The sequence below is a fragment of the Ovis aries genome, chromosome 2, assembly GCF_016772045.2.
Source record: "Ovis aries strain OAR_USU_Benz2616 breed Rambouillet chromosome 2, ARS-UI_Ramb_v3.0, whole genome shotgun sequence".
Taxonomy (NCBI): Eukaryota; Metazoa; Chordata; class Mammalia; order Artiodactyla; family Bovidae; genus Ovis; species Ovis aries.
Window position 1 is genome coordinate 51,279,554 of NC_056055.1, and position 576,716 is coordinate 51,856,269.

Sequence of the window (576,716 nt, forward strand, 5' to 3'; positions counted from 1 at the left end):
GTGGCGAACTGGCTGAAGGAGCTGAGGGACTAGAGGCGGGGTGGGCGGAAAAGGGAGGAATCCCATCACGGAGCCGCCAGCCTGGACGTTTCCACCTCCTCCGACACTGTCGGGTGGGATCGGAGAAGGGTCACCGCCTCCTCCTTCGAGAAGGGGGGCGGAGCCCGGCTCAGGTGAGGCGACCCTGTCAACGCGAGCTCTGGTGGCGCGCGCGGGCGCGCTCACGTGGAGACGGTTGAGCTCTAGGGGTGCTGGGTGGGCGGTGCGAGCGGGGTCTTGTCCTGGCGTCCAGACGGCGCAGACGCGTACTGGTTTCCCTCCACACCCCACCCCCGCCTACCCTGTCTTTCTGAGGGAGTATTGTTAACCCTCGGAACGGAGGGGCCAGGCTAGTGGGTGGCGTGTTCTGCGCAGGCGTCCCCCGTGTCCCGACGCCAGGCTGTCTGTCCGCAGGGTGGGGCGGGGGTTCTTGCCCACTTGGATCTGCCGGCGGGCGACGTTGGTTACGGGGCTCGGGTGGGAACGGCTTGCGACCAACAGCCTGGCGAGGTGAATAGAAGATCTGCGGGATGGGGTCGGGTGGCTCCCTTGCCCCCATCCTGGGTCTGTTTGAGCGACGAGATTTCATTTCATCAGAGCAAGGCCAAGGCGGTCTGGAATCGGGAACCGGAGGCTGACCCTGCACGGATGGAGTTAGTGTTTTGGAATGCCCCAACTTATCAGAGGACTAAAGTGTTTATAGGCATTTATTGGACGGCCTCTGCTTCCAGGCTTCGTGCTAGGAGCTGTGGGGAATGCAGTGGGAAGAACAGCCTTGCCCCCTCCTCCCCTCGTTTGGAGGACATAAAGATTTATACTACTTAGATATTAACATTAGGCAGTAAATTAAAGGGGGTGTCGAGGGTTAGGTTTTTTCCTTCTAAAGAAAGTCCTTTGTCGTTAAGTCAGTCTTCTAGCATCGTGGAAGGTACTGTGGAAGCTAATTTCTGAATAGGACCCACATTCTAAATAATTTGGAGGAAAAAAAGGCGCAGCAAAGTCTTGAATACTAAATAGTATGCCTGGGTTCTGGTTAATTTTAATGAATGAAAGTAAGAAACCCTTCACCTTCAAGAATTAAAGCAAAAATATTTCCAAAATATGTTCATATACCTTTCAGTTGTAGTAGGTTGACGATATTACGTACATTGGGATCTTTCTTTAGAGGCTGAAGAGAATGCTGTGCCTTAGGCATCACTGATGATTTGTTATCCTTGTACTGGCTGTTGTGATTTAAATTAATTTAAAGAAGGTGTCTCATTGTTTTCTGAAGAAACTACATTCTGTTTTTGTGGTTTCCGTGGTGAGTGTGGTAAGCTAAAAGATTAGCAGAGAGAGAAAGACCAGGTGGAGAGAGGAGAGAGAGGATTTTAGAAAAAAGCCCCTAAATCAAGGGAAGGCCTCCTCCTACTGCTTTAGTCTGGTCTGGAAATCCCAGGAAATTTGGGAAGACTGGCTTTGCCACCACTGTTGGCTTGGTGACCTGCCAGGTAAGACTTAACTGGTTGAGGGCTTGTTCTGGGCTCTTGTGTTTTGCTAAATAAAACGAACCAGGACTTTTAAAGTCCTGAAATCAACATGTTTTCTTGCTTTCTCTTTTCTTTCCTAAAATTTTCCTAAAACATGGTTAGCAAGGGATACTGGCAGGCTGTATCCTGGCTATTTGAAGTATCTAGCAAAATTCTGAAAGTGATCAGATTTGGAAGAAAAGCATTTTAGAGAGGGGTGTTTTGCTAAACTTAGGGGGTCAGTGCTCTCAAAAGAGGCTTTGTCTCAAGACTATCACGAGAAGTTGAAGTCATTAAAAAAATACTTGGGTACAGAATGCATGTAAATGTTTAGTATTTAAAGTACTTAGTGTGAATTATGTTGAATTGGAGTTGTTTAGTACGGGCAAGACTTAAAAATATCTTATGTACAGTGAGAAATGACAAAATTTGCTCTACTGCTGTACAGAATCTTGAATCTGCCTCAAATTCTCTTTGGGGAAAGAAAAGCCCAAGTTATTGATTCCATGTTAGTCTAAAGGTTTTGTTTTTTTTAAATATAAGTCTGTTGTAAACAAATAATTTTCCTGTCTGTCAGTTTTAAGAACATGAGTTCCTTTTTTTTAACCGTATTTAACATTTCTCAAATATGGATGCTGTCCAGTAGAGCCAGATTTTATGAGTGTAGCAGGTGGGATGGAATGTAACTCTACAAGGCACCTTTTGTCTAAATATAAAGTGAACTGAGGCTAAAAGACCAGCTGTTTCTGAGTGAACTATTGCTCTTACAGTTGTTTTCATCGTTTCCATCACTGAATAGTGGCTTTTAATCTCCAGATTCCAATTTTAGGAGGTGCCTTGCATTTGACTAATTATACATCTACTAAAAGCTTTGAGTTACCTTTCTGACAGCTCAAACAGATTAGGAATTGTGTTAGAGTACTGACATTTTAGTGTAATATAGATAGATTATGGTTTTAGTATCTAAGATTATTTTATCTGTAGATAATTTTCCTTGTGATATTCTGACATATCTGAATGATATGTTTAAGGTTCCAGTATTTCCTTGATTCTAAACCGAATTCTGTTCACATTTTAATATTGACGACCCAGGGGGTAGGGGTGGGATGCCCTAAGTGAGCATTATGCCATAGTTTAATTGGCAGCGCTTTCCCCCCCTAATGTTACGTGCAATGGGATTGCACTTTATAAGCACTGGCATCCTAGATTTAATGAAACATGGTATTATTAAAAGACTTGTTTCCAATTAATTCCATGTTAATTGTAATCAATTAATTTTCCAAATCTGCCTTTGCACTTAGAAGAAAGTTTGTTACTGAAAAGAATCCCATTGGAAGTAATATTTTTCCTTATATAGATGGAAATTAGCAAACTGATTTGTTTCTTTGACATAGTTTTAAAGGATGATTGAGTGCTGGGTCTGCTTTTTGGAGACTATGCTTGGTGCTTTGTTACTTTGTGTACTTGATAACAGTTTACCAATGCTTTATTTCCTGATTCTTAAAAGTTTAAAATAATCAGGGTGAAACACTCCCCCTTTCTTCTGTACAAGATGTTGTTAACTGGGTGTAATTGATTTTTCAATACATCTTGATTAGTTATCATTTAAAATCCACTCAGCTGTCATTCTTTAAAAATGCAAGACCTTCAATTTTGTAGTCCTTCCGTTTTCGTCTCTACTGCAGAGAGGATCTGCAAAAGGAGTACAGGGAGAAGAAAACCCACCGTTTGGGGGTTCAGTTTTGAGAAGAATCACAGATAATACAAAAATCTAAGCACATTTAGTAACATACATTGTATTTTATTTTGAATAGAATGTTAAAAGCAGCTCAGCAGGTGAAGTATCAGTTGCTTGCTGAATACTCTTGATTTGATAAATAATTCAGAAGTGAAGGGATATACTGCTTTGAAAGTAAACTTGGTATAAGAAATGAATTAAATCCATTTTTCATTTTCTTCCTGAAAAGGTACCATCAATAATAGTGTCTCCAGTGCTTCAAAATGGCTTTCTTCTTGATAAAAGTTTAGTTTTTTTCTTAAGAAATATGTATCTTGATCTGTCAGGGGTAAAAGGCAATAAAGGCTGTTTTTAAAAATTGCTGAAAAGGTTGTGTGTGGCAAGGGCAACTCAAATGGGTGTCAGGCAACATTTTCTAAATAACAGAAAATATATTTAGACTTCTTAAAAATGTTAAAATATAGTCTCAAGTATACAAGCAGCTAAAAGAAGCCATTTATGAATGGTTTCTATAGATTTTTGCATACCTGTGTGAAGTTTTTACCATCGTCTGAGTGTTAAGTGGCTACAGATGTTCTTTTATCTGGATGATCAGTTGGCTAGCTAGTCATTGTAAGTTTTGGGAAAATGTAGCACCTGAGAAAGGAACAATTCTGGGACAATACAGTGCAGGTGTAAAGTTCTGAACAGGATAAAGCAGCGAAGTTTGTTGTAAATTATTTTGAAGTTGAAGTGCAGTACTATCAGATTCTGTCCTGTAACTGGATTCTGTCCTGTAACTGACTGACGTTGGGCATGCTGGTCTTTCAGACAGCATCCTACTGGTGGGCCACCATCTTGGCTGACCATCTCCCTGACAGGTTTAGGCAGATCAAGATCTTCCCCTTTTAGCAGGTGATCCTGCCATGAGGAATGCATTCTATCACTCAGCCCCTTTTCTCCCCAAAGCTGTGCTCTCTGATTCTTGTTTGGCACCAGCCTCTTGGAGGGCATGGTTGGGAGGAGCAAGAGGCAAGGAGCAGTGGAAGCAGAAGAAAAAGCTTATCTTGCATCCTGCTGACCTTCCAAATTAGGGTCTGTTGGCAATGGCGAAGGCTTGGCAGTGTGGTCTTTGGTGCTGGCAGCGTGTAGTATTGGCAGTAAAGGAGGATTTGAGGAAGAGAACAGCAGCCCATGCTCCCAGCTCTTTCAGAACCCTTACTCTAATTTTCACCCCTTAGCTGTTATTTTACACACCTTTCTTTTCACTCAACTTCCAATTCTTGTCTCTGACCTTGCTTTTCAGCTTCATCCCTCCAATCTCCTAATCCTTATTCCTAACCTTTGCTCACCGTCAGTTCAGTTCAGTTGCTCGGTCACGTCCAACTCTTTGCCACCCCATGGACTGCAGCATGCCAGGCCTTCCTGTCCATCACCAACCTGGATGAGTTTACTCAAACTCCTGTCCATCGAGTCAGTGATGCCATCCAACCATCTCATCCTCTGTTGTCCGCTTCTCCCACCTTCAATCTTTCCCAGCATCAGAGTTTTTTCAAATAAGTCAGTTCTCCGCATCAGGTGGCCAAAGTATTGGAGTTTTAGCTTCAACATCAGTCCTTCCAGTGAGTATTCAGGACTGATTTCCTTTAGGATGGACTGTTTGGATCTCCTTGCAGTCCAAGGGACTCTCAAGAGTCTTTTCCAACACTACAATTCAAAAGCATCAATTCTTCAGTGCTTAGCTTTCTTTACAGTCCAACTCTCACATTCATACATGACTACTGGACAAACCATAGCCTTGACTAGACGGACCTTTTTTGGCAAAGTAATGTCTCTTCTTTTTAATATGCTGTCTAGGTTGGTCATAACTTCCCTTCCAAGGAGTAAGCATCTTATTTCATGGCTGCAGTCACCATCTGCCGGGATCCAGCCCCGGTGGATCCAGGGAATTCGAAGCGGGGACGGCGTTGGCGTGAGAAAAACTTATTTGTGTATTAATATAAGATTAGATTAAGAAACAATAGTATAGTAGGAAAATTAAGTAGAGAAAGAGGGCTGAATAACTTGGGTTATGTGGAAGACCAATAAAGTTCCAGACAAGGAACTTGCACCATCTACGTTAGGCCACCGGCGTCCGTTTGAATATCAGAGAGTGCCCCGCCTTGGGCTCTCTCTCTTACGGATCTTAGAAGCCGGGACAAATAAGTAGACATGATGAGCCTCCCTGCTCCAGATTGGAATTCAGCCGGAAAAAGAAAAGAACGACATGGGGAAGCCCAGCATTGGTGCAAGACTCCAAAAACTATTTTCAAAATCAGTTTATGTACCCCAAGTTGTACGTAAAGAAATAGAGTTATGCAGGGGCAGCAGTCCTGACCCTCATTGAGACGAGGCTTTCTTTTTGCATACCCTCCCGTATACAAAAGGTCTCAGGTGGTTTACATTATCTTCTGGCCAAGAGGCTTGTTAACATTTTTATGGCTCTCTTCCTGGATAATTGTCCAGAAAACTCCTCTTCCCTAGAAGTGTTTTTTCTTTACTCTGCATCACCCTCAAAGTACAAAAAAGTTACATTCCCATAGAACAAAGGTGCAATGGGTTATAACAAAGAAAGTACTTAACTCAAAGATCCAGTGTTGCTAATACCAGGTCTACTACCTGTTTTTCTATATACCAACTATACCTAAAAATAAAAGGTATGAAAATTTGGCAGCAAGTATTGGCTCAACAAATGAAACCTTTAATTGGTCCTATTCCCAGGATGTTTTAGGCTTCCTGTGCCTCCTGCGGTCAGGAGGCCTCAAACAATCACATTCGCAGCTGTAGAGTCCTGCAGGCAGGCTAGAAAGCCATCAGAGAGGTTTTTGTATTGAAACACTCGTATTATGCTCAGGAGATTTATTATCTAAAAGCTCTAATTTTTTCCAGAAAAAGGTGGTGGGAGGACAGTCCCCTGTTAATGACAGAAGAGTAGGTGGAAAGCATAACATAGTAAAGCAGGCAGATTCTGGTCTTGGGGGGTGGATGCTCAGGAATTTGCAGGGGGAATCCCTGAAGCCGAACACGTTGTTGCGTTTTGTCAGGCTTCCTTCCACATGACCTTGTCACGGGTGGGATTCCTCACGCTGGCTCCCGACAACCATCTGCAGTGATTTTGGAGCCCAAAACAATAAAGTCTGACACTGTTTCCCCATCTATTTGCCATGAAGTGATGGGACCAGATGCTGTGATCTTAGTTTTCTGAACATTGAGCTTTAAGCCAACTTTTTCCCTTGCCTCTTCCACTTTCATCAAGAAGCTCTTTAGTTCTTCTTTGCCTTCTGCTCTAAGGGTGGTGTCATCTCTGTATCTGAAGTTATTGATATTTCTCCTGGCAATCTTGATTCCAGCTTGCACTTTTCCAGTCCAGCGTTTCTCATGGTGTACTCTGCATATAAGTTAAATAAGCCGGGTAAAAATATACAGCCTTGACATACTCCTTTCCTGATTCGGAACCAGTCTGTTGTTCCATGTCCAGTTCTAACTGTTGCTTCCTGACCTGCATACAGATTTCTCAAGAGGCAGGTCAGGTGGTCTGTATTCCCATCTCTTGAAGAATTTTCCACAGTTTGTGGTGATCCACACAGTCAAAGGCTTTGGCATAGTCAATGAAGCAGAAATAGATGTTTTTCTGGAACTCTCTTGCTTTTTCGGTGATCCAGCGAATGTTGGCAATTTGATCTCTGTTTCCTCTGCCTTTTCTAAATCCAGCTTGAACATCTGGAAGTTAACGGTTCATGTACTGTTGAAGCCTGGCTTGGAAAATTTTGAGCATTACTTCCTAGTGTGTCACACTAGTATTAATAATTGTGTAATAATATTTACACTAGTAATTAACTAGTAATAATAATTGTGTCTCCTCTGAATATATTCTTATCAGCCACTGGGCCTGTGTCTTCCTGGTGGCTGAAGTTTTGTGGTTGGACCTAGGTTCATACCTCTTCTCCTTCACTTATTGTACTAGCTAGGTGATGTTGGCCCTAGACATGGGGATGACAGTCACTGCTTGACCATCCATCCATAAGAGAGAATACATGTAAGGTACCTACAGGGCCTGGCTCTTAGTAGGCACTCCACCCTTTCGTCCAATTAATTGAAGTATAGTGGTAAGTATAGTGCAGTGTTACTTAAATTGCACAGGTGCTTTGACTGTTTGCTACCATCGTAACAGGTTAAAAGGCATACTTCATGAGTGATCTTGGAAGGTAATATTGCTGAGAAAATGCTAAGTAATTTGTAAATTTGAGTAGCACAATATATGTATAAATTGAAGGCTACCTTTACACAAAAGTTCCATTTATCCTATTTTTTAAAGTGAGATTCCACATACATGCATTTTCCATATATGTGAAACTTAACCTATTTCAGTGCTATTTCAAACTTTTTGAATTCCTTAGAATTCCTCTACACATTTAAAAATTGTTGATGACTCCAAAGAGTTTGTGAGTTATAGCCATGATATTTAGCATATTAGAAATTAATATTGAGGGAAAATTTTAAGTATTCATTAAAAATAATTAACCTGTTACATGTTAACATAAATAACGTATCTTTATGAAAACTGTTTTCCAAAACAAATATCTAGTGAAAAGAGTGGCATTAAAAAAAATAAATTTTATGTTTTAGAACAGTTTTTGATGTAGAGAATGTGAAGATAGTACAGAGTTCCCATAAATATAAACCCCCACCCTGCTTCCCTATTATTAACATCTGACATTAGTATGGTACACTGGTTGTAATTAATGAACCATTATCAATACTTTATTATCAAAGTCCATTCTTCATTCAAGCTTTCTTAGTTGTTCACCTCCTGTCAATTTTCTGTTGCAAGATCTCATTGCTAAATATGATGACATTACATTTAGTCATTTTGTCACCTTAAGCTTCTGGCTGTGACAGTTTCTCATGCTTTCTTTGTTTTCAGTGACTCATAATTTTGAGGAGTACCAGTCAGATACTTTGTGGGATATCCCTCAGTTGGGATTTGTCTGATTTTTCCCACAATTAGACGGAGGTTATGGGTGTCTTCGGAGAAGACCATCCTCATGACAGGAACATATGGTACATACCAAGATTCAGACTATCAACATGATTTATCACCGTTGATGTTGCCTTTGGTCACCTGGCCAAGACAGTGTTGGTCAAGATTTCTCCACTGTTACATCCCTTCGCTCTCCTCCCCTCCCTTTCCATCCCTTACCCTGGGAGGAAGTCACTATGACCAGCTCACACTAAGGAGTGGAGAGTTATGTTCTAGCCGCTTTAAGGGCAGAGTAGCTACATAAATTATTTGGAATTTGTCTGCACAGCAGATCTGTCTCTTCTCTCTCATTTGTTTAATCATTTATATCAATATTGACCTATGGATATTTATATTTTGGGTTATAATCCAGTACTATTTGTCTTTTTGTTCAATTGTTCCAACTTTGGTCTTTGAGAGCTCTTACTCCTGTTGGGTAAGAGCTTTCCCCTACTTCCATTATCATGTTTGTTTGAAGCACTTCCTTACACTTTAGTACTGTGAGATGCTGCAGGCTTATATATTATATAAGGCTTATATATGCAGGCTTATATTTCCTGCCCCAGTCCTAGAACTATCCACTTCTTCAAGGAGCCCTGGTTTCTTTTTTTAGAGAATTATATTTGAAACCAAGTTCTAGGCACCAAGAATGCTTGGAATGGCAGTATTTTACATTTTTGCAAATCTCTTTAATGTCTAATAGAAGACAGGTGGATTCTCATACTTGCTTCTAATGTTCTATTTGTTGTGATATATTCTTTTTTATCTTTATTTTTGGCTGCACTGTGCGGCATTCAGGATCTTAGTTCCCCAGTCAGGGATCAAACCTGTGCCCCCTGCCTTGGGAGTGCAGAGTCTTCACCACTGGACTATCAAGGAAGTCCCTTGTGTTATACTCTTGATTAAAGCCTGAAAGAAAAATCCAGCATCTCACAAATGTGTAGTTGGAAGGAAGAGTATTTTAGTAGCTTTTTCAGATGAAATTGGGTATTCTCTTCTGCTACTGTAACAAACTTGACAGATGTAATTTTCTTAAGTGGTTAGTTGCTGTAGGATGTGAAGCCATATCATATTGTTGCATTAAAATATATTAGTTTATATCTTGCACTTTGAATTTTTTTATTCATATGTTATTTTGTAATATGATTACAGCATTGGATGTTTGGAAAATATTGTTTCACCGAGTTTGCAGATCTTTCAATTGTCGACCCACTTATTATACAGTATTTTAAAAATCACATGACATTAACATTACCAATGGTCTTGTCAGAAGACTTTGAGTTTTGGGATGCTTTGAAGCCTATGGTGGCAAACACAAATTTTCCAAAAGGTTTGTTTTCACCTGAAAGCTCAAATTTTATCATAGGCAGCAAATACTGTAGATTGTTTTCATTGAAATGACAGGCTCATTTCATCTTCAAGAAGATGTCTGGCAGATACTCAAGTCTGAATAACCATAGTTTGTCTGTTGTTTGTTCTTCCAAGTAGAAATGGTATTTGATGAAAACAGTTCAGCTTATTACGCAAGTAGTTTTCCTGAGACAATGTGTTTCAGTATGCAGTACAGTTGCTTCAAGTGCACTTCGCATTTCATCTCGTGTATTCTGAAAAAACCTGTTCAAGAATAAAAATTAGTGATAATGAAGGGAAAGGGAGATCAGATACCCTGTAGAGTCAGCTTCCTTGCGCTAGTGGCTTGTCCAGCACAGAGACTGCGTTCTGGCCAGATGGTTCCTGCTGCCCAGCTCAAGCTTAGATGGCCAGCCTTCCCATCAGTTCTGTGAGCAAACCAGTAACCTCTCAGCAACTCACCTTTATGCTGCAACCCAGAGCCCTAACATACTGTGAACAATACATTTTTTTTTAAAGTGCTTTTTACAAAAGTTATCTGAAAAAAATGGTAGTCTTTAGTTCAAAATTGTATGCCTCTAATGGTTTGCTTTTCTGATGACTCACAGTAATCATTAATATCAGTTATGAGCATTCACTCTCCAGTACCTATCTTTCTAGCCTTACCTAGTTTGCAGCCAGAATGAATGCATTGCTTCCCCCACCTCAAACCTTTCCCTGCCTTTACCTCGTCTAGAATGTACTTTACATCTACAATTTATCCAAATCCAAACCAATAATTCCTAGCTCTGTTGTCAGTACCACCATGAAGCTGAAAATACCCTTTGCCTCTCTGAGCTCCTGAGTACCATCATCTCTTAGGCGGCACTTAATGCTTTTCTCTTTGAGCTATGGTTATCTGTGTATGTCTTGTTGCCACTGAGCCCCTATGACAGTAAAGACTATGCCATAGAAATTCTCTGTTCCACAGTGCTTAATCTTAAACAAAGTAGGAGCTTTAAAATGTTAGATGAATGAATTTGTAAATCAAATTCATAAGCACCTTCCTTGGCTTTTAAGATCTTTAGGTTTAATAGCCCCTCCAGTACATGCTGTTGGGCCCTTTTTCCCCCTTAGTGGGTCAGCTGTCCCTTTTTGCAGCTGTCAGCATGCAGCCGCCTCTGGTCCTCATTCTAGAATTTTTTGTGCCTGTCTTCAGTTAGTTAGAAAACTAGAAAAACTTGAATTTTGTTTGTTTGAAACAAAAGACTGTTGTGAGGGCTTCAGGGACTTTCCTATGAGGAAATCTTTCATATATGTATAGGCTTTGATCTTTGTTTTGGATTTCTGAGATTTCTTTCTGACTTCTGGCTGATTGTAGGCATAGTTGTGATTCTCAGGAAAATGACTTGTTGGGTAATATGGTGTTACATTTCATTTATATACAAAATTCCAGTGGTTAAAATGCCTTACGTCCAATGCAGGGGGCACAGGTTTGATCCCTAGTTGGGAAAGTAAGATCCTACATGCTGCATGAAGGGCCAGTAAAATATCTAAAATTACTTTACAAATACTTCATTGAGTTTATATCAGGCACTTTCAGAGAGAGAGAGGAAATATAGTCCCTGGCCTCAGCAGGCGGTTTTAGTAGAAGCATTTTGACTTTGCACTGGAGTATAAGTAGGGTGCTAATAACTTATTCAGACTGAATTATAAAGTTCTACGTCAGCTAATTCCTAAGGATTTTTCACTGGAAAACAAGGTGGTGAAGTGGGAGCACTGAAGAGTAGGGTGAGATGGTAAGGGCTTCTGGCATTAGCTTGACATCCCCAGTCATGCTCATGTTCAGTCATTGATGGACTTCTTTTTAATAGACTTAGTCTGTCCAATTTCGGCTTCCCAAGTGGTGCTAGTGGTAAAGAATCCACCTGCCAATGCAGGAGACATAAGAGACACGGGTTCGTGTTGGAAAGATCCCTGGGTTGGAAAGATACCCTGGTGGAGGACATGGCAACCCATTCCAATATTCTTGCCTAGAGTATCCCATGGACAGAGGAGCCTGGCAGGCTACAATCCATAGGGTCACAAAGAGTCAGACAAGACTGAAAAGTCTTAGCACACAAGTCCAATTTCTGAACCAGCCCTGACACAGCAGAACCAGAGATGATGAAATTAGTCATATCCAGTGGTTAAGAATCAGCCTGCTAATGCAGGGGACGTGGGTTTGATCCCTGATCCAGGGAGATCCCACATGCTGTGGCACAACTGAGCCCTTGCAACATGACTGCTGAGCCCACATGCTGGGCTGCGTGCCTGAAGCCTGCATACCTAGAGCTCATGCTCTCCAACAAGAGAAGACACCACAATGAGAAATTTGCTTGCTGCAACTAGAGAAAACCCATGCCCAGCAACAAAGACCCAGCACAGCCAAACTGAAAGAAAGAAATTAGGCTGATGGATGTGGTATCTGAAGCTAACCCTGGGCACCTGCATGCCTAGCTAGTCTCACTTAGTTGGTCAGATCAGAATATGGATGAGATTTTAGGATTCCAGGACTTGGAACCCCATCAAAATCCTAGCCTGCTTGACTGGGACCTTGTCTGTTTTGTACTCTTACATATTTATTTTCACTTTTGTCATCTCTACAAGTAGAGGGAAAGTTCTGTTTATATTTCTGCTAGGGTTTTATCTAGATTAGGGATATTGAACATAAGCGTTCTTAGAATGTTAAGATGCTTCTTAGTGGTATAGCCTTGCAGGTCCTCCCTGGCAGATGGGCAGCAGATTGCTTGCTATGTGGTAGATGATGTTTGAGTATGGGTGTACTTTTCTTTACGAACTAAGTATATTGTTGAAAAGCGTGTGGGTAGGTCAGTATATAAATCAAATAGTTTAAAATGTGCTATTAACTGGCTTGTTCTCCTAGAACACAAATGAACTTTTTTTATTAGTCTAAGTAAAGCACTCTATCTATCAGATCTAGTCCCTTAAATCTATTTCTCACTTCCATTTTATAATCATAAGGGATTTGATTTAGGTCATATCTGAATGGTCTAGTGGTTTTCCCTACTTTCTTCAATTTAAGTCTCAATTTGGCAATAAGGAGTTAGGAGATCAGCCCTGGGATTTCTTTGGAAGGAATGATGCTAAAGCTGAAACTCTAGTACTTCGGCCACCTCATGCAAAGAGTTGACTCATTGGAAAAGACTCTGATGCTGGGAGGGATTGGGGGCAGGAGGAGAAGGGGATAACAGAGGATGAGATGGCTGGATGGCATCACTGACTCGATGGACGTGAGTCTGAGTGAAGTCCGGGAGTTGGTGATGGACAGGGAGGCCTGGCGTGCTGCGATTCATGGGGTCGCAAAGAGTCAGACACGACTGAGCAACTGAACTGAAGTTAAGCACTATCAGGAAAGTGAATCTATTGAGAAAACAGTTAGCTCTTGATCATGTTACTGTAATAAGCAGTGGTATAAGTGTACTTTCTTAATTATATTTAGTTTGGAGGTTACTAACAATCTGTTCCTACAGATAAATATTGTAGTGTACACTTGCTTCGGGTCAAACACAGTTCAGTTCAGTCGCTCAGTCATGTCCGACTCTTTGCGACCCCATGGACTGCAGCACGCCAGGTTTCCCTGTCCATCACCAACTCCTGGGGTTTACTCAAACTCATGTCCATTGAGTCGATGATGCCATCCAACCATCTCATCCTCTGTTGTCCCCTTCTCCTCCCTCCTTTAGTCTTAGAAATTGGTAAATTATTTGTGCTATCTTCTGCCATATAGATGCAGTCACATTTTGAAATCTTTTTAAAAGACATGAAGCTTTTTTCCTTGGTTTGAAGGCTTCAAACAGGCAGCTTTTCATAGAACACTTATCTTCTTAGCATGAGCTCTTCTATAGCTTTCAGACTGGATCTCTGAGTTTGCTAGAGATGCTTGTGAGTTTTGAATAAGCATGCTCTTGATTCATGACTCCCTTCCATCACATTTCATACCTCCCAAACTGACTGAAGTTTTAAAACACTCTTTTTAGATCCAAAAATATTTCAATAGAGCCATGTTGTTTATATTTTTTATTAAGATTATGATTTGAGCTTTACTGTGTGACAGAGATCCAACATGAACCTGGTTAAGGTAAAAGGGGAGTTTGTTGGCTCATGAAATAGGAAGTCCTAGGATCATGCCAACTACAGTCATGGCTGGATCCCAGGGTCTTGATATCATCAGTACATTGTCTTTGGAGTTGCTTCCTTCTGTGTTGGCTTCATTCTCAAATAGGCAAAAATCGACACCATCAGTGTTAGACTTACATCTCTCTCACAGCTTGCAATCTGAGTGAAGAGAATATCTCTTTCTTTTCTTCTCTCTTTCTCACTTGTTTGTTTGTTTGTTTTTGAGATAGTCAGGCCTTCCTTTTTCTCTTCTCTAACATTGGCATTGATAAGGATCTCAGTGAGGGATTTCCCTGGAGATCTAGTGGTTAACCCACTCCTGAGCTTTTCATAGAACACTTATCTTCTTAGCATGAGCTCTTTTATAGCTTTCAGACTGGATCTCTGAGTTTGCAAGAGATGGGTTTGAGTATGGGTTTGATCCCTTGTTTGAGAACTAAGATCCATAATGCCATGCGGCATAGCCCCCCCAAAAAAAGGATCCCAGTCAGTGAAAAATATGAAACGCTTAATGAATTTGTGTGTCATCCTTGCACAGGGCACATGCTAATCTTCTCTGTATGGTTCCAATTTTAGTATGTGTGCTGCCAAAGCAAGCACAAGAATATCTTTTTTTTAATGGTACCAGCAGAAGTCCCCAGGGCAGATTCTAATTCTGGTATGGCTTGGGTCCCATATCCATCTCTGAAACAATCACTGTAATCAAGAGAAGTGGTTACCAAAGTAGCCAGGCATCCCTGGATCTTCTGGAACTCAGAGGTTTGGGGGCATTCATCTGTTCCATGTGGACTAACGAGGGTTTAAAAGTGATTTTCCCCAAAGACATTAATAGACACCCTCCCCCCCCCAAATATTAATAAAAAATAAAAGTGTCCCTTGGGGATTGTATTTGAATATTGATTTGTTGGGAGATGCAAAGTTTCACATTGTTTCAGTTATTTATTGCTGTGCAACAAATCAAAGACCATCCCCAAGAAAAAGAAATGCAAAAACTACAATGGCTGTCTGAGGAGGACTTACAAATAGCTGTGAAAAGAAGAGAAGCAAAAGCAAAGGAGAAAAGGAAAGATATATCCATTTGAATGCAGAGTTCCAAAGAATGGCAAGGAGCGATAGAAAGCCTTCCTCAGCTATCAATTCAAAGAAATAGAGGTAAACAATAGAATGGGAAAGACTAGAGATCTCTTCAAGAAAATTAAAGATATCAAGGGAACATTTCATGCAAAGATGGGCTTAGTAAAGGACAGAAATGGTATGGACCTGACAGAAGCAGAAGATACTAAGAAGAGGTGGCAAGAATACACAGAATAACTGTACAAAAAGATCTTCATGACACAAATAATCATGATGGTGTGATCACTCACCTAGAGCCAGACATCCTGGAATGTGAAGTGGGCCTTAGGAAGCATCACTATGAACAAAGCTAGTGGAGGTGATGGAATTCTAGTTGAGCTGTTTTGGATCCTAAAAGATGATGCTGTGAAAGTGCTGCACTCAATATGCCAGCAAGTTTGGAAAACCCAGCAGTGGCCACAAGACTGGAAAAGGTCAGTTTTCATTCCATTGCCAAAGAATGCTCAAACTACTGCATGATTGCACTCATTTCACATGCTAGTAAAGTAATGCTCAAAATCCTCCAAGCCAGGCTTCAACAGTACGTGAACCGTGAAATTCCAGATGTTCAAGCTGGATTTAGACGAGGCAGAGGAAACAGAGATCAAATTGCCAACATTCGCTGGATCACCGGAAAAGCAAGAGAGTTCCAGAAAAACATCTATTTCTGCTCTATTGACTATGCCAAAGCCTTTGACTGTGTGGATCACAATAAACTGTGGAAAATTCTTCAAGAGATGGGAATACCAGACCACCTGACCTGCCTCTTGAGAAACCTGTATGCAGGTCAGGAAGCAACAGTTAGAACTGGACATGGAACAACAGACTGGTTCCAAATAGGAAAAGGAGTACGTCAAAGCTGTATATTGTCACCTTGCTTGTTTAACTTGTATGCAGAGTGCATCATGAGAAATGCTGGGCTGGATGAGGCACAAGCTGTAATCAAGATTGCCAGGAGAAACATCAATAACCTCAGATATGCAGATGACACCACCCTTATGGCAGAAAGTGAAGAAATAAAGAGCCTCTTGATGAAAAAGACTCTTGAGAGTCCCTTGGACTGCAAGGAGATCCAACCAGTCCATTCTAAAGGAGATCAGTCCTGGGTGCTCTTTGGAAGGAATGATGCTAAAGCTGAAACTCCAGTACTTTGGCTACCTCATGAGAAGAGTGACTCATTGGAAAAGATTCTGATGCTGGGAGGGATTGGGGGCAGGAGGAGAAGGGGATGACAGAAGATGAGATGGCCGGATGGCATCACTGACTCTATGGACGTGAGTTTGAGTGAACTCCGGGAGTTGGTGATGGACAGGGAGGCCTGGCGTGCTGCGATTCATGGGATCGCAAAGAGTTGGACACGACTGAGCAACTGAACTGAACTTGATGAAAGAGGAGAGTGAAAAAGTTGGCTTAAAGCTCAACATTCAGAAAACTAAGATCATGGCACCCAGTCCCATCACTTCATGGCAAATAAGTGGGGAAACAGTGGCTGACTTTATTTTGGGGGGCTCCAAAATCACTGCAGATGGTGATTGCAGCCATGAAATTAAAAGACACTTGCTCCTTGGAAGGAAAGTTATGACCAACCTAGACAGCATATTAAAAAGCAGAGACATTACTTTGCCAGCAAAGGTCCGTCTAGTCAAGGCTATGGTTTTTCCAGGCTATCATGTATGGATGTGAGAGTTAGACTATCAAGAAATCTGAGCGCCGAAGAATTGGTGCTTATGAACTGTGGTGTTGGTGAAGACTCATGAGAGTCCCGTGGGACTGCAAGGAGATTCAGCCAGTCAATCCTAAAGGAGATCAGTCCTGGGTGTTCATTGGAAGGATTGATGTTGAAGCTGAAACTCCAATACTTTGGCCACCTGATAACGAAGAATTGACTTATTTGAAAAGACCCTGATACTAGGAAAGATTGAAGGCGGGAGGAGAAGGAGACAACAGAGGATGAGATGGTTGGATGGCATCACTGACTTGATGAACATGAGTTTGAGTAAGCTCCAGGAGTTGGTGATGGACAGGGAGGCCTGGCATGCTGCAGTCCATGGGATCGCAAAGAGTTGAACTCGACTGAGCAACTGAACTGAATTCTTTCGCAACTTTTTCTAATTGTGTGTGTTAGGGTGGAGGTGATTATGGTCTCTTCAGGCTCTTTTTATAGTTTTAAAAATAAATTTTACCAAAGATATATATGTCTCAGTAATTTGCTAAGTACACACACTTAAGTCAAATAACCCAACAAGATTTGTTAAGTACTAGGCCTTAACCCCCCTGCATCCCATTTCCTCTTCCCCAAGACTCCCACTTTCAACTCTTAGCTAATTCTTTTGATATTTACATACATGTATGAAAAGCTATGCTTGGATCTACTCAGTTTTTCAGTTTAAACATAGTCTATTGACTTCCCCTGGTTAGAGATAAGAATTTGTCTTTTTATGAGTCTTGATTTCTCCTTATAATTTCTCCTACTAGTTTTGCCCTCTGCATTTCAGTGCTCACTCCCCATTCCTCCACCCCCCACTATACTTAGAATTTTCATTAAATCAGCAGTTCTCAAAGTATAGTCCAAGGACCAGTAGGGGCCCCTGAGAGTTTTTCAAGGAGTCTGTGAGGTTAAAACTATTTTCATAATGATACAAAAACTTACTTTTTTCACTGTCATTCTTTCATGAGTGTACACTTGTGTGTGATACTGCAAAAGTCTGAATGCAAAAGCAGATATGAGAATCTAGCTGTCTTCTGTTAATGCAAAAATGTAAAACAATTCCTCTCTTTTTTTTTTTTTGGTGGGAGATACTATTTTTCATAAATTAGTATGTAATTATATACTGTTATTTTTAAATTAATTTAGAAATACGTTATTTTTAAGTGGCCTCAGTTTTTAAATTCCCTAGAGCTCTATTTCCTTATTGTGGCCTATGGAATGGCTCAGTAAATGCTAGTTGGACTACGCTGGTGGTCCAGTGTTTGGGTCTCTGTGCTGCCAGTGAGTTTGACCCCTAGTTAGGGATCTAGATCCCGAATGCTGCAACTAAGACCCAGGGCAGCAAAAAATATAAAAAGATAATGCTAGTTAAAGATGTCTGCGCTGTCTGTGCCCGTGTGCTGTGACACCAGCTCTTTGACTTTCTGTTGTTTTTCTTCTCTCTCGTTTTCAGGTTGATCACCTGACACCCCACTGCATGTAGAGCAATGTATTACAAAGTCATCTGCACATGACCCTCATGGATAGGCGCTCAGATTGTCAGAGGAATGATATAGTAGCAGCTGTCCAGAGTCTTTTGACCACCCCAACCTTTACATCTGGATAGGCTGTAAATTGTGAGTCCCATTTTCCGAGGTAGAATTTTACAGTGCAGATAGGAGAACTAGGTTCTCTTGGTCATAGGTACCTGAGTGGGGTCTGGATGCAGGTGTGAGCAATATGGAATGATTTGAGCATTTAGAATTACTCTGGCCAGTCCAGTAGACATTTGATTAGTTAAATAAAATTAAAAGCTCATTTCCTCAGTCACACTAGCCCCATTTCAGGTGCTCTGTAGCTGCCAGAGACAAGTGGACAGCACAGCAGCTATGCCGGTGATTTCCATCACTGTAGAAAGTTTTATTGGATAGTGCTAGTCTAGAAGGTGCAGTGACAGCTACTCTTCTGAGCAGCTAATCCAGAGCAGGGTCCATGCAAAGTTTGAGTGGCCGTGGCAATAATGATTTTCATAATGTGGTTGGATGCTCTGCTTCATTCCAGTACTGCTCTCGCACCCTCCTGGAGATTTTGTGAGCTTCCTGACATCCTTTAATCATAAATCCCCTTGTCCTTGAATCAGTTGAATGAACTTATTGCATTCAGTTAAGGAGCTCTGAGTTATCCTGAAGTGCTTTCTGACACTCTAGATATTGGAAAGAACAGCTGAATAATCTAATTGGCCAGTTTTATGGCTAAAATTAGCTTTTATCATAGTGGATTTGATTTCTATTGCTAATCTAAATGATCATAAATTGACTGATTACATGATATTGAGATAAAAGAATATTATCATTAAAGAGAAATTAGTTTGGAGTTATCTCTAAATGGGTAATTCAACACAGTTATTAATTTATGGAGAATAAGTGTTTCTCCAGGTTTTGATCATCTCTAATGCTACGATTTAGTTTCACAACTTCTAGAGCCCCTTAAGATAGGAGCCCTGGGACTTCCCTGGTGGTCTAGTGGTTAAGACTCTGCCTCCCAATGCAGGGGTTGCAGGTTCGATCCCTGGCTGGGGAGCTAAGATTCCACATGCCTCTTTACCAAAAGATGAAACAGAAGCAATATTGTAACAGATTCAATAAAGACTTCAAAAATGGTTCATATAAAAAAAAAAACCTTAATTTAAAGAAGAGGAGGAGGAAGTAAGGAATCCTGCACTGCCCTGACAGTAAGGCACACAGAACATCATAGTTCTGTCCCTAAGGTGCTTTCAGAAGAGCCTGGAGTACTCAAGTTGATTTCAAGGACTGTTTGTTGGGGCATCTAGTGTAGGGCTGACAGTCTCTAAGTGATATCAAGTTATATGGACTGTTTACCTATTTTCCAACATTATTTAATCTCTGGGTTTTTTCCCAGGGCATCTTTAGCCACCTCAATAGTCTCTTCACATAGGTTTCTGAGCCCTGGGAATTTCCTTAGAATGGTACTTTTGAGACTACAGTTTCCTTCCTACTTATGCCATTTCTATAGAAAGGGGATTGAACATTAAGTGTTTGACATTTTAGTGAATGACCTTTTGTGGAAAAGAGTGGTGGTTTCTTCTTATACTCAAGGTAACTGACATTTCAAAAAATAAGGAGACTGTTTTTCCTCAGTCATATTTCTGCTGCTTGTTGAAAAGAAAGGCATTGGACAGAATATCATTATTCTTTCAAACTGATATGCTGCATCTAAATACCGCTTACTTGGGGAGTTAGTCTTTTATGTTCCCCTCATCTGTTAAGTCAGATTAATAAGGCGCACCTGGCAGGGGTGTTTTGAAGATTAGAGAAAAAATAAGTGAGAAGTACTTAAGATGGCACTTCAACAGTTACTGCAGCATTGGTTCTGGTCTCCACATTAGGAGAGAAAGCAGTAAGCTCAGCGTCTGGTGCTGCCTGCTCTCACCTAACAGAGCCCCAGTCGACATGGTCTCTCAGTTCTCAGAGTGACTCTGGGGCCAGTGCCGCTTCGGAAGACAGCTCCCTGTTTTGTTTCTTTTGAATAAGCTTGAAACAGAATGTTTCTTCCCTGTTGCTGCTATAAAATAATCACCTCCTTGGAACTTGACACCTGTTAGTGTACGTGTTTCCTTTCACAAGGCTGTCGACTTGTGAGCAGCGGTTGCTTTTTGTCTAACTAATCTCCCCAAAGCCTTGAGCTCTTTGATCCCTGATTGAGTAGAGGTCCAGGCACGTGTGCTGCTGCTGACCATTGTTGACCCTTCACTCAACAATGGATTTGGCCAACTCACGGCCACTGCTTTGAGGCATTTTACCATCTGCAACTTTCAAGGTACAGCAAAGGCCTGTGGCTTAATACTCTCATGGCACTGTAGACCCTTGGTTTTGATGGATTTAGAGTTTGTCATTTTTGTTACTTCCCAAGGATCATAAAGTGTGTGTTCTCTGGTTACTTGTCATTTCGCTCAATCAAGACTTGGCCTGCTCTGTGGTGCTGGGCCACTAGAGCAAGTGGGCAAGCGTGGTGTGCAGCTTGGCATCCATGTTGCATTCTGCTTGCAGTAATCCTTGCAAAGTGCCATAACAGTATCTGTGAATTTGGAGATGTGCAAAGATCTCAGGGTGTGTGCCTTTAGAATGTCAAGGATTTACCATGTTTTTTAAAATTTCATTTTATATTGGGAATTCCTGAGTGGCCCAGTACTCAGGACTCCACACTTTTGCTGCCAGGCGCCCAGGTTCAATCCTTGGTTGACCAAAAAAAAGGACGCGTTTTATAAAAGTTAATGTGTGTGTATATATTTATATTTTAAAAGGCACATAGTTCCATAAAGTTTAGAGCTAAAAATAGCAGTCTTCCATCCCTTCCTTTTCCCTCCAAATTCCCCCTCCTCAAAGGCAGCCCCCACTCCAGTACTCTTGCCTGGAAAATCCCATGGACGGAGGAGCCTGGTAGGCTGCAGTCCATGGGGTCGCTAAGAGTCGGCACGACTGAGCAGCTTCACTTTCACTTTTCACTTTCATGCATTGGTGAAGGAAGTGGCAACCCACTCCAGTGTTCTTGCCTGGAGGATCCCAGGGACGGGGGAGCCTGGTGGGCTGCCGTCTGTGGGGTCGCACAGAGTCAGACATGACTGAAGCGACTTAGCAGCAAAGGCAACCACTTTCACTTGCTTTAGTTTGTTTTTCCACTACCGACTTACGTATTTCCAAACAACATTCTTATATTACTGTTTCTTGAGGTAGTATTTCAGATATTATTTCTTGACTAACAGGGAAGGTGGCAGTTTAACTTTCTGTCCTCTGCCCTGCCCCACAATGCACACCAGCCTTCTCTCATGCTTCCAGTATCTCAAATGTGGCTCTGTGTTCACATCATTAGGACTCTGTAAACAAACTACACAGGATATTGCAACTAAACACCCATTAAGTTTTTAAGCTGTCCCATTTAAAATTCTTGTTTTATATGATGTCTTTACATTTTTACAGAGCTGTTAACTTGTTAGCACCCTCAGCCATGTCATGTGGTCTGCCTATTCCCTTTTCCCTTGCGGGGGACTCTGGTCTCTCAGCTTCCTGCTCCAGTCTGTTCCCCTGCCCTGCTGCCTAGCTGTCACCTTGGGCTTCAGCATCATCCTTAAAAATTCTCTTTGCCTGTTTTCTAGGATGGGTCTCAACTTTCTGTATTGTCTTCCTTTTCTTGGTTTATTCTCAGCTTCCTTAAGCACAGCCTTTAATAGCTTCCAGAGAAAAGGTATGTGGGAGGTAAACTTTTGGGTTCCTGTTTGTTTGAATATGCCTTGGCCTACCCTCATAATTGATTGATAGTTTGACAGCAAGAAGAGGTGATAGTTTGACAGCAAGAAGAGGTAAGAAAGCCTTCTTCAGCAATCAGTGCAAAGAAATAGAGGAAAAGAACAGAATGGGAAAGACTAGAGATCTCTTCAAGAAAATTAGAGATACCAAGGGAACATTTCATGCAAAGATGGGCTCGATAAAGGACAGAAATGGTATGGACCTAACAGAAGCAGAAGATATTAAGAAGAGGTGGCAAGAATACACAGAAGAACTGTACAAAAGAGATCTTTACGACCCAGATAATCATGATGGTGTGATCACTAATCTAGAGCCAGATATCCTGGAATGTGAAGTCAAGTGGGCCTTAGAAAGCATCACTACGAACAAAGCTAGTGGAGATGATGGAATTCCAGTTGAGCTATTTCAAATCCTGAAAGATGGTGCTGTGAAAGTGCTATACTCAATATGCCAGCAAATTTGGAAAACTCAGCAGTGGCCACAGGACTGGAAAAGGTCAGTTTTCATTCCAATTCCAAAGAAAGGCAATGCCAAAGAATGCTCCAACTACCGCACAATTGCCCTCATCTCACATGCTAGTAAAGTAAAGCTCAAAATTCTGCAAGCCAGGCTTCAGCAATACGTGAATCGTGAACTCCCTGATGTTCAAGCTGGTTTTAGAAAAGGCAGAGGAACCAGAGATCAAATTGCCAACATCCGCTGGATCATGGAAAAAGCAAGAGAGTTCCAGAAAAACATCTATTTCTGCTTTATTGACTATGCCAAAGCCTTTGACTGTGTGGATCACAATAAACTGTGGAAAATTCTTCAAGAGATGGGAATACCAGACCACCTGATCTGCCTCTTGAGAAATCTGTATGCAGGTCAGGAAGCACCAGTTAGAACTGGACATGGAACAACAGACTGGTTCCAAATAGGAAAAGGAGTACGTCAAGGCTGTATATTGTCACCCTGCTTATTTAACTTGTATGCAGAGTACATCATGAGAAATGCTGGGCTGGAAGAAATACAAGCTGGAAACGAAGATCATGGCATCCGGTCCCATCACTTCATGGGAAATAAATGGGGAAATAGTGGAAACAGCGTCAGACTTTAGTTTTTGGGTGGCTCCAAAATCACTGCGGATGGTGACTGCAGCCATGAAATTAAAAGACACTCCTTGGGAGAAAAGTTATGATCAACCTAAGCAGAGACATTACTTTGCCGACTAAGGTCCGTCTAGTCAAGGCTATGGTTTTTCCTGTGGTCATGTATGGATGTGAGAGTTGGACTGTGAAGAAGGCTGAACGCCGAAGAATTGATGCTTTTGAACTGTGGTGTTGGAGAAGACTCTTGAGAGTCCCTTGGACTGCAAGGAGATCCAGCCAGTCCATTCTGAAGGAGATCAGCCCTGGGATTTCTTTGGAAGGAATGATGCTAAAGCTGAAACTCTAGTACTTTGGCCACCTCATGCGAAGAGTAAACTCATTGGAAAAGACTGATGCTGGGAGGGATTGGGGGCAGGATGAGAAGGGGATGACAGAGGATGAGATAGCTGGATGGCATCACTGACTCGATGGACATGAATCTGAGTGAACTCCGGGAGTTGGTGATGGACAGGGAGGCCTGGCGTGCTGCGATTCATGGGGTCGCAGAGTCGGACACGACTGAGCGACTGAACTGAACTTGACTGGGTATGGTCTAAGTTGGAAATAATTTTCTTGGAAAATTTTAATGGAACTATCACCTTTTACTTTCCAATATTGCTTTTGAAAAGTCTAATGCCAATTTTATTCCTGATTCTTTGTTAATTCCCCCACTCCAGACTTTCCAGATCTTTATCCTAAGTGTGTTAAAATGTCACTGTGATGCACCAAATGTGGGGATTTGTCCATTGTACTCATGTTGCTGAGTACCTGGTGGAACTTTCTAGTTTGAATAAGTAACTTATTCAGTTCTGGAAATTATTCTTTGCTAATTATCATTCTTGTCACTTTCTGTCTTTTCTCTTTTTGTATTCAGACATTGGACTTCATTCTTTTTTCCCTTGTTCATTCACTTTTATTTCTCCTTTGCCTTGTCTGCCACATTTCTCCAGCCATATAATCTTCCAGCCCTTCTAGTGACAACAACAACAAAATTTTTTTGCAACTTTAAATTTCCAATAATTTTGTTTCTAGAATATCTCTTAAAAAAATTAAAAACAGGGGCTTCCCTGGTGGTCCAGTGGCTAGGACTCTGTATTCCCATGCAGAGGGGCCGATTTTGATCCCTGGTCAGGAAACTAGATCCCACATGCCACAATTAAAGATCCCACAACTAAGACCCAGCACAGCTAAATAAATGTTTTTTAAAAAATTAAAAACTTTCTCTTCTTGTTTTGTGGATATGGTATCTTAGTTCTCTGAGGATGTTAATTATAGGTGCTTTTCTTTCTTAGTTGTGTTTCTTCCAGATGTGTTTCTGTTTGTTTAGAACTTTTTATGTTAGAAGTTCCTCCCCTCCAGTTTGTGGTGTTCCTGAGTAACTGGAAGCTGAGTTAATAGGCCTTGAGGACTGGAGGCTTCACCGTGGGGAAGTCTGAATGGGTCCCAAGTGTTCTTCTCTTGGAGGCACTTCCCGGGCATATGAACCCAGCTGCTAGTCTTCTGTTGGTGGGGAGAGGGGTGCGGGAAAGTGTCTGGCCTTCTGATGCCGACTTTAACTTCATGCCCGCTTGTGGATGTAGCAGCTCGTCCCAGCCTCGCGAGCACAGGTTGTCTTGAGTACAGTTTCTCTGGTTCAGCCATGCAAGCCCAGCAGGGGTCTGCAGCTTCTTCCCTGCAGATACCTTTCCACATCCCCTGGCAGAGGCAGGGGCCTCTTCACCCTTTCCACCTTAGCACTTGCAGTACTCTATTGTATTTGAACGTTGATTGGTCTGTTCCCCCTGAGGACAGAGATCTGATCTGTTTTGTTGATCGTTTTATCTCTAGTACCAGGCACACTAGATGCTCTGTCTGCTTGTGTTTGTATTCTGGAGTTTAATCACTAGATTCTGCTTCACCCCCTCCCAGAAGACCAGAGGGTCCTTCTTTGGAGAGGATGAAACAGGGTTTTAAACTTTGTGGCTCCTTCAGCTTCTACAGAGTCTGTGGGCAGAGGACACAGAGCCGCACCTCTTTGGGTATATTGACCCTGTTTTCTAACCACACAATGAGTGTGTGTGCTGAGCACTGGTCGGGGACACAGACTTTGAATCAGCAGACACGTAGTTCCTGGGAAGTATAGCAATTTCTTTGTAGAGAATAAACAAATTTTTGTTTCTAATGAGTCCAGGAGATGAAAATGTCCAGATATTTGATTCCAAACTGAGCTTCGGAAATTTTTCTACTTAGTGATGTGATCTCTTTTTCTCCTTTTTAAACGTTTATGAAAATTTTCCAATGTATGAAAAATAAACTTTGAAACAAATGCCAGATATCATGTCATTTCATCTGTAAACATTCTAGTGTTTTCTCTTTAAAAACTGTTCCTCTGGGGGAAAAAATCAGAATGCCATTATCACACGTAAGGGGTAAAAAAAAAAAATAGTAATTCCGTAGTATTATCAAAGATATATGTGATGTTCTAAGTGGTCTGTTTGGTTTTATTTTTGTCTTTAAAAATATATATATTTAATTATTTATTTGGCTGCACTGGGTCTTAGTTGTGGCATGTGGGATCTAGTTGCCTGACCTGAGAGTGAACCCAGGCCCCCTGTATTGGGAGCACGGACCACCTGGACCACCAAGGAAGCCCCTGATTGGTTTTATAGAAGCCCTGAAGTTCAAAATGTAGTCTGAAATGGTGGTTTTATAGCTTGCTTGTCTCCTGTTTTTCTTTCCCCGTTTTTTTTTTTTTTTTGAAGTTTAATTAATTGAGTTTTTCTGTGGTATAATGTACATACCATAACATTCCCCATTTTAAGTGTACAGATCAAGTATTTTTAGAAAATTTGATGTGTAATCATCATATTAGAACATTTCCATCATGTCCCTGAAAGTCCCTTATTGCAGTCCTGCCCTGAGCCCAGCCCCAGAGAGCCATTAATCTGTTCTCTGTCTCTATAGGTTTACCTTTTCTGTGCCACAAGTGTGGAACCTCCGTGTTTTTGGGTTTTTTTTTAATTGAGTAGACTTCGAGCCAGTCCTTTTGTCTTGGCATCATCTTTGCTCCACTTCCTCTGGCACCGTGGCAGCCAGTTCTGAGCCTCTGGATGGATGGGGACTTATGTATAAGTCAGATTGTTTTAACCACTGCCAGTTTTAATTGTTGTTGTTTAGTCTCTAAGTCGTGTCCGACTCTTTTGTGACTCCATGGACTGTAAATTAGGGTTCAGTTTTCTAGGTGTGCTAAGTCAGCACACATTTGTTTACCTGCTCACCAGTTCCCAAAATGCCATTAACACCTCTTTCCCATTCTTTTTTTCCTTGTGGGTTTTTACCTTTAAAACAACAACAAACCAAGACACATTGGTGTCTTTTTAACGGGGTTTTGGGAGTATGTATGGGGTGGAGAGGGTAAATGCATGTGTGCAGTTCACTACCATCTAGAACTGGACATCGTCCCACTAATGTTGATTTGCACTTTTCATCGTTTGAGGCTGCCAAAAGTCTCAGTTTAGAGTTTCTTGGAGTTTGTTGTTCTCAGGAATGCAGAACTCTGGACTTCTCAGGTATAGTTGTTCCATCACCCACATGTTGGTCTTTTCTAGCAATGGCCCCAAGTGTTAAAAGTGGGTTATTTAAGAGTAAAAGGAAGCCTGTAAACTGCCAGTTGCTGATGTGCGCGTGTCCATCTAGATTTCTGAGGCTGTTAGCTGAGTCAGCATTTGTTCCTTATTGGACAGGTGTTTCGTCTGTGTGTCCCCAGCAGGAACACCACAAGCTGTGAAAGGTCCACGCTTGGCCATTCATGCGTCTCTGGTCAGTGCCCGCTCTGTGCTCTGACTTTGACTTAAGCTGTTCTGCATGTTAATTCTTTCTTTCTTTGTATTGTAGGATCATGGATTTTCCTGGTCACTTTGAACAGATCTTCCAGCAGCTGAACTATCAGAGACTTCACGGACAGCTCTGTGACTGTGTCATTGTAGTGGGGAACAGACATTTCAAAGCCCACCGCTCGGTGCTAGCAGCGTGCAGCACGCATTTCCGAGCCCTGTTCTCAGTGGCAGAGGGAGATCAGACCATGAACATGATCCAGCTAGATAGCGAAGTGGTGACAGCAGAGGCCTTCGCCGCACTGATTGACATGATGTACACCTCCACTCTCATGCTAGGGGAGAGCAATGTCATGGATGTCTTATTGGCAGCCTCTCACCTGCACCTGAACTCTGTTGTTAAGGCATGTAAACATTACCTGACGACACGGACGCTGCCCATGTCTCCCCCCAGCGAGCGTGTTCAGGAGCAGAGCGCCCGCATGCAGCGCTCCTTTATGCTGCAGCAGCTGGGACTGAGCATTGTGAGCTCCGCCCTCAGTTCCAGCCAGAGCGGCGAGGAGCAGCCAGCCCCCATGAGCTCCTCGATGCGTGGTAACCTGGACCAGAGGACGCCCTTCCCCATGCGCCGCCTGCACAAGCGCAAGCAGTCTGCGGAGGAGCGGGCCAGACAGCGCCTCCGACCCACCCTGGACGAGTCTGCCATCTCCGATGTGACACCAGAGAACGGGCCGGGGGTTCATTCCCGGGAGGAGTTCTTTTCTCCAGATTCTCTGAAAATCGTGGACAACCCTAAGGCCGATGGGATGGCCGACAACCCAGACGACAACACCATCATGTTTGACCAGTCCTTCGGCGCTCAAGAAGATGCCCAGGTGCCCAGCCAGTCCGACAACAGCGCCAGCAATATGGCCCAGCTCTCCATGGCCTCCCGTGCCACTCAGGTCGAGACTAGTTTTGAGCAGGAAACCACAGCTGAGAAGAGTGCTTTTCAGTGTGAAAACCCGGAGGTGGGCCTTGGTGAGAAGGAGCACATGAGAGTGGTGGTGAAATCTGAGCCCCTGAGCTCTCCTGAGCCTCAGGACGAAGTGAGTGACGTGACCTCCCAAGCGGAAGGCAGCGAGTCGGTGGAGGTGGAGGGGGTGGTGGTCAGTGCCGAGAAGATAGACCTCAGCCCAGAGAGCAGCGACCGGAGTTTTTCAGATCCCCAGTCTAGCACTGACCGGGTAGGGGACATCCACATGAATGGAAGTCAGAACATAAATCCACCTTTAGTATTTCAAATTTTCTTAACAAGAGCAGAGGAAGTAACTTTAGTACCAATCAGAACAATGACGATAATCTCCCAAACACAACCAGTGACTGCAGGCTGGAGGGGGAGGCCCCGTATTTGTTGAGTCCGGAGGCTGGGCCTGCGAGCGGGCCTTCCTCGGCCCCTGGTGCTCATGTGGAGAACCCATTCAGCGAGCCCGCGGACTCCCACTTTGTCAGGCCCATGCAGGATGTGATGGGCCTACCGTGTGTGCAGACCTCAGGCTACCAAGGAGAACAGTTTGGGATGGATTTTTCCAGGTCCGGTTTGGGATTGCACTCCTCCTTTTCCAGGGTAATGATGGGTTCCCCTCGAGGAGGAGCCAGTAACTTTCCATACTACCGCCGCATAGCTCCCAAAATGCCAGTGGTAACTTCTGTCAGGAGCTCACAGATCCCAGAGAATTCTGCCAGTTCCCAGCTAATGATGAATGCAGCCACGTCCTCATTTGAAAACGGCCACCCTTCGCAGCCCGGCCCCCCGCAGCTGACAAGGGCATCTGCTGATGTCTTGTCGAAGTGCAAGAAGGCCTTATCGGAGCACAATGTCTTGGTTGTAGAGGGAGCTCTTGCACAAGACTTGACACAGAAGCACATCCGTGTTCACACAGGTGAAAAACCCTATGCCTGCCTGAAGTGCGGCAAGAGGTTCAGTCAGTCCAGCCACCTGTACAAACACTCGAAGACCACCTGCCTGCGCTGGCAGAGCAGCAACCTCCCCAGCACTTTGCTCTAGCCTGACCTCGAGATAACGCCGATGCCAGTTGTAGGACCGGAACTAAAATCTCTGGTTGGTTGGTGGTTAATGCCATGGGGTTTAAGACTTCAGGCTGTGAGTGGCTCATGCAGATTTCGAAGACTAACAAGTGGAGAGTTCACAGGTGTCGTGCTTGTGCCGCCGCATCTGAGTGCAGTGCACACATTCAGAGAAGGGATCCAGTCCCTGAAACCACGTTCTTCCTTAGGGTTGAGTAATGCAGTCGGAAAGTAGTCTGTAATTGATGTTAGAAGTGGCACATTGAAAAATTAAACATTGAAGTGCAAAAACATTTTTTAGCAATTTTTGTAAAACCGAAGCATTTAATTAAATTTCCTATATACCTTCTGATGAGAATATTATATACTTGTATACAGTGATGCAAAATGCACTACGTGTAACCAGTGGCAACTTTGTGCCTGTCTAAAAGGAACACCCTTGAGGACACGCCTGCCTGCCAGAAATGCTTTAAAGTCTATCATGAGCTGGCTCTAGGCTTCAGAAAGTACTGTATTTTTTTGTCTGATTTGCAGTCACAGATGCTGCACTTTGATGGTGCTGACACTGGGTCCAGAGCGAGCATTCTCTGGACTAACAGGTGTGTATATACTTTTGAAAACATCATCATTAGATAGATGTTTTAACAATTTTTCCCAGTTTTAAAGACAAAGTTGTAAAAGGAGTATGTACTTATGAATAGAGAGCGACAAGTAAGGTGTTGTTTCTGTATGTGCTGTTTTAGCGGTATTTTAACCAACTTGTATTACACATGTTACAGTTTGGAAGTCAGAAGAGCTAGTGTTCGTCTTTGTTCTGATGATGTGGAGTCCTGTTTAGTGGGATCTTTTACGGCGCATTTACCCTTTGTTCTGTGCAGATTTCGGGGGCCGGTCCAGCCTGACACATCTCACCCAACGACAAGCCCGTTTTCTGCTTCGCTTCTTCACACTTTCATGCCACTTACAGCATCTTTCCTGGGCCTAGATTACTGTTTTCAGGTAAAAAAACAAAAGTGAAGTCAACCCCCCTCCATCGTGGGCTTTATTACTGTTCTTTAAAGTACAGACCCTGAGCTTCTGTTGTTGCCCCAACCCAATACTGAAGGTTAGTAAATATTTTCCCGTCTCTATAAGAGGATTGGGCAGCCCAGAGCATAGAAGCCACCAGGGTAGCATCTGAGACAGTCTGAGGAGACCTCTGGGTGACTGACCTGGCCTTCTCTGGGCCGACCCTGTGGCCTTCCAACCCTTTGGGCAGCATCTGTTAGGCTGAGCCTTGGCTTAAGAGCTTCCAGGGGAACAGCACAGGTTAATGTGTGTCTGTAGAGCTCATGAAGTCAGCTTAATTCATACATGAACATGAGTTCATTTTTTATACAGTTTAATTGAGACACCCCAAACCACTGTGCATAATTGAGCAAAATCCTTCAGTTCTTATGTTTTGAGAAGTAGTCAGCATGTGTCTTCTCTTAATCCAGCATATGCAGTTACACGTCTGTCTGTGGATAAACTCATAATGCTCACTGTCAGATTTAGCATCTCCTATGAACTGATTCCCCAGGGAGGAAAACCAAAAGGGAAGCCTCTGGTCCGTCTCCTAAAAGGGGAGGGGAGAGGTGGGGAGGCGGGTGGAGGCCGTGGGATCACCTGTGAAGTTCGGTGTGTGTGGAAAATTGTTAGTAAGTCATGTTCTGACGATGTGATGAGGCTCTACATCCACCCCTCTGTGGAACCAGTGACTTGTGAGATCAACCCTGGGAGGCAGGTGGGTCAGCGTGGAGGAGGAGAGGCCCTGCCTGGCCTGGGAAGAGGAGTTGGCGGCACAGAACAGTGGTCGCCCTCCTCCCCTTCCACCTCTAGGAAGAGGTGCCAGGAGGTGGCCCCCTACCTGAGCTCAGGCTTCAGTGGACTTGCCTCGGGGACTGACACAGCCGCCTCTCCACTGCCCAGTGGAATCTGGAATCTCTCATCTACCTCTTAGTCAATCAGTTTCTATGTGTGAGAAGCAAGCCTGTGGGCCAGTGTCCTTGTACATGCTGTAGCACTTAAATAATTCAGAGGTTCCCTGGAAGACCAGTCCCAGGGTTCCTACAACTGGTAGTTTCTACCTGAATTTTAACTGGTATTGGGTACCTGGATTTCGATTGGTTAGCCTTAATTATAGCTTGGCATAATCATTTCTGGTGACCAAATCATAAAGTTCTATCAGGGCACCTGGGTCAGTGGTGCTATGCTGGTCAAAATTTGAGACTTTGAAATAAAAGCTTTGTCATATTAATGCCTCTAACTAATTATGCGTTCTTTTTCTTCACCTTAGGTTAAGGTTGAAACAAAAGAGTGAAATAGTATTGCTTTTTCTGCTAACCCTGCTGTTACCATGTTACCAGTACTCTGTTTTAAACCAGGCATCTTAGAAAATACTCTGATGCTGTCAGTAACAAGTATTGGTCATTAGTCCCTTGCGCTTTTTCCCTCTGCGCTGTGGATGGGGCTGAGGCGGTGTCCTCAGTCCACCGGCCCTCCCAGAGGGCCTGCCAAATTGTGTACTTCTGCTGCTCCCTTACCTGCCTCCCAGGGGAGAAACCCCACTCTTCAGTCTGGCTTGGCTGCGGGGGAAAAGCCGGAGCGGAGTCCCTTAGCAGGCGCAGGGCTTTGGCAGTGCTGGCAGCCAGGCCTGAGGAGTGAGGAGGTGCTTAGTAAAGGGCATCCACCTGGGAGCGGGAAGGAGGAGGAAATGGACACGAGGAACAAAGTGTGACGGTGCTGAAACTTAAGTTTAAAATAAAAATGAAAGAAACCTACCTACCCTGATGATTCTTGACCAAAAAGTGAGTATTGTGACTTTACCTAGTTCTCTTTGCCACGTGTATTTAATTTGCCTAATGGTCTAGGTAGCAGGTCCCATTGCTGTGGTCACCACTGGGCTGTGACTGTCCTGTCCTCAGTGAGAGAAACTTGGAGGCCTTTTGGCTGAGGCTAAGGTGGCTTGGCATCTGGTCCCATCACTTCATGTCAAATAGATGGGGAAACAATGAAAACAGTGAACTGAAGTCAGATTTTATTTTGGGGGGGGCGGGGCTCCAAAATCACTGCAGATGGTGACTACAGCCATGAAATTAAAAGACGCTTACTCCTTGGAAGGAAAGTTATGACCAACCTAGATAGCATATTCAAAACCAGAGATATTACTTTGCCAACAAAGGTCCTTCTAGTCAAGGCTGTGGTTTTTCCAGTGATCATGTATGGATGTGAGAGCTGGACTGAAGAAAGCTGAGCGCCAAAGAATTGATGCTTTTGAACTGTGGTGTTGGAGAAGACTCTTGAGAGTCCCTTGGACTGCAAGGAGATCCAACCAGTCCATCCTAAAGGAGATCAGTCCTGGGTGTTCACTGGAAGGACTGATGCTGAGGCTGAAACTCCAATACTTTGGCCACCTCATGCAGAGTTGACTCATTGGAAAAGACTCTGATGCCGGGAGGGATTGGGGGCAGGAGAAGGGGACGACAGAGGATGAGATGTCTGGATGGCATCACTGACTTGATGCACATGAGTTTGGGTGAACTCTGGGAGTTGGTAATGGACAGGGAGGCCTGGTGTGCTGCGATTCATGGGGTCACAAAGTCAGACATGACTGAGCAACTGAACTGAAGGTGGCTTGGACAGGTTCTAGGAATTCAAATGCTCGGGGCTGAGGATGGGGGTTGGAAGCAGAACCTGGAGTCACTAGAGGCCCTGGCTTAGGAAACCCAAGCAGATGCTTTTGTCAGTTTCTCCCAGTTACATGCCCAGACATCTCCGAGAATTATTTAATAGAATTACACACTTGGGGCTGGGATGCTTCCACCACACAAGTGCAGCACATCTGTTAGTACCAGTCTTCCCTCTGCAGAATGGGTACAGATCAGACTTTTTCCTCTGGCTCCCACCCTGTGGGTCCAATCAAGCCAGGGTGCGTCTGACAGAAGCCCAGGGCCACTTGCTTTCTGGTCCACAGAGTCCCCCTGTGGCTACAGCTTGAGTTCACTGGGCATCGGCTCCCCTCGCAGGCCAGCCAGCAGGTTGTCAGCTGCCAAGACAGACATGATGTTTCGGGTCCTGTGGGTGGCACTGCCAATGTGGGGCAGGATCACTGGAAAGGAGAGGAAGGACAGGAAATGAGAAGGGTGGTTCAAGAGCCTTACCTCGGGCTAGAGTTTGCCAGGAAAAAGAATAAGGAGAACCCCCCTCACTTCTTGATTTGCCTTCCCTCCTGTCTCAAAGCACTCCTCTCCTCGGGGCCACCAAACCCAGGCTCAAGGGTGACAAATATGCATCCTGAGCATGAGGGTCAGGGCCAGAAGGGGTCCCCAGAGCCTCTCTAGACCCACCCTTCAGATACCAGACAGTGACAGGTGCCAGTTTACCAGCTTGTCCACACCATGGGCCCCCCCGAAGGCCCCAGGCCTCTGAAATAACTTCTCCCGAAATAACAGATGAGAGGCTGGACAGCACAGTGCCCTCTGACCCCACTGCAGGGCAAGTGGGGTCAACGGTCCCCAGAGAGTGCCTTCTGAAAGCAGTCCCAGGGCACTGCGCTGAGTGCCAGGCCTCAGGAATGGGACAGTTTCCCAGCTCTGGGCAACAGCCTGGCCGTCACAGCCCGGGCTCCCTTCACACAGGCACAGGGTGGGAATGGTAGTGCCTCCAAGGGCTGTGGCAACAGCAGCATTAAAGGGGGGAAGGCAGCTGCAGGCCTTCTCTGTGCTTTTCCATTCCAGAGGGTAAGCAAAGGGCAGGACTGGCCCAGATGGCCTACGGCCCTAACAGTTATGTGTTAGTCTGGAGACGGAAACCAAACCAGCTACCTGAATAGACAGAACGTAATATACAGAATTGTCAACTCAGCACAGAATTGTTAACTAACTGAGGAAGCTAAAGAGGAACTCTTAAGTGGTTCTCACTGCTCCCGGGCTGCGTAACCGCCACGGGCAAGATGTTAGACACATGTTGTCAGGCCCCACCCAAGACGTCCTGGGCGGATGCCCATGGGGGCCCGGCACCATGCATTTGGTCAGTCCCTCCAGGTGACCGATAGCAGAACCACTGCACTAAGGTATCACAGGGGTAGCAATGTCAAACCTCCCCTGGGGCTAGGGGATGGGGGAGAGGAATGAAGTCAAGTGAAGTGAAAGTCATTCAGTCGTGTCCGACTTGACTCTTTGCGACCCCATGGATTATACAGTCCATGGAATTCTCCAGGCCAGAATCCTGGAGTGGGTACCCTTTAACTTCTCTGGGGGATCTTCCCAACCCAGGTCTCCAGCATTGCAGGAGGATTCTTTACTAGCTGAGCCAAAAAGGAAGCCCAACAATACTGGAGTAGATAGCCTATCCCTTCCTCCAGTGGATCTTCCCAACCCAGGAATCAAACTGGGGTCTCCTGCATCGCAGGTGGATTCTTTACCCACTGAGCTAGAGAGCTTGGGGTGGTTAAAACTCAGCAGACTGAGGGAGGGCCTCTGGAGCTTGCCTCCTACCTCTGATAGCTGTGGCTTGTGGCTTGGAGGGGCATGGTGCCTAAGCCAAGTGTCTGGGAGAACTGCCACTTGGCTTCATCACCCGCAGTGGGAAGAGCCACCGCCGGGAGAAGTGTTTCTGACAAAGGGCGGTTCTTACCACAGTTCTTCAGGGTCAGGAGAGGGTGGTCAGTAGGCAGTGGTTCTGGGGTCGTCACGTCCAGACCGGCAGCTGCAATCTGACCGCTGGCCAGGGCCTGGTACAGGTCGTCCTGGTCTACCACTTCTCCCCTGGGAATGACAGGGGGTGTCGTGAAGCACTAGTAATAACTAAGAAGGGATTGGAGTGGCTGGGAGGGAAGGTCTGCTCCCGTGACATGTTCAGTGGACTAGAGGCACCCTGCAGACATTTTTGAGGACCCAAGACAACCTGGGTTTTGGGTCTGTCTTCCCAGAAGTGTGAGTTCAAGCTCACTGACTCACAGAAACAAACCCAGGCTCAGGGCCATGAAGGCTGGCCTCTAACAGGCTATAAAGACTGTCAAGTCCAACCGTTTGTGGTTAGAGGAACAAAGTTACCTAATTTGCTGCCATGGTGCCTTCACTTCCTGAGCAAGGTCAAGGTACTGCTGGGAGCCAGACCAGGCCCTGCTCTGAGCAGCTGGGACGTGCTCTGGGGCCCTTACTGTCCTGAGTTGAGCGGTTGGTTGGTTTATGGAGGGCATAGACTCAGCCTGAGTCTCATCGACAGCCTGTGGGGATCACAACAGCAGGGGCAGCCCCGCTCTAGGCTCGCCCGGTGACCCAGGATACCTGCTGATGTTGACAAACACAGCTGTTTTCTTCATCCACTGGAAGAAGTCCTTGTTGCACAGCCCCCTGGTCGCCGGTGTTAAGGAGCAGGCCACAACGATGAAATCGGACTCGGCAGCCAGCTCGGGGGTGGACACTGGGGGAGCGCAGGGCTCCGTCAGGTGCTGTGTCCCGGGTTAAGGACAGCAAGAGGGTGGGAGACCTGACCCCTCCCGCCCCCCTCCCATAACAGAAACTCCCAAGATGCTTCCTGAAGGCGGCGCCCCACCTGGACAGCTCTGATAACTGCACAGTCGATAGCCACTGACGGGATCCTGGTGTGCTATATCCTTCAGTCAGCCCCCTGCTCTAAAGGTGGGGAAACTGAGACCAGAGAGGAGCAGAAGCTTATTCGGGGTCACACAGCAGGGATCTAGGCCACACTGCTTTCACTCTTTCAAGGCCCAATGTGCCAACAGGGTGGAGTGGCTGAAATCCAGCTTGCCATCTGCTCACCAAGATATGCACCTGCCAGGGGACTGGATTCACCCAGAGGCAAGGCTGAGAGTCAGCGCTCACCAGTTTATGATGGAAACTGAGCGAAAGTTCCCAGCACTTCCTTACATGTATCATCCTTACATGTACAATTCGTTACACGTTATCACCACCCCTACTGCTGTGTGTGTACAAAGACAACAGTGAGAAGGGACCCTACAGGACAGGAGACCCGAGTCTCTCTGATACTGAGGGGACTCGGTGTCGCCTGGCTGGGTCCCTGCGCTGCCCTAATAGGCCTCTGCATGCAGGGCAGGGAAGTCAGATAAAGCCCAGGGGACATCACAGGCCTGTGGAGCTCCTGCATTCTACCCCAAAGTGCTGCCATTACAGCAAATACAGAGAACCACCTGGCCAAGCAGAAGGGGCCCCTGCGGAAATCCAGCTTTTACTTACCAAACTCTGCCTGGAATTCTGCTGCTTCCTGAGGCCTGGGCTGGCGCCCTGTGTATAGAAATCTCTGGACACCAAATGGTTTCAGACGCCGAGCTATGGCCTGGCCTGGTGGCAAGGAGTCAAGAGTCAGCACTTGTTCCCGAGCCCTCGGAGGGCGAGGGCGGGAACAGCGCCCAGCAGCTCCAGGGAGAGGGAGCCCCTGGGGGAAGAGCTGGGGGGCAAAGTCCTTTCCTACGTTAACTAATCCTGCCACAGTGCACCCAGCCCCCACCACCCCACACTGCCCTCAGCTCATGGGTCCATCCTTCAGAGACCACAGCTCCTGTGTGGCTGGGACTGGCCTGGGCTGTCCTCACGTGGTCTGGCCATCTTGAGGGCCATTTCTAACCTTCCCCGAGCACTGGATGGACCTGGCAGCCCAAGAAAGGCCTGACCACATGGTCCCCTGCCTCCTCTGGACGCTCTGCTTGTTAATGCAGCCACAGACCCCAAATGACTCTGATGGCACTGCCAACTCACCCCACCTCTAACACCTTTCCACATACGCTGCTGCCAAGATGGGCTTGGGCAGCTGTGTTTTCTGACTCAGAACGTGCCCCCAAGCTGCTGGATTCCTCCAAGCAACTCTCTAGTGTGGGAGGCAGGGCTGCCAGCTAGCCAGACAAGTTATGCCCACTTCCTACCCTCAGCCTCGCCTTTGCTCCAGGTAGGATGCCGGACTTCTCCAGTGCTGGGGCCACTGGAAGAAAAATAGCTCTGCCCTGCCTCAGAATCACAGGTAAGCTCTGTCCACTGGACCCTCTGGTTTCTGTGTTAAGGCTTCAGGAGTCAAATGCCTTCTAGAAACCAGGCCTCAGGGAGCAGGGCTCCCCAACCCCTCAGCCATCACAGCTTCATCTGCTCTGTACGGAGCTATAATCATAAAGAACCCCGGCTCTTACATCTATCACCTAGTGACTTCTTAAGGAACTCATTTTATGTTTTGGCCTATCTTTTACAATGCTATGTCTTCTCGCTGGAGATATCCCTACTGCACACAGGTATGGCGACCCTTCCCAAAGAAAGTCTGTCAACATCCAGACACAGGGTGCTGGAGATTCTAACCAAGACATGTGAGCCAGGAAGCCAAATGGGTAGACGGAGCCTCACCTATGCGCCCCAGGCCAACGATGCCGACGGTGCTCTGTGAGAGGCCGTGGCCACACATCCACAGGGGTTTCCATGAGGTCCAGCCACCGCTGCAGGGAGGGAGGAGGGGCAGGTGAGCGGCCCTGGCTTTGGGCAAAGATGAGGGCTGCTGCACAGACCCCACACTCCCAGGCATGGGCTGTGGTCCAAGGGACAGGCCCCACCCTACAGTTAAGGATGGAGGGGACCACAAGTTACACCTACAGCCACTCGGTACTGCGGATAAGCAGTGGGAATGACTCTTTTAAAGCAATCGGGGACACAGAATCTGAGGGCTGGAAAGCTGCTCAGAGGTTCTCCTCCCTTTCTGCAGACAGGGACGCTGAGATCAGAAAGGGCGACGTATAAGGTCACACAGCCAGGGCAGAGCAGCAGGTTGCAAATCTGGAATGTGGGATTCCAAAACCAATGTTCTTAGTGCTCCAGGGGAAACACAGGCCCACCCCTGTTGCCCTGGACAGACGGGGGAATGCAGCCTATCTTGAGTCAACCCCGATGAAGGGGCCAACTCCCTGGACAGGAGGGTGGGAGGGACACTCAGCACTGTGTCTACTCAGTCCCACGCAGCCTCGCCCCTGCCATATCCCACCACGAAGCCCCTCTCCTGGTCCACATTCTGATCACCTGCATCCACATGCCTCCTGGGCTTTGCTCGGGTCAGTCCCCCCTACCTTGAGTGCTTTCCCCGATTCGGGATGTACAGCCCCATCTCAATCTGAAACTCCCAGGTCAAATGTTTTAAATTTTCAGATTTTAGAAAGGGGGTAAAGTATATATGCTGTATTCTGCATAACACACTTGACAACATCTGGGGTGGCACCTGTATCAAACACGTCAGTGTATCTGCAGCAACATGAAACAGCCTTCGGTCTTCAGAGCCTTCTGGATCCACATAAGGGTGGACAGGGCCCTCTGAGGATGCCCACCAGCTACTCCTGCAGAGACTTCCCTGGTCCACACTGCACCCCACAATTTCCCTTCACGCCCTGTTTGTTTCAGCTCTGCAGTGCACTTTAGTATCTTGCCTGAGTCTGTCTCCCTCATTAGCTGGGGATCACCCCTGGGCCAGGGGCAGCACTGAGTGCGCAAGTGCAGAGCAGAGCCAACTTCCCCGCTGGGCATTCACTCACTTCTTCACCTCCGCGATGGCCTCCGGCAACCGGCGACAAGTGGTAAGCAGCAGGGAGACGGCGAGCTCGGCCGTGGCGTCTGTCAGGACACCCGGAGTGTAGCCCACGCGGATCCCACTATGAACCAAAGAGCTGGTGGTCAATGGCTTCAAGCACCTTCCCAGTTTCTACTGCTGGGACACTGCTGTGATGCAGCTTTGCTCCTTCTGCGCTGCCTGTTGGGAAGCTCAGAGCTGTAGTGGGCTCCCAGGATTGGCCAGCCCTCAGTCCCCTCTTGACCATCTCCCGTTTTGAGAAGGATATAAGATGGAAGAACAAGCTCCAATGTGTGGAGCTCCAGTAACTGATTACTTAATTTTTCTGAATTTCCTCATCTGAAGAGAGAAATAATAATTCTTGCCTTTTCTACTTGAAGGGGTTGATGTGAGGGTCAAAAAAAAAAAAAGAATGAATGAGAAAGGATATTACCTGGACATTGTTAGCCACTGTTTCTGACTGCTCAGACTTATCTTAACTGACCTGTGCACACATGGGCAGATTTTATCATTGGCTACCTTACATTTTCACCAAATGGTCAAGAGATATGAAGGAAAAACAAATAGATACTCAGCTCCTCTTTTTCCCTCTCTGGTAGTCACCCTTTATTCCAGAGCCCAAGTTGCACTTACCGCTTCTTGATTTCATCCAGAGCCAAGTGGTCAACACCCACAGACATTGTGCTAATGACTTTGAGATTAGCTCCTATTGGGCAGAAAAAGCATTATTTGTATCTTTCCTCAAGGGATTCAAGGCCTTCCCACATATATAGATGGGTCTGGAAAAGGGAGGGCCCTGCTAAAGGTCATAAACCAAGCCTGAACAGAGCTGGAAAAGGGCCCAGGGCCCTGGCTCTCCTCCACACCATGGTCTTTGCCCTCTTAAGGTCTCCCTCCGGGGACTCACAGCCAGCAAAGAGGGGCACAGTGTGTGCCACATGGAGCTGTGGCCTAGGACCACAGTGAATGCCCTCAGAGCTCGCTGAAGTCACTAAAGACCTGCTTGGAAAGCAGCAGCAGCAGGCCAAGACACCCCGGGAGCCCTCCCCAGGCCTGCACAGCACACACACCTGCAGCGTCCAAGAGCTTCTTGTCTATGCGGTCCGAGAGGAGGCAGAGCAGGCCATGGGCCCCAGCCATTCTCTGTTCCAGGTCCTCTCTGGGAATGGGCTCATCAGAATCCCACTGCTCCACCTCACAGCTGAAGACAAAGGGAAGACCACTCAGAAGTGGGCAAGCCCCTCAGGTGCCCACAGGCCCCCAAAGCTCTCCGGCCACATCCACCGACCCTGTCAGAGTGGAAAACATTGTTTTCTGCTTGCTCTGGCCTCAAGCTGCCTGGGGCTGGCTGAGGGGAGTCAAGATTAGGTGGGGGCAGCCTCAGAATTGTTCTGAGGGTGGCTGAAGGGTGAAGGCTGTCACAGAGCAGAGCTCTCCAGTAAGGACTGAAAAGGGCCTAAGCTGAAAGGAGAAAGTCACGGGGACCATTCTCAGCTCAACACAAGAAGAGATTTCTTTACCCCCACAGGAGGCCTCACAGGCTGCGAGCTCCCGGGCCAGGCTGCCTATTGAGAAGGCCAGGAGGGGGCTCCTGGCAGCAGCCGGGCTTGGACCCCTTGTCTGGTTGTGCATCTTCTCCTGTGAGTCCGTGAAACGAGTAACCCTTGTTCTTGACTTTGTACATGTGCTGTGCTCTGCTTAGTCGCTCAATCGTGTCTGACTCTTTGCGACCCCAGGGACTGTAGCCCACCAGGCTCTTCTGTCCATGGGGATTCTCCACACAAGAATACTGGAGTGGGTTGCCATGCCCTCCTCCACGGGATCTTCCCAACCCAGAGATCGAACCCAGGTCTCGCGCATCGCAGGTGGATTGTTTACCATCTGAGCCATGGACAAGACCAAAGCAGTTCAACAGGGAGGAGTTTCAAGGGGCGCTTCCAGAGTGGCTGGTGGGCCCCAGGCATGTTTCCCAGCAGTGCTGCCCAACCTCTGGCCCATGACATTTAATTCAATGCAGCCAAAACGCACGGAAAATCTACATGTGCAAGACACAGAGCTGCTGGCACTTTCCAACACCCCCGGCCCAGGCGCCGGCCTCCTCGCACGCAGCCTCCTTTCCTGAACAGTGGCCCAGCGCTGCAGCAGTGTGAGCGCCGCTACTAGTGTTCTTGTTGTCTTTGCCTTCCCCTCTCCCCCTCAATGCCTAGCACACAGCAAGTCTTCAGCAAAAGTTTGATTGCAGGCAACAAAAGAAACAAATTTCATTTTCCCCTAGCACTTGTTTCTAAGGCTGGGTCCACCTTCTCCTCGCCTGACATGGGAAGTGAAAATCTGCATACCGCAGTGCTCAGACTGCCACAGAGCAGATTTCTAATCCCAGCTGTGCCACCTATAGAGCTTGGTGAAGGTACCTGACCTCTCCCAGTTTCTCTGTAAAGTGGGAATCACAGCACTGATTTCACAGCGTTGAAGAATTAAGAGTTTACTTATAAGAAGCACCTGGTAAGGTGCAGAGTTCAGTTTAAGAAGTGCTACCAGAGGCCCCCTGCTAACCGACGAAGGGACCAGGCCAGTGACTGCCAAGGCCCCTGACCCGTCCAAGAGACCTCAGAGGTCGCTCAGACCTTGTGACATGAGTAGTCTCCCCTCTCCCCACGCCCACGACTGGGGAAGGCTCCAGCCTTCACCCCACCCTCGCTGCAAGTGCCACGGGAACTGCGGTTCCCAGGGGCACAGCAATGGGCCTGGAGAAAGCTTGGCCCCTGAGGACTTTCTCTAAGGTTCCCCAAACTCCAAGACCGTTCCAGCCAGGCACGGGTTCGAAAGTTAGGCGAAGGCCCAAGCGCAGGATCGCAGTTCTCCCTGGCCCCACGGACCGCCGTGTCCGCCCCACCAAAAAGAAGTGGGTGGCGGGAGGCCGCCCCCCGGCCCGCCCGGAGACGCTGAGTCACCCCACGTACAGGCTGCCCGAGGTCTAGGAGCGGTGCCCCCGGCTCCGCAACCCCTTCCCGCGACGCCACCCGCAGAACGCGCGCCCGGAGGGAGGGGACTCGGCGCGCGGAGAGGTCCGGGGGCGCCGGGCTCTTACTCTGCGGCCCGGGCGAGCGCGGCGCTGCCCTCGGGGGGAATCCTGCGTGTGATGAACACCTTCATGAGTCTCACTGGCCTCATTGACCCCGCAGCCGCCGGATATTGGGCCCAGAGCGGGCGGGCCGGGAAGGGGGCGGGGCCTCTGGAGGGGCGGGGCCGGAGCAGGCGGGGCGAGGGTGTGGATTGGCTCCGGAGCGGGGGGAGTGTGCGCCTTGTGCACTTCTGCGTTTGTGTGATCAAGCCTTAAGGAAACAGACTGGCCCTGGAGCTGGTGGCAGGCTCGTGCCCTTGACCACCAGGGCCTACCTCTGAGTACTCACTGCCTCAGAGCCTCCGGTCGGTCTTAGGGGTTGGGATAGGTGAAGAGGCAGCCACGGGAGGTCCTGTGTGAACGTGCAGGGGTGCCTGTGAAGGTGCCTACAGCTGTGAGTACGCTGCCTGTGCTGGGGGAGAAGGGTGTGGTCAAGGGTCATCCCCATTCCCAGGGTCTGCTGTGCCGGCCATCTTCTCTAGGTCTGTTCCATCATGGTCGCAATGATCCAGGCAGTGGTCTTTAGCCACACAGACTGGACTCTGAGCCTGGCCTATCGTGCAGACACAGGAGCCTGGACCAGGGCAGCCTGAATCCCAGAATGACCTCCTTAATGCTTGGTGCAATTTCCCACAGGAAGCCCACAGTTGAAAGCCACCCAGTTTGCTGGACACCTGCTGACTGGCCGAAAGCAGGTCAGGCATGGGGTCAGGGCCAAGATGCTGGAGCCATGCGGGACCGTGGGGTCATGGGCAGAGACTGGGATTGCAGTCAGGTGGACAGGGTCTGACTCCCAGCTCTGTCACTTACCAGCAATGTCGTCTTGGTCGGTTCACATCCTCTTCCTAAGGCTGTTTCTTCAGCTTCAAGATGGGGTGATGAGCACTTCCCTTTGAGGGCTATTGTGATTATTAATTAAGCAGGCAACACTTGCATGGGCCCTGGGCCATGTTTGATAGTCACCAAGCACCGAGGCCATGAGAGAGGTGAGTTCGGGCTCTGGAGCCAGATTGCCTGGGTTTAAATCGCAGCTCTGTGACCCACTAAGGACAAGTCCTAACCTTCTACATGCCTCAGTTTCCTCATCTGTAAAATAGGTGTAATAGTACTTACCTGCCTCATGGCTTGTTGAGAGGATACCTATGTACAGTACTTACAAACAGCAGGTATATTGGGCTGCACACCTCAGGCCTACAAGCCTTGTAGTTGTCTAGCTTCGAAACTGAAGAAAGAGCCTGGAGACAGAGACATCAGTGGTTTATTTGACAGGGATCATATACAAAGGGTCCTGGAGCCACACCTTGCCAAACAGACGCTGGCAGGACATTGCAGCAGTCTTTCCTACCTGAGGGAGAAGGCGACCATTTGCAGGAGGGAATTGGCATCAGGTGGGCCCATCAGTCACCAGGGACTAATTAAGCCCTCTAATTATAAGAGGATTGGATAGTCTGTGAAGCAGGGACCAGATATACAGCAGCAGATATACAGAGAAAAGAGCCTAGCACCGTGAGTGGCCTAACCACACAAGGTAACACATGTCACGAGTGCTTAATAAATAGTAACACATTCAAGGAAACCCATACCCCAGCAATAGCAGCTGGTCAGAGGTGCACATGCTGAGTAAACAAGTGAGGGGCCCAGACTTCTCTCTCAGCTTTGCCGGCTTCATCTCTACCACAGGCTATTCGCATACTTGCTCCCAGGCTTGGGAGCTCCTAGAAGGCAAAAGCCCTACCTGTTGGTCTCTTCTCTGTGGATGTTAATCTGAATCCAGTCTGCCTCTTCAAGGCCCAGATAGGAAGGAGAGACTGGCCCAGAAAGAGGCCTGTGTCACTCTATGGTATCGTATTGTATCTTGATGGCATCTTATTTTAATTTTAATTTAGTTCTCTTTTGAGCCAAGTTAAGCACTTTTCATACATTTAAGAGCCATTTCCTTTTCCATAAACTATCTATGGATGTTCTTTGCCTACTCAGGTGAGCTGGGCATCTTTGCCTTAGTGATTTGTAGGTACTATTTGTACATTACGAAATTAGCCCTTTGTCTATAATGAGTTACAAATATGGTCTTTCCCCCAGGTTTTTTTTGTCTTATGATTTTGTTAATTATTTTTAATGAAGACGTTTTTATTCTTGTGGCTTCTAGGTTTTGTCACACACTGTGTATCACAGTGTATCTACTGCTGCATAATAAATTATCTAAAAACACAGTGGCTTAAAGCAACAACAATCATTCCCTTATTACCTCTGATGGTTTTGGAGGTTGGCTGGGCTCAGTAAGAGAGTCTCATTCAGGATGATTTTTCCTGAGAAGTTGGATGGTGGCTGGGCTGCAGGGAGCTGAAGGTTTCCCCACTCAAGTGCCTGGCTGTTGAGGCTGGCCATCAGCTGGGCCCTCTGTAGGACCCCCGGCCTGTGGCCTGCACATTCTCACAGCCTGGAGCCTGGGCCGTTGCAAGAGACAGAACAGGGAGCTCTCAGGCACTTAAGGCCTGAGCCTGGAAATGGCACTGCCTCACTTCTGCCATATTCTCTTGGCCACACGGTCGCTGAGCCCAGAATCAGGAGGTGACAGAGACCCCACTTCTTGATGGGAAGAGTATGGAAGAGTTGGGGGGCTATGTTTTAAAGTTGCCTTTTCACAAAAAAATCTTTTTCACATGGAGTTATATATATATATATACACACACACACATATACACGTGTGTGTGTATAATGCTTTCTAGGCTTGGTACCTTTGCGGTTTAATTTTTTACTGAAATTTTGATCCATTTATTTTTTCAGATAGCAAATTATTCAACACCTTTTATGAAATAAACCATCTTTTTCTATCATATACTAAATGTGGGTCTTTTAGGGTCTATTTCTAAATTGGATCTCCTGCTTTGTGGAACTTTCTATCTAGTTGTATGTGACTGGTCATCTGTGAGATAGTCAAGGGGTGTTGTTGCTGGAAACCACTAGGTTTGTGGTCATGTTATGCAGCCTCGTACCCAGAGGGGGGTGAGGACACCCCTGAGGGCCTAGAAGCAGAGGGTCAGGCCTGTGTGTGAGGCTCTGTGAGAACAAGGCCGGCTCACAAGATCTGCCTTGGCCGCATACTGGCCAGGTGGCATCTGGCAAAGCGCTTCTGTCTGAGCTTTGGTTTCCAAACCACAGAATGCTGCTGCTGCTAAGTCGCTTCAGTCGTGTCTGACTCTGTGCGACCCCATAGACGGCAGCCCACCAGGCTCCCCCGTCCCTGGGGTTCTCCAGGCAAGAACACTGGAGTGGGTTGCCATTTCCTTCTCCAATGCATGAAAGTGAAAAGTGAAAGTGAAGTCGCTCAGTCGTGTCTGACTCTTCACGACCCCACTGACTGCAGGCCACCAGGCTCCTCTGCCCATGGGATTTTCCAGGCAAGAGTACTGGAGTGAGGTGCCATTGCCTTCTCCAAAACCACAGAATAGGGACAGCCATTCCCTGTCATGGTGGTTGGTGTGTGCTGAACCCAGGGCCCGGGCCTCGGAGGTGCGCAGGAAATGCTGATAAATTGGACCAAAGTTCATCCTCACTCTTTGGCCAGTGGAAGAGAATGGGCCCCAGCCACGCCCATGTCCACTGTCTGCCTCCCTGTCCTCAGGGGCTTCACTCTCCATGCGCCCCCTGCAGCGCCTTCCCCTGCTCCAGCCCTGGACCCCTCCTACCCTTGGTCAGGGGATGCAGAGAGCCCAGGGGTCTTGGATCAGGTCAGCCTGGCTGAGGGGTCTACTTGGCTCTTGGGCCTCTGTTCTGGTCATCTGGTTTCTGCCCAATTTCTGAGGCTGTTCCCTATTCCTGCCTTCTGGAACCTGGAACTTTAAGGGCCTGAGCCAACCCAGTAACCCTCCTGAGCCCTGCCCAGCTGACCTGGGGGCGTGTCTCCCTCCATCCACCACTGTTCCCCCCAGCCATGGTTAGAGTCCAGCCTTGGTCCTCTAGGCCAGAGTCCCATTGTAGCACCCCAGGGCTGACCTTGTAAACTTGCCCTCCCCACACCCACTCAGGCATAGAGTGACACAGCCCAGCATGCTTCCAGAGACACCTGAATATCAAACAGCGCGGGGACAGCTACAGGCTGGGAGGCAGGGAGAGTGGCTGCTTCAGAGGCCACAGCGAAAGTCTGAAAGAGGCACCATATAGAAAAGTGCCCACCAGTACTGGGTGCGGCACAGGTGTCCCTGGGTGCTGATCAGATCTCTGATTCAGAATTAATGCCACTCAGCTATTTATTCAACAAACAACTAGTAATAATATTATTCCAACATGCTAGGAGAGCTAACATTTACTGACTGCCAGCTGTGTGGCCATGGCTGTCCTTTATCTGTATTATCTCATTTAATTTTCACAGCAACCCTCTGTGGTGGGTGCTGTTATTATTCACATTTTGCAGATGAGGAAACAGTTTCAGAAATGTTAAGAAACTTGCCCAAGCATTCACAACTAATAAGTGGATGAGATGATGTTTAAATCTGAGTATATATGACTGTGGGTTGTGCTCTTATTCCTTCTGTTCCCCAACCAGCAGCTGAGAAGAGAGAGAGAGAAATGGTGCTCCTAATTTTGAGGAAGGTTCAAGGTGCTGAAGGAGGCAGAGAAACTAACTTGGGAGAAACCAGAAAGTTTTTCTAGGAGCAGACTTTGAGCGGGGCCCTGAATTATGGGGAGGATTTGGAGAGGCAGCTGGGGACAGAGGGAGGCACTGCGGTCACTGCCCGGCTCTAGCAGGAGCAAAGGTCCTGATGTGGGAGGCATGGGCCCCAAAGGGGAGCTGCGAGCTGCTCTGGGCAGCTGGTCTGAGTAGGGAGGGGCTGAGGCAGGCTGAGCTCTGCCCTCAAGCACGAGCACAGCGGGGACCATGGATGCGGCAGAGTCGGGGAGAGCTGCTTCCTTACCCAGAGTCCAGACCTTGACCGCTGTCCTCTCTGCTGTGCCCCCTCGGTACCCACACCCTTGCAAGACCCCAAAACTCCTACTGGAGACACAGCAGGCAAGTACTTGGTGACGTGAGATAAGTCTCAACTGCTGGCCTGTCCCAAAGCCTCAGAGCACCCCACAGGGTCAGGACCCCTCACTCTGTGGGCGGGTTATGGCCAGAAAGTCTCCTTCCAGCTCCCTGTGCTGACCTATGAAGCCCTTTCCTTTCCTCAGGAGCCCAGGGTTCCCTCCCTTCTCAACAAAAGGCTCATATCAGTCATGCACACTCTACTAAAAAGAACCCAGTTTCCATGGGTACCCACATCCCATTCTGGGCTCCAAACCAGCTTCATCTGAAATAGAAGTTTCATTGAAATGTCTTTATTATATCATAAATCAGTCATGAATCTTTTCCAGTGAGGTTATCACTCCAAATCCAGAAAAGACAAAGGCAATTCAACTGCCCAAACGAGAGGCTGTGTAACAAGACCTTATGTGGAATATGGAAATACAAACTGGGCTCCTGTGAGCTCTGACAAGTTACTGCCCTGATTCTTCAAGGAGATGAACTAGAGCAGAGATCAGCAAAATTTTTCTGCAAAGGGCCCAGTTGTAAATATTTTAGACTCTGTGGGCCATACAGTTCTGTTGCATTACTCAGCTGTGGCCATCATAGCCTGAAAGCCACCACAGACAACACGTCAGCAAATGGGCATGGCTGTGTGCTAATACAACTTTACGTATGAACACTGAAATTTGAAGTACTGTACATATAATTTTCTTGTGTCATAAAATGCCTAGATTTCATTTGTTTAAGCAAGACTCATTCTTGCCTGGGCATCGTACCAAAATAGGTGGCCAGATTTGGCCCATGGCCGCAGGTCACCCCCTGACCTCTGGCTGGAGCAGAGCTTCTCACTGTAATGTGCAGATGAATTACCTGGGGATCTTGTTAAAATGCAGGTTCTGATTCAGTAGATGTAGGGTTGACCTAGGAAGCTGCATTTCCTGTGAGATTCAAGTGATGCTGCTGGTTTGAAGAGAACACTGTGAACAAGGGGATGGGGAATGCTCCAGCTCAGCCACGCGGAGACCCTAAGTGATGCTCTGATTACAGATCCTGCTGTTCCTGAAGAAATGCTCATTCAAAAGTCTGAACACAAGTGGGTCCCAGTGTTTTTTGAACAGCCTTCACCCCTATCCTGGCTTTTCTTGCTTTATTTCCTTATTTTTTTGTTTTTTCTCTCTTACCTCCTGTCACAAGAACATAAGCTCCTTGAGAGCAGGGACTTTGTTCCTCTGTTTGCCACTGTCATCCTACAGTCTTGTACATGGCAGGTGTTCAGAAATATGTGTTGAAGAAGTGAATGAATGACATCGGTGGTGCCTCGTTGGCCTCCCTTCTTGTGCATCTCCGCTCGACTTTGTCATTCCATCACCACCTAGTGGACACTTTTGTGTACTGCGGGGCAGGGGAGAACAATGCTCCACACGTGTGACTGACCCAAGCAGGAGGTACCCGAAGCCACCGCAGGCAGAGATCTGTCCCTTCCGATGCCGCTGTATCTGTGTTCTTGTCTGCTGGTACAGAGCTCCTCGGAGGAGAGCCTTCCTGGAGGAGGCAGCATTTGAACTGAACAACAAAAGCAATAAGATTGAGAATGGTGGGAATGAGGGAGGAAAGGCATTCCTGGTCGAAGGATTAGCATGAGGAGGGGCCTAGAGGCTGGAAAGTTTAGGCGTGTGCCAAGGGGAAGAGAAGTACAAGCAGCTGAGATGGGAAGTGGAAGGTGAGCCAAATAATGACACAGGAGGAAGGGAAGAGGCCCAGGGAAAGGAAATTTCCACTTGGAGTTTGATCCATGCCAGGAATTTCATATGCATGAGAGCATTTAATCTCTGCAGAGTCCAGTGAGGCAGATTTTAGTACGCCCAATTTACATACGAGGAAACTGAGGCCCAGATGGGTGAAGTGACTTGTCCAAGGTCACACAGCTGATAAAGGGCAGAACTGAATTGAGATCATCTGATCCTTTCCTCCCTGAGGGGAGTGCCTGCCCCTGATCTGTGCTTGAAGTGAGTGTGTGGTGATGGGGCATATGCAGGAAGCTAGGAGCTGGGGTTCCAGACATCCAGAGGCCTGAGCAATTAGCTCCTCCACATCATCTCAAGGCCTGACAGCTCCATAACCTGGGAGACTCCCTCTGCTCACGCTCATGGTCCTAGAGCCCTGGTCTGGGGGCAGGATGCCTGGGTTCTAGTCTGGGCTCCCTTTACCTCTCTGGGCCAGAGGGTACAATGGCTCTAATGACTGGTGAAAGGATCTCAGAGATCTCTTACTTGCCCATTATACAGATATGGAAACTGAGGCCAAGAGACGGACAAGAAGTCCCCTAATGATACACACCAAGCTAGGCTCAGTGTGGCTTCCATCTTGGCCTCTGTGTGGGTTCGCATCTGATCGCTGAAAGCTGATACGGCCATATGGGCCTGAGCCCTGGGCAGAGAGGAAGCAAAGGGCCCATTTGGGCCCCTTTGACCAGCCCAGGCCCTTGGATAATGTGTTTGAGTTTCAGCTCCCAGTGAGGTGTGTCTGGGGGATGAGGTGAATGTGTGGAGCCGCAGACTGGGGGAAAGGGAAGGAGGCTTAGCAGGACCTGCCCCACAGGCTTTCCAGGGACTGGACTCACCAGAGCACAGGGAGGGATGGGGGTGACCCAGCTCTCTCAGCAAACCTCGATTGCCCCTAGACTTCCAGCCCTGCTGCAGCTCTGCTCCCAGCAAAGGAATCCTCCTGCCCATTTCTCAGTCCCTCGGCCTGCTCTTCTGGGGAGCAGAGGACCCCAGCCTGGGGTATAGGGAAGTCACTTCCATCCACACTGAGCTCAGCTCTATGTCAGATTTGAAACAATGTAAACTTCAGCACCACACAGGCCTGACAGTGGCCCTGTTAGGATTCCTCAAGAAAACTGAGGCTCAGAGAGGCAGAAGGACTCGCCCAAGGTCATAAGTTGCCCTCAAATCCAAGACAGAGTGACACCACAGCATTTGACCACAACATCCACGACTCCTCTGACCCAAGCCACCAGCCAGCCCCTCCATGTGCTAACTTGACTCTGCCCAACAGACTCCACTTCTCCCACTGACCTGCATCATTCTCCTACCCTGCCCATTGTCCCCACAAACCAGGAGGAACTTCAGGGCAAGGACAGGGTAGGATCCAAGCCTTTTGTAAGACTTCAGGACCCAGCCTGGGGTACACTCAGTAAACATCTTCCCCATGAATGAGGGAACCCCTGCAAGCGTGGACGCCACCCCTATTTTTCAAACAGGGTCAGTAGGGGATGGTGACCTGCTTGGGCCACCAGCAGGCTCCAAGCAGAGCGGTGACCAACCTGGGCCTCTTGCTGCCCAGATTCAGGTTCCCTCCATTGGACAATCTGGATTGAAGGCCCCCAGCAGCTGTACAAAGTCGTGTGCGTGTGCGTGTGCGTGTGCGTCAGTCACTCAGTCGTGTCCGACTCTTTGCAACCCCATGGACCGTAGCCCACCAGGCTCCTCTGTCCATGGGATTCTCCAGGCAAGAATACTGGAGTGGGTTGCCATTCCCTTCTCCAGGGGATCTTCCCAACCCAGGGATAGAACCTGGGTCTCCTGCATTGCAGGTGGATTCTTTATCATCTGAACCACCAAGGAAGCCCGCAAAATCCTACACGTGGACCCAAAAGCGGGCACCATCCCTCAGATGCTGCAAGCCCACTGACTTGCAAACACCTGAATGTGGTTGGGTAGAGGTGAGCAGGGGAATGACCACAGATTTGCAGGGCTCCCTGTGGCAGGAGCAGGTTATTTCTGCTGGGGATTTCTACCAGAGCTGTTTCTGTAATCTTTCTCAGGGCATGGCTGGGGTTTAGTAATGAGCTGTAACAGCCTGAATACTTGGTTCTGTGAGCTGAGAACTGTTCATTCTTACATGAGGTAGGGCTCCTCTTTCCTTGATGGCTGAGTTCAGTTGTGGCAAGGGGTGGGGGAGGGTTGGGAGGCAGGGATCCAGGACCGGAAGAGCAGCAGTGCTCACACAGGACTGGAGCCGGGCACCACCTTTATACAGATGGAGCCGTGGAGGCCCAGGGCAGCTGCAAGGTCGGGGGCAGCAAAACTCCACATGCAGACTGGACTGTGGGCATGGCAGGGCTGAGCATGGGGTTCCCCAGAAGCAAGCTCTTGGCTGAGGATTCCAATGCAAGTGATTTATCCAGGAAGTACTCCCAGAATGAGCCTGGAAAGGACTGGGATCCAGGAGGGGTGGAGGTAGGGAGGAGGGAGATCAGTTCAGTTCAGTTCAGTTCAGTCACTCAGTCGTATCAGACTCTTTGCGACCCCATGGACTGCAGCACACCAGGCTTCCCTGTCCATCATACATGGTGCCATTTCTGGTTTCCTCCTGCAGAAGGTAACTTCAGTCTGATCCCAGGGGGCCCTGGAGTGTAAGTTACATGTCAGGGTTCTCAAAAGCCCAGGCAAGAGAGCTGGGCTTCCATGTTCCCTGCAACCATCAGTTTGCACCATCCAAGGAGACCTGAGTACAGCTTCCTGGAGGAGAAGGTGTGGCCTTGCCCTGTGATGTGGAACAGGATGTGCAGGTTCTGGCCCAGGCAGGTCACTGTCACCTACTGACCCTCAGTATTCCCGTTTGAAAAATGGGGATGGTGCCCACCCTTGCAGGGGTTCTCTCACTGAGAAGATGTTTATTGAGTGTCCCCCCAGCTGGGTCCTGAGGTCTCACAAAAAGCTTGGATCCTACCCTGTCCTTGCCCAGGTGTTCCTCCTGCTGAGGAAAAGGGCTTGAGGGGTACACCAGAGAGGAGCTCAGGCATACTGCCGGAAGGCCAGGGTGGCCATGGTTAGGACAAGCCACGGAAGAGCGTTAACTATATCCCTGGTGGCTCAGATGGTAAAGAATCCACCTGCAAGGCGGGAGACCTGGGTTCAATCCCTGGGTTGGGAAGAATCCCTGGGAATGGCTACCCATTCCAGTATTCTTGCCTAGAGAATCCCATGGACAGGAGCCTGGTGGGCTACAGTCCATGGGGTAGGAAAGAGTCAAACACAACTAAGTGACTAAAACACAAGAAAGAGCGTGGAGCTGGAGGGATGGCTCATCTCCCTGCAGGCTGCAGGTGAAGTACACTCAACTATTTCAGCAGAAGTCCCATAAACCACCTCCGGAAATCCCTCTCTCATTTGCCACTGTTTGTGGCCAAAACCCTGAACTGTGACGAGGAGAGACAAATAGCTTAGGTAGAACTGCCTTATTCAGCCAAAAATGTTCAGAAATGAGTCACTGGCCTTGATCTAGGCCCCAAGAGGCCCTGCCAACAAGAGCTCCAGGCTCCAGGTGAGGTGGGCATCAGGCCTGGGCCCAGAGGGCAGAGCCGTGTTGATGAGGGGCAGCCCATGGAGGGCAATGTGTTATTAGTGGGAACTCCTGTCTCTTTACATGACCCCACTTCCCTTCTCTTCATCCACCTGACCTTTGGGCCCCCAGCCTCCCCTCCAAGCCAGTCTCCTGGAGTTGCCAGAGGTTCCCTCTAAAAAGCAAATCTGGTCCCGTCTCCTCCCTGCCTGCCACCTTCCCTGGCTCCCCACTGCCCTTAGGAGAAAGCCCAAAGCCCGATGTTCTCCCAGGACCTCTTCTCGTGAGGACAATGCGTACCCGCAGGGACTGACAGCAGCAAACTTCAGGCAGAGATCGGGAGTTCCAGCATCTTCCTGGAGCCCACAGGCCAGGGCAGCGCTGGCAGCAGCCTGGCTCTCCGGGAAGAGGGAAGAGCTGCCCGGGACCTGCTCCCCATGTCTCCCTTCCTGACTTTGCCTCTGTAATTAATTTATGGAAAGCATCTAAATTGGGAGTCAAGACAGTCCTGCAAATCTCATTTAATCCCTGCCTCCACCGGAGGGAGCAGCACCTTGGGGGTGGAGCTTTTCTTACAGTGATTACATTTGGTTTTATTTCTGGAAAAAAGCACAAAAACGAAGCATTTAAGGTCTAATTTCCCCAATAACTTTTGGAAGGCAGAGGCTTCCAGGTGGTGTTCGGCGAGGTCACAGGGAGCCTTTCAGTCCTGCAGCCCCAGGAGGGCTTTTGGGGGGGGGCGGTAGACTCTAGCTCATCAAAAGTTCCTCTTGGCTCCACCTTTAAGCACAGCCAGAATCTGCCTTCTTCTCTTCCTCTGCTGCCTCCACCCCACCTAAGACACGGTCACCTCTGCAGTGGTCCCCTGGCCATCTCCCTATTTCCACCTCACCCTGCTCCAGTCTCTGCTCACAGGCAACCAGGGCCAAGCCATGGCTCCTCAGAAGCTCTCCAAGAGCTCCCTGCTACCCTTGCGGGGAACTCAGGAATACTGTCAGTCCCATTAAGGGCCACACGATGCCCTCCATCCTCATTCCCTCCCCTCTCCTACCTCCCTGGAATCCCTTGACGTTGCACACTCTGCCTGCCAGCACTCCTGCAGGCTGTTTCCCCTAAGTGAAATGTTCTTCCTATTGATCTTACTCAAAAATTGGCTCTTTGCAGCTTCCCTGATCACACCCATGCCCCATTCATTCTCTGTTCTCGTCACTCCTTACCACTCACCACCAACCTGAAATATCCTAATTTTTTTCCTTATTGTCTAGCTTCCCTCTCTTCTTCATCAGAATGTCAGCTCTAAGAGCAAGGGATTTGTTTTAATAATAAAAATGTTGTATTTAGAATTAGCCAGCTGGACTTGGTTTAGATGATCCCAATTTTGTTGGCAATGTCCAAAGCCTCACAGCCAGGAGCCAGCTGAACACACGCCTTCTTCTCTCCATCAGGCCTGATCAGGGTGTTGGCCTTGGCCACGTCAGTGTCACAGAGCTTCTTCACAGCCTGCTTAATGTGATGCTTATTGGCCTTGACCTCCACGATGAACAGTGTGCTGTTGTCTGTCTTCTTCACGGCTGACCCTGTGGTGGGGGAAACTGGATGATGGCGGTGTGGTCAAGCTTGGTTCTCCTGGGCGCTCCTCCGAGAATATCTGGGCTGCCTCCTGAGCCACAGTGTTTTGGGCCAGTGGAAGGTGGGTGACTTCTGGGTCTTCTTACTGCGGCTGTGGACACCTTTCAACACCGCTTTCTCAGTCTTCAAGGGCTTTCCTTTGCCTTGGGCTTTGGGAGGGGGCAGGGGCTTCCTCTTCACCTTCAGCACCAATTTTGTGGAAAGGAGCAAGGGATTAGTTTTGTTCACTGACATATCTCCAGTACGGACCGCAGTGCCTGGCACATGATACTCAATGAATATTAACCAAATGAAGGAATGAACTGCATTGTGACAGCAGGTGGCAGAGATCCTGAGACACTGGGGGGCTGGCCTCTGCGGGTGGGTGGAATCAGTCTGAGCTTACCTCCTACAGGCAGTCCTCTGTCCAGGTTCTAAATGGAAGTCCTGGCTGCAGGGGGCAGCTCTGATCACTCAGTAGGACTGGTTTTTCCTTTGGTGCAAACACCACCTCTTCCAGGGAGCCCTCTGAGAACCCTTCCCAACCCTCAGGGAAAGTCTGTCCTACCCCCTCCTGGCTTGACACTTTCTCTCTTGTGGTCTCTTTGGGGTGTTGGTGTCAGGCTGAGGTCCCTGGCGGGCACCTGAGTCATATCCAGAGAACACCTGGAGGGCCTGCTTCAGTTCACGCTTTACAGGGCCTCTCATGAGGCCAAAGTCACACCTTCTCCTCACTCAGGCCTCACAACAACCCTCTGAGGCAGACATTCTCATCCCCATTTTACAGAGGAGGAAACTGCGGTCAGAGGCCACAGACATGACTTACCCAAGTCCCACAGCTGTGTCACAAGGCGGAGTGTAGCTGGGCTCCCTGGCCCTGAGGCCAGCTCCCCGGCGTTCAGCACGGTGCTCAGAAAGTGTTTGGGGAATGACAAGTCCGAGTTCTGGGGCTCCTGAGTGAGTGATGAAGATGCTGTAAACACAGCGTGTACCAACCCACTGCTGGTCTGGTCTGTGTGGACCGTCCTTGCTCAGCTGAGCATTGAGATGGAGACTCTCCTGGTGTTCTGTGCAGGTAAAGAAAAGACAGTGATTCTCTTTTCCGGGGGCCCATAGCAGGCAGGGGCACGTAAAGAGGTTGTACCATGCCCAGTGCCCATCCCTGGTCCTTAGCCTCACTCTGGTGGCAAAGACAAGGCACAGAAGAGTTGAGCAGTGAGCCAAAAATTAGGGACAGAACTGGGAGCACGACCCTTGACATCAGTTCTACCTTGCTCTCTGAGTCTACCTGCTATGTCTGTAATGGCCACATCCCTAGGACCCAGACCTTGGTTTCCTCTTTTGTAAAGGGGGAAAACTGTACCTATTTACTAGTATCAAAGATTAAATGAGGTAACACAGGCAAGAGCCTGGCACAGTGCCTGGCAGGAAGTAAATTCTTAATAATCGGAGCATATAGTTATCAGCTGGTTCCAACAGAGGAGCCTATGTTGCGCTGTCTCCTCCTTCCCTGCCCTATAGGTGGCTCTTACAGGCTTGCAGCTGCAAACTTGGTAGTAGTTAGAAGACCTATTTCTTTAGGGGAAAAAATAACAATTAAAATAACAGTGCCCCATGGTGGAAATGGTGTGACAAAATTAGCACAGCATGGCAGCATTTTGTGAGTATCTTAAATCTGCAAGGTAAGTATTTTATGAATGTTAATAAAGTCTCATTTTGTCTGAATTCTCCCACCTTTTAAAATGTTATGTCAAGAAACAAGCAACTCTGAAGCTGTGTAGTTAAGTGAGCTGCCAACTGGATTTACAATATTGCCACGTAGGGCATTTTTTAAAACAGGTGAACAAATATAAACATCTTCTCTCATCTTTTGTCAGGATTAGTCTCGAATTCGGTGAATTTTGAATTATGCCCCAGCAGGACTAGGCCCCTCCTGGAGTAAGGTGCAGTGGTCCTACACATACCACAAGGGCCAACCATTTGGAAGTAGCACTTTGATAGAACCCATCAAAAATGCAAGCCATTCTCGCATGGGAGCTCAACGTAAGAGCCATTTACATACTTTGACTACTTAGTGACTCTGGAATTTATCCTAGTGAAGTAATTCCAAAAGAGCAAAGCAAAATGCAAGCACATGAAGATGTCAATTGTAGTGTTGCTTACAGTTGAGGAAAATGGTAAACACAATCTACAAGAGGGGAGTGATTCTGTAAATTATGCTGGGGCCCTTGATGGTTCTTTGACCAATAAAAATTATCATTTTGAAGATCATGTGGGACTTCCCTGGTGGTCCAGTGGTTAAGACACTGCGCTTCCACTGCAGGGGGCACAGGTTCGATCCCTGGTTAGGGAACTAAGATCCTCCATGCCTCTCTGTGTGGCCAAAAAGTTGAAAAGAAGAAGATTGTGTAACAACATAGATGATGTTTACATTCAAGTGTTTCATATCGAAGGGGAAAATGCAAAGCTGCACTGGGACTCTGGTCTCTGATACTGTCGGGGCAATTTTCCTTCCTTGCTGTCTGGTCCTCCCAACAGCCCTCTGAGGTAGACAGAACAAGGTCATTAGTTACTCTTTCATAATCCAGGCAAGGAAAGAGAGACCACAGGGACTCAGATTCTGAACTAGGGCAGCTCCTGACACAGAAACCAGTGCTGCCTCAGAGGAGCGTGCCCCTGCCTGGGGGCCCAGCAGCAAGCCCCCAGCTCCCGAGTGAGGACAGCGTCAGACAAACCCCAGTTCTCACAGACCCTCCCATTTCATCCAGGAGGGGTGTCCCCAGGCAACTGTTTCTTCCTCCTCAGGCTGGGATTTCCCCTCTTGGGCAATTTGGAAGAACCCCAGTGCCAGGCCCCATCTTGCTCTGAGCTGGTCTTATAGGCACACTTGACCCATGAGATCATGCGGAAAAACCCTTAGAAACTTTATACATACTGCAGGTGCAATTGTTCCTATTATTTAAAACAAGTTGTAATGCGAAATTTTTCCATCATGCAAACATTGCTGGTAATAACAAATGCTCCCCCTCCGTGGCCACCTTAGGAAATAAAACCTTAAGGGGACAGCTGGAGGGTCCTGGGTGCCCTGATCCTCATACTGCCCTCTATCTCTCTCACACAGGTAACCCAAACCACAAAGGGGTGTCGATCTGTAGTGTCAGGTAGTATTGTTTTGCACGCCTTTAAATTTTCAATATGTGGCTTCATGCTGTCTTGCATTCATTCAGTAAATATTTATTGGGTGCTTACTGTACATGAGGTACGCTTTCAAACCGTGGGAACATCAGTGAACAAAACAGACAAGATCTCTACTCTTGTGTACATTCCCATAGGGTGAGCCAAACAATAAGCAAAACGTACGAATTATAGATAAATTATATATTAGAATGTGAGAGTTGCAAAGGAGAAAAATAAAGTCAGATAGGTGGGGGCAGGGAGGTGGAATGCTGCAATTTTAAGTAGGATCATATCCTTCTATTTCCTGTTTATTTACTCCAAATTATTTTCTTCTTTTTTATGAATGCACCATCTTTATTTGTTTTCTTGGTGATGAACATTTAAGTGGGTTTTTTTTGTCATTATAAACAATATTGCCATAAGCATTCTTATAAATGTCTCTTTGGATACACTCAGAAGAGATTTGGTGAGGGGCATATATCCTAGTATAATTTGCTGAGCCTAGGGCATCTCTGACTTAACTTAGACGGTACCAGTGACTTCCACAAGCAGCATATGAGGGGTCCAGTAACTCTACCTCTTCTCTAACACTTGATGGTATCAGATTTAAAAAAAATACCTGCCAATCTGACAAGCATAAAATACCATCTTTGTTTAAACTGAATTTCCCAGATAACTACAAAGGTTGAGCATACTTTCATAAATTTATTCATTGTCTGCGTTTTCTTCTTTAGTGACTAGGAATTTCATGGACTTTTGTCTGTTGATTTTATACCCAGTAATCTTGCAAACTAATAATTGGTCTGTAGACTTCTTTGGGTTTTCTAAATAATATCATCTGCAAATACTGACAGTTTCTCTGTCTTTTCAAATGTATGTCATTCATTTATTTTCTTTATTTATAAACTTCTACTAAATGTAATTATTTAAGAAAAACAAATTTGTAAGTACAAGGCTGAACAAACAATGTTAGAGTGGGCATTCTTATCTTTTCCTGATTTTAAAGGAAATGTTTCTATTGTTTACACAAGAAATAGTTCCTTTGGATGTTTTTCTAGATATCCTTTAATCAGGTTAAGGAACTTCCCTTTTATTTCCAATCTGCTTAAAAGTTTATCATTGGTCAGTATATACTTGTATCAAATACCTTCTTCTGTGTCTACTTAGATAATATGCTTTTTCTTCTTTAATCTATTAATGTAGTAAATTACCTTTATAGATTTTCTAATATTAAGCCACCTTTGTATTCTTGGAACAAACTCAACTTGGTTATTTTACATTATCTTTTTTATATACAGTTGAATTCTTTTGATAATGTTACTTAGGATTATTACATCTAAATGTATGAGTGAAATGGACCTGTAATTTCCTTTTTTTATGCTATACTTGTTTAATTTTTATATTATGATTACACCAGCCTCAAGAAATGAATTTGGGAATATTCATTATTTTCATATTCCATAGAAGAATTCATGTAAGATTGGGATTGTCTATTTTTGAAATGTTTGTATAATTCACCTATAAGACCATCTGGGCCTTGAATTTTCTTTATGGGAATATTTTTCAATTATTCCTTCAAATTCTCTAATTGTTTAAAGGCTATTCATAATATCTGTTTTTTTTTTCAGTTTTGGTAGGAATTTATTTCTACTAAGACTTTAGATTTGTTGGCATAAAGTTGTTGATAGCATTCTCTTACTACATTTTTTCTCAGTTATCTTTTATTGCAAATACAGCCACATGAAGAGATAAAATCTCCAGATATTTGTCTATCTTTACCTTATTATCTGTTACTCTTTTCATATATAATACCATTTATTTGTATATTTTCTTTTTTTTCTTTGATCAATCTTCCCAGAGATTTTTGTCTTTTCAAAGAATCAACTCTTAGTTTCATTGGTCTTCACCTTCCATTTTCTAAATTCTATTTCATTGATTTCCATTTTGTTTTTTTAAAATCTCTTTCCTTATATTGTTTTGGGGTTTACTGTAATTTTTTCAAACTCCTTACATTTGACACTAAGGTCATTAATTTGCCCTGAGGGTATTTGCCTGCCAGCTGAACTGAGCTACGCAACAGCTGTTTTGAGAGGACTTCGGGAGGAGGGAGTCAGATGTGGAGAGCCAGGTCCCAGGGTGGGGCTGGGGAGGAGTCTAATCAAGACTCTCCACGGGAAAGAAGGATTCCCTCCATACCTAACCTTAGTACAATATTGCTTTCTCTCCAAACTATTAATATAGCAAATTGACTAAAACAGAACAAACCCACACAGAGGAGGATAATAGAGGAGTCATCAGCAACAGCATTTTGGTAGTTAGAAAGTAGATGGATTTAAACAGGCCCAAGAAGGCAGTATCCCAGAGATGAAGAAGCAGCCTGATTTATACCACAGAACCATGCAGAGGTCTCAAACCAGGTTCATCAAGTATCTCAGGATTGGAGTCAATATGGGGTGATGTGGACAGAGAAAAGATTCTACATGTTTGCAGAGAAAAAGAAGGTATATACAGAGGACTACGACTCAGAATGGCTTTGGATTTTTAAAAAACAGCATCAGTGGAAGCCAGAACACAGTGGAGTAACAAGATCAAAATTCTGAAAGAGAGTCTGTGGTTAAATTAGAGATTAGAGAAAATGAGCAAGCTGAGCCAATGATTAAAACAAGTCAGTTATTACTCCAGGGAAAACAAAATGCTGTGCAGAAAAAGAAAATATAACATTTTATGCAGCTCATTTGACAATAGATTTACAGCCAGAAAGGGCTTCTCAGGTGGTGCAGTGGTAAAGAACCTGCCTGCCAATGCAGGAGGTTCAAGAGAGGCGGGTTTGATCACTGGGTCGGGAAGATCCCGTGGAGTAGGAAATGGCAAGCTGCTCCAATATTCTTGCCTGGAAAATTTCATGGACAGGGGAGCTGGATGGGCTATAGTCCCTGGGGTGGCAAAGAGTTGGACACGACTGAGAGATTGAGCACACACACATTATAGTAGGAATAAGGAATAATGAATATTGATCTAATCAGAGTGACAACTCTACTGGGAGGCTGATGACCGGGAGGTGTATGTGGGTGTGTGGGTGGGTGAGTATAGGTATGTGTTTTGTGGCGGTTGTGTTTAGTGGCAGGGGTTGGTGAGAGAGTTAAATCCTCTCTTCATGATGAGAAATCATTAGATAATGCCCAAACCTGAAAATTCAAGAAGTAGCAATATAAGCATGTTCTCTGTGGAAAATATGGTAAATATCAGAAAGATTGAAATCTGTATTTCTACAACTGAGAAAGAGGGGTAGGGTGGTGATAGGGTAAGGGGTTGAGGGAAAGGGGCTTCAGGGAATTGCTGATTTTCATAAGAAACCATGTAGAATTTTTCAACTTTCAAAATTATATGCATGTTTAACTTTGATAAAAATAAAAACTAAATTTTAAAAATTCCAGAAGTGGGATGGCTGGGTCAACAGGTATGCATATTTTTAAGTTCTTACTCACAGAGCTAAGTAGTGCACCCATTTTACCCTCTTCCAGAAGTGAATTAGTCTCTAATTTCTAGTCCTTGCCAGTACCATTATCAATTTTCAGATCTCAGCCAGTTTGATTAAAAAAAAAAAAAAAGATATCCTATTGTGGTTTTAATTTGCATTTCTTTGACTTCCAAATAGTTTTACATAGTCAACATTTTTAACCATTTTTAGTTCTTTTTTGATTCATTTCCTGTTACAGTTTTGTCCATTTTTATCTTGGAGTCTTCATGTTTTTCACCATTGGTTTATAAGGGTTTTTAAAATAGTAAGCCTACTAATTCTTGATCTATCACATGTTACAAATATTTCCACCCCCCATGGGTCCTTCTGCTTATAATTTATTTTTTTTTTTTTTTTTTGCCACAGGTGGCTCAGACAGTAAAGAGTCTACCTGAAATGAAGTAAACTCAGGTTCAACTCCTGGGTAAGGAAGATACCCTGAAGAATGGCATGGCAACCCACTCCAGTATTCTAGCCTGGAGAATTCCATAGCATGGGGTTACAAAGAGTCGGGCACGACTAAGTGACACACTCACTTTCATGTGAGATCTTAGTGCCCCGGCCCCAGGATATTGAACCAGAGCCCCTTGCATTGGAAGCGTGGAGTCTTAACGACTGCACTGCCATGGAAGTCCTTAATTTTCTTTTTTTGATGTGAGGGGTTTTTAATTTTTATGTAGTTCAGTCTGCCTTTTACGCTTTTTGCCTTGGGATCATGCCTGGAAAACCCTTGCTCGTTTATGGTTTTTACAGCAGTATTTCACTGAGTCAAAGTTTTCACATTTTAAATCTCTGAAATTGGGATGTGTTTATAATCACCAGTGCTCAGGTGGCAGTCATTGCCTGCCTGCCCTACATCAAAATGTGCAGAAAGTGACCTAATAGTGGAGCAGACTTAAAATGCTGCATCACCACCTGTCTCCTTTTCTCTAGAGTTCTAGCCTGTAGATGGTGGGTGGAAATGACATAGGGGCTTTCCTGCTTGGCCCATGAAACCTTCCATACCACCCTCTCCTCTCTCTCTCTCAGCTGTTGGAAGATCTAGCAGTGGTTCTCAGTGATGGCAGAACCGGAGGCAGAGGAGTTTAGGTCCATGAAAAGCCTAATGGGAGATGCTTGCTGACCAGGGGTCCTCATTGTTATTTGTGTGAATAAGAAATAAACTGTTATTGTGTTAAGCTCTTGAGATTTGGGATTTTGTTTGTTATAGCTGCTAACACTGCTGACACCCAACTGATATCCTTGTCTTAATTCTGACTCAAATGTGAATCCCTCTAGATTAGAGTTGAGTGTTTTATCATTGAGTATAATGTTGGCTCCTGATTTTAGATAAACGTAATTTATCTGATGCTTTTTAAAAAATATATCAGGTCTTGGTATTGGAGTTACTCTAAGTATATAAAATTAATTGGAAAATTTTAAACATTCTTAAACTCTGGAAAAAGTTAAATAGCATAGGAGTTAATTATTATGTGAAACTTTGACAAGATTCATCCTGAGAACTGCCTGTAGCAAGAGTAGAACTTGAATATGCTTTACCTTTTTTTCTTTTTCAAAATAACTTTTTAAAATTATTTTTAAAAGCAGTTTTAGATTTATAATAAAATTGGGAGGAAGATATAGAGATTTCCCACATACCCCTTGCCCCTACACATCCATTAGCAACAACTCCACTATAGTATGGTACAGTTTTAACCAAGTATGAACCTATATTAACATATTCTTATCACCCAAAGTCTATAGTTAACCTTAGGGTTCATGTAAGTATTATACATTACATGGGTTTGGACAAATATACAATGATACTTATCCATCATTATAATAACGTACATCCTAAAAATACTCAGTGTCCCACCTACTTATCTTTCTGTCACTCCCTCCCACCAACCACTGAAAACCACTGATCTTACTGTCACCATAGTTTTGCCTTTCCTAGAATGTCTTATGGTTGGAATCATATAGTATATAGACTTTTCAGATTGGCTTCTTTCCTCTAGTAATATGCATTTAAGATTCTTGATTCTTTCATGTTCTTGACACCATAAAATTCTTAGTAGTGAACACAGGCAAAACATCCTCTGACATAAACTACACCAATATTTTCTTAGGTCAGTCTCTCTCTTCCGCATTGCAGATCTATTACCTTTCACCAGACAGAACCACTCAAGGGCTTTTACCCAGTTACTTCCACCATCTACCTGTTTTTCAAAGTCCTGCTAAAATGCAGCTCCTCCAAGGAAACTTCCAGCTTCCTAAGTCAGAATCAGTTTTGCCCTAGACTGACTTCTCTGGTGGTTCAGTGGTTAGGAATCTGTCTGCCAATGCAGGGGACACAGGTTTGATCCCTGGTCTGGGAAAATTCCACATGCCTCAGGGCAACTAAACCTATTCACAGCACAGCTACTGAAGCCTGTGTGCCATAGCTATTAAGCCTGCGTGCCCTGGAGCCTATGCTGTGCTACAAAAGAAGCCACACCGAAACTGGAGTAGCCCCTGCTCGCTGTAACTAGAGAAAGCCCACGCACAGCAACAGAGACTCAGAGCAACCAAAAATAAAAAGAATTGGTTTCCCCTCTCTCTGACCCCATCCACTCCTTCTGCAGCAGGTGGTTTGTACCTCTCCACACTGCATTTAAACGCCAGTAGAGGCAGCATAAGGTAGTAGGATGCAGACAGAGCTAGGCTTGAGTCTGAGCCTTACCACTTCCTAGCTGGGACCCTGGGCCCCCTCACCCCCATTTAACCTCTTTGAGCATCAGTACTCTCATCTGTAAAATGGGATAATGATCATACCTGGGAGATCATACCTCCTAGATCCCAGGTGCTAATTATCCTATTTGATATGTGAGTGTGTCCCCTGCCAGCTCCCAAGGGCAGACTCTAGAGTGAGGGTCTTGGGAGTCCTCAGAAACATTGACTTGAAATCCTGAGAGGAAGCCCTGAGAGGCCACCTGCTAGAGTCTGTGCAAATTCCCCTCTTCTGGAGAAGCCCTAGGCTGCCTTCTCACACTCTCATGGGTTGCCTGGCTTGGCCTCCAGCCTGAGGAGTAGAAGAAGGCCAGAACAGGGATAAGCAAAAGTTGCTTCTGCTCAAAAAATTAAAAATAGAATCACTATCTGACCCAGCAATCCTATTTCTTGAATATATACCCCAAAGAGTTAAAAGCAGAGACTTGATATATTTCTGTTCATCAGCAGTATTCACAATAGCCAAAATATGGAAGCAACCCAAACATCCCTCAGTCAGACTTCCCTGGTGGTCCAGTGGTAAAGAATCCGCCTGCCAATGCAGGAGACACGGGTTTGATCCCTGGTCCAGGAAGATTCCACATGCCACAGGACAACTGTGCTCTGCCACAAGAGAAGCCATCACAGTGAGAAGACCACGCACTGCAACTAGAGAGCAGCCCCCGCTTGCCGCAACTAGAGAAAGCCCATGTGCAGCAATGAAGACCCAGCACAGCCAAAAATAAATACATTAATAAATTAATTAACAATATCCCTCAGGGGGTGGATGGATAAACAAAATCTGATATATATTAATACGTACAATAGAATATAATTTAACCTTAAAAGGAAAGGAAATCCTGACACATACTATTAATATAACATGGATGACCCTTGAGGACATTATTTCAAGTGAAATAAGCCAGTCACAAAAAGGCAAATACTGTATGCTTCCATTTACATGAAGAACCTGGAGTAGTCAGATTCATAGAGAAGGAAAGCAGAGTGGAGGTTGCCAGGGTCTGGGGAGAGGGGGCTGCTGCTGCTGCTGCTGCTGCTGCTAAGTCGCTTAAGTCGTGTCTGACTCTGTGCGACCCCATAGACGGCAGCCCTCCAGGCTCCCCCGTCCCTGGGATTCTCCAGGAGAGGGGGCAGTGGGGAGTTATTGTTTATTTGAACAGTTTCAGTTTTGCAAGATGAAAAGAGTTCTGGAGATGGATGGTGGTGGCAGTTGTATGACATGAATGGTGAGTGAGCTTCATGCCACTGAACCGCAGTTAAAAATGGTTAAGATGGTAAATTTTATGCTATGTGTTTTTACTACAATTTTAAAAATGTTTTGGGGCTCTGTAGTGGCCCAGCCTGGGGATGTGCAAGGCCCTACCTGGAGAACAGTGCCCAGTGGGTGGCACGCAGCCTTCACCCCCAATCCTCAGCAGACTTTGCCCACTGCCTTCTCCACATGGCAGAGGCCAGGCAGGAGATGGGAGCCTGTGATGTCCCTCCTGCTTCTGATGAGCTGAGAATTGGAGAGGGTGGAAACCTGGGCTTTTAAAAGTAGATAGAGAATTAAAAATACAATTGAAAATCCCGCTCAGTTATTCCAAGATTAAAAGCATTCTTTAGAAACTGGGCTTTATTAGAGGATATGCTTCCTGCTTCGTGCGGGAGCGAGGGAGCCAGGTCACCCGTGCTCTTCGTAGGGGGCAAGCAGGTGAAATGATTATGAAATATGTCAAATAAATGGTCCTTTTTTTCTCTCCAGGAGATAAGGAAAGGTAATTTGGTCTGTCAGTCGCGCACACAGAAGACGTCATGGTCAACTGCATTAATACTGAATACTTTGTCCAGAGTCACAGAGCTAAAGGAAATTACAGAGTCTTTCTCCTGTGAATTCTGGCATGACTCTCAGCAGACCTTTCCCCACCTGAATTCACAAAAGAGATGAATAATAAAAGGCAGGGTCTACGGTGGGACCCAGAGCTTGCCAGGCTGTCCCAGGCGAGGTGGTCAGAGCCAGCGCTTCCCTCGCACAACTGTGACCTTACATCCTAGCCATTCCTGGGTCTTGTTACAGCCCAAGTCCCAGCTGTTTCCAGTGGTTCCCTGTGCCTCCCTGCCTGGGGCTGTTGTTCCTGTTCCTCTCTCTTCTGTGCTGTCGAAGCCCATCAGTCCTTCTAACTGGATCCCGGCACCTTCTCTTCTTCTGCACCTCACCTCTGTCTGCAGCTGTCATGGGAATTTTGCATTTGCATTTTCTTTCCCTAACACCCCAGACCGGAGACTCAGCCAGGCAGCCTCCCTGCCAGTGTCCAGTCTGGGGACTGGCACTGACCGTGGAAGGGATGAGTTCCTAAGGTCTCTGCAAGTTTTCTCTTTTATAACCTAACAAAATGATGTGAATAGTGGTTTGGTTTTTTCTTCTCTTTCTTGGGATTGGTGGTGATGAAAGGGTGCTGTCAAGGCTGGGGTGGGCATTGGGATGCTCTTTAAATCCACTGTCAAGTTGCTGAGTTGTAAGAGGCAGTCTTTACCTCCACCCCTTCCAGAAGGGGCGTCAGGGAGCCACACACGGGAACCCTTATCCAGCGTCTGGACAAAGTCTTTTCCTTTCGCTGCTTTTGGGGACTTTTTCGGTCTTTGGAACAGTCAGACTTCTTTTCAACGCAGTTATATTCCCTCAGGTAATGAGTAGTCCATTATTTTTAGGCTGTTTTACCTAATTAATTTTATTATCAGTTAATTACATATTAACAGTTTAAGAAAATGAATATTTGTTCAGTTTCTTAAACTAAATCATTATATATGTATGTATTCCTTTTTAAAGATGCACATCCATTATCTCCTGCAGATGGAGAAGACCGGTCTGGGGCCACCTGGGCCTCTGAAACAGACCTTTCTACAAAGGTGCCTTCTTGGCTACAGGGCTGGGAGGGGCTTGGTAGGAGAGGCCCACAGCGTGTGGCAGAGACCAGGCATCACAGGTGACAGGGGAAGGTCACTGTCAGACCGCCGCTGCTTGGTGGTATCTGGGGTGAGGCGAGGTGGGTGCAGCCAAGAGCCAAGTGTGTGAGGGTGTGTGAAGATGAAACCAGCACCTGGAGGAGTGCGGCTAAAGGAAAAACCTCCTCTGGTCACTGCTGGGTGGTTGGGTGAAAGCCTCTCGGGTGACGGCACACCTCGTCCCCTGGGACCCAGACTCACCAAGGTGTGTGACCTGGAGCCAGTCGGTAGGCTTAAGCAGTCTCAGCTCCCTGGTTCTGTAGTAGGTACAGCTGTGTTGTGCTCTTCTGACATGCCGAGAGCCCGTGGATCACCGGAAGTTGGCCCAATCTCTGATTCACGTAGTGAGGGCAGGCGAAGGCCGAGGCTGCCATACCAGGTGATAGCCGTTCCAGCTCCAAGACCCGGAATCAGGGGGGAGATGCAACTTCCTTCCAGTGCCCCCTGTGGATGGAGGTGCCCAGCGACTGTCTGCACCAGGAGTTAGCAAACTGAGGCCTATGGGCCAGATCCTGCCAGGTTCCTATTTTTGTATGACTTGAGAGCTATGAATGACTTTTATATTGTGAAGCAGTTTGGAAAACTCAAAAGAAGAATAATATTGTGTGACATGGAAATTATATGAAATTACAGTGTCTGTAAATAATGTTTTATTGGAATGCAGCCAGGCTTATTGGAGTGCTTTTATGCTGCAACAGGAGGAGTGAAAGTCATGACACAGTTGATGTGCTAAGCCTAAAATATTTACTATCTGGTTCTTTACAGAAACAAGTCTGTTGATTCCCGATCTACCTGTGGCAACTATAAGGGGAATTTTCTTTACAACAAACTAGACAGGACATTCCGGTTGTTTATTGTCATAAGATTTGATGATAATTCACTTTATAAACATCTAAGCACATTCTCAGTTGGGTCACTGAGGAAAAAGAGATAAATCAGATCTAGCTCATACAAGGGAGGTGCCAGTCTGTGGGGAGACAGGCAGATGTGTGTGTATGTAAACTGCAATATAGAGGGATTAGCTCCACAGTGTATTTTTTCACAAAACTCCTGGAAGCATTGAGGAGGGCTGACTGCCTGGGGAAATCAAAGTGGGCTTTGAGAGGGGGTGATGCCTGAGCACCATACTAGTTTCAGCTGAGCAGAATGTGTATTAGGTTGTATAAGTCTAGGATGCCACCTCTGGTTACATAGTGCATACCCGCACAACTGTACAGGGCAGCTCTGTTGAATGGACCTGGAAGGGCTCTTGGTTACAAGTGAGAGGTACCCAACTCACTTGAACCTAGACAATCAAGGAATTCATCGGTTCCTGAAAGGAATTCTGGGCAACCAGGCATGGTTTATGTGGGAGTTCAGGCAATCAGAGCCTTGCCTCTCTCTGCCCATCTCTTGGCTCTGCTTGGCTTTCTTCTTTCCATGAGTTAGGAAAGATGGTGGTGGGCAGCCCAGATACAGAACCTCCCAGAAAAACAAGGCTATCTAGAGGAGGCTCTCTTTTTCCCAAGGATCACACAACAATACCAGAAAAGGATTCTGATTGGTTGTTTGAGTCAGATGCCCATTTGTGAATCAACCACTGTACTGAGGGGCAGGGTGGAGTGGTCCTTAAGATTATCTGCTTCAGAGGGTCAGGGTTGGAGGGTGAAGCTATTATAATTGATAGCCTCATGAAGTTGAGGAGGACTGGTTTCCCCAAGGGAACTTGCAAACAAAACCATATATCCCTGGTGGTCCAGTGGCTAGGACCCTGAGCTCCCAATGCAGGGGGCCCAGGGTTTGAGCCCTGATCAGGGAACTAGATCCCACCCGCTGCAACTAAGACCCAGCACAGCCAAGTAGATAAATAAAAATAAAATATTTAAAAAAGCAGATCCACCACAAAGAGTCAGAAAGACCTCTTCTGGCAGACTAGGCAGAAAAAGTCTATAAATAGAACATTGCCAGTTCTATCCTGAGGGTCTCCACCATACCTAAAGCCATCATGAGTAGTGACCCTTAAGAAGCACCACTGGAAAATAAATGACCTGTGCAAGTTCGATACATGAAGCAGGGCACCCAAAGCTTGTGCTCGGGGACAACCCAGAGGGATAGGGTGGGAAGGGAGGTAGGACGGGGGTTCAGGATAGGGGGAACACACATACACCTGTGGCCAATTCAAGCCAATGTATGGCAAACGCCATCACAATATTGTAAAGTAATTATCCTCTAATTAGAGTAAATTAATTAATTAAAAAAAAAAAGAAGTACCACTGGGCAGCCCTGCCCATTCCAGTCTGTGAGGACTGCTGACCTCTGAACCCAGCTGCGGGAAGAAAAAGCAAGCATCCCCCTCCCCACCTCTTCTCGAGGCTGTCAGAGCTCAGAGCATGGCTGGAGTTCACTTATTTGATCTGTGGAGCTCTTTAAAATAACAAGATCACCCACTGATTGGGAGACAGTATTTACTAAAGACGTATCTGATAAAGGACTGATACCAAAATATACAAAGAACTCTTTTTTGTTGTTTTTGGCTGTACTGCATAGCATATTGGACCTTAGGTGCCCTCACGGGACCAAATTTGTACCCAGTGAAGTGGAAGTGCAGTGGAAGTGCAGTCTTCACCACTGGACCACCAGGGAAGTCCCACAAAGAATTCTTAAAACTCAACAACAAGAAAACAAACTACCCAGTTAAAAAACGGGAGAAAGACCTCAATAGACACCTCATCTATTGAAGATAACAGAAGACTAATAAGCACATTAAATGATGCTCCACATGATATTCCATCAGGAAAATGCATGTTAAAACAACAAGGGTCTTCCCTGGTGGTTAAGAATCCACCTCCCAATGCAGGGGACGTGGGCTCAATCTCTGGTCAGGGAACTAACATCCCACAGGCCACAGGGCAACTCCTGAGCCTGCAGGCCTCAACTAGTGAGAGGCCTGCACACCATGGTGAAAGCTGCCGCAACTAAGACCCAATAAAGCCAAAAACAAATGAATATTTAATTTAAAAAGCAACAACAATTACAATTATACGCCAATTAGAATGACCAAAATCCCAAACACTGACAGCATCAAATGCTGACGACGAGGAGGAGCCACAGAAACCCTCCATCACTGCTGGTGGGAATGCATACCCATCACTTTGGAAGACAGTTTATCCATTTCTTACAAAGCCAAACGTGCTGTTACTATAGGATCCAGCAATCAAGCTCCTTGGTATTGACCCAAAGGAACTGAAACTTATGCCCACGTGAAAACCTGCACAGGGATATTTATAATAGCTTTATTCATAACTGCCAAAACTTCAAAACAACCAAGATGTCCTTGAGTAGGTGAGTGAATGAATAAACAGTGGTACTTCCAGGCCGTGGGATACTATTCAGAACTAAAAAGAAATGAGCTCTAAAGCTATAAATAAGACTAGGAGGAATCTTAAAGGTATGTTACTAAGTGAAAGAAGACAATCTGAAAAAGCTACATACTGTATGATTCCAACTATAAGACATTCTGCAAAAGTCAAAACTATGGAAACAGTAAGAGATAAGTGATTGTGGGGGTGGAGGTAGGCGGGAAGAACGAACAGGCAGAGCACAGAGGATTTTCAAGGCTGTGAAGATATTCTGGATGGTACTAAGGTGATGGATGCATGTCACCTAACACAGAAGATATAACACCAGGAGTGACCTCTGCGGCTGACTACGGACTTTGGGTGACCGGTGTGTCAGTGCAGGTTTGCTGCCACTGCTGCTTAGTCGCTTCAGTCCTATCTGACTCCGTGAGACCTTAAGGACTGCAGCCTGCCAGGCCCCTGTCCATGGGATTCTCTAGGCAAGAGTACTGGAGTGGGTTGCCATGCCCACCTCCAGGGGATCTTCCCGACTCAGGGGTCGAACCCGGGTCTCCTGCATTGCACGTAGATTCTTTACCGCTGCCACCAGTGTAGGTTCACCCTTGGTGAGACGTGTGCCACTCTGCTACATGACGCTGACCATGAGGGAAGCTGTGCCTGTGTGCAGGAGGAGGCATATGAGAAGCCTCTGTAACTTCCTTTCACTTTTGCTGTGTATCTAGAACTACTCTAAAAAAAATTAAGTCTCAAAAAAATGGTAAGAGTTTCTGAGTTAAAAGGAAACACCTTTCTTTTAAAAGCTCCTTCACTCAGCCACCAACCATGGGAATTAAGTTTTGTAGTGCAAGGGCATTTAATAGACAATGAACACTGAGCAAGGTCACAAATACATGTTGAGATTACAAGACAGGACACCGAGCAGAAACCAGCAATCACATGCAGGCTTGTGATGGCTGCCTGGCCTAGAGACATGCATCTAACATCATTCTGGCACATGCCAGCCGGCACCTCTCTCACTGCGTCCTCTGCTTTATACACAGCATCGTTTCTTAAAGGTGGGTCACTGCAGGGCAGGAAGAATGATGCACATGTGCCATGTGCATTTCTTATGTATTTAAAAATATATGTAAGGGAAATTCCCTGATGATTAAAACTCTAGACTTCCACTATAGGGGCATGGGTTCAACCCCTGGTTGGGGAACTAAGATCCCACATGCTGAGTGGCATGGCCAATTTTTTTTTTAATTAAAAAAATAAAAATACATGTGATATGGAGATAAGATGTATAGCAGTAGCCCATGCACACCCACACTTATGGAAAATACTGGATGGAAACACACCCAATATCTCAGGGACATTATTAATAGATGCCTGGGGGTAATTTTACTTTTCCCCTTTTCCAAAGGTTCTGTGATGCTCTTACGTAACATTTATAGAATGCCTTTTTATGAAATACAGTGTAGGTTGGTCTCACTTGGGACTCTTATGCTGGAGGTGGCAACAGACCCAAGAACTTCTTTGGAGGAGTCCTAATCATTCATGCTGTCACCAGAATAAGACCCTCTTGTGGCCAGAGACAAGCTACTGTCACAGGCAAGAAAAAAAAAATCCTTTGTTCAGACTTTGACCCCACAAATGAGCAAACCTCGAAACCCTTTTTTCCCTGCTCCACAGTACTGGGACACCAAGAAATTTTCTCACGTGCCCCTCCTTCTGGACCACCTGCTGGCCTGGCCGAGTCTCCCACCTGTCCTCCTCTATGATGCTTCCCCCCTTACCCGTCCCCCGTCCACCTCAGCGTATGCACATCCCCAAATACTGCAGGTGCAGCTCCAGTCCAGCTCCTCCAGGAGCTGGTCTCCCCACTGCAGACTCTTCATTCGGAGCTTCTAGAACACCTCCCTGGATCACACTCAAGTCTCCTTCCCACCGAGCAGAGTGCACACTCGTATTTCAGTTCTGTGCCCACACTTGGGTTCAGTGAGGACACAGTCACCCTGGGCATCTTGGCTTCACCCAGCCCCACCTCAGGGACTGCAACAAGGGCAGGAACAAAGAAGAAATCACAGAGAGAGAAGTTTAGAAATGATCCAGTGTAACCCTTTTGGTTCGTAAAAGGGGAGAGTCAAGGTGTGCCTGGCCCACATCTGGTGGCAGAGACAGAGTTGGGAGTCGCAGATCTTGAGCTGCACCCAGTGTTCTTCCCATCAGTCACCCAGCCTCCGGCAAGGTTGGGGACTGGGCTGGGCCAGGGTGAGGCAAGCCTGTGTGAGGATTCCCTTCTGGGCTGAGTCTGCACTTCCTGGCTAGCAGAGTCAGGGCTTGTGCACGCCCTGCCCCCTCAATGCCCCCCCTCAACCTCCACACCCCCCCGCCCCTGTGGGCCTGGCCTGCTGTAGAGTTCCTCCGAGAGTGTCCTATGACTGCAGTGCTGCCCTGGATCTGGGCTGGCTCTACCACTTGGCAGTAGAAGAGCCACCATGATACCTCCCCACAGACACTGAAAGGGCCCTGAGCAAAAACTCATAAGAATTCAATGTCTATAATTTTTGAGGCTGTGTCCTCTCCTTTCATTTTTTTACATGAATGGGTGTTTCAGTAGGAATGGGATTCCTACATTTCAGATGTTAATGTGCCTACCCCATTTAATAATGTTTTGGCTTAATTTTTACAGAGTACTGAAGATGTTTGGTAGGGTTGTTGTAATAAAGTACTGCAAACAGGTGACTTAAACAACAACAACAACAAAAAAAGAATTCAATGTCTAGAGCTGCCTAGAGAGGTTTAGTACAACCGGAAGAGTGGTGGTACCACCCGTTTCCCCACTGAAGGGGGATTTGGTTTCTGCGTTGCTGTTGTTTATCGTGTTTTGGTTGCACCATGTGGCAGTCAGGATCTTCCCCATCTACGGATTGAACCCATGCCCACTGCACTGGGGGTGTGCAGTCTTAACCATCAGACCACCAGGGAAGTCCTGATGGTGGTGATGACATAACTCCTCTCTCCACACTCGCAACATGTGCACAATCTCCCACTGGGTGGACTTCATATAGGTCCAGGACAGGGAGATGGAAAATGTCTCAGGACGGGGAAATCAGGAGTCTTTAGGAATGGAGGGTGAAGAGACAGTCTTCATCTCCTTCAGAAACTGAGGTTAGATATTTTAAAGCCTTACGACTATCAAAGAACTTTCAGTTTCATCTAGGAAACAGAGCAGAGTAAAATTACAATTTTAAACCTATGTTACCTCTTTAAATGTATAAAATGCCTTCAGAATTTCCCAGGTTACATCTATACTTCTGTTTAGAGATTTTTGTTTCGTTAGTGGGGTTAATGAACTTAGGAGACTCGGAAAAGCAGGGAGAGGCTGTAGGGATGGTTGAGGCCAGGTACCCAGGTCACTGCTGATGAGAGTGAGACCCTGCGGGAGGGTCCTTACCTCAGGTCCCAGACTCCCCAGCCAGGAGGAGAGAGTGGGGGAGACAGTGATTCTTGGCCTTCATACTTGGCCACTAAGTGTCTCCTAGATGCCAGGCACGTTCTGGGCATCAGGACAGAGTCAGGGACCAAAGGAGCTCCAGACCCATGGACTTACCTGCTGGTAGACAGCAGTGAGTTCAGTGAAGGAAGCCAAGCCAGAAGGGTGATAGAAAGCATGCAAGTGGGGGACTTCATGCCAGGTAGTCAGTGAGGGTCTCCTTCAGAAGTTGACTTCTGAGTTGAAATCTGTGTGGTGAGAATGAGGGGAGCTCTGAGCTGGGAAGAGGGCAGATGAAAGACTCATGCGGCTGGAGGGGAGGGAGGGAAAGGAGCGGGTGAGGGTCAGAGAACCAGCTGGTGGGTGGGGTAGGCTGAGGTACAGGGTGCATTCCACATACCACCACAAGCTCATTCCCAACTCTGAGGCTCCCTCTCCCCACAACAGGGTGGCCTGGATGTTCCCAGCCTGGGGGCGTTTCTCTAGAGAATGTGCTCTTTACAAAGAATGGTTGGAGGGGAGCCCTGAGAGGCATGTGTACCAGCAGACCCAACTTCAGGGGACATGGGGCCCCAGGGAGACCCGCCCAGAGCAGAGAGAGCCCAGCAGGCTCTCAGGCTGCCATCAAGGCTCAGCAGGCAGCTGAGGGACACGGCCTTGAGGGCAAAGCCAGTGAAGGAAGCCATGGGGATGCGGAGCCCAGTGCATGCAAGACGGGTTTTCTCAGTCAGAGCCACTCAACAGGTGCAAGTGCTGTGGTAAACACTACGGTGCTTCCTCAAACACTTAAGCATAGAATTACCGCATAAGCCAGCAATCCCCCTTCTAGGTATATCCTCCAAAGAATGGAAAGTAAGGACTTGCAGAGATGTTTGCACACTCATGTTTGCTGCAGCATTATTCACAAGAGCAACTGGCTATCAACAGATAAATGGATAAATAAAATGCAGTATATACACATAATGGGATATTATTCAGTCACAAAAAGGAATGCAGTGCTGATACAGGTTACAACACGATGAACCTTGAAGACATTATGCTGAGTGAAATAAGCCAGGCACAAAAGAACAAACACTGCAGGTATGATTCCACTTATATACTATATCCAGAGTAGTCAAATGAACTGAGATGGAAAGCAGAATGATGGCTGCCAGGGGTGGGGGAAGGGAGATTGGGAGTTAGTGTTAATGGGTCTAGAGAGTCAGTTCAGGAAAATAAAAAAGTTCTGGAGATGGATGGTGGTGATGGTGACACAACATTATAGATATATTAATACTCAGTGACACCAAACTGTGCACTTAAAATGGGTTAAAATGGTATATTTTATGTTATATATATACCACAATAAACGATAAACAAAGGTGTTCACAGTGACTCGGGCTGACTTGGGAACCAGTGATCTGTCTGTCAGTAGAGGTGTGCAAGAGAGGCTGGACACCTTCTGGATGCTGGGGAAGGAGAACGAAACCAAGGGAGCAGAGTGCAGGTCATCCTGGACTTTGAGTCAGGACAGAGACATGCGGGCCAGCATGTTCTGAGCCCTCACTGTATGCAGGCCTGAGCTTAGGTTCGCAGCCCTCTCTATGCAGGCCTGAGCTTAGGTTCGCATACATTATCTCTTTCTGCCCTGGGGCCCTGAGGCAGGGCCAGGATTACCCTCACTGGACAGATGGGATGCAACACCAGACAGCGTCTGTCGTTGCTACCTGCCAAGACCCTCTTCCATGGAGGCCCAGCTGCCTGGTCACTTCCACTGACTGCCCAAGGTCCGTCGTTGCTGCCTGCCAAGACCCTCTTCCATGGAGGCCCAGCTGCCTGGTCACTTCCACTGACTGCCCAAGGTCACTTCCCTTCCCAGGCAGCCCGTTATCTATGACGCACCTATGTGGGGCCACTGAGGCCTGGCCGGCTTGCTCTGTGTAACTCCGAACACCACTGACATTCCACTTCAGGGGTCTCCCCTCCTTACTGAGCCTGTCTACCAGCTAGAATCTTCTCTTTGCCCATGGCTGCTTCCTCCCTGTCCTTCCTCAGTTGTTGATCCAGGAACCTCCTCCATAAACTTCCTGCTTGATGAACTCCTCAGCGTTAGCTCAGGGAAACCCATCAGCAGTGTTTGTCAAGGTCACTCAGCTGGGTAATGGAGAGGGTGGCTGGGGCCAGGGAAGGGTATCTGATGTTCTTGGACAGAGGGAAGCTTTCCAACCCTCAGGAGAGTGGGTCAGAACTTCTTGGATGACTCTGGCCCTCAGCACCCAGCCAGCCCGAGGCCAAGGGTGCCTCATACTTGTGATATCCATAGTGCCCCTTGTATATCAGCAAAACCACACCACATATGATGCTGGTGCAAAATTCTAATAGACAGCCTGGTCCATTAATGGTCTCTTATATATTTAAATTGGGCGTGATCCATTTGGGAATGGTAACTTTATTCACGGAGATTGCACCATCTAATTTGAATACAGCAAACTGTACCTGAGAGGTATGGTGGCTCCACGGTTTCTTCTCTCCCAATTCCTGTCCAGTCTGGTTTCAGGGCCCTGGCACCGTCACTTTTGATCTTTTTGTCTCCACTTAGTTGAGAAGAGAATGTGGGGCTGAAGTCAGTTGAAACTGACAAGAAGTCAGACCATGGTCTGAGTTCCACTCTGTGACCTGGACAAACCATGTAGCCACTCTGAGCCTCTGTTTCCTCATCTGTCAGTGACCAGGGCAGTAGCAGAACTGTACACCAGTGAATATACGGGAGACTCCAGTATGGAGCCCTATGGCCGTCCCCAACCTGGCCACCCAGTGGCGGGACTGTCTGAGCTCTGAGGAGCGCCAGCCAGGGCTGGAAAAGCAGAGGGACAGCAGTACCTGCTGAGGGGCCTGGCAAAGAGCCTGGTACCCTCTGAGGCACCCTGGAAGTCTTTGGCTCTCCCGTAAGCCTCTCCCACTGTCCCACCTACCCAGACACCATTCTAGGTAGGTGTCTTAAACCCAGCAGTGCAGCAAGGCTGCAGTCCTCTCTGCTCTCAGATCCTTGGCTCATGAGGGGCTATTATCACCCCTACCTCCAGGCCAAGCCTCTGAGCGAGAGATCAGGAACTTGGCCCCTTCTCAAAAGCCCTCCAGCATTACATTTTCATGCTTACCCTCCATTCATCTTCCTCCACCAGGGGGAAATTTAGCTAATCTTAGGGGAGGATGGAGGAGGGAAAAGCTGGTTTTTCTGATCAGTATTCCTTTGATCTACTGCTGATGGCATGAAGTTGATGTCCAAAGGCCTCCTGAGTTTCAGGCTTTTGGGGTGGGTGGTGAATTTCATAGACCTAGAGCTCCAATACTTCAGCCACCTGATGCAAAGAGCCGACTCACTGGAAAAGACTCTGATGCTGGGAAAGACTGACGGCAAGAGGAGAAGGGGGTGACAGAGGACAAGATGGTTAGCAAGTTGGATAGCATCACTAACTCAATGGACATGAGTTTGAGCAAGCTCCAGGAGACAGTGAAGGACAGGGAAGCCTGGAGTGCTGCAGTCCGTGGGGTTGCAAAGAGTTGGACAAAACTGAGCGACTGAACAACAAGAGCTTTGGAGGGTTTTTTCCTCCCCCCCTTGGTTTCTTGTAGCATCTTTCCTGAAGCATCAAATATTGGAAATACTGGACACAAAAATTCACATCAGCTTTTTGTTTGGATCACCTTAATCCTCGTTTCTTTCTATGTAAGTAATAATAGGAGGGTGGGCAGGAAGGCAGTTTTTCTTTTTTCCCCCAATAATGGGATCATATGTATTGTCAGATTTTCATTTTCATTTCATTTTCACTTAGCAATATGTACTCTTTTCACACAAATATTTATAAACATCTTTCCACATAAATAAATATAGAACAAATAATTCATATTACTTAATATATCAACCACATTATCCACCCCCTACCCCATCCCACACAAACACTGATCTTTTTCCTCAAGGGCAGAGTTTATTGTTTAAAAATAGGCTTGCACGTGTTATCGTGGCTTCCTCATATTTCTCCCAAATTGTTCCCCAGGCCTCCTTGAGGTCCCCTAGGGAGGATGTAGGGTGGGGAGTGGAGGTTAGGAGGCCAGTAGGGGCCACAGGGCTCTACCACCACCTGCACAGAGCTGGAGCTCAGCTGATTTGCCTCGGTGAGGGGAAAAGGTTTCTGGACTGTGTATTTGGCTGTTCTTGATAAATCTGATCATGTTCAAGTTCAATAAGGAATGTATGAACTTAAGAGTCTTTCTCAGTGCACAATTATAACTGCATCTACTTTTGGATTCATAATGAAAATATAACATTAGGAAGAAGGAAGACATTGGTGGGAGATGTTCTTGGCGGCTGAATCGGTAGAGAGGGGTTTTACCCAGAATCACAACAGTAGAGAAGAACTGAAAGCGGAAGTGAAGAGTTCTAGTCTGAAGTGGGAGTATGACATCACCATAAAGTAATGAGACTTGCAGGCCCACGTGACTCTGTGAAGACCTCTGTAAGATGGACCAAAGAGTGGTGAGCAAGTAAAGCGACTCAAAATAACTTGTACACACAACATAGGGTATCAGAAGGTGTGGCAAGGGATGGGTCTGGCTGGGTGTGCTGCCTTTACAGCCAAATGAACAGCCTTATGGCTTCTTCAAACCTGATATCAAGGCCGGACTGGGCAGTGGCTGAGGTCAGCAGGGTGACCAGACCATTCAGGAGTACTCCAAGGCACATGTGTCCTCGGGAGGCAGGAAGGCTTGCATGGGGACACATAGCTAGTCTGGAACTCAGGTCTCCTGCCTCTGTTCAGGGCCCTTCTCAGCACCAGTTGCTTTTCCAGTACCTGGCAGTTGCCAAGAGGTGCTTCCTTCTCGGTTCAAGGCAGAAAAAGGCAGCTGCAGTGCAGGGAATCAGCAGGCAGACCAGGCCACTGGCGCCACGTGGCCCATGAGGTGAGAGGTGCCCCAGGAGGGACAGCCCTTCACCTCATGGAAAACATGCTGATGGGTCTCCCTGGCATTGCCTCCTTGTTTCTTGGGTGGGATAAACTGTTTGGTCTTTGGAAAAGATTATTTTTGCACAAAACAGGATTTTATCACTTAATTGAAAATATTTACCCAATGAAAATTGAGCTCCACTTGTCTCGCTGGAAATAAAGAACATTTTGGCCAGTTTCACTGATGCAAAGGCAGATATTTTAAGAAAATGAAAGTAATGAGAACAGACTGCATTCTCAGCAGGAAGCCTTAGGAAATCTCAGGACCTCCCTTGAGTGGCTCCCATGCCTGGGAAGACTAATTCACCCCCTGTCCAAGTCAGGGCTTGTTCCAATGAGTCTGTAGTGGAGGTGAGGGGTTCTGACAGAGCCAGAGTATCACTGAGTGTGGTGGCAGGGATGCAGGTGATCCCATTCAGTGGTTTAGCCCCCAAGGGGTTTTCCTCACAGACAGGCCCCAGACTCCTTCAGAAACGAAGAAATAGAGTCGGGGCGAGGAGAGAGAGTTGCTGACGTAACTCTAATGCAGGAGGTCACTTCTGTCCTTCTTTGCCATGCCCTCCAGCGCAGGGACTGCCCCTCCAGCCGCCCGGAAACCTGAGCCCAATCTCCAAGCCCTCAGAGATGCTCCATCTGTCTCACCCACCCGCCCTGATGACCACCAACTCCATCTGCTTGCCTAGGCCCTCTCTGGCTTTGTTCACGTCCTCCCATCCTCGCTGTATCAGTTATTGCTGCTGCAGCACTGCTGCCTAACACACAGCCATGACCCTCTGTGGCCTACAGTAACAGGTAGCTCTTCCTCCCGGCTCTGTACCTTTACTGACCTCCGCTGCACTGACCCGCAAATCCACAAGCAGGAGGGGTGGGGGTGCTGCATGCATGCCTCTTACCCTCCAGGATCACAGGCTAGCTGGGCACATCCTTCTCCTGGTGATGAGCAGGTAGAAACATGTGAAGTCTCTTAATTAAGGTCAAGTCTCAGAACTGGTATCCAGTCACTCCTGCCCCATTCCATCCATTGACCAGAATAAGTCACAGACCAAGCCCACAGTCCAGGACTAGTAGAGTATACTCCTGCCATGATGAAGCTGTGGCTGGAGCCTGGGAGGAGGGGGAACCTACCAGTCTAGTTCTCACCTTCCTGCTAGAATCCTCACTTCTGGTCTCACCCCCTCTAGTCTATTCTGCACAGAACAGTTGCTCCGTCTACAATGCAAACCTGACTACATCACTTTTCAGCTTAAAATCCTAAAAATCCTTCCTTTTCTTTTTCTGAGAATAATTAAAACTCAGTTGAAAACGTTCTGTCCTTAAGGCTAGCCTAAGGGTCCTATGAAATGCGTCAACAGCACAGCTGTCATGGAGGCCTTTCAGACTGAGCTTCCCTGGCTCTTCTCTCTTCCAGGGGCAGCCCTGGCTGTGCACACGTGTGTGTGGCAGTGTGCAGGTGACCGACCACCTGTGTGTACCAGTGCACCTTGCAGGAACACAACGCAGACTCCCAAGAGCGTGGGAGCAGCAGCTGCGGGATGGAGTACCCTTGTGTGTGGCTGCCCAGGAAGGCCAAGACACAACTCCGGCTTGGAGGCAGGGAGGTTATTACTCTCCTTCCAAACCCAAGCACAAATCCCCCCAGAGGGTGGATTTCCCGTTGAATCCACTCATGCTCAATGAAGCTGTCTAGACAAGTACTATTCAAGATGCGACCTCAGACCAGCACTGGTCTGAATTTTTGGTTAAATGTCCGAGAAGGAGTAAGGAGTTTGCACCAGAATGTACATCACTGTGACACCAGGCTCACTGTTTAGTTCAGTTGACTTTTCTTTGTAGCAAGACTTTCTCCAGGAAGGAAGCAGTGATTGACTCTGACGGAAGCTCCTTTTCTAGCGTGGACTGGTAAACTAATAATGTGTGGCCTGGCCACTTTGACACCTGATAGCTCAGTTGTAACGAATCCACCTGTAATGCAGAAGACCCTCGTTCGATTCCTGGGTCAGGAAGATCTGCTGGAGATTCTTGGGCTTCCTCTGTGGCTCAGCTGGTAAAGAATCTGCCTACAATGTGGGAGACCTGGGTTTGATCCCTGGGTTGGGAAGATCCCCTAGAGAAGGGAAAGGCTACCCACTCCAATATTCTGGTCTGAAGAATTCCATGGACTGTATAGTCCATGAGGTCGCAAAGAGTCAGACACGACTGAGTGACTTTCACTTTCACTTTGATATGGCCCAGCTCTTCTTTGCTTCCAGAGACAAGGATCTGAGGTGCTAAAACATCTTTGAATGGCACCCCAGAGTAAAATTATAAGACACTGGGCAAAGGCTAGTAATTAAAAAATTAATACAGTGCTGTAATAAAAAAGGGACTCTACTTTAATATAACAACAGATGGTTGCCTAAATAAATTATATATGCTCTCTTAATGAAGTCAACTGCACTCATAGTTTGGGGAATTTCTAACAGGATGAAAAAAGCTGAGTAGTTTTTTAAAAGCATGATACAAAATGGTGTGAGCAGTCTACTAGGTAACATGTAGATTCAGTAAATGTGCACACATTCACATAACCTGAAGGAAGTGCATGAAAACACAGAGAGTGGATATGTTAGCGTGGTGTGAGTATACCCTTTTCATCTTTCTTCTTTCAAATTTCTGAAGTATAATTCTGTTACTTTATAATGAAAAAAAATTTACACCTGTTGAATACACAGTTCTAAGACCTCTTCGGTTGGTACCTTCTTTCATTGTGTCTTTGGTTTCTAATATTAATATATTACAAAACCATTAATTCCTTCCTTGGTGGTCCAGTCACACCATTTTGTGTCGTGCTTTTAAAAAAACTTACTGTTAGATTCTCAGCCTTTTTCATCCTGTTAGAAATTCCCCAAATTATTATGAATGCAGTTGACTTCATTAAGGGAGCATATATAATTTATTTAGGCAACCATCTGTTGTTATATTGAAGTAGAGTCCCTTTTTTACTAAAGCACTGTATTAATTTTTTAATTACAACCTTTTGCCCAGTGTCTTCCTTGGTGGTCTAGTGGCTAAGACCCCATGGTCCCAATGCAGGGGGCCTGGTTGGATTCCTGGTCAGGGAGCTAGATCCCACATGCCACAACTAAAGATCCTGATGCCGCCACTAAGATGCAGCACAGCCAAATAAGTAAATAAAAATATGGAAAAACTCGTTTGGTTCAGAAATAAATTCAGAATTTATGATCACTGAGACTGGATTCTTGTTCATTCGTTCACTCATTCAACAAATATTTCCTGAGGACTCCTGAGTGCCCTTCCAGCACTGTGATGCAGTAACATCATGTCCCTGTCTCAAGGGGGGTGCACTCTCCCCTTGCACTCTCCATGATTCGCTTAACAAACACTTGCCCACTTTGCACTGTGCCCTGGCCTGGGCTGGCATGTTGGGGACAGTGGCAAATTCAGCCAGGGGAAAAGAGACATGAGTTTGATCCCTAGTTGGGGAAGATCCCACATGCCTCAGGGCAACTGAGCCCCTGTGCTACAATTACTGAAGCCTGCACACTCTAGAGCCCGTGCTCCACAGCAAGATAAGCCACTGCAATGAGAAGCCCGTGCACCAGAGCTAGAGAATAGCCTCTGGTCACCGCAACTAGAGAAAACCCATGCACAGCAAGACCCAGCACAGCCAAAGATAAATAAATAAAAAATAAATAATAAATAAAATAAATTTTAAAGTGTATTAAAAAGACATATCTCTTATATATGTGCATACATTACCAAATGTTCTATATTCATGTCTACATAAATAGTCATTTTATTTTATTTTTTCAAAAAAATGGATATTAGAATATATTCAGTTCTGCAACTTCAGTGCTTATTTTTCTGAAACAAAGCATTGTTGTTGTCGTTCAGTTGCTGAGTCGTGACTGACTCTTTGTGACCTCATGGCTTGCAGCCTGCCAAGCTCCTTTGTCCATGGGCTTTCCCAGGCAAGAATACTGGAGTGGGTTGACATTTCCTCCTCCAGGGGATCTTCCCGACCCAGGGACTGAACCCACGTCTTCTTCACTGGCAGAAACAAAGCTTACAAATGTGCAAGTGCTGGGAAATCACAGAGGACGAGCTCCTGGTGCCAGAGAAAGGTGGCCCTGATAGTGGCTGTGAGTGTGAGATCTTCACAGCCATCCTGAGAGGTCTTCCCGCCCTGAAGCCTGAGCTCTCTGCTGCCTGCTTGTCCAGCCCGGCTTCACTAAGCCGGCCCTGGATGTGGTAGGATTTTGCTGGTCAGAGAGGTGGAAGGAAGGGATGCCAGGAGGAAGGAATGGCAGAAGTAAAGGCCTAGAGGGAGATGAGGTGGCGCCTCTGTGGTGCAGACCCTCATCAAACAATTGTGAGTATATGCCCAGACCCAAGTAGGTCTTCACTTACGGTGATCTCTTTTTTCTGTCTTCCTTCCAGAACTCCCAACCCAGCAATCCCAAACCTGCCCCTTCAGTCCCTCCAGCACCAGAAACCAGGGAGTGGCCTTGCTGGGAAAAGAGGTTAGTTTGCATTGGAATAGTGATACTGAGGTCTCAACTCATTACAAGAGCAAATGTTGTACTAAAACATTAAGGAAAGAGTTGCATTTACAAAGTCCGTGTTGTTTACATGGTGAGGAGATATTAATTCATGACAAGGTGGAGAGTGGGGTTTGGAGAGGTCCCACTGTCCTCTGTCCACTAAACACCGGCTGGTGGGCAAACCCAGCATGTGCTTACTTCCACTTTGACAGTTGGTCTTACAAAATGGGGACCCTTTAATCATGGGAATTCACCTAATGCTAATCTAGATAATTAAAACAAATACAAAAACAAAAAACCCAAGCAAAATACCCAACAGAAATTCAGAAGGAACTGCTGCTAACTTGTACAGATAGGCCAGGCACATTTCTGCATCATATTTGGTTCACACTCCTGAAATGACTGGCTCGGGCCTCACTAGGTGACAGGGGGAGGGTTTCTTCTGAGGTCCTCCTGGACCAGGCTGCTCTGAAGTGAGCCTGAGTGGGCTTGCTGGCCCCAGGCCAAGGCCAGGACACCAGCAGGTCCCTTACATGGTTGCTTCACATTGCTTAACCCACCTGCATGCCCCTTCCTTGTCAACTCTCTACCCTTTCCTGGGCCTTAGTGTTGTCCTCTATAAATTGAGGTAAGGGGTGAAGGGACAAAAAGGTCATCACAAAATAAAATGAGTAGGAGGGACTGCTTTCGTGATTCAGTGGTTAAGAATCTGCCTGTCAGTGCAGGGGACATGGGTTTATCCCTATTCCAGGAAGATTCTACATGCCATGGGGTGACTAAGCTTATGCGCCTTAACTACTGAGCCCACAAGCCACAACTACTGAACCTGGGCCTAGAGCCCATGCTCTGCAACAAGAGAAGCCACCACAATGAGAAGCCCATGCCCTGCAACTAAAGAGTAAAAAGCCGATGTGTAACAAGAAAGACCCAGTGCAGCCAAAAATAAATAAATATTAAAAAAAAAAAAAACCCAAACAAGGAGAAAACAGATCAGCCAAGAGCCTGACCCAGTCTGGGTTCAAGGCCACAACCAAGACCTTTTCCTGAGATCTTCTCGCCCTATCCTTCTGTCTATATTCTTTGGTTCCCAAAGTTTAAGCTCCCAATCAGTTCCCTGCTCCCCTTCACACTCAAAGACCTACAAAGCCTAGCCCTCCAGCCTGGGCCCACTCATTTGTATCCCAAAGTACAGTGACTTGGGAGCTCAGCCACATCATGTAGACCCTTTCCTCCACCTCCACATCCCCCCACTCTCCCCTGTGCCCCACAGCTGGGACAGCTGCCCAGTCCCCACCTCCACCCCCCAGCAGAGATCACTGACAAAGCAGATCACTTGACCTGCCATGCTAGGATCCTTCCTGGACTCAGCACAACAGGCCACTCCCTCTGGTGACCTGTCACATCCCTCATCCTTTACCAGCCCCACCTTCCCACCTGAACGCACCCCCACTGGCCTCTGAGCCTGTGAACGAGAATATCTGAGACATTCAATCTCCACTATTCATTCTTTGAGCCTGTAAGTCTTAGTACAGGAGCCACCTCTCAGCAGAACCTTCCCTGATTCCACACTTCCAACTTAAGAGAAACTGAGCCTCCTGTCCCTGCCTTTCCCAGATCCACAGACTCTGTATCAGTCACCTGTGTAGGTATCTATTAAATTCCAGCATTTTTCCATTTGCATTACAAAATACTTTTAAAAATTGATGCATAATTTATATGCAGTAAAGTGCAGTTACAACTCAATACATTTCTCATATATACACACTTGTGTATGGGTTTGGGATAGAGAGGTACAAGCTAGAAAGCTAGAAGACTCCCTGTGGGTCCATGTGTGGTGAGGAGGGGGTGCTACCTGTAGGTAACTTAGATGCTGGAGGCCAAAGAAAGTAGACACACAGCCAGCATCCTGGGATGGGGTTAAGAGATCTCAGGATGAGATCCTTGATCTAGATTAAGAACAATTCGTTTTCACATAGGTGAGAGATCATGCTGAATATACAACTTAAAAAATCTCAATAACTTAATAACTTCTTGCTCAGTTGATCTGATTGCTATCATTTATTCCTTTATTCACCCACTATCAAACATTGCCAATAACTACAACTATAAAGAATATTCTATGGCCATCTTAGCCGATAATTTTTTAAGGTCATTCCTGATTAATGTATAGGGTAGAGTCCTAGAAGTGGAGACACTGGGCCAGAGAATAACCCTTGTAAGACTCTTTACACATATGGCCAAAGAGCTGACATGGAATGTGTTAGTCTGTTTGAGCCGCCATAACAAAATGGCACAGACTGGGTGCCTTAAAACAACAGAAATTCATTTTCTCACAGTTCTGGAGGATGGAAGTCCAAGATCAGGGTGCTGGCAGGGTTGGATTCTCCTGAGGCTTCTTTCCTCGGCTTATAGATGGTAGCTCTCTCGCTGCCTCTTCACAGGGTCATCCCTCCATGCATGTGGCTCTGGTATTTTGCCTGCCCTAATTTCCTCTTTTTATAAGGACCATCCTAGTGGCCTCATTTTAACCTTACTACCTTTTTAAAGGCAGTTAGAGTCACATTCTGAAGTACTAGGAGTAGGGCTTCAATATCTGGGGAACACAGTTCACCCCACAACAGAATTCTTCCTGAGAGGCTGGAAATGTCCTTTGGTGACTTGTGGCTTGGCTGAGGTTCCCTCGGTTCCTTCCTAAGCTGAGATGTATTTTTGTGCGATGCCCTCTCCTTGTCTCTCAGCCTCACCCGTTCCCCTTTTTTGTCTCTCACCCCATCACTGTCCACAGCTGTCAATCAGCCTAAAGTAGAGATTCTCAACTTCTGGTGCACATGGGAATCTGAGAGCTTAAAAAACTATTCTGGTGTCTAGGTCCCAACCTAACAGATTCCCATGTCGCTGGTCTGAGGGTACAGCTGAGATACGAGAAGCATCAAAGCTCTTTAGGTGGCTCAGTGTTTTGCCAACCTCCAGTTGCTGGTCTCTCTTCTTTGCTTTTGCAAAGCATGAGACAGGGCACAGGGGCTGTTTAATTACCATCTTCCAGAGTTAATTAAAGCTCCATATTCTTAAAGCCTGTTTTAAACTTCCCTAAACAAGTTCATTTTAAAGCATGGTGGTAATTTGGCTCTTTTGTTAAAATTAAGTCCTTAGAGCAAAAATTAAAAGACAAAAATGGAAAACCACTGGGCATAGAAAATCCACCCTGAATTTAATAGAGTCTCTTAAGTCGTGGACCGTAGTGAGACTCTTGCTGCTCAGTATGGCTGGGGCAGCTCGCTATACATCGTGGTCCTTGAGGCTTATGTTGTGTGTAAGCTTTTAAAAGAAGAGGATAAAAGCTAATTTTCATGAGAGCCCTGCTTCTGTGGTGGGGTGATTAGAAAACTGTTAAGTCTGGGCTCCCTCAAGTTTCACACCCCAACCCTCAATGTTGGAAACAAAGTTTTTAAAAGGATTCTACTCAGGGGTGAATCTCACAGACACAGTGAGCTAAAGAAGCCAAAGATAAACGAGTCCATATTGGATGATTCCATTTAGATGAGGTTCAAGTACAGGTGAAACTGATGACAGTGACAGGAATCAGACATGGGTTGCTGCTGATATGTGTGTTTCTTGGAGGACAGTCAGACACTGAACACTTTTCCAAGGCCTTGGTGATGGACAGATGGGCATATGGCTCAGACAGTTTTGGGGAAGACATCGGAAATACTGGCTCCCTTTCGAATCATGGTTTTCACAAGCGGACTGGGGCCCATCGTTGGCAGGACAGAGTCACAGCCAAAAGGCGCACCCTGGTGCAGTCTGGCTTCTGCTTGCTCGCTCTGCTCCTGCACTCTCAGCTCCACCCTCACAGGTCATCAGCTGGGCTCCTTCCCTCCACCACTTTTGTGTATGTCCTTCCTGCCTAAGATGACCCTCCCTTATTCTGTTCACCTGGAATTTGGTCATCACACAGCAGGGAAGTCATTTGTCCACCTCCAGGGATGTCATTAATCGCACCCTTCACTTGCCACTAATTGTTTTTGCCATTAGACTGGGTACTCCTTTAGGGGCAGTACTGCCTCTGTTGGTAATGCTGGGCATGGTGCCAGGCACTAGTAGAGGCTTTAAACAGTGTTTGTCACTGAACTGTGTTAAAAAGGAGAAGCAGAGAGTATTAGACAAAAGTCTTTTGATAAAGCCATCCATCTAGTCATAACAATATTTGAAACCAGGTAGAGAAACATGATTCAAATAACTCTGGGAAAGTCAATACCTGGGGGTGGAGATCCACAGACAGAGGTATGAGCTGCCCCCAACTCCAGGGTGCACGGCAGAAAGCTTCTGCAAAACAGAGAGACAAGGATTTGACGTTGGGGGGGGGTACTGCTGGAGAAATGGAGGGAAGAGGTGGGGAAAGATGGTGAAAGTGGGGAGAAGGAACTGCAAGACAGTGGGAACTATGCGCTGTGTCAAGTGACACCTCCCTGCAGCCCTGAAACCCTCACTGAGGGTTCGTAAGCAAACTAATGAAATGCTTCATAGAAGTGTATTTGTGAGTGTGGGAATATGTGCATGTGACACAAGTGTGTGCATATGTGTGTGAATATGTATATATGTGTGACAGCATGTGTGTGTCAGCTTGCATGTGTGGGGGTATGCCTATCGGAGCATGTGTGGATGTGTGCATGCGTGAGGGGAAATGCGTGTGTAAATGTACAAGAGTGAGAAAATGTGGGAGTATGTGCATGTGCTGAGAAGAGCTGTGGGTTTCCTGCTGGGATTTCTTCGGGAGTGAGGCTGAGGCAACATGAGGAAGTCCACTCTGCATCTCTCAGCAATCACGGTAAGCCCAGAGCATGGCCCTGGAGCCGAATATCTGAGGGGCCAGCAGCCCCCAGCTGAGAGATCTGAGTCGAGTATTTAATGAGTCACTAGTTGCCGTCAAGAAAGCTCATCTTGGTTCCTGGGCAGTTGTTGTTGTTCAGTCACTCAGTCTTGCCGACCCTTTGCAACCCTATGACTGCAGCACGATGGGCTCCCCTGGCCTTCACAACCTCCTGGAGCTTGCTCAAACTCATGTCCATTGAATCAGTAATGCTATCTAACCATCCGGTCCTCTGTCATCTCCTTCTCCTCCTACCTTCAATCTTTCCCAGTATCAGGGGCTTTTCTAATGAGTCAGCTTTTTGCATCAGATGGCCAAAGTACTGGAGCTTCAGCTTCAGCATCAGTTCTCCCAATGAATATTCAAGGTTGATTTCCTTTCGGATTGACTGGTTTGATCTCTTTGCAGTCCAAGGGACTCTCAGCTGGAAAAGCCATAGCTTTGACTAGACAGACCTTTGTTTGCAAAATAATGTCTCTGCCTTTTAACATGTTGTCTAGGTTGGTCATAACTTTTCTTCTAAGGAGCAAGCGTCTTTTAATTTCATGGCTGCAGTCACCATCTGCAGTGATTTTGGAGCCCAAGAAAATAAAGTCTTTCACTGTTTCCATTGTTTCCCCAACTTTGCCATGAAATGATGGGACCAGATGCCATGATCTTAGGTTTTAGAACGTTGAGCTTCTGCCAGCTTTTTCACTCTCCTCTTTCATCTTCATCAAGAGGCTTTTTTTGAGAAGGAAATGGCAACCCACTCCAGTACTCTTGCCTGGAAAACCCATGGGCAGAGGAGCCTGGTAGGCTGCAGTCCATGGGGTCACGAAGAGTCGGACATGACTGAGCGACTTCACTTTTACTTGTCACTTTCCTGCATTGGAGAAGGAAATAGCAACCCACTCCAGTGTTCTTGCCTGGAGAATCCCAGGGACAGAGGAGCCTGGTGGGCTGCCGTCTATGCGGTCGCACAGAGTCGGACACAACTGAAGTGACTTAGCAGCAGCAGCAGCAGCAAAAGGCTTTTTAGTTTCTCTTTGCTTTCTGCCATAAGGGTAGTGTCATCTGCATACCTGAAGTTATTGATATTTCTCCCAGCAATCTTGATTCCAGCTTGTGCTTCTTCCAGCTCAGCATTTCTCATGATGTACTCTGCATATAAGTTAAATAAGCAGGGTGACAATATGCAGGCTTGACATACTCCCTTCCCAATTTGGAATGAACCCATTGCTCCATGTCTGGTTCTAACTGTTGTTTCTTGACCTGCATACAGGTCTCTCAGGAGGCAGGTCAGGTGGTCTGGTATTCCCATCTCTCTCAGAATTTTCCACAGTTTGTTGTGATCCACACAGTCAAAGGCTTTATTTAGCGTAGTCAATGAAGCAGAAGTAGATGTTTTACAGGAATTCTCTTGCTTTTTTTATGAGCCAATGAATGTTGGCAATTTGATCCCTGGTTCTTCTGCCTTTTCTAAATCCAGCTTGAACATGTGGAGGTTCTCGGTTCACCTATTGTTGAAGCCTAGCTTGGAGAATTTTGAGCATCACTTTGCTAGCATATGAGATGAGTCCAATTGTGTGGTAGTTTGAACATTTTTGGCATTGCTTTTCTTTCATATTGGAATGAAAACTGACCAATTCCAGTCATGTAGGCAGTGCTGAGTTTTCAAAATTTGCTGGCATATTGAGTGCAGCACTTTTACAGCATCATCTTTTTGGATTTGAAACAGCTCAACTGGAATTCCATCATCTCCACTAGCTTTGTTTGTAGTGATGCTTCCTAAGGCCCACTTGACTTTGCACTCTAGGATGCCTGGCTCTAGGTGAGTGATCACACCATCATGATTATCTGGGTCATTAAGATCTCTTTTGTTCTGTGTATTCTTGCCACCTCTTCTTAATATCTTCTGCTTCTGTTAGTTCCACATTGTTTCTGTCCTTTATTGTGCCTGTCTTTGCATGAAATGTTCCCTTGGTATCTCTAATTTTCTTGAACAGATCTCTAGTCTTTCCCATTCTATTGTTTTCCTCTATTTCTTTGCATCGATCGCTGAGGAAGGCTTTCTTATCTCTCCTTGCTATTCTTTGGAACTCTGGATTCAAATGGATATATCGTTCCTTTTCTCCTTTGCTTTTCGCTTCTCTTCTTTTTCTCAGCTCTTTGTAAGGCCTCCTCAGACAGCCATCTTGCCTTTTGCATTTCTTTTTCTTGGGGATGGTTTTCATTACTGCCTCTTGTACAATGTTATGAACCTCCATCCTTGTGTTTTTCAGGCACTCTGTCTATCAGATCTAATCCCTTGAATCTATTTGTCACTTCTACTGTATAATCATAAGGGATTTGATTTAGGTCATATCTGAATGGCCTGGTGTCTTTCCCTACTTTCTCAATTTAAGTCTGAATTTGGCAATAAGGAGAGCGAAAAAGCTGGCTTACAACTCAACATTCAAAAAAGAAAGATCATGGCATCTGGCCCCATCACTCCATGGCAAATAGATGGAGAAACAATGGAAACAGTGACAGATTTTATTTTCTTGGGCTCCAAAATCACTGCAGATGGTGACTGCAGCCATGTCATTAAAAGACACTTGCTCCTTGGAAGAAAAATTATGACCAACCTAGACAGCATATTAAAAAGCAGAAACATTACTTTGCCAACAAAGGTGCATCTAGTCAAGGCTATGGTTTTTCCAGTAGTCATGTATGGATGTGAGAGTTGGACTATAAAGAAAGCTAAGCACTGAAGAATTGATGCTTTTGAACTGTGGTGTTGGAGAAGACCCTTAAGAGTCCCTTGAATAGCAAGGAGATCCAAACAGCCCATTCTAAAGGAAATCAGTCCTGAATATTCATTGGAAGGACTGATGCTGAAGCTGAAGGTCCAATACTTTGGCCACCTGATGTGAAGAACTGACTCATTTGAAAAGACCTGATGCCGGGAAAGATTGAAGGCGAGAGGAGAAGGGGACAACAGAGGATGAGATGGTTGGATGGTATCGCCGACTCAATGGACATGAGTTTCAGTAAACTCTGGGAGTTGGTGATGGACAGGGAGGTCTGGCATGCTGTAGTCCATGCGGTTGCAAAGAGTCGTACATGACTGAAAGAATGAATTGAATTTGGCAATAAGGAGTTCATGATCTGAGCCACAGTCAGCTTCTGGTCTTGTTTTTGCTGACTGTATAGAGCTTCTCCATCTTCAGCTGCAAAGAATATAATCAATCTGATTTTGTATTGACCATCTGGTGATGTTCATGTGTAGAGTCTTCTCATGTTGTTGGAAGAGGTGTTTGCTATGACCAGTGTGTTCTCTTGGCAAAACTCTATTAGAGTTTGCTCTGCTTCATTCTGTACTCCAAGGCCAAATTTGCCTGTTACTCTAGGTATCTCTTGACTTACTACTTTTGCATTCCAGTCCCCTATGATGAAAAGGACATCTTTTTTTGGGTGTTAGTTCTATAACGTCATGTAGGTCTTCATAGAACTGTTCAACTTCAGCTTCTTTGGTATTGATGGTTGGGGCATAGACTTGGATTACTTTGATATTGAATGGCTTGCCTTGGAAACAAACAGAGATCAGTCTGTCATTTTTGAGACTGCACCCAAGTATTGTGGACTCTCTCGTTGACTAGAAGGGCTACTCCATTTCTTCTAAGGGATTCTTGCCCGCAGTAGTACATATAATGGTCATTTGAATTAAATTCACCCATTATGGCCCATTTTAGTTCACTGATTCCCTAAGAAGAAATGAAGTAGCCATCATAGTCAACAAAAGAGTCTAAAATACAGTACTTGGGTGCAATCTCAAAAATGACAGAATGATCTTTGTTCATTTCCAAGGCAAACCATTCAATATCACAGTAATTCAAGTGTATCCCCTGACCAGTAATGCTGAAGAAGTTGAAGTTGAATGGTTCTATGAACACCTACAAGACTTTCTAGAACTAACACCCCCAAAAGATGTCCTTTTCATTATAGGATACTGGAATGCAAAAGTAGGAAGTCAAGAGATACCTGGAGTAACAGGCAAATTTGGCCTTGGAGTACAGACTGAAGAAGAGCAAAGGCTAATAGCATTTTGCTAAGAGAATGCACTGGTCATAGCAAACACCCTGTTCCAACAACACAAGAGAAGACTCTACACATGAACATCACCAGATGGTCAATACAAAATCAGATTGATTATATTCTTTGCAGCCAAAGATGGAGAAGCTCTATACAGTTAGCAAAACCAAGACTGGGAGCTGACTGTGTCTCAGATCATGAACTCCTTATTGCCAAATTTAGACTTAAATTGAAGAAAGTAGGGAAAACCACTAGGCCATTCAGATATGACCTAAATCAAATCCCTTATGATTATATAGTGGAAATGACAAATAGATTCAAGGGATTAGATCTGATAGAGTACCTGAAGAACTATGGACAGAGGTTTATAACATTATACAAGAGGCAGTAATGAAAACCATCCCCAAGAAAAAGAAATGAAAAAGGTAAAATGGCTGTCTGAGGAGGCCTTACAAAGAGCTGAGAAAAAGAAGAGAAGCGAAAGGCAAAGGAGAAAAGGAACGATATATCCATTTGAATCCAGAGTTCCAAAGAATAGCAAGGAGAGATAAGAAAACCTTCCTTAGTGATCAGTGCAAAGAAATAGAGGAAAACAATAGAATGGGAAAGACTAGAGATCTCTTTTAAAAAATTAGAGATACCAAGGGAATATTTCATGAAAAGATGGGTTCAATAAAGGACAGAAATGGTATGGACCTAACAGAAGCAGAAGATATTAAGAAGAGATGGCAAGAATACACAGAACTTTGCAAAAGAGATCTTAATGACCCAGATAATCATGATGGTGTGATCACTCACCTAGAGCCAGGCATCCTAGAGTGCAAAGTCAAGTGGGCCTTAGGAAGCATCACAAACAAAGCTAGTGGAGGTGATGGAATTCCAGTTGAGCTATTGTATGCGAGACAGCAAAAGAGACACAGATGTATAGAACAGACTTTTGGACTCTATGGGAGAGGGAGAGGGTGGGATGATTTGGGAGAATGGCATTGAAACATGTATAATGTCATGTAAGAAATGAATCGCCAGTCTAAGTCTGATGCAGGATACAGGATGCTTGGGGCTCGTGCACTGGGATGACCCAGAGAGATGGAATGGGGAGGCAGGTGGGAGGGGGGTTCAGGATTGGGAACTCATGTACACCCATGGCGGATTCATGTTGATGTATGGCAAAACCAATATAGTATTGTAAAATAAAAGAAAGTAAAAAAATAAATAAAAGATGATGCTGTGAAAGTGCTGCACTCAATATGCCAGCAAATTTGGAAAACTCAGCAGTGGCCACAGGACTGGAAAAGGTCAGTTTTCACTGCAATCCCAAAGAAAGGCAATGATAAAGAATGCTCAAACTACCACACAGTTGCGCTTATCTCACATGCTAGCACAGTGGTGCTCAAAATTCTCCAAGCCAGGCTTCAATAATATATGAATTGTGAACTTCCAGATGTTCAAGCTGGATTTAGAAAAGGCAGAGGAACCAGAGATCAAATTGCCAACATCCGCTGGATCATCGAAAAAGTGAGAGTTCCAGAAAAACATCTACTTCTGCTTTATTGACTACACCAAAGCCTTTGACTGTGTGGATCACAACAAACTGTGGAAAATTCCTCAAGTGATGGGGTTACCAGACCACCTGACCTGCCTCCTAAGAAACCTGTATGTAGGACAAGAAGCAACAGTTATAACTGGACATGGAACAGATTGGTTCCAGATCGGGAAAGGAGTACGTCAAGGCTGTATATTGTCACCCTGCTTATTTAACTTATATGCAGAGTACATCATGAGAAATGCTGGGCTGGAAGAAGTACAAGCTGGAATCAAGATTACTGGGAGAAATATCAATAACCTCAGATATGCAGGTGACACCACCCTTATAGCAGAAAACGAAGAACTAAAGAGCCTCTTGATGAAAGTGAAAGAGTGAAAAATTGGCTTAAAACTCAAGATTCACAAAACTAAGATCATGGCATCTGGCCCCATCACTTCATGGCAAACAGATGGGGAAACAATGGAAACAGGGACAGACTTTTATTTTCTTGGGGCTCCAAAATCACTGCTGATGGTGACTGCAGCCATGAAATTAAAAGACACTCGCTCCTTGGAAGAGAAATTATGACCAACCTAGACAGCATATTCAAAAGCAGAGATATTACTTTGCCAACAAAGGACTGTCTAGTCAAAGCTATGGCTTTTCTAGTAGTCACATATGGATGTGAGAGTTGGACTATAGAGAAGGCTCAGCGCCAAAGAATTGATGCTTTTGAGAGTCCCTTGGACAGCAAAGAGATCCAAACAGTCCATCCGAAAGGAAATCAATGCTGAATATTCATTGGAAGGACTGATGTTGAAACTGCAACTGCAATACTTCGGCCCCCTGATGCAAAGAACTGACTCATTGGAAAAGACCCTGATGCTGGGAAAGATTGAAGGCAGGAGGAGAAGGGGATGACAGAGGACGAGATGGTTGGATAGCATCATCAACTCAATGGACATGAGTTTGAGTAAACTCTGGGAGTTGGTGATGGACAGGGAGGCCTGGTGTGCTGCAGTCCACGGGGTCACAAAAAGTTGGATACGACTGAACAACTTAACTGAACTGATTCCTAAATATGTCGAATGTCACTTTTGATATCTCCTGTTTGACCACTTCCAGTTTACCTGATTCATGGACCTAACTTTCCAGGTTCCTATGCAATATTGTTCTTAACAGTATCAGACAATACTTTCACCACCAGACACATCCAGAACTGGTTGTTCCCACTTCGGCTCAGCCTCTTCATTCTTTCTGGAGCTATTTCTCCGCTCTTCTCCAGTAGCATATTGGGCACCTACCAACCTGGGAAGTTCATCTTTCAGTGTTATTTTCATACTGTTCATGGGGTTCTCAAGGCAAGAATGCTGAAGTGGTTTGGCATTCCCTTCTCGAGTGCACCATGTTTTGGAACCCTATGTGGAAGACTGAAGCCTCTTGAGACTCCAAGGGAAACGTGACCCTGAGTGATTGGCAATGACAGCCCTGGCTCTGACTGGGATGGTGGCAGCCTGTACCCTGGCCTCCAGTGGCGCCAAGCGAAGGGCTTGGCTTTGGAGTACAAAGATGAACCTGACATAGTAACTGTCCTCCTGGGGCTCCCAGTCTTCTGAGGGAGACTGAAAGAATAAATAGACAACTGAAAGTAGATATGGGCTACGTGAGGTTGAGAGCCATGGTTGGGACACTGCTAGCGCCTCGAGCCAAATGGGAGGTTACCTCGTGGAATTTCTGACAGGGCTGACAGGACTGGAGAAGTAAAGGAAGGAGGGCATTTCCAGCAGGAGATGTAGCATGAGCAAATTCTCACAAGAATGAAAATATGGGGGTATCTGGGGGCAGAACAAAATGCGGAGTGACAGGAGGTGAGCAGGGCAGGGAGCCGGGAGCTGAGGGCAGGGGAGGCAGGGGCCCCTGGGAATGCTGTCCCTAGCAGCTAGTCCCTACCAGGTTTACCTCAGTCAGGCACAAAGGAGACTGGCTCTCAGCCCAGCGGACACCTCCATGTGGAGCCCGGGCACCCCAGCACATCCCTCCCTGAACAGCAGCGGCCATCTCTGTTTCCATCTTCCTGGAACAGGACCGTGGGAACCGAGCCCATGGATCCTGCTGTTGTATATGCCGTGAGCTGCTGCAGGTGTGGGACACAAAGCCACAGACAATTTGCATGGGATAGAGAGTACATTTTCAGTTTCCCTCTCTCACAAATCGTAAATTTCACTTTCACAGCCCTTCTTTCCTCATGACAACCGCACTGGTTTCTCCTCAGCACCTCAGGAGTCTATTGTCACAGAGACACTCCAGCTTTCCTGTGTGGTGTTTTTGCCTCACCAGGCTCCAGGGCTCCAGAAAGCTCTACATTGTCTTTGAGGTCCCCTGCTCTAAGCCTCCCCCAAACCCTGGCCCCGTGGCCCACCCTGGCTCATGGAGACAGTCCCACACGGGGAGGCAGGGGCTGGGCTCCAGTCCTGGCTCTGCTCCTAACTCAGTGCAGGATATGAAGCACTCTGTGGGTTTCCCCTTATGTACTGCAGCAGGTTCTAGACTTAATAACTTCTGAAGGTCATCCAACTTGTAGAATGGTGACTTTTTGATCTTGACAGTATCCTTGTTATGGAAACCCTGAGATGATCTTTTATAGCAAGTGTCTGGACTTCTGCTGGCCCATGATGGTCTGGGAACTTGAGGTCTTTCCGGTGTCTCCCTTGTATTCCCTGGATCTGCTGCTGTTTCCCCCTCCTTTATAATTTTCTCCCTGTCCTTTGGTCTAGTTCCTGTATCCTCATGTTCATTTGTTCCATGGCTTGTGATAATGACTCTTAGGAGATACCCAGATTACTGTGCTATAAGAGTTCCTGCCTGGGAGGAAGGTCTTTTTTCCCACCCACCCTCAGCTCCATGCCACAGCCCAGCCCATGGCCATTCCCAGAACATCTTGCAAACTGCTGCCATCTGAGCAGAGGATGCCCGGAGGTCAGTGAGTTCCAAAATTTAAACACTAAACATGTTTTTCACTCATGCCTAATATGCTGATGTTTTCAGATGCTTTCTGTTTTCTGTTGACAAGGTGTGGCACAGAAAGACAGGGAGGCTGAGGGAAAGGGTCCCAAAGCCTAGGCTCAGCTCTACCTCTGACTTGAGGTATGACCACGGACACACCTCTTCCCTGTCTGGTCTTGGATTCCCCATTTGTAGAGTGGGGGTGAAATCGAGTGGGCCAGAGTGGACTAGACAATCTTTTAGGCCTTTGAAACTCTGAGCAGAACTTCAAGAATCCAGCCCTGTCCAAGACCTCCCCATCCCTTGCAAGATGGTGCTGCATACATAGCCTGGCTTGTTGATGGTAAGGGAAGCCTTCTGAGAACACAAGGACCTTCTGGAACATAGATAGACAGGCTACAGAGGCCAGGTCTGTGGTGGGTTGGCAGGGGAATCCACAGTGACCCAGGAGGCCAGTGTTAATTGAGGCAATGAAACCAGAAAACTCCCCTGAGCAGCTAAGCACAAGAGGGTTGCCATGCAAATCACCAGGAAGTGATGATTAATTGGGTGTGGGCACAGAGGAGAGGTGGTTGGTGACCCATGACTTGTCCAGGATGAAGGTGGATCCCCTGGGCCCCTTAAGGCTCCATGGGGGATAGGCGTGGAGGATAAGGTGGGGTGTGAAAGGAGGCTGAGGCAGAGGTGAATTTGACAAGCTCCCCTCCCAGAAAGATCAACCAGGCGAAGCTGACTGGGGAGAGGGGGCTGGTGGAGGAAGGGTGAGAAAGATATGCAGATGGTTTCCATTTAGGGGAGGTTCCATGTTCTGCCCCAGCCTCTGATGCCTCACATTGGGGTAGGGGAGGGGTATAGAGAGGAGGAAGAAGCAGGGACTTTTCTGAGCAACATTTTTAGAATCTAGAGTTATCAGAATCTGTTGACCCTCCACGGGGGCTTTCTCCTACAACCTGGGCCCACTCTCAGGAAATGCTTAAATCTCCTCTGGTTGCTTACCTCGCAAGCCCACTTCATCCCAGGTGGTCTGTCTCACTGTTGGAAACTCCAGTCAGGAAGGGTTTCTTGGCACCAAGTCGAAGTCTGCATATCTGGCAGGATCAGCATTTGGCACAATATATTCCATAGAGATTCAGCTTGGTCCTGGTACATAGAAAGTTTTATGCAAGAAGCAGGAACAAATAACGTAAAATTATTACCAAGGTACAGGAGTCATCTGGCAGGTCTAGTACCATGTTCTAGGGACTAAGGTTTTACAAGACCACTCAGCTGGTTAATTCTGTATGTCCACTTAGCTAGGCGATGGGGCAGCCAGTTATTTGGTCAAATACCAGTCTACATGTTGCTGGGAAGGTGATCTATAGATGTGATTAACATCTACAACAAATGGACTTTCAGTAAAGGAGATTACTCTCTACAAGGTGGGAAGGACTCATCTAATTAGCTGAAGATCTTAAGGGCAAAAATTGAGGTTTCCTGAAGAAGAAGGAATTCTGCTTCCAAACTCTAAGATAGAAATCCTGCCTGAGTTTCCAGCCTGCTGGCCTGCCCTACAGATTTTATACTTGCTGGTCCCAACAACTGTGTGGTCTTACATTGAAAAAAAAATCAGTTTTATTTCTCTGGAGAACCCTGATGCAACCACCCATTACCTTTCTGTGTAAAGGCAGATAAAGAATACTTAATTCCATAGAAGAGCAACGTCTGAAAGGACTAATATTATAAATGTGCTAGCTTGTGTGGTGCTGTGTTAATCTAAATCCATGTCTGAGGGTGTCATCCATTAGATACTTTAATTCTTACAATAGAAAGGGTATTCTTTCCATTTTTATGGATGAGGAAAATGAAACACAGAGGAGCACACTTCTTGGCCTGAAATGTGGAGCCTTTAGTGAACTTGATCCAATTACCTCCCTCTACTCCCTTTCATATTGTCCATTCAGTTCAGTTCAGTCGCTCAGTCATGTCTGACTCTTTGTGACCCCATGAACTGCAGCACGCCAGGCCTCCCTGTCCATCACCAACTCCCAGAGTTCACTCAGACTCACGTCCATCGAGTCAGTGATGCCATCCAGCCGTCTCATCCTGGGTCGTCCCCTTCTCCTCCTGCCACAGTCAAGGCAAGTGAAATAGACCCTTTTAAGTGTGCTCTGGATTTTCCTATATACCAGCTATTGCCTATACCTAGAATTCTTCTGAAACGTTATTTCCTTTTATCCTACATGTCAAAGTCTTCTCTCTGCTCCAAGGGCCAGTCCTAAGGTCATTTCCTCTGTGAAGTCTTCCTGGGCCCCTACCATCATTGATCCTGGAATTGACTCCTTCCTGCACAGTCTCACATCTGGGCTTCTTTCCAACTTGAGTTACTGCTGTCTGTTTCAGGGTTTCTCTCTCCTCCAATCAAAACGAAAGCTCTCTGAAGGCAGGAAAACAAGTCTGATGGATTACAACTGAGGACAGTCCTGAACCCCGGAAAATTTCTTTCTAAAACAGGGAAGTTTTGAGTTACTTCTCTTAGTATAAGGTGTCTGTGTGGTTGTTTTTTGAAAGATGAGGGCTACTTCTGCTCTGGCATCATGTCAGTGGACTTGAATTTTCTTTGTTCTTCCATTTGAACAACAGACCTCACATTGATAATTTTAGAAGGCTTTGTCCTGTTTGGTCTGCCTGAGGCTTGACAGAGCAACACCAGCAAGCTCAGTAACCCTCAAACCCTACAATGGGCCCCAGATTCATACTCTTTAGCCTTAGGCCACCTTCCCAAAGGAACCACTGCGGACCTTTCCATTTGGAAGGTCAACATCCCAGTCCAGTGGACTAAAGCTTTAGTTGTCCCTATTTTGGTACTCTCAGGCACAGGATGGTATTAGGGAGCAGTGAGGTACATTCATTTACTGAAACCTATGTCCTCGTCTCTCAGGACTCTCTGAAAGAGGATAAAGAAGACATAGTCTTTTATCAACATATGTTTGAGCCCCTACTCTACACCAGGAACACTTTGTAGCACTCAACTCACTCGCACAGAGTCTATCTTTCCTATGAGCTATGAGCCCCGTGAGGGCATGGATCTTATTTACCTGGCTCATCACTGTGCCATGACTTCAGAGTAGGTATTCTATAAATACCTGTGGTAGAACTGAATGGAGTTTGAATCTGTCTCATCCACTAGAGAAAATGAGAGCTCCTCAAGGGTAGGGTAGCCCTTGATGTCAGTACAGAACCTGGCTCAGGTAAGATACTCAAGACGTGTTTATTGAGTTGGTTGGATGACCCAGTGTGGAGGTCCAGTGTGGGCCACGCCTGACCAGGGCATGGGTTGGGGTGTGAATTCTGAGTTCTTCATGGGTTCCCATCTGCCTTGCTATGGGAACTGTGCTCTTACTTTCTTTTGTGACTTCTGCTCCTTATGTGTGGATTTGGGTATTGAACTATTGTGTGAAAGCTAAAAATATAGCCCCATCTCCATGACACTGCCATAGAATAGCCAGTTATAAGCACTTAATGCTAACTGTATGCTCAAAAAGGTGCTGTGAGGGAACACAACTCACACTGAAACTGGAGGGCTTACATTCATTATCAAGGGATGGATACCCAAATTTTCCTAAAAAGGACCACGAGTGTGGTGTTTAACCAACTATCATGGCACTTATATAGTGGCATCACCAATAAGGGGTTAATATCCAAAATATATAAACAGCTCATACAAAGCAATATAAAAAAGTCAACCCAATTTAAAAATGGGCAGAAGACCTCAATAGGCAGTTTTCCAAAGAAGACCTACAGATAGTTAACACACACAGTAAAAGATGTTCAACATTACTAGTCATCAGAGAAATATAAATTTAAAAACCACAATGAGATATCACCTCACACCTGTCAGAATGGCTATCATTAAAAAGATTACAAATAAAAAAACTTTGGCAAGAATGTGGAAAAAAGGGAGCCTTTGTACACTGTTGGTGGGAATGTAACTTAGGGCAGCCATGATGGAAAACACTGTGGAAGTTCCTAAAAAAAAAAAAAAAAAAGAATTACCACATGATCCAGCAGTTCTACTCCTGGGTATATATCCAGGAAAATGAAAATGCTAACTCAAAAAGATACATGCATTTTGAAGTTCATAGCAGCATTACTCCCAATAGCCAAGATTTGAAAGTAACCTAGGTGTCCATCAACAGGTGAATGGATAAAGATGTGGTACAGCACTCAGTCATTAAAAAAGAATGAAATTTTGCCATTTGCAGCAACATGGATGAACCTGGAGTGCACTATGCTAAGTGAAATAAGTCAGAGAAAGACAAATACCAAATGATATCACTTACATGTGAAATCTGAAAAATACAACAAACTAGTGAATATAACGAAAAAGGAGCAGACTCACAGATAGAGAGAACAAACTAGGACTACCAGTGGGGAGAGGGAAGGCGGAGGGGCAAAATAGAGGTAGAGGAATTAAGAGGTGCAAACTACTATGCATGAAATAAAGAAGTTACAAGGATATACTGTACAACACAGGGAATACAGCCAATGCTTTATAACAACTTTCTGTGGGCTTCCCAGGTAGTGCTAGTGGTAAAGAATCTGCCTGCCAATGCAGGAGATGCTAGAGTCATGAGTTCTATCCCTGGGCCAGGAAGGCCCCCCTGGAGTAGGAAAGGCAACCCACTCCAGTATTCTTGACTGGAAAATTTCATGGACAGCAGAGCTTGGCAGGCTACAGACCATAAGGCTGCAAAGAGTTGGACACGACTGAGCATACAATCTTTTCTTTGTAACTTTAAATGGGGTACAATCTATAAAAATTTTGAATCACTATGTTATATGCCAGAAACTAATATAGTATTGTAAATCAATTATACTTCAATTTTAAAAAAATTTAAAAAGGAAATTTATGTTGACATTTTTGATGTTAGACTTCTGGCCTCCAGAACTGTGAAAGAACAAATTCTACAGCTTCATGTCATCTAGTTTGGGCCCCAGGAAATGAGGGTGGGCAAACAGCCTTGCTGTTTCATATCTCCAGATTCCTTCTTCCTGAAGGGCTCTTTCCTATTGTTATCCCGGAAATTTTGCATTCTGTTATGAAGACCCAGTGGAAGTCTTGGGCAAGAGAGGTCCTGCCATCTCCTTGACTCTTTTTGACAGTGTGATCCATATTCGTCCTTGCACTCCTCACATGTATGACAGTCATTTTTGTGTTTGCTTTTTAATTGCTTAAGTCTTTGAGCCTTGAGATTTCTTAGTAAAGTCAACCTTAAGCAATACTACTACCTGGCACAAAAGGATTCACGGTGAAGATCTGTTGACTAAATAACTCAAACAGGAATACCAAAGAGAGAAGGATTAACGTTGTCTGGGGTGTTCATAAAAGTGGAATAGGATATTCCGGAAGGAGGCAACAGCATAGGTAAAACATGACTTGTCTAGGGACTAGTCATTTATCCAATGGGTTTGGAAGGGTGAAGGAGGCAGAAGACGAACTGGGAAAGCTTTGAATGTTAGGCCACGAAGTCAGACACCAACCTGTGGGCCAAGGTCCCCCAATGGTGGTGCAGATTTTCACAGCATGCCTCTTAGACACATTTCCTACCACTTGGGCCTGAGAGTCAGCTACTGCCCTCCCCCAGACCCCAAAATTTAGACACTTGTTTTGTGGTCAGTCTCCTTCTTGGCCTGCCATGGGCAAATCAGGGAACAAAACTGAGGATGGTGTCTTCCCTGGTGATCCAGGGGCTAAGACTCCACACTGCCAATGCAGGTGGCTTGGGGTCAATACCTGGTCAAGGAACTAGTCCCACATGCCACAACTATGAGTCTGCATGCTACAACTAAAGATCCTGCATGCAGCGATGAAGATCCTATATGCTGCAACTAAGACCCAGTACAGCCAAATAAATAAATAATTAAAAAACAAAAAACCTCTGAGGATGGCCCTTGGACTATTGATCCTTGGTCTTGTCCTCTCTTTTTTCCAGAATATTCCCAACTCAGTGAAAAAACATCAAAATGTTTCCAGTAAATTATGAATGAAATTAAGACTTTTTATACACATACACACACACACATCTGTGAAACCATCCCCACAATCAAGATAATGAAGGTATTCACCATCCCCAGGTCTCCTTGTGCCGGCCCCTTCCTAATCTTCCTACCCTACCCAACCATCCTCACCTGCAAGCCACCATGGATCTTCTGCTCCTATAGATTAATTTGTATTTTTGGTAGTATTCCATTGACAACCTGACCTTATTGGGTGCTGCATATTTTTGTATTCCTATAAATGATCTTGAGTTTTTTTCTTAGAACGGGTTATTTGGAAACACTTTGGCTCTTTCATGTCTTGGTTTTAAGCTAGTTAGAACCAGAGAGGTTTAGACCAGGACTAATTTCCCCCCATTATCAAGGCAAACACTCTTCTGAGTATTGTAGTCAACGCTGCATGAACTATGAAGTGTTCCACTCTGGTGAGGACACTATTCTTGGCCCTCCTTGATCTCCACAAACAGTTCCCTCTAATCCTTTCCGGCGGCTTCTTCACACATATGCACCAGCCAGTACTTAGCTGGAACCCTCTGCAGGTAGATCTCTGGGCTATTTGGCTCTCTCCTTTCTGGTAATCCAATCTGCAGACTAGACACTTTGGCTTTTCTAGGATCCCAGCTGTTTCCTTAATGAGGCCCTTCATAGGTTCCCCTCCACAATTGGAAAACCCTTTTAGCAGTCTGCTGGGGTAGTCAGGGGTCATCTCTCAAAAGCTCACTGTCCTTCTTTGTCTATGTTTAATGTCTTGAAAACTGCTTTACATATTTTACTGTGTCAGGATGGATGGTAAATCTGGTCCCTGTTACTCCAGTCTTGGTTGGAAGTAGAACTCCCTGGAATTTTTGATAATGGCTATGGTATATGCTGCAATAAATTTGGTATTTTGGACTCTTTCATGTTACACTGTTATATATGAATACAATAAGCTGATAAAAGTCTGAAAAAAATGATTGCATACAGTTCATCAAAATGAAGTTTGTTTTTTTTGCATTAAAAAAAACACCCACATTTTGGCAGTATGACTGCCAAGTATTTAGTGGGAAGGACTTCTGAGTTCATGGTTGTAGCAGGTGATGTGCTTCTTTCATATCCCCATGTCACTGTCAGGGGGCTGCCTTCTCACTGCCCAAACCTACTTTGCCTGGGTGCACAGAAAGCCAGAGTTGACTGAAAAAGGCTCCTGAAGCAGCTCTTAAACAATGACTGATTTATTTAACATGAAACAAAAAATGATACAGGAACACACTCCTCTAGCCCTGATCAGGGAGACTTTGAGGTGGCCCATGCTGTCTCTAGCACTCCTCTGGGAGTCTAAGAGCTGCCTTCTGTGGGATCCTGACTTGATAAGGCATCCAGTTTGGATACGTTCTCTTCTCTGTCCCACTTCCCCACTCTCTCACTGGGTTTTATTGGAAATACTTCCTAGTAAATCACTTGAAAAACTCATTTATTTCACAATTGTTACGATGGTAGTAGAATGTAAGTTAGATATACATTAAATGCACCAGAGACTTTCCTCTGGATAGAGCAACTCTGAAATGGTTTCATCATGTGAAGTGATTCTTTGCATGGCATGCACTGCCTGTCTTCCAAAGGTTGGTACTTCTCTGCCATGCTGATAAGCCCAAACCCTAAGTGCCTGTGCTGGACTAGGGTCCTGGTGATGGCATCTACAACCTACTGATGTTCTTAACCAATCAAGTGTCCCGCTAGATAGTAGCCCAACCCTCCTCACCGCACTGCCCCCTGCCTCAGCTGACTCCCTTTGTTCTCACACCACTATTCTCTTGACAGAGCTAACACCCTAGCCTGGTGCTCTAAAATTTGCATCCATGTTTTCTGGTTATGCTGGTAATTCCCCTAAGCTGGCTGAGTTGCCAGTGGCCTTGTCCTTCCTCAAAGGGGTCCACATGGTCTATAGACATTCATGCCATGAAACTAGTGGCCCTTATTTCAGATGAGCAGGACATGTCCCATCAAACTCTCAAATACCAGTCTGATGAAAATATTAATATTAATATAAGCTTTATAAGATGTGGAAGGCAATCTACACCGACTCCTTCTGGTGAGAATTCCTTTTGAGAAATGTGTTGGGGGTTTAATTAGGGTTTCTCAACCTCAGCACTACTGACATTTTGGGCTGCTCAACTTTCTGTTGCAGGAGACTGTCTTGTGCACTGTAGCATTTTAGCAACATTCCTGGCCTCTACTCACTAGATGCCAGCAGCACCTTCTAAACCGTGAAAACCAAAAATGGTAAGATCAAGGGATCAAGACAGCAATGAAGGAATGAAAGGCTCTACTATTTCATATGCAACCTTTTGTTGTCAGAGAATTTTCAGTTGTTTCCTATGAGGAGCTGCTTCTGTATCTTTTATTAACAGGTTGTTGATACACTGTGAACCCTGTCTCTCCTTCAATAAACACAGCCCACATCAATATTTTCACCGCAGCACTAACAAATAATGTTTCTTTGCCCATCAGAGTGGCAAAGAGAAAAAGGAATGAAAATATTCCATGTTATTGTGGGAATGAGGAGATGAACATTCTCATATACTGCCAGGAATATAATTTCCAACATGTACTAAAACCTGCATGAAATATATGCATGTTCTTTGACCCATAAATTTGGTTTTATATGGAATAATTGGAGAAGATACAACATGCACAGAGGAATTAAAAAAAATAATGAAAATCAGAAGCAACCAAAAACTTCAACAACAGAGGAATGATTAAATAAAGTATGGTATAACTATATACTAGGAAGCCCAGGTGATGCAGTAGTAAAGAATCTGCCTGCCAGTGCAAGAGACCAGGGTTTAACTCTTGGGTCAGGAAGATTCCCTGGAGTAGGAAATGGCAAGCTGCTCCAGTATTCTAGCCTGGAAAATTCCAGGGACAGAGGAGCCTGGTAGGCTAAAGTCCATGGGGCCATGAAGAGTTGGACACAACTGAGCAACTGCGTGGACACATGCACGCACATGCGCGCGTGCGCGCGTGCACACACACACACACACACACACACACACACACACACAATCTTAGCAACTGTGGATCCTTACTGTTCGGGACATTTGCTTTTCTCTTAATCACATTTATCCATTTAAAATCTTACTTCATTGTCAGATTGGTAAACTCCTTATTCTTGTATGGAAAGTTAGCATGTTAGTAGACTTACTGACTTTAACCGAACACTTGGTATAAGAGCCAGGTGACAAGGCTAACAAAGAGGAAATACAGCAAAAGCTCGTCTTATGTTTCTGCTCTTTCCTTACCATTCCCTACTGCCCCAAAGTGAAGAAATGCAGCTGTGTTTCCTAGCTTCATCTAAAAACATGGACCTGAAGGGCAAATTAAATGCCTGAACAAAATGTTAAAAAAAAAAAAATTGGGGAGGAAAAGTAAGATAATGTTCAGAAACAAACAGAGAAGTGCTTCCTTTCTTCCTGCCTCCAGTTTTCTGAGTATGAAAGGCAATCCCATTTCTGTCCTGAAATTAGAGGTCCTCAGATATGCAGGAATGCTAGTCACATCATGTCAATAATAAGCCATGCTTATCCCAAGTCCTACTGAGAAACAATGCCAATCAGTTCAAGGCTCAGCATGCTATGAAGTCATTTTTTATGGCTGCCACTTTTAGCAGGGTTATTAAAAAGACTGTCCACTTACCTTAGGGTCAAAACAAGTAAAACAATCCCAGTAGATGTTAGGAAGCCAAGCACCAACACGTAACGGATGCTGACACTTAGCTGAAAGCTAGGCGGCCAAAGGGGAGGTGATGGACTAAAGACTTAAGTCTGATTCCAGAGCAGAGACTCTCCCTTCCCCTCAAGAGAGAGCTGATGCTATCAGACACATGGTTCCCAAGAGGGAACCACAAATTTAAGACTCCAGTTGTTGGAGACCATGGAGGAACATGTTTCTCCATCTCATTTTATTCTGGCATAGACCTAGTGCTCAGGAAGTAAGGGCATTTGACCCCAGTTTATAGAGATTCTATAACTTCAGTCATTTGCCCAACCCAAGTATGCCCTTTGTCACTCAAACTCTCATTGTCTTTTTATATAGTAGACAAATATACATTTCAGACATTTTATTTTTCTTATTCTAACATTAGGCTCTGGTAAGTACAAAAGGTCACAAATACAAAAACTTCTGTATAACTCTGTGGTAGTTAAAAAACCCAAGAGAAGAAAACAATTTTTTAAGTTGGGTAACATTCATCTTAAATATCTGAGGGACAGTATTCCTCAGGTATGGTATAAAAATAGTAAAAAACAATTTCACTGCAATTATGTCAAAATTTTTGATGACTCTTTTCACTTGGTTCAGGAAATCTCTCAACATTTATTCTGGATGGATTCCTTACTTCTAAAATCCAATTCCCCATCTCTCCAGGGCTTTCAAGGAGGACATCTTCATTTTCAGCCTGTGATGCTCTGATCAAAGTAAGATTCTGATACCAGTTTCAGAAGAAAAGCCAGATTTAGATATATACTTATTATCCTTTCCAATATTAAAAGGAATGCTAAAAAAAGGGATGGATTTTCCATATTAGTGTTAATTTCTCCATATAAGGACTTAATTTTCATACACTGCAGATGAGTTACATTTAATGAGTTTTTATTTTTTTCAAAATATTTCAAAAACTTTTTTGTGAAAAGATTAAGTTTTCCTATCCCTAGGATACTGAGTGAATAAAAATGATGTCTGGCAACAGGGGAAGTCCAAGTTTATCTGTTTTCTTACCTAGGAACCTGCTGAACACAGAACTGAGATCTTCAAGGAGTTTGTTCAATAGCTCTAGATACGGCTGAGATTACAGAAACAAAAATCTCGTTTTATTTAATCACAGATAATAAAAATATGGACAGGATGTTGTAGACATGAAGAACAGACAAACACTGGGAAACCCAATCAGAAGCTGACTCACAGCTTAGACTTTTTTTTCCTCTGCTTAATGAGAAACAAATTATCATTACTATCCTCCTCCAAGCAGCTCTCCTTTTTCTTATGCTTGCCCCGCTTGCCCTCTTTGGATAGCCTGTCTTCTCTCGGCTTGAGGTAATGTGACGAGTGGTGAAAGGGCTTGTGAGGCTTCTGGGTTTTGGAAGTGCCAGGAGTAGAGTGGACTTTGGGGCCCCTGGGGAAGTCCTCATCGTCTTCATGACACCTGGCAGCCTTTCTGTGCTTCTCACGTTCTCTCATGTTCCTGCTCATGGTTTCTTTTTGGGTTTCTTTCTTTTCTTGAGGCCACCTGTTGTTTTTCCATGAGGCATGGCTTGTTCTTATATCACGGGGCCTCTTATCTGCTGCTTCCATATGAGGCCTCTTGAACTTTCTTGGCAAATCCCCATTTTTCTGGAGTTCTGGAAAACATCAAAGTATTTCTGCATATTCAGCAGTTAGATTGGCATAGCATATTCAGAGCTTTCACTGGTCTGTAAAAAACTCAGCAGAGAGGAAAGCCAGATACTTGAATGCATTAATGATATGACATTCTAAAGAGCCCTTACTAAGGTTAAACTCACTCACTAAAAACCCTGTGGTTGTAGTTCTATATTTCCAAACATGAAAAAAACATCCAGATAGCCAATGATATTTATTTTGTTCAACACAGTTTAACTAACTAGGTTAAACAATGGAGACAGAGATCAGTGAGAGAAGCAATCATTTTAACTTTGTGAAGAAAAGTCATGTCTGACCAACTCAAATTCCTGCAGTGATAGAGTCCTTGATGATAAGGTGAAGCAAGATGTAGAAAATGGCTTTCTGACAGTTTCATATGACATTTCAACTATCCTCTGAAGATAAAGTCTGGCCACAGTACTTACAGGTGAATGCCACAGTGGACAGCAGATTATTCCTCAGAGTAAAGATCACAAGCTTGGAGACTGAATGTGCACATGTGCATGCACTTGTATATCCAAGAGGTTTAAGTGCCAGATCTGACGTTATGTTTTGTCAGGACTTGGCACTCTTACTGCAAACATCTGATGTAGTGATTCTGAAGGGATAAGTGGGAGGTGAGGGTACAGTGAGGGATGAAAAATTACATCAACAGAACCTTGAAAGATTACAGAATTCACCAACAAAAAAAATGAGGTAGAGGATGAAGTAGTATATTTAGGGAACAAAAATGAATTCTAGAATACAAAGCAAAAATAAGTAATTACTTATAGCTGCTGCTGCTGCATCGCGTCAGTTGTGTCCGACTCTGTGTGACCCCACAGACGGCAGCCCACCAGGCTCCCCCATCCCTGAGATTCTCCAGGCAAGAACACTGGAGTGGGTTGCCATTTCCTTCTCCAATGCATGGAGGTGAAAAGTGAAAGTGAAGTTATGTCCGACTCTTAGTGACCCCATGGACTGCAGCCTACCAGGCTCCTCCATCCATGGATTTTCCAGGCAATAGTACTGGAGTAGGGGCGCCACTGCCGTCTCCAAATTACTTATAGACTTCAGTATAAAACACAAAGTCCACTATGGCGAGCCTCAAAGTGGATCTGTACCACAGAGTTGTCAATAACTCAAAGATGGGAAATACAGAAAAAGCATAGAGAAAATAAAAGAGAAAGCACACACAACCCTTTAATTCAGAGATGACATTTTGGTGCATTTCTTTGTAATCTTTTAAAATTCAGCTGCTAACATTATCTTCTTATACTGTAATTTCTCTACATATAGTTGAGATAAACTTTATATAAAATAAAATATGCAAAATATGCAGAAGTTGAAGTGATTCATTTACTTTTCTCCAGAATTAGTGTCTTCATTTTGAAAGGATCTGAACTCAGAGCCAGTCAGGAAAAGAATAATGAAAAGGCCAAGGGTCAACAATGTATGAGCAAACATGAAAAATACAGAACTATTTGGTCCTGAAGGCAAAAAAAGTAACTTTGTAAACCATCTTGAAGTATATAGCAAGAAAGAAGAGAGGTAGAGAGAATAGATGTAAATTATAAAACAATTTGGTGAGAAAGAGCATTATGTTAGCAATGGCAAATAAGAAATGGAGGGTAACTGTGGATCTGAGCTCTGCTCATAATGGTGGCCAATGACTTCTTCGGGGAAGCTCCAGGAATCACCGAGCAGAGAAAGCTTTTTCCTTGCTTGAAAAATACTAGAGGGAAAACATAATTACTTGTTGAAAAGAAAAATCTCAAAGGAGCCTTTAAAAATTCTGCATGCATAAATGGACAGAAGTGTTTTTCTGGACATTTTCTAAAATAATCACAGTGTGAGAAAAATGTTCATTGTGAACAGATTATAAAGCAGGATTTTTGAAGTGGATGCTTGACTTCTGTAGATCAAGAAAGTTCCAGTTTCTACAGTAATTATTAAAAACATTTTCTGTGCTAACCAAAGGCCCACAAAGCAGTTTGCAAAGACAGCACAAAAAAAAAAGAAAGAAAGAAAGAAAGAAATTTAGGAACTACTGCAAAGGTGATTTAGGAAAAAGTCTAGTAACATACCTTTCACTTTTCGTTTTATTCTCTGATCTCTCTCCCGGATTTCATATTTGTCATCATAGTAATAGATGAATGGAGATGTTGGAAAGGTCTGGTTAAACATTCGTCTTTCTGAGCATTCCTGCAAATTGTATTTGAAATTACAATGTCATAAGGTCACACAGTTCAGATAACCATTTGGTAAGATTATGGACCACTGTAATTAAGAGATGAGCCCTGCATCACTCATAAGCACTATGGCTGCAGGATGTGGTTTGCTGGGACACTGGGAGGATCAAACACTCGACTGTGCTTACATGCTAGTCTTTCAGGCTTGGGTTTTCTTCCTTTACTTCTTTACCTATGAAACCATTCTAATCTTTTTAAAGTTTTTCTTGCCAACATTCTCCGCCAGCAGTGCCTTGTTCCTCTGTTAGAGGGTTTGTTTCATTTGAAATTATGTTTTATCAGTCCTTTGCATCTCTGTCTCTTCCAACAGCCTTCCTTCAAGTGCTTCTCCTTTTCTTCTTCTCATCACATTTACACTCTCATGTGGGGCTAAATTCTTAGACTTTTGCTCTTTTTCCTCCACACAAGTGGTTTTTGCAAGCTTATTTTAAGTCAACACCACTGCTCACAAGGGCAGTGATTCTTATAGTGGGGAGCAGGGTGCTGAGAAATGCTGGGCTGGATGAAGCACAAGCTGGAATCAAGATTGCCAGGAGAAATATCTATAACCATAGATATGCAGATCACACCATCCTTATGGCAGAAAGAGAAGAAGAACTAAAGAGCCTCTTGAGGAAAGTGGAAGAGGAGAGTGAAAAACTTGGCTTAAACCTCAAGATTCAGAAAACTAAGATCATGGCATCTGGTCCCATCTCTTCATGGCAAATAGATGGGGAAACAGTGGCAGACTTTATGTTTTGGGGCTCCAAAATCACTGCAGATGGTGACTGCAGCCATGAAATTAAAAGACGCTTGCTCCTTAGAAGAAAAGTTATGACCAACCTAGACAGCATGTTAAAAAGCAGAGACATTATTTTGCCAAAAAAGGCACGTCTAGTCAAAGCTATGGTTTTTCCAGTAGTCGTGTATGGATGTGAGAGTTGGACTATAAAGAAAGCTAAGTGCTGAAGAACTGATGCTTTTGAACTGTGGTGTTGGAAAAGACTCTTGAGAGTCCCTTGGACTGCAAGGAGATCCAACCAGCCCATCCTAAAGGAAATCAGTCCTGAATATTCATTGGAAGGACTGACGTTGAAGCTTAAATTCCAATATTTTGGCCACCTGATACCAAGAACTGACTCATTTGAAAAGACCCTGATGCTGGGAAAGATTGAAGGCAGGAGAAGGGGACAGCAGAGGATGAGATGGTTGGATGGCATCACTGACTCAATGGACATAAGTTTAAGTAAACTCCGGGAGCTGGTGATGGACAGGGAGGCCTGGCGTGCTGCAGTCCACAGGGTCGCAAAGAGTTGGACATGACTGAGCGACTGAACTGAACTGAACTGAGGGTAGTGGTGGGTTTCCCTAGCTAGAAAGTGCTCCTACATGATTTTGAAGGTAACCTTTCTCCTCTTTGCTTCCCCTACTCATGAAAAGATTACTCCTCTCACTTGCCCCACTCTCCTTACTCTGGTCTTTTGGTGGTTGCCAGTTCCCAAATCCACATCCTTGGCCTGAGCCATGTCCCATGTAGTAGGCTTTGTTTATCCTGATCTGTGACAAAGATCCATTCCACTTGTTTCAAACCAAATAATGTCTTTTATTTGAAAAAGGCTGGTCTCTGGAACCTTTCACTTCTATCTTCTGTGATCTTGCCTAAAATTTACCATAAACATTCAGTACTTCTTCAGTTCAGTTGCTCAGTCGTGTCCAGCTCTTTGAGATCCCATGGACTGCAGCACACCAGGCCTCCCTGTCCATCACCAACTCCTGGAGTTTACTCAAACTCATGTCTAGTCAGTTGTTGATGCCATCCAACCATCTCATCCTCTGCTGTCCCCTTCTCTTTCCGCTTTCAATCTTTCTCAGCATCAGGGTCTTTTCAAATGAGTCAGTTCTTCGCATCATGTGGCCAAAGTATTGGAGTTTCAGCTTCAACATGAGTCCTTCCAATGAATATTTAGGACTAATTTCCTTTAGGATGGGCTGGTTGGATCTCCTTGCAGTCCAAGGGACTCTCAAGAGTCTCCTCCAACACCACAGTTCAAAAGCATCAGTTCTTCGGTGCTCAGCTTTCTTTATAGTCCAACTCTCACATCCATACATGACTACTGGAAAAACCATAGCCTTGACTAGACGGACCTTTTTTGGCAAAGTAATATCTCTGCTTTTTAATATGCTGTCTAGGTTGTCAGTACTTCTTAGCTAGGTACTAAAGAAAAGTTAATGTACAAGTAGCCCCTGCTTTTTAAAAGTTCGCTTTACCCTGATTCACTTTTATGAAAGCTTTTTTTCACTAACAGAAAGAACTATGAAGCCGATTTTCACCTTTATAAGGAAAGGTGAAAATGAAAATAGCCTTTAGCATCTTTTGCAGCAACCATTATACAGTGAGTAACCAGAGTAGCTTTTTCACAATGTTCATACTGCAAGGAGATCAAACAAGTCAATTCTAAAGGAAATCAACCCTGAATATTCATTGGAAGGATTGATGCTGAAGCTGAAACTCCAATATTTTGGCTACCTGACGTGAAGAACTGACTCACTGGAAAAGACCCTGATGCTGGGAACGATTGAAGGCAGGAGGAGAAGGGGACAACAGAGGAAGAGATGGTTGGATGGCATCACCAACTCGATAAGCATAAGTTTGAGCAAGCTCTGGGAGCTGGTGATGGACATGGGGTTGCAGAGTTGGACACGACTGACTGAACTGAACTGACTGGGAGTAGCAGGAGTGGCACCATCAAGCTCCCTCTTCATAAACTACACTCAGCATCTCAGCATCAAGCCACCATAGCTTTGAACTGTGTCTGTGAGCATCTGTGTTTTATCTCCACTTATGTTTTGCACTCATTGGAAAGATGTATTATAAGGTAACTGCTTCTTTGCTTTATAGCTACTTTGGTTTAGGTAAGGTTTCACAGGAGCACTCTACTTTAAGAAAATGGAGGCTATCTGTATCTCTTAGCAAGAAAATATGTTAATTACCTGCATAGAATTTAGCTGATTTATCATAACTCTGTCATGATATACTCAAGTTGTAATTCTAAGATACTTGATCAAGCTGGCAGCCATACACTTGGAGACATAATCTGTAATTTAAAGAACTAGCAATCATTCTAAATACATACTAAAGTACAGAAAATAAAGTAATAGAAATCTATACCTAACCATGTAGCTTTATAAAATCAACATTTACCGTTAATTCAGTTCTCTTCCCACTGGGCATTAATGATAGACTTGAGATCTTCTGAGTAACTGTCCTTCCCACTTCCCATTTATCTCCTTCCCTTTCCAGAAGCCGCCATGGTCTTAAAGTTGGTATCTACCATTCTCATGCTTTAATACTTTTACTATTAATTTACTATTAATAAATATGTCAATAAACAACATTATAAGTTTGAAGTGTTCAGATTTCATAAAAATGGTAACATTCTGTAAATATTTTGAAGTAGCTTTAGGTTATAATAGCTTCAAAAAATAAGTCGAGTAGCGTTCTTTTGGATTATCTATCTGAATAAATGTTTGGTAAAACTTGACTACAAACCTACCTGGTTCTGGTATATTTTGGTAGGAAGAATTTTGATTATTAATTCAATCTTTTTAGTGGTACTGTTTCATGTAGGTTTGTTCTTCTTCAGTCATTTTGATTAGTTCATATTTTTCCATAGTTATTTATTTCATTTGAATTTTCAGATTTAACACTGAACTTTATTTTGGCCATGTGGCAAGCGGGATCTTAGTTCCCTGACTATGGATTGAACCTATGCCCCCTGCAGTAGCAGAGTCTTAACCACACGATGGCGAGGGAAGTCCCTAATGCTGAACTTCATGAAGTTTATACAGTATTAGCCTATAATTAAAAATTATACTGTATTTCAAGCTGTTTACATTTTCACCTATCGTTTATTTGTATCTTTTCCTTTTCTTTGAGAAGCTTTGCCAGAAGTCTGTCTCTCTTCTTTTGAAAAGAAAATGTTTTCAAAGAACCAGCTTTTGGTTTTGATGATGCTATTTAATCTCGTTTTCTATTTCAGTAATTTGGTTCATTATAATTTCCTTCTTCCAACTATCTTTAGATTTAACCTGCTGTTGAGTTTCTGATTCTTTTTGGGTATTGAAAGTTATGAGGCAAACCTACATGGTAACATAGAGAATTGCTTTTATAAATCTCTATCCACAGTGGCACCAAGTTTCCAGAATAAAGGATATCCATAAAAGATTTAGGTCTAAGATTCTGGTATGCTGCTGCTGCTGCTAAGTCGCTTCAGTCCCTCAACCCAATACATGTGTTGAAATCTAAACCTCAAGGTAATGGCATTAGGAGGTAGACCCTTTGGGACTGTGATTAGATCATGAGGGTGGAACTCTTAAAGAGATTCCCACAGAGCTCTCTATCCTTTCCTACCATGTGAGGACACAGCAAGAAAGTGAGGAAGCGGCCCTCATCAGACACTGATTCTGCACCATCATCTTGGTGAAAAATAAATTCCGGTGGTTTATAAGCCTACTCTGTCTATGGTAGCTTGTTTATAGCAGTCTGAATGGACTAAGACAGATTCTAATTATAAAATATAAAGAGCAAATGAGAAGCCTACCAGGCTCCTCTGTCCATGGGATTTCCCAGGCAAGAATACTGGAGTGGGTTGTCATTTCCTCCTCCAGGGGATCTTCTCAACCCAGGGATTGAACTTGTATCTCAAATGTCTCCTATACTGCAGGTGGATTCTTTACCCACAACCCAGCCTGGAAGCCTAAGAGCAAATCACAATTACAAAAAGGTACTAGTGCTCTTATACTCCCAGCACCCCATTGATCCTGCTGGAGTGGTCTCCTTATACAGTGACCACCATTTTCTATCAGTTTGCCTCATACCAAGCTGCTTATGATCATCCCTCCCTTCCCAATTAAAGAGAGAGTGGAATTAGAGAAGGGAGCAGTCACATTTACCTTAGAGTATCTTTCACATGAAGAAGCTATTTATTAACATCTGTACAGCTGAATTTCTGAAACTGAAGGGAAGGCATCCTCAGACATCTCTTAACTACCTACCTACACAGTCTCCTATTTGGATCCTGTACAGTCTAGACTGATGTGGCTATACAGAGCTTTATAGTACTACAAACATTTTCCAAAGCTACATGTAAATTATATTTTGATTATCCACATCGCTGGTCCCCTCCATTAGCACAGACAATTGATAGTTGGGTGTATAATTTATCTACTATTCTGGATTAGCCACACCACTGATCTTCTTCATTAGTGTCGATAATCTAGAGTTCTTCATCTATGGCAGTGATAAGGCTGCCAAATTTGCTTTATTGTGAATTAAAAATCATCTAAATCTAGATTTCAGGGATAAATTCCAAATGATTTTAATATATTTCCTATCTCCATTAACAGGAGTGACTAGCAAGTGGTATGTGTTCAACTATAATTGTTTTTCCTTAATTGAACAAACATAAATGCTAAAATTATACCCCTCTGCTTTAAAAAGGTAAGCAAGCATAAATGGTACATCTATGTGATCTGTGTGGCAGTGGACTGCTTATGTGAAAACATTCACTAAACAGTATTAGCAACATCTGAGTTTTGGCAACAAGGAACACAGAGCAGAGAAAGATCTGGAGATGATAACTTTCAAAAAAATTGAAAATTCTGTAACTAGGTTTTCAGTGTGAGCTCTACAAAAGTGAAGTTATATCAGTCACACAAGTACATTCACATTGTTGTGCAACTCTCACTATTATCCACCTCCTGACATTTTCATCTTCCTAAACTGAAACTCTGTCCTCATTAAACACTAACTCCTCATTCCCCGTCCCCCATCCCCAGCACCCACAGTGTAAGTCACATGGTTGTCAGTAGTACAGCAAAAATTACAACTAAGGGTCAGAATTCCATCCTAGCTTTCATATTCTATCCCTCACTCCATAGTCATACTGTCCCAATGAGGAAGAAAAGCATCATCTGTTGATGGACTCTGTCCTACGCTTTTTCTTCTCCAGACTTTTTCTCTCTCTCCATATCATAGAGCTCTAACCCAGGGTCTTGCACTGGTGAAATGCCACGGTCAGAACTCAAGATGTGATCTGTAATACCACTCCATCCTACTGCTCATACCTGTAGCCATTTTGGGGACTCCCTACTTTTGTATGCTTTCCACTTCCTGTCATCAGATCTGATTTGATATCAGTTTATTTTGGCTTCTAGGCTGTTAGAAGCCTATGTGGAGACTGGGAGTATATTTCTCAGTACAGATTTTCTATATCCTGTGCCACCACCTTTCTTCCTCTTCCTCAAGATTCCCAGACTGCGAATCGATTCTTACTGCATCCCATCTCTGCAATGAGCTGTTGCTCATTCATACTTAATGAAATAACTGGCTAGGAGTCTCTCTCCCACCTTACAGCAACAAGCTTCTGCTTTGACACCTCAGCATCTATAACACAGGTTTGGCCCTTTCAGTTAGGGTTAGGAAATATGCAGGTGGGACAGGGAATCTGGGCATGTGTGGGGTGGGCAGGCTGGCTGAGCATGTGTGGGATAGGGTGGAAGCACCCCTCTGTCCTTCCACCAGTGAGTGTTGGGGTTTGCATGTGAGTAGTAAAGATTTAACTGAACACAATACCAGGGGAAACCAGAGACAGTGGAGAACTATGTAGAAAATCTAAAATCACGATTCAGCTGGGACAAAGTACTACCAATCCTTGAAATTCCTGAGAATTGTAAACCTATTAACTACTATATTTTGTCTGAATAATTCTATGAGCTGTATTTGTTTTAGACTAACCTGCAAGTATATTTAAAACAAATATATGAACGTGCTCTGTCAGATCTATTTCTGTGGTAGGGATGGAAGAAGTAACTCAGTTGAAAATATATTTAGGTCTTACCTCAAGATATTAGTTTATATATATAAAAAAAGTAAGTGTTTAGAATTATTCTTTTCAAGTTCACCTTTCAGCAACCACTCCTGAGCAACAGAATGCTTTATGTCCAAATTACCACTTAAACTTACATGTCCATAATGGCCTTCTTGCCCACAGTTGTAGCAATACACCAAGGCTGATTGTCCAGAAGGGGTCTTTGGCTTTTTGGGTGGTCCAGGTTTGGTCTGCAAAATGAATATTTGTGAAGATTTAGGGAATGTCAGAAGGAAACTAAAACCTCATACTTTCCAAAAGAACTTTTTTTAGGTAAAAGATTCCTTAGAAACACTGCCTCCTACAATTTAGTGTGGAGAACCCATATTCAGATGGTTCTGTGTGATTAAAGTGTGTAACATGATAACAATTCTTTTATTTTTAACATCAACATGTGCTTTCCTCAGCCTACTCACTTCTCAATTCCACTCGGTGTTGTGCCCAATACTGTGACTGTGTTATGTATTAGGTATCTCAGATAAAGGAGAATAAAAGCCTAGTAGAATGTGACAGACATATAAACAGATGGGTTTAGTCGCTAAGTCATGTCCAACTCTTTGTGACCCCATGGACTTTAGTCTGCCAGGCTCCTCTGTCCATGGGATTCTCCAGGCAAGAATACTGGAGTGGGTTGCATTTCCTTCTCCATGGGATCTGCCTGACCCAGGAATATAAATAGATAATGGCAAACAATGTAAACACAGTGATAGAAGCATATACAAAGTATTAAAGGACTGACAAAAGGGATCCATTATTGGATGGGATGAGGAACTCAGGTAAAGCTTCTCTTGAAATATAAAATTTAAATTTACTCTTAAAGAATTAGGCATATATCAAATAGAAAATTTTAGGTAGAGGGTAAGGAGAAATTAGGATGCTTTTCAGGTTTCTAACTTGGGGGAACTAGTGAGTAGTAGTATCAACAACTGATTGAGAAAAGGTAGGAAAACAGGGCAGAGTCAATTTAGAGGGAAAGATGATCAAGTCTGTTTTGGATACTGAGCATCTAGGTTGAGACAGATGTCCACCAGAAAGTTATCTGTTTTAAGATAAAGTTTAGGAAACATGTTCTGAGCTAAAGGTTAGATCTGAAAGTAAGTTACACAACAGCTGAGGCTGAAATGACCGGAGTGTTCAGAATCACCACGGCCAATTGAGCAGCAGTGAGCTGAAGATGGAACCCCTGAGCACAGCAACGCAAGAGGGGCAGGCAGAAAAGCCTATGACAGACAAAGGAGGAGAGGTTAAAGAACACAGAGCCACAGAGACAACAGTCATATACCTTAGAGTAGTTCCAAGATGGATGAACTGATCTATGATGTCAAACATAGCAGAGAGGCCTAGTGAGATTAGAACTGAGAAACACCCATGAGATTTGTCATTGTTCATGGATAATCTCATTGTGAGAACTCTGGAATCTGTGGGAAGGTAGAGAGAATAGAAGGCAATGAGTGAAGAAGATGCACTCAAAGGTGGTAGAACTACAAAGAAGAGCAAGGAAATGATAACCCACAAAAGCCAGGATGGTGATTACTTCCTGTGGGGAGAGAATAGAGCACAGAGGGTTTCAGGGTAGTGGTAATTTTCTATTTTTGAACACACTGGTGTCATATGACTTGAATGGAAGTTATATAACTAAGTACTGTACACATATGTTTGATGCACTTTTCAGGACATATATTACATTTCATAATAAAAAATGTCTAAAAAATGAATGGAAGTTGAAGAAATGTGGAGAGTAGGTGAAAGTGAAAGTCGCTCAGTTGTGTCCTACTTGTCCTACTCTTTGCAACCCCATGGACTCCATGGAATTCTCCAGGCCAGAACACTGAAGTGGGTAGCCTTTCCCTTCTCCAGGAGATCTTCCCAACCCAGGGATCCAACCCAGGTCTCCCACATTGGAGGTGGATTCTTTATCAGCTAAGCCACAAGGGAAGCCTGGAGAGTAGGTATATATTGCTTTATAAAGCATATATAAGAAGGGGCAAAATAAGATCAGTCAGGACCAAGGGAGAGGATTTGGCAGAGTTTGTTACTAGAATGCAAGAGATTTGAACATGTGAGAAAGCTAGTAGAGATGGAGAAGTTGAAGACACAGAAAGTGGATAGAGAGAGCAAAACTCCTGAAAAGGCAGGGGCTTTAAATAGGAGAAAAAACTAATTCCCCCCCATATTTTTGGAGACGGGATGGATGACATTAAACTTGAATAAGTTTATTTCTTGTATTCTTTATTGGGTGCCAACAAGAGTGCCAACTAATTGGCCTGCCAACTAACTTTGTTATTTAATGTGTCAAATAGGTAGATTGTGGATGTTTTATTTTCTTGATATACAAAAATATAGGTTATAAAAGTAACCTTCTTCAAACAACTTTACTTTTAGCTCCTGTTTCCTAAAATGAAAAACTGGAGGATAACAGTAACCTGAAAGATGCTTTCTACTGAAAATACAAAACGGAATTTACAATTTCAGCTGTTACAAATTGGGATATAATAAAAAACACAACCAACAAATACATTCTTCAGTGAAAAATGGGGGTCATGAATTAAGACTAGCAAAAAGCCATTAAATACAGTTTTAACAGGTATGCACAGAAGCATGTACCACTCTTGCTCAGTGGCTTACAAATCTGTTCAGGTAGCAGAGTGCTAGGAAGACATGAAGTTAGCAAGGAGAAATAATTTTTCCATCTAAAAGATATTATTTGATGTGACATAAAATTTGCAACCATAAGCACATAATGGTTTAAGAGAAAGAAATAAAACCCAAAAAGATGGTACCATGGATGTGAAGGCAGAATGGAGAAGTTGTCAAACACTACAGATGAATCAAATACGACAAAGACTACAAAATCCATTAGATGTGGCAGCCAGGACGTTGTTGGCAACTGGTGTGAGCAGTTTCATTTGAGAGGCAGAGGCACCAGCCAGATTGTAAGGGGTTTATTACAAGTAGGAAGATGCTGAAGAACAAAATATAGATGACTTTTTCAAGAAACCACAGTGTGTATGGGAGAAAAGAAGGGGACAAGCAGAGCAAAATCTAAGTCCACTGATGCCTCCATCAGTGACAATTATCAGAGTGTGAGGCACGTGGCATAAGCATCTGTATACACTTTCCTTAAACCACACAAAAGATAATTATTGAGTGCCTAATACATGCCAGATATTGCTCTAAGATTAACTAATAGACAAGAGAAAAATCAAATAAATAACCTAACTTTACACCTAACGCAACTAGAAAAAGAAGAAATGAAGCACCCCAGGGTTAGTAGAAGGAAAGAAATCATAAAAATTAGGACAGAAATAAATGAAAAAGAAACAAAGGAGACTACACCAAAATCAACAAAACTGGTTCTTTGAGAAGATAAATAATATAGACAAACCATTAGCCAGACCCATCAAGGAAAAAAGGGAGAAGAATCAAACCAACAAAATTAGAAATGAAAATGGAGAAATCACAACAAACACAGAAATATAAAGGATCATAAGAGACTACTATCAGCAACTATATGACAATAAAATGGACAACTTGGAAGAAATGGACGAATTCTTAGAAAAGCATAACCTTCCAAAACTGAAATAGGAAGAAATAGAAAATCTTAACAGACCCATCACAAGCACGGAAATAAAAACTGTAATCAAAAATGTTCCAACAAACAAAAGCCCAGGACCAGATGGCTTCACAGGTGAATTCTACCAAAAATTTAGAGAAGAGCTAACACCTATCCTACTCAAACTCTTCCAGAGAATTGCAGAGGAAGGTAAAATCCCAGACTCATTCGGCCACCATCATCTTAATACCAAAACCAGACAAAGATGCCACACACACAAAAAGAAAACTACATGCCAATATCACTGATGAACATAGATGCAAAAATCCTTAACAAAATTCGAGCAAACAGAATCCAACAACATATTAAAAAGATCATACATCATGACCAAGTGGGCTTTATCCCAGGGATGCAAGGATTCTTCAATATTCGCAAATCAATCAATGTGATACACCACATTAACAAATAAAAGATAAAAACCACATGATTATCTCAATAGATGCAGAGAAAGCCTTTGACAAAATTCAACACCCATTTATGATCCAAACTCTCCAGAAAGCAGGCATAGAAGGAACATAATTCAACATAATAAAAGCCATAAATGATAAATCCACAGCAAACATCCTCAATGGTGAAAAACTGAAAGCATTTCCCTTAAAGTCAGGAACAAGACACGGGTGCTCACTCTCACTACTACTATTCAACACAGTTTTGGAAGTTTTAGCCACAGCAATCAGAGAAGAAAAAGAAATAAAACAAATCCAGATTGGAAAAGAAGAAGTAAAACTCTCACTGTTTGCAGATGACATGATCCTCTACATAGAAAACCCTAAAGACTCCACCAGAAAATTACTGGAGCTAATCAATGAATATAGTAAAGTTGCAGGATATAAAATGAATACACAGAAATCCCTTGCATTCCTATACACTAACAATGAGAAAACAGAAAAAGAATTAAAAAAAAATCCCATTCACTATTGCGACGAAAGAATAAAATACTTAGGAATAAATCTACCTAAAGAAACAAAAGACCTATATATAGAAAACTATAAAACACTGATGAAAGACATGAAAGAGGACACAAACAGATGGAGAAATATACCATGTTCACGGATTGGAAGAATCAATATAGTAAAAATGAGTATATTACCCAAAGCAATCTATAGACTCAATGCAATCCCTATCAAGTTACCAACAGTATTTTTCACAGAACTAGAACAAATAGTTTCACAATCTGTATGGAAATACAAAAACCCTTGAATAACCAAAGCAATCTTGAGAAAGAAGAATGGAACTGGAGGAATCAACCTGCCTGACTTCAGACTATACTACAAAGCTACAGTCATCAAGACAGTATGGTACTGGCACAAAGACAGAAATATAGATCAATAGAACAAAATAGAAAGCCCAGAGATAAATCCACACACCTATGAACATCCTCTCTTTGACAAAGGAGGCAAAAATATACAATGGAAAAAAGACAATCTCTTTAACAAATGGTGCTGGGAAAGCTGGTCAACCACTTGCAAAAGAATGAAACTAGAACACTTTCTAATACCACACACAAAAATAAACTCAAAATCTATTAAAGATCTAAATGTAAGACCAGAAACTATAAAACTGCTAGAGGAAAACGCAGGCAAAACACTCTCTGACATAAATCACAAGCAAGATCCTCTATGACCCACCTCCCAGAGTACTGGAAATAAAAACAAAAACAAACAAATGGGATCTAATTAAACTTAAAAGCTTCTGCACAATGAAGGAAACTACAAGTCAGGTGAAAATACAGCCTTCAGAGTGGGATAAAATAACAGCAAATGAAGCAACTGACAAAGAATTAATCTAAAAAATATATAAACAGCTCATGTAGCTCAATACTAGAAAAATAAATGATCCAATCAAAAAATGGGCCAAAGAACTAAACAGACATTTCTCCAAGGAAGACATATAGATGGCTAACAAACACATGAAAAAATGCTCAACATCACTCGTTATCAGAGAAATGCAAATCAAAACCACAATGAGGTACCATCTCACGCCAGTCAGAATGGCTGCTATCAAAAAGTCTACAAACAAAAATGCTGGAGAGGGTGTGGAGAAAAAGGACGCTCTTACACTTGTTGGTAGGAATCCAAACTAGCACAGCCACTATAGAGAAGAGTGTGGAGATTCCTTAAAAAATTGGAAATAGAACTGCCTTATGACCCAGCAATCCCACTGTCAGGCATACACACCGAGGAAATCAGAATTGAAAGAGACACATGTACCTCAATGTTCATCGCAGCACTGTTTATAATAGCCAGGACATGGAAACAACCTAGATGTCCATCAGCAGATGAATGGATAAGAAAGTTGTAATACATACACACAATGGATTATTACTCAGCTATTAAAAAGAACACATTTGAATCAGTTCTAATGAGGTGGATGAAACTGGAGCCTATTATACAGAGTGAAGTAAGTTAGAAAGAAAAACACTAATACAGTATATTAATACATATATGTGGAATTTAGAAAGATGGCAGTGATGACCCTATATGCGAGACAGCAAAAGAGACACAGATATAAAGAACAGAATTTTGGACTTTTGGGAGAAGACGAGGGGGGGATGATTTGAGAGAATAGCACTGAAACATGTATATTACCATATGTGAAACAGATTACCAGTCCAAGTTCGATGCATGAAACAGGGCACTCGAGGCTGGTGCACTGGGACAACCGAGAGGGATGGGATGGGAGGGAGGTGGGTTCGGGATGGGGGATACATGTACACCCATGCTGATTCATGTCAATGTATGGCAAAAACCAGCACAATATTGTAAAGTAATTAGCCTCCAATTAAAATAAATAATTTTTTTTAAAAGAGTAGCTAATGGAGCAGTGAGCAAGACAAAAATTGCTACTCGCATCTCCAGTGGTGAAAGACAGATAAAACCAAGAATACACATTCATGGAGAGTATCAGATAGTAATAAATGGTATACAGGCAATTAAAATATTATGTAAATGAGTCACTGGTGGTGACTTAGAGTATGGGGGAACGCTCACTGCGAAGGTCATTTCTCATAATAACCCCACCAAGTATGTGATGACTGGGGAAATAGCATTTTAGGCCTAAGGCATGGGAACAGGTAGTGCAAAGTCCTGAGGTGAGCATAAACTTGCTATATTTGAGTATCTGAAAAATATCTATAACTTGGAAGTGTGGTAGGTGAAGGAAAATTGGGAGAAAAGGAGGTTCTAGAGTTGAAAAGGGACCAGATCATAAATGAGGGTGAAAAGCGTTGGATTTAAGTGGCACGGGAAGCTAGTGTGAAGCTAATGGTAGGTACTCAACAACTAACTAGTGACTGTTAGCACAGACTATAATCAATGATAGCATAATCCATCCCCCAAATAATAAATGTTCTCTGGAAAACTTATCTATGTTTAAAAGTTTCTCTGTGTCTGTGTAGATACATGACAATCTATCTCTGAGCCAAGATTTCTAGATTCATTCATGGGAAGGAAAATACTCTCGCTTATATTTATTTCACTGAGTAAAGGTTCCATTGGTTCAAATCCTATGCAAAAGGATAAGGAAGTAATTATGAGGGGACTTGATGAGAACCAAACTAGCAAGTATATCCAGACATTGGAACTTGACTGGTATGGATACAAGCAGGGACTTCCTCATATGCAGGGGCACCTGTACCCCTTACAATACTTCTGGCTTCTCCCTGGGAGTACAGAACACAAAGAAAGTCACACTACAACACAACTCTTCAGTGGTTCATTCCTGTCACTTCCTCTCAGAGTAGAGGCCACAGTGCTCTGGATCCCCTTTTCCTATGTCACCCTTTAATATACTAAACTGGTTATTCATTATTATTTGCCTCCCTATTCCTAGAATGCAAGATGCTAAGGACAGAGATCTTCATCTAGTCCACTCTGCATCCCTATGCCAAGATTCTAGAGTAAGTGTTGGCAAACCATGGCTGGCAGGCCAAATCTGGCCCACTTCCTGTTGTGTATGGCCCAAGAATGATTTTAACATTTTAAAATAGTTCAGCACTTTTAAACCACTGGGAGTGGTTAAGACTCCGTGCTTCCACTGCAGGGGACACGGGTTTGATCCCTGGTTGGGGAAAGAAGATCCCCCATGCTGCATGGTGCAGCCAAAAATAATAATATATTTATTAAATGCATTAATAAATAAATAATACATTTTGATGGCCTCTCAGATTTGCATATATATATCCAAACTGATCAAACTGTACACTTTAAATATGTGATGGTTACTGAAATTTAATTATATTTCAGTGAAGTTGAAAGAAATAAAAAATTAGAAAGGGATAATATTAAATCCATTTTAGGAGAGAGGTCTGTAATAAAAAACACATTTTTAGAATAGAAAAAATAAACGGTTTAAAAATCTTTAAAAAAGAATATTTTGTAAGATGTGAAAATTATACACAATTCAAAATTCAATGTCTCTAAGTCAAGTTTTATTGGACCACAGCCAGGCTGCTTTTCATGCTATATGGATAGAACTATGACAGAGACCAGTGGCTGGCCTACAAAGCTAAAATATTTACTATCTGGCTCTTGACAAAAAAAAAAAAAGTCTCCCAATATCTCACCTAGAACACAGCACAGGCTCAATAAATACCTGGTGAATGAATAGATGTTACAGCCTCCAAAATTTTAGAAAGTGACAATGAATTATGCAGCCAATAAAACTATTTAAAGTAGACATGAATACTGAAACTCTGCTATTGATTGAGGATACACAGCAAAAGCTCAATGGAATTTCTCTGAGTTTACTTTATTGCTTAAGTTTGAGGAAATTGCAGAGTACCAATGCTGCTCTGTCTGTCTGCAGCACTCTTCCCCAAGACAAGCATGGTTAATTAAGCTCCTTTGCCTCCTTCAAGTCTTGGCTCAGATGTCATTTTCTTAGTAAGGCCCTCCTGACCGCCCTATTTAACACTGCTAGCTCCCTCCATTTTGTGTTCCCTATCCTGTTTCACTACTTTTTTTAAAAAAACTCCAAGGTACTCACTATATCTGACACCTGTACTGTTTACTTATTTGGTTTGCCTGTCCCCTAACTTGCAGGGATGTTGTCTGTTTTTTGTTCAGTGTCTTACCCCCGCTCCTGGAATAGGCCTAGATGTATAGTAGGAGTTCACTAAGTATTAATAAATTAATAATCAGATAATGCATGTGTAAGCATCCAATACATTTTAGTTATTTTTAATAGTCTGGATACTTTGGGAAATAATATTAAGTTTTTTGTGTCATTAAGGGAGAACTCATAAAATTATGCTTTTATATATTAAAAAGGCTGAAAAAATTAATACAGCTTCGTAAGCTCTCATACTTCACCTTGAGGGTGAGTGATGTACTCTGGCAGAACCAGGAAGGAATTAGTAATACAAAGAGAATAGGAATCAGTCATAGTACCAGGAACAGAGAAATCCTTCTAATCAAGATTTTAAAATCATGTTTAATGTTGACACATTTTATTTTGAAAGTAATCTCATTCAAAAAGCTTCATATTTAGTCCCACTGTTCATTTATGCCCCTGGATGAATGCAAACATCTGAATGTTCATTCATCTGAATAATATCACTAGTTAAAAACTTCTATTATTATAATAAAAATAGCAACAGTATTTATATCGTGCTATGGAAATTCAAACTTTTGCAATAATTAATTAGTAAATGACATGACAAATGCTATCTGCTGCTATCATGTACTAGGACTTAATAGGAATGAAATCAGCCTAGATCTTACCTAATTAGAGAACATTTCTGTATTAGAAAATACAGTACTGAAAACTCAATAACGATTTCCAGTAGACAAGTTTTCATACTATGACCTAACAAAAATCTTACAGCTCTTTAAAGTGTTAGAAATAGAAATCTGTTACTCAATACTTCTGCCTTGGAGCATGTCTTTATTTTTAATTAACGGTAAAGGTCCAATTTAAAGCAGAATGTGTCAACTGATTAGCTCTAAGTTCAAAGTTCCGTCATACATATCTATACTGCAGACAAAAAGTTAAATGCAAGGGAATGAATGTAGTTTTTTAGAACTTTTTTTAAAGTTAGAAGATTTACCTAAAGACTGACCCACTGGATAACCAAATTAACTATTTATGAAAGCAGTTTTGTTTTTGTTTTTTTGGTTACAGATATTTAAATAATCTGTATTTGTAGGGTGATATCTTGGAGATTACTTTACCATCAATATATAGAAGTAATAACCTGGTAGATAGCATTACCTATGAAAGGTCCATCCCATCTGCTATTCTTGCTAAAAGCTTTTCATGCACCAGTAAACTCAGTAAATATCAGAAGATAAAGCATAAGCCTACCACGCCACGGATTTACTCCTAATGTCTCCTCAAAGCGCAGCCCGATGCAACGATTACAAATGATTTTCTTCTAATGTCATTTTACATAACCCTTTTTTCTGCATGAGTAGTTAGTGTGGAATGAATGAATGAATGCCATTAAAACAGTTAATCATTATCTGGGACACTGGCCTTACTCCCTTCACTACCAGGAATCTCCATGACAAAGGCCAAGAGATCAAAACGCCAGAGCTACCTCAGTATCCTATTTCTAACAGTAATTTTTTATGCAAATGAACCTGCTGGGGATCTCCCTCTGTGACCTTGGGCTGCCCTTATCTAGACTGACTTTGATCCAATGAGGGCTTGTATCTAGTTGAAGCTCATTACTATATAGGATCTGCAATCAATTTCATTAATTAAAGGGAATTTTCTACTCCTGTGAATACAAAATAGACTTATTTTTATAATCATACATATGCTTAAAGATTAGACTATGTTTTTATTAATCTAATTTGTTATATGAATATAGATTAAAAAGCAAATACATTAAGTGCTTGAAGTTAAATATATTCATGACCAAATGTAACACTGAGTAAAGCACTGAGCTTAGCTTCAGTCCTCCTGAACATCTGTATACATACCTCTCAAATCAATTATGCTTTTCATGCTTGAGAACTACCTTATTCTTTCAAAAATATTTCCAATTAATTTATTCTTTTAATAAACTAACAGCTCAAGACTCCTTCCAATATTCATGTATTTTAAAATATCCAACTCAAGTAATCAAATAGGATTTGTCAAGAAAATGTTCCAGCAATCCGAAAGCTTGCCCACATAGTCAAAGTCCACTAGTTGAAGTGACCTAATGGCATGAATTTCACATTTGGACAGAACAAAAGTTGGAATTTAAAACATACTTCTGGGGAGGGAGGTGGGAGGGGGGTTCATGTTTGGGAACGCATGTAAGAATTAAAGATTTTAAAATTAAAAAAAAAAATTAAACATACTTCTCCCCCAATTTAAAGATAATATTTTTACCACCAACTCTAAAATCAGATATAGTATTCTAAGTATTTTATTTAGTTTTTGAAAAGTAGTCACGGAAAGAATGGATGCCTTCCCTTTCCTTTGGTGTTGTTCACAAAATAAATGCCAACAGAAAAGTAACTGGTATACATTCAAGGAAAATCACAGCTGGTGCCTAAAAGAATCAAAGAAAGACTTTAAAGTTGGGCAAATAGCTTTGCAGTGAACTGAACCAAAGCTGAGTCTGTGAAAAGGCAAAACTGCTTATCCTATAAAGGCTAGTATCTTGTTCTCTGTTTTCAGTGGTTCTCTGGAGTGGGCCCTCACACCTAGCAACCTGAACTCCAGGTCTACTCCACCCACGGTTTGAACAAAACCTTCTATATGCATACTGTTCTGACAAATATTCATAGTATTACTTCCCTGTGAGAGATTTGGGAAGAAAGTCTCTTCTCAAGCTAAAGGCTTTGAAATTATTTTAAAACAAAGCTTCCTTCATGAAGATTTTTAAGCTTTGTTTTTCCTCAGTGAAAAAAAAGAATTCAATTGTATTCCATCAGACATTGCCATTAATTTCCCTTATAACCTAAAAATTCCATTAAAAGCACCATATATAATGACATACCTGTATTTTCGATGTGTTAAAAAAACTATGTCATGTACCCAACAGATTCCCAATCCATTGAGTAATTCCTTAATTAGGCAGATTTTTGAAACATGTATTATGTACACAACAGACCGTAACGTCTCCTTTGGAGCATTTTCTAGTCTATCGGGTGATTACATCATTAAGCCACACATGCTACGTAGAAAAAATCCTTATGAAAATTCATGAAAAAATGTACAGCACATCATTAGCATGCAGCAGACGTGTATGCTTTTGATATTTTCTCTGTTAAAAAAACACTACATGAAGTAATTAGTCCAGGTCATGAAAACATGAGAAAGGTACCAGACACTGGTGAAAATGAAAATTGCAAAAAAAAAAAAAAAAATTGCATCTCTCATGGTTAAGCGGAGAGTAATAATAGAGCAATTTGCTTTATTGGAAGATGAATTCTAAAACAGTGTTCATTTGAACTGTAACAAATAAAGTGTGTTGCTTTATTCTGATTTGAAATTTGATTTGAAATTTCCTATGTACACATAACTTCCTCCCTATCCCTCTTTTGGATACTCTTAAGTTTTATAAGCCAGTGGGTTGAAGGCGGCAAATAACCAGTGTGGCAAGACCATTAAGTATTCAAGTCCTTGAAGTACTGTATGTTTGTATACTTATATCTTTATTTTATGTAGCCTACAGTGTAAGGGATTACATGACTGTATCTTTTTCAAGTCAAAACTACACTACAGTAATAAGGACAGGGGTAAACAGTTGGTATAACTCCCAAACAGATAATATATTCACAATGTTGAGTGTTAGGCAAAATCTAACAGACAATATATTTGAAGACTAAAATGAATGAAGCATAAGTTTTATAAGGAGCTATTAAATTTATTAATTTATGGTTTTTCCTTTTGTAAATGACATTCTAACCCTACCTGACCTCCCCCCAAAAAAACCAACAACAGAAAAGAAAACCTCAGTAAGCAGAGAACAATGAACATATGCAAGACAGTAAGGATCACAGTAATTTACCCTCTGAATGCTCCAAATCTTCATGGCTTAAAAAGCATCCCAATTTTCTCCAAAGGCAGTGGCATTTATTCACTGGGCCATAGCTAATTTTACATGGAATGCAAAAATGTTAGTTTAAGTTTAATTTACCACCCTATTTAAATATTTCCAATGTAGCTCTCAAACTGCAGAGCTATCCCTCCGTCTATTTTAATTTTAAAGTAAGTTAGCAAAGGCTTCTTTCTTAATCCCCAGAGACTACCTACATAGTGACACAAACGCACAAATTTATGACAGCAACATAAATGCTCTTCTGAAGTAATGTGCAACATTAAGTGAAAATCGTTTCCTGGAAAGATATTATAGGTATCTATATTTTATTTGCCATCTTAAACATATCTGGGTCTTTATGGCCTTATTTTAAAAATGTATTTCCTTTTTATATTTCCTGGTGCAAATGGACTGCATAAATAAGCAATGTGCTATGAGGCTTCAGACCAGCCGATAAAACCTTTCAATTTTCATGCCAGCTTCTTCTTTTGTAATTCAAATCCGCCTGGAAACTGGCAGCTCTGAAAACTGAAACAAGCACTGCCACAAATACCTTGTAATGCTATCGACCTTGTCTGCCCATGCAGTGAGAAAGGGGGATGCGTATGTGTCTGCAGCCATCCAGATAACACAACTCATTTTTTTGGGGGGGTGGGGGGTGGGGTGGGGTGGGGATAACAGAAGCCAGCCCCAGACTGTGCACCAAAAGCAGTCATTACCAGTCGTGCTGGAGAATAAGTCTCTTCAAAATACACAGTGCATTTAAAAACCATATATGAGGCTGAGCCACTGCTGTCATTACCAATTTTAATTTAGCTCCTTCAGTTTGCCAGGCAGATAAACTCTTTAGTGCTGTTTTTTAATCTATTTGCCACATTTTATGTTTAAGATTATAGTAATATGGACAGGAGAAGGAATCACTTTTAGCGGAAATAAAGAAATAGATCCGCTTATCAGTGCCCATCAGAAAGTTCATTAATCAGCTGGGCTTTGTGCCCTCTAAATTGAAAGGTTAAATAATCCTCTCAGGAATATTTCTCGGCCCCTCCGCCAATTGTCCGGAGAGGAGCTGCCATTCATAGCACGCGGGATCGGTGACAGGGTATCTTACCACTGTTTGGACCCCAAACAATGATGGACAAATGGCCTGGTTTACAAAGAACCTTTTAGTACACGGATGGAAAAGGACCACAAGCTTTGATGAAGGGTGGAGGGATGAGGAGGGCATGGAGACAGGATGTGGGGGGAAGGGAAAGAGAAGAACACATACATGTGTGAATCCATTGATATTTTATGTGAATGTTTACTGGGGTAGATCATAAAACACAGAAACCACATTAATATACATCTTCCAACCACATGCAGTGCTTAACATATTCAAATCTGCCTATATATTTTGCATATAATTGCATATAAACTATCCCACTGAAAAACTGTAGAATAATAGAACCACAGCTTTATTATATTTATTAGCTAATACACAGGGGATCCAAATAAGCCCCAAGATTCTCATTTTTGTCATAACTTCACATGACTTACAACACATACTTCTTCCCCTGCTGATAGCCCACCCATGCTTATCCTACTGAAATACTCTTAGCCACCAGCCACAAAGGTAGAGAATTCCACAGTAGTAAGTACCTCCTTAAAGCGGGAGAAGTAATGCTTTTACAATATGTTCCATCTTAGCTCCTGCTTGTCCTAAAATAAAGAATATGGAATAGGAATGCTCTTTGAAAGACTATCAATCACATCCATTGAGGAAGTGTTTTAATTTTTTGTTGTCCTTTCTGCTGGACCTATATGAGAATATGGGTGGGAGTCTTCAGAACAACTGACCAAGCTCTTATAACTCAATATTTCATTGTGAAATCAGGCTGGTTTCTGGCATCAGTCATATGAAGGCACAGGAAGCAGTTTTACCTGAAGGGCAAAAATTGATATGCTATTTTGCTTCATTTTTTATCTGATTAACATAAACTCTCTAGCTTTGGTAGAAAGTATTATAATTGCTTATGAGAGATAACTATATTCAGATGACACTGACATTACCACTTAAGAATTATATATTTATTAACAATGTGCTTTTTCAAAATGATACCATTTTATCTTTGTAATGGTACACATTCTATATCATCATTTTCACTAAGAGAGGGAGTAAATATGTTTGTGATCTACTTTTAAAAAGTCTTTATAATGATTTTTAGGCAAATCAAATTAAGAAAATAATCTGCTATATTTAATTCAAAGTTACCTATATTTCTAGAAAAGATGAGCATAACTAGAAAATGAAAACTGAGATAAATAATTTTAAGAAAACACACTGCTTATGGGGATTTCATTTCAACAGCTCTAAAGAGGAAACATTTTTAGGAGACAGACATGAAAAGGGTCATTAAGACTTTAAAATACATAATCTGAGTCCAGTGTTTTATTTCTACAGGAGTGAGTCATCTGTGGGATGGCTGTATTGGATATAGGCTGTTGAACATAGGCTGTGTGTTAGGTATTGTGCAAAGTACTTTACATTTATTATTTCACAGCATACTTACAACAACCCTAGAAGGCTTTATACCCATTTTTCAGATGAAGAAACTGAGGATCTCAAAAGGGAAATATTTTAACTAGGTTTGTACAGCTAAATACAGTTATAACATAAAGTTATAATTTAAACCAAAGTCTGATCCCAAAGCTGGCATTCTTTCCCCTATATTATGATTAAAACATTTCCTAGTAATTTCCTCAGAAATAAGCCTACCCTTTCACCCCAATTTTACAGTACATTTTTCTAAAGAGTTTAATATGTGAGAAGGAATACGGTATAAAGACAAATAAATGAAATGTGAGTGATTTAAGAATGAGGGAATTAAGATTTTATTGTATAAATATAGTTAAGGAACAATCCAAAATTTAGTTCCTTTAACTGAAAAGAAATGTGGGATAATCCACAAATACATGTAAAGGAACAATACTTATGTAAAACTGGTATTTATAGACATCAATATACTACAAAATTATAAAGGTGACCTTAAAATCTATTTAAGAGTTAATTCTGTATGAGTTTTGAAAAAGAGGAATTAAAATACTGGGATAGCTTTATTAACAATTGGTTTACACAATGAATCCTTTTTACAAAGCTAACATGGATTTCTGAACATTCTTAGTGAATAATTCTTGTTTTTCAAATGTGATCTAGTAGTCTATTGGTATACCAATTAAGGGGGAAATCTACTTTAATTCCAAAGATACTAAAAAAAAGTATTTTTGCTCAACTGTCCTCTAAACATGTAGCATTTTTCTTCATATAATAATTTAGATATTTCTAAAAAACCAGAGTTGTTGGTCTTAGAGGACCACTGCTGAACTCAAAATAGCTAGAAGAAAATATCTGCAAATATACAAAAATATAACTCTCATGACTTTCTGGTATGTGAGGATCAAATGGCAAATGAATTCCAAATCTAAAATCTGGGTTTATCAGCAATCCACTAACTTATAGTAATTCAAGAGATTTTGCTTTTAAAATATATATATATTTTTAGTTTTTTATTTTTTAAATTTTAAAATCTTTAATTCTTACATGCGTTCCCAAACATGAACCCCCCTCCCACCTCCCTCCCTGCTTTTAAAATATTAAACTTAATTCAACCTAAGTTTACAACTGTATCTTATATCATAACAGAAAACATAACACTAATTGAGAGAGATTATTCATGTCAGTAAGTCAAGGGGTTCTTTCAGGAGCCTTTTCCTGAAGATTAGTCAAATGACTGAACAAAACCTTTAAAGGTTATAGTTGATCATGATTTTGATTAATCGATTCCTAAACAGTTAAGACCTGTTAGGAATTACTGTAATCTACCATGTCATTCACATGCATGACTACTAAAAGGAATGCTTACTACAAATATCACTGGTCCAGTATACTTTTATTCTTGTATTGAAATGTCCAGAGAAGATCATGACAAACTCAATCACCTGGAATATATTTAAGGAATGTATGAACCACCCATTCAAAGCACATATGAATAATAATCACTCAAATATGCTAAAATTGTCCTACCTAATAATTCTATACTCTTAACATGTATTTAACATGACAAAGAATAAGCATTCAACATTTCAGATTTTTAAATTCTAATTTATTATTAAGCTAGGTATTATTGTGCAGTATTAAACTTCATGAATCTTGAAGTTTAATCAAGTTAATCTGGAAAATTCTCAGGCTCTCTGCTTACATTAACTTTTGTCATATTTGGAACAATATTTCAAAGTGTAGAGCTTCAAAGGAAAACACAATGTCGTCTTCTTTGGGATTATATGAATGATGTATGTTTTTTAAGGAGAAGAAAGAAAATATTTTAAAAATGTTATACATGCTAAAATTATAAATACTTAGAAATTGAGATTTAATTTCAATAAAATTTAAGTATCAAGAAGAAATTGCCTAACTATAATTCCTTTGTAAGTATAAAGGTGAACACACTAAGGAAAAGAAAAAAAGAGTAGCAAAAAGCCCAAATGTCATTTTCCATGTTTCTATAATCTGTAGGAGAAACATTTATTAACAGATAAGAAAATATAAACCGCAACAGGTATTTCTTTAAAATTCTAAAATGAAAGTAAAACTTGAAGCCCATATAGTAAATATATGTCTTCTATGTAATAGACTTTGCTCCTAGCCACTAAGGGGCATACAAACAGCACAGTGATGTTTTTTTGTCAGTTGAAGAAAGGAAGTTTATAATAGAGCTTAAGATTCAATTAGTTTATTATTAGCAACATGCACTACCTAAAAAAACCCAGAAATCACAATAATGGGTGATTAGGACATTAAAGATACTTAGAAAATGACAAAAACACAGCTGTTTCCTGGACAAAATATTCATAAAGAATCTTTTCTAAATTGTGTGAATGCTGCATACTTCTCATTTCTTCTGAAACATTTAAGTCTATATTAGAATTATTTTCATAAAGCACTTGATATTATTTAAATATATTAAAACAACTACTCAAAATATGCCATATTGATTCCTCATTTAAAACAAACTAATTTTTGCATTAAAATACTGGAAATCAAGTAAGTTGGGCATTCTCACTGAAGGAGATGACACCTCAATATTCCTTTGACAAAATAAAAATATGAAGGCTCTCTCATGTGCTTTAATAAATAGAAATAAACTATATTCAAATCTAAATAATTTATTCTACTCAAATTCAAAAATAAGTTTGTATATATACAATGTCTAGAGGTCTGATGAAACACTGTGAGAGTAAAAATAACATATGCATTTATAATTCACAACATTCACCTTTTTCCCCCTTCCTATTACAGAAGCTTTCGAAAATTGCTTTTTGATGATTTGGCAAATTGTATTTATTTTTAAATGAATCTCATTTATTGAGATTGATAATTCCAGGTTTCATTTGCTTTGAAATTGCATTTTCCAATTGCTTCCAATGATAAGTTCTAGCAAATGTGGTCCAACATGCTAGTGAAAAAAATCAGTTGACCTACTCTGTAAATGTCGTAATTATCTTTTATACTAAATTCAAAACATGGTTAGATTGAACTAAAAAATTATTAGCAAAATGGTGACACTAAATTCTTTAAGAACAAGGTGAGTGTTTAAGTAAATATTAAAGTACTCACATAAATTTTCCATTTGAAAAAATCTTTAAAAATTTTGGTCACTGTACAAATATATTTTCTATCTCTGCTATCAAAATGGAATATTAGAAAATAAGTCATCAATGGTTATTCAGAAAACTCTTTTTATTCAGACACCAAAGCTAACCTGAAACAGAAAGCAGCATGATTTATTTTCTAGTACTACAATGGAAAGATGGCCCTGAGGCACTACAAAACACCCATGTACCATCTGAGTCCTCAGAGCATAGTACATTCACATTTATGGTAGTGTTCTAGTATTATTAAGGGCATTTTGATAAAAACTAAAACTCTGAAAAATTTTACAGAGATGTAATATCTTAATAACAACACTTAACCATAGTGATTCAAGACACAGAGGAAAGAGCCCTACAATTTAAACAAGAGTATTCCCAGTTCTTAAGGAAGCTGGCAAAGTGAACTGAAAGACCAAAATAAGGGCCTCCAAAATGAATTTATAAAGTCTTAGTTTGTGATAATTTGTATGCCAGGCTTCAAAAAAAAGTATGAAGAAAAAGGTGACTTAAATAATTCTAAAATAGAGTGAGGCTTAGTTATCACTCTGTTTGGAAGTATCTGACATTTTAAAACACAGTATGTAACCAGTTCTACTTCCATAGACACACATACATGGAAGAAAAATCAAAGTCCTAGCACTTGATATCTGCTGTGTGGATGGGGTTCTTGTGGGTTTTACAGTTCTGTTTATGTAGCCAAGAAGCTCTCATTAGGAGATTTAGGATTCCCAATATATAGTCAATGAAGAGAGAGAAAGAGAAAAAGAGAGATTTCTGTCCATGAAAAGAAAAGGTTTTGGCTTGAGGCTGACTTTTTGAATCTCCTTTAACTCTTCATTTTTTTTCACATTTTAAGTTAATTAAAATATATTCCATTTTAATATTAGCCAGGTAGAAAACTGTCACCCACCCTAACTGATATAACAATTCCAGGATAAATGCCTTTGTATAGCTGTTGCCTCATAATGAAATTCCACTTTCTTGGTCCTTCCTTCTGGACTATAAAACACAGTCCTAAAGTTAAATTTGAATCTGTTGGCATTTAGGGTTGCCTATTCAATGTATGGCAGAGAATGTTTTAGAGAGTAACATTCAAACTCCTATTTCCATACTGTGAAAATCCAAAGAACACATTTCTAAATTGATGTTTTCAAGTAAGGAGAGAAAACTAAGTGGCAAGATGAAATGATATTGTTAGTGATGGTCCATAAGATACACTCTGGCATTCAATTAGTTCAGGTAAGACTACTATTAATTTCTAGTAAACGCAGGTCACAAGCCTTTCCTAGACTAGAAAGGAAGACATGGAAGCTATTCCTTTCTGTTCATGTCCCTGAGAGCAAGTATTTTGCTTTTGAATTCTAGGTATTTCAAACATTATATATAAAGAAACACTCAAAACCTAATTCTTTCAAAAAGGTCACATTTGCTTCCTGTTTAAACTTTTAGTTAAAATAAAAGGTAGTAGGTTGTAACCCATTTTAACAATGCACACAAAGAAATCCAAGCACAAAATTAAACATAAAAGATGTATTGTCCTTTTTGGCTCTTAATACATCTGCCCCTCAAACAGCAAACTCCTGGTTACTTTTTAAAGTAAGTAGATTTAAAACAAGACAAAAAAATGTCTAAAACATGTCAAATTATAGCCTCTACTAGTTAAAAATTCTGTTGGCTGTAAAACTCTGTTGGTGGCCATTTTGGCCTGGGATTTTTAATACAAATGAGACTAGAAATGACAGGGGATGGGGGAAGGGACTTTCCTTCTTGAATAGTTAAAGAGGGAAATTTTTAAAATCTAGAATGAGTTATCTACAAGATGAAAAAGAATATTCAAAGTTAGCCTTTACCAAAATCTGAAAATATTACAGAAATTAAAATACAAGAACAGTGCTATATTATTGAAGATTTAAAAAACTTTCTAAACATTTTTTTGAAGGAGGTAAATACATAAACTATTCAGAAAAATTATTTAACTGCTAAATAAAAATCATATATTATTCTTTTTCCCATCAGATCTACAAATTGATAATCTAAAGTCATTAAATATGATATAATTTTATAGCCACTAAAAAAATATATAAAGAAAAATGACATAGCCAAATATCTGTTATAATATGGATATATATATATATATATACACATAAATATATGTAGTGCCAGAGTTTTATTAGGATGCACCCTTTAGGATGATGGTCTTATTTCTTTTTTCTTTATTAATATAGTGAGTCTAGTCAAGTCTGGTTAAAAAGCTATTATTCAGATATAAGTTATAAAGGAGACTTTATTTGACCTCTCATGAAATTACTGAAAATAGTGAATACTTCTTTAATTTTATTATTTCAGAATGTATTTTAAGGAATTTCTGATTTGATTTCACAGGCTCATTTAAACCAGTCAACTCTACCATCTTTCCTGTGTGTTTGAGAAATAAAACTGTTTAACCTATAGATTTTTTTTTTAAAAGAAAGTGATTCCTGGATAGATCTTAAATTGTAGTAGTTAAACTTTAGATTGTGTAAATATCCTTCTATCCTCACTGACTGGCAGTCAGATAAATGCAATCAAAAACTTCTCAAATGTAAACATTTCTAAACTAGATATACAAATCCACTTCTTCCTTTAAAAAAGAAAGCATAGTTCATTCTGAATAAGAAATGGGCATGTTTTGGTTAGAAAAAGAAATTAATCAATGATTATGTGTAGAAATATCCAAATTCAAGAAGATTAGTTTAAATGGCTATATAATAGCAGTTCTAACCTGGGTTTCATTAGTTGGTCACTGCCCTGATTGACGCCACATTCATGTGTGAGGGCTACTATGAGTCAATAGATGGCAGTCCATCGCCTAGTAAAAGAGCTGAAGATGACTAAACTCATCATGTATCTTGCTTTTATTCAAGATTAAATATTGCTTAATTGCACACATTAGGATATTGCCTATATGCATAATTATTTTAGTTGGACTGATGTACACGATTATAAATATACTTGTTTTGCATTTATGCTTACACAGGAAACTAACACTTACTTATTAATTGAAACTTGATAATTTAGAATTGTGATAGTTATTTCAATATTATTTTGAAAAATTAATCATGATCCCAGATTTAAGACAAACTTTTCAAAATGATTTTGTTAAACCTACAGATAGAATATACTGTGATTTCTCCAAAGGCAAATTCATTTTGTTTTTACTTTTTTCTAACTATTCCTTTTACAATTTATGTTTTTCAAAAGCTACAATATTAAACAAACCTTAAAATATATGTTATACCAAACATTGATTTCTATCCTTCTATGACAGTTATATAAAAAAAAAATACAGGTGCAAATAATGAAAAGAATAGTTTTAAAATAGTTATTTCTTACACTTCAAGTTTTCATGATTGGAATTCTCTAACTTATAGGAAAACAGAAAATTAATGCAATGTCATATACATTAGGCTATTACTTAATAAAAATGCTGATGAAAACTTGCTATACAGTTCCAAAGAGTGAAAAGTATAACACATGACTTAATTCCAGTTAAGTTTAGGCTAAGAATTTCACCATAGTGTGTTAGGATAAAAAAAACTGCTACCTATACACAAACATAATGTGTTCATATGCATTATATCTGTAACATATATGTGTAATGTGTGTATATGTGTGTGTGCATCTGCTCACTCACATGTGTGTGTATTTATTTTTGAGTAGGGGATACCACTAAGGAATTTTAATGAAACCCAATTTGGGATTGAGGATAGTAGAGGAATTACGGCTTTCTACCAAGAATCTTTGAACAAAGTAAACAGTGACAACAGAATGTGAAAACAAACCACCTGATGTACTTCTGGGGCTTGTAACAGGCACACTGATAGTCTGAGTCGACTTATTGGTTTGTTTTTATTTCTTAAGAGGAGAGCAGAAAGAAGACATGCTTTGTAAAAACTATACCGTTTCTATTTTACTATGTCCTCCTACAAACAAAAAACATTTTTTTAGTAAGTTAAACTTTAAAGAACTGCTTTTAAATATACTGCATAACTGTGTAAGTACAAGAGTAATTTTTATTGTTTCTTGCTCAGCACAACATATTTAATACATTAAAAGAAATGACTAGTGGGTCTATGGTGAATTACTGAAATTATTTAAGCTAAATATTAAAAATAAACTGACTCGTAATATTGAGTTTTAGTCAATTTGATTCCACAGCAGACTATGTTTTCTGCTTCTACGTGGCCTAAAATCATAATAAAAGGAAACCAAAGAATTAAATAACTTGAATGGTATAAAGAAGATATTTATACATTTTGAATAAGTCAAGAAGGGCTTAAGGATATGACAGCTGAATTGTTCTCTGTGAAAGATATCCTAGTTTTTTCTAGCTTCACTAAAATATAATGTGTAAAGCTTTTGGTAAAGCCAGAAAAATTATAATGGAACATAGTGTGGATAGTATGCTTGTGGACTGTAGATAATACAACATTTTAAAGACACTGGATTGCTGGATTACTACTGTTCCTTTTTGCTCCTAGCATACTTTTCCCCTTTAATGAATGTCATCTAGGAAAACTGAGAAATACCATGATGTAATCATTAAATGATGTGAGTAATAAAAAACAATGAAAATCTTTCAAGAACTGGAAAATAAAGGACAGAGTAGTGGGCAGGGGAGAAGAGAAAAAGTATATTATTGCTTTCTCAGTACAAAAATGCTTCAGATGTTTATTATCTTCCAGTAGAAGATGCTTGTCTATATTTTATGGTCAACAGTTCAGAGAAGGGTAAATAGGCTAGGTCTTGGGGAAAATAAAAAAGGTGTTTCTACTCACCGTTAGGTGATACTGCCTCCAGATTTCTGGGCAAGCCTGGAAAATAAAAATATTGATCAGCTGCGAGCATGAAACAAGGTACTTTACAGCCTGTTGGTTTTGGCATAACCCAGCATCCACCGGTGTCGGTCACAGGAAAATAAGAAGCTTAACAGAAAGGGTCTGCATTTCAGCTTCAAAAACCTGGCTAGACAGTTTAATTGAATTTTACACTGGTTTAACACACTCCCTGCCATTGTCAGAAAGCCAGTAACAAAGTTTTCTCTCTCTTTTTTTCTTTTCAGGTTAGAAGTTTTGGGCACTAAGATGTGATTAAGAGCCATAACTCAGTTAAACTGATAAATGAACAGCAGTGTTCAAAAATCAATAAGACTCACCAAGTACACCTTTTAAAAGAACATTTTGAAGCCTGGTAGTATGATAGAAAACAATTTAATAGCAACTACTTTTAAGAAGACTTCACTGTAGTTATACATTTCTGATGTTTTACCTAATCACTTGCTATACTCTATGAAATACATAAAAAAGAACTAAAAAAGCAAAACAAAAGACAGCTTTAAGAATCTATACTCTATACCTTTCCCCATAAAAGTCAAGTCTTCTCCACTGATATATATATAAAGATATAACTTTAAAAACCCAATAAAACCACAATAATTTTGTAAAAGAGTGATTTACTGAAACCAGAATAGGTAACAACAAAACAAAACAAACAAAAGCAACAGCAACAAAAACCAGTTAGGAGATACTTCCTTACGGACACACATATAAATCTTTCCTTATGCTTAAATTATGACTCTGTTAAAGAGACACATCTTCTAACTAAGTTCTTCATGAATAGCTGATCAGTTTATTATTGTCTCAGAAAAAGAACTGTTGAAAACAAAAAATATTTTCAATAATAACTATAAGATAGCAATGATTTTAACAAATTAAACTACCAAGCTAAGTAAATGGCAATCCTTAAAGTGGATATGAATTTATAGCTTTTGTTTAAAAATGTATATATACACATATATATACACACACAAACATATACATATACATATGCACACATTAAAATTAAGAGTGAGTTATATCTTTTTTAAACCTTTATAATCTTTGAAACAATTCTTTACCTAATTTGTCATTCCTCTTTATTTTTCAGGGTAGTGATAAAGATAACAAAGATGATTCATACAATCTAAAATATTATGGGCATGGCAATAATTCAGAAAATAACTTTTGAATGGCAAAATCTCTACTAATTATACCGTCATTAGTGATAAAAGTACGTATGTTCCAACCATACTGAAAATTTTATCCATTATGTATCTTAAGCTTAACTATCCAATGGAATTTTCTAAAGAAAGGTGTGCAAATTAGACTAATTAGTGGCCAACTTTCCAATTTAAATGTCAGATTCATGTAAACTAAGGTGTCTAACTAAAAAAAGCCACTTATATACAGTAATCTCTGAATGAACAACACTGATCAAAAGCAAACTATTATTAGAAAGTAAAAAGTAGCTTCAGAAGGCAAAGATTCTGTTAGGTACCAAACAACAGATGCAAACTTGTAGGATACAAAAGTTCTTACAGATGTGTGTGTGTGTGTGTGTGTGTGTGTGTGTGTGTATATGTATACAGGTATATATATATGTGTGTGTGTATGTACACACATATTTTTATAAACATATTTACACACAAAGATCTGATGTACAAGATACCCTTAAATATTCATTTCCTACCTTCTATCATAAGCTTTTTGCTATGTATATATAATCTGAGTTGGATTACTGTAGAGATAAGCAAGCAGTTATTTATACATTAGTTATGGATACTTCTTGATTACCACAATGTCCTCAGAATAATACGGTTGAAAAATCGCAATCACTGAGTTGTCATACTCTGGCAGAATGCCACTCTACCATGTGACCTTTTCTTGTGTTGCAGCAATTTGGTAATAAACGAATTACTTGGTTTTTGAACAATCATCTGATTGTACTGTATATGAAGATGATGCCTGATACAGAAAATTAGTACTAAGAGACATGAAACTTCTTTTCTTTCATTAGACAATGCTGTTACAATTTTATAAACCCTACTTGACTATCTTACAAGTACTTTTACTCAACTTTCCCATACTTGGTTCCATTTTACATTTTCTATATATTTTCATGTAAGGTTAAAAGAAGTAAAAGAAATATTTTACTTAAAACGGGTGCCATTATAAAGTAAGTATCTTTAATTCTAGATATATGACATGTAACTATGTCTCATTAATGAACTCTTAAAATATAAATGTTTCTTGCTTGCTGTAGCTTCAACTTCTTTTACCATTCCTAAGCTACTTTATATATTTTTCTTTTCTTTTTATAATGCCACAGTATGCATATTTATATACTGCATACACATAAAACAGCATATGGAAAAAGCCAAATGAACTTTTTGGCCAACCCAATATATTGCATGGAAAACTTAAGATAAAATGAAGTAAATTCCATAGCAAGAGGATTACTATTACAACTGGAGCATTTAAAAATGTTTATTTAAAAATATTTACAATGAAGTATAGAGATATAAAGGCTAATGGAATGAACTAGAAAGTCCAGAAAAAAATAAAGAAAACGAATGACTGGTCTGCTGTGGAACTTACCTAAGATGAAAATGTAACAAACTACTAAAATACAGTTGTATTTGTTGGTTGTCCTGGTGATCTCACCTAACTGGCACTTAGATGGATGGCAACCCAAAGGGCCTCCTCAAGCCCCACAACTGAAAGCACACAAAGTATACTTGTACATCTGCTTTAGCAGTGTACTACAGTGTTTGCCAACTTTTGCCCAACTAGTTTTCCCCTCTATTGTATTTTGTATAATAAACCATACATGAATACTGAGTGTTATTATTCATAAAATTCAAAGATGAATCAACACAGTTTGCCACACCAGATGAATTGAGAGAGTTTATATTGTGCATTTCGACCCATATTGAATTTTATCAGGTGCTAATTATTGTTTTACTAGAACAACGGCTTAGTGCATCTGTTGTTTAATTCCCACTTCCCTATTCTCAAATGTGAACATCAAAGAAAATAAAACACTCAATCTTAAACAGCCCCTGACAGCAGACCAAGACTCAAGTGCTCAATAGACAAGGCCCTTGCCACCAGTTCTCATATTTCCACAACAATGAACAAACACAAAAACAGCACTAAGCGGCCTTTCCTCCTCCTCAGCTCCCCTTGGCCAGTTGTCTGCCTTGTACTAGAGAGAGCCCTTGAACGCAGCCCTGCTGGGAACACAGCACAGGAGAAAGGATTAGCCTTACTAACATGCTAGCATTTGCAAAAGGGAAGAAAAAAACCCCAGTACTGTATTTGGTATATGAATAACCAAAATGTATGAGCTGACAAGAGACCAGGACAGGCCTGTGGCTCCCCGGGAGAAAATGTAGCTGTGATGAGTGACAGGGCTTTCAGGAAATATGTTCACAATCACAGACAGTGAAGGCCATGACCTAGATCGTTTAAGAGCTTGTCTTGTCAAATTATCAAAAGCTTCTTCCTCTCTGAATAAAGAGTGACATAAGTGAGTGTCAGAAAGCTGCAGGCTGACAAGCCAAGCATACAATAACAGAATGCACGTCACATACATGCTGAACACCGCCACTGCTAGCGGCAAATCTTAATGAGAGCGCGGCCAGCCCAGGAGACTTGGGTCCCTGCTGGCACAGCTACTCATCTCACAAAAATCCTTCAGCTCCAAGTCAGTTAGGCTCTGACACGACAACTACAATTACGAAACACAACTTTTTAACAGAATCCTCTGGTGCTTTGTCAAAGCTTCTGTTGTTAGGAGCTGGCTCCCTCAAGTCACTGCAGCAAAACAAAAGATTTAATAAAACAAGCAATATTCATTGATGGTGAATAACATAAACAAAAGAGAATAATTTAGTTTTAACATTTGCTGAATGAGAAGATATGAGAAGAAAAGCACACCAGCCTCTGAACTCAACCACTATCTTAACTTTCCCATAGGCACATTAACGTAATTTTAGGTACCTACATTAAAAAAAAAATGCCTCTACTCTGGAGCTCTGTCAGCAGGCTTTTCATATAATTACAGCTATCAAGTCATCTGATTGTCTGCAGACTTTGGTAGTCACTGTGTATATACACTATTTCTCAGAAACATAAAATACTTATATATCCTGTTGTGTATGTACTCTGAATATATGTGAAATAATTTTTTCTATGTGGAATATTTTAAAGAGAATACCTTGGGCATTAGCCTGCCTTTAAAATTCCATAAAGACTGCGACAAGGTCTGAAATCATAGAAATATACAATGAAAATTCAAGATAAATTTTAATAGTTTTATTATATTTATATATTTTAATAGTTTTATATTATTATATAAAGATTTGTCATTCATGATAAAGAGTCATAATCATACAACAGATATATGCAGCAGTGTGTAAAGAGTCCATACAATTTTTTTTTTAAATTTACCAGTCAATATGGAAAGCCATGCATTGGTTTCCATCTCTAAGCTACCTCCAAAAGGAACCAGACTTCATAAAATCATCTTCCCATACAAAGTCAAATTTTAATCAATCCCTATACTCTTAATCCTCTGTCATCAGGGAAACTAACAAGCCTAATTTTTTGCTCAAAGAAGTTTCTCTTTGGTATTTTGCTCCTAACTTATGTGCAGTTATGAGGACATCAAGTTTGTCAGTAGTAGATTACATTTCAGCTTTATTTTAAAATATAACATTTATATTTTATAGAGTTACATCAAAATAATCAACCAAAAAATAAATAATACATATGTTACATTGCATTACCTTAAGCAGTTATATTTTCATTAAAAAAATTTCACCTCAGAGAATCACAAATATTTCTGGAGACTTCTTGTTTATGATTCTAGATTACTAACATAACTTAATTTTACAAATAGTTGATAATGTTTATAATATATACTTGCTAGGTTTCAGCTAAAAGTAAACAATATGAGAGCCAGTAAAATGAACCATGATAAGGTAGTGGCTAGTATCAGTGACTCCATGATCAAATGGTAGAATTCAAATCCTGGCTCTATTATTTACTATTGCAGGCAAGTTACATCTCTATATCTCAGTCTCCTCATTGACAAAAAGGGGATGACAGTACTTCTTCAAAGGGCTGCTGTAATGGTTAAAGAGAAGATAAGCATAAAGTCTTTAGGACAATGCCTGACACATAGCAAGCACTCTATTGTATTAATTATTGCTATAATGACATCAATTTGGCACTCTCCATACTTTTGATGCAATAATTGATCATGAGGAAATGAGCATCAATTAGGTACCTGAAGTAAGTGAAATCTATTGTGTAATGGTCAACTCTTGGATGTGACTAGATCAGAGAGAAAGCAGAAACTCAGTTTAACTGAGCTGTTGATAAAGATAGAAAAAAACTTCAAAAGGACAAATCAAAAATGCAGATTTTGTTAGGATTTAGCTGCTTGTGGCCTTTATAGGAAAAAAAAAAATCCAGAAACATCAATGGCCATTTACTATGAGCAAGTACTTATTTTTATATTCAACTGAGCTCTCCTCAGTAATGTTTTTAGTTGTTTGAAAATACATAGAAAAGAATATTTGATCAGATAAAGCTGATTTTGTACTTTATAGTTAAGCTATGGAATTAAAAAACCTTAAAATATTTTGATCAGTGGTATAAAACAAAAGTACTCCTCTACATCAGTCTCAAAGCTGACATACTCTCTTCAGGTTACTCAAGCTTACTTGATTCCTTTCTTCAACAATGTTTAAACAATAATAACAACGCCAGCTTCCTCACCAGCCTTTCCCTCTTGCCTTTCTTTGTTATAGTAACCAGAGATCTATCACCTGAAGGCGAGGAAAGTGGATATCAGGAAGGAGAAACTTTAGAGGTCTAGATCCCTATTATTTTGGTAACCTATCCAGCTTATGATCCACGTACACAAGATAAGACAGAAGTTTTATTTCTTGCTCTCTAGCATCTTAACTGTCTCTAACTTTCAGCAAACTGAGATCTCCCATTTTTAAACAAATAAACAAAACATCCCCTGAAAAATGATTAAAACTCTATGTTGATGACATCCTTTAATTAAAACTGCTAGAAGCTGATTTCATTACCCCTTTGGTATTGGTGCTTGTGTTCTGAATAACTAAACTAGTTCTCAAAGGTGCTATACCACCGTTTCCTTAAGCTCCCTAGTAGGCACCAAAAGTTTTAAAATAGATTAATAAGAGATAAACTAAAGGTAAAATGATTTTAAAAGGAAAATTTAGAATTTTCCTTATAAACCAACTGCACAAAGTCCATCACAGGTAACAGCTACAAAGAAATACCTGTTTAATTGTTTAAAACTACTGACATAATCCTAATTCATCTTTAGTCAACCACATTATACTCTTTTGATTTATAATTATGCCCTGTCATTCAGTTTATTCTCAGAAATTTCCTGGGAAATTTTCCTTTTCATCTTCTTCTAAGAATCTTATAGCATCCAGGACATGCCAAGTATACAAGTAATCTCCTTTAGGTTCAAAAGTGTTTTCTGAATCTTTACTAGTTTTAGTCCCTAGAAATTTTTTTTAAATAAAAGAATAATATTAAACATTATAAAAGTAATGCATATTCACTATAAGAATAGAAAATACATATCAACAAAAATAAAAGCTACACCTATATTACCACCTGAGATAACTGCAAACATTCCAGAGTATTTCAATCAAATTTCTTTCTATATACAAGCAATAACAATTAAAACCAAAATAAAAAAAATGCCATTTACAAGAAGATGAAATATTTAGGTATAAACCTAAATATGAAGGGATTTGTGTATGTGGAAAACTACAAAACTCTGACAAAAGAAACAATAGAAGATCTAAATAAATGGTGAGGTATATATACCATGTTCATGGACTGTAAGACTCAAAATAGTGGACTCAATTCTCCCCACAATGATTTACAGATTGAACACAATATCGACCAAAGTCCCATCAAGATTTTTCTGTAAGTATAGACAACTCAGTGTACAATTGAATGGAAAGGGAAAGAACTAGAACAGCTACAGCAATTTCATAAAAGAAAAGTTTAAAGAATCAAATTATGTGACTTTAACACTTACTATAAAGATAAAGAGAAATCAGGACAGTGTGGTCTTGGTGCTGGGACACATACCTAAGTAAGTGCAACACAAGAGAATTGAGAGTACAGAAATCAATTCACACAAATGTGATCACTTCACTGAATCTTTGAAAAAGATACAACAACAATTCAACGGAGAAAAGGTAGTCTATTCAAAAAATAGGGAACAAGTGATTACCCACGTGTAAAAAAATTAACCTTGATCTAAACCTCACACTATGCAAACATGAACTCAAGATGCATCATAGATTGAAATATAAAATATGAAACTATAAAATGTCTGAAAGAATATACAAGAGAACATTTTTTTAACTGCAGTTGGGTAACAAGTTCTTGAAAATGGTGCCAAAAGCCTGACCCATAAATGAAAAGACTTATAAACTGGATTTCACCAGATTTCAAAACTTCTTCTCTGCCAAGACAACAAGAAACAAAAACAAAAAACCAAAAAACTGTCAAGAGAATTAAAAACAAACCATAAACTAGGAGAAACTTTACAGATATCACATTTCCAGTGAGAGACACAACTAAATATTGGAAAAAAAATCTCAAAATTCTAATTAAAAGTCAAGAAAGGATCTGGACACTTCATCAAAGATGATATGAGGATAACAAACAAGCATATGAAAGGATATTCAATACTGTTAGCCATTAAGCAAATGCAAACTAAAACCACAGTGAGATAGATACTATCCAACCATTAAAGGGCCAAAACAAAAAATACTAACAATAACAGATGCTGGTGAGGATAGAGAGCAATTAGAACTCTCATTTTGCTGAGAGTCTCATTTTTCTGGTGGGAATGCAAAATTGTACAGACACTCTGGAAAACAATACAGCTGTTTCCTATAAAGTTAAGTATACACTTATTATATGATCTGCAATCTCCATTTGAAAATTTACTCCAGAGAACTGAAAACCATGTTCACACAAAGACTGTACACAAATGCTCCCTGCAGCTTTATATGTGATAATCAATAGCTATAAATAAGCCAAATGTTCCTCAGTAGAGAAGCAAACTACAATACATCCATAAAATAAAATATTACAGAGGAACAAACTACTGATACATGCAATAACTCATATGAGTCTTCAAATATTATGTGAAAGAAGCTGGTCTCCAAAGGTTACAATGGTATAATTCCATTTACATGAAATTCTCAAAAAGATCAAACTATAGTAATAGAGAACAGATTAATGGTTGCCAGAATTTAAGGATGAGGGGAGGATGTGACTATAAAGTATGAGGAAGTTTTTCAGGGTGGTAAAACTGTTTCGTATCCTAGTTGTGGTGGTGTTTACATAAACCTATACATATTCATAAACTGAACATCAAAACATAAGTAAATTTATTAGTAAAGGAAAAAAAGGATGACTAGATTGGCTTACTTACCATACTTAAGATTACTTGCCATATTATTCCTAAAATGTTTGTAACAAGCAATAGAATAGTACACATTAAATTTCAAGGTAGAAACCTATATATGGGTCAAGAAGCAACAGTTAGAACTGGACATGGAGCAACTGGTTCAAAATTGGGAAAGGAGTATGACAAGGCTGTATACTGTCACCCTGCTTATTTAAGTTATATGCAGAGTACATCATGTGAAATGCTGGACTGGATGAATCAAAAGCTGGAATCAAGACTGCTGGGAGAAATATAAACAACCTGAGTTATGTAGAAGATACTACTCTAATGACAGACAGTGAAGAGGAACTAAAGACCCTCTTGATAAGGGTGAAAGAAGAGAGTGAAAAAGCTGGCTTGAAACACAACATTAAAAAACTAGGATCATGGCATCCAATCCTATCACTTCATGGCAAATGGAAGGGGGAAAAGTGACAGCAGTGATGGATTTTATTTTACTGGGTTCCAAAATCACTGCAGAAAGTGACTGCAGCCATGAAATTAAAAAAAAAAAAAAAAAAAAAAAGATGCTCGCTCCTTGGAAGGAAAGCTATGAAAACCTAGACAGCAAGCATATTAAAAAGCCGAGAAATCACTTTGATAACAAAGGTCTGTCTAGTCAAAGCTATGGTTTTTCCAGTAGTCATGTATGGATGTGAGAGTTGGACTATAAAGAAAGTTGAGTGCCAAAGAATTGATGCTTTAGAACTGTGGTGCTGGAGAAGACTCTTGAGAGTCTCTTGGACTGCAAAGAGATCAAACCAGTCAGTCCTAAAGGAAATCAATCCTGAATATCCACTGGAAGGACTAATGCTGAAGCTCTCATACTTTGGCCACCTGATATGAAACAGCTGACTCATTGGAAAAGACCCTGATGCTGAGAAAGACTGAAGGCAAAAGAGGAGGCATCAGAGGATGAATCGTTAGATAGCATCACCTACTCAATGCACATGACTTTGAACAAACTCTGGGAGATAGTGAACGACAAGGAAGCCTGGTATGCTGCAGTCCACGTAATCACAAAGAGTTGGGAATGCCTCAGCGACTTAACAACAAGAAAATTATAAAATGAATATATGCTCATTATAAAAACAGTAAATAAAGATCAATAGAAATTTTAAAAACCTTCACCTATAATTCTTGATGTAACTACAGTAAGCAGTTTGGAATACTTCAATTCAAACTTAAATATTTGAATTGTTTCTAATTTTCATTATTACAAACCACCCAGACTCTAATGGTAAAGAACCCACCTGCCAATGCAGGTAGACATAAGAAATGTGGGTTCTGTCCCTGGGTCGGGAAGATCCCCTGGAGAAGAGCATGGCAACCCACTCCGGTATTCTTGCCTGGAGAATCCCATGGACAGAGGAGCCTGGCAGGCTGCAGTCCAAAGGGTTGCACAGAGTCGGACATGACTAAAGCAACTTAGCACGCTGAGATGAACATTCTTGTAGCTGTATCTTTGCAAACATCTATCACTTAACTCAAAAAAAGTTATTTAAATGTACTTTTCTAGCACAACCTAACACTGAGTACCATTATTAAGGCATTTGTTTTTCTACTAATCTGTAAGAGTCTTTTATATTATATGTAATTATCTCATTATATATTTTATAATAATCTTTTTCAAATTGTGGTTTGCTATTCAGCTTCATTAATGGTCTCTTTGGATAAAATGCTTTTTTAAAGTTAAGTCTATTCTTTATTTCATTTATGGCTTCTGATATTGGTGTCTTTGTTTCTAGTAAGAGCATTTAACACATTCATTTATTGTGAGAATCGACATATTTGGTCCTATTTTAATTCTCAAACTTTTTAATATATTCTTATTTCCATTTCCCCCTATCATTTGCTATCTTAAGTTTCCTTTGCATTATTTTAAAATTAGTAACTTTAAAGTTATATGGCTTATTTTTTCTTCTTTTAGTTAAACTTTAATTTTATTGGAATTGCTATGATCCATATTATTATGGATTTTAAATTTTGAAAATTTTTTTCCAAAATTAGTATTAAGTTTAAAAGCAGATTAAGAGGAAGTATTCAGACATGTACTGTATACTTTCCTGATTTCACTGTTCATTGCTGCTTATTCTCTTTTTCAATAAATTTACAAATGCACAATAGCTTGGCTGTATCATCTATTTTTCTCAGACTGCTCTAGCCTCCTGAGATTTCTCTACTGCTTCCTGGTGTTTAGTATTGCATGGGAGAAGTCTGATGCAAACCTGACTGTATGTGTGTTTGTGTAATGTGTTTGTTTCCATGATTGTTGTTTGTTTGATATTCAGAAATTTCACTAGGATACGTCTAGATGTGGGCCTTTTTTCTCCCACATATTGAGTGTGTGCACTTTTGATCAGAATTCCTTTTATTTTGCTTTGCATTGCTTTTCCTCTATCTTCTGTATCCACACTGTAAAGAATGAGTTAGTATTCTCTCAGTTTCCTACTATTTTGTTTGCTGAGTTTATTTCTGATTCCATTTTTAATTTACCAGTTCCTCATATATGCCTGTAATTATTTTCTATTGCTTTATCTTAAAAAAAAAAAAAAAAAGAGGTTTATGTGAATCTTGCCAATGGTGGGAACTAATGTGTTATCTGCCAAGGGCTGCGCAGGTCTCTGATCAATTTATTTATGGCAAAGTTTAGATTTGATCAAGTTTTAGTTTTCTCAATCAGATGTTCAGTTTGTTTGTGAGGAAGAGGGAAGGAGTTATAATTATATGGATCTGCAAAGTAGGAGTGTTTTATTACACCGAAAATCTTTATCTACTCCATTAAAAGACCATTCCTATTGTCCTAGATTCTTACAACTATATTGAGTTCTGTATAAGCATCCCTAAACCATGTAAAGCAAGAGAGGTAGAAGAGGTGATGAGGTGCGTAAGAGAAAAAGATTTACTATTAAGACAGTATCATTTACTTCATTATTGATTCCTGCCTAAAAGGAAAAACAATAAAAGTGTAGAATAATATCCAATGACATAATTTATTTGAAAATTGAGTCAGGTCTTCCTATATATTTGAAATTCTCCTACTATGATTAGTGTTAGCCACCCTAGAATGATTAGTATTCTTAGAGTATGTACTTTTCCCTGAATATCTTTAACCACAGACATAATTATTTTGTATTATATAACTGAAAGCTTGATTAGTTCATCATATTTTATAATATAATTTACTTATTTCTTGAACTTCTTAAATAGCTTACTGTTTGTGTTATTTTTTAATCAAGGAAATGATCATTAGATTGGTTGATTACCCCAGGCCTGAGGCTGGGGGCGGTGGCAGCCAAAAGGAGCTACCCCATGTTCGAGGTAAGGAGCGGCGGCTGCGTTTTGCTGGAGCAGCCGTGAAGAGATACCCCAAGTCCAAGGTAAGAGAAACCCAAGACAGTAAGCACTGAGAGAGGACATCAGAGAGTAGACAGACTGAAACTACGAACGCAGACAACAGGAGAATCTGATCACACGGACCACAGCCTTGTCAACTCAATGAATGGCTTATCATGCCATGTGGGGCCACCCAAGATGGAAGGGTCATGGTGGAGAGGTCTGACAGAATGTGGTCCACTGGGGAAGGGAATGACAAACCACTTCAGTATTCTTGCCTTGAGAATCCCATGAACAGTATGAAAAGGCAAAATTATAGGACACTGAAAGATGAATTCCCTAGGTTGCTAGGTGCCCAATATGCTACTGGAGATAGTGGAGAAATAACTCCAGAAAGAAGGAAGGGATAGAGCCAAAGCAAAAACACCACCCAGTTGTGGATGGGACCAGTGATAGAAGCAAGGTTCGATGCTGGAAAGAGCAATATTGCAGAGGAACCTGGTTAGGTCCATGAGTCAAAGCAAATTGGAAGACGACAAGAGTAAACATCGACATTCTGGAAAAGTGAACTAAGATGGACTGGAATGTGTGAATTTAACTCAGATGACCATTATATCTACTACTGTGGACAGGAATCCCTTAGAAGAAATGGAGTAGCCATCCTAGTCGACAAAAGAATCCGAAATGCAGTCCTTGGATGCAATCTCAAAAACGACAGAATGATCTCTGTTCGTTTCCAAGGAAAACCATTCAATATCATGGTAATCCAAGTCTATGCCCCAACCAGTAATGCTGAAAAAGCTAAAGTTGAATAGTTTTATGAAAACCTACAAGACCTTCTAGAACTAACATCCCCAAAAGATGTCGTTTTCATTACAGGGGACTGGAATGCAAAAGTAGGAAGTCAATAAACACCTGGAGTAACAGGCAAATTTGGCCTCGGAGTACAGAATGAAGCAGGGCAAAGGCTAATAGAGTTCTGCCAAGAGAACGCACTGGTCATAGCAAACACCCTCTTCCAACAACACAAGAGAAGACTCTACACATGGACATCACCAGATGGTCGACACTGAAATCAGACTGATCATATTCTTTGCAGCCAAAGATGGAGAAGGTCCATACAGTCAGCAAAAACAAGACTGGGAGCTGACTATGGCTCAGATAATGAACTCCTTATTGCCAAATTCAGACTGAAATCGAAGAAAGTAGAGAAAATCACTAGACCATTCAAGTATGACCTAAATCAAATCCCTTATGACTATACAGTGGAAGTGAGAAATAGATTTAAGGGACTAGGTCTGATAGACAGAGTGCCTGATGAACTATGGATAGAGGTTTATGACATTGTACAGGAGACAGGAATCAAGACCATCCCCAAGAAAAAGAAATGCAAAAGTGCAAAATGGCTGTCTGAGGAGGTCTTACAAATAGCTGTGAAAAGAAGGGAAGTGAAAAGCAAAGGAGAAAAGGAAAGGTATACCCATTTGAATGGAGAGTTCCAAAGAATAGCAAGGAGAGAAAAGAAAGCCTTCTTCAGCAACCAATGCAAAGAAATAGAGGAAAACAAGAGAATGGGAAAGACTAGAGATCTCTTCAAGAAAATTAGAGATACCAAGAGAACATTTCATGCAAAGATGGGCTCAATAAAGGACAGAAATGGTAGGGACCCTAACAGAAGCAGAAAATATTAAGAAGAGGTGGCAAGAATACACAGAAAAACTGTACAAAAAAGATCTTCACGTCCCAAATAATCATGATGGTGTGATCACTCACCTAGAGCCAGACATCCTGGATGAGAAGTCAGGTGGGCCGTAGGAAGCATCACTATGAACAAAGCTAGTGGAGGTGATGAAATTTCAGTTGAGCTATTTCAAATCCTGAAAGATGATGCTCTGAAAGTGCTGCACTCAATATGCCAAAAATATTTCCAAAATTTGGAAAACTCACCAGTGGCCACAGGACTGGAAAAGGTCAGTTTTCATTCCAATCCCAAAGAAAGGCAATGCCAAAGAATGCTCAAACTACCACACAATTGCACTCATCTCACACGCTAGTAAAGTGATGCTTAAAATTCTCCAAGCCAGGCTTCAGCAATACATGAACCGTGAACTTCCAGATGTTCAAGCTGGTTTTAGAAAAAGTAAAGGAACCAGAGATCAAATTCCCAACATCCACTGGATCATCAAAAAAGCAAGAGAGTTCCAGAAAACATCTCTTTCTGCTTTATTGACTATGCCAAAGCCTTTGACTGTGCGGATCATGATAAACTGTGGAATATTCTAAAAGAAGCAGGAATACCAAACCACCTGACCTGCCTTTTGAGAAACCTGTATGCAGGTCAGGAAGCAACAGTTAGAACTGACATGGAACAGACTGGTTCCAAATCGGGAAAGGAGTATGTCAAGGCTGTATATTGTCATCCTGCTTATTTAACTTATATGCAGAGTATACCATGAGAAATACTGGGCTGGATGAGGCACAAGCTGGAATCAAGATTGCTGGAAGAAATATCAATAACCTCAAATATGCCGGTGACACCACTCTTATGGCAGAAAGTGAAGAATTAAAGACCCTTTTGATGAAAGTGAAAGAGGAGAGTGAAAAATTGGCTTAAAGCTCAACATTCAGAAAACTAAGATCATGGCACCTGGTCCCATCATTTCATGGCAAATTGATGAGGAATTTGGAAACAGTGGAAACAGTGGCTGACTTTATTTTTGGGGCTCCAAAATCACTGCAGATGGTGACTGCAGCCAAGAAACTAAAAGATGCTTACTCCTTGGAAGGAAAGTTATGACCAACCTAGACAGCATATTAAAAAGCAGAGACATTACTTTGCCAACAAAGGTCCGTCTAGTCAAGGCTATGGTTTTTCCAGTGGTCATATATGGATGTGAGAGTTGGACTATTAAAAAAAACTGAGTGCCGAAGAATTGATGCTTTTGAACTGTGGTGTTAGAGAAGAATCTTGAGAGTTTCTTGGACTGCAAGGAGGTCCAACCAGTCATCCTAAAGGAGATCAGTCCTGAGTGTTCATTGGAAGGACTGATGTTGAAGTTGAAACTCCGAATCTTTGGCCACCTGATGCGAAGAACTGACTCATTTGAAAAGACCCTGATGCTGGGAAAGATTGAGGGCAGGAGGAGAAGGGGACGATAGAGGATGAGATCGTTGGATGGCATCACTGAGTCAATGGACATGAGCTGGGTAAACTCCAGGAGCTGGTGATAGACAGAGAGGCCTGCTGTGCAGAAGGGGATGATACAGGATGAGATGGTTGGATGGCATCACTGAGTCAATGGACATGAGCTGGGTAAACTCTAGGAGTTGGTGATAGACAGGGAGGCCTGGCGTGCTATGGTCCATGGAGTTGCACAGAGTCAGACATGACTGAGCAACAGAACCGAACTGAACTGACACATTACAATTTGTAAATTTAAGGTGCATGGCCTTATTACTTTTAATACTTTTATATACTGTAATATGACTGTCAAGGAAGTAATATCTATCATGCTACATCATTACTATACAGTATTATAGATTATATTCATTATACTGTGCTTATTTACTGCTAGTTTCAAGTTTGTACCCTTAAATACAATCTATATTATACCCCCACTTCTATCCCCTGGTAAATACCATTTTACTGTTCTTTTTTCTTTTTATAGGTTTTACTTTTATTTTCAGATTCCACATTTAAGTGATATTATGTAATACTTGTCTTTGTCTGACTTATCTTGCTTAGCATAATGCTCAACGTATATCCATGCTGTCACAAATGGCAGGATATCTTTCAGTCTCATGTGGCTGAATAATATCCCATTGCAGATACATGTTATCTTTTTTATCCACTCATCCACTGATTGACATTTGGGCTGTTTCTATACCCTGGCCTATTGCGAATGATTTTGCTGTAAACATGGGTGTGCTATCTTGTCAAAACCCTGATTCCATTTCTTTTGGCATATACTCAGAAGTGGAACTGCTGGATCATATGGTAGCTTTATTTTTAATTTTTTAAGGGAATTTCTGTATTGTTGTCCATAGAGGCTGAACTAATTTACATTCTCACCAACAGTACGTAAGGGGCTGCCTTTTCACCACATCTTCACAAGCACTTGACTTCTTGATGGCCATTGTTACAGTTGTGAGGTGTATCATATAATATGAGCAAACCAAATTCAAGAACACATTAAAAGGATTATCACCATGGCCAAGTGCAATGTATGTTTTCTTGCATCCAACCTGGATGCAAGAATGTTTTAACATGCAAATCAGTAAGTATAATTCATTACATACCTCAAAATAACATAATAAAGATCATATATGATAAACCACTGTTAACATTATAATCATTGAAGAAAAACTGAAAGAGTTTCTTCTAAGATCAGCTACCAGACAAAGTTGCCCACTCTCACCACCCCTATTCAGTTGTCACAGATAGTTGTCAGTTATCTGTGGGGGACTGGTTCCAGGAGCTCCTGTGCATACTAAAATCCTTGGAAGCTGAAGTCCCTTGTATAAAATGGTATAGTTCAATAAATACAGTTGGCCCTTAGTATCCCTGGATGTAAAACCCATGGATATGGAGAATTGACTGTACTGGAAGTCCTAGCTAGAGCAATTAGGCAAGACAAAGAAATAACAGGCATTCAAATTGGAAAGAAAGGAGTAAAACTGTCATTATTTGCTGACAATATGATCTTACATAAAGAAAATCTTAAAGAATTAGTAATAAAAAACTCTTGGAACTAATCGATGATTAGTTGGTTAGTGGCAACAAATTAAGTGGCAGGTTACAAAATCAACTTATAGAAATTACTGGCATTCCTTCATACTAACGATGAAGTATCTAAAAAAGAAGTGAAGAGAGCTATCTCATTCATAACAGCTTCCAATATAATAAAATAGTTAGTAATAAACTGAGCCAAGGAAGTGATAAATCTGTACAGTGAAAACTAATTTTTCTGAAAAAAATAAAAGGACACAAACAAATGGAAAGACATCCATGTTTATGGATCAGAAGACTGCTGTTTTTCCAAAATGAGTAAACTAACAAAGATGATGTCCATAATTAAGACTGAATACTTTCAGAGGCTGAAAATCTTTTCCAGTTGCTGTATTTTCTTTCACTGTGTACTATTTAAGGAAGATGACCAGAACCCAATCAAAAAGTTGTATGGGATTTATCAAGTTCAGGGGAGCTGACCTTAGCCTGTAACGCTTAATAAATAAAACTTTTAGCTTCCAAGTGTTAATGAGGATCTGACTTCCTTGATTTCATTTTCCAAACTCATAGCTTAGATAACTAAGCTCCAGAATTTGTCCTTATTATTGGATTTAAAAGTTAAATTTAACTGCAAAGTGAGAACTAGAATGAGTTAGATATTTAACAAAATTCCCAGTGGCCTGCTGGCTCTATTTATCAAAGACTCATGTCTTCTCAGTGTGACTGCACTGAAGATTAAGTTCATTCCTAAGTCCCACAAAATTCTCAATAAAATACTAAAGTTTATATATCTTTTCATTTTTAGAGTTGTTTGCTTTAGAGACTGTACAAGGGCAATCTTTCTCCTTTTTTGGTGGAAGCTAGGGGGGTCTTTTCCAATGAGTCAACTCTTCGCATGAGGTGTCCAAAGTACTGGAGTTTCAGCTTCAGCATAATTCCCTCCAAAGAAACCCCAGGGCTGATTTCCTTTAGAATGGACTGATTCATGGGGTCTCAAAGAGAGCAACTGAACTGAACTGAACTGAGGGGGCTCTGGAAAAGGAACCATTTCTACCCTCTACAAACTTATTCTCAAATCTTTCATGAAAAATACAGAAACCTGCTCTCAATCTGCTAGTTCTACTGAAAGTGACTAATACTAAGCCATGAGGCCTGCACTATAGGGAGACTTGGGGAAGCTGGGGGAATTCATCAGGTTAGTCATATATGACTAGAAAGCATACCATTCAGTTGAACTTCAAAATAAGGATTGGTCTCTTTAGACTTTGTGCTAAATTACACTCCTTCAGTTAAAAATGTGGAACTTTTATCCTGCTAAGGTTATTTCCATAAGTTTAAACATAATTTTAACCACAAAAAGTTCACATGTTCATTTATTAGGTGGTTTGGGAACAGTTCCAACGAATTATTAATGGCTAATTCTGGGATTTACTCCTTGAACAATGAACACACATGAATTTTCACTCATATTATCATGAGTTTTTCAAACACCCATCAGGAGAATAAGAGACCTCTAAGCACAGAAATCTACTTAACTTCCTAGGCAAGGTGTTGTCTCCCAGGTAAATAAGCATTTTATAAGGTTATTCAACCTTTTTTTTAATTAAGCAAAACAATCAATCCCAGCCATGACTCCTTCCTTCAACATTATGCTTAAATATTGAAATGCTGTGAAAAGTGAGAATAACAAATATATCTAACCTGATTTTCCTTATTCTCAATAACGTCAGTTCAATAGTCAGGTGTCAGCAGAACCACATATTTAACTGAATGCATATATCAAACTATTAAAAGGAAATCAGTTCTGAATATTCATTAGAAGGACAGATGTTGAAGCTGAAACTCCAATACTTTGGCCACCTGATGCGAAGAAATGGCTCATTTGAAAAGACCCTGATGCTGGGAAAGACTGAAGGCAGAAGAGCAAGGGATGACAGAGGATGAGGTAGTTGGATAGCATCACTGACTTGATGGATATGAGTTTGAGTAAGCTCAGGGACTTGGTGATGGACAGGGAAGCCTGGCATGCTGCAGCCCATGGGGTTGCAAAGAGTGAGACACGACTGAGTGACTGAACTGATTCTTATTTGGAAAATATTTTCATCTATTTTATAATGTTAGTTGCTCAGTTGTGTCTGACTCTTTGCAACCCCATGGAGTATATACAGCTCACCAGGTTCCTCTATATATAAAATTCTCTAGGTAAGAATACTGGAGTGGGTAGCCATTCTCTTCTCCAGGGGATCTTCCCGAAACAGGGATCGAACTGGATCTCCCACACAGCAGCAGATTCTTTACTGTCTGAGCCAGTGATATTTTAAATAAGCTTATTATCAAAGGTGTTTATTATATCCATAGTATCTGCACATTTAAAACAGAAACTTGAGAGGATATTCTGAGGACTTAAACTGACAACATCTAGACTGTCAGTAAGTAAATCTTCTCCATGTACTTTCATGAAGTACAGCATCATTTTAACTTTCAGACCTTTGGCAAAGCCTAACTTTACAATGTATATAGACAGTTTTAAATTATCTTTTTATGTACAAGCTATCAGCAAGAAGAGAGACTCTGGCAGACTTAAAATTTAGATTCTTTCTACACTTCAGATTCTCTTCCTTTGGAAGGTACCAATAATGTAGGTTGACTTCTGAAGGCCTTGAGCCATCTTTCTACCCTTTACATTGTAAAACTCTGGAAGTTCACACCAATACTTTTATACAGTAGTTAACAAGTGAAGAGCTTTTCCAAAATCACTGCAGACGGTGATTGCAGCCATGAAATTAAAAGATGCTTACTCCTTGGAAGGAAAATTATGACCAACCTAGACAGCATATTAAAAAGCAGAGACATTACTTTGCCAACAAAGGTCCAAGGCTATGGTTTTTCCAATGGTCATGTATGGATGTGAGAGTTGGACTATAAAAAAAAACTGAGTGCCGAAGAACTGATGCTTTTGAACTGTGGTGTTAGAGAAGAATCTTGAGAGTTCCTTGGACTGCAAGGAGATCCAACCAGTCCATCCTAAAGGAGATCAGTCCTGAGTGTTCATTGGAAGGACTGATGTTGAAGCTGAAACTCCAATACTTTGGCCACCTGATGCAAACAGCTGACTCACTGGAAAAGACCTTGATGCTGGGAAAGATTGAGGGCAGGAGGAGAAGGGGACGACAGAGGAAGAGATGGTTGGATGGCATCACCGAGTCAATGGACATGAGTTTGAGTAAACTCCAGGAGGTGGTGATGGACAGGGAGGCCTGGGGTGCTGCAGTTCATGGGGTCGCAAAGGTCGGATATGACTGGGTGACCAAACTGAAATGAAGAGCTTTCCAAGCAGAATTCAAGAGTCATAGCAAGAATATGAATATGACTCATGAGTTTTCATTAATAACTGTCTTTATACATTTAACTGATACTCTGGTATTACACAGATCCTGGTGTGGCAATAGGGGTGTAAAAAGTAAAGATGGAAGTTTCTTGATCTCCTTAATTTATAAGAGCTTGGGGCATCTACAGTTACCCAGTGCTTCATAAATTCCAGTAGATGGGAAGATGAAAATGACAAAGAAGGCTGGAGAACATCATGGTCAGAGGGTCTTAGCCTTAAATAAGTCAAAGATATATACACAAAGAGGCAGGAGAAATGATTTAGGCACCCCACTCCAGTACTCTTGCCTGGAAAATCCCATGGACGGAGGAGCCTGGTAGGCTGCAGTCCATGGGGATGCAGAGTCGACACGACTGAGCGACTTCACTTTCACTTTTCACTTTCATCCATTGGAGAAGAAAATGGCAACCCACTCCAGTGTTCTTGCCTGGAGAATCCCAGGGACGGCGGAGCCTGGTGGGCTGCCGTCTTTGGGGTCGCACAGAGTTGGACACGACTGAAGCGACTTAGCAGCAGTAGCAGTAGCAGCAGCCAGTGACTCATTGGAAAAGACCTTGAAGCTTGGAAATGAGGGCAAGAGAACGGGGTGGCAGAGAATGAGATAGTTAATAAAATCACTGACTCAATGGAGATGAGTTTGAGCAAACTCCGGGAGATGGTGAAGGACAGGGAAGCCCAGCATGCTGCAGTTCACAGGTCACAAAGAGTTGGACATGACTTAGTGACCAAACAACAATGGCCAGTGAGAAAGAGCTTGATCCTAATCAGCTTAATTCAGAGGTATGTGGGTCAAGAAAGAATGAGCAGCAAGAATTTGAGAAAGCTGCAGGGGAAACAATATTTTTTGTGGAGGGCCAGGTTTCAAGACAGATTTAAAGCAAGTGTGGGATTAGCTGAATAGTTTCACCAATCTGGGGCCAGAGAGAAACTGCTTCCAAGTGAATCCTCATGAAGAGCTTCTGGGATAGTGGAAGGACTTTTAAGTTTCTTCAGAAAAAGTCAGTGGAGGACCTCTGGGGAGATAATGTGGATAGGGATTTGCCTGCCAATGTAGGGCACATGGCTTCAATCCTTGATCCAGAAAGATACCACATGCCGTAGAGCAACTAAGCCCATGAGCCACAACTATGGAGCCTGAGGTCTAGAATCCATGAGTCACAACTACTGAGCCAAAGTTGGCGCAGCTACTGAAGCTCGTGTGCCTAGAGCCTACGTTCCACAATAAGAGAAGACACTGCAATGAGAAGCCAGAGTACTGTAATTAGAGAGTAGCCCCCTGCTTCACAACTAGAGAAATCTTGCATGCAGCAATGAAGACCTAGTGCAGACAAAAACAAAAAGTCAGCAAAGCTCAGGTTTGATGGGACTCCAAGGGAATCCTATACCAGGTGGGCAGGCTGAGAAAAGATCAATTCAGGTCCAGAACTTTCACCATGTAATTTAAAAAACAAAACAGAACACAATGGCAGATCTTTGCAGATTTAGGGTAAAAGGTGATGCCTTCTCTGATGCCAGCCACAGTCTAACCCTATCTTAAAAAAATGTATAATAACTGGGGTTATTAATCCTCAAGGCCATTTTAGATAAGGAGTTTAACATACATTAGAGGCCAAAATTAAGAAGTTAAGCAGAATGAGCTACAGATTTAATCATAGCTAATTACATAACCTTTAACAAACCATTCTTAACTGTTCTGTACTGTGCTTTCCTATTTAAGAAAAACTACTCATGACACTGTCTGAGCCTCTTCTGTTATCACAGACAAATTAGACCATGTTTCTAAGAGCTCTTCGGAAGAAAGAAGCTAAAAAATATGCTTTTTAAACCTAACTGCCAAACTAGAAAATCTTGCTAAGAAATTATAATTGACAACTTAATGCAGAGAACAACAGAATAAATCTAAGACAACTTAAAATTTACTATTTTTAAGAGTTAGCAAATATTGAAAAATAAGTTGAAAACTACTTTGGAGTGAAATGACAATGTCCATCTCTATACTTTGTCTTGAGACTCATATTCAACCTTACTAGGGCCTAAAAAATAAAATCTGAAACAGTAAGATATCATTTTCTCCTTATCTGAATGTCCAAAAAATTTAAAGATTAATTACAACTAGGGTTGAGAGTACTTTAGGACACTGCTAGCAGATGGATACACTGGTTCAATCTTTTAGAAGAGTAATCTGGCAATATTTATGCAGATATACTCTGATGGCCAAAAGTGAAGAGGAACTAAAGAGCCTCTTGATGAGGGTGAAATAGGAGAGTGAAAAAGCTGGCTTGAAACTGAAAAAAAAAAAAAAAAGATCATGGCATCTGGTTCCATCAATTTGTGGCAAATAGAAGGGGAAAAAGTGGAAGCAGTGACAGCTTTTATTTTTTTTGGTTCTAAAATCATCCTCTGTCAGCCACTGCAGACAGCGACTGCAGCCATGAAATTAAAAGATGCTTGCTCCTTGGAAGGAAAATTATGACAAACCTAGACAGCATATTAAAAATTAGACACATCACTTTGCTGACAAGGGTCCATATAGTCAAAGTTATAGTTTTTCCAGTAGTCATGTACAGATGTGACAGTTGGACCATAAAGAAGGCTGAGCACTGAAGAACTTATCTTTTCAAATTATAGTGCTGGAGAAGCCTCTGGAGGATCCCTTGGACAGCAAGGAGATCAAATCAGTAAATCCTAAAGGAAATCAACCTTGACTATTTATCGGATGGACTGATGCTAAAGCTCCAATACTTTGGTCACCTGATGTGAAGAGTTGATTTATTGGAAAAGACCATGATACTAGGAAAGACTGAAGGTAAGAGGAAAAGTGGCTGACAGAGGATGAGATGGTTAGATAGCATCACCAACTCAATGGACATGAATTTGAGCAAACTCTGGGAGATATTGGAGCACAGACAAGCCTGGCATGCTACTGTCCGTGGGGTCGCAAAGAGTTGGACACGACTTAGTGACTAAACAGCAACAAATGTATATATCCTTTAATAATAAAATTCCATTTAGAATACAACTTACTGAAATACTCTTACATGAATGAAGAGATATAAAAACATGGTAAAAAGATGTTTATCACAGCACTGTTTGTTTAAAAAAATCTAAATGTATTGGTAGAGAAATAGCTGGGTAACTGGTAAAAAAAAAAGAATAAAGGTTAGCTATGAGAAAGATTTCTCAAGAGGCAGGTCAGGTGGTCTGGTATTCCCATCTCTCTCAGAATTTTCCACAGTTTATTGTGATCCACACAGTCAAAGGCTTTGGCATAGTCAATAAAGCAGAAATAGAGCTTGAGAAATCTGTATGCAGGTAAGGAAGCAACAGTTAGAACGGGACATGGAACAACAGACTGGTTCCAAATAGGAAAAGGAGTACGTCAAAGCTGTATATTGTCACCCTGGTTATTTAACTTATATGCAGACTACATCATGAGAAACTCTGGATTGGAAGAAACACAAGCTGGAATCAAGATTGCTGGGAGAAATATCAATAACCTCAGATATGCAGATGATACCACCCTTATGGCAGAAAAAGAGGAACTAAAACGCCTCTTGATGAAAGTGAAAGAGGAGAGTGAAAAAGTTGGCTTAAAGCTCAACATTCAGAAAACGAAGATCATGGCATCTGGTCCCATCACTTCATGGGAAATAGTTGGGGAAACAGTGGAAACAGTGTTAGACTTTAATTTTGGGGGCCCCAAAATCACTGCAAATGGTGACTGCAGCCATGAAATTAAAAGATGCTTACTCCTTGGAAGAAAAGTTATGATCAACCTAGATAGCATATTCAAAAGCAGAGACATTACTTTGCCGACTAAGGTCCGTTTAGTCAAGGCTACGGTTTTTCCAGTAGTCGTGCATGGATGTGAGAGTTAGACTGTGAAGAAGGCTGAGTGCCGAAGAATTGATGCTTTTGAACTGTGGTGTTGGAGAAGACTCTTCAGAGTCCATTGGACTGCAAGGAGATCCAACCAGTCCATTCTGAAGGAAATTGGCCCTGGGTGTTCTTTGGAAGGAATGATGCTAAAGCTGAAACTCCAGCTCATGTGAAGAGTTGACTCACTGGAAAAGACTTTGATGCTGGGAGGGATTGGGGGCAGGAGGAGAAGGGGACGACAGAGGATGAGATGGCCGGATGGCATCACTGACTCAATGGACATGAATCTGAATGAACTCCAGGAGTCGGTGATGGACGGGGAGGCTTGGCGTGCTGCGATTCATGGGGTCGCAAAGAGTCGGACACGACTGAGTGACTGAACTGAACCGAAATGATGAGAAAGATAGCCTTTATGAACTGATACAGAGACGTATTCATAAGGAATTAACTGGAAAAAAATTAACTTACCAGACAGTGACCCTATTTTTGTTTAGAAACTACAATCAATAGAGCCCTTTAGAAACTACAATCAATAATTGCTATATTATTTACATAAGAAACACATATACCAAACATTTATCCCAACAGACAGTCATATTAATGTTTTAAGCAAAGGGCTCTAGGCATAATTCAATATATGCAAAATTTTAAAAATATTTGTGTTTTATATCATATCTTTGGGAAGAACAAATTAAAAGAAAAGGTTCCTACTTTTTGTGAGGGCATACTTAATTCTAGAGCCCTTCTGGTTGAAATTGTGACTAAAACCCCACAGACATTTATAACACGACACAAAATGACATCTAAAATAACAATGTGCTAAAATTCAATGTGTTACAAGTAACTGAAATATCTTCTAAGTTACTTCTGTCTTTTAAAATCTAATGAAAGATCTAAGATAAGCAGATTTAAAGTGTTGGTGGCTTGTCTTTCTTGCATGAGACTATTGTACCACCAAGAGCCATCAATAAGCAGGCTTCATACTGACCTTTGTATATAGCTGTTAAGTATTTATATGCATGTATTTCATCTAACTATGAATTGGTGCATAAATTTTACATGTTTTTTTATTACATACCTCTTTAATTTGAACCTTTACTTTGGCAAACACATTATGCCAAAGAGGCTAGCACAGGTTTAGTTTTTGCTGATGCTGCTTCTGGATGAACCATTCAGTAGGATCCCTATCCTGAGATATTATAGTTCTGATATACATGATCTGTGGCCAAAGGGACATTGACTATTATTATACACAGAGCAGAGAAACATTCTTTTAAGTAGGCTAGCAGATGGTTACAAATTAGCACGATGCCCCCAAAGCCTGACAAATTAGTCATTTGCTAGATACTCACATCAGCATAGTGGCCTATCATATCACATCGATCACAGCGTTTTCTCCAGGAAGCTCTTTCAAGACATCTGTGAGTAGAAGACATAGGCAAAGAACAGCCTAAGCAAAAGCGGGCCGGACAGGCATATTGGAGATGTCCTCTCTCGGAACAGAGGCAGCAGGGGCGGACTTTCTAGGTGGCAGACAAACGAAAAAAATCTCTTTAGCAAAATACTTCAGTCTCAAATAGAATACTTCTTTTTCAGTATAATTGCTTAAAAAATTATTTCCATTTGGGAACCCAGTGAAGGTCAAGTCAAACATAACTGTAAAATCAAACAAAATATCTTAAGTCAGAGTCTTAACAAAAGCCACCTGTATTCTGTGGTTGCCACAAAGGCTTAGTCCACATGTATACTATTAGTTGGCATCTATTCTTATGCCTTGCTTTGTAGAACATTGACAAAGTCGAATGTATCTAAGATGGAAAGTAGCATGATGAGGATCTGGAAGCTAAGTCTAGGAGAAAGATACAGAAAGAGGTTGCTTTGCCTGAAGAAACAAAGGTAAAACATGAAATAAGATAGCCACCTCCAATACCTGAAAGACAATCATTTGGAAGGAGCAGGTAAGGGATGAAATATTTGTTAAGGGCTCACTAAGTGTCAAGAAATGCCTAAGAGTTCTGTGTTATTTCAAAGGCTAATGTATCTGTTGAACATAATTTACATCGATAAACATTTATAAATGCCTAAAATTATAATTTTCCAGCAATGAAAATTATCCCACAATGAAACAAGCTGTGTCATAAAGTAGAAGACTTAGAACCAAAAACGAGTCAAGAATCAATCTGATTCAACCTCCTCATTTTACAGTAAAGAAAAGAGAAGCACAAAAGGTGAAATGATTTGCTTAAGGCTGTACAACTTCTAATGGGATACTGAAATTGATTCTGGCTGTAGATTTATTATCCTTTACTACTACTCGAGGCTGTGACTTACACGAACATTTAACATGAAATGTAACCCATATATTATATAACATTTGAATTGGAAGGTATTAAAGGTTCTAACCCTACTATTTTAACAATATGGAAAGAAACATTTATTTCACATACTTGTGGGAAGGGGCAGTTTTTTGACAAATGGCCACATTTGTCACAATTTCTACAGGTAACATTTTTGTTGGCTGTATAGTATCGATGGGTCCATTTTCCAGATGATCTTTTATTACCTATCTGTGCCTAAGGGAAAAAAAGATCAAAAATTAAAATTATTTCACTCTGTTCAACAGAATTAACAATCATAATCTGTTCAATTTAGAAGCTAGCAATAGGGAACTTTATGTTCTTAAAGGAGTTAGAAAAATTTAAAAGGGTACCCTGAAGACAGCTCTGCTTTTTGTTTGCCCATCTCTTGTATTCTTTTACACTTCTCCATATGATTCCGTTTCTCTTTTATCTTACCCTGCTTACAGTTCAGGTCTAGTAAGGGTGCTGGTGCATCATTCAGACATCACAGTGGCATTCAGAGTCAAAGATATTGCTGACATATATCAATGTATACCACATTTCTCTGAATGAGAGGCTTGCTTAAATTTTTAGTTAGGCGTTGGTGTTTTTTATGATTTTGCCATTTACAAAGTTATAAAACCATAGAGCCACCAAATACATTCCTTCTTTTGAACAGCCCAGGGTTAATCCCTACAAATTGGATTTTAACTTCTAACAGAGAAAAAGATAATGTCTTCCCCCTAGAGTCCTTTTAAGAACTATTCTTCCTACACTGATCCAATTCTGATGTCCCATATTCTAGCCAAAATCCAATATCATGCAAGAGAGTATTAGCAAAACATATGATACAGACTATCTAAAGGGGAAAAACTAAATGTCAACCATGCTTTTATCTTGTTTGGTTTAATTTTTGAAAAAAAGTTCATGTTTCACTTATTATCCTACTGAATTAGCCAAGTAGGTCTCAAAAGGAGACACAATATAATTATCTCTTAAAACTTTCCTTATACCAAACTGTAAAATTATTCTTTTCTAGCCGTCTCTCACAATTAAGGCTAATAATTGAGAAAGACAAACACCTGCCACATCCTAAATATAGACTAACCATTTCCTTACACTGAAGAAGCAGTTATTTCCGGTGTTGATCTTGAGTGGTACCAGGCAAAATGGCTGAGAGGACTCATCATAGCAGAGAAGAAGCAAAAGGGATAGGGGACTAAATCATTATGGGAATTAACTGACTGGAGAAAATCAAGGCTTAACCATGCTTCTGAAAAATTCAACCATCCATAAACTAAAATTAAACTTTTTCTTACAAGATACTTGGACTGCTGCTATGTTTAAAAAGCTTATTAAGTCATCACAATGAAGTAAAAGGAAACTATGAATCAAAGGAAATTATTAATCTATTATTTATAACTTTGATTTTACCTCAATGTCTTTGTCACTGATGAACCAGTTCACATCATCTTCTCCTACAAAACAAATAAAACATGTTACTCAATCTTTACACCTTTAAAGCACTTGATTGACAATAATTATTCAATTTGTTAGTACTGATATTGAACTACAAAGGTATACTGAGAAATGTAAATCCCTTAACCTCTTGACTCTGTTACTACTTCTGTGGCTCTGAAAATACTTAACCTCTCTTAATCTGTTTCCTTACCTGTGAAACAGGAGTAACAGTATTTTCCCTGTATAGTATACCTAAAAAATCAGATGAGATGTGTGAATCAGATGAGATATGTGAAAATGCTTTGAACATCATCAAACTGTAAATCTCTGAAGAGACCAAAAACCCAACAGCAGGTGCAAAAAAGAAATCTTATCTGAACTTCCCTTATCTGACTAAAGCCTGTTTCATGAGCTAGCTGCCACAGCCCCTTTCCCCAACTCAGAGGTCTCTAATCAGGAAAGTCACTGACCATGGGTACCAGGACATTCCTCCAAAATTGTGGAAAGACACACATCACAACCTTCTATCTTCGGAAGCTCTAAATTCTCCCTTCTGTTAAGTTGGTATACAAACTTTTACCCTTCAGCAAGTTACTCATTACTGAGTGCCTTTGGTCTTTTCTCCTGTTACTCTCACTACTGTCAGTTAATTCGCAGGCCTCCCCACCATTCAGACCCAAGTAGGTAGAAGAAAGGTATTTCCTTCCAATATCAGTATTAACTGTGTCCACCAGCTTCACATTGTAGTTAACTTCATTGTAACATTTTAAAAAGCTGGACTATGAATATTATCTCATGATTAGAGCTAGGAATTTAGCACTGTATTTTTTACATCAAAAATAGTGAAATAAGAGAGGTCAAATATCTAGCAGCTGGCGATTGGTTTAAAAATACAACGGTAAAAACCTAGTGGGGTGGGGAGCTCTACCTTTTCCTTTATCAGCTTTTCTTCTCCTTGCACTGCCCCTTTACAAACTTGCAAATGGTTGCTATTTCCTTGGTCCATCCATGGCCAAGGAGGAAGGGACATATGACTAATGCAGAAGCTAAGGTGTCAACAAGGGACTGAATGATTTTTTCTTCCCCTAAAGCAAAGTTAAGATTTCCTTTCTCCTACCTACCTTCTTTTCTATCTCAGAAAAAAACAAAACAAAATAAAAAACACAAATTGAGCTTGACTCTTCTTTGAAAGGAATTCTGAAGAGACATGAAGTAATCTACATTTTCCCAGGACCACCCTTATGGCAGAAAGTGAAGAACTAAAGAGCCTCTTGAAAGAGGAGAGCGAAAAAGTTGGCTTAAAGCTCAACATTCAGAAAACTAAGATCATGACATCCGGTCCCAACACTTCATGGCAGAGATGGGTCCTGGGTGTTCACTGGAAGGACTGATGTTGAAGCTGAAACTCCAATACTTTGGCCACCTGATGTGAAGAGGTGATTTATTGGAAAAGACTCTGATGCTGGGAAAGATTGAGGGCAGAAGGAGAAGGGGACGACAGAAGATGAGATGGCTGGATGGCATCACTGACACAATGGACATGAGTTTGGGTGGACTCTGGGAGTTGGTGATGGACAGGGAGGCCTGGTATGCGTGGTTCGTGGGGTCGCAAACAGTCAGACACGACTGAGCAACTGAACTGAACCAGGAGTAAGTGTCTAGAGATATATTTTTTAAATAAAATACTTTTACTAAGAAAACCAACAGGCTGCTTTACAAAAAGACCAATCCATAGGAGAGCAGAGATGCTGTACTGATGATTATTTTCTTTATAAAATTCGGAGGCTGCATCCATATACTGAGAGTGGAGAATACATTAAATAGCCGCAGCTTCTATTCCTTCATCATCACCATCCATGCTATTATTCTTTCATTCAAAGGATTCATCTAAGGAGCATGCTCTGCTGTAACTTTCAAAGCTGCCCTTTGTACCTCAAAGTCCTTCATCATTAAAAGTCAAAATGACCATTAAAAATCACTAATCACAAAACTGACTTAATACTGTCCTTAAAAAAAAATGAACTCCTAAACCAAGGAAATGCAAAATAGCAACTGTTAATCAGCCCCAAACCCCAATAAATTTACACATGAAGAGAGAATATTGAAAAAAGGGAAGGTTTATGAGAGGGATCAGCTCTACTTAGATTGTTTTAACATACCTGTGGAATTCAACAATATCTAGGTTATATACTAACTTCTCAACATGCTACAGAATATTCTTACTATAGAAAGTTGTCAACAAGTATACAAAATAGGCTTATGTTACAAATGAAATCAGACTTCTTGGTGGTAAATGAAGTAAAGACATCACCAGGAACATACAAGTCAACTGCCCTACTGATGGTTCAGTTTTGATTCTATCCTGGTAATGACAGCTGACACTTTTCCTATCCTGTTTGCTTCTTAACCTTAAATACAAACCTAATGGAAGCTTTTTTCTAAGGGCAACTCATTAGAACTTCCACAGGCAGCCATTCTCCACTTCATTAAATTTTTGGTACAGATTTTGTCAGAAACCTGGGTTCCAGTCTTAACCCTATCTCTTATTTGTTATGTGCCAAAGGGCAGGTTATTTATCCTCTCTGGGTCTGTTTAATAATGAATTGGATTAAGTGGTATCTATGGTAACTTCTAGCACGGAGTTTCTGTGATTCTATCAACTTTTCATTCATTACTGGAATCAAATACACTATTACTTAAGTCTACATAACCTAAATCCTCCAGACTTTTGCAACCAACTCAGTGTCTTGCCTTAAAGACAATGTCCCACAGGGCCGAGGAGCACCCATCTTCTCTGTGTGTACTGCCACCATCACAGAATATAAAATGGGATTGCCCTAAAGTGTAAAATTAGGACTGTCCTCAGTTCAGTTCAGTTCAGTTCAGTCGCTCAGTCGTGTCCGACTCTTTGCGACCCGATGAATCGCAGCACGCCAGGCCTCCCTGTCCATCACCAACTCCCGGAATTCACTCAGACTCACATCCATCGAGTCAGTGATGCCATCCAGCCATCTCATCTTCTGTCATCCCCTTCTCCTCTTGCCTCCAATCCCTCCCAGCATCAGAGTCTTTTCTGATGAGTCAACTCTTCGCATGAGGTGGCCAAAGTACTGGAGTTTCAGCTTTGGCATCATTCCTTCCAAAGAAATCCCAGGGCTAATCTCCTTCAGAATGGACTGGTTGGATCTCCTTGCAGTCCAAGGGACTTAGTCGGCAAAGTAATGTCTCTGCTTTTGAGTATGCTATCTAGGTTGGTCATAACTTTTCTTCCAAGGAGTGTCTTTTAATTTCATTGATGCCTAATTTCGACTCTTATCTACCTGTTAGCCTTCTCTTGCTAAGATCCGGGATTATGATTCTTTTCAGACTTTAGAATTATAATCAAAGCAATAGCTGGTAACTCTGTCTTTGCATTAAATGTGCTCAAGTTTAACAAACATGTATTGAACGGTTACAATAAGCAAGGTGCTGTGAAAGTGAAAGTGAAGTAGCTCAGGTGTCTGACTCTTTGCGACCCCGTGGACTGTAGCCTACCAGGCTCGTCCCTCCATGGGATTCTCCAGGCAAGAATACTGGAGTGGGTTGCCATTTCCTTCTCCAGGGGATCTTCCCGACCCAGGGATCAAACCCGGGTCTCCAGCATTGCAGGCAGATGCTTTAACCTCTGAGGCACCAGGGAAACCATTCCACCAGGGAAGGTGCTATCCTGCTGCTGCTGCTGCTAAGTCGCTTCAGTCATGTCTGACTCTATGCGACCCCATAGACGGCAGCCCAGCAGGCTCCCCCATCCCTGGGATTCTCCAGGCAAGAACACTGGAGTGGGTTGCCATTTCCTTCTCCAATGCATGAAAGTGAAAAGTGAAAGAGAAGTCACTCAGTCGTGTCCAACTCTTAGCGACCCCATGGACTGCAGCCCACCAGGCTCCTCCATCCATGGGATTTTCCAGGCAAGAGTACTGCAGTGGGGTGCTACTGCCTTCTCTGGAAGGTGCTATAGGGTAAACAAAAATGAGTAAGAGCTTGTAACCAAGTTATAAGCTGAGTGCTGAAGAATTGATGCTTCTGAACTGTGGTGTTGGAGAAGACTCTTGAGAGTCCCTTGGACTGAAAGGAGATTCAAGCAGTCCATCCTAAAGGAAATCAGTCCTGAATATTCATTGGAAGGACTGATGCTGAAGCTGAAACTGAAACTCCAATACTTTGACCACCTGATGCAAACTGACTCATTGGAAAAGACCCTGATGATGGGAAAGATTAAAGGCAGGAGGAGGAGGGGACAACAGAGGATGAGATGGTTGGATGGCATTACCAAGTTGATGGACATGAGTTTGAGCAAGCTCCGGGAGTTGGTGATGGACAAGGAAGCCTGGTGTGCTGCAGTTCATGGGGTCGCAAAGAGTCGGACATGAATGGGCAACTGCACTGATTTACAATGCTGTGTTGATTTCTGCTGCACAGCAAAGTGAATAATCACTTATATGTGTGTATATATCTCCTCCTTTTTAGATCCTTTTCCTATATAGATTACAGAGTACTGAGGAGAGTTCCCTGTGCTATACTGTAAGTCGTTATTAGTTATGGACTTTATATAGTGTCTGTATATCTCAATCCCAATCTCCCAAATTATCTGTCCCTCCACTGTCCCCCTTCAGTTCAGTTCAGTCGCTCAGTCGTGTCCAACTCTTTGCGACCCCATGAATCGCAGCACGCCAAGCCTCCGTTATCACTATCTCCCGGAGTTCACTCAAGACTCACGTCCATTGAGTCCGTGATGCCATCCAGCCATCTTATCCTCTGTCGTCCCCTTCTCCTCCTGCCCTCAATCCCTCCCAGCATCAGAGTCTTTTCCAATGAGTCAACTCTTATGAGGTGGCCAAAGTCCCCCTTAGTAACCATAAATTTGTTTTCTACAGCTGTGACTCCTTCTGTTTTGCATATATGTTCATTTGTACCATTTTTTAAGATTTCACAAGTAAGCGATATCCTATGATATTTGCTTTACTTAGTATGATTATCTCTAGGTCCATCCATGTCACTGCAAATTGCATTATTTCATTTTTATGGTTGAGTAACATTCCATTGTATATATGTACCATATCTTCTTTACCCATTCATTTGTCAATGGACATTTCCCTTGCTTTCATGTCTTGGCTATTGTAAACACTGTTGCAATGAACATCTGAGGTGCATGTAATCTTTCAAATTGTTTTTTCCTGGATGCATGCCCAGCAGTAGGATTGCTGGATCATATGGTAGTTCTATTTTTATTTTTTATTAATTATCTCCATCATGTTCTCCGTAGTGGTTGTACCAGTTTTGAAACTGTCAGTCTTTTAAATTTTAACCTTAGAATGGGTGTGAAGTAGTATTCATTATGACTTTAATGGTCATTACACTGATGAATACTGTGAATAAAAACAGTTTTGTTGCCTCTTTTCCGACCTGTATGCCTTTTGCTTTTTTTTTTTTTTAACCTCACTGTATTATACAGGACCTCCATTATGATCAGTGGTGACAGAACTATACGGGAAAATATATTTTTTCATAATCGAGCATTCTGTTTTGCTGTAGATCTTTCATAACAGGTTTAAGAAATTCCTTTCTAGTCCTAGTTTCCTGGGTTTTTAATATGAATGTGTGCTGAAATCTCAGTACCTTATCTGCATCAACTGAGATAGCCCATGGCTTTTCCTCTTTTTCTCTTAATACAGTAAACTACAGCGATTTCATTTTCAAATATTAAACCAATCTTGTATTCTGGGATTAACTCCACTTGGTTAGGATGTATTATTCTTTAAAATGTATTGCAGAATTCAATTTGCTATTATTTTATTAAGAATTTTTACATCTGTGTTCGTGAAGGATACTGATTTATACTCTTCTTAAAATGTCTGGTTTTGACATTGGTATAAAACTAGCCTCACAAGAGTTCAGAAGTGTTGGGAAGAGTTGGTATTATTTTTTTCTTAAATATCTGATAGAATTCACCACTGAAGCCATCTAGATTGGAGTATTCCTTGTTTGTGAGACAAGAATTTTACTGTAGAAGGTTTTAAAAGAGTAATTCTACTTTTCTTTTTTTTAGTAGATATGGAGCCATTCACGTTTTCAGTTTCTTCTTGGGCCAGTTTTGATAATTTGTGACTTTCAAAAAATTTGTCAATTACTTCTAAATTGTAGAAATTATTGGCTTTAAGTTGTCCATAAGTCTCTTGCTCTCTTCCTTTGAATAATCTAATTTGTACTTATGCCCATCCAGTAAAGTTTTCATCTCAAATATGTATTTCAGTTCTAGAAGTTCCGTTTCTTTTTTATACCTTTCATTTCTCTTATTACATTTCTCTCTTCCTTTAAATTTCAGAGTACATTTTTAACAGCTGTTTTAAAGTCCCTGCTGCTAATTTCATATTCTGTCACTTCTAGGTTTGTATCACTTGACTGATTTTTCTCCTGGTTATGAGTGACATTTTCCTGCTTTCTTAATGCCTAGTAATTCCCGCCTCCCCGCCCCCACATGGATGCTACTAAGGTACACTGTTGAGTGTCTTGATTTTGTTTTCTTACTTTAAAAAGTGTGAGACTCTGTCTGACAAGCAGTTAAGCAACCTCCAGATCAGGTTATCCTTTTGAGACTTTTAAAGCTTTGCTAGGATGGTCCAGAGTAGCCTTTACTTAGGGTTAGAGTTAGAGTAAGCTCCGGGAGTTGGTGATGGACATGGAAGCCTGGCATGCTAAAGTCCATGGAGTCGCAGAGTCAGACACGACTGAGCGACTGAACTGAACTGAAGCCCTACTACCAAGATATATCTTCTGGGGTCTCTATTGAATGTCTCGGGTGTTCAATACTGTCCAATCTGGCAAGCAAGAACTCAGGTAAGTTCTGGGAATTGTTTGGTAAGTTCTAGGAATTCTAGTCTCCAGTACTCTACTCCACAAATTATAGCTTCTTTAGTCTCTCTGAACTCTTGATTTCTGTCTTCTCCTCTTAATGAGATGGCCACTATACCTGGGTTCCCTTTCTTAGTATCACAATGCAGGTTGACTGTAAGGCGTATCTCATTCATTTCCACATTCTCAAGAATCATGGTCCTGTACTGCCTGTTGTTCAATGTCTGAAAATGTGTTATCTGTAGTTAAGTCAAACCACTAAAATTTTTCATCTCATTTTTTTTTGTTTCAAACTATTATATATATTTCAGCTCTGTAATTTTTCTTTGCTTCATTTTTATATCTTTCATTTCTCTTATATGCCTCTTTCCCTTTAAACCTCCGCATATTTATAATGTCTGTTTTAAAGTCCTTGTCTACTAATTTCATCATCTCTTGTCAGGAGGGCAAGTCTGGTGTAAGTTAGCAAAATATGGCTGGAAGGAAACATCTCAAGTAGGATTTTAAGTGATGAAGAATACGAGTAAAAAGAAAAGACAGAAGCAATGTAATGAAAGAAGTAAAAGGATACAGCAAACAATACAGCCTGACTGGAACAAAGTGCAGTGAAGTCGCTCAGTTGTGTCTGACTCTGCGACCCCATGGACTGTAGCCCACCAGGCTCTTCTGTCCATGGAATTTCCCAGGCAAGAATACTGGAGTGGGTTGCAATTTCCTTCTCCAGGGGATCTTCCTGACCCAGAGACCAAACCTGGGTCTCCCACATTGCAGGCAGACACTTTACCATCTGAGTCACCTGGAAAGCCTGGAACAAAGGGTGTGATAATTCCTTTACTAAGAATTTTCACCTTTTTATACATACAAATATTGAGCATTAAAATATTGTTACTTACAGGAAGTTTTTCATTTCATTTTCACCTTTAACACATATGAGGACTTATGACTGTTAAATCTATTTTTCCAACTAAGAAATTTCCTATGTCCTTCCTTCATTAGTTTAACTTTAAAAATCTTGACTTCCTACTGTGTGGAGCGCTCCAAGAAACAGTACAACAGGTCTCTTTCTGCCAGAGTAGTTACTCTTGAAAGCAGAGACAGTCCAACAGCATTACAGGGTGCTTTTGTATTTCCTGTCTTCTGAAATAACCTTGAAAACAAAAAGGCAAACCCCAAAGAAAAGTGAACCCATAACCTTACACATTTTACACATTTTCTATTTCTGGAACTATTCTGCTATCTTTATTCTTCCCTCCCTCCTTTCTCTCCTTCCTTCTCTCTTTTTCTCTCATGCATAAAGATAAACATCCTTCCTATTTATATGGGGATGGTGACTCACTGTCTGTAAATTGTTTTAAATATATATTATACCTTCAGAACAATCCTGTAAGTATGGTCACATAAATATTCATTTTTTAAATATGTGCTTGCTACAAAAAACAGCAATTGCTGCTTTTGTGATATGTAGTGCTAATGCAGCTATTTTTACCCATAAGACTATACTCAGGTTTTCAAAGGAACTAAGGAAGAGTTTGGGCTAAATTTCTGAGGAGTAAAGCCAATTCATGCTTCACTTCAATTATACCTAGCCTGCCTAAATTCTGATGGGCGGGAATAGGTAAAGATCATTTCTGTGCTGAGGAAGCAGCCACAATTAAAGAGCTGGTTCTCTCTCTCTCTTTTTTAACAAAAGTTAAGATTTGTTAACGTAGGACTTAGTAAAATGTTTTTCCAAAGATCACCAAAGACTACTAAAGATTTCAGCTCAGCATATCCAGTTGGTTATTTCACTGCAGGAGCCAAGCACTAAGAAAAATCTTCCCTTGAGTCTAATACCCTATAGACCCTTCTTACATGGAGGCCCATATGGTGCCTTACATAAAAAATTCTAGTAATCCTAATTTCTAATGTCTAAAATTTTAAGTCTCATTACATTTCAGTGAAAAGGTAAATATGTTTATGATTTTCTCTGCAAACAGTGGACCTGAATTTAATATTCAGCAAAAAGATATAAAAACTGACTCTGCCACTACTAATTACTTAAGAATGTAAAATGCAACTTTCCTCAAAGTGTAAAATGTTTTCATTTAATGCAGTGTCAAGTTAATTCTGAACATATATTCACTGAAAATTTCTCATGTAAAAGACAATATAGGAGACAGAAAGAGGACTAAGACATGATGCTTGCCTTCAAGGAACTTATCATGTATCTCTGGGCTAAAGAATCCAAAAAGCATTACTGTGTTCAGTAAATAACCACAACCATCTCATTTTTAAAAATATAGGATGATTTAATTAACATCAAGTCTTTAAAAAGATTGACGTGGAAGTCACTCAGTCATGTCTGACTCTTTGCTGACCCCAAGAACTGTAGCCCTCCAGGTTCCCCTGTCCATGGAATTCTTCAGGCTGAAGTGGGTTGCCATTCCCTTCTCCAGGGGTTCTTTCTGACCTAGGATCGAACCTGAGGCTCCTGCATTGGCAGGCAGGTTCTTTACCATCTGAACCACCAGGGAAGCCGCCAAATAGACTGAAAGTCCTCTATATTTGGGATATGTATTATTTAACAAGAAATACTCAATTCCTCCAATTATCAATTAATTACCTTATGTTGACTGCATGATCAAAATAGTCTTCATACAATACTAAGTATTTAAGTTCTCTAACAACTGTTTTTTTCTCCAAATATCTGTGAGTCTACAGACAGGCTCACAGATGGGGGCTGGGAAAAAAGAAACAATGGTTGCTATATATCTGTAATCCCTAAGGAACCAAGATTTTGGGCCTTCTCAACACCTTTTCTCCCTTGAAGTACACAGCCCAAACTATGACTCATATGACATGGCATTATTCAACTGGATATGCTGAACTGAAATCTTCTAGAATCTTTGGTGATCTCTGGAAAAACATTTTATTAACTCCTACTTTAACAAATCTTACACACTGAAATGTTTAAAATAAACAAACAAACCACAAAACATAAAGAAGATAAAACTGAGGTTAAGTAATTTGGTAGTTATACCACAAAAGACAAATCAACAACATTACATTTCTAATATATTGCCCAGACTCCCTTTTTACATACCTAATATTTTAAACTAAAAGGTCTTACTTTTTGTAATTTAACACTCCCAGTGCTTTCCCTTCTCTGTACTTTTGGTCATTTTATTCCCTTGATCTTCAACACCATCTCGCTCTTTGCCTAGTTTTCCACCTAACCCAGCCCAATTTCCATGACTATAAATTCTTTTTTCCTGCAGGGCTGCTTTCCTTCCAGAGGCTGGGGAAAATCCATTTCCTGGCCTTCACCAGCTTCTACAGGCTGTCTGCAACTTCCAAGCCAGCACAATCTCTCTCTCTCTCTTTTTGCCTTTCTTACTTTCTTGTGGGATCTAATTTCCCAAACCAAGGGTCGAACCTGGTCCCCTGGCAGTAAGAGCTGAGTCCTGACTACTGGATTGCCAAGGAACTCCTGTGATTATAACCTCGGAATATGACAGCTCAATTCTTTATTCAGTACTTTTCTCATTTGACCTCTGTGAGCAGTTAACAATTTTTTGGCTTAAAGCACAACCTACTTTGCTAGTTTTTCTTCCCCTTGACAGCTTCTTCTTCCTTCACTGGCCACGTAGTATATTACATTCTTTGTCCCAGGTTATGTCACACATGCCCACTGAGAGAACCACCAAATTTGTATTTCTAGACCAAATCTTACCTTCAGCTCCTGATCTATGGGCTATTTGGATTAGATTTTGTATAGGCAACTCAAAATCATAATTACTAAAAATAAATTCTCAACTTTTTCCCCATTCCTTGAGTTTCTCTCTTAAAAACAAACAACCCTAGTTTTCCTCCTTGTAAGTTCTCAACAACTTAGTTTATTTTCCAAATCAAAACCTCAGCTCTTCTCTCTCACCTTTCAAATAGTTAGTTGTTCACCAAATCTATTCATAATAACTTCAGTGCCATTAGGTTGACCCAGAGACACTTAACTTCTCACCTAGAATTTCTATCCCTAGTAGCACAACCCATTCTGCCTTCCCTTCTTACCAGAATAATGTTTCTTTTTTTAGGGAGGCCTCCCCACCCCCACCCCAGGTATAACAGATATACATTAGTTTCAGGAATATAATAATTTGATATCTGTATATACTATGAATGAAATAATGTTTCTAAAGCATAAATGTGAAAACATTGTGCCCTGAATGATCCCTCAATGCTTGCAGAATCAATGTAAAACTCCTCTGTGTGCCACACAGTACCTTCTAAGATCTGGTCCTCATCTATTTCTCTGGCTTCACCTTCTCGATTCCTGTGCTCCATCTATGCCTAGTAATTTCCCTAAAGTGTTCATGTCCTCTGCAACTTTGCTTATGCATGTATTCCTTGAAACACAAGCCAACTCCAATCTCAACCACTTGGAACTGGGGGACTTGGTCTTCAAGTCTCAAATCATGTGTTACCTCATCCACTGATGTCACCCTGATAACCTCTCAAAAGCAGAAATGATCACTCTCAAATTTGTAACATCCTGGATTTAACCTTAGCATTCTACCTTATCTTCCACACATCAAAGCATGATTGTGTATTCTTCCACACATCAAAGCATGATTGTGTATTTATCACAGGTACTCATGTTTATGGAATGAATTACCTAAATAACATTTCTTCTTTTGAATTCATTCTGTAGAATTATTTTTTCTCTCTCTTATAGTCTAAAGCAGGTTATTTGTATCTCTTAAGCTACTGAGAACATTTTGCATTAAAAAATATTTTATTTCCCTCACAAAGTCATAAGTTGTATTTATCCAGTTATCAGCACAACATCTTGCATACTTTGAATTACATTAGGAAAAAATTTAAAAGAAAAAGGAAACATTCATATGTACACTTATGTCAGTAAATACTGTTCTGGAGTACATAAGCCAATAGATAATTATATAGATTCTCACCGTATACATATAAAAGCTCAATAGGATAAATGATCAATGACTAAGGAAAAACCCTGGAATTTCTGTAGCACGCAACTCTAGAAACTAAAAAAGAAATTTAAAAAATCACTTATCAAATAGAATTACTTGGCAAACACAGGATCCAAATGTAATATAAGATAATTGGACATTTATTGATAATCTTGCCTGTACCTACCCAGTATTCATGGATTAAAGATCACAGAGATAAAGCTGCAAGATATTTATGTTACATCCTTTCTTGAGTCTAACTCCACTATGCCAGATTTCCCCCTGGGATCTTCTCACTTTTAATAAGCAACTGAACCAGCCACAAATAAAGTTACTATTCCCAACTTCATCAGTAGCATCTGTTATTTCAACGGAAACTTTTGAAATACACACGATGCCATATGCAAATCCCCTGAGGGCTGAGCCACTTTATTCACAAGCATTCTTTTCAAACTGCTCTTTATTTCTGTCTTAGTTTTCTCTTATTTATACTTTTCCATTTAACACTGGTCACAAAACCATTTCGTCATTAAATTTTTGCATTGTATAACTGGCAATCGTTTAAATAAAACAAATTTTAGTAAAAGAATTTGCAAGTTAGGCATCAAATTGTTCATCTTATTTTAAATCAAATTAAATTTACCAGAAATTTTATATTTTTAAGTGTGTGTCAGTGATAAATGGGGATTTAGCTTTTCTTTTTTTAGAGGTAGAGGAGGAAGAAGAAAGAGGAAATAAATACAGGTGCTTATGAGCACAGAGCTCTTGCAAAGCATATCAATCATATAAAGGCTTTTGCGTAACCCCAAAGATACAGACAGACAGACACACACACACAGAATTCTCTCTCACTCCCATTCTTGCCACTCCCAAGGATTTAGAAAATAAACCACCTGTTTAAGAAATATTTGTTTAGAAACAAAAGACGCCTCAAATTACACTAACAAGAACAGAAAGGAAAAACTATCAACAGAAACGGTAAACACAGTCAGAGTATGCAAGTTGTTTTTTGTTCTTAAGTATCTACTATGGTGCCTATTCCTAACTTTCACACTTTTCTGTCCAAAAGGCAAAATATACAATATGGACACTTGAAACATTTGTAAATGACAAGCACACAACATTCAAATTTAATGAAGAGGCTACTTTTTAAAAGGTATTTTAGGTTTCTAGAGAAGATTTAAAGGCTACATAAATTTGGTATCAACCTGCTGGTAAAATTTTAATACCAATCTGGAAGCTATATTCTTTCAACCATCCTTCTATTTAACACTTCTTTGTCTACTTTCCAAATCCTTTTTCTTTACCTATCATTAACTTTGTATGTGCGCATATGTATGGTTTTCAATGTCTGATTCTCTCTTCACTTTCTCCTTGGTGAAGTAAGTCACTTCAAAACAATTCATTTTTATTATTTTGGGGGCTGATATAGTCTTCAAATCTCTCTCCAGATCTTAAGACCAAATATGTCCAGGCTTATAACTGTTTATAAGATATATCACATTTATATTACAGTCATTGCAAATAAAACATATCCAAAGGAAAACTCATTTTTACAACACCACTTGAAACTGGCTCAAAATGCCTCTCTGCTGTTGTTAATGACTCAGAATGTAGGTTTATTTCCATCTTAAGCCAATGCTTCATCCCGTTATCCAGTCAAGCCAGGTCTTAAATTCTACAGCATATTCCTTTACAATGTCTTTCTAAGCCAACATTCCAGTTTCCTTCCAGTTATCACCATACATTCACCACCTCAGATCTAGGATTGTTGAACTGTCCCTGTCCCTTCAACTTCAGATGATCCATACCAGCTTTCTCTTTAAATACGTAATTTCCCATTTTATTGCTAATTTTTATCATGAAATACAGGCACATGGTTTTAAAACCTCCAATACTACTAAAAAAGTGTAAAAGAAAAAAACAGCAGTTCTCTCCTGTGCTGAGAGGAAAGTGCTGAGCCCATTCCTGTGCTAAGCCCACTCCTCAGAGGCAGTTTTAGTTCTATTTCTTTTGATATTTTACCTGTATACTTCTAAATAATGTTCACTCTGATATTTATGGATTTATTTCATGCATTAATATCTAAATTCCTAATAAAGTAAAAGAGGATTCAGCTTTCTAATAACAATCTATCTGAATTTCTTTTTCCTCCATCTCCCCTCTCAGGTCAATATTCAGTTTATATAGCAGTACACTGAGCTTCCCTGTTGGCTCAGTGGTAAAGAATCCACCTGCCAGTGCAGGAAATGTGGGTTGGATCCCTGGGTCGGGAAAATCCCACGAAGGAAATGGCAACCCACTCCAGTGTTCTTGCTTGGGAAATCCCATGGACAGAGGAGCCTGGCAGACCACAGTCCATGGAGTCAGAAGAGTTGGACATGACTTAGAGACTAAACACCACCACCACCAGTGATACATTGTTTCTCCTCTTATACAATTCTTTAATTTTCCTGTTTAACACCAGCCTAGTTGTTTCATTTACATAGTCTGAAAAGTCTACTTACTACCATGACAGCCACTAGCACCTCATCTCTCTATTAGGCTAATATTTAGCTATCTTTATATCTCCAGTATTGGGGCAGTTAGTTATCTTCAATATCTCCAGTATTATGGGCTTCCCTGGTGGCTCAGAGTGTCGCTAGTGGTAAAAAACCAGTCTGCTAATACAGGAGACATAAGAGACATGGGTTCGATCCCTAGATTGGGAAGATTCCATGGAAGAGGGCATGGCAACCCACTCCAATATTCTTGCCTGGAGAATTCCATTGACAGAGGAGCCTGGCAGGCTACAGCCCCCAGAGTTGCAAAGAGTCAGACACAACTGAAGCAACTTAGCACGCAGGCACAAGAAAAATAGTCATTAACATTAATCATCTGGGTCCAACAGACCCTTTAATAATTGAAGTCATTTCACAAATAAAAAGTGATAATGAAAAACAATATGATCAGAAATCTTAAGAAGAATTTACACATGGCAAATCCAAATTATTATTTTATATATTCCTATTTTTGAAGTTAAATATACCTGAATTGTATAACATCCTGGAATACAACTAACTGCTAGTCAGTTGTCATGTATGAACTTGGAGCACAACCATTTTGTAAATAATTAACACCACATTTCAAATATGTCTCTTCTTTGCTCCATAATTACAAAATATTTTTACTTTTTGATTTATAAATTAGATGACCAATTAGAATGACCAATCCAGTTATTTTTTTTTCACTTCCATATTATCTATTTCCTTCCAATCACCCCTGCATACACATAAGCCTTCAGCATCTGTCTATCTGAAACAAACCATATCAAGTGAATTTTGGTACACAAGTATCATAAAATGTGAAATAATACTGCCACACATCCCCTTATCAAAGCTGGATGGTACAGATTCTTGCATAAAATACTGTGTAGCAAAGAACTTCCTGCTGTTTGAATGACTAAATGAGAATACTCTATTTCCTTTCTGCATTTAAAAGGTCAAGTTTATCACATTATGAAAGTCTAGATACTACAATTTGTCTCTTTGCGTTCATGTTCTGATTCATCTAATAACTGTGAAATGTCTTTGTTAATTTTCTTTTATTTGCCAGTTTGGGCAGAAAATGTAAAATTCTGGATTTTTTTAACTTTGTTCAATGAAAGCTAAAAAAAAAAAGTAACTTCAGACTTCTTTTATACATTCATGAAAGATAATGCAGTACTCTGGGCATCAAAATAAGGAAACTGAAGGATGATCAAACAGTGAAGATTTATCTCACTGTTACATAATCATTCTAGGCAATTCCCTCATTCTGCTATTTTTAATTAGTTTAACTTTTTTTAAATGCATAGCTGGAATAATTGATGAGTATGATAAAATTATGCTTAGAATGATGAAATAGTAAAATGCTTTAAGATATGGCAAAAATAAGATCACTAGGATTCTATGATGTATCTTAGATTTACAAAAAGAACCAATGGACCCATTTAGTAATTCTGGGATAGAATGAGTTTTAGTCTATTAAGAAAAGTAAATTTTTTCTCTGTTCTCTGGAAGGTCTCTAAGAAAGAATAAAAGTTATGAAATATACATTCTTAGAAATGCTCATAAAAGAAACAAACTAAAACCAGGTCTAATGAACCTGCTGGTATACTAAGGGTTAAACTAAACATTATTCTCAACTCTTACAATAATAAGCATTATTCATTCAATAAATACTTATTTACTGCCATATTGAGGCACCATTCTGGTCCTTGAGCTAAATAAACAAAATAGAGATTGCGGCCCCCATAAAACTTAAATTCTAGTGTCTCTCTAGGGTAGAGAAACAATAAACAACAAACATAACAAGTAAATGATATATGTTAGTAATAAATGCTTTTGAAAAAAGAAAAAGTAGAGCATGGTAATGGGAATTGGTAGTATTGGATATAAATTAAATTTTACATAAGGTGGACAGAATAGATCTCATTGATATTTAAGCAAAAACCTAAAGAAAGGAGACCACGGAATTAGCCATGCAATTCTGGGATATCCCAGGCAGTAGGAACAGATAAAGCAGTCCTTAAAGCAAGTATATTCTTGGTTGTGGTTGATGAACAGCAGGGAGGCCAGTGTGGTTAGAGCAGTAAAGCAGGGGGAAAGTGAAATCGCTCAGTCGTGTCCGACTCTTTGTAACCCCAGGGACTGTAGCCTACCAGGCTCCTCTGTCCATGGGATTTCCCAGGCAAGAGTACTGGAGTGGGGTGCCATTGCCTTCTCCAGGGGATCTTCTTGACCCAGGGATCAAACCCTGGTCTCCCGCACTGCAGGCAGACTCTTGACTGTCTGAGCCACCAGGGAAGCCCAAAGTAGGGGGAAGTAAGGTCAAAGAAGTAGAGGGTTGCCAGTTTATGGAGGGCCTTGCAGGCTTTATAAAGATACTTGCTTTTATTCTAAGTGACATGGGAAGTCATAGAGGATTTTGAGCAGAGGAATGATATGATTTGACTGACAATTTAAAGAACCATTCTGTTAAGATTAAAAAGTGAAGGCAAGTAAAGAAGTAGGGAGACCAATTAGGTGGCGATTGAAACAATTCAGTCAAGTAATGATGATAACCTCTGACCAGGATGGCAGCATAAGATGTGCTGAGAAGTGAAGGAATTCTGAATATATTCTGAAGGTAGAGTCAATGAGATTTCCTAATCAACTGGATGCGAATATAAGAAAAGACCAGAGTCAAGGATGACTCCTACTCCAAGCAACTAAAAGGGTACAGTTGATGCAACTAAAACCTGTAGATGAAGATGCTTATGAGGAAAGATGAATTTCATTTTGAACAGATTGGATTTTTGATACTTATTAAACATCCAAATTACAATATTGAATAGGCTACTGGATATACCAGTCTTAAGTTTGATAGACCTGAACTGGAAATATAAACTTGTTGATTATGGCATGGAGACAGGACTGGGCGACTGCACCAAGGGAATGAGTATAGGAAAAGAATAAAAAAGGAGCAAGGATTTAGAAGCAGTCATCAGTGAGGTGGGAGGAAACCTGTTGGGAGGAAGAGTAAATGTCCTGTAAGCCAGCTAAAGAAAATGTATCCGAGAAGAGCTGCTGTCAATTATGGGGAATGCCATGACAGAACAGGGTAAGATAAAGGTTGAGAGCTGACTCTTGCAATTATTAGCAAATTACTGTTCATCTTGATAAGAGAAGTTTGAATGAAGCACTGAGGCAAAAACTCTACTGAACTGAAGAGAAGTGGAGGAGAGAGACTCGAGGCAGAAAACAGAGACAACTGTGTGAGCAGTCTGACTATAATAAATACTCAACTAAAACACGGTAACTTATTACTTTAAAACTTTTACCATCTAATGACCACCAGGTGACTCAGTATGTGGAGGAGAATTTGGGTATCACATGGAAGACAAGCCCCATAAGCTACCCAAGTTTTGATTTAGTTTCAGAAAGATTACTGACAGAATTGTCTTTAAATCCAAAACACAGATATTCACCTATGGACCTACAATAACTATTACTCAAACCTGAGATGGCTGGAGAACAGCAAGAAGTTATGGAGATATTATTATGTATATATTATTACAAAAAACTTTGAATTAAAAAGAAAACAAAATTTAAAAACCCATTTTAGTTGTTAATACTTTTATTCCCCATTGTTTTTAGGATAGATAATACTTAAAAACAAATGTTCATCTTGAGTTTTGAGGAAATGCTAATGCGTATTATCTCCAACAAAGAAAACATGCACAATACATAAAGAATGTTCCTTTCCAAATTCCACTAACAGACCCTTCCAGAGAAAGAAAATCCAGATCCTTTTTAAAAAACACAGAAAAGCTCAGTGCTCTGTGATGACCTGGAGGGGTGGAATAGTGGTGTGGGAAGGAGGCTCAAGAGGGAGAGGAATATATGTATACATATAGCTGATTCACGACACTGTACAGTAAGAAACTAACACAACATTGTAAAGAAATATTCCAATAAAAAATGTAGAACATAAGAACAGCTAATACATAAAGAGCTTATTCTATGCTAGGTGCTGTATTAAGCATTTTTACACATTTTTTCCCTAATTTAACCCTCACAACAATCTTATAGAGGCAGCTATTATTATTTTCACTACACAGATAAAAAAGGTGAGGTTTATGTGAGTTTTTAAATAATTTGTCTAGTGCCACAAAACTTGTAAGTGGCAGACCAGAGGCTTACTTCTAAACCATACTTTTAACCAACATGCTCTTATCGTCCCCTAAATTATTTTTATGATGAGTCTCGGGTTTATTTGGTAATAAAATTGTTACCAAAATCCCCACAATATTATCATTTTATCATGTAGCACATAGCAATCAACGTGAAAACAACTTGCACTCTTCCACTTTTTAATATAGAACTGTATTCTGAGAGGAATAATGGTATTATCTGAAGAACAATGCTGGTCCTTTATAAAATTTGATAGAAATAATGTCCCAGCTTTCCAGTTATGGTCTATAAGGGGGCAGGAACCATTTTCTTATCACAGTACCACTTGTACCTCTATAGCCCTAATGGTGTCTGGCACATAGTAGAAAGTCATAAATATTATTTAATGAATAAAACTGGAAAAACCAAGTGATGCCTAAAAAAAGATGTCATCTGTTTTATCGATCTTTAAAAATTAACTGAGATCTATCCATGGCATTGGTTAGCTCTTCTATTTACATGTAAGCATCAACTAATGAGTATCTGATTGATTCACAGCTTGCTCAACTAGCTATGAATGATTTTGATTTTTAAAAAATTACAGCCAAAATGAACAATGTTGCTTTTTATAGGCCAAAGGATCTGAACAGATCCTCCCCCGGAATCTGCTCTAAACTTATAGTGCCACAATCTACTTGCAGTAGGATCAATACTGAAAAATAAAGAGAAGAAGAAAAGACAAGGAATAGAAAACAGTGAGAGAAGAAAAAGTTAGAAAATAACAAAAGAAAAAGGTAAAGAAAGAAATCATTCTTTTCCCAGATTTACTGAGGTATAACTGACAAGAAAGAAATACTCTTTTAAAAACACCCATCTTAGAATAAAAGAGAAGCAGTTTATTGTGCATGTAAACATCAGATATGAATTGAAATCTAGGTTCTTCCAAACATACTGAATAATTTTGTGTTAATCATTTTATTTCTCAACTTCATTTTCTCATTTGTGAGCATGAACCCAGCCCCTGAATGACCTTTTAAAATAAATTCTTACTTTTCTCTCTCAGGAACCAACTCAAATGGTACCTGCTTGCTCAAAGTCCTTGTCAGAAACCAATCCCTCTGGATTATTTTCTCTATGAATTCTAGTGTTTTACAAAATCTCCATAAATTCCCATCCACACTAGACAGCTGGATACACTTAAAATACATGAGCTGGCTCTGACAGCAAAGCTCCTGCAGAGGTAATGTAAAGGTCCAGTTTTTTTTAACCATTTAAACATATACTGTGTTTACTTTCATTTCCAAAACATATATGTCCTGTTAAAACCAAAATACTTTAATGAAGTAAAAAAGCTACGTATCTATATAAACAGAAATTTAGCAGATTTCAAAACTTAACAAACATCATTGCTTACATATAATTAGGACTAGCTACATAAAATGAGAAGGCATAGGTTTTTTGGAGTGTGTGTATAAACACACATAAATCTGTATACACACAGAGGAAACAGTTAAACAGTTTCTACCTGTTTTTGTGTACTCCCTTTCAGATATTGTTCCCCTAGAGTCTTGGCCTCTGTTGCTTTCTAACTTGAATTCACAAAACTCAATGGCTCGTGGTTTTCAAAGCTTAGGGCTACGTTTGCAGAACAAAGTCGCTTTCTCTCTCTCTGTTTTTTTTGGTGGGTACAAGTATGGGGACCACAGGAACAGTTAAATTCATGGCATGGCTGGTCTACCACACAGTCGGGGGAATTTTTTAAATAGAGCCTGTCACTCTCTTGGCCCATCAATGGGATTTCCTTCTCAAACTGCTGATTCGTTCAGGTACACAACAGAGGAAATTTCAGTTAACCTTTGTTTCACCCCAGGGAAAAATCTGTCTGAAAGTATAAAATGAATAGATTAAAAAAAAAAAAAAAATAAGCAGCTCAGCCACAGGGCCATTCTCCTAGTGTTCACTGCAGCTTAAGTTAAACAGTAAAAAGGGACAGCGGAATGTTTCATTCCCAATGGAAAATCTGAGCACAATATAGGACTTGGAGATCAGTAGGTCACAATTTATTTTGATGACTAAACCAAACCAACTGTCCTTTTTCTGTTTAATAAACTGGAAAAATTCCCCTTCTGATAATTTTATGAATCAGTTATTTTTTCATATCACCATTACCCTACAATTTGACTGAGGTGCCTATAACAAAGTTTGAATCCTCAATTTTTTTAAAACAACAAAAAAGTAACTCAAGAATAAAGTAGTATAATGGGGAGAAGGGGAAAGCAGGGATAGAATAAATCAGCTTCTTATTAAATTTTGTTGTTTTAAAATAAAAATTCAAGTGGGTAAGGGCAAAAAAAGGAGACCATTTTTCCATTATAAAGTTCTCTGTTTTCAAACAATGGGAGTTATTTGGAAAAGCTACAGTAAGATTTAGATGTGAAATCTTGTGGTGAGGAATAAAAACAAAGAAAACAACATAAAATTTGTTTCCCCTGAAATTAAGATAATTCAGAATTTATATATATATAGACATATAAAATTATAAAAATACTTTTAAAAAATATAAATTTTAGGATGGGGAGGATATACATACACTGGCTACCTAGTCTTCATTTCTCGCAAATGATTTCTGAACCTCATGGAACAGAAAAAGCATTGTTCTATCAATACTTTTTATACATATTATCATGCATAATTCCTATACATCAGCTATAAACAGCGCAGCTATTAAAAACAATAGCAGGATACACTTTGCCTCTGGGACTAACGTCATGACTCAAGGCCTTCTTGCTTAAATTTTCTTACCATCTTTTTTTGAAAACATTTTGGGGGTGATAAAGTACAACGTAATATTTACCATCTTAGCCATTTCTAAGTGTACAGTAGACATTAAGTACATATTATTGTGCAACCATCACCACTACCCATCTCCAGAACTTTTTTAATCTTGCAAAAGTGAAACTCTATACCCATCAAACAATGTTTTACCGATTTTTGATGGAGAAATTGGAAAATATGTTCTTGTTTTACTAACAAGTTCTCTGCTCCTGAAAGTGCAGCTGATGCTCATAATATCACAATTCATTCAGAAGAGACTGGAAATAAGATGGTTATCGCACATCTTGCTCAAAAGGGTTAAGACAGAAGAGAGACTTAAAACGTGGAAGGAAAGTGGAACCCTGTGACCTTAAGAAATACTGGATTAAAGACAAAGTGGATGTCTTTATTACAAAGCAAGACTTTAAATACAGACTATTAAAGAACATTTACTTATATTTGCACATTTTAATAACGAAAAGAAATCATAATTCGTCTCTTTTGTCCAAGAGTTCTCTTAGCATTCTTAGCCTAGGAAACAGAACCAGCTAGATAAGTAGATCGGTTACTGGCAACTGAGGGGAAATCATTACTAAATGTCTCTGTGAGATTAAGTACAATTACATGTGGTAAGAGATATATTTAAAGGCCTAGAGGAGGACTTCTCTGGTGGTCCAGAGGTTAAGAATCTGCCTTCCAATGCAGGGGACACAGGTTCAATCCCTGGTTGGGGAACTACAAAGTTACATGCTGTGTGGCAACTAGTGCAGCTCACGTGCTGCAGCAAAGACCCAGAACAGCATGACTGAATCAATGAATAAATAAGTCAACAAATACCTAGAGGATATTTTACCAGTTTTTTCTGAAAATCTGTTCTCTGTACCAGAAAAAGTGAAAGTCACTCAGTCGTGTCCGACTCTTTGCAACCCCATGGACTATGTAGTCCCTGGAATTCTCCAGGTCAGAATACTGGAGTTGGTAGCCTTTCCCTTCTCCAGATCTTTCCAACCCAGGGACTGAACCCAGGTCTCCAGCACTGCAGGCAGACTCTTTACCTACCAGCTTGACATCATATATAAGTAAAGCCCTCCATACTCTGTGTAACAGTCTGTAGTTACTGTTCTCTACAGAAACAAAAATACAAGTCTGCTCTGTTCTTTGTTTTTACAACAGCATTTCTAATGGTAAATGCTCTGAAATGAACCCTGGTGGCTCAGTGGTAAAGAATCTGCCTGCAATGCAGGAGACCAGATTTGATCCCTACATCAGGAACATCCCCTGGAGAAGGAAACGGCAACCCACTCCAGTATTCTTGCCTGGAGAATCCACATGGACAGAGGAGCCTGGCGGGCTACAGTCCATGGGGTCATAAGGAGTCGGACATGATGGAGCATACACATTCTCTTACATAACTTTAATACAAATATAAAAAATCAGGAGAAAAACAGTTATACAGCAGTGTCATCAAATTTAGATTTATTTGGATTTTGCCAGTTGGGGTCACAAAGAGTCAAACATAACTGAGCAACTAACACACAGAAAAACAAAAATATAAGTCTGCTCTGTTCTTTGGTTTTACGACAGCATTCTAATGGTAAATGCTCATAAATGAACCCATCAGAAACACTAAAAACAAAAATAAAATAATATAAAAGTTATTTTAAGAAACACCAAGATTAAAAAGTATGTTAAAACGGCAGGAATCCATGGGAGATAACATTCCATGGTTAAGAAGATTCCATACAGCAGATTGAATGAATTAATAGACTGATAGAAAAGTAACAATACTTCGGCAGTCTGGATCATAACATCCAAATAAACAGGTGATAAAAATTCAAGAGAACTGAAGTAAGATTTATGAGCCAGGGGTGGGATGGGATTAAAGGTGGGTAAGATGGAAGCAGCTGGTGGCAGTGGTGGTATAGAAATAACACAGCAAAAGCAAGCATTTAAATAACTTCTTGGAATGTTCTATCAACTCTGGAAGAGTGCATATTCTGCTACTGGGTTTTGTGGTCTATATGTGCCCATTAGATCAAGGTGGGTGACAGTGTCATTCTGAACTATGTCCTTATCCTTTTTTGATGGAGTGTAGTTGATTTACAACATTGTGTTATATCCTTATTCTTAATCTAGCATTTCGATCAATTACTGAGAAATGGGATAGGTATCAATATATCTGATTACGACGGTGGACTTCTCTTACTCCCTTTAATCCTGTCAAATTTTGCTGTATCTATTTTGAAGATGTTTGATTTTTGTGCCTTTCCTGATGACTTGATCCTTTAATTTTCCTGAAATGTCTTTTTCTCTAATACTACTCTTTGTTTCAGAAGTCTACTTATCTGGTATTAATATGACCACTACAATTTTCACGTGCTTACTTTAAGCATGTTACATCTTTTATCGTCCCTGTATTTATAAAAATTTCTCATGTTTGGTTTTTAAAAATTTGACTGAGTCTCTTGAACATATTCAATTTTATTTTTCACCAATTTAGGGAGTTCTTTCCCATTATATATATTTTCTGCCCATTTTCGTTCTTCTTTCCTTCTGAGACAGCAATGACACGTTTTATATTGTTTTTAATCTTTTATTGTTTCATAATTCCCTCAGGTTCTGCTTTTTAAAATTTATTTTCAGAATATTTTTTGTCTCTGTTTTACAGACTAGATAATTTTGGTCTTCAAGTTCATTGACATTTTCAATCTGTTATTAAGCTCATCCAGTTAACTTCTGTATGTCAGATAATGTATCTAACATCCTTGAACACAATCAATATGACTTCTTTAAAACCCCTGTCTGCTAATTTCAACACTTGGGTCATTCCAGAGTCAGTGTTCATTAATTGCCTTTACTTAAGTATGCATGGAACAACAGACTGGTTCCAAATAGGAAAAGGAGTATGTCAAGGCTATATATTGTTACCCTGCTTATGTAACTTATATGCAGAGTGCAGCATGAGAAACGCTGGGCTGGGAGAAGCACAAGCTGGAATCAAGATTGCTGGGAGAAATATCAATAACCTCAGATATGCAGATGACACCACCCTTATGGCAGAAAGTGAAGAAGAACTAAAGGGCTTCTTGATGAAAGTGAAAGAAGAGAGTAAAAAAGTTGGCTTAAAGCTTAACATTCAGAAAACTAAGATCATGGCATCTGGTCTGAACACTTCATGGCAAATAGATGGGGAAATAGTGGCTGACTATTTTTCTGGGCTCACTGCAGATGGTGACTGCAGCCATGAAATTAAAAGACGCTTGCTCCTTGGAAGGAAAATTATGACCAACCTAGACAGCATATTAAAAAGCAGAGAGATCACTTTGCCAACAAAGGTCTGTCTAGCCAAGGCTATGGTTTTTCTAGTGATCATGTATGGATGTGAGAGTTGGACTATAAAGAAAGCTGAGCGCTGAAGAATTGATGCTTTTGAACTGCAGTGTTGGAGAAGACTCTTGAGAGTCCCGTGGACTGCAAGGAGATCCCACCAGTCCATCCTAAAGGAGATGGGTCCTGGGTGTTCACTGGAAGGACTGATGTGGAAGTTGAAACTCCAATACTTTGGCCACCTGATGCGAAGAGCAGACTCATTGGAAAAGACCTTGATGCTGGGAAAGACTGAGGGCAGGAGGAGAAGGGGACAACAGAGAATGAGATGGCTGGATGGCATCACCAACTCAAAGGACATGGGTTTCAGTGGACTCCAGGAGTTGGTGATGGACAGAGAGGCCTGGCGTGCTGCAGTTCATGGGGTCGCAAAGGGTCAGACACAACTGAACGACTGAACTGAAGTACGCATGAAATTCTTCAGTTTCTCCATTTGTCTGGTGATTTTGGATGGTATCCTGAACCTTGTGAATGATACTTTGTAGACTATGGATTCTGTTAGGTTCCCTTGAAGAGAGTTGTTGTCTGTTCAAGGATCAAAAATTTGGTGAAGATTTATATGCATAATTTGAGCTTTCCCCTCTGTGAATTCCCCTTCATGGTCCAGCTGCTCTAGAAGCCTCTCTCTTCTGATTCCCAATATCAGTAAGACTGAATTTCTTTCAAGAGTTCTAGCCACTCCCATGCTATACCAATTAGTGACTGCCCTCAGGCAAAAATCCATAAAAACAGGAAACTCACCCAATGCTGTTCCTTTACCCCAAATGTTGACTCCCTATCAGTTCCTACCTGCTTTTGGTTGGTCTCCAGTACCTTTAGATATTTTATGTTTTGAAGTATTAAGGTATGCTTTAAAGGGATGAATGTGTGTAAAGACTGTATTATATATATAAACATTCATACTATAGTATTTTGTCCAGAGTATAATTATCTATGGGGAGGTTGGTCCATTATCAACAGTTCTGCCATTACCGGAAGCAGAACTATGGGACTGCTTTTTTAGCATGGTGTTGTAATATTCTTTTTCTTTTTTTCCCTTAGCTTTATTCAGGTAACGATTGAGTTTATATTCTTTACTGCTCTGTCCCTTTCCCCTAGCAAAGGCCTTGTCACATAATAAGGGGTGTTCTATAAATATTTGTTGAATGAATGGATGAGGAAATAGGTCAAAGTGATAATTATCAATAAGCATCAGAAAATTCCAAGAAGGAGGATGACGGTACTTTGGGTTGGCGTGATTAGCAATTTCTCATCATTTAAGAGACCTGGCTCTCTTCTTGGAGGCAAATAAATCTACCCCTAGTTTCCAAATTTGATGCATTATTTATAGGGTTTAGATTGTTTTAAACCATAGCTTCTTGTTTTCTGGATAACTCCAGTCACGAGTTTTATTATTCAGGGGTCCCATACTGCATATAAATCCTTTTCATCAGAGAAAATGTTACATTTTAGTTCTCTGGGCAAATTAATTATGATTTACTATTTTAGGCCACCTTCTAAATTCCTGGGATAATTATATGAGATTCTAATTTTCAAAACATTCATTTGCAAATAGCTCATGAATACCACCCAATTTCCCAAAAGACAGTATGAAAATGAACACCCTAAATGATGAGGAAGGCAATTACCATCTATTGAGGCACTGCTAGGTGAAAAGCTCTATAATAAGTGCTTTATCTCATTTAATCTTCTCAATTACCCTATGACATGGATATTATTACCAACTATTTACAGATATGTAAACTAAAGCTCAAAGCTGGCCAAGGTCACACAGTAGGTACGGAATAGAGCATGAATTAAAATTTGATAAGTTTTGACTATATCGAAATTAAGCACTTCTATTCATCAAAAAACAAAACATTCTATTAAGAGAGTAAAAAGGCAAAACCACAGACTGGCAGGAGATATCTGTCCAACATATAAAGGATTCACATCCAGATATTATAATAAACCCCTGTAAGTCAGGACAAAAAATAGGAAAACTACAAAAGACTTGATGAAAGTGAAAGAGGAGAGTGAAAAAGTTGGCTTAAAGCTCAACATTCAGAAAACTAAGATCATGGCATCCGGTCCCATCACTTCATGGCAAATAGATAGGGAAATAGTGGAAACAGTGGCACACTTTACTTTTTTGGGCTCCAAAATCACTGCAAATGGTGACTGCAGCCATGAAATTAAAAGACTCTTACTCCTTGGAAGTAAAGCTATGACCAACCTAGACAGCATATTAAAAAGCAGAGACATTACTTTGCCAACAAAGGTCCATCTAGTTAAGGCTGTAGTTTTTCCAGTAGTCATGTATGGATGTGAGAGTTGGACTATAAAGAAAGCTGAGCACTGAAGAATTGATGCTTTTGAACTACGGTGTTGGAGAACACTCTTGAGAGTCCCCTGGACTTCAAGGAGATCCAACCAGTGCATCCTAAAGGAAATCAGCCCTGAATATTCATTGGAAGGACTGATGCTGAAGCTGAAACTCCAATGGCCACCTGATGCAGAGAGCTGACTCATTTGAAAAGACTCTGATGCTGGGAAAGATTGAAGGCAGGAGGAGAAGGGGATGACAGAGGATGAGATGGCATCACTGACTCAATGGACATGAGTTTGAGTCAACTCTGTGAGTTGGTAATGGATAGGAAAGCCTGGCGTGCTTCAGTCCATGGGGTGGCAAAGAGTTGGACACGACTGAGCAACTGAACTGAACTGAGCAAGACTTACCAAAAAAAAAAAAAAAAAAAAAGCCCTTCCACAAACAAGGGATCTAAATACCAAGAAACATGAGAACACTAACAATCTTTAGTGTTGGCAAGGATACAGACTATAGGAACTCTCATAATCTCTTGGTTAGAATGTAAACAGGTACAACCACTTTGGAAAAAATGTTTGTCATTATCTATTAAAGTGGAGGATATGCATATGGTAGAATAAAACAATTCTAGTCCTAGGTATATTCCCGAAAGAAACGCAAGACATGCACATTAGGGGCAATATTGTTAGCAACACACAAAACGTCCATTTACAGGAGATGGATAAAACTCTGGTATGGTCATAAAATGACATATCTTGCATCAACTGACAACCAACAAAATGAACCACAGCTACATAATGTTATATAAAGGAAGGCAGATATGTACAAAATATACATCCTATAAGTCCATGAATACAAACCTCCAAAAACAGGCAAATCCAGATAATAGTTCAGGGACTATAGCAGTGATAAAACTGTAAAGAAAATCAAGGAAAGTATTCTCTCTAAAGCCAGGCAATCTTTTGGAAGAAGGCAAAGGTTATGATCAGGGAGGGGGATACTAAGGGCTTCACTGTGTTAGTAATATCCTATATTTTGTTGAAGTGATGATGACATGAGTTGCTGTATAACCATTCATCAAAGTAGATGTTAAATTTGAGAAGAACATGCTGGAGAGACCTGCTTCCCTAGTTATTAATTATTAGTAAAACGTTCTAATACTTAAGACAGTGGGTTTCAGGTACATGAATGGATAGGTAAGACTTGCAATCGTAAACTTGATATAAGACACTAGTGTCATTGCATGGGGAACCAAGGTTATTCCATAAATGGTGCTAAGATAATGCGAAAAAAGAAAATTGAAATTTATCTCTCACCATATACAAAATTCATTTCTTGGCATACACAAAAAAAATTCCAAGTGGATTAAAATCCTAAATATGGAAAGCAAAATTTTTTTAATTGTGTAAGAATAAAAAATATATTTTAAAACCTAAGAAATGGGAAGGATTTTTAAAGAACAGACTATTAAGGAAAAGACTGATAAAATAACTACATTGAAATGTAAAACTTTTACATACCAAAAGACATACATCACTAACAAATGATATATAGATGGTAGTTTAGATAAAATTGTACCAATACAAACTTATGAAGTTGACAGCTGCACTATGGTTACATAAGAGATCTCCATTCTTAGGAAATACACACTGAAGTATTCAGGGGTTAAAGAACAGACATGATATATTTAACTTACAAAACGTTCAGAATATACATATACACACAATACATAGATATATAGATAAACATATAGACAGTGTGATTAATAAAATAATTGGAGGGAAATATAAATAACTGAACCTGGATAATGGGTATAGAGGTATTCTTTGTATTATGCTATTTTTATTTTTGCAACTTTTTATAAATCAGAAATTACTTCTAAAGAAAAAGTGATGCTTTTTTTTTTCTAAAGATATCATTAAGAAAAATAAAAAGAAGCCATAGACTGGGAGGAAATGTTAGCAATGCATATAGCTGATAAAGGGTTCATATCCAGAAAATATAAAAATTTCTATAAATCATTAAGGGAAAAAAAAGACAACACATAGGGAAAAAGTTGGCAAAAGACAGAAACAGGCAATTAACAGAGGAAACATGGAAGAATGATGCAAGATCCAATAAACATACGAAATGATGCTCAGCCTCATTAATAATCAGAGAATCAGCAATCTAAACTATGAGATACAACCGCAAAACAGAAAATTTCGACATCCTAAATATGACCAGGACAGAGGTGAAGAAGGACTCACACAATCATGCCTGTAGGGGTTCTTTGCAAAATCTAGTAAAGCTGAAGACCACCCCATGACTCAGTAATTCTACTTCTAGCTACACACTTAGGAGTTCAGGGAGAAACTATTATATATGTGTACCAAGAGATATATATAAGAATATCCATAACAACTTTATTGGTAACTACAAAAATTTCCAACAATCTAACTGTTCATCAATAACAAAATGGATGTATTAGTGGTACACTCATATAACAGAATATTATATGGCAGTTAAAAATGACCTAGGGCCACATTTATCAACATGAATGCATCTTACGATTATAATGCTGACTAAAGAGTAGTTCAGAAGTATTCTTATAGGATAGTACCAATTACATCAAGTTTGAAAACATGCAAAGTAATATACAGGTTGCTCAGACAGTAAAGAATCTGCCTGCAATGCAGGAGACTCAGGTTCAATCCCTGGGTCAGGAAGATCCCCTAGAGAAGGAAATGGCAATCCACTCCAGTCTTCTTGCTTGGAGAATCCCACGGACAGAGGAGCCTGGAGGGCTGCAGTCTATGGGGTTGCAAAGAGTTGGATACGACTGAGCAACTAACACACACACACACAAATATATAGTAAAAGTATGAAGAATGCATGGAGCGAGAATAAACTACATCACTAAAAAAGGTTTAAAAACAAAAAGCAAGGAAGTGATTACTAGAAACATTAAAGTAATGAATATATGTGTGGTGGAGGGAAGACATAACGGTATGATAAAAAGGGACATGCTTCAGGGGTACTGTCAAAGTCCTATTTCTTGACCTGAGTGATGGCTACATAAATATTCACTCATACTTTTCCTTTCATGTTTTATGTATGTATTTCATAACTTTTAGAAAGGCTTTCTTCCCCACCTCCAAACTAACAAGAATGATGAAACTGAATTCAACATAATTTGCACAGTAAGATCAAATGATTGAGAGAGGATTAAAAAGTCAACTTGTTGGCTATCTGAAAGTATAAATTCTGTTTACTACATGAAATCACCAAACCTAGCAGAAACTTCAGAAAGTAAAAGGTAAATAATGGGAATAAACTTTTAAATTTCTGTTTCTCCCTTAGAACTTCTGATACATGAGTTACATTAAAGGCCTCATTAAAGATTTTTTTTTTCTACTGTATTATGCTTGTATGTGCTCTTTCTTACTCATTCACTATTTTGGACATTTTCCAGCATACAAATGTTGAGAAAACAGTATAAAGAAGCCCCATGGATGCAGTTTCAATGATCTATTAAGTCATGGCCAATCTTATTTTATCTATTACGCTAACCAGTTCCCCTGCTTCCCTAATGAGTTATTGTTAAGCAAATCCCAGACATCATTTCATCTGTAAAAATTTCAGCATACTATCTCTAAAAGATAAGGTCCCTTTAAAACTTAACTGTAATACAATATCACACTTTAATTTTAATAATTTATTTAGCCTAATTATCTAAAAGATCATTTCAACATTCGATATAGAAAAACCACCAATGACATGCTTCACAATCTTTTCTCATGCTGTCTTTAGACTACTGTTTCTAAGACATTCCTTCTCAGTGTTTCTTAGTACATGGTGTGCCCATATATGCAGTGTACAAATCAGAAACCTGGATGTTGTTTTCCTTGTCTTCCTCTCCCTCAGCTTCCATATAGAATTCTTCACCAAGTTCTGTTATTTTTATTTCTAAAACTGTATCAAATTGAATTCTTTCTCTCCAGTGCCATCTCACTAACCAAAGTTAGCAACATTTCATTCCTGGAATGCCTTCTGACCAAATTTACATCCTGCAGCTTAGAGATCTTTTCAAAATGCAAACCTGATCCCATAACCCGATTTACACACTTCAGCAGTTTCCAAATGCTTTAAAAATAAAGACCAAGAACCTTAACATGGCCTACAATGTCTGCAATTTCTGATCTTACTTTTCCAGTCTCATCTCACACTTTGCCCTTGAGCCACACTGGCCCTTCTTCAGGACAGCAAACAAACCATTATTCGTGAGAGGGCCTTTGCACATGCTATTTCCTTTGCTCAAAACAATTTTCACACTACTATTTCAAATAACTGATTCTTACTCATCTTTTGGATTTCAGCTTAAATATCCAGGAAACAGTTCCTTGGACCCCACACTTGGTTAGGATCTTCATTGCACATTCTCAGCACTGTTTTTCTCTTTCTTCTAGAACAGTTTGGCCATTTTGTATGCCCAATCTAGCACATAGTTAGTACACAACATATTTGCTTAAAAACCAAATAAATAGGGTACTGACAGTGATGCTACAGTTGACAACTATGGAGTTTCATGAGAACAGGATTAATCCTTTGAAGTAGCAGAAATTCTGCTGATTTTCTAATGGGAGGAGGACAGGACTCAAGAGGGCATTTATGATTTTTGAAGTTTACTACTTTCTGTTTCTCCACAAACAAAAACTTGATAGATAAATACGGTTTATCAGTAAGCTTTCACTATTTTGTAATAGTAGCCTGTTAGTTCTGAGAGCACTTTAGAGATGCTAAGAGTTTTTTTAAAATATTCACAAAGAGTTTGCTGTGCTAAGCCCTGTGGGGAACAAAAAGTAAACACAGTTTCTCCTCTGAGGAACTTACAATTAAGTTGGGGCACAAATAGCACACATGAAATGATAATGACAAAACCAACACATGAAGAAAACTAAATGAATGATACTCCCCTACAGGAAAAGTTAACAAGGTTGAAAGAAGGAAAGATGTGGGCTAATAGTGACCAGAGAGGAAATCATCTTCACGAAGAAAGTCAATGAAACCATTTTTAAAAATGAGATGATGTCCCTCTCCAACCAAGATCTTACCTTTTATTAATCACAAATTTTATTTTCCAATATATTCCTATCATATCTTCTGAGTAACAAATAGGAAAATTTCCACTACCTTTGTTATAGAAAACAAAATGATAGATAACTCTTTCATGACCAGAAAGCAGTAAAATCAAATATACTTCCTGTATCATAATTTGATTTCTCAGAAACACAATTACATATTCCTAGAGTTCTCAGGATATCATTTAAAAATATGTACTGATTTTTAAGATTTCCGTTGATATTAAAATTTTTTTGTGTGAAATAAGGGTATAAATATCTTATTTGTATGCTTCCAAGAAGGACATTATTATGTCCCATAGCATTCCTGCCAAAGAACCACAGCTGAAATTACAACATGAGGAAACATAAGATAAACCTAAACTGAAAGACATTTTACAAAATAACTGGCTGGTACTCTTAAAAGTGGCAAGTTTATTAAACAAAGAATAAAACTGTGCCAGACTAAAGAAAACCATGAAGTTACAATAAGTAAATATAACCCTGGATTCTGGATTCATCCAGGCTTGGAAAAGGAATGGAAGTTATAGAATTAACGACATCTGAATGAATAAAATCTGATATTATCTCAGTATACAGTATTATATCACTGTTAATTTTCTGATTATGTGAACTGAGTACTATGGAGATGAATAAGACATCAGCAAATTGGGAAGCTGGGTGAAAGGTATATAGAAATTTTTGGTTTAAGTCCAATGTATTTAAAAACAAGAAGTTTAAAAATTACATTATATATATATATATAAAATACACACACAGAAGCCCACCAAAATGGGAAAGAAGGCGGTCATGGACTCCCAATTTCCCAATGCCGGATTACTGTTCTCAGGTTTTTGGAGGATTTTCTCCTCTCTTTAGTGAGAACTGTAAACATCTGCAGAATATGTATTTGGCTAGTTATTCTTTTTTATTCCAGTTTGAGATTTGGTGGCCATGTTGGAATACTCAATGGTTCCTTTGGCTAATGGTGTCATCGAAAATGTTGTATGTAGACGCGCTAAGGTTTAGAACTATCTTTCTTTCCAAAGAAAGGGTTCCCAAATGTAATAATACATAGATCTTTATTAGTTCGCACACCCTAATTTAAGCTGAAAGATCTTCGTGTCTCAACAAGGTATATGCTGCTCTACAAATATTTATATAAATTAAATTACAAGGCAATGGTACCTCCTAGAGCCTTGATGGACTATGAATTTTGCTTTGGATGCAAGGTAATGGCATCAATCATTTCTATTATGATACCTAAGCAGCACAGAGGGCAAAATCTGCCTTTAGAAAATGCATACATTGTTTAGCAGTTTTATTTCATTTCATGTAATAGGAAAGATAATCTACCCATATCATACTCAAAGTTTTCTAATTCTATTATTTGGAATCTACAAATTCTCTTTTTTAAGATGGTGAATTTAAGTTGCTCAATGTTAATCATAATTTGGGGAATATAGTTTCTAATATATGCTATACCTAAGAATTGTTCCAGTATTCATGTATGGATGTGAGAGTTGGACTGTGAAGAAAGCTGAGCGCTGAAGAATTGATGCTTTTGAACTGTGGTGTTGAAGAAGACTCCTGAGAGTCCCTTGGACTGCAAGGAGATGCAACCAGTCCATTCTGAAGGAGATCAGCCCTGTGTGTTCTTTGGAAGGAATGATGCTAAAGCTGAAACTCCAGTACTTTGGCCACCTCATGTGAAGAGTTGACTCATTGGAAAAGACTCTGATGCTGGGAGGGATTGGGGGCAGGAAGAGAAGGGGACAACAGAGGATGAGAAGGCTGGATGGCATCACTGACTTGATGCACCCGAGTCTGAGTGAACTCCGGGAGCTGGTGATGGACAGGGAGGCCTGGTGTGCTGCGATTCATGGGGTCGCAAAGAGTCGGACACGACTGAGCGACTGAACTAAACTGAAGAACTGTTCATCTGTGGTTTTCTATTTTTTTCTATCAATCTATAATTAAACTTACAAAAACACTCTGATTTCCCCTCATTAAAGTACATTCTGACATGTAATCCCTGCGGCCCCGCCGCCCCACCAAAATCTTCTTAAATAAAAGAAACTTCACATATTAAGCATTTGGGAAGATCATTCCTATTTTCTTGGATGAACTATATAAATGAAATAGGTTGAATCTTTTCAGTTTAAAAAAAGGAATTAAGGTCTTATTTTTTATCATATTGCTGTAGAAAACAACAGTTCCTACTCTTTTCTTCTAAAGTCTCACTTTCAAGATATCAAAGTGGCACGAGATTTGGGAGCGGGTGAGAGAAAGACAGAGACCCAGAAAGAGACACTGATTTGAAGACAAGCAAAGAAGTAGAGAAATATGGAAGAAACAGTTTGGCTCATGGAAGAGTGCTCTGGCATACAGACTGGAAAAACAGACTAGGGTCAAATCACTGAGAGGCTTAAATTCCAGGCTCAACAGGTTATATTTAATTTCTAGGCAACGAGGAGCCACTGAAAGTCTTTGAAACAAGAAAGCCATGATGATATCTCTACCATAGGAAGCTCAGTCCACCAGCAATGCGGAAAGAACTTAAGAGTAGCAAAGTGACAGATTATCATTGTAATAGTCTACCACAGCAGCAGCATGGGAAGGTAAAAGACGCAGGGCATTATCTAAGTAGAATCTGTAGGATTTGGCCTTCTCCAGAGAAACATATACAAGACTTGAATAACACCATTTCATTAAAAATGAAATTAGAAAACAGTAAGTAAAAACATACCTAGAAACAACAAAGGTGAATTGAATTGGGGGTCGGGGGAATGGGGAACATTCTTTCGGGATCTTTGGCAATGTCTTCTACTCTGATCTTAAGAAGTAAATAATTTAGTCCTGATTCAAACTGAACACTTTACCTACCTTTTTAAAACTGAGGGCATGAAAAGCAGAAGCCAAATAAAAGAAGATTCAGTCTCACATGGTTAAAAAAAAAAGAAGTGTCATGTTTCTTAATTCTGTCTGCTGAAAGGCTCCTTTCTCAAGGGTATCACTTAGGGAAGACTCATAATTGATAAATGGATGGCTGCAGTTCTTTACCAGGAGGAAGAACATCTGTTTTCTCTCCTGATGGGATACAGGTTTCCTAGGCTACCAAATTTATCCTATTCCTATACCCTACACTGCCATACACAATTCAGAAACACAAACTCAAATGTGGGAATACACAAATCAAAGCTTATTTTGTTAAAACTTAACAAACATTAGAAGAGCCTGGTTTTATACTTCAAACATGTCTTTTAACAGCCTTTTTCACAGGCAATTTCTTCTTCTCTGATGAGAGTTCAAGACTAACTGTCACGGAGAGGTCTAAAGAAAACAGCAGGCTTTCCTAAGGGATCCTAAGCATCAGCAAGCATAGATTAAAAAAAAATTTTAAGTACATTTTTATCTTTACAAGTAATACCATTTTACATTTTTGTGCCACTTAACAGTTACAAAATGCTTTTAATACTCCAACTTTCATAAGCATCCATTAAGGAGATTAGTATTTTCTATTTTTTCTATTTTACAGAAGAAACTTAACAAGTTTGTCACAAAACTAGTAAGTAACACAGCAGGGGCTCAAAATCAGGTGTTGAAACATTTAAATGATTTCACCATTGAAGACAAATAGGAATTTTATAAGGTTTGAGATTTTTAATATCAACTAAAGAATCTTGGGCTCACATTTTTCCATGGTCACCAAGCTCATGTCAGGTCTTAACCATGTATAAAGTGAAAGTCGCTTAGTTGTGTCTGACTCTGAGACTCCATGGACTATACAGTCCATGGAATTCTCCAGGACAAAGTACTGGAGTGGGTAGCCTTTTCCTTCTCCAGGGGATCTTCCCAACCCAGGGATCGAACCCAGGTCTCCTGCATTGCAGGCATATTCTTTATCATCTGAGCCACCAGTGAAGGCCTAACTATGTATAAATCTTTACTAAGACAACACAGACTAGTTGGGAAATGAGATGGTATATGATCTGCTCCTAACTTTGAATAACTACTTCCTACAATTTTGACTAGATTTCCAAACTTTCTAAATTTATATGTTACTCTTTCAGATAATCTGCTTTTAAAAATTATTTTAAAGTATGGATTAGGGTCTTAAAATCTTTTAACTGGCTAAACTTTTTTGTTCATACTTGAAAATGGAGACAAATTTTAGCTAACTCCTAAAGGAATCTTCAAATATCCCAATTAATCTTTGTACCTATAGTCTTCTCCAAATGTGTGTTTATAATACACAGTGGAATTGGCCAAGCAAAAAAGATGACATAAAATGATCTGAAACATAAAGTAATTAGTAAATGAAAAGGTTTAAAGACTTTCATCTCTAATCTTTTGATCTTAACTGTAGGATTTTTAGAAGGATATATGATATGTTTCCTTATTAAAGATTAATACATACTGAGCTATGAAAGTATATATGAATTTTAGAAATAACATGTCATAAAAAGTCTTACACAAAAATATCGACTAGTAACAAGCTATAAATTTAACTAAGAAATATAATAAAAACCAGAACATTTTTTGCTTTATCTTTTGAAAATATGAAATAAAAGAGTATATAGAAAGATCTGGTAAATCAAAAACTAAGGCAGGAATAAACAGCTATTTTTCAACAAGAGACTGAAATGCTAAAATATGTTCTGTTCACTATTCTGGTATTATAGTTAGGTGAGCACCAAAGTTGATGCTAATCCCATAGATTTACAAGCCTGGAGAGTAAAATAAGTATGGATGGGCTTATAAGAAATAAATCACAAAAAAATCTAGAATGAGAAATTAGAACAGAAGCACCGGTTTTAATAAGAATCTTATGTAAAATCATTTCCAACATGAAATTATTAAATGGATTAAGGAAATTCTGATGCCAATCTTTAAGAAAATATGTAAGAAATATCTTCCATGAAAAGATCATCTTGGTTAATCCAGGTATTTAAGTACTTTTGAAAATCTTTTTTCCTAAGGAGAGATGAACATACTAAAGAACATCTTCAAAGTAAATCTTAAGAATTTAGTTAAGAAAGAAACAGCATAGAGTATTTGCCTGTTCAGCCCATTAAGCCTGAACAGGCAAAAATCTATGGTAGGAAGAAAGTCCACAAGAACATGTGGGAGAGAGAAGATGGCCCCATCTTTTCTGTCAACAATGTCTTTTTCTAAGAGAGAAAAGAAACTACAGCAGAGTTTTACAAAGCTGCAGAGTCACAAAACAAGATAATATTGTATCAAAGACACAATTAAAATACTGATTTGGCAAAAAACTGATTCTCCTAGGACCCACTGGGAGTTCTAGATGGCACAGATGACCAGGAGAGGGCAGCTCACCACTGCAGCTGTGAGTAAAGATGCGATTTGGCATCAAGGGGATACTCTACCTTACTTACATTTTCCATATTCAAATAATGAAGAAGTAAAGATACTGCTATTAAAAACTCTAAACAACAGATAAAATATAATAGCACAAGTCATTACAATGAATAGCTAGTAAGAAAAATTTCTGATAAGCAAGCTGGAACTAGTAAAGTAAGATGAACCTAAAGTTCCTGTCCCTCTCAGATAAACAATAAATAGCACTGGCAATTACACTCATTATGATAGTGTAGATTTACTATCTTTTTATAATCTAATGTACTTTTTGTAAACAACCACTTTCTTACAGTTTATCTAAGTTTTCAGGTATCCAAACTTTTTACCAAAATAAATTCATAAAAATACAATGAATGCAATTAAATATACTCTCTCATAAATCAAAGGATTTGGCGGGGGGGAAATCACCACCTTACATTAACCTATTACAAAACCCAGTATTTCCATTTGAATTATACATATCTTTGAAATACACTGTTTATAATCTGTGTTGCAAGCATAAACTTAAAGATTTGTATTGTCAAAAAAAATAAAAAGAAAATAGATTGCTGTGATCAAATAGACCTGTCTGGTTTTCATCAAAAGAATGACAAAGGGTTGAAACTTTTCTAATTGTTAGGAGACTGTATAGACTGGCATAATTTCTTCCTTTTGGGCTGAAATCCACTCAAGGAGTATGGGAGTGAAACACTCTGAGCATCACGAGTAATTTATCTTTTAAGAGTCACATTCCTTCATTTACTAAAAAATTCTCGTTCCTATGAACACAGTAACTGGAAGACAAGTAATTAGACTATAAGTGTCTTAATATTTCTTATTTCATCAGTGTATTACCTGTTGTTTAGATGTTTACCTTAAATCAAATGAGAAGAAATACTGAAAAACAACAACGGCAATACTGATTACATAAATGGTTAAAAGCTATTTAAACCTGGAATTTCATTTCCTTGGTGAATTTCTTGATTTGAAGTTTAAAGGCAGTACTTTCAAGCCCTTTTTATGTCATAGTGTCCGAAGAAAACAATGTTTATACAGCATGTTAGGTTAAATGGAAGAGGGCATTTTCAGTTAGAACACTAGCCCAGAAGCTCCAAATGCCCCAGGTCCTAACAGGCCACTCTGGGACAGACAGAGTTGGTATCTTGCTCACCTGTAACTTACTTCAGTCACAGCAATGGCTCTGCTACATCAGTTAGGGAGTTCTTATGTAAGTATCTGACCAAATGTAAGGAGCTAGGGAGAGAATGAAGGAGTAGCTGCAAATCTAGCTCACCGAACATGTTGTTTTACAATACAGAAAGAGTGCTGGGGGAAGCAAAGCACCAGCTAAGCGTAAATGGGGTCTGCGGGTTGACTTCTTCACCTTTTAAACACACTGACAGTTTCCACTCCTATGTGTATGGTCTATTTTTCCTTTGGACCATTTTTTTTAAGGTCTTTATTAAATCTGTTACAATTATTGCTTTCATATTCGGGCTTCCCTGGTGGCTTAGAGGTTAAAGCATCTGCCTGCAATGCGGGAGACCTGGGTTCAATCCCTGGGTTGGGAAGATCCTCTGGAGAAGGAAATGGCAACCCACTCCAGTATTCTTGCCTGGAGAATCCCATGGTTTTTTGGCCACGAAGTATGTTGGATCCCAACTCCCGGACCAGGGATGGAATCCACATCTCCAACACTGGAAGGTGAAGTCTTACCATTGGACCACCAGGGAAGTCTCTCCTACCTTTTTTGAAAAGCCCTGTTCATTTTAACAACACAAAAGGCATTTAGTTAGAGAAATTTCCTCTAAAAATATTGCTATAGTTTTAAAGAAGAAAAAATTAATAAACAAAGTTATCAGAGATATTTTTCTTGATTGTCTTTTTAAAAAATTTCTCACGTGGGTACAAGATTTATGGGGGAAATCCAAGGTATCAGCAACTGCCAAACCTCTAGTTTCTAGCATTGAGGACCTGTAGGTGATGTATGAATATATAATTAATCAAGTCACCAGGGTCAGAACTATAATAATCCATAGTCTCTCCCTTTAATCAAAAAAGAGTTCAGTTCAGGTCAGTCGCTCAGTCGTGTCTGACTCTTTGTGACCCCATGAATTGCAGCTCGCCAGGCCTCCCTGTCCATCACCAACTCCCGGAGTTCACTCAGACTCACGTCCATTGAGTCCGTGATGCCATCCAGCCATCTCATCCTTGGTCGTCCCCTTCTCTTCCTGCCCCCAATCCCTCCCAGCATCAGAGTCTTTTCCAATGAGTCAACTCTTCATGTGAGGTGGCCAAAGTACTGGGGCTTCAGCTTTAGCATCATTCCTTCCAAAGAAATCCCAGGGTTGATCTCCTCCAGAATGGACTGGTTGGATCTCCTTGCAGTCCAAGGGACTCTCAAGAGTCTTCTCCAACACCACAGTTCAAAAGCATCAATTCTGCGGCGCTCAGCCTTCTTCACAGTCCAACTCTCACATCCATACATGACCACAGGAAAAACCATGGCCTTGACTAGACGGAACTTAGTCGGCAAAGTAATGTCTCTGCTTTTCAATCTATCTAGGTTGGTCATAACTTTTCTTCCAAGGAGTAAGCGTCTTTTAATTTCATGGCTGCAGTCACCATCTACAGTGATTTTGGAGCCCAAAACAATAAATTCTGACACTGTTTCCACTGTTTCCCCATCTATTTCCCATGAAGTGATGGGACCAGATGCCATGATCTTCGTTTTCTGAATGTTGAGCTTTAAGTCAACTTTTTCGCTCTCCTCTTTCACTTTCATCCAGAGGCATTTTAGCTCCTCTCCACTTTCTGCCATAAGGGTGGTGCCATCTGCATATCTGAGGTTATTGATATTTCTCCCAGCAATATTGATTCCAGCTTGTGTTTCTTCCAGTACAGCGTTTCTCATGATGTACTCTGCATATAAGTTACATAAGCAGGGTGACAATATACAGTCTTGACGTACTCCTTTTCCTATTTGGAACCAGTCTCTTGTTCCATGCCCAGTTCTAACTGTTGCTTCCTGACCTGCATACAGATTTCTCAAGAGGCAGGTAAGGTGGTCTGGTATTCCCATTTCTTTCAGAATTTTCCTCAAAAAAGAGAGGAGATCAAAATTTTAAAAGTTCAAATGGTAACTAAAAGAAAGATAAATAATAAAGTAAATCAACAGAGTAATTCATCTGAATTCTACTGCAAAGACCTGCCTCTGAGAACCCCCAAATGATTAAACTGTTACAGTTCTGGCTGCTAGGGAGTTCAGCTTCCAAAGGCCCCCAGGGGAGGAGTAAGTCTTTACTAAGGACACAAGTTTTTAAAAGAAACTCAGCCAACACCTGCATGAAAACAACCCAGTTTCTGCCCCTAATAAGGGTAGGGGCCCTATTAAAGTCAAATAGACTAATCAGTCTAAAGGCAGTTTGGCAGGAAATTCTTTAGTAAAACTGGACAGGGACAGTTTACTGGGTGTGCAACTTCACAGTTGCATAGGAGCCTGCTCTCAGAAGGCCTGTGCTTGGCTGAATGCTCTCTGTTGCCATCCTGAAATTCTTAATAATTTTATCTTTGAACTTATGGTTTATAACTGAAGATCAATGGAACAATGGAACACTAGAAGAGGAAATATGCCAAGTGTAAGCATATCGACCAAGCAGTTGGCCATGGCTTACCAGCCCAAATGTGTATACCTGAGGCAGTCGTGGGTACCACAAGGCATTCTGGGTCAGCCAGAACTGAGCCCATAGTGGCAGTGGCCCCAGGAAAGAGGAGGGGCTCTTCACGAGACTATGCAGTGGAAAGCCTGCTTACCCATCTGTCATTGAAACCTGTTCCAGTGGTATATGCACAAATATTAACTTCTCAGTGTGAGTGCCCAGGATAGGATGTGCCAAAGCTTATTAGTAAATTTTTTTCAGTAAATTACTGCAAAGTGAAATCATAATACATGGTTATTAGCATGTTTTGGAGTTATTAAAGAATTCAGTTTTGGAAAACCGTTGCAACACTGCAACCCACAGGCTTAAAAAGAGAAATTAAAGATCGTTGCATTTGATGGAAAAAAATATTATTTCCATATGATGGTCTGGATGAACCAATTATTAACACAGAAGACAACTTAAAAATTAATTTTTCCTTATCATTGACGATATAGTGATAGAATACATAACCAGACATGATGAATTCTATACAACTCATGAAACCATTTTTGGTTGCCTGTATAGCCTCCATAGATCATAAGAAACAGCAGAGGTTGAATACATATTTATGTATAACTGAACCACCTTGCTGTACACCTGAAACTATCACAACACTGTTAATCAACTATATTTCAATATAAAATGAGAAGTTAAAAAAGGAAATAGCAGAGAAAATATTTAAATGCCAATATATAAATTTACATTTAAAATTAAATTCACAAAAGTTGATTATACAAAGTTAGATGTTTTTAGAAAAATTGCTCTGTAAAAATCATCGGCTCTAGATGTTCAAAGTTTATATCTTGAAATAATGATCAGAAATGTATGCCAATGTTGTCAAATGCTCTTACTAGCACCAGTAACAATCACATCAGAAAAAGATCCTTCTCAAAATTAAAAATTATCAAAAATTATTTGTAACCGAGTGACTGACATTACTTTCAATTATATCAATTAAAAATGAAGTTGCTAAAAGTATAAATTTTGATGACCTGAAAAATGAATTTGTGAAAAAGCAAGGCAGAAAAGTCACATGATTGATCAAGATATCGCAATGATAAAGTATTATTATAGTATTAAAATCATAAGCCCCCAATTTTTTTTTGTAATTTGTAACTTTATACTGTTACTCAGGCATTGCTATTTCTAATATGTTTAAAGGAAAAAATGTTAAATATTTGTATCTTTAACTGTACTTTTTCCTGTTTTCTGAACAAGGGTCTCTCATTTTAATTTTGTGCTAAATCCCACAGATTATGTATTATTCTGGAAGGCTAATCCAACAATAAGCCAAGTCTTCTCTAGTGTTGGTTGTTGTCTTGCAAACTCCTCTGCTTCTCAAGGGCCAACCTTAAACATTGATTCATCGTTCTCCCTTTCTGTTTTGTGCTAACTATACCTATCTCTGGCCACCTTTCTCTAGTCTAACTTCTGTGCTATGATTCCTGAGCCCGATCTCAAAGGCCCAGATTTTTAAGCACCCATTTGATACCTCCTCCCCGCAAACTCTCCAATATGTTACCTTCATAATAATCTTGAACTAATTTCACTTTATTCCCTAAATTCAACCAATGATTAAATCTCACTGGATCTCTTTCAACATGCCTCTCGAATCTGTGACTTAACCTCATGCTCATTCTGATTATCCTAGACAAAGTTCTCATAACCCTCTACTGGGAAGAGAGATATTACTATACAAAGTCCTCATAACCCTCTACTGGGAAGAGAGATCTTACTTACACATACCTTTAACATCATCTCATCTAATCCTCCTAAAACCCCTGCAAGACAGGTAAACACATTCTGATGTAAAAATCATCCTATTTTAAAACTGAAGTTGGGCAACAGAGAAGTAAAGCATTCTACTCCAAGTCATGATGAAAGCTAACTGCTTAGAGCTATCAGTTCAGTTCAGTTGCTCAGTTGTGTCCGACTCTTTGCCAGCCTGAATCGCAGCATGCCAGGCCTCCCTGTCCATCACCAACTCCTAGAGTTCACTCAAACTCATGTCCATCGAGTGGGTGATGCCATCTAGCCATCTCATCCTCTGTCGTCCCCTTCTCCTGCCCCCAATCCCTCCCAGCATCAGAGTCTTTTCCAATGAATCAACTCTTCGCGTGAGGTGGCCAAAGTACTGGAGTTTCAGCTTTAGCATCATTTCTTCCAAAGAACACCCAGGGTTGATCTCCTTTAGAATGGACTGGTTGGATCTCCTTGCAGTCCAAGGGACTCTCAGAAGTCTTCTCCAAGACCACAGTTCAAAAGCATTAGAGCTATGGAGGAAGTCTAATCAGAATCCTCCATTATGTCATGTTATCAGGGGCTCAAGTCTTCCAATATGCAAGAAAACTTTGGTCAAATCAATTTCTCATTCAAGGCCTTTTATATACCTAACTACTGCTAGAACTCAAATGATGTCTGCTCAAATGATATCTCCTCTTTCAGGATCCCTTCCTTAACTTTTCCCATGAAGGAACAGACCTTCATTCCTCTGAATTTCTACAGATTGATATGAACGTTCCCATAGCATATGCCATATCCTTATCTTCAAGAGGGGCTCCAAAAAGACCCTTTCCTATAACATCATAACTTAGCAAGGAATTCCTATAACTTAACAAGGAATCAATATCTCACTGTCCTCATTCAGGACACAATCTTCCCATTCATTCAAACAATTTAGTATCTACCATGTGTTTTTACTTTGCCAACAAAGGTCCGTCTTGTCACAGTTATGGTTTTTCCAGTAGTCAAGTATGGATATGAGAGTTGGACTATAAAGAAAGCTAAGTGCCAAAGAATTGATGCTTTTGAACTATGGTTTTGGAGAAGACTCTTGAGAGTCCCTTGGACTACAAGGAGATCAAATCAGTCAATCCTAAAGGGAATCAGTCCTGAATATTCATTGGAAGGACTGATGCTGAAGCTGAAACTCCAATACTTTGGCCACCTGATGTAAAGAACTGACTCATTGGAAAAGACCCTGATGCTGGGAAAGATTGAAGGCAAGAGAAGAGGGTGACAGAGGATGAGATGGTTGGATGGCATCACTGACTCGATGGACAAGAGTTTGAGCAAGCTCTGGGAGTTGGTGATGGACAGGGAAGGCTGGCATACCACAATCCATGGGGTTGCAGAGAGTCAGACATGACTGAGTGACTGAACTGACTGAACTGTATGTGTATAATTCTAAATGCTGTGGAGGCATAAAGTCCAGATGCTTCAGATAAAGATGTAGGACTAACATATGCATACATCCCTCCTTTCTCATATCCTATGAAAATAATAATAAAGGAGTTTAAAAAGTCAAAAGTCTCCCAATTACTCCTTGCAAAACATACAACTGGGTGACTATCTTTTCTCTATATCAGCAAATGACGGGAAATTTATTTTTTGGAGAGAGTAAGCAAAAAGGAAGTTCTCTGAAATGGGGACAAGGATATAAACTGAACCTGTATAAACTGAAAGACTAAATGGAAATATACATAACGGATTCTGAGATCTCCAGCCCTCTTCTCCCACTTGCCTCCCAGAACACTGTCAACCAGGCCTTTGCTCTCCAGACAAATGATCCAAATACTCTTTCTTTCTCTTCCAAGAACTCTATCTGCCTAGATAAAAGTCCTAAAGATCCCCAGGAAAATAACTCAGTTAAATTTCCCTAGATGGTTATGTTGACAAGCTCTCAGAACCCAGTCAGTTGCTAAATATCACACTTTTTATCATGGGGAAACAACTAAGGATTATCAAGCATCTGACGAATACATAGAATGAAAGCTAGAGACCAAGAGAAAGAAAAACCAGAAAAGGCAACTTGGAGGAAACACACTTTTCAGAAATAAGAAAAATTAAACTAAAATTATCATGAATATTCTCTAAGACATAAAATATTGTATCCACAATAAGGTACAAGTCCCCCAATCTGTTTTTCTTTTTTTTGTTTAGTTTCCTATATACCTATCACTAAATCAAACTCAAATCTTTTCCATTATCTAAATTTTCCACACACACACACTTTAAAGAGCATTCAGATAACAGAGAGACAGACATAACCACTCACTCTTAGAAAAAAAAATTTTTTAATAGGAAAAAAATAAGAAATTCAGTTGAGGTGCAGGAAAATAAAGTTGAGGAAATCTCCAACGAGTAGAACATGAGGAGATGGATAAGATGCCCTACCCCCAAAACAGCTAAGAAAATCAAAGCACAAATTCCAAAGGTCCAATATATGAAAAATAGGTGTTCTAGAAAAATGAGGTTAAGAAATCATCAAAGAAATAATTAACTACCATTTCTAACAGAGGAAGGACGTGAATTTCTTAGTGTCTATTGAGAGGGTCTACTGACCACTATATAGTAGATGAAAAAAATCTGAAGCCAAGGCACAAAGAAAATCTTACATATTTCCAGAGATTAAGAAAGACCATTCAAAGGATCAGAAAACAGTAGCTTTAGACATCTCAACAAAAATACTGGAAATTAGCACACAATGAAGCAGTGCCATCAAAATTCTCAAGGAAAAGCATTTTCAACTTAAAAGAGTTCTACCTCTGTATTCTTTCTCAGGACATTACTGGAAGTGAACTCCTTCAAAATGAGTAAGTAAACCAAGGAAGATGATGAAATGGGATGTAAAAAACAGAAACTCCACCACAGGAGAAAAGCAAAAGGATTTCTTAGGATGATAGTGAAAGGAAATCCCAGAGCGATACTGTGCACCAGTTAGTAAACAGAGCAACAAGACCAGGATGAAGCAGTCAGAATTTCTCCAAACATGAAAACCAATGGAAATGTTGAAGCATGTGAGCATACTGGGAGGAAATTTAGATATTTTGAAAAGAATTCTAAGTTTATTTAGTGATAAGCATATGGTTTTCCAGTGGTCATGTATGGATGTGAGAGTTGGACTATAAAGAAAGCTGAGTGCAGAAGAATTGATGCTTTTGAACTGTGGTGTTGGAGAAGACTCTTGAGAGTTTCTTGGACTGCAAGGAGATCCAACCAGTCCATGCTAAAGGAGATCAGTTCCAAGTGTTCACTGGAAGGACTGAACTTGAAGCTGAAACTCCAATACTTTGGCCACCTGATATGAAGAGCTGACTCACTCGAAAAGACCCTGATGCTGGGAAAGATTGAGGGCAGGAGGAGAAGAGGAGGACAGAGGATGAGATGTTTGGATGGCATCATTGACTCTATGGACATGGGTTTGGGTGGACTCCAGGAGTTGGTGATGGACAGGGAGGCCTGGCGTGCTGCAGTTCATGGGGTCACAAAGAGTCAGACACAAATGAGAGACTGAACTGAACATGGAAAACTAGGTAAATAACAACAAGAAAAACCTAAAACAATAATGTGGGGTAGTGGGAAGGTAGGGAACAGTAGAGGAAAGAAAAATTCATGCTTTTATCTATATTATTTACCTATTCAATAACATTTTTATAATCATAATAATGTAAACACCATTTGCTCTAACCAAAATGACAATGTAATTATACACAGAAGATGGTAAGAGTGACTGTGGAGCACTGAGAACAGAGGTAAGTAGAGAAAGATAAATCTTTTCTTCTGTGATGAGAAATGTATTGAAAATTCTAAAACTGAAAAATCAGGAGGCAACAGTGCAAGAATGTAACTAAGAGCAATGGAGCTAAACATTAAAAGAATCAGCTGAAATAACTTATATTGACTTTGAGGAAGGGTGAAACAGTGGTGGTTGTTGTGGGGATTAATGACAGAATGCTGTTTTTCATTTCAAAACTGGAAACTATTGACTCTCAAAGTTATGTGCAATATAACTTGATAAAAAACTTAAAAATTAAGCTATATAGGGCTTACACTCTACTGGCAGAGACACACATATAAACTGATAATTATAACACAGATTGGTAAGTGCTATGATAGTAATTTATGTGTGTATCTACAGTAGTACTTGTTACAGTCTGCCTTGTATTCCGACCACCTATGTACAGATCATTATTTTCCCTGCTGAGCAATGAACTATAAGGATATTTACCCTGTGTCATTCACCTTTGACAGATCTTGGCAATTTATACACAGTTGTTATTTAATAAATATTCCTTAAATCAACAATACAGAGATAGGATCTCCTTTATAAGTTAAGTTTGAGGAGCTTTTTGTGTTTAAACTGCCCAGAAATTGAACCTCCTCTCTATGCTTGGGAAAGCCCTCATCTTATGAAGTGTAGCTGGCTTCCTGTTAGAGAAGGTAAAAAAGTCAGATATTTCCTTCTTCCCTTGCACACCTCCACCATTAAGATATAGCAGCCACACTCTTGAAATGGAATCTGGCAAGAAGACACAGCACAGACCATGTGAAACCCCTTTCGGTGGTGGGGGCCAGCAGCTACATCCACTTTTAGGTTCTAGCAACAGCATCAGGTCTCCAGCTTCAGCGATGGTGGTCATGTCAACAGCACAAGTCACTCCTATGGGCTAAGCCACAGCAGCGCCTGCCCTGAACTAGCTCTACAGGGCGGTATGCGTTACTCCTGGGAAACAATCTTCAAGCTTGTTTATCCGACTTTAGCAGAAATTCTCTGAGTGATCCAATACCTCTTTCTGCTAAAATTAGTCAGAATTGCTTTCAATTGCTTACAGCTACAAAACTGGTCTGTATAATCAGCTCTGCTGACAGGTTTGTGCCCAGACCATTTTACCTGCCGCTGCTTGCACTTTGCCAATGTTCCAGTCATTTCAGTTTTGTATTTCTCTTTGAAAAAAAAAAAAGTGTTCATGCAATTTGTGAAATATTAAAATAATTTTCATTTATCTCAAAATCCCTATATTTAAATTTGCTAACAGTAAGCACTGACTACAGATTCTAGCTAACCAGCAAGAAATAGAAAGGTATTCAGAATTTTTATTTGTATTTGCTGTGAATAGTTGATTAAATAACATTACTATACATTCACAGTTCTCAAGTTTTTTAGTGTCAGGACCCCTACAAACTCATAAAATTGCGAAGAACCCTAAAAGAGCTTTTGTTTATGTGGGTCATATCTATAAATATTTACTATATTATATGCTAAAACCAAAAAAAATTTAAATAGTTCACAGCTCATTTAAAAATAAGTAAATCCATCACATGTTAATATAAATAACACTCTTATGAAAACAACTGTATTTTTCAAAGCAGAAAGAAATAAGAGTGGAATTGTTTTATATTGGAAATGCTTTTAAATGCCTGGCTTAATAGAAAATAGCTAGATTCTCATATCTAGTTGAATACCCAATCTGTTGTGATATGTTGTTTTGGTTGAAGTAAATTAAGATGATCTGGCATCATACAGATATGCAGTTTGAAAAAGGAAATAAAGACTATATTTCAACAGTCTCTTAAGATAACTGGGAATACTGTTATTTAATACTGTACCAAAGTCGACAATCGGTAGTTTCTCAAAGGTTAGTTACTACGTAAAAATCTAAAATCAGTCTCGTTTGCACTTTGAAAAAAATTTTCATCTGTGCTGATTTTGTAATATCAGATGTGAGTCATGTGGAAAACACTGGCTCACTAAGTTATACTTTGAGTGCACTTCCCATTTCATCATACAGAATATTTAAAGATATGAACTGATGCATTCAGATTTGATAAAATTAATTCTTTTTACTGATCCATCAAGAGAATTTTTAAGTGAAATTAACCTTTTTTTTAAAAAATTGCCAGTGTATTGAAGTGAAGAATATAATAACATTATGATTTGGTGCAACTGCTTTGTTTTGTGCAAAGGGGCCAAGTGGTTTTACTCATCATTGCTCTTGCATCGTCAGTGCAAATGTCAACACAGTGAAAAAGGCAAATGACTTCTTAGTATTATTATGAAAACAGATTTGACCCTGAAGAGCCTCTGAAGAGCACTCAGGGACTCCCAGAGGTCTACAGACCACACTTTGAGAACCGCTGCTGTGGGCAGAAAGAGTCTATAAAGCTGACAGGCCTGTGGTGCTTTTGGGACTCTGGGAAGAAATGCAGAGATCTATGACCTATGATGACGTGGAAGTTCTGCGGACTCACAGATCTCAGTGGCATGTTCCACAAACATAGTCAGAACTGGCATCTCACCGTGGTTCTAATTGTGAAAATCAGCCTGTATTTAAAAGCTACCTGGCTACAGTTGACCTGAACAGGTCAATGAAAAATATTTTTTGGAAGGAACTATGTGTTACATGGAAGAAAATAAGGAAATAACATTTATAATAAAATATGTCACAGTGGTGTTTATTAATTTAAGACTTTACAAAGATCTCAAGATCTTTGCCTTATCACTATCAACAGTATTTGGCTAGGCAAAAAAGCACACTCATTCAGGCTTCCTTTATTCAGGTTCCATTACAGAACCTACCATGAATCATCTAGTTCTATTTTGATGAAATGAATGAAGACAGAAAAATCTGAATAATATGTAAACCAATATGGATTCCAGAGAATAGAGTACTGCCATGCTGCTCATCCATTAATACCTATTTAATTATTTATAATGCTGTTTTCCTGTAGTAGCTGAATACAAATGCCCAATGTTGGCAAATATCAAAATATAAACATACCAGCAAGCTGGTCTGACACTAGTTACAGGACAGCAGAAACAATGAGTAGTACTGGTGATTATCAGAATCATCATTCCTTTCCATACCACTCTTTAGTTTTAGAAGCACTTGCAACTTCTTTATCTAATTTCAAGTATATAATAATTCCTGAAGTAGGTAGAGGTTATTATCAGCTTTTTATGGATAAGTGATAAACTCACATATTAGTAGACTTAACTCTCTGACTCCATTTAGGACTCTTTCTTTGACTCCATCACTTGAAACTCTGGTCATGACAGTTCCCCTTTCCTTCTCCATTTTTTTTGAAAAAAGAAAAACAAAACAATTGATATTTAAAATAATAAACCTGGGATCCTCAAAATTTTAATGAACCTTCTGAATCTTCCCGGAAAATATTAAAATGAAAGACAAAAGGTTAATATCATTTTAAAATTTCACAATTCTTTGCAACTTCACAACAAAAGCAATAATTTCCCTTTAAAGACAGCCCTTTTACTTAACTGTCAGCCAACTTTAAAAATTACTGTCTTAAACTAAATATATTTTACTCATCAAGGATTTGAGTATATACTACATATAGTTGGTATGAATATTCTTTAAACTGAAGAAATGTGCCAATTTGTGATACACTGGCATTCACTGCAATTAGCCATGATTTTTCTGGTTCTACTTTGCTTCATAACTCCAATATATCTAAAATACACGGACAGACCTTCTACTGACCCACCATTATTAATGAATTCTAGCATACATTCCAAAAAACTCAACATTCAAAAAACAAAGATCATGGCATCTGGTTCCATCACTTCATGGCAAATAGATGGGGAAAACAGTGGAAACAGTGACAGATTTTATTTTCTTGGGCTCCAAAATTACTGCAGATGGTGACTGTAGCCATGAAAATAAAAGATGCTTGCTCCTTGGAAGAAAAGCTACAACCAACCTAGACACCATATTAAAAAGCTGAGACATTACTTTGTCAACAAAGGTCTATCTAGTCAAAGCTATGGTTTTCTAGTAGTCATGTATGGATGTGAGAGTTGGACCATAAAGAAACTGAGCGCTGAAGAATTGATGCTTTTGAACTACAGTGTGGGAGAAGACTCCTGAGAATGCCTTGGACTGCAAGGAGATCAAATCAGTCAATCCTAAAGGAAATCAGTCCTGAATATTCATTGGAAGGACTGATACTGAAACTGAAACTCCAATACTTTGGCCACCTGATGCCAAGAATTGACTCACTGGAAAAGACTCTGATGCTGGGAAAGATTGAAGGCAGGAGGAGAAAGGGATGACAGAGAACGAGATGGTTGGATGGCATCACTGACTCAATGGACATGAGTTTGAGCAAGTTCTGGGAGTTGATGATGGACAGGGAAGCCTGTCTTGCTGCAGTCCATGGGGTTGTGAAGAGTTGGACACGACTGAGCAACTGAACTGAACGTTCCAAACATTAACATTCCAACAATACTCACATATTACTATTACTAACAAAGGAATCAAAGAAGAGAGACTGTGATTAACATTTAAGCAAAATTTTTAAAATGGGCAAAATCTAAATTAGTTTCTGTCTCCTGATTTCCAGTCTAAAAATGTTAGTGAACATTCAATACCTCAATTTTTACTTTTTAAAAATATATGCTGACAAGATATTTAACTTCACAGTCTGCCTTTAAAAAGTTTACTTTAAGCTGTATCAAGGAAAATATGTATACCTGTATCTATTAATCTTAAAAGAAATTTTGTTTTTAATCTTTGTTGAGATGATTACCAATAGCTAGCCATATTTCCTTTCATACTCATGTCACCTGTAGTGATTCAAAGCTCAAAGTGATAAGAAATTCCTGCTGGAGTTTAATGTAAATCATTGATGTCAATTCCCCTGGTCCCACTATATAGATGCTCATATCACATGGTCAATTTAAATGAAAATACATGGAGTATAAATTTTAAACTCATTAAAAAAAATTCAAGTTCTTTCAGTTTACCATGTGTTCAGACAAACCTGTATCATGTACACAGATGAAGAAAAACTGGATCACTAGAATAAAAACGATGAAGGGCTATAAACTGCAGAAACATTAACATCTTTGACCCACCAAGGTTCATTAAAGAAGCATGTAATTAAAATTTGCTTGGACACTGCCATCTTTATTCATAAATCTCAAAAGCCAAACCACCATAAATGACAGAAACTAACATTTTTTCACTAGACTTATAAATAATTATACTATGATTCTTTAAAGAAAAAGAACTATGATACTAAAAGGATAGCACAATCTGGTTACTATTCTTCATTTTGTTTTTTAGGAAATAAAGAGAAATCACATTCTCTGTTAACTTTCAATAACATAAAAGTTGAATTTTGCAGTGAAGTGCTTTGTTACCTTATCTGTAGACCTTCTGGAGTTCTCCTGTGTCTTATGACTATGGAAGACAGCATGCCTGTTCTAAATTTCACTAGATTCCCTCAGTTTTTGGTGACAAATGCTTTTACTTATGGAAGGGAACACAGTTGGCTAAAACAAAAAGGATCTGACATACTTTAACATGAAAAAGGAAATAGTGTAAACTTGAGATTTTATAAAATTTATAAATCTAAGATTTTTCTGTAATATTCTGATATTAGAGTATGATCTCTTAAACAGGAGTACTAAAAGACTGATAAAAAGTCTGACTCCACTTCTAACAGACTAATAAAAAAAATTACCTTTCACAGAAAATAATTCTATTGGTGATTATTAGCTTTCAAACATCAGTGTGTATTACTGTATGGTCTTAGATATGTCTTCACTCAATTTTACATCAACAGGTGGGTGAAAGGTATTAAGCCAAAATCAGCTCTAGCTAGCATAAAGCTAACTTAAATTGGGTTGACTAGTAATCTGAGTTTAAGAAATTTATTTGCAAGGCTATTATTATTTCACATTGAATTTTACTTACAGTTCAAATTTCACATTTACCCTAAATAGAAATCTCTATGCATTTTCCTCTAATGAGTGCAGAACACTATTGTGTTTACATTTTGTATGTGACAATAAGCAGTTTTTAAAAATATCCAGATGACAAGAAAGGCTGAAATTAAAGAAATCCAAAATTGGCTATTAAAATCATATTCAGAGTATATTAAATTAAGACCAATGATTGTTACGCTACTTGGCTCTGGCTCATTTGGGATGCATATTTTTATTTTTGCCTTTGGCAAAAAATTAAAGATAGATTTCATACAGATTTGGAAGCTCTTCATCACAATTTTTCACTCAAGGTTATATCTACTGTTTTCAGATAAATATTTCAACAAATTCTTTTATAAGTTACTTAAAATCATGAAGAGAAAAAAACCCTATCCATGATGGATATACTAAGGTACTTTCAGAGGAATGGAAAATTAACTACAAGCTCTTCAAATGAGAAATATTAGATTTCCATAAATCCAATGTATTTGCAAAAATTTTAACTATTTGGTATAGTCTATACTAAACTATAATAGAGAAATTATCAAAAAACTACATGCTTGTAGAAGCAGATTTTTTAAAATTACAAATATAAATAAATCTATGCGTTATGTACTAAAAAAGGCAAGAACAAAGGGAGGAGAACAGAAAAATTAAATTAAAAACACTAATGTAAGCTAATACTGCTTACATATGAGCATCAAGATGCCAAGGGACCCAATACAATCCTCAGTCTAACATTTTCAATGGCACAGACTAGTGATCACACGATACTGGTGATACTCTCTAGTTACCCCTGGCAACCTTTCTCAACTGTAACGATGCTACCCTACAATAGCTTTCACTGGGCAGCATTCTCTTCACTTAGCTGAATGCTCTGGGACCATCTGCGTCGGCAAGCATAAAAGGCCAGCCTGCCTGTGGGCCCGTCACTCTGAACACCACCTCTCTGACCCTGATTAAATACAACTTTCAATCCTTTTTGTCCTCCCTGTTGACTTCTCCTATTAAGGGAGCCCTTTGACAAAGAAAGCGGAAGAGTGGACTAACTGCCCCCAAGAAAGGTGATGTCTGATACTGCTCAACACAAGGATTAGCAAGCCAATACATAACAAAAGCAAGTTTGGGGGGAGGGGAGAGGTAAAGAAAAAAAATGGTTTTAGCTAGAGCTTTGACTAATTCAGTAGGTACACAATCCAACAAATAGCTATACAAGAGGCCTTCTTTGAAAGAAATAACTATAGCAGAACAATAATTTGGAGAGATACCTTTCACCATCTTGACATAAGGCCATGACACTGACAAAAACACCAGATATTTGTTTTTTGATTTTTTTTTATTAAAAAAGAAATCTTAGAGTTGAAGACAGGAAAGATGAAGGCAAAATAAGAAACAAAGAGAAAATGCAAAGAAAGTGCAAAATCATAATTGCAATTTACTGTCTCATTAGAAAACATTAAATGCATTGAATTCACATTGGTTATTCAAATATTTAAGTAAATATTTAAATAAAGGCAGAAAATTGCAACATTCTACAAATAAACATTTTGTAACCTAACATATCTAGACCAAGAGAACTTCAATTTAAAAGAACTGTTTAACAAGATGAGATACTTTAAGACAAAGAACTTCCTAGGCTCATAGAAGCTTGTGCATATGATCTACAGTTCCTTAAGGAAGTCGGTACCCACCAATAGGGTAAAAGATCCAAGTCACCACTTTTAACTGTACCACTGCTTTACCAAGTAACTCACAAACCTCCTTGACTCCAAATCGGGCCAACCAATAAACACTTGACAAACTAACTGAATAATGCAACCTCATACGTGCCTTGAAACACACACACACACACACACACACACGCACATACATATATACAACCTAAAAGTATAACCTATAAAGTAAAACTTGACCACACTTATTCAAAGAATGGTCAATACACCTAGAAAAGTAAAATGGTGCAGGAGAAAGGAGGAGAAGGAGGGAGGGAGGAGTGGTGGAGAGGCTCCCAGGACACATGGGACCCAAAGCTCAAACTGGGAAAGTCCTGGACAAACCAGGACAAGCTGGTCACCCTAGGGAAGGGCATCACATATACTGAGAAACTGTTATGCAGTAATAAACACTGCGCCTGATTCTTTTTACAGAATGTAATTGTCATTAGAAAACTGTAAGGAAAGAATTTAAGTGAAGAAGTCTAGCTAACTATGAGGATAACTAATCACTTTGCTGACAAAGGTCTGTATAGTCAAAGTTATAGTTTTTCCAGTAGTCATGTACAGACATGAGAGTTGGACCATAAAGAAGGCTGAGCGCCGAAGAATTGACGCTTTCAAACTAGTGGTGCTGGAGAAGACTTTTGAGAGTCCCTTGGACTACAAGGAGATCCAATCAGTCAATCTTAAAGGAAATCAACTCTGAATATTCACTGGGAGGCCTGATGCTAAAGCTGAAACTCCAATACTTTGGCCACCTGATGCGAAGAGATGATTTATTGGAAAAGACCCTGATGCTGGGAAAGACTGAAGGCAGGAGGAGAAGGGGACAACAGACGATGAGATGGTTGGATGGCATCATTGACTCGATGGACATGGGTTTGGGTGGACTCTGGGAGTTGGTGATGGACAGGAGGCCTGGCGTGCTGCAGTTCATGGGGTCGCAAAGAGTCGGAGATGACTGAGCGACTGAACTGAACTAATGCTGAGAAAGATGGAGGGCAAGAGGAAAAGACGGTGACAGAGGATAAGATGGTCAGATGGCATCACTGACTCAATGGACATCAGTCTGAGCAAACTCAGAGAGATACAGAAGGTCAGGGAAGCCTGGTGTGCTACAGTTCATGGGGTTTCAGAGAGTCAGACACAACTTAGTGAATGAACAATAACAATCTCAACAAGGCTACATTGTTAGAAGAATAGGAATCTGAATCTGTCTGCTTGTCTCCAAAGCCGTAATTCCCCCACACTGTCTCCCCAGGAGTTAAGGAGAAGGGAGAGAGGGGATGCAGCTATCATTTTACTTCAGAAAGCGCAGAACTTGTCAAACTCAGGAGGCTCAAATTCTATACATCTCTGACTATACTGCAGTCCAAGAGAGCTACAGAAAAACAAAGTAATGTTTGATTAATCATATGAATTAAACTGTGGCATTTGTGCTGATACCTGAACACTCTGGAAAAACTGTAGACAAACATTTCTTCTCTGCTGGAAACAATTTCTTATTACTAGACTTTCTGATTTACTTAGGCTTGGAACTGATTTCTAAGAGAACAAGGTAAACTGTGTATGTGGTACAGAGGGTAGGGTCAGGGGTAGAGACTTTTCAGAAATGTGCTCCAAAGAAGGACTCAGATATAAAACTGGAAGTCGCGTACAATTTTCCCTTTCTAAGGTTCTTTAATGTCTCCAATAGTTCCCACTACCAAGGTTCTCAACACACTGTCACTACAATCAATGAGATCTTAGTATTAACTTGGCTGAAGGTCCACAGGTTCACTCTTCTCTCCAAGAGGCCACCTTATCAAATGTTAGGGGTCTTCTGGTAACAAGTAAAAGTGACCCAATCTACTCAGATAATATCTGGGTCAAGTTACAAGTGTTTGGGTAGGCAAAGAAAGCAATCAACAATTCTCTCTCTCATTATTGCTACTAGTTATTAATGAATACATGCCTTCTATGTGCCATGTAATAGGCCCTGGAAAGGTAAAGTAAACCATGGTTCTCTCTTTGAAGCTTTATACTACAGTGGGAATGGTAGGTTTCAGAAACATTAAAAAATCAGAAACAATAAAGAAAAGCACATGCTATAATATATCAAAAGTTACACAAGCCTCAATGAATGGAAAAAATCGGGGAGGGAGAGGGGGATCCAACAGAACTTGAGAAAAGAACAGAACTCAGGTAACCACAGAACTCAGGTAACCACAGAAAGAATGGGAGAACAATCTAGATTGGTGGAAAGCAAACTAGTAAGCAGTCCAACTAGAGTACAAAGAAGTACTGAGGGATTAAGCAAACTAGAACTAAGATTTACTTCTTAGGCAACTGTTAGCCATGAAGGTTTTTTAAAGGAGGAGAAAATCTATTCAGGCAGTGTTTTAAAAGATTAGTCTGGCTACCATAAATATAGAAACAGAGTCATAGTATAGGTAACAGGCTATATTCTCACAAAATTATTTCTCAAAAATCTTTAGTATCAATTTCTTTTTGAATACCTGATATTATATTCTGTCCTAAATACATACGAAATTGGCAACTTCCCTTTGTAGATCAGTTGATAAAGAATCTGCTCGCAACCCAGGAGACCCCAGTTCAACTCCTGGGTTGGGAAGATCCCCTGGACAAGGAAATGGCAACCCACTCCAGTATTCGTGCCTGGAGAATCCCATGGACAGAGGAACTTGGAGGGCTACAGTCCATGGGGTTGCAAGAGTCAGACACAACTTAGCGACTAAACCACCACCACACAGAAAATTACTCCAGGTAAACAATGAAGGCAAAATGGCTCCACTATTTATTAGCTAGGTGATCCAAAGTTCAGAAAATAGTTTGTTTAAACTCAAATAGTAAGAGCCTTACCATAATTCCAAAATAAGATGGACAAAAAAAGAAAAAATAGAGGTTGTATCATGGAAAACTACTATTTAAAAAAAACAAAAATTTTGTGGGTATAATAATCTCCCTGCCACGCCCCCACCCTCAACCTGCCCCACACCAAGAAAAAAGCAGATGCATAAGAGATTGAGGGCAGGGACTTCGGTGGAAGGAATTGACCAAGAGACCTAAGAGAAAGGATAATATTCAAGGATATGGGTAGACAATGTTCTATAATAAAGAAAACAAAAAAGGTAAGCGATACACACAAATGACTGAAATAATAGTTACATGTGACATCTGCTATAAAAATGTGGATCATTACTAGCTGAAGTAGAGAAGGCTTTACAAAGGAAGCATCAGCTGAGCTGGTTGTAAAGACTGGTTGAAGTGAATTCTGGCAGACTGAGATGAGACAAAGCATTCCAGGTAGAGAACTGTGAACAACAGCCAAAGCAGTAAAACTGGAAAAGTATTCGGTATGTGGCTATAATCTAGCATTAATAATAGCAAGCTTTTACTTGAATTATGATATGCTTGCTGATTCCACTGTGGTATTACTATCTTAGAGGAATTGGATAAAGGTACCTGCCAGTATCTAGCTATCCAATAAAGGTATTCGATAAAGGGATGTTTCCTTTCTTTCACTGAGTATTCTCTCCAAGCAGCTTCTAAGCACTTAGAAGGGATCTACGAACCAAAGATCCCTGGCTCCTCAACACTGCTATTAAAAAGTATGGATTAACTGCCGTTGTAGAATCCGAAAGACTACAAAAGAACATTTGGTTTAATTTCCCAAACAATACAGGAATCTCTACTGAGACACTCTGGGTAGGAAAATAGGAAAGTTGCAATGACATTATTTAAAATTTAAATTTGTAAATAGATCGCACATCTAGAGGTAGTATGGGATAACAGGAAGAGCATTAGATCTGAACTTCACCTTTTAGAACCTATTTCCTCAAACGCAAAGCTGGGTTAGTGACTGGTTTTTTACTACCTCCTCTGAGACCCATGACAATTATATGAGAAAGTATGTGAAAGTACTTAAATCTTAAAGCACTATACAGACATATCCTACTATTATTTATGCTGGCCTATGTACATAACACTAAAAACTGATTTTTAGTAGATTCATACCAAGAGAAAAGTTGAGGAAAAAGCTTTTGTTTTCTGCAGTATTTCAGAGGTTTATGACTTACTGCCAAGCAAAATGATGAAGAAAATATAAAGTATCTTTTGTTCCCAAATTTATTTTTTATTAGTATTGGGCCAACGGCTTTGAAGTTTTAATGTCCTTAACTGCTACCTTGGAAACCATTTTCAGAAACAAAACAACACAATGGTACAGATATTACTGCATCTAGAACAGGGTCAGGCACATAACAGGCATTCAGAATTCTGATTAATTGAATAAATACAAAAAAGTGTTTAATTCCTAAGTATACTTAAATGAAGAAATGTCACCCATACTTCACTGCTATTTTTTTGCCCATCACTATCTACCTTGGTCCCTTTACAACACTGTTATTTAACATTCCTAGTGAGTAATGAGACTCTGGGAAACTTACTTGATATCACTTGTTTTCTTAACTGGAAGACAGCAATAATAATATCTACCTGCATTCATAAGGTTGTGAAGTGAGGTGTAAAGGTGTGAAGGATTAAATGATCTAAAGAACACATCACACACAAAGTACTTAAAAAATACACAAAATATATGTAAAATATAGTGCCTGGCACAGAATAGGTAGATCTCTTTCCTTCCTTATTAAATCACTAGCAAAGGAATTAAGTTAAAAAAAACCAAACAACTATTACAGCCAAAAGTTCACCTAACAAATCATTTTCCTACCCCAAATGATGGTGGACACTGGTCCACAGTTCACTACACCAGTTTTATGGTACCATGGCAATGTATTTAGTAAACATATTCTCCATTACACTAAATAATATCCTATATTTTGCTATCATACACTAAATATTTCATAATATATTCATAACTGTCTTCTGCATGGCCACAGAAACACAAGAACTGGACATCAAAGCATTACTATATATTGATGTCAAAGATGAAGATATTGGGGAGTAAATGATTTAAGGTTATCATGGGCCTCATCAGTGACAGAGCCAAGGTAACATTTAACACCCCTATTCTACATGAAAGCACAACCTCTACCACAGCACTTTCATTCTTTCCTTTCTCAAACCTGACCCTCCTCTAGCATTCATTACCTAGAAGAATGGAATCACTACCCCTTACCTGTTTTAAAAAGCAGCCAGTACTCTTTGTACCTAACGTTACTCTTGCCTGCCCAGCTCTGTTACTCTCCAGTCTTTTGCCAGACTGACTTTCCTAAATTGCAAATATCATGTCACGCACTATTTTAAGCAAAATCCCTTCTAGAAATCCTTAAAGTTTCTGATCACATGTATAAGGCCCTTCATAATCTGGTCCTAATTTACCACTCTAGACTAATCTCTCACTATTTTCAATCATCTTCACCAAGTATGATCCAGTCACATCTAGTTATACATAAATTTCTGAATAAACCAATAGCAGTTGAGTTACACACTTGCTGTTCCCAGAACCTGCAACCTTCTCTGCCCACTCCATGCTCACATCCATTTAGCTTAATTTTTATTTATCCTTCAGGTCTTGCTTTAGTTTTCTTTCAAGAAGTCTTATTTCGTCTCCCAAAACTGAATTAGGAATTACTATTATGTGCCCCTGTGATGTCTCATATTTACATCTATCCAAGCACTTCTCTTTTTATATCTTGAGTACCCATTTATGTGTTTCACTCCCTGCCGAGCTCTGAAGCTACACTGGTAGGTGCTCAATAATAATTTGTTGAGTTTTGGTTCACCGTTAAGATGTCTTCCAAGGAATTATTTACTTATTTAGTAAGTTACATGTCAAAATCCACTCTTACACTTAGCAGGCTGAAATAAACAAAAAAGAGAAGATTTGGCATTAAACAGTTGAAACTGTGATTTAAAATATAGTTGTAAATTATTAAATAAGAAAATAAGACTGGTGTGGCCGATATGGTTATTGCCTTCAAGTGGCTAACTTCAGAGCCTGGCAGGGAGGGAAACACATAAATGGGTACTAATGGTACAAAAAGAAAACTGCCTGGAGAGATGTAAATACAGGACATCACAGGGGCACATAGTAGTTATTCCTAACTCAGTTTTGGGGAATAAGAAATAAGACTTGTTGGAGGAAAACTAAAGCAAGACCGGAAGGATAAATAAAAAACAAGCTGAATGGATGTGAGCATGGAGTGGGGAGAGAGGGTATATAGCCCAATTGTTACTCGTTTGCTCAAAAATTTATGTATAATGAGATGCAGCTGGAGCATAAATTGTGACGGTGATTGAAATAGCTACTTCTCCAAAATACTAGAAGGCAGAATACTGAACAATGAAGAAGAGCTATGCATTCCATTAGAGTATTTCAAGGAGAGGATGAAAATCTAAAAACCACTGGCTTATTTGTGTTGCTTATATTTATATTTAAGTCACTATGCCAAATATAAAACAAACTTCTCTACATGGCACTCATAATCTGACTCAGTACTGTGTGTCTGAAAGTGATTCTTCTATAAGTTATCTTAAATTTGATTTTTTTTGGGGGGGTCTAAAACATTAATTTGTTTTTTTAGAGTTACTCATCTCTAATTTTATACTATAAAATAATTGAGAAAAAATGGTTTGATATGCCAAGAATTTATATACCTATTTGATATATCAAATGAGATTTGATTCATCTTACAGAAGGCTTTTTTCCTAACTGAGATATATCTATCATGTTTTGGTGAATTCTTACCGAGAAATTAGCTATTATAAATTATTCAATGGAACAAATGCCCTCCCCCTCCACCACCATCCCCTTCCTTCACTACTCACTGAAAAAAAAGAAACATCCAACACTGGATTCTATTCCACAGTGAATGTATATGAAAAAAACATAGTGGTCCTCACTGATCAATCATGGCAGAACACTCATGGCATGGTCACCACAGCTAACAAGCAGAGTAAAACATCCACCATCCCTTTTATCAGAGAAAAGAAAAAGTGAAAATTATAAGACTAGTTAGATTTTAGGATGGAAAACAATCTTGGCAAAAATAATCGACTATCATTCACTGCCCCTTAAAACATGACGATTAAAGTTCTCCCTCACTTTTCAAAAAGTTGTTATAAATGAAATCATGTTTAAATACATTAAGAATTGTCTTCTAAAGAACTTATATGAATAAGCTATTTTAAAAGTAACCTTTTTCAGAAATTAATAACATTGTAAAGCAATTATACTGCAATTATAAAAAAGATTTAACCAGTTTTAAAAAATAAATAAAAGTAAGCATTTCATAAATACTCATTTATAAATTGAGCTTTTTTTTAAAAAAAGACTCTGCCTAAAATAAAACATAATTGTTATTAAACCATGGTATATTTTGTAGAAAATCCAGGTTGCCCTAAATATGAAATTTATGTATTGAAAAACTATGGTTTAGGGCAGCCTTTATTTTTTTAAGAAGATACTCTAGCACAATGGAAGTTCACTTCCTTAGAGTTCACTTCCCAAGTACTTGACCTGTACCACAAAGCAGCTCAGGCTATCTTTGCAAAATGGCGAGAATAAGAAGCAAAAGGACTAAGATTATAAATCAAGCTGAGCAGCAACCATATGGCACTACAAAGCACAACTGCAAGACAATAAGCATACCGAAAAGTGCTGGATTTTAAGGTAAATCCTATTGGTTAATGGATCCTAAAAATGAATACAATGAGAATCAAGATGTGCAAGATAGAAAGTTTGGAGACACAGAAGACAAACTCTATCCTCATGTCCTTATATCACACAATTTTATGCAAACTGTTCATACTTTGCAAAAACCCAGTCTATTGTGCCATTCTCTTTGTGAACATTAACTAATGAAAACACTGGAAGCCTAGCTAGACTTCTTAATGTTTTCATCTGAACTTTGATCAAAGCTTTCCTGATACAGTTGTACAGTAAAGACTGAAAAGCATTTCAGTAGCCAATCTGGACAATTTTTCTGTTGTTGTTGTTTTTCAATCAACCATGTCTACAAACAAAGCAGGCTAACTCCTGTAGCATAGTTCACAGTGCAGTTTGAATAACTGTCCCACGGCATTAGAAGTATGTAGTATGTGTGTATATAAATTCAGTTTTAATCCCAGAACATGAATCTTGAACACTGCACAGTGCTTTCAGCAATACTTAAAATTTACTAATGAACTCCAAAATGATTTTAACTCCAAATGGTTATAAAGACTGAATAAAGGAGGAAGCAATGTTGATGTCCCCTCCAACATAAGCTGGTTTAAAAAGCAAGTGATATTTTGCCAAAGAAAAACAGCTGGATTAAAGAGTTTCCAAAGTACTTATAGCCAGCAATATAGAGTGCTGAAATAATCCCAATAGGGTGAGAATGGTCAGATGATCTGCCAATTTTACATATAGGTTTTTCCAAGGAAGGTCTTATTAAAATCTTAAAACCTGTTTTTATACTAGTCTTAAATTTTAAAAGATATCTACCTTATGACATCAAGATGAAAACAAACATATACAGATTTCAACTGGACAACTCATTAATTCCTTTAAAAGCTGCATAATTTTTATGTAAGAAACTTCACTCAGAAATAATTCCAAATTTCCTGCCATAATTCTTTCCTATGTTTTGGCTAAGGTTAAGCTTAAATATTAATCATAATTTGAGCATTTTCATTATCTAAAATAAAAGACATGTCTTTTACATAATAAATATATATATATGACTTCCATGATTGCTTTTCCTTCATGGTATTTTCAAGTGTGAGGGTCAAACTTGTCACTGAATCTGGCTTTCCTTAATGCAAAACCACTTAGCGTGCTGATACAATGAACTAGTTTCTGGAGTTAAAATCTAATTTCATGCTTTTGTTTAAGTATATGTAAATCTTTTAATTTGAAAGCAATTCTTAATAGATAAAATTAATATGCAAATGTAAACTGTAAATATAAAATACACAATTTAAAATAACTCGAGGCATCAAGCTCTAGATTTCCATTAATATCTCTGCACCAATTAGAACATGTTTTTAATAAGAGTTTCACTGTGTCATCCTGTCATCTTGGCTTTACTGCATTAACACAACAGAATGTGCTATCAGGAAGAAGTTTAAAAGCACTATCTACACAGAATACAAAACCTGATATAAGTACATTTATCACACAGCATTAACAGTCCACATAGCAAGAGAAATACACAGTGTGTCCAAGACTGCATGCACACACATTTTATCCTTTGAGAGCACTGTCAAGTACTGTGGGAAGAAAGGAAGTACCTCCATACACACAGCAAGTAAATTATATACCTGAAACACAATGGGTCCATTTATAAATCTCTAGGCAAAGAAAACATTGAATATACATTTCCATTTACCACAGAGGCGAAAGAAAAACTCAAATTTGATTTTAGTATCATTTGGCAGAAATCCAACCAATACAGAATTTTGACCTCTGTTTGGAAATTTTAAGGGACTGTATATAGATTACAACAGAAAATGTATCTAAAATGCTAATCATTTTGTTAATAATAATTTTAACAAATAAGTAGTTTATGCTTTCCTTATTTTGACAGGCAAATATTTGGAATTCAGTTGGATACCCTATGTACTGACCCCATAACAAAAGCAAGTTCACTATGATTTATTCAGACGGTAAGTATATCTTGATATATGGAAGAAAAAAATACTAATGGAAAACTCTGAGAAAATATCAGAATTAGCAAGATGACAATCCAACACCTATTTTAACAGAGGAAAAAAAAGGAGTTCTATGTTTCAAGAACTGGAATTATATATTCTGAATGATTCTAAGCTGGTTTAGGAGAAAGCTCTATTGATATTAACCACCTTCATTAGGTAGTCAGCAACTTAGTTATCTAACCCTGGTGTTAAACATTTTATTGCAGTAGTCAATTTGGAAGTTATAAAATTCTTCTGTTTGGGGTTGTTCCTTGGGGGGTGGAGGTAGGAAAGCAGCTAAGAAAATCAGTGAAATCTCCAGAATGAACAGCCTGGCACTTTAGTATCTCACTGGGCACTCAGGAAAGCAATACTATAGAAAGCAGGTTACCGTTTTTGATAGTTGTATTTTCTGTGTTATCTAGAGAAAAACAGGTTCATCCATGCAAAATGGACTGTTTTAGAAGATATTGCTGCTAAAATGAAAGACTTTTCAAAAGCCAAAAGTGATTATTCCAGATGAAATGAGAAGCTCCAATGTCAACCTTACTTCCTGAATCAGCAAAAATCAAAGCTTTACTCAGAATAGGAAATTGGAGATTTTCTTTTAATTTACATATCTTTTTTGCTGAGTATGTTTTAGCTGAAATATGAGAGAACTTCTAAGAGACAGCACTTCTTATTTCCAACCAGGCTTTTGCTATGACATTATAAAATACCACTACTTAGAACTAAGAATACATCAATTTTACTAGCACTAATGTACAAGAATCAAGAGTTTAAGTCAGAAATAGCTTTCCATTTACAGCATTTTGTTACATACTCATTAGCCAAGCCAAACATCCATCTATAAAGTAAAACTTTCAGCTATCATCAGGACCGATCTAAATAGCTACGGTTTGGCATATTAGAAGCAAAATTCCTAAATACATAAGACTTATATAAAAAGCAAGAAAAGCATTTTTAATCCAGATACCTTACTGTCATGTATATACAACTAGTAAGTGTGTGAATTCTTTAAGAAAATGAACGAGAAGTCCAAGTGTGTTAAGAAGCACTGATAAATTTTGGAAATTATCTCGTTAAATGAATTAGTTTTTAAAATGTAAACTTTATCGAATGCTTTATAACTCTATAATATTTCTATTAATTGTACTAATATTAAAGTCTGAAAATATATATAAATTGTTGACAAATACATATCTCTTGGCTATTTTCTTTACATCAACATTTACTTTTACAATAAATATGTTTAAGTCTAATTGGATTGTTTCTTCTTTAAAATAATTTAAAAAAAAAAATGATGGCCTGTTAACAAGAGGAACAAATTTTGTTCAATTCCATCTATTTTGAAAGAAATTATGTTGTCTGCCTATTTTAATCCTTACTTTGGCTATTCCTACAGCTTATTTTCCTTTATTTTAGTAGCTACAAAGTACGAAATGTGTTTTTCCCCCCATGTGAGGACTGTTTTCAATGAATTTATTTGGTGAATGTAAAAAAATTATTCTTTGATTTTTAAATGATATGAAAGTAATTTAAAAGATTTCTTATAAACTTTTAAAACATTAATACTTTAATTTGTCTGGCCTTTATATAATACTTTACAAAAATTTTGCCTTTAACCATAATTAAAATTTTATTTGCTTTCTAACACAACTAACAGAAAAATCAATTTTCCTATCTTTAATCTGTATAAAACAAATTCTCTAGCAATACTCAACTGACACATAGGCCTTGACAAATAGAAATTTAATATTCTTAGAAACTGAATTAAATTTGTAACATGCTAAAGCAAAAAATATACTGATTACTGCGGAAATGAAACCTAAACTAGCCTTCAAAAAATAAACCCCAACCATAGAAAAGGCAGGTAAGATAAGCTTTTAAAGTTTTTCCTATATTCCTTTCACGAGTTACTTACATACAAGTAACGTTCACAGACTCACATATATACTACAAGACATTAATGATCTTTAGGTCCCAAAACCTCACCAGCAAATGCTATCTTCAAATGATGTGGAAATTAAAACCAAGGGCTAATGTTGACCATTATTCTGATTGCCTTGTAATGTGATCATTTCACTCTATCAGTATGTGGATAGCTTATATTTTTAAGCAGTTGTTAGTTTAAACCTGCTATTCCTGCTATCTTAGAACTGGAAAATTCACTACTGTCATTCAGTAGTGCTGGTAACATAGTTAAATATGATGTATGCCTCTTTCTACTTTGATACCCAAGGAAATTGTCAAACATTTTCCTCTTTATTTTAATGTCTACTGACTATCTCTTAATGGTTCCCATATATTTTCCTTCAATATTGACATTAAAAGAAAAGGCAGAAAAATTAAAAAAAATTTTTAAGATTTATAAATAAATCTCACCCTAAGCTAAATGTACAGATGAAGCACCAGGCAGGCTACCCCTCCCCCCACCCCATTAGAGTTATATCACGTAGAAAACCAACTTCCCTCAACTTTAAAAGGTTCAAACTGGGCAATTTTGTCAAATCTTGCTGTGATAAAACACAACTTTTTAACAATGTACAGAGGCTAAGGGATGGTCAATAATAAAAATGAAATGACAGCAGTACCTAGACTTACAGAATGTGGTTCTTATAGACCGAGCTGAAATATATCTGCTTTTTTCTATGGCAGTATCCCATGCTTAAAAACCCTCCCTTTCTGCCTTTGTTCAGCTCTTTTGCTAGCAACCAAGTGCTTTCTTTTGGTTCAGCCTAGTAAAAAGCCAAAGGACTAGGACATGAAGGTCATCAAGGTCTACAAGGTAGATGAACAAACCAACAAAGCAACATTACAGGGCAAAGAGCAAAAGCATTACAATTAGAATCTAATTACAACAAAAAGAAAAGTCTACATAAGAGTCAGAATTATGAAAAATAGTAAACACTGGAGATTGCCAAGAACGGCTGCTTTGCTTTATAAAAGTACTTTACATGATCTTTTGAAGTAAGAATTGCAACCCAGGAGATTAAATAATTATTTGCAAATTCAAGTGTAATAAGTCCTGCAGTGAACGCAATACACAATGTTGTATTAACTAAGGAAACATTATGCCTAAATCTTTGTGTGAGAGAGGGTATGCTATAAGCCCTTTGCCTTTTTTAAATTAACAATGAATTTCTATTACTCTATGTAGAACACCGACTTCTCCAATTTGATGTGTTGTTTCTAAAGGTTAAAAGCAAAATTAACCACAACTATAAGCTACATAGTAGAAACGATCAACACAGAAAATAACGATAGAATTTGCTTTTCAATCCTATGAGGGAAGGATGAAAATATTTTCAAAACTATTTACAAAAAAGCAGCTTTCCCTGCTTTTGTTTCCCCAACTATCATTTCTTATTAATTACATAGCTGTGGGCAAAAAAAAAATTGCTAGATATTAATGAAGCTTCTATTTCCTTTTAAAGTCTTCATTGCGATCATAATGTTAATTGCTACCATCACAGTCATTCTTATGCCAACCCTGCAGTGGGGCAAATGGGATTTTGATGATTTGAAGCACAGAAATAGTTGGAATGATCAATCAGGTGAGACACAGGCTTCTGAATAATAGCTTAAGGAATGAAATTTTATTTTGGCAGAATCAAAACCAAATTTTCCTTTAATAAAGGCCATTTTATAAAAGGTGAATATCAAGTAGACAGGGAAAATTTTATTATTAAGCAGTTTTCCAGTAACACACAAAAATACTACTACACTAAGCTAAGGTTTCTTCCATTTTCTCTTCTCCTCAAAGAGTATTTAAACACAAAGAAAAAGTGCAGTTCTGCTACAAAAATTATGTAGCAAGATATAGCACAACCTTAACATTTTATACTATTGTAGCTGGTACATTATCCAGAAACACCTCACAGAAACATATAAACAGATATGAGAACACAGAAAATTCAAGAATACTTCAAATTCATTGGCAAAAAAGTTCCTACTTCATCCCTTGCCACCTTTTTAAACTTTTTGAGCCAAAAGTAATGTTGGAATAGTATTATATTATAAGAGGTCACTGACAAATCTGGTCAAACAGGATAGGATCAATATTGACTTTCGGGAAGAAACCAGAACAAGAAATCTCTCTTTTCTTCTAGAGTCCTACCTAATCTGAAGGACAAAAGACCATGGCAGAAAGAGTCAAGATTAATAAATTCTGTTTTCTGATTATCAAGGCAATCAGAAAACAAAGTAAACTCTGAAAGCTAAATAGGTAAGATTTTTACACATCAGTAAAAAATATAATCTCTGTAGACTCACAGGGTTAGGAAGCACAAATGAGAAATAAATATGAAAAAGCTTTGACAACCACCAAGAATTATATGCATGAGGGACACCCCTGTTTCCCTTTAAATGTCTCATCTATGTAATGTAATCCAGGAAATTGAAGATTCCACCAAAATATCCCAATAATCTAATGCTGACTCAAATACCAGCTCCTTCACGAAGCCTCCCTTGATTTCCTAAGGAAAAACTGATTGCTCACTCCTTAATGATCTTACTATATTAAACCTGTATGTATACCCTATGGCATCTATAAGGTTAAAATTTCCTTGAAAGCAGGAACAATGTCTCAATTAAAATCTTCGTGTCTGCCATGATACTGAATACCTAGATACTAAAAAATTATGGATTGTTTTACTAAGTACCATATTACCAAACAATATTAACTTAACCTCTGTTCATATAAAACAAATACAGGACACACACACAAGTTCGTGTGTGAGTACTCACAGAAATGTACAGGATGTTTAAGGATTGAACATCTAAAGAAGAAGCAATACAACAATAATTTTAAACAACAGCTTTTTAAGTGATATAGTCAAAGGGAAGGCAGTTTCGGGAAAGGAAGAATAAAGACAGAAAACAGAACCCTGAACATGTGGATAGAATCACTACCTATTCATGAAAATTTAAGTCTAGCTAAAAAAAAACAGCACAAGGAGTAATTCCAATTAGAGCTTATGAATTTGAAAGAAATATGGCTTTATCATACATTTCTCAGAGAATTATTATCATTTAAAGCCGAAAGTATAATCATGTTCCAGTGGGACACATTCATTGAAAGCATAAAAGCAAGGGTAGCTTAAGTTCATTCCGAAGGGCAAAAGGGTGTCTTGGGCCTTCTTAGTAGGTTTTGTTATGTCTTCTTTTTAAGGAACTCCAGGTTGGGTGCTCAGTTTCCAAAAAGCTGCTATACCTCTTGACTAGCACAAGTTTCTGATTAGAAATGCCTTTGGTTAGAGAACTTTTTTCAACAAGCTAGGTGGCAGGAGCTGAAATAACAGCAGTAAAATAGTCCCAGGAGGCAACTTCTAGGCGATAGGCACCCCTCTTGAAGAAGTTCAAATTGAAGGCGTTTGAGTGAAAGCATGTCTATGAAACAACCTCAAAGGCAAGAGATTATGAGACTCAGGAGATGAAGGATGTTTCTGAAGCAAAAATGTAACAACTGAAGTGGAACTGATAAATGATTTTTCAACTTAGCCTTTCATCCATCCAAGGTAGATAAATTGAGTAGCTGCACTGTGCTTATGCATGGGTCCTCCAGAAGAGGCTTACTGTATGCTTCGCGTAGGCATTAAAAATCCCATAGCACTTTAGATAAGTAAAAGGTAAAGAGATAGCCTGTAAGCCTTGGTTAAAATATGTTTTAAAATATAACTTGGTGTTCCTTGGCTTACATAAATCCTTTAGCCTGGTTAGTTGACATACTGTGATAAAATATGAAAGAAAAATCACTTTAAAATTGTCTTGAAATCTAGTTCTATACATAAAAGTTATTCTTAAAATTATATATAACTTTGGAAAAGATTAAATGATACTTTCAGTAAAACAGTGTAGCAGACATTCAATAAATAATTTTTGAACAATGGCTGAAACATTTCCATCTAGTTACTGTGAAACAAATGACAAGCAGCCCTGAAAGACACTCTGAAGTTTTTAAAAGACTAATTAAGCATATTTAACTTTAAAAATTATTGCATGTACAAAGCAATTATAGCAAAAATGCTAACAGTATTCAATATCTAAGTGAAAGGTATACTGAGGTTCATTATATTATTCCTATAAGTTTCTATAGGTTTAAAAATATTAAAAACAAAACATCAGAAAAAAAAAAACACCTGGTGGCTTGAACATTTGATATGCTTTCAGATAAAAAGGAAGTATGTATTGTATGCCATTAATACTATATACTCAGTAATGGTTAAACACACAAAAAATTACCAATGTGAGAAAATGCCATTTCTAAGTACTGCTTAGAATATTTGTGATAGTAAAGATATAATTTTTATATGCTCTTTTGCAATTTAGTTAACAACATAAGGTATATATTAGCATTTTTAGGAAAAATACTCATTTTAAAATGTTATTTCTAAAAATATGAATGTATTAATTATATAAAATATGTCAAAGAATAAACTTGATCAAATAAGTAATCTAACTTATAATTCAAGTTACAAAAATATCAATTTGATATACTTTAAAAATCTTACTGTTTTTCTACAACATAAATTTGAATACAGACTAATATCAAACTTAACGGTAAGGCCGGACCCCGGGAGCCATGATGGGCCGCCCGTCCTCTCCCTCCCCAGGGCGGGGAAGTCCCTAATGGAAGGCGCCTCTCAGATCCCGGGGACCAATGACAGCACACTTCACCAGCTAAAGTCGCCCCACCCCAGCCATGTAGAAGGACCTGTCAGCCCGCGACGCCTCGGCCTGGCAACCTATCCAAACCCCCGTCCATCTAGCCAGACCATCCCTCCCAACGAACGTATAAAAACCACCCCCAACACAGTCCAGGCGCGGACTTCCTCGACCTGCCTCATTCGGGTCCGGGAACCCCACCAGGAGCGCTTTGCCATTAAAAAGCCTGTTAGACACTCTTTTGGTGTCCTGGTCTTTTACCTAACATTAATTACCTGGACTGAATTCTATCATAGAACTAAATATTTACCCTGAATGGGTAAACATATTACTCTCAAGTGGCTTGTTCTTACGTATTATACAACAGAACAAGACAAAGGTAGCAAAATGAAATAAAAAGACTGCAAAAATTTTTTTCTGAGTAAAAAGCATTTTCCACAAATATGTAATAGTCTAAACATATCCCAAAACTACATAAACTCATTTCTGAAAGAGACATTCTAAACATATACATAGTCTAAACATCAGGATCAAATGACAAAAGGATGTACCTTTACATATCTTACAACATAATAAAATAAATATTTTTAAAAGATAGATTTCATTTAACTGATGAAAAAAACACTTGACCTCCTTGTCTCTGTCTCCCTATTCCATTCAGTTCAGTCGCTCAGTCGTGTCCAACTCTTTGCGACCCCATGGATCACAGCACGCCAGGCCTCCCTCTCCATCACCAACTCCCAGAGTTTACCCAAACTCATGTCCATTCAGTCAGTGATGCCATCCAATCATCTCATCCTCTGTCATCCCCTTCTCCTCCTGTCCTCAATTTTTCCCAGCATCAGGGTCTTTTCCAATGAGTCAGTTCTTTGCATCAAGTGGCCAAAGTATTGGAGCTTCAGCTTCAACATCAGTCCTTCCAATGAACACTCAGGACTGATCTCCTTTAGGATGGACTGGTTGGATCTCCTTGCAGTCCAAGGGACTCTCAAAGTCTTCTCTAATACCACAGATCAAAAGCATCAATTCTTCGGTGCTCAGCTTTCTTTATAGTTCAACTCTCACATCCATAATGACCACTGGAAAAACCACAGCCTTGACTAGATGGACATTTGATGGCAGAGTAATGTCTCTGCTTTTTAATATGCTGTCTATTAAGAATGTTGAATACTTGCAATTTTATCATTTCTACAAAATATTATAAAACTTTGAACAATATAGTTGCCTAGACATCTAAATCAATTCCTTCTCAAGTATCATGAGGTCAATGTGATCTCTTGAGACTATTTGGACTGAATCAAGATATACCTCCTGGTCAGTCCAAGTCTGTCGAGATCTTATAACCAAGAATAACAAAATATACTCAAGAGAATCTTACAGGATAGACAACATGGCATCATAAACAAACCATAAGGCTCTCAAAAAGTGGAAGCCTTTGTGGCCTGGTTTTATATCTTGTACTATGTCTGGAGAAATCCTGTGTATACAGTGGGAACTTCATTGCCTAACTCACTAGTTAGACAGCAAGCCAGGAGACAAAAGGCTTCTCCCTTGAATAAGGCTCCTCCCTCAAATTCTTCTACCATGAATGATGTTTCATGAAATGACATATATAAAAATACCCTTCAATTTTAAAATAGTTTGCATACAAAGGTACTCTATCTGAGATGACATTACTTTGAAGACAGGTATTTTCTTGAGAGCTTATCTACAGCTTATCTATAATAAATTTAATCTGGAAATGGAACAGGAATAGAGATGTATTTTAAATCCCCAAATCAACATCATCAAGTTGAATATTGTCTTACGTGAATTAACATTGGTCAGTACAAAACACAAAGCACATACCAGTAGTACCTCACACTATTAAAAAGTGATTAGTGAATCTGACCAAGCAATTCACCTCTCCAGTCTTAAAAGTTAAAGCAATTAGAAAAAAATGCATTTATACTCTTATCAAAAGAACAGATGAAAAAGGAAGAAATGACCTAAAATAAGAGGTGATTAAATCCAGATTTTTATTTCTCTTTATCTATAAATTTATGTTCTTTTGTTTGCTAGAAAACGCAGTTACATTAGAAAAGAAGATTTAAAATACACCTATGAAGAAGTAGAAGTCTCTAAATAATTACTTCTTGACATATCAACAAAAATTTACCATGAGGCTTTGGTCTCAATAAAGCTTTATTTATTGATTTTGAAAGTTAACTGTTATATGTCAGGTGATGTAAGAATTATGCCTCATTTTTGGCATATGGCAATCCAACTGGTCTGACATCAATGCTTTAAAATGCCTATCCAGGTCTCCTAGTGAAATGTTTGTCATTGTTATGGGTTTATCTCTAGACTCTCTTTTCCTTTGTCCTATATATCTATTCCTACTTTACAATGATAGATATCACAGTGTTTTAATTACTGGATTCTAGATTCTTTGCATTTCTAAATACATTTTATAATCAATTTAGAAACTGTCACCTAAAAGAAAAAGCTTGTTGAGATTCTGGTTGATTTTGCACTGAATCTACAAATAAATCTGGGAAGAACCGACACACACAAAAATTGAATGTTCTGATCCATGAACACAGCATAGTTCTCCATTTATCTGAATCTTATTCTCTACATTGCTTTACAATTTTCAATGTAAAGGTCTTATTCTGTTAAAATTATCACTATGTATTTCACATTTTTTAATACTATTCCAATGGAATTTTTACAATATTCAAGTTCCACTTGTTTGTTGGCAATATATAGAAACAGATTTCCTACAGCTTTGCTAAGCTTATTAGCTCCAGCAATTATTTTATAGATCTCTTACAATTTTCCAAGGAAATTTTCACATCAGTTACAATAAAAGACAATTTTATCTTTCTTTACAATCTGGTATGCCTTTGTGTTGCCTTAAGGCACAACTTCTAGTATAATGTTGAGAGAACTGCTGAGAAGGGCCTGTCTTGTTTTACACCCAATTGTAGAATGCTCTCAGTCTTTAGTTGTAGGTTTTAAAGAGGCCTTCTATGGGGCTGAGAAAGCTCCCCTTTATTTCTAGTTTGCCAAGTTTTGTTTTCTAATCTGTCATGAATGGGTGTTAAATTTTGTAAAATGCTTTATTTGCATTTACCGAGATGATCATATGGGTTTTCTCTGTTAGTCTGTTAATATACTGAATAACATTAAATAATTTTCACATGTTATACCAATCTTAGCTCCAGGAATAAGTCACTTGGTCATGACTTATTAAGGTTTTTATATTGTACAGGATTCATTTCCTTATATTTCTGTTAAAAATTTTGTGTCTATGTTCATGACGATAAACTTATTTGTCTTATCTAGTTTTTGGGTCATGGTAATACAAGGCTTATAAGTTGAAAAGCCATTACCTCATCTTCTATAGTCTTAAAGAATTTGTATAGAATTAACATTTTCTCATCCATAAACTTCAGTATAATTTCCCATCTGACAGCCATCTGAACCTGGAGGTTTCTCTGGGAAGGTTTTTAACAGCTAAAAATTCAACTTCTGCAACAGGGCTATCCAGGTGGTCTATTTCTTCTTAACTAAACGTTGTGTCTTTCAAGAAATTTGTCTTTTTCATTGAACTTACTGTACTTATTGATTAAAACTTACTGATTTAAGATTCTCCGTAACATCTCTTATCCTTAATATCTACAGGATATTATATCCCCTGGTGGTGTTAGTGATAAAGAACCTGCCTGTCAATTTAGGAGTCATAAGAGACACGGGTTTGATTCCTGGGTCAGGAAGATCTCTTCTTACCTGGAGAATCTCATGGAGCAGAGGAGCCTACTCTCTCAATTCAGAGGAGCCTGAATTGTAGTGGGCTACAATTCATAGGGTCACAATGAGTCAGATAAGACTAAAGCGAATCAGCACATACAATATCTATAGTATCTGTGTGATATTCTATGTTACTTTGCTAATAATGGTAATTTATGTCTTGTTTTTTTCCTGATAAGTCTATCTAGACTGTGTTTTATTAACATTTTTGCAAAGGATTAGTTATTTCACTAATTTTCTTTATGGTTTTTCTGTTTTCTAGTTTATTAACTTTTGATCTTTCTTATTTCCTTGAGGTTATTTGTTGTTGTTCAGTCACCCAGTCATGTCCAACTTTGTGACCCCATGGACTGTAGCGTACCAGGCCTCCCTGTCCTTCACCATCTCCCAGAGTTTGCCCAAGTCCATCTCACTGCATTGGTGATACCACCCAGCCATCTCATCCACTGAGCTCTCTTTTGCTTCTACCCTCAATTGTTCCCGGCATCAGAGACTTCTCCGATGAGTCATCTGTTCACATAAAATGACCAAAATACTGGAGCTTCAGCTTCAGCATCAGTCCTTCCAGTGAATATTCAGGATTGATCTCCCTTAAGATTGACTGGTTTGATCTCCTTGCTGTCCAAGGGACTTTCACGAGTCTCCTCCAACACCACAGTTTGAAAGTATCAATTCTTTGGTGTTCTGCCTTCTTAACGGTCCAGCTCTCACAACCATATGTGACCACTGGAAAGACCATAGTCTTGACTGTACAAACCTTTGTTGGCAGAGTAATGTCTCTGTTTTTCAACACACTGTCTAGGTTTGTCATTGCTTTCCTGCCAAGAAGCAATCGTCTTCTGAGTTCATGGCTGCAGTCACTGTCCACAGCAATTTTGAAGCCCAGGAAGAGGGAGTCTGTCACTGCTTCCACCTTTTCCCTTTCTATTTGCTATGCAGTAATGGGGGCAGATGCCATGATCCTAGCTTTTTTTAATATTTAGTCTTAAGCCAGCTCTTTCACTTTCCTCCTTCACCCTCATCAAGAAGCTCTTTAGTTCCTCTTTGCTTTCCATGAGAACCTCATGAACTGTATAAAAGGCCAATGAAATATGACACCAAAAGATGAGTCCTCCAGGTCTGAAGGTGTCCAATATGCTACTGCGGAAGAGCAAAGGAGAATTACCAACAGCCCCAGAATGAATGAAGCGGCTGGGCAAAAGCAGTTATGACACTCAGTTGTGGATGAGTCTGGTAATGGAAGTAAAACTGATGCTACAAAGAATAGTATTGTATAGGAACCTGGAATGTTAGGTCCATGAATCAAGGAAAATTGATATGGTCAAGCAGAAGATGGTAAGAATAAACATCAACATCCTAGGAATCAGCTAACTAAAATGGACGGGAATGGGTGAACTTAATTCAGATGACCGTTGTATCTACTACTGTGGGCAAAAATCTCATAGAAGAAACAGAGTAGCCCTCACAATCAACAAAAGTCTGAAATACAGTACTTGGGTGCAACCTCAAAAATGACAGAATGATCTCAGTTCATTTCTAAGGCAAGCCATTCAACATCACAGTAATCCAAGTCTGTGCCCCAACCACCAAAGCCAAAGAAGCTGATCAGTTCTGTGAAGATCCAGAGGCCCCCCTAGAACTAAAACCTAAAAAAGATGTTCTATTTATCACCAGGGACTGGAATGCAAAAATAGGAAGTCAAGATATACTTGGGAGTAATGGGCAAGTTTAGCCTTGGAGAACAAAATGAAGCAGGGCAAAGATTAACTGAATTCTGCCAAAAGAATGTCATAGCAAATATCCTTTTTCAGGTTATTTATTCAAGGTTTAATTTATTTCTCTTTCTCTTGTTCTCTTTTCTAAGGTAGAAGCTTAGATCACTGATTTGTTATCTTCCTTTCTAAAATTAGTATACAATAATGTTATAAATTTCCCTCCTAAGATGTCAGCAAACAGTGGAGGAAGAAACTCCAGAAGTCTATCGCTTTACAAGAGCAACAAGGAAGTTGAGGCAACCATCAGAATCAAGTATTTCAAATTATGGAATCAAATCAAAAGCTTACAGTGACAAAGGGAATGCTTAATGAGAAAAAAACAGCTAAATTTTGGTAAGAGAGCTTTGCTTCATTTTAACTTAGAGATACCAACCCCTAGATCAGTGACAGCCCTGCAAGACGACAGTACATTCTTGATATAATAAAGCTACTAGTACCAGAGGGAGCAACAATGAACTGTTTCTCAAAGAACTGCAGTTTTTTGTGCTGACTTGTCTGGTCGCTTATTTTTCCATCACCTAAGAACTTTCTCAGTCTGAAGTGGTAGTGTGTGTGTAGAGGGGTGGGGATGGGGATGGTGGTAGCAGTATCTCCTGAACATGTATTAGCTGCTGCCATGTTGGGCAAGAGTTAACAGCTGGAACGAATAAGCCTGTAAGGAAATGCTAGAGAAGAAGATGTTTTGAGCAGTACGGGCTTTGAAAATTCCAGCATATTCCAGGGAATTTAGAACACAACACACATGCCCTGTACCAAGAACATGCCCCAAAAGATATGAGAAGGCCCTATGTTCTCACCTCTGGCTGAAGTTCAAGTTCCACACAAGCAGGAAGTAAAGGTTAAAGTAGAGGTACAAACTGCCTGGTTCAACATTAAGGTATGCCCAGCACACATACAGAGCCCATTTTCAAAGACTGGGAAAAGTGAGGGTTTTGGGGGTAACAGAGGTAGGGGAAGGTTTCATGGCATTCAAGGAGATAGCTATGAAATCACTAACTGTTAACTAAGAGAACAGAAACTTTAGCAGCCCCCAAAACAATGAATAAAGACTTCAAAAAATTCGTTCAGAAAAGTCACTAAACAAATAAGCAACAATAATGACAATAAGCAGCAACAATAAATGCTGGAAAGGAGGAAGAATCAGATTTCTCGAACTTTCACAGTATTATATCCAAAATGTCCAGCTTTTAATAAAAAATTATGAGGCATACAAAGAAATAAGAACATATGATCTATATGCAGGATAAAGAAATTAAGAGAAGCAGAACCAGACTACTTAGTAATAACTGATCCTACAATCCTACTCCTGGGCATATATCCAGAGAAAACTGTAATTCAAATATACCCCAATGATCACTGTAACACTATTTACAATAGCCAAGACATGGAAACAACCCAATTTTCCACTGACAGAGGAATGGATAAAGAAGATGTGGCATACATATAGAGCAGAATTTTACTCAGTCATAAAAAAGAATGAAATAATGTCATTTGCAGCAAAATAGATGGACCTGGAGAATATCATACTAAATAAAGTAAGCCAAAAATCATATGATATCACTTATATGTGGAATATTAAAAAACTGATACAAGAAATTATATACATAACAGAAACAGACCCACAGACATAGAAAACAAACTTATGGTTAGCGAAGGTCAAAGGGGAGGGGGGGTAAGGATAGATTAGGAGTTTAGTATTAACAAACACACTACTATATATAAAATAGATAAGCAACAAGGACCTACTGTATAGCACAGAGACCTATACTCAGTATTTTATAACCTATAGGGAAAATAATATGAAAAAGAATAGACATACATATAACGATCACTTTGCTGTACACCTGAAACTAACACAAGATTGTAAATGAACTATATGTCAATTAAACATGGATATACTTTTCAATATTCCACTTCTAATAATGGGCAGAATAACTACACACAAGATCAACAAAGACATAGAAGACTTGAATAACACTAGAAACTAGCATTAACAGACAGACAGACAAACAGACACACACACACACACACACACACACACACACACACACGACAATTAACTCAGTTAATTTTTATAGTATTCTTCATGGATTCTGTATGTTTCCTGTTAACTTTATTCTGAGATTCTGTTAATTTGCTTTGCTGTTGAAGATGATAACATTTTTAAGGGAGATGTTCACAATCAATCCATTTTTGAATCCTTCACTGAACTTTGTACAACACCTTACCCAGAGCAAACTCAGCACAATAAATCAATATTTATTTGATAAATAAAATTTATAAATTAAATCAATATTTAATAAATGAATGACTTACTATTGACTTTATACTTACATATTATCTGAGTTTCTAAATCTTTAGTTCCTAATAAACCAAATTTTTTTAAAAAACCACTAAGATCATTTTTTAGGAGGCATGTTTTACTCTCCTCCCATTCATTCTCTACATTCAATTAATCAACAAATGCCATCATTTTTTTCTTTGACTTCTTGTGTTTACTTTCTTCAACTATCACTCACCTGAATCTAATTATTCAATATCATGTTCTCTAGTCATAGAAACCTCATTTTATACTTTCAGGAATTGTGCACTTGCCAACCAATGACTTACATCATAGTTTCCATGTTCTCTATAGTATCCAAAATTGACTACCCTTGCCTTAAAATTATCGACACTTTGTCTCTATATATTATCTTTGCCATTGTGTATATATCTTTACTATTTTCTCTTCTTGCAGTATCCAAAATGATTGTCCTTAGCCATTCTTTATTCACATATTTGATTTCGGTGATCAGTAACTCACACTGGACAGTACCATGTGATACACTTCCATTTCATGATTATCTTTTTAAACAATCTATCCAGGATATAAGCTCCTTGAAAACATGTGATCATATTGTAAATCCTACATAGCTTCTGGAGCACTTAGCATATAACTGATCAATAGTTGCCTAAGTGGTTACTCACTGATTACTTGAACATGATTTCCTCACTTACCGAGAACCATAACAAGTGTCTACCACATCAAACTCTGTAAATCAGTAATTTATCCTTTCCTTCCTTATTAACAGAGCCTCATTCCCACTGCTCTAATGAGCCAAATGACTTTCACTGCCCATAGGTTCATTACCTTCTTATATCTTCCTCACCCAAAGGACGTCCTTGACTTTCCTAGTATCTAAATGAATTCTGTCTAGCCTTCAGAGATCACTTCAAGTTATATTTCTTTGCTATATATATATAGCAAAACAAATAAAAAATCTTAATAGACTATTTTTGCCATGTTGACCTTTACAAAACTCCTACCGAATTTGAGATTTGTATAATTTGAAATTGTACCAAATTCTCAAATGTCTTATAATCATTTTAGATGTATTAATATTGTCTGCCCAATTACCTGGGGGGCTATGAAGCATCTTCCCATACAATATTTTCTTTTATATCCTTGAGGACAAATAGTAAGCACAAAATAACTGATGAATGCAACAGAATACAGGTTAAATAGTTACAAACAGTTTCATAAAGATTGGTCCTTAACAATGCTTTAAAACAAGAGGAATTAGCCAAGGATTAGTGTGTGGTCTGGGAAGGAGAACTGCACACAGCAGAAGTTAAGCCATGTCTAGGAATGTCCCAGCACTTCATGGGAAATAGATGGGGAAACAGTGTCAGATTTTATTGTTTTGGGCTCCAAAATCACTGCAGATGGTGACCGCAGCCAGGAAGTTAAAAGATGCTTACTCCTTGGAAGAAAAGTTATGACCAACCTAGATAGCATATTCAAAAGCAGAGACATTACTTTGCCGACTAAGGTCCATCTAGTCAAGGCTATGGTTTTTCCTGCGGTCATGTACGGATGTGAGAGTTGGACTGTGAAGAAAGCTGAGCACCGAAGAATTGATGCTTTCAAACTGTGGTGGTGGAGAAGACTCTTGAGAGTCCCTTGGACTGCAAGGAGATCCAACCAGTCCATTCTGAAGATCAGCTCTGGGATTTCTTTGGAAGGAATGATGCTAAAGCTGAAACTCCAGTACTTTGGCCACCTCATGTGAAGAGCTGATTCATTGGAAAAGACTCTGATGCTGGGAGGGATTGAGGGCAGGAGGAGAAAGGGACAACAGAGGATGAGATGGCTGGATGGCATCACTGACTCAATGGACTTGAGTCTGAGTGAACTCCGGGAGTTGGTGATGGACAGGGAGGCCTGGTGTGCTGCAGTTCATGGGGTTGCAAAGAGTCGGACACGACTGAGCGACTGAACTGAACTGAGGAACTAATTCACAGATACAAGATTGATGAATGCGTAAGTCCAAATGTGAGCAAACTTTTTTCCTAAAATGCCAGATGTTTTGAGCTTTGCATGCCACACATCACAATGTCTGTAACTACTCAACTATGCCACAAAAGCAGCCATAGACAATACGTACACAAACAACGTGACTTTGTTTCAATAAAACGTTTTCTCACACACACAAAAAAGCGTTCAGCCAGATTTGGACTATGGGCCATGGTTAGCCACTCTAGATCTAGGCTAGAACTGGTTTCAAAATTTTCTTTCTGGTTTGTTTTTTAAGAAGTAACTTCTCCTCAATCTAAAAACAGAGTTGATCTGGTTAAGCAGAAGTGGGGGAAGGGATATGTAGAATACAGAGCTGCCCACTAGACGTTCCCTTTCCTAGCATTCCCCATTCCTTCCTCTAAAGGTCAGCACAGTACCATCTGACTATGTTTAAACCCCTCATTTATACATTTATACTCCTATAAGAATACAGACTCAGAGAGGGGGAAAGAATTTATACATGAATGATCACAAAAACACCAAAGCTAGTGCTAAAATTTCCCTAGATGGGGAAACAATGGAAACAGTGACAGAATTTATTTTCTTGGGCTCCAAAATCACTGTAGATGGTGACTGCAGTCATGAAATTAAAAGATGCTTGCTCCCTGGAAGAAAAGTTATGATCAACCTAGACAGCATACTAAAAAGCAGAGATATTACTTTACCAGCAAAGATCCATCTAGTCAAAGCTATGGTTTTTCCAGTAGTCATGTATGGATGTGAGAGTTGGACTATAAAGAAAGCTGAGCACCGAAGAACTGATGCTTTTGGACTGTGGTGTTGGAGAAGACTTGAGAGTGAGTCTTCAAGACTGCAAGTGAGGTCAAACCAGTCAATCCTAAAAGAAACTTCAGTCCTGAAAATTCACTGGCAGATATCAATTAAATAAACTCTTGTAAGTTTCTTCTTTCTTTTTGGTTAGAGTTGTAATGGACCCAGATGGAACTTGCAATGCGGGCCCCACATGATAGAACTAAATTCAGATATCAATTAAGTAAACTCTGAATATTCACTGGAAGGACTGATGCTGCTGAAGCTGAAATCACAATATTTTGGCCACCTGATGCCAAGAACTGACTCATTGGAAATGACCCTGATGCTGGGAAAGACTGAAGGCAGGAGGAGAATAGGATGAAAGAAGATGAGATTGTTGGATGGCATCACTGACTTGATGGACATGAGTTTGAACAAGCGCCAGGAGCTGGTGATGGACAGGGAAGCCTGGAGTGCTGTAGTCCATGGGGTTGCAAACAGTTGGACATGACTGAGTGACTGACCTGAACTGAGTGCTAAAATTAAAATCTAGATCTTAACTCTTGATGGTATGACCTAACCTTTAAAACATGATAGTTAACTTGGAGAGTCAGAAATAAAATGGGAAGTTAATGTACTTTAAAGTCAAACCTTTGGGACATCTGATAGGGCCTCATTATTCTAATTGGATTTGAGGTTAAAATCTACCGTGATTTCTTTTGCAACCTGTCAAGAAGTTATCACACAAAAATTCAAACAATTTTCAAAGAATTTGAAGGTGGTATGATAGTACCTAGCTTGTAAACCTTCCTACAAAACATGATTAGTAATTCAATGACCCTAAATTTGTCCCTTTTTTCTATTATTTTTACAGGTCACTGCTAAACTATAATATCATAATCTGTTAGAAAAAACTTTCAAGAGGTCTGAAGGATCAATGTTTTTGCCTTAAAACAAAATTTTCAAAGTATGCACCAAAGAAATAACTAGATAGTCCATAAGCAGGGATGTTCCAAACAAAATATCCATTCAAGATCATTACTGGAAGTGAAAATCTGCATGTTAAGAAAAATGACATTTTCATATCCATAGTAGGATTACTGCTGACTCTAAAATATAACCTTGACAATTTCTTGCATTTCTTTGCCTAAGTTCCATGTCTTTAGAATGAATTCATCTTCACTGAAGAAGGCTAGGTGGGAGACAATGGTGGAAACTTTTAAAAAATAACAATAATTGAGAAAAATGAGATAAGAGCATGGACTCAATATTATTAAGACTCTAATTACAAGATCATGTTTTAAGGGTAAGAACCACATACAGAACATGCACTACAAGCACTGTAAGAACTTCCATTTAAATAAATTTTGTAAAAAAAAAAAAATTATAAAACTGCCAAAATACTGCAGTTCCTATCTTTATATTACTGTGATGTATAGTTATATGCATCATATTATAACTGTAAGTTATATGCTTAATTAAAGACTGAATAGGCTTACTGCACACATCGCTCAGCACACTGATAATGGTTTTGGAGAATACAAATGAACTAAAATTTCTCTCATATGCAAGAAACATCCTTGCTTCCTTAAGATCATTATATAAGGAAATGATTTTGATAATAAGAAAAGTATCATTTATTTTTGTTTACACAGAGGAACTACCTGTCTATAAAAAATAACTTTCAGCAGTCTTAACAGTTTCTCTCCCTAAGTCAATGTATGAAGGATATACCTATAGTGAATAAATAATAAAGAAAGCCTGGTAAGGCTGTGGTTGGTAATTTGAAATAAATAGTAATAACAAAGTACTAATATTAGGGAGAGTGAGATAGAGGACTTCACTCAGTGTATTTTTTAGTACTTTCTCTCAGTTTTTAGTCAGTATCACTAACTGATTTTCCATTCAATAATTTTAACTTATTTTGTTAGAAATTACCCCTAACCTACAGTCAAAACTACTTAAATAAGAACAGTTTAAAAATAAAAAATTTCATAACAATTAACATAAAATCAAATGTCTACTGAAATTATAATTACAAAGAATTCCTTTCTTAACTTTTGTAAGCAATGTCTTAACAGAAAATTTCATGTTAAAATGATGCTGTGGGCAATCAGTACACTGTTGCATTTCTGAGATAAAACATGGCTTTTAACTAGAGCAAATAAAACTGGAGACAGATAAAATAATATCTCACAATAATACACTGAAATTTCTCTGAGGTGTCAGAAACATACTTTATTTCCTCTCATAGCACAAACATTTTTCTATGGTTCAGAAACATAATCAATATATAGACAAATCATGTATTACCAAAGAGAGGAGAATGAAAATTACAGAAAATGCTACATGCCCTAGTTAGTTTTTTAAAAAGTTAAATTACCTAGAGTTAAAGAGTTTATGATGTCAGGAAGAGTTTAAAACCTTTATGATCAAGTAATATTCTCTGAATCACTACTTTGTGACCTGTGTGGGAGTGTAGCAAAAGGATTAATGCTAATCCTGTAACTGTGAATAATGATTTATTGAACAATTCCTACATAAATTCCAACTGTGACCACAAAATTAGACCCTCACAGGCTAAGATATTTTCCTCTCACTTAGATAACAAAACTAAAATGCTTTAAAATATACACATGTGTATATATAAACACACACACATACAATTAAATCAGATTATGAACTTATTTTTATATATTTAGTAAAGGCTTTGGACATTTACAGCTTTCATTTTTATTTTAATCTTATATTAAACAAGTCCAAATATGGTCTTTCTACTTAGGATCAATTAAGAATGGTAGCAAATTTGAAAATACTTTCTCAAATAGCTGCGTTTCATTCAGAGAAATACAAAAGCAAGATACTAGAATGAGGTTAAGTGCATCTTTTGTTAGTAACGTATGTGGCTCCCTCTGGCCTCATAAACAAGCTGCTCCTTTTTGAATACAGCAGACCTTCAATTTAAATTTATGGAAAGACTAAAGCAGGAGAGCCTGCACTCAAACAATTTTAATAACCTATTAAGTTGCGACTTCAGATTCATTTTATAACCATGCTCCTCAGGGAGCTATGCTATCTGGATAAAGATAAAATTTTTTTCCTTTAAAGATAAATAGCATCATTAATCTGCAACATTTCTTTTCTATTATCTTTCGAAATGAGGAGTTATTTTGTTCTGATCTTGAGGTAATTAGCCTTCATTCACTAGCCTGAAAATGTCTGTGTTCTGAAAATTAAAAATGTGTCATTAAGTGGAATTTACCATAATGTCATTTATCTTTATATAGTTCATCAGTGACAGCAATGGGCTTGGGAATCCATCAGCTTTTACCAAGGAAGCATTAAAACAAATTGAAAAACAGAATAATCCCAGGCCCTCTTTAACACAGTCAAAGCCATTTGGGTAATTAAATAGTGGTATTTAAAGTTTTAATTTAGATTTTTCCCTCTGTTCATCAGTAGTCAAATGAGATGTTCATATTCATAACTGTTTGTAATAAAAGGTTTCATAAAACAAGCAGAATATCAATGTTATTAAAATTTTATATAACATAGGGAGAGTCAATCTACAAAATAAAGTTTTTATTTTCCTGAGCTCTAACTTCTGAAATTACATCAGAAATAAACTTTCTTCAACTGCCTAGGTTGTAGTATTAGCTCCACAAAAACTGATGATTCAAACCTCTAAATAAGTAAAAGAGAGTAGATGACATGAAACTCAACTTCATTATTGCTAATGCTAGAGAAGAATTATCTTTACCACCTTAAAATTTGTTTTCACTAACTACATCCCTCCAGCAGTCATTATATAGAATTATCAGATATAATTATGAAAATAAAAGTTGGCTTGATAAGCTAACACCACAGGTTATAAAATAAAAATCTTGGGGTGGTAAAGAGGCACAGAGACATTCTGTACCCAAATAACTAATTCATATAGTAATGATTAGGGAAATAGCACACAATTTAGAAATATAGCTGAAAAATTATATGCTCTTAGTGAAGACCTTAAAAGTACTGTGAATACACTTAGGAAACATACAGCATAATGAAATCAGGCTACATGGTCATAAAACTGTGTAGCAGTTTCAAACGCTCAGTCCATTCAACATAATAAACCATTCACTATTTCCCTTTCTGTATATCTAGAAACAATATCTTGCTTGAAAATGTGTTCTTAACATAAGAACAATCCAACAACATAAAGATTACCTTAATGCAGCACTGCTCACTACCAGATAATTCATTTTCTAAACTCAGTATACTCAAACGTGCTAATGACTGTTTCAGTATGATTCTCTGTTAAACCACTGGATAATTTAAGTTTAGCGCTTTGCCACTTAGATATGCAAATGCGGGTTTCAAATGTCTTTTGGTGGGGCAAAAATGATTCTTTACAAACTATGATATGATTAGTTTGTTTACGAATTCTAACACATATACACACACAAATACTACTGAACAAATCTCATACCAAATATTGGTTAAGGACCTAAAAACTTCAGCAGTATTTTCATCATGTAAAAGTGTGTATCATTTCCAATTCCCACCTGTCTTTTCAATGCTGCTAATTTACTCTGCACTGTCAGAGAAATCGTAGCCTGAAAACAGAATGTTATTGAATAAACATATGGTCATGTATTGAACCTCGCTTCTATCACCAGTCCCATCCACAACTAGGTATTGTTTTTGCTTTGGCTCCATCCCTTCCTTGGCTCCGGAGTTATTTGTCCACTGATCTCCAGTAGCATACTGGGCACCTACTGACCTGGGGAGTTCATCTTTCAGTGTCCTATTTTTTTTGCCTTTTCATACTGTTCATGGGGTTCTCAAGGCAAGAATACTAAAGTGGCTTGCCATTCCCTTCTCCAGTGGACCACACTGGAAAAGGTCAGTTTTCATCCCAATCCCAAAGAAAGAAAGGCAATGCCAAAGAATGCTCTAACTACCGCATAATTGCACTCATCTCACACACTAGTAAAGTGATGTTTAAAATTCTCCAAGTCAGGCTTCAACAATAAGTGAACCATGAACTTCCAGATGTTCAAGCTGGATTTAGAAAAGGCAGAGGAACCAGAGATCAAATTGCCAACATCCGCTGGATCATGGAAAAGCAAGAGTTCCAGAAAAACATTTATTTCTATTTTATTGACTATGCCAAAGCCTTTGACTGTGTGGATCACAATAAACTGTGGAAAATTCTGAAAGAGATGGGAATACCAGACCTGACCTGCCTCTTGAGAAATCTGTATGCAGGTCAGGAAAAAACAGTTAGAACTGGACATGGAACAAAAGACTGGTTCCAAATCAGGAAAGGAGTACATCAAGGCTGTATATTGTCACTCTACTTATTTAACTTATATGCAGAGTACATCATGAGAAACGCTAGGCTGGACGAAGCACAAGCTGGAATCAAGATGGCCAGGAGAAATATCAATAACATCACATATGTAGATGACACCACCCTTATGGCAGAAAGTGAAGAACTAAAGAGCCTCTTGATGAAAGTGAAAGAGGAGAGTGAAAAAGTTGGCTTAAAGCCCAACATTCAGAAAACTAAGATCATGGCATCTGGTCCCATCTCCTGCTGCTGCTGCTGCTGCTAAGTCGCTTCAGTCGTGTCCAATTCTGTGTGACCCCATAGACGGCAGCCCACCAGGCTCCCCCGTCCCTGGGATTCTCAAGGCAAGAACCCCGGAGTGGGTTACCATTTCCTTCTCCAATGCGTGAAAGTGAAACTGCTCAGTCCTGTCTGACTCTCAGCGACCCCATGGACTGCAGCCTACCAGGCTCCTCCGTCCATGGGATTTTCCAGGCAAGAGTATTGGAGTGGGGTGCCACTGCCTTCTCCGCTGGTCCCATCACTTCAAGGTAAATAGATGGGGAAACAGTGGCAATGGTGGCTGACTTTATTTTTCTGGGCTCCAAAATCACTGCAGATGGTGACTGCAGCCATGAAATTAAAAGATGCTTAATCCTTGGAAGGAAAGTTATGACCAATCTAGACAGCATATTAAAAAGCAGAGACATTACTTTGCCAACAAAGGTCCGTCTAGTCAAGGCTATGGTTTTTCCAGTAGTCATGTATGGATGTGAGAGTTGGACTATAAAGAAAGCTGAGTGCAGAAGAATTGATGCTTCTGAACTGTGGTGTTGGAGAAGACTCTTGAGAGTCCCTTGGACTGCAAGCAGATCCAACCAGTCCATCCTAAAGGAGATCAGTCCTGGGTGTTCATTGGAAGGACTGATGTTGAAGCTGAAACTCCAATACTTTGGCCACCTGATACGAAGAACTGACTCATTGGAAAAGATCCTGATGCTGGGAAAGATTGAGGGCAGGAGGAGAAGGGGACGACAGAGGATGAGATGGCTGGATGACATCACTGACTGAATGGACATGGTTTTGGGTAACTCCAGGAGTTGGTGATGGACAGGGAGGCCTGGCGTGCTGCAGTTCATGGGGTCGCAAAGAGTTGGATATGACTGAGCGACTGAACTGAAGTGAACCAATGATCATGTATTTCTTTAAAAGAATATGCAAGACAATAAATCAGACATCTAGAACTGAAAAACTTTAGAAACAATTAAGTTTCCAGAAAAGAAAGGAAAGAAGATCCTAGAATATGAAAACTTTGGCATATCTGTACAACTGATCAACAACAGCAAAGCTGGGACTAAAATCCATGCATCCAACCTATTCTTATACCACTCTGCTTACAGACAGATCAATGATCTCAAATACTCATTAAGTATCTAGGTTAAGTATAGTCATCTAATAAACATATTTTGAATCATAAAAAGCACATTCTGAATTTGACAGCTTGTAAAGCTTCCAGACAGCATTATGATCTTTTCATTAATAAACCAATTATCAAGAAGTTTTTGTCTGCCTTCAAACAATCTGCTTCTCAAATTTTAGCTAGTTCTTCTTAAAATAATACATTTATCCAGATAACTTCTAAGCATTTCTTTTCCTATCCCCTGGACCTTCAGGTTTCTGTTGTATTTTGTTATTTTAAATAAGAGTTGTTTACCTCCCTTACACAAGACCAAAGCATAGATCAAGCCAAGATGAGCTATAATGGCATTTAGCTTCAAAATGGTGTGGAGGGAGGATCTTCTGTGGTTTAATTAAAGTCATCATACAGTCTGAAACTAAATACTGTCAAATACAAATTCAAAAAGAAAATTTCAAAGTCAAACAATCTGTGATTTATCCTTATTATCTCTTCTCTACAGTAAGCATTACTAAACCAATTTGATTTTTATAAACAAAAAATTCAGCATGAAGGTATGTATGTACCTGGGTTATTGCTTCAAGTGGTAAAACAAAAACCTAAAGACTAGTAAATATCCAAGGATTTGATAAACTTTGAAATATTCATTCTATATGTTCTATATACTATCAACTGGCTATTAAAAAGAAAAGTTCAGTTTCTTATTAATTACCAAGGAATATTACATAGTAAAAGCGGGGGAAAAAATATGTCTCAGAGAATTATGTAAAAACAATGACCCTTACTGCTATGTGTTTAAATTTTGTTTATATGGGCATAGAGAAAGGTATGTGTTAAAACCTGGTAACGTGTTAGCATAAAAGTATAGAAACTGCTAACACTGTGTGTTTGAGGGGAAAGGTGGTGAGGAGAGAGAGGAAATTACTAATATTTTCTTTACTGATCTGCAGGGGAAAGTAATTCTTCCAATAAGGTGAACTGATCTACTCTTTTAGATGGGGACCCTAAAGTAAAGCCTGAACTGCCTTAAACTAACAGACTGGTCTTAAGAGTTCTACTTCTGGCAGAAATATTTACCAAGATTCCCTAATTTTCATTTCATCCCAACGATAACCATTATCCAACTCAAAAGAGGACAGGGGGCAAGAAACAAAAATCAGCTATTTAACAATTATACCTTTTAGGAAAAAACAATTATTTTTTTAAAGTTCTGATCTTTTCTAAAATAAGATGTACTAATCATTTTTAAGATATTATCAAGATAAAAAAGATATCATCAAGATAATAGCTGGCTAAATCTATACGCATGTAAAGAAGGTAAAAATAAAAATAAAAATATTTTTCTTAAAAGTAAAATAGACATTTTCAGGTTATTTTTTAGAGTAGGGTTTTTCAGTCTCAGTACTTCTGACATTTGGGGTTAGAAAATTCTTCATTGTTGGATGTTGTCCTGTAGAAATGTTCAGAACCATGCCTGGTGCTAAACACTATCTCTGCTCAGTTGTGACAATCAAAAATGTCTCCAGATAATACCATAATACTCATTGGGGCAAAAGCATCAAGTTGAGAACCACTGCTTTACCTACAGGTTTTCTGAGAGAAATTATTTTTAATGTTTTACACCAGTAACAACTATCCTTTACAGTCTGCTAGGTAACAATTACATATTAACATGTATAGTGAAAAAATGTTAAATATAAAACAATATCCCCTCATTACTGTCAAGACATAAAAACTCTAGCTCTACAAGTATGTGGAAATGAAAGAAGTTTTATTATGAAAGATACTTCCTATTTGCTAGGTAAATGCAAAATAACTACCACATGGGGAAGGCAATGGCAACCCACTCCAGTACTCTTACCTGGAAAATCCCGTGGACAGAGGAGCCTGGTAGGCTGCAGTCCATGAGGTTGCGAAGAGTCAGACACGACTGAGCGACTTCTCTTTCACTTTTCACTTTCATACATTGGGGAAGGAAACGGCAACCCACTACAGTGTTCTTGCCTGGAGAATGCCAGGGACGGAGGAGCCTGGTAGGGTACCGTCTATGGGTCTCACAAGGTTGGACACAATTGAAGTGACTTAGCAGCAGGGTGAATCAAGCAGCTTCAGAGAAATCAGTATTTTATGGCTCAGATGGAAGGAAAATACTATGTACTTTAAGAAACTGTACTGTTTTCATAGTAAACTGTACAAAAGTTTTCAGTAATAGTTGAGAAAACTAAAGTTTAACTTGCCATTTCATCAAGGAGCTAAAGAGGAAAACCTTGCATTGTATTTGAAGGGGTGTGTGGGAACAGAAAACCAAAACCTCATTCTGTAAAATTTAGAATAAAAAAAATCAGAAAAAAAAATGTCAATAAGAATGTTAATTTATCTTGGCTTCATATACAAGGTACATTATTAAAATGACAACAAAAGCTACAGGTAATACACATGCCAAAAATCACACCCTCCTACTAAACTTTATCAAATTTTTGGCCATGCCTTGAGGCTTAAGTTCAGTTGCTCAGTCGTGTCTGACTCTTTGAGACCCCATGAACTGCAGCACACCAGGCCTCCCTGAACATCACCAACTCCCAGAGTTCACTCAAACTCATATTCATCGAGTCGGTGATGCCATCCAGCCATCTCATCTTCTGTCGTCCCCAATCCCTCCCAGCATCAGAGTCTTTTCTAATGAGTCAACTCTTCGCATGAGGTGGCCAAAGTACTGGAGCTTCAGCTTTAGCATCATTCCTTCCAAAGAAATCCCAGGATGCATCTCCTTCAGAACGGACTGGTTGGATCTCCTTGCAGTCCAAGGGACTCTCAAGAGTCTTCTCAAATACTACAGTTCAAAAGCATCAATTCTTCAGTGCTCAGCTTTCTTCACAGTCCAACTCTCACATCCATACATTACTAGTGGAAAAACCATAGCCTTGACTAGATGGCCCTTTGCTGGCAGAGTAATGTCTCTGCTTTTGAATGTGCTGCCTAGGTTGGTCATAACCTTCCTTCCAAGGAGCAAGCGTCTTTTAATTTCATGGCTGCAGTCACCATCTGCAGTGATTTTGGAGCCCAAAAAATAAAGTCTGACACTGTTTCTACTGTTTCCCACCTATTTCCCATGAAGTCATGGGACCAGATGCCAGGATCTTCGTTTTCTGAATGTTGAGCTTTAAGTCAACTTCTTCACTTTCCTCTTTCACTTTCATCAAGAGGCTTTTTAGTTCCTCTTCAATTTCTGCCATAAGGGTAGCATCAGATGAGGTTATTGATATTTTTCCCGGCAATCTTGATTCCAGCTTGTGCTTCTTCCAGCCCAGCGTTTCTAATGATGTACTCTGCATACAAGTTAAATAAGCAGGGTGACAATATACAGCCTTGATGTACTCCTTTTCCTATTTGGAACCAGTCTGTTGTTCCATGTCCAGTTCTAACTGTTGCTTCCTGACCTGCATACAGATTTCTCAAGAGACAGGTCAGGTGGTCTGGGATTCCCATCTCTTTCAGAATTTTCCACAGTTTATTGTGATCCACAATAAACATTTGGCATAGTCAACAAAGCAGAAAGAGATGTTTTCTGGAACTCTCTTGCTTTTTCCATGATCCAGTGGATGTTGGCAATTTGATCTCTGGTTCCTCTGCCTTTTCTAAAACCAGCTTGAACATCAGGAAGTTCACAGTACACTTACTGCTGAAGCCTGGCTTGGAGAATTTTGAGCGTTACTTTACTAGTGTGTGAGATGAGTGCAATTGTGCGGTAGTTAGAGCATTCTTTGGCACTGCCTTTCTTTGGAATTGCAATGAAAACTGACCTTTTCCAGTCCTGTGACTACTGCTGAGTTTTCCAAATTTGCTGGCATATTGAGTGCAGCACTTCCCCAGTGTCATCTTTTAGGATTTGAAATAGCTCTACTGGAATTCCATCACCTCCACTAGCTTTGTTCGTAGTGATGCTTTCTAAGGCCCACTTGACTTCACATTCCAGGGATGAGTGATCACACCATCGTGATTATCTTGGTCATGAAGATCTTTTTTGTACAGTTCTTCTTTGTACTCTTGCCACCTCTTCTTAATGTCTTCTGCTTCTGTTAGGTCCATACCATTTCTATCCTTTATCGAGTCTATCTGTGAATGAAATGTTCCCTTGGTATCTCTAATTTTCTTGAAGAGATCTCTAGTCTTTCCCATTCTGTTGTTTTCCTCTGTTTCTTTGCATTGTTTGCTGAGGAAGGCTTTCTTACCTCTCCTTGCTGTTCTTTGGAACTCTGCATTCAGATGCTTATATCTTTACTTTTCTCCTTTGCTTTTCACTTCTCTTCTTTTCATGGCTATCTGTAAGGCTGCCTCAGACAGCCATTTTGCTTTTTTTGCATTTCTTTTCCATGGGGATGGTCTTGATCCCTGTCTCCTGTACAATGTCACGAACCTCTGTCCATAGTTCATCAGGCACTCTATCTATCCGATCTAGTCTGTTAAATCTATTTCTCACTTCCACTGTATAATCATAAGGGATTTGATTTAGGTCATAACTGAATGGTCTAGTGGTTTTCCCTACTTTCTTCAATTTAAGTCTGAATTTGGCAATAAGGAGTTCATGATCTGAGCCACAGTCAGCTCCGGTCTTGTTTTCCCAGGAGGGCCGAGAGGAGCTACTCCATGTTCAAGGTCAGGAGGGGTGGCCATGAGGAGATAACCCTGTCCAAGGTAAGGAGCACTGGCTACACTTTGCTGGAGCTGTGGGGTGAAGAGATACCCCACATCCAAGGTAAGAGAAACCCAAGTAAGATGGTAGGTGTTGCAAGAGGGCATCAGAGGGCAGACACACTGAAACCATAATCACAGAAAACTAGTCAGTCTAATCACATGGACCACAGCCTTGTCTAACTCAATGAAACTAAGCCAGGCCAAGTGGGGCCACCCGAGATGGACAGGTCATGGTGGAGAGGTCTGACAGAATGTGGTCCACTGGAGAAGGGAATGGCAAACCACTTTAGTATTCTTGCCTTGAGAATCCCATGAACTGTATGAAAAGGCAAAAAGACAGGACACTGAAAGATGAACTCCCCAGGTCGCTAGGTGCCCAATATGCTACTGGAGATCAGTGGACAAATAACTCCAGAAAGAATGAAGAGATGGAGCCAAAGCAAAAACAACACCCAGTTGTGGATGGGACTGGTGATAGAAGCAAGGTTCGATACTGTAAAGAACAATACTGAAGAGGAACCTGGAATGTTATGTCCATGAATCAAGGGAAGCTGGAAGCGGTCAAACAGGAGGTGACAAGAGTGAACATCGACATTCTAGGAATCAGCGAACTAAGATGGACTGGAATGGATGAATTTAATTCAGATGACCATTATATTTACTACTGTGGGCAGGAATCCCTTAGATGAAATGGAGTAGCATCATAGTCAACAAAAGAGTCCGAAATGCAGTCCTTGGATGCAATCTCAAAAATGACAGAATGATCTCTGTTCATTTCCAAGGCCAACCATTCAATATCACAGTAATGCAAGTCTATGCCCTGACGACCAGTAATGCTGAAGAAGCTGAAGTTGAACAGCTGTATGAATACCTACAAGACCTTTTAGAACTAACACCCAAAAAAGATATCCTTTTCATTATAGGGGACTGAAATGCAAAAGTAGCAAGTCAAGAAACATCTGGAGTAACAGGCAAATTTGGCCTTGGAATATGGAATGAAGCAGGGCAAAGGCTAATAGAGTTTTGCCAAGAGAACGCATTGGTCATAGCAAACACCCTCTTCCAACAACAGAAGAGAAGAATCCACACACGGACATCACCAGATGGTCAACACTGAAATCAGATTGATTATATTCTTGGCAGCCTTGAGGCTTGCAGGACCTCAATTCCTCAACCAGGGACTGAACCCTGGCCATGCAGTGAAAGCACAGAGTCCTAACCACGAGGCCACCAGGGAACTCCCCATCAATATTTTAGAAGCATACATTCATGGAAAAATATGTGGCCCAAACTCAAGAGTATATCTTTGTCCAGCATGCATACAAAGCCATAAGTTAACAGAACATACATTAAACCTTAAGGATTCTGATTATGTATGTAGTTAATTTCCAGTTTCCTTAAAGTTCTTTAGAACTGAAATGTGTAAAACTATCATCCTGTTACAAGTGACCAACAAAACTCATTATATAAATGATTAATTAGAGACATTAACATTCTAGGAAGAGGGAACCACAGGAAAGTCACAAGAAAGTGTGACGGGAGTGTGTGTGTGTGAAAGACAGAGAGACTATCAGACACAGACTAATCACACCATCAAACAAATGGAGTCACTTTCAAATATTCTTTTCCTTACAGAACCCTATTTTAAAGAAAGTCAAATGTACAAAAGAAATGAAACCCTAAGGAAGAGTTTCCTAAGAAATCTTAAGAAATGAAACCCTAAGAACAGAAACAGTTCTACCAACCAGAATCTCATCTCTCCAAAGGAATCCCTGAGAAGCTGTGAAGAACCCTGAAAACTAGTGGACCAGAATATAGGGAATACGAAAGGAAGCTGAGAAATAAAAATGTAGGCTGGGAAGTATATTACAAATTTAATATAATCTTAAATGCTGGCTTCAAGAGTTATATTTAGTGGACATAAGTGAGCCATTGCAGGCGTCAAAACAGAGAAGAGAGATAAATATACAGAGCAAATGAATGAAATAATATACCTAGTTCATTATTAGACAACAGTCTTTACAAAAAGGATACATTTTAACATCATGAACACTAAATGTTCATCAACATGGTTATTTCTACTTGATAAAGCACACCATCTTACTTTGAGTCTCTCAAAGGCCCACAGCTGCAAAGGCAGACTTTTAGGTGTCGTTCTCCATGTCAAATGGCAACCAGTAGTCACCTCATCTGTCAGTTTGACAAGTATTCTCTCAGCATTCAGGGATAAAGTGCACATATAAAACGCCCTCCCTGACAAAAAAGAAGCCAGGGAGATGAGGGCCAGTCACCAGAGAGAAGACAGTCAAGCTGGCAGGAAAGGACTGGAAACTGGTCACAACAAAAAACCAGAGAGCCAAAAGGGGTGAAAGAAATCTTGTTCATATTGTAAGGCAACACCAACCAACAAACAAAAGAGCTACTCAGACAGTATGAGGTCAAATAGAAAAAACCTGTCCTTGTTAGAAAAGCCTTCTGATTTCACATATTACTATCTGCCCAACTAATCAGCCCACCAAACAATCCTCAGCGCTAATATATCCATTCCAATCCCTTACCTACTAAGTACATTCCTTGTTAGCCACCCTCCACATCTCTACAGTCAGTTTGAAATGCCACTGGTTTTCCTTAGAAACACAACTGTTTCTTGCCTATATTTTCCTATTTATTCTATCCTGTATTCAAAGAAATATTTACTGAGAGTCTAGCCAGGTGGTATTTTAAGTGCAGGGGATATTGCAAAGAACCAGAAGGTTTCTACTTTAGCAGGCAGGGTAAAGCCATTACATAAATACATACATTCATAAATACATTCTTATAAAATATGTAAAGTGGCAATACAACCTATCAAAAAAATACAACAGGGAAAAAGGGATTGAGAATGATAGCATTAAGAAGGAGATGCTATTTCACATAATAAGACAATCAAGAGAAAATCCTTCAAATTAAGATGACACTTGAGCAGAGATCTGAAAGAAGTTGAGGGAGCCAGCCAAGCAACTGCTGAGGAAAAAACATAGCCAGGAGAGGGCATATTTAGCATGAAGCCCTAAGGCAGGAATGTACTTGGCACTTTGAAGATACAGTGGTCAGTGTGGGGCTGAAGCAGTTTAATAGTAAGTGAGAGAGACAAGAGAGAAGATCAGAGAGGTGACAAAACCAGATCATATACAACCTTTCATACCACGGACTTGACATTGGATATTAATTTAAGTGAAACAAGGAGTCTGTAAAAAGGAATGACATCATCTGACTTAAATTTAAAAGGCCCACACTAACTACTGGGTGGCAAAAGGCAGAGAAGAAAGAAAACCTCTGAAACCCTACTCCAATAGGCTTCCCTAGATGGTAAAACGTCTGTCTGCAATGCAGGAGACCCGGGATCAATCCCTGGGTTTGGAAGATCCCCTGAGAAGGAAATGGCAGTCCACTCCAGTATTCTTGCCTGGAAAATCCCATGGACTGTGGAGCCTAGTAGGCTCCACAGTCCATGGGGTCGCAAAGAGTTGGACACAACTGAGCGACTTCACTTTAACTGTGATTTAAACCTACGTGGCAATGGTGTGGATGGGTAAGAAGTGATCAGATTCTGACTCTTAAGTATATTTCACAGACTGAAACTGACAAGATTTGCTAATGATGTAGACATGGGATATAAGAGAAGTTCAGGATGATGAAGGATACTCCCCACCCTTCCTTATCAGTCAGTATGATCGACTTCACATTCATATACTCCTCCTCTCCTATTTCTATTTTCTTTCTGTCTTATTCTACACTGCCACTTCTATTCTTACTTTTACCCTTCTTCTCTCCCAGGGAGCACACATGCCTATTAAACCTGGAAGTGAGAAAGAGCTGGGGAAGTAATTTAATAAACAATGTTTAAGAAAGTTGAAAAGAAAGTACACTAAGAAGTGGAAAAAGAATGTAAAATAGAAAAAGCAGGAACACCAAATCATCCATGAAAAAAAATTATGTGAACACTACTGACACAGAAAGGCAGGCCAGGAGTACCAATGCCTAAGAGCTTAATTACAAAAATATAAAACTATTCATTAAATTTCAACCAGAGAAAGAAACAGAAAGATGGACATATAAAAACAGGAAAATGTGATTAAAAAATAAAATTATATTCAAGATATGCTGCTCATATTCTATTAGAAACAAACTGTACCTATTCCTTATAACATTAAGCTTTATATCTTTTAAGGAAAAAAAATTATCCAACTCAGTAAAAATTCTAACACAGAGATTGTTTTCATTCTGCTGGCATAATCTACTCCAATGAATTACTTTAGTTTTGGGGGGGGGAAACTACCATACTATATTTTTCTAATAAAATAAAGTTTTAAAAAACACGAATTCTAGGAACATTCCTAGCAGTCCAGTGGTTAAAACTGCATGCTTCCACTGCAGGGGGCATGGGTTCAATCCCTGGCCAGGGAACTAGGAACCCAAATGATGCCCAGTGTGGCCAAAAAAATAAAAAGATAAATTTTAGGATTTCTGGCTCTAAATCCATCTAAAATGCAATAAGAACAAAGGCAGATACTGGCACTCACAAAGTCACATACTTAACATACACTCTGATTTTAGATGTTACCTTAACAAATTTAATTATGGAGTTTCTCTGTAGAGAGCAAATTAGAAGCTGTAAATAAGAAAGGAAACCAAATAAACCTCCAGAAGAATATAACACAGACATTTTTTAAAAAAGAAGGAAACTAGTTATCAAGGGGAACACAAAAAACTTCAAACAGAAGAAGCAAAAAAAAAAAAAAAAAATCAGGAAAAGCTCCTTGAGGAACATTAAACACAAATCTTAAAATTCAAAACTGCACCTCAAATGTAACAATTGAGAGTCTCACTCATAACACTGATGTTCAGTTATCAATAAGAGATACAATTATGCTCAGCATACTCAATTTTAAATGGCAGAATTACAGTATAACATCAATTATAAAAATATCTAATTGCTAATAATTCTATCACATTTAATAAGTTCCATGCAGCTTTAAGTGCCTCACATATACTAATCTTTAATTCCCCAAATCCTATGATATATAATTTTATTATCCCTATTTTATATATCAAGAAACTGGGACATTAAATACAACTTACTTAAAATCAGGTAATTAACAATATGCATATAAACACACATGAGTCATGCTGTACAGATGAAAGAATAGAATTTCAGACACAGAATGTTAACTGTGGTTATCTCCATGTGGTGGCAACAACAGTGATACATATTCTCCTTCCTGTGCTTTTTAAAATATTTATAGAACATTCTGCAATTACAAAATAAAATAGAGGTAGAGTTCTGCTTTTGATAATGATGGAGTAAGCTCATATCAGACCATTTACCTTGTAGAAACAATTATAAATTCTGTACACAATACAAAAAACAATTATACTTGAGAGTTATTATTCATAAATGTTATGTACTATAAAGTTGTCATGAACACAGAATTAGCAAATACGAAGCTGCTGCTCCTAGAGGAAATACATGACTGACTCTGAACATGGGGGTGGGGATGCTGACCGTACTACACACAGTTGAAAATCCACGTATAATGTATAGTCTGCTCTCCACATATGCCGTTCCTCTCTGTCTAAAGCTCTCTATCAGTGGATTCAACCAACTGCAGATTGTGTTGAACTGTAGTATTTCCTATTGAAAAAAAATCTGCACATAAGTGGACTCATGCATTCAAACCTGTGTTTTTCAGGAGTCAACTGTGTACATACACACACACACACGCCCCTCACAGATTATAATCTTATATCCTAAAAACAACTCATCCTTTTTCTTTATTTTACAAAAGAGAAAATAAGGTTCATAGGTGGCTGAGAGCTGAGGTGTCCTGCACTACACTGCACTGCCCCCGACAATCTCCATCCTCTAACCAGCACGGATGAAAGATGAAACAAGAAAGCACACCACTGTCCGTGTGACCTCAGCTGGGAGCGTGTGCAGCAGGTAAATTTTTTGCTGCCCCACACAAGTCTCAAAAGTGCAGTGACTATTGATTTGGGGGTTATAAATAAAATGCAGCAAGTAGGTGAAGTCCCAAATACAAAATTGTGAATAACAAGAACTGACTATACATGAAGGCACTAGAAAACAATCAAAAACATACATTAAATGGAGTTAAGTTAATGCTTGAAAGAGAGGAAAGGCATTGGGTTAATTTACAGTTTTTATAGCTCTTCACCTGAAGCTATCCTCAATCAATAGTTCTGGCAGTGGGAATGGGAGAAGAGAATAATTAAAGTTTTAATAGAAAGCTGCAGTCTTGCTGGTTAAAGAATCAGAGGTCAGAGACTGGGGCTGCCACAGTAATTAGAAAGTGGGAAGGGAAATCTAGACACTGGAGTCAGAGAGAGCTAGCCCAAAATGCTATAAATAAAGTCTGCCCAAACATAACTGACTACGGAACTACGCATACAGAGAATACACTCCAAGCAGCCCAGCTAAGGCAGATAAGGTAGAACCATTAGGACACCATCTGTAGTCAACTGTAAGAAAAACAAGTGTGAAGTTTCAATACTGTCAAAGTAGCTGGTCAGTTCTGAGAAATTTAAAGAGAAAGAAAACCATCTTCAGAGAAACAGAACAGAATCCAAAGTCTCTACGATGTATCATTCACAACATCTAACAAAACAGCCCCAAATTACTAGACAGAAAATGTAACCTATACTCCAAAGAGCAACTCTAACCCTAAAGTAGTTATCACTATACTGAAGTAACCCAAAATATGCTTGCAGACTTTTCCAGTTTTTGGTTGAGCATGTAAGGAGCTTAAAAGTCATCACTCTATCCTAACAAGTAAAAAGCTAAATAAATAAACAATTCTTCTTAGATCCATCAAAGAAAACAAATCACTGCCCAAAACTTAACCAGTGCAGAAACCTCTAGAAAGCCAGTAACAGTGCAAAAAAACCTATATTGTAACGGACCAAATTCATGGAGACTCAGTTTAAACAAGTTTTGAGAGTTAAAAACTTGGGCACCAAGTCATAAGCAGATTCCCATACCTTTGTGAGTTTTACCTCCAGAAGGTAAAACCAGGTCCTCACAGTGAAAACTGAAGAAAAATTCCCTTACCTTTCTGGCATGGGGAATGGAAAAAGAACCATTTTGGAATATGCCAGAGCATTCTGTTCTTCTTAATAAGACTTGCCCCCAGGATAAACTACTTTACCAGAGCCTAACCTACTGCAGTTTTATTGGCCTAATTTACCTGGAGGGAAATAACCAACATCAGCTCCTTCTAGTCTTTCACATGGGGGAAGAAAAATAGCCAATTCCAAGCCCCTCTAGTCATCCTGTTCCCCCTAAGAGGATTAAAAAAATCCAAAGAAGCACTGGTGAAGTTCACAATCCAGGGAGACAATCTCATCAAAAGACTGAGATCTAACCAGGGGCCTACAGAATGTTTCACCACCCAGAACACTTTATCATTGTATTTCTAAAGGCCTATATACCACAGTTCCTTTAATCCAGTATATCACCTCTGTGGACAGAGAAACTTTTTAAATTTTTATTTTATTAAAAAATTTTTTTCTTTTTTTACTATATCATGTAGCTTGTGGGATCTTAATTCCCCGACCAGGAATTAAACCCAGGCCCTGGCAGTAAAAGCGTCAAGTATGAAACACTGGACTGTCAACGAAGTCCTCACAACAACGCATTTTAAAAGGAAAAAAACACAGTTTGAAGAGACCAAAAAAGCTTTAAAAACAGAGTCAGATATGGCAACTCCCATCATATTTCAGATATGAAAACTAAGAGGATGAAGTTAAAACAGTTCTTAGAGGGAAACTTAAAGCATTAAATATTAATGGTGAAAGGAAAAAAAGGCCTCAAATCATGATAGGAACTTTCGTCTTAGGAAAAGGACAAATTAAATCAAACGCTGCTTCTCTAAGAAAGTTCAGTAAAATGAGAAGTAGCTAAAAAGAACTGGAAAAGACTGAGATGCAAATTACCACTGTTAGTGATGAAAGAGGAGACATCACTATAGACCTTACATACATTAAAAGCTATTTTAACATTAAGTGGATGCTAGAAACAAATTTATGACCAAAAAACCTGAGACCCAAATTTGTTGAAAGACAAACAACCAAAATTTAACTAAGTCAACTGTCCCTACACCTATTAGTTAGTGTTAGTCGCTCAGTCATTCCAACTCTTTGCAACCCCATGGACTGCAGCCCATCAGGCTCCTCTGTCCATGAGATTTTCCAGGCAAGGATACTGGAGTGGGTTGCCATTTCCTTTTCCAGGGGATCTTCCTGACCCAGGGGAAATTCTTTAAAAAGGACACTACGTGATTATCTCACTGTACACACAAACTCACACAAAAAGAATGTAAAAAAAACCCAATGGCCACTGCTAATAAAAATCTTCAACAAACTAAGAACAGAAAGGAACTACACTTCAACTGATAAAGGGCATCTAAAAAAACTCTACAGCTACGCCCACAAGTATTGGTAAAAGAGAATCCCCTCACTCCAAGACAAGGAAGAAAACAAGAATACATGCTCTCCCACTTTTATTCAATATTTTTGGGAGGCCTTGATTCAGTACAGTAAAGCAAAAAAAACAACAACAACAAAAAAAACCTGTCTTTCTGTACATAAGACATGACAATTTATGTAGAAAATCTTGAAGAAACTGCAAACAACTGAACTGAGTTCAGCAAAGTTGCAGGATAAAAGACAAACAAAATTCCATTTTAAGCCTATACTATCGATTAAAAAGTACCACTTACAATCAAAACACAAATACTTAAAAGATAAACTTACCATTTTTATCCAGATATGTAAAGGATATTTACTATTCAATACGATGACAAACAGCACTATTTAAAAATGGATAAAAGATCTGAACAGACAATTCACCAAAAATATACACATGTCAAATACGCACATTAATAAAAAGTTCAACATCAATAATCATTGGCAAAATCCAAACCGAAATCACAATGAGATAGCACTACAAACTACTACTACGGCTAAAATTTTAAAATATGATAATACCAAGCACAGACAGGCTCTAAAGCAACTGCAATCCTCATTACCTTGCTCTGGAAATGTACAATGGTAGAGCTAGTTTGGAAAATAGTGTAGCTATTTTCAATAGTTAGATGTATATACTTAAAGTATGAGCAGGCAAAGCACTCCTATGTATTAACCCAAGAGATATGAAAACGTGTCACTTAAAGACTTGTACACAAATGTTTAAAATAACTTTATGCATAAATAGCCAAGAATTGCAAATAACTTCAAATGTCCATCAACTGGTAAGTAGATAAACTATGGTAAAACTAATCAATGGAATACTCAAGAATAATATCCAGAAACATGGCTGAATCTCAAAAGCACTATGTTAAGTGAAACAAGTAAGACCAAAGGCTGCAAACTGTCTTGTTCTCTAGATGAGATTCTGCAAAAAGCAAAACTATCAGGGCAGAAATCAGATTAGCAGCTGCCAGGAAACAGGAGTATGGAGGGGACTGACTATAAGGGGCATGAAGACAAGTTTTGAGGTATTTTAAATTCTCTTCAAAAAAAATAAATAAATAAATAAATTCTCTTCATCTTAAATCTAGTGGTGGCTATAAAAACCACATACATTTGTCAAAACTCATCAAACTGTTTACTCAAAAAGTGAATTCCACAGTATTTAAACTGCACTTAAACAAACACACCCAAAAGGGAAAATAAAAAGAAGGTAGGATAAAGACCTTTTCAATGTCGACGTATGGCAAAAACTATCACAATACTGTGAAGTAATTATCCTCCAATTAAAATGAATAAAATACTTAAAAACAAAAAGACCTTTTCAGATAAATGATAACTAAGAGAACTCATCACCAGCAGATCTGCACTTCAGGAAAGATAAAAGAAGTTCTTTAGGCTGAAGGGAAATAATGCCAAGTAGGTATTACTTCAGATTTTCAGGAAGCAATGAAGAACACTAGATACTGCAAATAAACAGGTGAAGTAATTTTCTCCTCCTAAGTTTTAAAAAATACCTATGGATAAGAAAAATCATAACATTTTGTTGTGGGTTTTTAGTGAAAACACGTGAAACTATATACGACAACTACAGCATAAGGGACTAAGGAGAAGGAAGGAATAAAGAGAACTATACAGCTGACAAAGCCATGCTCAGTACAGGACATTTATTATTTTCCCTAAGAAGAAACTAATTATTGAGCAACTGCTTAGATTACTTCATTTAGACACCCCAAAACTCCTCTGAGAAAAGGATCAATATTAATAGCACTATCTTACACATCAGGAAACTAAAGCTCAGTGACATTACACAGCTTGTCCAAGGGTCCAAAATAAATAAATAGATCTGGGACTAGATCTGGCTTCATCTGACTCTGAAGTTGATGATTTGTTCAAAATACCACCTGCCCTTCCTAGTTATACTCTGTGTTCTGCCAGGGGGAGGGGTGTCAATAAAAACAAAGGTTATATAAAGAACTATTTTGCAGCCTTTATAAAACCTTGGCTTAAAGAGTTGTTTATAACTTATATCACTCAGTGTTTCTTAAGAAAGCATATTTAACCACTTGGTCACTCATGATAAATACTGTCATGACTAGAAACACTGATCTATGTGGTTGGTACTCTAAACAAGTTAAGTGTATTATGTCTATAATACACTGTGTATAAATAACCATGAAATAAGGTAAAGACTAATATGCTCCTCTTTAATTAAACAAATATAAGTACACACACACACACACACACACACACACACACACACACACACACACCCCTCATATTATTTCCCTTTTCTTTAGCTCCCAAAGCAAGAGCTAAAGTTAAAGCTTATGTAATAACTTCACCTCAGGTTCTCAGAAGAGAGAAATTTATCTAATCTTTTATTGTATGACTTTATATTTAACTGTTCCATTGTAGGTGCATCCTATCTCAATCTATCTAAAATCCTTTTGTGGAAGCAGACAGAAAATATAAATAAACAAGTAAAGGAGATTTGGATTAATAATACAAATTGAATCCAATGAGTATAAATATTTTATTTTTAAAACAACATTCTGAGTTGGCTGGCAGATAAAACAGTCTGTTAAAAGTACTCTGCAAACTGGAATTCTACAAACACTTAATAAATTCAAGTGCTATTTTTAACCTCTATTTTCAGTAGACATTACAAGTTCTTAAAACCCATACTGGATTTATAATTTAGAATGCATAAGTTGGGAAAATGACAAATGAAAATGGGATATGGCTGAGTAAATGGTGTTTTCAAGGGCCAATGCAATGCAAATAATGTGAGTTTTGTATAGCTTCTTTGTTTCTATAGCTTTGGGGGGAGGCGGTGAAGAGCACTAGACTAACAAAAGTGGTGACTTAGAAGCACTACCACTACTCTGCCCCTTTCACATCCTGTGCATGGTAATTTGCTAGTGCCTCTGCAATGATATCTGCCAAATCTTTAAGTGTCCTACGATGCATGTCATTGGGACCTGCTGATTTAAACACATTCAACTCTTCAAGTAATGCTGGACCACTTGATTCTCTAGTCAGTTTTGGCTTCCCTCCCACTCATTCAGAATTTCTAGACAAAAAGCAATCTTGTATCTCAGAAGTTGTGTTTTTGATGAACATAAGTAAAAGAGCAGATAAAGACTTTTAAATATATCTATTAGCTTTCCTCTTTAATAAAAGTCTAACATTTTTGTTTATTTTCTTCTATAGGTAATACAACAGATCCTCAGTCATTCATATCCAGAATGTTATAATATGCTAACGATTAAGGGGGGAAGGAGGAAAAAGGAGGTGGTAAGGCAAATACACATATTACCCTCTGTCCCTTTTTGATCTTGTTCCCCTCACTTTGAGTCAGAGAATGGTTAGGAATCCACTGTAGTATAAAAATAACATGATGATGTAAAGAGGACAATGGGTAGAATTGTCCCTTTTCTACCACTAAGAAGCTAGAAGACCTAAACAAGTCAACTTCTCTTATTTTTACCTATGAAATAAAGAAATTAAGTTAAAATATTACTAATATCTCCTTCAGTTAAAAAAATGCCACGAATTCAAAACAAAAGTTACAGAAGAATGCAATGATACTCTTGTTCTCCACAGCTCCTTTTTATACCCATTAGAGCTTGCCTTCCCTCCACCAGCCTTCCCACATATTCAAATAAAATTAAAATTCTTATTCACAATCTGATTAAGAGTAATTCACACAAGGTCTAAATGAGACTTAGTATTATAGGACACTTGCATTTTTTAAAAGACCAGTTAAGCCACATGCATTTCTAATGAACAGAACCTAGTGGATGGAATACTCAGGGTGGGGTTGGGGGGCAATATGTATATTTGGACAGAGAGTGACCCCACGGTTCACTTTTGGTCTCCTTATGCTACTCTGTTGTTCCTCAATTACGTTTCCATTTTCCAAAAAGCATAATTAACACAAACCGCTATAAACACTCTCCAATTTTTAATGTTCTTCCAATTGATTTGGTTTCTGCTTCTATCTTCACCACTAAATCATCTAGGAGGTAAAACAGCCAGTATTGCAGGACTCAGCACTGCAGCTGCACATTAGCTAAACCTTCCTCATTTTAGGGCCTTCACACACACACACAGAAAATAATGGAAAGAGGAAGCATATGGAATGGTAAATTAAAATGATGGAGAAGAGCCAGTATTACTGTTTAAGATTTCTTATGGGGAAGGAACATGGGAAAAGAATGAAAAGCAATAAATGAAGGAAGAAGCAAGGTGTTAGCTCTTACGAAAGCAACAGGGAATATGGAAATGAAGTAGAAAATGAGGCCTTGATACAGTTGAGAAATTACCTGTTTGTGTGTGTGTGTGTGGGGGGGGGGTGTGTTTCTTTTGCTTTACTTGTTTAAAACGATATACAATGAAGAATGGAAAAAGGAGAGTTGAGGATAATAAAGACAGAAACGAAAATGAAGAAGAAAACAGAGAGAAAAGATGACAGAAACTGAATTAAAAAAAAAAAAAAACAGAACAGAAAAAAGAGAAAGAATTTAGAATGGGAAGTAAGAATAAGAGAATGTACAATCCAGTCAGTGAGAGACTATAAAGGATTTTACAATGGTGGTATACAAACATGAAAGCAGAAATGGGAGCACAGTAAAGGAAGAAAAAGAAAAAGAGTAGAAACCAAGAATGAGAGAGAACAGCAAAAACAAGAGTAGGAGAAATCAGAGCCAGCTGAGTTACAAACCAGCAGCATGTGTCTTTTTGTTTTGCTTTTTGTTTGTTCTTTTAAATAGGAACACAAAGTGGCGAGAGATCATGATAAAGAACAGCACCATCTGGGGCATGTTTTCATTGGCCTCTTAATGTACTGCAGGAAACAGAACCCCCAAAAAAGAATGTGGGGGGGCGGGGGTAAGGCCAATGTGACAGCAACAGGAAGCAATAGCAAATGAGCCCAGTGGGTAGACAGCTATAGGGTACAGGTGGTAAGCAGGAAGTCTCAGACTAAGCACATGATAGGCAAAAAAAAGAATTTCATAAAGCAAGGAAAATATAACAAACCCACCAAGGGGAAGTTATTAATTAATTCATTGTAAAAAAAAAAAAAACAAACGACTGATCATGGGTCTTTGATGCCTCTTGCTTCACCCAACCACCTGGTCCTATCTAATAACCTCATATTTGGATTTTACTCAATTCTATCTTATCTTTCAAATTTATTTCTCCCTACCCCCTGAGATACTGTGTTAGACATTACACAGTCAAGTTTGAGATGGATCTGCCATCAGGAGCTCCCAATTAAACAGAGGAGTTGGATAAACACGAATTACTAAAATATGACTTGTGAGCACCCCAATTGAAAGTACACTTGGCCCTCTGTATCTGTGGGTTCTGCATCTGCAGACAGAGAACGCCAACTATGAAACTTGAGCACCCACAGATCTTGGTGCTTGAGATGGGTTCTGGAACCATTCTCTGCCAATACCAAAGGATGACTGGAATTATTCCTGCAACTGAATGCTGTCTCTCTTATGGCTCCTATCACTTTCTAACTTGTACAACAGCTGTCCCTTTTAAACTATAAACTTTTTAAGGATTAGAATTTCTCTTTTCTGACTAGTTTTTGTACTCAACCAAATCTAGCACAATGTCTTATATATAATGTCTGTTCAATAATGCTGTGATTTCTAATTCAGAATGTGGGGACCTCATGGAGAAGACAATACTGGGCAAGACCTTAAAAGATTAGAAAGACTAAAATGGACAGATATGGAGGCACACTACTGCAAAAAAAAAAAAAAAAAAGGGAACATAAAGTAGGTTGAGGAGAAGTGATAGCAAGTTAATTCTGTGATAGGGCACTAGCCAAGAAGATGAGACTGGCTAAGGTGTGGAGCAGAAAAATGAAGACCGAAACCAATAGGCTGATATACTACTGGGTTTGATATAAAAAGCAATTACAGTTAAAACTTTTCTGAGACATTCAAATTTGCCCCTTAGAAAGATCATGCTCAGTCGCTTCAGTCATAGCCAACTCTTTGTGACCCCATGGACCACAACCTGCCAGGCTCCTCTGTCCATGGGATTCTCCAGGCAAGAATATTGGAGTGGGTTGCCAAGCCCTCCTCCAGGCGATCTTCCCAACCCAGGGATCGAACCTGCATCTCCTGTGTCTCCGGCACTGCGGGCAGAATCTTTACCACTGAGCCACCAGGGAAGCCCTTAGAAAGATCAGTCTTGGTGTACCACCACTGGAGAAAATAAAATGAAATGATTCAATCTGTGGAAGAGTCACTGAATAAGTGGTATTAGAGCTGGGTCTCATAGGATGAAGCTCCTTCAAGGAAAGGCTCTTCAGGAAGATGAAATTACACATTTTATAATTTTCAGGGAGAAAAAGCACCCATATCGCCTACAGAGTCATAAAATCAAATGATGGGTGATTCAACAATTATTTCTGTTCACATATTTAATGAGACACTGCCTAGAGTAGATGAAGTCTACACAACCCTAAGTCCAAACATTTCACTACTATGCCAAAGAGGAAAACAGTTCCATTTGTCAAGAATCCAGATCACGAAGATAAGATTCCTGGAAATCTTTTGAACAAAATAGCAAATCCAGAATAGTGGAATTGTTATTCTGACTTTCCAAACAGAGAAGACTACTGGGTGGGAAATAGAGCCATTCATTTATGCAAAGAATTGTTTTAAATTGCTACAGCAAGTCACAAAACAGTGTATTCTTTTGGGTACTGCACACTTCATGACAGTTATACATCTGAGTTCATGATACTGGGAAGAGCAGTGGTTTTGTTTCATGAAAACGTCCATTGTATCTTTCTTCCCAAACCATATTCCATCACTCATCACAAGTTAACATCAAGTGCTTTAAATAACACTTTCAGTAATGTGAACTCTGTTCTTGTTATACTTTACTATAACTTCCTGTGTCTTCGCCATATTTAAGAAGTGAAACTCATGCATAGTATGTTTATATTATTCTCTCCTTAGTGAAAGCTCACAGACAATGTCAGGTCTGGAGCGATAAGAGCTGCTTCCAGGACATGAATTCTCATGAGGATTAGGCAACCACCATCTGGGTCTCTAGAGTTTATCTGTAGCAGCTGCCTTCAGAGTATCACACTAGAAGGGACCAAAAAAAAAAAGTAATTCTAAAGTGTTTAACAACTTGCTTTACCTTGCTTTGACCCTTGTTCTGAATAGCTGTTCTCCTCCCTTATAAGAATAAACCAAAACAAAGTGACTTCTTAACAAAATACAAGCAATTTATAACAGTATTAAATGCTCAACTGACAAGTACATCATGCACTTAAATTTTCTTAACATGTTACACTATTTTAACAACATGAATTTTCATAATTATCCAATCATTTTAATAACTACCCAACAATTACCTAACATCATTAACCAGAGCTTAATTCTTTTAAAAAAAAGTGCATATTACAAATTTTTAAGTTTCTACTTAAGATAAAAAGTTTAGATTTTAACTATTTAACAATATCCCGAATTATTTTGGGAGAATTTTTAATGTAGTTAAGTGGCATTAAAATATTCATAATGTTATACTACACAGAAGCTAAATACATATAAATCAAATATTTATATATTAATAAAATAGGGAGCTCATAAATGACCACACTAGGGGAAAAAGTTAATTTTAAACACTCAGTTTTAAATAGTAACCTACTAAAACTGATTAATATATTTTAACTTTTATAGTGCTACAATGGATTTTAATGAAACAGAGCTAGACATCAAACAAAAACGTAATAGGAAATGTAAAACAACCCATTTTCTAAGAGCTCTCTTCTCATAAGTCTCAAAATCATTGCACCACTAAAAATATATCTGTGTCTTAAAATTAAGACCCCTTTCAATTAAATACTATCTGCTACAAAATCATAAGTTACATTTGTTAATTTGACTATTCTTTGGCAAAGGATTTCTCAAGTTAGACAATATTACCGTTAGTTCTAGTAGAGATCTGGCAAAGTGGCTGCATCTGTAGATGTAACTCCACTCTTACAAACAGCTTTGTAAAAAAGAATTATTCTTTCACTGTTCATTCAAAATACACAACAAACTTATTTCATAGCGGACAGCATGACCCAGGGATACAAAAAGCAGGTTTGAGTGAGGCAAAATCATAAAATTGTAGATTACAAGATTTCTGAGATATCTTCCATAAATCTACATATACTTACATCTCTAAGCCTGGCTCATTCTAGTTCAATTTCATGAAGTACCTTGATAATTTCTTCATTTAAATCAACAGTAACTCAAATTCAACACATCTAAAACTAAACACAACCTTATGTCTAAACTGGCTCTTCTTCCAAATTCTCTATTTCTATTGGTGGTAGAATCATCTTAAAAAAATCACCTAGACTTACAAACTCAAAATTCTCTTTCAGTCCTCTATTCATCAATCCTTTTGTCAAGCCATCAAGCCCTGTTGACTCGTATCTCAAAACTGTTTTGGCAATCTTTTATTTTCAATACTGCCTTTGCCAACCTAGTATAAGTTACCCCTGACATTTAAGACTGAACTAATGTTTTTGCAGGTAGTATCTCTCCTATCTAATTAACATACACATCACCACCACTTCTCCTTATTTAAAATGCCATTCCTTTTCCTCCACATAGTCAAAGTCTCTCTATACCAGATTCTCCAGAATTCAACTCAGCTGTTATCTTTCTCCATGCAAATTCCGTATTTATCCCATAACAAAGTCATTTTCCCACTTGCCGAACTGTTACATTAGGCACAATACACACTGGTTTGCAAGATCACATCACAAATATTAATTCTTGGTGGTATTTTTCATGTATGTTATGGCAAATAGATGAGGAAACATTGGCTGACTTTATTTTGGGGGTCTCCAAAATCACTGCAGATGGTGATTGCAGCCATGAAATCAAAAGACACTTGCTCCTTGGGAGGAAAGTTATGACCAACCTAGACAGCATATTAAAAAGCAGAGATATTACTTTGTCAACAAGGTCCGTCTAGTCAAGGCTATGGTTTTTCCAGTAATCATATATGGATGTGAGAGTTGGACTATAAAAGCTAAGCATTGAAGAATTGATGCTTTTGAACTGTGGTGTTGGAGAAGACTCTTAAGAGTCCCTTGGACTGCAAGCAGATCCAACCAGTCCATCCTAAAGGACATCAGTCCCAGGTGTTCACTGGAAGGACTGAAGTTGAAGCTGAAACTCCAATACTCTGGCCACCTGATACGAAGAGCTGACTCATTTGAAAAGACCCTGATGCTGGGAAAGATTGAGGGCAGGAGAAGGGGACGACCGAGTATGAGATGGTTGGATCGCATCACCGACTCAACGGACATGAGTTTGGGTAACTCCAGGAGTTGGTGATGTACAGGGAGACCTGGCATGCTGCGGTTCATGGGGTCACAAAGAGTAGGACACGACTGAGCGATTGAACTGAAGTGAACTGAAGGTGGGAAGAGACTAAACAAAAGAACTATATTGTATGTTTTTCTGCAATGCCTATAGCAGCTTATAAAATAACAGATACTTGTTCACTGAATTTTTTAACAAAGGCTTGCAGACACTTAGGTATGTAATGCAGTGTGCTTTAAGAGGGCTTGGCCTTTATTAAAGATACCAGAATCCAAGAAATTCAAGATCTAGTTCTGCAATACCTAAGTGTCCGACGCTTAGCGACCCCGTGGACTGTAGCCTACCAGGCTCCTCCATCCATGGGATTCTCCAGGCAAGAGTACTGGAGTGGGTTGCCATTTCCTTCTCCAGGGGATCTTCCCAACCCAGGGATCGAACCCAGGTCTTCCGCATTGCAGGCAGACACTTTAACCTCTGAGCCACCAGGGAAGCCCCAAGTGAGAGTAGGCAGGGACAAAAATCCAATCAGATACGAAGATATCCTTTGGATACAGAATCTATATATATAACTGCTTGTAATATAATATTAGGTATTCTAAGTGGGATTTTTCTCTTAAATTCTTTATATTTCTTAGAGATTCAATTCATTACTGAAGCTGCGGATTTATGGGATTTACATTCTTAAAACCAATTCCAGCGTAATTTCACATAGAAGCCTTTCTGAAGTTAATCAGGACAACATCCAAAATAAATCTTCCCTTTGAAAAGAATAAACGAAGATAATAAATATATCATTTGAACTTTAAGCATAATGTCTGTGCAAACCCAAATTCCACCCCAATCCTCTCCACCCTCTAGAATGTGTATTAATCTAACCCCACACACTATTACTTTTTCAGATGTGTTTCTGGAATACCATTACTCCAAATAGTTCAATTCTCTATACCAAAATCCCCAGTTTTCACCCTGCATGCTCTCTACCTGTATGATTAAAGCTTCTTGAGTTAACAAGGTTCTTCTGTTTAACTCTACTCTACTTTACTGTCTTACTAAGCAGACTCTTAAAGTCTCTCATCGACCTCTGTACTGTCTCCTAAAACAAGGTAAAGCCTAGTACTTCAATCTGGGTTCTAACCATCATTTAGTTTTCTATTAAAAATAACGACCCAACAAGAGCAGTATTCTCTTCTATATTCAAATGTCACTAGGTGCAAATGATAAATACCAATAAAGTACCACTGGTCCAATTTTTATAGCATGTTCTCAATATATCCATACTCATATGAAAATGTAACACTAACTACAAGATCAATCAGAGTGCTTAATTGTGCGGTATAGGCAAGTAAAGTGAAAGAGGAGTTCAAAGAGTAGTATCAATGCCCAAGTATGATTCTGAGAATCATAATGAGGAGCAGAAAGGGGCTAAGCCTTCAATTCAATCTTTCAATTTGAAGATGAGGAAAATAAGGTCACAAAGGTCACAAAGGAATAGCTACAATGGAGAATATGAGATTTCAGATAAGGTGATGGATTTGGACTAAGAAGGGGGAGAAATTCCTGAGAGCAGAGAAAAGTAAAACAATGGAAACAATCTGAATTAATAAACCTTCTAGGGAAGAAAGAATTAATATCTATATGTAGCAGTATCCATGTGCAGGTACTGTGCTAAGTACATTTCACAGGTTCTCATTCACTCCTAATGAATAATCTTTGTACTATAATCTCTACTTTTTATAGCAGAGAAACTGAGGCTAACAGTGTCCAAAATGAAAGAAAAACCTCTAAGCTATCTGAATCCAGTCTATCCACTTACTACAGTCTCTTTCTGCCAGAGTATACTTCCACACGTCTTTTTTAAGACAACTCTTCAGTATCTCTTTGATCTTGATTGGCTTTATCATCACATTGTCACCCATTTACTGGCTCTGACTACCTAGCTAATATTGCTTCTATCAATGCAAACTAAAATGTATTCTTGTGCTCAGTTGCTCTGTCATGTTCAACCCTCTGCAACCCCATAGATTACAGCCCACCAGGGCCCTCTCTATCCACGGGATTATCCCGGCAAGAATATCAGAGTGGGTTACCATTTCCTTCTCCAGGGAATCTTCCTGACCCCGAGATTGAACCTGCATCTCCTCTATTGGTAGGCAGATTCTTTACTACTGAGCCACCTGTGAGCCTCAAAATGTATCCTTAAACTGTCATAAACAAATAAACGTCCTCCAGAAAAAGAGAAATCCAATACAACATGCATAGGAAACATGTGGCACCCTAAGGCACTGCAGTTACCTAGGTACCTCTCTGACAAACATACAGTTACTCAGATGAGTGCCTCTTATGAAACAACTCATTCATTCATGGGCCCATCCTCAGCAAAGAATGAAGTAATTATCTTCTACTTTACCATAAAAACTGAGAATAACTTATTAAGGGAAAAAAGGGCACCTTAACAACAAGAGTAAAAAAGAAAATCACAAGTGGGGCGTAGGAAGAAGAGGAAAAATTATTTTGGGTGGCTAGAAGATGTTGGTGGTCTTTTATTGGTACCAGTTATTTGTAAAACAGGTTTATTTTTAACCAGTTATTTCAAACAGTTATTTGAAAACTAGAGACTGACTAAATATACATTCTGTCCCTTGGTCTGTATCTAAGAGAACAAGATAAACACATAATACAGATTCTAAAGTTTAGGCTAATCCTAGGAATGAACATTCTTAAATGTGATTTAGGAATATGTCTGACAAATGGCTTGAAAGGTAAGAAGGCTACTAAAAGGTTGAGACAGAAGAGAAAATAAAATTCTGCACAGGGGTAAAAGCAGGATGAAGCTGGAAAACAAGAAATTCAGGGAAACCGGTACTTTGGTTGATGAGGTGGAAACAATAAGTCTTGAATGCAAATGTAAGGAATAGGAAAATCAGTACTGTGTGAGATGGATTTATATCATGGAAAAAGTGAACCAGAAGACTAAAAATTTAAGCCAACAATCCTTACTAAGTGCTGTGTGCCAGGCATTCTGCTATACATATACCAAAGAAACAAAGATTTCTGGCAATCACTATACTCAAGAATTCAAAGTCTAGTGAGACTAGTATATATAACTATATTATGTAACCATCATAAAACTTTTATACAACAGCAATATTCATCAAGTGCTAAAGATTAATATAAATAAATAATTATTTGGTGGGTAAGACTGGAAATGATCTCATAAAGGAGACACATTTGAGCCATGCCTTGAAAGATACACACAATTTTCTCAGGCAGAGACTGGGAGAGTCAGAGAATTAACCAGGGCCTTATTTGGAGAGACACAATGAGATCGGAAGGAAAGAAATAGATACTAAACTTACAGAAAATTTTGCTTTCTAAAAAAGAGAAAATGAGTAGGAGCCAGTAATTCCATTTCTAGGTATATACTCAAGAGAATTAAGAAGTCGATGGAAAACTTGCACACAAATGTTCACAGCAAGATTATTCCTAGTAGCCGAAAAGTAAAAACCCAAGTATCCATCAACTGATGAATGGTTAAACAAAATGTGGTATACTCATACAATAAAATATTATTCAGTCATAAAAAGGCATTAAGTTCTGAAATATGCTACTGCAACATGGATGAACCTTGAAAACATGCTAAGTCAAAGAAGCCAGACACAAAGAACCACATATCAAATAAATCTATACGAAATGTCCATTAGTGGTTGCCTTGAGCTGAGAGTTTTGGGGATACTGGTGGAGTGATGCCAATGGGGACTCCTTTTTGAAGTGATAAAATGTTTTCATATTAATTATAGTGTGGTGGTGGTGTTTAGTCGCTAAGTCAGGTCTGACTCCTTATGGAGCCCATGGACAGCCTGCCAGGCTCCTCTGTCCACGGGATTTTTCAGGCAAGAATATTGGAGTGGGCTGCCATTTTCTTCTCCAGGAGATCTTCCTGATCCAGGGACTGAACCTACGTCTCCTGCTTGGCAGGCGGATTCCTTACTGGAGCCACCACGGAAACCCCAAAGATGGCTTGTTGTTGCTTAGTTATTATGTTGTTATGTTATGTTGTTATTTAGTAATTATGGTGAATGTTGCACAGTTCTGTGAATAGGCTAAAAACCAATGAATTGTACATTGTAAATGGATGAATTATATCTCAGTAAATCTGTTAAAACAAAAAACTCTGAGAGAGTAAAAAGGTACAGGACTACTCCCCACACATACATACACACAGACATAGGGCTAACTGTTTGAGGGAAGCTTATAAAGAGGTTTGGAGGTAAGCTAAACAGCTTTAACTTACTGCTCTGGAAGTCTGGACTGAAACTAGAACTTCTTTTTTTTAGTATTTATCCATCCATCTCAGTACAGTTCAACTCTGTACTATTACAGCACATAGTGAATGCTCCATAAATATGTTAATTGGCAGTACATATAAAATGTTATATGAAACAAAGGGGAAAATCCAACAGCGTGAACAGAGAGGCTGCATAAGCACAAAGGTTTTAAAAAAAAACAAAACCTCAATATACAGATCTCAGCAGACTACAGTAGAGGTGTCTATATGCGGGTAGCTTATATCATTCATGAAGTTGCCTCTCACTGAATCCTTTAAACTACAATTAAAAAAATATTTCATCAAATATATGGAATAACTGGGCTTTCCAGGTGACACTAGTGGTAAAGAATTTACCTTTACATTCACTTGACACGCAGAAGATGGAAGAGACTCAGGTTCGATCCCTGAGTGTGTAAGATCCTCTGGAGGAGGAAATAACCCACTCCAGTATTCTTGCTGGGAGAATCCAATGGACAGAAGAGCCTGGCTGGCTACAGTCTAGAAGGTATCAAAATGCAGAAAACTTTTCTATTTTAAGAGACTAATTAGTTCATAAAAGTAGTTCTATTACAATGTGTGATTAACACAGTACAAAAGTGTAATAGTAACCATCAGAAATTTTTGAAGTTTTAAGTGCTTTCTGAAGCCATCTGACTTATTACTTGTCAAACCACTTTCTCTGTTAGAATGTATTTTTCTGAATTAAAAAATTTGTTTTTAAATTTGGGCAATACAAAGATGTAGCTTTCAGTTCATGGTTAAAGATAAAATAAGAACTTCGAACTGAAAAACAATTTCACTGTCATTTAAATCAATTCAATAGCTCATTATTCAAAAGCATATGTTCATCTATACAAATAAACTTTCATTTCTAAGTTTCTATTTGAGGCTAAAATCCTAAAACAGCCCCGAAGTTTCACCACAATTCAGCTGCTAAGGAAAAGCTAATGCTTCCCATGACTAAATGGATTAATTCTTTAGCCCAAACACAATTACTGTTCTCCACACTGTTCCATTGAACATCTAAATAAGCATCCCAAAGCTTATTTCATTCAAAGAAAAGATCCAGACCAAAGAATAATCCCAATGTATGAAGTTTACATTTTGTGTAAAGTTTTTTTAAGAAGAGAAAAATCCATAAGTGGTAATCAGGAAAAGAAATGAGTCATTTTAGACAGGTGTAGGGATGACATCTATTGACTAGCAGATATCTTTGTTCAAGCAGGGTTGTGCAGATTTCAGTAGATGTCTTTTTCTCAAACCAACTAATTTTTCTTACTTAGTTCCTGAATCAAGGCTTTTCCATTGTTGATACACAGGTTAGCAGTAAAAAGAATAATTTTTTGAAAACAGTCTGTTACATGGAAAGAGATACATATTGCATCTGATTCCCTTTCTTGTTTAAAAATTTTCAACTTCAACTATGTATGAAGAGTGCTTACAGTCATGCTTATTAAACATTCTATTCTCCAATATATTTTTAAATATCAAAAACATATACCTGATCTAGTGGTGGGGTCAGGGAATGGACTGTCAGGGAGACAGTCCAACATGCAGCTGTATTTGAATAATGCTCTATGAATTAACAGGTACTAATTTCAGACCAGGATTCTGACAATGACAAATCATCTGATAATGGGATGGGCTGCCATTTTATTATTTGTTGCTACTGAGATGTTTGCACAAGGACTAGGTGGCCATGTCCACTATGCTGGAGGAAGAAAGAACAACTATATGAGGGAGTTTAAACTAGATAACCTATAGTTTCTTCTCTTATGTTAGAGTCTCTTCTGACTTTTAAGACTGGTCATTCAGTTTCCACTCCTTTTTATCTATAGCTGTGAAATTATAGCTGCTACCTGTTTAATGTCTTTTGGGAGATTCCTGTTGTCAAATTACTGCTGCAACATCAGTTGCTAAGATAATTTTTAGCTCTTTATGACACTAAAGCATTATTTACTATTAGGTGGCTTTCCACAGCTGTGCCCCAAAAGGCTTTCAGTAACAATGCAAATGTATTTTCACAAGATCAAACTATTTAGCTCTGGTCGCCTAATGAAGGCTGAATTAATGGAAGGGCTTCCTTGCATTACTAGACTGCTGCAAGTGGATAGGTTGAACAGTCTGTATAAGCTTTATGTCATGGAGTTTTTCAGGTTTTCTTCCTTAGGACAGAAATGAAAATAAAATGCTGAATTCCTACCCAGTTTTGATTTGTGTTAGGGCTCATCAATGGGGGGTTAAACAGTCTGAACCTCACCTTTGGCAATTGCAGGTATAATCCGATTAATTTAAATGGTTATTAATGCCCTCTGGAATTCTAATTAGCCAAGGAGAGAGCAGAGGCAGACAGCAATGGGGTGGGGGCGGGGGTGGGGGGCCATGGGCACAGATATTTTCCCAGAGTTTAAACTCTTAGAGAAGCACACCTATATTAATGCACTTCTAATAAGTACAACAAACAAAAGAGAAGCTTGTGGAAAATATGTTAAGATGTTTGAACAGGACTCTTACTTACGACAAATTAGAAAGACATAAAAATAAGCATTATTTTACACAGGAAAAGATTTAGTTATCATACTTACCTGCAAAGCAAAAATTGCAAAGGATTCCAGTGTCTGAAATGTTTTTCTAAATCTGCCCACTTGATGTATCACAGTCTCATAATGTAATACTTAAATTGTCAAGGATATGATCCAAAATAACATGACACATGAAGAGACAAGCATATCTCATTTTATGAGAAAAGATAATTAACAGATGTCAACACGATATAATACAAATGATAAATTTGTCTGATAAAAACTTTAAAAAGAAGTTACTATGAAAATGCAAGTAAAAATAAATACTCTTAAAATGAGTGGGAAGATGGAAAATCTCTTCAAAGAAATAAAAGATATAACCATACAAAAGGAAAACTTAAAAACTAAAAAAATACAGTAACAAATATGAAAATCCCTTCAGATAGGCTTAATAGCTGAATAAATATGATAGAGGAAATAGCTAGTGACCTTGAAGACAGAGTATAATAGAGAATATCCATTCTGAACAGGGAGACAAAATTTTAGAAGGCCAAAAACTTCAGCGAATTATGTGGCATTAACTAGAGATCTGTATTCAGAAATTAAAATTTTGAGGAAATAATGCTTGAGAAGGGCTTCCCAGGTGGCTCAGTGGTAAAGAATCTGCTGCAATATGGGAGGCATGAGTTCACCCGTGGGTTGGGAAGATCCCTAGAGAAGGAAATGGCAATCCACTCCAATACTCTTGCCTGGGAAATCCCATGGACACAGGAGTCTGGTGGACTACAGTCCATGGGGTCACAAAAGAGTTGGACACAACTTAGGGACACAACAACAGTAACAATGGCTGAAAACTTAAATTTTCATCTTTACTTTTGTTACTTACAGAAGAATAAAATTGGAATGATTGAGAATTTCTCATCAGAAACCACAGATGTCAGAAGGAAATGGAATGACATTTTTAAGTGCTGGTGGAAATGAACTGTAAACCCCAAATGCTATATTCAGGGAAAACATGCTTTCAGGAATGAAGGAGAGAAAAAGATTAACTCTCTGGTGAAGGAAAACTAAGAGAATTCATTACCAACAGATTTGCACTGAAAGAACTGCTAAGGGAAATTCTTCAGAGAGAAACAATATGACACCTGAATGAAACTTGAACATTAGGAATAAGATGAGCAACGGAAATGGTCTTTTTCCTCAAGATCTTTAAAATATTTTAGAAAACAGATGGCAAAACGTTAAAGGGTTTTTCAACACCTGTACATTTAATACAGCTTCCCTGGTGGCTCAGAGGTTAAAGCATCTGCCTGCAATGTGGGAGACCTGGGTTCAGTCCCTGGGTTGGGAAGATCCCCTGAAGAAGGAAATGGCAACCCACTCCAGTATTCTTGACTAGAGAATCCCACTGACAGAGGAGCCTGGTGGGCTGCAAAATAGCTGCTTGTATCTTTTAAGAAGAGCAACTGTGTAAAAAGCATCTGATTTCCATAGATCTTTAACTGCACATTTTCCACATTTTCCTCATTTTCATTGATCCTTTCCTCTCCCAAAGTAGAAACAATGACATCAAAGAGCTTGTAAGTATCTATTTGTGCCGTATACTGTCAAGACCATAAGCTGAAAGAGTTTCTTTGCCCTTTTAGGAGCTGACAAACTATTCAAACCCAACATAAAAGAAATTATATATAGTGAGATTAAAACAAATTCTTTATAATGAGGTCAAATAAAATACACATTTTATGCCAGTAAAATAACAGGGTATTTATTTTACAAAAAGAAAAAAGCTGAACAAGATTCCCTGGGCCATTATTTTTGTCTTATTTTAGAATGGCAACTTATTCCTGACAGAAAAATATGCTTACCTTTTGGAAGTCAGAGTTCCTTTTGAGTTCCAAATTGGAGAAAAGAGACTATCAATTCCATTTTAAAAATTCCAGCTAGGTTATTCAGGAGGTGCAATTTCAGATACGCAAACATAAATACTTTGAAGAAATGCCAAAATCATCCCCCATGAATTAATTAAAGCCTAACTTTAGAAACAAATCATTTCATCTTTAATTCATCTTGTTAGTTCTTAAAGATTTCATTCTTGGCCTGCAGAAAAAAGTGACTTTGTTAATATTCTAAGAGTATGAATTTTGTTACTTTTAAGTAAAATTCATGATATTCCATAATACTAATACATTCTTAAAATGCAGGCAAACTTCAGTTATTGCCAACTGTCCTTGATGTAACACCCTAAAGATTAAACAGTATAATGTCATATATAAATCCTATTATAGCATATAATCTCTAAATTACATTCAAAGGGATAAAAATATACTGCATACTAATGAACTTTACATTTTCATGACACCCTTTCATACTGAATGTGCGAATCTAGTTCCTTTGGATGAAAGTTTATGAAAATCCATCTATCATAGCTATTAAATAAAATATATTCTGCTTATCTCTGGAATCAGTTACTCTGAAAATGATGTCAATCTTAGAAGTGGATTAACATCTCTGAATTCTCCCTCCCTAAATTTTAAGATTTACTTATGAGCTATCCAAAGGGGTGGGAAAGGAAGATAAAATTAAAGAATACCTAAAAATAAAAAATATTAAACTAAATATGTATTTGACAGTATGTTCAGAACACATTTTTAATACTGTGAAAAAAATGAAAGGTAAAAGGTTAACAAAAAAGATTCCTTCCCACTCAAAAATTCCACCACAAAAGGGCTTTCTTTGGAAGGAATGATGCTAAAGCTGAAACTCCAACACTTTGGCCACCTCATGCAAAGAGTGGACTCATTGGAAAAGACTCTGATGCTGGGAGGGATTGGGGGCAGGAGGAGAAGGGGACGACAGAGGATGAGATGGCTGGATGGCATCACCGGCTCGATGGACATGAGTTTGAGTGAACTCCAGGAACTGGTGATGTACAGGGAGGCCTGCCGTGCTGCAATTCATGGGGGTCGCAAAGAGTCAGACATGACTGAGCGACTGAACTAAACAAAAGGGCAAGATTTTGCTCAGGTCTCATTTTTCTGAGCAACAAGGGTGAGAAATAATAAAACCTCCCAAATGTCAGAAATAAACATGCAACAGATTTACTGCATAATACAAGATGTTAAGCAAACTGAAATTTTGAATTTTAAATACAAGGAATACAAACTCCTATTCTACCAAGTGCATTGAATAGCGTCCCTCTCAAAAAAGATATGTCCAAATTGTAACCCCCCAGTACCTGCGACAGATGACAGAAGTGAAGTCCAATGCTGTAAAGAGCAATACTGCATAGGAACCTGGAATTTTAGGTCCATGAATCAAGGCAAATTGGAAGTGCTCAAACAGGAGATGCCAAGAGTAAACATCAACATTTTAGGAATCAGGGACTAAAATGGACTGGAATGGGTGAATTTAACTCAGATGACCATTGTATCTACTACTGTGGGCAGGAATCCCTTAGAAGAAATGGAGTGGCCATCATAGTCAATAAAAGAGTCAGAAATGCAGTACTTGGATGCAATCTCAAAAACAACAGAATGATCTTTGTTTCCAAGGCAAACCATTCAATACACATTAATCCAAGTCTACGCCCTGACCAATAATGCTGAAGAAGCTGAAGCTGAACGGTTCTATGAAGACCTACAAGACCTTCTAGAACTAACACCCAAAAAAGATGTTCTTTTCATTATAGGGGACTGGAATGCAAAAGTCAGAAGTCAAGAGATACCTGGAGTAACAGGCAAATTTGGCCTTGGAGTACAAAAATGAAGCAGGGCAAAGGCTAACAGAGTTTTCCCAAGAGAATGCACTGGTCATAGCAAACACCCTGTTCCAACAACACAAAAGAAGACTCTACACATGGACATCACCAGATGGTCAATACCAAAATCAGATTCATTATATTCTTTGCAGCCAAAGATGGAGAAGCTCTATACAGTCAGCAAAAACAAGACCCGGAGCTGACTAAGATCATGAACTCCTTATTGCCAAATTCAGACTTAAATTGAAGAAAGTACAGAAACACTAGGCCATTCAGGAAAGACCTAAATCAAATCCCTTATGACTATACAGTGGAAGTGACAGATAGATTCAAGGGATTAGATCTGATAGACAGAGTGCAGGAAGAACTATGCATGGAGGTTCCTGACACTGTACAGGAGGCAGGGATCAAGATAACCCCCATGCAAAAGAAATGCACAAAGGGAAAATGTCTGAGGAGGCCTTACAAATAGCCGTGGAAAGAAGAGAAGCTAAAGGCAAAGAAGAAAAGGAAAGCTACACCCATTTGAATGCAGAGTCCCAAAGAATAGCAAGGAGGGATAAGAAAGTCTTCCTCTGCGATCAGTGCAAAGAAATAGAGGAAAACAACAGAATGGGAAAGACTAGAGATCTCTTCAAGAAAATTAGAGCTACCAAGGAACGTTTCATGGAAAGACAGGCTCAATAAAGGACAGAAATGGTATGGACTTAACAGAAGCAGAAGATATTAAGAAGAGGTGGCAAGAATACACAGAAAAGTGAAAGTGAAGTCACTCAGTCGTGTCTAACTCTTTGTGACCCCATAGAGATTACCAGGCTCCCCTGTCCATGGGATTTTCAGGGAAAGGGTACTGAAGTGGGTTGCCATTTCCTTCTCCAGAGGATCTCCCCAACTCAGGGATCGAACCCATATCTCCCACACTGCAGGCAGATGCTTTACCCTCTGAGCCACTAGGGAAGCAGAATACACTCTATACAAAAAAGATCTTCAAGACTCACATAATCACGATGGTGTGATCACTCACCTAGAGCCAGACATCCTGGAATGCAAAGTCAAGTGGCCCTTAGGAAGCAACACTACAAACAAACTAGTGGAGGCGATGGAATTTCGGTTGAGCTATTTCAAATCCTAAAAGATGATGTGATGAAAGTGTTGCACTCAATATGCCAGCAAAATTGGAAGACTCAGCAGTGGCCACAGGACTGGAAAAGTTCAGTTTTCATTCCAATCCCAAAGAAAGGTAATGCCAAATAACGCTCTAACCACCACACAATTGAACTCAACTCACAAACTAGCAAAGTCATGTCCAAAACTTTCAAAGCCAGGCTTCAACAGTATGTGAACCATGAACTTCCAGATGTTCAAGCTGGATTTAGAAAAGGCAGAGGAACCAGAGATCAAATTGCCAACATCCACTGGATCATCGACAAAGCAAAAAAGTTCCAGAAAAATATCTACTTCTGTTTTATTGATTATGCCAAAGCCTTTGACTGTATGGATCACCACAAACTGTGGGAAATTCTTCAAGAGACGGGAATACTGGACCACGTGACCTGACTCCTGAGAAATCTGTGTGCATGTCAGAAAGCAGTTAGCACTGGGCATGGAAGAACAGACTGGTTCCAAATCAGGAAAGGAGTACGTCACAGCTGTACATTGTCACCCTGCTTATTTAATTTATATGCAGAGTACATCATGAGAAATGCAGGGCTGGATGAAACATAAGCTGGAATGAAGATTGCCAGGAGAAATATCAATAACCTCAGATATACAGATGGCACCACACCTATGGCAGAAAGCGAAGAATTAAAGAGCCTCTTGAGGAAAGTGAGAGAGTAAAAATATTGGATTAAAACTCAACATTCAGAAAACTAAGACCATGGCATCTGGTCCCATCACTTCATGGGAAATAGATGGGGAAACAGTGGGAACAGTGACAGACTTTATTTTGAGGGGCTCCAAAATCACTGCAGATGGTGACTGCAGCCATGAAATTAAAAGATGCTTGCTCCTTGGAAGAAAAGTTATGACCAACCTAGACAGCATATTTAAAAGCTGAGATATTTGTCAACAAAGATCCATCTAGTCAAAGCTATGGTTTTTCCAGGAGTCATGTATAGATGTGAGACCTGGACTATAGTGAAAGCTGAGCACCGAAGAAATGAGGCCTCTGAACTGTGGTGTTGGAGAAGACTCTTGCGAGTCCCTTGGACTGCAAGGAGATCCAACCAGTTAATCCTAAAGGAAATCAGTCCTGAATATTCATTGAAAGGACTGATGCTGAAGCTGAAGCTCCAATACTTCGGCCACCTGATGTGAAGAGCTGACTGATTTGAAGAGACCTTGATGCTGGGAAAGACTGAAGGTGGGAGGAGAAGGGGACGACAGAGGATGAGATGGTTGGATGGCATCACCAACTCAACAGACATGAGTTTGAGTAGACTCCTGGAGTTGGTGATGGACAGGGAGGCCTGGCGTGCAGCGGTACATGGGTCACAAAGAGTCGGACACAACTGAGCAACTCAACTGAGTACCTGTGAATGAGAACTTAGTTAAAAATATGCTTCATGGAGAGTAGAATGTAAGAGGGCAAGAAATATCAGTGGAAAGAACAGTTGGAAGGCTATGCAACAATCATCAAAAGATCATATCCAACTAGGACTGTTACAGAAGTGATGAGAGGTCAGATTCTAGATATAACTCAAAGCTAACTGTTTTTACTGTTGCACTGCATGTGAGAGAAAGAAGACAGAGACTATTTTTACGGTTTTTGCAACTGGAAAAATGGAGCTTCTATTTGCTGAGGTGAAAAAGTACAGGGACTGAGGAGAGACTCGGGAAGCCAAATCCAGACTTCAGATCTGATTTCTTAGGATGTCTATTAAATATGGAAGACTGTCAATTACATCTCAGTAAAGATGGGGTGGAAAGGGGAAACCAGAGCAAATAGTGTTAAGTTCTCCAGAGAGTCACAGAAATTAACTGAAATCATTCAGAAAATGACTACAGAAGAAAAGAAGCCTGAAGGCCAAGCCCTCTTGCCAACAAAGTTTAAAGATCAGAAACATGTAACACTAACATGACACTATGCATCAAGTACTGTTCTCAAAGCTTTAGTACGTATATAAAGTCATTAAATCCTCACAACAAGCCTCCACTGTATAAGCCAGGAAACTGAAGCACAACAGAGTGGGGTGATTTGCCTCAGTTCAGTTCAGTCCCTCAGTCGTGTCCAACTCTTTGAGACCACATGAATCGCAGCTCACCAGGCCTCCCTGTCCATCACCAACTCCTGGAGTTCACTCAGACTCAAGTCCATCGAGTCAGTGATGCCATCCAGCCATCTCATCCTCTGTCGTCCCCTTCTCCTCCTGCCCCCAGTCCCTCCCAGCATCAGGGTCTTTTCCAATGAGTCAACTCTTCGCATGACGTGGCCAAAGTACTGGAGTTTCAGCTTTAGCATCACTCCTTTCAAAGAACACCCAGGGCTGATCTCCTTTAGAATGGACTGGTTGGATCTCCTTGAGAGTCCAAAGGACTCTCAAGAGTCTTCTCCAACACCACAGTTCAAAAGCATCATTTCTTCGTCCCTCAGCTTTGTTCACAGTTCAACTCTCACAACCATACATGACCACTGGAAAAATCACAGCCTTGAATAGATGGACCTTTGTTGGCAAAGTAATTCTCTGTTTTTCAATATGCTGTCTAGGTTGGTCATAACTTTTCTTCCAAGGAGTAAGTGTCTTTTAATTTCATGGCTGCACTCACCATCTGCAGTGATTTTGCAGCCCCCAAAAATAAAGTCTGACACTGTTTCCACTGTTTCCCCATCTATTTCTCATGAAGTGATGGGACCAGATGCCATGATCTTCATTTTCTGAATGTTGAGCATTAAGCCAACTTTTTCACTCTCTTCTTTCACTTTCATCAAGAGGCTTTTTAGTTCCTCTTCACCTTCTGCCATAAGGGTGGTGTCATCTGCATATCTGAGGTTATTGATATTTCTCCCGGCAATCTTGATTCCAGCTTGTGCTTCTTCCAGCCCAGTGTTTCTCACGATGTGCTCTGCATATAAATTAAATATGCAGGGTGACAATATACAGCCTTGACGTACTCCTTTTCCTATTTGCCTAAGGCCTACATAATCAGCAGAACCAAGGTTTATAAAGACAAATTAATTTTATACCCCTACTCTTATGCATGGGGCTTCCCTGGTGGCTGAGTCAGTAAAGAATCTGCCTGCAATGTGGGAGACCTGGGTTCCATCCCTGGGTTGGGAAGATCCCCTGGAGGAGGGCATGGTAACCCACTCCAGTATTCTTGCCTGGATATTCCTCAAAACCAGAGGAGCCTGGTGGGCTGCAGTCCATAGGGTCGCAGAGTCGAACTCAACTGAACAACTAAGCACAGCACAGTACTCTTAAGCATTACCCACACTACATGTCCTACAGAAAGGATAAACCGAATATTCAATCCTTGGTTTGGCCAGGGCGGGTAGAGGAACCAAGACAGAAGGTAACCTTAAAGCCAAGGGAAAAATGTCAACCTCTGACGATTAATTCAAAAACAGGAATGAAAATGGACCACAGGATCTGACAAAGTAGAAGTTACTGGGAACACAGTATTACCACCACTATAAACTGATACTCTTTTATCCTATTTTAAATTTTATAAAGAAGTATTTATAAAAAATTGCCCGGGTGTGTGCTAAGTTGCGTCCAACTCTGTGTGACCCTATGGACTGTATCCTGCCAGATTCCGCTATCCACGGGATTATAGGCAAGAGTACTGGAGCAGGCTGCTAGGCCTAATCTCAATAACATACCCAATTTAACTAACTAGTTTAAGACATCCAATGCATAGATTTATCTCAATTTTCACCAAGTTTATCCCCTTCTATTACTTAAGTCCCTCATGATGGAAATTTTCGCCTATATAAATTTCTTCACAATTAATCATTGCTTCAATTTTTAAGTCAAATATTTACTTATTCCAAGGCCAAATTAGAACTAACACCCAAAAAAGATGTCCTTTTCATTATAGGTGACTAGAATGCAAGAGTAGGAAGTCAAGGAACACCTGGGGTAACAGGTAAATTTGGCCTTGGAATACGGAATGAAGCAGCACAAAGGCTAATAGAGTTTTGCCAAGAGAATGCACTGGTCATAGCAAACACCCTCTTCCAACAACACAAGAGAAGACTCTACACATGGACATCACCAGATGGTCAACACCAAAATCAGACTGATTATATTCTTTGCAGCCAAAGATGGAAAAGCTCTATAGAGTCAACAAAAACAAGACCAGGAGCTGACTGTGGCTCAGATCATGAACTTCTTATTGCCAAATTCAGACTTAAATTGAAGAAAGTAGGGAAAACCACTAGATCATTCAGGTATGACCTAAATCAAATTCCTTATGATTATACAGTGGAAGTGAGAAATAGATTTAAGGGACTAGATCTGATAGAAAGAGTGCCTGATGAACTACGGACAGAGGTTCATGACATTGTACAGGAGACAGGGATCAAGACCATCCCCATGGAAAAGAAATGCAAAAGAGCAAAATGGCTGTCTGACGAGGCCTTACAAATAGCTGTGAAAAGAAGAGAAGCGAAGGGCAAAGGAGAAAAGGAAAGATACAATCATCTGAATGCAGAGTTCCAAAGAACAGCAAGGAGAGATAAGAAAGCCCTCCTCAGTGATCAATGCAAAGAAACAGAGGCTAACAACAGAATGGGAAAGACTAGAGATCTCATCAAGAAAATTAGAGATAGCAAGGGAACATTTCATGCAAAGATGGGCTTGATAAAGGACAGGAATGGTATGGACCTAACAGAAGCAGAAGATATTAAGAAGAGGTGGCAAGAATATACAGAAGAACTGTACAAAAAAGATCTTCACGACCCAGATAATCACAATGGTGTGATCACTCACCTAGAGCCAGATATCCCGGAATATGAAGTCAAGTGGGCCTTAAAAGCATCACTATGAACAAAGTTAGCGGAGGTGATGGAATTCCAGTTGAGCTATTTCAAATCCTGAAAGATGATGCTGTGAAAGTGCTGCACTCAATATGCCAGCAAATTTGGAAAACTCAGCAGTGGCCACAGAACTGGAAAAGGTCAGTTTTCATTCCAATCCCAAAGAAAGGCAATGCCAAAGAACGTTCAAATTACTGCACAATTGCACTCATCTCACATGCTAGTAAAGTAATGCTCAAAATTCTCCAAGCCAGGCTTCAGCAATATGTGAACCATGAACTTCCAAATGTTCAACCTGGTTTTAGAAAAGGCAGAGGAACCAGAGATCAGATTGCCAACATCCTCTGGATCATCAAAAAAGCAAGAGTTCCAGAAAAACATCTATTTCTGCTTTATTGACTATGCCAAAGCCTTTGATTGTGTGCATCACAATAAACTGTGGAAAATTCTGAAAGAGATGGGAATACAGACCACCTGACCTGCCTCTTGAGAAACCTATATGCAGGTCAGGAAGCAACAGTCAGAACCAGACATGGAACAACAGACTGGTTCCAAATAGGAAAAAGAGTACATCAAGGCTGTATATTGTTACCCTGCTTATTTAACTTATATGCAGAGTGCATCATGAGAAATGCTGGGATGGAAGAAGTACTAGCTGGAATCAAGATTGCCAGGAGAAATATCAATAACCTCAGATATACAGATGACACCACCCTTATGGCAGAAAATGAAGAGGAACTAAAAAGCTTCTTGATGAAAGTGAAAGAGGAGTGAAAATTTGGCTTAAAGCTCAACATTCAGAAAACGAGATCATGGCATCCGGTCCCATCACTTCATGAGAAATAGATGGAGAAACAGTGGAAACAGCGTCAGACTTTATTTTGGGGGGCTCCAAAATCACTGCAGATGGTGAGTGCAGCCATGAAATTAAAAGACACTTACTCCTTGGAAGAAAAGTTATGACCAACCTAGACAGCATTTTGAAAAGCAGAGATATTACTTTGCCAACAAAGGTCCATCTATTCAAGGCTATGGTTTTCCCAGTGGTCATGTATGGTTGTGAGAGTTGGACTGTGAAGAAAGCTGAGCGCCGAAGAATTGATGCTTTTGAACTGTGGTGTTGGAGAAGACTCTTGAGAGTCCCTTGGACTGCAAGGAGATCCAACCAGTCCATTCTAAAGGAGATCAGCCCTGGGTGTTCTTTGGAAGGAATGATGCTAAAGCTGAAACTCCAGTACTTTGGCCACCTCCAAGAGTTGACTCATTGGAAAAGACTCTGATGCTGAGAGCGACTGGGGGCAGGAGGAGAAGGAGATGACAGAGGATGAGATGGCTGGATGGCATCACTGACTCGATGGACTTGAGTCTGAGTGAACTCTGGGAGTTGGTGATGGACAGGGAGGACTGGTGAGCTGCAATTCATGGGGTCGCAAAGAGTTGGACACTACTGAGCGACTGAACTGAACTGAAAGTGCTCTGAAAAGTACAGTAAATATTTATTTTTAATACTGAAATTGTACTCATACTTGCCTAGTAACCTGAAGCAAAAATGGATGTTGAGTTGAACCATATAAAGCTATTTTTGTAGATCAAAACACTTTGGATGTATACCATTTTTTAATGATTCAACTGAATATAAAAGGGCGTGCTACTAAATGAAGTCACTAAGAATGCCAGTGAAGAAAACAGAAACAGATTCACAGGCACAGAGATCAGACTGGTGGTTACCAAGGTGACAGGGGTAGGAAGAGGGATACACTGGGAGTTTGGGATCGGTAAATGCAAGCTATTATATTTAGAATGGATAAACAACAAGGTCCTACTGTAAAGTACAGGGGAACTATATACAATCTCCTGGGATAAACCATAATGGAAAAGAATATTTTAAAGAAGGAATGTATATATGTATATAACTGAGATGGTTTGCTGTACAGCAGAGATTGGCACATCATCATAAATCAACTATACTTCAATTCAAAAAAAAAGAATGCCAATGGGACCCAAGGGCTAATCAGCTAGAGTCAACCCAGCAATGTACCCAGCAGCTCTAAAATACAACTGAAGGTAAAGGACTTCTGCAGCATACTGAAAACAAACCCTGTTTCAAATAATAAAGGAGACAATTCAGTATGACTGACCTCTAAGATAACCTATATTTTACAGCGGATTGATTTCAAAAACTGAACTAATATTTTATATTCAAGTATCTAGTCTCTCTCCTCTGAGTCACAAAAGGAATGTTCTCACAATTTCAAAGGTACACATGGTACTATTATTTAATAAATTTTTAAAATCCTTAATTTTGGCAACATGAACATTTTACAAAGCTAATGCTGGTTTATAAGATTCTTAATGCAAAAATTGCTAAGAAACATCTTAAATCAACTTAACGTATTATGTCAGACTTTATTTTTTTGGGTTCCGAAATCACTGCAGATAGTGACTGCAGCCATGAAATTAAAAGATGCTTACTCCTTGGAAGAAAAGTTATGACCAACCTAGATAGCATACTGAAAAGCAGAGACATTACTTTGCCAACAAAGGTCCATCTAGTCAAGGCTATGGTTTTTCCAGTGATCATGTATGGATGCGAGAGTTGGACTGTGAAGAAAGCTGAGTGCTGAAAAATTGACGCTTTTGGACTGTGGTGTTGGAGAAGACTACTGAGAGTCCTCTGGACTGCAAGGAGATCCAACCAGTCCATTCTGAAGGATATCAGCCCTCGGTGTTCTTTGGAAGGAATGATGCTAAAGCTGAAACTCCAGTACTTTGGACACCTCATGCAAAGAGTTCACTCATTGAAAAAGACTCTGATGCTGGGAGGGATTGGGGGCAGGAGGAGAAGGGGACAACCCAGGATGAGATGGCTGGATAGCATCACGGACTCAATGGTCTTGAGTCTGAGTGAACTCTGGGAAATGGTGATGGACAGGGAGGCCTGGCGAGCTGCGATTCATGGGGTCTCAAAGAGTAGGACACGACTGAGCGACCGAACTGAACGTATTGTGAAAATATATTTGTATTTAACAAATATCTCAGTGATCTGAATATAAAGTTGCTCTTATTTTCCTAAATATTTCCAACAGGATGTTTCTATAATTTAACATACTGTCTACAATATACCTTAAAGGCTGTCAATCTCTCACACTGAAACAAGTACACTAAAACCTCAGAAAATGATAGCAGTATTTCAAGAGAGCCAGTTTTCCACATGCCTGTCTTATGTTCATCTTTTAAATTTATATAACCTAACTATGGATCTTTAAATGATATGTAAAAGCACATAAGTAAAAATAATACTAATATAAGGTACAGCTTATAGTTAAAGTATACTTCCATGATTAATAAAAATTAAAATTATGCTTAAGGTTTTATAAAGACTGATAATTACAATATTTTTTAAATATCAAAAAAAGGCCAGCCTCAAACTTCTACTTCCCATTCTTCTCAGCAACAGATTAAGAACTTACCTATGAAAGAAAAATGAATAACGACAAAGCTCTTCTGGTAATTATTTCTCTATACATCAGAAATTTATATATTTCCATACACCTTTTTTAAAAACTGAGATATAAGTCACACACTGCAAAAATTACCCTTTCAGGGTATAAAATTTTGTGTTTTAATATAATCACAAAGGTGTTCAACCTTGACTTAATTCCAAAACAGCTTCCATAAATACGATATCCATTAAAGTCACTCCCCACCCCCATCTCCTCCCAACCCCTGGCAACTATTAACCTGCTTTCTATCTCTATTAATTTGTCTATTTTGGACATTTCATAAACAAAATCATAGATAGCCTTCTATGTCTAGCTTCTTGTAGTCAGCATGTTTTAGAGGTTTATGCATGCTGTAGTATTCCTCAGTACTTCATGCCATTTTATGGCTGAATAACATTCCAGTCTAAGAGTATACTGCAATTTATCCATGCATCAACTGATGGACATTTGCGTTATTTCTATGTTTTGGTTATTATGAAAAAAAGGTGCTATGAATGTTGTCATTTCACCCCATTTTAAGATACAGCTGCATGACAAAGTTTTAAAGTTTAAAACAAATCACAGAGGTACTAGCACAAGTCTTTGAAGACTAAAGACCTTGATACAATTTCAAGTAACAGTATATTCTTCTTTAGATAGAGTCTGCTCTTCTGAGTTTTTTTTTTCATTAAATATCATCCAATCAAGTGAAATACAGAATACCTCATCTATCTTTTGCAAATAGATAGGAAGTACAAAGAAAGCTACAGCATAAAATGTTCTGTTTCTTATGTTGACTTTATCTAGCTTTTTTTAAAGAAACCTACATGTCTCACATTTCACTTAAATATTTAAGTAAGATTAAAGTAATCTGTTACAATGATAAAATTACAAATTTAAGAATATACCAAATATATATGCGTCTTAACTATCTACAATTTTACGCTCTGAGCTGTTCTCCTAAAGCACTATGGCAAAAACTTCTACTGATACCCAGAATTATTCAGATGAATTTGAAAAGATTCAACCTCCAAATATTTACTTTTTGCAAATAAAGCAACCAAATCATCTAAGATGTCGAAAAACTGACTGAATTTACCCCATTTGTTTGGAAGCAAAAACTGATTAACTGTCTTGATTATCTGATTTAAAATATTTTTATATAAATCCCAAATATCTACTTGAAAATATAAATTATAGAATGTTTATTTAAATTATATATAATGTGGCCAAGAAATCCCTAATAATACAACTGAAACCAGAGTTTCTAATATATCGATTCAGTAACTTTTAGGCCAATAATATTTTTATTTGCTTTATATCAAAAGACAACAAAAATGATATCAAAACAACACAAAATTATTTCTCCACAAGTAAGTGACAGGTTCAGAGTACTCTATCAAAGCATTAAAAAAAAATCTTTTTGGAGATTTTGGAACTATATCAGTTTCTTAAAAATACTGTTTTTACTCTATGCTAAATATACCAAAAATTATTGAATTGTACTGCTGTTTTACTAGGTGTTAGAATTTTTTTATATACCTATTTTTAAAAATTAATTTTACCTGGGACTTCCCTGGTGGTCCAGTGGTTAGGAGTTCATCTTTCAATGCAGAGGATGTGAGTTTGATCCCTGGTCTGGGAACTAAGACCCCATGTGCCCAAATTAAGACCCAAAAGAGCCAAATAAATTTTTTTTTAATGAATTTTACTTAGTAAAATTTTAGAGTATATTTACAGAAGTGTGCATTTGAAAATCTACTTCTAATAAGCACCCATAGGGAAGTTTCATTTAAAAAATGACCTAGAGACAAACCGGCATTCTACAATTTCTTTTTGCTATAACTTTTAACTACATATTTAAACCAATTAAATCCGGTTTGTTTCATGTGTAGAATATCAAATATACCATGGGCCTAAATACTTAATTCAAAGCCAATAAATATTTACTGAGTGGTCTACTACATGCCGAACATTATGCTAAGCACTGAGAAAAAATAAACATTCTGGTTTTTCCTATCTTTCTCCCTCCTTGTCTGTTTGGCCTACACATATAATCACTTGATGAAAGATGCCAGCAGGAGAGTGCTACCCACCCTCATTTACTACACACTTGACTTAAATTATACTCAGGAACTCTAAACTCAGAATTCAAATAAATACTAACTATGAAGAAGAATTCACAAGAATATGTTTTTCTGTAGGGCACTCATCACTGAGGGGTAAAATTTTTCTCGTATGCATCATGAAGGAAGATCCTTTTTCCATGTTGTTGGCAAAGCTGTCAATCATCTTGATGAGCAGCAAATAAATGAATGCCCAATGATGGGATTCTGTATTATCCTTAAAAAAGAAATCCATCAACTAAACATCAACAGGTAAATGTTTATACTCGACAGCCATCAATTTCAACTACCCATGCAAAGAGACAGGTGAGCTGGACTGGTAAACCTCGAAATTAGAGAAGTATTAATCGTCTGCTTCCAGCCAATATAAACAGATGTTATTTTTAAACAGGGAAAATCATCTCTTCCACTGAAATTTATTTGCAGCAGATAATGTTCTGTTACATTTTTAATCAAGCAGATGAAGTTACATTTAAATTGAAAATCTGCTTCACTCAACTAATCAGGCAAGTAAAATTCAGAGATGATTGAATGGCATTACACAGCATACTATTACGGCAGGTAAATTGGGAAATTTACCTGTCACACCACACAGCGTATTGTTCAGCCACTGCATCTGCAACTTAGAAGCAAAGCGCTAAGACAAAAAGGGAAAGGCATGTTAAACAGACTTATAAATCCATCATATTTCATGAAAACATTATTAAGGCTGTCAACAAAATAAATAAATAAATAAATGTTTTTAAAAAGAAGGAAAAAGTACAGCCCCTCTCAGGGAATCAATGAAGATTTACATGGGTATGCATATGTTTCATGTAAATAGCATGGCTGGTTATTTTGAAAGTCAAGATACATCCCAGGCTAAGGGAAAAAAATCAAACATTACATTACAGTAAAAGGCAAAAATCAACGACAGGCATACCCGTGATATTATGTGGTCAAACACAAGAAGGGGAAATAAAATACTTTATCAAGAAGTATATAAAATGACTATGACATCACTTAGTAAAGATCATTAAATTTATATACAACAAAAACATCACATTTTAAAATATTGTCAATTCACCCTACTTAAGCCCAGTCCAGTTTATTTTTTAATATAAATTTATTTATTTTAATTGGAGGCTAATTACTTTACAATATTGTAGTGGTTTTGCCATACATTGACATGAATCCGCCATGGGTGTACATGTGTTCCCCATCCTGAACCCCCTCCCACCTCCCTCCCCATCCCATCCCTCTGGGTCATCCCAGTGCACCAGCCCTGAGCACCCTGTCTCATGCATCGAACCTGGACTGGTGATTCGTTTCACATTTGATAATAAACATGTTTCAATACCATTCTCCCAAATCATCCCACCCTCGCCCTCTCCCACAGAGTCCAAAAGACTGTTCTATACTTCTGTGTCTCTTTTGCTGTCTTGCATATAGGGTTATTGTTACATCTTTCTAAAATCCATATATATGCGTTAGTATACTGTATTGATGCTTTTCTTTCTGGTTTACTTCACTCTGTATAACAGGCTCCAGTTTCATCTACCTCCAGTCCAATATAGGCAGTTGTAGTTGCCTATACAACTGAAATGCTAACATCCAAAAAAAAAAGAAAAAAGAAAAATCTAACGTCTATCTCAGCTGTTTCTATCCAGTGAAACCTAAAATTTACTTCTATGCTTATATTTGTAAATTCAAATACTGTTGCTACAACAGCTAAACTTACAACATTTACTGTGAATTATTCCAACATCACATACCAAGTTACATCTTACTTATAATTTGGTTTCATCCTCATAACCTTTGAAATACAGCTGGCCCTCCTATCCACAGGAGATTGGTTCCAGGATCCTTGAAGGATATCAAAATCCATGGATACTCAAGTTCCTTATATAAAATAACATAGTACAGTCAGCCCTCTGTATCCATGCATTTGGCTTCCACATATCCAACCAACAGTGGATCGGACAGCTGACTATATAGAGGCTCACATACCATCATCATTCGCTTTCCTTTCTTCCTTTTCTATTTTTTTTCCCTCTTTCCTTCTCTTAGTTTTATCTTTCTATTAGGAGTAATGGATTGGACTGACATGTCCATACCCTGTCATGCTACAACAATAGATGGAAGATTTGTGTGTCTCAACTAAGACTTAGTGCTTCTCATACTGCACAAAGATTAGTCTTTGAATCATTATAGTGATTTTTTCAAGTCTGTACATATTTCTTACTTGACTGTGATTTTAAAGTTGGTCAAAAACAGAGGTTTTCAATTTGAACTAACCATTAGACTCAAACATGTCAGAGCTTTTTCTGTGCTGCTGCCCAGGTCCTAGCTAATCAGAATTCCTGGGCAACAGCGGGTTTTTTTCTTAAACTCTCCAGTTTATCCTAATCGGGTGGAGAGCCACTGGTCCAAGGCCTCAGCTCTGCATAAACTGGGGCAGCCCAAACTGATGTGTCTTCCCAGGTACAGCATTCACAGTTTCGCTACCACTGTTTGAGGTTTACATTTCTTATGTCTTTTCAGTTCTTCCTGTAAATAGCTTTGGCTTTAAAAGACCTCTATAACCCAGGAACATTGTAATGTTTAAACAGCAATAGATTAAACAGAGGCAGAAGGCAGTGACTGACTTTAGAAGCACTGCTGATGAAAAAGATGCATATTCCAAGGTGAAGACTACAAAAGGATGGATATATATACTAAGCCACCAGCGTAAAAACCTTTTGTGTTTCCCAAAACGCAGTGATAGACTATTATTTAAAACTTGATGCTCCTTTTTGCACTGAAGCAACAATGTATGGGGTGACAGAGTTCTCAGGCTAACTTAATAAAAGTGTATTTAACCCTTAAGGCAAAAAAATGTCCATCTGAAGAATGTGAAACTGCCACATTCAGCCATTATATCAGTTTCACATAATTCAACCTAATACTTTACATTTTCAATAAAAGACAGAAAAACAGTGATTACAACAGCAGTATTTAAACACAACTAAGAAATTACTTCTTAATATTAAATATTAAAACTTGGCAAAAAAGATGGCCAGGTCATATGGTCTGTAAGACAGACAATTCTGTTTATTCATAATGAAAGAAACAAACAGTTTTCTGGGAGATGGGGACACAGGCTATAAAATGGAGAGACGAATTCTTAGGAGTGAGACCAAACTAGCAGAGACAGAGGCGTAGTTCGGAATTACAGAAAATGAAAGTCAAAACTGTAGAACAGAAAAATGAACAAGAGTCCTTAGTTCAGAAATGCAGTTGCAAGTCAGATAAGGTTTACACAAGGTTTACATATACATACTTAAGGAGAAAAGAAAAGAACTTTAAAGAGTAAGGAAACATATATTCTTATGGTGAGAAGAAAAGAAAAACAGACGGGATAAGGTCTCCTAACTAGATCCAGTAAATCACAGAATCAGGTGTTCTTTATTTTTAACTGAAGTATAGCTGATGTATACCATATAAGTTACAGGTGGTAAAACACACCAATTGACAACTTTAAAGAGTCATGCTCCATTCACAGTGATTACAAAACAATGGTTACCTGCCCATTGATTATTTATAAATAAAAATATTTATAAAAACAAATTATTTGTATATACAGAATTTTTCTCTATTTCAGATAATTTCCTTAGGATGATGCATCAAAAGAATCGATCACTCTTTAAAGCCTGAGATAATGCCAAATTATTTCCTATAAAGTCATGCCTTTCAACATTTCTCCCAAATGTATTGTTTTACTGTTATGTGGGCTTCCAAAATGTCACTCAGCCTCGCCTCTTTTCCTCCCTGAGCTGCATCCTTAGGAAGGTGCCCTCTCTTTGCCCCCAGAGCATCCTATGCATGCTGTGCTTAACCAGAGTGTCTGGTAATCTGCTTCACAATTTTTCACTTGTCTCTACCCAATGTGACTACAAATTCCTAGAGAGAACAGATGAAATCTTTATCTGTGTAGCTCCAGTTCCTTGCATATAAGTGGGAGTTTAATAAATGTTTCAGTTCAGTTCAGTCGCTCAGTCATGTCCGACTCTCTGCGACCCCATGAATTGCAGTACGCCAGGCCTCCCTGTCCATCACCATCTCCTGGAGCTCACTCAGACTCACGTCCATCGAGTCCGTGATGCCATCCAGCCATCTCATCCTCTGTCGTCCCCTTCTCCTCCTGCCCCCAATCCCTCCCAGCATCAGAGTATTTTCCAATGAGTCAACTCTTCACATGAGGTGTCCAAAGTACTGGAGCTTCAGCTTTAGCATCATTCCTTCCAAAGAACACCCAGGGTTGATCTCCATCAGAATGGACTGGTTGGATCTCCTTGCAGTCCAAGGGACCCTCAAGAGTCTTCTTCAACACCACAGTTCAAACGCATCAATTCTTCGGCACTCAGCTTTCTTCACAGTCCAACTCTAACATCCATACATGACCACAGGAAAAACCATAGCCTTGACTAGACGGACCTTTGTTGGCAAAGTAATGTCTCTGCTTTTGAATATACTATCTAGGTTGGTCATATCTTTCCTTCCAAGGAGTAAGCGTCTTTTAATTTCATGGCTGCAGTCACCATCTGCAGTGATTTTGGAGCCCCCAAAAATAAAGTCTGACACTGTTTCTACTGTTTCCCTGTCTATTTCCCATGAAGTGATGGGACCGGATGCCATGATCTTCATTTTCTGAATGTTGAGCTTTAAGCCAACTTTTTCACTCTCCTCTTTCACTTTCATCAAGAGGCTTTTTAGCTCCTCTTCACTTTCTGCCATAAGGGTGGTGTCAGATGAGGTTATTGATATTTTTCCTGGCAATCTTGATTCCAGCTTGTGCTTCTTCCATCCCAGCATTTCTCATGATGTACTCTGCATATAAGTTAAATAAGCAGGGTGACAATATACAGCCTTGACATACTTCTTTTCCTATTTGGAACCAGTCTGTTGTTCCATGTCCAGTTCTAACTGTTGCTTCCTGACCTGCATACAGATTTCTCAAGAGGCAGATCAGGTGGTCTGGTATTCCCATCTCTTGAAGAATTTTCCACAGTTTATTGTGATCCACACAGTCAAACGCTTTGGCATAGTCAATAAAGCAGAAATAGATGTTTTTCTGGAACTCTCTTGCTTTTTCCATGATCCAGCGGATGTTGGCAATTTAATCTCTGGTTCCTCTGCCTTTTCTAAAACCAGCTTGAACATCAGGGAGTTCACGGTTCACGTATTGCTGAAGCCTGGCTTGGAGAATTTTGAGCATTACTTTACTGGCATGTGAGATGAGTGCAACTGTGCAGTAGTTTGAGCATTCTTTGGCATTGCCTTTCTTTGGGATTAGAATGAAAACTGACCTTTTCCAGTTCTGTGGCCACTGCTGAGTTTTCCAAACTTGCTGGCATATTGAGTGCAGCACTTTCACAGCATCATCTTTCAGGATTTGAAATAGCTCAACTGGAATTCCATCACCTCCACTAGCTTTGTTCGTAGTGATGCTTTCTAACGCCCACTTGACTTCACATTCCAAGATGTCTGGCTCTAGATTAGTGATCACATCATCATAATTATCTGAGTCATGAAGATCTTTTTTGTACAGTTCTGTGTATTCTTGCCACCTCTTCTTAATATCTTCTGCTTCTGTTAGGTCCATACCATTCCTGTCCTTTATTGAGCCCATCTTTGCATGAAATGTTCCCTTGGTATCTCTAATTTTCTTGAAGAGATCTCTAGTCTTTCCCATTCTGTTGTTTTCCTCTATTTCTTTGCATTGATCGTTGAAGAAGGCTTTCTTATCTCTTGCTATTCTTTGGAACTCTGCATTCAGATGACTGTATCTTTCCTTTTCTCCTTTGCTTTTCACTTCTCTTCTTTTCACAGCTATTTGTAAGGCCTCCCCAGACAGCCATTTTGCTTTTTTGCATTTCTTTTCCATGGGGATGGTCTTGATCCCTGTCTCCTGTACAATGTCACGAACCTCATTCCATAGTTCATCAGGCACTCTATCCATCAGATCTAGACCCTTAAATCTATTTCTCACTTCCACTGTATAATCATAAGGGATTTGATTTAGGTCATACCTGAATGGTCTAGCGGTTTTCCCTACTTTCTTCAATTTAAGTCTGAATTTGGCAATAAGGAGTTCATAATCTGAGCCACAGTCAGCTCCTGGTCTTGTTTTTGTTGACTGTATAGAGCTTCTCCATCTTTGGCTGCAAAGAATATAATCAATCTGATTTTGGTGTTGACCATGTTTACTGAATAAATATAAACAAATACTATTAAAACATTGTCATGAATGTGTATTACAACAGTTACTGGTTTTCCAGGGTGACTATGGAATGATGATACCACTGACACATTTAAGACACTATAAGACCAGTTTAAAAACAGAGATGAGTTGAGCCGAGTTTGTGATGACTCTAAGATACTCAAATGGGGAAATCGTAAAGGAATGATTGGAGGGTATGACTGTAACTCAGACTTTGGAGTCACTGGCAGATGATAGTTAAAAGAGTGGGGATAAGAAGGAAAAAAACAATTCTGTAAAGCAATTATCCTTCAATTAAAAAAAAATTTTAAAAGAAGAAAAAAACAAATGAGTGAAAGTAACAAATACACAATCTCACTTACTATATGAAGTGAAAGGGAAGGTGTTAGTTGCTCAGTCAGGTCTGAATCTTTGCAACCCCATGGACTGTAGCCCACCAGGCTCCTCATGTCTGTGGAATTCTCCAGGCAAGAATATTGAAGTGGGTTGCCATTCCCTTCTCCAGGGGATCTTCCCTGGCTGAGGGATCAAATCTGGGTCTCCCACATTGCAGGCAGATTCTTTATCAACTGAGCCACCAGGGAAGCCCATACATTGTCTCTAATCTTCATTTTGTTCTTAAACTGATAATCTGATAGATATAGAAAGGCATGTTTTAATTTTAAAAAGCATGAGTCTTCTAAAACACAGCTATCATATATCATTAAACAACTGAATATATAAATATCTTTTATTTCATGAAGTTGGTAATTGACCAGGTCAGCATCATCCACAGAGTAAATGATAATTTATCAGTATGATCTAAGAGATACTAGTAATATATCTACCCAAAAATAATTTTTTCCACCTGAAAAAACTCACTGCTGTGAATCAAATATAAATTACATTGAAAAAGGTAACCTCTTAAACCATTATAAGTTAATACATTTAGGACTTATTAGTGACTAGTCTATAGAACTCAAGATCCTCTGGTTGAGGCAACATCAGCAGGAAAAGAGAGTCCCCAAAGAAGAGGTCTCTCAAGAAGATGCCAAATAAAGACTTTAATTAACCTGTACTAATTTTGTCTATTATAGAAATTCACAACACTTAAATGTAGTATTTACAAATATGCTAACAGTTCAGTGGCAATACAAATGTCTGAGCTGGCATTCTACCACCTAATTCTCACCAGTACCAAAAATGTACCTCCATTCCATTTCAAACTATTTTAGCATACATGTGCTTAGCCACTCAGTTGTATCTTTTTTGTGACCCCACGGACTGTAGCCTGCTAGGCTCTTCAGTCCATGGGATTTTTCAGGCAAGAATATTGAAGTGGGTCACCATTTGCCTCCTCCACAGGATCTTCCCAGCCCAGGGATCAAACCCATGTCTCCTGTGTCTCTTCATTATAGGAAGATTCTTTAATGCTAAGCCATCAAAAAAGTGTATTAAAAATAAGGACCATTTCCTAAATAAACATAGCAGTAATATCAAATCTACTTTTAATATTATTAAGTAGCATTAGATAATTTCTAAATTTTTTTCATCCTTGAGATTCTGTCATTTCAAACATTCACTTTTAATAAACATCTCACTGCATTAAAAAAAAATCAAACTTGTAAGACACACTGGATAACACTTACATTCCTAAATTTTAGAATTAAGTATCCCTTCTTCCTGTCAAATATATTTTTATTTTTGCTTGAGGAAAAAATGTGGTAGGTACCTCAGCATTAATTTTTTTTTTTTTTTTATTTTTAAAGGCTTAGCAGCAACACCTCTATCAAAGACACATTTATAAGACAACTGGTGGGAAACACGTACCTGGCTCTTTGCCAAAGTGATTGGCCAGATTAACTTCTCACTTTGGACAAAAAGAAATCCTAACCGAACAGAACTGGCAAAGATACTGGCACATTTAATGTAATTTGAACTAGAGTTTTTCATTTGTGGCCTTTTTCATATGGTTAGTAGACACATTAAGTTTCTTAATTTACCAAATGCTCAATGTTACACATTTACATACCAGGCTAACACAGGAACACCAAAGGAGAAACTGCTACCACTAATAAATTCACTAAACTTGGCAAGAAAGGTAAACTGAACAGGGCACCAAGAAGGCAGAATAAGACAAACTGACAGGATCAGGGCCCCACTGACTTTTGCTCCACACTCTACTGCCTCAAAATTTTTTCAAAAAGAATATAGCAATAATTTAATGAAAAATAGATCAGAATTTAGAAATTTTCTTTATAGTCTACTTTGTATCTAAAGGAATGGAAGTACATATATACAATAAAAAACATATTCTTTGGAAACAATAACCCCACATTACAGAAACCATTATGCAATGATTTTAAGAAAGCAAATATATCTTAAAGACTTTCTGAAGACTTTTAATTACAAAATCAACAATGCTGGATTACCAGGGGAATTAAGAGTCAGGATCAAGCAACCATAAGTGAAATTCCCACTGGAGCTCAATCTAGGGTCAGAGGAACTGGCAGACATCTGGCTTGCAAAACAGGTAAGAGTCTCTTAAGTCTTCAAAGCATTTCTCAGGATGACAACTCACCCCTAGCAGGTAGGTCTCTAGTGAAATAATAGACTCTATTCTCATAACAAAATAATTTTGTCATTTCAGAAAGAACTTATTCCAGAGTAACAGAATTTTAGTCAACAAACAACTGCACTCCTGACATCAATGGAATGGTTCCCCTGAGCTGATATCAAATCTCAAAAAAAAAAAAAAAAGAAAGATGACATAATACTAGTAGAACAAGATATTTTAAAGTCTACTATAGGCAGGCTTTACTCTTGCCTGGAAAATCCCATGGACAGAGGAGCCTTGTAAGCTGCAGTCCATAGGGTCGCAAAGAGTCGGACACGACTGAGCGACTTTACTTTCACTCTTCACTTTCATGCATTGGAGAAGGAAATGGCAACCCACTCCAGTGTTCTTGCCTGGAGAATCCCAGGGACAGAGGGGCCTGGTGGGCTGCCATCTATGGGATCGCAGAGTTGGACACGACTGAAGCGACTTAGCAGCAGCAGCAACAGCAGCAGCATAGCAGGTTTCCCCCGTGGCTCAGAGGGTAAAGCGCCTGCCCGCAATGCGGGAGACCTGGGTTCGATCCCTGGGTTGGGAAGTTCCCCTGGAGAGGAAATGGCAACCCACTCCAGTATTCTTGCCTGGAGAATCCCATGGATGGAAGAGCCTGGTGGGCTACAGTCCATGGGGTTGCAAAGTCAGACACGACTGAGCGAGCTCACTCCACTTCACTATACGCAGGGTCCTGACTATATAACCTTTGTATTTTGTTTCCTGATAAAGAGCAGAACTTACAGTTAGGCTTTCCAGTTCATTGACCATCAAGACCAAAATTACTGCTTAACAGAGCAACAATAACAGGAACTTGTTAGAAAATCTTTCAACAGTTCAAAGAACTGCTACATAAACTACATAGAATTAGAATGATGTCTCAGGATACAGGAAGGGTCCTGGCCTTTTAAAAGTTAATTAAGTCCATAAATCCATATTCAGTACTTTATGTAATTCACATTACCAGACATTAGGAATAATGAATATGCTAGAAAATGCCAAAAATACAAGGAGATAGCAAACGTAAAGTGAATTGCCATTCTCCCAATAAGCAGATTTAGAACTAAGCTTTCTGGCATCCAAACATGTAAACCATTAGGAAAACAGATAAAATGCTCTATTGTGCTCTATAGCACAAAGTCAAACCTCAAGAAATCATATACAAATCAAGAGTAAGTACCAAACCTTTGCCTCCAACTAAGACAAAGTAGTAAGGATCTGATTTGCCAGTCCACCTGAAGCCACCAAAACAAATTTTAAAAGCAGACAAAACATATGAAACAATGGTGTTTAATAAGACACTGGGTATCAGGCAATAAAGAACAATAAAATCACTAAGAGACAGGTAGGTAAACCCTACCATTACTGTAGCTTATTGCCTTGAGAGAGTTTCCAAGCCACAGGACAGGGAGTGGAAACCCACGAAAACCCTGACAAATACTAAGAGTTTAAGAGAAAAGCCAAGAACCTAGAAGACCAAGGCAGGTTAGGTCAAAAGACATAGTAATAAAGGGGAGAGAAACAATCACACAGATCTCCACAGGACCCCCACTAAGTATTTAGTAGAGTATTCAGCATATATGTATGAAAACTATCTGAGTCTAGGGAAAGAATCATATAAAAAGATCAGACAGATTACTACCACGCACCCACAGGGGGATGAGAATAGTACCTGTTTTCACCAGTGAGGCTGCAAAATCTCATAATTCATTGGAGGCTCTATAGAGCACCCAAAAGGGTCTCGTCTCAGTATTGGGGCATAATTAGCCCGAGACTAAATACTGTCCTGTTTCCACCTAACAGTCTTAAAAGCAAGACCTAAAAGGATCAAATAATTACAAAGTAATTTAACTGCATCTCAGAAGAAAGGTCAAGAATATTTATAGAAATATAAAAGTAATCAGCACCAAATAGTGTCTGGCATCTAATCAAAGATTGGAAGGCATGCAAAAAAGCAGGAAAATATGATTCACAATGAAGAGAAAAATCAATGCACCAACCTAGGTTTAACCCAGATGTTAAAATTAGGAGGCAAAAACATTAAAGCACCTGTAATAACTGCATTCCTCATGTACAAAAATTAAGTATAGACATGGATGATATTTCAAAAGGATACAAATCAGACTTCTACAGATGAAAGCTATAGTGTCTCAGATTAAAAATACTAGATTGGGTGGATTTACTGGCAGATTAGACACTGCAGAAGAAAAAAATCAGTGAACCTGAAGACACAGCAGTAAGAACTATCTAAAATAAAACACAGAGAAAAAAAGAATTAATAAGATTTAAAAATAATGAAAATAGCAGCAGTGAGCTATGAGATAATTTCAAGTAAGCTAACACACATATAACTGAAATACCCAAAGTGGGGAGACAGAAAAAAAAACCCTGATTAATTGCTGAAATCTTCCCAATTTTGACCTAAATGGCATTCTTTTTTTAGATCATTTACCAAGAGAGATCATATTCCAGGCTGTAATATAAGTTTTATAAACTTAAAAGGATTCAAGTCATACAAAGTATGTATATTGTTATTTAGTATACAAGCTAAATAAAAAATTAATACCAGCTCTCTGAAGAATCCAAAAATATATAAGGAAACTAAATAACAGACTTCAGAATAACCCGTGGATCAAAGAAGAAATCACAAAAGATATCAGAACATATTTTGAACAGAGAGAAAATGAAGACATAACATATCAAAATTTGTAGAATGCTGCTAAAATAGTATTTAGGAGGAAATGTATAGCATGAAAGAAATGGTCTCACATCAACAACCTTAGTGTTCACCTTAAGAAACTACAAAAATAAGAGCAAATAACATCCACTGTAAAGAGAAAAAAGATTAAAGCTAAAAACAAAAAACTAGAAATAACAAGTAACTTCTTTGAAAAAATCAACAAAATTGACTAATCGCAATCTAGACAAATCAAGGGAAAAAAAAACAGAGAAAGGTGATATCACTAGAATGCATCATTCTTCTAAACATATTATAATCAGGAAATACTATGATCAACCAAGGCCAATAAATTCAACAACTCAGATGAAATTTTTAAAATCCTTGAAAAACACGAACCACTAAAACTTACTGAAGAAATAACCTAAGTAAGTAGCTCTTCCCTGGTGGTTCAGACAGTAAAGAATCTGCCTGCAATGCAGGAGAGCTGGGTTCAATCCCTGGGTTGGGAAGACCCCCCAGGGGGGGAGGGCATGACAACCTACTCCAGTATTCTTGCCTGGAGAATCCCCATGGACAGAGGAGACTTGTGGACTACAGTCCATGGGGTCGTAAAGAGTCAGACACAACTGAGTGACTAATTACAAGTAGCTCTAGGTCTCCTAAAGAATTGGGAGTTTAAAAAACTTCCCAAAGAGAAAACTCAAGACCCAGCTGGTTTCACTAGTTAATTCTACAAAATATTTAAGAAAGAAATTATACCAATCCTACACAACTCTTTCAGAAAACAGAATATTTCCTAGCTCATTCTATGAGGTCATTATTTCTCAAACCAAAACCAAAGAAAATTACAAATATCCCTCATTAACATATATGCAACAATTCTAAACATTAGCAGATTGATTTAATATATCAGGACTAAGTATGGCTTAATCCAGGAATACAGGCTGCTTTAATACTCAAAAAAATCAATTAATGTAATTCATATTAACAAAAATTACATGATCTCAATAAAACATATAAAAAGCATTTCATAAAATTCACTATCCGTCCCTTATAGAAATGTTCAGTAAACTACAGAAGGAAGCTTCCTCAAATCAATAAAAGGTATCTACAAAAAAACCTACAATTAACATTATACATAATGGTTAAAGACTACAACTTCTCCTCAAAATCAGGAACAAGACAATGATGTTCACTCTGACTCACTTCTACTCAGCATTGTACTGAACATCCTAATTCAGGGCAATAAGGCAAGAAAAATAAAAGTCATCCAAACTGGAAACAGAAGTCTAACTGTATTCACAGATGACATATTCAACAAGAAAATCGAACAGAAAATAGCCCCAAACTTCTCAAACTATTAAGTAGTTTTTAGTAAAGTTATGAGTCAAGAGCAATATACCTACCCACATGATTCAGCCATTCCACTCCTAGGTATTTACTCAAGATAACAGCATATGTCTATATAAAGGTTTTCACACAAATGTTCTTAGCAGGTTTTTTTTGGTAATAAGCAAAACCAGAAGCAACTCAAATGTCCATCAACAGAGGAATGGATAAACTGTGGTACATCCATACAACAGACACAAAGCAATAACAAATAAGTATTGAGACCTGGATGAATATCAAAATAATAACTATACTGATCAAAACAAGCCAATCCTTCCACTCCAAAAAGATGAGTTCCTACTCTATAATTCCACACATATAAAATTTTAGAAAATACAAAACTAATCTACCATTACAGAAAGCAGCAGTTCCTTGGGGGTGAAGAAAGGCATAGAGAGGCAAGAGACGAGGAATTACAAAGGAACATGAAGAACCTTCTGAAGGTTTTGGATATGTTTGCCATCTTGAATGATGTTTGCTTCTTGTGCATACACATGTAACAAAATGTATTAAATTGTGTATTTTAAATGTTTGAAGTATGTCAACTCTACCTTAACAAAATTTTGTTTTTTTCTAAACAAAAGTATCACTTTGCTAAGTCATCTTAAGGACACTTTCACTCATGGGTTTTTATTAAGAGATATCCTTTTCTTGAAACATCTCCACAACTTTCCAAAGTATCTAACTGTGCTCATTCTAGTATACTAATATGAAGGACGAGATCCTTGGATCATTCTCTTGCCAAAGATTTGATGTCCACTTTCCACAGCAAAAGAAATGTTGTCTGCCATGACAGGATCTTGAAGCATCACATGAAGAAGTGCTAGCTCTTAAGAGGCATTTGAGTACGGTCTACCAACTAAAGGATTTCTGTAGCTATCATGATTTGACCTCAAATGACTGTGTATTTTATGGCTGCAACGCAGAGAAGAGGACCAAACTGAATATAGATTGGCATGTCACTTATCTCCTCTGAGCCTGAGATTTTTCACCTAGAAAATGAGAGCAATGGCCTTGAAGCAGTGTTTACCAATCAATCTGTGCCAGCCCAACACTGGGGGGCTTGTTAAAATACAGAATCCTGGGTCTCACCCACATAGCTTCTAATTCAATAGGTATGGTGTAGAACCTGGGGACATATTCTTCAATTCTGGCATAAAATAGGATTTGGGAAATTCTTACCTTTTAGGTCCTTCCAGCTGCAACATTCTTTAAGCAGTAATTTCAAACACTGCAATAAGAGTGGAGGTCTGGCAGCCATTAAGGGTCAAAGCAAAGTGTAACAGTGGCACTCTGAATACAGAAGGCCTCCATGTTTAATGTTTAAGGGAACTCCCTGAAACTCTGATTTGGAAGAAATGTTTAAATTTTTTGAGGATTTGTGTCAAGGCTGATCCACATTATAAATAGGCTATTTCTAGTTAATCACTGCATTCTTTATCTTTACTCCTTTGCAGACTTGCCAGAGACCCCTAAGGACTGATTAGTTATTCCAAAGCAATTCTTTCTTATTCTCAAGATATTTTAGAGCAGAGTGGAGATCAGAGATTTGATTCAGAGACCCAAAAAGACATTGTCCCACATGCTTGTAGCTTCAACATGGAATAGCAACAGTTAGAGGCAGAGAAAGACAAAGATTTCTCTAAGATCTTCAGAGTTGAAGAGTGAAAAGTTAAAAACAATTTCCCCCAAATCTTATAAAATTATATAGAGATACAATACTAGTTATAAAAGTTGGCTAAATTCCACCTTAACAAAATTAACAAAATCAAAACGTTCTCATATTATCACCTCATCCCTCATTCTAACTGCTTCGAGTACAAAAATAACATCATTTCTTGGAAATACTGAAGTTCAAATGAAGCTATCATTTCTCCTTTTACCAAACTGGTTTCTTATATTAAGTGATATAACAGGTTAATAGGTGATTCAAAAAATCTTAAATAACAGCCATGTTAGGTAACCACATATTTTAATATTTTAAATATTCTAAAGGTAGACTAAACTATTTTCATAGTCAACAACAGCATCAAGTTATTGTAGATGAATTCTAAATTTAGTATTTATCCTAAAATTTTATTAAAGTTCTACACCTCTAGACATAACTACAACTGAAAATCTGTTTCAAAAAGGATTATGAATCAGACAGAAACAGAAAAATATACCTGTTAAAGCTGTATAAATGTGAACAGCATGCACATCAACTTTTATCTCTAAACTTTATTTCTGTCTGTGCCCCAGACAAGCCAATGATTTAATACCTTGGGTATGTTTTGTGCCACTAGGCAAAGTAACCTAATTCTCTTAATTCCTGGAATTGGCTGCTGTTCCAAGACTAGGAGGATTGCATTCAAAGTGGCTGTGGCATACTATAATACAATTAATACGCTGCAGAAAGAAAAATAAGCTTAATTTTATTCAGCAGACAAACTAATATATTTTGTTGCCACTTGCAAACCAAGTTATAAAAAACTGTAAGCTGCCCCATATTACTTGATCTTTCACACATTCTGTACAAAATCATTCTTCAAATGATAGAACCTGAGGAGAATTAGAAGATGAGAAAGCTACCAGAGTAATTTTATAATTTAACTATCTTTGTAATAAACAGCACATTAGTCAAGTCACTCCAAAGAAACATTTGTTTCCATATTAGCTAAAAATATATGCATTTATTATGTCCATTACTATAAAATTAATGATAAAATGTCCAAGTCTCAAGGGGAAAATGTCATATAAATAACTCTCAAACCCATTGGACAAACTTACTCTGTTCTATATTCCCACTAGACACTCACATTTCTACAACCTCTTCTCTTTGCTTTTTCCCTTTTGTATCACTCATCAAATTTGTCCTGCTTATATGTTCTTGTTTGATGTGAGCCTAAGTGCTTAAAAACAAACAACTTTGGGAATCGAGCACAACTAAACATTTGGGAAACAGAAAGGGAGAAACAGAATACACATTTTTTCTTTTACTTCTTGGAGCATTTTACTTTAGTTTCTGTCCAGGAACATGCTTAGACTCAAAATGTTACAATTAATGCTCTCAACAAATCTTTACTTAACCCAATAACTAAAAGGCTCTCAATTTATTTTGTAAAATATATTGATGTTACAGAATACTAGCTCATGAATAAGTAGTTCACTCTTAATTTCATCTCCTCACTTCTGCTTTAACCAGTTGAAGTACATTCTCTATTTATTCCAAAGCTAATTTTGCCAGTTGCACTTCTCCCTGTGATATATAATGTAGTTAAGTGCTATGTAAATCAAATGAAATGATTAAAAAGAAAAGGCTGTGGTTTAAATGAGTTGCTCAAAGTTAATGTCAACCTTAGGAGATGAAAGTGAAAGAGGAGAAAAAGTTGGCTTAAAGCTCAACATTCAGAAAATGAAGATCATGGCATCTGGTCCCATCACTTCATGGGAAATAAATGGGAAACAGTGGAAACAGTGTCAGACTTTATCTTTTTGGGCTCCAAAATCACTGCAGATGGTGACTGCAGCCATGAAATTAAAAGACGCTTACTCCTTAGAAGGAAAGTTATGACCAACCTAGATAGCATATCGAAAAGCAGAGACATTACTTTGCCAACTAAGGTCCGTATAGTCAAGGCTACGGTTTTTCCAGTAGTCATGTATGGATGTGAGAGTTGGACTGTGAAGAAGGCTGAGTGCCGAAGAACTGATGCTTTTGAACTGTGGTGTTGGAGAAGACTGTTGAGAGTCCCTTGGACTGCAAGGAGATTCAACCAGTCCATTCTGAAGGAGATCAGCCCTGGGATTTCTTTGGAAGGAATGATGCTAAAGCTGAAACTCCAGTACTTTGGCCACCTCATGCGAAGAGCTGACTCACTGGAAAAGACTCTGATGCTGGGAGGGATTGGGGGCAGGAGGAAAAGGAGACGACAGAGGATGAGATGGCTGGATGGCATCATCGACTCGATGGACTTGAGTCTGAGTGAACTCCGGGAGATGGTGATGGACAGGGAGGCCTGGCGTGCTGCGATTCATGGGGTTGCAGAGTCGGACACGACTGAGCGACTGAACTGAACTGAACTGAGGAGCAGGCAAGCCAACAAAAAAGGCTAATACAGGGTAGGGGGTGGACTGAGCATGTATGCTGTCCCAAAACACTGGTTTATGAAAGAAATATGAGGAAAACTTTAATTAGCAGAGTGACAGTGATACTCAGGAAAAAAGGTTCTGACCTACCAAAAGACTGGTAAATGAGTATTCATTAACTTAAAACATGTTTTAAGTTTAAATAATATGTATAAGGTTCATATGTATCATTTTTCATGATTCTTCATTTTCATCAGGTACCACTAGACAAAAAGAGCATTCTACTCTAATCAACAAAGAAGTATATATATTTTCTTAGTGAATACAAGTATCACATTTAATTTTCAGTACCTCAATCCTCAAAAGAGATTTTAATATAGAAAATATTAAGAAACCTGAATGGACTCCCTCAAAAAGCACTGTAGGTTATGAGAAAAATCTCAGGCTTCTAGTTCTAAAGAAAAAAGTGTCTATGTATACACACACACACATACATTTCAAGGTCTGCAGTTGATGAGAATATTTTTTTTTCTGGAAATATAAATGTAAAATACATTACTACTCTGATTTTAATGTCAAGAAAAAGGAAAAGAAAATCCATTTACAACATAAACAGTAAGTATACTGATCTATAATGAAAGAACAGAAAACAAGAAAAATGAGAAAAAGTGGGGGGAATCAGAGAATCAACTATAAGCACAAGCCAGCCAGGTCAAAAGCAAACTAGAAAGATATATATAACCAGAATGAAAAAGAAGGGTGGGCGGGGCGTGGGGGGGGGAGGAGACAGAAGAACATAAATGTACACAGTAGATAAACATATAGGCATTTTCATAAAATAAAACTCCACTGTGAGATTCTGTTTAGGATAGAGCCAATAAACACAATTGTTCACATTATATATTTACAATTACAGATGTAACAGAAACATTAACTCTGCATTTAGCCAAAAGGTTTACCAAGCCTGATTTGCATGGAGAAAGGACAGGCAATAAAGAGGAAATAATTACAAAGAAGCTGACTCTAAAAATGGTCAGTCAATCTCTACAAATCAATTCACCCATTCTGGATGAGGAAGAAGTAATACTGTATCTGTCATCTATATAGATACATTTAAATTTTTTTTTTTAAAGAACAGGATTCATTTGATTCTCCCTACATTTTACATCCTCCCCTATCTGCAGAAAAACTATACATTCTCTTTCAAGACATAGTTTAATACTTACCTCCTTCATGAAGTGTTCTTGGTTTCCTGTCAGAAAGAGATAAATTCCCTCTCTTCCCTGAACACAAAGAATTTTTTTATCATTCTCAGTTATCATATTCAAATTATCATTATATTCAAACATCCTTCAAGTATTTGTCCTATATGCTTATACTAGATGACTGGATTTCAAACTTTTTGGTCTCAAGATTTTTTCATACTCTTTCTTAAAAATTAGTAAGCACTCCAACAGCCTTTTTTAAATATGGGTCATTTATCAATATTTACCATGTTAGAAACTAAAGCTGAGCAACTTTGAAAACAAGCATCAATTCATTTAACATAATAAATTCATCATGTTAATATAAATAACATTCTTGTAAAAAAATAACTTCATTTTCAAAAAAAAAGTTTAGTAGGAAGAGTGGCTGTGTTTTAAAAAACTCTTTAATGACTAGGCTAATAAAATGCAGCTGGATTCTCATAGTTGCCTCTGCCTTCAATCTGTTGTGGTTTGTTACTCTGGCTGAAATATTACAAAGAAAAGCAAGTTTGATAGACGTAGTTGAAAAAAGGATAGCCTATTCAAATAACTGTGACCATCCTTCTTTGACACACTAACAAAACTTAGCTGCAGTAGGAGATAAAACTGTATCAATGAACTTTTATGTACTCTGTTAAAAATCACTGCAGATGGTGATTGCAGCCATGAAACTAAAAGACGCTTACTCCTTGGAAGAAAAGTTCTGACCAACCTAGATAGTATATTCAAAAGCAGAGACATTACTTTGCCAACTAAGGTCCGTCTGTCTGGTCAAGGTTATGGTTTTTCCTGTGGTCACGAATGGATGTGAGAGTTGGACTGTGAAGAAGGTTGAGCAACAAAGAATTGATGCGTTTGAACTGTGGTGTTGGAGAAGACTGTTGAGAGTCCCTTGGACTGCAAGGAGATCCAACCAGTCCATTCTGAAGGAGATCAGCCCTGGGATTTCTTTTGGAAGGAATGATGCTAAAGCTGAAACTCCAGTACTTTGGCCACCTCATGTGAAGAGTTGACTCATTGGAAAAAGACTCTGATGCTGGGAGGGATTGGGGGCAGGAGGAGAAAGGGACGACAGAGGATGAGATGGTTGGAAGGCATCACTGACTCGATGGACTTCAGTCTGAGTGAACTCCGGGAGTTGGTGATGGACAGGGAGGCCTGGCGTGCTGCGATTCATGGGGTCGCAAAGAGTCGGACACGAATGAGCAACTGAACTGAACTGAACATTAAAATGTTTTAGTCTATCTTGTACCTTGAAAGAATCTTTTAACACACAAACAATTTTGTAATATCTATGGGTCACGTGGAAAATATTGCTTCATTAAGTGATGAAGATTTCCCAAATGTTGACACATTTCATTACACAATTTTTAAAAAATCACATTTGTTAACATCACAACTGATCTCATCAGAAAAGTCTTTAAAAACAGGAAAGTTTTGTCCAACTCACAGTGCTAAATATGTCTTCCGAAATCCTAATTTTTGCTTGAATGCTCAAATTTTTATCATTGGCAACAAATGTTGGCATTTACTTTCCTTGATGTTGCATGCTTATTTGTTTCATTTTCAAGAAAATGCCTATAAAATACCCAATTCTGTATAGTGGCAGCTCGTCAGTTGTTCTTGAAGTAAAAATGTGTCATGCAAAAAGAGGCTAGTTCAGGTCACAAAACTGAACAAGTGCTCCTCCTTCAGTCAACAATCACATTTCAGGATACAACACAAGTGGCTTTACAGTACTCATTTCATAACACAGAATAATGGAGGAAAGCAACAAGGGTAGAAATATAATAAAACAATTTTTTGTGCTTCATCAAGGACATTGAGCAAAACTTGTTTTGTTGGTTTTTTTTTAAAATTGAGTTTGTGGTGGTGAAGAATATAATTACTGATATAGTTTGGTGCCATAGCTCTGATTGACACTGAGGCAGCAGCAGTCCTACCCACTGTCGCTTCTGTACTATCAGAGCAAGTCATCAACACAATGAAAAAGGAAACAGTATCTTACTATGACAGAAATAATAGTTTTAATCTTGCAAGAACCACAAGGGTCCAACAGTCCACATTTTGAGAAACACCGTGCTAGGTTACAAACTCCCTGGGCCAAGAAATTCTTTAACTTTCACAATGCCTTTGTCTCAAGAAAGCTGTTGATGTGTAAGGAAGGAGGAAAGAGGGGAAAGAATAGGAGGGAAAGAGGAAGGGAGGGAGGGAGAGAGGAGTAAATGTATTAATGAAAGAACATTGGTAACATAGGTAAATAAATACTAGGTAATTTGGAGGCTGAATAAAGTGACAGTATTACCATTTTAACAAATGCAGAGGGGAAAAAAATGGCAATGAAAGAATAGTTATTTAAACATTCCCATTAAAACTCCTTAGGCCAGGAAATCCATTTACTATAAAAAGCTCATAAATTTTCAGTTACCAGTGTAACAGAGCTCAGCTTACAGCCCAACTATGGCCATCTTTTTAACAATGACCCACCCACTTTATAAGGAATTCAATAGCTTAAGCAAAAGTCAAAAATACTTATGCAAGGTATTTTTAACCTGTTTATGGTCATTTGGATTGTTTATTCCATAAAAAAAGAATTTCAAAAAAATTTTACTCCATTCAGAGAATCTATTCAGCAAACATTTACTAAAGATCTGCCAAATACAAGGTACTCCGTTGTATGCTTTAGGGTATGTAGGAAGGGATAAAATGTGACCGCTCCCTTTGGAACGAACACATAGGTCAGGAGAGAAGTTCAAGAAAAGCTAAAAAAGCCTTTTTATAGCCAAAATATATTGAACCACAGTGGCCATTTAAAAAAGAAAATAGATATCTAATATTAATGTATCTGGAGGAAATTCATGAAAATGGCTTAAATCAAAAGAAAATTTAATTCAAGCAAATATTCAGAAAAAAAATAGCTTTACTATGGAGGGAAGAATGGAATTGGAAAAGAAGCAAGAAAAGCAAATCATAGCTTAAAGCAAAGAAATCCATCAAGAAACATGAGGATGAAGCCTACCTGATTCCAATGTTTAGCTACATAAGAATTTTAACATATCTCTCATCAAAATAAAACAAAATAAATAGCTAATACCATGAACGACATGTTCAAACTGCCAATGGAGTCTTTATAGCAAAGTTGGGGTCACTCTGGATGGACGGTAGACCAAATGGTGATATTTTTGACAGATCAAGAACTCTAGTCTTACTCAACCTTATAGGTACCTCTAGTGCTTTACAAACAAAGCAATTAATAAATATCTGTGAACTGATGGGGTACCTACACTGCATGATAGGCAGTCCCAAAACGAAATTTTCTTTGTACTCACATCCTTAACAATTACCAGTTGATAAGCTATTTGGAAGAACTTAAGAGAACAAAGACAGTATATTTTAAGTAGGTAAGTATCAATAGATAAGAATCTGAAATCTGGTTAAATTTATTGAGCTGCTCTCTGAGACTGAGGACTTTAAAAAATTAAGGCACTCTTTAATATCCAACTTCTTAGTATACCAAATAGCATTCAAAGAACTGAATGCTCTTAACTGAAAGCATGAAATATTCAATCACTGAACTTAGTTTATAATAGTATTCACACAAAAAATATTTTAAAGGAAGAATTTACTAGAATACATTTAATAATAAATCATGACTACTAAAGCCAATAAAACTATAAAAGCATTGCTATTACATACTAATAAAATTAATATAGTTGACTTAGTTACTGCTAAGTGAACTATATAAATGTCATCTTAACAGCCAACTTTTATAACCTTCTAATACTCAGTGTAGTTAGAACACTCACAAATGTGCATCCATAGAATATTAAATACCCTCTCATTACATCTTAAAATTAAATAAATTTCATTTTTTCCCAAAAGTCAAATAATATACTATACTTTTAGATTATAAATTCTCTATACTTTAATAAATCTGAGTAAGTTAAATAAAATGCAAAACTTAGTAAGATTATTATACAAAATGCTGTAATCATCCATTTTAAAAACATCCAACTAAGATTAATAATCTCATTAACTGTTACATACCATGCAATTAAAGATATACAATTCTAAACAATCTTTTATTTATACTATACTCTTGCCTATGTAACACCCCAACACCCCAACATTTCAAACAGTTCATCTCTAAAACTGGATTAGAGCTAGTCACTATAGTTATTAAGATTATTTAGCTTTTACAATGTTCCAAGGACTGTGGTAAGTGTTCCACAGCATTATTGCATTTAATCTTCACAACAAACCCTAAAGGTAGACACCATTATCTTCACTACAGATGAGGAAAAAGGAGACTTGAAAATTTAAGGAATTTGCTCAAAATGAGATAGACAGTAATAAGCAGCAAAAACCAAATTTCAAAGGTCTCAATTTCAAAGGTTATGCTCTTAATCACCTACCCATTCACTGCCTACCAAACTGCTCTGCCACTGTGATTGGCTGGGGAAGGGAAGAGAAAGAGAAATTCTATTTAATCACAAAATACGAAAAAAGTCCTGAGAGGAAAGGGAAAAACTGAAAGAGACTATTATTAAAGGAAAGAAGGTTGCTCCCAATTCTGCTCCTACCACTCTCAAGAGTAATCAAGATCTCCAAAGACTCTCATGACAAATTATCACCATACCCTAAAAGGGCTTAACTAGTAACTTTCCTTTTTATGGCAGTTTCTCTAAAAAGCTAATTTAAATAAAATCCGTTAATATGTCGCACATAATCTTAGCACGCAATGCATATAGCCTAAACTATGACTGCTTAAACACCTTGCCATACTTAAGGGAGCAATTGTACCAAAGGTTTGGGTTACTTGCCCAGTTAAAAACCACCCTGAAAAAAAAAAAAAAAAAACCCACCCTGAGTCCAAACATTCTCAAAGGGGGAAAAACATACATCTCAAGTTTTGAGAAGTGATAACTTTAAAAAGGGCCTATGGTCAAACATTAGTATGAGTTTTATGAAGATACAAAAGACTTAATAAACTTAGACAATATGTTTCCTTAGAAGCAAATGTAAAAAGTTTGAAAGATTTCTAAGAACCAAGACAACAAAATAAACAAAGCCTTACATTGAGTCTTAAACGGGCAATATAAACATCTAGATCAACCTCTAAGTAAACCCAGTCTTTCTGATGAACCACTGGGGATATGGCTATAGCCTGAATCAGTTACTGAATTTTATGTAATATTATCAAGGATCAGATATTCAAATATGTCTGATTTCAGTCAATCCATTATGTTAAAACTACGTTAAATGTAAAGACAAACACTTGAGTACTCAAATCCTGATTCCTAAGAGGTTCTCTAAAAAAAGGAACAAGCACTTCTTTGAGAAATAGCCGATTCTAGGTGTAGGGAAAGATATATGCCAGATGAGCCTGTAGCATCTTATAGTGCCAGAAAGTAAGAAAGCACTTACCAAATACTAATAATGATAAGATGATGTCAAAGAGACACAGGAGCCAACTGAAAGAGCTCCCAAAGGCCAAAGCTGGAATAATTTAAACAACAAAACAATATTGGATCAAAGTACAAAATATCTATGAGTCCATACTGACATGCATGAATGAATGAATGAATGAATGAGGAAGAACAGATAAATCTCCCACAGAGAAGAATTTCCAAAAGTTTATGTACGTACTCCACCCTCAGGAGGTAGAGCATTAACTTACTACTCCTTAAGTATGAGCCGTGCACAGTAACTCTCTCCCAAACAGTAAAGTATGAAAAAAAGGGAGGGAGAAAGAGTAACTTTACAGTGGAGAAATGAGATAGATACTACCCTCAGCCAGGTAAACAAGGCTTAACATCATCATAAGTAATGTGGACAGCATTTACACCTGAAAAAGTGCTTCACCTCTGTGATCTTTCTCCAAAAAACCCCATAAACCTAGACTAACTGAAAGAAAAATATCAGACAAATCCCCATTGGGGGACATTCTACAAAATACTCAACGAGTACTTCTCAAAGTTGACAAAGTCATCAAACACAAATTTGAGAAACTGTCACAGGAAAGAGGAGCCAAGGAGACGTGATAACTAAATGTAACATGGTATTCTAAACAGAATCACAGAACAACAACAATAACAACAAAAGCTGAGGTAAAAGCTAAAGAAATATGAATATAGACTTTTGTTAATAACAAGGTACCAATATTTGTTCATTAATTTTGACAAATGTATCACACTCATGTAGGGAGTTACTGATAGGAGAGATTGGGTGTAGAACACATGAGAAGTTTCTGTACTATCTTTGCAATTTTTCCATAAACCTAAAGCCATTCTAAAATCCTTTTTTTTTTAATTAAAGGCAAACAGGACAAAAAGAGAGAAAGAGGGAAGTTCAGGTCTCTCTCGTTTCCTATGTATTTTCTACATAATTCAATAATGAAGGGTATTAAACCTTCTGTAGATAACTGGAAATTTTTAAAACTCAAGGGAAGGAAATCGTCAAACCTTTCCCAGGGTATGCTACCATCACCATTCATTTACTCTAATGTAAATCTAGGTTTCCAAGGAGAGATTAGAACTGCTGGTCTCTAGTCTTCACTTAAAAAAGGGGATGAGGGAGTTTATGAGGGTTTGTATTTTATTTGGGGCTATACACTGTCAAAGAATTGCTCGTGTAGCAATGAGCTACCAGAAAACCTATCAAGAAACAACCCACAGTAGCTAAGTTTATATTCAGAGCTCAAAAAAGTCCCAACATTACCCTAGAGTCAAAGGAAAAGGAATTTTTTTTAAGCTTTAACATACGAAGGTCATTTTATAATTTTTCATAAAACCTAAGTACCTATGTCAAAAAGTAATGAAAGCTACCTTCCCAATGTCAGCTTTAATGCCCAAAAACTCCCAAGTAAAATGAAGTACAGAAGGATCATTTTAGCTAAAAAAAAAAAAAAAAAAAAGGCTTATTCTCACTGAGAAATAGACGCAGTATTCTACAAATTTCTTTCTGATTTCAGCTGAAAAGAAATAGATAAATAATCAGGTCTTTATAAATTCCAACGCTACACGGATTCACAAGAAAGGCAAAAAAGCTGTTTGAAACACTATGTTAAGACTTACTGAACAGAAAAATAACTTCTCAAGCCCAGGACACACACTGTAATGTTAAAGAACCATCACACAAACTCACAGATGTTAAATGTTAGGATGCATTAAATATAAGGTTTTAAGTGTTAAGAAATGCAAAGGGCAAAAGTATGGTTGTATGCTTAAAAATCACTTCTCTTTCTACCCTAAACTCCACTAAAAGGTCTGTACATATATATGATGTGATGCCTTCTGGATGTCATGCTGATGTAAAAATATGCTTTTCGACTTCAGTCCTGAGACATAGCTGTTCCATGCACACATGTATTATTTGCCTTCTTCCATGATACAATCTGATTGCCCTGCAGAATACATCCAGGGCAATTACTGTCACCATACAAAAGAACAATGGGTTAAAACAATATCCTCAGAGCAGAAGTGGAATTACAATTTAAATGAAATTTCAGATTTAATATATCCAAAGAGTTTAAGTTACATGGAAAAAAAGAATTATCTGCTTCAAACTGTAACAGGGCTGATTTTGTTTATTGGCCATCAAAATATTTAGAATTTGGCTTACCTTTCCACATTAGATTCTACTAAGTCAACATTTAAAGGGATCAATGAGAAAGTAAAAGGCTCTGGTGTACAGGTGTCCCCAAGCTCCTGTCTATTCCCATTCTCTTCCTCTCCATCCCCCTTCTCCAACCTGATTAAAAACCTAAAAAGAGCCCAACTGAGAATCCCACGGCCACCTACTGGGCATCATTGTAGTCCTAGTGATCCTCCTTTCCTCAGGAGCATTCATTTCTAAAACCTTAATGACACTCTGTCACATTCTCATGAAAAGGAGAGGAAAAACTGCCATTAAAGGCTGTGTTCATTATAATCAGTGACTTCTTAAAAATGTTTGCAGTCAAGAAGTGATGTATCTTTGGGATTTCTTTCAGAGCTTGAGTCTTTTAGCAGCTTCTTAATGTTTCAGAGAATTTCTATGCACAGGAAATTATGAGAAATGCTTACAAATGCTTGGGGATTAAAAAAAATAAGAATGGCAAAACAAAAGAGAATATGGCAATGCTGAATTTATGTGTTTCCCATTTGCTATTTAAAGTATCTGTCAAAGCAATTTAAATATACTTTCACACAAAGGCAAGCTGACACATGAACTATTAAGAACCTCCAACAGTAATACAATATCCTCAAAGTAGCATATATTACATGCAAAACACTACAGGAAAATAAGAAGCTACAGATGAACCAAAATTATTCTATGAATAATGTGAACAAATAATGTCACCTTAGCTTCCTCTCCCTTATTAAAATAGTCTTTTTCCCAGGTAAAAACAGTAGTTCCTAGGAAATTCCCCATCCTATTATAAAAGCCTAGACTGATTTCAGAAAAAAGTAGGGAATGAAAGCTATCATCTAAAATTCTTGCTCTGATCAGTTTTGCTTATTTGTTGTGAGGAGGGGAAGTAGTTTTTAACCCCTAAAATATTTAAGAGGGGAAGAAAGGGAAAAATAGGAAAGAATTTCTTCAGTGTTTTCCTCCCAAATTCTACAATGTTAGAAATATCTGGTACAGATGCTCTTAAACTTACTATGTTCTATTTGCCCAATTTGAAACCCAAATATATCTAGTGGCAACAAATTATATAGTACTTGTTTATTTCTTATGAGCTCACCCCAATTTATGAAACAAAATCATATACCATACTCTACCAAATAATCTAGGTTTAATTCACTTTTATGAAACTAAACTGCTAATCTATTATAAAATTATAAGCAGAAAGTAAAATTTGACTCCAAATGTAATCAATTACACAAAAACTTTAACTACTGTATAGGATGTTATTTAGAATTAGAATAAAAGCCTTACAAGAGACACCATTTTAACAGGATTAGTTTATATTCCAAATATTTTAGCCTGTTTAATAAACTTACAGTTCATTATTGTTTGAAATCACACAAGTTGTGATTCAAATCCTAAGTGGTGGTGACTCAGAAAAGCTCAAGAGAATTTGGGGACTTATAGTGAACTCTCAGCTACCTTTCTGAATTGCCTTGTCTCCAGAAAAGAAAAAAAATTAACCCCAAAATGGCTCCCCTGGGTACTCACATTAAGCCAGTCACTTCCTGCTATCAATTTGAATGGGGTCCAAAGAGTACAAAATAACAGCCTAAGCCTTTGTTTCTCAAACTTAAGAAATACGAACTCCTTTAAAAAAGAAAGGTTCTCTTGAACATCAAATTGGCCCACAAATTCCAAATTGAGAAACACTCATTCAAGAGAATAAAGTCTGAAAATACAAATCTCAACAATTCTTAAAGAGACCGAAGTCAAGGAACCCATTCTGAGAAACAGTGCCCTATTCAAAACAGAAATAAGAATCTGCCACCTAATCATGACATAATCTGTCTCCCCCCCATACCTCCACCCTCACCAGAACAATACCTTCCATCTTCTGCAACCCAACCGCTCTCTTAAACAACTCATCTCTTAATTTCTTCTCTTAAACTGTAGGATCTTTGAGGTCAGGGTCTGTGCCAGATTCATCTCTGTATGGATTAGCACACCTTACACAGTCATTCACAAATGCCCTGACTATTTGTTGGCTGAATGAACGGATATGAAATCTATTTCTTTGGCTATTATTTGCTATCTCAGATTACTTACGTCTTTATTACCAATAAGTATCAGGGATAACCAAAAGTTTACAGACTTTCAACTCCTACAACATGCTCATAAGATTAAAAAAAAAAAAAGTCACAACAGATCCAAGTGCAGCCTTATTTCCTCAATCAAGTGATCAAGTGTTAGTCGCTCAGTCGTGTCCGACTCTGCAACTCCATGGACTGTAGCCCTCCAGATGCCCCTGTTCATGGGATTCTCCAAGCAAGAATAATGGAGTGAGTAGCCATTCCCTTCTCCAGGGGATGTTCCTGACCCAGGGATCGAACTGCAGGCAGATTTTTTATCGTCTGAGCCACCAGCTAAGCCCATATGAAGAAACAATTCCTGATAGTTTACAATACCAGGTAAAAGTCAGTAAAAGACACAGATACAAACTAACATCAATGTTCTCACAGAGCACCTTTATGAAATCCCTTTATAATCAAACTCGCATATGCTAAAATGTATCAAAAATTAGCTGACAAATAGTAGCAATTTTAAAACCTAAATGTTTTTAAGTGGTCAATGAGCCTGGCTGAACCAATAGTGTCACAGTATATACATGACTACTTTTGTGGATAAGGATCTATAGTACCCTTTGTTCAAAATGAAATAAAACTCATCAGATACAATAAGTTAAAACAAAATAATGCCTCTTTTCTTTCAAAACCACAAAAGTTTGTTTTACATTAAAAATCCATTGAAAAGTAATTCTAAGTTACAAAACAGTCAAATATGGATGGTTCCTTGGTTGCTAATGAAAAGCATTGCATAAGCTATTACTTTTAATTCTATGATGATTGTCATGCCTTTTATAGAAAAAAAAAAGGTCATCTGCATTGTAGAAAATGTAACAGCCTGAAAGATTAATGCTTTGTATATAACATTTAGCTAGCTGACTTAAAAATTAGATCTCCATTCTCTTCACTATTTACTCAACTTCCATTTATGATCTTGGGATTTAGACACTTGGAAGGTTGTATTTTTATTCTAACTTTGCATTTTAACTTCATGGAATAAATAAGATCACACAACTATATCTCTACATTATGCAACATTAGACTGTCAAAAAAGTTTTTCATTTTGTTTTCTATACTTGCTAGGCTTCCTCTAGTTAGAGAGAAATACAAAGTATGAGTAAATGTAGTTTTCATGGGACACATTTTCAATTACATTACAAAGTCTGTTATCTCTAAAACATTTTTTTATAACAAAATAATATTCTTTAGTGGCTTTACTAAAGATGCTAAAAGAAACAGAAGTCCTAACAAATCATCTTTAAGACAGACTGTCTACCTTGTATTGTCTAGTTATCTGAATGCTAATTTCTCAACCTACTCTATCATATACCTAAGGTTAGTTCAATTTTAAGTTAAGAGAGTTGTTAAGTTAGTTGATATTATTAGCTATGTTTTTCAAATACTAGGTCAATCAGAAAGATTTTCACTAATTTAAAATTATCTAAATTTTATGACTATTAGAGCACCTGCTACTGAGTCAGATTTTCAACTTAATAGCCTCCTCTGAAGTCAAATACAAACTAATAAAAAGAAGAAATAAACTTTTATTCTAAAATTTGCCTTTTCATATTACAAGCCCATTACACTAAAGATTTCTCTGTTATTTTCCAAATATCTTGTGGGAATGTTGAATAGCAAAAATGCATTTTTTTTGCATTTGTTTTCCCTCTCAAATTGCATTTCCCTCTCAAAAGAAACTACTTTCCTATATAATGAACAACAAATCACCAGAGAAGTTACTACTGATTTACTTCCTGTTAATTAAAAATCTTCTGGCAACTTAATACAGTTACCATACATTTTTAGTTTTAAAAATGGGGTAGGGAGAATAAAGAGAGACTACTACACAATGATAAAACAGGTGTAATTTGGTAATAGAGGCATATAGTCATATGGTCAGAAGTAAGGTTTTTCATTGGGAGAATCTAAATCCTTCCCAAATTACAACTAAAGAGAAAAGAAAAATAACATCCATATATAGACTTAATAGAAATGTGCTTGTATCTAAGAAAACTGGATACACAAATACTAAAAATAAAAAGCAAGGGCTGTAAATTCACTATGCCTAAAGTCATTTTGAGGAAAAAACCCTGAATGTCAGGATGTATATACTTCATAATTATCTGGATCATCAAATCTTAAATAACCAAAATCATAATAAAGTAATTTAGGTACCAAAAAACTTTGGTAATAAGCAAAGAAGTCAGTACAAGGGTATAATATCTAAATATAGTATATCAAACAACGTGAGAAAAATCAAGCAACTCATCTAAAAAGTTAAAACAGTAATTGCTCTTATTTAAATATTGATCATTTTTAATGTGTGAAAAATGAACTCAATGTCAAACCTGAACCAGACTCCAAGCATTTCCATTCAAAGGTGAATTCATGTGAAAAAGTGTGTTACACACTTAAACAATGGGGTACAAAACCTACTGTACCAGGTAATTACCTACTAACAAAACAATGCTTCTATTTTAATTCTGGGTTATATTCCTTGCTTCTAAATGAAATCTGCATCTTCAATCCAACTTATAAGAATTTTTGTCCAAAATTTTACTGAAATATTGTATTTTAAATGAGGGATGTTATTCAGTGAAAAATTTATCTTAATAGAATTTTTAAAGTCAAGGATTTTTTTAAAAACCTCCAATTGATAAGCAATTTTAAAAGTTAAGTATACTCCTCTTTCCTGAACTCATATAACTTTGCATTTTTACTTATTTATAGCAGCATAAAGATCAATTTCCAGGCTGCTTCCTTTTAAATCAAGGCTTGTTAACATCTGACAATTATCTTTATTATGTTCAGAATTCTTATGTTCTATTTTTAATAGGTCAGTTTATGTTTCCCATTTAGAAATTTTAAGGGTTTTTTAATTTTCAAAGTATGTTTTTCTTTTTTTTGGTGTGTGTGCCTCTTAAACAATAATTACATATTCACAACAAATTGAACATATTTTTAGACATATGTGTAAGAACCAAAGCAAATTTCTAAAAATATAAAAGTATTATTTGATATAATAAAGAGAGCCTAATTTTAAAACTAAAGAAAAGTACAACAGGAAAAGAAAAATTTTTAACAAGTTATTTAACTTCACCATCTTCCATGTCAATTTTCAAAGTGGTCCATTTTTTAATCAAGGTCTACATATCTGAAAAGTTGACTACCTATTAAAATTCTCAATGAATTTAAAAGCACTGCTATAAAACTTTTCTTTAGTCCATTCAGCCCCTTAACTAGTCAAACAATGAAACAAATATTACAAGACGAAGGCTGACAAAAAATCATAATGAACCTCTCAGATGAGAAACTAATTGGTACTAAGTACACAATGGCTTACATTTAATCCTGTTAATAACCACACAAAAAAAGAAATAAAAGACTCACTTTTCAGTCATCTCTCTGGACCACTGGGCTAAAATAACAGCATGACTAAATCTGACATTGACCCCGTGGCCCTGCTAGGAGTTAAAAGAATTCCTTTGAGTCTTCTGAGGCCTGTTTTCAACTGCTCCAAAAGGGGTGGGCCAGTCATACATACTTGTTAGCCTTCTTTACAGTAACAGGTCAAATTAGAAATGGTCATATACACTGTAATATACACTAGCTCTTACTCAGATCGGAAGTCTGTACCTTACAACACCACCACAGAAAGAACAACGAATACAGTAATAGTTGGCTGATAGTGTCATAGATGGATAAAATTTAACAGAAACAGTGAAATGTATCCAAGCAATAACATTTAACTGGAAATAAATTTTTTAAACAAATAATCACAATATGTCTAAATTAAGCAGACTAAAATTGAGACAAAGTGTCAAGATGAACCACTAAATTTTTAAAAAGAAAAAAAAAATTTATAAATTTTCTAACTTAATCACAACAGTTTTCAGCAGCCTACTGAATTAAAATATACCTGGTATGTATTTTGTGACATGAATTAATGAATAACATCCAGTGTCAAAATGATACAAATCTGCCTGAAAGAAGTTTACTTTCCCCCTTTCATACTTTTCAAAATAGTTTATGACTTCCAAAAAAGATATTAGCGTCTCTAATTAGTGATTAAAAATAACTATGTATATGGATTTACCATATTCGAAAAGATTTATCTAGTGCTGATATTGATCCTTTTAAATTAATTTTCTTAAATAAGATCCCAAGCTTTATTCCTATTTCACAATGTCTAATCACTTAAAATCTAAATAAACCAACCACTAGCATATTTTACACATTTGCCGTAAGTTTTTGCAATTTTAAAAAAGTATGATCCTGTCAATATTTAAAATTAAAACAAAATATGTCTGGTGTGTAATAATTTTTTTCTTAGTATTACACGGATTTCTATATGCTGAAAGCCAATAGATGTCCATATATAATACTAAGAAAAAAATTATTATACACCAAGACGTATTTTGTCTCTATGGCAAACTATAAAGGTTAATTTCATTAACTCAAGCTTCTGGACTTTTATTAAAGACCTTTTATAATCTTAGCTTATCACATTAATAAAATAAAATACTATAGTCAAATTGAACACAATAATTTAACTGAACATTAAGGCGTTTATTAATTCTATAAGCCTTAAATCAATTTAGGATAAAGCCCAGAATTAAAACTGTAATACTTATCACAATCAAATTTTGTGAAATATATCAAAGTTTAAGTGAACTATTAGAAAAAGAGAGTTTAAGCACTGTTTTGAAAATCTATAATGGCATATAAATCTCTACCTGTCAGGAGGCAATATTTTAGGAAGGAGGTTTTCTTCCCCCCCACCCCAGTTCTTGTTCTGGTCTCACTCCCTATCTTCTCCCATATATAGAATATTATTTTTCTGAAAACACCAACAATCAACTAGAACACTAAAGCATTAAAACCTCAAACTCACCAAGCTATTAGAGAACTGCAAAATATTTCATAGACCACCTTTATTTAAAGCCCTAAGTCAGAATCCACTTTTCTAAACAAAAAACTGAACAGTTTCCACACCGCACAATGTAATTTTATCCTCATTGGCTTACCTTCTCAGCATTTTCTGGCCTAAAAAAATGTATCAAGAATAAAAGTATTTCCATTATACTTTAGTAGTTACTATACATGTTCAGCCATTCAGTTTTAAAAGAATCTTCCACCTACTGCCAAAGGAAAAAAGAAAGAGGGAGAACAAAAAAGAAATCCTACAAAATGAGAGTTTCAAATAAAGACTGGAAAAGGCACCAGGCAATCATGACCTTTAAAAAAAAAAAAGTCGTCTGACGATTGTCTGTGAAGTTTTTTAATAGCATGAAAGCACTTCACCAGTTTGTTCTTTCCTTAATAAATTTCAAGTTCGGCTTTATAGTGCTCTCCTATGAAAGCCACACACAATAAATCTATGCATGAGCTTTAAGAACTAATAAACATTTGCTAGTAAAATGTGCTAACAGAAGAATTCTGTGTTATTTTAAAAACTGCATACTTTCACAACTGGATCACTTTTCATCTCACAAATTATACCCTAATTTGATGGAAATACTAGAAACAAACACATTTTAGAGGTGATTTGTGTTTCTCAGTAGTTACATATGTACACCAAGTAAAGACTAATTAGACTATCAGTATACATTTTCTTCTTAGTTTGAAACTCACTGTTCTTTAAAAGAAATTGCTTCCTGAGGAATCATTTGGTAGAAATCAAAATGCAAGATACAGTAACTATAAAATAATAAAATAAAATTTCAATAATGCTCTTTTTTCCTGGTAACAGTAAATTCCGTAAATCAGTTTCATATTCTAGGAGCTCTAAAATTCACAAAAAACTACAACTATCAGACACAAAGAAACCCTGCCCTTACCCCAATTCCCAAAGTACTTAACAGACAGCAAGAAAGAGAATTTCAGATACTTCACTGTCATGGCATATAATCAATTAAACAAACACACCTAAAATTATGCATATCAAAATTAATGCTTTTTATCAACATTAGAAAGTTTTCTTAGCCTATTAGTTAATTGTACATCATAATATCATTTTATGGCATGTTAGGAAATTATTACAATTTTAAATGCTAAAAAGGATCTTTTTATTACTGTAACATAATAAATACAAAATCCAGTTAAATAATGCTGTGTGATGGCACCTCACAAAATAAATGTAAAACAGAAGTCACTTTGATCACATTAATTTGATATTTTAAAGTCTTCAGATACTAATGAAAAAGTATTTGTGGGAGATGTTAGGGCTAGAGGGCTCTACTTTTCCCTTACAATAGTAATGAATTATCCAATATTTAAATTGTCACAGCACTTCTCCAAGGATTTAATATTCAGCAGCATAAAGTTGTTTCATAAAACAAAATTCTTCATATTTGAAAAATAAGCATGTTTCGCAGGAATAAGCAAACTTTTAAATCTGGTTAAATGTGGTCAAGTTAAAAATGTATGTCCCTAGTCAAACGTATATTCATATGTCTATCTGAATATATACACACCATGGACAACAAATGCTAAAAAACAAAACTTGCGTATCAGATTACAACTGATTCCCTGTGAATAAACTTCTGAATATAATACTTAAATTAAGAATTTATAACAATACTGTACACTGCTAATTAGTATTTCTAGGATTTACTTAGTTCAACTATAACATTTTTATTCCAACAGTAGAGCAACTATGAAAAGAAAATTTGGGGATTAATAGTTTTCTATCAATTTCACGCACAGAGCTAATATATCTTTTGAGCTTCTCAATTTTTTTGAGCAAAAATTAAACTGCTACTGCCATTAAGAGAACAAAACCAAGAACAAAATTAGTTTTTCACTTCTAGTCCCCATGGATCTAAGTCCACACAATAATTCTTCCCAATCTGCAAAACAAAACAAAACAATGCACAAATAGATGGGCTAAGGAAGAAAGATCAAAACGAAGAAACAAGTTTAAAAAAAAAATCCTCTTTCCCTTTAGCAATCAACAAAACAACAAAAAAGAAAAAGTGGAAAAGTCACCGAGAATATATGACCATGTAAGCATGGGCACTCTTGCAGAAAACCAAGTCTGCAACCCAAAGCCATGGGAAATTTAAATTAGAGGAAACGGCCACAATAGGCAGAGAAATCTGTATAGATAAAAAGGGATTGCTAAGGTTGCAGGTATACTACTAAACAGCTTTTGAGGTTTCCAAACAAACTTTATTAGTTTTATTAATTTAAAAAATTATAAATAACCATATCCACATTATACATAAAGAAAATAAAGTTTTTCCCCTTAAATCAAAATATACATATGTATGGGATATAGCTAAAGGAAGAAAAAGGATCCCCACTGCTTAATACTGAGAATCAGCAAATCAGAAATTTGTTTTACAACTCTATCTCCTTCTATACTTAAATAATGTTAAGGCAATTTAAAAATCTAATGAAAGGAAGAAAAGTCAGAAAGGAGACCCTTCGCTGCTGATGTTAACTTAAGTGGTGGCACAGTCATAGCTGAACACAACTCCTCTTGGACTACCCATAAAGAATTATACACCAAAGATAGTTTAACAAAAACTTGAAAATTAAGATGACCTGTGATACAACCATTACATTTCATCTGCTAAATCAGATAATAAAGGAAATTTCCCAAAATAGAGCATTTCAAACGGAATAGAGACTTATACAACATCCAAAGCAGTTATGGTATTAAGAACCAATACAAATATTCCACAGTGGATTTTTTTTTTTAATCAGTAACTCACCAATCTAGAACATTTAGGTTCAATATTATGAATGCTTTTAGGGGAAGTATTTCCTACACATAAAAACCAGTCACACTAGATTCAAATAAGAATACATTTATAGAAATACTTGTTATATTTATTCTCCCACAAATTTATATAATTTTTAAAGTCAACCAAAAGGTAGAGTAGATACAGCGTACTGAGTGTAGACCAAAATACTAATTACATGGGAGTGAGGTGATTTTTCAAAAGTGAAATTTTATTGAAGATTAAAATTGTCCTTAAAAGTGGAAAGTAATGCTATTTCTAAATAAAGCCATAGATAAAATTCATTTAAAAAAATAATCAGACTAACAATAAAAAATGGTTAGTATACTATAAGGAGTTTCAAGATTAACATGGTTGCACAACTTTTCTTTATATAAAACCTTTCTTCAGTTAAATTTGTGAATTTATGTCCTGAATTCCTCTCACCTGACTTTTTTTAAAGCTTAATTTTTTAAATTACTTTATAAACCTTATGGATCAATCATAACCAGCCTGTTTCCTACATCTTTAGAGTTTCTCATTAACTAAAACTACAGGAAGAGTACTGAAAAGCTTTCTAGAAATTAGGGCTTTCTTTCCCTATAGTAGGTAATTCAGGTGCTAGTTACAAAGCAAAATCAAAAGTGACCTACACACTTCAAGATACTGCCAATAAAACATTTGCTCTCAATCAGCAGCTCTAAACAGCTATTCTTTCATCTTGAGATAATTATCAATTGACAATATATTTAGGCAAAAGCAGAAGGAAAGAGCACAAATTATTTTCTCATTATAGAGTTATGCTGTCTTCACTTAAAATATATTTGCAAGAGATGAGAATAAGAGTAGATGGTCTCAAGTCCACCGTGTACTAATTTTCAAAAGTACAACAAAAGCTGAAATTCTAAGATAAAACTGTCATGGAAATAAAAGGTACACACATTTACCGGACAAGATCCAATTTTAAATAATCCATTATTAGACTGCCCTTATACTTGAATCTGAACATTTATTACAAAAATAATTTTATCCCCAGATTTTATATCTCTATCCAGATCTAATGATATCAGATCTAATGATATCAGATCAAGATCGAAAAACTAAAAAACAAGTCAAATCTATTCTTGTATATGTTAAGTATATCTATATAATTCAAAAAGAAAATGTGACCTTGCACATGCTTGATGCTCAACTAAAATATTCCTTTTTATCAGTAGAATCAACAATAATCTGGCAAGTAACTCAAAATGCTAAAAACTTAACCATGAAAATACCTTTAATTTATAACAAACAATGACTAAGAGATTTTAAAACTTTTGGTTAAAAAGCTTCCAATAAGTCAGCATTTTTACTTCAATAAGTGTTAACAACCAAAAGGAAGTTAACAAGAGATTAGTAAATTAACCTGAAATTAAAGACAAATTAGTAAAGTCTTATAAACAAGATCTACTTAAGAGATATAAATTATCTGAGTAGACTTAATTCTACTTCATTCTCCATTTCTGTACTTCTTTTGAAAAATGTTTGACAGTACTCATATGTGGTTCATATCAACTTTTACCTTCTGACCATACTATCTATAAACTAATCTTCTTAGATAAGTGATCTCTATAAGCAATAGATTATTTTTAGAGCAAACAGGTATAAGAATTTTATACTTAAGCACTCTTTACCCAGACATCAGGATTCAACTTCATATGACAATTAGTTAAGAATGAAAATCTTGCCATCTGATTTTATGCTTCTGCATTCCAAAACAAACAAACAAAAAAACACCGACCTGTAAATGATTAATATTTTATGGCAAGTAAACATGATATTTTCTTAAGTAGTTCTCAACAAATTCAGTATGTCTTACACAAAAATCAAATCAGTTTCTATTATAAATGTCAAAAAAAAAAAAGTAAAATTTCATTATCTCCCTAGGTACTTATCACTGTTGAAAAGCTACTGCAAGTGAATTTAGACTAAAAGTCATAGGTTGACTCTGGAAGAATGCATACCTAAGTTGCTGATCAACAATGAAATCACAGAAATTAGCGACATACATTCCAAAATGTTACTAAAATCCAACCTAATGTTAAGCTGCCTTAACATTTCTGGGATTTCAAATGAGATTTTCAGTCTGCTGAACAATGGCCATAAAAGGCTTTCAAACTTCACTCCATTCACAAGTAAAGTTGAAATTGAACATTTTTATTTCTTCTCTCCTTAGGACAACTTCACCATGGAACAGTGAATAACACAGTTCAAGTCATTATGCTAACTGGAAATTAAATAAAAAGATGCCCTCACAAAAGTGAAGTGTAAGGTGACATGCTACAACTAGAGGCACAGTCCCACAGCAGCTTTAGGGACTGTGCAGTGCAGGCTCACACAGCTGGAAACACCAGGGAGGGAGTTCTCTGGCACTCTCAGTCACCAGAACTCTAACATGTGGCCATTTTTCAATTATAAGGCAGAAATTAAACTACACACCAATAAGAAGTAAGTCAAATAGCAACCCACTCTTATGAACTATTAAGCCATAAGATCTCTAGAAACTATGACTGACTGGTTAGCTGATGAACACAGAAAGGGGGGAAATACCACCTTAAAGAACTGAGGAGTACTGACAGGAAAGTTTAATTTATTTTCATTTCCAAACTAACAGAATGTGTGCCTTTTACACATTACAAGATGGTAAAGAAGAACACAAGCTACGAGGAGCTGAAGTTATATTTCAATACGTGCTCTACTTTGAACAGCCCTACACAAAACACACATTTTAAGCAGCTGGTCATGTCCTTTGACTAACCTATGGCATCTGGTCCATCTGAGAAAATTTTTCTATCTGCCATTAAATTGCAATAAAATACCCAATTTTTAAAAGGAAAAGAAGGAGACACACAAGCAAGAAACAAAAAAATACCAGAACAAAATAACCAAGAAATCTTCCAACAACATACGCAGAATAGAGGTAGCCTCTAAAAGGGCATGTTATTAAAATATTTAATCATATCTGCCACATATTAAACCATTAATTAAACATGAATGGTATGAAATACAGTTTTAGGGTTCTCAGCTTTGTTCTTCTTCCTTGCATTTAACCTGAACATTAAATCCTATCCATTCTTCAAGACTGAGTTCAAAGGGTTACTATTCAATTCATTCTTGTACTTAGCCTATCTGTTTTTAAAAGTCTCAAACGTTCATCTGGAAATAGCTATGGACTGGGGGCATCTCTTGTATTGTAAAAATATATTTAACTTTGGAAACACAGTGAACTTCCTATGTTGTCGTGCAGTTTAAGGTTTCTAAAGGCAAGGACTACACAACAATTCTTAAATCCCAACAACTTAACAGTATAGTCCCTATACACTATAAACCTTCAATAAGTAATAACTGGATTAATTTTAAGACTTCAGATTTAGGTTTTAACTAATAGATAATAAAATGTCACCAAATCAAAAAAATTTATTAAAATAAAGTGCCATACTAGAGACATGTTGTTCAAAAGCAATTTGGGTTCACAAAAAAATCTGAGAACTTTTAATTTAAAAAACCAAGTGGAAGCTAAATGCCCCATGCTTGCTATGGTAATAGTGAACTTATCTTGTTACATGAGTTTTGTCAAAATATTTTCCTACTACATTAAGTTAGTCTATCCATTGTTGCGTTTTAGCTTACAACCTTAATGAAATAAAATTTATTATTTTACCAATAAAGGAATTCCATTACCCAAAGTCACAGTTAGTCAACTGTGGAGCTGTAACAGACCTAGTAACCTCCACCAACTGAGCGCCTATGTCCACTACCTCATTTCAGAAGTAAACCTTAAACTAAGACTTGAGGGATGAATAGGTATCAGCCAGGCAAGGTAGAAACTGATCCAGGCATATATAAAGACCCAGATCAAATAAAATGTGACATATTCGAAAAACTGAAATTCAAGTTAAACCCCTAGACTCATATTTTAATTACTTATCAAGTCTTAGTTGAGTGCCTAATAAATGCCAGGAATTCAGCAATTGCCTCTAGATAAGTTCTTCAACTTCTGAAATTATATCCACAACTTTTATGTGTGTATTTTTTAAGGGTAAAAGGAACTTAACACAAAAAGTTAAAAGACTTGCTGCACTAAGTCATTAAAAGCCATAATCTTACTTCAATTTCAAGTCATGATTTTTCACTAGAGCCGTAATTTCACTTCAACCTCATGTAGTACTACGTAAAGAACACTATGTATACATTACTCTATACAACTAAATTCACCCACGGTTTTCTAGGTATACACTATGTGCCATATGCTGATGAACTAAAAGAGTGACATGCCAAATTGTACATACTGAAGGACTTCTACATTAATGTAAAATTCTATACCATAACAATAACATACACTAGGAACTAAATAGGTTTATTCAACTTTTAAAAATGCTATACTCTTCATTCTTTAAAAGATATTTTCTTTTTAAAATCTGAACCTATTTAAAACTTAAACTAAATCTAAATTTTTCAAAATTATTAAAAGAGAAAGAAACAGTAAAAATGTAAAGCATGCTTCTGAAAGTGGACTTAGACTATCATACATTTTAAATTCATTTAAAAACTGTAACAAGTGTTGTATTCAATTATTTAAAGTTACTACTCATTCACTTCCAAAAAGTATTCATTATATGCCTAATGTGTCCAGCTTAGATCAATGTAGAAGATACAAAAATAGTCCACAGTCCTAGCCTAGAAATGAGAAATATCTTTAGATACTATCATGGACTGATCACCAGGATATACTGTTAAGAGAATAAAAGCAAGGTAGATCAAAGTGTAGATCATATGCTACCATTTACTTATATAAGGGGGAAGGAGGATATCAAGATATTTAAATATTTGCTTATATTTTTTTTAATGTAAGGACAAATCATCAATTTCCTCTTAACAGTTACCCCTAAGAGGAAGAGTGGGAACAGGATGAAGAATGGACACAAAGCAGACTTCTCTAAATATTTTTTACCTAGTCTTATTGATTTCAATTTAGAACCTTATAATTATTTTACACAATTATGCAACAAATTGAATTCTTTAAAGGTAATACTGGAAAATAACATACGAAAAGCAAAATGAAACAAACAAACCTATCTATATGTCTAGCTGATGGCACAATCACAGTGAGATACCTGAATTTAAACTTCTGGATAACTACTAATTCACAGGAAATACAGGGGACAGTGGAGCATGTTAAACACTATCACAAAACTCAGACTCAGGAAATTTTACAATTTCTACAAATTCTACAATAAACAACTCAGTCAGTACAACAACTAAATTATAAGGAAGGAAAAAAAAACACATAGAAGAAAGAGACAAAGGATGAACCTATAGATTAAAGGACACAAGTTATCACCCAATTATAATAAATAGATCTGATTCAAATAAAGTATAGGGAAAAAAATTAAGAGTCCATCAGGGAAATGTGAAGGCTGAATGGTCATTTAATGATAAAAGAATTATTGGTAATTTCTTTATGTGTGATAATAATGATTGTTTCTTAAAAAGAATAATTTTCTTTCAAAAATACAAATTAAAATGTATGTATGGATGGATACGTACATAAATGAATGATATGATATAATGACTGTGATTTGCTTCAAAGTAATATAGGGGCATGGAATTATATATGAGAAAAAATTGGTCATAAGTTGATAATTGTTGAAGCTGGTTTATGGAACACTGAAACTATTACAACATTCTACTTCTGTATACCTTAAACTTTCTATAGTTTAAAAAAAAAAAAAATCAACAATAATTTAACAACCACTCCTAGAGCTAGAAAAGTCCCTTTTCTATAAAGGAAAATAAGTTGGTGATTATTCATGTATAAACTCCTATAGCACTTACCATCATTCAGCTGTCTTATACAGTAATCCTTCCCAAAAGAGAGATTCCTCTCACAAATTAAAAAACATGCTTATTTCCTTTGGTGCATCTTTTCTTAAACCAAGAAACCTGTCTTTCTAGTAAATGCGTAAATCACAGGCTACTCCTATTGGGAATAATAAGTGAAAGTAAAGGGTGAGAATTTTAAAAGGAAGACAAATGACAGAGCAGGTATTGTTCACATAAACAAAACTTAGGAAAGAGTAAAAAAAAGTAAAGGAAATGAAGTTTACTTCTAAGGTCTAGAAATAAACTCCTATATCCCACGGTAGAAACAGCTGACAGCCATATGTAACACGTACTGAAGGCCTATGTTTTGGCATGGATTTATTATAAGCAGAGATCTTCATCATAAAGCCGCATATACAGAGGAAGGCTAGACTGAACACACTACCTAAGTCCTATATCCTCAAAGCCTCCTGGAACCCAAGGAAGCTAATCAACAACTTCAAATCAGAAAAGTTAAACATTTAGAGGAAGAATAAAAAGGGAAGAAAATGTCTCCTGGTTGTATATTACTTGCCTTATTATGTATTCTAATTGTGTATTAAAGCAAAACAAACATTTACACACCTCACTGAAACTGAAGTAATGGGAAAGAGCCTCAAGTTTCCACAGAACAAGAACAGTGCTGTGCTGGTTACTATACATTTAGCAATAGTTATTGAAAAATATGGATCATCAGACCTTCATGTACTACCTCAAATTCACCAATCTTACTTTTTAAAAAGTTTTTCAAGTTTTCAACCACATCTATCCCCAGGATTTGGAAAGACCTAACTCCCATGCTTAAGAAGAGACTTCTGTCAATAACTTAAGCTTATTATATTTTGTCTCTTCATTGAAACACCAACACCACTCAATCAATATTTGAGCAATTAATGGAAAACAAAGTAATATATATGGCAAAAAATTATTCTAAATATTACAAGAAGGCTTCTGAGGCAAAGACTTATCCTCAAGGAGTCATTAATCTCTTCTATCATATTGATATTTCAAATATGCCACAGTTTGGGGAGTTTGGGGAAGAGGGGGAATAGTACACATTGTTGTTGTTTAACAATCATCATCATTTCAAAAGCATGCCAGAATTTCCAAAAACTTTCAATGATATAAAAAAATATCTTCTCTATTTTTGAATGGACTACTAATGATCAGAAAGGAAAGCACACTCAAAAGGGCATCAGTACTGAATATATTGCCTGTTAACTGGAAAAACTGGATTATAGCATTTGTAGATCAAGGAAATAAAATAGGGGATATATAAATTTTTTTTGAGAATCTATAAGAGTGAAACAAATTAATTTACAGACTTGCGAAATTTGTTTCCATTTGATTAGAACAGAAAAAAACAAATCCCAGAAACAAAGAGTAGGGGTAAATTGTTTCAATATGGATGGTAGGAACATACACTGAATGTCTGGAATCAAGAAATTACTTGGAATTACTTAGGTCTTGAATCAAATATTTTTACCAAAGTTGCAGAAAAAAGTGACATAAATTTATATACTACACATACATTAAACTTTAAAAGAATGGATACCTCTAAGATGAATCAATTTCTTTAAAAATTGTAAATGGATGAAAACATAAGGAAAATCTTATTTGAAAAAAAAACATTCTAAAAAAACATAAGCCAATGTAAGTAATAACTATAAAAAACAAAGACTAGGAGATAAAAACTAAGAAATAACAGAGAGTCTGCCAGTAAATCAAACAGAAATGTGCAACATGACAAGTCATTGTAAAAACCACTGCAGTTAATTGGAACCCTCATATATATTACTGGTGAGGACATACAATGGCGCAGCCACTGTGGAAAAGTCTGGCAGTTCCTCAAAAACTGAAACATAGAAACATCAATAATCCTATTCCTAGTTTATACCCAAAAGAATACCCAAAACAAGTATTCAAATAAATACTTGTACATGAATGTTCACAGTGGCACTATCCACAACAGCCAACAGGTAGAAACACAAATGTCCATCAACAGACAAATGGATAAACAAAATGTAGGTATATACATACAATGGAATATTATTATTTGGCCTTAAAAGAGGAATGAAGTATTGATACATACTACAATATGCATAAGCCTCCAAACATTATGCTAAGTGAAAGATGCCAGACACAAAAGGTCACATACTGGGTGATGCTATTTACATAAAATATCCAAAACAGGTAAATCCATAGAGAGAAAGCAGGTTTGTGCTTGTCAGGGTCTGAGGCAGGAGGCTATAAGGTGTGACTATTCAATGGGTGCAGGGTTTCCTTTGGATGTGGTGACAGTATTTGAGGGTTTCCCTTGGATGTGATGAAAATGTTTTGGAACTAGATACAGGTAATGGTTCTACAACACTGTGAATGTGCTGTTGCTGCTAAGTCGCTTCAGTCCTGTCCGACTCTGTGCGACCCCATAGACGGCAGCCCACTAGGCTCCCCCGTCCCTGGGATTCTCGAGGCAAAAATACTGGAGTGGGTTGCCATTTCCTTCTCCAATGCATGAAAGTGAAAAGTTAAAGTGAAGACACTCAGTCCTATCTGACTCTTAGTGACCCCATGGACTGTAGCCTACCAGGCTCCTCCGTCCATGGGATTTTCCAGGCAAGAGTACTGGAGTGGGTTGCCATTGCCTTCTCCGAATGTGCTAAATGCCTCCAAATTGAACCTTTAAAATGGTTAATTTTATGTTAATTTCACCCCAATAAAAATAAACAAATGTAATACAAATAGTCCCTCTCCAAAATACAGTTAAAGACAGACATGCTTCTTACTGTCTACTTATAACATAAAATACTGAAACTGTTTTCCAGAGATGTCTCTACATACCTAATTACCAACTTCTTTTCTAAAAGCCAAACCTGACAAATCCATAATTCCCTTTCCTCTAGAACCTCATCTCCCTATGGTTCAGCTACTCTTAACCCCATCCTCACCACCCATATCAATCCCTGACATTTTGCCTTGAGAAACTCTAGTCCCAGTATGAACCACCACCCAGTTAACTTGCTCCTCTTTCTGTGGAAAGATCAACTTTCTTTTCAATTTATCAAGCTTTTCAGTACGTAAATGTGAAATAACAATAAGATACCCAAATGGAAATATTCAGCATGGGGGACACAGAGAATTTGAATTCAAGAAAAGCGGCAGATCATCATGAACATATTAGTACTTGATGAAACTAGGTGTCACCTTAGGGGAAAGCAATTTAGAGAAAGGATAGGCTAAATGCTTGTTCTGATGTTCTGCAAAGTTTTGCCTAACCCTGGATCATTCCCTAGATATTACTGGGAAAAGTTATGAAATCCTTCAAAATGAGTTCATTACAAGCTCAAATTGTTTTAATTTTGTTTGAACTCTACTTCTAAGCAATTCTTTTATTCTCTTACTGTTGAATTGTTAGTGCAGTGATTTCCAATCTATGGGCTTTAGACTTCTGGGGAGCTGTAGAATTAGTTATCACAACAGGCAGCAGCAGTATGCATTATATAAGGCCATATACATGGGAAATGGGCCTTACATACTATTTTTCAAATGTGTAGACAATGTTGTGGTTAATAAAATACAAAGTCATGTACGAGTGTACTGAATACCTTTTTGCTAACAAGCATTTTCTCAATTAACAGGTATTAAAAATAAAACTATAGTCATGTGTGGGGCGGGGAGGGTCCACAAATTCTGAAGTTTAAAGAAGTTGTCATCTTCAAAATATTGGGATCCACTGCCTGAAAGTACTCCCCATAGCACCAAAACATCCTCCCACACTCTAAGCCTGTAAGTACCCTGACCCACTTCCACTTTCATTTTCCCAAGAAAATCAAACACATCTTCATATATTCCCTCATTTATCTCAATCCATCTGAATTTATTCTTTCTTTTCCACTTCTATGAATATTTGATAATTTAGCAATTAAATATCTAAGACTAATTCAGACATACATACATACCTGATTCCTTCTCTGACTTACCTCCCCTATTCCAATCCACCAAATAGGTTTAATCTCTCCTTCTTCAAGAAATTTCCCCTTCTACCTAAAAACATTATCAAACCTCTCTTTTCCCTGATAAAACTTTACCTGATTCTGCTCTATGTTCTACCTACTAGTCTATCTCTTCTTCCTTTTGCTATCAAATTCTCAGAGCTGGCCTCCTAAAGCCTGAGCTAGACCCCTGCTTTTTAAGATTCTGTTGAAATAGCCATCTCATTTCTTCAGGTATCATGGCTGCTCTCTTAAACAAGGGCAAAATTAAGTAGTTAGGAAGTAGGTTTCCTATGGATTGGAAACCTAAAATATTTCCCATCTGGCTCCTTAAAAAAAAAAATGTCTGTTAATCTCTGGGGCTTCAAAGCATCATTTATATTCAATATCATCATTTTCCTCTGAGAACAAGAGGGTGCCATTAAAGGTTTTGGAGCAGCAATACACTTAAGACTTTAATACTGAGCAAAGGGTATTTGAAGACTACTGATTTAACAGTGTACAGGGAGGATGTAAAAGATCATTTAAGAAAATATTGCAAGAGACTACGCATTACACATAAAGGGAGAAAAATGAAAGGGACTTTTTAACAGGATAAGCATCAATACTAGCTTACTACATGTGACAGAGGAAACAAAACTAACACCAAAATTTCAATTCTCCATGGTGTGGCTCTCAGAATCTACATTCTCTTCTACAGTCTACTGTAGACTTACAGCTCTTCATAGTTCCTACATTACTGATTGTAGAGTTCCTGAAAATCTTAATACTAATTCCGTATCTTCTATGTACCAGGCATTCCACATGCTTGCTATATGCCTATCTCCTGAGAAAGCAAATCATTGAGCAAAAGGCAGAACCAAGAGAGCTGGCCAATGAGAGCATAGAGCCAATGTTAGTGGTGGATGGAGTACTCACCTGTGGTACCAAGCAGAGAAAGAGGGGAACTAAGACTGCACGTCCAGAACTGGCTCTAGCCAAACAGGAAGAAACAGTTATGAATTTGCTTACAGCAGAAGCAGAGTGTCTTTGATATCCTGACATACTCTTTCTGATGTTCAGACAGACCACCATTAAAGTAGATTGGTAAGAAAGTCTCATGAGAAACAAGCCAAAAAACAAGACAAAAAGGTGAGGAATTAAATGGAACAGACCCTAATGGTCTTTTGTCTAGGAAAAGCAGTCTTCCTCATTAAAGACGACACTACTTTTCAAATGGCCAATATGATACTAACCTTCATTAACAGACTTTTCACATCCCACAAGATTGAGAAGGATATCGTCATCTTTATCATCAACTTCACATCCCAGCAGCATCCAGCTTTCCACATTATCACTTTCTGAAATGGTGCTCTCTTCCTCTTCACTTGAACTGACTTCTATAATCATGACCTCCTGGATTGTACCCGATCTCTCTCCAGGGTTAGACTTCTCAATATCCCTCTTGCACTTCTTATCTGCTAAATCATTAGAATGAAGAGAAGCAGGAGAACCTTGGGTCTTGTCTTTTGCATGGACTCTAAAATTCTTTCTTTCACATCTATAAATACTATCTTCATCAGACAGTGTGATGACCTCTGACCCATCTGACAGTTGGATGACCTCACTATCTGAAAGGACAATTAAATTCTTTTGATTTGGTTTACTACTGAATGATTCAGAATTCCCAGAGTTCCTCTCTTCATGTTCTTCCTCCCTCATGACATTATCAAGGTCTTGGGCATAATGAACTTGGCTGTAGAGCTGAAATTCCACCTCACTGTCAACACTCAGTTCACTAGATGACTCTTCACGATAAAGCTCATCTTCATATGCTTCTATGGTCTCATAACCACCAAACATCATGGAAAGCAGTAAACCTTGATGCTGTAAAAAAGAAAGTCACACAAAGAACATATTTTAACAGCTCAGATCATGCCTGTATAGTGCATAACGATACCACCTCTTAGATCTAACTTTTGTGAAGGTCATCAGTTTTCTCAATGACATATTAAAAAAGACTTTTCTCTTAGGGTAGTACCATTTTTCAAAGCTTTCTAAATTCTGTTATGACCCACTCTAATAATGCCCATCCCTCCCAAATGAAAATTACCACTAACAACAGAATTACAATTATATAATATTAATGGAAATGTTGTATTTCACAAGTATGTTAGAAAGAAAACACAGGCTGAGATCCACTGTTTCAGACACCCATCATTTTTTTTTTCCAAAATGCTAAAAATCACAAAAATATTTTAGGTCATTTTCACTACTGTCCCATCCATTCATCATCTTTTCCCTGGTTCTGTATCCATCTTTTCAGGTATACATTCTCACACAGGATATTACTTCAATTATAACTGAAATCTACAAAGGACATAATTATCTTATTTACTGCCTTGGTATATATTTTTATTCTCAATTTAAAAATCCTATGGCTTCCTGATCTTTCACCAAAAGGATACATAAAAATATCTAATAGGGAGTTCCCTGGCAATCCAGCGGTTAGGATTTAGCCCTTTCACTACCATAGGCTCAGGTTCAATCCCTGGTGGGGGAACTAAGACCCCACAAGCCACACGGTGCAGCTAAAAATTTTAAAAATATGATAAACCTAGTTTGTTTCTGTGCTATCTATAAAGATATGTATGAAATACAAACTAATCAAAGACCTAAAATTGAGGTAAAACTCAGCTTTAGGAGCACTTTACTTTCCTACTGTAAGTATGTTAAATCCTGCTCATCTCTCAATTCAGTTTAAATATTATTAATACTTCTTCAGAGAAGCTTTCCTTGACCCACCAGGCTAAACTGTCTCGCCTTTAAACATTTCCACATCATTTCAAAACATTCACATTTCTAATTACTAATACAATGTAAATTTCCCACAAGCACAGAGCACACACCCCAGGAGGGCAGGAACTATATGCACTTTATTAAACAAGGGATCCCCAAAGCCACACAGAGTAACTGGCATTTATCAAGGTTTCTATCAATGGCTGTTGACTAATGAATGAATATATGAATAATATCATCAGGAATTTGTTTTAAAGCTCTAATAAATCTAATATGTGCCCTGTGCTAGTGCTCAGTCATGTCTGCTTCTTTGCAGCCCCATGGACTGTAGCCTGCCACGTTCCTCTGTCCACAGGATTTTTCACGCAAGTAAGTATACTGGAGTGGGTTGCCATGCCCTCCTGCAGAGGATCTTCCCAACTACAGGAAGCCTGTGTCTCCTGCACTGACAGGCAGACTGTTCACCAGTGAGCCACCTGGGAAGCCCTTAATATATGTCTAAGATATGAACATTATGGTGAGATGAATTTTGTAGTTGTCTCCAACTATTTCAAGGATTCTCACATTATCAACCAAAAATCTACACAGATGTTTTGATTAGGTACTAATGGAACACTAATCAAAATGAAAGTGCTGGGGAAAAACCCTTTTTTGTTAAAAAATCATGGACAGTCTAGAGAACAATTAACAATGATAATTTATCCTTTCTACTCTGCTTTTAGCTACAAAGTACTTAGAAAGACTAGTTGTTTTCTTAGCTCTCTGCCCAAAATGCCAGGGTACTTTTGGTGATTTCAAGAATCAAATGAACATGAGGAAAAAATGTACTACACCCATGCTGGACTTTCTTGTTTTACAGAAACAAACAAACTTTTGCTGTACACCTTAAACCTTTACAATGTTGTGTGACAATTGTATCTCAATAAAGCTGGGGTGGGGGTCGGGGGAGGATGATCGAAAGTTCTGAGTCAACAATACTATACAGCATATTTGAGGGCTAATCAGAGTGTAAATCTTACACTTTCTAATCACACACAAAAAAGGCAAATATGTGAGGTGATGGATGTGTTTGTTAATTAACCTTAATGCAGTAATCATTTCACAATATATACATACATCAAATCACTATGTTGTACACTTTAAACATACACAATGTTATTTGTCAATTTATCTCAGTAAAGTTGGGGGGACCCAAACTCTCTATGCCTTTTTTTTTTTCCTTCTAAAAGGTACAATATATCTGTTCCCTTCTTGCACTGCCCTTCAGGTTGCTATGCTGTTGTTGTCATACAAGTTGAATGTGGCTGTCTGAATGATAATGCTCATAGCATTTATCAGTTCATATTGAAATGTTAGCCTCAGAGGAATTCAAATAAAAGATGAATCCTTTCCTTTTTATTTAATAGGTAAATTAATTCTAAAAGAAGTCAAAGGAATTATGCTTCCTGCAAAATCCTCACTGGATCCATCCTGAGGATCCAGTGTGGACTTAAGATAAAACATAATTCCAGTGCAGCACAGAAAAAATTAAAGAGCTAAATTACAGAGTTACAAATTTGTACTACTCTGGAGCCATCCCAAAGGAAAGGGATTAAGAATAAATAGAGCCATAGGCACACCTGTGAATGTATGCCAAAAATAAACTACAGAAATAAAAACAGACTTCCTTGGGTCTAAGGGTTTATCTCTTTTCCTGAAATGTAGAAAATGAATTTAACAATTTAGCCCCTATGGCCTTTAAGAGGATTTTGTACCTTCTGTACTGAAAACTGTGCTCAGCATAACCTGCTCTTCTATTTATGTAGCTTATATTTCCCAGAGTAAAGGTTTGCCTGAGGCTGTGTTGGTTTATGTTACTACCTTAATTACACTCAAATGCATTAATTTTCTTTTTTTATGTATACTCAGAGGACAAATATGAAAAAGCATACATGTTTCTAACTTTTAATTTAGAAGGACTTCTCGGCTTTTTGATTATTGTATACAATTCTCAGGCATACTTAACTAGATAACAAAGTCCCTATGAGAGTCACAAAATTTTAAATCTGGAAGAGACTTTTCAGAGTATCTCATACAATCTTCTCAATTTATATATAAGGAAACTTAGGTCCAAAGAAATAAAGAGGCCTATCCCAAGTTATTTACCTGGTTAAGAAACACATTTCCCTGATTCTCAACCAAATGTTCACTAACATTAAAAAATTAACAATTTCAAATAAAGATTTAAAAAAAAATTCCTTCAAAGCTATATATGCATTGGTTTTAACACCTAAATTTATCTCACAAATATCCACTTTATTTCCCAGTAGAGTTTAAAAACTATGAAAGAGGCATTTTAACTGGAAAGAAAAGCATACATTGTCAGTTTACTATCCAAGAACATCCCAAGTTTGTATTCAGACAATAAATAGCAATGCCACAAGCAAAAAAGATGGCTCTTACATAAGAGAATAACTGCAAAGCCTCTAGCCATTCAAAAGTAGGAGCAGTATTCATTCACTGAAATTTTTTAAACTAGACAACTTAAAGCTTATTTAAGCTTTCAGATTTTACTGTACAATCTTTAAAACCAACATTTCTACTCTTACAGTCTACTAATTGGTCACTTCAGTCTTGTTATTTCTTTTCAAAGAACTTTTAGCCTATGTTTCTTTTTGATGAGATGTTATCCATCTCAAAGAAATTTAAATGAAATTCACATCTTGATTTTAAGCCTAGCTTTCGTTAGAACATGATTAATAGTTTAATTTCAACTTAAAATGTCTGACTTACTCTTAGTGAGCTATCCTGACAGTGACAGATTTGAAACACTACTGACTCTAGTGTTATATTTTCTGTCCACTCTTCATAAGATTTTCACTAGGAAGTAAATCAAACTGAGATAGCGAACCCGAATGTGGGAAACAATGGTCACAAAAAAATCAGAATACAAGAGGTCGGTAGGAGAAAATAATGCTTAATTTATTCAGACAAGTCCAGCTGTTCCTGACATAAAGTCTTTACAGAATAACTAATTTTATCACAACACTTTCTTCACCCTCAGCCTTTTTCCTTATGCTACACAGTATCTTAATCTTTGAAGCTATTTTACAACCCTCACTTTCATGTCTTCCTCGGTTAATTCAGCACTCTCAGATTCTCTTGAAAGCAGCCATAGTGAACTGTCCTCAAAGCACAATACTGTCTGAAATACACACAGCCTAAATATTTAAAACCCAAAGAGTTTTCAAAGAGACCTGAAAGTCATTAAATTGAACGCTATCATTTTATACATAGAGAAACAGGCCCTGAGAAGCTTATTTATTCATTGAGCCTTAAAGATCTCCTAATTCTATCCTGTAATCTGAAATAAAAGTAAATACACGCTAGAAAAGATTTCTAAGAATTTTAGAGTCACCAGTTGTGGAGCCGCCCCCGGAACTCAGGCCTACTGCCTCTCACTCGGCCAGTTTTCCCACAACACCTGCGGCTCCTAAAGTTTAAGTTAACTGCCGGCTCCCAGGATGTGAAGGATAAAAGGAAGGCATCGGCGAACACAGCGCAGGTCTCCTTGTTTCACATGCGGGAAGGGGCCCAATCCTCGAAATTTTCCTGTCCCAACAATTACAGCTGCTGCTTCTGACAGCTGAGGTTGGACTTGGTCCAGGACTGTTCGGTTCTCAAAAGCCGACCTCTCTTCGCGTTTAATTGACAGACCAGCTTTCCTAAAAGAGGAATCTCTGGGGGTTGTGGAGGTAAAGTAGGCAGGAACGCCACTCCCCACCAAGGCCACGGGCGCTCAGCCATTTCTGAACCACGGCCTCAGGCCTCGGAGCGGCAGAGAGAGGCGGACACCACAGCGGGTCCGCGGAGTCGCGTGGCGCAGAGCTCGACTGAGAGGCCACGAGACGAGCCCGGCCACGAGTGAGGGAAAAACGGGGACACGGAGGCCGGCGAAGAGACACGCGCTAGTTCCACAGCCTAGCGGGGAGGCGGAGGGCGGGCAGGGGCACCCCGGCCATGGACACCTTGGGGTCCGTCACACATACTCACTGCCGCGGCTGCGACCAGGAAGCACCAACCAGGAACCAAAACGCGTAGAGGGACGGGGAGGGGCGAAGACAAATGAGGTAAGGAAACGGCGTCCGCGCGGACCCACGAGGAGGGAAGGCACTTCCGGTGAAAACAGAGCTCCTGGAAGTCGTCTTCTGTCCCCGCCCACTCCTCGCCTCCAGTAGACGTGCGTAACAACTATTAACCCTTTGCCTTCCCCTCATATAGTCTTTTATTTGTTTGCTCAGGACTTGCCTGAGCACGTGAAAGAAACGGCTTCTTTCACAAGTATCTAGGCTGAATCTGTGTTAGGGAATAGCATGTTTGAAGGACCTGCACAGGTGATATGCTACTTACCGAGCCAAATCTGGGAGAGTTAGCACTTTCCGTGCTGGAGATAAACACTACATCTCCCATGATGCTCCAGGGCGAGGTTTAGACCAGGCTCCGCCTTCTCCCAGATCTCAGGGGACACCCTCCTAGTGCCACGTGGCGCGGTAGCGGATCTGAGAGCCAGGTACTGGACGAGGGCTGGTACAGCAGGAGGCTTCGGATCCGGGGAACCCCAGAGAGGGAAAAGCCTCTTTGAGAGCGCCTGGCTTCTAGATCCTTCTCTCTTGAGCTAGGTGATCCTAGGCAAGCCCCTTCCATGTCTAAGTTGAAGTTGAACTTAGTTTACCCTGGGGCGCTTTCGGCTCTTTTTTATACTATAATAGAAGACAACAGATTTAATTCTTTGTGAACCTTTAAGAACTGCACACTTGCTAAAGATTGAAGTTAGTACTGGTCCTTTGGAAGCCTCAGGCAGCTACAGATTGTGCTGGGAGTCCCTGACTTTGGGTTTCTCTTCTCGCAAATTATTTTAGTTATAAACTCACTGGCCATCTTTAGCAGTTCGTTGGCCTTTGACAACAGGCTTGAAAGATAATCTTAACATTGATTAATTTTGCCAACATTTATTTGAACATATAAAGGAATCAATCCTAAAGGAAATCAGTCCTGAATATTCATTGGAAGGACTGATGCTGAAGCTGATGAAACTCCAATACTTTGGCCACCTGATGGGAAGAACTGACTCATTTGAAAAGCCCCTGATGCTTGGAAAGATTGAAGGCGGGAAGAGAAGGGGATGACAGAGGATGAGATGGTTGGATGGCATCACCAACTCAATGGACACGGGGGAGCCTGGTGGGCTGCTGTCTATGGGGTCACACAGAGTCGGACACAACTGAAGTGACTTAGCAGCTGGTCTCATAGAGCTAGAGTCTACCAGAGAAGCAGAATACAAATAGTTAATTATAGTCAGAGTTTGATCTGGAAAATAATTAGAAATGTTAGTTAACATTATGGTAAGTGCTAGGAAGGAAGACAGGATACAGTGAAAAGATAAAATCGGTGGACCCACCCGTTTTGCAGGAAGCCCAGGTGGTGCAGTGGTAAAGAATCCACTTGCCAGTGCAGGAGATGCAGGAGATAGGGGTTCAATCCCTGGGTGGGGAAGACCCCTGGAATAGGAAATGGCATCCTGCTCTAGTATTCTTGCCTGGAAAATTCCATGGACAGAGTGACCTGGCTGGCTACAGTCCATGGGGTTGCAAAGAGTTGGATTTGCCTGAGCATGCGCACGCGCGTGTGCACACACACACACACACACACACACACACACACACACACAGATTTTGCAGAGGAGGAATCAGGCCAAGAAATGAGCCACAGAAATAACTAGATTTTTAGGTAATGTATATTTGTGTGGAAAAAAAATGTTTTCTTTTAAAAAACAATATACTGAGCTTTTATCAAGTGTCAGTCTTATGTCTATAAATTTACCACATATAAACTTTGAAATTTTAACAACTATTTGAGGTTGAGAGTTTTAAAAAAGGGAACAGATTCAGAAGCTAAGTAACTTGCCCAAGGCCACATAGTTAAGAAATGTTCCTATTTACTGTGCCCAGTCCTCTCTTTTTTCTATTACTGTTACTCCTGCACTCAACAAAGATTTGGTAAGTTCATATGCTTAAAAATGCTTTAATTACTCCTGGCAGGTTATGTCATAAAACCTAGAGTTGTTTGGATAGCATGAAGAACACTTCATGAGCTGACATCTGCCTACTTCTTCACTGCCAAGTTGAAGAGTGGGCAGTTGCTGCAATGACACTATGTTCTATCCTACCTTTGCCTTTACAGAGAGCACCCCTATAGCCGATAAAGTCCACCCTACTCTGCTGAACACTGGGTCTTCAAGGAAACCTTCCAACTCAGACAGAGAGAACAAACCTGCCTTCACTGGGCTTCCCTACACTTTGGAGAAACCTCCATCAAGGCAGTTGTGTTTCTCTTAAAATTGTCTCCTAACTGGAGGATGGGCTCCCAGAAAATAGAAATAGATGTTTTGTCTTTGTATCTTCACCAGCTAATATAGTGCTTGACAGACAACACTCAGTAATGGTGTTAAAGGAATATGGATGTGGATCAAGCTGTCAGTTCAGTGGGAAACCTTGTCATGACTCCAAATAACTGGAATGCAGTGTAGTGCTCCATGATACTAAGATGATGTAAAGAGCTGTAGGGAGCTCAGGGATGTGGAGATTTCTAACCAAGGAGAGTAGTGTATATATACACACAGCCTGCCTTTACATGGTGAGATCTCATTTAGATGGCTCTTAGAAATCATGAGAATTAGTCTCCTATTGTGATGGGGAAACTGAAACCAACAAGGGAAGAGACCTGCTGAGAGTCACCTGGCAGAGGCAGAGCTGTATGTATCATCCAGGTCTCTGAGGCTCTCCCCACACATAGTATTTCTCTTTCCACCTCACACTGTCTCTGGTCCACACCCTTGAGATCACAGGTGGCAGCATGCATGAATATCCTGGAGCCTCTCTTACAGAGAATGTTCTAAAGAATCCATTCATTTGAAAAAGGAAGCACCTGCTTTCCCCATGGCAGAAAGCTGCTGCAGAGGGCAGGCAAGGTGGGGGATATAGGGGAGCAGGATCTGGGTAAGTGACTTGTCCTTAGTCTTCCATTGCAGACAGAGGTGCTACCTACTTTATTTTCTTCTAGTACCTAGAACCTCTGAAAATTCACTAATCATTTTGACCTTTTACCAGTTGCCTTTCCATTGCTATCTATTCAGGAAAGTCTACCGTGTAACAGGCCCTTGTGAGCCACTTAGGTATATTGTTTCTTAGATATATTATAAGGGAGTGTTAGCCCATTTCATTAGTGTGGAAATTGTGAGTTGGTGAGGTCATGTGACTTCCTCTAAATTGCACAGCTGGGATTCAAACTCAAGTCTTGTGTCATTCCAAAACCTATGTTCTTTTCTATACCCAAAGCTGCCATTCAAAGCTAAACTCAAGGGTGAAGATTGTGATGAACTGCTCCTGTCTTCCCAGCACTTAACCCAAGGCAGAGTACCCAGAGATAGCAAGTTCCCAGAGATAGCTTGTGGAATGAGTGGACTCAGCGTGGAATGTTTGCCAAATGAAGACCTGGGTACAGTTTGAACAGTGGTATGAAACAGAAAAGGAGGGAGCAGCTGGCTGCCTAGGGTAAGTAAAAAAGCCTCCTTCTGCAGAGGAGGCCAAGTAAGTGGTTAGTAAAACAACAGTCCAACATTCTATCTGCAAAGAACACCAATATGCCATTCACAGAAGAAATCCAAAAGGCTGTGAACTACAATCAGAGGTATTCAGCATCACTAATAATCAGAAAAATGCAAATGACCTCATACACTGTGGATAGAAATACCAGTTGGAAAAGCCTTTTAAGGGAGCTAGTTGACAGGATCCATCAAAATTGTGAATTATGTTCTTAAATATATGTAGAAAGATTGTGATAGAAAGGAAAACAACATAAATGTTCATCAATAGGTTTAGTTGCTCGGTCTTGTCCAACTCTTGTGACCCCATGGTCTACAGGCTCCTCTGTCTATGGAATTGTCCAAGGCAAGAATACTGGAGTGATTTGCCATTTCCTTCTCCAGGGGATCTTCCCAACCCAGGGATTGAACCTGGGTCTCTTGCATTGCAGGCAGACTCTTTACCAACTGAGCCCTAGGGCATGAAATAAACAAGGATATAGCTATACTATTTTTTTATATTATGCTGCTTTTAAAAGAATGTGATAAATCAGAATATACTTACATAGAAAGATCTCTAAGACATACAGTTGAGTGAAATAGACAAATTGCAGAGCAGTAGGTATATTTTGCACTCATCTCACACGCTAGTAAAGTAATGCTCAAAATTCTCCAAGCCAGGCTTCAGCAATACGTGAACTGTGAACTTCCTGATGTTCAAGCTGGTTTTAGAAAAGGCAGAGGAACCAGAGATTAAATTGCCAACATCCACTGGATCATGGAAAAGGAAGAGAGTTCCAGAAAAACATCTATTTCTGCTTTATTGACTATGCCAAAGCCTTTGATTGTGTGGATCAGAATAAACTGTGGAAAATTCTGAAAGAGATGGGAATCCCAGACCACCTAACCTGCCTCTTGAGAAATCTGTATGCAGGCCAGGAAGCAACAGCTAGAACTGGACATGGAACAACGACTGGTTCCAAATAGGAAAAGGAGTACGTCAAGGCTATATATTGTCACCCTGCTTATTTAACTTATATGCAGAGTACATCATGAGAAACGCTGGACTAGAAGAAACACAAGCTGGAATCAAGATTGCTGGGAGAAATATCAATAACCTCAGATATGCAGATGACACCACCCTTATAGCAGAAAGTGAGGAGGAACTAAAAAGCCTCTTGATTAAAGTAAAAGAGGAGAGTGAAAAAGTTGGCTTAAAGCTCAACATTCAGAAAATGAAGATCATGGCATCCAGTCCCATCGCTCCAAGGGAAATAGATGGAGAAACAGTGGAAACAGTGTCAGACATTATTTCTGGGGGCTCCAAAATCACTGCAGATGGTGATTGCAGCCATGAAATTAAAAGACGCTTACTCCTTGGAAGGAAAGTTATGACCAACCTAGATAGCATATTCAAAGCAGAGACATTATTTTGCCGTCTAAGGTCCGTCTAGTCAAGGCTACGGTTTTCCAGTGGTCATGTATGGATATGAGAGTTGGACTGTGAAGAAGGCTGAGCGCCGAAGAATTGATGCTTTTGAACTGTCGTGTTGGAGAAGACTCTTGAGGGTCCCTTGGACTGCAAGGAGATCCAACCAGTCCATTCTGAAGGAGATCAACCCTGGGATTTCTTTGGAAGGAATGATGCTAAAGCTGAAGCCCCAGTACTTTGGCCACCTCATGAGAAGAGTTGACTCATTGGAAAAGACTCTGATGCTGGGAGGGATTGGGGGCAGGAGGAGAAGGGGACGACAGAGGATGAGATGGCTGGATGGCAGGACTTACTCGATGGACGTGAGTCTGAGTGAACTCCAGGAGTTGGTGATGGACAGGGAAGCCTGGTGTGCTGCGATTCATGGGATTGCAAAGAGTCGGACATGACTGAGCGACTGAACTGAACTGAACTGAGGTATATTATGAACTCATTTTTGTTATAGTTTATAAAGATTCTATGTGTGGCTATATGTAGATATGTCTTTATATAAATGCCTAGAGAAAATACTGGATGGATGCCAATCTATAACAGTGATTACTGACTTCTGAAGAAGGGAGTCGGAGTGGAAGGGAAGAAAGAGGGGCTTTCACTTACAGAGAGAGATGTGATTCACTGGGAAGAACACATCACTTCTGTGGTACTCCTACCAACGCATATAAGCTGAATGTAATCATGAGGAAACTGAGACAAACAAAAAAAATGGAGAGACATTCTACAAAATACTTGACTCTTCAAACATTTCAAAAATGTCAGTGTCATAAAAACCATGACAGAGAACTCTCCTGCACTAAAGGAGAATAAAAGAGACATGATACATAATAAATTCAATGTGTGATCTGGGACTTTCTTTTGCCATAGAGGATATTATTGGGACAATTGGCAAAATCCAAATAAAGCTAGATTTGATGACACTGCTGTGTAGCTGTTTCTTCTCCTGATTTTTTTTTCTGGATTTGGCCCCCATGGCCCACAGTCCTTTATATTTGTATTACAATTATGTAAGAGAATGTGTATGCTCAGTCACATCCGATTCGTTGTGACCACATGGACGATAGCCCACCAGGCTCCTCTGTCTGTGGGATTATCCTGGCAAGAATCCTGGTGTGGGTTGCCATTTCCTCCTCTGGGAGATCTTCCTGACCCAGAGATGAAACGCTCATCTCTTATGTTTCCTGCATTGGTAGGCAGCTTCTTTACCAGTGAGCCATCTGGCAATCCCTGTGTAACAGAATGTCCTTGTCTTTTTAGACTGTATAATCTGAAGTACTTGCAGTAAAAAGACATCAGGTCTGAAACTGATTCTCAAGTGATTTAGAAAAAAATTGTGTTGGAGGCAAAGGAAAGGAAGAGAGAAGGGAGAATGATAACACAAATGTGATAAAAAGTTAACATTTGGGGATTCTGGGTAAAAAGTATTTGAGAATTCTTTGTACTCATTTTGCAATTTATATTTAAGTCTAAAATTATGTCAAAATATAAGAGTAAAAGTAAAACTGAAAAGAAAAAGAGTTTACTAGTAGAGAAGGCAGGGGGATCTTCTGACAAAGGAATAAGAGAAGCAAAGAAAACTGGTAAGTGTGACTCTCACACTGAGAAACAATCGGTGACTCCCACTGTCCAGAACATGGCATGACATGGGGAGATTGGGAGATGAGGGAGAGTAGGAATGATGAGCAACATGATCCACAAATGGACCCAGTTTCCTGCTCCCTAAGATTAGAAAACAAGATTAAGAATTCTTTATGGGGGCCTTCCCTGGTGGTCCAGTGGTTTAGACTTCCAATGCAGGGGATGCAGGTTTGATCCTTGGTCAGGGAGCTAAGATCCCGCATGCCTCTCAGCTGAAAAGCCAAAACATAAAACAGAAGCAATATTGTAACAAATTATACCAAGACTTTAAAAATGGTCCATGTTTAAAAAAAAAAGTACTTAAAAAAAAAAAAAGCCATCTTCAAGCCCTGAAAAAAGAGACTTGAGTTCTTATGGCTGCCCTGTCATTTCATTGACAATTTCTCTTCATCCAGTGACTGTAGAATAAGAAACTCTAGAACAGTGGCTGAAAGGGACATCTAGGACAACAGCTCCATTATTTTACAGAAGGGAAATCTAGGACCCAAAATGAAGACAGAGTTTGCAAGTACCCAGTAAAAATGTTAGTGCTGGCTTCCAGTTCACAGTCCTTCATTCTTTCAGCTGCACCCAATTCTGAAAGGTTAAAGCAGAAATAGAGACTGGCAAGTGAAATGACTGAACGTTACCCTTTAAAGTTTGGATGTTTTTCATTTGCCAAAAATAATAGACAACGTCAGTACTGTTTTAAAATGTAATTATAGAAACTGTGTCACTTAAAGCCCAAATGGGAAGCAATATTAATTCAGGCTCCTAGTCTGAAGCAGCAATCAAGGTGATTCTCAGGAATTCTCAATGACATTGGTACCCATCTGGATCTGTTGAAAAGTTTAACATCCTTTTTTATTATTCATGATTTTTCAGTTCTTCAAATTGCAAGGTGATGGAGAGAGCACACAATTTTCATCCAGGCTATGAAATCATTCCTGAAAATTTAGACATTCATATCAATGGCTTTTAATTTTTCCTGGAGACTGCTTTTCCTTATGAAATCATGAAATTTTAAAAATATATACCATAATCAAACTATATAAGCAATAATAGTCTCACTATGTTAATATCCTAGGGATAGGGAGCTAGTATTTCAAGGATCTACTCTCATTCGTTATTATTCCTAGTTGGTTTTGTGCCTCAAGGCTTAGATCTAAGTGACTGTATAATGAACATTGACTAGCAAGACTTTTGAGATCCTAATCTGTTTTAGAATTATCAGATTCCATAAAAGAAATCTCAAAGCATGTCATCAATAATATGAGGTTAAGGACTTCCCTGGTGGTCCAGTGGTTAAGACTCTGAGCCCCTACTGCAGGGGGCATGGGTTCAATCCCTGGTGAGAGAAGTTCTGTTATGGAGAATACACATGGCCAGTCTTTTGAGGGTCTTAGGAGAGCAAAAGTAACGTTAAGGTTTGAGGGGTTTTAGCATGTTTTTAAGAGAGACCTGAGCATGTTTGTGGCTGTGGAAAAATAGAAAAGAAACTGGAAAGGCAAGGAAAACTTGAGAATGATCAATCCAGTGACCTGCCAAGGCAGACAAGAGAGGATTGGGATTGGCAGTTTCTCAAACTTGTATTGTGCATACATATCACTTGGGGATCTTGTTAAAATTCAGATTCTGATTCAGTAGGTCTGGGGCGGGGCCTAAGATTTTCCATTTCTAACAAGATCCCCGGTGAAGCTGATGCTGCTGGTCTGTGAACCACACATCAGGTAGCAGACGGTTAGAGTTTTGAATTGTAATTGTGCGTTCATTTGTATTTCCCTCCTGACCCAGAAGTGGAATCCTTCCAGATAATCCCTATTGCCTAACACAGTACCTGTCATAGAAAAGTTTGCTGAAAGCATTGAATGTATGAAGATGCGCATCTGCCGTTATCTGTAATTATGGAAAAATGAGGAGGAACCCTAAAAGTCTAATGACACAAGAATAGATAAGTAAATTTTAGCACAAGTATACTTTGGAATATCCTTAAGTAATTTAATTGGTCTTTGTGAAGCCTATATGATAATATGGGGAAATTGTTATGATAAAGAACTTAGAAAATATGAATTTTTACTTATATGATAGCCACTGTATGAAATTATGCATTTGGGTGAGGTATTTGTTGATACTATAAAAATTCAGGTGAAAAATAACTTTTACATGTGAAAAAAATCCAACGTGGATATTCTAACTGTAGAAAATAAAAGTAGATGTGTAACTCCACACGGTTGCTTTGATTGGGTTTGTATATATGTTTAAATATACATGTGTATATTAACTTTTCTTTGTACAGTCATTCTTTTATCCTGACTTGGAAGCTTTCTTCCTTTGTCTCTTCTTTGCTTCCTTTTCGTTCCTTTCCTTTTGCTTCCCCTCTCCCTCCCTCTTCTTAAGACATCTCTCCCTTAAGGAATTCCCATTCCCAGTGATATCTCATCAAAGGCGCACATGAATAACTGACATTATGTAATGCTTTGACATGTGGCATTCCCAAGGCATTACCCCACCCCTGATGCAGAATAAGTTGTCAGAGCATGAAATTGGTATTTTTACATATTCTTAATGTACAGATGTCAGTCTGAAAACCATTCACTAGTAGTATGATTACATTCTTTGTCTCATTTTCTTTCTATGCCAAGATCTGTTCTTGTGATTTCTTTTCTTCTGGGAGTTTCAAAGAGGGAAGACAAAACTTTAATAATCCAGTTTATTGATTCTGCCAAAAGGGTAAAAGTAAACTTTTAGGTCTCATTTTTTGGCAACAATACTGCTGACACACTAGCAAAGATGTAGCAAGAAAGACCAGATGCAAGTGGGAAATATTTCCAACCAGTGGCCCAATTGGTTCCTCAGTTTGTTACAAATCAAATCTGCTTGCAGTTTACAAGTTTGCTAGTCTTTTAATCACAGAAATGAATGACCTAGGCTTATGGAAAAAACAACATGTCTAAAAACAGGAAATATACAAGGTAAGAATGGAAGGGATTTAGGGACAGTCCTAATCATCTTCCATTATACTCAGTAATGCCCCTTCGAATCCATGACTACAGGCATCCAGTCTGTTAACACCTTCAGTGATGGACATCTCACTACCTCACAAAGCAACCTGCTGTATACTTGGACAGCTGGTAAATGCTGTCTAGCATTCTTTTCCCCTTCTGATAACAGCACCAACTTGCTTGGGGGAACAGCTACTTCTTTATGCCAAGTGGTTCTAACAGGACATGGGTGGTATGCTGCTCCCTGGTCTGTTTGCCCTCACATCCCTCCTTGCCTTTCCTCTGCCCTTCTTTGTATGGCAGAGGGGAGGGGACTAACCCCAGAGGTCCTCAGTCCCAGACTCCCATGTCAGCTGGGTTTTGGTGGGTCTGATCAATGGGAGGCATTGGCAGGAGATTGGAGGGGGAAGAAAGGGAGAAGCCCTTTGTGTCCCCCTCTGTATAGGGAGAGATGGATTCAGAGTCTTGCACTGTAGCTGCATTTCTCCCATGGCTTAGATCCAAATCCTACTGCACAGACCCACCGTGGTCTACCTTCTACTAGGTGACCCCTCCAGCACCATCACCTCTCTCATCCCATCAATTTAGGATTAGCAGTAGCCTGCTAATATCTGGGTTGCTTCACTATTCTCATGAAGGCTCCTGAAGCCTTTCCATCCATTGTGTATAACCAATAAATTCCCTCTGTTCAGAATTCTTTCTGTTTCCTAGTTGGATACTATCTGATATGGTTTACAGGTGACCAGGCCTGACAATCAGCTATTTCCAGCCAAGTGGTTGGCTTGGTTCTGGACATGGACCTATCAAAGTCCTTCTCTGAGGCTCTATATATGCTTTTCAATTAGGTTCACTGAGATTGCGTAGAGCAGGAATTGAAGCTATGTCTGCAATGCCCAGCTGCACAGTGAGAGAACTAAACTAGTACAAAGCCAGAACCAGCAAGGAGTGGTGAGACATCCAACGACACCCGCAAACTCTACCCTGAACCACCCATTTATATGAACTCAAATAGTCTCTTTTTTCCCTTAGGTTTCCTTGATTCGGGCTTTTGTCCCTTATTTTCCTTGATTTGGGGCTCACAGCCCCCAGGTAAACCTAACAGTGGCAGACTTGGTTGGTAGAAAAATATTCCCTGAGGAAGCTCAAATCTACTTCTCCGTAGCCTTCCCCATCATCAGCCTGATTCTCAGTTCTGGGGAGTCCAGTATTCTTGGCTCCTTCCCATCTATGCAGCTCTTCTGACCTCCAGCATGGATCCAGGCCACCCCATTTCCCCCCACCCCAGATCCCTCTTCCTTCCCAGTATGATGTCTCTCCTGGCTCCCACTGCATCTCCCAGTCACTCTTCAGACCTGCTGCTGACTCATCCTTGCTGCTCTTCTCTGAGATGTGCAGTTGGCAGAAGATTCTGACTCCAGAAACTGGTCAGAAGGTCTCCTGACCCTCCCTGTCAAAGGGGCATTTGATGACTCTAAAGGCAGCCTTTGTGTTCCCCTCACCTTTCTCCTCGCAGGACCTCAGACCCTTCTGTTATGATATGTCACAGAGAGGTCCCTGGGGAGAGATGAAACTGCCAGCTGAGCAGGGACCAGGCCACAAAGGGCCTTGAATGTCATGCTAAGGATTATTCTGATGAACCAGAGAAGCATAGAAAAGTCTTAAACAGCATCTTACTTTTCTTCATTGTAAGCCAACATCCCCAGCTATATCCTATTCAGAGCATCAAAGAAATAAACATTCTCACTTCTGTCTTCTCCTGTCCTCAGCTTTCTATCTGATGCCTCTCACTGGCTGAACCAAAAAGAACAAGAAAAAAGTACAAGGACAAGAAGGTCTGGTTGATGGCATCTACAGATGTTGGCCTGTAAGGGCACCCAGCAGTGGGGAGGTTAGAGAGTGGGTCTGGAAGAACATCCATCTCTCTTGAAAACATGAAGCACCCTCTGAAAAAAGGGTAAGAATCACAAATATAGAAAAGAGAGAGATTCTGGATATGATGTTGTATCTAGAGCATTTGAACTGGGCCTTGAAGATCTTTGACAGGTGCAGATAAGAAAAGGGTCCTCCAGGAAAAGGAAGCAGAAGTTCAGGAACTGGAAGCTCTCCGTATAGCATGGCCAGAGAGGAGGACAATACACAAGAGAGAGGAGGAGTATATGTTTACTGGAGGGTGGCATCCAGAAGAAAGGTGGGATAGGCACAAAGGTAGATGGGGCTCGACTATGAGAGCCCAGATTCTGGAGCTGGATTCCTTGCTTCAAATCCCAGCTTAGCAATTTGCAATCTGTGACCCTGAGCATGTTATTTAGCCTCTCTGCTTCAGTTTCCTCCTCTGTAAAATGAGGGTGATGCTAGTATATACATGATAATAAATGCCTTGCAGGATTGTTGTGAAGACTGAATGAATGAAAATATAGGAAGCGCTTACATAGAATATGAGCTTCCCTGGTGGCTCAGCAGTAAAGAATCTGCCTGCAATGCAGGAGACACAGGAGATGCAGATTCAAACCCTGGGTCAGAAAGATCCTCTGGAGAAGGGAATAGCAACCCACTCCACTATTCTTGCCTGGAGAATTCCATGGACAGAAAAGGCTGGTGGGCTATACTCTATGGGGTCTCAAAGAGTTGGACACAACGGAGCAACTAACACTAACACTCTACAGAATATAGAACAGAGCCTAGCAATACATGGTGAGTGTTAAATATTGTTAGCTGCTGATGCTGCTTCTGGCATTATAAGGGCTATCTGCATTTAGCCCCTAGGGTACAGTTCCTAGAATAACCCAAAATCTCGGAATGTTCCTAATGCAACCCGTGCAACAGATTCTTCCTCCTCAGAATCACCTGGCTTGTTCACACACCCGTGACGGGGTATGGAGTAAAGCCATCAAGAAAACCACTCTTTTTTCAAGACAACCAGGTAGTAATTCATCGGAAAATGTTGAGGACACAGGCCTGGGGATCAGGAGACCCAGGTTCCAACCTGAGCTCCACCGCTAATTCAGTAGGTGACCTTGGGCACGTCCCTTCCGCTCTCTGGACTTCAGTTTTTGACCCTCTGTAAAATGGCGGGGGAGGATTATGATGATGTCTTAGGAGCTCTCTTCCAGCTCCATCATTCTGTGATTCTAAATCCCTTTATAACAAACTCTAGGAGAGGAGATTTGCTCTTGCAAATGGAGTGTAAAGTTAATCCTGCCTGTGCTGAGGCTAACTAATGTGCCTGTGTGGTTTATCCTACTTCATTAAACCCGGCCTCCCCACAGAGCAATGCATAAGGCAGCTCAGGCAGGTAACACTGAAGTGTTACTGAACTGGGGCTCTTAATGGAAAGTGATTTCCCCACTCTTTCTCAGGTTTATCTATCAACACAAAGCCTGTAGCCCCCATTTTCCACACTGTTACTTTGCCACATGTGTGGATTCAGACCTGATCATAGGTATGGCAGATTGGGTCTTGAAACCACATTTGTGTGTGTGCCCACCTCACCCTGACGCCACCAGCTGCAGGCAACGCCATCATTTTTCATGTGGAGAAACCAGAGCTCAGGCAAGCTACGGGACTTGCTGGTGAAAGCACAAGGGTTTATGTCTGAGGTAGAAAGGGAGGGCAGTGCTGCTGTTTGTAAAGTGAATGTTCACTAAGTAGTGAAAAAAAAAAAAAGGAAGGTAATAATTAGGAAGCTGTGAGGTTATGTCCCCAAGTGGAAAAACTTCCCCAAGGATCTTTATACTTTGTAAAAGATTCCCAAGTCACTTTTCCCTAAGAGGAACAGTCTTTTTCTTTTTTGAAAAAAGTCTTTACTGAATTTGTTACAATATTGCTTGTTTTATGTTTTGGTTTTTTGGCCACAAGGCGTATGGGATCTTAGCTCTTTAACCAGGGATGGAACCCGAACCCCTGCATTGGAAGGTGAAGTCTTAACCACTGGACCACCAGGGAAGCCCCAGCAGAGTCTTTTTCTAAGACATTCTAGATTGTCTCTTGAGGACAAAATTGGACAGTAACTGTGTTGGACTCCCTCAGTTTTCCTTCTTTAATTGTGACAGATACTGCAAAAATGTGCTTCCCTGGTGGCTCAGATGGTAAAGAATCTGCCCACAATATGGGAGACCGGGTTCAGTCCCTGGGTTGGGAAGATCTCCTGGAGAAGGGAATGGCAATCCACTCCAGTCTTCTTGCCTGGAGTGTTCCATGGACAGAGGAGCCTGGTGGGCCACAATCCATGGGGTCACAGAGTTGACATGACTGACCGACTAACACACTGAAAAATACATAAAGAACATGTGTGTAGTTTAATGAATGAAGCAAATGCTGGTAACCCCTCCTCCAGTCAGGAAATAAAGTGTGACATTGGGTAAAAGAGGAAACACATAGAGAATACACCCAATATGATCCCATTCATATGAAGTTAGAAAACTGACAAAGAGCTCTGTTTGGGCAAAGGGACCAAGCTGTTAGCTCACTCCTATGCAGTCTCTAGATCTGACAAGCCTTCTCCCTCCACCTCACTGAGTACGGACCCGACTGAGGACCAAGAGCCACTGAATGTGAGGGCTGGAGCCTAATGTTAGGGCTAGAGCCTAACATTCAGTGCCTCAGATGACTTTCATTCACTCACCTATTCATTTATTCCTCAGATGTTTTGTGGGTCTCACTATCAATACACAGGGGCATCTGGGCTGGGAATGGTGGAGAGTATGCTGCTGCTGCTGCTGCTAAGTCGCTTCAGTCATGTCCGACTCTGTGCAACCCCATAGACGGCAGCCTATCAGGCTCCTCCGTCCTTGGGATTCTCCAGGCAAGAACACTGGACTTCATTGCCATTTCCTTCTCCAATGCATAAAAGTGAAAAGTGAAAGTGAAGTTGCTCAGTTGTGTCTGACTCTTCACGACCCCATGGACTGAAGCCTACCAGGCGCCTCCGTCCATGGGAATTTCCAGGCAAGAGTACTGGAGTGGGTCCCTGACTGGAGATATAGATCCTTCCACGAAGGAGAAAGAAAAGCTGAAATGAATTGAGTCTCAAATGGGGGAAAACAATGAGGGTCTTGGAAGTGCCAGGCTGTCAGCCAGGGCATACCCTCTTGGCTCTTATTCAGGAAAGTGCCAGATAGAGCAGAACCTACCATGAGGGAGGGGCCAGAAGAGTTACTCTTGGCCTCAGAAAGAATGACTGGGTTACTGCAGATGACCACAACCAGCCTTCATGCCAATATCTGTTTTTGAAAGTGAACTAGATGGCAGTTTGTATGCAGATGGATATTCCCAATGGGGTCAGAAATTGGGCCCTGGAACGTCAGAGAGGAAGGACCTTCTGACATTGCCTGGTTCAGAGCCCTTGTTTTGTGAATGAAGAGACAGATTCAGAGTATAGTGATGTTTGGTGCTTCATCTGTCAAAGAACTAGAATCCAGGTTCCTGGCACCATAAATGGTTCTTTTTCTTGGCTCAAATGAAAGCAACAGTATTTTCTAAAATGAGTTTTTAGAATCATGATGTTTTATGACCATGAAATCAGGAAGAAACCACCTAAGACCTGGAAAAGATCTTGGTAATCTGTCTAGTCCAGTGAGGATCAAACCAGACTAGTCATCAAATCACTCGACGAACTTATTTTTTTAAGTCTTTATTAAATTTGTTACAATATTGCTTCTGTTTAATGTTGTAGTTTTTTAAACCGTAAAGTATGTGGGAATCTTAGCTCCCTGACCAAGAATAGAGCCTGTGTCCCCTGCACTGAAAAGCGAAGTCTTAACCACTGGATCACCAGCGAAGTCCCTGAGAAACTTATTTTTTTAAATACAGATTCTGGGACAGTGACCCTTAGAATCTGGAATTTTAAAGGACTGGGATTTAGTGAAACAGCTTGGCCACCTGTGTTCTTTTAAAGACACCCCCCCCCACACAAGTTGATTCTGATGGGACATTCACATGCCTGGAAAACTCTGTCCAATTGACAGAGGGAGAAACTGAGGCTCAGATTAGGGGAGGCAGAGTGACTGTCCAAGGTTATATCCCATTTTACCACGAACTCTTCAACTATCCAGAAATAGCTGGTCCCGGCTGCATAAGAGCGTATATATTAATAGCATTTTTCCCCCACTATTGTTTTCCTGTTGACACCTTTTATTTTTTGCAGCAGCTTAAAAGATTCCTAGCCAAGCTGCAAGGCATTCAGATTTGTGCAGTGTTTACAATGACTTTGTTGTTCATTAAACAAATTTACCCAGACTAACCCAACATGAAAGAAATCATCTTGTTTACAGTGAGATCCTGACACAAATAAGTATAACAAAGACAGACAAACACACATAAACCTGGATGCCAAGTGGGACATGATTTGCTGCCGCATCCAATTTTTCTCATTAGAACTTGTTTTATTTGAACATGACTCAGTACCCCGTGTAAATTCGAGGTTGTTAATCTTATTACTATATGGAAAACAAATTAATTAGTATGCATGCTACTGGAGATGAGTTGTAAGGTTGGTGTTGGAAAGATTAGGAAAATACACTCATTACTCCAAATGATATCTGATATACATGTCTGATTCCACTTTAAGACTGGTTCTGATATATGGGCAACCAATATAGCTAATAAAAATGAAGCTTTTGTGCCTAGCATCTAAATGTTGATATTGGCCAGCTACAGATATCCAGGGCTTCTTTGCTTTAAAACAAAGGATGAGTAACAGCTTGGCGCTATCCCTCAACTGAGACTCTCCTGCCTCAGTTACCTTCCCAGGTTACAGCTCCTACCCCAAACCACACCTACCTGAGAGGGATCGTTTCTTTCTTCCACATGCCCACCACACTTTGTATGCTTCTCGTGAGCAATTCCTACCTCTTTTAGGGATCATAATGAAGACACCTCATTTTTTCCAGGAATCTGTGTGCCCTTGAGGGTGGAGACTATATTCCAGTTGGAGATTCAAATATTGATCAGAACACCATGCTATAGAAACAAACAATGAGAAAGTTCTTTATGTACCAACATGTGACACCGAGCTATATTGTTAAGTGTACACCAATGAACTACCTCTGGATGTATTCTGGGAACACTGATTGCCAGATTGGGATGGGACCTGAGTGGTTGAGGAAACAGATAAGAAAAGGCTCTTCCTCAGATTCCTTTTGTGCCTTTGAAATTTGAGCCATGTGTATGTACTACTGAGTCAAAAACTATATAACAAATATTAAATTTATACATAAAATCTAGTAAAAAAATATTTGCTCAAAACCCACCTAAAAAAAAATCCCACCAAAATAAGTAAATAAAAGCAAATGTCATTTGGAGTACTAAAGACTTTTAATTAATAAAATTGTTTTTTAACTTGATATTACCAGACTTATTTCACCACGGAGCTTCAAAGGAAACATAAGGTATCCAGTGTTTCCCAAATAGTTTTGACCCTGAAATAGTCACAGTATTTACAAGCTCAGAAAACACAACGGACCCACTAATGTGCTGAGGCAATATTTTAAACCAGAAGGTAGAAAATGAGGTGGATACTGACTCTGCTGCCAACTCTGAATAAATCTGAGCAAGTCCTTTCTCCTCTCAGGGACTCAGCTTTGTCATCTCTAAAATAAACCAAATGGTTTGGGAACGCATGTACACCCATGGTGGATTCATGTCAATGTATGGCAAAACCAATACAGTATTGTAAAGTAAAATAAAGTAAAAATAAAAATTAAAAAAAAATAAAATAAAATAAACCAAATGGATGAGATTATCTCTGATGTTCCTTCAAGCTCTGAAGTTCAGAGATTCTCTGGCAAGAATATATCAAAGATCTCCCCTCAGGTGAGCCCATGCTTTGAGTACCAGTTGGGAGCAAGAAGGTCTATGATGCTTGCTTAAAAAGAAATGACAAATAAGGGATTTCGCTGGAAGTGCAGTGCTTAAGACTCAGTCTGGTCCAGAAACTGAGATTGCTGCTACCAAGATTCCTGAAAGCCACGCAAAACAGCCAAAGGAGAAAAAAAAGTTGCAAATTTACTTGATGTGGGTATATTTTCCCAGCTTCTCCAAAAACCCAAGGGAGTAATAAACACGCCAGGATATGCCACGAGGTTATAAGAAACCAATCACAAAACTTTGATTCACTACAAAGAATGATATCACAAAAATCTTGCCGCCTCCACTAACTCACTGGGCAGTTCAGTTCAGTCTCTCAGTTGTGTCCAACTCTTTTTGACCCCACGGACAGCAGCAGCACGCCAGGCTTCCCTGTCCATCACCAACTCCTGAAGCTTGCTCAAACTCATGTCCATCGAGTCGGTGATGCCATCCAACTATCTCATCCTTTGTCGCCCCTTCTCCTCCTGCCTTCAATCTTTCTCAGCATCAGGGTCTTTTCCAATGAGTTAGTTCTTCACATCAGGTGGCCAAAGTATTGGAGCTTCAGCTTCAGTATCAGTCCTTCCAATGAATATTCAGAGCTGATTTCCTTTAGGATTGACTGGTTTGTTCTCCTTGCAATCCAAGGGACTCTCAAGAGTCTTCTCCAACACCACAGTTCAAAAGCATCAATTCTTCAGAGCTCAGCTTTCTTTATAGTCCAACTGTCACATCCATACATGATTACTGGAAAAACCATAGCTTTGACTAGACAGACCTTTGTCGGTAATGTCTCTGCTTTTTAATATGCTATCTAGGTTGGTCATAGCTTTTCTTCCAAGGAGCAAGCATCTTTTAATTTCATGGCTGCAGTTACCATCTGCAGTGATTTTGGAGCCCACGAAAATAAAGAGTATCCTTTATTTTCTAGGGCTTACTGGGCATCTGTGGGCAAAACCAGGAATTGAGACTCAGTTTCCTCAGCTATAAAGTGGGTATAGCAATTGCTCTGCTGCTTTCCTCACATTCTTGGTAAAGGCATTTAATTTACGACAGCAACACAGATAAGAGAGTAGAGAACTGATGACAGGTTTGTCATACCATTTATTTCAGGGGTAAAATTGCTCCTTATCACATTATCTTTCATTTGTTAGTAGATTTCCTTTAGTTGAGGCAAGGGAATAGTATGAAATTATAGCACTCATCCATTATTGGAGGCAAAATAAATTTATAAAAGCCTTTTGCAAAGTGATTTTCCCATAGGTAACAAGAACCATGCAAAGACCCTCTAACCTAGCAAATCTAGATCTGGAGATTTTAGGAGATTAAAAAAAAAAGGAGAGAGTGAGAGGTATGAAGACATGCACTTTGGGATTATCTGTGATAGTGAAAATTTGAGTCTTCCTAAATACACAATACTAAGGAATGACATATCCATTTAAAATGGTATTAAGCAGCCACTAAAATAATTATTTTATGAAATATTATTAAAATGCTATTTTAAATGATAATTATGAAGACAATGTGGAATTATAATGATAAACTGTTAAGTAAGAAACCTGAATACAAAGAGGTAACTACACTAATAAATTACCTATGTAAATTTAACTAGCATGTAAGTCAGGACAGAAGAGAAACACTGAGCAGTTCATTTGTTAGGATGGTAGGATTATGGATAATTTTCTCTCCTTTTAATTTCCTTTATTGTTGTAACATTGTGAACTAAATAAAAATCTTGAAAAAATACAATGGAAGCAACAGATAGTTACATTTTGTTGTATCCTTCATAAATCCTTTCACTGAAGAAAGGGATTAAATGTGGCTTACCATCACAAATTATAAAATAAGACCCACATATTGCATTTCCTCTAGACCTTTCTACCCTTCTAAGAATAAATTAAAATATAAACAGTAGGGTTTGTTTTTTTTTAATCCAAGATTATCTCATTATTCTACTTAAAACATATAGAGAAAGAAAATGCACTCTTTTTTTCTTTTGGATTAAAAGTTTCTCCAGCCAGTTTCAGATGTCTGTTCCTCTCTGTCTTATCAACGGGGCCTGGGTTCCCCATTCTTACATTATATATTTCTTAGCCTGCCAGGCTTCCACTCAGATGGATAGAGAGTGGTGGAGAAGGTCCAGTCAGATCAAAGGGACCCCAACTGATCCTGCCTTGTGAAATGGTAGTGCAAATTTCTACGCAGGCTGTCCCCCAGGTATGTTGTTAGGATCCCCTGAGATAAAGTGTTAGGAAGTCACCAAAGTACTTTACAAACCCTCCAAAACTGTGTCCAGGTGCGTGTTTTTTTTAGGAGTCAGTGTGGCAGAGGGGTAGAATCTGGGTGAGGGTGAGTCGGGGAGGGAGGAGGACTGGGCTCTAGGGAAGTAGTATAGTGTTAGCAGTTAAGAAATTTGGCTTTGGGAACTTCCCTGGTGGTACAGTGGGTAAGAATCCATTTGCCAGTGCAGGGACACAGGTTCAATCCCTGGTCCAGGAAGATTCCACATGCTGTGGAGCAACTCAGTCCATGCTCTAGAGCCCTTGAGCAGAAACTACTGAAGCCCATGCGCCTAGAACCTGTGCTCCACAGGGAGAGAAGTCACTGCAAGGAGAAGACCAAGCACCGCAACTTGAGAGTAGCCCTGCTCACTGCAACTAGAGAAAGCGTGCATGCAGCAACAAACACACCAAACACAGCAAATACCCAACAAATAAAAAATTAATTAATTAAAATTTAAAAAAAGAAATTTGGCTGTGAATTCAGAACTGGTTTTCAAATTCCAGCCTTGCCATCTTCTAACTCCATGATCCTGGGCAAGTTTCTGTGTCTCTGAGCCTCAGAGTTCAGACTAGACCCAACTCATGGTGACAGTGTGTGTGGAACACAGTGGCCTGTAAACAGTGAGCACTAAAGAAATGTCAGTTGTGCTTATTAGCCCTGCCTCTCCCTCTAACTCAGTGTGGCACCTTTGGCAGTTCTGTTTTCTTTGGGCCTTAATGCCTCCACCTGTCAAACAGGGGCAAGGTGCTGGATGTGATGGTCTTCCAGGGCTATCACAGGAACAGTGCTTTCATAGTGGTGGTTCACAGCTATGGGAATGGGATTCCAGAACGTTCTGCACATTAGGCTCTCAGGTCCATAATCCCACTCTTGCTTAACTCCTGAATATACTTACCCCAGATGACATCCCAAGACCACTGCTTCTAGCTGGGATTACTTGTCCAGTCACATAGAAGAAACAATGAAACCCTCTCCCTAACCCCCTGCACTGTCTAAGCAGACATTTTCCAAGAAAAGTTTATACCACCTTGTTTGTTCTTTCCTGAGGGCCATGACTAGGACCAGAGGACAAAACGGCAGAACTAGGACCAGTGGACAGATGCTACATGGAGGCCGGTGCATGTTCAGTGAAGGAAAGGACTTCCTGGCGGCCATTTCATTAATACCAATTTCAAAAGGGGCTAGTAATCTCACTGTCCCTGGAGCTATTCTAGCTCAGGCTCAATGATTATTTACTGGGGTGCTATAGAGAGGCCAGACTAGATACAACTCATACAATGTAATGAGGCTCACTACCCCAATTCCCTGTGCTATTAATGAATTATTTACTAATTTATTACTTAATTAGCAATATATTAATTGATAAATGCCTAGTTATACCATCTTACAGGTTCTGGCCTTTTTTGGCTTCTCTGTAAAAAGAATGCCCATTGGAGGACTCCTGGGGTTAGGGGTTAGTGGAGAATCAGATAGAATGCATGACTTATGACTCATCTTTTCTGAGTTTTCTTTCCCACAGAATGAAATTTTTTCTATAAAGCATAAGATGTGTGTTTGTGTGTGTGTGTGTGTGTGTGTGTGTGTACAGTAGAGTTCACCTCACTAATGTATTATTGACTGGATTATATCTTTTCATTTTCTGTCTAGAATCAAAGGTTTTCTTCCCTTTTCAGCTCCACCCAGCTGTGTTTTTTATCCCCCCAGAAATTCTACATCCAACACCGTCTTTTCAGAAATTTAGCAGCAATTTCATGACAGCTGTTAACCTATGGCTCTCAGATGTGCTTGAGTTGAATTTTTTGTTCTTTGCTTTCTCTCTTGAAGTGCCAGTAAAGGATACTTCGAAAAGAACCACACAATTTTTCAACACATGAGTACTGTCGGCTTCTTCCTATACAAACCTTCACTCATCACTCCTGTCAAATGCTGGGCCATCCACTCCTCTACCAAAGGAGAAATATATTTAGCCAACCAAAAAAACATTTTCTTTGAACAGCCTTGGGGAATCTAAACCCATTGTAATAATACTTCATGAAACAAGTGCCCAGCTTCCTCACAACAGCCCTGAGAAGTAGACTGAGTGAATGGCAATTAATCTCCCTATTATATAGGGTAACAAACTGAGGGACAGGGAGGTAAAGCCATACTGTTAGGATATGGTATAGCAGGACCTAGGCTTATGGAACACAGAGGCCCAGTCCACAGAGGATTTCCCCTTCACCACATTCATTCATTCCTCAGACTCACAAATGAGCATTTGACACCGTTCCTGTTATCATGATGGAAAGCAAAAGGGCAAACTGCTACAACAGTGTGATAAAGGCAGTAGTGTGGGGCCCATTGAGAGCTTGATATGTTTACTCATGGAGTGCATAATGCAGAAACAGCAGTGCACAGAAGCAGGCAGCATGACCTGTGCTTAACCAGAAGGGCTCAGCAAGAAAGAGAGCCTTGCAGAGATCAGAAGGAAATTCAGATGTTCCCATGGGTGCCACCTGCAAATCTTAAGATTGCTCTCCTTGGGGACTCTGTTTCCTGAGTCAGTCTGAAGCTCAGTCCCATACCACTGAATCAGGCTCTCTGGAGTTGGGACCCAAAGATCTGCACATGACTCCTTTCACACTGAAGTTTAGAAGCTACTGTCATCAGGGAACTGAGTGACTTACTGCCAGAAGAGCTGGGGTCCCAGAGGTAGAGCCCTGACTGTGAGAACTGGACACAGCATTCCATCTCAGACACACAGGGCCACAGACAGGAGAGAGATCAGGGCTGTGTGGCCTGAGCAGTGAGGGGTAACCACCAGCTGGAGCTTCATTTCCTAAGGTGCATGAGGAACATGCCAGGCTGATGTGGGATTTTGTTTGTTTGTTATTTTCTTTTTCCAGGCTGTTTTTTGGTTTTTAATGAATGCTGTAGATTTTCCCAGGGCAAAACATGGAAAACTGATAGAATTAGGCTTTCCTGTGTTTCTCTTCTTGGTCCTAGAGCCTTTCTCCTATCTCTTCCTTTGATAGGTCCACTCCATATGGGAAGGAGAGAATCTGACAATCTCAAGGGAAGGGTGGCAGAGGCTTGCCCACCTTACTCAGCCTCCTTGCCCCACGCCCCAAACTTCACTTTGAATTCCTCCCCTCAGAATCGTTTACCATTCCTATCACCCCTAAGCCTTTAGTCAACTCTTCTCATGTTGTTTCCATCGTTGTTTCATCCCTAAGTTGTGTCTGACCCTTTGCAACCATGTGGACTGTAGCCCGTCAGGCTCCTCTATCCATTGGATTTCCAGGCACGAATATTGGAGTGGGTTATCATTTCCTTTTCCAAACCAAAGCCGGATTTTCTGAATTGGCAGGTGGATTCTTTACCACCGAACCACCAGGAAAACCAGCTCTTCTCATAGTATTTGACATATATTGGGTTGGCAAAAAAGTTCATTCAGGTTTTTCTGTTACAGAGTTTGGAAAAACCCAAACGAACTTACTGGCCAGCACAATATGTTGCTCTCCAGCAGTCTCACCTGCAAAATGGGGACATTAATTATGCTCCCTGTGTCATTACAGTATGTCTCCTACATTTGAATGAGTTCCATTCTGAGAGCACTTTCGTAAGTCCAGTTTGTTTGTAAGGCCAACAAAGTTAGCCTAAGTCCCCAGCTATCCGCTATACAATCAGCTATAAAGGACTGTACTGTAACAGGTTGATAATAATTTTCACACAAATAAACAAACAAATAATAGTAACAAACAAATAGTAAACAAATAATAAAGAAAACATTTTTAATCTTACAGTACAGTACCTTGAAAAGTACAGTAGTACAGTAGCCCAGCTGGGCACACTCGTGCAACTTGAAGGTCTGTCTGTATGTAGGGGACTTAATATATGTATCTAGCAAAGTCCTACTCACCCTTCAACACTCATAGAGGTCACACCCCCAGCGGGGTCTCCTCTGGCCTCCCCCTTTCCAGAGTCCTGTTTGACCACCCTGCTGGGTTTTCCCACAGTCCCCTTTGGTGACATCTATCCACACATTCTTACGGTCTACGTAGAGGTCTGTCTCCTCTCTGAACAGGATCTGGGGTTCAAGTGACATCATGCTGGGGCTCTTGACAGGATTGGGCACCACTTCCTGGATCACTGCCTGGAGACTCCCTGAGGGCACTTCTGTTAGCATTCTAACCCTCCTTTCTGGCACTCCTGACAGTAGAGGGCACTGTATTGGCCCCTAAGATTGAGGGGACAGGGCACCCCAGGACCTTAGGCGTCAAATTCCCCCAAATACATTAGGAGAGAGAGTGGAGGGCTATCCACTTGAAGTGTGTGGCCCTTCTGGACCTGGAAGCACGCTGGTACCCCCCAACACCCCCACCACCACCACAACCACAACCACTGTGCTCGCTGGAAACAGCTCCCTCCTGGGTGGCCAAAAGGGCATGAGGGACAGAGCTTTCCTCTGGGTCTCCAAAAGATGTCCTGGCTGGTACAGCCTGGGCACTGGGCCTGCACTGAGGGCCTCAGGGGGAAATGGAGGAACCAAGCACTTGCTAGGCAGGCTTTGGACCTGGGACAAAACCCAGCTCCAAGCTTAATTAAAAAGAGTGCTTAATCCCTCCCCCAACAAATGCAGATCTCCCACAAAGGAGAACAGGAACACCAGTGGCCAGGAAGACCCGAAGCCTTACAAACAAGCACTTCGGGCTGAGCAGGGCAGCTCCTCTATGATCTAATACAATGACTATTGTGAAAGAGGGCTGTTTTTCCATGTTTTTGTATCCTTTTCTTCACATTTTCTTTTGCCACCTAATTTCATGCATCGGAGGTCAAAAGACAAAAGGTCAGGCTTGGTTTAGAGGCAGCAAACTCCCCACCACCAGGAACGTGTGTCCAAAGGAGTGCTTTGAGGCACCGCCTGCCGACACTGGCAGGTTTCTATCCCTGCCTAATTCTCTTTTGTCACTTCATGGGGTACAGGAGTCTATGTGCAAATTGCATGAGACATGAGACACCAACTGTAATACCAAACTAGGAAAAAAATTGCCCCCCTTTCAGTTCACCAAGCTGGTTCTATCTCATACCTTATTTTTCAGATTTGTACCTAACACGAAGCCCATCTTTGAGTTCCCTATCTGCCTATGCACAAAAGAAGCCCCTCATATATTATATATATATTATAACTATAATATATGTAAACATATGCTGTTAATACAAAATCTGGATATATATTCCTTAATTTTTTTCTGGGAGAATTTATACAGATGTCGCCAGAAAATTATCAACACTTGTCCTAAAAATTGCTTTCATTGAAATTTTAGCAGCATTTTAGTATAAATAATTTAATATGATACTTTCCATATGAATAGTTTGTCCTAGACCTCCAATCTTTTCAATGCTCCACTTTGGATTCTTCACTACTAATAGTGGATTGTTAGTTTCCTTGTGTTATGTGTAGACACTTTTGTAGATAACAAGAATAAAGCATCATGATTTGCCATTAGAAATATTTTCATGATTGAAGGGGAAACAACTTTCTCATTCTATTCTATGTTCATAAGCTCCTCATACCAACTTGATATGCCAAATGACTTTCATCTGCCTGAAAATAAATTAGGGGACATCTTTAATTTTTCTTATTGCTGACAATTTTTTAGTTGGCATTCAGTGTTGAAGGTTTAGCTCCCACCTCAAATACAAAGTAAAAGAGAATATAAGCACTTTGGGGGAGTGTCTTTGGAGGTTGCCAGACACTGGACTGGCTATCCTACTCACTTCAAAGGCCCTTTGGACCTAAGCCTAGCTCCTTTCCCCCATCTTATTCTGGGTTGAGTCCTGGAGGAAGCTGCCAACAAATAACTGGTCAATTTGTTAAAAACAGGTAATCAGCAGCAAATCTGAAAGAATTCCAGAGCACACAGTTTTATTTCAGGCATGCTCTCAAATCCAGACTTTTTATCCTGCCATCTGCTTTCTTCTCCATACAACATCCCCTCAAAAGAAATAATAAAAATCAGTCCAAAACCCGCCACAAGACTGAAGTACTCACTTGGCAATTTGCAAGGTCACCCTACAGGCTCCAGGGAAAACACCCGACTCTTGCTGTGATCCTCTGTCACAGCTCTGAAGTTATTACAGAAAAGTGGAGAATGAAGCAAGCAAGAACATTAAAGGGCCTACTTGCAGGGGCTCTTCACCTCCATTTAACATTCTGATCTGTGTCCAAAAACTGTAAGAATCGTTTAACCCGTGCACGCACTCAAAATCGCTTGTGAAGTAGGCTCCTTTATGTTCCTGTACTTCATGGAATCAAATTATATCACATTAAAATGTTATTAGTTTAAAACATATTAAATAAATGCAAGTCCGGGTTGGCGCATGAATATTTAAAGTTCACATTACATTACACGGAGAAATAGCAGAAGAAAAAGGGCGTGGGGAAAGCTAACAGTTCATCGTATAAATATTGGTAGAAGTAAAACATCCTACATATAAATTTTCTTTGGCAAAATATGATTTTATTACAAATCATGGTATTGTTAAATTTAAAAGGATATATAGGAAGAAATAAACTGATTTATGCTGTTTTCTATCTTAAATAATCAGAGTGCCAGTAATCTTTTCAGTACCCCGTTTTGGGTTCTTAGGTAATACTAGTGGGTTGCTGGGACGTGTTGGCAAAATTTAAATGCAACTGACTCCCTGTTTTCCATATTCATATAATTGTGAATGTAATCACAGGATAGTGAATTTTATCTCAGAATTCTCCAAGAGTTGCCCTCAAATCGCGTCCCTGTACACAGCATTCACTTGACGTCTGCCATATGTACCTGTGCGCTGGAAACCAGTCGTGGAACTGAACTGAGTCGGTTTCAGTTGAAATGAACCCATTAAAATAACCCGAGTCTGCGCTGTTTGAGGCTTCTCTCAATAACAATTCTAATTAAAGAAAGACAGACAGTAAAGTAAAGCAAGAATAGCAATAACCCACCATGAGCCTCAGATTCCCTAAAGACAGCCCCAATCGGGTTTTCTAGCACTACGCCAGTGTTTCTGGGTGGCGAGTCGCTAGCACATGGTGTCCCAGCGAACCAGCAGCCAGAGTTCGAAGCCCTTTTTGTGCAGAGTACCCCAGTGCCAGTAGAAATGGGTGCTTCAACCCAGACTATTCTTCAGCCTTTTTACACCGCGGGCACCGCTGGAAAACCCGCGTCGGCGGCTGGCCTGCGCTGCGCGTTTTTTGCGCTCTCCGGCAGGGGAGTTAGTTGCCAGTGTAGAGGCGCCCCGATTCACCCGGGCGCCGCCCCTGGGCAAGCCCCAAGCTTAGGCCGTACGGAACCTACTCGTCGGGATTTAGCGTCCACTCTCAATCCTGACACCATCCAGACCCAGCAAACGCAGCGGGGCGGGGCTGGGCATCGGCGGCGCCTTCTGCGGAAGGTGCGGTGCCACGTGCGCGCTGCACGGACCCCGAATCCCGCGAGTTCCGCAGTGGCCTCAGCCGCTCCCAGAACTGGGCCCCCAGCTTTAGGGCGGGGCCTCTTCCTAGCTTCTGGGCTGGTTGTCGATTCCCACCCGCCCTCAGGGTAGGCTCCAGCCCAGAGCCACAGGGCCGGAGTCGTTCCCCGCCGCCGCTCCCATGGCTCGCGCAGAGAGAGGCCCATCGGCGGACCGCGGTGGGCCAGCCTTTCCTGGATTCCGGGCTGCGGGTCTCGGGGTGGCGCAGGGCCGAAATCGAGCCTCAGTCTTGGCTCTACAAACCCTGGAGTCTTGGGTGTTTTCTGGCCGCAGAGCAGAGCCTAGACTCCTAGCCTCCCGACGCCGGCCTCCCAGTCCCCGGGATGCAGCGTCTCAGCTGGAGGGAAGCTCGCTGTGTGCCTAGGCCAACCTCTTCTGCGACTCTTTCCCTATCACTCTGTTCTCGGTTTCTGCTTTCTCCCTTTCACGGAATGCCGGTGCGCTCGGGGGCCTTGGAGGACTCTTTCCTGGGTCTCCAATCTACCTTTCCGCACAGCCTTGTCTCTCCCTCTCCAAATTTCTTTCTCTATAGATTCTGCCCGCACTTCCTCGCCGGTTTAGGCAGTAGATAGATCTCTCTGCCTCTCTGAATGTGCCTCTCCCTTTTTCCCCGGTGTAGCATTAAACAAATCCAGGTGTATCGAGGTTGAAGAAGTTCCGGCGACGTGGAAAGAAAAACAAAAAACAAAAAATACCCCTATTCTGTCCTTGGGACATTTCCGGTCACTACAGTTTGGCTTCCCCTTGAGATGATGCCAGCGCTGATTCTGCCACGCAGGCCGCTGCTACCGAGGCGCGGGCTCGCTCGCTCTCTAGCTGAGTATGCATATGTTTGAGTATGGATTTGTGTGTCGATGGTGAACTGGGGCAAGTTCTCCAAACCGAAAGCTGAGCGGAGTGGGGTTTTTAGGATTTAGGGCTACGGGCAAGTGAGATTGGGGATTTTTCGGGGGCCCAGATGCCGATGTGCGCCTAGAGTCGGAGCGTCCGTAGCCCCTTGTCCAGTATCTCTAGGGCCGCAGGGTCAATTCCGGGTCCCCCGAAGAGACTCGCCACCTTCTCCGCGGCAGGGAGCGGCTTTCGGTCCAATGCCGCGAGAGTCCCGGAGGTTCGCAGCAGGCTGGCCAGGCACAAGGGGAGGTCGATCCACAACCGATAGGGTGGGCAAGGGGATGGCGATTGGGCTTGGGTACCCCAAGTTGGGGGGGGGGTCTGTGAATTATTCTGGGCACTGGTGCCACACTACCGGCGGGGTTACGAGTGAGGGCGGGCGCCCCCTCGGGAACGCACATTTGTTTCGCGTTGGTCTGGAGCGCTCAGAGTACAACGCGGTGGTGCCGGGGTCAGGTATTTCCGAGCACCACGAATCCAAGGCTCTTGGTGCTTGGCCTAATCCTCTGCCCTTCCTGGACGAGGACAGGAATCAAGTGACCAGTGTCCCCCCGCCCCAATCCAAAACCCCCACAAAGCTAAACACACACGCAACACTCACCAAAGCATCCCACAAACACAAAAACTGAAGCCAACACACGAAAACATAAGCCAAAACCTTCATTAAACGCACTGCACATAAAAACAAAATCAAAATCGAAGAAAACGAAACACATACAAACATGAAATTCACCTAACGCAGAACACACAAACGACACCCACTAGCACAAAATCAAAAAAATATCAAAACACCGCGCAGATCGAACAGCCTTTCAAACGACACACAATGACAGCCTACAAAGACAAAGTACAATACGCACACAAAAATCAAAACACAAGACAGAAAACAAAATCCACCCCAAAGACCAAGATTCACAGAGCAAAACCCACTAAAATGAAATCCACGAAAAACCAACACGCAAAACACCAGCAACAAAAGACTCTCAGATAATGAAAAGAAAACGAACAAAACCAAAACAAACCTTATAAATAGAAAAACAACAACAACCCAAACAACTCCCGTGCCCAGCCCAGGGTGAGATGTCAATTCCGGGAGGGCTTTAGATCTCTAGGCGCAGAAGGCCGCTCCTCCCTGGCTCAGCCTCCCGGCGCGGGCTAGGCAGGAGGGCGGGAAGCAGGGCCTGGGCCCGGTTGCCGAGGGAGAGTCCAGCGCTCGGAGGTGCCCAAAAATCTAGTCTCTGGGGCAGCGACCCGTACCCGTAGGCTGCAGGAAGAGGCGGCGCAGGGGGGACTGCGCAGACTACTTGGGGGGATGGGGTTGGGGGAGGGGGCCGCCGGGGAATCCACCGCCACGTTTCCGATTGTGGCGAAATCGGCTCAGTGGATAAGTGATGTCCGGTTCCCGAGCCCCCCGCCCCCCTTTTCTCGAGCTCCGGGCTCTTCCCCCTAGGTTGCGGCCCATCCTCGTGACCACCCCCTCCAAAAAACAAACAACACTCTCTGAGGACGACTCACTTTTGGAAACTGCATTGTCCGGAGGGCCAAGGGTCCTCCTGCGGATCTCTGCCCCGCCCGCAGAGAACCTTGCCCCTGCGACCACCCCGCAGCGGGGCCCCACGGGCTTCCAGTGGCCAAGCCAAGCAGCTGGACTCGGGACTTGGGACTAGAAAGGGGAGGGAAGTCTTGAGCCCGAGCCGAAGAGAGCGGGCTGAACGTGCTAAACCTCTTCCCGGTCTCTCGGGCTGATGTGCCCTCTGAAATCAAGTCTTGGGGCTCCGGGACACCGCAACGGCTCGGGGCTGGAGGGCGAGGGGATTCCACTTATGGGCCGGGGTAAGGTGTCCGGAACTCCCGACAACCCTCAGGATCTCCTGAGTTGGTTCTGCTCAGCGCCGGTTCTCCCAAGAGGAGGCCCGGATTTTATCTCCAACATTTCACAGCTTACCGTCTGTGCTCCCGTCCAGGATGGGACAGGGTGTGTACTGGGGTGTTTTGGGGGTTCTGGCTCTGCCCTAGACCCAGCAATAGTATTACAGCTGCAGATTGGGTGGGGATGAAGTGGTTTGAGAACTGGGGGGCAGGCGCCGCCCTAGGGGTGACTCTGAGGAAACTGGAACGCCTCTCTATGCCTGGCAACATTGCTTGCCTCTAAAGCCCTTCCAAATTGCACCTGCTTGGGAGAGTGGCTAACTTCTTAAAAAACAAAAACGTGGCCTGAACCCTCTTACGTGGCGGGGTTTGCACCTAAAGGGGTCACCGGCCTCGCGCACAGAACAGAGGGCCACGACACCCAGCCTCAGAGATTTGTAGAAGCTGCGGCCGCGAGGCCAGGGCTCCCGACTCGCCTATGGTCGGCCTCTTGCCGTTAGAGTGCAGGCTAGCTCCCGGCTCTGTTGAAGCCTTCCTTCCCTCCCCCACCAACCCTCTATAAAAGTCCAGGGCGGCACGGCGGCTGTACTGCTGCTCTCCCGGCCTCCTGCACTGCTCCGGCCCGACCCGGCCAGCCCCGTCCGGCCCGCTGAGCAGGCAGGGCCGAAGAGCGCGGACACCCTTTCCCAGTTCGGGGCCTGCAGTGCGGGGCGGCACGCTGGGGGCGCGGCGTGTCTGGGGACATCTTGTGATGTTGGCGAGAACAGGACATGATCTCACATGGCGAGAAGCTCTTTAGTTCCTTAATCATTTCACGGTGCCTTCGGACGCTTTTTTTCCACCTAAAACGTTTAGTTTCAGCTCAGTGATCAGCTACCCCAGCTCGGCGGGGGAGCGGAAGGCTTGAATTATTCCGACCTGTGAGCGGCCCCTGACACCAAAAAAAAAAAAAAAAAAAAAGCACAAAAAAGTGGAAACTTTTTTTCCCTGTCCATTACATCAAGTTCTGAAAAATCAAAATGGATTTAGAGAAAAATTACCCGACTCCTCGGACCGGCAGGACAGGTAGGACCGCGATACGCGCTCTAGGCTTGCTAACTCAAGAGACCCAGCGGGGCGCTGGTCCTCAAACACTTCGGCCCTGGGGGAGGGGGTGCGCCTCATTTTCGCAAGGATTTTGACTGCGCGTCTGTCTGAGGCATGTTTCTCTTCAACAATCTGTTCACACACTTCTGATTCAGTTCAAGTGTTTGTGAGTTTGCGTGTGTTTTTCTCTGTTTCTGAATTTTCATGTGGATGTTTATCTGGGGGTCTGAAAGTTTGGGTCTGTGTGTTTACATAGGGGCTCAGAATGTGCCTGAGTGACAATGACAATTTGTGTGTCCCTTTATATATATATGTTTATGTACATATATATGTATGTAGAGGAAGTGTGTGTGTTGAAGAATCTATGTGCATGTGTGTGTGTATTTATATACATGAATCTGTTAGTATTTGTTTATAAGTTGCTGTTTCTGGGTACTGTTCTTTTGAGTATCCAAAATGTATGTCTATGCGTGGCTATATATGTGTAAAATTTTAATGAGTGTCTGTACATCTACTCCTTTAAGGGTCTGTGTTCACCTGTCACAATTCAAGTGATTCTGGAAGTGAGAATAAGATGGTTACACTGACCCCTCCATTTTTGGATGTCAGCTGCTGTTCACTGGGCATATACCAGTGTATACAAAAGTGCCTGCCTCTAGACACAAAGATAGGTCTGGAACCTGTGGGGGTCTGTTGTACTAAGGCTGCCATCAGTCAGGCTCAGGTTCCGTTCTGTTGCGAGAACAGGAGTAGAGGTGTGCAGCCATTCAATGTGTGGTATACACTGCTTCACTCTTTAGGTACTGTTGAGCCTACCATTTATACAAAAGGGTCTTCTGTTGCAGGCACAACCCTGGCAGGTGAGAGGAGGCAGCCTACCTTGCCTACCTATAAGCTAGTTGTGACTTTTCTAGGGATCCCCAGTCTGCCTTAACTCTTACCTAGATGAGCCTCTGAGTTATGCTCAAGTTTTATCTTGTGGGTGCCAGGAAGAGAGTGAAAGTAGGTGGACCTGTGTGTCTAACTGGGGCATCCAGCTCTGAACCTGTATACGCACAGGCAGGCCTTTCTAGCACAGAGCCTGGTGTGCCTCCCACAGTTCCAGGCAGTGGGTAACGGTGGGTGTTTATGTCGGAGAGGAGGTGGCAGGCTGCAGGAAGCTTCTGTCTGCCCTGAGGTAAAAGCCAGGGTATGGGTGCCTCTTTCACTCATTAGGCCAAAAGTGCTAACCCCCATCCAAACACACTTCTGGCCCTGACAGAACTCCATTCCCCATATCCTTGTGCTTCTGCGAGTCTCTACCTCCACCTTCCCTAAGTACGGGTCAAAAAGGAGGGAGGTGGGGGGTGAACTTGTATCTGGAAACCCAGGACAATTCCCTAGGCTCATATGTGTTTCCAAAATCATGACTGAAGAGAAGTGAGGGCAGAAATCTAAGAGGCAGGGAAATGAAGAAGGTTCCCCAGGGTGACGGCACAGGAAAGGGAACCTGGAAACCCCCTTTGCTCCACCCCCACTCTCCCCACTACTCCCTTAGTAGGTGAGACTCCAGAAGCATCTGCACTGGGGACTAGGGGGTGTGCATGCGTTGGGAGTGGGTCAAAAGCCTGAGAGGGTGCTCGAGAGGGTCTGCGTGGCTGGCCTGGCTGCCTCTAGACAAGCTGTCTACAAAGACTGTAATTCATGGCGGTCGATGGGCTCTTTGATTAGTTCAATCGCCTGAATAATCGTTTAATCAATAAAGCATTTCCTTCCTCTTCAAGACAGGCCTGGGTGGGGCTGGGGACCGAAGGCCTGGCCAGTTTAAAAATCTGGAGAGCCACGCCCCTCTTCACCTTTCTGTTGGATGAGGGCCCTACCTGGGAAAGGATGATATCTCAGGTAACACTACACTTGCGCCTGTCTGTTCCAGCCCACAACACGGCTGGGGAATAAAAAAGAGCTGAGAAACTGCCCAGGTTGAGGGTGTCCAAGTCTAGTTTGGGGATTTTTGCTTGGGTGTCTCCTCCTCCCAACTCCAAGGCTTTTTATGGGTCCCTTGATGACCCTTTACATCCTTCAGAACTGTATTCCATGTCTTCACTTAACCTCACTTTCCCCATCTGAATGATGGGGAAGGCATATCTGGTCTTCTAGCTTAAGTCGAAGATCTGGTGAGATCCTACCTGAACAAGGAGCCACTTAGGCATATTCTTGTCTAGCCTCTTCCTTGTGGTACCAAAAAAGGGAAAACTGAGGTCCAGAAAGGGGCAGGGACTTATTTGAGATTACACAGAAGGAAGTATGGAAGGAGTAGGACTGGAAGGTAATTCTTCCGCCCTTAAACCTCTTATTTTTGCTTGAAAAGGCAATAGAGCCCCACGTGCCCCCCACCCCCCCCCCATGGAGAAAAATGACAATTAGGCAAGTTAGCTGAGGTGGGGGTTAAGGAGTCCCAAGGCCAGGGAGAGCAGGGTAGGCTGAACGCTGCATTCATGGACCTTGGCATCAATTCCCCTAGTTCTGGAATGAGCCTGGTGGGATTAATACCCTCTACCCATGGATCTTCATCTTTCAGGACTTTGAAAGGTCTCATCTCAGGGATTCTTTTCAGACACACGAGGAAGCTGAGCCCTAGGAAAAGCAGGAAGCACCTTTGGGATAAATAAAGGTAGTCCCAGAGTTCTTGGCTTTTGAGGTGTGGTGGTAATAACAAAACCTGATAGAGGCATTTTACAGTTTTTGAAAAATATGGTTAAATTCTCCCCTTTTCCTCCCACTTCAACCATTCTTACAAACAGACTTGGGCCAAGCAGAGTAGACCTCTGATTCAGGAGAAAGGAATCATGCAGGAAATGGCTCTGACCCGAATTGCTGTGTAACTTAGGGTCAGTTGCTTTCTCTCTTTGATGCTTTTAAAATGAGGATTAGAAGGGACCCACCAAGTTAGGATAGCATTGCTCAGGCATCTCTGGCTTTCAGGAATTGAGCAACCAATCTGAGCTCTGTAGGCCTCGCTTTACCCAAAGCAGGAACAGGGAGATGGGCTGGACTTGGGCTGCAGGAGTCAATCTTAGGCCCAGTGAGTGCTATAGCAGCCCCAACCCACAGGCACAGCTGGGTGCAGGAGGGGCAGGCCCAGGAGAAAGCAGAAGAGAGGCCGGGAGGAAGCGTGTCCCGGGTACAGTCAGGTTTGTGTATGGAGACTGAGGTGGATGTTCCTCTCAAGGTGGCTTCTCAAACATTTTTCTGAATGGGCTTTCTTTCAATAGCAAAACTTTCAAAGGCGATTCGATTTACACAAATTAAATTTCTTTCTGGAAGTTTTCCTTTCCCAGTCTCCTGCCTCCTTCCCTTAGTATAGGGCCTGGGGAATGAAACCACAAGGCTGTTGCATACAGCAACGCCCTACCGCATTCAGCACAGCAGCTTGGAGACCAGCTCCCTGATAACCTGTGTCTCCTAGACCCAGACTTGTGAGCTGGGAAAGCTTTTGGAGGCAGGACTAAGGAGCGGTGCTGGGCTGGTCAAGGAATTGCTGTATTATCCCAGGATAGTCAAGTAACTTTTCTGGGCCACCATTTGGTGGACTATAAGGCTGGTTTAGGTGGCCAGGATATCTGATGGTGCCTCTTGGTGTTAGAAGATCGGGGAGGCCGGCCCACTCAGGCAGCTGTGAATAATCTCCTATCCGGAGGTACACGCCCTCCCTGCTGTGTACTGCAAGGTGGAAAGTGGGCTGCTATTGCAGCCCAGGTTAGGTTGCCCAACACCGCCCAGAAGCCCAAAAGCCTTCTGTGCAAAATGGAAATCTGACCCATTCCTGTTTGAGTAATATATTAATATATGGTTCTATTCAACCCTGGCAGTGCTTTGAGGGGAGATTCGGTCCAAGCTGCACTGGTATCAGAAGGAAAACCGGGTTGTATTGACATATCCTATCTGGGTTCCCTTCTCCTCCACCCCCTCCCCCCACACCAAAATAAAAACAACAACAACTCTCCACATGCCAAGAGTGGCTCTGGAGAAACCCTTCTGAGAAAGAGGTTTCTGGTTCACAGCCTTTCCTCTATCCCGGACATGCTATGTGACCTTGGACAAGTAGCCTCTTGTATTGCCTTCAGGTTTCATATCTATAAAATGGGGAAGACATAGCCTCATGGCTCTTTGAGCTGTAAGACTTTAGAATCTGAGTTTCTAGGCCTGAACTAGAGTAGAGCTGGAGGTGGATGTGTCTCTGACTGCTTCCCCTCAGGGAGTTCCCATACTCCCGCCTCTCCGGTGGGAGGGCAGAACTGCCGTTTTGAATTCTTAGTCCACTTTTGATCCATCAAGCGCCACCGGGTGGAGTGAACGGGGGAACTCTAACTCAATCCTGGTTCCTCTGCGTAGTTTCGATCTTCCAGCTCCTAGGCGAGGAGGGTGTGGTGGAAGATCAGGACAGGCAGGGTTCCAGACAAAGAAGAGATAATGTTGCCCCACCCCAGTGCCTACAGCAGCCTCCTGGGCCCCCAGAGGATTTCCTGGGTCTGTTTTCTGCAGCTGTGCCCTGGAGGGGTTGGGGACAGTGTCACTGCTGGAAACTTATCTACCCTTCAGGAGCAGCTGGATCTGGGACAGGAACAGAAGGTGGTTCCGAGGGCCGATCTGGTTCTGAGTGTGAGAAATTGGACAGAGGTAGAAAGAAGGGTAACTGAAGTAAAGAATGTCCTGGGAGTCCTCCCAGGGTCAACTGGTGCTCTGTCTTCCTTACAAGTCCAGATCCAGAGCAGACATCTCAGAGCCCTTGTTTCGGTGGATTTATGTGTAATACTAGAAGATCATCACTTGTGAATTTGAAATAGTGGGTCTTGGATCAAATCCCACGAACTGTTGGGCAAGGGGAGTCTTCAGTTACTCTTCCTGTCCTGGGTGCCAGCAAACGTAGGCACGCACAGAACTGTTGCCGCCCAGGCGAAGAATGGCTATCACATGCTTCCATTTCAAAGTCCAGTTCCTTTGCCTGTGGTCCCAGGGCCTCACACTCCTGGGAAACTGATTCTTGCTGGTCAAAAACCTTGCCTTTCTGGACCAAAAAAAGGTCTGCTAGAAATCCACCCATTTTTGTCTTAAAAACGACAAGCACTTCCCCTGGAAGGGAAAAGTCGGGTTTTCTCGACAACTGAAAGCTACAGCGTTAATAACACGCTTAGCGCGCCTCTGCATGGCCCTTGCAGACTGAATGCGCCTATTCGCCCACACAACCGCTTCAGAGACTCTCATTAGCACTGGACGGGACAGGGTTTATTCATGTCTTGCTGCGGAGGCAGACTTGCCCGTGCAGACAGAAATCTTCTGCTGGTCGCATCATTAGCCCCCAAAGCATCTGGCAACTCCTGTCTGAGGCTGGAAAGAGGGACTCGGGGCTCAGTGCTTGGACAACCTTGTCCAAAGCCTCAGATGGACACCCCCCACCCCCCGCAAAGGAGCATCCTGGTTACTAACTTTAAAGGATTGTGAGATGGTCCCCCAACCTCATGTCTCTGTCTATGGTTAGCTCAGAATTGAGAGTTCTTTAGTTAGAGCAGGGGAGGAGGGTAGACGAAGAGGTAGCAGCGGCAGCTTAGTTGGCGCTTGAGAAAATTATGAAATATTTCCACTGGGAGGAGAGCCTTCCATAAAAGCTAGGTAGGACAACTCTCCTATTTTACAGACGAGCAAACTGAGGTCAGAACGGAGCAGATGTGCACAAGCTACGTTTCCATTGCAAGTCTGATGGTGCTTAGATTGAAAGTTGGATCTTTACTGAGCTCCTTGTTTTCCTCCAACATCCGTTGTGTGTGTGTGTGTGTGTGTGTGTGTGTGTGTGTGTGTGTGCACACGCGTGTTTTCTGGAGACTGTTTCCCCATCCACACTCCCCACCCGCCATCCTCGCCTAGGCTGCCCTCAATCCGTCGGGGCATTTTAGGGTCCCAATGCTGCGGCTGGGAGGTCAGGCTCCGGCCGGATCTGCTGCGGGACTTTCCTGGCGCTGTGTGGATCCGCGTCCCCTTCCCCCAATTTGCACTCCGCTAGGCCTTCGCCCCGCGCGTTTGTCAATGAACGTGGCGCCGCCGCCTGGGCCCCGCCCTCCATTCTCTCCCATTGCCCAGGTATCGGCTAATCAGGCGGAGCCCGCCGGTTGCTCAGCCAATAGGGTGGTGTCTCGGTTCAGAGCCGGCTGCTACTGCTCTGATTGGTTTGATGAAGCGTGATTGGCAGATTAGCCTCCGCCCCGCCCCCGCCCGGAGGGAGGCTGAGCCCCGGGCGGCGCTGTCCACACGCAGCGGGTCCTGAAAGCGGCTCCGGGGCGGCGCGGTGGCGCACTCTGCGCGCCGAGCAGGCGGAGGGCTAGCGCCGAAGGCGGCGGTGGTGGTAGCTGCGCTGGCAGTAAAAGCCGACAGAGGCTGCATCTCAGCACCGGCAGTCCCGGCGGCTTTGGTCTAGGGGACCTTTCGGTCTCTTCTCTGTCCCTCGCTCTACGCCTGGGGTAGGCGCGGCGGCCGTCCCGGAAGAGGCAACTGAAAGACATTCGAACCAGACCACCCCCACCCCCCACCCCCAAGAGAAAGCGGCGGAAGCTCGAAGAGTTGGTGGGTGCGAGACAAATACTCCGACGAGGAGGAGACTGTCGCTGTTGTCCCCATTCTTGGTCCCGGCGATGAGGGAGCAGCGGGCCCCGCGGGAACTTTGAAAGCGTTGGGTCCCAGGGTGTGAGGGCTGCAGGCTCCCGGGGACTCCGGAGTCTTGGCCCCAACGTCAGTGGCGTAAGCGTCTCAGAACCCGCCCGGACCCCAGCGCCGCCAGAGAGGAAGTTCTTTGCAACTTCGTCCGAGACGTCGGAGAGCCGAGAGGAAAGAAGCTGAAGCCGCACGTCCGAGCCCAGAACTCAACGCAGCAGAGAGAGAGAGGATCCGGTGGAGACAGGGATCGAGGAGAGACTCCAGAGGCAGCGAAGCCGCGGAACCAGCCTGGCCGCCCGCGGGCCTCGCTGCCCACCGAGTGAAGTCAAGGGCTGTGTGTCCCACAGGCCTCCTTAGAGCCGCTCCTTCCGGCGGCCGGGCGGGGGGGCTCCAGGCGGTCCCGGAGGCGGGCTCCTGAACTATGCCCCCGAAGCTGCGGGTGCCTTAGCCGTAGCTACCCCGGGCCGGGTGCGGAGCCGCCGCCTGAGCCAGCCCGGGAGGGAAGCCACCGGGAGTTGGGTGCACAGCTCCGGGCCGGACTGCACTAGCGCCGTTTCCCGCCTCTAGGCGCAGCTCTCGGCGATCTCCAGCAGAGCGGCTCTGAGAGAGGCCCCGAGGCTCCAGCAGTGTTTTCTGAACCCAGCTCGCACAGTTCCCGGCCTGGCGGCGCGGCTCCGTAGCCTCGCTGGGCAGCCCCTTGGCGCCGGGAGGCGGCAGCGTGGGCCGGCCTGCAGTCTGGAGCGCCCCGATGGAAATACACTGTAAGCACGACCCGTTTGCATCCATGCATAGTAAGTAGGCGGCGAGCTCGCTTCTCTCACTCTCCCGCCGGGATGGGGTTGGTGGTTCCAGACCGCGGGGCAGGTACTAAGGATGGGAGGACCCAGGACTTCTGAGGCCGCGCTGTCAAGTTTGCAAAGTGCAGGGCTCCCAGGCAGGGGATGTGGAGCAAAGCGCCTGGTCGACCCGGCCAGGAGCACCTGGCACCGGGAATCCCGCCTCCAGCAACCGGTAGTGTACGCAGCCAGCTGCAATTTTTCCGGGGCTCTGGCAGCAACGTCTCAGTGTGCCGGGAGAATCGGGACTCAGACCTGGAGAGAGCTTTGGGCCGGGCCAGTTAGAGAGCATGAAGTTGTAGGGAGAGGTCAGTCTGAGTCTCAGCGCCCCACACCCTAAACCCGATGGCGCCTTTTTCACCCATAGGGCTGATAAAGACTGGGGCTTGGAGGGAAAGTGGGGCCCCAGCAGTGCCTCTGGGCTTGTAAGTCTGGAGAAAGAGGCTGCGAGCTAAGCGAGAACACCAGGTCCAGAGCTCCAAAGGCATTCTGGAGTTGAGGAGTGGGATTTGAAAAATCAACGAAGTAGCGGACCCTGAGCTGAGCTTCTGCTTAGAAGCCTCCAGTTCATACAGAGACCCTTAAAGACACTATCAAGTCCTTCTGTGCAGGACGTTTGCCTCATGATGGCTTCTCCCTTAAAAACAAAAAAACAAAACAAAATAGAAGAAGAAGCCAATTAGTCACCATTCAGGAGCCCTCGTCTTCTGAAAGACACCGCGTATGTAGCAGACGGGGAAGGGTCATTTTGGGCGCAGGCGAGGCCAGCCGACTCCCTGACCCGTCGGGATCTGCAGTTCACCCATTAGCACAGCCTCCTGTGAGATGAGCGCTCCTCTCACGGTGAGTTAAAGCCGGATTAGATTCGGAGATTTCGAGGAAATTCCAAGTGGAACGAATCGTATTTTCCTTCAGAGCTGCTGCGGAGCTGGGAGCAAGGCGCCAGGCTTCAGCAGCATTCAGCCGGGTGCCCAGCTCCGGCCCCCACGGGCCGCAGGTCAGGGAGTTGCTTCCGCGCCGGGAGCCTTCAGACAGCGCAGGATCCTGCTTACCTAGCCTTAGGTCCCCTATTTAACAAAGGCAGGCGAGACCCGGCTGGAGAGAAGGCGAGCTTCCCCGGGTGAAGATGTCCGTTCCTGCCCCGGAGGCCGAATGGCCTGGTAGGCAGCGAAATGCTGATCTAGGCTGTGGGGACTGGCTGCGGGCAAGTCAGTTTCTCTTTGTGTCCAATTTCCCCGAGTCCGAGGTCATCCACCAAAGCCGTGGGGAGATTTTCGAAGAGAAGCCGCTAGCTCGGATCCCAGCCTGAATGACTCCTCACCGTTTGGGGCCTATGCCAAAACGGTTTCCAGTCCGTGGTGACCCCAGCGCCCCCAGCAGCCGTCTCCTGTACAGACTTAGCCTGGCTCTGGGGAAGCTCTGATCTCGCAGACTGAGCCAGAAAAGCAAAGGAGTTTCTGTCAATACTCTGAGAGGTGACCATGCCCTTAGCTCGGTCAAGGAGCGATTTGAGGACAAAATGGGGAGGGCTGCTCTTGCGCTTCTATCCTTGCCTGTGGGAATCCACTCTCCCCTTCTGCACAGAGCCTGGCTGCCCAGAGGTTGTGCCCAGGCGCTTGGACAGATAGCATCAAGACCTGGTGGTCTCAAGGCCGTGCATGGGGGTGAAGAAGGTAGCCTCTTCCAGGTGTGGGTTAGCCAACCACTAATGCCCCTCTCTATCCCTCCTCCTCAGGGCTCTCATCTGCCCATTCCTTCGGAAGTGCTCCCTCCTCCCATTTTCAATTTTCCCTGCAGCACGGTGGGGGCTGGGCCCCAGCCCGCCTAGCTTCCAGAGCTGTCTTCTCTGGAAGTGCCCTTGGTCCTGATATCCAAAGCTATTTGTTTCCATAATATAGGCTCCACTTTGGAGCCCCAGTTTTTTTTTAGCTTGAGTGGGGGGGGTGCATAGTAGATCCTGAGAGGTTGCCCGGTAAGTAGGGGCTCAGACCTACTTGTCTTTCTTCCTGACTCTGGTCAGTTGCTTACCACCCCAACTCCTATCCCCTCTCGCCCACTGAAGCTGGGTGGCTTCTGTGGATAGCTGGTATAGGGGGAGGGGCAGGCACTGCCAGGGTGTGGGCTTCTGAGTTTTTTTGTCCCCACCCCCACCTATGGTTACCAGTTACAAAGCACTTTTATAGCCAGTCTCCTAACCAACTGTCTTCTAAACTTTCAGCTACATCCATTTTACAGAGAACGATACTGAGGTCAGAGAGACAAAAGGACTGACAGGAAATTCCCAGGGACAGTGCTGGAGGCAGTCTTTTGAGGATTCAGGAAAGGGAAAGAGAGGGACTCAGATTCCAGAGAGTAGGCAGTGGCCACTTGGATGGCTACATATAAGTGCAAGGCACTGTCTGTCTAATTTAACTATGTCTGTATCCATGGCCCTTCTGCCCATGTGTGCCAGCACCTATCAGTTTGAGAGTTAGTAAGATTTCATTTCTGCCCTTCCCTGTGTTCCTGTTTGCATGTTTGTGTGTACCCTTAATCATCCTTTCTGATACTAATAGGAGGAATTTCAATGACCCTGTGGATCCTGGAGTTCAATCTACCATTGAGTCAGCACAGACCCTTTCCCCAAGACCCTAGGCCCAGACATGGTCATTGTGGGTGTGGACGGGGGGACCCTGGTGGGTAGCATGTCCTTATCAGGGCCTGAGGAGCATCTGTGGAGGCCAGCTCCTTCCAGACCAGAGCCAGGAAAGTCCCAAGGGCATCTGGTATTCATCCCTTCCCCCCTGCCCTCCCCTCCTGCAACCCCTGCTCTATGTGCCCTGTAGGGGCGGGGCTGTGATTCTCTTGTATCTGCGAGTCAGTTTCCTGGTCTTTGCCTGGATTTATTGCATCTGTCTCTGTGTCAGCCCATGTCTTTCTGAAAATTCTACTCGATCCTGAAAAGTGTAGCTTAGTCTGTGTCTCCCCCCAGCACCTCCCACATGATGAACCCTCACTGTACTCCGGTCTGTCGAAAGTAGAGGCTGGGACTTGGCTTCTCTGAGGAAGTGCAGGGTGGGAGCTGGGGTCCCAGAAAACAAAGGTCCCCCCTCCGCAGATGTCCCTTTTTCTTCCAAATACCTCCTTGTTGGGCTACGTCCATTTTTCTCTTCTCTCATCTTGCCTCCCACTGTATACACTACCTTCACCTTCCCCCCACCCCCTCTTTGCCCCATTCTGGCCAATCCATCCCTTTTTCTCCCTCTCATCATTTCTAACCTGAGCTTCCCTTCCAGGCACTCTCCTTGCTGTCTCATCTCATTGAGTCTCTGCTCTTTGTACACTTGCCCTCACACGACTTTTTCTGGTTTCTTTCTCCATCCTCTTGCCTCCCTTCTCTTGGGTTTCTGGTTTTGATTCTTTCCAATCTTGGGGTAAGTAAGAGATATTGCCTACTCAGATGACACTTTTAATTTACCAACCCAACCCCCCCCCCTTGACATGTTCTCTCAGTGGCAGAGAGGACCAAGAGTTTTTGGGAGCCTTTCCAGGAAGCTGAGGGATGCAGGGGATCTCCAGCTCATCCTGGGTCTAGTGTCAGCTGTGGATACGAGGATCAGGCTCTACAAGAGCATTGGTAGCCTGGGCTTTGTGGTCAAGACTAGAGGGTGTGGGGACTTGCTATCACCTAGAGTGTCTCACCCTTGGGTTTTTCCCCATAATACAAATGGTCTCCAAAGATCACAAATGTCCTGCAGGACTGTTTTTGGAATTTAAATCCTCCAAAGATTGCTACTGTGTTTTGGGCAGAAAATTTAAATTGCCAGTAGTATAGGGAACAAGCCATTGCAGATGGCCCTGGTGCCTGGACTAATAGATTGTCTCAAAAGTGTGCTAGGTGCTTTTAGCTTTCTTTTTGTCCTCTCAGTTTTTAATTTACTTGCCTCTTAAATCCAGCCTGTTATTGAAAGATCCATACAACCTTTTTTTATTAGGGGCTCCCAACCCCAGAACAAGGCTTTCTTAAGACCCTTGACCAAGGGTGGCTGTAGTCTTTCTGTTTTAGGTGAACTATGCAGTTGTGTTCCTAACTGTAAAATTCTGTTCAGGATGGTTTCCCTTTTTCTTATGTCTGGACTGTTTTAGAACAATCTAAACTGATTAAAGCTCATTTTGAAAATCAGAGAGAAATTCAGCTTAGAACTCGAATTAAGTACTGTTATCTATAAAAAAAATTTTTTTTCCGCCATGAAATCAGCCTGAGTTTGAAAATTTGGGGAAATATTCAATTTGGATTCTGATGAGAAAATGCAGTGAATAGCTTTGGCAGTTTTTAGGAAATAGATTATGTTATGGGTAGTTTTCTCCTCTATTTCAGATATTGTTCATGAACCTGGATAGTAGTTCAGTGCTGGGGAATAGCTGAGATGAGGTGGCTATTTTATGTTTTAGAGTTGGAGTATATTTGTGCGTGCGTGCGTGTGTGTGTGTGTGTGTGTGTGTGTGTGCGACCTCTACGATGCCCTGGCTTCCATGGTACAACCCAGTCCCTGCAAAGTCCCAGGTTAGGAGAAGATTTCCTCTTCCTTGGTCTCTGAGCTGTCAGCAGCATTGGAAAGTCTTAGACTTGGCTTCTGGCTTTTGACAGTCCTCAATGATGTCAGTTAGTGGCTGATTAACAGCTACAAGGTCGATGATGTTGCTACACTGGATCACTCTGTGTTTACTGGTTTGGCTTTTAATTTACTTGCATCTCTGTTTCCATCCAGATGAACCTTGATGTTTTTATGAGAATGGAGCTTATTTGGGCGGAGGAGATACTTTCCCAGACTCTTTTTACTTAAAGTCCATCCCAGAACCCTTGTACAACCTGGGACTCAGAAGCCTCCTCTGGCTTCTTTATTTTCCCTAAACCAACATAAAGCTGCTTGCCAATTGGAAAACACTCCAAAAATTCCAGGGAAACTTCTTTATAACAAATTCTGATGCAGTAGAGTGAAATGTGATCCTTTGACCTATTTCTTTTATGTGCTTTGAGAGGGTACAGTGGTCAAGTCTGCATGTCAGCCTCACTTTTTAAATTTTTTTTGCCATCTTGATTGAGGTATGAGCCTCACCTTCTTAAAGAAAGGATTTTTATCAAGGCAGTGGTTTGGTTTTGTCTCGGCAATCTGCAAAACTATTAAAAAAATTTTTTTTTCAATCCTTAGCTCTTGAATCAGATTGCTGATTTTAAAAACGTTCCCCTGTCCCCAAGATCTAGGTTTATTAAAGTAATCCTTTTCACTTTGGGAGATATCTGTTAAAAGGGAAAGAGTTTCATTTTTTAAAAATCTCTTTACATTTTATGTATTTTTAAATGTATTTTCTCCCTAGGATCTATCTTAGACCTCAGCATCGTGTATATAATAAGTTCTGTCCCAAGTACAGATTGAGGTCTTCATATATTCCATTGTTTTAAAAAATTACAAAGAAAATGCTAGCAACTAAACGAAACACGGTATGAGGATGCTTACCATCAATAGCCCAACTGACTGGCTGAAGAAGGACAAAGGATAAGGTTATTTCAAAAAGCAATCTGAGGCATTCATGTAGCCTGTGCTATCAGACCCCAGGCTCAAGATAGCCAGCCCGCTGCCATTTCTGATCACAGGGACTGTGGGTCCTCAAAGCGGCACTTCTTTTCCTTCGTGACTGGTTCTAACCACCCTTTCCCTTGCCTTTTATTTCTGATCTGTTTCAGGACATGGAGGAGTGAATCAGCTTGGGGGGGTTTTTGTGAATGGACGGCCACTCCCGGATGTAGTCCGCCAAAGGATAGTGGAACTTGCTCATCAAGGCGTCAGGCCCTGTGACATCTCCAGGCAGCTTCGAGTCAGCCATGGTTGTGTCAGCAAAATTCTTGGCAGGTAAAGGCAGGAGCTTCAGGCTTCCCTTGATTTTTCAAATAATAACCTAAAACACGACCCAGCAGCTGTCCAATGTGGCAGTGTCATAGTGAGAATCCTGGTGGCGCTTCTTCCACATGCACAGTACTTTGGACTTTGCAGAGCCCTTCTGAGGGCATTCAATTCAAAGTAACCCCAGGAAGCCTTTGTTGCAGAATGGGATGTCTCAGTTAGAAGGGGTAACATGTTTTCTGAAAGCCTGCTGAATTATTCCTAAGAATCCAGGAATGAGAGGTTCTTGGGAATTCCCCTATCTATATTTGGTGCCTGAGCAGGGCTGGGTGGAAAATCCACAAGTTATAAAATCACATAACCAGACTTCAATGTTTCATTTTAATGTTTTCAAAAAGCACATTCCATTTTTAAAAGTCAGCTGTCATTTTCAGTTCTGGGTTATCATCTAGCTTATTATTTTGGGCTGCAGAGTTTTCCTTCTATATGTTTTGTTTCCTTCATAGTGACAGGCATCCTAAATATATATGAAATTAGAAAGAAAACAAACAAACAAACACCAACTCTCAAATTAGACAGTTGAAAGTTGCCACTTGACCCTGCAATTTGCTGCAAGAAAAATACCAACAATGCCAATTCTCCCAGAGGGCTCTGTAGCCTCTTAACGCGCCTGTTTATTTTCTTGGGTGAGATGGTCCAAGAAAGCTCGTTTTGATATGAGGAGACAAATTGTAGAGGGCAAAATGAGTGACTCAGATGCTTTCAGCCAATCAGCACTCAGGCTGGGAAGAGGCCTTAAGAATTCTGAGACCGTCTGCATCTCGCTGCACCCCAAAACCAAAGTCGCAAGTATGTTTCCAGGCAAGTGAAGTTGTTATAGGTCTCCCCTGGCAGTCAGGAACATTCTTGGGTTTAGCTGTCAGTACTCTCTCAGGATTTCTCTTGCAGGTCAGAAAACAGCCTTTGGCCTGTAGCTTGTGTTACAGTTTGAGAACAGATGGCTGAGTGGAAAATAAATATTTTGAAGCACGTCAGTGCCATTGTGACTTTCTGCTTACTCTTTCCCACCTGCTGGAATTTAAGACATTCTCTCGGATGGAGGGAATAACAGTTTTTAAACTTGAGAAGACTTGCTGGAGGCCAAGAGAAGTTTCAGGGCCAGGGGTCTGGCAGCACCTTTAGAGACCATATCCCCGTTTATTCCTCATGCTCCCAACTATAACAGTTTATCCCAGCCATGGAGGCTGTGCGCATGGTATTCTTGTTAGAAAGTGATTTTAGGTAACAGGATGAGAATGAAAATGCAAAGAAAAAAGAAAAAACTAGAGGAGAGGGAGGTAGAGAAAAGAGAAAGAAAAGAAACAGAAAAGAAATGGATTGATTCAAAAAGAGAGAAACAAAGAGAAATAAAGACAAGATAGAAAGAGAAAGGAGAACGGTATCTCAGATCATTTCAGCATCAGACTTGGAGGGCCGAGGGATCTTCGATGTCTTCCTGGGAAGCCTTCTCATTGTACGGAGGTGGAGAGAGAGAGAAAGGAGGCCCTTCCTTTGTTTTTGCTGAGATGTCTTTGCTGAGCCGACATTTTGCTTGCTATTTGGAATCTTCTCAGAGCAAAATGCTGAGCCCTTCTCAGAGGGGACCTCCAGATGCCGGGTCCTCATGTTCTGGTGCCCAGGAGCCCTCCACATCTTCCTTGGGGGACTGAAGGACACAGGGACCCTCCCAGGCCCAGCCGGCAGCCTCCCGCGGCCCGGAATAGATTTGTCACTAGGTAGAGTGGCACTCGGAAGTTATGCGTCGCTCCGGTGCCTGGCCGTTTAAGTTGTCAACAATAAATTGGAATTTCATAGCTCATTATTTTCATAACTAAGAACCACAGTGGACAAAATGTCACTCTAATTAGAACTGCCTTTTAAGAAACAAGTTCAGCCCTAAAACAGTGTGACTGGGAATTTCTGAACTGGGCTTGTTCCATCCACTGATTTTTTTTAAATTTTTCGGTCACTGAAGAATTTGATGGGCACACAAGGGGTGACAGATTGTGGAGAGCGTGTGGTGTGTGGTGGCCGTGGTTTTCAGAGGCTGCGTGGCGAGGCAGGCAGGGTCCCTGGGGCAGTCCAAGTCATCTCAGGAAGGTGGCGGTCTGCCAGGAGTGTGGCATTCAGTCCACAGAGCTCAAGGCTCCGGAGGGGCTCAAGAGGGAGAGCCCAGTGGCATGTGAGACCCATTTAAATCCATCCAGAAAGCTGGGCTGTTGTCTTCTTTCACTGAAGCCTGGCTGGGAGGTTCATGCCATTTGGAACTGGGTGGTATGTTACATAGTAATAAACAGAGGATTTTAATCCACAACACATGCTCGTTCTGTTTTGCAAAGCTTTTCCTTAACCACTCTGCATTTCTGTCTTCATGACAGCACTGCAAGGCAGGCCAGGCAAACATCCTCCCGTTATTATACAAATAGGATAACTGAGGTCCAGAGAGGCTAAGTGAGTTGATCCAGGTCACACTGCGAATTAGTATCAGAGCCACTGACCGGCATCTACACCTCTATACTCTCAAACTAATGCTCCTTGCACCAAACCACACTGTGGGTTAGTGGCTATTGTTCATCTTGTCGTGTATAAGTCCTGCTTGGGTGTTTTGCTGAGGTGAAAGGGTGGTTATTGAGATGAAAGGGTGGTCAGAATCCTCACTTGACACAGTTGCCAGCTTGGGATTTCTGGAGTGTCAGGGCTGTCTTCTAAGTGCCTGGACTATGTGTCAGACAAAAGGAAGACGGAGACCTCCTGTGTCAGGACCATAGACTGGTACGGTTGGCAGTGCTCAAATGGGATGGAGAGTCCTGGGCACTGCCACCCCCAGCCATGCAAGCAGGGCGAGTACTGGGGGTGGTGAGAGCTTCATCCTGCCACCCTCTCAGAGTTTCTGCATGAATTTTGCAGTCCCACTGGGCTATCATATTTTGAGCACAGGGTGTTCTATGTGTCTGAACCCCCATCCCAAGACAGTGTCTGTCCTAACAGACCCTCTGCGACTATTGATTGAGTGAATAAGTGACAAGATGCACATGAAAATGCCTGGTAAACAGTAGAGCTGTCTGTAATTTCAAGGGATCTTTATTATTAGTACTAGTGTCAATTAATTTTTATAACTAAAGCAGCAGCTTGTTCTAGTGGGAAGAGCACTGGATTCAGAGTCAGGTTTGAAAGCCTGGGACTGTTTCTAAGTTCCAAAAGGGGGTTAGACAAGGATTTAATCTTCTGATCATTGGTTTTCCCTTTGATTACATAAAATCTTGCTGGCCTCTCAGGACTGGTGTGAGAATCAAGATAATTGAGGAAGACTGTAAACTCTAAGGCACTGCGCCTAAATAATGAGATGCTGTGTTATAGTAACAGATCATTTTCTGTTATAAAATTAAAAGGATCTGCTGAATCTGCCAAGATTGCTGTGTGCTTTGATTTAGATACTTTTCAGACTTCTGGCAAAAAAAGTATTTTCTTGGATATTTCTAAAAACCTGTTTGTGACTAATAGCAGACTTTTAGCAATTATAGAAGGAGGGAGCACAGATTAAGTTTTGCTTTATGGTCCACAAATTAGTTCATGACAGTCTTCTCAATTAAAAATAAAATTTGTGTATCCGTATCACTGTTTCCAAATTGTTTCTTCTGTTTCTAGAATATTCAGTAACTTGGCCCTAACCAGTCTTAGCCAAGCTGTGAATTTCAGCATCTCTTTCAATGTAACCAGTCGTTGTCCTGTGTTATCTTTCTTACCCATCATAGACCCACCTTTGCTTACCTATTGTAAACTCTTGCTAGATTTAAATTTTTTCAGTTATCTCTAAAATGTGTTTTTTATTAAAAATATTTTTTTTCCAACTACAAGATAATCTCCTTTTCAAGAGGAAGTCAAAAATTCCTCTGTAAATGTTGAGAGAGACATCCAGTGAAGGCTCAGATTCAGAAAAGGAGTCAAGTAATTTTTTTCCCCGAAATGATCTTTCATGGCACTCTTCTCCCTGGTTTCGGTTTTACTGTAAAACCCTGACATCCTATTTGCGTTAACGAGGAAGAGCTGATAGCATGGAAATGTCCTTAGAAACAGCGATTTACCTCAGAGGAGGTCCGTGGAAGAGCTGCAGTGATTTGTGGTTGGTTGGTGTTTTTTTTTTTTTTTAGATTGCTTGCGTTTTGACTTATGTGTAACTCATATTGCCAGTTAATTCTGGAATCTGACATTCTTTTAAATTTTATGCCAGGGTTATTGTTTTTCTCTTATGGAAAAAGAAGTTAAGCAGGTGAGTCTGCTAGGGAATGGGAGAGCTGACGAAAGAAAGGCACAAAGCAACTTTCTGGGGAAATTTTAGCTCAGAAAGCTGGGCCACAGTCCTGGTTTGGCCCTGGGTCTTGGGTCACCCTGGGCAAGCCATGTAACCTCTACGTGTCTGTTTTATGTCTGTAGATGGAGACCTGTTTGTGTAATCATGCACACATTCAGTCTTTCAAAACTGAATGTTGTACTTTAGAAATTAAAAATTATGTGTTTTAGAAGTGTTGTGGGGATCAAATGGGAAAACCAACTGGAAAGTTTTCTGTGAACTATCAAATGGTAGATAAATGTGACAATTAATTAATTAATTAAGGCTGAGCATTCTGACTAGCGCTATCCAGTGGAACTGTAATGTAAGACATGTAGGACGTTTAAAGTTTTCTAGTAGTACATTAGAAAAGGAAAAAGTAACAGGTACAATTACTTTTAATTGTATACTTTATTTAATCCAGTATATTAAAAAGATGATCATTTCAACATATAACCAATGGAAAACACATTACTGAGATTGTGACTTTATTTTTGTACTAATTTTTGAAAACCTGATATGTGTTTGATGCTTAGAGCAGATGTCAATTCAAACAGATCACCTTCCAAACATTCAAAAGCCACATGCACAGCTAGTGGCTACATACCAGACAGCACAGATCTGGGCATTTCCTGGACAGAGTAGTCCATTATTTTGTTACCAATGTCCATTTTTCTGGTTTCTCATGGCTAAGCTCCTTTCTCCTTGGGTCGTAGGTATTATGAGACAGGGAGCATCAAGCCTGGGGTAATTGGAGGATCCAAACCAAAGGTCGCCACACCCAAAGTGGTGGAAAAAATCGCTGAGTATAAACGCCAAAATCCCACCATGTTTGCCTGGGAGATCAGGGACCGGCTGCTGGCGGAACGGGTGTGTGACAATGACACAGTGCCCAGCGTCAGTTCCATCAACAGGTGAGTGGCTGGTGCCTTTGGGACGCTGAGGGTCTGGGTGGGGTGGGAATGCTGGCGGCTATGCACGTGCCTTTCCTGAAGATCTGGTCTCTCCTTTCACCAAGTCCCCATAGGCATTATCAGTCAGGAGGGATGTGCCCAGGGCTGGATGGGCCTCTCTATCACTCTTCTCTCCAAAGTAGGCAGAAGTCCTAAGCCCGGGGAGAGGAGGCTGTGCCAGCACCCGGCTGCTGCAAATTTTTCTGACTCCAGTGTCATTTCCATTACTCCCTCCACTACCTGTCTCTGCGTGTGGAGCACTCAACAACGAATTGTTCTGTTAGGTCTTCACAAACGTCGCTTCCTTGCAAGCCAGTCCCCAAGGTTAGCACTGGCCCACCTCAGAGCTTCCCAGGAGGAAAATCTTTGCCTCCAGTTTGGGCAGAGGTTGAGACACTGAGTGTGGGGAACAGAGCCTGGACTTGCAGTTGGGAGATTTCAGCTCCTTTCAGATTTGTCAGGCGTGCCACAAACTCAGAGTGTGACCTTGACAAGGCTCTTCCTCTCTCTGAGAGCCCAGGATCTGGTGGTACTGATACGGGTCTGTGATTTCCAAGAGTGACATCCAGGATGCTAAGATGCTGTGCAGTTAGGGGGTTGCCTTCTCCTCAGTTGCCCTGAATCTCACCCTCGGACAGAAAGAACCAGAGCGATACCTTAAGTACCAGGCAGAGGATCTTCTTGGGAGGGCTTTCTTTTATCCAGTCTGGTCCAGAATACATCCAACGGAGCTTTCAGAACTGAATTCCTGAAAGAATGTTTTCTATTGTAGGAGTTGTGGTCTCAACTCCATTGAAACCAGTAGAGTCAAGGATATAGTTGTGAGATGACAGAAATGATGGTTCTCTAAACCCCACAAAGAAAAGCGAAGCCTGCAGACTGAAAACCTGAACAGTTCCCATTTCTCCAAGGTCATGCCCTGCTCTTGTTAGTGCAGAGCCTGCCTGGGCACAGGGGACCCCTGCAGCAAAACGAGGTGGTCAAACCAGACTGTTTCTAAGATCCCCTCTGGTCCTGACAGTTGTTGCTTCCATGATGACTCAAATGCACAGAATCACCGTGCGTGTGAGTGTTCATGTTGGTATTTAGAGTCCTGCTGTCTCATAAACCATTAGCCTGATTTTTTCTCTCAGCAAATCTTTACTTTGGCTCTGACCTCCCACAAGGTACCACGAAGAGTGAGGGGAATCAGACATATGATCTATCCCTTCGTTTCTGTTCTAGAGGGGCTCCTTGTCCAGGAAGGGCTTCTAGCTTTCACTGAGGGGTCTGGACAGCCCGACAATAGGCACAAAATCGCTGGAAAGGTAGCAATTATTTTGGTGGGTTTGCCATGCCATATGGTGCTAAGTCACTTCAGTCACTGTCCAACATTTTGGGACCCTGTGGATGGACTGTGGCCTGCCAGGATCCTCTGTCCTTGGGATTCTCCAGACAAGAATACTGGAGTAGGTTTTTAGGGGGCTTGTGGGGGAATAACTGCAGTTCTTTCTGGAGGGGGTCTGTATGCTTTTAGAGTCCCCTACTTCCAGCTCTTTGAAAGGCTTCCATGACACAAGGCAACATGACTTTCCCCCCTTACCTGTGTCTCCAAAACCTTTAATGTGGAGAGAGGTGTGAGGTGCTCAGAGCGGTGAAGGAGCAGAGCAGTTTTCCATAAAACTGGTGGACCCAGAGACTTTTCAATCTAGTTTACACAGGTGGTTTCAAAGATAATTCAGGTGGCCTGTGGAGGTCATAAACTCCAGTGCCAATGTGGGGCCAGGCAAGTGGTGCCACGGGGGAACTGGCTCAGGTATAAGGCCGCCAGGAAGGTTGGGTCTGTGCAAACTAGGAACACAAGCTGTACTGAAGGGGCAGTTGTCTCCCGGCTCCAACTGAAAGCCACTGGGCATGTGGGCCCAGTGGTAGCCCGATTTTTTCTGTTCTTAAAGAGAATCCAGAAACTAGCACTTGTTTGTGTATGTATGTGTGTGTTTGTGTATATGAAATCTCTATACCTTTAAACAGCGGCAACTAATGTCGATGAGAAAATGCCTTTGCAGGACAAGCACAAATCATTTGCTGGCCCTAGCTTCTATCTTCTGTCATACTGGGAGGAAAACTGTTTTTTCAATGTCCTTCAGAAAAATAAAACTAGCACATCAAACCAGTGATAGTGAACTTTACAAACTACCTCTCCCCAATTATGGTAAAGAACTGATATTCCCTTATAAAATAAGTTTATTTAAATTAAAAAGTACGTTATTTGAAAGAAGCATATGAAGCAAACCGAGCACAGTGATTACAGACGTGGTGAAGGTTGTGGAGGGGGCACTTGAAGCAGTGTCCAGGGAAATCACAGCTCAGCTGGTGCTTTGTGTCCCGAGTGGTGCTGTGGGGGGCGTCCAGCTGCTAGTTGCGGGGCCATGGCTAGCCTCAGGGCTCCCCGCGGTGTCCCTGTCCACATGGTGGCCCAGTGGCCCCACTGGCTGTGCCTTTAAGGGGCTTCCACATCTGTGATCTCCGACAGCCTCAAGGCTTAACTCTCTTGTAACAAGTATAGAAACTAAGGCCCAGGATCTATTCACAGTGCACAGGAGTGCACAGGAACTCTGACTTTGAGCTTGATGTCGGGGTGGAGCCCAGGTCCTCTGATGGGAAGAAAAGGGCTGCTTCTTTGCTCCACTCCCGGATAGGACTCTGCCAGCGCAGAACTGAGAACTAAGGAACTGTGAGGAGAGAGAAAAGGAGAAGCAGTCATCCCCACTGCCTTCCCACTCCCTTCCCCAGCCTTGCAGCCTGGATGCTTTGCTGCCTGTCTGTAGGCTTCCTCTGTGATCTATAGCCTTTTCTTGTGCTTCTTCTGGGGCTCCTCCTGGGAGCACTCTCTGGCTCCTTACCACATTCTTCAATGAGAGCTCTTTGGTGTCTTTAGCAACAGACCGTGCAATGCAAATAAACTAAGGGCGGCAGGTGGGGAGGGGGGTGGCAGTCTTGTGTCTTGTGTGACTGCTTTCCCCCTGCCCACACCCCGACAAAGCCTGAGCCATCCCGGTACAGTTTTATCTTTCATATAAAGATACCACTGCATTCTAACAGATGCAGCTTCTAAGTAACTGTCTTGCAAATGTTGTGTAAGAGGTCCGTAGCTCCCTCTCCCAGCCCCTGCTTCCCTGAGAGGTAATGTCTCACTGCTCCACTACTTCAAACAGCTAGCGAGGGAGGGGGTGGCTGGATCGGTAGCTATTCTGGGGGCCACAGTGCCTTCTCCTCCGCCACGCCCGCCCCCCTGCCCACCAGAAGTGTGTGAACTCCTGCTGCCTTCTGGGGATTCTGCCTGGGAAGCTATGACTGACTGGGGTGAAGCAACACTGAACCAGTTCTGCTGGGATTGTGGGAGATTTCCTAGGACACAAACCATCATGTTTGTGTGACTTCTTAAGGACAAATACATGCTGGGATGCTCACAACGTGCAGGAAGGATGCTTGGAATCCAACCTGAGACAGTTGGAGGAGACTCTCCTAGAGCTGAGCCCAGTGCCGGGAGTGAGGGGACGGATGGAGTCTTCCTTCTTTGTCTGTTCCAGTCCCATGGCTCTAAACTGAGTGGCACTCCCAGCTTAGAGGGGGCAGCCCTATTTAGTTCCAGCCGTGGTTGTCCTGTGAGAACGCGGGGCCAGTATTCTGGGTGTTCTGATTTTTCAGGAGAAGCTAGAAATTCATGTATTCATGTAAAGCTCCCAACTTACCAATATTGACAACTAATTCAAACGAAAATAAATGTACTCTGCAGGCCAAATGCACCTAGTCTTGCGAAGGGTGTGGCTGGGGATGACCCTTTATAAACTCTGTTCTTCAGCCTAACTTGGGCAGCAAGCCTTCAGGGATCGTTCTTCCCTTTCCTCTTTCTTCTCTATGTCCTTTGCAGGCCTGCCTGTCACCTGTGGGCTCTCTGCAGCTTGGCTGCTGTCTCAAAGCTTGGACCCTTGGTTTTTGCATTCTTAGAATAGCTGATGGCCCAAGATTCTTTCTGCACCTATGCACCAGTGGCAGTTTGATCAGTGCAGTAGACATGGGTATTTCTTCAGCCCTATAACCTCATTTCTTCTTTTAAGGCAACACGATTTTCTTTCAGTGGAATTTTGTATGTGGTAGTGGGGGCGGGGTGGTGGCTGGGGGTGATAGTGAGAAGATAGCCTTTCCAAGCAGTGAGGGTAATGTTGAAATGGGACCCTTGCCAATGTCTGTAATATCTAAAGTTGCTCAGACTTGGAATCTTTGGATTCTAGATGGATTTTGAATCCAGCTAGGCTTTATGTGTTACGTAGGAAGTATTTAGTCCCTCTGCTAAAGTCCTACCTCCTTTGAATGTGGCTCAAAGAAAAGTGCCCAGGCATGGGAGCTGACTTGCTATGTGACCTTGGGCAGGTCATTTGAACACTCTGGGCTTTAGTTTCCTTATTTGTAGGAATTCTTTGATTGTTGAGCTTCCTCCCCCATTGGACCATCTAGAATGATCCTATGGCATTCAAGGTCAGGCAAGATAAAGTAAAGGATATACCTCTTAGTACTGACTGTCAATTAGCCCCAATTGTTTCTGGTTTAGAAAAGTCCAGAGTGTGACTCTTACGGTGATGAGTCCTGATGTTAATTCTTTGTTTTTTAAGAATCACTCTAATTCAATCACAGTGTTGTTCTTCCAGCTCCCATTTCTTCTCTGCGGAAGATGATGCTGGCAGCTGCTGCAGGCAGATGGGCAGAATCTCTGTCTCTGGAGATACCTTTGAAGGGTTCCCTACAGTTCAGGTCCTCCTGTAAAAGACAGGCCTGCCACAGCCTTAAAATAGGGTGTGGGGATGGCTACCTCCCCTCCCCAGCTCCCAAGGGGATCACATGTGTTTTTAAGGCATTTGTGGAAAATACGAACCTTTTAAGGTTGAAGCTGGTCATTAATCTTTATGAAGATACCGATGAAAATAACAACAGCTAACATTTATCAAGAATTTACTATGCAGCAACCACTGGTCTAAGTACTTAATTAATTCTCATAATAACCCTATGAGGCAAAAATGATTCTTAGTCTCATTTTGCAGATGAAAAAATTGAGGTAGGGAGGTTAAGTAACTTGCCCAGGGTCATGTAGCTGGCAGATGGTAAAACTGGTGTTCAAACTCTAGAATTGTGGTCCTGGGACCTGCTTACCCTACTGCAGCTGCCACTCAATGATTAATAACAATTGATTATGTTTTACTGACAATTTATAACTATTTTTAAAGAAAAATAAGGAAAATATAATTTTCTTTGCCTATGTACAAATTTAATGGAAGACAATGCTTTGAAAATTAGGACCTTATGCTGGACTTCAATGGGAAACAGTTACAATATATTTTACCATATGTTTGTATATATATAAATCAAAATATAGATAAATATAGTTAAATCTTGCATCTCTATATATATTCACACATCTAGCGATATATATGTAGACACACACACGTACACAGAGAAGGTGACGTACACAGACATCCCCAAATTAGGTCAGATGCTAGCTTAATTCCTGTAGTCTAAAAAACTGCCTCACTCCTAGGTCTTTGTTAACACAGTCCCTGTTTGCTTAGTCAAAATAAGTGGTTTGAATATTGGAGAAAACAAGTAAGCAAACACTGTGAGGATATTTGAGGCGAAACATTGCTGACTCAACAGAAAACAGCAAAAGGCCCTCCCTCCGCAGAGCTCAGGTGGCCTAGGCTGCAGAGAGCCCGTGGCTGGGCTGTGGTGTGAACAGAAACATCCATTCCAGGCTGTCAGCTGAGGATGCTGGGTGCCTTCCATGCCCAGCATCGAGCTGTGAGATCACAGAGAGCAGGGGCCAAGGCCTGAGGAGTTTTAGAGGAGGCATCTACCATTCTTCTTCTCCCTTTCCTGGTGCACAAGCTGGAGACCAGCGCAGCCTGAAACGAACTTCTAGAAAGAATGTTCTGAAATGTGAAAAAGTTTCTTATATAAAGCTGAGTGAACAGAGCAGGACATAGAATTGTACACATGGTTTAATCCTGATGTTATTAAGAAAAAAAAATGGATATTTCCAAATGCACATAGGAATGTGAGCATAAAGAAAATACACCAAAATGTGGTTTTAGATGTCTTCTTTATACTTGTCCAAATAGTCTACCATGAGCACAAAGGACTTTTATAATTAGGAAGCACTCTAATAAATGTTCTTTAAAAGGTCACAGTTGGAGGCTGGGATAGAACTTTTCCAAAGAAGCTGCACATTTTATTACCATCCACCCTTCTCCTAAGTGCCAGGGAAGGAATCTTCTTGCAGACCCCAAGTAACTTTTGGCCTGGCCCTGGTCAGCCGCTCCCTAGTGGCTCAGTTGGTAAAGAATCTGCCTGCAATGCAGGAGACGGGGGTTCGATCCCTGGCTCGAGAAGATCCCCTGGAGAACACACTCTAGTATTCTTGTCCGGAGAATCCCAGGCAAGTCAATCCCTGACTCCTTTGCAAACCCATGGACTGTAGCCTGCCAGCTTCCTCTGTCCATGAAATTTTCCATGCAAGAATAGTGGAGCAGGTTGCCATTTCCTCCTCCAGGGTATCTTTCCAACCCAGGGATAGAACCTGATTCTCCTGTGTCTCCTGCATTGAACCGAGGAGCCTGGTGGGCTGCAGTCCATGGGATTGCCAAGGGTCAGACATGACTGTGCAGCTAACTCACTTTCACTTCACTTTGTTCAGCTGCTTTACAATGCATCGGGCTCAGGGGTCTCATGAAGGCCTCACATGTTGTCCCAGCTGGAAATTTACTATCTAAGAGCCCAAGGTTCTGCTGAAGGGCCTCAGAGCTGCCAGGTAGCAAAGGGAAGGTGCCACTGCTATTGACCATTTTATACACTGGGCTTTATGATAAGATTTTTTTTCTAAAAAGGATGGATTAAAGTAAGCAAAGAGTGGTCTGTTCCAATTCCCTCATTGTATCGAGGCCCCCACAGTGGAGTGGACTTGCCCAGGGTCACAATCAAGTTCATCTTAGAACTAGAGCAAGGTCTCTGGGAAGACCATGCAGGATAACCCTGGCTCCAGCTCTGTAGAGCCTTTCCACTGTTTTGTGTAATTCAGGCTTCCTCTTAGCCAAGCCAAGCCAGAGTTAAAGTGGCAGCACTTTAACCCTTTCCAGTTTTGTAGCAGCATTCACACTGCTCCCCTCCCCGCCTTGATAATTTCCTATGGTGTGTGTGTGTGCTCAGTAGCAGAGTCATATCTGCTCCTTTGTGATCCCATGGACTGTAGCCTGCCAGCCTCCTCTGTCCATGGAATTTTCCAGGCAAGAATAGTGGAGCGAGTTGCCATTTCCTCCTCTAGAGTATCTTCCCAACACAGGGATCGAACCTGCGTCTCCTGTGTCTCCTGCATCGGCAGACAGATTCTTAACCACTGTGCCACCTGGCAGGGATGTTATTCTTCCTGTGGCTTTCTAAGGCAGAGAAACCAGAGTGTGAGAGCTGCCAGGGGACAGGGAGGTCACCAGGTTCAGTGGCTTTATTCCACAGATGGAAGGTTGAGGTCCAGGGAAGGGAAGAAACTTTCTAACTTGCTCAGTGAGTTCCTGATGGAGCTGAAGCTGCTCCGAGAATAGGATGACTATTTGTAATATTAACACATCAATCTCTTCCTACAGAAGAGGCAGTTGCGGCCCAAAGAAGGGTGCCAGTTACCCAAAGACACCCAGGGAGGTAGGGGCCGAGCTAGAACTAACCTATAATTTTTCCAAACCCCCAGTTCCAGACCTGGATTTATAATCTGTCCCCACTTCCATGACCCAACTTGATATGGGTTTCTGGCATTGCTACTTGAGATCTCTTCTCCACTGTGATGGTAAATAGCATTTTTTTTTTCTCAATTGTTCACAGGATCATCCGGACAAAAGTACAGCAGCCACCCAACCAGCCGGTCCCAGCTTCCAGTCACAGCATAGGTAAGAAGAACTTTTAAAAAAAAATTTAAAAATCTAATGGGCTCCAAGTACTCAAAAGAACTTTTAATCATTCTTATGGACAGATAATTCTGCATAAAACACTTCGGCACACGTACTAATGCGCCTTCTTTGTCATTCTCCAAGGGCTGAACCTGGTAAATGAATTTTATAAATACTGCTAAAAGGTTTTGAATTTTACTGATTATTATGATAAATAGCTTTCACCATGAGACAGAAAATTGAAATCTAAGCCAAAAAAAAAAATCCACTAATGGGGGTCTATAGAATGTCAGATAATTAAAGTAATAAATCAAGAAAGGGATACTTATTCATAACATTTTCTGCATCATTAGTCAGTAAGTAGTTTTGAATGTGTTTTTTTCTTCTACCAACCAGCCCTTCTACAATTCTTTGTGCACTTGCAGTCTTGAGTGAAGATGTGGCAAAACTTCCTAAACTTTCTTTCTCTCTCTCTCTTGCTTCGATCTCGTTGCTCCGTGAACTGTCAAGGGCTGCCACTGGGGTTTCTGACACTCACGGGTGAAGTCTGACAGTGACCAAGGAGGGGAGTTATATTTCCTACTACTCAGGAATTCAGAAGTTTCCCTTGCCTTCCCTTCCCTGCAAAGATCCTGAGATGAAAGTGACATGTTTCTACTCAAGGTGTATTATTTCTCCACCTGGGATAAGAGAAACACCTCTGGTTAGCTGGGAGAAAGCATGAAGCTCTCTGATTGCTAATGGTTGCCTCTTTACATCAAAGTAAGACAGAATTCCTCCTTTACATAAAATAAGTCTTCATTTAGTAATCCATCCAAAAAGCATCGGCTAAGCCCCTGCTATGCAACCTGTTGTGGAGACTAACATTATAAAGGAGTAGGACAAAATCCCCCGTTCTCAAGGGCTTCTTGGTCTAATGGGGACTATCACAAAGAGCCCAGAGCCCAGGTTTCGACAGATGTTTTCAGACTTCCCTGATGGCTCTGTGGTAAAATCCGCCTGGCAATGCAGGAGATGAGGGTTTGATCCCTGAGTTGAGAAGACCCCCCTGCCTCACCACCGGAGAAGGAAAAGGTGGCTCGCTCCCGTATTCTTGCCTGGGAGATCCCATGGACAGAGGAGCCTGATGGGCTACAGTCCATGGGATCACAAAGGGTCAGACATGACTTAGCGACTGAACAACAACAATTACAGAGAGAAGTTTGTGAATACTGAGATCAGGCTCAAGAAGAAAGTAGGGGTGCTGTGGGAACAGAAGAGAGGGATGGACCAGCTGTGCTGAGCTGGAGTGAAGAGGATTGAGGGAAGTTTCTGGGGAAATATCTGTGTCTGGGATTTCATTTGCAGCTTTAACTATTTCAGGTCCTATAGCAATGACTACTAAGGGTAACTGATAATATTCTTTCAACTGGGTGAGAGGAATAATTCCACTTGACAGTCAGCAGAATGCCTAATCTCAGAAGTTGGTATAAAAACCATATCTTATGTGTATGCCACCCCTAATAGCTTATAAACTTACCAAAGAGTGAGGAAATGGAAGCTTTAGAGAGAAGAAATAACTAGCCCTCGGTCACATGGCCAGTAAGTGGAGAAGCCAGAATTGGAACCTGGGTCTTTTGAGCTAAGTGTGATCACAAAATATTGGAACAAATGTCATCAGCTCTGTCAGCAGCGTGGTGAACCTTGGTTACATGTGGTTGTTGTTGTTTAAAGTATCAAATGACTTGTGATCTTCTTTCTTCCTCTGTTCTTTGCACCTTAACACAAAAAAGGTTGTGAGATTTGCATAAATCTATTTTGAGGCGCTTCTTCTGGTGAAGGAAAAGAGAAGTTAACGATTTCTACTTCTGTGTCTCCCAAGGAAGATCTAAAATCAAACTCAACTATGTGAAGAAAGCTCTGTTCCCCTTAGGTCTGGAGGGGCAAAAGCTGGATGTGCTCCAAGAAAAGCAACAAACAGCTTCTCAACGGATCACCTCCATCTCCAGTATTTTCTTACGCTTTAGAGTCAAAAGCAGCTCCACCTGCCTCCAGCTAGTTATGGCCAAAGGAAATGTGCCTGAGATTGGTCTACAGGTTTTAATGAACCGAGAAAGAATTCCCACAGCCCAGAAATGGAAATTCAGCTGTACAGCTTGAGAGGCCCCTGATGACCGAAGGGCCTCCCTCTTAGATTCTGGGGCCAGGAGTTAATGTGAAACTTGCTGAAACCTCCCCTCCCCCTTTCTTATTCTTAGGAACTTAGATATTAATACCTCATTCACAGTAAGTCATCAACCCACGTTTGGGGGCGGAAGAAATCTAGACTTTAAGCCAGACGACCCAAGGCTGAGCCCTGGTGCTACTGCTTATTAGTGTGATGACTTTGAGCCAATCATTTTGCCGTATGGAGGCTCAGTTTCTTCACTTGATAAATGAGAATGAATAATAGCATTCAGTTATTGCAAGCATCAAACGAAAAATACATTATTAATGTGAAGCATATTATTGTTTTTTCATTATTCATTGGTGAGGAGCAGATTACTACAGGGCTTAAGACTTTAGTTCTTGGGTTCCAGTCACTGCACTGTCTCATTAGCTGTGTGACTTTGGGCAAGTCACTTACCTTCTGTGAACCTTGATTCCCTTACCTTTCCAGTGACCTAACTTATAAGTTTGTTCTCAGCATTAAATATGATAATGCAAGAATGCCTGGCATAGAGTAAGTTCTCAAAAAAGATGAACATTATTATATATCAATGTATATATCATAGAGTATATTAATATATATAATATATATATAATATATATATAAGACTTCCTTGGTGGCTCAGATGGCAAAGCGTCTGCCTGCAATGTGGGAGACCCAGGTTCGATCCCTGGGTTGGGAAGATCCCCTAGAGAAGGAAATGGCAACCCACTCCAGTACTCTCGCCTGGAAAATCCCATGGACGAAGGATCCTGGTAGGCTACAGTCCATGGGGTCGCAAAGAGTTGGACACGACTGAGCAATTTCACTTTCACTTTTAATATTGTATAACTAATATTAAAGATTAAAATCCAGGTAAACTGGAAGGAGAAAAGACAGTGAGGAACTATTAAAAAAAGAGACAGTCTTCATTAGGTGCTTTGCTGGCTATGTGTGTGAGTGTGCAGATACTTATGTCTGCGTGGCTGGGTGGATGTGTAAATAGGCAGTGACCCTGCCTAAATAGTATGTTGTTTTTAGCACTGGCTGGCTGTGGGCTGCAGCTCCCCAGTTTCTCTGCTCCATCCCCCTGCTTCCTGCATCCTTGGATAGGCTGGGTTTGAGTTCCTTTCACCGCTGTCAGTTCTCTTGGGAGGGGGGGCGCTCTTATCTTCCAGGTGTGGCTGCTGTTCAGGGGGAGGCATCCTTAGCACGCCCCCCACCCTCTCCGCTCGGCGCACCAAGCTGGTGTTGGGGGAGTGCCTTTGTTTTGGCCCGATGGCTGGGGCCCAACCTTCCTCCTCCCCGGAGCCGCCTCCCCCCCCACGCCAAGCCTCCTGCCGGGCCTTGACCGTCCTCTCCCTCTGCGCAGTGTCCACGGGCTCCGTGACGCAGGTGTCCTCGGTGAGCACGGACTCGGCTGGCTCCTCCTACTCCATCAGCGGCATCCTGGGCATCACATCCCCCAGCGCCGACACCAACAAGCGCAAGAGAGACGAAGGTAAGAGACGCTGCGCGCGCCGTCGTTGGGGATGGACCCACCGGCTCTGAGGGATCTGTTTCCAGGCCCTTTGTCAGGAGCGGGAGCACAAATGACTGCTATGCGCTCCCCTTACCTGCGGAGCTCTGGAGGCGCCGGGCCCAGCCTCCACCTGACCCTCGGGGAAGGGGCTAAGCCTTCTGGGAAAGGACGAGGGGCCGGCTGGGACTGGACTTCTCCCTGGCCTCCTCCCATCTTCACCCTTTGGAGGGAAAGGCAGTCCTGGCAGGACTCCATGGCCTGTGCTTTGCCACCTCTAGGAAGTCGGTCCCTTGGCAGGTGTGGGGGTATGAGCACAGCAGCAATGGCCCCTTTTGGGGGGACCCCTGGGGAGAGGATGGATCTGGGCATAGTGAGAGGGGCACCCCTCCTGTAGTAGGCTTAGCGAGTGGGGTCTCTCCCAGGCCTTCAGCGTGGTGCTGGGAGGGGGGTGGTTGAGGAAGTGAATAATCTCATCTCTGTCCTTAGGGCCAGTGCAGGGGCCTCCCAGGGATTAAATTGATGTCAATCTTCCCTGTTGGTTTTTCTCAACCCTCAGTATGCTGCCCAGGCCTCCAGAACTGGCTGCCTCTGTCCCAAGCACTGGTCCACCTTAACCCTGATCTCCTTTCCCTGGATGGGCTGCCAGTTTGGGCTGACATTAATGGGTCTGAGAGGAGGAATGACCCCCCTGGGAGTCTGTAAAACCTTGGTCAGGAAAGGAAAGGAAAAAAAGGCCAGGGTCTAGGGCCTGAGAGCAGCGTGACAGAAATCTTGATTCAATTATTCTGTTTTTTGGAATAGATCCCCTTCTCAACTCCCTGTAAGGGATGTATGTTCTGTGTGAGCACGTGCCTAAGTACTTACGATCCGTAACTAGAAAACTGAGTCGGCCCAGTGGTGGATTGGCGTGTGGTCTGTGTGTTCCAGGCCATGCAGGAGCTGGGCCCACAGCCTCTGTGTCGAGCTATGGGAGATGATCCACGGCTTTTGGAAACTGCTTCACCTCTTTCCCCCTGCTCCTGATGTCAACAGATGTCAGAAGTCTTTTACTTGGTGGCTTGCTGTGCCCTGTTCCTGCAGGAGGCAGTGGGCCTACCATCTCTGTTGGTTTATGGGGTTGATGGTGTCATCTTTTCATTGTCACCTGGACTCACTGCAGTTGTGCCCAAGCTGGAGCCTGCTGTGACTGACCATGTGGAGGGGCGGGTATTTGACGCTCCCTCAGAGGCTGAAGGTTAGAGGTAGAATTTTGAAGAGAAAAAAAGAAAAATTGAGTTTGATGTTTACCATCAAACACACAGGTCCTGAATGGGGGAGATTGTGTCACTGTGTTTGTCAAGTGCGCTAACGGCTTTCAGTCTCTGGTGAGTGGTCACTCTAGCCTCCCAAGCTGCTTGAGAAAGTGTAGAATGGTCAAGATGTGGGTATTGTTCATCTACACTGCTCTGTGCTGGGCAGATCCTTCCTGAAGGCTGTGACCCAAAGTATTGACCTTGAAGAGGGACAGTGACAAATTGGGATGTGTCCAGATGGGGATGACCTGATGAAGAAGTATTTGGAGGAACACCTTAGGGCTCTAAGGATGTTTTGGTACCAAAAAGAGGAGAATGAGCAGGGCTGGATTGTTGCTTCCAAATATTTGGAGGGCTGACATGGAAGGCAAAAGGAATGAGACTCTGCTGCTTAGCCTCGAAGGCCAGTGTGAGGCAGATGCAGAAAAGGTTTCAGCTCAGAGTACAAGTCTGCAAATATGAGAGTGGTCTAAGGCAAAAAGGGGCTGCCTCAGGAAGTAGCGAGTGCCCCATTACCAGAGGTGTGTTAGTAGGGCCCAGGTGGCCATTTGCTGGGCTACTGTGTAAGAGTATCGAGAATCAGATGCAGGGTTTGATGATCTTTCAGATCCTCAGTTTTGGAATTTATGATTGAGCCCTGATCCCCAGAAAAACTTAGGAGGTAATCCCATCTGTGGCCTGGGGCTAAGGGAGAATGAGTTGATGGTCCTGAAAGCTTACAGGATTAGAAAGATTGAGAGACCAAGCAACAGGTAGAGCCCCTACCCACTCCCTGCCCTGCATCACTGAGGGTGGTTGTGGTTGAGCAGAGAGGTGGCTGGAAGTGCCCTTGCTTGTATGAGCAAACTGCCTGGGAGGAGTATAGCAAGGTGCTCCCCACTGTCCTTTCCATCCTCCCCCTATAGCTCTCTGAATACTTGCATTGGATTTAGGAGGAATTGAAGAGGTGGAGATTGCTACCCCTTTTTTTATAGGGGAGGAAACCAAGGCCCCATGGAGTTTCATGATGTTGGCAAAGCCACAGAGCTTTGGCCAGGGGGTTGGGTGAGCTGAGGAGTGGGGAGAGCCCCTGAGGCTTCAGCTCCCCAGCTCCCTGGGCTGGACCAAGCCTGGGGATGGTGTGAGGAGGATTTCAAGCAAAACGGCGTGGTCAGCAGGTTGGATGCTGCCAAGAGTGTGGTGAGAAAGTAAGAATCAGTCACTGGGGAAACACAGGGGAAATGCTGGTGAACTGGGTTCTGGCCCATTGAGGCTGCGGGCCGTAACACCATTTTCCTCCAGAGCGCTCAGCAGACTGAGTGAAGGGCCATGGGGCAAGACAGGCAATAAAGGGCCGAAAGGAAGACAGCTGAGGGTCCTCATCCCATTTCTCAGATGGGTGACTGAGGCTGTGCACAGTGGAGTGGCTTGCTCAACTCTGGTTCACAGTCTCCTCCCACTTGGACTTGGATTTTACCCTGTGGGCATTTCCTGGCTCTGCGCTCCTGCTCAGGTTTCACGGCAGGGGTGGGTGATGGGAGAGTTCCATTACAGAGGACCTGGCCTCTAGACCTGGCAGGCTGGTGGGCAATAGTGGTAACCTGAAGTCCCTGTGACAGGCAGTGTGTGGGGTGATGCTGTGATGGGAGGATGCCACCAGAGCAGAAAGGCAGGGCAGGGAAGGGCTGACATTGACCCAAAGGATCTGGGAAGGGTACTCATAGGAAGTGGCACTTTATGAAGGGAAAAATATTTTGCATGGCTGTTTTCAAACTTAAGTGAATTAAAATCAAACAAAATGAAAATTTCCTCAGTTGCACTTAGCCACATTTCAGTGGCTCAATAGCCGCATGTCCCCAGTGGCTTCTGTACTGAATGACATGGCTTGAATACAAGTGCTTGGCACATTGTCGTTGTTTAGTTGCAAAGTCATGTCCAACTCTGCGATCCCACAGACTGTGGCCTGCCAGGCTCCTCTGTCCATGGGATTTCCCAGGCAAGAATACTGGAGTGGGTTGCCATCTCCTTCTCCAGGGGATCTTCCCGACCTAGGGACTGAACCCATGTCTCCTGCATTGGCAGGCGGATTCTTTACCACTGAGACACCAGGGACACCCTGCTTGGCACATAGTAGGTGCTCAGTAAATAGTCCTCGGTAGAATGGATTGGTCATGTGCCTGTAGCGGGTTCACAATTAGTGAGGATGGTGGTGGTGGGGGTGGGGAGTCTCTAGTCTCCTCAACCAGGAATGTTTCTGTTGGTTATTTTTGTCTTCCATGGAAAGCTCAATTTGAGCAAAAAATTCTTTAGCGAAAAGAAATAAGTTAGAATACTATCAGACCAGGGGATTGCCAAGGGCCCTTTTAGCCTAGAAATTCTAGGACTCTTCCTGGGGCATTTGCCTGCAAGACCAGCCTTGGGAGCGTGGCCACTGTGTCTAAATCTCAGATGAACAGTTCTGTGGCTGAGGCAGCAGAGAAGGTCCATGGGGCCTCTGAGGGCAGAGCTGGGGTTGGCTAAAGGAAGATACAGGGAGGCAGATCATGGCTCAGTGCAAGGAACAGCTTTCAGACAAGAGCCAGGCTGGACCAAGGTTAGAAGCCTCAGCTTGGAAGGGTAGTGAGCTCCCCATCATTGGAGGCATGAACAGGGCTAGTGGCAGAAGAGCCAAAGAAAGCATTCTGGTTTGGACTCCGTGACTTTTGAGGCCTGTTACACTCTGGGTGGCAAGTGCTTCTCTGACTGCCTGGCATTCCAAATTGGTTCTGCCTACTTGTTTTCCCTCCTGCTGTCTGACTCTGCATTCGCCTTCATGTGGGCTTGACTGGGCGGGGCCACATCACCTGTTTCTATCCCCAACCTGGCCTCCTGGCACAGGGCCCCGTGCACAGAGGGCTCAAGAGGCTTGTGAATGGCTGAGAGTCAGGCTGGGGTGCTGCCCAGGTGGAGGGGCAGCTGCATCTCTGGGTTGGGCTGTCCCGAGGGCGAGGGCGTCCGTGGAGAAAGCTGTGGCCTGGACCTGAGGAATCCTGCTGGGTGAGGGGGACAGAGCCTGGGGCAGTGCCTCCCTTCCCGGAAGGCCCCGAGGAGGTGGTGGTGGGCTGGACTTGGCAGAGCAGGCAGAGCTGTGAATAGCGGCCATGGGTGAAAGGGCAGCCCCAGACCCTCTGTTCCTTCCTGGGCCTTTGATCTCTGGTGGGGCCTCCTTCCGCTGTCTCCAGGGCCCCCATTCAGGTCCCCTCGACCTCCCCCTCCCCTCATCCCCCCAGTCTGAAAGGCCCTGAACACACCGAGGTCAGCCGAGTGCGAATCCCTTTCACTAGCTCAGGAAGCTGGCCAGTCCAGCGCTGGTGTGGACTGTGGGGGCTGGAAGCTTCTTGTGGGGCGGTAGGGGATACACTGCAGGTGGAGTTTCTGGGTCCTGGGCTGCCTTCTGGGGACAGAGGGCACAGGAAGAGGCCTGTCCTTTTGAAAAGATGCCAAGTCTCGCAAGACCCTCGCGGGGAGGCTTAGGGGCATGCGCAGGGAGCGGGGCTCCTGCCATGACTGTGTCCATCCCTCTTCCTGGGGTGACTCAATCTCTGTCTGTGTCTCTCCCTGCGTCTTTTGTTTGGGCCTCGCTGCCTCTGTTTATGTCCTGTTTAAGGGACTTCCTCTGTGTCCCCTTCTGTCTCGTTTCAGCTCTCACTCTTTCTCTTTCCTCATATTCACTCTCTTCTCTCTTTCACCCTCACACTCACTCACCCTCTTTTCTTGTATGAGCTCCCTCTCTCTCTCACCAGCTCTTCTCTCTCCTTCTCCAGGGCCAACAGCCTCAGCTCAGACCTCTGTGGGAGCCACACTGGGGAGGGAAGGGGTTTCAGAAGTTCACAGACCATGAAGGGCCCCAGGGACCCTCTGACTTCAGGGCAGGCCCCGGTCTTCCTCTCCTTTGCTGACGCTCAGACTTTGTCTGTTGCTCTGGGCTTGGGACCAAAGGCTGGAGCAGAAGGTGCAGAGACTCTGTTCAGATTCCCAGCAGGGAATGAGATGTGTGGACAACTTTGGGACTTCCGAGTTGTAGGCACCCTTGTGGCGCCACCATTCCAGAGACTGGTGATCTCTGGAGACTGCACCCCACCTCCCCACCCCCTGCCGCCTCAATAAAAAAGACGAGATGTTAAGGCCAGGCCCCAGGCTCACAGGCCAGGGACCAGCTGGTCTGAGAACTCTGTGTGGTGAAATCTTTGACAAGTTACTTAATTCTCTGAGCCTGCATTTTGTTATCTGGAAAGTAGAGGGGGCACACGTTTTGTGTGTTATTTTGAGGATAAAATGAAATTATTCCAGCAAAGGGTTTATAGCTCCAGGGCCTGGTGGAAGTTAAGACTTTAATAAATGGCCACTGAGGGAGACTGGGGCTCTGAGGGCGTGTGAGGCCGGTCACAGGCTGAGGGCAAGCAGGTTCCATCTGCAGTTCTATTTGGCAGCTGAAACTGGCTGACCTGCCCCCACCGACTTCCTGTTTGTAACTGTCTTTCCCTCTGGGCGCCAAGACTGAACAACAGCGCCCCCAGGTGTCAGCTTCAAAGGAAAGGGCCACTCATTTTCCTTTGCTTCCTTTTCCTTCCGGACCTTTAGCCCCCTTGATGGAAGAATGAAAGGGTTAAGCCTCAGTCTTCCATGAAGTGAGGCCTTTGGATGCACAAGACAGTGGAGACCTCCATTATGGAGGGCAGAAGGCAGAACACCTGGGCCTGGGATGGCTGGGCTTCCACGGGTTTGGGGTCACAAGCTTGGTTTTCACCAGCGCTTGTCAGAGCTGGAAGGCCCTTGGAGAGCACCTGGGACATGTCACCCTAGTCATCATTCAGATGGGAAAACAGGCTTGAAGAAGAGAAGGGGTCTGACCAGGCCACACAGTAAAAACTCAGGAAACCTAGAGGGACAGAATGGACTCCTCAGAACATCCTTGGTACTCTACTGCCATTTGATGGGCCAAATCTTAGTTTCTTATCTCCTCTCCTTTCCTCCATTCTGCTCAGCCCATTAGTTGCCCCCACCGTTGAAAGCCATCAGCAGCCCTGACCTGACCCCATTAGCCTGTCACTCCTGGGCCTCAACTCTAGACAATGAGCCCTGACCTTCCCTCCCTGGCCTCCGGTTCCTCCTCCCTATCCCTCTGGTGCTTTTGTCCCTGCATCTTCTCTGAGCTCTTCTGTCTCTCGGCCATTATCCAGGCAAGGCCCTCCACCTGGTATGCTGTCCTTAAGGTTGGCCTGTTGACCTGGCCTGGCTTCCAGAGGCAATCTATTCCCTGGGGGATTTTTCAGTGGGTCATTGGTGCCTCACCTCTGGCTGAGGCCCTTGGATTCATCCAAACCAGCATGCTACTTTGAAGACCAGACAGATTCTGCAGAGAGAGAAGGAAATGACCACTACTTTGTCTTGGCCTCTCCTGGGGCTTCAGCAGGGCAGGTTCCCTCCTTGCCCTTCACAAGGTATCCCCTTCATGTACCCTCATGCTGGCCATGCAGGGGGCCCTCCCCCGAGTGCTCTTTTTGTCTGGGCAGGGGCCTGGACTAACATGTTTGCTCAGAGAGCATCACTTTGAACACAACTGCCAGCCTGCTAGTCATGCTTTACTTGGCTTGTCCTGTATTTAAAATGATTTTGAGTTAGTTACTGACATTTAAAAACAAGGATATTTCCCATAGGGTGTCTGGCTTTTCTTGGGAAAAAAAAATCAGGTCTGGCAACACTGGGCAGGCTTTTCTACACGGCAGCAATGGTCAGGGGCTCCTGGGCCTGAGGTCCTCAGACTGCTCCCTACTCACCTTGCTCACGATATTTGTGGTCTATTTTTCTCTACCTGAATGCCTTTGAGCTTCTGGAGTCCTATTTTGGATTCTACAGAACAAGTCTGGTTGAGTCCAGCCTATGGCAGCTAAAGTCTGTGGGAGGCAGGGCAATGACTGAGCTGGGTGGGGCTGTGCATGTGTGTATATGCGTGTGCGCATGTGGTCAGGAAACTGGCCACCTCTCAGGCCAGGTGGGTGAGGTAGGAGGTGGGTGAGGTAGGAGAGGCAGTAGGGCAGGCCAAGAAGTTCCACCCCCTTGGCAGCTCAGAACAGTGAGACTGGGGTCATCAGTCCACATCTGCCAGATAGGGTAGTCCAGGCACAGGGAGGCGCTTAGTGGCAGTGATGCTAAAGACCCATCTCCCAGCCTGGCTGGCCACTTTCCTGTCCTTCTGGCCTTGCAGTCATTGGCACCTCAGCTGAGCCCCAGGTGGACAAGAGTCTGAGGCTTCCTTGGTAAAGCAGGGGACTTGAGGCCAGGTGGTCAATTAGAGGGGCTCCTTGGGCCTTTCCCTGGTGCGTGGGGTCTGTCCCTTGGGTGTAGGGGTCAGGTTTCAGTTCCTCCTGGCCCCTGGATCCCCGAGTTTCACTTTGATTCAGTGAGTGAGAGCCCTCGTGAGAGCCGACACCACTGAACACCCTCCCCCAACCCTGTTTGCACACCTGCTTTACCCAAGCTCCCCCTCCCCCAACCAGCTTTTCCCACGGGGCTGTGCGCTGGTGTCCCAGGGAGCCCTGGGGGATGTAAAGGGCAGGGGGGCACAGTGTGAGTCAGCTCTGGGGTCAACCAGAAGGAGAAGTGTGGGTCAGCAGTTGAGGGGACAGTAGAGGAGACGGTCTCCTTCATGGCGGGCAGGTTCCCTGCTGGGGCCGTCTGGAGTCCAGGGTGGTGTGAATTTGGCTTTCTTCCCCACCCAGCATGCCCTGGTCCTCAGCGAGGCAGAGGATCCTATGGTTGTGCTCTCTGCCTTTGGAATATGGTTAATCCTTGGCCGCACAATCTGCAGTTCCGGACTTCAAAGAGCTCCAACTACCAGAGGCTCATGAGACAGGGGAGGGACCCTGGGGCTCTGTGTTCCAGTCCTCATTCTGTGGCTAACTTGCTGGTGACTTTGGGGAAATCCCTGTCTCTCTTCGGGCCTCAGTTTCCTCATCTAAAACATGGGGTCAAGGTTCTCTTTGGTACCAAGATTCTGAGCTTCTGGTCCCGTCTCGAGTCCTCTTGGCCTTATTTCAGACAAGTGGTTCTCAAACTTTCAGTCTTGGAACCTCTTTCAACTCTTAAAGACGTTCAAGGACCCCAAAGAGCTTTTGAATTTATGTGGGTTAATTAAAATGGACAAAATTTTAAAATATTTACTAATTCATTAAAAATGGCAGTAATAAGCAAGTAACATAAAAGCATGTTGTTTAAAATAAGAAAGAACTATATTTCTCAAACCAAAACATTTAAAACAACACTGCTTTATGATTTTGCAAATCTCTTTAGTATCTGGCTTAATAGAAGACAGCTGGATTCTCATAGCTGCTTCTGATTCCAATCTGTTGTGGTATTACACATCTTAGAGCCTCTGGAAAAGCATCAGAGTGAACAAGGTCAATAACAACTTTGTATTTTTATGGAAATAGCTTTGAACTCACAAACCCTTTGAAAGGGTCTTGGGGATCACTGAAGGGGTCCCTGGCCTAGAGTTTGAGAATCTCTGCTTCAGGCTGCTGCAGACTCTGAGCTTATTCATCATTTGTACAGAGAGGGAGGACAGTTAAGTGGTTTTTATTAAAAGAAAGGTGCTGTCAGTTTCTCCTGTTCTTTTTTCCTGAATGCAGTGGGAACCGTGGTGGCAGGCATCTGAGCTGGGGGCTGGAGTGACAAGACTTCCTGGGCTTTGGAAATTGTTCTCTAGCAGACGGGGATGTGCAGGGCATCTGGGTCCTCTGCCAACCTTGAACTTCCACAGAAAGGCACAGCTGTGGAGGCTTTCACTTCTAGCAGATTATCTAAAGGGTTTGAGGTCTGATCTCTGTCCATCAGGCTTCCTTCAGGGCCAACAGCAGCTACCTAGTGCTCTCCAAGGGCCCGGGAAGTGGATGTTTGGGGATCTAGCTGCATCTCCCCATCCCAGCTGAGCTCTGTACTCCATTTAGGGCAGACCCTAGGCATAGTTTTGGTGGGAAAAACCACAGCAAATAATGTTGATTAGGAATTAAACAAAATAACATGAAATAAAGAAATAAATTTGGTATTTATCTTGCCTCCTAGCCTTTGAGGAAAAACAGGTATGAAAGACAATTGAAAAAAAGGGAGACTTTTTTTTTTCATTCCACCGGGGCTTCTGAGTTTCTGCAGAATGCCAGTGGTGTGTGTGTGTGTGTGTGTGTGTGTGTGTGTGTGTGTGTGTAATTTCACTTTGAAATTTTCAATTTTCATTGGCACAAGTTTATTATTTGCATTACTCCTTCCTTGGGCTAATGGACTAAAATGGAGGTGAGGGAGAAAAATAGAATTTCCCAAAGTCATTTAGGAAGAATTGAAAAATGCTAGAAGAGATATGCTTGTAGTGAGATGAGCTGATCTATGAGAGGGAACAGAAAGGCACAGCTCCCTCAGAGACTAGAAAAGAGCAAGATGAAAAGCAAGGGGGTCAGACACTTCCCAGTGCCAGCCACCAGGTGGCACCATCGACCCAAGACAGCTTAGTTGCTGTCTAGGGTTAGGGACAAGAGGGGTGGCAGGGCAGTGTGCACTGACCATTTGTGAGTTTGGTAATTTGGTGGAGGGCAGCAGTGCCTAGGCAGGTGGACCATTTGTCTGAGTTTCACTTATCTGCCAGCATTTACTCAGGGAAGGAGGAGGCTGGGACATTGCTGTTGGGGTTCAAGCTTGTCCTTCCTCACCTCCATGGTGGAGATGTCTTGATGCAAACCTTTTTGGGAGTCCAGTCCTCGGTTCTAAGCTTTTACTTGCTGGCTGTGTGACCTTGGGCAAGTCACTTCTCTCTAGTCTCGTTTTCCTTGTGTTAAAATGAGATTTGGACAGATGAGCTGAGCAATCTTTTGGGCTCTGACATTCGGCGGTGTGCCAGAGAAAGCACTGGAGCTGGAGTTGGATTCAGGATAGTTCTCCATTGGCTGTGTGATCTTGGGCAGCTCACCTCCTGTCTGTGGGGATAATAGTAACATCTCCCTGGAGATAAACATATCCCTGTTAGATAAAATAGCCAACTGGAAAATGTTTTGACATTTTTTTGGTGCTGTAGGAGAGGGAGGGGTTGCTATGTATTATTTTTCCTGGCAACTTAAGTTAGCCAGAAGCAGGCCTCCATCCTCACTACTCAGAAAGTTTGCACCTCTGCCTGTGACCACAAACCAGTCCTTACCATAGGTGTTTTCTCAACGTCACTGCATCTCTGCCCCAACTAGCTCATGAAACTGCTGATTTCTCTCAGTTCCCACTGCCACTGCCTTGGTCAAAGCACCATCTCTTTTCCTTTGGATTGTTGCTGTAGCCTCCAAGCAGGTCCCCACCTCCAGTGTCACTGACTTCTCCAAATAGCCCACTTCCTGAATAGCAGCCCCAGGGGCACTTCTAAAATACAGTTCTGATCAGTGACTCGCCTGAAGAGTTTTCACTCTTCAAATCTGTGCACTGTTCTCAGAATTCATCGAAACTTCTTAACAAGTCTGCCAGATCTTCTGTGGTCAGAACCATGCCCACCTTATGAGCCCTGTCCCTCTCCACCCTCCTCTTTTCATGCTCACCCCAGTCGTACCAAAACTCTTTCCATCCCTTGAATACCACTTGTTCTTTCCTGCTTGCAGCCTGAGGGTCACATGCATGGGTGGTAGAGCCAGGTAACCAGGGTCCTGGTGCTGACTCCACCTGTATCTACTTGTGTGACTTTGGGCAGGTTCTTGAACTTCAGTTTCCCTCTTTGTAAAACAAGGGCACCCATTGTTTGGTTGGTTATGTGGACTTTGGGTGGTTATGTGGACTGAATGAGGTAATGCATACCAGGTGCCTGGGAGGACCCAGATGCATGATATGTGCTCAGTAAAGGACACCTTTTGTGATAATGCTGTTCCCACCACCTGGAAACTGCTCCCTCCCCCACCCCACCATTTACCCACAACTTCAGGATCCAGCTCATGTCACTTCCTAAAAGTGAAGGCTTCCCCAGGGCTTACTCCTAACTGTCAGCTCCCCTGGCCCCATCTGCAGCACACAGAACCTGCCTGTTGACAAAAATATCACATTTGTCACTCATCTGTCTTCCCTGAGAGACTGTGAGCCCTGTGGGGACGGGAATAGTGTCTGTAGTGGTCACAATTTTGGCACTAGTGCCCAGCACAGGGCTGGTTCTTGGTAACAAATATGTACTGAATAGGGACTCTGCGTGTCACAGAAGCCTGGAGCCCATCTGGTCAGGGGTTGCAGGCTGTTGGGGAGAACCCAGAGCCCTGCACACCAGACTTCTTCCTTTTACCCCTGCCTGACTCCAATGCCTCGACCCTCCAGTGCTGCTGCCTGGGTCCATAGAAAGGGCTTCATGACAACCATTCAAAATGGGGAGGGAGCTCTCCTGTAATTTAAACACACATGCCTGTGTGCACATGCACAGATATGCACAGCTCTCCATGCTGGTGTCTAGGGCCCTTGTTCTGCCTGCCTTACCTGAGCATATGCCCCAAGTATATATAGATCACAGCCTCAAATGGGAACTGTAACTCTAATGGTTAGTTCTTATTTAGGGTTTGCCATATACATTCCTTTTATTTATTTACTTTTTTGGCCACATGGCATGTGGGATCTTAGTTCCCCCACCAGGGATTGAACCTCTGCCCCCTGCATTTGAAGCACAGAGTCTTAACCACTAGAACACCAGGGAAGTCCCTGCCATTTGTATTTTAAACTATTAATGCGTTTGATACTCATTGCCACTGTACCAGGTGAAACTTTTATCACCCCCATTTTATAGAGTTTCAGAGAGATTCAGGAAATTACCCACGGTCACACAGCTCCCCAGAGGCACTACTGGGACTGGCCCCTGGCTAGCTGGCTCCAGAGTAGCCTTCCCTGCCACCCTGGTCTGCCTCTCACAGAGTGTCACTCAGGATGGCATCAGTGGGAATGTCCTTAGCTCTCTCCAACAGGGGAATTCGAGCCCACCTTTTGTTTCAGCTATGCTGTCCCATCGCCCTGCCAGGCTGAGCTCAGGGGAACCTCTGCACAGAGCCTGCTTCCTCACTCAGATACTCAGTCTTTTCTCACGCTTCTCCTGACGCTGCTGTGCACAGTTCCTTGTGACATCTTCAAGTTGGTCACCTTCCAGTGCAGTTGGCTGATCACATGTGGACTTCACACCACAGCAGAGTAGCACCGTGGGTGGACTGGAGTTTGAGCCCAGCCCTGCCACTCAGTAGCTGTGCAAGCTTTGACAAGGGCCTGAATGTCTCCGAGCTTCAGTTTCCTCGTCTGTTAAAAGGGGATAGTGATTCCTGCTTTTCCTGGTAATAAAAAAATGTTACCTATAGTATTTTGATCAGCTCTGGCACATGGCAAATTTTAATAATAGCAGTTCCCATTATTTTTATCTTCAGAGAAGAATTTTAATCCTGAATCCAGATTCCTCAAAAAAGATTGTGTTGAGAACTTTCTAAATTCCTAGCTTTTGTTTTTCTCTCAATCTCTTTTTTTGCCACACCTTGCAGCTTGTGGGATCTTGTAGTTCCCCAAGCAGGAATGGAACCCAGGCTACCATAGTGAAAGCACTGAGTCCTAACCACTGGACTGCCAGGGAATTCCCATCTTTCTCTCTTTTTCAGATGATTATTTCATTTATTTTGCTAAGTCTAATGATAGGATTATTCAGGCCAGGATGAGAAGAAAAAGATATATGCACCAGAATTTACATTGGCAGAATTTTAGCTCTGCTTTGTCTTGGAAGTGAACAATTCGAGTTGTAGCTAAGGGCAGCTTGTGGTGGCAGGATGAACAGGTCACAGGGTAGAGAGGCCTGGGTTCCTAGCTGCAGTTCGCCACTATCTTGCTTTGTGATCTCAGTCAGATCCCTGCCCTCTGGATCTTCCACTTGGATGCGAAGAGCTGGCCGGATAACCCTTCCATCTCCAGATCTTGCCTCCTCCCTCCTGCCTGCTGCTCCCCCTCCCTCCTCCTCCATCTTCTCTCTCTTCGTTTCCTTTCTTTCTGAGACACAAATGCCATCCGGCACTTTTGAATGGTACTTTTGTTCCGCTAACATCTCTTTTCTGAAAAGAACGATTGGTCAGGTTTGTATCTTTTAAACGCTGGCACATTTTATCAGTTAAGAACCTGCATACTCGCTCCCAAGGCAGAGCTTGTAGGAGGCAGACAGAAACAGCCAAGGAGGAAGGTGGGGAGTGGGGTTATGGGAGACGGTGGAGGAAAACTCGCCAAATCTCTCTGAGGGCCTAACGTTTGGTCCTTCCAGAAAATGCCTTTTTTCCTGGGAGCCCCCCTTTCTGGCTCTTCCCACGAGCCTAAGCATTTTCCAGCCTGACTCCCCTCTATAGCTTCCCACAGAGTGGGGAGAGGGGAGGAGCAGGGCCTGTGCCTGAGTCACTTTTGCTCCAGGTCTCCTGGAGGAAGGGCCAGGAGCATGGGATTGGGAACTGCAAGGCCTTGGCTTTGAGTGTTGGTGATCCTGGGCAAGCCATGTCCGGCCTGTCTTATTGGCAAAGAGAGGGCAGAATTCCTTTCTCAAAGTCCTGTGTCAACTCAGAAGGAGTGTCGCGTGAGAAGGTGCTTATAAACAGTCAAGCTCCATGTAGGTATGAGTGTAGTTGTTAGGCACTTGTAGTTCATCCCAGGTGACCTTGGAGAAATTCCTTAACTTCTCCAAGGGTCAGTTTTCCCATCTGTAAAATGGGGACTCTAACCCTTAGGTCATACAATTATTGTAAGAATTTCATATGGATGTAGAACAACTGGCAAGAAGAACTGTTCTTGGCAGTGGCGGGTTCCCAGCTCTAGGCGAGTGCCCTGTCTCTTTCCCTCTCTTATTTCTTCACGGTGCCTTCCCCGAGAGGACAGCGCACAATAACGAAGCCATAAGCTTCTGAAGTCTGGCTGCCCATTTTGAAACCCAGTCGGCCTCTTCCCTAGCCTGTAACCTCTTCCCTAAGCCTCAATCCTCTTGCCTGTAAAAGAGGGATAATTATACCTACTTAAGAGGGCTGTTGAGAAGACCGGCCGGTGCCCGTGCCTGGCTCGGCCCAGAGTCGGCGCGAGTGAATGCTCGTGATTCTGCTGACCTCCGCACACCCGGACTCAGGGCCCCCGGCCGCCTTCTCCTTCAGGCCCCCTTGGCCGGCGACGAAAGCCAGGCCCGAGCGGAGCGGACGGGATTTGCTCAAGGTCGCACTAGGAGTCATGTGCCAGGATCTTTGATGAATATTCCGTGCCACTCCGCGAAATCAAGCCCCTACAAGAGGCCGAGGGCCTGGGGGCGGAGGGGAGAGGCCAGACGCTTCTCCGCCGCCGGGTGTCGGGGCGCCAAGTCGGCCCAGAACGGAGGGGGGACACCTTGCAGGAGTGCATGGTGTCTGCCTGCACCGGGCGGCGGGAGAAAGAAACGCGGCCGCGGTCAGAACTCGGCGCAAAAAGGAAGGGAGCGCGCGGCGCCCTCGGCCAGGAGGCCTCCGCCGAGTATTTGCAATTTAATTGACATTTGGCGGCAGGAAGCCAATCAGTATAAGTCAATTGACGCGCGGAGATAAAACTAATAGGCGGCCGGCGCTCCCCCAGCCGGCGCGGCCTCGGCGGGGCCGCGGGCACAGCGTGGCGGCCGCGGCGCCGCGGGCCCGGCCCCGGCAGGTACCCGCGCTGGCGCGTGTCTCGGCCCGCGAGGGGGCGGCGGGCGGCCCGCTGATTGCCGCGCAGCCCACGGCGGCGGGGAGAGGCCCGTAATGAATGACTTTATTTGTCGGGGCCCTGCTGAGAACAATTGAGTTTGTTATGGTAACAACGGATGCCAGCTTTTCGGGCCCCGGGGAGCGCGGGCGCGGCGGCAGCCGGGAGCCGGGCAGCGGAGCAGACGATGCGCGCGGAGGCAAGGGACACCGGTGGCGGGGGACCGGCCCGCCGAGTGCCAGGAGCCCAGGGGACGCTGTGCACCCCGAGCCGGCGGAGGAGAGGCCGGGCTGTCTGGGCGCCTTGGATCGAGGTGCTGGGGTGGACGACGCCCACCGCTGTCGCCTTGGACCACAGTGCAGATTTGGGCTGGGCTGGGGATTCATAAATCCCTTCCTCTCTTGTTGGACTGTCCCGTCCTCCTGGTGTCCCAGTGGTCTCTTCTTCCCTCTGCCTCTGGGTGTGAGGGGACTTCTGATCTTGTCGAGTGACAACCTGGCATCAATTTTTGTCTTTTGCTCCACTGGAAAAGTAGAAAAAGACACAAAGACATCGCTGCTGCTAGGGGGTATGGCTTGACAAATTCGGGGCTGCATTTCAGCACACCACATGTGGTGATGCTGTCTCTGTGCCCTCTGCTCTGGAGAGAGTGCCTTCATTCCATCTCTGTCCTGCCTGCTTCCCCGATCTCTGTGGCATGGCACCTCCCACAGGAAGTCCTCCTATCCCCACAAAGAAGGATGCCAGCCACATGGCTGCCTCTGAGCCCGGCAGCTTTCTCCTGCCTCCTCCATTGTTTGGTGAGCTCCATCGGCAGGGCGACTTCCAGTTCATTCCAGTGGCTCTCTCAGTGTCCAGCTTGGGAACTGGCAGGGCACAGATGTGAAGGAGTGGCTATGGGGAGGTATTTTTTTCTCTTCGATCTCTTGCTTTCCCTCTAGTTAGAGAACCAAAGGGTTCCTTTTCCTCCCTCCTCCTGACACCCGCCTCCGACCGGAAGAGTTCTCTTTTCAGACACACTATCTATCACTCATTTGTCCACTCAACAAATATTTACTGAGAACCAGCCACGTGTCCAATACTCTGGTATGAAATGCCCTTGACCTCAGGGAATTTACTTGGCAGTGAGAAAAGACAGTGCAATGCACGCGATAAATATGTCAGGTGCCTACTGTGTGCTGAGTAGTGGCCTGAATTCCTTGAGGTGGCCCAGGCTTCAGAAGGCTTGCTGAGGACTTCCCCCTCTGTCATTGCATTTAGTGATCCCTGGTGCCACCCTGTGACAACCAACCTCATCCACAATGTACAGACTGATCCTTAGCATGTTTAAGAAGCAGTACAATGTTGTGGAAGGAGCCTAGATTGGAAATCTAACACTAGTTTGCTGTGTGAACTCTGTCCATTTCTTCCCCTCTCTGGGCCTCAGTGTCCTCCTCTGCGAAATGGGGGAGCTGGAATTGATGGTCTCAGAGGACCAGTTGAGTGTGAGTGGTCCACAAGAGAGATGGAGCCAGGACCCAGGTCTCTGCTCCCAGCCCCCTCTTGCAGTGTAGTTGGTGCCGCTGACATTGAGACTGAAGCACTCACTGTGTGACAGACACCGTGTGTAACACCAGCTTTAAGAAAGTGTGGGTACTATTACTGTTGCCCTTTAGTAGATGGAAAAGATGAGAGGTTAAATAATCAGTCTAGGGTTATGCAGCTAGTAAGTTGCAGGGCTGCGATTCAACCCCAAGCAGTCTGATTTTGAGCCTGTGCGTTTGCCCGCTCTGTTAGTGGCAGAGGTGGCATATAACCCCAGGCCCCGGCAGCTCCTCTCCTGCTTTCACGCCTTCCTTAGTTCTGCCTCCTGTTTCCCAGCTCCAGACCTCATTCTGCATGTTTGCAGGGCAGCAGGATCACTGATTTGTCAAGATGTCTTTTCTCCCCTGGCTTTCTGCTCTTTGCCCTGATGCAGATGACTGAGAGAATAACCAGCAGGAGAGAGAAGCTGCTGCGGAAGCTGGGTCCCGTCTTGACTCTGTCCTAGCTAGGTTATTCTATCTGGAATTGAGTTTTTAAAAAGGAGAGGGGGAATCCAGTGATGTCTTTTAGGAACAAACTCTTATTATTCGTGCCTAAAGTACCTTTATTTATAGTCAGTTTTGGCATCTGTCTTCCTGTTCCTGAAAAAGAGTCTGGAGAGCTCTTTCTCTCCCTATAGCTCTTCCTTTTCAGAAAGATAGGGTGATAGTCTTGAGATAGTCCAAGTGGACAGAACTGAAGGGGCCTTGAATCCAGTGAATCTTTGAATCTCCCTTTTCAGAAAGATGGGGTGATAGTCTTGAGGTAGTCCTAGTGGACAGAACTGAAGGGGCCTTGAATCCAGTGAGTTTGAATCCTGTCTATTCTATCTCGCCTCTCTAAAACAAATATTTTGTAGTGCTTCCTTTGCTATCCTAAGATGACATTTAGAGAAAATATAACCTGCCTAGACACATAATTTAAAAATCAATACAATGCTCCAATTGTAACAAAAAGGGGAAAGAAAAATAAAATCAGAGTAAAATGATGTATTTCATTATGTAAATGCTCAGAAGACATAATAAAGTAGTCAGTTGCTTGCACTTATGCGTAGAATCACCATGAATACGGCAGCTACAAATGTGGACAGCTGTGTTTTCTGGCAATACAAATGCCTCTGGTGGTGTTGCCATCAGCAAACTGATTTTCTGACATTGTGAACGTCTTGATAAAATTCCAACCAAACCAAAGCATAATCTTCCCTCAATTTATGTGATGGTTGTATTCCAGGAAAATTCAGTGTAAATTGAAACACCAAGTTTGTGTATATATAAGTAAAATAGAGCTAGGTTCATGGCTCAAGTATTTATAAAGAGAGTTCTCACTAACCTATATGTATTATTCCAAAGGTGTATGGGATGTAGGGGCAGTCCCTCACTGTACTGGACTGGACTAGGGAGCACCCCAGGCTCTACCCACTAAATGCCTTAACTCCTCCCCAAATAACAGTAATTCACCGATTTTCAGAATCTCCTCTGATTTGACCACCCTTGTTGAGATCCACTGCAACAAATGAGTTCTTTTCTGGGATCTCTACCTTTGGGAAGTTCTGTGACTACTTGAAAAAGCAAAATCTGTATATATCCTGCATTTTGTGTATAAGACCTTGTGCTGGGGGGTCAGAGAGCATGGCCTGCTGTGTATCTGGGGCTCCTTCATGGGTGCCAAGCTCCCAGTTGGTGAGAGCTCCACCCACAGCTTATCACTGTCTGGGATACCCTCTGCCTCCTCTCTCATGCCCCCAAGTCCAAATACTGGTTCAGATGCCAACTGTTTCCTCCAAGAGGGTCTCCCTGATAGCTTAGCTGGTAAAGAATCCGCCTGCAATGCAGGAGACCCTGGTTCGATTCCTGGGTCGGAAAGATCCACTGCAGAAGGGGTAGGCTACCCATTCCAGTATTCTGGCCTGGAGAATTCCATGGACTATATAGTCCATGGTGTTACAAACAGTCGAACACAACTGAGCAACCGTCACTTTCCTCCAGGAAGTCTTTCCTGATCCCTCTCCCTGACCCCCAACACCAGAGAGATTCTCATCTCTGGGCCCCACTACCTGCTCTTCGGGGCTCCTGTAGTGTACTTTCCCCTGCTTGAATCATAATTTTCCCTCTCTAGGCTCCCCCCCCACCCCCCAGGCCAGGGAATGGGCTCCCCTTACAGGGCTATGCTTGGGATCAAAGCACCAGCAAAAGAGGAAGGAATACTTGAACCAAGGGATACAGCTTAGCCAGGTGCTCCTCTCTGTACGTACCTTGTCCTCTAAATTAGGCAAATGTCTTCTTTTATCCTATCCTCACTCCCTGTCCTCATTGCCTGACAGGGGGTGCTTGCTATGCAGATGACACTGTCTCATTTGGGGTCCCCCTGGCTTGCTTTCTCTGACCCAGCACTGCAGGCTTGGCAGAATTTATTGACTCTCATTGCACATATAGCTGGCAAGTGGCAGAGCCAGAGCTGGCACTCAGTACACCACCATCTTTGTCATTTAAACTCTTTCAAGGCTGAGCCTTCCCCTTGGGGAGTTGTTCATCTATTTTTTGGCTCCTGACTCAGAGCCAGGCACTGTGGCCTCGGTGATGGGCAAGGCCTGGTGGCCCCTGTTGTTTTCCCTGAGAGAGTTCTGTCTCCCAAGCCCCAGACCAGGCAGGGAAAGGGGCATCATCAGATGCCCACAGGGAGGGGGTGAGTACTCTTTCCTAACAGGAGGTCACCAAGGAGTAGCTGTCTCCTTTGTACCTGTTTTTTTTTTTTTTCACTTTCAATGAAATGTCCACTTGTATCTATTCACTACACAAGTGTTTATTGTGTGCTCCCATGTGCTAGACACTATTCTAGGTTTTGGGGACACAGCAATGAATGAAATAGACAAAAACCTCTGCCCTCATGAGTGACATTCTAATGAGGGGGGAAAGAGTAAAGAAATAAGGAAAACAAGGACTTCCCTGGAGGTCCAGTGGTTAGGACTGTGCATTTTTACTGCTGAGGGCACAGGTTCAATCCCTGGTCAGGGAACTAAGATCACGCAAGCCTCTCAGTGTGGCCAAACGGAAAAAAAAAAAAAAAAAGAAAAGAAAAGGAAAACAAACAGCATGTTGTTAAGTGCCCTGGAGGACTACAAAGCTGGGTAAGGAAATAGAGAATGAAGCAGGGCTGGGTAGGGTTTGTGGAGGGTGGTCATAATGATGAGATGTCATTTGAGCCGAGACTTTAGAGGCAGGAGAAGGGAGCCAAACAGATATTGGGAGAGGAATGTTCCAGAGAGAGAAAACAGCACATGCCAAGGTCTGAGTGAGGCAGGGGCGAGCTTGGTGATTGAGGGACAGCAAGGAGGCCGGTGTGGCCAGAGCAGAGGAAGTGGGAGCAGAGTGGAAAGAGAGATATCAGGAAGGTGGGGCTGCAGGGCAGGGGAACCCTGATGCAGTGGGGACTTGTAAGCTGTGGGCTTTACTCCAGTAAGATGGGGCAGAAGTGGAGGGCAGTCCAGAGCGTCTCACAGGGCAGTTCAGAGGTGCATTGTGTCCTCCACCACCAGAGAGTCCCTAACTCCAGTCCACTTTCCCTGTTCACTGTCTCCTGAACCTGCTTTTGAACCTGTGTAGCCATTCTCGCTCTCTCCTGGGCGAGGGCTCCATCTGGCCTCTGGGCCTCTTCTCAAACCCCTCCAAAGAGGTCTCTACTCTGTGGCCACATCAGACCACATGAGCCCCTCCAACCTACAAGGGTTGTATGTCTGAACTGAATTGTAAGTGTATTGATGTAATTAGACCAGGGCCTGTTTGGAACACAGGCTGAGGGACTGGGGTTGCAGGGACTGGGGTTACTGAAAGATGCACTGCGGGGAGGGAGGGGTGCAGCATGCTGCAGTGGGAGGCCCAGAAGCCCTTCCCCCGACCCTCAGCAAGCCCCTCATCTCAGTGCCATCTCTGGTCTCAGCAATGGCTCCCCCCAGAGGCGCCTGCTTTATTTATTGCTTCTCCAAAGCTCCCCGTGGGCAGAGGAAAGTCCATTAGTGTGTTTGCAGACTGCCGGCTCTAAGCAGATGCAAGGCTTATTTGCAAACTGTCATGGCCCTGGCCTCCTCCAGAGACCTGCACGCTGGGTTCAGCTTTGTGGCTTCAAGAGCCACCTCCCCCAGGCAGACAGCTGGGTGGAGCCCCTGTCCCCTCTTTCCCAAAGCACAACATCTTGTTTTGCAGTTGGGAAAATTAAATCAAATGCCACAGAAGAACCAAAGCAGCGCATTGGGCTATGTTGACAGTGGAGAGTGAAATTCTCTATATTGACAGGAGCTCATTGGCTTGGCATGGATCAGGGGAAGTGTTGAGAGAAAGCATGAAGAGTTCAGGGCTCAGGATCCAGGTTCGAGTCCTGATTGGGCTGCAGAGTGTCTTGTTGACTTTGGAAAACAGTTTATTGCTCTCTTGGTCTCAGTTTCTAAGCTAAGAAGATTCTGCAGCTGATCTTAGAATCCATCCTCAGCTCTAAAATGCTCTGAGCCTAATTTTGAGGATGTTTCCTTCATCTAGGTAGCCAGGGACAGAGCAGTGTACCCTAAATGACTCAGCAGTTCTGAAATTCCCTGGAAATTAGACTCAGTGGGTTAAGAGGCACTCAGGTGCTGAGACATCAGGACTCGCAGGCTCAACTAGCCCGATAGCTCTGCTGTGTGACTTTGGGCAAGACAATTCCCCTCTCTGAACCCATTTTCTTGTCTGTAAATGAGAATGATAATCTCTTGCTCACCTCCTGAGGCTACGGTGAGAATCAGAGAAGCTGATGGATGGATATGAAAGGTCAGCATGAATGTGTACTTGAGGAGTGATGATTGTTATTATTATTGTAATTGTTGTTACCATTTCCACATGTGCCTTACTCCGGGCACACACACTTGCCAACATAATACAAGAACTTGCCCCCGGTGAATACAGAGCCTGAGCACATCAATTTAGCTATGTAAAAGGCAATGATGCTGTTTCCGTGCAGAATGAAGAGCTCCTCTTATAATTTGTGCTTGTTCAGTTCCACACCATCATAAATCCACCCCTGATGTGTGTATTTCGGGTGGAAAAACATACCACAGATTTACACAAAAGCCTCTCAAGTTCTTTTCAGCTGGGACAGGAGATGACACACGTTGGCAGACAGAGGCTGATCTCTGTGTATCCAAGAGTAGTCGAGCCAGTCTGAGTATATCTAACAGGTCAAGCTCTGAAATGAAGAAGCAATAAGCCAGTGAAATGGTACTATCACCGAAACATGATTGATCAATTGAATTCTATCAGAGACAGTGGACAGTGAGATTAACTCAGGCCTGATAGGTTCAATGAGTTAAAGCATGATGTTCATTTCAGCTTCATTTCACCAGTCTTTGCTTGTGAAATTGGTCAATCAATAGAGGTTGAAGATCATATATATATATATATTGGGGACCATCTTATGGGGAATATAATCTCAGTAGTTGGCTCCTGGCTGGGGCTGCCTGCCTCAGGTAATGGAGACAGAACAGGGACTCCATCAGCCCCATCGAAATGGCCTGATATCTTCTCCAAATGAAAAGTATTTTTGGATCTCTGATGATTTATCTTTTTTTCCTCCCTATCACTTTGATCTATGACAAAACCCATACCCATCTTGGAGAAATATAGTGATTTCTCCTGAAAACATTTGTGCAATGATCAAATAGATACACTCCACAATATAAACCTTCTTTTTAGTTATATTGTCCTCGGGAAAAAAATAAAGACAATAATTTAAAAACTCAAATGGGGGTAATGCAAAGATATCAGAGTAAATATGATTTTTAAACCCTTTTATTTATTTATTTCTGCACAGTGGGGTGTGGGGGACAGACTGCTGTGTTCATGAAAGCTGAAAAAGGTATGCATACATGAGAAGTCCTTCCAGGTATAATTAAAATGAAGCCTTTAGCATTCTTTGATCTCATTTGAAAGCACAATTCACAGAAACAAATCACCCTTTTGCTCCTAGTAATATTTCATTTGCTTTGGAATAGTTTCACTATGGTGGTTAACATCGTTCCTAATTAGTGTGCCTATCTCTCTGTAAGGTGGAGTAATTAGGTACTACTATACAAGGTAATGGACTTGGACAGTACGGATTAGAGAGAACAGACTTGTCCTGGGGCAATGCACAAGGTATTACTTCCTTCTTGTCTGTGCTTTGAGGTCATCTTGATTCATTTAAGCACAAAGAAATCCATCGCTTCATACCAGCACGAGGAGAGCTTCAATAATGTGTTTGTACTGTTTGTACCTCAGAGTATATGTTCGGCTCTGGGTAATGGTACACAGTGGTTAAACAGGGAGAACCCACCCCCTGCCCTCCTTCTGCCCACTAAACTCCCTGAGTTATAGCCATTCCCATGCACCTAGGCTTTTTTTGTGCCTCTGGGCCTTTGCATGTGCTGTGCCTTCTGGTTGGAATGTACTTCTTCCCTGCCCCTTTCTTTGGCCAACTCCTTCCTACTTATCCCTAAGACTCAGGCTTCATCTTTTCCAGGGGGGCTTTCTGGATCACCTCTGCTCCCAGTCTAGATTAAGTGGAGCAGTTTAGCATAGAGTTAGGTGCAGACTCTGGAGCCAGACTGCTTGGGTTTCGATCCCATCTCCTCCATCTCCCAGCTGTGTGACCTTGGGCAAGGTGATTAACCTCCCTGTGCCTCAGTTTCCTCATCTGTAAAGTGAGAGGGGGCAGTAACAAACTTGACATCACTGGGTTGTTGTGTGGATTAAATAGATAAGGTGTTTAGAATAGTTCCTGGCACAGAGTAAGCTCTGTATGAGGATTGACTACTTCTGTCTAGCTCCCAGGGCTGCCTCTGCTTCTCAGACTTACCTCTGCCTTTGGCTCCTTCAGGGCTCTGGACTTAGCTTAGTACATTGGAATTTTTCACTCGTCTGTATCCCCCACTTGAAGTCAAGGGTTGAAACGTCCCTCTCTAGCTCAGGTACCAAGTGCAGGGCCAGACACTCAGCGGGAATTTGGTGCAGGTAGCTTAGGAACGAATCGATCGTGAGGATTGAAACAGGAGTCAGGGGCCTCATGTCTTCCTAGGCTCAGCTCCCCTTAGTCCTGCCTTCTGGCCCCAAACCGAGTGTGGAATCTTTGGCCCTTTGGGGTCTTTCCCTCCCTGACAGCCTGTGACTCACTGGTTAACACAGAGCACAATCAGATTCACTCTGGTCGAACCTGAACGTATTTAGCAATTTTACAATTTCGCGTTTTCCTTCTCTGAGAAGAAAGATTGAGTGAAACTAATGGCTGAATAATGGTTGTTCCAATGGAATTTTCCTCCATGCCGCTCTGATTTTTCTCAGTGTGTGGCCCTGGTTTAGGATGGCATTTATACAATCACCCGGAACATCGATGTTGGTTCTGGGCTGCCAGGAGACCTTTTCAGTCCTGCCGCCCTGATTCCCAGCACAGGGCCTGGCTCATAGTATAGAGGCTCTCAAGATATTGCTGACTGATGCTAGTCGTCTGGGGCTGGAATCCTATCCCTTTATCCCAGCACCTTGTTCCTTTCCTTTAATTGAGGTCTGGCTCTGATAGTCCCTCTTCTAGGACCCACATCTGGATTATTAGTCATCTTAGGGTCACCCTAAGCATTCAAAACACCATGCAGAGAATAGAAGTGCTATGAATTATTTTGAGTGGAAGAATTAACGGCATTTTGTTGTTGTTGTGAACACATACACTATACGACTTGTTGTGTTTTCCTTTTGGTGTGTGTTGCCAGGAAGCTTAGTGCTCAACTGAGTTTTGGCAGTTTATCATCCTCTTGTTTAAAATTTTGTGAACTGCCTCGGCTCTTAGAACGTAGAACATAAACTCTTAGTTGGTTCACTCTTTCCTCCTTTGGGGTCACTGATATAATGGAGGTCACTCCCAGAGGTTTTCTCCCGAGTTCTCCAATGATGCTAGAGACTATCCCATTACTGAGTTCCCCTGAACCATTCTGCCTTCAACCCCTCAAGTCTTCCCAGGTCACTCATTCAGTCAATAAACATTAATCAGCCTCTCCCTTGTTTGTGGTGAGTCAGACATGGGCTCAGCCCTCAGAGAGCTTATACTCTGAGCAGGGAAGGAAAGAAAAACAGGCATACCTTGGAGACATTTTGGGTTTGGTTCCATACCACTGCAGCAAATCAACTTGAAATAAATGGAGTCAACACACTTTTTTGGTTTTCCTGTGCATATAAGAGTTATGTTGTGGTCTATTAAGTCTGCAGTAGCATTGTGTCTAAAAACAGATGTACATACCTTAATTAAAAAATACTTTATTGCTAAAAATGCTGCTAAGTCGCTTTAGTCGTGTCCGACTCTGTGTGACCCCATAGACGGCAGCCCACCAGGCTCCATCGTCCCTGGGGTTCTCCAGGCAAGAACACTGGAGTGGGTTGCCATTTCCTTCTCCAATGCATGAAAGTGAAAAGTGAAAGTGAAGTCGCTCAGTCGTGTCCGACTCTACGCAACCCCCTGGACTGCAGCCTACCAGGCGCCTCCGTCCATGGGATTTTCAAGGCAAGAGTACTGGAGTAGGGTGCCAATGCTAACTACCATCTAAGTCTTCAGTGCCTCATAATCTTTTTGCTGGTAGAAGGTTTGAACTATTGTGAGAATTACCAAAATGTGACATGGGACATGAAGTGAGCAAATGCTGCTGGGAAAAAAAGGCACTGATAGACTCATCTGCTGCAGGGTTGCCACAAACCGTCAATTTGTTAAAAAAAAAAAAAAGGCAATTATATGCAAAGCATGATAAAGCAATGCTTAAGAAAACAAGGTATGCCGGAGTAATTCTAGAAATAGCTTGTGTTTACTGAGCACTTATTCTGTCCCAGGAGCTATGTTGAGCACTTTACATGTATCCTTATTCAATTCTTTCATCAATTCCACGTACCATTATGTATTATCCCATTTTATGTATGAGAAAATGAGGATTAGAGATGAAAGTTTCTCAAGTACCACAAGCTTCTAAGAGATGGAGTGAGGATTTGAACCTGCTCAGTGGGCTGTGCCACATCCACCACAGTGGCTGGCTTCACTTTAAGACCGTTAAAAGGTGTGCAAGTGCTCTGCCATGTGACCTTGTTGTGACCTTGTGCAAGTTACTTGTTATCTCTGCCAGTTTCCTCAGCAATCAAATGGAGATTCCAAGAGGATGGATCTCACAGAGTGGATTGTAAAGGGGTGAAATCCAGGACAACAGTGGTAGCCCGTGCAACTTGCTGAGGAGAGTTAGAAGATAGTGTGATTAGTTTAGCCTTTGTGTATCCGAGAGGAGGTGGGTTTCAGACGAGCCTTTGGTGGGCTGGGGTGAAGGGTGAGTTGGCAGAAGGAACAGTGAATGGGGGAACATGGACTCTTGGGGAATCTGGAGTAGCCTGCTTGGATGGTGTTGGGAAAGCTCTTGACGGGAGGGGCAGACCATGGAGTCCTAGGAGGGCTGGGCTTTGTCCTACGGCGGCCTTAGAAAGGTTTTCCTGGTGAAAATGATGCAGACAGCAGCTAATGTTGTTTGGGCACTAACTTCATGTTAAGTGTGTCACTGAGATTATTTCATTTATTTCTTATAAAACCCTCGAGATGGTCCTGCTTACCACTGTTCCATTTACCATGTCCTGCTTACTGGTTTACAGATGAAGAAACAGAGGTTTTAGTCTTAGTAGCTGACCCAAGGAGGGAAGTGGGGAGAGCACTGGATCTGCAGACAAGCGACTGAAGTACATACAAATCCCAGCTGAGTGACCTCAGCTACTCAACCTCTCTGAGCCTCAGTTTTCTCATCTGTAAAATGGAGTAAGAATATGCACTGCCCCCCAGATGACCTGAGGGTCAGTGAAATTTAAAGACGTGAAGATAACTTGTTTGGGAGGCTGGCATGGAGCAGTGTTCCATCCAGTGTGAGACCAGGGATTAAAGAGCCTATGCCCCCATCACCTCTGTCTTCAGAGGTCTTCTCTTCCCTTCATCTTTGCTAGGGATACATAGTGTTCTCTCAGTGTATGCAGGGTCTTTTGCTGATGTAGCCCCAGAACAAATATGCTGTCCACCCTCACCTCCCCTTTGTAGCCCATGGTCTTATCTAGCATCTCCTGAGGATAAATTCTGGAGCCACTACTACCCTCAGCAAGCTTCTCTTGCATCTGAAACAATTTCTTAAAGCTGCAGATTAGCATGGTCTGAATTTGGTTGGTTTTTGCTTTATGGATTGCTTTAAGAATTAGCTACAACAGGGAATTCCCTGTCGGTGCAGGGATTAGGACTCAGCGCTTTCACTGCTGGGGCCTGGGTTTTATCGCTGGTCGGGGAGTTAGGATCCTGCAAAGCCATGTGGTGTGGTAAAAAAAAAAAAAAAAAGAATTAACAATTAGCTATGACAGCTATGATTGCTATCTCCCCATCTGGTGAAAACCACCCCAAACTCCCTGGACTCACTTGACTCAAGCTGGAAATGCCCCGGGTCATACCAATTCGGTGTTCCCAACTGTGCTGGCTCCAGACTCCTGTGACACATGACACAGTAAGACCTGGCTCTGTCTCCATCTTCACTGAGGGAGGCAGGGCTGTGAGCGTGGTGGGTGTCAGAGTCCAGAAGCAGCAGACTGGCTAGATGTCAGCCTCCTCAGAGCACTGCCAGCCAGACTGGGAGAGGACCTAAGAGCCTGGGGTAAGGGAAAGGCCCACTGTAGTGCTGAGAAGCATTAACGGTGGGATCTGGGAGCTATTTTCACAATTTCAAAAAAACGTAGCTCAGGGGGAAAACAAAGGTTTCTCCTGTCTCTGACTTCCTTCTAGAAGCCCTCCCCCACCCACATGTCCACCTCTAAACCAAATATTAGCAAACAGAAAATCCCTTGGGTACATTTGGCCATCATTTAGGGGTAGAATGAATATTGGGTTGTAGATTACTTCCTTACAAAGACTGCACAAACAACCAAAATGGAAAGCACAACCAAAATGTAAAAATAGATCAATGCTCATTTAATACTTAAATTTTGCAGACAAAATCTACATAGAATTTAAAGAGGAAAGTGGTTAGAAATGACTAACAGCCTCCTTAGTTTATTGGTGGGGCACCTAAGGCCAAGAGAGGGAGAGGAACTTGTCTGGCCCACCCAGCAAGTAAGAGCAGAGTCAGGGATAACCCACGTGTGCTGGCTCCCAGCCCTTTTCCCACTGGGCCCTTCCGCTGCCAGGCCATGCTGAGGATAAAAGAGGCTGTTTCGGAGCTCTGACTTGAGCTGGGCTCTGCAGGGAAATGGGGCTCAGAGAAAGGCCAGAGACTGACTCAGTAGCTCCAGCCTCCTTTCCTGGGCTCCTGGGGTTCCGGCTGGGGCTGCATCCCAAAGGCCATGATGCCAGCGGAATTAGGGAGATTCCTGTTTGTTTTTTATTTTATTTCTTTTCTCCCAGGGTGCATCTGTGGACATAAAGTACATGATGATTTTTAAAGAAACAAACAAGGACCCTCCAAGAAAAAATGCAAAACCCCTGAATCTGCTGTGCTCTAAAGAAAACGCAATAGGTTTATGATCTTTTAAGACACACAAGAGACAGCTTTCTCTTGACAGATGGGAATCTGAGGCTCTTTTGCTTCCTCCCTCTTTGCGTGACCAGACCCGATTGTGTAAAGCTTTTAGCTTCAAAGCCGGGTTGTGAATAACATTGGTTTAACCTGAAATTTAAAGCCAGCATTTCTTTGCTCCCCGAGACACAGCTTCCTGCCCCTTGCTCCCCTGAAGCTAGCTTCCAGAATGTTAATTCGACGAGCCATGGTTGACTAAGCCCAGCACTGGGTCTATTACATATTATTTGATTTGGAGTAGAAAAAAAGATTTAAAGATACCATGCCCCCTGTATACCTTTGTACTTTGCCCATGTCTATCCATATATTTAAGCATACCGTTCACACTGCAAATTCAGCTTTTCCTCCCTGGAATAAAATGGGTCTGAGTGCTTCTGGAGCCTGTCTCCAAGACCGCATTCTCCAGTGAAGTCGGACAGCATCTTTGTGGATGGGTCGTGCTCACCCACTGTCTGTGGTACCCAGAGATAAGTCAGCCATGTCCCTGGCCCCTGAGAACCATGAGTCTTTTTGTCAGAGTATTTGTCATGGTGGACACTTTAACCTTTCCTGGTCTGATTATTTTTCAGTTAACGTTTGCCTCTTCCACTGGGCATAACTCCACAAGGACAGGGCTGGGCCAGCTTTTGCTTATCACTGTTTGCCTTGCATTAGCCTAGCGCCCTGCTCCCTTAGGTTGATTGAGGCAAGAATGAACAAATGAATGAATGAATGAATGAGGTCAGATGGAATGTGACATTTGCAGACCAGATCTGCGGAGTGAAGGTAGTATTACTAATTTGTTCATTTATTCTGCAAATGTTCTCTTTGGAAAGGACAGAGATAAATTAACTGTGGTGTTTCTCCCCAAGGTAGCTAATAGTGCTGTCAGAGTGAAGAGCCTAGGGGCTTGGCTTCTAAGACAAGGGACAAAGTGGTGAGATGGAGAAGTGACTAGGGCATGAAGGAAGACATGCTGGAGGAGGTGGCATGGGTGTGCATGGTTAGTGTTTATCCTGGCAGCTGGGCACATGCCATGAGGAGGGATCTACCTTCAGTATGGGCTCAGTGGATCACCTGTGGCTGACAGGCTGACTCTACATATCACCTCCAAATGAGTACAAATGCAAAATTCATCTTGCCAGCTCCTAGTCTTTCCAAGGAGGACGGTTGGAGGTTCGTGACATTGTATAGGAGACAGTGATCAAGACCATCCCCAAGAAAAATAAATGCAAAAAGGCAAAATGGTTGTCTGAGGAGCCCTTACAAATAGCTGAGAAAAGAAGAGAAGCTAAAGGCAAAGGAGAAAAGGAAAAATATACTCATTTGAATGCAGATGATTCTAATCCAAAGAATAGCAAGGACAGATAAAGAGGCCTTCCTCAGTGGTCAGTGCAAGGAAATGAGGAAGATAATAGAATGGGAAAATCTATAGAGATCTCTTCAAGAAAATTAGAGATACCAAGGGAACGTTTTGTGCAAAGTTGGGCTCAATAAAGGACAGAAATGGTATGGACCTAACAGAGGTAGAAGATATTAAGAAGAGATGGCAAGAATACACAGAAGAACTATATAAAAATGATCTTCATGACCTAGATAACCATGATGGTGTGATCACTCACCTAGAGCCAGACATCCTGGAATGTGAAGTCAAGCGGACTTTAGGAAGCATCACTACGAACAAAGCTAGTGGAGGTGATGAAATTCCAGCTGAACTATTTCAAATCCTAAAAGATGATGCTGTGAAAGTGCTGCACTCAGTATGCCAGCAATCTGAAAAACTCAGCAGTGGCCACGGGACTGGAAAAGGTCAGTGTTCATTCCAACCCCGAAGAAAGGCAAGGCCAAAGAATGCTCAAACTACCACACGATTGAACTCATCTCACATGCTCAAAATTCTCCAAGCCAGGCTTCAACAGTATGTCAACCATGAACTTCCAGATGTTCAAGCTGGATTTAGAAAAGGCAGAGGAACCAGAGATCAAATTGCCAATATCCGCTGGATCATGGAAAAAGCAAGAGAGTTCCAGAAAAACATCTATTTCTGCTTTATTGATTACGCGAAAACCTTTGACTGTGTGGATCACCACAAACTGTGGAATATTCTTCAAGAGATGGGAATACCAGACCACCTGACCTGCCTCCTGAGAAATCTGTATGCAGGTCAAGAAGCAACAGTTAGAATAGGACACGGAACAACAGACTGGTTCCAAATTGGAAAAGGAGTAGGTCACGACTGTATATTGTCACCCTGCTTATTTAACTTATATGCAGAGTACATTATGTGAGATGCTGGGCTGAAAGAAGCACAAGCTGGAATCAAGATTGCTGAGAGAAATATCAATAACCTCAGATATGCAGATGACATCACCCTTATGGCAGAAAGTGAAGAAGAACTAAAGAGCCTCTTGATGAAAGTGAAAGAGGAGAGTGAAAAAGTTGGCTTAAAGCTCAACATTCAGAAGACAAAGATCATCGGATATAGTCCCATCACTTCATGGCAAATAGATGGAGAAACAGTGGAAACAGTGGCTGACTTTATTTTCTTGGGCTCCAAAATCACTACAGACGGTGACTGCAGCCATGAAATTAAAAGATGCTTGCTCATTGGAAGAAAAGCTATGACCAACCTAGACAGTGTATTAAAAAGTGAAGACATTACTTTGCCAACAAAGGTCCATCTAGTCAAAGCTATGGTTTTTCCAGTAGTCATGTATGGATGTGAGAGTTGGACTATAAAGAAAGCTGAGCACCAAATAATTGATGCTTTTGAACTGTGGTGTTAGAGAAGATTCTTGAGAGTCCCTTGGACTGCAAGGAGATCAAACCAGTCCATCCTAAAGGAAATCAGTCCTGAATACTCATTGGAAGGACTGATGCTGAAGCTGAAGCTCCAATACTTTGGCCATCTGATTTGAAGAATGACTCATTCAGTTCTGAGTGGAAAAGACCTTGATGCTGGGAAAGATTGAAGGCAAGAGGAGAAGGGATTGACAGAGGATGAGATGATTGGGTGGCGTCACTGACTCATTGGACATGAGTTTGAGCAAGCCCCTGAAGCTGGTGATGGACAGGGAAGCCTGGTGTGCTACAGTCCATGAGGTCGCAAAGCAACAGTTGAACACAACTGAGCTACTGAACTGAATTGAGTCTTTCCAAACTTTGGAAGCAGGGGTTAGAAAGCACAGCCTGAACTAAAGGAACTAGCAATTCAGTCTCTGGGCCTGAGAAATGTGAAGGGCGATTGTTTCCCCAGCTCCTTTCCATGGCTCCCCACCCCACTCCTCCTCTGATGAGGCTCTGATTACCTCTGTGGCCTCTGTGACCCATCCCCCACCTGCCTGTCCAGAGTCTCCTGGGGTCTCTTCACCCAGCTCCCTGTCCCCTTCATCTCCACCTCTGCCTGTTATACCCTCCCTCGCCCCTTTGCTCTTGCTGACATTCTGTCCTCTGTTTCCACTTCAAGCATGACTCCCTTTGGGAGGCTCTTACCTGGTGCAGAGTAAACTCTACATCTGTATCTGTTAAATGAATTAATAAATGATTGTATGTTTAGGAGGGCCCCAGGCCTTCTTAAGGAAATAATAGACTTTTAGCATCTGTGCAAAGTGGCAGGTAGACTTCACCTCCCTCCCACCTGACATGCCCCACCTCATGGCAGGAGTGGCCAGGAGAGAAAAAGCAGAGGCAGTGCTGGGGTGAATGACTGGACAGGTGGCTCTTCCCAGCTCACAGCCCTCAACTCTGTGTCTGGGTCACTGGGACAGTCTGCACACTCTCCCAGGCTCAGCCCACGGTGCTGTGGCTGACTTTCAGAGCAGGACGTGGTGAGCCTTCTTTCTGGAAGACTTGGTGAGGCTGCCTGTGCTGCAGAATTAGTAGTGTCCTGGGCTCTGGGCCTCCAAGGACCCTGAGTGTGTGCACTTGATTTGGCATGTGTCCTGAGCCTTAACTCTGTGCCAGGCCCTACTTGATGACCACACAGTGACCTTGCCCACAGGAGCCCTCAGCTGAGCCACCCTCTCTGAGCTTCCTCAGTGGAGGCGAAGCTATGGCTTTCCAGAGCTCTGAGCTGTGCACAGGGCCCCAGCCTGTGAAGCCCGTGGGAGAGGACAGGAGGGCAGCCTGGCTGCCAGGGAGTGACCTCCTCCAGAGGCCGAGGTGGGGGCATGTCTGGTGGGGCAGCCCAATTGGGAGGGAAGAGGTGGACTCAACAGGGCGAGGCCTTGGCAGAAGTGGCCAGGAGCTGGCAGACAGGAAGGAGCCTTTATTAGGAGTTTGGAGCCTGGCAGGGAGGACAGGGGCTAGTGAGTTTATGTGGAATTGGTGGGCAGGAAGACGTCTGCTAAAGGTGGATGCAGTTTATGTGGAATTGGTGGGCAGGAAGATGTCTGCTAAAGGTGGACACGGTTACTCCGATGGGAAGAGACTCCTCAGTGGGAGCACTGGGGAACTCAGGCCAAGGTCATGCTTTGGCAAGAGTGTCTGGGGTCAGGATGACTCGCCAGAGCAACAGCTGAGGAGAAGCCAGCTGAGCCTTCTTCCCCCATGTGTGTATGTGTGTGTACACCTGTGCACACAAGGGCCACTTGGTGAATGCCAGCCAATGGAAAACACTGCTGGGCAGACACCGTCTGAGCCAGGAGCTCCCGCATGCTGCTAGTCTTGGTGCCCTTGTGGGATAAGCCCCCTGGGTTAGGCCATGATGGAAGAGGGGGCTTTGAGGATGATGTCCCGTGGGCAGGAGCAAGGACCTGTCTCGTGGGAGGCCAGTGTCACAGGCTTCTGGAGGAGGGCCTCAGGCTCCAGACTGGAAGACTTGAGTTGGAGATCCCGCTAAGGAGCCCTCATGTTGGGGTGTCTGGTCGTTCAGTCTATAGCCCAGCTTAGGTATCCTCTTGGGCCAGAATTGATCTGGGATCCATTTTCTCAGGGGTGTCCTGAGCCACCTCTGAAGACCCTTCCAGTGGAGGTTGCTGGGGTGCTCTGAGCTCTCTGCCTACACAGGGAACTCTGAAAGGCTAGCACTCATGTCAACACCCAAAGCTGGTGTCTTTGTTCAAATGTCAGAGCCTGTATTGTAGTTGCCCCCAGATAAGACATCAGGGGAAACACCAACTTCGGGCAGTATCTCAGGGACACAGTATCCCACAGCTTCAAGCTCCTTGGTTTGGCTTCCTTCTTCACGTGGGTGGGGCTTTGACCTGATGAGTGAAGTTTAGGGCAGCAGTGGGCTGGTGGGGCAGCAGTGGAAGCGGGATGGGGGATGGCTTTCTGTAAGGGCACCTGCCAGGGAGAGATCTGACACATGCTGGTTCCCCCTAGGGCTTCCCAGTGGCACAAGCGGAGGCCTCTCCTCTGGGCCTGGCCACCGGCAGTGTTTCTGGGTGGCCCTGAATGAGCAACTTGGTTCCAGAGGGCCTTGGGGAATGATGGCCCTGGAGGCCATTCCTCACTGGAATCTTTCACCCACCTTATTTTCTCTTGTTTTGTATGGTTCAGACCCAAACCTCACAAAATATATTTCAACCCATTTAATTTTTAAGTGATAGTTTGTAACATTTTCTTTGAAATGTAGGCATCATCACCAGGGACTGTGATAGTGTGAAGAGCTAACAATACAGAACCCATAGAGAATTTAATCCTGTACTTTCTTTGTAATTTACATTTCTGAATAGGCAATACATTTAAAGTCCTATAACAAAGCAAACAAAACAATCATGCTATGAAAAGTCTCCTTCCCTTTTGCCTCCATTTGTTTAGTTTCTACCTCCCTAAATGGGTGAAAGTGAAGTCGCTCAGTCACTCAGTCGTGTCCGACTCTTTGCGACCCCATGGACTGTAGCCTGCCAGGCTTCTCCGTCCATGGGATTCTCCAGGCAAGAATACTGGAGTGGGTTACCATTTCCTTCTCCAGGGGATCTTCCGGACCCAGGGATCGAACCTGGGTCTCCCACATTGGAGGCAGATGCTTTAACCTCTGAGCTACCAGGGAAAAGGGTACCACTCTAAATATTTCTCATGTTGCCTTCTGTATGGCTCTGGAAGGCAACATGAGACACACACACACACACACACACACACACACACACACACATATATCAGTTCAGTTCAGTTCAGTCTCTCAGTTGTGTCCTACTCTTTGCGACCCCATTGACTGCAGCACGTTAGGCTTCCCTGTCCATCACCTGTCCATCACCAACTCTCAGAGCTTGCTCAAACCCATGTCCATTGAGTCAATGATGCCATCCAACCATCTCATCCTCTGTTGTCCCCTTCTTCTCCTGCCTTCTATCTTTCTCAGCATCAGGGTCTTTTCCAATGAGTCAGTTCTTCGCATTAGGTGGCCAGAGTATTGGGACTTCAGCTTCAGCGTCAGTCCTTCCAATGAGTATTCAGGACTGATTTCCTTTAGGACAGACTGGTTTGACCTCCTTTCAGTCCAAGGGACTCTCAAGAGTCTTCTCCAACACCGCAGTTCAAAAGCATCAATTCTTTGGTGCTCAGCTTTCTTTATAGTCCAACTCTCACATCCATACATGACTACTGGAAAAACCATAGCTTTGACTAGACAGACCTTTGTTGGGAAAGTAATGTCTCTGCTTTTAAATATGCTGTCTAGGTTGGTCATAACTTTTCTTCCAAGAAGCACATGTCTTTTAATTTCATGGCTGCAGTCACCATCTGCAATGATTTTGGAGCCCCCCAAAATAAAGTCTGAAACTGTTTCCATTGTTTCCCCATCTATGTGCCATGAAGTGATGGAACCAGATGCCATGATCTTAGTTTTCTGAATTTTGGGTTTTAAGCAAGCTTTTTCACTCTCTTCTTTCACTTTCCTCAAGAAGCTCTTTAGTTCTTCACTTTCTACCATAAAGGTGGTGACATCTGCATATCTGAAGTTATTGATATTTCTCCCGGCAATCTTGATTCCAGTTTGTGCTTCATGCAGCTCAGCATTTTGCATGATGTATTCTGCATATAAGTTAAAGATAAATATACAAATATATATATATACACACACAGCCATATATATACACACACATACATACACACACAATGCTTGTAAAGTCTTATTTTCTTCCTTTTTTACACAAAAGATTGCGTGCTGTGCTGAATCTTATTTATTTATTTTTCATTTAAGGATGTATCTTGAAAATCTTTCTGCATCACTTCACAGAGGAAGTCCTCTTTCCTTTTTGCTGCTGCACAGAATTCTACTGTGTGAGCATACCATAACTTATTTAACCAGTTCCTAAAACAAACTCTTTGGTTGTTTCCAGTCTTTTGCTACTAGGACTTTGTACATGTATCGCTTCCTATATGTGTAAGTCTAACTGTAAAGTAAATTCCCAGAGGTGCAATTGCTCTATCAAAGACAACTTGCATTTGTGATCTTGATTTTGTTGTTCAGTCACTGAGACTTTTCTAGGTCTCAATTTTCTCATCTGCAAAATGTGGGAAATAATACCATCGGCATTGGTTTCATTGTGAGGATTAACTGCAATGATGCATGCTTCACACAGGGCCTGGCGTGTGGCTGTGGGAAGCTGGCTCTGGTCTAACCAGTCGGGTGACCTTGGCAAAGAACCCCTCCCTATCTGAGCTCCCTCTCATCAGGGAAGGAGGTGGGCTTGTGTGTCTCCCAGACCCTCTTCCCAATCCAGGGTCTGGCCTGTCTTGCCCAGCAGCTTGTGGGACCCACACTCACCCCTCCTCTCTCGTACTCATCAAAGGTATTCAGGAGTCTCCTGTGCCGAACGGCCACTCACTGCCGGGCAGAGATTTCCTCCGGAAGCAGATGCGGGGAGACCTGTTCACGCAACAGCAGCTGGAGGTGCTGGACCGCGTGTTTGAGAGGCAGCACTACTCGGACATCTTCACCACCGCGGAGCCCATCAAGCCTGAGCAGGTATGATCCCGACTGGCTGCCTCCGCCACCCGCCACCCGCATGCAGGCCTGGGTGATGCACCCAAAGGCATCTGGCGGGGTGTGGGTGAGAGTGCCAGGTTTTACTCAGAGCCATACCTGGCCAGTGGAGGCCTCCCAGGAGGTGTAGAGGATGCATCTGGGGCTCTTGCGATTGCTGGCCCTGGTGCCTGCTCGCTCGGGCCCAGTGGGGGGTGTTCTGTGTCTGGTTGCTCTGCCATTGCTGAGTGGTGCTGTGCTTACCCGGGGCTCTTCACACAGGGTGGTGTAATGATCTCCTGAGCCACTTGAGGTGGTCTTGGGTCATTATCCTGTCAGTCAGGATGCAAGTGGAAATACATAAGCACCGTATGGCCATAAACCAGGTGATGATGGCATTGGCGTGTCCCCAATTGTCAGCCCTCTTGTCACGTTGCCCTGTCATGCTTTTAGAATTGAATCCAAGAGTCTGGAGATGAAGAAGTGTTTCACTGGACAGACTCACAGCTGGGTCACTTGCAAGAGAGGGAAGAAAGCAGGATGATCCCTTGCTAGCATCCCCCTGCTCTAACCTGGGCTGAGAAGCAGTCACTGCCCGTGGCTGCAGAGAAGGAAGGGACCAGAAAGGCTCTGCCCAGGGAGAGGCTCTCAGGACCTGGATAAGGTTTCCCCTGAGTACCAGATTTGATTCAGGAGACTGTTTCCTGGTCCTCGTGCATTTGACAAGCCCTGGGCTGGAGACCTCACAGGCACAGGTGGCTCAGACTTGACTCCTTTGTGCTGAGAGCTCCCCTCACTGGGTGAGATGCAGGGGCCTGAGAGTAGTGACTTCCCCAGCACTTGCTGGCTGGTCCTGGTGGTGAAGACTAACCTGCTGAGCTTCCTTTGCAGGCTAATGAAAGGATGGCTTCTGAAGTTTTCCCAAACAGTCACCCCAAACAGTGTAGGTTGCAGGACAGGCTGCCGTGGAGAGAGGAGGTGCCGGAGGGGACCTTGGACGGGGAGGAGTGAGCAAGGCCCCGGGGACCACCATCCTGCGACAGTCTGACTGTCTTTGTGTGGTTCCTAGGAGGGCACTCACAGACCATCGAGCTACTCTGTTTTCAGATGGGAAAACTGGGGCCTAGTGAGGCAAAGAGGCTTGGCCTAAGGTCACCCAACAAGTCTGGGCTTCCCTGGTGGTTCAGATGATAAAGAATTGCAGGAGACCTGAGTTCAATCCCACGGTGGAAAAGTTTCCCTGGAGGAGAGAATGAATACCCACTCTAGTATTCTTGCCAGGAGAATTCTGTGGACAGAAGAGCCTGGCCATGGGGTCGCAAAGAGTCAGACATGACTGAGCGACTTTCATTCACTCACTCACTCACCCAACAAGTTATGTATTCACTTAGCAGACACTGATGAGTGTTTATTATATGCAAGGCACAGAGCCAATCACTAGGTACATGAGTGAACAAGACAGGCTTGGACCTGCCCTCAGGGAGACTACAGATGTGTGGAAGAATCACAATAAAGAAGGATTACTCAGAGGGTCACGGATGACATATGTGCTAGGCACTGAGGAGGAGACGTCTGAGGTTCTCTAAAGGCAGAAAGCAGGTGCTGATCCAGCCTGGAGGCCACAGTGGCTTCTGCTGAGCCCTGAAGGGACGTGGTCGGGAGAACTGACTGGCAGAGGGAATAAGAGTCCTAAGACCCTGAGGCCAGAGGAAGTGTGGCAGGAGTGAGAAAGGAAGGAAAGTGTGGCTGGGCTTCAGCGAGGGGCTGGGAGAGGGTAGCCGGGCCCGGTCGCATAGACAATGCTCAGCGTTTTTGTCTTTCTCCTGCAGTTGAGTGACACCTCCTCCAGGAATCACACAGTCATAGGTGCAGGTCAGAGCTAGTCTCACATACTCTAGGTCCTGGGCTCTAGGGAGAAGTGTCTGTTTCCATCACAGGCAGCCTGTCCCACTGCTCGGAGCCCTTCAGAGAGATGGCTGAAGCCGCATTCCATCTGACCCCATAAGGAGAAAGCAAAGGGACTCAACTTGGAACCTTCCTTGGATGAAGCCTACCTTTCTCTCCAGAATCTGGGAGAAAAGTTATCTTGTAACCTTTGACAATATTATGTAATTTTTGAGCCAGTAGGGCTCTAAAAAGAAGCAAGCTATCAATCTCCTCACTTCTTAGAGGCCCACAGAAAGGATAGGGTTTGTCTGACCTCTGCACAAAATACCTGGCATTTCTACTAAGCTCTTATTTACTTAATTCAGACATTAGGTGTCAGGGATCATGTTTCCCTCTGTGTTTCATGTGATTCTCATGGAAACACAGAATCTAATCCTAGTTCATTCAGCTTGGAATGCCCTAGAAGCCCAGGCAGACTATAGGGCTTCATGCTTTGGAGGAGTCTACCCACGTATCCATTTACTCACTTGCTCAGACGCTCATTTGCTCATTTATCCAGCATATATATATCTTACATGGTAGCTGTGACCCTGGCACAGTGCTGGGCACCCAGAGGCAGGAGGGCAGGATGAATTAGACATCAGCTCAGCCCCCAGCCTCACAGGGGCAATGTGATGTGGATTCAGAACCTGCAAGGCGAGGGAGCAAGTTCTGTGGACCCTGATGAATGGAGATGTTGCCTCCGCAGGGAGCACAGGGAGGAAGGATGTTCTGGAGGAAGTGGCAGTGGGGGACAGGTCAATAGGCCTGTGTGGAGATGGGCCTTGGAGGAGGAACCCTGTTCCTAGCAGTTTGGCCTTGCAGTGTCCTTCAGAATGGCACACTGCGGGCTTAACTCTGACTGTGTGGGCTCTGAGGCAGGGCCTGCCTGCGGGATAATGACTAACTCAGTGCTTTCTGGTTAATCTGCTTCACCTTCCCGTAATGGGCCGTAATGAGGAGAGATAGTAGGTGAGACCACGGGGCTGCGGGTATGCACACAGGCACTGGACTATGAATGACGTACCCTCGCTCTGCACTCCCAGTCACTTTGGATAAATGTTGGCCGAGTAAGGGGCCACAGGCTGGGAAGGGACGCACGTCAAGGGTACAGGTTTCTCATACCTGCTGGCAGCCTGGCCTCGTGAGCCACAGCAATCAGGAGAGGGCCCAGAGCTCTGGCCACCAAGGCCGGCCCCTCTTCCAAATGTGAGCTGATCTGCACTCCAGGGTCTAGTGGCAGCTCGCGGAGGAAGATGAACGTTTACTGGCCTTGAAGTTGGGAGTGTCTGACTTGAGTCCAGCCTCTGTCCAGCTGAGCAAGTCACTTTTACTCCAGACCTCAGCTTCTGTATCTGGGACAGCAGAGAGTGTGATTTTGACATCAGCCTAGAACAGCCCAGCAGTAGTGGCAGTGATCTTCCCTGTCTATGCATGATCCTCTACAGTTTCCAAAAATCTTTCACATCCATCCTCTCATCAGACTCTCCATGTAAATGCACACTACATAGGCCGGGCAAGATTTGTGAGCCCGTTTTACAGACTAGAACTTTTTTTTCAGGCCATTCATCCCATTTTCAGGCTTCTGGGATTTGTCGAGGCTGCAGAGCTGGACTCTGGCCTCAAGATCTTTTGTCTACCTTGGAAAAGACAGATATATGGGCCTCTGTGTCCCCAAACAGTTCTAGGAGCCAGTTTTCTGATTGGCTGGTTTTCAGAACTGGCGTTTTGCAGCCAGAGTCCACTGGTCATTCTTAGAACCCTCAGAGTCTTGCCAGAGGCTTGGGCGGTCAAATCCTCCTTAATCCCCCTGCCTCCAACTGCCACGGGAGGAGCATACTTCTTCAGGGGCAGGCTGGGGTCCTGCCGGTCACTTCCACAAGCTCAGAGCCCACCCTCACCTGTCTGCTCTTCCTGCCAAGATCTGTCCTGGGTGGAAGCATCCATGCTTCTTCCTTTTATACAGGAACTTAGTCAAACCTTGTCCCTGGGTAGAATGGGTTAATGTATACACACTCCTAGGACAATGAAACACTTCCTTTTCAAAATGGTTATTGAAAAAGCAATTCTGTTTTCCTCCATGTGGAGTGAGTAAAAATCACCTTGGAGGAGAAGGGGAAAAAAAAAAGAAACGCGGGCAGGTGGTATGTGCGTGTGTGTTTCCAACAGTGGAATGTGTTTCAGTAAAACTCATGTTGACGCTGTCATGGGTGCCACACTGCTGGCGGGAGCTGGTCCCTCCTCCGGCCACGGCAGGAAGGCCACCCCCCGAGCACAGCCTGCCGTATTTACTCTCGGCAGACTATTAACCAACACTAGGCTATTAATCTGGCTTTTGAGCCTTCACTAAAGCCCATAAAAGCTCACAGTTGTCAAATGGAGTTCATTTTAATTTCCTTTCAATCACAGTAAATTATTCAGGTGATAAATCAGCTGGAGCAGCCTCCTGGCTGTAATAGAAACCCTAATTCCTGGCTAATTATCCAGCCCATTGCTGCCAACAGATCAATACGGGCGCAAAATGGAACGGGCCCAGGGCCCTCCCTCCCATTGGGCCAGAGACAGGAAGACAGCTGGGGAAGGGGGACGAGCTGCTGACCTCCCAGGAAGTTCAAAGGTCGCAGGGGGTTAAACCGGGAGAAGTCCTGTCCCTTGCTAACAGAGAAGCCACCAGGAATGCCTCCTGCTCCCGTCAGCTGCTTTGCCCTCTGCTCAGTGGCATTTCTCCAGGCTGGTGGGCCTGGGGCTGAGAGTTGCCTGCTTCTATGGGCATCCTCTTCCTGGGAAGGGGTTGGTTTTGTGTTTCTGAGCAGGATTGAGCTGGGTCATCAGAGATGGTTTGAACTCTCCCTAAGTCAGGAAAAGAGCTGGGGACTGTGAGGAAATGAGGAGGTGGCAGACATGTTTTCTTTCTTCAGGGAATTCTGGGAGGAGAGCAGGTAGGGAGAGAAGCGGGGACAGGAGACAGGTGTGCCAGGCTAAGAATGGGGAAAACCTTCCTGGAGGAGGTGTCTTTCATGCTGTGCCTTGAGGGATGGGCAGAATGCAGCTCTGTGGAGAAGGTAGAGTTGGTTGAAGAGGGTGTTCTCGGCAGAAGGAGCAGCACGGATGAAGGCGTGGAGGGTGGAAGTACAGCAGGGAACTGCAGGCCAGGCTAAGTGGTTGGAATATGGGCTGAGTGAAAGAAAGGCAGAGACAACAGGGCTGGAGAAGCAGGATGGCCCTAAACCCCAAAGGGCTGGCAGGCGGCAGTGAGGAGGCCTGGCTTTGCTTTGGAGACAGTGTGTCCCAAAGAGCCCAGAGTCTGGGGCCTGGGCTAGTCTGCTCTCCTGGAAGCAAACTTCCGTGGGGCTCCTGCCTCTTGCCCTGTTCCTGTTGCACTGGTGGCTTTCTCTTCCTGAAGCTCATCCTCATATAATAGCCCTTGTGGTTTCCCACTGCTCAAAATCTAAATCCCAGCTTTTTTTCTTCATCCCAGCCCTTCACCATCCCCATGGCCCTCTGCTTGCCTACACAGTGCTCTGCTGGAGCCAGGCCTGACCCCTCACTGCTCCACATGGGTTGGGCTCCTCATGTGCGAGGGGGCCATGGATGATGGCTGGTGTGTGTGTATGTGTGTGTGTGTGTGTGAATGCATGCCCAAGTGTGGGAACCCCAGGGCTGGCTCTGAGCTTGGAGTGAGGCAGGGACTTCAGTTATTATTCTTTCTTGGTGCTGTTATTCTCCAAACTCCTGCTCACAGTTTCCCTGGATGGAACATTCTTTCAGTCTGTTTCTAAATCTATGCTGTTCAGGCCCAGCAGGAGTCCTGCCTGCCCTGGGAGCCCTTCACTGACCCACTTAGTCCAGGCTGTCTTGCCTCTTGTTTGAGCTCATAAATGCATCAGGTTCTAATCATTACTGTTAATAATTGTTGTATTCATTGCTTACCAGGGACCTGGTTCTATTCTGAGAATAATTCTCCCAGCCCCATCTCATTACAAAATCACAAAACTCCTATTATCCCCATTGTGCAGACAGGACGGCTGAGGCTTGGTGAGATCAGTTCAGTGCCTTAGCCACAGGGACACAGTAAGTGTGGAGCCAAGTTGGAAGCCAGGTCCAGAGTTCACACTGGTAGCCACTGGATTCCCCACAGTTAAACACAATCAGGCTGCCCATGGACTCTTCCAGGCAGGCAGTGTCACAGATATAAAGAACAGACTTTTGGACTCTGGGGGAGAAGGCGAAGGTGGGATGATTTGAGAGAATAGCATTGAAACATATATATTACTGTATGTAAAATAGATGACCAGTCCAAGTTTGATGCATGAAACAGGGCACTCAAAGCTGGTGCACTGGGACAACCCAGAGGGACGGGACGGGGAGGGAGGTGGGAGGGGGGTTTGGGACAGGGGGACACATGTGCACCCGTGGCTGATTCATGTCAGTGTATGGCAAAAACCACCACAATATTGTAAAGTAATTGACCTCCAATTAAAATAAATTAATTAATTTAAAAAAAAGAAAGCCTTTCCTTGAAGGGATAACTGGAAAAATTGGGACTGTTTGGTCTAAAGAAGGGAAGACTTAGGGCTGTGAGCAGGGAAGGAGACAGGCTAAGAGAACTTTCTAATAGCCCAAGCTTTCTCATAGTGGAGTGGGCCTCCTTGTGAAGTAGTGAGCATCCCATCACTGGAGGCATATAAGGAGAATCATATATGCTGTATTAGAAGTTTAAGAATCCACTGAGGACTTGATCAGTTAAAAGTCAGGGTCCTTCCAACTTGAGAGAATGATTCTAGCGTAAGAAGAGTGAGATGGTCTGATGGGAAGAGGGGAAGGGACAGGAGAGGCAACAGGAGACCTTTCCTGCTGCAGCCTGGCAGGGACACTGAGGGCAGTTCCCTCAGGGTCCTTACTAGGGCAGGCAGAGAGGCTTGAGTCACAGGGGCTGTGGCTCAGAGCCGCAAAGGACTGGAGGCTGCAAGGTCTTGGGAGGCCAGTGATGAGCCCAGCTCTTCCAGTGCGTAGAACAGGGCTCGGGTTCCTGGTGAGACACCAGGACCAGGTGTCTAGACACCAGGGGCTGCCACTGTCCTCACCGCCCGCAGGCAGCGCCCAGCATCCTCTGCCCAGAGGTTTAGGGCCAGACCCTGAGGAGGTAGGCAGTGGAGAGGACGATTAAACAGACCTGCGTCCTGCCCACAGGGGCCACCACCTGCAGGGGGTCTGGCAGAGTGTGAGGCATAATTGAAGATAAAGGAATTGCTCGCTAAAAAATCCCAGCAACCTCTCATACAGCACTCTTGCTCACATCAAATATGAGACAGAGTATATGCAGTATAATCTTCATTTGGCAGATGAACAACTAAGTAACATGCCCCAAATGATGTAGCTGGTAAGGAGCCACGTTCTCCAATCTCTGCTTTTTGTGGGTGTAGACTGTCTTCTGGAGTCAGCCCCCTGACCTCTGCAAGTGTAGACATCTCCTGAATGCTCAATTGATTTCATTCAGCAAATATTTATGGAGCACCTGCTCTGTGCCAAGTACTGTGCTAAGTGCTGGGGTCACAGCAACCACAAAGACAGATATGGTCCCCAGAATTTACCAATAGCAATGGAGAGACAGATTTTAACAAAATAATTATGCCAGCAAAAGCAGTGTACCACTACCAGTAATTACAGAGTGTGACGAGCATGGAGAACAGACAGATTAGGGTGCGCTGAGAGGAAAGAGTGGGACCTCATTGAGATGGGAGGCCAGGAATGTCTGTCTGAGAATGGCACCTTCGAGCTCAAGGTAGGGGAGGGTGGTGGGAATAGTGTCTCAGGCAGAGGGAACAGCCAGCATGAAGGTCTGAGGCTGGGAAGACTTTGGCCTTTCATGGTGGCCTGCTCTTAGACCAGTCACTTCTCTCTGGGTCATGGTTTCTGCCTTTGGGGTGGGAGATTAGACTGGCTCATCCTGAGATCTATTTTAGCTCTAACATTCTGTAAGAGATAAAACAAATTGGGAATTCATCTCTTATTTTTATTTTGACTTGTTTACATTTTTTTCTTCCTGTCTGTTCCGCTCTTTTAAATGACAGGCAAATTCTGTGTATGTGGGGTTTAAAGATTACAAGTGAATTGTCAAAGAGCTGCCAGTGCCTTGCTGGGTTGTTCTTTCGTTCATATATTCATTCATTCATCCAAGAAATTTTTACAGATGTGCCATGTTAGTGACATTGACCGCCTGTGCTGTGCTGTGTGGCATAGAGTAACAGCAGTAGATGCAACCTCTGATGGGTTGAGAATAGCTGTCATTCAGTGTGCTCAGCTTTATTTCTTGTTGCAAATATGGGAGTGATGACACTTTTTAAAGCATCAGCAGAAGTCAGATGGCAATAGAAAATATCTTCAAATGTTAAGAGATAATAACAATTGACCTGTCTTCAGATAAATGATCATTTAATAGTGAAGGAAAACATTTTCAGACAAAAAGAGAGTTTACTGCAGATACACTCTTGGTGAATTGCTAAACAATGTACTTCAGTAACAAGGATATAGGAGACTTCTGGTTTGGGCTCTGATGTATGAAGAGCCTGGGAGTCACCACTCCCATATTTGCAACAAGAAATAAAGCTGAGCAAACTGAATAGCAACGACTATTCTCTACCCATCAGAGAATTAAGGTTGCAGGGCAAGCAGCTACTGCAAAATTTGGAAAGACAATACAGAGAGTTACAGCTGAGATCTACCTGATTAACATAAAACCTCATGCTAAAGGCCTATTTACGTCAATTTCTGTACTCAATACTATCGTGTCCAGCTTTCAACAAAAAGTTAGGCGAGGAAAAAAAAAAAAAACCCACCATGGACTGAAGAGATAAAGGAAGCATCAGAACCAGACTCAGCCATTAGAGTTTAGAATTTGACAGATGGCGCAGGTTTTAGAATCATTCAGTTCAGTTCAGTTCAGTTGCTCAGTCGTGTCTGACTCTTTGTGACCCCATGAATCGCAGCACGCCAGGCCTCCCTGTCTATCACTATCTCCCAGAGTTCACTCAAACTCACGTCCATCGAGTCGGTGATGCCATCCAGCCATCTCATCCTCTGTTGTCCCCTTTTACTCCTGTCCCCAATCCCTCCCAGCATCAGAGTCTTTTCCAATGAGTCAACTCTTCGCATGAGGTGGCCAGAGTACTAGAGTTTCAGCTTTAGCATCATTCCTTCCAAAGAACACATTAGATAGGGATAAAACAAAGTATTTGGTTGCGTCAGGTCTTAATTGCGTCACGCAGGATCTTTTGTTGAGGTGCACAGGCTCAGTTGTTGCAGTGAGTGGGCTTAATTGTTATGTGGCATGTGAGATCTTAGTTCCCCAACCAGGGTTAAACCCACATACCCTGCATTGCAAGGTGGATTCTTAACCCCTGGGCCACCAGGAAAGTCCCTAGAAAGGGAATTTAAAATAACTATGATTGATATGTTAAGGGATTTACTGGAAAAATGATACAGCATGAAAGAATATGTTGGCAATGTAAACAGAGAGATGGAAACTCTAAGAAACAATGGAAAAGAAATGCTAGAAAAAATTTTTAAAATGCAGTGACAAAAATAAAGAAGACCTTTGATAGGTGCATCCATAGATTGGACATAGTCAAGTAAGGCATCAGTAAACTTGAAGATGTGTCAATAAAAACTTCTCAAACTGAAATGTAAAAGAAAAAAGAATGAAAAAGCAAAGGCACAAACCAAAAACTAGAATAGAACATGATCCAAGAATTTGGGGACAATTTTTGAGAGGAATAACATATGCATAATTGGAATACCAGGAGGAGAAGAGAGAATGAAGAAGTATTTGAAGTGTTAGTTGCGCAGTTGTGTCCGACTTTTTGTGACCCCATGGACTGTATGTAGCCTACCAGGTTCCTCTGTCCATGGAATTCTCCAGGCAAGAATACTGGAGCGGGTAGCCATTCCCTTCTCCAGGGGATCTTCCCACCTGAGGGACTGAACCTGGGTCTCCTGCATTGCAGGTGATTTTTTTACCATCTGAACTCACCAACCTAGAATTGTACCCCCAAAATGAAGGAAAAATGAGGAGAAGTAGTAATGGCCAAGAATTTTCCAAAATTAATGTCAGATAATCAAACCACAGATGTGGGAAATTCAGAAAATGTCAAACAGTAGGTGAAAATACCACAGTATCTAAACCTGCACATATCATATTCAAACATCAGAAAACATAAGATGAAGAAAACATTGAAAGAAGCCAGAGGGACAAAAACCACCTTACTTAAAGAGGAACAAGGAAAAGAATCACAGTGGATTTCATGTCAGAAACCATGCAAACAGGACGAGAGTGGAGTGAAATATTTTAAGCACTGAAACGCAAAACCTACCAACCTAGAATGCTATACCTTGGGAAATTGTCCCCCTAAAGTGAAGAAAAAAATGAAGATTTTCTGTCAAACAAAAACGGAGTGAATTCATTACCAGTAGACCTGTCTTGCAAGAAATCTTAAAAAAATAATTCTTTAGAGAGAAAGAAAATAATATAGGTCAGAACCTCAGATCTGCAAAAAAAAAAAAAAAAAAGGAGTGTCAGAGAAGGAATAAATGAAGATAAAAATTCTTTGATTTTTCTGTTTTAATTGATCTAAAAGCAAATTGCTTAAAGCAAAAATATAACAATATATCCAATATGATTATAACATATGGATGAGTGAAATGAATGGCAGTCAGGTCACAAGGGACAAAAAGGGGGAATTGGGAATACTCTGTTAGAAGGGACTTGTACTACAATTCGGAGAAGGCAATGGCACCCCACTCCAGTACTCTTGCTTGGAAAATCCCATGGACAGAGGAGCCTGGTAGGCTGCAGTCCATGGGGTCGCTATGAGTCAGACACGACTGAGTGACTTCACTTTCACTTTTCACTTTCATGCATTGGAGAAGGCAATGGCAACCCACTCCAGTGTTCTTGCCTAGAGAATCCCAGGGACGGCGGAGCCTGGTGGGCTGCCGTCTATGAGGTCGCACAGAGTCGGACACGGCTGAAGCAACTTAGCAGCAGTAGCAGCAGCAGTACTACAATTTAAGAAGTACAATGTTATTTGAAGGTTAATTTAGATTAGTTGTAAATGTGTATTGAAAATTCTAGGGCAATGACCAAAACTATCTTTTTGACTTAAAAATGTTTTATAAATTGTGATAAAAACACATAATACAAAAATTACCCTCTTAACCATATTTAAGTATATAGTTCAATAGTGCTGGGCAGATAAAATGGACTCATATGACATATTTGATTAAACCCAGAAAAGGAAGAAGAAAAGCAGGGAAAAAAGAAATAAAAAGGAAGTTCAATAAATAGAAAACAATTACAAACGTGGTAGATATTAATCAAATTATATCAATAATTGCTTTCAATATTAATGGTCTTAGAATACCCATTAAAAGAAAGGAACTGTCAAAGTACATTAAGAAAAGCTCACAAGACCCAACTATTAATATATATTGCCTATGAGAAGGATATGAAACACAGAAAGAAGGAATAAGATTTAAGTCCCAGTTAAGAAGCAATGATAATCAAATAATTGATATACAATGGATAATTTAAATAACTATTGACTGTAAGCATCGGCTTCCCTGGTGGCTCAGTGGTAAAGAAAATGCCTGCCAACGCAGAGAATGTGGGTTCAATCCCTGGGCTGGGAAGACCCCCTGGAGAAGGAAATGGCTACCCACTCCAGTATTTTTCCCTGCAAATCCCATGGACAGAAGAGCCTGGCAGGCTATTGTCATTGGGGTTGCAAAAGAGTTGGTCACGACTTAGTGACTAAACAACAACAACAAACATAATGGCTGGTTTGGGGGATTTAAAAACAAAGTGAAAAAAGAAAATAATAATATATAAGGTTGGGAGTGGGCTGCTCTGAGTTGAAATTCTAAGACCCTTGTATTACTCGGCTGGAGGACAAATATACTGATAAACTGTGAATCTGGTCATGTCAGGGATGCAGGTAAGCAAATTAAAGGTCATCATTAAAGGCATAACAATGGAATGTATAACTTCCAAACCAGAGGAGGCAAGGAGATATATAAAGTATCAGTGAGTCCAAGAGAAAACAGGGGAGAGAAAGGAAAAAGCAAAGAAGAAGCTTGGACCATTAAAAATACAAAATTAGAGTTAGACAAATAATTTCACAATTTGTATGGAAATACAAAAAACCTCGAATAGCCAAAGCAATCTTGAGAAAGAAGAATGGAACTGGAGGAATCAACCTGCCTGACTTCAGGCTCTACTACAAAGCCACAGTCATCAAGACAGTATGGTACTGGCACAAAGACAGAAATACAGATCAATGGAACAAAATAGAAAGCCCAGAGATAAATCCACGCACCTATGGACACCTTATCTTTGACAAAGGAGGCAAGAATATACAATGGATTAAAGACAATCTCTTTAACAAGTGGTGCTGGGAAAACTGGTCAACCACTTGTAAAAGAATGAAACTACAACACTTTCTAACACCATACACAAAAATAAACTCAAAATGGATTAAAGATCTAAACGCAAGACCAGAAACTGTAAAACTCCTAGAGGAGAACATAGGCAAAACACTCTCTGACATAAATCACAGCAGGATCCTCTATGACCCACCTCACAGAATATTGGAAATAAAAGCAAAAACAAACAAATGGGACCTAATTAAACTTAAAAGCTTCTGCACAACAAAGGAAACTGTAAGCAAGGTGAAATGACAGCCTTCTGAATGGGAGAAAATAATACCAAATGAAGCAACTGACAAACAACTAATCTCAAAAATATATAAGCAACTCCTGCAGCTCAATTCCAGAAAAATAAACCACCCAATCAAAAAATGGGCCAAAGAACTAAACAGACATTTCTCCAAAGAAGACATACAGATGGCTAACAAACACATGAAAAGATGCTCAACATCACTCATTATCAGAGAAATGCAAATCAAAACTACAATGAGGTACCATTTCACGCCAGTCAGAATGGCTGCGATCCAAAAGTCTACAAGCAATAGATGCTGGAGAGGGTGTGGAGAAAAGCAAACCCTCTTACACTGTTGGTGGGAATGCAAACTAGCACAGCCACTATGGAGAACAGTGTGGAGATTCCTTAAAAAACTGGAAATAGAACTGCCTTATGACCCAGCAATCCGACTGCTGGGCATACACACCAAGGAAACCAGAATTGAAAGAGACATGTGTACCCCAATGTTCATCGCAGCACTGTTTATAATAGCCAGGACATGGAAGCAACCTAGATGTCCATCAGCAGATGAATGGATAAGAAAGCTGTGGTACATATACACAATGGAGTATTACCCAGCCATTAAAAAGAATACATTTGAATCAGTTCTAATGAGGTGGATGAAACTGGAGCCTATTATACAAAGTGAAGTAAGCCAGAAAGAAAAACACCAATACGGTATAGTAACACATATATATGGAATTTAGAAAGGTGGTAATGATAACCTTGTATGCGAGACAGCAAAAGAGACACAGATGTATAGAACAGTCTTTTGGACTCTGAGAGAGGGAGAGAGTGGGATGATTTGGGAGAATGGCATTGAAACATGTATAATATCATATATGAAACGAACTGCCAGTTCAAGTTCGATGCATGATACTGGATGCTTGGGGCTGGTGCACTGGGATGATCCAGAGGGATGGTACGGGGAGGGAGGGGGGTTCAGGATGGGGAACACATGTATACCTGTGGCAGATTCATGTTGATATATGGCAAAACCAATACAATATTGTAAAGTAATTAACCTCCAACTAAAATTTTTTTTAAAAGTAAAAAAAAAAAACCCAATAGACACACACAAAAAATGCAAAAATTAGATAGTAGATGGTAGAAATAAAGAAAAATATTTGAGCAGTCCCAATAAATATAAATAGATTGAATTTGCTAGATAATACAGAGGATATGAAAAATAACTAAAACTCAGAAATATGCTGCTTATAGGAATAACCTAAAACAAAATGGTACTGGAAGGCTGCAAGTAAGGAGCTGAGTAAACCAAATAAAATATGATAGAGTACTATCCCTTTCAGATGAAATTAAAGCCCAATGTATCCTTAAAGACAAAGAGGACCATTACTCAATGATAAGAAAATTCACAGGAAAATATAAAAATCCTGAACCTGTATATTCTAAGCAACAGAATCTCAAAACATATAAAGCAAAAATTATCGATGAACAAAGGGAAAAATCCCATAATATTTTCTGAAGACTTTACCATACCCCTCTTATTAATGGATAGATCAAATTGACAAAAAATTAGCAGAGACATTCGTAAGTTTTGCACAACATAATTAACAAGTTAGATCAAATAGATGAATGAAAACCAACAATTTGAGAGTATACGTGATTTTCAAACACCCACAAAGAACACACAGAAATGGACTGTGTGCTGCTTGTGAAAACGAATGTCAGCAATACCCCAAATCTACATCATAGACCATGTGCTTTGATTACAGTGCACTGAAATTACAAATTAATAGTCCAAAGCAAATTATGGTTTCCAGTCTTCTGTAGTTTAAGGTAAAAATCAAAAGCAATTTTCTGGAAAAAAAAAATCCCTGGGTCAGAAAAGAAATCCTAATGGAAATTATAAAATATTAGAACTGAACAACCAAAAACAAAACCTAGCACTGCATGTAAAAACTTGCACAATAAAGCTGAAGGGGTACTTAGAGGGAAATGCATAGCTTTAAATGCAGTAATTTAATATAGATGGTAAAAGAGTAATGGGTTAAACGTAAGCATTCAACTCAAGAAGTTAGAAAAAGTGCCACAGAGTAGATTCCAATTTGGTAAAACAGAAGTAACACATGTATGTTGCAAAAAGATTCAAGCAACACAGAATCATGCTAAATAGAAATGAAAGACCCTCTTCCTGTTTGTTGCCTAATATGTCTCAGAGTGCCAGTGTTAACTAATGAAAGAAGAGTTTCTAGGCTTGTATGTATGGGTGTAACAGTTATAGCGATAGCAGGAGTGGGCATACCTCGGTGTAGGGATGGCTCAGTGGTTTCAAAAATAATAACTTTATAGTTATAAAAGTAAGATTTCAGAAAACCACGCAAGGGGTCATGAAGATTAACAAAGCACTGGTGAGAAAGATCTAGGGGTTTTAGTTGTCTGTGAACTTAGTCATGTGGCTGCCAGTGAATGTAAACTATTCTGTGTTGGTCAGGCCACACCTGCAATGTGGGATTCCAGGTGAGTGTCTCCCCTTAAGAATGATGTTGACTAACTGGAAGATGACCAGAGGAAGTGAACAGGTTGGGGAAGGGATTACACCTCTAACATTGCTAAGCACTTAGTGTATGCCAGGAATCGGTGCTGAACTCTTTGCGAAGCTCTTTTCTTGATGCTCTATGGAGTAAGTGGTGTGAAGCTATTCCCATTTTACAGATGAGGAAATTAAGTGGAGAGAGGACAACTTGTCCAAAGATCCATAAGTAGAAACATTTAGGGCCAGATCTTGAAGCCAGGCAATCAGAGTTCAGGGCCTGTGCCTTGAACCACCATTCATCGAGCTTACACCACCACCAAACCTGTCTTGTGAGGCACTTGTGGAAGAAGTGGAATTTGCCTGGAAAAGGGAAAACTCACTGGATACACTGGAGAAGGCAATGGCAACCCATTCCAGTACTCTTGCCTGGAAAATCCCACGGACAGGGGAGCCTGGTGGGCTGCAGTCCATGGGGTCGCAAAGAGTCGGACACGACTGAGCGACTTCTCACTTCACTCACTTCCTACTTTGTCACTGGAGAAGGAAATGGCAGCCCGCTCCAGTATTCTTGCCTGGAGAGTCCCACGGACAGAGTGGACTGGCGGGCCATGGTCCAGGGGTCGCAGAGAGTCAGACACGACTGAAGTGATTGAGCACGCACTGCATACCCAAGAGTAGAATCAGATCTCAGAGGGGCTCCCATGGAGGAGCAGACGCATTTGTGGCTCCAGTCGGCAGACCTGGGACCTAGTGGGAATTAGAGAGAGGCAGCTTTCAACTCAGTCAAAAGAAGCTTTCCAAACAGGCAGAACTGCACACATGTGGATTGGCTCTGGGTTTCCTGTCACTGGGAGTGTCTGGCGTGGGCAGTGTGGCCTCTTGGGAAGAAGGCTGAGGGAAGTCTTCAAGCTTTCAAGGAGAGAGGTTTGAAAGAAATGACCACTAGGGTCTCTGCCAGTTCCGAGCTTTGGCACCCTGTGACAGATGGGGTTGTCTTTTCTCTCGTCTCTTTTGGAAAAAAAAAGATGGATTTATTGATCCTTTCTTGATGTCTTGGCTGTGAAACAATGAATTTATTGAAGACTATCACATAGACCAACTCAGTGTCATTGCTTTTAAAAGGATATAGAGAATTCTGGGGGCTTCCCTGTTGACTCAGACAGTAAAGAATCTGCCTGCAATGCAGACGGCCCCAGGTTCGATCTCTGGGTTGGCAAGATCCCCTGGAGGAGGCATGGCAACTCACTCCAGTGTTCATGCTTGGGAAATCCCACGAACAGACGCAAAGAGTCTGACACGGCTGAGCAACTAACACTTTCACTTCCCAGGGGCACTAGTGATAAAGAACCTGCCTGCTGATGTAGGAGACGTATGAGATGCAGGTTCAATCCCTGGGTCAGGAAACTGCCCTGGAGGAGGGCATGGCAACCCACTCTCATATTCTTGCCTGGAAAGACAGAGGAGCCTGGTGGGCTATGGTTCACAGGATCACAAAGAGTCAGACATGACTGAAGTGACTTAGCATGCATGGACAATTCCAGGGTTGGGGTAAGGGTATTGGTGATAGGATGATTGTTTTTGGCCACGAAAAGGGCAGATAACTTTATCCACCTGTTGTAATTTCTACAAATTTCTGACAAGAGCTGGCTCATCAGCATGAGGATGTGAAAGGAAGAGGATGAGAGGCTGTACTCAGCAGGAGCTTAGGGGGTGAGGTCTTGGAGGCAGACTGGTTCTAAATGACAGGATAAGGTCCTTCCCGTGGCCATCCATGGGGCTGGGCAGGGGGATGGAGAGCAAGACCGACAGAGTCAGAGAGGATGCTCAATGAGGTCAAGGGCAGATGAAGATGACAGTGGGAGGGCCCCAAGAAGGAGGCACCTGTCAGGAGGGGTGCAGGCAGTCCTCTAGCAGTATGGAGGGACTGGCCTGGGCTGACTTGTGGGGTTCTCATGAGGAGATGGTGTGACAGGATGCTGCTGGGGAGCAGAGCCCTGGGATCGGTGTTAGGCACAGTGAGTGTGCAGACCCCTCTACCTTGCCCAGCAATTCCTGGGGCAAGTGGAGAGGCCCGCTTTCCACTGGGAAAGAAGTCAGGGACCCACCTCTGCAGGTGGGATTAAGAGTACAGGCTTCCAAAGCAGCTGCTTGGGACTTCACCACCCGTTATGTTACTTTTGAGCCTGGGGAGATGGGGTCATGTGTGATGGCAGGGTTACCTCCAGGACCTGTGGGATTCTTTCCTTATTCCTGGACCTGAGCTTGCTGGGCGCTGTCACTTAGACAGACATGAGCTTTTCTTCCTTTGTGTGCAGAGTTACTGGTTAAACTCACTTGACTTTACCACTGCTTTAACCCCGGTTTTCTCATATTATGGGATAATAATAGTTCTTGTGTCATTTGGGCTGTACAGATTAAACGAGATGAACATAGAAAAGGGCTCAGCAGAGCATCCAGCTCATAAGAGACACTAGATTAATGTTATTTCTATGACTGTTGTCGTTACTATTATCAAGGAGCATTCGTCACAGCTGAGATTCCACAGAGTAGAGAGGCAGGGTCGTGGTGGGAAGGAAGCCAGGCTGGATAGACAGGAGGGGGCTGTGAGAGGAGGCACAGAGCGGGGACTGTCGGGTGGGAGGGGTGACAGACAGACCGGACGCAGAGGCAGAACAACTGCGCCTAGGAGCTGCTGGGAACTTTCTCCTCCCCAGGCGTTCCCTGCGTTCACTGTTTGCCCAGCTACAGATTACACAGGCAAATGAGCTTAGGCTTTGAGGGGAAAATCCTATTAATGTAATCAAAATAACAGTTTGTATCACTTTTAGAACTTCTGCCTGAGGAGCTGAGAAATCTCCATAATAAATTAATAATTCTAGGGTTGTGTTAGAAGAACCTTCCCTTACAAACAAGCAAATTCATATTTCCCTTTTGGTACCACAGAGGACAGGAATTCTCCAGAATCCTAGATCAGATTTGAAGGGTGAGCAGGATATTCCAACCCAGACTGGGATACTTCTGAGCTTGTGAATGTCCCTCCTGACAGGAGGACTGGGACAGCTGCTGCCTGGGACCACGCTCTTGGGGGCACCTGCCATGCCCTGTCATGCTCGGCCTGTCTGGAGGCTCAGGTAGCACTGCACTGGTCACCCGTGCTGGCCACAGGTAAGGTGCTTCAGAGTCAGGGCTCTGCAACTCATCTGGTTCTGGAACCTGGCACCTGTACCAGCTGGGTGTGTGATCCTGAGCAAGTTGCCCAGCCTCACTGAGCCTCAGTTTTCCCATCCACAAGAGGAAGATGGGGATGCTAGTGTGCCTCAAACAGGGTTAGTGTGAGGACAGAACACGAGGCCGTGTGTGTAAGGTCTTGGACAGTTCTTGGCACATGGGAACCCTCAATAGATGTATTTATCCTTATTATTGACATCCTCAGAGAATGCCTGAGTGATGCAGACAAGACTCATGGGGGCTGCACAGGAAGCAGGTGGGGAGGAAGATGAGGAAGACGGTGTTGGGAGAAGAGGAAGAGCCTTGTGCATGTATAGTCTGGGGAAGGGGGAGAAGTTTCAGGCGGCCAGAACATGCAGGCTGGATTTGATGATTCTGAAAAGCCCATCTTAAAACACATACACACACACTGCAGTATAATCAAATGTAGTATAATATAGCTTCCCAGGTGTCACAGTGGTAGAGAATCCACCTGCCAATGCAGGAGACGCAAGTTCCATCCCTGGGTCAGGAAGATCCCCTGGAGGAGGAAATGCAACCCTCTCCAGTATTCTTGCCTGGAGAATACCCATGGTCAGAGGAGCCTGGCAGGCTACAGTCCATGGGGTTGCAAAAAGTTGGACATGACTGAACAACTGAGCAGACACAAGTATAATAATAATAGAATATCTGGACAGTGCATGTGGTTCAATACTTTGTATTATCTCATTTAATTCTCATAACAAACCCTTCCCGCTTAGTAATGATTTTCCTCATTTAAAAGATTAGGAAACTGAAGGGATGCTCCTTGATATACAACAAGACTTTAAATGTCTACATTCCATTTGCCTGGGAAGACACGTGCAGGAAGTTTGGTTGCAGTGAGATTTTTTTACATCTTCTCAACTTCAGCACTTCTCACTTTTAGGTGTTGGGGTTGAGGATTGGTGGCGGGGCTGCACCTGGAGCTATGGGGAAGGGAGCATTGCTTCTCTGTGGGATACTCCTTTATGAGATGGTGTATTAATTTTTACAGATTGTTTTCAACTCATCCCCTTATGAACAGCACCTGGGTGTGAAATTATAGCCTATGGAGTAAATCTGGAGAAAGCCTGTGCTCTCTGTGCCCTGGGGACAGCCCTGTAGATTCTCCAGCTACTAATCTTTTTCTGGGCTTCTGATCCTCTTTGGAAGGGATAGTTGGGTAACCATTTCCCTCCTGTTTTGGCTCTCGGCGTAGCTGACATCATTTATTCTTTGTGGTTTGGGAGGTTAGGAACTGACACGTGGAAAGTAAGCTGTGGGGCTTTCAGATTCTCTGGGGAATTGCTTCAGTTCAGTTCAGTTCAGTCGCTCAGTCGTGTCCGACTCTTTGCAACCCCATGAATTGCAGCACACCAGGCCTCCCTGTCCATCACCAATTCCCGGAGTTCACTCAGACTCATGTCCATCGACTCAGTGATGCCATCCAGCCATCTCATCCTCTGTTGTCCCCTTCTCCTCCTGCCCCCAATCCCTCCCAGCATCAGAGTCTTGCTTATTGGTAGCTAGATTCTCAAGTGTCTCCTGGAGACATCTCGCAGCTCATGTGGCTTCCTAATATGCTAAATGGACTTTAACCCCAAAGAGCCCTGTGAGCCTGTGCCCTATATTACCAATACCTTGTTTTCTCTTCTGTTATCCAGTTGACTCATTTTATTCCTTTAGCAGGCCTGTGAAGTGGGGACTTTTATTGTCATAATTTAAAAAATTTTTTTATGTGGACCATTTTCAAGTGTTTATTGAATTTATTACAATATTCCTTATTCTTCTTCTTTTTTTAATGTTTTGGTCTTTTGGCTGTGAGGCATGTGGGATCTTAGTTCCCCAACCAGGGATCGAGCTTGCACCCCATGCATTGGAAGGCGAAGTCTTAACCACTGGATTGCCAGAGAAGTCCTTGTTCTTGTAATTTTATAGATGAGGAAACTGAGGAAGAAAATGACTCAGTACGTTTCCCAAGGCCTTGCAGCCCGTGGTGGTGCTGGGATTATAGACAGGCTCTTCTATCTCACTCAAGAATGTCCTAAACAGTTGGACCAGGTGGTCTGAATTTTTCAGTAAGAAAGGCCGTGGGCCAATTATTCTAAAATAAAAGTTACTGGTTTTAGGACCTGTTTCCCATATTTGAACAGATTTGTAAATAGCAATCCCTTTTCACAAGCTACTTTGGTTTTCTTGAAACAGATTTCATCCCAGAGGGTATTAGAAGTGGCATTGATCAAAGCTAGTTGTCCAAAGAGAGTTTTGTTTCTTTGGTTTTTTAATGACAGAGATGGGAGGGGCTATAACTGCCCTGAATACCTTCTGGGACATAACCCTTGTGACAGCGCTAAATGGAGGAGAACTCTGGGGTCTCCATCATCTCTATATCGGTGTGTTGAAGTGGACCCAAAACAATTTTCTATGGAAGTTCCTATCCCTGTGGCAGGCAGCTCTTGTGCCGATCTCTGAAGCTTCAGCCCCAGGTTCCTACCAGGCCCTTCAGTTTCCTCAAGAGGATGTCAACTCCCAAGTGGGGCTATACTGAACTACGGGCATAGAGGAGCTTCCCTCCTGCCATTTGTTAGAATCAAAAAGCTTCCCATTGTTATTCAGCTCAGAGAGAAAAGTATTTAGGGGAGGGCCAGATGTGGTCCCTTCTCTAGCAAGTTCCTAAGTTTCTAGCCCCAGTCTTGACTTTGATGGTGTGGATTGTGTTGTATTTGAGAGTGCGGGCTCTGGAACCAAACTGCCTGGGTTCAGTCCCAGATCTGTCATCTACCAGCTGCATGGCCTTGGGCAGGTTCCTTGGCCTTGCTAAACCTCAGTTTTTTCATCCACAAAATGGGGATGATGAGCACTTGCTTTATAGGACTGTGTGAGGTTTCCATAGGGCTCCCTGTGCAGTGCAGAGCCTGGTTAAACGTGGTGGCTCCAGTTGACTATCATTGGTTCCATTCTATACTTGCCTCTTGCTTTCCTTTCTGCCTTTCCCTGCCTCATTGTATTCTTTTTTTTTTTTTTTTTTTTGCCCCATTGTGAGCTGCCTTAAACTTTTGCTGAAAAGTAATGAGGTATGAAAGAACAAGTGAATGAATAAAGTTAATATGATAATCGCTAGTAGGTGCACTTGTTTGAAAGCTTGTTTATTCTTCCGAAAGTCTTTCATTTATCTTTTCCGATTTTATTATGAAAATTCTCTTGCAGTATTATTTTACTTTGCATCCTTATACAGAGATCCCTAGGCCTTCTTTTTGGGTATTACATAGCTTGCAAAGATGTGGCTTTTGTGTATATGTGTGAGTGTCAAACCAATTCATAAATCCTCAGCATTGTCTTCAGTAGAGTTGAAGTAAGCGAGTAAGATCAGCTTTATCTTACCAATAAGTTCTGAATTTCAAAAGAAATGTTGGGTGGTAAAACTCCAAACTCATGGTAAAACTCCAGGCTCATGTTCTGGAGGCTGAGCTTAGACATTTAAAATGAGGGATAGGAAAGGATGGGAAATGGATTGGAGCTAACGCCTGTGGGATGCTAGGAGGCAGCCAGCAGACACCGGGGAGGATCTGGGCACCTGAGACACCCCTGCTTCTCTGCCAGCACTCCCCCTGGGAACCACACCCAGCTCAGGCAATGTCACTGGAGAGGTATATTCATTCAGTCATCCTGCAGACAGACCAGAGAGCCACCAGACAAGGTGATCCCATTCATGTCACAGGGAATGGGAAAACAAGGGTGTGAAGCAGTTGAGGTGGGGGCGGTACAACTGAGCTGAAGAAGAATATGTGGGTCTAGCTGAGTTGGGGTGAGCGTTAGAGGAGAGAATGTCCAAGGACAGAAGAGATTCTGAATGGGGGAACTTAGGGCTGGGTACACAGGAGGCTGCTAGGAGAGAAGGATCTCTGTTGAGTGGCCAGGACCGAGTCTTCGCAATCTTCCTGGGGTAGAATCGGCTGTGCTGAAGGTAGCTGACCTGCCGTGGGAGTCTCCATGCCTGTTGGCCATGGCCTTTCATGGCAACTGGAACTCCTGTGCCAGATAAAGCTTTTTGGGGAAAAAAACCAGCTTCCACTACCACTAGCAGCATCTCTGCTAAGAGTTCTGCCTCCAACATTAATATTCGTAGCTGCATGATCTAGGTTACAGTTCTATTAACTGTCTGGTCGTGGGAAATTCACTTCATCTCCTTGTGCCTTAGTTTTTGCATCTGCACAAAGGAAGAGTGAAAAATGACAGTACCTCTCTGACTAAGTTGGAGCAAACTGCAACATAAAAGCTGTCTCAGCATCTAAGCACAACCCTGGCAACTTAGCAGGGTGTGTAAATGTAGCCATGCTGGATCTTCTTCAAGGCCCACCCAGCACATCAGCAGAGGTTTCTTTCAATGGAAGGTGCTGAGAAGTTTCTTGACTGCTTTCCTACCTGTGACCTTGTTTGATTCCTCTTCACACTTTTGGAATACAAAGGGCAGACAGACAGTCTTATTCCCATTTTGCCACTGAAACAGTTGAGAGCCAGAAAATGGAAATTGTTTCTTTCCTGTTCAAACTGCAAGCGCTACTTTCCTGAAACCTGAGCTCTGATTTGGGTCAGCCTACTTCCCTGCAGTGTCCTCTTGAGCAAGTTTCTTCCCACATCAAGCCTCAACTTCCTACTGAAAACTGATGAAAGAGGATACCCCACATCCCCTCTAGCTCAGATGCTGTCTGCAGCTGCAGGTCTGATGCAGGAAGGCCTCAGTCCTTCCCTGAGCTGAGGAGTGGGGCCAAGGTTTTAGACACACAGGCGGACATAGGAGTCCCAGGAGTTCGTGCATCCAGTCGCCAGTTGCTGAGTTTGTTGCCCAGAGACTCGTGCCAAGCAGGCTGGGTGATGCAGAGGTATGAAGGGCACCCTTTAAGACAGATGGGGGCCTGAGGGGCCCATTGGCAGAGTCATGAGGCAGAATGTGCTCATTGCCACTTACCTGACCAACACTTTTTATTTTATTTGAAAAAAAGTTTATAGGTAGTACATGCAAATGGTAAAAATTTCAGACAATACCAAATGTATATGGATACAGTAAAGTCTCCTCCTGGCTCCTTTTCTCCCTGCCACCTAGTTCCCCTCTTAGGAGGCAGCCACTATTAGCAGTTTCTTCTCTGTTCTTTAGAGATTTACATACAATACTTTGATGAGGGTAAGATATATGTGTGTATTTATGTAGATGTGTGTGTGTGTATATATATATAGAGAGAGTCCTCCCCCCTCATGGTTCCATTTTTGTTCTTTTCCATTAACAAATATTTATGATGATTGTTCTGTATGGATAGACTGCTGTTTCATTCTTTTTAGCAGCTACATAGTATTCCATTATATGGAGTATCATACGTTACTTAACAAGGCTTCTGTTGGTGGCTTCCAACCTTTTTATTTTTCAAAAAAGTCTGCAGTGGGAATTCCCTGGAGGTCCAGTGGTTAGGACTTCATGTTTCCACTGCAGGAGGCATGGGTTTAATCCCTGGTCATGCCTAGTTAGGGAACTAAGATCTGGCAAGCCTCAGGGTGTGGCCAAAATAAATGAATAAAAATTAAAAAAAATTTTAAGAGGTTGCAGTGAGCATCATTGTCCATATGAGACTATACCTGTAGGATAAACTCCCAGAAGTGGAATGGCTGGATCAGTGTGTGGGCATGGTAAATTTTGAAAAATAGAGACCTTGCTCTTCAAAGACATTTCTCCCTGAAATGAGAAGACCTGTTTTCCCCAACAGCCCCCTCCCAGTGGAGGATCAACCCCTTGAATCATTGCTAATCTGATAGGTGAAAAAGGGTACATTATGGTTTTAATGGGCTCTTCTCTTATTATGAGTGAAGTCTGGCTGCTTCTCCTTTTTTTATTTTTACATATATCTTTTTTTGGAGCAATTTTAAATTTACAGAAAAGTTGCAAAGATAGTATAGAAAGTTCCCACATACTTCCCACCCAGTTTCCCCTATTGTTAACGTCATATAACCACAATCCACTTGTCAAAACTAAGAAACTTACGTTGGTACAAGACTAATAACTAAACTCCAGACTTTATTTGGCTCTGAGTGGTTTTCTTATTTTGGCAAGGGTGAGGTCAGTGTGTAAGCCGAAGGTGGCATTTTAGGTGCCAGAGCCACCTACCCCCCAAGAGACTGTTGGGGTCTGAAATTTACATCTTTCCGCATATAGCACAGCACACAGCCCAGGCCTCCCAGTCTGGCAAGGCAGACTGAACGGAGAAATTACATCATATTGTTTCTCTCAGTTCCTTTGGGTGAAGAGTGCGGTTGTTGTTAAATCACTTGGTTGGCCCTTTGTTGCTGTTCCATCCTCATGTATTCCAGTGGAGGGAATAGGGTGAGCCAAGCCATTAGAGGTGTGGAACTCCATCAGCTTTAAAAATCCCAGTGACACAAGTAGTACTTCTCTTCCAGTAAAATTAGCACATTACAGATAAGACTTAAACTGTTGATAACAGTTCCAATCTCAGTCCCTTCTTCTCCCTCCCAGGGGCAACGCTGTGGTTGCCTTAGGGTATATCCTGTCAGGACTTTTCTGGAAACCATAAACTTTTGAGGGTGCTGCCAGGGATGGCTGGAGATGACAGGGGCAGGTGTAGGGACCTCTCCCCCATGTTCTTTGCTTGGACTCGTGAGGAATGTTGGTATTCGTCCTTCTTGAGCAGACAGCATGTTGTACTAACAAGGCGCTTCACAGCGCTGCCTTGTTTCAGAGCTGTCATGGCAGCTCTGGGAGTAGGTAGGGGTCATTTTATCATGCTCTTCTTGGACAGATCAGAGGTAGCTGAGGCCCACAGCTGGTAAGAAGCAGAGCTGTACCTGAATTCTCTCCTGTTATTTCTTGAAAAATAATAGTAGTAGTTGTACCAATAATAAGAATGGCAAAGCTTCATCAAGCACGGGTTACTTTGCTCACATTATCTCATTTAAACCTCAGAACACTGTGAGCTGAGTACAGTCATCCCTTGGTATCCTATCCCTAGGACATTGGATCCAGATTGCCTCCAGATACCAAGATCCAGGGACTCTCAAGTCCCTTGCAGTTGGTCCTCTGTATCCATGGATGCAGGACTCACAGATAAGGAGGGCTGCTTGTTCAGGTATTATGCTGTCTAGCAGATGCGGAAGTTGGGGCTTAGAGGAGAGAGGCAGCCAGTCTGAGATGCATGATGCATTCTCTCCCAATTGTGTCTGCCTCCAGAACCTGTAGGCTCACACTCTGCTCTGTTCACCATCCCTCATCTGTGCCTTTCTAGTAGCCCACAGCTGCCTTGCAATACAGCTTAGAGTTTATTGGACATTTTCACTCTGTTGCTCACAGATCAGTGGTACCTATGCTTCTATGCCCCGTCCTTTCTTAATTCCTCTGGGTCTGTGTCTCCATTTATCTCACCTTAACCTATTTTCAGGCTCTTCTCATCCACTCCTTACCTGAGCCAAAGATTGTCTCCTCTCATTGCATGTCTTTTGGGTATTTCCTGAGCACTTGCTCAGGAAGAAATTGCCAATCACTGCCCTCATGGAGCTTCCATTCTGCTAGAACAAAGATAGTTTCTGACTTGAGGCTTGGGCTTCTCCAGGTCCAAAGCCAATTCTCTCCACACTGGGCTCTGTTCATCCGAGCCTCTACAGTTTACTGGGACAGTGGTGTGTCCTGTGTCCCCCTCCTCCAGTCACCCTGGGATGTCACTGTGGGCTCTGGACAGGGCCCCGACTGCTCCCAGGGATCGTGCGCAGGCGTGATTTACCGCACCTCCCCGCACCACATGTCTTTAAAATTACAGTGCCCATTTCCTGCTGAAATAATTTCCACAAAGAGTGGCTCCTATTACTGCAAGAGGCGTGCAGACGTCATGATTTATTATTATTTATGGTCCCAAGGCCTTGTTTATGCAAGACGGGTTAGGTGCGTGCGATAGAAATGCCATTATGCAAATGACATTGAATGTCCTTACGGCGCCTAAATAATTTTTGTGTTGGACGATTAAACCTCATCTGTTATTGATATGGGCTGCAGTCGGGCTATTACAGAGTCCCAACAGTACTTACTCCCAGTAATGGGAAAATTGAGAGAGAGAGACCAGCACAATTGCCTCAAGTGGGCCGTGATGGTCTGGAAGAGGTAGAACATCTCGGAGGTCTGCGCTGAGGGAGCCCGCAGACTCCTCGGATAAATAAGGAAGGCTGCGCCTGGCAATAAATTAAGCCTTGGGTTTGAGTGGGTGCCTTGAAGAATTTGTGGCCTTCCAGTAGCGTGATTTAGCTATTTGATTTAGCCAGGGGGCTGGGCAGCCCCACCCTGAATTCCAGGGAAGCCTGTGAGCAGGGAGCTGCCAGCGTGGAGGGGAGGGCACAGGAAGAGGGTGACTGCCCCATGACGGGGCATTCAGTCTGCTGTGCCAACCTCTCGCTGCCTGCTGCCTGGCCCCTGCACATAACCGCCTGCCTTCCAGGGTGCGCGCGCATTCTCTCTCTCTTGCTCTTTCTCTCTCTCTTTTTTTTGACACAGCTGTGAAGTCCCATTTTGATCAGTGTTGATAGCTTATGAATTCCAAAATTGACAAAATTTACAGAAAAATGAGGATAATCCATCTTCCTTAGCAGCCTGTCAGGAGCTGGCCATACTTCATAATCTCCAATTACAGATGCTATTTTCCGACATTTACATGCAGATATTAGAACCAAATGAAAATGAGAAACAAAGAGAGAATGGAAATGCAGCTATTTATATGTATAAAAGACAAACAGGTAAATTCGAGACATTTAGATTGGATTTGGGGTCCCTTTAGGAGGCTTGGAAAGAGACAGCTTTGAGCACGTGGGGTTTCAGAATAAAATGGTAAGACACTGGGCCTCTCCAGGCCTGTCTGTGGTCTGGCAGGTTGGGTTAAAAAACAGCTCAAGTTTGCTGGCTCAGCTGGGGACGCTTGATTTGGGTGGGGGCACGTGGGACACCCCTCCCCCAGGGTTTTAGGGAGTCCCCTAGGAAGCACCCAGAGCTCATGCTAAGCCATCAAGTACTCATACATTTCACAAGTGAGTGGGTTTAGAACCTTCAGTATTTGTTTTTTAAAATGGTGAGCGTGTGTTGGAGTGGGAGGTGGGGGAGTAGGCAGGAAATGCCGCTGGAGTCAGCTCCCTCTCTGAGGCAAATTTCAAAAAGTTGGTATCTTCTGGTGACCAATTCATAAAGTCCCCCTGAGTAAAAGATGCAGGATACCACTGTTCGTCAGAGGGCTCTGGCCAGGTGCACAGAGGGTTGTACCAATAAACTTTAAAAATGCGATATAAATAATAAAATTAATGGAGAGAGAAGGAGTTCTGATATATGGATCATCCACTTCCTTCTTAGCTAATCTGGTGAGAGAGGAGGGCCTGGGAGGAGGCTTTGTAATGAAAATGTTCTTCCCATAAAATTGAAGGGAGAACAGCCTTGTTGCCCTCGCAGCTGTATGTGGCACTGGCTTCTGGAAAGCTGGGGATATTAATTAGCAGTGCTTTGGATTAAACTCTTCCAACCATGTCGGATGGTATGATTTTTTTTTTTTTTCTCTTTGTGAGCTTGACATGGATGGCAGGGAAGAGTCTGCCTGGGTTTTCCCAGCTTCCTGTTATTACTGAACTTTTCTTTTTATGTGGGGGAATCAAATCTCTTCTTCTCCTGGAAAGGAAAATGAGAGATTTCAGGGTTTTCCTGGGCAGTTGGGCAGAGAGAGGGTGTTCTGTTGGAGCAGGCAGAGGAGGTGGAGAGGGTTGGATGGGGAGATGGGAACATCTCTGCCTTTGGCTTGAAAGCTTTTGTTTATTTGTGGTAAGCCTCTTTCTAGCCAGCAATTTTATATTATTTGAAGTTTGATTTGTGGTTGAGAGGTGAAGGAAATAAAACCAGGAGGCTAAATTTAACGTACGTATGTATGTATGTGTGTGTGTATCTGAGAGAGAAAGGAATTGTTAAAAACCAGGCTCAAACCAAGCCTTCAGAAGTATGTTTGTTTATATCCAGTCTCAAGGCCAATGCTTGCTTGCTTAAATAAACTGTAGGTATTAGCACAAAGAATGGTTATTATGCTTTCTTTCCAGGTATGAAATGCAAGATTCATGAAATTAACACATGACTGAAAAATGCAAACATATTTCTAATAATTAAAAACAAAGGCTCTTAAGTTAATCTTCATAAAGAGGCGAATAAACAGAAACACCATTGTTATTGTGCTAGTTTTGTCCCTATTATTTACATAATAGTATTAATTTACACAGAAAAGCTTCAGCCTAAGCCTAGTGCCTCCTTCCTTTTGTTTCTCATTTTTCTGAAACCAGAATGTCTCCTTCAGTAAAGAACACAGCACCTGAACCAAGCAGTCTGACGCCTGATGTTTCTCTATATAGTGCAATGTTACATTTTTGTTTCTTTCTGTTATTTCCCGCTCATATGAAGATTATTCCCTAAGGCCAACATCAGTGTGAGCACGGCTGTCCTCTGAGTTTATCATTTTGACTGCCCTCTGAGATGAAGTGGGGAGAGTAAAGGATGAGGTTCCTACCATTGTTGGCTGAACCCACCTGGAAACATTTCATACTGGAGGTCATTCTTGAGCTGGGATGAGAAGGCGTGGAGAGACAGGATTGGAGGATAGGAAACGAAAGGGTGCTCGGGGAGGAGGAATGGGCTTGTCACAGGTGGAGTTTCATGAAGCCTGTGAAGATGCTTTTGGATTGGCAGTCGGTCTCTCTGTCCTGGGCCCTGTGGCATCATGGGGGAGAACACAGTCTGTGGGATCCGACAGGATCTGAGTCTAACCCCGCGTGCAGCTCCCTCCACTCTGTTCTCAGCTTTCCCATCCAGATCAGGATCGGGTTGATGAAGGTGGTGTCTAGTGGAGTTCAGCATCTCAGGCTTGGAGTCGCACTGCTGCAGGGTGATTCAGACACATTATTTTGGTCCCTTGTGCCTCATTTTCATCCTCTGTAAACTGGGAGTAATAATACTTACCCATAGGGTCATTGTAAGGGTTAAATAAATTAATGGGTTTTAACACCTAGAGGGCATCCCAGTGGCTCAGTGGTAAAGAATCCTCCTGCAATGCAGGAGACTCAGGTTCGATCCCTGGATTGGGAAGATCTCCTGGACGAGGGCATGGCAACCCATTTCAGTATTCTTGCCTGGAGAGTCTCGTGGACAGAGGAGCCTGGCAAGCTACAGTCCATAGGGTCACAAAGAGTCAGACACAACTGGGCATGCGCGCACGCTTACGCACGCTTACACACGCTAACACCTAGAGCAGTAGCTGATGTGTAGTAAGCATCCAACAAATATGAGTACTCCTGACTTATCCTGTGTCTGAGGGTTTAGGTTAGAGATGCTAGAATCGTCTGAGTTGGAGTCTGAATTAGCTGTGAGAGGCCTGGTTCTCTCAGCCTTCTTTTTCTGGCATTTCTCTTGGCAGTGTCTGTTTGGCTGTAGCAGACCTTGGTGACAGAAGGAATGCCCTCCCGAGACTGCCTGTTTACCTTTTCAGAATGTTGCCTGATAGAAGGTTCTTCCTGATGGGGAACAGAAGGGGCAGAGAGATGACCTTTGACCTGAGGAGTGTGTATTTGTGTGTGTGTGTGTGCACACACACATGCATGTCACCGCTCAGCAGTGGCAGGGCAGTGGTGGTGGGGAAGGGCATCCAAGCTCCCCTCCCGGCCTACACCCTATTAATCTTGCACTACAGAGGTATTTTGTTTCTTTACAGCCGCATGGATAGCCTTTTTGTCTTCCTGCATTTGGGAAATAAATCCAAAAGAAAGTGAACTATGAGCATCCTGGGATGTCCCCCACTCCTGTACCGGGTACTTAAGGATGGAGGACATCCCTTTGCATGCCCCCCTTTCAGGCCCCTTGGTAGCCAAGAGGCATTCCTTTGGTGGTAGTGAGCCTCCCTGCTCTTCTCCTTTCCCTGTAGCAGGATGGGACAGCCAGGCCCCATCATGAACCGCCTGGAGAGAAGTTGGTGGAATTTGGCTGCTCTGAGATAGAGTTTGTTTTTGGAAATCTCCCTCCTCTTTGCTACATCAGGATCTGGATGGCAGAGTCTGAGCAGACCCTGGCAATTCCCAAGGAGGGAGTCCTCCTCTCCCTCCTCCACACAGTTCCCTCCCACTGTGTCTTCTTATCATTCAGGAAGCCTTGGCCGCTGGGTCCTGGCTCTTGTCCTCCAGAAGTGGAGCTCTGTGCTTCAAGCCTTGTCATTTCTTCTCTTGCGTTTGGGAGGACAAAAGCCACAATGCTCCAAGCCCAGGGTCTTCTCTCCCTGCTCATCTTACAGATTTCTTGAGGTTCAGGGTGGACCCCAGAATCTTTTGTTCCTTCCCTCTCTCCCTTGCTCAGCTTCATTCAGGATATGTCCCGCCCAGCCTACTGTCCCCAGTCAGACTGCCCGGACGTGCCTCCTCATCTCAGAGGGAGAGCAGATACAATGTCAAATGACTGGGATCAAGTTCAGTCATTCAGTTGTGTCCAACTCTTTGCAACTCCGTGGACTGCAGCATGTCAGGCTTCCCTGTCCATCACCAACTCTAGGAGCTTGCTTAAATTCATGTCCATTGAGTTGGTGATGCCATCCAATCATCCTCTGTCATCCCCTTCTCTTCCTGCCTTCAATCTTTCCCAGCATCAGCGTCTTTTCCAATGAGTCAGTTCTTTGCATCAAGTAGCCAAAGTATTGGAGCTTCAGTTTCAGCATCAGTTCTTCCAGTGAGTATTCAGGACTGATTTCCTTTAGGATGGACTGGTTTGATCTCCTTGCTGTCCAAGAGACTTCCAAGAATCTTCTCCGACACCACAGTTCAAAAGCATCAGTTCTTCATCTCTCAGCTTTCTTTATAGTCCAACTCTCACATCCATTCATGACTACTGGAAAAACCATAGCCTTGACTAGACAGACCTTTGTTGGCAAAGTAATGTCTCTGCTTTTTAATATGCTGTCTATGCTTAGAAGGAAACATAAGTTTCCTTCTAAGAAGTAAGCGTTTTTTAATTTCATGGCTGCAATCACCATCTGCAGTGATTTTGGAGCCCAAGAAAATAAAGTCTGACGCTGTTTCCCTGTTTCCCCATCTATTTGCCATGAAGTGATGGGACCGGATGCCATGATCTTAGTTTTCTGAATATTGAGCTTTAAACCAACTTTTTCACTCTCCTCTTTCACTTTCATCAAAAGGCTCTTTAATTTTTCTTCACTTTCTGCCATAAGGGTGGCGTCATCTGCATATCTGAGGTTATTGATATTTTTCCCGGCAATCTTGATTCCAGCTTGTGCTTCATCCAGCCCAGCATTTCTCATGATGTACTCTGCATATAAGTTAAATAAGCGGGGTGACAATATTCAGCCTTGACGTACTCCTTTCCCAATTTGGAACCAGTCTGTTGTTCCATGTCCGGTTCTAACTATTGCTTCCTGACCTGCATACAGATTTCTCAAGAGGTGAGTCAGGTGGTCTGGCATTCCCATCTCTTTCAGAATTTTCCACAGTTTATTGTGATCCATGTAGTCAAAGGCTTTGGCATAGTCAATAAAGTAGAAATAGATGTTTTTTAATTTTCATGGCTGCAGTTACCATCTGCAGTGATTTTGGAGCCTAAGAAAATAAAGTGTGTCACTGTTTCCATTGTTTTCCCATCTATTTGCCAGGAAGTGATGGGACCGGATGCCACAGTCTTAGTTTTTTGAATGTTGAGTTTTAAGCCAGCTTTTTCACTCTCCTCTTTCACTTTCATCAAGAGGTGATAAATATCCCAAACACAGGGTGGTGAAAATCCTGGGGGAATTCAGAGAAGAAAATGATTTATTTCAACCAAAAAGACTTATGGAAGAGATGGCATTGGAACCGGGCCTTAGAGAACAATGATTTGGACTGGGATGAGGATGGAAAACAGAGTGAACAGAGGCACTGGGTGGAGTGCCTGGGGTGCTCAGGAATTAGGACGAGTGCGGTGTGGCTGGAGTCGTGGGTAGAGTGTCGGAAGTAGGTAGATCTGAGTTGAAACTGGAAAAGCAGGTTGGGATTTGGATTGGGGTCTGTATGGTTTGGGTCAACATTACCTGGAGGCAGTGAGGAGCCAGGGAGGGTTTATAAGCACAGAGCACTCCCTTACAAATAGCATACTGGTTAGGGGTGGGAGAAAATGAATACTTCAAAACAATCATATGCACAATCACTTTCCATTTCACTTGAGCTTGTGGTGAGTTCTGCATTGACTGTGAGACCAGCATGAGTTAACCAGGCAATGAGGTGAGAAGAAAAGCAGAAGCAAGCTGCTTATGCTGTGAGAGGACATTCGTTGGAACTGGGGCCCCAGAGAGCACACTCATGACCAGCGTGGGGAGGCGTTAGCACTTTGTGGTAGCCAGAGCTGTGTGGCCACCAAGCGGCTGCCTCAGGAAGTGGGGAGTTTCCTATCACCGGTGAGTTTTGAGCATCAGCTGAAGATCAACCTCCATAACCCCCGAGCTCTCCTGGGTCCTAAGATTTGGTTCACTAAGATTCTCTAGGGCTTCTCTGATGGCTTAAGGAATCCTCCTACAATGCCGAAGATGGAGGAGCTGCGGATTCTATCCCTGGGCTGGAGGAAATGGCAACCCACTCCAGTATTCTTGCCTGAAAAAATCCCATGGACAGAGGAGCCTGGTGGGCTCCAGTCCATAGGATCACAAAGAGCTGGACATGATTGTGCAACTGGGCACACACACACACAAGTTTCTCTAAGTGGCCATGGTGGGAGAAGGGGGCCTCCAGACGAGTCAGTGCTAGAAAAGTTTCTCTGGGACAGAAACCAGAATATCTGATTTCATTCTCCTCCCTGGGCTTTCCCTCCTGTCCCCACCGCCTGCATGTCTGGGGATGGACTGGAGTGACGCCTGGCATGCTGTAAATGGAATAGGGAGAGATGAGTCAGTTAAACCTTGCAAATCTCTTCTTGGAAGCCCCTTGATTCCATTCAGACCATGTTGACCAAGTGATGGACACAGTTCTGGAGAACCACATGAATAATGAGCATGTCTCATTCATGCCTAGGGTACTTTCTGATGAATCAAAGCATTTTTCTGTCACTTACTGTCTCAGTGACCCTGGGAAGCACCTCGGATGCTGCTGGCAGAGCCAGGCCATGGTACCTGTCCCAGTTCATTTGGTTCCACAGGCATTTATGTCACATCTGTTCAGAGCTGGGCATTGGGCCAGGAACTGCTGTCACAAAGATGAAGGAGACACAGCCCTATCCTCATGAAATTCACACTGTGGTTGGGGAATGAGGGCCCTTAAATAAGGAAGTGTACAATACAGAGTGTTACAGTGCAGCTGTAGGGATGTGCATGCACTTTGGGGTTCTAGGAACATAGGAGGGGAAATCCAGGAGGGCTTCCTGGAAGAGTGAGGCCATTCAGAATTCTTGGCAGTTCTTCCCCCCTGATAATACTGGCAGTAGCACTTTGTAGATTATGGAGCACTTTTGCAGGTGTCATTCATCATCCCTCCTTTCAGCAAAAATTTCCTTTTCAAGTTTGATTCATCTTCTATTTGGTTTAGTGGAGATGGAATGCTCAAAGTTTATTGTTTTTTTGTGTTTCTCTTTTTCTTTTTTAAAATTAAACTTTTTAGTTTGAAATAATTGTAGGTTTACATGCAGTGCTAAAAAAATAATGTGGAGGGATCCCATATACCCTTATCCAGTTTCCTCCAATGATAACATCTGGTAAAATCACACTGGGATATCGATGTTGATAAACTCACTGGGATACTGGCCATGAAGACAAAAAAAAAAAAAAAAAACGAGAACAAAAAGGCCTGCCCTCAGGAGTTGACATTCTTATCACTTCCTGTATGCCTGGTCATGACCCTATGCTGTAGGTCCTGTATCCCCATGTTGAAAATGAGAGGAGCCGAGAACGTGAGGCGCCTGGCCTGGCTCCGCGCTGCACGAACCTTGCCTGTGGCAGACTTGAGCCCTGTCCTCCTCCTCCTGTCCGCAGAACTGGCGGGTTCCTCAGCCGCACTCCTGCCTGTCATCAGGCCAGGCCCTGGGGACACGCCCCCCCACCCCCCACTCCTGCTCCGTCCTCCTCTGGGTAGGTGCATAGTTGAGCAGGTGTCTGGTCCCTCAGGTGGGGGAGTGGTTGGCCTGGCTCTGGCCCGTCTCCCGAGGGCCGCCTCGGGCCCAGCGGTGAACCTGGAGGACTCAGCAGGTGATGGGGAAGCCCTGTGGTGGCCCCGGGAGGCCAGCCGAGGCAGCAGCCCCGCAGCCTGCCCCCTGCACTGCCCTGCTTCGCGCTGCCCTCCTTCTCACGTGTCTGTGTTTCTTTTCTCCTCCATGCTATGGCAGTGGTGCCCCGTGCTGATGAGACAATACTTGGTGCAGCCCCAGGCAGTCCTTTTCCAGGTAATTTCCTAGGGACCCAAGTGACACCAAGCACACACCTCCCTGGGGCGCGCGCCGCCTCGAGTCCCCGCTACGAGTCTATTGCCTTCCCTGCTGCCTAGTGTCCAAAGTGTGGTCCCTCTCCTTATCCTTTGGATCTTCACTGTCGCCCCGGCAGGCAGGCGGCGGAGGGTTAGACTTAAATCTCATTTTATGAATGAGGAAAATAAGGCTCTGAGAACTGGCCCGGCTTGCCTGAGGTCACACAGGTGAGATAGAGGCAGGGCTGGGGCAGGAACCCTGTGTTATTGCTCCTAGTTCACTGTTCTTTCTACTACAGGATCAGCAGCTTTATTTTATGCAGATAAAAATTAGCTAAGAAGTCCGTTCACCTCTCTCAATCAGTTTTTCCAGGTTAGAAAAGATAACCCTGAACATCCTTCTGGCTCAGACATTTGAGAGTGCAAGAGGAGGTGCATACCTGGTACCTACCTGGTGGGACTTGAACTTGAGGCCTCCTAGGGGTCTGTGGCAGTAGGTGGGGACTTTTTTTTTTTTCTCAATAGATATTTTATCAATCAAGATGCAAATACTAAAAATGTGGAGCCCACTCATCTAAACCATGCTTGACAAATGATTGCCTATCTTTTTTTAACTTTTTATTTTATATTAGTGCATAGTTGATTAACAATGTTGTGTTATTGACTATATACCAATGCAAAATCAGTTCAGTTCAGTTTAGTCACTCAGTCATGTCCGACTCTTTGTTACCCCATGGACTGCAGCACGCCAGGCTTCCCTGTCCATCAGAAGAAAAGGTTTAAAAAAATAAATTAAGTCACACGAGGAGAGACTTTTCTCAAAAAAAAAAAAATATTGTGTTAGTTTCAGGTGTACAGCAGAGTGATTTAGTCATACATATCCATGTATCTATTCTTTTTCAAGTTCTTTTCCCATTTAGGTTGTTACATTATATTGAGCAGAATTCCCTGTGCTCAAGGATAGGTGGGTCCTTGTTGGTTATGTACTTTAAATATAGCAATGTGTACATGTCAATCTCAAACCCCCAATCTATCCTTCCACCCCACCCCTTCCCCCCTTGGTGACCATAAATTCGTTCTCTAAATCTGTGAGTCTGTTTCTGTTTTGTGAATAAATTCATTTGTATCAGTTTTTTAGATTCCACGTGTAAGTGATATACAGTATCTGTCTTGCTCCGTCTGACTTAAGACCCTCAGTGCGACAATTGGTAGGTCCGCTCGTGTTGCTGCAAATGGCATTGTTTTGTTCTTTTTAATGGCTGAGTAATATTCCATTGTATGTATGTACCACGTCCTCTTTATTCATTTGTTTCTCGATAGACATTTAGATCGCCTCTATGTCTTGGCTGTTGTAAACAGTGCTGCAATGGACACTAGGAGGCATGTTCCCTTTCAGACTTTTTTCCAGATACATGCCCAGGAGGGAGATTGCTGGGTCATATGGTAACTCTAGTTTTAGTTTTTTGAGGAACCTCCATACTGTTCTTCATAGTGGCCATACCAATTTACATTCCCACCAACAGTGTAGGAGGTTCCCCTTCTCTTTATACCTTCTCCAGCATTTATTGTTTGTAGATTTTTTGATGATGGCCATTCTAACTGGTGTGAGGTGATGTCTGATTGTAGTTTTGATTTGCTTCTCTAATAATGAGCGACATTGAACATCTTTTCATGTAAGTAGGCAGAGAAGTTTTTACCCCAGTTGGTTCCATTGGAGTGGACCCTCTGGGACTTGCTGTGTTGTTATTCAGTCTCTAAGTCATGTCTGACTCTTTGCAACCCCATGGACTTTAACATGCCAGGCTTCCCTGTCCTTGACTATCTCCTGGAGTTTGCTTAAGCTCACGTCCATTGAGTTGGTGATGCCATCCAACCATCCCATCCTCTGTCGCTCCCTTCTCCTCCTGCCCTCAGTCTTTCCCAGCATCAGGATCTTTTCCAGTGAGTCAGCTCTTCGCATGAGGTGGCCAAAGTATTGGAGCCTCAGCATCATTCCTTCCAATGAATCAGGGTTGATTTCTTTTAGGATTGACTGGTTTGATTTTCTTGCAGTCCAAGGGACTCTCAAGAGTCTCCTGGCACCACAGTTCAAAAGCATCAATTCTTTGGTGCTCAGCTTTCTTTATGGTCCAACTCTCACATCCATACATGACTATTGGAAAAACCATAACTTTGGCTGTGTGGACCTGTGGCTTGCTGACCTCAGTTTATTTTCTTTCCTGGGTCATAGTCAAGAACAGAACCAAGGAGCCCTAATGGGAAGGGAGAAGAAGCACAAAATCCACAAAAAGAACTCCCCAAACTTGTAAAAGTAGGAATGTGGAATATAACTGTTGCCTGCAGATGTTGGTGGCTTGACAGCCAATGGAGGGAGGGTGGGGGATTGTGTTCCCAAGGGCATGGGTGCACCAACACAGCCCCACTGTTTAGCCCTTGGCTTTCCAAACAACTATGAATATGGAAATAGATGCCACTGTTACCAGGAAAAGAGACACCAATCATGGGTTCCCTCTTTCCTTGTCTTTCTCCTGATCATCCCTCCCATCTTTCTTTTCCTGTCATTCTTTCTACCTCTCCCAGCCTCCACTTTCAAAAAGGACTTGAAGTATCCTGCAAAATAAACAATGACCTATATCTACATTAGCTAAGGCTGAAAAAGTTCAGAGATTATGCAGAGGAAAGACTAAGATCATTCTACCAGGTGCCGGCAATGATACACTTGTGGTGACTAAGCTCTGAATTTGACTAAGCTTCCTGGCAACCAAAGCAAAGAAGGATATGTAGGTTTTCCAATGTCCTTGTAGTAAATTTTTTTTTTTTTTGGGGGGGGGTGGGTAATGAATTGTAGAAGACATTGACATGGAATTTGAATGTTCTAATGGGAGTGTCTCTAGAGGATTTTTTTTTAAGTTCTTAGTATGGCTCTTTTTTTTATTGCCTCTAATCAGTGCTGAATGCCTGATATTCTGTCCCAGAACAAGAAATCACTTCCTCAGGGACTACACCTCATGGTAGACAAGGACATTGTCTTCTGGTCACCTGACTTGTTGAGGGGTAGGGGTGGCAGCTTAGCATATTATTTCCAACTCTTGCTCACACCCTCCCCAGTTAACGTTTGGATTTTGTGGTGAATATCATGCTCCTGGATCATGCATTCATTCATTCAACAAACACTTAGGGGGCTCTCAGGCTACTTCCTGCTCTGTGCTCTCAAGGCAACCTGGAGGGAGATAGACAAACAGCCAGTATACATGTTGGGAAGTATGATAATAGAGATCTGTGCAAAATGACACCAACTATGGAAACACAGACAAGGGAATCATGATTTCTTTGTAGGAATGTGGGGTCCAGGAACGGCTGCACCAAGGAGATGACATTTGAACTGAGTCTTGTGAGTTTAAGTGGCTGAGTGAGGTACACTTTCCAGGCAGAGGTAGGACAGTTCCTGGAGTGGCTGAGGAATAGACAGTGGAACGAGGGTCCAGGGACCCCAGGAGATGAGGGAGAAGGCAGTTGCCTCAAAAAATCACAGGCAGCTCAGTGGGACAGAGAATGGTGAGAAATGAGGGAATAATTACAAAGCAAATGTAATGACAGCATTTCATGCAGGAGCAGAGCAGGAGCTATAGAACCCCACCAAAGGAGAGAGATTGGGCTCAAGCCCTGTGAGCAGGAGGTGGTGGGAGTCACACGTGGTAAAGGGCAGTGACAGCTGGCTTATGAACCCAGCTGTCTTCTCAGCCCCAGCTCTTTTAGGGAAGTTCGTTGCACCTTCTGGCAACCTCTGGTGCTTGAGCAACTGGATTTTTGGATCTCCCACTGCATGTCTTACACAAGTTGAAGATTTTGTGTCTGGAAGAGATGATTCAAACCCAGTTGCTGAAGTCACTGAACAAACCTTGATACTGAATTTACTCACTAAAACAGAATCAAATAAAAAGCCTCTTCCATCTCGATATTAAATATGTTAAGAGGAAGGGTTGGCCATCCTCTGATTATTTTCTTAAACCCGGTTGGCTATGCTTCCTTGGGAAATAGAGGCTTTCTCTTGTGGACACAGCTGCCCAGCCCAGGGTCTAGGAAGGGGGCAGACCTGGTAGTGGGGTAGGGAGGGGCACAGGGGTGCCACTCGTAGCCAAGATGCTGCCTGGTTCTCCTGAGGATAAGGGTCACTCATTTGTTTGTTCACCCAAGTGTTCAGTGTGCAGGCTCTTCAGAGTCGAATCCCAGCTTGTCTACTTTTTCATCTGGACCTCTTCCTCCTGCAGCTGTTGACACGTGCCTTGTTTTTGGATCACTCCCATCTCACCTCTGAGCTTTCTTTCAGCTCTACTCAGCTTGGGGGTCAGAAATTGCTCAAGTCCAGGATAAATAGCAGCTTGCCCAAGAAACATTTCCTTACCACTTCCTGTGCCGTGTCAATGAATGGCTCTGTGCCTTTGTCCCTGTTGGATGGAGCTTCAGGACCACGTGTCTTTTCCCTTGAGATGTGTGGATAAAGGTCAGAGAGCATGTTTGGTCCTCACATGCCATCTTGCACACACAAAAAAGCTCAATAAACACTAAGCATGCACTATGCTCAGACCTCTACTAGGACACAGGAACCTAGGGAGATGATAGGCACTGTCCCCATCCCAGGATCTCAGAAACCCCAGAGACCCTCACAGAGACAATTTGACCTCCTGGTTTTGCACGTGGCAATGCACTGAAGGAGAGCCTCCAATGAGCTTTACATCTTAATTTTTTAAGCAAATTAGGAGGCTAATGCACGAACAAGTCCCATTCTGTGCTGGATAAAGTCTAGACAGTGACCTTTACTCAATAGCTTCCTGCTGCCTGGAATGAAGACCGCTGGGTGAGACCTACAGCCAGAAATATATTGTCATCTCTACCTAGTACACACATATCCACTTACATCGAAACAAAGAATGATGAAACAGGATTTACTTGTTCTATGTGAGAGACTCTTCTGTTCTAGTCGACTCTGTTTTCCATTTTAAAGGTTAGTACTAGCACAGTGGTTTCCTACCTGTTGAAGGGTTAGGACACGGTATGAAAATCGTTAGGGTAATTGTCCAGATTTTGGAGTCAGATGGACCCAGGTTTGCATCCTGGCTCTGGCACCTAGAAGCTGTACGACATTAGGCAAACACTTTCCTCCTACGTTAGAAGTCTCAGTTTCTTCATCTGTACAATAGGAATAATGTAGACCCTACTACATGGGGGTAAGTGTGAGGATTAAATGGGATAACACAGATAAACGCCCCTGGCATAGAGTAAGTGATTGATAAGTGTGAGCTTTGACATAGTTGTGAATATTATGGTTCTTATTGTCCTTGTGCTGCTCTGGACTCCTGCTTCCTGGGGAGTGGTAGTCAGAAAGGACTTCCCAGAGGAAGAAGCACTGAAGCAAGGCAGCGGGTTGGCCAGGAATCCCTACTGTCCTCACAGTGACCAGGAACTCTATGTGAGCATCCCAGGGGCATACATTTTCTTTTCTATGAAGGGCAGACTTGTTCCCAAGTCTGGACCATGTTAGATGCTTTTGCCTTTCACATTTAGGTCTCTAATCCACCCAGAATTGATTTTTGTGTCTGGTGTAAAGTAAAGATCCAATTTCTTTTTTCCCTCCTTGTTTCTGAGTGGATAACTGGTTCCCCGGCGCTGTTTATTAGAGTCTCATCCTTCCCTGCTGATTTGTACATCACCTCTCTCATATATCAAGGTTCCATACATGCGCAGATCAGTTTCTGGACTTGATTCTGTTTCATTGGTAGATTTATCCATGCCTGTGCCAGTCCCATACTGTCTTAATTACTGCAGCTTTATAGTGATTCCTGATGTCAGGGAGGCCGGTCGCCATCTTGTCCTTCTCCTGTAGAAGCCCCGGGGCTGGCTCCAGGCCTATGCTGTTCTCTGCACGTTGCAGAATCAGCCTCTGCTGGAGACAGATGCAAAGTCCTGGGAGCTCTGGACAAGAATCCATCTCAGGGTGCCTGGACCTGCAGTACCTCCTGGACACATGGCTGCCACCCACTGTGCTCAGCATTTGAGCTGCCCTGGAATTACTTTCTAATTCATTTGCAGAGAAAAGCACTAGGGATGTGCCTGAGTCTTCGTGCCCTCTGCCTGCCACTTGCCCAGTGACTCCTCTGGTTTCCCTCCCAGTGACTCAGTCCTTATCACCCTACCCAGGGAGCCTGTAAACTCCTTTCACTAGACTGCTTGTTTCCTTGTCCTTGTCTGCTAAGGACAGACAGAAAGGCATCATCCATTGGCAATGCCAGGGTGATGGAGGAGACTCCCTGCACCAGAGGTTGGCACAGCCAAATTCTTTGGCTTGGGTATCTGTGAATAATTTCTTTACCTGAAGATAGGCCTGGGATTGAGGTGGGGAATGGGAGGAAGAGACCTGTCACTCTTGCTGTAGTTTTTCCTGGAGTGGGAAGACCCATGTCGGCAGCTTCACAACCTTTCCAGTGACCATTCTGACAGTGGTGCCAAGGACATGACACTTCACGAGCTCTGGTTTCATGCAATGGCTTAAAGAAAAGAGTAGGACTCATGGGCCAAGTGTACATGATTGCAATGGACTTGGTAAATCAGTTTTCAGCATACTGGTGTTTACATGCTTCCAGAATCCAAAAACATTTGCTTTGATACGATGGTTTTGGGGTGAGAGTTTATGGTGAACCATCTCTTGTCGACCCTGGGCAAAGCCCTCTCCCCTTGGGTCTCAGTTTCCTCCTCTGTGAAATGAGGGTTTCAACTAGGTGATGACCCAAATTTCCTTTAGCCCTCGTTTTTGTGATTGTACACTTGTGGTTTAAGAGCACAGAAATGAGAAACTTTCCTTTCCAGTGTCTTGGCTACAAGATTCATGCTTCTGCCTCGCTTTGGTTATAGATGCCTTCCTCCTTGCATAGAGGAGGTTGGTTGTCCCTGGCTGGCTGGGGCTGAGGGAAGGGAACCTGCAGGCCATGAAGAAGCAAGGTTTGAATTCTCGTGAAGCTGCAGTGAATCTTGTCCACCTCCTCACTTGGGGAGATGTCCTGGTTCTGGATACCTGTCTTGTTCTGTCAAGCTGAATGTGTCCTCTCAATACTGGGGATCCGTGAGCCCCCCAGGAGCCTTGATGCTGGTATGGGCTAGCTGGCTGAGCCCAAAACGTGGCAGTGGTATTTGGCTGGAGTGCTTTGGAACCTCCATGCTAAGACATCTGTCTTGTTTCCTCTTTCAGACCGCCGATTATTCCACCATGGCCTCGCTGGCAGGAGGGCTGGATGACATGAAGGCCAACCTGACCAGTCCCACCCCCGCTGACATCGGGAGCAGTGTGCCTGGGCCACAGTCCTACCCCATTGTGACAGGTGAGGGCACCTGGGGTGTGGTGGGGCAAGGAGCGAGTGGCAGGGAGAGAGGGAACGTATGTGATGACGAAAATGGCTTCTTGGTGCTTTGGGGCTTGACAGGGGCCATCTTTCTTTTAATGAGGTTATGAGGTTCTGGAACAGGTTGGGGGCCTGAGACATGGCTGTAGATGCTCTGATAGAGCCAGAGGAGAGCAGGAGCAAATGGGCAGTGGGCTGGGGGCTGGACGGAGCAGGGAAGCCTCGCATCAAGGGGCTGGGTGATTTCGGGGCCCCTGGGACCTGGACTGAAGTGTTCAGATGGCTGGGATTTAGCTGGCTGGGAGAAAGGCAGTCCTGGTGGGCTGCAGCCCATAGGGTGAGTGGGATTCCTGGTAGATTGCTGCCAGGAGTTTCAGGTTTCCAGGTGGAGTCAAGAAGGAAAGGAGGTTTAGACTACCTTTCTCAAAGACCAGTTGCTTGAGCTATCAGTGTGAAGATGAAGCGTGTGGGCACTGGAGGCATGCTGCTGGACTTGAACTTGTGGTAGCTGCATATTCTTGAGGAAGTTAAATAAGAATTCTGGTCTAATAGATGGTTTTTTCATCAGTAAAATGGTGCTAGCACCTACCCCATGGTGTTGCTGTGAGAATTGAATGCTGCAATCACATGAGCTGCTTAGACTCTGGTCTAGCACACACAAGCTCCCATTACAGCGTGATTATTACTCCTTGTGAGGTGGCTGGTCACATCAGGCTCACTAAGGGGCTGGACCAGAAGGGTGGGACAGGAAGACACCCCACCCTACTCCAGCAGCACCAGGCTAAAGCGGATGGACAGACTCAGCCACCAACTCTGGGAAGATGTCTGATTGAACAGGCAAGAGGCAGTCCTGGGTATTGAACAGACAGTGGGAGGCTGGGGGCACTGGGATGAGAGCCTAAGGTAGTGGGATGTCTCTGTAGACTGATACACGAGACACAGGAAGCAGTGACAGAAACAAGGTGTTCTTAGAAATGTGAGTGGGCTGTGGTTGCATCAGGGCTGGATCTGGGTTAGAACTTTAGGGAAATTGCTGGATGAGGCAGGCTCTCTACTAGCTTCATGGAGGCTCCTAGGCAGGGCAGGCCCAGCTCTGAGACTGGAGCTCGTGGGGCTCAGGTGAGAGTAGCCAGGGCTCTTTTTGCAGATCCAGGTACCATGTGGAGATCAGTTAAGAAGCAAGAGTGACTTGGTCCACTGTCTACCTGAAATGGGGCCAGAGCCTGGAGGGCAACTGAGCCTACAAGGGATGGAGTGTCAGTAACAGAGCAAGGATCTATGGAGAACCTCAGTCAGAATGAACTGAGGTTCATTCTTTTGCTAACATCACAGGTGTCCCATGACTCCTCCCCCTTGGGGTCATGAGGGTCTGTGAGAAGATCTCTGACAGCATCCCCATTTTACAGATGCAGAAACCAAGTCTCAGGGAGAGGAGGTATAAAGGCGAAGGGAGAGAGGTAGAGCCGGCCTTCACAGTCTCCTGGGCCCTTATTCTTTTCAAAGAAGTACAAATAGTTGGATAGGTAGGGGTGATAAAGTAGAGAGAAGCCTGGACTAGTTAATAATAATAGTAAGTCACTTTGTCTAGTAGTTATGGAGTTCCAGACCCTCTGTAAGGTGAACTTGTTTGACCCTTGGAGGAGCCCCGGGAGGTGGGTACTATTATATCAGATCCATTTCTTAAAAGGCCTGGGGCAATACGTAGCTTGCCAGAAATCACAGCTAGTAAGCAGCAGAGATAAAACTGAAGACCCGGCGGGTACAGTCGGCCATTCTACCACACAGATAACCTGGGGCTAATCCTAGCGCCCTCACTTCCTTGCTGTGACTTTGGTCCTGGTCTCTCAGGGCCCTTGTGAGGATCACATGAGATCCCTACGGGGCCTGCTCTGCAGATGGAGGATTTGTTATTGGGTTTGGGGTTCATGGGTTTAGGCAGATCACAGGAAGACATATTCTACAATCTGCCCAAGCCTATTTAGATGGAAAGTAATCCAGTAAACGTTGAGACTGTGGTTGTATTTCTGAGACTCTTATCTATTGATGTGGCAAACTGGTGGTCAGTTGCCCAAAGGGCTAACCTAACCCACAGATTAGAACCATGTCTGAAAACAGATATGGTTAGTTGGGCCCACGTAGGACTTTTTATAAATTTGAGTCAACATTAAAAATTTTTTAATCTGCATCTCTGGCTCTTTTGAAAAATCGGAAGATCTGGCCATACTGGGTGGTATTCCTACATGGTCGTGGAAGGTGGAGGATAAGTGGCAGCAGCCCCTCAAGACAGGGCCTCCACCCCCCTGCTTTCTCATTATCTTACAAGCCTGATCTGGAAAGGAATTTGAGTTGAAAACCCTTGCTGCAGAAAGTGAAAGTGAAAGTGAAGTCGCTCAGTCATGTCTGACTTTGCGACCCGTGGACTGTAGCCCACCAAGCTCCTCTGTCCGTGGGATTCTCCAGGCAAGAATACTGGAGTGGGTTGCCATTTCCTTCTCCAGGGGATCTTCCCGACCCAGGGATCGAACCCAGGTCTCCCACATTCAGTGCTAAAAGCTAGCTGGGTGCTTTAGCTGTTCAGGGTCTGCAGAAGGCCAGTCTGGATGTGAGCTGAGTCTTTAGGTTAAACCCTTGACCAAAGATTTGTTTGTGTTTTGATCTGTCTATTTTAAAGTCACATCATAGAGCAGAAAATGAATACAAATATAAATATCTCCATACATAAGTCAGAATTACACATAATGTTGAACTATTAAAATTATTCTAATTATAAATATGTAACACATATACAATAGTATAATATTATAAATTATACCATTAGCTATTATATATTATATATATATTATATTATGCCATTATAATTTATAACCGTTAGCTTTCTTGTAAGTAAACAATAGCTAGCTAGAAAAATAAAATAGGGGAAAACATTAACAACAGCACCAAAATAAAAAAAAGAAAAAGAGAGAATGCTGAGGAATAAACTTAACATTAAAACTCCACTAAAGGGTATAAAAGAGTAAATGGAGGGACTTCCCTGGTGGTTCAGTGGCTAAGCCTCTTTGCTCCCAATGCAGGGAGCTTGGGTTCAATCCCTGGTCAGGGAACTAGATCCCACTTGCCACAACAAAGGTAGAAGGCCCTGCATACTGCAACTAAGACCCAGTACAGCCTAAATAAATAAATATTAAAAAAATAAATAAATGGAGAGCTACAGCTTGTTCTTAGATAGGAAGACAACATCATGAAGATGTCAGTTCCCCTATGCTATTAATTCAGAGCATTTTCAATCAAAATGCCAACAGAACTTAAGACTTGCCAAAATGACTCTAATTACTAGACAAAAACACTCAAGGGTAGCTAGAAAAACTCTGAAATAAAAAAAGTGAATAAAACAGCCTATTTTAAAATTTCATGATAGAGTTACAACAATTAAAACTACTAACTGAAAATGAAGCAAATAGACAAATGGAGCAGCAAACAGAGTTCAGGTCATTTGTCATTGCACCATGTGCTCAGCCATGTCTGACTCGTTGGGTGTTTATAGATACAGCATTTCAAATCAGTAGAGGAAATATAAATCACTCAGTTAACGGTGCTGGGACGATTGGCCTGTTGGATCCATACCTCACTCTCTGTGTCAGAATAAATTTCAAGTTGATCAAAACTTTAAATTGAAAGAATGAGGCCATAGTAAAGCTAGAAAAAAAACACAAGGGAAATATTTTAATAACCTTAGAGTGGGAAAGGCCTTTTAAAGTTTGTTCCAAATACAAAAGACAAAAATCATATCAATTACTGCTTAAAATATAAATAAAATATATTTATATATTTATAAAATATATATTTATAAATATATTTATATTTGTATAAAATATAAATGTTTAATATGTATGCAAAAACATTCAAAAGACAAAGAATAAAAAATTTTTAAGTGGAACACAGGTGACAAAAAGCTAATCTCCTTAATATATATAAAGAGGTTTTTAGAAAAAAAAGAGAAAAATCAATAGAAAAAAATGGGTAAAGGAAATAAACAGGAAAAATGCAGATGTCCCATGGCATATAAGAAGATATGCACTGTATTCATAATTTTAAAGCTAAAAATTAAAATAAACACGAGGCTGTAATAAAACCTATCAGCTTATCAAAGACTGAAATGTTTCTTGAGGCCCAACTGGAAAGGTTTCTGAAATAGATATTTTCATATACAGTTATAAGCATATAAATCAGTGCAGTGTTTTTTGGAAAGAAGTTTGTCAACAACTTTCAAAATTTTAAGTGGACATACCTACCATCTAACACAGAACTTTTATATTCACTTTAAGAACTTTATTTCACAGATATATTCACACAGATGCACAGTGATGCCTAAATCTATATAATAATGACAGAGTTATTTATCATGAAAAACAAATGGCAAAAACTCAGTGTTTATCACTAGGAGGTGGTTTAATAAATTATGGCTCCTTCACACAATAAACTACTCTGCAATCATTAAAAAGAATTAAGTAGAGCTATCTGCGCTGACATGAATGTGTTCAAGATATACGTTTAAGTAAATAAATAATTTTGCAGAATAATGTGTTTAGTATGATCCCATTAGTGAAAAAATATAAGGACACACACAGAGGCATGGACACACGTGTGCAGAGCAGATGCACATGTATGATGATTGGAGGAGACGCTGCTCGGCCCCTTCCCCTGCTTAATGGGGCACTGGAGTGCTGTGCTGAAACCAGGATTCTCTGCTCAGTCCCACCCGGTGTCCCCTGAGGGTAGCAAATAGTCATAGTGCCCCTTTACTCTCCTGAAATTAAGTTCATAAAAATATAGCCTATCTTCACAAGTGATTTCAAATAAAATAAAAATAATGCTCAACTATCAGATAAAGGATGTGAGAGTTGGACCATAAGAAGTCTGAGTGCCAAAGAATTGATGCTTTTGAACTGTGGTGTTGGAGAAGACTCTTGAGAGTCCCTTGGATTGCAAGGAGATCAAACCAGTCCATTCTGAAGGAGATCAGTCCTGAATATTCATTGGAAGGACTGATGCTGAAGATGAAGCTCCAATACTTTGGCCACCGGATGCGAAGAGCTGACTCAATGGAAAAGACCCTGACGCTGGGAAAGATTGAAGGCAGGAGGAGGAGGGGACAATAGAGGATGAGATGATTGGATGGCATCACCAACTTGATGGATATGAGTTCGAGCAAGCGCCAGCAGTTGGTGATGGACAGGGAAGCCTGGCGTGCTGCAGTCCATGGAGTCGCAAAGAGTTGGACACAACTGAACGACTGAACTGAACTAATTAGATAAAGGAGAAACAACTGAAATTGCTTTTAATTAATTGCTATGTACTTTGATAAGTAAATACTCTTGCATATCTAAACTGCAAGACATAAAGGAGTAGCCCAGGACTTGCCCGGTGCACAGAATCACCATGAACTCAGCAACAAACCTGAACACAGACTTACTGTGTCTGACATACTGTGAGCAGGAATTTACAAATAGGTGAGAAACTCTTGGCAAAGTTCCAAGTAAAACAAAGTACGAGCTTTACTCGATTTACACGGTAGTTGCATTCCTAGAAAATCCAGTGTATATTAAGACCATGGAAACTGCAAGTCCACATTTATATGTAAATGAAGTTCCATTCTAGATATAAATAATTATAAGCAGATTTCTCACCTCCATGTATGTTGGGCAGGACAGGACAATAGTGCAGCATGAAAGGCAGATTCTTCGTTGTGTGGGACTGTTCCACACCTAATCAGTAATGCCTGTCAAGCGTATAAAAGCCCCCACAAATTTTCAAAACACCCTCTAGGGGGAAGTTGACGACCCCACCGAGAGCTGTTAGAACACCTGGAAGGAATGCCCCTGAAAGCTGTTAGGGTGGGTCTCCATGTCACCACGTGGTGTTAATTTAATACCACCTGCCCTCATGGATGTGTTGACAGTTCTGAGCTCCTTGGGGAAGACCTGAGTCTTCCAGCCTCACCCTCCCCTTCTCCCCTCCTCACAAGGCCCAGAGTGCAGTGGGTCCTCAGCTCAGCTAGACGGCCACCCAGGGACGATCTCATTAGAGAAGGAGTCCATGTCTCTCCATCATTTTATGCCATATAAAATATTAAGTTAAACTGCTCCACCAGCTGGGGCCATGGTTCAGAAATGGCTCACCATTTGCAAAGCAGTGACATGACCTGCCCATTCCTGCATGGTCAGCAGTTTGGGTCCTGACTGGGGCTAGTTATCTACAGGTGTGTCCTGGGGTCACAGGCTTGATGACGGAACAGCCACTGTCCCTACCTGCCAGGGAGGACAGTAGGTGGACGCCAGCAAAGGACCTGGCAGGGTTTCTTCACTTTGCCTGAGAGAACAAAGGAATGGGGCCAGCCTATGTCCTTGCTGGCACCTTCCCCTGAGGAGCATCGCTTTGCGTCTGCAGCTGGAATGGCAGGAGGAGACTGAGAGAGGTGTCTTCTGGTTAAACAACTTTGAGAAACACCTGCCTGGTGAATGACCCAGGTCCTAGGGTCTGGGGCTTCCCTTGACACATCCCCTCTGAGTAGCAGAGACCATACAGGGATCAGTGGATGAGCACCCACAAAGACAGACAGATGCTCCAAAGCACCAAACCACCAGCTCTGATTTGCTGGTATCCCCCAGGCTCAGTGTGTAGACCCCCAGTATCCCAAACTTGGTACTTGAAAGAAAGGATTGTAAATCCATCTTCCGCCTTTCTCATGTAAACAGGGCTGAAGGAAAGAGCACCGAGACCCGGGCGTCAGCCTGGGTTTAAGCCTGGACTTTACTACCTGACTGTCCTGTTATTGTTCAGTCACTGAACTGTGTCCGATTCTTTTGCAGTTCCATAGACTGTAGCCCACCAGGCTCCTCTGTCTATGGGATTTCCCAGGCAAGAATACTGGAGTGGTTTTCATTTCCTCCTCCAGGGGTCTTCGCCACCCAGGGTTCAAACCTAACTGTTCTATCCTTCAGCAAATATATTGTCCTCTTTGATCCGCAGTTTTCCTATCTATGAAACGGGGATGACAATTCCTGGCCCACCTGCCACAAAGGCCATTGTGAGGATATAAGGAGAGTGAATGGAAAAGATTTGAGAGCCACTAAGGGGCCATCTGAGTGTGTGTGGGCAGGAAAGGGGATCTGGAGGGTCTGCGACCCAGTACTGGCTTTTTCTAGTCTCCTTCAGAACAAACATCCTGACCACAGATGTGCAGGTGGGAGGGTCCTGCAGGGCAACTGCTCACTTCGCGGCTGGAGAGACCCAGGTCCACAGGGCAGAGGTGACCTGGTCAAGGCCACATCCAGTGAGTTAGAGCTGGAACTGGGGTTCATCCAAGGCCATGGCTTCCACAGCCTGCTGCCAACATGTGGTTCAATGGACTAAAACACACACAAAAAAATCGCAGTTTAAATTTCCAGAAGGCATATCTTTTAGCATTTAATTGAGAATGTCAGCAGCAAAGCCAGACTGCCTGCTCTTGAAATCCAGCTTCACTGTATTCTAGCTATGTGACCTGGGTCATGTTACTAGCCTCCATGTCCAAGGTCCCTATCTGTAAAATGGGGCCCAAGATAGTCCTCCCTGCAGGAAGCCTGTGAGCATGGTCCATGCAGTCTTAGCCTGATGCTTGGCTAAGTAAACACTTAATGAATGGCAGCTATTAGTATGTTCTTGGGCTCTTGTACCAAAAAGTCTGGCGAGGTGCCACGTCGCTCTGAATGACCTCTCTGTGGGGAACACCTCCTTTGACCTGTGTTTTATGAACCTTTATGTGGTTCAATCAGACCCAACTAAATATTTCTTCACTCAAAGTGAAATCATAATAAAAAATAAAAGCAAAAATACAAAGAATGCCTCATGTATCTAGGCTGCCAAAAGATGCTGGAAAAGTGACAATAAAAGCTGTAATACAGCATGATACTCTGTAACCAGGTGTTCAGCCATTAAGCTTTCCTCAAAGTTGTCTGCCTTGGAAAGGCAGCATAATATTGATACTTACTGTATATCGGGCTATCTCTCGGGGCTTGGCTGGTAGTACCATCGAGGCCTTGGTGGATAGTCCCTCCTCTCGCTGAGCTTACCTGCTGGTAAGAGCCAGACAATTCACAGCAAACACAGAAAAAAAGGATATACAAGGGAATTTCATACTGGCAGTGAAAGAAGTGCTGGTGTCTGGGTCTGAGTTCATAGCACAGGAAGAAAGAAGACAGGAGGAGAGGGAAACTGGGGTCAGGGCAGTGACAAGAGGGGTGGGAGATGAAGTAGAGCCTCTAAAAAGGTGCCATTTGATCTGAGACCCCAGCCAGGAGAAGCCTTGCGAAGATTTATGGAAAGGTCATCTGGATAGAAGATACAGCCCTGGGAAATGCCTTTCAATAAGTGAGTGAATTAGGTGCTGAGAGGGTGGGGCCATATCTCTGTTCTTTCTCTGCTGCCAGTTGGGCCCAACTCATAATCAGGCCTCAGGGACTCTGGAAACTTTGAGGTTGGGTACCCTGACCCATCACCCAGTCCTGGGATCTATTCTTTATCAGTACTTGGTTACATCTAGTGACAGGGATTTCACTACCTCAAAGGCAAAGACTCTTCAACAGGACTTCTCTGAGGCTGTTCTCCATTGAAGTCATTTCCTTCCCCATCGGCAAGCCAGAGTCAAGGTGCCGGCAAAGTACAGGCTGGTGTTTGCTCTGTGAACTCAGACCCAGACACCAGCATTCTATGTTCTCGTGGTCCAGCTCCAACAGTGTTTTTTAAACTTAAAAACATCAGAGCTCACATTTTACAAATCAGAGGCGAACACCCCCAATGTCCATGAGTAGGGGACTGTTCAGTAAAGAAGAGCTCATGGGTACGGAGTACTGTGCGGCAGCAGGGAAGGAGGAAGCACTTTATGTCCCAGTTGAGAAGGCCTTGGAGATACATTATGAAAAAAAGCACGAATAGTGCTTACGGAATGCTACCTTTTGTATATAGAAGGGAGGGGCCATGGGAATTCGTATTTGTATTTGTGTACACAGCATACAGAAATTCTGGAAGGATACTCAATAACACTGTTTGGGTGTAGTCTGTGAAGTGGGTGTAGGAAGTGGACCTTTGGCTGAATATCATCTACGTTTTTAATTTTTTGAACTCTGGATAGAGGAACCTGGCAGGCTACAGTCCATAGGGTTACAAAGAGTCAGACACAACTGAAGTGACTTAGCACACATATATTAATTTATCTTCGTCAAAAAATTAAATTTAAAAGTGCCTTTAAACTAGGATATTTAACATAAAGGCTAAAATGTCTAACTTCCTTTTTTTAAATAAAAAAAAAAACTGAAAGCCTGTCCACCAGAGTCCACATTCCCATGGCCACAGGTGGGTAGAGTTTAGAAGGGGCTTTCCCCTACCTGAACCGCACTTCCTTGTTCATCCCAATCTCTACCTGGTCAACTTCACTCACTCTCCTTGCCTGCTGGCTCCAGTGAATTTTAGACCTGCCCCAGCCCCTCTTTCCTGTCTCCTCTGACACCTATTCCTGCTCAGCAGAAAACCCCTTTGGTAGGCCAGAAAGGGCTGACCTCAGGCTGTCCAGCCGGCCTTGCCTGTTGCTAACTCCAGGCCTTTGCTCACGCTGTTCTGCCTGCCTGAAATGGCTTTCCCCAAATAACAGCTCAGTGTATAAGCCATCCATTAGTGGGGGAAGGTTCTCCAGAACGTGACAGCTCCGCATTTCAGCCCACTGCAGCAATGTCACACTCTGTCCAAACTAAACGTTGTGAACCTGCTTCAGGGAATGACAATCCAGAGAGAAAACTCGGCACCCAAATTGGAGTTTCCCCAGGAAAACAAGGCAATTTACACTCCAGAAAGCTTCAGGATGAATCCAACTGGAGATTACAGTGTTTATTAAATAGATTCACTGTTACAGATTCTAGAGAAACCTAGAATTTTGGAATCTTGGTGTTTGGAAGGATAGTCAGAGGTTCAGAGAAGCCAGAGAGGTCTGATCATTTTATTAATAAAGTCCAAATGAAATTCAAGCATCTCTGTAGTTAAAATGCACATCAAAGGTAAATATGATTTGCTTTCAGGTTAGCACAGTGTTCCTAAGAACTGTTTGTTGAATAAATGAATTAATATTTGTGTAAAGAGCAGTGTCAATTACAAAAATAATTTCAGTGGAAAGTACTCCAGTTGTTTCTGACCTTGTATTTTGTAGGATAAAAATAAACAAAGCTGGATGGCCTTCCTGGTAATACACTCATAGATTTTTGCACTTGCAGGCAGCTTGGAAGCCGACCTTTCCAAATAGCCTTCAAGAAAGTCTCTGGGCCTCCAGCCTTTCAGCCGACCCTGCTGTGATCCATCTTCTTAAAATAGCGATTTCATTAGCTTGTCCTCCTGGTCAGAGATCTCCACCGCCAGACCATTATCTGCAGGAGAAAACACACCAAACTGTAGCTCCTGGCAATTAGCGGAGCAGTTACCATTTATCATTCCTTCATTCTCTCATTCACTCACTCACCTCTCCGTCAAACCCCAGCTCCTTCAGGTTCCTTAGCGAACTTGCAGCTCCAGTGTCTCTGCTCTCAGCATACTCATTATCTGATGAGGGAGGTAAATGTGGATACATGTACAAGGCAGAACAAAACAAACAGGAAAGAGAAATACCAGGGAGGAACCAGCGCGTCTGAAGGTGTGGGGGAGGGAACTATTGCTTCCTTTGACTGTGGGGTTTGGGAATATTTTGCGGAGGAGTCCATGTGGAAGCTGCTCTGGAGGAACCACAAACTCTTGGTTTCTCTGCTCTGAAGCTTGGTCTAATCTCTTGCAACACCCTCAGTTTTCCTAATCCCTTTTAAAACAGGAAGGAGTACTTGCTCATTGTAAAATAAATAAGTGTATGTAGCGACATGTTACTGTATCAGCTCACCAAGTTCTTAGATTGTTCTGCTGTCAGTAGAGTTGATGGTTTGGTAGATGTCCTTCCAGAACTTTTTATTTGCATTGAAAACTGTATCGGGTTATACATCTATAGATCGTTTCCTCCAAATGGGTTTTTACTCTTCATACTGTTGGTCAGTTTTTAAAAATTTTAATTTCCTGCTTTATGGACACCTAACATGTCAGTTTCCACTGTTTCCCCATCTATTTCCCATGAAGTGATGGAACCAGATGCCATGATCTTCGTTTTCTGAACGTTGAGCTTTAAGCCAGCTTTTTCACTCTACACTCTCACTTTCATCAAGCAGTGTCAGACTTTATTTTTGGGGGCTCCAAAAATCACTGCAGATGGTGACTGCAGCCATGAAATTAAAAGACGCTTACTCCTTGGAAGAAAAGTTATGACCAACCTAGAGAGCATATTCAAAAGCAGAGACATTACTTTGCCGACTAAGGTCTGTCTAGTCGAGGCTATGGTTTTCCAGTAGTCATGTATGGATGTGAGAGTTGGACTGTGAAGAAGGCTGAGCGCCGAAGAATTGATGCTTTTGAACTGTGGTGTTGGAGAAGACTATTGAGAGTCCCTTGGACTGCAAGGAGATCCAACCAGTCCATTCTGAAGGAGATCAGCCCTGGGAATTCTTTGGAGGGAATGATGCTGAAGCTGAAACTCCAGTGCTTTGGCCACCTCGTACGAAGAGTTGACTCATTGGAAAAGACTCTGATGCTGGGAGGGAATGGGGGCAGGAGGAGAAGGGGATGACAGAGGATGAGATGGCTGGATGGCATCACGGACTCGATGGACGTGAGTCTGAGTGAACTCTGGGAGTTGGTGATGGACAGGGAGGCCTGGCATACTGCGATTCATGGGGTCGCAAAGAGTCGGACATGACTGAGCGACTGAAGTGAACTGAACTGAACATGTCATTAGGTCCAGAACTTCCATCCTTTCTAATGTTCTAGATGGACCATCATGAACTCTAGCAGTATGGGCTAGAGAGTTCCTCCCTTAGGGCTCAGGACTGGATCCCTCTCAGTATTTGATACCTGGGCTGCAGACAGAGAAAGACAGGGTACAGGAAAGGAAGTGGGCGGGGAACCTAGGTATCCACAGATGGCCCATGGCTTAAAAAGACAGCAGACTGGGGGCCTGGCTGCTGCCTCCCATGTACCCAGGGCTGGGTTGGGAAGAGGTGTGGCTACTCGAAGCTCATCGGGGAAGCCATGGGGAGGCAAGTTTTAGTTGAGTGCAAAGAAGAATTTTTTAACAGAGCTTTCTGAAAGTGGAATAGGCTCCCTCCGGAGATAATCACAGTGATAGCTAATGTTTATTGAGCATTTGTTATGTGCTTTGGTTCATTTCATCTATGAAACTAGGTACTATTTTTGTCCCTACTAACAGTTAAAAGAAATTGCCTGAGTTCACACTGCAATAAGTAGCAGAGCCCACTTTCTCTAACCCCTGTACTGTACTGCCTCTGTTTGGTAATAAACTCCTTGTCATCAGAGATATCCAACCAGAGCTCTCTCACATTCCCCCATAGCACAGTTAGACTGGCGGCCCTGGGGGTCTATGGAAGCTGATCAAACTCAGAATCTCTTGTACAGACTCTGGAGCTAGACTACCTATCTTCGGATATCAGCTCTTCTCCCACTTATGAGTTGGTGACCTCAGTTGCAACTGAGCATGCCTCAGTTTGCTCATCTATGAAATGGGAATAGGAACTTGTTACATGGATTAAGTGAGTTAATATTTCAGAAGCACTTAAAACTCTGCCTGGAACATAACTGCTAAATAAGTGTTTTTTTAAACATCTGGAGCTCATGAAAGGAGCTCAGTTCAGAGAGCTTGGTTTAGGGGTCCTCCATTGCCACGGATGAGGAGCTTGCCAGAGGTGGGATGTGTCCAGCATGGAGCAGCCCTGATGGCTCCCTCTACTGATATTCCACTGACCTCTTGCATTAGCTTCCAGTTGCTGCTGTAACAAATTACCACAAACATCGTAGCTTAAAACAACATGAATTTATTTTCTTAACACTCAAGGTGTCAGCAGGGCTCCATCCCTCTGGAGGCTCTAGGGGAGAATCCATTTCCCTGTCTTTTCCAGCTTCCCCAGCCTGCCCATGTTGTCTGGCTCATGGCCCATTCCTCTGTCTTCAAAGCAAGCAGGGTATCATCTTGTCTTCTTTACCTCTGTTTCTGTTGTCACATCTCTCTGTGACTCTGACCCCCCTGCCTTCCCGTATAGGGACTTGGTGATTATATTGAGCTCATCTGAATAATCCAGGATCATCTCCACATCTCAAAACCCTTGATTTAAATACCCGCCTGCAAAGTCCCATTTTCTCTGTAAGGTGACATAGCACAGGCACTGGGGGGCCATGATTCTGCCTGCCACACTTCCCCAGTGCCCACTATCAAGGTCTCCTTGAGGACTCTACATCCCCTTGTACCCTGGGAGAACCATCACCTGGGAGGGGGGTCAGCACCTCTTTTGAGGTTTCTGCCTGACTTCTCCTCACCACCTCTGTGAGTACTGGCTGGTCCTCACTGTATCTCCACCATCTGCCCCAGTATTGTGACAATCATGCCTTCCCCAGGGCCCTAGGGTCAAGAGACTGCAATAGTGATGCTGGTGAGTCCTTAGAGATCGTTAGCACAACTCCCTCATGGAGAAGATGGAGACACGGAGGACTCAGGTTCTCCCCAGATGAGACATTTCCAGAACCCACATCCCTTGGTTCCTCCCTCTGTTCCAGACTCGGCCTTCCAGAACAGAAAGTATCACCTCTCCTATCCTCATTTCTCTATCTGACTGGTCCTCTGCCATCTATCTGCCTCATCCATGTCCAATGGAACCCTTCATCCAGACCTTTCTTTTTATCACCTTCCTACTCAACTTCTCAGTCCTGACTCTAAGCCTTTGCTTCCACTTGTTCCTCTGCTTAGGATGCTTCTGTCATTTGCCCAGAGGTGGCAGTAGTCTGCTGTGAAAGGAAGAACAATGGGCTGCCTTGAATCAAGATCACAAATCTTCATACCATCTCTTCCATAAATAACTCCTTGGTGACTTTGGGACACGCTTTCTCTCTCTGAGCCTCAGTTTTCACATCCGCCCAATGGGAATTATAGTCCGGGCTTCTCCTCTCCTTGCAGGACTTCAGTGAAGCACATGTGAGCTGTAAGGAGCTATACCTCTTCTTTTAACGTGACTGTGCTGGGTGCTCAGGCCCTGTGTCCCAGCAGGGGTTGCGTGTGAGCTGGTGCAGAGCTTTGCCCATGAATGGCTCTCCTGACACCTGTTGAGGGACTGAGGAACCAGCAGGCCTACCAATCTCTGTCTATGTGACTTCAGGGAATGTCCCCAGGGAGCCATCCTCAAGCACCACCTCCTTCAGAAAGCCCTCCCCAGTTGCCCCACAGGCAGAGTGATAATCCCCTCTGTGGGCCCTGGATCATTACACCTGTTATCCCATTGTGCTTTGACTTATGATTCTTTGTATCCAGCCTGACTTTATCCTTACACTGTGAGGGTCTGGATTGTCTTCTGTCTAGCATGGTGCATGGAACATTATAGGCACTCTGGGAGTGTTTATTGAATGAATGAGTGGATGGATGGATAGATGGATGGATGAACAAATGAGCTGTCTAATATGATTAGTTGTTACTAATCACCCTGAGGGCTTCCCTGGTGGCTCAGTGGTAAAGAATCTGCGTGCGAAGCAGGAGACGCAGGAGACTCTGGTTCGAACCCTGGGTTGGGAAGATCCCCTGAAGGAGGGCATGGCAACTCACTCCAGTATTCTTACTGGGAAAATCCCAGTAAGAGGAGAAGCCTGGTGTGTTACACCATGGGGTTGCAAAGAGTCGGACAGGACTGAAGCAACTGAGCACTCATACAATCACCCCAAACCCTATCCACCTATATTACTATCAATGTTATTGACTCACACACACACACATCTTTGAGGAGCAAAAGGGGCATTTGAATGCAAGATATTATTACAATTATTATTTCTCTCCAAATGTATTAGCTTCAGCTGGTTTGCAGCCCTTTTTATCTGCCAGTGTTCACAGCCTAGAAAAAAAAAATCTCTTAATTTCTATTAGCTTTTATTCTCATTACCTGAGAGGCTATGGAACTTCTACTCCCACCCTTACGTTTTCTATAAATGTTTAGTAAGGCTGGTTTTGGCATGAATCCTTAGGGGCACCTGCTGCCCATCTGAACTTGCCCATCCGGAGAACTGTTTGCCTTTCCAGACCCATTGGCTCATTCTGTCAAGTGCCCACCTCAAGGATAGGGTGGTCTGTAGCCCTGTTTGAGGGGCTGGCATCTGGAGTGCAGACTAAGGTAAGAGCTCCTCCTCCAGAGCTGATTTCAATTCTGGATAAGATCCACCAAGTCAAGAGTCGCTAGCAGGAATGACCATTAGTACTTGCTTCCCACTCACTAGGCAATGGGCATTATTCTAAGCACTTTACATACCTTGACTTGACTTGTCTATAAAATAACTTCATGAGAAAGTTTTATTATACCTATTTTACTGATGCAAAAACTGAGCCATAGAAAAGCACAGGAGTTTACTCAAGGTCACATATCTCCTAAGTAGTGGAGCCAGATTTCAAACACAAATTGTCAGATTCCAGAGGTCACACTGACCACTGGGCCACGCTGCTCCTCACCAAGCTGCTGTGTCAGGGGCAGGCAGGCCATCTGACCAAAGGAGATCCGATTCAGCACCTAGTTTAGAAAACAGGCCGCAAGGCTGATGCGTCAATCAGGGCCAAGCACTGGGGTTGTGACTGACATGGCTGGTCTCCATCCTGGATGCTATCTGGATGAAAGGCATTGGGCTGACTCACCTCCAACAACTGGCACCTTGTAGGCAGCCTGTACCCAGACAGACCTCAGCAGCCTCAGCACATAGTAGGTGCTCAGGGAAGGGCTGTTGAATGGATGGGGAGACAACAGCAGGAATTATCAGTCCTTCTTCTCTGGAAACTTATGCTGGATTTGAGGTGTTTGGAGGGTCCAGGGGAAGGGCAGGGTGGCAGAGGGTGTCCTGAGGGCCTCTGAGCAGTGTCTCTTTCCCACCTGGCCCAGAAGTGTTACAGTATCTTTCACAATCAGTAGTGTCAGTCCTGGATAGTTATTCCAAAGATGTTGCCCCAAACAAGACCCCAGCTACCAGGAATAGCCATCTGTGCCAATATAGGTGTAGATTACAAAAGATAACTGATTATCTCTAAACCTCACTTGTATAATGAGGGTGATGGAGTAAAATACTCCCATAGATCTCAGCCTGGAGCCGCGGAGCCCAAAGTCGGGCTCCTTGTCCTTCCTGCTCTGGTCCTGCAGCCTGTGTCAGCTGTCTCTTAACTGCAGGGCTCCCAGGGTCTGATCTAAGGGCTGGGCCTCTGGGCTGCCTGGAGCTCGCCCAGCGGCTGCCCAGCTCCTCTGTGGGCTGAGCACGCCTCCGGCAGGGACCAGCCCTGCCCATGCCTCCCGCCCCCAGAGGAATCCCTTCTTTGACCTTTGTAATTATTCCTGTTCAATCTTCCTTCGTGTTTTTTCCTCCCCCTTTTGGAGGTGCTCAACTCCTGCGTTCCCTCCAGTGTATTAAGGATGTGAGTGAAATTGATGACTGGGATGTCTCAGGTCTTTATGATGATGAATGACTTTCACTGCCAAAGCTTTTATTGTCTGTGATTTGGGAAGAAGGGGGAACTGATATATCAAGGCTCCCTGTCACACCATTTAATACAGTTATAAATCCTGACGTCACTAACTGGTGGTCAGGAGCTGGAGAATTCCACCGGCCGCTGCTTTGCCGAGCCTTTATGGATTTTTTTCCCTCTCTCTCCTTTCTTTGCTTGACTGTCACAATTGTGTTTTGAGGGTGGGGGGATGGGAACAGCTGGATGGTGAGTTTAAAAATCCCAAGGGTAATCTGGTCCAGGGAAGAAAGTGGGAGGCCTCCCCACTCTAAAGGAAGGGGAAATGGCAGGCGTGTGTCACTCTAAGGTGAGCAAGAAATTGTTCAATGAAACCAAATCCTAAAAGTATGCTAATATCTTTTTGCTTATGGACTACATTTTACAATTCACTGACTGATTTTGCAGCTGTTATTTTCCAATTTTCCTTCCATCCTTTGGGGGCAGGGTTGTGACAGACTTGAACCCCATTTTTCAGAAGAGGAAACTGAGGCTCAGCAAGGTGAAGCAACTTGGCCAAGGTTGTGCCACAGCAGGCAGATGCAGAGGGCAACTCCCTGGATGAAGGAACTGAGCCTCAGCATTAGGAATTTGGGGCAATGGAGTCAGATGAAGACGACAGGAAGAAGAGCTGGTTTAGATATCTTGTGGTCCCCCAGGAATGCTCAAGTGGGAACATCCAGAAGGTGATGGAGGAGGCATCAGGGCTGGGAATACCAATTTGGAATGGGCACGGTGGAGATGGATCTACCTGGTGTAGATGCATGGACACCAAGTCTTGAGAGAAGCAGAGCTCTAGGAAGAAACTGGAGAGCAAGGATGGCTGGGGAGAAGAAGTCACGGAGAAGTCTAGGAAAAGGTGATTGGTGGAGGACAGAGCAGATCACGAATGCTCTCCATCTCGGAGCCTGGGACAACCATAACTCTGAGGTGGGAACAACAGAATTCTCTCTGGCTGCTTAAGTAGAAAAGATGTTAGGATTCTCAGGAGGCCCACAGAACCAGGCTTGGAGGCTTCGCAGCCGGGAATCACATCTGAACCACAGCTGAGCATCTGAACCACACTTGAAATACCACACAACTGGTTCTGTGGAAACGCCACCCCCTGGCCTGTGGACACAAAACTCTCAGCTCATGCTGCTGTCCCTGGACACCAGACATCACCACAGGACCTTTATCCCCACAGGCACCTCTTTCTTTGTGTCACTTGCTGCTGAATTAACGACTCACACGCGTGTCTGCTTGATGGAGCCAAGACGGCATCTGTGCTTGAGCTGCAAGGGAGGCTGGGAGATCAAGCTTCTAACTTCTGCCATGAGGACACTAAACTCTTAAGGTGGAAAACTGTCAGAACAAAAGAAGGGTGCTCATGGTGTCGGGTGGACAAAGATGTTTGAAGAATTAGGAGCTGAGAGAAGAGATCCAAGCTAGCAGGGCTGAGAGTGCCATGGCTTTGGAGTTAGGAGGGTCTCGTTCTTTGGGTCATTTATTGACTGTAGTCAACCGCTTCCATAGGATTTGAGGCATCATTAAATTCAGACCCAGGGACATCTGCACATAGGCCAGAAACCCCCTAAAGAGAGGGGGAAATGACTGTATGGAGTCCAGAAACGCCCTAGTGAGAGGCAGCAGTGAGACCTGGAGACTGGGGGTGGGGCTGGGCTGTTTCTTCAGGATTTGATGAGTTTTGCTGAGTAATTGGAATGAAGAGTATCAGGGAAGGAAAACGTGAGGACCCACTGGTCCAGTCCCAGCCCTAGGGAGTCGTGGGAGGTAGCAGCAGGCACTTCTCTTTCTTAGAACTTAGGTAGCTCTGAGCTTTGCTGGTGGCTTTTCTCCAGTGAGAATGATGGAAAATTATCACCCATTGGTCTCAAAGCCTCCTTTTCTTAAGGGCACAAAATCCCCAGAAGCTGACACAGGGCTGGGCCTAGAAGAAAGGCTTGGAAAGGTTTTCTTTTTTAAAATATTTTGTTTATTTATTTTTGGCTACTTTGAGTCTTCATTGCTTTATGCAGTGACATGTCTTGTTGCAGAGTACAAGCTCTAGGTGCTTGGGCTTCATTGCTCTGTAGCATGAGGTTTCTTCCAGGACCAGGGATCAAACCCATATCCTCTCCAGTAGCAGGTGAATTCTTATCCCCTGTACTACCACGGAACTCCCCAGAAAGGTTTTCTGGATAAATGAATGAATGAATGGACTAGTAAGCTTTTCTTTGGCTCCCACTAAGCACTGTGCCACCTTTGTTCAAAGACATGAATGAATAGGACAATGTTCCTGCCCTGGAAGGGTCCAGTCTTGTGTCTCCTACGGACAGCCATCCTGGGCAGCCTGACGAGAGCTATAACGTGGAGCAGGCACAGGGGTTCTGAGAGGACTAACGGGTGGGCAGGGCAAGGATCTGAGGAGGTTTTCCACAGGAGGTAAAGTTGGTGGAGTTTGCCCAGGGCTGCCAAGGCGTAGCAGCAACATCTGCTGAGGTTTGGAGGCAAACTGGGGGGAAGCAAGCTATTTGGGGCTGGAGTTGGAGTGGGGGCTGGGGCGCCACTACTTTAGCAGGAATGGAGGGCAGCGAGGAGTCTGGACTTGATCCCGAGGTGGTGGGAATGGGGGGTGCAGGGTCTGTCTGCAGAGGGGCTAGGATGCTGGAGGAGGTGGAGCCAGGCAGGGAGACAGTTGAAGGGTGGGTGGTGACTAGAGTCCACACTGGGGCCTGAGCTGGCTGTGGATGTGGAGGGGCTGTGACTTGGTGATGTCTCCCCCAATGCCCATGCAGGGGCACTGGTGGGAGAGGCTGGGCTGTGGGTGCCAGGATGCCCAGGATGGGCCTTCTTGCCCAGGGGTGCCCTCATTATGCCACTCACGACGGTGGAAAGACGTGTGCAGCAGTTGAGACGTGGGCTGCCTCCTGCTGGTGTGCGGAGCGCAGGCAAACCACATGAGATCCCATCTTGCGCATAATGTGCATCCGAGGACAAAATTAGATTGAGAAGTAAATGGAGCCGAAAATTTCTAAAGCATTTCCCATCAAGAAGCTGTTTGATTGCGTGTTTTAATTCTCTGAGTCCTCCTGCCCAGTGAGGTTCATTTTGGTGGGGATGGCTGGAGCAGAAGGAGCTTGTGATGGGAGGGGAAGCCTGGGGAAACCTAGGGCCTGGGCAGGAGGGAGGGAGGAGGCCTTTGACCACATGCTGGTCCTGAGTCCAGACTCTCCGATGACCTGGTTGAGACCTCAAACAGCTCTGTGAAATGGGTGTTATATCCATTTTGTAGACAAGGAATCTGAGTGGCAGAAATTAGGGGACCTGCTGAGACTACATGAAGAGTGCTGGGTTGGCAGGGGTGGCACGCACCGACCTATGGGATTTTAAAACTCAAGCTGGTGCCACTTTGGGTTGCATGTTTGAATGTTTCCATTTTTTCACCAGAAAGCTAGACTTTTCCTCCTTTTCATTCTCGTTTCCTCCATCTCTCCTTCCTCCATTCTCAAAACCGAGGAATCCTAGTGGACAGGGCGAAGGGTAACATCCCCATTCTCCAGATTTGGAAAGTGAGGCTCACGGAGGTACAATCATTTGTTGGTAGCGCAGAGAGAAGCCAGTGGCAAATTCTGGGAATTCTGATTCCTGTGTGTGTTCCCCTAGCTGGTCCTGTCTGGCAGGCTCAATAAATACAAAGAAATCACACACACACACACACACACACATGCACGTGCACACTTGCATGGCAAGTTTAGACCCAGCTGGACTTGTTCACCAGTGCCCACTCCTGTTTGGATCATGGAGCTGAGGGGTTGTAGGGCCCAGGCCTTACCGTGCATGGAGCTCTGGGCCTCACCCTCAAAGGGACTTTTTCATTTACCTGCCATTAGTGATTTTCCAACAATTGTTAAGTTTTAGTTTGTGTCAAGAAAATTTTTGTTCAGATAAGATCTTCCTGGGAAGCATTTATGTAAATAGAATCAAGGTTCAGTTGATGGTTGAGGGGGTGGCCATCCTAGAGGCCCCCAGTGCCCCCAGGGAACATGGCCAGAACCCCTGCCTGGTCGACCTTTCATGTCCTTTAGACGCTGGTGCTCCCCAATGCTGATGCTCCCCAAAGTTCCAAAGTGGCCTTTGAGACTGTGTGAAAGCCACTCACAGAACTTGTGTGTTCTCTCCTCAGCCTGGCTCTTAATCCCACCCCTGGGACCCTGGCTCTCTCTCCTTATACCTCAGCTGCCCACCCACCTTACCCCAACTTCTGCCAGTTCCTGAGGAAACTCATACCGGTCTCAAGCACACTGCCCCTCGAGGCTCATTCATGGTGATGGGACCCACCCATACTGCCCACCCTGCCCTGGCTCAGCCTGAGCCCTGCTCCTGGTGTCCCTGGAGGAACCCTACCTACTGAGGCTCAGTTCCACTGCTGCTGTCTCCAGGAAGCCTTCACTGTGACTGCAGGAACTGAATCTCGGGTCTGCTGTTTGCTATCTGTGGGGCCTTGGGCAGGACTCTGAGCCTCTCTGAGCCTGTTTGCCCAGCTGTGGGCACTGAGATGGTGAATAACTGTCAAAATGAACCCAGACTCCGCTGGCTCTTGGCATTTGTCCCCTCATGATGCTCCGGCTCTGTAGGGCCCTTCCTGTGTTGCAATCTCCCTTCTGTGATCCTGATGGCCCAGGAGTGGGGCAGGGTATGGGCGATACCAGAACCAGCAGAGGTTTACAAATGAGAGTCGGAGCTACGTTGTGCTTCTCAGAGGCCCTGGCACCTGACTCGGCCTTTCTCTGGGAGGGGAGGGCCGGGGAGGGATGGGCTGGCATGTCAGCAGCCCGCGGCCCCAGCAGCGCGATTTAATGCATGTTCTCTGCAGCACATTAATTTGCCTTGCACCCTGGGAGGTGCCTCTGTGGGGTGGGCTTGGTTTTCCTCGGCAAGCAGCACACCTGCTCAGCCTCCTCGTGAGGGCCTCATCCGAGGCGATTTCTAATCTCAGCCTCGCTGTGTGTTTTGGAGGAAACAGTTGGAGGGCGGGGGCGTCATCTGGATGGGCTCTGTTGTTTCTGGGCCTGGATCTCATGACATCCTCCAGGGCTGTTTCCTTCCAGGCCAGAAGGCGATGGACCGAGGCACTGCTTTAGGGTTTGTGACTGGCCTCGATCCCTTCACAGTAGTTCAGAAGCTGACTGGAGGCTTTTCTGGCTGTAACACGCACCTATTGACTATTTCTTAAAATAAATGGGCTGTCAGCCAGATGTGGAAGGAGCCCGAGAACCCAGTAATACATCGTCCCCACTTCTCTACCATTGTCTAAGCTCCTTCAGGTGGGTGACCTGGGAAGGAAACTCTGGGCTCACAGAGGAGAATGTTCAGACAGGGGAGGACCTGCCTGAAGTCCCTGTAAGGAAGTGGAAGGGCATTCTGACATCCAGTCCAGGGCTCTCCTACTTGGTCCTCTAGCCCTGACCTCACCCTTTAGCTGGAGAGGTCCAGTAGGTGCCTCCCACCATCCTTGACTATATTTCAAACCCATCCTAGATTTGGTACTTGGTGGTTAAGAGCACAGGTTGCCTGGTGTCTAATCCTGCTTCCACAGCCCCTTCCTGGACCATTTTCTGCCTGTGCAACCTTGGGCCAGATGCTTAACCTCTCTCAGCTTCAGTGGCCTCCTCTGAATATTGGAGGGGATAACAGTCATAGCTGGGAACACATGTGTGGGCTGGGCACCTTTCTAGGGGCCTCACCTATACTAACTCTTTAGTTCTTTTAAACAGTCTTAGGAGGTGGTGTTACCATTAGCCCCATTTTATAGATGAGCAAACTCAAGTGGAATCTTGCTCAAGGTTACAAAAGAACTAATAAGGAGCAGAGCTGGGATTTGAATCCAGTAGCCTGCTCCCAGAGCCGGTACACTTAACCTCTAGGTTCATCCTCTCAATGTCAACAACAGCAATAATACTAATTTCTACAATGTAGGATTATTTTGATGATTAAATGAGACAAGGCATAAAACACATAGAAGAGCGCCTGGCAAACAGAGCTCAACAGAGCTCCAGCCATCGTATGTGAATTTACCCACTCGGCAAGTATGCCCAGTGGCGTCCCTAACTACCAACGCCACACTGCACCCTTTTACAAAGATGTAATGTCCCCTAGTCTGGAAGGTCACCTCAAGGGAACTCTATGCTTTCTGTGTGTTCCTTGACCCATTCCACTTTCTATTTAGGAATCATATAGTTTATGTGTAAACCAATTCTTGAGAAGGAAGACATTCCCAACCATTATGTTGGGGAAGTATCTTCTGCCTTAGCAGCCTGGAGGTGGGGAAACATGATGAGAATACTGTCGGCCTTGAATTGGGGGGAGACTGGTAAACTTCCAAGTTTCAGTCCAGCCATGGGACACCATGGTTCTGACATATTGGGAGGTAAAATTACATTTTCAATATTCTCCAGCCAGCTTGGGTGGGCGGATACCATAACCAGGAGTGGAAGTATGGCGGGTTTCCATCAGCAATCCAGTCTCCTGGTGGTCTTCTCCATTACCATCCACCATACCAGTGTTCTCCAGGGACTCATCCTGGACTGAGATGGACAACTGGGCTTTTCTCATCTGCTACCTGTGATCATATAGGTCCCAAGCCGACCTTCAAAGCACTGGTTTGCCATCTGGGCTTCTCAGATAAGAGATGCAGATGGTCATGCTGGAGAGACAGAGTTCACCCTCCTCCAGTGACAGCACCCAGGTTCGTCTCTGAACTCGCATCACTAAACCTCTCCGGCTGCAGTGGCAAAGCCTCTGGAGGTCCGTAAACAGGCGGCTTGCCCTCCACCAGGCACCCCAGACTGTTGAAGTCCGGGCTTCTTATGTCGGATTATATTGTTTTCCTGTCTCCATCCTTGCTGCTCACCTGTCACCTGTCACTTCTCCTAACATCAGTTTGCCTGGCTCCGGAAGTCTCTCTCCCCCTTCTTATTTTGCTGTTTTCAATCTGCTGGCAGCTGGGAAGCCAGACCACTGAGCTCATTGGAATTGTGTGCCAATGAGGACCTGGCCTGCCAGACCCGGTGCCCCAGGGGCTCTAGGGACAGGCTTTGGGCCCACCTTTTGGCAACTTACAGCCAGATTGTCAGGGCTGAGGTTGCCTGATGGCACATTTCGGGTGGGTGGGACATCACTGCATTTCCTTTCTGCACGAGGCTGAGTGCTGGCTTGGGGGAGGGCTGGTGTGATCATAAGCTGTGGACATGTGACTTGGCCAAGGTGCTCTTGGCATCATAATGCTGTCTTTGAAAGCAGGGAGTGCCCACCGTGACAGTTCTGGCCCGGGAGCTGCTGAGGTGGCAGCAGAGGTGGGGTGGGGGGTGGGGGGGTGAGGGGGGGTGGGAATTACGCATTTCGTGCATCTTAGATTCATTATTACCTCCCCTTCAAGGCTGTCAGTGGGCCCCTTGGGGCACAGACACTGTCTGGTTCTTAAGAAAATGTTAATTTTAAATCAAAAAGTTAATTTTGAACAAAAAGTAATACATGCATGTGGTTAAATATTCAAACCATACAGAAAAATATAAAATGAAAAATAGTTGTCCTTTCCCCAACCTCAGCCCTCCCATCCATAATCCTCACCCCAAAGTTAACGATGTCTTGTGTATACTTTCAGTAACATTTTTATGTGTCTGTCAGCAGGTAGATTTATCTATTTTTTACTAAGTGTAAGTAAGTGCTAGTCACTCAGTTATGTCTGACTCTTTGCGACCCCATGGACTGCAGCCCACCAGGCTCCTCTGTCCATGAGATTTTCCAAGCAAGGTTACCAGAGTGGGTTGCCATTTCCTTCTCCAGGGGATCTTCCCAACCCAGGGATCGAATCCGGGTCTCCTGCACTGCAGGCAGATTCTTTAGTGACTGAGCTACAAGGGAAGCCCTTGGATTGTCTCCGTCCCTCCCTTCCCATTAAATGTGACTCTTGGTGTACTTTTCTGTGTATTTCCATAGGTAAAGTCCTAGAAGTAGAATTGCAGGTCAAAAAGAAGGTGTGTTTTATATTTTGCAATTCATCTACTGAAGCTAGTGCAGGGACAGGGGTGGTAAAGGCATAGACTGGCATTAGATAGCCTCGGTTTGCCTCCGAACACCACCATCTTATCTTCAAACTGGGGATTAACAAGGTTTGTATCTCCCCAAGTGGCTGTGACACTTAAATGAGATAATGCATACAAACACTTTGAATGGTGCCTGGCACTTGGTAAGAGCTGAATAAGCAATCACTGTTATTGTTGTGGGTATTATTATCATTATTGTCACCCCCAGGTCCTCTGATGCTAGAACTCAATAAGGATCAGATAATACATGAGTGAATGAGTGAACAAATGAGTGAGTGAAGACCTGAGCTTGCCCACAGTGGCCCTCGCCATGCTCCTGCTGTAAATAATGGCTTCCATCTGTCCCTGGAGCAGCGCCTGTCCTGGCAGGGATGCCCAGAGCCATGAGCATGGCAGAGCCGCTCTGCAGCCTTGCTCATTAGAACCCTGCCTTTGTAAGTTTATTACATTGGGTCAACAGTTGCTAGTGGAGGAAGATCATGTCATAAATGTACATGGAAATATTGACTGAACCCCAGTGTCTGCTCTAAAACGCCAGGCAGATGAAATTCAAACATTCCCTTGCAATTAAAACACAGTCCTTGGAGTGCGGAAGTTCCCAGTGATTCCAGGGCAGTAGACAGAGTCTGTTGGAATGAAAGAAGGGGGAGGGTTGAAGCTGTGAAGGAAACAGAGCCCTATGAATGAATTCTCCGAGTTGTCTTCCTGCTCACAAATCCAGATTAGATCTTTAGCTCCAGCAATGAGAGGAGGGTCAGTCAGAAATTGTCGAAAGTGGGGATTCAGTAATTTGGGGAAAAGAAATTGAGGGTTATTATTTCTTGGTAAATAGCACCACCTAAACTAATGGCTAATAAACCTGTCATTAGGAGGTAGCCAGGTCTGCCTTAATGACTGGATGGGCCCATCTGCAATTAGCCTGTCCACTCCGTGTGGGACACGACTGAAGTGACTTAGGACACATGCTGTGTGCAGCCTTTCCCCCTCTAGGTTGAATGCTCCCTGTCTGCACTCCCTGTCTGCACTCCCAGCTCACACATCCTTTGCCTGTGGCAGGTCCAAACAAAGGGAGACCCCAGAACAGGGAGCAACCCCCATTCAAACTGTCACACGTTTCAAACGCCAGCTGGAACAGAGATACCTGGTGGTGTATGCACACGTACAGGCACACACCAGGGTTTGTGCAGCAGGATTAGTCCCCTTTCCAGGCCCTGGCTGTCGGTTGCTCCTCTCTCCCTCCCGTCAGCTAGCAATTGTTTACTGTCACCTGCTTTGTTGTTGGTTGAAAACCTTCAATTCGTCTCACTCAGGGTTGGTTACTTTTTCCTGTAACGAGCGAGAAAGTGTAAATTTTTAGAGAACTAAGAGCATAACTCATGTGCAAATATGGAATGAGCACATGTGAAGATTTTATTCAACTCGTAAATTAATGAGTGAACCTATAAAAAGGTAAAAGTGGTTCCAAGAACATTTGAGGAGCAGGGCTTAATATCGTCCATGTAGAAAGGCATTTTTAAAAAATGTTGGAATAAAATTGCTAGATTAGATACAGAATTGGTTAATGTCCTACGGGGCAATAAACCCAAACCTTTGGAGTTGTCTTTTCTACTTGGGAGAAGTCTACACATTCACGTGTAACTTCCCCATTTCTGGGCTCTAATCAAGTAGTAAAGAATCATCAAACACAGGTACATTCTCTTAGAGGTAGGATCCCTGGGTATGACAGTTAACAGTGCCCCATGACGTGAAAAGGCTATGGTTCCCACCTTTATGACCTTTTCTTTTCAAGTTTTAATAATGTTTCTTAACATGCAGAAGGGTTTCTCATGGTTCTATGACTCTGAGGAAGAGCTTTCTGAGAAAATGTCATAGAAGTGGAAGTGTCTGCAGTTCTGGTTAAATTATTGAACCAAGACAGAATTGGAAGTGTTAGCTTCAGAGACCTCCCCCGGGGTCAACCCTCACTAAGTTTCTGTGTGATTCCAAGTTGTCCTTCAGTGTGAGCCAAGAGGATCAGGGGCTGGATGCCAGGGCTCTGGAAGAAACGGCCACAGAGGGTGTGGCAGGAACAGGGCCACTGAGATGAGATTGCTAGAAAATAGAGCAAAGGGAAGAACAGTCTGACCCGGGCAGTTTGGGCCAGGGAGGAGAGGGTACCAGGTAATGGAGAGTCAGGTGGGGCTTGGGGAGTGACTGGGCTCGAGGGACGAGGGGTGTCTGGGAAGCCAGCATGGCTAGGAGGCTGGGGCTGTCACTCATGAAACAAGATGGCAGGAGGTTCTGATGGCCCCAGGGAGCTGGTTGTGGTTATGCCATAGGTCTCAGGAGTCACCTCCTGCAGGGCTTTCCCTCCATCCCCTGACCCGTTCTGCCCTGCCTGGTGGCTACCTCTTTGGTAGTTACCTGGACACCCAGGCTGGGCTCTTGTCCTTAAAAGGCCTGGCAGGTGATGAAACTGGTGGAGTGGTGGTATGGGATGGTTCAGAGAGGACTCGAGAGCTTTGAGAAATGGGAAGGGTTGAAAATTGGCCATGGGGCAAAACGTGGTTTTTGGATACATTTTCTTTGGCCCTCAGTGTATATTTTACAAACTGGAGTTGAGTCAACATTCACATAGACAGGAGCTTCCCAAATGAAATGAATCCAGAGTTCCAACTTCTGAAAACTAGCCACCACTGAGTAGAAGCTGTTCTCCAAGCCAGGTGCCTGGTCGCTCGTGGGAACATTTGACGAGGGGCCCTTGGCAACAAAGTGCAGGTTGATAGCCCTCATCTCCTGCCGTAAGATCCTTTCCTGAAGACAAGAAAACAAGACTGGTGCTTACCTTCCTTTCACTAGGATTTAATCCAGGGGCTCCAGGGCGCCTGATACTGCAGGCAGAAGTGCTGCGGCGAGGTGGGCATCTCCATAGCAGCTGGCGCCAGCCTCCACTTCCATCAACACAGGGCTAAAATGAGGCCTCTGAGCTGTAGAATGTTAAAACAGAAAAAAATCCCCAGAGGCTATCTGTTCCCACTGCTTGAGTGTTCTGATAGGAAAACGAAGGCCCAGAGAGGTGGTCGAACTTACCTAAGGTCACACAACAAGTCACCATTGCCTCTGCCTGGGATGTTCAGATTTCCTGAGCATTAACAGTTCTCGGTGGACATGATCGCCAGTTTGCAAAGGACTTAGCTTTCCCTGATCAGCTCTGCCATGTTCCTTAGAGCTTTGACTTTGTGGTGGAGACTCCCTGCCTCTGGGGAGAACCTCCAACCTAGGGCTGTCTAGGCAGCCAGACCCACTCTGGCCATGGAGCCCTCACCAGACTCTTGCTCCCATCTCATTCACAATAACTCATGGCTTCTCAGTGGCTCACTTTCTTCTTTTTCTTGCTCACACTCACATTCAGGCAGATAGCGGGGGAGTTTGGTTGGTGCCCTGTGGTATTCAAAGTGAAGGGTTTGCGTACTGTCAGGGTAATGAATTCTGTAAGGGTTTGAAGTGAGGGGTTGGGAGGATCTCCATGTCATGTGTCTGGGAGTGACAACCCCCAGTGGTTAATTACTGCCACACGATGAGAATGGAGCTGGTAGCAAAATGAGATAAGTTCATTATGAGCTAAATTTGAAGTTAATTGGATTCACATTTCCCCCCATTAGTGTACGTAGAGAGAGCCTACGTAGAAATGGGCCGTATATGAAAAAGAAAAAGTTGCATCCAAGCAAAAAACAGATAAATGAGGCCTGGTTATCTTGAGGCTTTCACGGTGAAGGGCTTTCTGAGACGTTGGTGAGATGGGAACCAAAGTTCCTTTCAAATGGTAGAACCAATGTCTTTTGATTAATTTTCACCTTGGCGGGTATTTTCTAAGCGCCTACTGTGTGCCCTGGCAGTGCAGGGGAGGGAGGGTGGGAGCAGCTCTTGCAGTCTGGGGACCCCCAGTTTAGGGATGGGGAAAGAACAAGTGCCCTGTGTCTTGGGGGAGTGTGGGGGATCTGGTGCCAGAATGCTTGGGTTTGGCCGTGCTTCTCTCACAAGCTGTGAGACCCCGGGCAGGTTCCTAACCTCTTGTGTTTTAGTGCCACATCTGTAAAATGGGGATAATATTATTGGACCTATAGAATGTTTGAGGATTAAATGAGTTAATATCTATAAAACACAGTGAACAGTGTTCAGAACTCTGCCTAGTGTTAGAACAGGGCCTAAAATACAGTAAGTGCTGCAAAAATGTTAACGATCATGATCATCAGCTGTATGACCTTGGGCACGTACATCAGCTGTTTGGAGCCTTCATCTCTTCATCTGTAGATGGGGATGATAATAGCACCCACCTTCTGGGGTTGTTGACTGAGATAAGCCCTGTGAAGTACTGGCCCAAAGCCTGGCTCATAGGAACCTTGAAGGAAGCTGTTATTCTGTTGGTTGACCAGTCACCCAACAAATGACGGTTTTATGTTCCTGAGTTTTGCCCATTTTTCTATGAGATTTTTGGTCTCTTCCCTTTTATGCTTATGAGATTTTGATATATAGGGATAGTAGCCATTTATCTATGGTATATGCGGCAAATAATTTCCTCCAGTCCACCATTTATCATTTGACTTTGCTTGTATTGTTTTCTGGGCTTCCCTGGTGGCTCAGCGGTAAAGATTCTGCCTGCAGTGCAGGTAGCTTCAGGAGACATGAGTTCAATCCCTGGGTTGGGAAGATCCCCTGGAGGAGGGCATGGCAACCCACTCCAGTATTCTTGCCTGGGAAATCCCATTAACAGAGGAGCCTGGCGGGCCACGCCCATAGGGTCGCAAAGAGTTGGACATGAGTGAAGCAACTTGGCACACACATATTGTTTTTTACCAGGCAAGAGGTTTTTGGTCTATTTTATTAAGTAATTCAATTTATTAATCTTTTATTTTGTTGTATATTTTTTCCATAAAGACAAATTTATTTGGTTTAAGAAACAGTTTAATATTATGTCCTTCCTACATTTTTGGTGTCAAATGACTTTTTCTTTTTCAAGATGATGGTGATGATAGATGGCAATAATAAAACATAACAGTACTATTGAGATATAATTCACATACCATAAAATTCACCCATATAAGGTATACAATTCAGTGGTTTTTAGGACACTTAGAAAGTCATGCAGCCATCACCATGACCAATTTTAGAACGTTGCATTATCCCCCCGGAAAGACCTCATATCCATTAGCAGTTACTCTCTTTCCCCCTGTTCCTCACTCCCAGCCTAAGGCAACGAGTAATCTACTTTTCCTCTTTATAGATTTGCCTGTTCTGTACATTTTATATTAATAGAATCATACAGTATGTAGTCTTTTGTGATGGGCTTCTTTCAAGTTCATCCATGTTGTAGTGTGTATCATTGCCAAGTATCATGTTGTGTGAATATACACCGTTTTCGGTCTCCATTCATCAGTTGATGGATATTTGAATTGTTTCTACTCTTTTGGCTATTATGAATAATGTTGCTTGAAGCATACATGTACACATTTTGAGTGGATACGTTTTCGTTTCTCTTGGGAGACACTGTAATGCTACGCTTAACTTTTTGAGGAACTTCTAGACTTTCCTAAAGTAGCTGCCCCATTTTATATTCCCACCCACAGTGTATACGAGTTCCAGTTCTTCACATCTTTTCCAACATTGTCATAATCTGTCTTTTTTATTATAGACATCCTAGTGGGTGTGACGTGATATTTCATTGTGATTTTGATTTGCATTTCCCTGATAGGGAATTGGCCATTTTTGTGTATCTCTTTTAGACAAATGAGTTTTCAAGTCCTTTGCCCATTTTTACACTGGGTTGTTTGTCCTTTTATTATTGAGCCATAAGTGTTCTTTAATTTTAGCCAATGCCTTTTCCATAGCTTTTGATATAATCATATCAAATATATTAATTTAAATATGTTAATATGAATTTTTGATATATTAATGTGAATTCCCAACCAATGTTTTAATATTGAAGCAACCTTGCATACCTGGAATAAAGCTTACTTGGTCATGCTGTACTATTCTTTATTTATATTGCTTCATCAATGAGATAGTAGATTTTTTTTGCCTACATATTAATAAATTGTGAGACCAGCCATTAATTTTCATTTTTGAGTGATTTTGTTAAATTTTTATATCAAGATTTTGCCACCTTGGCAAAATGAACATTTTCTTAGCTTTATGTATCCGGGATCAGCCTAATAATAAAAGTGTGTGTTCCTTGAAATTTTAAAAGAACTTTCCAAAGACAAAAAAAAAGCCCCCAAAACTACATGGACAGGGCACCTTATTTTTAAAAATAACTTTAAACAACCTTTTCTGATATGATTGGGCTGTTAATATTTTCTGCCTCTTCTTGAGTTAATTTTGGTAATTCGTGTTTTCCTAGAAAATTGTGCCTTTGACGAGATTTCCACGTTTGGCAGCATAGAGCATCCATGCATGTTTCTATGTTTTTTAAATGTCATCTTTCCCATATCTCTGGCTGTATCTTCTCATTCCTTATCTTGATATTTGTGCCTTCTTTTCTGAGTCTTGTCCTTGGTTTGTCTATCTCATTGGTGTTTTCAAATAACAACTCTTGGTTGTATTTATTATTTATTATTGTGTGTGTTTTTTTTAATTGTGTCTGCTTTTCTGGTTCCTAATTCATTATTTTCTGCTTTTCTTTATCGATTCCTTCCTCCTCCTTTCCCTAGGTTCATTTTATTGCTTTTTTATCTAGCTTGTTGAGTTGAGTGCCTTGGTGAGGCACTGCATTTCCATTTTGGGGATCAGGGTTTAAAGTGTATGTAGCAGCAGCAGAAACTGTTGAGGTTCAAATGTGACCGAAAGGACAACCCCTGTTGAAAAAAGAACCAAAGCCCAGGAATTAGGAGAGCTGGATTCCAGTCCCAGCCTTGCCTGAAATGAGGAGAGTATCGTGGGCAAATCCCTTCCCTTCTCAGGACCCTCTTATCCATCTCAGGCAGATGGGTAGGGTATGGATCTCCTGGGGCTTGCCCCCAGGAACCCCCATACAGCAGGTAGCCTCCTATCAGGGTAATGCCTCCGTCTTCCAGGAGGCAGATCTAGCCTCCCTCCCCCACTGGTCCTTGCTTTCATTCCAACACATATATTACAAAAACTGTGTAGTTGAATTTCTTTCTGCATGATGGAGTAAGGCTGGTGACAGTGTGGCCTAAAGGCAGGGCTCAGCCTACTGTCCCAGCTGAGAAACGGGGGGACAGAAGCCCAGCCAGGCACATGTGCAAGGCAGTAGAATAGAGTGACTAAACCCATGGTCTTTGCCACTGGATTGCTTGGCTTCAAATCCTTACTGTGCAACCTTGGACAAGTTACTTGACCTTTCTGTTTCATTAGCCTATAAAGTGGGGAATGTATCAGTACCTTACCTCATAGTGTTGTTGAGGGTTAAATGAGTTAATGATTTAAAAGACTGAAAACAGAGCCTGGTGTTTACAATTTCTACGTAAGCCTTTAAGGTTTGTTGTCACCAGGGGTGCGAGCCTGGGCCCAGGGCTGGGTGGGTGCTCCACCCGGAGCACCTTCTGATGGGGAAGCCGACCTGTTAGAACAGCCCCAGCCTGGGCTGTCTCTACACATCTCAGACTCTGACAGCAGGGGCATCCCTTTCTTTTCGGGGAAACTGCCAATTCCTCCCCCAAGGGTGGGGTCTCATCCTCAGAGCTCAACAGGTAACCACTGAACAGTCCCATCTTCCTGGGTCTGGATTGTTGCTCTTATACGTGAGCACCTTAGTACATACATGCGATCATCAGTGTTTGGAGAGCTATAGGCCAGCTCTTTCCCTGAGCGTCGAACCTCAGGGTCCTTTCAGAGTTCTACTGCTTTGGGGTTTTCTTCCACTTGGCCTGAAACCCAGACCATTCACTCACGCATTTATTCACGGAGACCTACTAGGTGCTGAGCCCTGTGGTGGAGGTAGATTTTCTGGGTGTTGAATGAGGTGTCACCCCTGCCCTTAGGAGCTGGCAGCCTGCGATGAGGGGAACACGTGCCTGCTGGACGTCTGCCCCCAGTGGCCGAGGCCTTAACGTCTATGTCCCAGAACAGTGTCTGGTGTCAGGAGGTGCTTCCTGCACCATCACTGAGTGAATGACAAGATCTTGGTCCAAAGAGGAAAAAGTCAGTAAGGACCAGATTTGGGTCTGAGGCAGGCAGAGCCCTGCCCACTGTGGGTGGCTGGGAGATGGCTGAGCTGGTCTTGGAAGATGGTGGTGCTGGGCCATGTGCAGAAGGCCCAGCAGAAGCAATGGTGTGTTGACGGATAAAGCCAAGCCCTACTTGGGGAGCAGAGAGCAAGGGGTGTGGTGAGAGCTCTGGTTTCCCAGGGATCCGACCAAGCTATCCTTGCTTCCTGCTGGTGGAGCCCAGCTGGAGGGGTGGGTGAGTACGTATATGTGTGTGTGTGTGTGTGTGTGTGTGCACGCGTGCACACTGGCATCAAGCATCCAGACACGACAAATGTGCAGATGTCGGGGGAACTGTGGACAGGAGCAGCTGGCCGTGGGGATGCTCACCCTGTGATTTGTTGCTTTGACTCCTCAGGCCGCGACTTGGCGAGCACGACCCTCCCTGGGTACCCTCCGCACGTGCCCCCTGCCGGACAGGGCAGCTACTCGGCACCGACGCTGACGGGGATGGTACCTGGTGAGTCTGCGCTGTCTGCGTCTTTGCAGCAGGAGGCATTTGGGGTTCGTGAGGGGCATTCCTCCCCACATAGTCCCAGTGACCTCTCTGCTTCTGAGGAGTGAAACTGAAGAAATGAGGCTGAGCTCTGCCTTCTTGGCCTCTTTGTCAACCGGCGGCAGCACCTGGGAGGATGTCAGAGACAGGGGGGTCCTTGACTGTCCCTCAGACACCCCTCGCTGGCTACACAGGGAGCCTGAATGCAGAGGGGCATGGGACCTGGCTGAAGGTCGGAGAGGGGCTGTGTGCGTGCTAAGCTGCTTCAGTCGTGTCAGACTCTTCGCGACTGCCTGGATGGTAGCCCGCTATGCTCCTCTGTCCATGGCATTCTCCAGGCGAGAATACTGGAGTGGGTTGCCATGCGAGAGGAGCTGGGGCATCCTAAGCTGCCCAGCAAGTAGGAGGCAGAGCCACAGTAGAAACCCTGACTCAGCATGAACCACCCTGAGGCCCAGGCAGTAGGGCCCCTGCCCAAAGAGCCCTAAGCCCCTTCCGGCTTCTTGCCAGCCCACATCACCGACGTGCACACCCTGGGGCCCAGGGTTGACTCTTTGTGTGCAATGTGAACAAAGTGTGGACGTGAAGCCTGGGTGTCCACACCTGCATTCAAGGCTGGTGAAGACAAACAGGCTGGGCGTGGGGAAGGAAGCCAGGTGGATCAGGGCTCAGGTGGGCCTTCCCCGTGCAGCCAGGGCCAGGCACAGGCTCTGAGGAGACCCAGAATTCTAAATTCGCTCCTGGCCTTCCAGGTTATTACGGAGACTATTTAACAAGGTAGGAGGACAGAGCATATTTCATTTAACGGTTTGTTAGCTTGATTTATGACTTTTAAATATGAGACATATGGGAAATGGCCTCCGTGTGTACTCTTACCCTGGGCCTTGCCAACGCTGGGGAGGCCTGCCAGATCCATGCCTGCAAAGGCTTTGCCTTTTCTGCCTCCAGAAGGGGTCACAGCAGAGCCACCGTGTTCAGGGCAAGAGAGGGAGGCGGCGGGACACACACCCTCCTGCCTGCCTCCACCCTCACTGTCTCCCAGCCTTTAGCAAGTTAGGATTGCCCAGTAACTTCATGGCTGTGGATCACTTTGTCAAGTGCAGAGTGCTTGCCCAGGAGCCCTTCGGTGTCACAGCCTGTGAGGTGGGCAGGGTCCCCAGGGAGGCTAGTGAGACTCAGAAAAGTTAGGGAACTGCCCACAGCTGCAGAGCTTGGAGGTGGGAGGTCGAGAATCCAGCTCTTCTGCCCTCTAGTTCAGCACTGCTGCCCTCTGCCACCCTGTGCACCCTCAGTCTGTCAATGCATGCTTCACAGTGATGGCAGAGGGACAAGTGGCAGCCCCAGGTCCAGTCCTGAAGGCGTGTGGGCAGGCAAAGTGGGGCCCTGCTGCCAACTCCAAAGAGGCCAAGTTCAGAGCAGTGGCTGAACTTGCGCAAGTTTATCCAGACAGAGGTACCCTCCAGCCCTTGGGATTCCTCTAATTCTAATTACCAGGCTCGGGATACAAAGGATACAAACGGCCGGGGCTTCTGGCAGAGCCTCCAGCAGGTACCATTAATGGTGGCAGCAAGAGCCACAGGGCTGCACAAGAGCACAGCCTAATGGACCTACCAGCAGCCACTGGACAGGGACAGCCACAGAGCCTGCCGGGACTCTGCAGAGAGGGAGGGCACATGGAGAGGGGGAAGGAAGACAGGTGTTTGGGCAGGGAAGCCCCACGTCTCTCTCTGCAGCCTCCCTCCCTCTCTTCTGTTTTCCTTCTCTTCCCGCTTTCTCTTCTCACACAGCCCCAACGTTCATTCAGCACCAGACCTGGTGTCACGGCTGCGACTCCACACTTAGCAAGCAGGTCCTTGGCTCCTGTTCCCCAGTGTCCACAGCAGCATCACATCTCTGGGACTCTGTCTCCAACAGGTTTTCCAGGTGCACTCTTGGATGGTTTCACGGGGGCAGTGCTGGCCCACACTTGTGGTCTTTGCTGGAACTGCCCAGATCTAGCCCACCTTTCAGCACAGTGGGTCCTCTGCCTTACTCATCTTCCACACCCCTCATAGCCCATAACACAGAATAGGTCCTTTTATGTGAGTGTCTGGCTAAAGGCAGGAAGGAGGGAAAATTAATACTAACCTGTGTATGAGTTTCTTGTGGCTGCTATAACAAGTTAGCACAAACTTGATGACTTAAGACAGTGGGAAAATTTCTCTCACAGTCCTGGAGCCTAGAAGGCTGAAGTCAGTATCACTATATGAAACAGTCCTCCCTTCCAGCCTGGAAGCGAATCCCAAGGGAAACTGAAATCTTCTGAGCTGTTTTTCCTACTTAGGTTCTAGGAAGAGCTTCCCTGGTGGCTCAAATAGTAAAGAATCCACCTGTAATGTGGGAGACCTGGGCTCGATCCCTGGGTTGGGACGATCCCCTAGAGGAGGGCATGGCAACCTACTCCAGTATTCTTGCCTGGAGAATCCCCATGGACAGAGGAGCCTGGAGGGCTACAGTCTGTGGCCCTCCAGAGTCAAAGAGTCAGACACGACTAAGCGACTTAGCACAGCACAGCACAGGTTCTGGGAAACATTTGGCTGCCACCTCTTCCATTATAAGAGAGACTTCCATAGATGAAGTTTTCTTTTAGAATACACTGAAAAGAGATTATGTCCAGGGTATGCTTGGGCAGTTGAATTTGGGGCCTGGAGAAATAGTATGTTTTTCCATATGAACCATGGTCTTGGTGGCTTAGACTCCTGTTTATTTCTAATTTGGTTCTGCTGTTGGGGTTGTCCCTCCTCTGTGATTTCAGGATGTGTTCACATATGCAGATCAGGGCTACTTGGTCTGCTTGAGCGTTTATAGATTCAGTTCCTGTGGCTCTGCCAACCCTACACAGCCCTTGGCTAATTAGTTACGTTGAACAAAGCAAACTCGGCACATCACATCAGCTCAGCGTGGAGACAGTTTTCAGATTTTATTTTCATCAAGTCCCAGCAAATGCCAAAAGTTTTGCACCAAAGATTCCATAGTATCTTGACCAGTATAACTAGTTGATTCCCGCCTGAAGGTATTTGCACAACTTAATGGATATTGACATGGCATTTGAAACTCTTAAAAATTCTAGGCTGGGGAGAAGATGGGGGCGTTCACTGCCCTTTTGGCTTCAGTGAGTCTAAGAAGCAAGGTAACCAACTGTCTTAGAGATGAACTCACCTTGCTCCCACACCCCTTACTGGACTCCTCTTTGGGGGTTTCAGGCCAGAGTGCCAGGAAATCCTGACCAGGTCATGTTTACCTCCCCTGGGTTGCAGCACACAAGCAGCTGTTTGACGAAGGCCCTAGAAGGAGCCTGGTGGGCTCTCTGTCCTGGAAGCTCTGCTCACTGTAGATGGGCGTGCATCACCTCTAGATGCTGTTCATTGAAATCCCTCAACTGATGGCTTTCTCGAAGATGTGGGAGGTGATGGTGAGGTTGGAGTGGAGCCCTGAGGCCAATGAGGTGGTGTGGGCAGGCACTGGGTCCTGGACTCCTGTGGGAGGGATGGAGGCACCTACTCCCCGTCACAGGGGCGATTCCTCTGCTTAGTGCACTCAGCCCGCTCTATTACTCCCGCTGCCACTGGCCCAGACTGCCTGGCTCCCTCTCCCACGTTTTCACCTAAGGCTTCACCAAACGTGTGTTAGTTTCCTCTTGCTGCTATGACAAGTCACTGCAAATTAGGGACTGACTAAAAGCAACAGTAATTTCTCATTTTATGGTTCTGGATGTTGGGAATCCAAACTGGGTCTCCCCGGGCTGAAGTCCAGGTGTCAGCAGGGCTGTGTGCCTTCTGGAGGTCACCCAGGGAGAATCATCTCCTGCCTTCCTCAGCTTGTAAATGCTCCGCATCCCTGGCCTGAGGTCTTTATCATGCCGCCATCTTCCAGGCTTGCTCTCTCCTGCTCACTCTTCCTCTTAGAAAGACCCTTGTGCTTTTAATGGACTCACCTGCTTAATCCAGGATAATCTCTTTATCTTCAGGTCAGCTAATTAGCAACCTTCATTCCCCTTTGCCATACAACCCGACGTGGTCATGAGTTCCAGGGATTAGGGTGCAGATATCTTTGCGAGGAGAAGTGTTATTTGGGAGGGAAGTGTTATTCTGCCCACCCCACCATCTAAACCAAGACCCCCATCACACCCTTCTCAAGGCATTCTGTTGTTTTCGCTCATTATTTAAGCACAGCGGGAGGAATTTAATTTAATTAGCTTATTCCTTCCTTGTCCAGTTCCCCCCAGGTCTGTACAGTACTCGAGGGTTACGCAGCACACAGGCTCGGCCTGTCTTGTTCGTCGCTGTGTCCCTGGTTCCTGGCAGAGTGCCCAGCCCATAGTAGCACTCAGGCAATAGTAGATGCCATACAAACGGCGGTGGGGGTGGGGGGTGGTGGTGGTGGCTGGGGCTGGGCTGCCTGGGAGAGCTCAGCTCAGTACTGCAACAGTGCAGCCCTGGCGGCTGAGCTGCCCTGAGGGCCTGCAGTGGCGGCCAGGTGGTGAAGCAGGGAGGCTGGTGGTTGAGAGCATGGGCCTGGAGCCAGGCTGCCTGGGTCTGCATCACCCTCCTGCTTCTCACCAGCTGTGTGACGTGGGGCAAGTTATATAACTTCTCTGGATCCTTGTTTCCTCCTCATCTATAAAATGGGGGTGATGATAATAAGAACGAGGATTAAATGATGTACAATTGGCCCTCTGGATCTATGGGTTCAGCATCCATGGATTCAACCAACCATGGGTAGAAAATAGTCAGAAAATATTCCATAAAATTCCAAAAAGCAAAACTTGAATGTTAGCAACTGTCTACATAGCACTTGCACTGGATTAGGTATTGCAATTTATCAAGAGATGATTTAAAGCATACAGGAGGGTCACGTAGGTTGTATGCAAATATTACATCATATTATATAAAGAACTTGAGCATCGGTGGATTGTGATGTCCACAGGGGTCCTGGTCCCTAACCCTGGCCAATACCTAGGTATGACTGTCATATATGTAAAAACTCTTAGAATTTTGCCTGGCACATATTAAGTGCAATGTAAGTATTATTTATTTTTATTATTATTATTATTATTCTTTACAGTTGCTGTTGCTTATACTGGGGTCTGAGCTGGGTGTGGTGGTGAGGAGAGAAGCCTAGCAGGCATGCCTAAAGCTGGCCTTGCCCAGCTGGCATCAAGTCAAGAGCTCTCCAGCAGAGCCCACGTCCCTTGGAGCCCGTGGATCAATGGGAAATCCAAATTAGAAAAGAATCCAGTCACAAGCAAAAGTGCTGCTAAGCAGGAACAGGGTAGACTCTGAATGCCTGGAAAAAATGGAGAGACCCCTGGGGTTGGTCCATATGAGAAAGATGTCCTGGTAAAGAGGGCCAGAAGCTAGGCCGTAAGCAGAGTATCCTTGGCCGTCTGAAGAGGAGGGGGGCAGGGGACTGAGGGTGGGTCCAACTCAGCAACTGGAGTGGGTTCATGTGGGGAAGAGCATGGCCCAGCCAGCCCAGCTGGGTAAGTGGCGTTGACAGGAAGAAAAGCTGGTTAAGGAGGAGGCCAGTGGCCAACAAGGTTAGGATTTGAACTTGTCAGCTTTTGGAACTCTGCACAGCTCCATAGGCATGGCCGAGACCCGTGGATGGGAGTCAGAGGGACACCTTTGTCGGCCTCGTGTAGAGACCCTTTCCCAAAACCGGAACTGAAAGCATGAGAATGGGCAGGCTTGGGAGGGGCCGGGAGAAGCCAGGGAGGACTTAGTGGAGAGGCTAGAGCATCTTGTGAGATTGGCTCAGTGCTCCCTTCTCAAGCACCTCCCTGGCCCAAGCATCAGCATGTTTGCTTAGGGAATGAATAGCCTTTGTCCTTAGCTCTTATGACCTCCTCACCAGAGCTCCTGTGGGTCCTGTGGCTTGGGCACTTTCTAAGCTCCCTCCTTACCTTTCCAAGGCAGTCCTGGAACTCCATGCACACCTGTTGCTTGTTCCTGACTCTTTGCTGCCCTCTAGTGGCCTCCAGTCACTCTGCCACACCAGGAACGGACCCTGGGGAACAGCAGACACAGCCAGGATGAAATGGCAGGTAGCCATTCATTTGTCCTTTCATTCATTCTCAGATATTTCCTGAGAAACACCGGGTACTGGCTCTGGCCTAGGTGTGATGTTACAGACATAACCCCTGCCCTCAGGGAGCTCACAGTCTAGTTGGTGAGTTGTTGTTTAGTTGCTAAATTGTGTCCAGCTCTTTTGTGACTCCATGGACTGTAGCCTGCCAGGCTTCTCTGTCCATGGCATTTCCCAGGCAAGAATACTGGAGTGGGTTACCATTTCCTTCTCCAAGGGATCTTCCTGACCCAGGGATCGAACCTGCATCTCCTGCACTGGCAGGCAATTCTTTACCACGGAGCCACCAGGGAAGCAAAATATAAGAAGCGACTTTACTTCTGGCAGCTGGATGAAGCTGTGTGATGTTGTTGTTGTTCAGTTGCTAAGTTGTGTCCAGCTCTTTGCAACCCCATGGGCTGCAGCCCAACAGGCTCACTGATATTAAATATCATTCCCGCAAGCTATGTTTAGAGCTAAAATCTAGGAATGTGCTGAGGAAATGCAGGAGAGAGGCTGCTAGGTCTGCTGGGGGCGCTGGGGCAGGTGGGAGAAATCAGGGAAGGCTTCCTGGAGAAGGTCATCTGAGCTTCACCTTGAAGGGTAGTTTGCCAGTCTGAGAAGTTGGAGGGGCATTGCTGCGTGAGGGACTATGTGTAAGAAGACCCAGAGCCTCAATTCCTAGAAATCTCTGGGGCATGAAGTGCTGCAAACAGCAGCCTTGACAGATGGCAGGCTTGTCCCAGGCAGATCAGAGTGTGAATTGGAGGGGAGGCTCCTGCGCCTTCAAGGCGTGGAGAATGAGGGGTCTGGAGTGGCCTGATCTGAGCAGTGCCTATGACTAAAGCCCCATGTGAACCCTGTGTAGAAGTGATGCTGGGACTGGGGAGAAACTCCATGTGGGTTTTATGGGTGCTTTGCCACATTGGGGAAGAACAGAGTTGCAGAAGCAAAGGCTCAGAGATGGAAAGCGTGCTGGCACATGAAGGTCCAACTGGAATCCAAGAAGGATTCTAGCTGTCAGACCCTCACAGTGTGACCTTAGAATGCAATCTCAGGACTTCCTACTCTCTCAAAGCAGGAGGTAGGGGGGCAAGGAGATTGAATTAGATGTTCCATAGGGGGCTTGAGCTATTTCAGATCCTGAAAGATGATGCTGTGAAAGTGCTGCACTCAATATGCCAGCAAATTTGGAAAACTCAGCAGTGGCCACGGGACTGGAAAAGGTCAGTTTTCATTCCAATTCCAAAGAAAGGCAATGCCAAAGAATGCTCAAACTACCGCACAATTGCACTCATCTCACACGCTAGTAAAGTAATGCTCAAAATTCTCCAAGCCAGGCTTCAGCAATATGTGAACTTCCAGATGTTCAAGCTGGTTTTAGAAGAGGCAGAGGAACCAGAGATCAAATTGCCAACATCCGCTGGATCACCGAAAAAGCAAGAGAGTTCAAAAAAAAACTATTTCTGCTTTATTGACTATGCCAAAGCCTTTGACTGTGTGGATCACAATAAACTGTGGAAAATTCTGAAAGAGATGGGAATACCAGGCCACCTGACCTGCCTCTTGAGAAACCTATATGCAGGTCAGGATGCAACAGTTAGAACTGGACATGGAACAACAGACTGGTTCCAAATAGGAAAAGGAGTATGTCAAGGCTGTATATTGTCACCCTGCTTATTTAACTTCTATGCAGAGTACATCATGAGAAACGCTGGGCTGGAAGAAGTACAAGCTGGAATCAAGATTTCCAGGAGAAATATCAATAACCTCAGATATGTAGATGACACCACCCTTATGGCAGAAAGTGAAGAGCAACTAAAAAGCCTCTTGAAAGTGAAAGTGGAGAGTGAAAAAGTTGGCTTAAAGCTCAACATTCAGAAAACGAAGATCATGGCATCTGGTCCCATCACTTCATGGGAAATAGATGGGAAACAGTGTCAGACTTTATTTTTTGGGGCTCCAAAATCACTGCAGATGGTGACTGCAGCCATGAAATTAAAAGATGCTTACTCCTTGGAAGAAAAGTTATGACCAACCTAGATAGCATATTCAAAAGCAGAGACATTACTTTGCCAACAAAGACCCGTCTAGTCAAGGCTATGGTTTTTCCAGTGGTCATGTATGGATGTGAGAGTTGGACTGTGAAGAAAGCTGAGCGCCGAAGAATTGATGCTTTTGAACTGTGGTGTTGGAGAAGACTCTTGAGAGTCCCTTGGACTGCAAGAGATCCAACCAGTCCATTCTGAAGGAGATCAGCTCTGGGTGTTCTTTGGAAGGAATGATGCTAAAGCTGAAACTCAGTACTTTGGCCACCTCATGCGAAGAGTTGATTCATTGGAAAAGACTCTGATGCTAGGAGGGATTAGGGGCAGGAGGAGAAGGGGACGACAGAGAATGAGATGGCTGGATGGCATCACTGACTCGATTGACATGAGTCTGAGTGAACTCCTGGAGTTGGTGATGGATAGGGAGGCCTAGCATGCTGCGAATCATGGGGTCACAAAGAGTCAGACACGACCTAGCGACTGAACTGAACTGAACTGAGGGGGCTTTCTGGTCCTGCCACACAAGAACTTCTAAATCTGCTGATATCACCCCTCTGCTGAACTGGAGGGCTCCTGAGCCAGCCACCACTGTTCCATGTGGGCAGCAATTCCCTTCAGGTCTGGGGCTGGGACGTGCTAAGGCAATGGTGATAGGCTTTCATGTGTAATCGGGTAAATCACTTCCAACGGGTGGAGCTGAAGGAGAAGGGAGGCTCGAGCTGTGCTAATCCCGTATGGCTGTCACTGTGTCCTCTAACCCTGCAGTGACAGGCAAGGATGGCCTTCAGGGGTTCCACACCTGGAATGAGTGCTTCACTGGGGGCAGGAAGAGTGAATAAAAAGGTTCTGAGACATGCTTTACTTGTGTATATACCAGAGTCCTTCCAAAATCCAGACTGAGTTGACCGGGGCCGTCTTCGTTTCTTCCTTTGATCTATAGCCCCTGTCTCCAAAACTTCATCAGCTATTGGCCCTCAGCTGGACGGGCCGCCAGCACTAAGCCTGTGGGTCACTCCTTCCAGGGCTCTTCTCCCCAGAGAACTTTTGGCAACGCCCAGAGCTTTTGGGGGGGCAGGGAGAGCAGTGGGGCTCTGCCCTGTCAAAGGAAAATGCTTTTGAGTGAAGCCAAACTGCCTCTTCCCCTAAGTTAATTCCAGGAACAAGCCTCGCCCCCAGCCACATGGTGCTTTACAGTCTCTAAGAGAGCCACACCTGTCACCCCCAGTGGCAATTTGAAGGCACCTTTGAGGCTGGAATGTTTATCCCCATTTCAAAGGTAATCGAGCTGAGTTCAGAGAGGTGCCGTGGCCAGCCAGGCTGCACAGCCAGTCAGGGGGAGCAGCTGGGCCCGACGCCTGGAATTCTGGTCCCCACTTCACCCAGCCCCTGGTGCCCATGGAAAGTGGGCCCAGGGGAAAGGCTTTGGTTTCCTTGGCGCTCCCTTAGGGGTGTGGATGGCCTTCCTGACCCAGAGGTCTTTTACAGGCCGGAAGAAGGCTTTCCTAAGCCGGGACACCAGGCAACCACACTTCAGACTCCGGTTCATTTCCTTCTGCTCTCCGTCTTCGCCTGTCCACGTGCCACCCATGCTCCTGGGCCCCAGTCAGATGCTCTCTCTAAGAGGATGCCTACACCCCACCTGCTCCAGGGGTACATCTCTCCCCTGAGCACTGTCAGGGCACTGCCCAGGGTCTGCCTCGCCCAGGGCTGGAGTGACTGGGCTCGCCCAGCTCCTGGATGCTCCGCTGGAATCCTCCCGCCATCCAATCCCTGCACACAGTAGGTGCCCCACAGATATGAGGGGGTGGAGAATTTGTTTGAATCGGGCACATGCCCCTCCCGATCTTGTCCAGCCCGGAGTCAGGGGCTTGGGGCCCGATTGTGTAATTAAACAGAGCTTCGGCTCAACTTACACGCCCCAGCTTGCTCTTCCAATATTTGCTCTGGCTCCTCGCTGGAAGACACTGAGACAATGGCCTTGTTACCCTCTGTTTGAGTTATTTATTTTTTTCACTTTTCCCTCCTTCCCCTCTCGGGGGACTCGCCGCTCGCCCTCATCCCTCATGTTTTCCCTTTCACTTGACTGTCACTCTCATTGTCCTCCTGGGGCCAGGAGCGCAGGGTGACAGGCAAGGGGAGCCCAACCGGGCTGGGAGGCTGGAAATATAGTCATTAATGGGACCTGAGAAGCCCAGATGTCCTCCCTGAATGCGGGTAATTTGTTTTTAATGAAAAACCACGCGGTGACCCTGAACAAATGAATTTTCTTTATAAGGAGTCTATGTGCAACGGCACAAATAAAGGATCTGAATCAGGAAGACTTAGATGCAGAGCTGAGAGAAAGAGAGAGAAGGAGTGGGAAGGAGAGCAAGGGACATGAAGGAGGAGGGAAGGGGACTGCTCGGATGCCAACTGTGTTTCACGTCCTTTTGTCTGAAGCGCAGTCCCAGGTCATGCGTGCCTTGGGCATTGTCCTGCCAAAGCAGGATGCGTGACAGTTGTGACCATTTCGAGGTCTTGTTCACAACAATGCAAAGGATATGAGCCACCATCTGGACAGATGTTTACAAAGTACAGTTCTTGTGTGTGGTCTCAGCAGGTCCCCACCATAGCATCAGGAGGGCACGGTTTTTAGCCCCATTTCACAGAGATGAAGACTGAGGCTGAGGAATGGCGATTTGCCTAAGGTCACACAGCTAGCCAGTGGTCGTGTCCAGATGACAAGGGAAGGGCTTTGCCAGTTTGGAGTTTGACTGTTAGAAGCACAGCACTCCCTCTGCAGGACCCAAGAGAAGGGGGCCGCTCTGAGATAAGGGGAGGTCCCGGGTCTGCACTGAGGAATCTTGAAGGAAAGCCCCATGGCCCCAGAACTTTGTGACTCTGCAGATTTTCTGAGTACTTTTCAGGGCGGGAGAAGGGGGCATTCCTGGAAAGAGAACTCCCCAGAAAGTCACTTGCAGAAGTGGCTGCAGGGGGATTGGAATCTGGAGAGCAGCCGTGTCCCACCGCCCACCACCCAGGACCCTTGGGGGGCGTCCAGAGCAGGTGCTGGTTCAGCAGAAGCCCCAGCCGAGGGCCCGCCAGCACGTGCAGCACTGCAGGCGGCTAGCAGGGATCTAGGGTGGGAGGTGTCTGTGTGATGTGAGGAGGTCTGCTCTGACACGTGCCTTGCAGAGGGCTGGGGTGGCCTTTATGCACTCTGTAGCTACTTCTCCCTTCGCCAGGGATGGACTGGCCAGACTGACCTTAGAAACCAGCCCAGGAGTATGAGGATGAGGTCAAAGAAAGGACTTGCTCAAGGTCACAGAGCCAGTCAGAGGCCCTTTTTTTTTTTTTCCCCCTGTGGCCACAGCCTGTCCTTTTGTCCCCACTGGGCTAGTGGGACATAACCCCCCACATCCTCTACTTCTTCACCAAAGCGACAAAAAAGGGAGCGTTTTGTCCCGACTTCATCCAGGCCCGGCCTTCCTGGGGTGGTCCCTGGCTGACCTGGCTTCTAGAACAACTTGAAGCACAGCTCCCCCACCCAGCCACCCACCCCAGCCTTGTCCTGTCCCTCCTGAGCATGGATCTTCCCCAGGCCCTCCCTGGTCAGCTACAGGAGCATCTCCTGGAATGTAGGCCGAGCTGTCCCCAGGTTGGTCAGAGCTTCGGCCTGGGACCTTGGTGAGGCCTCACTCCTGCCCTCAGTCTTTCCCCCAGAGTCAGGCGGCTGGACAAAAAGAAATGATTGTGTGTTTTCTTTTTTTCCTGCATTCGGCTGCCCTCTGGAAGTTGTGACCCAATTAGAAAATCAGACAAATAGAAAAATCTGGCCACTACCCTAGCTGAGTTTATAAAGTCTCAGCTCACATTTAGGTCTCTGCCTCCCAAACACCCGCTCAGAGAGCCCGACCGCCCAGGCTTCCTTGACCACCTGGAGCAGCCTCTGCCACTCTCCTCTGTAATTGACAATTTATTCCTCACTGACTTCCAAAATGGACTTGAGGCAGCTTCTTGATCTTTCAGTAACATCAGCCCGAACCTGAAATCCCTGTATAAAATCGGAGGACTGTGAGTGGGTCACAGGCAGAGGCCCAGGAGGGAACCAGCTGGCCCCTCCCACGAGTGGACTGGGTTTTAACGGGGTCTCACCATCCAGCTTCGTGCCCACCCTGCCCTGTGACTGGAGCTACCCAAACTGCGCTGCTGGGAATGGGGAGCTCACTTCCTTGGAAAAGGCTTCTGTCTGGATACATTCCGGAGCGTGCTTCCAAAAACGTACTTTTAATCAAAAAGATCACCAGAAAAACTGGGACAAATTGTGATTCTAGCAGTGAACAGTTGTAAATGCCAGGAGGGGTTGCCAGTTGGCAAATAAACTCTGGTGAGGCCTTGGATTAATTATACCACCAGAGAGTTGACGCGCTGGGGTCTTTCTTAACTGTCCTCATTTCTAGAATCAGTGCTGGTCTTCCTCCCTTCCTCCCTTCCTTCTCTCCCTTCGTCCCTTCCTCCCTAAGCTTCTCCCTTCCCTTGTTCTCTCCTCTCTTTCCTTCCTGCCTTCCTCCTTCCTTCACTTATTCATTCATTCATCGGACAGTCCCTGATCTCCTCCTTGGTGCTGAGCCCACTTCACGGAGTGAACAGAGAAATCATTGAATTTCTCAAGACTTTGGAGCACCCATGAGGAGAATTACCCGTATTACCTGCTCAGAATGGAAAGAAACCAGCTTGAATGTGGTGGGTTCGTGGGACTGCCAGGCCCAGGGACCCCCCCAGGGGACAGGAGGGTGAGGTCTGGGGGATGCTGGGCTGGACCAGAGATAGGAAGGGATCCCTGGCCCAAGACCAGCTCCCTCTGGGCCTCCCCTGAGAGGCTCCGAGTGAAGCCTGGTCCCCCAGAACCTCTGTCCCTAAGCGGGTGTCAGGCCCGTGTGTACAAACAGGGGTTCGGTATTTAGGAGTGGGGAGGAGCAGGGAGCTGCCCTGAATGGCTGCCCGCTTTGGAAATTTCTATGCATTTGTAATAACAAAATTACCATAATTTGCTCGTTAACGCAGCTAGATCAGTCAAGCATTGTTCCAGGCGGGCAGGGAGGCCGCGGCGCCTCTCTCTGCGCACTCTCCACCCCCCAGCCAGCCTGCCAGCCCGTTAGAGCTCTGGAAATTAGCATGCAAATGGTCCTAATTCGGCGGGCGAGCTGTCAGGCAGCGCCTCTCCGGCCTCGTCTCTGTGAAGACCCTGACAGCCCGGCTCCGGCGCCGGCCCACCCTCCTCGCTCCAGCCAGGAGGGGCTCCGAGGGGCACCTCCAGACTGACAGCTTGGCGGCCTCCCCCCCTCCGTCAGCGCCATCAGGCCTGGCGGCGGGCTCCCCGGGGAGCAGGCAGGGCTGCCACCATGCCGGCCAGCCGGAGGAAGCAGGGAGCGGGTGGCAGGGCTGCTGGCGGAGGCCGGTCGGTGCTCAGGTCCACCAGCTTTGGCTGGATGGGGCAGCGTGAGGGTGGAGTGGGGCCCCCTGACCGGGGCAGCTTGGGGCCCAGGGACCCTCTCGGCGGGTGGTTTCTGAGAGCGGGCCCCATGGGAACCCTGGGGCACTCTCTCCACCTGCACACCCACTGGAGCTAGTCAAATCCCGCCTTGCTCTCCCTTCTTTGTCTCCCGGGCCTGACTGAACATTCCTCTCAGCCTCCCCGAACCTTGAACAGCTCTGTCCGCATCTGAGCGTGCGACTCCTCCAGCTGCGAGGGAGACCTGGGGGAGGCCGAGAAGGTGTGGGGGCTAGGCCGGATGCCCTGGCCTGGCACTCGGCTCCCTTGGCCTCAGTCCTGCCTCCAGTCGCCGTCTCCCCTTTACATCTTTTATAGTCTTCCTCCAGGGGCTGTGGTGAGGATGAGGGGAGAAGGCCCCACTTTCTAGAAGTAGCTAGCATCTAGTGAGAATGTCTATGAGCAGGTCATTTCCCAGCCTGCTGGCCCTTCACAACAGCCCCATCAGGTTGGTGTTGATGGTACCCCATTTCCTAGAGGAGGAAGCTGAGACCTCAACTTACACAGAGTAACTTGCCCAAGTGGCAGGGCCAGGATCCAGTCCAGTCTTGATTGCTTAGATCCTCTTAGCAGGAGAAAAAGCAGGACCCTGAGAGCCAGACCATACTTCTGTCTCAACGGTGAAAGGTTTAATGATACCCTTATAGGCAATCTGTGCCTCTTATGGTGCTTGGAACATCCTCGATACTAGATAAATGTGGGCTGAAGGGAGAGAACCCCAGTAGCCCGGCTTGACAGTCGTTTGGGATTTGCTATATCCATTCTTATGTTCCTCTTCTGACCTGTAAGAACAGAGTGAAGAAGCAACAGCTGGAGAGAGAGAGGACGCCACGGAGCTGATCTTGAGATTTCCCCCAGGTTGTGTCTCAGGACCTTCCTCCTTCCTCCTCATGAGTGGATGCAGCCTCACTCCAAGGTTCAGGGTATGGCAAGTGGCGAGCAGGCTGAATCTCAGTCCCCACATGCCCAATCAGCTGGCTGTTCTTGTGCAGTGAGCAACCTACTCATCCCTACATGGCTGCCCTGCCCCCTTTGTCTGTCTTAAGGGAATCTTAGTGGAACTCTTGAGACTTCAGATAAACGAAGAGATGAGAGAGACCTTGAGAAATTCAAAACCCCAGCTGGCTGTCTGAGCCAGCCAAAGGAGGCTCATGAGCCTGAGCGTCTGTGGCATCGCAGCCCCACCCAGCACAGAGCATGCCACAGGGCAGATGCTCAGTGAAGTTTTGAGAAGCTTCTGAACAATGTGTGGACCAAGAGAGGAAGTAAACACACAAACATGTGCAGGGGTGGACTAAAAGCCATCTATCCTGCTCACCTCAGACCAAATGCCTTCAGTCACGGTGGCTTTTCCTTCCCACCTACTCTCTGGTTTGTTATTTGGGGGCTATGGTGTGAGCCTGAGGGAGCTTTAGGTCTCCAGGTAATGACCTCTCAGTAGCCACTGTTGGGCTACTCAGAACATATCTTGGAGAAGACTAGCTCCCCCCACCTACAACCACAGAATCCCAGGCTAGAAGGACAGCTCAGGCGTGCTTTCATTCCCACCCCAGAGGGCCGTGCTGGGCACTTCTGCACTTCCCCGGATGAGCCAGGATGGATGCTTGCAAACTTCATTTCTGCTGAAGGAAGAGTTGCCCAGGCTCCCCCTAGTGGAGAATTGGGACACATCGCCCTCCTGTGTGTGGCATTGCTGGTGTGGGCACGACAGGGCAGGATGGGACAGGACTGTCCGTTTACCCACAGTTGGTACATCCACACAGTCACTGAATTCTCACCACAACCCTGTGGGTGCGCTCCTGATCATTACTTTTGTTTAGACTCGGTGAGAGGAATGGGCTGGCCCAGGGCCATGCTGAGTCAAGACTAGAATCCAGGCGGCCCACCTGGATTCTAGTCTTCACCCTATGAATGTCCTTGGCCTCCGCCAGCTGAATGTCCTTGGCCTCACCCTATGAATGTCCTTGGCCTCCGCCAGCTGAATGTCCTTGGCCTCACCCTATGAATGTCCTTGGCCTCCGCCAGCTGACCATCTGCTTTCATGGCCACAGTGCCTGGCCCTTCCAGCCTCGTAGCTTGAAGCTCCATGAGGCCAGAGGTGCCCACTCTGTGGGTAGGTCCGTCTTTCAGCAGATGTTTGTGGTATCCTCCTTACTGGTCTCCCCAGTGCCACCCTTACCCCCTCGAGTCCATTTTCACCAGAGCAGCCAGGGTGAGCCTGTTTCAGTCTGAGTCTGGTCGTGTCCCTCTTGCTGTCTCAGAGCAGAGGCTGATGTTCTCACAAGATCTTCCTCTTCCTACTTCCCTCCTTGAACTCATCGCTGCCTGCCCCTCTCTCGCTTTTCCTCTCCAGCCTCACAGACCTCCTCTCTGCTCCTCCAACATGCCACCCACACTCCAGCCTCAGGACTTGCCTTTCCTTCTGCACAGACTGCCCTTCCCATAGATGTTCACGGGTCTGACTCTCACTTCCTTCACCTCTTTATTCGAAAGTCACCTTCTTGCTGAAGCCATCCCCAGCCCCTATATCATCTCCTTATGTTTTCTTCTTAGTGCATAATGTATGCTTTATTTTTTTCCTATTTATTGTCTGTTTATGTCACTAGAATATAAGTACCCTGAGGGCAGGAATGTCTGTTTTGTTCATGACTGCATCCTCAGTGTCTAGAGCAGTGCCTGGTGTTTAGCAAGCTCTCAGCTGACACCTGCTGAATGAGTGGGCAGATGAAACATTGTCTGCTGTATGCCCAACATCAACATAGATACACGCTGGGTCTCCCCAGCACACCTGGAGGTTCCCCACCACAGCTCACCCTGCATTTGTACCCTTAGGAAGCTTCTTCAATCTTCCTTCCCAGGCCCCCAAAGACATCTTCCTTCCCCCTCCTAGGTCCCTCCCCACTAAGCTGCCTCTCAGCTAGGTCTGTGGGCTGGTCACAGAGGACACGGATGAAAGTGTCAGTCAAATTTAGGAAAGAAGAGGTCTCCATTAGCACAGCCAACTGCAGGGCTGACTTTCTCACCCATGAGAAAACTGAGGCCTGGACTGGGGAAGACTAAGTTTGTGATAGAGGTGGGACTTCACTGGGACTCCTGCCTCTGGTCCAGGCTTGACAGTAGTGAGAATCCTCCTGAGGGCTGTCCTGATTCAGCTCCCTCCACAGGACAGGTGCTTCAGCAAGCTTGCTAAGTACTGGTGGCAGCTGCCCAACCACCTGCCTGCAGTCCACCCACACCAGCCGGCCCCTCTTAGCGGCCAGCTGTTGGCAGTTAGCCTTCTTAGAGGCTGGCTTTCTTAGGGGCCAAGTTTCAGGAGGCCTGGGGACTAGACACAGTGTGTCTCTGAGGACGCTGGGAAACTCCTTAATGTGAGTGAGTGCTTCTCAAACTTTACTGCACACAAACCATGTGGGCATCATCTTCCAGAGCAGATTTGGTTCAGTAACACTAGACTGGGGCCTAGGGCCCTGCATTTCTAACACGATCCACTGATGCTACTACATGCTGAGTAGCTAGTGTCTGTCCTCTGCTTCTCAAACTCACTGTACAAGGACTCACCTCAGGAGTTGGGACCAATCTGATACCTGGTCCCACCCAGAGACTCTGATTGAACTACTTTGGGTGTGTCTTCGTCATGTGGCTTTCCCAAAGCTCCCTAGATGACTCTAAGAGGCAGCAAGGTTTGAGAATATGGACCCGGATCATGTACATCACTTCTGCCCTCTGGCACCTCTCCGCTCAGGGAGAACCCTACAGCATGAAGAGGAAGGGACTTGTTGACACGGTGAGGAAGGGAGAGGAACCCGGAGGCTACATCCACTCCATAGGCCTTTGGAGAGGGCACCCCGAGGATTGAATGGGGGCATAGCTATTCAAGGAGAGGCGCTGAGCCCAGCAGTGGGGAGAGATGGAGACCACGGGGCCCTTCCAGGCAGGGGAACGACTATGAGAGCTGAAGCAGCTGAGTGGCCCCATAGAGCTCCGCTTTTGGCTTTGTTCTTGACCCTGACTCTGATAGAGAAAATGCCCTTTCCCCCTTGAGCCCAGCCTGCCTCTCTCCCTGTATCTGTGCACTGGTCCCCAGCCACGCAGGACTCGAGTAATCGATGTGTGTGTTGCCCTTTCCCGTGGACTGCGAGCTCTCAGTTGGCAGGAACCGCGTGTGATTCATCTCCGCTCCAGCCCCAGGTCTTGCGCTCTGGGGGCGCGAAAGGTGTGTGGGATTGAGTGCGATCCTCCTCGGGGCGCACCAGGGCTCCGGGCGACTGTGCTGCAAGTTCTCAGCGCACAGCAGAGCCGGCGCATCGTGGTAGTAATTGTGGAGGTAAATCTTGTCTGGTCTCCTCGCAAACACTTGGTGAGGCATTCCATAAATATGTCAGCAGCAGCATTAAAATTTGATGGCAGGCAGCACGGGTCGGCACCAGCACTGTGGCTTCCCGGCAAGGTGTGACACCGTCACCTCCTCTCATTAGTCAGCGGCAGGATGCTCGGGCCTCCGCGCTGAGCCCGGCCCAGCTGGGGGCAGGCGGTTCTTCCAAGGACGACCCCTGGCTGCTCTGAGGGACAGGCCAAGGTCTCGGCCACGGGAAAGTAACTCAGAGCTTTGGGCTGACGTGGGCTGAGAGAAGGCATCCCAGGAGGCTCTGGGAATGTGTGGGGAGGTGAGAGGGCCTCTGAGCTGCCAAGGGCTGGGGCTGGTTTCTGGGTCTGGGAGCTGGTGATTGAGGCTGGAGGCTTGTTTCAGCTTTATAGGCAACCTGGTTGAAACTGTCTATTTTCCTGGAAAAAAAGACCTCACAGAACACTCTCAAAGGGTATGGGGTTGGACCCATTGTTTAAGCAAACAGAGGGACAACTGAGAGGGCATCAGGGGAGAGAAAATGCTCCCTAGTGCAGAGAGAATGGAAACCAACCTAGTCTACCTCCCACCCACCATGGTTCATTTGGGGAAACCGAGGCTAAGTGAACTTGGAAGGGACAGGTCCAAGGTTGCACAGTGGTAGGAACAGAGTGAGATTGAGGCCCTGACTCCTAGTTCAAGGCTTTCCCTACAACCAAAATTTGGAGCACTTGTTGAAATATGAGAAAATCATCTGGAAATATAATTTTCATTCAAAACAAGTCCCGGTGCATCCATTTTTTTCATCTGTCACACCAAGCATGTGTTCTATGCCAAGACCTGAGTTAAATATCGAATAACAGACCCTCATGTCGGTAGAACACTTTTTGGTTCACAGAAGACTGAAATGCGTTGATATTGTTATTTAGTCCTGTGTAAGGTTGTAATGCCACATTGCAAATAAGGAACTCAGGTTCAGAGATGTAAAGTGACTTCTCCAAGGCCACTCACCTAAGTAGTTGAGGGGCTTTGACAAGGACTGACCAGCTCCTAGCCTGAGGGCTTCGCCATCGCCCCAGTTAACAACACAGAATGGCAGCCAAGGCTGCTCTTACTACCTGTGCAGACTGTCGGTGCCTGCCTGTTTATAATAATTTACCAGAGTGGGGATGTGGTTTGGAGCTGTTCAGGGGTTTCGGGGGTTATCAGTCAGTGTGCCTTTTTGGCAGTTGCCTGATGGGGAGTTGAAACAGATAAGACCCAGGTCTCTGTAGCCCATTCCACACCAGGATGCATTGTATCCTGTAGAACCCCCTTCTATCGAGAGGAGTTGGAGACTGCCTTGCCTCCCCCAGGGTCCCTTCCACGGGGACAGGGGCAGTACACTATGACTCTTCAGAACGCAGCCAGGGCTGGTGGAGCAGATTTCAGTAACCCGTTAAATGATGCAGATTCCATGTCCTTTAAAGTCCAGATCACAGCCACTTCTTACAAGAAGCTTTCCTGGATGCCCCAGCCAGGATAAATGATAACTTCAGCTCTGCTTCTAAGTCCTCCTCGCTGTTAACTGATGCCTACATGTCTAGTTCTGGGTCTAAGGAATCCTCTTAGATGCTGGGAGTGCCATGAGGACTGGGGCCTGGGCATCATCCGCTGAGTGTGGAGAGGCAGTCCAGCACAGAGCTCTGAATGGAGCAGGGACAGTTTGAATGCTGAATGGAATGGATACACAGAATTCTCATGAATTTATTAGACATCCGTCACAGATACGTGAGCTGGATTTTCTCGGGAATACAGTTCAATACCACTCCAGCTGAATTCTGTAGAACCTGCAGTCTGGCAGCTTAGGCTTGGAAAGGGGGCTTTTAGTCACATCCTGGTCACTCAAAGAAAGTCTCCAGGTAAAATCTAGATGCAGCATTTTCTGATGGCCAAATGAGTACTAAAGAAAAGAAACCTTCTTCGTTTTCCAGCCCTGCTGTGCTTGGATTGCAGTCTGGTCCTGGTTTCTGAACTGTAACTATCAGTGGGTTTGACTCCTTCATTTTAAAAAAATTTTTCTTTGTTCTTTGGGAGTGATCCAACCTTGGTGCTATCATCGTGTGACACAGAGGCCCAGAGAGGCCTGGTGGAGGTCCTAGCCCTTCAGGAGGGCACCCATCCAGTGTTCCTTTCCACCTGTGGGACCTGCACCCAGGCCCCTGCAGCAGACATAGCCCACAGCTCTTTTCTGGGTGTTTTGCTGTCTGTTTCATGCATCAGGCTTCTATCCAAGATCAAAGACCAGTGTTTCATGGCCTGTTTCTGTTGACACTGAAAGCACCTGGCTCAAGGAACAGTTGTAGGGCATGCGCACTGCTCACCCAGTGAGTATTAGTACTATGGGTGGGGCCAGAGCAAGGGGAGGGCAGCAGGGGCTGCTGCGATCTGTCAGTCACGCATGGTCAGCCCTCAAGGAGGAGCCACAGACTTACCAACCGCAGAAGCCAGCATCTGGACAACCATCCTGAGTCTAGACAGGAAGTGCGCCCAGCCATAGCCAGGGTTGGAGGCTTAGGGGAAAGTGGGGATCATCAATCCAGAAAGGCTACCTGGAGGAGGTGGTATTTGAGCCAGCTTTTGATAAGGTGGAGGACTGGACATGAGGAGCAGGAGGAAGGTGGCATTTCAGATGAAGAGCAGTGGGGCAGTGGGAGATATGGCTGGGAAACTCTCTGGGACAGATCCTGCAGGGCCTTGATCCCATCTGAGAATCCTGGGCGTTACCTTGCAGCTTGGTCCTCACACATGTGCTGCCTGTGGGCACTCCCAGGTAAGGGCATACTGGAGACTAAGGACTCTGCTGTTCTTTACACACACTCACAATCAGGGGTTGTCTTACGCCCCAGTGAAACACTGTTGTCATGTGCATTGTTGGCTTAAATGAGAACATTGGGACAGAATTCTGGAATAATACCACAGCAAGAGAACAGATTAAAATGGAACCAGAACTGCTCAGTATGAGTCATAGCATAGCCATGGGTCACACGTGGAAACACCTACAGGGGCCAGGCACATCACAGAAAGAGAGGAAGTCAGCCTTGGGAAAGACAGTTGTAAATCGCTTGTTCTGTAGCTGATGACACACTTGCCTCTTCAAAACGCTGGGCAGCCAGGGAAGAAATAATACAGTGTGGAAAATAAACAAACAAATGAAAGCCAAGCAGCACTGGTCAGAGCAGCAACTGTTTCTGCTGGCCCCACGTGGCTCAGGAAGCCCACTTCTTACCTCTGATGGGCAGCCAGCTAGTGGGGTCTGTGCAGGCCCTGTGGTCCATGTTGGAGGCACTGAAATGTGACTGTTGTGTTGTTTCCCCTGAGTTCCCTGAAGGCTTCCAGTATTCAGGGTCTGTGGTTGTAGATAACAGGAAGGGGGCTGAAGGCATGCAGCCTCCTCTGTACAGGGGACCAAGGCCGGGGGCAGCACCCTGCCTCTGCACTGGCCTGCAGCTCTGTCTCACTGCACCCGGGCCAGCACCGCTGTCCAGCTGTGACGTCCATGGCTCCCTAGAGAAGCAGAAACGAGACATTCTTCATTCTCCCCCTCACTCTTGCCCTCTGCCTCGGTTTTTCTCCTCTCTTGGTTTTTCTGAAGGCCTTCGTGGCTGGCCTTGCTGGTGGGAGAAGAGGTTTTTTCCAGGGACGGATCGATGCTCTGTGTGCTGGGCTGTCTGGGTTGACAGGGCTGACCTTTACCAAGCTTGCTTGGGTTTTCCTTTCTCTGTTGGAAGCCCAGGAAGGTCTGGCTCTGGAGAGAGGATGGTTGAGAAACCTCGGCCTTCATGGGGACTAGGGTGGGAATGGGTTTAGTGAAAGTGGGAAAGAGGAGGATCTGAGTGATGAAAGCCCTTTGAGGTCAGCTATTTAAATCTGTCCCGTACATGCCACCTATACAGATGAGAAAAACTGAGTCTGGATGAAAAGAAAAACTTGATCAAGGTCACTCAGAGACTTGACAGAGCCCCAGAATCTTGTGTGTGTGAGGGCATATGGGCATATGTGGATATGTGTGGATTATACATATTGTATGTACACTTGTATGTATATGTAATAATATATGTGTGTGTTATAATAATATGTGGTATATTATATAATGTAATTATATAAATAATATGTAATATATTTGCAAGGCTGACAATGCCCGTGTTGGGTGCTATGATCAGGATCACTCTGGCCATGGACACGGTTGTATACGCCCAGGTACCCACTGACCCCTGAACCACAGTGTATCATGCAGTTCTACAAAACTGCAGAGAGCAACTGGAGAAATCTCACAGGCCCTTTTCAAATCCTTCCTTCCTCTTCCTCTTCCTCTGCAAAGATTTTCTTTCAAAGCCCAGTCTGAATCCTTCAGAAATAGAACTTGGCAGTGAAGTCACTTTGAAAGACTTTCCGTATGTTAATTACAGTCAGCCAAGGTCTGGAGCAGAGGTGGGCGCCCACCATCTGCAGATGGGGTCGGCCCCCGGCGCGCTGTGCAAATCCCCATCATCTGGCAGGTGTCGTTTTGGGTTAATTAAGAGCTACACGGAGCCCGTTTACCTGTCACTTTGGAGAATTTTAGGAAACTTCGACTTTCTTGCCATCTCTGAGCTTTAACGAAGGGTAAACTGAAAACATTTCTGATTCTGATGGTTTTCCTGGCCCTGGCATCTTCAGGGCAGCTGCGTTCCATGCCTTTTCTTGTGGCCTCCTGTAAACTTTTAATTTCAATCAATCCTTTCTAGTTAACTCATTTTTTTTTTTAACAGCCATCTCTTCAATGTTTGAAAGACAGTACTGTTTTGGGAAAATCCACCATTTATTCTAAATTTCTTAAACCTCTGCTTTCTTTCTGGGTCTTTGAAGGGAGAATATCCATTCCTCAGCTTGATTCTGTTTAGTACAATAGCTTTGCAAGGGCTTTTGATTTGCAGGTCAGGGGCCTTTTAGCAATCAGGGTTTGGATTGTCAATGCTAATCGTAGAGCTCCGTATTCATGGGGGAATGACTCAGTCAGATCACCAAGTAACTGGGTTCTCAGTGAGTCAAAAGACCTCCTTCTCTGGCAGAAGAGAACTTTCTTTCTCTAGGGTGAAGTTTAAGGTTCTGTATCTCGATGGAGGTTTGGATGACACAGGTGTATGTCTTTGTCAAAACACAGTGATAGTATATTTAAGATTTGTGCATTTCATTATGTGTACACTTTATATCAAGAGAAAAAACTTTTAAACAAATAATGAATTTCAGTTAATGATATGCATGCTGAAGTACTTAGGGGAGTGTATTGATGTTTCCAATTTACTTTGAAATACACAAAAGATAAGATGAATGAAAGGCTGGAGGGAGACAGACTTAGTAAGCAAGTGTAAGAAAATATTGATGATGGAATTAGGTAGTGGGTACACAGTGTTCACGATAAAATTCTTCCAACTTTGCTCTGTGTTTGAAAATTCTCAGACATACCAGACGAGGGGAATGGAGAGGAGAGGGCTGGCCGGCCCAGTGAAGCTCTCCCTGGGATGGTGGAAGCCTGAGGACCTAGGGATAGGCAACTGTCCTGATCCTGCTGTGGCCCTGCCTGGCCATGTGGCCCTGGGGAAGGGGAGGCTGAAGGAAATTGTCTTTCAAGTTCGTCTGGTCCATATGATCTGGGGTGATGAGTCCCAGCAGAAGTTGGCCAGGTTTAATGTAAGATAAATTTGTGGTGTAGAGAGAGGGTAATGGCCAGGTTTACTTTGCATTAGTTCTAGGAAGGAGTGGGTTGCTGGGGGGTGGTGGGAACGAGGGGAGTGATTGCTAGTCTCTCGGATACCCAGTGAGAGGCCAAGTCCCTCAGCCTGAACCCCAGCATTCTCTGCTCTAACATCTTGGGTGGGTTATCCTAAGATGGAGTGCCACGCCCTCTGGACTCTTCCTAACTTCACCCAGACATGCCCACCTGCGGTTCCGGCTTCCTGATGTCGCGGAATTCTTGGGTTCTGTGATCCATACTGTTTTTGGACCACAGTCTTTCACCTCAGTGCCACCCGCGGCCCGAATGTGGCACTCAGCTGCTTCCTCTGATTTCCGAGTGGGGAGAAAACACCAGCCCAGTCATATAGGCATTTGAGCTTGTAGTAGGCTTTATGTCCCAACATGGATGGCTTAAAATGGGAGTTAGACGTCTACTTCTCTTTTTTCGACATTGTATTTATTTATTTGACTGTGCTGGGTCTTAGTTGTGGCACTGGGAGTCTTCAGTCCTCCTTGCAGCTTGATCACTTTATTATGGCATGTGAAATCTTAGTTGCGGTATGTGGGATCTAGTTCCCTGTCCAGGGATCTCCTGTCCAGGGTTCTCCTGTCCAGGGGCCTGTCCCAGGCCCCCTCACTGGAGTGCAGAGTCAGCCAGTGGACCACCAGGGAAGTCCCCTAGACGCTCACTTCTTGAATGTTCTCCACCCCCACGGCATCTCCTTTTGTCTCTCCACTCGCTCTTGATAACAGAAACTCCCCCAGTTCAGGTCCCGCCATCCTCTCATGCACCAACCTTGAGCCCTCTCCATCCTCACTCCTGAACCCTGCTCTGGGCCTCCTTTTGCACATCCAAGAACTCAGCAATAAAAATAAATAAAGCTATAAAATTCTTTTTAGGGCCTGATTCAGTCTTTAGAGGAGGCCTTTTCATCTCACCTATCTCCCCAGCTTCCCCAGTCTCCTTGACACGGGAAAAGGTAATTCTGTGCTTCCAACAATATTATCTCATTTACCTCTCACCAGTCCTATGATGTAGGTTTTTATTAGGCCCTTATTCACATGAGAAGACCCCAAAGAGGTTCTGTTACTTCCCTAAGGCCACTTCAGAGCATGGGGGCAAGCTCCCTCTGAGCCCTGCCACACGAAGCCCACACCCACCCTATGGGCAGCCCCCTCCTCTGCCCCTCCCCACTTTCTGCTGGCCTAGCACAGTGTGGGGGCCCAGCTCCCAGGGCAGATCCCAGGCCTTGTCTCAGAAGGTCCAGTCTTGCTTTCTCCTCAGGACTGCTCACTCCTGGGAGTGCTGGAGATGGAGGAGATCATGACGCATGTTTCGTTGTTGAGAGTTCTTGGGGGCCTCTGGGGGGTGCACCTGCAGACAGCCCAGGAGCCATCTCTGAGGAGGGCCTGTGTGCTGTGAATTCCTCAGATGGAGGTCTTGCTGCCTGCTGAGTGACAGCTGCTGGGCAGGGGCCGGCACCCCTATTGGGCATCACAGGAGCTTTTCTGTTAATACATAAAGAAAAGGTTGCCCAGTTTAAATGGGCTGGTATTTTTGAGAGATGCCCAAAGCATGGATCAGTTAGCAAAAGGAGGTGAGAGCCGCATGGTGTCCTTGGTCATAAGAGAAGTGTCATGGTGAGAGTTCTATCTGTCTTGGGCCATCTGGCTGCTCCTCCCAGACCCCAACCATGAGCCAGAAGTGGGACTCTCACGTTCTGCCTTCTCAATCTCACTCCTGCCGTTGAGGAGCATCATTCTGTGCCTGTGGGCGTTCCCCTCTCCCATTCCCCATTGCATGGGTTGCAGCTGCAGCTTCTCCCTGACCATGGGCTCACCTCTTCCAGCTTGTCCTCCAGGTCCTGGTACTGCCAAGTCTGAAGGCCTCTCCAGCCCCAGCCCTAAAGGGAGAAAAGCATGATGTTTCTGCCCCACCCTACTCTGCTCCGTGGGCTGCTTCTGCTGCAGCCTTGGGAAGACCTGGCTGTGCAGGGGGCACACTCTGACCCTCTAACTCCAGACCTCTGCTTGTGCCCGGAATGCCCTGTCTCCCTTTGCACATCAAACCCCTACCCCTCCTGCTCATATGCTCCTCTCCCCGCAGAAAGCGTCCCTAGTGTTTTCCTGGAACTTCTCATGGCTGGACCAGACTCACCTTTCTAAGCTACAGTCCTAAGATTTAAAGGAAAGAAGGTGAATGCTCCTTGGGTGCTGTGATGGTGGTGAATTTAAGCAAGGGAGACACAGCAGGAGATTGAAACCTCTAGTCCCAAAGGAAGTCATCATCTGGTGAAGCCCACAGAGCCTCAAGGAGGGGGCCTCCCTCCCTGCTGGGAGCACCACGGCACCTGAGAAGTGAAATTCAGGCTCAGAAGACAGGAAGGGTCTTTGGACATCACTGGGTCTCACCTGCCCTTGTACAAATGGAAGACAGAGGCCCCGGAGTGGGAAGGCTGTGTCATGGTGTCACATGGGCAGAGGGCCTTGGGCTGGGAGACAGGAAGCTGGACTTGGAGTTTCCCCCCACCCTAGACAAGTCCCCCCACCTTCCTGAGCCTCCATTTGCTCATATAAAATGCAGACAGATGCACCCATCTTGGGAACTTCACAGGACTGTCAGGAAAGTTAAATGAGATCCTAGATGTGGAGGAAGCCTTGTAAATGATGTCAGGTCATGGTCCTTGTGGCTGACATTTGCTGAGCAGTCACTGCATGCCAGACACTGTGTATCACCAGTCTCTGCAATGACCATGGGCAGTGGGATCTATTCATTGTCCCGACTACTGAGGAGAAAACAGGCACAGAGAAGTCGAGCATCCTGCTGACGGTCAACCTGTTGATCTAGGAATAGGCAGATGCAGGATGTGGGCTCCAGCAGCCTGGCTCCAGAACCCTTGCTCTCAGCTTCTGTGCCAGACTGACTGAGGGCCACCGGGTTCAGTGGCGTCATGTGGGCTCGAGTTTGGGTGGTCTTCTGCTCCCCAGCCATCTTTATGGCTGAGCTGAGTCTGAGTGAACTCCGGGAGTTGGTGATGGACAGGGAGGCCTGGCATGCTGCGATTCATGGGGTTGCAAAGAGTCGGACACAACTGAGCGACTGAACGGAACTGAACTGAACTGAACTGAACTGAGGCCGGGTCTACAGACAGGCATCTTCCTTGGCAACTGAGGACCTGCCCCACCCCCACCTCACCCCCACATCTCATGGGTGAGGACTGCCCATGCCCTGCCAGCTGCCTGTGTGGCACTTCATCCAGAGGCCCCAGCAGCCCTGAGGCTTGGACCAGCCCTGAGGTCGACCTCTTGCCCCGAAGATGGTCAAGCTCCCTTTACCCAGAGGGTGCACTCTCACGGGACATCTCACAGGACAGCGGCCCACTGAGGGTACCACCATGCCACTGCTCTAAACACACCAGGTGGGGTGGGTCCTTGGAGGTTCACTTCTTCCACCAGGGAGCAGGACAGCATGGTGGATGGAACCTGGGCAAAGGATCAAATAAACCGGCTTGAATCTTGGCACACAGCAGGTGCTCAATAAAGCCCTGGCTATTGGTGTTAATAATGGAAGCCGTGAGAGTCATCTCTAGTAGACGGAAGAGTTCCCACTCTTTCATTCATGTAACAAACGGTTTTCAGGGCCTGCTAGACATGGGGATGCAAGCATAGTGGAGGACATGGAATTAACAAGATAGATGAGCACAATTAGTAAGATATGTTAGCTTGTGATCAGTTCTATGGAGAAAAGTTAAGCAGAGAAAGTGGAAGGTGTTTCCATGGGAAATGCAATGGTTTAGAAGTGACTTTGGAGTAGAGCCTGGAAGGAGGTGAGGGAGAAAGCTGTGCAGACAAGAGCATGGTGTTACAGTGTTACAGTGTTACAGTGGAGGTGGTGAGCTACTTGTGGTTCTTGGAGCACTGACTGTCTGCTGTGGATGGGGTGTTACACAGGGTGTGGGTGGCATGTGGGTGCTGAGAGGAGTCACACATCGACCTGAAGACAGACACTCCCATGTCACAGAGCAAATCTGGTGTTGGGCACAGCAGGAAATGGAGTACACCCCAGGACAGGGTCAAGGGGGGCTTCCCAGAGGAAGAGGTATCTGAGTGAGATTCTAGAAGGTCAGGCAGGTGGGGATGTGGTCGAGGATGCTGAGCAACACTAACTTAGGCACATCCTCTAGAGGAGTTGGAACTGTTTATGGCTTGTTGCCAATCTGGGGACAAAGTTGGGGGAGTGTGCAGAATGGATAACGGACACAGTTAACTAAGTAGCTCCAGTTGAATAGGCCCAAGACTTGTACTTTGAGGGTCTGGAGATCAAGGAGGCTTCCTGGAAGAGGTGGCCTTGAAGCTGGGCCTGGCAGATGGGCCCAGTGCTGCTAGATGGAGTTGCCGAGACAGCATTAGCTGGTATAGACCAATGCCCTGGGCCAGGCACGGTGCTGTCAGGAAGTGCCTCTGATGGGGCAGCTCTGAGGGTGCCCAGAGCCCCGGGGGAAGTGCGGCTGTCCCCCTTCTCCAGGCAGCTCGGTCTCTCTGCTCCCCCACCTGACCCCCCAGGAGGAGGAGGAGGTGCCATGGCGCTGATGGATACGCCGGGGGCTGAGCTGCCGCGGCCCCGCACTGTCACCACGCTCTCCCTCGTTCGCCGGAACCTGACACCCTGACCACTGAGGCATAAAAAACAGAGAATTGGAAAGCTCAGCCTGTCAGGCTGGGAGTGGCCCCCAGAGAGGCCCGAGGAGGAGCACACGTGTGCATGTGTGTGTGTGCGCGCGCACGCCCACATTCTGCCTGGGTTGCTGGTGGAAGTGGGGAGGAGGCCAGCTGGGGGCCTGAGGGCTGGGAGCGGCTGGCTCTCAGCCCTGCTGTTTTGTTCCCACTGCACCTGGTGGAGCCCCAGGGGCCCTAAGATGTTGGCTGAGGCCTCCCAGGGAAGAGCTGTGCTCCAAGTCCTGACCTGGGGCTGGTGGCCCTTCTAGAGGCTCCTGCCTTTCGATCCTTTGGCATCTAAAGAGTCCCTGGAAGCATGGATGGTGCCGAGGGTCGTCTCATGGGGCTGGGAGACTCCTGTCACCACTGCCAGGGAGGGGCCCACATGCTCTGTAACCAGTGGCCTAAAAAGCTACTCAATAGCCAGCTGCCCATACAACCTGCTAACAGGCCCGGGGGCCCCTGTGCCCCTAGAAGCCCCAGCCGCAGGGAGCCGACAGGCGGGGCCTGTCCTGTTACAGAGCCAAGGGGGCAGGTTTGAAGGCAGGGATTCTGGGCTCCTCTCCTGTGACTGCCCAGTGGTCAAGAGGCCCTCCTGCAGCTGGAAGGGAGGGAAGTGCCAAAGACAAGCATCATGGCTCCATGAGCTGCTGGGCAGGAGTGAACCGTCCTCAAGCTCTATGCTGCCCCCCGTGCCCTGTGCTGTCCCACCTGGTGTGGCTTGCAGCTCCTGCTCCTCCTTCCTGGCCCAGAGGCCCCAACCCCATGCTCCTCTGCGCTCCCCCAGCCCTTTGGCTAGTCCCTTCATGTCAGCAAAGTGCCATCTGCCTCCTCCTGGCAGAGGGTCTGAGTTTATGTCTCATCTTCCTCGTTGGAGAGAGGCCTGGGGAGCAGCCACCTCCGGATTCACAGCCCAGAGGGCTAGACCAGAGTTGGGGTCACCTGCGGCCTTCCAGTCCAGAGCCACTCAGGAAACGCATGGGGAGTGGCGCTCCTTCCGCACTGTGGTCCTGGAGTGACCTCGGTCAGGGCTGAATCTGAGAAACAAGCAGTCTGGGCCTTTGGGCTTGGGTTGGGTGATTCCTGGCTTTATTGTGAGAGACTCTGGGCGTCAGTTTTCTCATGTGCAAAACGGGCCAGCTACCCTAGGGAACGCCTGGCATGTGGTAATTCAATGGTATTCAATGTGTGAGAGACTGATATTCACTCCCAGAATAAGAAAAGGTTCTAAGGGGAAATATGTGCACGGGTGCTAATTGCTTCAGTCGTGTCCGACTCTTTGCAACCCATGGACTGTAGCCCTCCTGGCTCCTCTGTTCCTGGGATTCTCCAGGCAAGAATACTGGAGTGGGTTGCCATGCCCTCCTCCAGAGGATCTTCCTGACCCGGGATCGAACCTGTGTCTCTTGCCTCTCCTGCACTGGGAGGCGGATTCTTTACCACTAGTGTCACCTGGCATTCACTCCTATGAATAAAGTTCTAAGGGGAAATACAGACAATGCCAATGACAGCTGTCCATTTGATAAGGGGGCGGACCGGACTTGCCTTTATTAGTTACACAAAGTACCCACAGTTTGTGAGGGAGACAAGTGCCAGTGGCATTTTCTGAACCTGACCTGACATTCGGTTCCTATTTCTCTCCCACCCACCACATGCAGGCAGTGAGTTTTCCGGGAGCCCCTACAGCCACCCTCAGTATCCCTCGTACAACGACTCCTGGAGGTTCCCCAACCCGGGGCTGCTTGGTGAGTACTGGCGGAGGCCTTGCAGGGCCCCTGGGCCATCGGCTGCCCATCAGGGCCTCACTGGACCAGGGTCCCTCAACATCATCAGGCCTGGTCACTGAGGTGGGTGGGTAGCTCCCCCAGACACTGGCAACATGGGAGTTTGTGCTGGAGCTTCAGGACAGCAAATACCACCCCAGCCTTGCTTGTGCCGTCAGCCCTCCCCCCATGTGTTTTAGTGGGTGATAGGAGATGGCACAGAAGGGGAACAGATTTTTAAAGGCCATTGAGAGAGGAAGAGAAAAGTAGGAAAAGTGCCTGCCTAAGAGTAACGTATTTCTTAAGGATCGTTGAATAGTTTGGTGATAAATCTCTAAATAAGGGCAGCCAGGGACCAATTTAGGTTGTTTGGGAGTGGCTGTCTGTCTTGATAAGGACCCAATAATCACGGATATTGATTAGTGATGTCTGCTGTGGATACCACTGGAAACTGGTTGCCCTGTGTCTGAAGGTCTGCCAGTTTGTGCCATGCCGAGCTCAGTTGGTGCCCAGCCTCTGCCCAGGCCTTAGACTGCAGATGGTCCATGGCTGGGGCCAGCATGGTCTGTGTATATCATTAAAGATATTTGAGCCACCCCACAGGGCTATCTTAGAAGGCCAAGGAGAGCCCATTATTTTGTTTCAGTGAACTTACATGAGTGAGTCCAAGCTGGAGCTGAAGTTTTGGAGCAGGAGGCAAGGGTCCCCCTCACAGATGTCAGTCACCCTGGGGGAGGAGCTAGCCCATCAGCCTCCAGGCAGCAACATGGATCCCTCCCCAGCAATCAGCTGAGTAATTTCCACTAAGGTCAGATGTGGAAGGGCCTCTGAGACCATCCAGGTTTGTCTGCACACCTTAGCAAGGCTTACTTAAGAAAGAACCTGTTAATTCCCTGGGTCCTCTGAATTATTTAAGGACTAAGAACCATAGACTTCATCAAAAAGGCAAGAACCTAATGTCTTCAAACTCAAGTTGCCAGGCACGTGTGTGCAAAGGAGGCCATGACGTCACAGCCTTGGTCCCTTCCCCGGCCTGCTTTGGTGACTGGGGCAATGACGCAGACGCTGCACCTTTCTGGCTGCCGTTCTTCCATGTGTTTGAGCCTTGGACCGCCCAAAGCATTTTGAAAGTTTATCACGCAAAACTTCAGGAGAAATAAGGAACAATGCCAGCTAGTGCTCCAGACCTGTGCCTGCAGATTTCATTATATAGAAGACCGGGCTCTCACCTTCTATGACTTCCTGCAGGGGCTGAATTTCTGGACCAATGGCTTAGACTTCTTTTTTGGCTTTGGTAAAAATTGAAATTCTAAGTATTAAACCAGGTCTCTGCTTACCTTATGCTTTTCCTTAAACAAGCCCCACTGAGAGGTCTGGGTTCTCAGTTGGCCCAGTTGTCAGTCTCAGGAGGCAAACGCTGACCCTGAACCAGAGTCTTTCAGCAGGGATGGGGTCAGAGGGTGGGTCTGGAGCCTGAGCTAGGGAGCTGCTCCCTGCAAATCGACCTCGTACAGGGCTCTGGTCCCAGCACTACTGAGAGACCCACAGGGGATGTGGCACAAAGGAGGCCTGGGTCAGACTGTAGGAGGAATTCCTTGTGATGGACGTGACACCAGTGAGGTCATGTTGACCTAGGATCTCCACGTATGGCCGTGCACTGCCCAAGGGGACAAGTGGGGGCTGAAATTAAGCCCATGCATGGCACAGAGCCCTGAGCCCCAGCACAGGGGTATGGCTGCCTTTTTTTGTTTGTTTGAGGTGTCCAATAGGCTCATTTGCCTGCAAGTTCCAGAATGAGAGAAGTGAGAAAGGAGCTGCTTGGGCAAGCGTAGCCATGGGATAGAGTAGGAGGTGGGGGACCTTGAATGCCAGTCTGAGAAGCCTGCACCTGATTGTGTGGGCAGCTAGCAGCCCAAGGGGATGTCAAAGGGAGGGTGGGGCTAGACTGTATCCAAGGCTTTTGCTGCTCAAGATAGAGTGAAATCCAGTTGACATGCACAATTATACATGTGGGTGGTGTGTCTGGTATGGAAAAGTTGTGGACTGTCTTAAGGAGCTCATAGGCTGGGAGTGAGAGAGCCTTAGGCAGGTGTGCTACGATGAGAAAGCCTGTGCTAGGATGTGCCCAGTGCCTTGAGGGGTGCCAGAACCAGTGTGGAAAAGAGAAAAAGAGTCAAAATTCTGTTCATCCAAATGAGCACTTGCTAATTGTTCAGGTACTGGGCAAAACCCTTCATGTGGGTTTTTATCTTACCCTCATTTTATCCTATCAAATATCCTATCCACTAGACAGCACATAGGATTATCTTTACCAATGATGAGAGCAAGGCTCAGAAAGGTTGATTAACTTACTTGAGGTCACACAGCATGCAGTAGCAGAATGAGGACTCAAACTCAGGTCACCCTGATTCTAGAGCCTGTATTAATAATCAGTGTGTGATGTGGTACTTTTTCTCTTCCTGACCAATTCAGTCTGAACAGAACTACAACCAGAAAAAGAGGCTTATCTCTCCATAGGAACAAGCCTAAGTCCCAAATAACTCGGTCCTTGTATGCCATGAGAACAGTGCTGGTCTATTTTTGAAAGCTGGGTTACTTTATCTATCAGGCTTTTAGTTGCAAACAACAGACTCCACCCTCACTAGTTTAAGCAGAAAGTGAATTTATCATGGAATACTGGGGGCTCCCATAATCTCTAGGAGGATCAAAGAGATAGCTATGGGACTCACAGCTGGGAACACCACCAGGGCTGCTCTAGCATGAACACCCCTGCTGTTGGCACCTATGAGCAGCCCACTTTGTGTTGCTGCTTCAACCAGGGTGTTTGAGAGCTTTGTGCTGCCACCACCAGAGCTGGGTGCCTCTGCACCCACTCCCAGCAGGGGCTCATACCACAGAAAATTCTGGAAACACAAGAAATGTTTAAACAACACTGGGCTGTTACAAACATGAGAAATGGCCTCTGCACTGCCCAAGTCTGTAGCCTGGGGAGTCTTAGCCAGGTCATCAACCAAGCAGGGCCTCAGTTGCCTCTGGTGTAAAGTGAAGATAATGGCCACCAGCAGTATCATTCAAGCACGAGCAGGTCATGATGCTCTCCTGAGGCCCCGAGTGCAGTGATCTCACTTTCCTGGAGACAAGGGAGACGCCAGGTTTGTTCTGCCATGCATGCATGCTGTCTGGCTCTTGGCAACCTCATGGACTCTTTTGTCCATGGAATGCTCCAGGCAAGAATACTGGAGGAGATTGCCATGTCCTCCTCTAGGGGATCTTCCCAACCCAGGGATCAAACCCATGCCTCTTACATCTCCTGCATTGGCTGGCAGGTTCTTTACCACTAGCGCCACCTGGGAAACCCTGCCATATGTTGCTCTGCCATAAGTTGTAAGTTCCAGGCCTGTTCCCCGCTACCAGCCTGCCCTTCCCCCAGTGTCTTCAGGGCTTCAGCTGGAGGAAACCCACTGGGCTAGAGGAGTAGGCATACTATTTCTGCTACTTAGGGAGGGTGTCAGGGGGAATCTGCTCTGAGGCTTTTTGGTGTCACAGCGGGAGCTGTGGAAACAGGAAGGACTCTCACATACCCTGCCCACACCTCAGCCGGTCTGGTGGAAGGGAGCCTTGTTCAGGGACACACCGCCAAAGTGAGGACAAGTGATGCCACCTATTGAGGCTCTCTTCTCCCTCCTTCCTGGGAGCTGCCCACAGGCTACCCACGCCAGGCCCAGCCAGGAGAGCCAGGATCTGGCATCCCGTTGGGGCCCCAGGCAGGCGGGGTGGCGGGCTGGCGGCAGGAAGAAAGGCCGCTGCGGTCAATTAGGATTAGAACTGGAGTGCCTGTGGCCGCTGTAAAGGGATTAGAGAACGAGTTGGAGCCCGGAATGACTGTGTCAAGAAGTAAATTGATGATAATGTGAATTAGAGAGGAAAAATGACAGAAGAAAGGACAAGTTTATTCTAGATGGAGGTCTAATGGGCACCAGGAAGACAGAGCGCTTTGTGAGGTGATGTTTTCATTTCTCACGGTAAATGTAGGCGTTCTTTGATTTTGCCATGGGGCCCTCACACTGGGGCTGCTGGACGGCCTGGCCAAGAGATTAGACTCTGAGAGGGGAGAGAGTCGGAGCCCAGGGAGAGAGCTGATTCCAGGGAAACTAGGAGGACCGAGCCAGGATTTCCTGTCCCTCATTTGTGCAGGCAGCCCCTGTGATTTTCCTGATTCTGTGCCATGCCTGGGCCTGTGGGGCTGGCCCTTACCTCACACACACACACACACACACACACACACACACACACACACACCCCTCACCTGGGCCCTAAAGGGAGGATGCAAGGCTGGCATTGCAGATGCTTCTGGCCCCATCGCACAGAAGAGAGAGCAGAGAAGGCTGACAGACATCTGAGGCAAGAGTCCAACCAGGGAGGTGACAGGGGGCAGCAGAAAAGTCCATCTCTGGGAATACTCCAGCCTGGCACTGGTGTCCATGCCTTCCAGCATTGACTGCTCCCCAACTATCACTACTGCCTGAGCCATACTGCCTTCCTGGGGGCCAGGAGGGAGAATTATATTCACTAATTAGGGCTGGGTTTAGAGGGCTGGTAGCACAGATCAGTCCTGTCCTCTTGATTCCATACTAGCAGGGTGACCATGGGCAAACTACTTATTCTCTCTGTGCCTCAGTTTCCTTATCTGCTAAATGGGGGCAATACTAGTGCCTACCTGATAGAACTGTTGTGGAGATTAAAAGAGTTAAAGGATATACAGGGCTTAGAAAAGTGTCAATTTCCAAAGCACCTTCACATCTTTACCTCATGGGTGCCCTCACACAGCCCCTCTGTGACCTCCTTTTACAAATGAGAAAACTGAGGCTCAAGGAGTGAAGTCACTTGTCCAGGATCACTCAGCCAAGAGTGATAGAGCCTGAATGGCAATCTCCAGGCCTTGGTGCCCAGTCATGGAATCTGGGAGAACTGCCAGGACTGGTTTAGATTTGGGTGAGATTTCGGAATGAGCCACGTCCCCTGGGGAATTAAGAAGCTTACTGTTCCTTTCCCAGCAGACACATGGTCTACAGTGGCTGGCAGGACCCCAGCTGCTAGCCACTTGCATAAACACGGCTCCCCAACATGACTGTATATGCGGTGAACTGCATCATGGCTGAAAGAGTCCTAATCCAAGACTGACAACCAGAATTCCAGGCCAGGCTCTGTGGCTTTGGGCACATGACTTTCATTTGCTGAGCCTCAGTTCCACCACCCCCACCCTCACCCATAAAAGGAGGGGATGGCCCAGTGTCTCTAGCTTCCATGGCTCTGAAAATCTGCTTGTCTCCCTGAGAATCCCCAGACTCTTTCATCCCTGGGGAGAAGTTTGAGCACAGAGCACAGCTCCTGGAGGCCTCATCCAGAACATGTCATCCAAAGAGAGCAGCCCAGAGACAGTGGGAAGAACCCAGCATCAAAACATGAGGCCCCACACTGGCTCTGCCCAGAGGTCACAGAAAGCAGGGCTATACCCTTCCCTCCTCCCATGTATTCACATACGCAAACTTTCACATCCTCCAAGTTCATCCCAACCTGCTTCCTCTAGGAAAAGCCTGACTCTGCCAGAACAATCTTGCATTCCCAGAGCTCTGTTCTCAGAGCTCTGATCCCCTCTTGACTCTGAGCATTGGCCTGCATTTGTTCATTATTGCCCAGCACTGCAGCCAATGGGGTCAGAAAAATAAATGAATGAATGGGCAGGGTCTTTACTATTGTTAGTTCACTCAGTGCCATTGCTCATTTTCTCAGCCAGCCCAGATGAGTACGTACCACATGCTGGGCTGCAGGCTGGGGGCTGACAGGAACACTGAGCAGAGCAGAACCCAGCCCCTCTGTGGGACTCTCCATCCAGGAGAAGGGGGGAGAAGAAAAGCAGGAAGTGATCAGAGGATGTGGTCCAGCCTACAGCAGGGCGTAGGCTCAGGAAAGGGGGTGTCCCAGAGGAGGAGACAGGGACTTGGGGACGTGATGGAGGCAGCACGACAGGGAAGCGGGTGTGAGGTGCAGCCGAGATGTTCCAGGCAGGAGGCAGAGCATGGAAAAGGCACAGAGGCGTGGGAGTATGATAAAATGGGCTAACTCTACCTGCCCCATGGGTTTAAATGAGACAACCTGTGTAAAGAACGTGGCAGGGTGGGATGTAAGTGCTCCACCTGCGGTAGCTGCCATCAGCACTCTGGTATATTTGAGAGGGTTGTGGAATTGGATTCTGCAGGAGCGGGGTGCCTGAGTGTGAGCAGGAGGGTGGTGGTGTGGAGGGAAGTTCAGAGGTTGGCAGGGCTAGGTCACCAAGCTCCCATGGGCCAAACTAAGAAGCGATGACTTTTCATTTTCCTAGTCAGAAATTGGCACACTTTTCCTGTAAAGGACCTGCTAGTGAACCTGTTAGGCTCCCCGGGTCGTGTGGTCTCTCTTGTAATACTCAGCTCTGCAGCAGCAGCATGAGGGCACCACAGACAACACGGAAACAACAGGGCAGGGCCGGGTCCCGGGAAGACACGAATTACTGAATCGGGGCTGGGGGATTGGCCGCAGTCTGCCCACCCCAGCTCTAGCTGGTGAGGAGGCCCTGAAACCTATAAGCAGGCAGTGGCCCTGAGGAGGGACCAAGATGTTGATGAGAGAGGACAGTGGTCTGGACTGGAAAAGGAAGAGGAAGGGACAGAGGTAGGGGATGCTGGTGGAAAGGGGACCCCAGATATGGAGCTCGGGGCACGAGGTCTCCCTCCAACCTCTGTGGCCTCTCCTGTCTCTTTCAGGCTCCCCGTACTATTACAGCGCTGCTGCTGCCAGAGGAGCCGCCCCGCCCACAGCTGCCACTGCCTACGACCGCCACTGACCCCCAGAGCCAGGCAGGCGCCAAGCATTTCTGTCACATATCACTGAAGGCCATAGCCTCCCAGCCCCCTCCAAACACAGCCAGAGGGGCCCAATGAGACCACCCCCCTCAGCAACCCTCCACTCGCCAGAAACTCCCTCCCCCATTTCCTGCCAGGGACTCCAGGGTCTCTGATAGAGCTATTGGACTTCTAGACACCTGTCCATTTCTAAGAGTCAACTTATGAGCTTCTCCTGGTGGTGACTGCAAACCAACAGACTGTTCTGCAGACAACCACAGCCCCAGCGCAGCCTGCCAGCACCCCCACCCCACCCCCACACCCCGAGCTGTCTGACCATCAGCCCCTCTTCCTGCCCCAGGCCTGGAAGGAAAACTTTGCTTTCGTTGCTTCAACAGCACCCATGTAAATACCTTCTTGCTTCTTTTGTGGGCCCGAGGATCCAGCTGAGCAGACTGCCCACCCATTTTGCATCCAGCATTCCGGAGGTGTCACGGGAGGACTTGGACCTGTGCACAGAGCCATGCTTCTGCCCTGGGTGCCCCCGCAGGTGGGTTTGGAGCTGCCCTTGAGACTAAGGATGCCCACCTCCCGACCCCAGCCTCTGCTCATGCTACTTCTTTAATATCTGGACTAAGAGTCTCATTGGGTTGGTTTTGCTCTAAGCACCCCCCTCCCCCCAAGACCCCTCCCTAGCTTCCTGCCCCCATTTCCCTGGGCCCAATGCAGTGCAAGCAGCTCTTTTCTGTATCAAAGGACTCAAAAGAGAACCGTCTAGGAGATTCCTCAGCTACTGTTTTAAAGTGAGATGGCATCCAAAATACCAATTGCATTGTGGACTTGGGATGTTAGGGCTGGACGAGACCCAGAAGATGATGGTCCAAGGCGGAGCGTGAGGCTCTCCAGACGCCCTGCCCCTGGACCACTGAACTGAACTGGGATGCATTTACTAAGGTGCGCCCAGGCTCAAATCACACTGGACACCCACCATGGACACTTCTCCCACCTTCCAAGACGCCAGAGAGTGGATTCAGGGCAAGCCTGTCCCTGCCACGTAGACAGTGATTAACAGAAAGGGCTTTGTCTGGACCAAGGACCACAGACACCTACAGCAGTCAGCCAGAACATCCTGAGCAGCCCCTCTCCGTCTCATGGAGCCTACTATGCAGCTGGGAACCAAGGTGCTCGGATAGGGGTGGAGGCCTGCTTTGCATAGCGCGTACCTACCTGCTGATACAAGGGGCTGTGATGGTCAGGACATAGCCAAGGGCCTTGGGAGCCTGGAGTGGGAGTTGGGAGAACTCACTGTGGGCTGGAGTGGTCAGAAAAAGCCACCTGGGAGGATCTGGGGAGCAGAGGAAAGCTTCCTAGAACAGGACAGGCAGTGAGGAACTGGGGTGTGAACTGGGAGTGATTTTGAAATGGAGGTACCAGGGGCCACCATCTCTTTGCCTTGGTCCTCAATTCCTTGCATACTGTCTCTTGCCAACTCAGAACAGCCAGGTAGAGGCATCATCTAAATCTGGACTGAATGACAGCTATGACAGGGGACTTGGCCATCTCCTGTGACCATGTGCCCACTGTCTGCATGTCACCAAGCTGGCAAGGAGCTGGGGTGGAGAGAGCCCATGCTTGACGTCATCAGGCCAAGCAGTCTTGTCCTGGCTGTACCTATGCCTGCCTTGCTATGGGTCCTCAGGCAAGACCCTTCACCTCTCTGAGCCTCGGCTGCCTTGGTACAGCAGGATTCCCCTGCAGGACTACCCGACAGCTCTCTCCCTCCCTTACTTCCTCTCCCCATTTGCTGGGGCTGTGACAGGGGCATCTGGGGCAGGCCCTCCACTTCTGAGCAAGAAGACTGGGGCACCTGAGTCCTGCTAATATTTGGACCAAGTTTAAAAAAAAAGAACACCTAGGGGGTGAAAATCAGCTTTGAGGAAGACGTAAGTCAGCTCCCCTCAGGGGAAACTGAGCCCTAGCTCGGGGCGACCTAGGGCCAGGCAGGGAGACACAGCAGACCTCCTCTGACCACCATCAAGTGTCCCCCGCCACCGCAATACCCCTATAAGGTGGTGGAATAGAAGAGGAAACTGAGGCTCGGCAAGGTGGAGTCCCCAGGCAGCGACTAGTGAAGATGAGGCTTGGGCTCGGCCCCCTGACCCTTGGCTTGTAGTGACCCTCCCTTCCCTGGGGTGGGAAGTTGATGGTGAGGGCAGCAGAAGATGGTTCTGGGCCACCTCCTCAGATGATGTATCCTGGCGCTGTTAGAACCGCCAAGGAAGCCCAGTCCCCAAGGCACAGGTGGCCCCAGTGGGCTCACCGCAGGCACACCCACCATCCTGAAACCTGCTGTGCAAAGAAAGGAGACATCTTGGGCCAGAGCCCACCTCCAGGAGCCCAGATGAACCGGCTTGCACCTCCATCTGCCAGGCAAGGTAGGAGCGGGTATGTCACCTGGACTCTCCCGCCTGCCCTCCCTTCCAGAAAAAGTGGTGGAGTCTGGGGTCTGCAGCACAGGCCTCTTGGCCTTTGGCACCCACATCCCTGGATCCTGATGCTCCTATGGTCTCAGGCTGTTGGGAGGAGGTCACCTTTCCCTGAACTGGCTACCTAAGCACACACTATCCTTCCTCATCAAAGCCCACCTGGCCTCAAGTGTACCCCTCTCCCCATCCTGTTCCTCCTCCTGGCCTGTGATGAGCTCCCTCCATGCCTTCCTCTCTCCTCTGGAGTCCTGTGATTGCATTTGTATTGATTAGACAACCACTTGGTTCCTGGGCTGCCAGGCAGAAGCACAAGCGCACATGGAAGCACACGCATGTTCCCACACACGTACCTGATCTCACCCACTGAGTTCCCATGCTGCCTGCAGAGCTGCCTAGGAGCTGGTGTGGAAGGTTCCAAAGAACACAAGCCGTTGATTAGATTCCAGAGAATTCTGAATGGAAAACACAAGGCCAGGGCTTTCACCAGCATCATGGCAGGAGGCCTGGGGTGTTGCTCCGTGGGCCTTCAGCCCTGCGTTCCAGCCCTTTTTGAAAAGGACATTGTAGATTTTACAAAAAATTTTCATATCATTAGTGTGTCTGCAACCTAGAAAAATCTGATGACATATCAAATCCACAGCCCTTTCCCAAGGCGCCTTAGTTAGGGTTCACCCTTTTATAACTGATGTTTGTACGGTGCTTTGCAATCCTTGACCATCCCATGGGGCAAAGATCACAATGCCCATTTTATAGATGGGAAAACTGAGAGGCTCACATGGCAAGACAGAGGTGAAGAGAATGCTCAGATTTCCCAGCTTAATTCTCTCTCCAGGTTCATGCTCCTGTCATGGGAATGTTTGGCTTAGAAACACCCTTTAGTGTTTCTAAAGAGAAACACACTTTAGTCTCCTAGAAACCCCAAGACCTGCAGTGAGGAAAGAAAAAACTGTGACTCAGAGGCTGGTTTGGTGGGGGCCAGGGTGTTGCTGGTCCAACTTGATTCCCATTAACACTGAAAAAATGCAAGGTCTTTGCCAGATCCACACCAACACTTCTGAGGTTTCACCCCTACTCCTTCCCTGCTGTGCCTGAGACTCAGCGGGCGTGGGAGCTCACCCAAGCAAGGCCTGACAGGGCCTACACGTGGGCCCCGCTCTGACTCGCAGGGTCCTGGGCTCCAGTGTCAGGAGAGATGTCTCCACACTCCTCTTTTCTTTGTCCTCCTTCTTACGGAACAGACTTCAAACCTGGCTGTGACAATATGCAGTAGTCCCCAGATTTGGGCCATCAGGGGTGCCCACAGCCTTGGGAAGCAACCATCACCTTCTCAAGGGCCCTGGAGCAGCTGCTTCCTGGGCTGGGCAGGTGGGGTGACCACATCACTTCTCCAGGGCACAGGCATCCTAGGTGGTGGGTGCTTGCCCTACCCAATGGCATTCAAGTGTGAGATCTTTAAAATGCTCTGTCAGCCAAAAAGAAGTCTGGGTGAAATTTGACCCATGGATCACCAGCTTGTGACCCCCCAGTCTTTGATCAATGCCTCTCTTCTTCACCTCCTTGTCCTTCATTGCAGATGAAGGACAACGAGGGAGATGGGAGCTCAGAGAGGCAAGAGAGGAGGTTCAGCAAGTCAGTGTCAGGAACAGGCAGTCCCAAGACCTACCCTCTCCTTGCCACACTCCTGGCTCTCAAAGGCTGTGTGGGCTTTGCAGGCGGGCGGGGTAGACCATGGGATGTGGTCGGGATAGGGGACTGTTGGCTTTGAGGGGAGGTCAGTGCTGCCAGGGTCTTTCACAGGTCCAGGGAAGCACCCCAGATGTGGCCACAGGGGCACTAAAGATGAAATCTCTTTATGAGAAGTTACATTCCTGAGCTAATGCCCTGCCGTGGCGGCCTCTGGCTCCAGCCACCCTCTTTTGGGTGACATTTCAGTTAGAATTTAGCTCCAAGTCATGGAGAGCAAATGTTGAAAACAAACCAGGCACTCTTGACAAATACCTAGAAATGAGTTATGTCTGAGACACAACTGCCACAAGGGTAAAGAAGAATCCAGGCCCCTGGACTGGCCAGGGCCAGGCTAGAGTGGGTGGATCCACAGCCCTGCAGGCGAAACCAGCTCCCTGGCATCCCTGCTAAGAGGCGGCCCTGCAGCCTTGGCCTCGCCAACCCAGGAGCCCACCACTGATGGTTTCCAGGCACGCACACTGGTGCTCCTAAAGAATGTATTCCTTTAGTTCTTTGGGCCTCGGAGAGGTCCAAGGCAAGCGCATTTTGTAAGAGGTAACAAAATACATTACTGAAAAGTTGGACAGTCAGGCCATGACTCCTAGCCTGCATCCTGCCCCACCTCCCAGCAGCCCCTTCGGCCCCTTGTCCCTTGTTGTCCCCGAAACTCAGGATTCCCTCTTGCATATTCATGGTGGAGCTGCGGTGTTGATCCACCTTCCCCACTGTCAGCAAGGCTGTGCCTCCAGAGTGGCGGCCAGGTCCCAGGGGGCCAACTGGGAGCGAGTCCCCTGCCTGCCCGCTCTCCTGACGAGGGGCCTGCAGCTTCTCTGACAGGGCGCTTCTTGCCGGGAGCAGGCAGGCACCAGCTGATCTTTCATTCGCTGTAATTTCTCAACACGGGGTCCCGTTCCTGAACTCCACCAGCCCCCAGTCAAAGGGGACCTCGGGGTGACATCCCTACCATTCTAGAGTTTCAATCCACATGTTCCCAGGGGTTCTGTTTAGCTCACCTCCAAGGGTAAACAGAACTACCATTCAGTAAGTCTGCTCTTCCCACATCTTAAGACTCCTGAGCCACATGAGGAGAAAATGCAGGTGCTTATCTATTTATTGAGGGACTCTTGATGAATTCTAAAAGGGAGTTGGTCTCAGGTGGTATATTTGGCCTCTGGGCCAGACGGAAAGGGCAGGAATTCTGCCCCCCAGCTTTGGCAACTCTGAGCATGGCAGGGAGGCACTACTTGGGAGTTAGGTGCCCTCCTCCCTGACTCTGAGGACCGGCTGGAGGAGGCCCACCAGTAGCCTCACTCATCGCAACCTGGGCCCACCCACTCCTGCAGCCACAGGGCTGCTCTTATCCCCACAGTCGCCATGCTCGCCATGCTCGTGGCCACATCCCTCATCTTCTCCAAAAGCACCGTAAACAACAAGTGATTTTGGATGATGGATTGTTGATTTACAAACAGTGCATTTCCCTTGGAGTGGAACAGAAAGGAAACCATTTAATGGCTCCCTTATTTTCAAGCATGAATACATTTTAATGAAACTATTTTATTGCATTTGAGGAAATGGAGAGTTGAACATTCCAACCAATCAATAGCCAATTAATTGCTATAAAGCTAAAAAGAAAATAAATAAGTCCTGAGTCTATTTTCAACACCCTGCAAAGCTCAGAGCCTCCAAATCTGGCCTTCCCCTTCATACATGCCCATGTGAGTGTACACACACACACACACACTCGCACCCTGACACCTCAGACATACTTGAAACTCAGAGGAAGCACTGAGTCTTCTCATGCCAGTTCTTGCCTGCTCTTCTTGCGTTTGGTCAGAGGAGGCAAGCAGACCTGGCAGTAGCCTGTCCTGGGGCTCAGGAAGAGGCAGGCCTGTGCCCTGGATCCAAGCTGCCAGCACAGTGTGGGGTTGTGGGCAGTGAGACCACACTTCTTAGGCCCTGCCTTTGGGCCTCCAAGTCTGGGCAGAGGGTGGAAATCTGACTCGGGTTTTGCCCCGACTCTTGCTGGAAGACGCTGCCCTGGTTTTTCAATCTCTTGTGGCCTTGGACATTGAGTATTTGTAGAAATGCAGATTACATTGCAAACGAAGCTCATTGCCAGGCAGACACATGGATTTTTGCTTTTCATTCTTTGAGACAGTTGACTGTCTTAGGGACTGACCTTCCAGCATCAAAAAAATACATATCTACTGTTACCGCCAAAGTTTGTGATGCCTGCATAGATGCTTACTAGTAAAAAAAAAAAAAAGTACAAAAAAAGAACAAAAAAACCACAAAAAAACAAACAAAAAATACCACAATTGAATTGCCTTTGAAAGTGGGAGATGATGTCTCCAACAGATTGAAAAAAAATGCTTCTTAAAAATGTGTATGTTTTGTATTCTTTTTTTCTAGTAGAAAATAATTGACTTGAAATATTGGTGTTTTTTTTTTTCTTAGTGATGTGTGTTGCTTTTGTGTGTAATAATATTTGAATGTAATTACAGCAGTGCCAATTTGCCAAAGATGTCAGACATATTTTTCTTTTGTTGGGAAGAGGGCCGGGGCTGGGGGTGGGACTGGGGAAAAAAGAGGGGTGGGATTTTGGTTAATTTTTTTTATTTTTTTCTCATTGAACCTGGAATTTGTGGTTTTATTCTAAGTTAAATGGTTGACCGCAACACCTTTATTTTAGATTAGTTGGAGAAACTTGCAATAAGATTGGCGTAGTTTCAATATCTGTGTGTCTTTTCATGAGTGACTGTTACTTGTGAAGAATTGATTTTATGTAACCTTTATGTGAGATAATTATTTGTAAATATTTGCCATAATTTTATTGTTTACTAAAATAAAAGTAATTTTTTAAGTTCAGAAAAAGCATTTGATCACATTCATTTTTACAACTTCATAAATGGTCTTTGATAGCTTTAACAAGGCCCATAGGAGTTGTGGGGACTTTTATTGGCTCTCCTGATAAAATCGGGGTCAAAACAAATCTGAGCAACTTGAATGATGTGCTGGCGCTTTGGACTGGGTTCTGGGCAGGGGCGGGAGAGGCAGAGTCCCCACCCTTGAGAGGTTCCAGGCAAACTGCCAGCCCCTGGACCAGTGGGGAGTAATGGTTAAGCCCCTGGATTTGACTTGTGATGGGGATCATTGGCTGAGTTCTGTAACCTCAATTTCCTTAGCTCCAAAATGGTCAGTAACACCCACCTCATTCATTCATTCAGCAGAGTGGTTGAGCATCTCTTCTGTCCCTAACACTGGAAAACTTGGCAAACAAGGACGCTGCTAATGGGAAGCTTATTATCTAGGGGTTCTTGTGAAAGTGAACACGCATGTATGCTCAGTAATGGTGTGTGCATGCACACACGCTCTTAACCTTGAACCAGGCTGGATGTTTAAGTTGCCTAGAACCTAAGCAGTCTGGGCACGCCCCACACCCTGCTAATGTGCAACAGAGTTCAGAAGCCACACGTACCCGGAGGCTCTGTCTTTGGGCTCAAAAGCCACAGGCCATATCTGGCCAGAGCTCAGGGCCTAAGAATCCACAATCCTTCTGTGGGGAAGGTGCCGTGTCTCTAGGCCTTCAGAGTTGAGTGCTTTGGCTGCACAAGAGCCTGGGGTGGCTTTCCATCGGGGGGCAGGGCAGCTGCAGCCCGAGCCCTGCCCCTGCTGGGCAGTGTCAGTCTGCAAGGGCAGGCAGGGACCGCTGCGCCCCTTGGCACAGTGTGTGTGACACGGTAATTGCCAGAGATGGAGTGGGTGAGTGACCACGTGGGGGCCATGGGCTGCGACTCATTCATATTTAATAAAGCTGGCTGAGCAGCCTCCATTCATTTCGGCAATGGATGGTGACAAAGGCGATTCCTGAGGGAGAGAGAGATGCTACATGGAGAACTGGCCCAGCTCCTTTCTCCCCAACACTCAGGACTTAGCGGCACAAACTTCAAAGGGAAGCAGCAGTATTTGGGAACTGAAGGTTGGGTTCCAAACCTAAGGGAACCAGTGAGGCAGAGCCTTACTTCTGTCCCTGAGGCTGCAGCTCTTGTCCCCGGCTCTCTGGGGACAGGTCCTCATGCCTGCCATCCTCATGGGGCACCGGTATCTGCAGTAACCAGGACATGTGGAGCCCCATATGATGCAGGATGGTGGGCTTGGGCCAGACCTCCTGTAGAGTGAAAGCAAAAGTGTTAGTTGCTCAGTCGTGTCCAACTTTTTGTGATCCCATGGACTGTAGCCTGCCAGGCTCTTCTGTCCACGGAATTCTCCAGGTGAGAATATTAGAGTGGGTAGCCATTTCCTTCTCCAGGGGATCTTCCCAACCCAGGGATTGAACCCAGGTCTCCTGTGTTGCAGGCAGACTCTTTACCATCTGAGCTATAGGGAAGCCCTACCAGCTTCCAGTAAGGAGGGTGGAAATGGTACCCTGAACACATTCTGGTCCAGCAGCTCCTCTGCCCTCAGCAACCATCACAATGAGGGGCGGAGGAGATGCCTGAGACCTGCCATGTGAGGCTCAAGCCTTGTACCCATTTATTCTTCAAACTTCCGCTGGAGCCAAGCCCTATGCTGGATGCTGGGGACAGAGGTGATCTGTCAAGGGATAGGGTTACACCAGGGCCATGAAAAAGGCGGAGGGATAAAGGCACCTAAGAGCTCAGCCTGGAGTCTCAGCTGCAGTTCTTAAGGGTCAGTTTGGTGATGTGAGCTGTCTCTTAACTTCTAGAAGCCATGGTTTTTCATCTGTATAATGGGTATTTTACATGATAATGTTTACTTGGAAGATGTTATGAGGAACAGGTTATGCATTGTGTGAGATTTTTTTCTGAATGATGGATGTGAGTTTTGTCAAGATACTGCCTCTGCCATAAAGAAATCAAAATTTTACCATGCAAAGGTCAAACTCTAGCTAGAAGTTTCTCTGAGCCAGGCTTAGTATTAGATGCAGGAGGATGGTTGCTGCAGACTGAATATTTGTTCCCCCTACTCCCCAAACTCATATATTGAAATTTACTCCCCTAACAAACTGAATATTTGTTCCCCCTACCCCCCAAATTCAGATATTGAAACTTACTCCCCTATAAGATGGTGTATGGAGGTAGGACTTTTGGGAGGTGCTTAGGTCATGGGAGTGGAGCTCTCATGAATGGGATTAGTGCCCTAATAAAAGAGACCCCCTTCTACTATATAAGGGCATAGGAAATAGGTACTCACTTAACACTGAATCTGCCAAGGCCTTGATTTTGAACTTCTCAACCTCCAGAACTGGGAAATAAATGTTTGTAATTGAAGCCACCCGGTCTGTGGCTTTTTGCTGTTGTTGTTGTTACAATAGCCCAAACAGCCCAAGAGGTGAAGTGCAAAAATGAATCAACAAGGAACCTGCCATCTGGGGCAGGTGATGTGCACATTTTAATTCCAGGCAACGTAACCAATGTCACCTATGGGTGGGGCAGACAGAACATTTAATTAGGCTCAGAAGGGGGATTCCATTCATTTGGGGGAAGAGTGATCAGGAAAGGCTTTCTGGAAGAGATGATTTTTTTCAGCTGAGCTGTGATGGGTAGTCAGGATTCCAATAAGAAATTTTAGAGACGGTAGGAAGGAAAGGCATCCCAAGCTGTGGGAACAGTGAACAAAGCTCCAGAGGTAAGAATATGGAATGCGACTTTATAAAGACAGAAAAGTCTCAAAGGGAAAAATAGAAATACTTGACTGTTCTCAGACTTCCCTGGCGGTCCAGTGATAAAGAATCTGCCTGGACACAAATTTGCTCCCTGCTGCAGGAAGACTCCACGTGCTGCAGAGCAACTAAGCCCAAATGCCCTAAATACTGAAGCCTGAGTGCCCTAGAGCCCGCGCTCCCCAACAAGAGAAGCTACTTTGGGGAGAAGCCCAAGCACCGCAGTGAAAGTCGACTCCAAGCAATGAAGACCCAGTGCAGCCAAAATAAAATTAACAAATTAATTTAAAATGTTTGACTGTTTCTCTTTTTTTTACCTTTATATGTACAGTTTTTTTCCACAGAAAAGACAAATAATCTAGGGGGAAAAACCTACAAAATGTGACTAGGTGCAATGCCCTTAATATATGAAAATGCTGTATGCAATCACATGAAAAATACTACTATCGCAAAGAAAAATAGGTAAAGGACATGCATGGGAGTGAAAGTGAAAGTGAAGCTGCTCAGTCGTGTCTGACTCTTTGCGACCCCATGGACTGTAGCCTACCAGGCTCCTCTATCCATGGGATTTTCCAGGCAAGAGTACTGGAGTGAGCCGCCATTTCCTTCTCCAGGGGATCTTCCCAACCCAGGGATGGAACCCAGGTCTCCTGCATTATAGACAGATGGTTTACCACCTGAGTCAAAAAGGACATGCAGAGATCATTCATAAATGAAGAAATACTAAATATTAGTAAATGTCCAATTCAAGATTAGAAACATGGTTCAACTTCACAAAGATCTTTTTAAATACCTAATTTGGGCAAATGGCTAGGCCTGGGTGCTGGCCCAGAGGAGCAGGGACTCTAAAAGAGCACAGCGGTGGTCTTGCACTTGGGCCTGCCCACTCCCACTTCCTGACATTTAAAGCCCAGGTCAAGTGGGATTCATGGTGCTTCAAACCCAACAGTGTCATGTGGAAGGGCATGGGCAGCAGAGGTTCCCACATTATCCACAAACATGTGTAAATATCATGACGGCTAGTAATGTAACCAAGAAAATCACTTCCCGTTGTTTCTCCTTCAGTGATATTTTCTGCTTGGCTGAGTTTGCTTAGCACACTGGAAAGGCCAACTCATCAGTTCTTGTTGTTAATCAAGAGCAGTAATTGTCTGAGTTCAAACCCTCCTGACTTAGACTCTGCTGAATAGGATAACAAGTTCCAAAAATGCTAAGTAGTAGTTTCTATAAATGGGTCTTTTTAATAGGGAAGGCCCCTGAAGAGGGTTTGGAAAGAAAATCTTCCTGGGAAGTGGAATTAAAACACTGTGCATACTTTATAGAGCATGGCAGATAAACTTCTGAAACTCTTGGAAGTTCTTAAAGCATGGACAATGGGATGCAAATGCATTTCCTCAATTACTGTATAAACTTGTGTACTGGTTGAGGCAACACCAGCTGATGTAACAAACACCCCATAAATTTCAATGTTTTGACAACACAGCAGTCTGTTTTTCACTTACACAGTGGTTGGGTCTGATAGGCAGGCAGCCTTCCACAAGGCAACTCAGGGATCCAGCCTCCTTTTATCTTTGGCTTTGCCACACGTGGCTTCCAAGGTTATCTCATTTATCTGCATCCAGCCTGCACAGAAGGAAGGATCATGGAGGATTATACCTTGGGAGGTTTTCCTTTCCGTTCACATTCAATTTCCCAGAACCCCGTGGCCACACCCAGCTGCAAAGGAGGCTGAGAAATGCAGTCTTGCTATGCACTGAAGAATAGGAAATGGGCCTGGGGACAGATAGCCAGGCTGTATCTATATAATGCATGAATTTCAGAGAATTTTAACCTCAGCTTCACCCAATTCTTTTCTAACAACTCCAGAGAGGTGAAGGATGAAGAGGCTAAGGCTGAAGCAAATGAATGGCTGAGTATGTCCTACCCAGCTCCCTGCTTCTACCCTTTGCCCTAACCTCGGTTGAACTCAAGCTGACACCAGGCTTGAAGAACAAGCATATTCCCTGCCCGAAGAACTGAAGGAGTCCCATGGCTTCTCATCAGTACCGCTTCTGGTCCACTCTGATCTTCTGCCCTGCTTCTAAATACAAGACCCTTTGAACTGAGCTGTGAACCATCATACCTACTAGCATTTATTGAGTACTAACTATCTCCCAGGCACTGATACTTAGTGGACTTTTTTCTGTTGTCCAAAAATTACCTAATCGAAGCCCAAAGTCAAAACTAAAAGTTCACGGAGCTTCTAAGAGTGGAGTCCAGTCACCTTCTGCCGTGCTGAGAGGTGACAATTCAGAGAATGGACCTGACTGTTCAGTAACCCCCACCCCCCATTTACCACCACAACTATAAGAAAACAGAGAGGAAGTGGTGGGGACCTTGGGGAAAATGCAAGTTCAGGAGACCTATGGACAGAGCTGCTGCTTCCTCTCTCCAAAGTCGAGGGAAAATGGCTTTAAGAGCATCCCCTGGAAGTTTGGAGATTTCTTCCAGGAGAGACTGGATGTCTCTTCCTGTGTGGCTATCTTCTTAGCCAGCAGATCTGCTGATCTGCCCTTGTGTTTACATGCCTCAACTCGCCACACCTTGATGCAGCCAAAAGTTAAATCTCAGAAAAACTAAAATTCCAGAAAAAAGCATAAATCAGCTGGGGTGACTGGGAGCTGCTGTCAGGATCTGCATTTTAAAGTGAAATGTCCAGTGCTTTCTCCTCCCTCCAGCCAGTATGAATGCTCCTTGATCCATGCTTGCTTGGGGTGGGAGGAAAGTGAGTTGTATGTGTGTACATACACATATCTCTTCATTTGAAATATTTTCAACAGGAGGATCTAGTTTTTTTAAAAATAAAATTCCCCCTTGAAAAAGTCCAATGTTTTCTTGGCAAAGCTAGAAAGAATATGATCTTTTGTCAAACTTTAAGTACTTATTTTACTGCCTATAATTGACTAGCTATGAATGACTGAAAAATCCAGAGGAACAGTAGCTTATACAAGACATAAGATTTATTCTGTCTCACATATGGAGTCTGAAAGTTGGTACAGGGTAGATATGGTAACTTGGTGGCAGCAGGCCCACAAGGACAAGACTCAGACATTGTTGGCCCTCCCTGGGCTGCGTCCCTCAGCCCCAAGGTCCAAGATGACAGCACCAGCATTCCAGGAAGCAGGACTGAGGAGACAAAGAAACGAGAACCAGTTGTCTCTTCGGAGGCAGGCACCTGACACTACTGCTTACATCCCATTGGCCAGAACTGAGTCACGTGACAACATCTAGCTGCAAAGGAGCTTGGAGAAGGTGATCTTTATTTGAGTGGCCCTGGAAATGGCAACCCACTCCAGTGTTCTTGCCTGGAGAATCCCATGGATGGAGAAGCCTGGTGGGCTACAGTTGCAAAGAGTCAGACACGACTGAGCGACTAAAAAAAACAAAAAAAAATTGTCCTGGTACAAAGTATTACTATGGGCAAAGGAGAGGGTGGCTGTTGGAACATGAGCAACAGTTTCTACCACACCACCACATCTCCACGGCCCATCCCACACTGCTTGGTGCAAAGCAGAGACTCATTCGTTTACTATTTATTCAGCCGATTGTTATTGAATAAATGTTTGTTTAACTGAATTGCGGGGAGACGGAAGATAGGGTGGACTTAGGTGCAGATGGCAGAGGACCCAGACCTACTTCAGAAACTCAGGAGGGTTCAGCTAAGAACCCTCCTCCCAAGAGAGAACTGTCATCTTCCTGCCTAATTCCGTGTCAGAGGGCTTCCCACACGGCACTAGTGGTAAAGAACCCACTGCAGTCCATAGAGTTGCAGAGTCAGACA

The 576,716-nt window shown here is 42.6% G+C and overlaps 4 protein-coding genes, 2 non-coding genes and 1 pseudogene across 20 annotated transcripts; 3 read left to right on the forward strand and 4 right to left on the reverse strand.

Annotated features, from left to right (window-relative positions):
- The first annotated feature begins 463 nt into the window (after window positions 1-463).
- Window positions 464-31,759, forward strand: ZBTB5 (zinc finger and BTB domain containing 5). The gene is given in 3 exon segments (XM_060409290.1): window positions 464-1,529; window positions 26,953-28,136; window positions 28,139-31,759. Coding segments are annotated over 2 exon segments (1,980 nt in total). The 5' UTR covers window positions 464-1,529; window positions 26,953-26,956; the 3' UTR covers window positions 28,939-31,759.
- Window positions 14,325-14,431, reverse strand: LOC114113293 (U6 spliceosomal RNA). Its single transcript, XR_003588356.1, has one exon. It is a non-coding gene; the product is annotated as a U6 spliceosomal RNA (small nuclear RNA).
- Window positions 31,760-31,994: 235 nt separating the features above from the next.
- Window positions 31,995-52,495, reverse strand: GRHPR (glyoxylate and hydroxypyruvate reductase). Of its 5 annotated transcripts, XM_027964412.3 has the most exons (9): window positions 41,638-41,743; window positions 39,620-39,750; window positions 39,183-39,255; window positions 38,515-38,631; window positions 37,346-37,434; window positions 36,197-36,301; window positions 35,267-35,402; window positions 34,614-34,744; window positions 31,995-33,087 (listed from the first exon to the last, which is right to left on the reverse strand). In XM_027964412.3, exons 1-9 carry the CDS (start codon window positions 41,718-41,720, stop codon window positions 32,966-32,968), a joined length of 987 nt encoding a protein of 328 aa, XP_027820213.1. In that variant the 5' UTR covers window positions 41,721-41,743; the 3' UTR covers window positions 31,995-32,965. The 5 variants fall into 5 exon arrangements, with proteins under 5 accessions (XP_027820213.1, XP_060265275.1, XP_060265274.1 ...); XM_060409292.1 differs by lacking the exon at window positions 41,638-41,743 and adding an exon at window positions 42,481-52,495 and having other exon boundaries at window positions 31,995-34,744; XM_060409291.1 differs by having other exon boundaries at window positions 31,995-34,744.
- Window positions 46,971-53,884, reverse strand: LOC105607616 (large ribosomal subunit protein uL23-like; annotated as a pseudogene).
- Window positions 53,885-55,909: 2,025 nt separating this feature from the next.
- Window positions 55,910-55,982, forward strand: TRNAG-UCC (transfer RNA glycine (anticodon UCC)). Its single transcript has one exon. It is a non-coding gene; the product is annotated as a tRNA-Gly (tRNA).
- A 49,978-nt stretch (window positions 55,983-105,960) lies between these two features.
- Window positions 105,961-352,664, reverse strand: ZCCHC7 (zinc finger CCHC-type containing 7). 3 transcript variants are annotated; one of them, XM_012120976.5, is made up of 9 exons: window positions 352,546-352,664; window positions 346,971-347,601; window positions 167,212-167,255; window positions 165,886-166,011; window positions 164,791-164,961; window positions 139,532-139,567; window positions 116,526-116,621; window positions 109,358-109,475; window positions 105,961-107,251 (listed from the first exon to the last, which is right to left on the reverse strand). In XM_012120976.5, exons 2-9 carry the CDS (start codon window positions 347,578-347,580, stop codon window positions 106,812-106,814), a joined length of 1,641 nt encoding a protein of 546 aa, XP_011976366.1. In that variant the 5' UTR covers window positions 347,581-347,601; window positions 352,546-352,664; the 3' UTR covers window positions 105,961-106,811. The 3 variants fall into 3 exon arrangements, with proteins under 3 accessions (XP_011976366.1, XP_004004297.1, XP_042099172.1); XM_004004248.6 differs by having other exon boundaries at window positions 352,542-352,664; XM_042243238.2 differs by lacking the exon at window positions 164,791-164,961.
- A 30,827-nt stretch (window positions 352,665-383,491) lies between these two features.
- PAX5 (paired box 5) lies at window positions 383,492-570,087 on the forward strand. 9 transcript variants are annotated; one of them, XM_042243239.1, is made up of 11 exons: window positions 383,492-383,692; window positions 396,953-397,118; window positions 402,192-402,389; window positions 410,325-410,389; window positions 413,929-414,057; window positions 449,970-450,145; window positions 484,943-484,999; window positions 492,260-492,389; window positions 525,729-525,830; window positions 556,020-556,106; window positions 562,925-570,087. In XM_042243239.1, exons 1-11 carry the CDS (start codon window positions 383,647-383,649, stop codon window positions 563,002-563,004), a joined length of 1,236 nt encoding a protein of 411 aa, XP_042099173.1. In that variant the 5' UTR covers window positions 383,492-383,646; the 3' UTR covers window positions 563,005-570,087. The 9 variants fall into 9 exon arrangements, with proteins under 9 accessions (XP_042099173.1, XP_060266877.1, XP_042099176.1 ...); XM_060410894.1 differs by lacking the exon at window positions 562,925-570,087 and adding an exon at window positions 557,041-562,918; XM_042243240.1 differs by lacking the exon at window positions 383,492-383,692 and adding an exon at window positions 390,074-391,185.
- Window positions 570,088-576,716: the final 6,629 nt, after the last annotated feature.

What these genes read in the sequence shown, in the direction of transcription:
- GRHPR (XM_060409291.1), bottom strand. Translation starts at nt 41,720, where the DNA reads ATGAGGCCAGTGAGACTCATGAAGGTGTTCATCACACGCAGGATTCCC. An exon ending in GCGCTCGCCCGGGCCGCAGA is followed by an intron (nt 39,751 to 41,637) that starts GTAAGAGCCCGG and finishes CTTTGTCTTCAG; the next exon opens with CTGTGAGGTGGAGCAGTGGG. An exon ending in CGTTGGCCTGGGGCGCATAG is followed by an intron (nt 36,302 to 37,345) that starts GTGAGGCTCCGT and finishes CCTTGCCACCAG; the next exon opens with GCCAGGCCATAGCTCGGCGT.
- ZCCHC7 (XM_012120976.5), bottom strand. Translation starts at nt 347,580, where the DNA reads ATGATGTTTGGTGGTTATGAGACCATAGAAGCATATGAAGATGAGCTT. An exon ending in TGATAGGCCACTATGCTGAT is followed by an intron (nt 139,568 to 164,790) that starts GTGAGTATCTAG and finishes TTTATTTTCCAG; the next exon opens with GCTTGCCCAGAAATCTGGAG. An exon ending in AATAAAACGAAAAGTGAAAG is followed by an intron (nt 107,252 to 109,357) that starts GTATGTTACTAG and finishes GATGTTTTCCAG; the next exon opens with AACTCCAGAAAAATGGGGAT.
- PAX5 (XM_042243239.1), top strand. Translation starts at nt 383,647, where the DNA reads ATGGATTTAGAGAAAAATTACCCGACTCCTCGGACCGGCAGGACAG. An exon ending in GTCCTACCCCATTGTGACAG is followed by an intron (nt 492,390 to 525,728) that starts GTGAGGGCACCT and finishes TTGACTCCTCAG; the next exon opens with GCCGCGACTTGGCGAGCACG. An exon ending in GCTGACGGGGATGGTACCTG is followed by an intron (nt 525,831 to 556,019) that starts GTGAGTCTGCGC and finishes CACCACATGCAG; the next exon opens with GCAGTGAGTTTTCCGGGAGC.